General features: G+C 36.4%; 1 protein-coding gene, 2 long non-coding RNA genes and 1 pseudogene across 4 annotated transcripts; 1 reads left to right on the top strand and 3 right to left on the bottom strand.

The window, feature by feature from the left end:
• Window positions 1-2,335: 2,335 nt before the first annotated feature.
• On the bottom strand, window positions 2,336-3,529 carry LOC110150866 (dnaJ homolog subfamily A member 1-like; annotated as a pseudogene).
• Window positions 3,530-47,946: 44,417 nt separating this feature from the next.
• Window positions 47,947-50,742, bottom strand: LOC139039447 (uncharacterized). The gene is made up of 2 exons (XR_011492710.1): window positions 50,610-50,742; window positions 47,947-48,203 (listed from the first exon to the last, which is right to left on the bottom strand). It is a non-coding gene; the product is annotated as an uncharacterized lncRNA (long non-coding RNA).
• Window positions 50,743-227,926: 177,184 nt separating this feature from the next.
• IZUMO3 (IZUMO family member 3) lies at window positions 227,927-231,108 on the bottom strand. Its single transcript, XM_020901174.2, has 7 exons — window positions 230,636-231,108; window positions 230,425-230,499; window positions 230,187-230,276; window positions 229,953-229,970; window positions 229,441-229,521; window positions 228,943-229,033; window positions 227,927-228,630 (listed from the first exon to the last, which is right to left on the bottom strand). The coding sequence occupies exons 1-7, from the start codon at window positions 230,865-230,867 to the stop codon at window positions 228,495-228,497; spliced, it is 723 nt and encodes a 240-aa protein (XP_020756833.1). The 5' UTR covers window positions 230,868-231,108; the 3' UTR covers window positions 227,927-228,494.
• A 61,422-nt stretch (window positions 231,109-292,530) lies between these two features.
• LOC110142134 (uncharacterized) lies at window positions 292,531-533,050 on the top strand. Of its 2 annotated transcripts, XR_002315241.2 has the most exons (5): window positions 292,531-292,593; window positions 371,160-371,284; window positions 395,024-395,080; window positions 435,018-435,051; window positions 532,748-533,050. It is a non-coding gene; the product is annotated as an uncharacterized lncRNA (long non-coding RNA). The 2 variants fall into 2 exon arrangements; XR_011492709.1 differs by lacking the exon at window positions 435,018-435,051.
• The last annotated feature ends 43,666 nt before the right edge of the window (window positions 533,051-576,716 follow it).

The raw sequence follows: 576,716 nt of genomic DNA, 5'->3' as shown, positions 1-576,716 counted from the left end.
TGTCTGAGATGTGTATTTCACATCCACTTGGGGATATTGATGAGGTAGTTGGGTGTGCCAATCTTGAGTTGAGGGATAGGATTTAGGCTACAGGTAAACTTTCTTTTTATGTGGAGAAGGAAATGGCAACCTACTCCAGTATCCTTGCCTGGAGAATCCCGTGGACACAGGAGCCTGGTGGGTTACTGTTCATGGGGTCACAAAGAGTCGGACACAACTGAGTGACTAAGCACAAACTTTCTGTATTCAACACTGTATTATTCAACTCTGGGTAATTTTGTACCCTGGTAGTGCAGACTAAATCCTGCTCTGGTAGTATAAAGGTAAAATACCTTTAGCAATTTTACTTGCTTATCTGCTGCCTTCCACACCATACCACAGAGAACTGAGGGTTGCATGACACTGAACCATTGATGGGCTGATATATATATTTGCAATAGGAATCATGGAACATAATCACATGAATATATTCTAAATGAAATGTGCACAACAGTGGTAATAAAGCTTAGTGGACAGAGAGACCTTGATTGAAATCCCAGATCCTCACTAGTGTTATGAACCTCAATTTTCTCATCCAAAATCATAGGTCATATTACCTTCCATATAGATTTATTGTGAGTATTAAATTTTACATATGCTTCTAAGCATAACCATTCAGCACAAAATAGACACTCCATAAATATAAACAATTATACAACTTTTGACCTGTTTCAAAATAATAAAAATGTAGCAGTAGTAATGCTGTTCACATTACTAAATAGCATATGTTGGCAGTAGTAACAAATAATGGTGTAAAAATATATCCAGATGCTTCCCTTTTATGACTGGTTATGTATGAGAATGTGTTGAGAATAAAGGAGTACTGGTTAGTGGCAAACTTCTAAATAATTGTCAGTATAGTAATTTTTTTTTTTGCTTTTTTAAAATAGATGTACTTATTTATGTAAACTAATTTATTTTAAATAAGTAATGAACACACATGAAATAAATAAAAATATAGAAAGATGTAGGGAAAATTAATTCACAATCACCTAACTCTCCTCCTACCCAGTTATCTTTCCTCAAAGCAGCCATTATTGCCAGTACAATCTGTAATCATTTATCATTGCACATGGTTTTGAGTATATCCAATAGTTTCCTGGAAATGTAATTATATCTAAGAGTATATGTGCATTAAAATTGTTGATAAATATTGACAGGTTACTCTCTGTCAATGTTGCACCAATTCACAATTCCACTAACAACATCAGAAACTATCTCTTTCTTGATGACTTCATCAACAAGAATACAATTTTTAACCTGATCTTTCTATACTAATTGCCAGTAAAGCTAATATTTCACTTATTTTTATTACCAATTTTTTTTGCTTTGTAATCAGTATATTAAAGAGACATTCATACATATCAAGATTTGCTTAAATTCTGATACCCAGATTTAAGCTTGTGAACATATGACTTTAAACATACAATTAAAACTATTCACCATAATTTGCTATACTCCTGACATTAAATTACCAGTTACTCTGGAGTATAAGTTAAATGGTTCAAAGTAAGTCTATAACGTACCTACAAAAACACCTTCCTATCTCATGCATACAAATTACTTCTCCATGTAAAGTTCTCATCACTCTAACCTCCAAGTTTCCCTGCTCCAGTAGTCACTACTCTAAGGCTTACTGTGGTCCAAAAAGAAGGGGGAAAACAAAAGTAATCAGGACTAATAGCTATATATATTAATAAAAGATGGCACAGGAGAAGGGAATGCAATTCTATAAGTGCAAGCCCTCAAGAAGCAGCATGTTATGATAAACCCCTTCTTTAGAAAGGTATCATTTCTATCACTGATACCACAGGCTAAATTAAGTTATACAGCATGCCATCTTCAATAACAGTTGAGGCAACAGAATAAATGCAGAAGAATCACAATGAATCCCACTTAATACAACTATACAGGCCAACACTTCTCTACAAATTAAGTTCTTTGACTGCCAGAAATACAGTTTTAATTTCATAGCTTAACAATTAAGGGTCATACACTGAAGTCAATACATATATATGACATTTTGGTCTAAACTCTTCCATGTACATAGCTGGAATCAATTACAAAGTATGGCCTAAAAAATGCTAGGGGAAAATTTTTAAAGTAGATTTTACAAGTATTAAACTTGCACACTGAAATCACCATATATACAGAGCAAAATCAGAGCTTTTATATTTGAGTTTATTCTTCATTAAAGCAAAACAATAGCAAGTAGTGAGCATATTATGATTATAGTCCTTCACTCAATCACTACTGCAAATAAAACACCAGCAGTGAGTGTTATTCACGAGCCCTACTAAGAAGTCTGACACTGAACACCTCCCCAAGGATGAGGTTCACCATCCTCATAGGTGTCTCCATTGTAATGGCGCCATCTTTCCTGATCTGGATCAAAGTCCACTAATTCTTCTTGGTCCATTTCATCAGTCTCTTCTACTTCCTTCCTCTCAGGCAGAAGTTTTTCCAGCAAAGAGAATTTATCAGGAGAGAGAAAGCCATTCTCAGGAAAGTTTACCTTAAATTCAATGATTAGGTGACCCTTTTAATATAGTCTATGATAAATTGGCATGCCTTCATTTAGCAAACACTTGATATCTCCCTGCTGGACAATCTGACCTGGACGAGAAGTGATGACTATGGTTCAGTTGTCAAGAGTAAATATTGGCTTCTGGAAGCCACACAGTGCCTCAACCAGCTGTATGTCCATACACATGAAAAGGTCTTCTCCTCATGGAGTAAAAACAGCATGGTTCTTCTGATCTAAAGCAATGATAATATCTCCTGGCTCCAGTCCTGGTTCTTGGTCTCCTTCACCATGGAATGTTATCTTCTGGCCATCTTTCATGCGTTTGTCAATATGAATTTCTATAATTTTCTTTTCTCAAACTATATTCCTTCCATTGCAGCTTTTACATCTATCCTTAGGACTGATCTGCTCCCCATGGCCCTGGCAATCCATGCAGACAGATTGAATTTGCTAAACCATTCCAGGTCCTATTTGATGAATTTTTATTTGCATTCCAGTACCTTGATAATTGGGACAGCATTCTACTGTTCCTTTCTTACCACCTCAGCCTTCACATGTGTCACAAATCACATTCTTTGGCAGAGCTAGTTTTCTTGCTGCACCATTATATAAATCTTCTAAGATTACTGTAAGTTGATGTACAAGGTTTTTACCTCTCCTCTCTTTCTGCATCCTGCCTCCTCCTCCGAAAAACATATCAGAGATGTCCATGGGGGAGTCAAAACTCATGACTGGTCCACCTTCTTTAATTGCCTTTTCTCCTCTTTTGTCATATAATTCCCTTTTCTTTGCCTCAGAGAGCACTTCGTAAGCTTGAGAAATCTGTTTAAACTTCTTGCCTTCGTTTGGATTCTTATCAGGGTGGTACTTCAAGGCCAGGTTCCTGTGAGCCTTTTTCAATTCTTCTTGGGTGGCATTGGGTTTGACCCCCAAAACATCATAGTAAGTGGTTTCTTTCACCATTTTCTACAGCTGGTGAGCAGGCCAATGCCAGTGTGGGGGACCGGGAAGGAGCGTGCTGCTGTGTGCAGCTCGGGCAGCCGCCAATCCTCTGCCTCTCACTGAGCGTTCTGGAAAGTTTCACTTTATTATTGTTTTTACAGAAGAATAACTTTAAGGGCAATTTCAAATAAATGGCAACTTATCAGGGAAATCTGAAGTACCAAAGCTACTCTCTTGAAATGAAGGTTGATTATTTGCAGTTATAGAAAGGTCACTGCAACAGTTGCTGGTAATCAACAAAGAGATAAATTTATACAGTTGTTGCTTTCAGATATAAGTTTTTTCTCTTATTGTCTGCTGGGCATATTTGCAAATGCCAAATTGTGCTCAGTCTTTATCGTATCACTAAGAACATTTTAAGATGTCTTATTTCCCACCTATATGTATGGTGAGAGGAAAGGTACATTTCTGGATAAAATAATGATGAATGTAGGTTGATGATTCACATTGATTTAGATAAGCATTTAGTAGATTTAGATGTGACAAATGTGTTTCCTTCTAAATTGAGTATATGAAAACATTTTTAACTTAAAAACAAATTTAAGATCATATGAAAGGAGATAGGGGTCAGGATTTAAGAAATGACATGCAGCGTAAATGCTGCACAAAGGTAATTTTGTTGCTTTGTGGCCCTTGTGGCTTCTCAATGTCAGGTCAGAAGGATTTGTTTCTGTTAGGTCAAGGTTCCCACAGTTCCTCAAAATTTACTTCTTGATATAGTTAGCAGTTTGATTTGGGAGTGAAATTTCCGAGAAAATGACATTTCTTTGAAAATTTATAAATATCCCTATGCTTCAGTTGCTTATGGAAGTGGAGGCAGGTGGTCTGCCAAGGAACAGATTATCTAGTTTGGGCAGATACTTCCTTAAATGCTGTTAAAAATACCCATGGCAATGCAAGGCCTTATACTTACTAGGTGGTCAATAAATATTTGTCGAATAAATGAAATAATTATATAAAGCAAAAATGAAGACATATGGAATGCTTTGGGCAAGCTACTTAACTGCTCTGATCTTCAGTTTCATCATGTATAAGATGGAGACAGTATTACTTACCTTGTAACAATTGTGAGGATTACATTGTAAAATGCAGGCAAGGTATGCTATACCTTGCCAAGCACATAGTAAAAGTTCTGTAAATATTAACTCTTATGATGATGGTTTTCTTTATAATGAAGGAGAGAATTTCATAACTTTCATTAGTACTTTCATTCATAGCATAAAGGGGAAATAACATTTTATTGAATAAGTCAGGGATTTTTAACAAAGATTTTCTTCAAAGAGGACCAAATATTTTCATTTGCTCTGCCATGTGTTGTAGTTAATATTAGTTGCCAAAATGGCACCTGAATGTTAAGTCATTTAGTCATTGCTACCACTTTATCTGGGCTTCCCAGATGATGCTGTGGTAAAGAACCCACTTGTCAATGCAGCAGATGTAGGAGACACAGGTTCAATCCCTGGGTTGGGAAGAACCCCTGAAGAAGGGAATGGCTATCCATTCCAGTATTCTTGCCTGGAGAATCCCATGGACAGAGGAGTCTGGAGGGCTCTGGCCCATAGAGTAGCAAAGAGTCAGACATGACTGAAAGGACTTAACTCGCACTACTTTATCTATATCATTAGTGTTGAAAGAAACTGCACTGTTGAGTGGATCTCATTCAAAACTGACTTGAAGATTATAGGTATCTTACACATGTCAATGCCCTGTTAGATTTCCCCAGTACTTTTTCATGGACTTTGACCATTTTAACCTAGTTTACCCTTCTAGAAAACTGGGCATATATAAAATAAAATTTGAGCATACTAAGCTAGGTAACTATCTGATTAGAAACTTACTGATAATTAAAAATGGCATATGACAAATATAAAATAAATCTTTTCATAGGGAAGTCTAAATTCTCTATACCTCTAAGATTCTAATCTATTGATACATTTCAGCCCAGCCATGTATTTGAAAGAGAAGGACTATTTCACAGATCAGTTCTTGAATCTCAGCTGGCATAATTAGCTCTTTTCTTTAAAAAAATAATTTATTTATTTTTGGCAACAATAAGTCTTCATTGATACCTGAAAGCTTTCTTTAGTTGTGGCTGTGGGTGGATGGGGGCCTGCTTTGTCGTGGTGCTCAGGCTTCTCATCGTGGTGGCTTCTCTCTTTTCTTTTTCTTTTTTTTGAGATTTGACATTATTTATTGGAAGAAAAGGAAAGAAAAACAGCAGGAAATAAGAATCATCTTACATTTGATTTTTATACTTTCCAAGATAAATTTAAACAGAAATTTATTTAATGCATGAAATGTTTTAATTATTTGGTTATTTATGTATTTAATATTTTAATTGAAGTGTAATTGGCTTACAATAGTATATTAGTTTGAGGTTATGGCACAGTAATTTGATATTGTATCATTACAGAATGACCACTATGGTAACTTTGGTGACTCTCTGTCACCATACAAAGCTATTACAATGCATGGTGGCTTCTCTTGTTGTAGAGCATGGGCTCTAGAACGCAGGCTCAATAGTTGTGGCACATGGGCTTAGTTGCCCCGTGGCACGTGTGATCTTCCAGGACCATGGATTGAAATTGTGTCCGCTGCATTGGCAGGTGGATTCTTAACCACTGGATCACTAGGGAAGCCAATGATTAACTCTTATATTCAAGACCTTATATCTCATATAGTTAATGATGATTGTTTCCAAAATAAAATGATAACTCAAAGATGAGAGTCTGACAAACGTTTCTGGTCAGCCAAGATATTAGAAAAATAAAAGCAATGTGGTATGTTCTCCATAAATTTAAATTATAGTTTTTATAAAAATTTGAGATGTTCTATCTCATTTTTGATGTTAGATATCCACTATAAAAGGTAATGGTGATAATAGATAACAGCAATTATTATATATCAGCCAAAATATATTGATTATTCCATGTGTGGCCTGTAGCATTTTTTTTTTTCTTTCTTAGCTGGGTATAGAGTGAGTTCTAATCTCTCTTAGGGTTACACTTCCCATTCAGCTAATGACCATCCCTCCTCTATGGTATGATATTCTATTAGAACCATGCTGCATTTATATTTCTATATTATTATTTGAATTCCACTAAATCCACTATTCATTCCATGAATATTGAGTTCTCTCTTTATCCTTCTGTCTCTTTGTATATATGAGTATATATATATACTCACACACACACACATAAACACACAATGTGTATAGGTAGTGTATCACTAGTGTGATGTATAATCACTGGGTATTTGATAACTACTGCCTAGCGCTACACCTAATTTGACATTTTTCTTAATTTAAACTCTTTTGACTATCACCTTTTTACTTTTCTATTTCCTGCAACCTTGTTCAAATAAACAGAGAAATTGGTTTACAAATATAAAGTTGAAGGGAACTTAGAAAGCGAAGAACAAAAATGTCACCATCAGAATTTCAACAGTATGTTCTTTATTCACCTAGAAATAAAACAAAAGAATAAAAAGCACCTAAATTAAAAATATAACTTAACTGAACCCTGCAAAAGTACAATAGAGTCTAAATTATTTTTCTTAAGAAAAATGAGCCCTTCACATCATTGAGCTCCAGATTTAGGGAAAGGTTCTAGCCCACTACTTTTCGGCACTTGAATCCGCTTAAAGGGAATTGTCTGCTGTGCTTGATGGTTTGGCAGATTTCGGAAGCTGCTGGATGTTCTGGGCTCAATGGAGTAGAACACCAGAAGCTAAAACTGATTCATGATCCAGTTAGGGGAGAAGAAAAAAGTTTTTACCTGAGAGAGTTATCTTTTCAGGTAACATTTTGTCCTGGGTTGTGGTTTGGAATAATTTCACTACATTCTGAAGTAGAAATATTTTCCCCATGCTTTCAGTATAGTGGTTGATGCCTTTGGGTGAAAAGCTAGTGCTGTCCATAAACTTAATTTTTGACTTAGCTTCACAATTAATTTTGTTGTTATTGTTTAGTATTCTTATTTAAAATAGTTTGAAATAAGACTTACAAGTTTAGAAAAATCTGTTTTCTTTCCAAGTTATAAACTAAAAGTGAATTCAGGAAATCGACAAAAATGCCTTTGGCTTTTATAGACTAGAAGAGTTCAGAAAATGCTTTTATACAGATAATCTTATTTGATGGATGGTGGTTCCATAAAAGAGATGTAAGAGGTAACTTGTCTATACTGACTCAACTCTTTAAGTGTCCCAAGATGTACTCTCTGATTCCAAGTTTGGAATCTTTCTATGAGAACTGACTGCCTCTAATATTCTTTATTTTTTCTTTCATCTAAAATATTTTTCTATTTTATCTACTCATTCTAACTTGATGATCCAGTTGAAAAAATTATAAGGATGTGATATCTCCTTGATTATTTGCTGTATATGTTGAAGCTTTTTCATATATTCTTCATCTTAGATATTCTTTATCTTTCACCATTTTAATTCCTTTTCTGTGTTTGGAGAAAAATCATGGTTTATGAAAGTCACTGAGAGATAATTATCTGCCTATAATTGATGGTAACTGCTCAGAATTTTCCAGGGACTATGTGAATTATGGCTGGTCATCACATTAGAATCTGTCTCATGGGGTTCCATCGTACTATTTGAAAAACTGTGAGGAATAGTAGGAAATGACTAAGAATTTCAACCTAAAGTGACCTGAGAGGCTTACTCTGGATCCTGTGTGATATTTTTCACTTTTAATATGAAAACTGGGATTTGTGATTTAAATTTTATTTTGTGAAGAACTTTCAGCTGAAAACTTGAGCTTTATTTTGTCTAATTTTTATTTCTGTATTTTCTCCCATTTTATTATTAGATAATTAAAATAGTTAAGATGCAAAGAATCACTTCCCCCAGAAAACCTTTTTGATGAATTTCATTCATCTGTCCTTGTTCACCAGTTTGCATGATCATGAATTATCTTTTGTTTTCTAATTAACATTTACAGTTGGTGCATCTTCACTCTACATCCAGTTCTCCATCCTCCGAAACAGGATACAATCTCTACTTTGTTTCCCTGATACTTACTGTGACAACATTATGGAATTCTTGTCCTGGAAAGAATGGGGGTAGAAAAAATTTTAAATGTATCAGATGTACCACAGGACCATGCAATATAGGAGAACACTGTATCAGAGGTATATGAAATTCTCAGATATCCCCCAAATTTCCTTAGCTTAGAGATTCTATTTGTGCCCAATCAGAATTTATAAAAGTTTATTTTATTATGAATGTAATGGACATATGGAAGAATGCATAAAATAAATAATATGGGTGCAAAAATTATATCCATGTCACTACCACCTAGGTTAAGAAACAGAACATTGCCAGAATCCCAGAAAAATCTTTGTATTATCTATCCCAACTTTGCTGACATTTATGCTATCCACTTCCTAACTTTCCTTTAAATTTCATATCCATCATACAGTCTGTAATGGTTGCTGCTTATCCTCTACCCTACCTCTCACATCTCCTTTAGCAGATCCTGTGAGTTTTGCATGGCAAGAATTCACAGCTGCCCACTTATTTGGAGAACTGCCCTGGGCCAAATGGGAACTGCTACCTGGGAAACTGTTTCTTCTCTGTGCAGCCCCGGTACCGACTGACTGGCGGTATTGTCCCTAAGGGCAGTCCTGGAACTCAGGGTTCTAATTGTATGATGCTCTGGGATGTCACTTTGGGATCAACTGATGCTACTTTCTAGCTGAGACCTTGTTCTTGCAGGCTTCTTTCCCCTGCCTTATCCTGCTTCCTTTGTTCCCGTTCTCCTGACTGCACTTGTCCAATAAATGAATCCTTGAATAAGAATCTCCGTCTCAAGCTCTGAGGCTAGCTAACTGGAGTTAGGACACCTCCAGTATTAGTTTCCTGTTGCTGTATACTATATTACAACAGACTCTGTGTCTTAAAACAACATTCATATTTGATCTCATGGTTTCTGGAAGTCAAGAACTTCCAGGTGTGGCTTAACCAGGTCCTTTGCAAGGCTTCCGTCAAGATGCTGGCTGAAGTGGGGGTCTCATCTGAAAGTTTGACTCCACAAAGATCTACTTCCAAGCTCACTTGGGTTGTGACGAAATTCACGTCCTTCCAGTAGGATTGAGAGCTTCATCTTATTGCTGTCAGCTAGGAACACTTGCAAGAATTCAACTGTAAATCCTTGCTGCATGGGTCCCCCAGCATGGCAACCTGCTTCATCAAAACTTGAAAAGAGAGACTGTAGAAGGACAGACGTTAGTCTTATGTAACATAATCATATATACATAATTGAGTACATCTCATCGCTTTTGCTGTATCCTTTTGGTTAATAGAGAGTCACAAGTTCAGCCTAAATTCCAGAGGTGGGGAATCACACAAGAGTGGGAATCTCTGGAGCTGTGACTTACGGGGGCTACCTTAGGAGTCTGCCTGCCACACATCCCCCCTAGGCAATTTAGACTATTTTTGCCTGTTCTTAAATTTATGTATTCAGGGTTGCACATTGTATATTTGTTGTGTCTATTTTATTTTTTCCCTCTTTTCTGTTTATATGCATACCCACTTTTCTCAAATCACTAACTGTATTTTTAAGATTTATCTGTGTTTTGCATGTGGTTGTGGTTTACTCATTTTTATTTCTATGTAATATTATATTTAATGAAAACCAATAAATTATTTTTTCATTCTACTATTGTTAGACATGTTGTTGAATTGAATTGTTTCCATTTTGTTTTTTGCTATAGCAAATTATGCAATTATGAAAATAATAGTGCATGTTTCCTGATGCATATAATCTCACTTCTCTGTGAAACAGTGCTTCTCAAACTTTAGCACACTTCAGAACTATTCAGTGACCTTGTTAAAACCCAGATTCTGGGACCCAACCATAGAGTTTCTGTTTCAGAGGGTCTTGATGGAGATTTGAATCCTATAATTTCCCCCAGATGATGCTGACACTGCCAATCTGGGGTCCATACTTGAGGAAGTACAGCTGTAGAATACATTCTTAGGTGTAGAATTGCTAGGTCAAGAGTATTGGTGTTTGTTAATACATATTTTTGGTGAATTTAACATTTTTTATTGGTTCAGACCATTTCTCTAATCATTTTTCTTGCCTTAAGTTTTGTTTTCTTTCCTTCATATATTGAACTCGCACTGGTCATCTATTTTACATATGGTACTGTGTATGTCTCAATGCTATTCTCTCAAATCATCCCATCCTTACCTTCTCCCACTGAGTCCAAAAGTCTGTTCTTTACGTCTATGTCTCCTTTGCTTCCCGTCATATAGGACTGTCGGTACCATTTTTCTCTCTCTGATTTATTTCAATCTGTATAATAGGTTCCAGGTTCATCCTTTAATATTACTATAGTTGCATTTGAGCTTTGGAAGGAATTTGTTTGATTGATTGAGTTTTCAAAAATCATTTTACATTCAAGAATTTGTAAATGTCAACTTCAAACGTATATATTATAAATGGCTAGGATTAGTTATTATTTTTTAACAATTGGTATAACAGTCAGTGCTTTCAAACCTAAGTGTGCAGTTAGTTTACATTTAATGAAATTACCAAAATATTTGGTTTTAAATTGATTATATTCTTATGTGATTAGTAATTGTTTTGCCTGTTCTGTATTCTCCTTTTTTCTTTGTTGTTACACACACACACACACATATTTAAGAGCTTAGAAGTTATAAATTTTTTAACTGCCAAAGTTTGAAGTGCTTCCATTTATGCGCCAATAATTTATCAAGGATTAATAATTATCTTTACCTGAAGAAAAGATAATTATCTTTATCTTTCAGAAAATGAGGATTGTAGCACACTTTAATATTCAATTATTTCTTCCCAATTTATATGCTATTATTTTATATATTTTAATTATTTTTCTATATATTAAGTCCCACAAGACACTTTTACTTTCTATAATCAGTATTCATTTAAATTTACCACATATGTACCATTTTCCTTGCTCATCACACCTTCCTGCATTTCTGAGGTTACATCTCCATGAATGTAGTGAGAATGGTTATTTTATTGTTTGTACCTGCTGATGCCAGCATCTGGATTCCCAGTTGTCTCTTTTGGTTTTCTGTTCCTCCTGATCTGACTCATTTTGTCTTATGTGTCTCATCCTCTTTCTTTGCTGCTGCTGCTGCTAAGTCAATTCAGTCTTGTCCAACTCTGTGTGACCCCATAGACGGCAGCCCACCAGGCTCCCCTATCCCTTTGTTGGGCATTATATTCAAAAGTTACTTTTAGACATAATTTGAGGCCTAAAATAGCATTTGTTTTCCAGAGAGGATAGAATGGTCAGGGCCACGGCAAAAACAATGTTCCCTTGAAAGGACTGAGGGACTATTTACAAACTGTTGTGGCCTAGAAAACTAACAAAGGATGTTGAGTTGCCTAGTCTGAGTTTGTAGGGACACAGGCTGGTCCAGTGGAGGGAGGCCAACTGAGGGCCTTCACTTGTAGGTGGAGGCAGCCATTGCCAGAACTGCAGCCCCAAAGCAGGAATGGGGTTGAGGAAGGCAGTGTCCTGATGTCTCTGTCCTCTCACCCTCTGATCTTCTGCCCCTATTTCCCTTTGTCCAAAACCAACTAGAAGCCAGAGGACAAGGAAGTCTGGACAATGCAGTTTGTTATGGGTCAGTGATACTGCAAAGAGTAGGGAAGATAAAGGTAGAAAGTAGCTCTGGAGAGCAAATGTGGATAGCAATTAGAGTGGATGTATTTTCCTCTTCTCTTAGGCTCCTTGCTGGGGCCAAGGCTTGAGTTTTTTCTGGAACATGAGAAATATAGTCGTCACTTACTGTCAAGGTGGAGAACCTCCAGACCTCAACCCAGAGGAATGAGGACTCACCCAGATCTCCCGTCTTGGTGGGTACTATATGCTGCTCAGTGAGTCCACTCAAAGCCAAGTTCTGCCGTTCAGCTTCTGTCAGTCAATATGTAAAATCTCCGGCACAGAATCAAGGCTCAGCTCTAATGTTCTTTGACTTCCTGCTGACAATGACCCACTCCCTTTAGTGTTTTTTCCTAGAAATTTTGGAGGGAGATAGGGGCAACCTAACTATCTCATTTGTCTTCAGTAAGAGGGTTGGACAGGGTTTCACAAACTATGACCCATGGGACAAATCCTGCCCAATGCTTGTTTTTGTAAATGAAGTTTTATTGGGAAAAAAACCCTCAGCTATTATTAACATATTGCTGATGGCTGCTTTCACTGTGCAAGTCAGAGTTGAATAACTGTGATAGAGACAGTCCATGCCGTGAGGAGCTGTGTCCAACTCTGTGACCCCAGGCCAGGGTCCTCTGTCCATAGGATTTTCCTGGCAAGAATAATGCCAGGAAAATCCTATGGACAGAATACTGAAGTGGGTGCCATTTCCTCTTCCAGGGGATCTTCCCAACCCAAGGATCGAACCCAGGTCTGCTACATTGCTAGCAGATGCTTTACCACTGAGTCACTGGGGAAGCCCATTAGGGGCCTTCAGAACCTTAACACTTGCATTTAGCTTTTTACAGAAAACCTTGGTTGAATTCTGCTAGACACGCCCGCCATTTTCAGAAACCAACCATCCTTCCCACAAAAATATGTAAAATATATATAATTCACAGTGTGAAGCATCTTCATACATACCATCTAATTAAATTTTAGTGGCAAAATGGAGTTGAGAGCTTCTTTTCCTTATTATCACAGATCTATCTAATGATGGTGATATTAATGAGATGTTCAGTACTTGCAGTTAATTGGAAGGGAAATAAGTGGAAAGAAGTGGTCCAGATTATTGGAAAAAGCTAATCAAACTGCCACTGATAGAGATAAATAGAAAACTGTAACTTTAAAGTAATTAAAATCTGATTAAGAGATTTAATTAAATGTGCACATACATAAATATAGACTTATAATCATTTAAATCACACTTTGATAATTTCTAGCACCTACTGTGTGGCTGATAATGTGCTAGATTTTAAACGTGTACTATCCTGATTAAGTTCCAATCGCTAAATCTCTGTAGAGTTGATTATAATTCTTCTCATTTTACAGATGGGTAGACTGAGTTTCAGAAAGCTTAAGCTAAGTTGATTATGATTTCAAGCTTGCAGGTAACAGGGGATTTGGATCCACTTTAAGAGTAACCTGGAGAAGGAAATGGCAACCCACTCCAGTACTCTTGCCTGGAAAATTCCATGGATGGAGGAGCCTGGTAGGCTATAGTCCATGGGGTCGCAAAGAGACACGACTGAGCGACTTCACTTTCTTTGTTTCTTTCTAAGAGTAACTGCATCAGAAGAACCAGCCAGGGCCATTTCATGTACTTCCTTTAGACAACAATGTAGCCCCAATAGGTTTTGTTTATATTAATCCTAGTAACAATCACATCTCTGACTTTTTAAATATATCTCTTTCAGTTGTATACCAGAAAAAAAATCAAATGGCCCAAGCAGAAATGTTTCCTTCTAAGAAACAGTAGGACACATCTGATTGATTTGGGCTGAGAGGTACTGACAATTCAACAGTAGCCAGCTGAAATTGCCTTTCCAACTGAAGTGGTTAAGCCTGGCCTAGAGCACTGCAGTCAGCTTGCACCTGCTGCCCAAATCCTCCTAGTTCTTCAGAGACAATGTGGGTCTTTGAGGCATCTTATGGCCCTGTTATGTACTTATTAATATTACGTTCATGAATATCAAAGAAGTGGAGAGCAAATTTGGAAGCTTTAAATAAACTACAGATAGGCTCTGGAAACTTCTAATTGCATTTTTAAGTTGTACTTTATGGTACTCTTTAGAAAACATATTTTTTTCTGCCCGGAAATTCCCAAGAGACTATTCCTTACCCTGAATCGAACAACTGGAAAGTTTTTATCTCTTAAAATCCAATTGATTTTTAGGTTTTTTGTAACTTCATAATGTCCTCAGTTGCTTTCTAAGCAATATATTTGTACTTAAGAGGACTTTGTCTAGCTTTAATTTTGCCAAATATTTGCCCTGAGCCTGAGGCCAACATGGAGTTCATTGAGTCCCCAGAAGGACAATTTTATCTTGACAGATAAATAGTAGAAAATGGGGGTTTTATTGCAGAAGACTTAAAGGTTTCACTTTAGCAGTTGCAAATACTGCAATTGACTTAAACTGTTTATGTTTTTAAGATAATTAAGTAAAAAATGCATAATTCTAAACAATGTTATACCAGTAGGCATGTTTACAGATTATAATTAGTTTGAGGTGAAAAATGAGCTATGTAGGTGACTGAACCACTAGAATATTTCCAGTGTTAGAGTGTTTCATCATTTCCTTTTCTATTTTCTGTTTCACCTTCCCAGTTTTTAAATTTGCAATGGTAAAGAGAGGTAGAAAGGTTAGTACTTAAAATTTTTTTATGGAACTGAAGTTGATTTACAATATTGCATTTCCAGTGTACAGAAAATTTGTTCAGTTACAAGTATTTTGTACAAGATTTTTTTTAACCACTGTAAGTTATTACAAGATATTGAACATAGTTCCCTGTGTATGCATGTGTGCTCAGTCATGTCCAGTTCTTTGTGACCCCATGGACTGTAGCCCACCAAGCTCCTGGGATTCTCCAGGCAAGCATACTGGAGTGGATTGCCATTTCCTTCTCCGTAATCCCCTGTGCTATACAGTAAATCCTTGTAGATTTAGTAATGTGTATCTGTTAATCCCTAATCCTAATTTATCCCTCTCCCTACCACTTTCTGGTTTGGTAATCGTAAATTTCTTTTCTATGTCTGTGAGTCTGTTTCTATTTTGTAAGTTCACTTGTTTGTTATATTCCACACATAAGTGATATATAACATTTGTCATTGTCTGACTTACTTCACTTAGTGTGATAATCTCTAGGTCTACCCATGTTATTATAAATAGAAATAGTTAATTCTCTTTATGGCTGAGTAATATTCCATAGGGTCTATGTACAGCATCTTCTTTATCCATTCATCTGTTGATAGACACTTAGGTTGCTTACATGTCTTGGCTATTATAAAAAGTGCTGCTATGAACACTGGTGTGCATGCCTCATTTTTAATTAGAGTTTTTGTCTTTTCTGGATATATGCCTGGGAGTGGGATTGCTGGATCATAGGGTAGCTCTACTTTTAGTTTGTTAAGGAATTTCCATAGTGTTTTTCAAAATGATTGCACAAATCTGTATTCCCACTAACAGTCTAGGAGAGTTCCAAAAGGTTAGCACTTTCTCATAAAGGAGATTGTTAGATCACAGACCATCACTGGAGAATCAAGCCACTTGGAGATTCAAATATGTGATCTCAATGTAATGTAGCATGAGAGACTGCAGCAAGTTGATCTCTGTGTTTTTCATAATGTATCTTTCAACAAGCATACAGTAACTATACCATCTCTGGAAGAGCTGATCAGTGCATGAAGTATTCTCTCACACAACTTGAAATCACTGAAAAATATTTTTGTGAGTTACCTTTACATGTCTTCTGTAGGACACAAACAAAATAAGGAGATGGCTTAGAATATTTTTTATAAGACAGTGAAATGGCCTTTTAAGGATAGAGAAAAGAATATCAGTCCATTCAACCACCTTTGTTTGCTTGCAATAATTTTTTAAGTTTCAAACCCTCTTCTAGTTAATAACTACTCTGTTGCATGCACACACATGTGCACGTGCACGCACACACATCTATACCCAGGGGTATGGATTACTATTATCTTGATAGTTGCACCATCATAGGTTAGTTTTGGGAACTTATGCATGTGGAATCATACAGTATATATTCTTTTATGTCTTTCCTTTTTCATCCATGAGATTCACCCATGTCGTTACATTTAATTTTAGTATATTCATTCTCACTGATACTAGTCTTCGTAGTATTCATTGTGTGACTATACTAAATAATATTTATTAGTTTTACTTTTGAAGATATTTGGTTTGCTGGGCCACCCCTAAGGTATGAAGAATCCTGGAAAATGTTTGTTTTTTGCCTATATAAGTGATTCAATTAAAAACTAATTACAAATTTATGGGCCCATATGCATATGATGATTTACCAATAAATGTTTAAAATTATAAATAGAGAAGAGGTACCTACCTGTTTATTGTTCACACAGTAGATATAAAGATTCCTCATAATGTTCAGGCCTAGGAACTGTATCTTCATGTTCTTTATGATCAAATGTCCTATTCCTGGCTAGTATCGCTTTTCATGACATAAGGAAAAGATAACAGCACTGTTACTGTCCATAATGTCTTGGCTCTTCAGAACCTGTTGGTATTGAAGCAATATAGATCTTCTTGCTTTTGCATTACCCTAGTAGCTTTTATTAAATGCTGGTTACCTCATTACCCATGATTTGCATCATCCACTGTGCCACCTGTGAATACTGGATTCCAATGACTCTCTTAAAGAATGTAACTTCACTTCATTGATTATGATAACAAACATAAGTCTTATCCATAATACATAGGAAACATTTAACAATAATTTGTTTTCTAGTCATGTTAAATTTACCATTTATTGTTTTATAAGATAAACATAAAGCAACACATCTTATAACTGTGTCTTACCTTGAACTCTGACCATGATCACTAAAGTCTTAGAACGTGGTATCTTTCAATGCCTTCTGCATCCTCTCACCATTGGGAAAGACAGGCTAGGAATCTGTCAGCAGAGCCAACAGTGTGGTCTCACATACCTGAGGAATGTCTTTGCCTTGTTCAGTGCATTTTAAGACCAATCCAGGGAAGCATTATGTTGTCCCACCTGTTGAAGCAAGAAGAGATACAGATCGAGGGGACCAATGAGCTTTACATAGTATCAGCCTGGATAGCCTCTGGAGGACATATGCATGACTAGTCCTAGAGGACTGGCTGATCTGTCATTTACATTCTGTGGAGAGGTTCTACTGTGTGTCCAGGGTGGAATGTGTGCTGCAAAATCCATCACTGCAAAGTATAATGGCCTAGAGGTGTCACTGAGCTAAGAGCTGGTGTGTGAGCATACAAAGGTGACTCAAGTTCAAGTGTTGAGAGTAGTCTGTTGGTAGCCTGGAGCTGGTGTCTAGCATGTGTCACCCAAAATTAGTGTATTAGTACTATTCTGGTGATTCAGCCTCATTTGACACAAGAAAACAACAACAAATCAAGCATTTGCCATCCAAGAAGTTATTGATCTCCTTGGAGTGACCAGCCAACCTCATGAGTGGCATAGAGGGTTGGAAAGACCTAGAGGGAGAAAATAGGGACCAGCGCCCATGTGAGTCCTAGTCTGCGCTCAGACACACCACATGGGTGGCATTGTCAACTCCAGTTGATCCTACTCACTAGAAAGAGATGAAAGTTTTAAGGATGACACTCCAAAGCATGGGGCTTCTTGAGGCATTGCTAGATAGGGCACTACTTGTTTAGGGACAAAACTGGTCATTTCTAATTTCAGCCAGTACAGACGAAGCTTCTGTGAACATTCTTGGCGCACATATGAATTGCTTTCTGCTTGTCTTATACCTAGGGTGGGATTACTTGATTACAGTTAATTATAATTGAAATAATGTGCATGTTAACTTTAGCAGATCCTGACAGTTTTCTAGAGTGTTTAGACTAAGTCGTCACACTCCCGGTAGGATGATAGTACCAAAACTCCACATTCTTTTCACTATTTGCTGAGGAATTGTCATTACTTAAAAAAAAGAAATAGAGCTCTTCTAGTGGATTCAATGGTACTTCATAGTGATTTTCATTTACATTTTCCTGAATAATAATGATTTAAAGTACCTTTTCATGTGCTTATTGGTTATGTTGATATCCTTGTTGAATTACCTGTTCATCTTTTTTTCCTTATTGCTTTGTAGAAGTCTTTTCTTATTAATGTATAGTAGTTCTCAGTATGCATCTTTAATACTCACCTTTTATTTATATCTGAATAGCACATATCTTTATTCTATTAAGGCTTGCAGTTTCATTCTCTTAATGGTGTCTTTGAGTGGCAAAACATTTTAATTTTAATACAATTTAATTCATCAGCATTTTGTTTATTGTTAGAGTGCATTTTCCTCTTTGAGAAATCTGTGTTTAACTCAAGGGTATGGATATACTCTCTTTTGTTTTCTTCTACATGCTTAATTTTTTTCTCATTATTCCAGTTGTTCTAGCAACAGATTTAAAATGAACATTGTTTCACCCACAGCATGCTTGTGGAAAAGCAAGTGACTGTGTTAGCATGATTCTGGGCTCTCTTTCCTGTTAACCTGGTACCATTACTGCAATGTGTTAGTTTTACTATGGTTACAGAAGAAATCTTAATATCTGCGAGTGTGTTCCCTTTAAAATTATATTGTTAAAAAGATATTTCTTCAGTAATCTTGATCTTTCTGACATCATTCATACATATGTATATTATCAAAATTTATCTAGGATAATTTTTCTTATACCCGAAAATTTTCCTTTCCTTTTTAATTTCAGTGTATGCATCTTAAAAATATGCACCTCAGATTTATTTTAGGCATTTTATTGTCTAAAATATATTTATTTTGCCTTCATTTGTGAAGCACATATTTGCTGATGTAGTGAATTCTAGATTGGCAGGTTTCTTTTTTTTTTTTTTAAGTTTCAAATTGTTTTCAAGAAGTGGGTATTTTTGTTGTTGTTGTTTGTGCTCATTGTTTCTAATGAAAAGTTAGCAGTAGTTAGGCTCTTTGAAGAGAATTTTATTTTTTGTTTCATTTTTCCCCCCCTTCTGGCTGCCATTTTTTAAAAAATTCTTTTTAGAATGGCTTTAGATTAACAGAGGAATTAGGAAGACAATTCTGAGGATTTTCATATTCCCTGTACCCAGTTTCCAGTTAACGTTACATTAGTGTGGTACACTGGCTAAAATTCCTGAACCAATATTGATACATTATTAACAGAAATCCATACTTTATTTAGATTTTCTTATTAAACCCATCTATTAAATTTTTAATCTCAATTGCTTTTGTTGCTGTTTCAATTCTAGAACTAATGTAAGATGTGTCTCCTGTGTAAATCCACAGCATTAGCCTAAGAAGTAAAATGGAGGAGGATCCTAGGCTTAAATGGGCAATATTCATATTATAGTATCAATCCTTTATTTAGAAGTCAACCGTAACAGTTAAAAATACTTATTTCACATTTGTTTATTTTAAAATGTTTAAAAATACATATGTATATATGAACATTCTTGGAAAAACTCCAGAATTTCACATGAGACCCTGAAGTGCTATCCCATAGGTAAAAGATAAGACTTGCCCTCAGAACCGGTGAAACCAAGACTTCACTGTAGCAATGATTGGTCCTTCCTTTTTTGTCTGTGAGAAGAATACTGAATCCTTTCTGAAGAAAGATATCACCTAAATGCTTGTATACAATGTCCAGCACCCAGTCCAAAGGTATACCGAAATTAAAGAGCATGTAATCAAAAGCCAAATGAAAAACATAAAACAGAGCCTTTGGTAAGACACATACTAGACAGACTTTAAATAAATACAATTAAAATTTCAGGAAAATTAAAGTAAAAATGAAAAATTTCACCCATTTAAGCCTAAGATCCTCTTCCAGCTTATTTCTTAGGCTAATGCTGTAGATTTACCTAGATACTGCCATTTAAACAGATTCTTGGGCTTCCCTGATGGCTTAGCAGGTAAAGAATCTGAATGAAATGCAGGAGACCTGTGCTTGACCTCTGGATTGGGAAGATCCTCTGGAGGGGGAAATGGCAACCCACTTCAGTATTCTTGCCTGAATATTCCCATGGACAGAGAAGCCTGGTGGACTGCAGTCCAAAGAGTTGCAAAAAGACAGACAGGACTGAGTGACTAAACACAACAGATTCTCAATGTATATGAGCTGTTCATTCATTCAACAAGTATCTATTGAATGCTAACTCCATGCCAGATTCTATGCTATTCTAGGCATACTGTGGTGAGCAAAACGCATGTGGTCACTGTCTCCATGAAGCCTACAGTTCTAGGGTAGGAACAGATATTAATAAAATGGCATAAAAATAGAAACTACAAATTGTGAAAATTGTTGAAAAGTAAATGTGCACCTCTGTGAGAGCATAAAGGGATCACATATTGTCTGGAGTTGCCAAACAAAGCCTCATTATGTTGGGATTTTACCTAAAGTAACATGTAATTTCTGTCATTACCCTGAATAATCAGCAAGGTGAATGATTTTCAGTTACAACTGAAGTCTAGCTTTTTTTCTGAATGTAGCACAAAATTTCTAATAATCACAAGATCGTCACAATAATGAAATCCCAGTGTGTAGGAGGTATCCCAAAAGACTATATAGTATGTGGTAGGATGTCCTTTATTTCAAGAATTGTTCTATTTAATGGCATAGGTGGGTGGCATATGGATAGAGAAAAAAAGAGAGTTCTTTGTTACACGAAGTGAAGTTGCTCAGTCGTGTCCGACTCTCCGTGACCCCATGGACTGTAGCCTACCATGCCCCTCCGTACATGGGATTTTCCAGACAAGAGTACTGGAGTGGGTTGCCATTTCCTTCAATATTCAGTGTATTATTTTAAAATTTCATTTATGTTCCAGACTGGTGCTGATAGATGGAAAGAAGGATGTACTAATATTTTTTCAGGGAAAGTCACATTTACTCCTGGTCATTGGGCATAAATTTCCATGCATCTGCAAAAATGATGAAAGTGACTATTTCAGAAGAGAATTCCTGCAAACAGTATTGTCATTTGAAATGCTACTAATTTTGTTCTTGCAGCTTTGCCAAGGAAGTGCTATGAAAAAAAGGAATGGAGGCATAAATATGTGTAGTATACTCAGGGAATGGCAGGCATGACCAGGATGTGGAACAGAGGCAGAATGAAGTAGAATAAATAGATTGTACCAGATTATGGGTTGAGGGGTACCTTGCAAAAAATTGGTAGGTAGTGGGGGAGCCACTGAAATGGTTGTGTGTATGTGTCAGGGAAAATGTCTGTTATTTGGTAAAATTGCTCTGAGAAACCTCAGAAAGGAGATTGAAAAGAGGAAAGCTCTAGACTGTGAGACAGGTTGGAGCACATTCTCAGTCTGCTAAGAGGTGATGCTCAAGTGTTTCAGAAATATCACCTCTGATTAAAAGTCATCTCTTTGTTTTTGTTTGTTTGCCTTTGGAAAAAGTCCAACAAATCGGAATTTTAATGAATCTGAATGAATTGAGAAATAGTAATGGTTTGAAAACCCTCACTTTTAGGAGAATTGATCTGTTTGAATAATTTGAGTTCTTTAGGTGATTTTCACATTACTTAAAGCAATCTATGTTCTGACCTTTTGCTTTTTGACTCCCTCAAACCTTGCTGCCCCACAATTTAAGAATACATCAATATAAATATACCAGGAAATCCTCAACTTTATCATTTGCTACTGTGCCCTGGACAGTTCTGATGGAAATCATTTCAGAAGCCTCCCTAATTAAAATGGAAACCCATTGTGTCAGTTTGTGTGACAAAGCTGGAGCACATTTGAATGTTTGTTTGAATACAGCTTTTAGGCTATTGACAGAAATTTGAGACCAAGGCCAAGCTTAGTAGCATGGGCCCTGAGAAAGACCAAAGCCAGACATGAATGTTTACTGACAGGCGGTTAAGCAAAACAGCTACTCTGCTGTTTGTCTTTGTCCTGGATATTTGCTTCTTATTAATCTTTTAGGATGTATTCTTCCTTTGCCGAATCCATTATTAATCAGAGAACAGACATTGTGTTCCCATTGTTTGTTCTTGCTCAGGTTGATGGAGGAAAAAATGTGTTAGATATAGTTAGAAGAAGTTGTATTTTCTAATTACAATTAGAACAAATAGAACAAGATTTCTAATAAGATACTTTGTACTTTTGGTTGGTTTTAGGTAAGAAAATGTATATCTTAACACTAGATTGCAAAGAATGATCTCACAAATTCTCTAAAATCTTTCCCCTGTTCCCTGGGAATTTTAGTGACTTATAAAAGCAATTATGCTGATGAATTTTTGTGATATAAAGAATACACTGGATTTTGTGTCTCATAGGCCAACTAAGCATTGTTATTTGGGATGATGTTGCTATATTTATCTGCAGTTTAATTATTGCTTTATAATAATGTAGTAATATTATATATATTTTTTAATATTATGGATGTATGTATTTACAATTCTCTTTCCTTTAACAACCATATAGTTTAGAGATAAAGTGACTGAGGCCCAGAGAGTTTAAATAACTTGCCCACTATCAACCACCTATAAATAAAGACATTGATATTCAAATTTAAGTCTGTCTCCAAAGAGCCTATTTTTTCCTAACACACCCTGCTGCTTTTTTATAGAGATAAATGTCACACCAAATTATTTTCCTTTTTCTACTAAGGGTAGGAGGATGAGCAAGGAGGAGCAGTGCCTTGACAACATGAAGCAGTAAGACCTCATTGTAATAAAAAATGGCAGCCAATCTTCTGGTGGCCTGCTCATTAGCGTCTGAAAATAAAGAATTCTGTTCTGGTGGTGGCAAATTCTTGGCAAGAAAGAAGCAAAATATGTACACTTTGAAGTACGCTTCTACTGTTACTTCTATGTGAGGGAATTATACTTTCTGTCTTTTTATTTTCCCAAAGTGTTAATTTCAGGAAAATCAAATCTCCAGTTCAGTTTGACCTGAGTGGAATCTGTGAAGCCTTGTAACTTACTGCCTGATGGATGATGTCATGGTGAGTGGCATGTACAAGGATGGAGTCAGTGATCCCAAACTTTCCAAAGCTCGATTTGTATTTTAAGAATGTGTATGTCTAGCCAAAAGGAAAGATACATTCAGTGGTGAGGAAGCAGATTTTGGCATTTTAAAAGTCCATATTATTAAATTGTGCAATTGGAATTATATCAGGAGTTAACAAACCACAGCCCCTTGGACCAAATCTCCATCATCTGAGATCTGTTTTTGTATAGTCCATCCAAGTTAAGAATTATCTTTACATTTTAGAGGGTTGTAAACAAAACAAACAAAAATCTCCAAAAGCAAAGAATATGTGAGAGACCTTATGTGATACCCAAAGCCTCCAAATGTTTGCTATCTACCTATTTACATAAAAAGTTTGCCGATTTCTGAACTAAACAATGGAGATTAAGCTATCTGAACATATATCAATTCTATTCCATGTAGCTTGCCTTAGAGGAACAATAGATTTGGGCTTGAATCCCATTTACTGCTTGTGTGAACTTGGGCAGAATACACAGTGTTTTTGAGGCACCCTTACTCATTCTTGAAATAAATATAATATTACCTATATCATAATATAGTCAGGAGGATTCTATATGTAAAGAGAGTTTTAAGTGCCAAAAACAGATTGCAAAGTAGAATATTGGGTATAATCTTATCGTCATAAAAATGTTTGTTTTTATGATTATAATCACATGAAAAATGCCTGGGAACATAGCCTCTGAGTTGTTAACAGTGGCAGGCAAATCCTAGAGAGTGAGAATAAAATAAAGATGTTTACTCTTTATATAGTTCCGTATGAAAACTTTTATAAGGCACTACTTTGTTAATTGTCACCTAATGGTAATTTAAAAGTTTTTGGCATACAGCAGGGATAGGCCAAGTGTCAATCCTTTCTTGCTCCTTAAAGAAGGGAGAAAGATTCTCCGGATAGCTGATTCTAATTTGTGGATTGGAACAGCATTAAGCTTAGATTTTTTTAGGAGAATAAACATGCAGTGTTTTAAAATGTATTTTATAGTTTAACAGCTTTGACATCTTGACTTCTAAAAGGGAAACAAGATTCGCTAATTCATTTCTGGGTTTAGCCTCTAACTATCTGGCAAGATAGGGTGTCCTCACATTAGGATATCATTTTTTCATGTCTCGTGTGGGGAAGATTACACCACTTGCCTATCCTTCTAGAGTCTCTTCTGTCCCTGAATTCAAATTCATGGATAGCTGAGTCTAACCTCAGGAACCCAACACTTCTGTTATTGTATGCTGTTATTGAAATTCTGTCTGTAACTAATAAGAAATTAAAGGCATAGTCACCTTCTCTGGAGAAGGAAGTGGCAGTCCACTCCAGTATTCTTACCTGGAGAATCCTGTGGATGCAGGAGCCTGGTGGGCTGCTGTCCATAGGGTCACACAGTGTCAGACATGACTGAGGCGACTTAGCATGCATGCATGCATTGGAGACGGAAATGGCAACCTACTCCAGTATTCCTGCCTGGAGAATCCCAGGGACGGAGGAGCCTGGTGGGCTGCCGTCTATGGGGTCACACGGAGTCAGACATGACTGAAGCAACTTAGCAGCAGCAGCAGCAGCAGTCACCTTCTCCTTACATTCTAGATTAACTGGGGCTCCACAAGATCTGTAAAAATTTAGGATTCCCTTAGGCCAATAGGCAGCATTGTTTGTCATGGTTTGACTGTGTATAACTTCATTCAGATATATAACGAAACTTGAAAGAGCCCAGTTTCACTTGAAGTTGAGTAAATGTGTCCATTGGCATTATTCCTAAATTTCATGACTTCTTACTAATGCTGCTGTAACTGCTGGAGTTCCAAGACTTCCAAAATCCCCTCATTAAATATCTCAAAATAACCCAAACTTCCTGTAGGTCCCCGAAACCACAGGATCCTAGGTAAGGTCATTGAGGAGCTTCTCACCAAGACTGATTGCTGCTCTTGTCCTTTTCGTTGCGATGCTCTTTTGTTCTTTGCAGAGACCCTGGCTATCATGTCATATAATGCCCATTCTTCCAGGACCAGTTTTCCTGTCTCAGGTTCCTCTCCAACTAGGATTCTGACTCGCCCTCACCCTCTATCTTCCTGAGATGTGTCATCCATCTTCACCATCTCTTTTCACCTGGCACTCTCTCCCCGTCCCTAGAATTGCCATTATTCATCTATCCTTTGGACGTTTATGGAAAAGCCTTTCTCTTTCTGGACATATTTTTTTTTACAGGATATAATACAGATGATTTCATTTTATTATTCAACTCTTGAATAGAATTATCTTAATGGAGTGACTCTCTCCTGTCAAAGGTATGTAAGCAGTCTGGAGACAGGAAGGGGAGAGACTGGTTAAGTTCAAGTTCAATTTCGCTTTGCTTCCATCCAAAACCCTGGTAAGGCCAGGTGAATCTCCCTTCTCCCCTCTCAGTGATCATCCCTTAGAGTGCTGTCTGATCTCCCTGAATCTGACTGAGGAGCATTGTTGTCCTTTCTCAGCCAGGTCTCCATTTGGTCTGCAATTGTGAGCAGGGATTTGGTGAAAGTTGTAAAATATGTACAGAGTTCTCATTATACACCTCACCGAGTTTTCTCTATTGTTAACATTTTACATTACTATGGTACTGTTAGGTAGTTAGAATAGGAAAAAGGAGTCCAAAATGGTGGTGACTAAAAGACAAAGAAGGGAAAAGCCTGCGAAAATAGAACAAAGAAAGGTCCGAAGTACACACTCCCCCGCAGTACATTTGTCTTCTCTTTTGCAGACAGCTTATGACAATTAATTGCTTGGCTGACAATTAATTACATTATTTTCTAGGTGTGACCTGATCAAATGATTTGAAAGGGGTGTGATTAGGGACAAACATATTTTTTTTGCATTGTATCAGCTTTTTGCCTTTGGCATTTTGGGAACTCCATAGTAGGAGGACAAATCAGGGTAGCCTGAGTCTTCTTTTACTAAAGTCTTTGCTGAGAAGGAGTAGGCTAGGGTCGTTGCCCCTGTGGGGCTCTATGGGACAGAGGCTGAATTCAGGCAAAACTGAAAATCTGGGCAGTAGGCATTGAGGTGAGGCTTTCAAATAGGGAAAAAGTAAAAATCATTTTGGATAGAGCAGAATGAAATAAAGCGACTATCAACTTAAAAACATGTAAAACCATTAAAGTGTCCAAAGAAATTAGGGTTGATGATTATAAAGTCATATATATATACTGTACCTTCTTAAAATATAAAATTCATCTCTGTAAATGTTCTGAAGGGGTGTGTGTGTGTGTGTGTGTGTGAGTTATAGTGAGCAACTACCTATGGACCAGACACTGTGTTAATTACTAGAGATACTGATTAAGATGACCATGTTCTTATCCCCAAGAAGTTTATGGTCTGGGTGGCGATGATCTTATATATGTATAACCTAGCTAGTTTTCCTTAACTGTTTCTTTTCCTCCAATTTATACTATAGTTTATCTGGCAGGGGAGGAGATATCCAGCTATGGGTGATATGACCATCGTCATAAATGTCACTATCTGCTAACAAAGGGACACAAACACAAAGTATCACCTTCATTAACAAATATTCATTAAATTCTTGCTCTCTGTAGCACATTTTCCAGCCATTAATTCGGCAAATAAAGACAATATAAGACAACGTTACCCCCTTTCTTACCTTGCTACTCAGGGTATTTCCTAAAACTAAAAATAATGATACACAATAGTCTCATTTAGTTCTAAAGAATATTTCAGATCTAAATTCTTTAGGAGATTAGAAAATGAAGCAATCACCCCTACCTGGAACTGGCACATGAGGAGGCTTTGTGAAGGAAAGCTTCTGGTTATGTCCAGAAATAAAGCCCTATATGTGCAGAGGGTTTTCAAGGGTGGAATTAGACTAGCCAAGTTTAAATTGCCTTCCCTTCCTTTTCTGGCCTTTTTCTTTTACTTCTTGCCTTCTGTGTGCCAAGGTGACTGCATTTGGTGCAGTCATATGGTGACCCATTGTTCATTTCTTGTTAGCTGAATTAGGAAAAATGGTTGAGATGGATTAAGATGGGCAGCAGCAGCCTTCATGCCATCCCGAGAGTAATTAAATGTAACAGAGCAAGTATGGAAATAATCCTGTGTGCTTCACTTCTCTGAGTTCCAATTCAGGCCTTGAAATCCCCCTATGCCAATGATTAGCTAACTGGTTATCTAGATGTTGTGCCACAATGTAGACTTTTGGCTTAGAGTCCTAGTTCATGGTAGAGAAGAATATCTATTCTGTACTTTGCCTTGATGTCTTCAAATGTTGTTTCACCCATAGGATATAATTGGGGAATTTCTGTCGTAATTCTGTCATACTATTTCAAGTTCAGCTTTCAGTTTCCTAATAGTCTAAATGTCACATGCATTTTTATTTTAAAAATATAAATGGTACACAGTTTATTGTGCTACATTCATGTGTATTGTGAAATGTATGTGTGTGTGTGTGTTTATGTGTGTATGTGTATTTCCTCCCCCTAAAGCGGTGAATTCTTTAAAGGAAATGAAAATAAAATTTTCATAGGGTGTAGGGCAGAGCAAATGCTCATCACAGACTTATCTGACAAGTCTCTTTCAAGAACCTGTCCACAGACTGAAGATTCACTCTTTGCTCAATTTGCATCCTTGGCCCAATAAATGTTTTATGACCTCCCTCTATGAGCACTCACAGCCAGAAGGAGGTAATGCAAAATTGATCTGTATATTAAAACTGCTGAGCCAAGCGGGCTTGCTCCTGGAATTACACTGATTATGTGTATGTGTGATTCAACAGGCCCTATTGAAACTCCAGAGTATTTGAAAAGACACCCACCAGCTGCATTTTTTATACATATAGCTTCTTCCTTTCCTAACCCTGTGGACCAACTCCCCTTTGGGATCATGAATAGCAATAATGTTTGCAGAAAAGAAAATACTTCCCCATAAAGCTTCACAGTCTATTATTTCTAGAATACAAAGAAAGACATGGACCTTGGACTCAAACACGCAGGGGTTGGAATCCCACCTTCATCATTTATTTGCTGTGTGGATTTGGGCCAATTATTATATCTCTCTGGGCCTCATATTGCTATTTTAAAGTGGAGATAATAATATCCACATGCTCAAATTATTGCAAATACAACCAGTATAGTTAGGCTCTGGCTGTCTGTAATATAAAATGATGTCTATTTCCTTTACTATCCTTGTTACAGTGGTGTGAGTTAATAGTAGCATGATGGATCTCCTTAAATCATGCCCTAATTATTTCTGGAAATGACACCAGGTTCTCTCTTATATGGGCTGAGAAAAGGTTCTTCATTCTGGTTTTTTTTTTTTTTTTTTTTCACATGCTGCCAAGATATTCATTTATGTAACAGCTGTGTCTTATTGAGTACCTATTTTATACCATGAACTTCTCTCACCCTTGGGTTGTGTCATGAGTGGGACAGACAAAATCCCTGATTTTCTGAAACTTAGAGATGATTGCAAGTAGCAGGCGAGGAAATCACACAAGAAAGATAAATAGTTACAGATAAAGACAAATACTCCAAAGGAAATAAAGCAGTGACTCCATTGACTAGAAAGGTGGTATAAGGGAGCAACATTAGAGATGGTGGTCAGGAAAGTCTTCTCTGATGAGCTGACATTTGACCTAAAATCTACATGGTGAGATGGATCTTACATGTGAAGATCAGAGGTGAAGGAAGAACATTCCAGATTGAAGGAACAAAGGGAAAGAACCACCGACTTAGACTGATTGAGGAAAGGGGGCTAAGATTCTGGTCACCCATTCCAACATGTGTGTTTTCCCCCATGCCATGAAACAGTTCTCCAACACTAGCTGTGTGTCCCAGAATTTGACACTCTCTACCCAAAGAAAGCATCAGATTCCAGAGGTTAAAGACTTGGTCTAACAAGACTGTTCCCCACTTCAGATTGTTACCTGCACTTCTCGTTCACTGGCTATTAATCAGTGGTTCCTATTACCCCATCTGCATTTGATTAGTTTGCTAGAAGGTCTCACAGAACTCAGGAAACCAGTTTATTTACTAGACAGTAAATTACAAGCCAGTTTATTAGAAAGAATATGGGAGGATACATAGGGCAAGTTATGGAGAACAGATGCAGAGCTTCTGTATCTTCTCTAAGCAGGTCACTTCCCCAAATCTCCAAGTGTTCACCAATCCAGAAGCTCTCCAATCCTGTCCTTCTGGCTTTTTATGGAGACTTCACTGCATAAGAACAATTGATTAAATCATTGGCCACTGGCAATTAATTCAACCTCCAGCCCCTCTTCCCTCCCCAGAGGTCAGGGGAGTAGAACTGAAAGTTAAAACTCTCTTAATCCTCTGGTTTCTCTGGTAACCAGCCTGTGTCCTTAGGTGACCTAGGGTCTTTCCAAAAGTCACCTCATTAACATAAAGCAAGCTACTTTTATTGTTCTTATCACTTAGGAAATTCCAAAGGTTTAAGGAACTCTTGTGACAGAGAAAGAGAGGAACACCAAGTATATATGTATTTCATATTACAAATCACAATATCACAGGGAGAAAAAGAGAGAAAAAGATATAGTGGTATAAGATGACCCTGAGCGTTGTGCAGGGACCTGATCATGTATGACAGTAGGCAATTAGAATGATTGGAAGAGGGACTTCCCTGGTGGTCCAGTGGCTAAGACTGCACTCACAAAGCAGGGGGCCCTGGTTTGATCCTAGGTCATGGAGCTAGGAGGGTTTCCCTGGTGGCTCAGATGGTAAAGAATCTGCCTGCAGTGCAGGAAACCTGGGTTCAATCCCTGGTTTGGGAAGATCCCCTGGAGAAGAAAATGGCAACCCATTCCAGTATTCTTGCCTGGAGAATTCCATGGACAGTCTGGCAGGCTATAGTCCATAGTGTTAGAAAGATTCAGACAAGAATGAGTGACTGTCACATGGCATTAGAAAGTGTTAGTATCACTACAAACAAAGATAGTGGAGATGACAAAATTCCAGCTGAGCTATTTCAAATCCTAAAAGATGTTGCTGTTAAAGTGCTGCACTCAATTTATGTCAGCAAATTTGTAAAGCTCAGCAGTGGTCACAGGACTGGTAAAGGTCTGTTTTCTTTCTAACCCCAAAGAAGGGCAATGCTAAAGAATGTTCATACTACCATTCAGTTGCTCTCATTTCACATGCTAGCAAAGTAATGCTCAAAATCCTTCAAACTAGGATTCAGCAGTACATGAACTGAGAAATTCCAGATGAACAAGCTGGATTTAGAAAAGCCAGAGGAACCAGAGATCAAATTGCCAAACCTTCTGAATCATAGAAAAAGCAAAGGAATTCCAGAAAAACATCTGCTTCACTGACTATGCTAATACTTTCGATGGTGTGGATCACAACAAACTGGAAAATTCTTCAAGAGTTGGGAATACCAGACCAATTTACTGTCTCCTGAGAAACATGTATGCAGGACAAGAAGCAACAGTTAGAACCGGACATGGAACAGCGGACAGGTTCCACACTGGGAAAGGAATGTGTCAAGGCCATATATTGTCACCCTGCTTATTTAACATCTATTTAACATCATGCAGAGTACATGATGAAAAATGCCAGGCTGGATGAATTAAAAGTTGGAATCAAGATTGCCAGGAGAAATATCAACAACCTCAGATATGCCGATGATGCCACCTTTATGGCAGAAAGTGAAGAGGAACTAGAAAGCTTCTTGATGAGGGTGAAAAAGGAGAGTGAAAAAGTTGGCTTAAAACTCAACATTCAAAAAATTAAGATCATGGCATCCAGTCCAATCACTTCATGGCAAATAGATGGGGAAAAAATGGAAACAGTGACAGATTTTTTTTTTATAGACTTCAAAATCACTGTGGACAGTAACTGCAGCTTGAAATTAAAAGACACTTGCTCCTTGGAAGAAAAGCTGTGACAAACCTAGACAGTGTATTAAAATACAGAGGAATTGTTTTGCTGACAAAGATCCATGTAGTCAAAGCTATAGTTTTTCCAATAGTCATGTTTAGATATGAGAGTTAGACCATAAAGAAAGAGGAGGACTGAAGAATTGATGCTTTCAAATTGTGGTGGTGGAGAAGACTCTTGAGAGTCCCTTGAACAGCAGGGAGATCAGACCAGTCAATCTGAAAGGAAATCAATCCTGAATATTCATTGGAAGGGCTGATGCTGAAGCTGAAGCTCCAATACTTTGGCCACCTGATGGGAAGAACTGACTTATTGGAAGAGACCCTGATGCTGGGAAAGATTGAGGGCAGGAGAAGAAGGGGTGACAGAGGATGAGATGGTGGGACAGCATCACTGACTCAATGGATATATATTTAAAAATACATATTAAACTCAATTTCACTGGTTTCTTTTGTTTTCTTTTGATGTATCTACCAGAAATTTAAAATTACAAATGCGACTTAAGTTATATCTCTGTTGGACAGTACTGTTCGAGACTATTCAGCCCACAAATAAGGATGATTATTTGAAATAATATAGGAAATATTAATTTTAGTAATATAGAAAAAATACACACATAGATATTTAAGAGAAATTATATGATCTAAACTGCAATCCATACTTCTTAGATTAGATACATTTATAGATTTATTCTGTTTCTGACTTAGAATCTTATTTTTTACAATTTTTTTCAGCTTCTTTTTTTCTGGTAAACAACTGGATTTATAGAATTTTTCTTTGATTTTTAGGTACACCTCTCCTCCCTTTCATTTTATTATCTCTGACCAGTTTCAAGGCTTTGAAAATGACCCATCTATGACACTCCACAATAAGTTCTGAGGATCCACTGAGAAACTATCATTCTAAAGTTGGGTCTCTGTTTCTCACTACTCAGTTATTTATAGCTTTCCATTCATAGCCATCCCCTGAGCATTGCAATTATGTCTCTCTCACCACCCACATCTTCTCCCTCCCTCCCTTCACCCTCTTGTGTTGTATGTGCATAGGCACTTAGGATTTTGTAAATTTTCAGTTATGTATGCTGTTTAAGAATGTAAACTAATCTAATATAAAAGCTTTAATAAGGAACACATTATCAGACAAATACTACAGTAGAGGATTTTGTTGAATATCAGTCAGGAACCCTGTTATATTTGAAATTAAGTGGCATCTAGTACTATTGACATGAATGAAGTTGATACTTGGATATGCAGCAAAGTCACTGCATATAAATTTAAATATTAAAGAATAATGAGGTTATACATGTCTGAAAAATTGCTGTGGCCCATGCCCAGTAGAAATTTGCATAAGCTTGGAATTATGCAGTTATCTCTATATCTCTGAAATTTGCATAAGCTTGGAATTATGCAGTTAACTCTATATCTCTGAAATTTTCCATTAAAAAAGTTAAGTAAAAGTTATATAATTGAATGGACATTTTTTGATTTATATATTTGATTTATATATTTATATATTTGGTTTATATATTTGGTCTATATGGTTTATATATTTTTTCTATAGATTGAAGTCTTATTAGGGAATATTTTTATATACTTACACAAAAATACAAAATGATAGTAACCTAATAAATGTGATATGTAAGTTAGTCTATGAATGCAGAAGGGTCTGCTAAATATCTGGGAATGATAAGGTTCTTACTTTCTACTTATGTACTTTAGATGAAAATATAGTCACAATTTATAATCACTTATATTTAGCCTATGTGCTTCTATATGTGTATAACAGTCCATAGAATAAATAGCAATATATTATATATCATTAGTGTCAGACCTTTACTTCTACTTCTTTATATTATGAAAATGGGGCTTAATTTTGAGGTACAATGGATGAAATATTTACATGCATGTTTACTATGTAGGTTTCTTGAATGTCTACTCTGTGCAGGTGCGTCTGTACATTAGCCTAATGTAGCCACTGAGATTGATGGTCATCTTGTGTTTATGTATAAAATCATTCCTGTTTTAAAGTATTTGAGTGTGATGGGACATCAGGTCAACAACTCAAATTGTTCAGGAAGAAAACAGTTCTTCGTATTATATGTACATTTTCTCTGTAAATTTGATTTGTTTTAATAGAAGAAAAGACTTACTTTTCGCTGTTTGAACTTGGGAAAGTCACTTCAACAGTCAATCTGAGTTCTGTTACCCTTTGTGTAAAATGGAGATACTGATATCTTAAGAAGCTGCTTTAAAGATTAAAATTGCAAGTCACTGATAGACAAGGTGTTCTTCTTTATTCAGTGGTCTATAATTCATTTCTCTCTTTATTTACTTGGATGTTCAAATTGTCCTATATTTGCTAGTGGGAGAATGAAAGCCCCTTCTAGATGAGAGCCCATTTTCTTAACATCTTTGAAATGATACAGTACCATTTTATGATTTAAAAGAAAGCTTTATGTTGTATCAGTGTATCACCTCAAAAAACTATACATTAGGTAAGGGCATTTTCAGACACCTCAAAATAGAGATCCAGACTGTGGTTTGCAATAACACAAATCTATTATAAAATACCTGAAGAACCACCTCATTACGGAGGATGCAACACCTGTAGGAGGTGTCTGTGATAGCAAGCACTGGAGCAATAACCTAAAGTGTTGTTTGCTCTATTCATAGGTGGGAGGCTGGGGTAACCCTCTGATTTTTTTTAAATGAAGTTTATTACTTGCTTCAAAAAATACTAACCCCCCAAAAGAAGTAAGAGCATAGTTACCAAAATAGAATTCTAATATTTTAAAAAAATTGAACTATGGGCTTCCTTGGCGGCTCACAGGGCTAAAGCGTCTGCCTGCAATGCAGGAGACCCAGGTTCGATCCCTGGGTTGGGAAGATCCCCTGGAGAAGGAAATGGCAACCCACTCCAGTATTCTTGCGTGGAAAATACCATGGACGGAGAAGCCTGGCAGGCTACAGTCCACAGGGTCGCAAAGAGTCGGACACGACTGAGGGACTTCACTCACTTCACTTATAGTTTCACAATCTTGTGTTAGTTTCTCGTGTGCAGAAAAGTGATTCAGTTGTATGTAATTATCATTTATTACAGGATATGAATATATTTCCCTGTGCTATAGTAGGACCATGTTATTTGTCTGTTTATATAAGTTGTGTATCTGGTAATCCTAAACTAATTTATCCTTCCCCCCGCTTTCCCCTTTGGTAACTATAAGTTTGTTTTCTCTATCTGGGAGTCTGTTTCTGTTTCATAAATATGTTCATTTGTGTCATATTTTAGATTCTACAAATCAATGATACATGATATTTGACTTTCTTTTTCTGACTTACTGCACCTGGTATGAATATCTCTAGGTTCATCCATGTTGCTGCAAATGTCATTATTTTCTTTTTTATAGCTAAGTAGTATTCCATTGTATATTTTTATACCACATCCTCTTTATTACATTCCTCTGTTGGTGGACATTTAGATTGCGTCCATGTGTTGCTATAAACATTGGCGTGAGTGCATCTTTTTAAAATAAAGTTTTCTCCATATATATATGCCCAAGAGTAGGCATATGCTGGATCATATGACAACTTTAGTTTAAGTCTTTTGAGGTACCTCCATACTGTTTTCCATAGTGACTGTACCAATTTACATTTCCACTAACAGTGAAGGAGGGTTCCCTTTCCACCACACCATCTCTGGCATTTGGTAGACTTTATAAAGATGGCCATTCTGATTGGTGTGAGGTGGAACCTCACTGTAGTTTTGAATGGCATTTCTCTAATAATTACCAATGTTGAGCATCTTTTTATATGCTTATTGGTCATCTATATGTCTCTGTTAGAGAAATGTCTATTTAGGTACTCAGTCATTTTTTTTTTAATTGAGTTGTTTGATTATTTTGTTATTGAGCTGTATCAGCTATTTGTCTATTTTGGAAATTAAGGCCTTATAGTTCACATCATCTGCAAATAGTTTCTCGTAACCTATAGGTTGTTGTTTCATTTTGTTTATGGTTTCCTTTGCTGTGCAAAAGCTTATAGGCTTGATTCAGCCCAAACCAATTTTTGCTTTTATCTCTACTATCTTGGGACTTCCCTGGTGGCTCAGATGGTAAAGCATCTGCCTGCAATGCAGGAGACCTGGGTTTGATCCCTGGGTCAGGAAGATCCCCTGGAGAAGGAAATGGCAACCCACTCCAATACTCTTGCCTGGAAAATTCCATGGACGGAGGAGCCTGATGGGCTACAGTCCATGGGGTCGCAAAGAGTCGGACACGACTGAGCGACTTCACTTTCTCTTTCACTATTATCTTGGGGGACTGACCTAAGATAACATTGGCAAAACTTATGTCCGAGACTATTTTCTAGGAGTTTTGTGTGTCATATCTTACATTTAAATCTTTAAACCATTTTTAAAGTTTATTTTTGTGTGTGGTATGAAGGCATGTTCTAACTTCATTGATTCACATGTGGCTGTTGAGTTTTCCTGACAGCACTTCCTGAAGAGACTGTTTCTTCTCCATTATGCAGAATTCTAAAGTTTTGCTCAAATTTTCAGGAAGTTGATGAAATGGAATTACCAGAAGGAAATATGGGGTGAGTGGATTGTAATTTAGTTCTTCCTACCTTTAGGCAAAATTAGATTCAAGTTATTCTAGACACATGATATTATTTCTTAGTTTAAAGACCTCCTGAAATAGGAGATCCCATAGCCATCTATGGGATAGAATAGTTCATTTCAACATCTACTGACACTTACTGTCTGAAATTCTGTGTTTCTATGAGTACTGTGGCCTACTTGGAGATTAAACCCTCTCTTCTTGTTCTGTACTCAAAGAAAATTAAAATTCTGGTCATGTTCTCTCCAAAGTGTCTGTAAAAGAGTAGTTTTCAAATTTATGGTCACTTAATATATATAGTCTGTACTCCCAGAGGGAAGTGACCCACCATTTCCTAAATTTCTAGTCTCAGCCAGAGAGGAAATTTTACTAACATCTTTTTAGTATTTACTATATGGCAAGAACCGTGACACGTACTTAACATGTTTGAACTTATTGTTTCCAAAGCTACCCTCTGTTTCAATCTCATAATAAAAATCACAATGGCTGGTTTATTTCTTGAAGTTAGCACAATTAGCATAATAGTTAACTTTATTTGTTAACTTGACAAGCATGGGATGCCCAGATATTTGTTTAATATTATTTGTTTAAATATTATTTCTAGATGTATTTGTGAGGGTGGTGTTAGGTGAGGTTAACATACATTTGAATTAATACGCTGAGCACTATAGACAATATTTGTGACTCTGCCAAAATTTATATGTTAAATCCTAATGTCTAATGTGATGGTACTTGGAGATAGGATTTTTGGGAAGTGAGTCAAGAGTGTGGAGCCCTTATGAATGGAATTATTGCCCTTATAAAAGATACTCCATAGAGCACCCTTGCCCCCTCTACCATTTGTTAATAGACAGCCATCTATTAACTAGGAACTGGGGTTTCCCTAGACACCAGAAACTTCTCAAGCATGATCTTGGTCTCTCTAGCCTCCAGAAATAAATTTTTATGGTTAATAAACTACCCAGTCTGTAGTATTTTTGCTAAAGGAACATGAATGGGCTAATACACTGAGTAAAGCAGATTGTCCTCTCCATTGTGAGTGGGGCTCATCCAATCATTCGAAGGCTTGAATAGAATAAAGAGATGAATAACAAAGAATTCTTTCTCTGCCTGGCTGTCTTTCAGCTGGGACATCAGTCCTCTCCTGTTTTCAGACTTAAACTCAGACTGGAAGTAACACCATCTGCTCTCTTGGGTTTGGACTTGTCAAACTTCTATGTGAGCCAATTCTTTATAACAAATCTCTATCATCTCTCTGTCCCTCTGTCTATCTATCTACCTACCTACTTACCAACCTATCTATCTGTCTCCCTACCTATCATCCATCTTATCTATCTATCTGTCATCTATTTCCAGTTGGTTTTATTTCTCTGGAGAATCCTGACTAACACAAGAGGCAGAGCCTGGAGTCAGGGCATTTTTACTTTAGTATTCTTGCTCTTAACTAATACAATAAGCTGTCTCTGATTCAGTAAATACTGTATAACCTTCACAGTGCAGCAAAGTCAATGGGATTTTTTCTCTCCATTTTATAGACTTAGAGGAACCCCAAACTAGGAGAGGTTAAGCAACTTACTTGTGATCAAATAGCTAACCTAGTAAATGGTAGTGGTGGTTTAGTCGCTAAGTCATGTCTGACTCTTGCGACCCCATGGACTGTAGCCCACCAGGCTCCTCTGTCCATGGGGTTCTCCAGGCAAGAATACTGGAGTGGGTTGGCGTTTATTTCTCCAGGGGATCTTCCCGACCCAGGAATTGAACCTGGGTCTCCTGCATTGCAAGAAGATTCTTTACAGACTGAGCTACAAGGGAAACTAGTAAATGTCACCCACAAATTCAAAATTCAGGTAAACATGGCTCCAAAGTCAGTGGTATTTTATTTTCCAGATTTACTGCATTTCTTCCATGGAGTTTATTTTGGAGGGGAGAATGTTACCTACAGAAAGGGACCGCTAGGAAATAACCAGAACTATTACTTTTTCTGGAGAATAGCTGCATTTGTTAGGTATATACCATCGTAATAGCCCCCAGTTAGATCTATAAAAGGTTACAGAGGTGAGAAGACTTTCAGGTCCCTTCCTGAAATAACAAAGGTAGTTACCTTTAGGGAGGACTTGCATTCCTATTCCTTGCATACCTTGCATACCATTGCATTCCTATTCCTTGCATACCATTTAGGAAGGATATTGCATTCCTGGGTGCAATAATGTATCATTTAATCTTCAATGCAAACATTTGAGGCAGTTTATTTTCTTAGACTGGGCTTCTCAGAAGCAGAGATATAAGAATCTGTAATGTAAGAATTCAAATGCAAATGATTTTTTAAGGTAATACTCCCAGGAGAAACAATAAGCGTGTGAGAAAAGCAAGACTGGTCAGGGAAAGAAAGAAAGCAAGACTGCAGATTTGGGTAAGGGCTCACAGAAAGTGACTTCAGCTTGGTCCTACAGGGGATCTCTGGAGTATAGGGCATACCTCAGAGTTTATCCCAGTCTGAGGCATAGAAGCTACACTTTCCCTCACCATTCACTCTCCACCCTTGGAGAAGGGGGAATATAAACTTCCAGGCATTTTATGAAGCCTTGTGTTTGGGGACAAGAGCCTCAGGCAACTGAGGGCAGCCTGAGGAAGAAGAGTTGCATGTGTGGGCAGGATGGAGACAAAACCAACATCACAGCTGGAGAGGGGTTCAGAGGATGGTAAAAGAATCTAGGGGGATCTGGTGGAGCCATGATGTTATGAAGGGTAGAGTTTGGAGAGAGATTTCTCTGATGCCTGGGTGCTTTTCCTACTACCCCATTTTGCCTCTTTTTGTTTCCCTTACACTAGTCTGCCTCTGATGCCTCTTGACTCACTTAGCAGCCTCAGATCTCAGGGCTGAATTGCCCTGCAGCTTGGCAGCAAGTGAGGCATATAAGGCAGCAAGAGGACTGATAGACTCAGTTCCATTTCCTGGAAGGTTTAATAGCCTTCTAGAATTAGAATCTCAGAACCAGGAATTTAGGAAAGTGACCTCATATGTTATAATTGGTGAAACTTTTAAACATTTTTGTAACCTTATAAAAAAATTTAACAATGATAAAAATAAAACTGAGCCTCTTACATGCTGGCCAGATCTCTGTTTTTCAGAGCATTGATTCCTTTTGTGAGTACTTTGGGGGCCTTCCTTTTTCTGGATTTCACTACACTGAAGTTCCAGCTTGGATTACTTGTATTCCCTGGTGGGAGTGGGTTCTAGAAAAAGATAAGTCACCTATTACCATAGGGACCAGATACCATGAGGATTTCTGACATATGAATGCACAGAAAACAACAGATGGGATCTCTGAATTTTGGATTTTCTTTCTGAAAGTCTCCTTTCTTTTTCTCTGACAAATCAGATTTATGTTTCTGTAAGCTTGAATTATGTAAAGCTTTGTGGTCTTGTGTTGGCTGCACCTTGACAAACAGAGACAATAGCACTAAGTAAAGGTGTGAAGAACAATTTTACATTTTTATAGCATTTTTCACAACCATTGTATCCTGAGGCACTTCACAGGAAGTAGCAACATCAGCTTCTATAGATCCTATTGGGGTGTGAATTCTGAAACTCAGTTCTGACCTTCTATGGTTCATTTGATGGTGTGAGAGACTCTAAAAATGGCACTCTCTGGCTTTTTTCCCCTTTATTTTTTTTGTTACATTCCTTTGAATGTTTCTCTTTGTTATTTTTATACATCTCTCTTTTAAATAAATACTTATTAAATATCTTGCAATATACCAAACAGTGGGGATAAAATGACAAACGAGATAATTTTGAATTTCACTTTTGCCACTTATTAACTTTGTGTCTGAGCTTCCCAGGAGGCTCTGTGGTAAAGAATTGCCTGCCAGCAGGAGATGTGGGTTTGATCCCTGGGTTTGGTCCCTGGAGAATGAAATGGCCACCCATTCTGGTATTCTTGCCAAGGAAATCCCGTGGACAAAGGAGCCTGGCAGGCTACAGTCCATGGGGCTGCAAAGAGTCAGACATGACTTAGTGACTAAACAAACAAAAAACAACTTTGTGTCTGGGTTTCATTATCTGTAACATGGAAATTAAATATCTCCTGTGGGGAGTGAAATGAAGTGGTGCATATAAACGTCTTAGAACAATATCTGACAGTTAGTAAATAATGAGGCATTGAGAACTGATTGTGTGTGTCAGGCACTGCTCTAAGGAGTTTGAAAGTAATACAATGCTACTGTCCTCAAAGAGCTTACTTCTAGTAGTAGCAGATAGGTAATGCAGAAACATACAAAAATCCTTAATACTGATAAGTGCAATGAGGAAAATACAATAAATACAGCACAATAAAATGATAATCAATTAGAAGTGCCCTGTGCTTAGTTGCTAAGTCATGTCCAACTCATTGCGACCTCATGGACCGTAGCCCACCAGGCTTCTCTGGTGGCTCAGATGGGAAAGAATCTGCCTGCAATGCAAGAGGCCTGGGTTCAGTCCCTGCGCTGGGAAGAACCCCTGAAGAAGGGAATGGCTATCCACTCCAGTATTCTTGCCTGGAGAATCCCATGGACAGAGGAGGCTGCCAGGCTACAGTTCATAGGGTTGCAAAAAGCTAGACACGATTGAAGTGACTTAGTATGCACACATGTGTAACTCTAAGAAATCTTACTATATTAGTTTTACTGATGGGGAGCAGAGACACAGAGAAGTTAAATAACATACCTAGTCAATAAATTAGATTTTGAATCTAGGTTGTACAGCTGGTAAGATGTGGACCCAGGACCCAACCCCAGAAATCCAGCTCTTGAAACCATGAGCTTAACCAGCATCCATCCCTTCCTTAGTCTAAGCCATAACACAAATGTACATTTCACAAAGCAAAACACTAATTGACTTGAGTACACAGTTTAAATTTTTCATTAAGAATAATCATAGATAAAAGAAAAACACAAACCACAAACCAAGAGAGTGTGTGTGTGTGTGTGTGTGTGTGTGTGTGTGTCTGTGTGTGTGTATAACACATGAAACCAATAAAGTGATTAGTATACAGAATATGTGAAAGTGAAAGTCACTCATTCTTGTCTGACTCTTTTTGACCCCATGGACTATACAGTCCATAGACTTCTCCAGGCCAGAATACTGGAGTTAGGTAGCCTTTCCCTTCTCTAGGGGATCTTCCCGACCCAGGAATTGAATCAGTATCTCCTGCATTTCAGGCAGATTCTTTACCAACTGAGCTATCAGGGAAGCCCTGAATATATACAGAATATATTGACAGATCCTAAAAAGAAAGAAAATCACAAAGAATTTCTTAGGAAAAAAGGGCAAAAGACCTGAACAGCCATCTATCACAGAGAGGAAAATGTAAGTGATCTATAAGCTTACTAAAAGTTACTCAGTCTTCTTAATAATTATGGAAATACAAATTGTAATCATAACAAGTAGCCACTTGATACTCAGTAGATTGGCAAACATTAAAATGTCTGACAATAATAAGCTTTGGGGAGAATATGGAGCAATTTATTCTGTTCTTAGGATGCAAGCTAGTATAGTTACTTAGGAAAATATTTTGTTGTAACCTAGTAAAATTGAAGATGTGTACAGTCTAGACTTCAGTAATATCACTACTAAATATTTGATCTAGGAAAACTTTGATGCATGTTTACTAGAAGACATATCTGAAATGTTTATAGGTTAAACAATGAAAAAATAAAAACCAAAAAAAAAGAAAAAATAAATAAAATACAAAAACCCAAATCTGTAAATAGCCCAAATATTTGTTGATATGGGAAAGATGAAATGAATTGTAATGTATTTATGCAATGGAAAGCTTCTCATTGTACTGCTATTGTTGCTATTGTGTTGCGTTGTTAGTGTTTTGTTTTTCTTTCTCTTTTTTTATAAGATTAACGGTATAAGAAGATGCTAGCATGCTGGTGTAAATAGTTGAAAAGAAAGTGCTGAATTGATGATACAGCATAGAGAGAAAACAAGAGTAGAAATAAAGCTCCTGAGATGGCAAGAAGAAATGAGACCAAAAGCTCATGTGTGCAAGTAGGCTTTAGGAACAGACAGACGGGAAACCGTGGTTGTGTACTTCTGCAAGTTGCACATGAGGTGGTAGTAGGGTGCGGCAGCTCCTTGTTTGCCTTTACTTTTTTCTGTGATGTTTGAAGTTATTGGCTGGGTATACTATGGGGAGACAGATTGTTGGAAAACTGAGAAAGAAGGGGAAAGCATTAAAAAAAATTCCCAGAGTATGGGAAAATGAGTAAAACAGTTCTCAAGATAGTGACACTCTCATATAGAAAAGAAACACAATGCTCAAAAAAAATTAAATAAATTTGATACATTTCCATAGCTAGGCAGTGACAAAGGTAGGCTTCCCACACGAGACTTCCTTCTCAACTCTAGTAGTTTTCTCCTATGCCTCAGTTTCTGAGAGGCAAAAATTTGCTTTCTCTGTGAAACTTACTCATCTCTGGAAATTCTGGGTGAACTGGAATTGTTTCAAAGGCATGCTTGCTCCTAAGAGGCACTGTCAAGGTGGTCTGCTACATTTTGCAGCACTGTCTTGTTATTTGGCTTTATTTTAGGAGTGAAATACAGGTAATGAATGAGTGCTTATTACCAAGTCCAAGCTTGAACCAAACACCGCATGGCAGGCAGTGAGTTGAGAGACAAGGTTTTGGGACAAAGAAAAGTGACTTCTTACAGAAAGCCAGCAAAGTGAGAAGATGGCAGACTAGTGGCCTAAAGAACCATCTTAATTCAAGGGAGAATTCAAGCTTCTTTTATGCCAGGTAAGGGGTAAGCAGGAGGAGTTTAAGGTCAGGAAGTGACAGATGATCACAAACATCTGCGTGCCAGCAGGGACCCAAGGAGGTTTGTGAAAACACTTTGTTATTGGTAAGATGACTGTGATTGAGGTGAGTCTGATCACTATGGTCCTGCAGAACTCAATAAGACAAATGTTAATTTTTCTTGTTCATGTTTCCTTGTCATTGCAGGGGAGACAGTTTCTTTGGAAGGAGGCTACCGCCTACACCCCAAAGTGGGGCAAAATTTCTTTAGTGGCTAATGTATCTATGTGTAGGGCTAAGCTGAGTCTTATGACTCAGGTTAAAGCATCAGAAATAGATGAAATATGGGGGCAGAGATGCCAAGCTTCTTCTGCAAACAAGAGGCTGGTAGGGTACATAGTGGGAAAGGGGGGTTTCTTAGTTCCTAAAGAACGGCTTATCCATCAGATTGTTACATATATTCCTTGAGTAGGAACTAGAACTCTGCTTTATTGTGAAACTGTTGACATTATTCTTTTTCAGTTCATTTTAGTTCAGTTGCTCAGTCGTGTCCGACTTTTTGCAACCTCATGGACTGAAGCACGCCAGACTTCCCTGTCCATCACCAACTCCCGAAACTTGCTCAAACTCATGTCCATTGAGTTGGTGATGCCATCCAACCATTTCATCCTCTGTCGTCCCCTTCTCCTGCTGCCTTCAATCTTTCCCAGCATCAGGGTCTTTTCCAAGGAGTCAGTTCTTCACGTCAGGTGGCCAAAGTATTGGAGTTTCGGCTTCAGCATCAGTCCTTCCAAAATTCAGGACTGATTTCCTTTAGGATGGATTGGTTGGATCTCCTTGAAGTCCAAGGGACTCTCAAGAGTCTTCTCCAACACCACAGTTCAAAAGCATCAATTCTTTGGTACTCAACTTTCTTTATACTTATTTAACTGCCTTACTTTTTACTTATTTAGCTTTACTTTTCTTATTTAACTGCTTTTCCTATTTTTCTGCATTCCTTCACTTATTCTCCTCATTAGTAATTGCCTGTGCCTGCTCTTTGGAACTCAGGGAAGGCCTAGGAGACAAAAGCCTTTTGAACAAACAGGAAATGGGGACAGGGAGAGGCTTTTGTACCCTGAAGGGCCCTTCAGGGTCCTTTGCTTTTGTGCCTGTTCCGGGATTTTTATTTTTATTCACTCAACTGAAATTTAGAGCACCTACTCTGTGCTCTAAAATAACTATATGCCCTAATACATTCATGAGTACCTCCAAGTACTTTCTGTATTTATTCATTCATTCATGGAACATATTGAGCATCCACCACCTGTATTAAATTCTAGTATAAATATATACTAGTATAGGTGGCATTTAATAGGTGGCAATTAAATTCTAGTATAAATTCTAGTATAGGTGGCAAAAAACAGGTACATATGTCAGATGGTGATAATTTATGTGGAGATAAATTAAGTAGAGTAAGGACATTGAGGGAGAGTTTGGCATTTCATTGGCCTGCTGAGTGGACAGGCTTCAGAGGGGGGAAGCATGGTAGATAGGCAAAGGTCTTCTGAGAAATTTCACTGTGAAAGAGAGTGAAATGGAAGAGTAATTGAAGAGGATGTGGAGGTCAAGGGAGAGAGGTTTTGTTTTGTTTTGTTTTTTCAGGTGGGAGATTGTGGTGGTTAATATTATTGGTCAAATTGACTGTGCCACGGGGTCCAGATACTTGATTAAACATTATTCTGGGTGTGTCTGTGAAGGTGTTTCTGGATGAGATTAACTTTTGAATCTGTAGACTGAGTAAAGCAGACTGCACTCCAAATTTGAGTGAGGTTCATCCAGTCCATTGAAGGCCTGGATAGAACCTGAGTAAGGAAGAATTCATTATTTTTCTGCCTGTCTTTGAGCTGGGACATCAGTCTGCTTTTGTCCTCAGACTTGAACTTGGACTGGAACTTACACCACTGCCTCTCCTGAGTCTCAGGCCTTTTGAGTACAGTTCTTTTGGACTTCCCAGCCTCCATAGCCATGTGAGTCAGTTCTTTAAATATGTGTATATATAAACTAGAATGCTCTAGTAGGAAGGACAATTGGTGATTCTGTAAAGGTACCATATTCTTAACTAACAGATGCGTGTGTGTAAGCGTGCCAGGTTGCTTCAGTTGTGTCCGACTCTTTGCGACTCCATGGACTGTGACCCACCAGGCTCCTCTGTCCTTGGGGATTCTCCAGGCAAGAATACTGAAGTGGGTTGCCATGTGCTCTTCCAGGGGCCTTTTCCAACCCAGGGAATGAAAGCACATCTCTTTCACCGCCTGCACTGGCAGGCAGGGTCTTTACCACTAGCGCCACCTGGGAAGCCCAGGTAGGTAGAGGCAGTGGTTGCTATCCATAGACAGTTTACATAAAAGCAGGAAGTCAGGAAGAACAGGTGCAGGTACAGTATGTATGTGGTGGTGGGCAATTGTAGAAATTCTTTTCGGTTGCCTCCTTTCTCTAGTGAGAGAGAAGGGAAATTCCACAGGTTGAGTGAGAAGGGGATGCAGGTGTTAAAAGTTTGATAACAGGGTGCAGATATTTAGTTGAAAAGTAAGCAATTTTAAAGGAAAAAATATAATAGTAATAGTATCTCAGATGAAATGAATTTCTGTACAACTTTAAAGTGTATTTTGTGTTTCTTAGTGCCAACCTCCTCAAACAATGTAGCATTCTGTCAAAATCTTAATTGAGAAAATTGTACTTTACTCTGTGTAGAGTGGATGATAAGCAATAAATATGGACAAGGTTAATGGAGACAGTGGGGGGAAAAAAAAAATCTGGACCTTTAGTTATTCACAAAGAGATCACTCCTGAATCCTTTCCTTTCTGATAGAGGTTGAGTTTGTACTCTGAAACTGAACTATGCGACTTGATATATGTTTAGCTTCTTCTTCTTCTTTTTTTTTTTTTAAAGAAACTCAAGCATTTTGCCTTGTGCTTTCCATTTTTCTTTAAAGTGGAAGAATGGTTTCACATTTATCTACGTGCAAACATTACTCTTGTAATCCTAGAGCGTTGTGGAGACCTTGGCTGATCTATCTCATCACTTTCATTTGCCCGCGGCTGGCTTCATCTTGTGTATACTCAAAACTTCTAAGTAGCTCTGCTATTTCCAGATGGATAATAACCCATTTTTATTGATCTCCAATCTTGACCCATGTATCTTTTTCCTTGACAAAAAGCTGTGCCTGTGTACAATAAAGTATTCATGTTGAAGCACATAATTCTGAGTTTTGACATTTTAAAACACTAAAACTTTAACTTCTGTGGTGCTAAGGTATGGGGAGAGGAGGGTGCTGAGTCATAACTAGGTAGAAACAAGTAGGAGTGGATAAATCTAGGTGGAGAAATCAAGCCACCCACGGGAATTGCCAGAAATAGACCGAGCAGTTTTTTATTCCCCTTCCATTTCTGCCTTCCTTTCAGCTTTGTCTATAAGATTAAGACTTTAAATTTGAGCTTGAAGAGCTGTTACACTTTTATTGTGAGTTTTTCTCATTCAGGTGAATCTTCTAATCCAAAATAAACTTTCTGGCTTTTATTAATTTCTAGCAATATCATTCTGAAAGCCAAGCATGCTATCTTATTGTTGAAAAACATTAGCTTAATTTGAGAAGTACTTGGCATAAGTAGATTTTGTTCCAATGATGTATTGATTTTTTTAACTTTTTTTTTCAACTTACATGTGTGCATGTGATTAGTGATTATAATATTATTTCTGATTTAGTGGAGGCTTCTCTTTGGGTTATGAACTGCTTTCTTTTTTTGTATGTCATTGTGTACATTTTTGTGGTATAGTTATGTAATAAAAGAGATATAATTACCATCCAGGAAGTCAGTAGCAAGAGTACCTCAGAATTTGTTGTTGTTGACAGTGTTTAATTTTATTTTGCATATATATTATTTATGAAAACTTTATAAATCCCGCCAAAACACATTTCAGCAGAAATGGAAATGGTATCACAACAAAAACTGCCTGATGTGGATCAACAGGCTTTGAGGTCTGTTTTGTAAATGTGCCTTTTTGTTGTTTAATTTATAAATCATGTATGTAGAAAGAAGAAAAAGAATGATTTATTAAATGTTTATGAGAAACTCTAGTACGCCCTGTTTTTAAAGTGCAAGGAACAGACAATTAGCTCAGGGTTTTGTCACTGAGGTTATTGATCACAATGGGAGTCTAAGTGAAGGGAAAATGTGAATTTCTCAAGTCAGCAGTCAATATAGTCATGAAATAACCCTAATTTTGAATTCCCTTTCCTTCTCAAAAGTTTTTTATCACTCAACTTGCCGCACTGAAACCTTTTGCCTTTGACCAAAAGAGACAAGAATAACTGAAGAGAACTATGTTTATCCTCTGTTATCAGTTTCTATGAGGAAGGAAGACTTGTTTTTGTCCCTTTTCTTGCTTAACAAAAGGTGGGCATAGTGTTATAGATCTTGTTTGCTGTGAAAGAAGAATAACTGTATCAATTTGATTGAAGGTATCAGAAATGTTTTGGGAAATAGCAGAAACTCTGAGGCGGGAAAGGTTTGACATATAGCAGCGGCAGAGCCTGCTTTGTTTGTGTTTTGATTTAATGTACCTGCTGGGTTTTTAAGCATATTATGTCAAAAGAGCCAATTGCTATTTGCAAAGCTGGCTAGAGTGTGTTTTGTGGACATTTGTCCTTGTTTTATCTCTGTGTTTAAATAAATAAATTTAATTTTTAAATTTTTGGGAGGGGTCTGGTAGACTTTTCCCCTTTGATTGAAAGCCTTAGACATTTTATAGGCTTCTCAGTTGAATGGAAAAGAGGTGAAGGGTGTTCTAGGTAACAGATTGTTTTAATAAAAGGTGTCCCTGACCCACAGAGATGCTCTGTTGCACGGATGGCTGCTGTTGGAAGTATTTGCCTTTTAATGGAAATAAATAGTTAAAAATCTGGGCTGACACTAAAGAAAGTGAATCACACCCATAATTATCCTTATATTCTTAATTGTTTTCATTTGTTTACTTCTATGCATTTTGATGAGGCACTTCACTTCCCAGTGCCTTAGTTTTCATATTCACATAGTGGGGTCCATAATGTGCTTTTATAACCCTGCTGGGAGGATCAATGAGGTCCCTGTAGATGAAGGGGCTTACTAAACGGTGTGTGATTTGAGCTTTCTGGATGAAAGGTGCTACGTGAGTACAAAGTAGAGCAGCCTCCCACAGGTAATGCCTTTGCCTGGGTGACTCTGATTATAGGCTTGCTTTATCTCTTCAAAGCAGAGATTTTTCTCCTTGATTCCTTCCCGTATCTTCATTGCAGAAGCTAAAATACCTATTTACCCAGTGCCATTTTCTTGTGAGCGTGCATACACCGACCAAGGAAGACACTTGCAGAAAGACCTCTTTATTTAGTGCACACATTGTCAGTCACATAAATGCAAGTAGGAAAAAGGACCAGTGTGAAAGAAATGTTCACATCACATCAAACCCCCAGATGGCCCTCAGAACCTCTGCCATCTCAGGTGGAGCTGAATTTTGGAATATGTATTTTCAAGTGAGGAGATTGTGTTCCAGGAACATTGAATCAAGTGTTTGTTAGGGCTGTTTAAATTTTACTTCATTATGTTCCCATTTTTTGTGCAGTCCTAGAAAAAAAAGTAATAACAAGAAATAATTTTATGCAACACTTTTAAATGTTTGCAGAACGGTTTTACAAACATTATTTCATTTGTTTCTCTCCAACAACCTTGTGATGTAGGAAAGACCTGTGTGCTCCAAAAGGTTATGTAACTTGTCAAAACACCCCTCTGTTAAGCGATAATATGTAAATTAGAATAAACATCTTCAGTACTTTTCCACATGTCCAGGGATGGCAAGTGAGTTTTATTACACATCTCATAATCTGATTAACAAGTAGTGACTGTCTGTAGTGCTTTGCTTAGGAGTTTTAGGGTATATTCTGTACATGAGGGAAGGAGAGCAGTAATTGATTAGTGATGTCTGCTCTGTATGTGGACGTAGACCTGGGTCATGAGTAATGCATACCTGCCAACCCAGAAATGTACTATAATGTGGGTGTTATAGACTAAAATTTCCCCCAATCAAATTTCTTTGTTAAAATCCAGTCCTTAATATAATGGTATTTAGAGGTTGGGCATTTGGGAGGTAATTAGATCCTGAGGGGGCTAGCCCTCATAAACAAGATAATGCCTTAGAAGACAGGACCAGAAAACTAGCTGCTTTTTCCATTATACAAGGACAGGGCAAGAAGATGACCCTCTGTAGAAAAGAGGAGATCACTCATTAGAATGTGGTCATACTGGTACCTTGACCTTGGACTTCCAGTCTGTAGAACTGTGAGAAATAAATTTCTGTTGCTTGTAAACCATGAAGTCAGTGGTGCTTTGTTATAGCAGCCTGAATTGACTAAGATAGTGTATTTTTTAAAAAGTGTTTTTTGAATAATCAATTTGTCTCTATAGTACTCAAGTAAAACAGGTTCTCTCTGAACAATTGGAAGTCCAGGTAAGGAGTGAGCTTGATAGTTAGCCATGGAATGCAAACATAGCTTCTTGATCTAGAAGAATTTAATTGAACTACTGTTTGTCTAGATTTATGATTTTGAAATGTGGCAGGTAGCATAGGTATGTATTTCTTTGATCTTTGTCTTAGTCTTATTTGTTTTTGTTTGTTTGTTTACTTATCACAAAAGCTCCTCCTTATCCTTTAGAAACCCAGGCAGTACTTGGATTAGGTGAAATCCATTTAGAAAAGCTAACGCATGAGAACCTAAGGATGGTGAACAAACTTCTTTCTAAATACTCATTGGTAACATGAAGGAGAGTGTGGGGGAGATCTTTTGAAATAGAAATAATATAGTAGAGCATTCTAGTCTCCTAGTACTATATCAGGTATATGACAGTCTATTTTTGGTATTGGTAAGGAGAGCATTGATTGCTGGAGTAAGTTATTTTGGAATAGCATTAATATTATGGTAAATAATTTAGTCCTATCAACCCCAGGAAATATCCTATCTTTAAAAGGATATGTCAGAAGACATGTCTTTTGGCTTTTAAGGAAATTACAGAAGACTCATATGGTTAAAATTATGTTTGAAGCTGACTATCACTGGGTGCATAACTGTCCTGATATTTTCCATTCAGTTTGCAGACAATTGGCCCACTTTGGTGATGAGTCATCCACTTACACTTTCAGACTTGGCTTTGAAAAATACATAGATAACTCTAGTGTGAAAAAAGGTATTTCCATATTCTTGCCTTAAAATTAGATTTAGAACTATACTGTCTGTTATTTCATTTCTTCCACAGAAGGTTTTAGCAATGAAATTTTTATAAAATTAGCTGTAACACATTTTTATAGTTGAAAAGGGCCATTTGAAAGTATGAATTGAAATTCATCATTGTATGATCAGCTTCAAAATTTATGTCTTCTGCCAGACATATTCTTTGAATTCTAGAACATATGATACTAATATAAAAGGATATTTGAAGTGGAGTAAGCAATAAATGTAGAAATCATCTCTGATACTTGCTTATCCCTGGCCCCCCTATAAAAACTCATCACCATGTGACTTGATTTTACTTCCTAAATATCGCCAAAATCTGACCATATCACTCTGGCTTTACTAGTAGCAACTTTAGGCTTAAGCTTAGGCCAAGCTACCAATCTCTCCTTAGGCTTTTAATGGAGTCATAACTGATTTTCTTCTTTCACTTAATTTTTCCTCTTTCCTCTTCATTCCTCAAAATGAATCTTTTTAATGAAGCTGGTATAGATTCTTCTCCCCAACACTAGAGTGTTAAGAACTTTCTTTTCTATAAACAAATAGAATCTGCTTCAGGACCCATCTACCTTGGGCCTTGGGACATTCAACCTCAGACAGCGCAGTGGATTTAGATCAGGAAGGCCAGAGTCAGACTCTCTGAGCTCAAACACTGAATTTATAAGACATCTGCTGTTAAACAACAACTTATCTCTTAAAGTCTCATGCTCTTTCTTGGATACTTGGATAATAATAATCTTCAACTTACAGAGAGTCATAATGAGGTGATCCTAGTAGGGCTTTTAGTACAGTACTGGCCGTGAGACAGTGAAGATGGCCTGGCTGCCATGGCAGCCGTCACTGCCTTCCCCGACTGCCTTCCCCCAGCCTCTGAGCAGGCAGTGTTTGGCCACACCCACAGAAGCCTCTGTGGAGGAGGAGATGGCAACCCACTCCAGTATTCTTTTCTGGAAAATTCCATGGACAGAGAAGCCTAGTGGGCTACAGTCTATAGGGTGGCAAAGAGTCGGACACTGAGCCACTAATACTAACACACACACACACACACACACACACACACACACACACGCCTCTGGGCCTGCAGTGTTTGGACACACCCACAGGAGTTCTCACTGTGATTCTCTTGGCATGATTCATGTCGTCCACCTCCTATAGACATCCTACAGTGAAAAATCAAGACCTGGGACTCTGCTCTCATGCAAGGCTATCAACCTCCACCCGTAACGTCTTCCCTTCTCTACTCTGACCCCACATCATGGACCTGATGGTGGTGTGGAGGTGTAGAGAAAGGGCAAGGAGGTGGAGATAAAATGACTACTTAGTCCTTTGAATAAATAATTCTGGGCCCCTCTTGCCTTATGTCAGGATGGGAAAGGAGAAGCTTTGTTTTTTTTTCCTTAGTAACCTCTCTTGTTATCCCAAACTCAGTGCTTACCATGGCACTGACCTTGGAGTAATCCATTGAGGCTGAGTTCCATCCCAGCACAGAGCCTATGCTAATACTGTTCCCATGCTCTTCCTGTCTTTCTTTACCTGGTGAATTTCTACTGGTCCTTCATATCTCAGATAAAAGTTACTGCAGAATCTAAAAAGAAATGATACAAATGAACTTAATTGCAAAATAGAAACAGACTCACAGACTTGAAGAAGGAACTTATGGTTACTAGTGGGGAAGGATGTGGGGAAGGGATAGTTAGGGAGTTTGGGATGGATACATATACACTGCTATATTTAAAATGCATAACTAACAAGGACCCATTGTATATCACAGGGAATTCTGCTCTATGTTATATGACAGCCTGGAAGGGAGAGGAGTTTGGGGGAGAATGGACATATTCATACATATATACATATGTGTATGTATCAGTTCAGTTCAGTCTCTCAGTTGTGTCCGACTCTTTGAGACCCCATGGATTATAGCACACCAGGCTTCCCTATCCACCACCAACTCCCAGAGCTTACTCAAACTCATGTCCATTGAGTCAGTGATGCCATCCAACCATTTCATCCTCTGTTGTCCCCTTCTCCTCCCTCCTTCAATCTTTCCCAGCATCAGGGTCTTTTCAAATGAGTCAGTTTTCATCAGGTAGCCAAAGTATTGGAGTTTCAGCTTTAATATCAGTCCTTCCAATGAATATTCAGGACTGATTTCCTTTAGGATGGACTGGTTGGATCTCCTTGCTGTCCAAGGGACTCTCAAGAGTCTTCTCCAACACCACAGTTCATGTACCTGTATATGTATATGTATATGTATATGGCTGCATCACTCTTTTGTGCACTTAAAACTATCACAACATTGTTAATTGGCTATACTCCAATATAAAATAAAAAGTTAAAAAATACAAAATTATTCAGAGAAGCCTTTTCTTAGGTAGTAGGATGAGGACAAATCCATCTGTTATATATTTTATGCATCTGTGTGTTCCTCCACCCAGTACCCTTCATAGTTTATAATGATTTTTCTTTAAATGTTGATATGGTACCTCTCTCTCACCAGACTGAAAGCTCTAGGTGGGTAGGGACCATATCTTTACCATATCTGTAAAGACAGAAATTTGTGATATTAACAGGGTGCTTGGCATGTAGTAACAATAAATACTTGTTAGCTGATGGAATAGCTAATTTTTTGTGAGCACTGAGAATTCATATTGTCTGTAGTACCTTACTGCCTTATAATATTTGCTCTTAATTTTAAGGTTTTTAAATCTGCAAAGAACAGCAACTATGCAGTAATCTGTTCTTAATTATGTTATAGCTGAAGAACAGTTTTCATGTTTGGGTTTTCCTGTTGCCTTCATTGACCAAGCATAGGAATTGGTCATTACTGCTTTCTGTTGTCTACATTGTTTATTGCAAACTATTGGTATTTAGAAGTAATCTTTTGAGAAAACATAGTAAGCTTACATATTGATTTACAGCTGTGCATGTACACACACACAAACACACACACAAAGATGGATAATAAATTCCTTTATTGCTTTAGGATGATATTAAACATGGATGCTACAAATCTTCCGTCTCCTATTTCCTTCTTTCTCTGTCCTCCCTATTTTCCTCCTCTCCCCTCCATCTGTTTCGGTCTCTCTGTCTCTGTCCCTCTCTCTCTCACACACACACTTCCTGATGTGAACTTAAAATTGTCAGAAATCATGGAAGCACTGGTCCATGTAAGCTTCAAGATATATGCAATATTGGTACTTCCTGGTGGCTCAGCGGTAAAGAATCTGCCTGCAATGCAGGAAATGCAAGTTCTAGCCCTGGGTCGAGAAGATCCCCTGGAGAATGAAATGGCAATCCACTTCAGTATTCTTGCCTGGAGAATCCTATAGATGGAGGAGCCTGGTGGACTACAGTCCATGCAGTCGCAAAAGAGTCAGAGCTACTTAGCGACTGACTCAACAACAACATGCGATATTGAAACATTCTCTTAAAGCTCGCCATTGTGATTTAAAATTTTGCCTTATCACTTTAAAGGATTAATTTTATTTGGCTGTCCTTCCAGGATTCTGCTCTTAAAATCACTTTGGTAATTAACATATGCATTTGTTTTCCAAATCTGCTGAGCTCTGCATCTTCAGCTCCAAAGTGCTCTGAGCTTACACCCCTCACTGTCTTCTTGCCACCCCAGTTAACTCAGAGGATCACCTGAGTGATCACCTCAAAAGATGATAAAAAGGTTGTTCAGAGATCTCTCCTTTTCTCTTTTGCAGGGAGAATTTCATTTGACAAATTTGGCATGTGTGTCATCAGTCAATTAATAATTAACAAAATGTGGACCAGAATGAAATTAATCTTCAGGATATTGGCAAATCAGTTGCACTTCTGCTAATATGAATTCAGTGTGCATGAGAATCTTATTGGAGACTGAATATGTCTGTTCATTATGTAGATAACCTGATTGTTTCCAGCCTACTCTGCTCACTGGCATAGCTGTAATTTACAGAGCCAAGTCTGCGTAATATGTTGGTTTTACCTTCCATCGATGCTAAGAAGATCACAATAACTATAGATGAGGTGATGTTGGAAATAATTCCATCCTCCTCAGCCCTTCAAATACTCAGAAGATTCCTTAGCCCTCTTAAAGTTTGCCACATTTTAATGTTAGAACAATAATGTACAGGTGCTACTTTTAAAATATGAGTTTTATTGTATTAAGTGCAGAAATACCTGAGAGACATTATGGAATGGCAAAAAAAAAGAAGAAAAGTGAAATTACTGCTATACCACTGCAGTAACATATCTAATATCATTTTGATGTGAACTCTTCTAAATTATTTTTTGCATGTATTTTAAAATAGTTGCATTCATAATTTGACATACTTATTTTTCCTTGATACTATTTCAGAAATACTTCCACAATTTAGAGTTTTCAAGTATCAATATTATCTTGCTAATAGATACGGAATTATTTGCTAAACATTTCTTATTGTTGGACATTGACTGTTTGCAACTTCTCAATATTTTAAATAACATTGTAATGAATTGTTTTGTGCATAGATATTTTGATTTATTTTTCTTAAAAGAGCTTCACAAAGTGGTAGTATCACTGCTTGACTTTTGAAGGTTGAGATTAATAACATTGTTATTCTTTTTGAATTGCGGTAGACTCTCAATAGGAGAGAAATGTGTGTTTACATAATAATTCTACAAGAGCTTTATTCAGTTGGATAGTTTCAAATGCCCTTTCAATGGTCTTTCTTGTTTTTCCTTTCTTGGAATAACGTGAATCAACTTCATTTGTGGAGATATCAACAACAGCGGCAGCAACTACAAACTGAATGCTTATGCCAAGATTCCACACCATTGATTTACATTACGCTAACTAATAATCACAACAGTCCCATAGAGTAGATACCTACTTTTTAGATGAAGAAAGGAAGGTTCAAGATGGTTAGATAACTTACCCAAGGGCATACAAGGTAAATGGTAGAATTGGGTTTCAAGCCCTACTCTGGTGACATATTTCATGGCTTCATTATATGGATTCTCTAAAACTATGGACACAGTTTTTCAGAATGTCCCAAAGAAGAACCAAAACTTTATGCTGTGTACATTTTAATGCCACTCCCTGTGTTGATTCAAGTTAATAAATGCTGTTTTACCAGGTGAATAAGGACTCTGCAGGAACAATAGTCACTTAAGAAGAAACACTGGATATAATTAAGTGATGGGTCATGTATTTCTGGATATCTGAGGAGTGGATAGATTGAAAACTTCATAACCAGAAAACCATGTCTCATTGTTCACTACTACATTTCTTATCTTAAGCACAGTATTCAGGAAGAGTGCACACTCACTGTATTTTGAATGAATAAATACTGAACTGCAAATGCTAACCAGTTCTTTCAAAGCAATTACTACCCACAGCATCTGAGCTGTTTACTGAGTCTTGACCAAATGTACCTGTAAGTTGCTCAGGGTCCTTTTTTATACATTAAATCCTTTTGTTCATAGAAAACTAAAAGACATTTTTTGGGAAACTGTAAAAATTTGCCAGTTAGAAAAGCAAAACAAAGCAAAAAAAAAAAAAAAAAGGAACAAAACATGGTGTCAGCAGGCCTAGAGCATAGCATGATACTTGCAGGGAGGGGAGAAAACACAGCTGAAAATAATTGTAAACCTATAGAATAAAAATTAATGAATATTTAAATAGATATATACAATGTTACAGTGCTGTGTAGTCGAATGCAATTCCACTCATTTCTTAAACTGTTATAATCTATTTTTGGTTGTATATGGGTGTGTTTTATCATGTTTAAAATGATGTGGGGTGGCGCCTCCAATATTAAGAGTTCCCAGAGCTGCGAAAGCTGCAGCACACTGTACCACTGCTACTTGGTTTGGGTAAAAGACAGCTCATTAGCTCTATCCTTATTTGCTGATGGCCAGATTCCAGAAGAGCAGGTGTAAGTCTGTCTTGCTGCTAGTGGTTGGGGGTCAGGAGTTGATGAGCCTCATGAAATAACATGGGTTTCCCATCTTCAGTTAAATCCCAGTAGAGCCTAATACAGTCTTGCCCTTTTTTCTTTTGTCTGGTCAGATGTGTGCACGCGTTTATACTTCATGGGATTGTTTTCTGCTTAGGGGTTACCACGACGTATCAGACACCTCATGGACCTCACGGAGACCGTCCTACTGCATTTGGATCCTTACCCTTTCCTGCGGAAAAAATTTACCCTGCTGTGGAAACTATCAGACTTTCTCCATCCAGAAGCCTTAGGTTCTGCCTTGAGTCAGTTCTGATTTGGGGCTTGGTTCTGGATCTCTTAGCTGGGCTTTGCTACTCATCTTTGGCTGCTATGGTTGGGTTTTCACCGCGAGTGACTAGATCCCCAGATGCTGTCTATCTGATTGATTGACCCTCGGCTTAACACCAGCCATCAGAGTCTACTCATGATAAACTCTGTTCACCTGTGGTGTCGTTTACTTCTCGACCTCTTTAATGCTTAACAACTGTCTGCCTGAACTTTCTTTACTGTCCCAGCAGTCTTTAGTTTGCTTCTCGGCTTTTCCCCACGAAAGCCTATAAACTTTTCTTTTGCTTTGTCAGGCTTGGCCTCTGAGGGACAGCCTGACGTCTGTGTCCAGGTCTCCTCCAGGCTGGCCACTTGTGACACTGATGAAGTCCCGGATCCTGAAGCAAAAGAGAATGATATACAGTTGAACTACGTGAGCAGCAGAAACAGTGGGTAATAATATTAAGCAAATGCATTTGTAATTTTGTTATTTAAAACATGCTGAAACAGAATTTTTTTTTTTTCAAGACAGTCTTCACCTCAACTTTCTCATTTATTCTGTATAGAAATTTTTGGTTTCAGGCAAATGGAGTTAGAATGAAAATGATGCTTTTTCATTTTTTGGAGTGTGGGAGGAGGTGTGGTGCCTTAATTACTAAGGTAAATGACTTATTGGAGAAGAATCCTACAGATTTCAACATGGAAACTTTTATTTTCAAAAATATTTTCCATCTCAGGTTGAACTTCAAGAAAGTTCCTTCAGTGTCTTTTTCCCCTCTTACTGCTTCTTGACCATAATGCCTCAACCTGCCTTGCTTTCTCTCAGAGAAGTTGCTTCCTCCTTTGCTCACTACCTAGCTTCTTGTGGTTGTCATTCAGTCGCTAAGTTGTGTCCAACTCTTTTTAACCCATGGACTGTAGCCCACCAGGATCCCTTCTCCAAGGGATTTTCCAGGCAAGAATACTGGAGTGAGTTGCCATTTCCTTCTCCAGGGATCTTCCTGATGCAGGGATCAAATCCACATCTCCTGCATCGGCAGGTGGAAAACCACTAAGGAAGACCCAGTATCTGCTTAGCCAGTTACTAATGTTGGTTATGGCAGTTTGTTTGTTTTTTTTCCTGGAGTTGGAGACTTCGGGCTTGACCCTGGCCAGTAATCCTATCAATATGTGTGGTATATTTCAGTGGGAACAGGCTAGAGAATAGGATTGAATTTGAATGTAATGTGCACGTGAACAGTGCTTCTGATGGAAGGTCAGTAACATCACCTTGGTGTGAAGGAAAGCTTTATTAAGGAATGAAACCACTTTCTTGGCTTTTTTCCTCCTTTATTTTTTTTTTGTCATCCACTGATGGTAGATTTATCATTTGGTTGATAGGTTTATGGGAGTAGAATATTTTTACCCCTGATTCTTATTTGGTGCTTGGCTTCATCTGAAAAGAAATAATGATTTTCCTCTTAGATTCATTTGTATGTCTTATTTCCAGTGCTCTTATGAAGGAAAAAAGTACAGCCATGATGATATACAACATACAGTGTGCTGTTTAGCGACCCGTGGAACCTTTTCTGCCATCTAATGACCCTTAGTATACTATCAAAGGTAGAGCTGACACTGTGGCTCCAACTGGCTACCTTCTTTTTAAAAAATGAAAATGGAATGAGGCCAAGGAAGCTGAAACAGAAAAATTATGCCTTTTAATCATAATTGCCTAAAACTATGGTTGCCCTTACCTTCTGGTGTCCAAGTGGTTAGGTGGCTTTCTGTTATCCAAACATCAATTACTCAGCCTGAAGTGATTTAGATTTAAAGCAGAAGCCATACCCTTCTGTAATTATGGCTATTTGATAAATGTTCTTGACATTTTTGCGTTTTCAGTATTGTGAGGAAAAAAAATCCAGTTTTAAAATTTGCCCTTTAAGAAATTAGAAAATTAAAAATTAATCAGGTTGAATGTTGCATGTCTGCAAAAAAGAAAATTCCAGATGTCATTCCACCCATTAAAGGACAGGTGTTCTCTTTTTAAGATTTGATGTATGCAGTGAATATCAGCTTTACTATTTTAATAACACCTTGGATAGAATAGTTAAAATTTTTGTCAAATATTTCCATATAATCTTACATAGCTAATGGGGTTGAAAAATAAGGCAACCTCTGATGAATGGGTATTGCCAATTAAAAAGATTTCTCCAAAGTGCTCTATACTTCATGAAATTTTTATTGGCAAGTTACATATTAAGCAGTGAATCCTAATTTTATAATACTGTATTTGAATGATAATTTTTACAAATGGAATGGTATATAATTTATAGTCTATTTGATAAACGGCATTCATAGTCAGGTTGAGAACAAAACAATCTTTTAATTAAATACTGATTTGGGGCTCATTTGAGGACTTCAGTGATCTCATTTTCCTATGTATTATTTTGGTTCCCATCCCACACTCCAAAGACATAAGTCATTCCTCTACACTTACAGTTGAAACATAGAGTGTTAGGAAATGGATAGACTTTGGAATTATAAGGATATGAGATTGAATTTTATCTTTGACTCTTACTAGGGACATGATTTTTCTCACCAATATTACTATAATAGCAATACGTAATATTTTGCAATTAGCAATAGCTAGATAATATATGCTAATTCCTTTAAGGCAAGTTATAAACATTATCTAGTTTAATTTTTACAGTACCACCACAGGACAGCTATTATTGTTTACATATTACATATGAGAAAATAAAGTCTTGGGCTAAGTAATTCTTCCCATTTCATTCAGTAAGTGCCAAGAGTCAATATTCAAACTCAGACCTCTATTTCCCTTTGTGAAAAGTGGCATTATATTCTCGTGCAAGGTTGTTGTGAGAATTTAATGAGATAATGTAGTATATTTCCAGGCACTGTGTAAATGCTCTAAATTTAAAATCATATTTAGCCTTCTTTTTTTTCCCTCTACTTCTAGTCATTTTCTAATTCCTGCTTTTAGTATCACTTTTAGCCTTCTTTTCCTTCTTTTTCTCAGTATCATGATGCAGTTTTTTTCTTTGCATTGTTTTCCCTGACCCTGCTTCTTAGCATTTTATCTACTTTCCCTTAACAACATATCCTAAGAAATATTCTAAGATAGAATTTCAGTCATATGACAACCTTTATATTCTTCTCCTTGTAAGCCTTTTCAGAAACCTAGACCAACTCCTCATGACTTATAAAGCAGTTTTAATTCTTGGTGCAACTTTTAGGCCCTTTCCAAAGTGGACATGTACTACTTCTCCAAGCTTTGTTACACTTCATAGCTGCAAACTTAACTAATCTCACTTTCTTTGAGCAGAGTGTGTATCTGTCTAATTTTTTGTGTCTCTAGTATTGCACATATGATGATTTCCATCTGATAGGTCTTCCCTTCATTCCCCTCCCTGCTCCCACTGCAGCCTGCCATTTCCACCCACAAAGCCTTTTGAAACCCACCTCTTGCGTGATGCCTTTCCTACCTTTAACCAGAATCTTCCCTCTGTCTTTCATCCCTATTTGATATTCTGTTAAATTACTTATAAAGTTTTCCTTTTACTAAAATTAATTGTACCCACATCTTCCTCCAGTGTAAACTTGATTAAGTTAAAAAAATTTAATCCCTTTGAAAAGAGACACCATGCCTAGTTTGTCTTTCCATGTTCTAAGTAGCACCACATACAATACCTTATATCCAGTAGAACTAGGATCAACTGGATTAAACAGAAGTTCAAAAAGGAGACACCCTGGAGTCAGACAGAGAGCAGAAGCTTATGAAACAGGTAAACCAATTTAAATAATACATCTGCCAATTGAAAGCTTAATTAGGCCTCAGTTTTCATATCCATGAAGTGGGATAATAGTGTCTATCTCAGATAATTGTTGGAAAGATTGAAGTGGCATATGCCAACAGCTAACACTTCAGTATGTACTTGCTCTTAGTGCTTTACATATATTGATTCATTTAATCCTTGTAATCACCCTGTGAAGTGAGTGCTATAATCTTGTTTTTAGAATGAGCAGTCTGAGGAACAGAAGTATTAAGCATCTTGCCCACGGTTACCCAGTTAATAAGTGGAAGAGTTGGGATTTGAATGCAGGCGGTCAGGCTATAGAAAGCACATGTTGCATTCAGTTTATTTCTCCTCTCTGTGATTGGAAAGAGGGATTATTATATTCAGTGATCCCACAGGTGCTTGTGGATGTCAGCATTCCAGGCAGGATGTGGTCTCTGCCCCTCAGATGTCTCAGTGTCATGAGAGAGGTAGACAGTAGGAAAGCAGTTTGACAAGTCCTGTGGTAGCAGTATTCATAGCATTCTCTGAGAACAAAAATGTTTCCTCTTCGCTCAGGTTTTTCTTTTATGAGTGTCCTTTTCAAGGGAAATTTCTCTTTTCTGTTTTTGATGTCATAATATTTAAATGATTTAGAAAGATCTTAACATGAGATTTAGAATTCTAGGCCCTAAATAGTCTATGATTCTCAAGTCCTCATAAATATCCTTTTCTCTGTTGCTTAGTTCTTTGACTTTTGAAAATCAGATGGGCTGCTCCATGGACTTTGGTCTATAAATCAAATGAAACCTTAAGAAAGACAGTTTTTGTACACTCACATTAAGACCCTAGTGAAGAAGTTTATCTGTGCTTGAAACAAAATGTGGGTGAGCAAGTCTTACTCTTTTTTCTTATGTCCTAAGCGGAATATCCTTAAACAAGGTGAGGGAAATAGCCATATAGATATGAGACCCTGTGCCGCAGAATTGAATGTCTTAAATGGTTCATATTAAGGTTTTTCACCACTCTATTCCCAGTAATTATCCCCAAAGTAATAGGAAGTGAATACACATAAAAAGAAATATATTCCAGTAGCACTTATCCAGTCTAATTTAAAGTAAAATCTCACACACACACACACACACACACACACACAATTTCCTGGCAACTAGCCAGCTACCAAGTACTCGTTTGGCAGGATAGCTGATTTCCTTTCAGAATGTGATTTGTACAAAAATAAGCCTTGAAGGAGGAGGTGAGAGATGGGAAAAAGGCTGAAGAAAAAAAGATCTTATTTAGTATGGGTACATCCTTCAGTGCTTGTCATGTGTGCCTTTCCTTTTTATACTATTAGCTTGCATGTTTGTTATGGCTATAGGCATGTTGATTTGTAATTTTCACACTCAGTCCATAAATGTTCATACTCAGTCATGTTTCTGTCCATAAATGTTCTTTTCAGAGAGAGGGGAATTCTTTGTTTAATAGACTTCTGAGAAATGGTAACACACAAAGCACTTGCTGATATCCTAGGAGTAGAAGTGAGACTAGTTAGAATCTCTGAGAAGTCAGAATTGTTCCAAAAGCTACCCTAGCAGCGATAGAAATCCTTCCCAAGCAAGTAGGGCCTATGTATAAAACTGTAGTCATCATATCTAAGACATAAAATGAGTATCAAGGTAAAAAAAAAAAAAGAAAAGAAAAAATACACCTTTTCCCCCCTCTTGGTATGATGGCTTTTTACTCCCCTTTTCCCGAACTCCAGTTCAAGTGAGGTGTGATTGGATGAGGTGAGATGAAGGACAGCATCATATGTCTCAGTACAATAGAGGTATCTACACTAAGATGGATATTAGAACTATTTTAGGTGCTTCTGAAAAAAAAAAATTCCAGGGCCCCACCCCATATATACTGATTTTCTTGTTCTGCGGTGGAATACATAGTTTTAAAGAACTTACCTGGGGATTTTAATGATCAGCCATTCAATGTATGACAAAAACCACTGCAATGCTGTAAAGTAATTAGCCTCCAACTAATAAAAATAAATGGGGGAAAAAAAAAAAAAAAAAAACAATTCCAGTGACATTTTCCCTAGAAATAAAACAACCAATCCTAAAATTTTTTGGAACCACGGAAGACCCTGAGTAGTCAAATCACCCTTGAGGAAGAAGAACTGTACAGGAAGCATCATGACTCTGATTTCATCATATGCTACAAAGCGATACTAATCAAAATAGGCTCAGTATTGACATAAAAAGAGACACAAAGATCAATGGGAGAGGATAGAAAGCTCAGAAATAAGCCACACATACAAGGTAATTATTTTACATCAAAGGAGCCAATATTATAAAATGGGGAAAGGACATTTTCTACAATAAATAGTGTTGGAAAACTGGATATCCTCATTCAAGGAATGAATTTGGACTACCATCTGACACTGTACTCACATATTAACTCAAATTAGTTGAAGACTTGATGATAAGACCTGAAACTATAAAATAAAAGAAAACATAAGCAATAAACTCCTTATCATCTATCTTAATTATATTTTTGGATTTGATACCAAATGCAAAGGCAACCTAAGGAATAATAAACAATTTGGACTACATCAAACAAAAGCTTCTGCCCAGCAAAGTATCTTCAACAAAATAAGACAACCTACTAAATGGGAAAAAATATTTGCAAATCACAAATATGAAAAGGGTTGATATTGAAAATATATAAATAATACATTCAACTGAATAGTAAAATACAAGCAATTTAGGTAAAAAATGGGCAAAGGACCTGAACAGACATTTGTCCAAGGAAGATATAGAGATGCCAACAGACACAGGAAAAGATACTGAATATATCAAAATCACAGAGAGATACCGCCTCAAATCTATTAGAATGGCTATTGTCCAAGAGACAAGAAACACGAGTGTTGCTCAAGATGAGGAGAAAAGAAAACTTTCATGCACAGTTAGTTTGAATGAAAATTGTTATAGCAACTATAGAAAACAGTTTAGAGATTCCTCAAGAAATTAAAGATAGAGCCACCATATGATCCAGCAATCCCACTTCTGTGTATTTATCCAAAGAAAACAAAACATTAACTTGAAATGATGTCTGCACCCCCAGGTTCACTGTTGCATTATTTAAAACAATGTATGGAGTCAGCCTATGTGTCCATCAGTGGATGAACAGATAAAGAAAATGTTATATAAATATTTATAAATGTGTGTATATATATATATAAATATATATAGTTATTCACCAGTAACATCATCAATAAAAAAGAGGAAATCTTGCCATTTGCAGCAACATGAATGGGACTTGAAGTCATTATGCTAAGTGAAGTAAGTCAGACAGGGAAACACGGATGCCATATGATCTCACACGTGAATTTTTTTTTAATGGAGGTAATATAAAAAATAAGCTTATGCCTGGAGAGAACAGATTTGTGGTTGCTTAAATGACTGATGAAAGTCAAAAGGTACAAATTTCCTTCGACAAAATACATAAGCCTTGGGGATGCAGAGTACATCATGGTAACTATGGTTAATGATATGCTATCATTTATTTGAAGTTGCTAAAAGAGTAGATCTTAAAAGCTCACATCACAAGAAAAAATTTTGTAATTCTCTGCGGTGACAGATATTAACTAGATCTATTGTAGTGATCATTTTGCAATATATTCATATATGGGATCATTATGTTGTATTCATGTGACTAATATAACGTCATATGAAATAAAGAAGGAGAGAGCTACAGTTCTAAAAAACAAAAGCACCCCCCAATAGTCACAGTATTCTATGTTTTCCTTGATGAAATTTGGCTTTGGGAAAAGTACATAAAATAGAATTATAGTGAGAATATATGTAAGAGACAGGGCTCACAGGAGTGAAAAGTCTTCCTTTGTCTGAGATGAAATCATGTAATGGATAAAGTTGTTCAGAGGCATTTCACGTGTGTATCAAATGTTGGACTCAATTGAATGTCCAGCCATCTCCGAATGCATCTTTAATAAAATCTGCAATTCCTGGCTCACAAAAAAAAAAAAAAAAAAAAAAAATAATGATCAGCCATTTTTAGAAAACTAATATCAAGAATTTGGTACTTTTAAAGTTTCACATCATTCTACTGTGTGGCCAGGAAAGAGAACTACTGTACATCATTGGGGAGGTCAGATGTAGGGGTGAAGTACAGCTAGGTATAGAATATTGAAATCAACTAAATAGGGATACTTGAAGAAAATAGAAGATAACAGATTTGGAATCAGTGATGTCTGAAGCCCTTTCTGTCTTTAAAATTTTAAGGCTCAAAGCACTGAGCTTGATCACCCTACAGTATTTATCTATGCCTTGTCTCCGATCTGTGATGTCCATTTGCATTCTCGTAGGGCTTTGTTGGCGGCTCAGATGGTAAAGAATCTGCTTGTGATGCCGGTGGCCCAGGTTCAATCCCTGGGTTGGGAAGATCTCCTGGAGAGGGGAATGGCAATCCACTCCAGTATTCTTGCCTGGAGAATAGCATGGACAGAGGAGCCTTGAAGGCTGCAATCCATGTGGTTGCAAAGAGTTGGATGTGACTGAGTAACAGTATAAATGAAGGAAGGAAAACCCAAAACAACTAATACTAGTGTGGTTGTTAGAGATAAGGACTGTGCCAGTCACTGTGGAGATGGAAAAGAAGGCTAAGTAGTGACCATATCTGTCTAAAAACGAGGGAGAGTGGTACCTCCGACCCAAAGATGAGAAAGATAGAACTCTTATACTTAGTAACTACCATGTGACAAATGTTTTGCTGCCTTTATATGAGTAAAAGTCATAGTAGCAGCCAACACTTCTGTGGTCTTTTTATCTGCCGGGCATTGTTCTTAAGTAGTTTATATGTATTAACCCATTGAGTCCTTAAAAATAATCTTAAAATTTGAGACTGTTATGTTCCCCATCTACAGATGAAGCAGCTGAGGCCTGGATAGACTCTGCAACTTACTCCAGTGTCACAGAATGAGATAGTAGCCCCTGATAGCTCAGTTGGTAAAGAACTCCTACAATGCAGGAGACCCTGGTTCGATTCCTGACGGTTGGGAAGATCTGCTGGAGAAGGGATAGGCTACCCACTGCAGTATTCTTGGGCTTCCCTTGTGGCTCAGCTGGTAAAGAATCTGCCTGCAATGTGGGACACCCTGATTCGATTCCTGGGTCAGGAAGATCCCCTGGAGAAGGGAAAGGCTACCAACTCCAGCATTCTGGCCTGGAGAATTCCATGGACAGGACAGTCCATGGGGTCGCAAAGAATTGGACACAGACTGAGCAACTTTCACTTTCATGTTTAGATTCAACCTCAGTTCAGTTCAGTTGCTGAGGTGTGTCCAACTCTTTACAACCCCAGGGACTGCAGCACGCCAGGCTTCCCTGTCCATCACCAACTCCTGGAGCTTACTCAAACTCTTGTCCGTTGAGTTGGTGATGCTATCCAACCATCTCATCTTCTGTCATCCCCTTCTCCTCCTGCCTTCCATCTTTCCCAGCATCAGGGACTTTTCTAATGAGTCAGTTCTTCGCATCAGGTGGCCAAAGTATTGGAGTTTCAGCTTAAGCATCAGTCCTTCCAATGAATATTCAGGACTGATTTCCTTTAGGATGGACTGGTTGGATCTCCTTGTAGTTCAAGGGACTCTCAAGAGTCTTCCCAAATGCGACAGTTTGAAAGCATCAATTCTTCTGCACTCGGCTTTCAGCTTTCTTACAGTCTAACTCTCACCTCCATACATGACTACTGGAAAAACCATAGCTTTGACTAGACAGATGTTTGTTGGCAAAGTAATGTCTCTGCTTCTTAATATGCTGTCTAGGTTGGCCATGTTTCCTTCCAAGGAGAAAGAGTTTTTTAATTTCATGGCTGCAGTCACCATCTGCAGTGATTTTGGAGCCTGAAAAAAATAAAGTGAATCACTATTTCCCCACCTATTGCCATGAAGTGGTGGGACTGAATGCCATGATCTTTGTTTTCTGAATGTTGAGTTTTAAGCCAACTTTTTCACTTTCCTCTTTCACTTTCATCAAGAGGCTCTTTAGTTTTTCTTCACTTTCTACCCTAAGGGTGGTGTTATTTGCATATGTGAGCTGATTGATATTTCTCCCAGCAAACTTGATTCCAGCTTGTGCTTCATCCAGTCCAACATTTCACATGATGTACCTACATATAAGATAAATAAGCAGGGTGACTATACAGCCTTGACATACTCCTTTCTTGATTTGCAACCAGTCTGTTGTTCTATGTCCAGTTCTAACTGTTGCTTTTTGAGCTGCATGCAGATTTCTCAAGAGGCAAGTCAGGTGGTCTTGTATTCCCATCTCTTGAAGAATTTTCCACAGTTTGTTGTGATTCACAGTCAAATGCTTTGGCATAATCAATAAAGCAGTAGATATTTTTCTGGAACTCTCTTGCTTTTTTGATGATCCAACGGATGTTGGTAACTTGACCTCTGGTTCTTCTGCCTTTTTAAAATCCATCTTGTACATACAAAAGTTCATAGTTCATATACTGTTGAAGCCTGGCTTGGAGAATTTTGAGCATTACTTTACTAGCATGTGAGATGAATGCAATTGTGTTGTAGTTTGCACATTCTTTGACATTGCATTTCTTTGGGATTGGAATGAAAACTGACCTTTTCCAGTCCTGTGGCCACTGCTGAGTTTTCCAAATGAGCTGGCATATTGAGTGCAGCACTTTCACAACATCATCTTTTAGGATTTGAAATAGCTCAACTGGAATTCCATCACCTGCACTAGCTTTGTTTGTAGTGATGCTTCCTAAGGTCCACTTGACTTCACATTCCAGAATGTCTGGCTCTAGGTGAGTGATCCACACCATTGTGGTTATCTGGGTCATGAAGATCTTTCTTGTATAGTTCTTCTGTGTATTCTTGCCACCTCTTCTTCATATCTTCTGCTTCTGTTAGGTCCATACCATTTCTGTCCTTTATTGTGCCCATCTTTGCATGAAATGTTCCCTTGGTATCTCTAATTTTCTTGAAGATATATCTAGTCTTTCCCATTCTATTGTTTTCCTCTATTTCTTTGCATTGATCGCTGAGGAAGGCTTTTTTATCTCTCCTTGCTATTCATTGGAACTCTGCATTCAAATGGGTATGTCTTTCCTGTTCTCCTTTGCCTTTCATTTCTCTTCTTTTCTCAGCTATTTCTAAGACCTCCTCAGACTTCATTTTGCCTTTTTGCATTTCTTTTTTTGAGGGATAGTCTTGATCCCTGTCTCCTGTACAATGTCACAAGCCTCCATCCATAGTTCTTCAGGCACTGTGTCTATCAGATCTAATCCCTTGAATCTATTTCTCACTTCCACTGTATAATTGTAAAGGATTTAATTTAGATCATACCTGAATGGTCTAGTGGTTTTCCCTACTTTCTTCAATTTCAGTCTGAATTTGGCAATAAGGAGTTCATGATCTGAGCCACAGTCAGCTCCTGGTCTTGTTTTTGCTGACTGTATAGAGATTCTCTACCTCTTGTTGCAAAGAATATAATCAGTCTCATTTTGGTATTGACCATCTAGTGATGTCCATGTGTAGAGTCTTCTCTTGTGTTGTTCGAAGAGGGTGTTTGCTATGACTGTTGCCTTCTCTTGGCAAAATTCTGTTATCCTTTGCCCTGTTTCATTTTGTACTCAGCCTAGAACTGTACTTTTCCAGAGTCCCTGCTTTCAATAGCTTTCCCTCAAAAATGAACTGAAGGAAAGGCTCTATAATTTGTTTCTAGATGGATGAAAGAAAGATTGAATTGCTTTCTGAGGAAAATATGTAGATCAGGACATTGATGACCACATTACTCATTAGTGTGCCTCTCAACTAATATTTTTTTTCTTTTTCTTAAAGCAAGGGTATGGGCAAAATTGTGGGAAATACAATATTCATAGTGGATAGAATCACAGCAATCTTATTTAATTGTGATGTCAGTAGATTAAATTTATTAGTCGCCAAATTTATCTTCCTTCATTTTATTCTATATATGAATCTCCCTTTAGACATTTGGATTTCTTGTTGGATTTACCCTTTCCAAATGCTATTTTTCTACCTATCACCTCCAGGAAAAATACAAAAAGGTCAAACAAACAAAAAATAAGCACTCTTTGACATCGAGTGAGAACAATGTAGCAGAGGAGATCCATTTTTATTTATTCTTTTATGGCATATAATTTATTTCCTTTTACCATCTCTAATTTGCTCATCTGTCTTATGCCATTGTGAGCTTGCTGTGATCATCAGAGTAAGGGATAAATCTGTTTTATATACATTACCCAAATATCAGCTGGCTAGATAGCATATCTTTAATCATATCTTTAATATTATAAAAAAGCAATCAAAATGAACCAACCAAACAGACATCCTGCCACTGCAACCATGAACTGTCCAACCTACCAGCTTTGGCGGAAATCCCATTCTTCACCCACCCCTGAGAATTCATGGATAATTTAAGTTTTTGCCCTGGTTTCTTACTTTCCTCTGAATTGTAAAATCTCTTCTGTGTATCCTATTTCCTTCAATGTTTCTTTTTATGTTTATCAAGACTTACTTTGCACTTTTGCCAAGATAACGTTAGCAAAGGCATTCTGTACTTGAAGATTTTATTGAGAGTTTAGGGACATCAGCAATTTGTTATGTTGCCTCCCAGCACTGCCAACAAACTGCATTTGTATTTGAGATGCCCCTGCTTTTAAAATCCTTAGGCTTTACCCTCGCTGGTATTTCCTAGTGATTAACTCTATCACAGGGTCTTCAGCCTTTTTGCTCAAAGGACAGGTAGTGTCCAGTCTTCTTAGATTATGCCACAGCTACCCAAATTCTTAGTTTCTCCTCAAGTTTTTTCCATGTCCTTTGTGTGGATTCTTGGGAAAAAAACAAAACAAAACAAAACAGGCTGTGAGTTTATAATACGACAAGCCTTCTTCAATCTACAGACTTGATCTACTATCATTAATGCTCATAGAACTAGGATGGTTCCATTTTCAAAAGATAAGCTTACGTAAGTTCCAGTTGAGGAGAGTGAAAACACAAAGTGTCCTGGAAAGTGTTTACATCTTCCTCTAGGATATAAGAAGTTATGTAGGCTTGCTTTTTTGAATTATTTCTTTAGGAAATAGAAGTAGCAAGTCTCTCAGTGGCCCACATGAGAAATGAAAAGCTATAATTGAAAGATGCTCTGTACATTTATCTTGGTTATAAAGCAAAATATTGAATCACCTCACCATCGGGGAAAGTTATGTTCATGGACTTTGACCATGGGGTATCTCTCTTTGCCCATCTTAATTCAGAAGGCAGGGGTTGTCCCTATTTGGAATTTTGTAAACAAACGGAAGAAATCTTCCTAGCACATAACTGGGATAGCTTTATTGGTAGTATCTGATTATTCTTGAATAGTCCTTCAGTAAAAAATTAAAAAGACTTTAATGAAAAATGTTTTTGACCAGTTATCTGTGTCTTAAAATTCTAGATCTCTTATTTAGAGGAACCAACTAATTATAGAGGGCATTCACAAGGAGAAATCTGCTCTGGTATTTGGCTGAGAATCCCTGAAACTTCCCCCAAGCCTCAAACTCCCAAGTCTAGCTTATTTTTATCTGCAAAGTAATTCAGATCTCCCTCATTTCTTCATTACCTCCCAGTCCTTTCCCTGGGCTAATCTTTCCACATTAAAAACCACCCATCAAGATGTTTTTCGAAACTAAAATTCTCACCATTTGATTCATTAAGTGACTTTCTATAAATAACACTTTTTCCCCTCAGTGGTACAGGATCATGCTACACTGCAATGCATGTTTACCTTGGAAAGTGCAGTCACCCATGGCCCATTTGTTTTTACATTTGTTGTAAACCGCCTCTTCCTTCTTCTCATTCTCCTCTTGATTATTTACTTTTTAGCACTTTCCTATCCTATTTAAGTATTCTTATCTGTAAGATCTGAAGTCCTTATTAAGAAACAGTTGCTGAACCAAGCTTGATGCCACCCCCTCTGCCACAACCCCCCCCACCCCCGCCCTGTGAACACAGGAAATGTAGCTTCAACACTTGGACTTTCAGGATGGAGTTGAGAAAGATAGCAAGGCAGCCTGCTTAGTGTTTCTTGGCCAACATAGTTCATTTTGTGAAATGCACTAAGTGAATTGATCTCATACAGCATGAACAATGAGGAATTTTAAATAAATTCATATTATAAATTTTGTTGACGTGCATGGGGCTTATGGTTTTGAAAAACACTTTATTTTAATCATTGTAGATGAAAGGCAAACTATTGATATAGCCATTCCTGTGAACATTTCTCTTAGAATTTGGTAAATAGGAAGTATGCCTTCAAGTGAAAGGAGAAGTTTCATTATTTTTTTTCTTCATTTTACCATAAAAAAGACAAATAGAATTCTATGAAGCATCTGTTATCACCTTTTATCCTCCTGGATCTTTCATAGCCTAAAAAGTATTAAACTTATTTATATTTATCAGAATTATAACTGCAATACATTTTTCTCCACACTGCGCTGTTGATTGCACACAGTACATACCTGCACAAAACCCATAGTCAAAGTCAGTCAGCTTCTTGTTGAACTGCTGGCATTGGCCTGGTTAAAGTTTTCTTTCCATTTAGAGGTTAATATTATTTTTCCCCTACTCCTTTTTTTTTTTTAAACCAGCTGGCTTAAAGTGGGAAAAAAAAAATACAAACTACTGTGTAAGTAGAAAATAGTGGGGAAGATTCCATAAGGACAACACACCAGTCTTAACCTAAATCTGTCTTAAAAAAATAGTAAAGATTTTACTGAATATCCAAAATAAAAAGATAGTAGAGGACGAGGGAGGTTTAAAATAACACAAGGATTTATGAAACCCTTCCAAACCTTGCAGAAAGGAAAGAAAATTGTTGTCAGTCAGAAGAAATAATAACTCTCTGAAGTGGGGATAAATAACTTTAGCAAGAACTCATTACACATATAGGATAAACATATAGGATAAACATAAACAACATTGTTGTTGTTTTTCAGTTGCTCAGTCTTGTCCAACTGTGACATCATGCACTGCAGCACGCCAGGCTTCCCTGTCCTTCACTATCTCCCAGAGTTTACTCATACTCAAGTCCATTGAGTCATTGACGCCATCCAACTGATATATATATATTAAACATATATATATATATATATTTATATTTATATCAGAGCATTTCATTTGCCACTTCTGTAAAGTACTCTGGAAAACAGCTTTCTGAGGTATCACTCGATCAATTACAGCTTCCATCCTTTAAATATTCACTTAATGGTATAAACAAAGTAATGATCATAATGATGGTTTTAATGATGAGAATTAGGATTGGAACTCATTTAATAAGTTTTTTAATACAAACTGATGCTAGTTAAAGGTCCAGATTAAACAACAAAAAAATTTAGGGTTAACAAAAATCTCTTCAAAGGAATCTATTGTCTTGTTGCAAATAAAAGCAGGTTTAAGATTCTCTCTGTTCAAAAGTCAATTATTGCCAATTTCATGGGCTCCTCAAACATGAGATTTTCATTTAGCAGATCCAACTTCATTTTACCTGCCAAAAGCCCATAAAATGGCCCCTTTCCATCTGATAAATGTTCCACAATGAAATTAGAACTGCTGGAAAATAATGGAAATCTATGGACATATGTATACTGTGACTGAAATGTGAATTTTTCAGTAATATCTGGTGTAAATTACTTATTTAAGGATCAACGTTAAATCTTCTAGACCAGTAAAGCTTGATTTTCTATATTATAGCTGATATAATTCTACCTCCTGGTAGAGGTAACTCAAACCCTTCTACAGAAATAAGAGCCTCCACCCTGACAGTGATTCTTAAATGTCTTTGGTGTATGTCATGGCCCTCTGAAAGATCAAATGAAAACTACAGACACTCATCCCAGAAACACAAGGTACTATGCAAAAAATTAGAAGCAATTTGAACAGTTTAAAAAAAAAAAAGGACCTATTCCAAATAGTTTTTGAAAGAGGAATTCTTCACTCCGTTAATGCTTTTTCGCATTTCTCAAAAGGAAGCTCTTTCTTAAGTCCAGTGTATAAATTTAAGCAATTTCCCACAGGTTTATTTACCCAACTCTGTTTATATTACTGACTTATCCCCCTTTGAAGATTTAAGTGAATTTCTCATATAATTTTCTTTACTCTGTGAATGGCCACAAAGGAGTTAGCTCAGCTAGTAAAAAATGGTTTGCCTTGTTTAAGGTCCCAAGAAAAGAAAAAGCATAACTAAATGTTTGTGTGCACCGTGTGCACCCCTAGCTGTAATTCAGAGAAGGTGACCTGGCATACTCATGAGTATGTAGGTAAGACCCCAAAAAGACTATATGGATTGTTAATTTATAAGATGCAACATGTATGGATGTGCCAGCTCCCTGCTTTCTACCTCCATTTGAAAGCAATAGCAGCAACAACAAAGCTCTTAACCTCTGAATCATGACGGTTTTTATTATTTTCTCAGATGTTCTTAGTGGAAGTAAAAGGATCTCCAAGGGCAGAAAGAACTTTCTGAGGCTTTCAGAGGAGGAAAATATTATGACAGGGGAGAAGGGGGCAACGGGATGATCCTTAGGCAAAATCAGATTGTTCTGAAATGATTGGTAGCTCTTCCTAGAATAGGAAATAGGCTTGTTCAGAAGATGCTTCTGGAGACTTTAAGCTGGTTTACATTTACTTCCTCAATTCGTTCCTAAGGTCGGTGAATCATTTCTTAAATGATTCTGTAGTATGTTATTTTCTAACCATATGGAGGGCACCATCAACCAAATGGTTTCTTTTCCTCTTCGAGGCACTATTTTTATATGGTAATGGGAGAGAGAAGTCCTTTCAGATTCAGGGAAACCACGAGATTATCTGCATTGGCAGCTGCTCATGAGATCGTACTTAGCAGTAGACCAGCAACATCGTTTTCCTTGATTCACAGCATAAAGGGAATTCCAGCTCACTTTGAAGTCTTTCAAAATATCCTCATCCATCTATTTTACCCCCAAGCCAACTCAGTTTTTATACCTGCCCTTGGTTAGCTTTGACTGACAGAAAGGCTTGGGAAACCATTGAAATCTTATTTTAGAAGGGATTGAAATCTTACCTTTTTGAGTTCTTCAGTCTCTGTTTGGAGACCAAAGAATCTATGTCAAAAGACTTGTAGAAACCTGTTTTTGGAACTGGGGCTTCTGTGGCAGATTTAAAACCCTTGGGTTATTTGAGATTTCCAAGTTAAGACCTGATGGAGCGAGGGACATAGGGAGGCAGCTATAATATGGACAATGCACTTATAAATTTTTCCTGGAAATAAGAATAACCTCTTGATTTGTCTTACTTAATACAGAATGAGAGTAATACAAATGAAGACTTAAATTGATGAGGCACATGTGTAAATTGATAAAGGAAGTTTGGTGCATCATAACATTGAAATTTATCTAAATTCAATATTGTTAAACATTCTTAAAGATCAAATGAATTATACATGAAATATATAGATTATTTGTCCCTGGCAAACAATGGTGACATTTCTGTCTGTCACTTAGTATGACAAGGTTAGCATGTTTTATTCAAAACTTTTAAACAGTAAAATGATTTGTATGCATTACTCTTTCTTTGGACTGTCAGGGAAAGCAGAAAGCAACACAGTTATTCTATGACATTGAGTCAGCATGTGCATAAAAATGACAGAACAGGATTGCCTCTGACATCTATAAAGCTCATACTTTTGCTTTCTAATCATTTGGTAGAAAAACAATAAAACCATAAAGACAGAAGTATTTCCCTTTCACCCCCCCCAAAGGAACATTTCATTGTGTATTGAAATATAAACATGGTATTTGTGATATAATAAACATAGAATATTCATGAATGGGAATAGATTCCTGGAGATAGAATGATTTGGGTTTTAAGGAAATTTAGTGACAGAATATTTATTTTTTTCAATAAAGCAGAGTCAGGTTACATTGTTCCTTTCAATGTTAAAATGCTGTGCAGTGATGGGATGGGACAGTAATTTAAAAGATCTTTGGACTTCGTGCTCCCTGTTTATGTAGGATGAGCATATAGAAAGAAATGAATAGTAGAATAGAAAGATGCTGCCTGACACCTGAGTAGAGACAGGACTTGAGTGACTTGTCTGCAGTTGCTGTCACAGCAGTCTGACACTGGAGGGTGTCAAGGTTAAGTCCTGATAGAGTGAGGCACAGAAGAGAGGCACCTCCGGAGGCAGCTCTAACATCGCGCCATGCACCCTGGCCCCCAAACCAGCACACTAGAGGAACATGTACTTCACTGCTGCTGTAGTCTTCTTCCTCCTCCTCTCCTTGAGTTTCTAAGGCAGAAATGAATTTTGGGGGGATTATGCTAAGTTGGGGTTTCCCTGGTGGCTAGTTTGTAAAGAATCTGCCTGCAATGCAGGAGACTGCTTGAAGCACAGGAGACCTGGGTTTGATCCCTGGATCTGGAAGATTCCCTGGAGAAGGAAATGACAACCCATTCCAATATTCTTGCCTGGAGCATCCCATGGACAGAGGAACCTGGTGGGCTACAGTCCATGGGTTGCAAGAGTTGGATATAACTTAGCATGGTGGTTGTGGTTTAGTTGCTAGGTTGGAATAAGGTAGGACCTGGGGATCTGGTGCAGTATAAATACCCTGGGACAGAGAACGCTTGAGGCTTTTTATTCAGCCCTTTCCATTCACAGGTCACTTAGGGACCTCAAAGGTGCTGCAGCCATCCCACAAAGAACATTGCACTGACTCTTTCTGAGAAGAGACTATGAACCAGTGACTCTCTTGGGAATAAAATGATGCCTGAGATAAGCTCTTGTCTTTCAAGTGTTTCCATTAAAGGCAGAAAGACCCAGGAGCAAAGAAGCACAGTGGTGATATGGGTGCTGTTGTGGCTGATTGCACAGTGTGAGTGGAGAGGGAAGAAGACGGCTACTATCAGAGGAAGAGGCCGGCGTACCACACTGTCCTGCCCCTCCACTCCGACCCTGGGATGTTAACCACAGAGAAGGATATTTTCTTTCATTGCATTAGGCAATATGTTCACCACATCTTTGAAAACTAAATTCCATGCATCATGCTTCTTCCATATTTTTATGTTTCTTCCATACCTGCCCAGGGCCTGGAGAAAAGCTTGCACTTTCGAATATGTATTAAGCTTTTTTGATTATTATGATAGGTAATGGCTACAATTGATTAAAACCTATCTAAAGCAAAAGACTGAAGTATGTATTGGGGGAGATTATTTAAGAGAAATAATTTTCTTCCAAAATTTTTCTTTTGACCAACCTAGACAGCATATTAAAAAGCAGAGACATTACTTTCCCAACGAAAGTCCATCTAGTCAAAGCTATGGTCTTTTCAGTACTTATGTATGGATGTGAGAGTCGGACTATAAAGAAAGCTGAGTGCCAAAGAATTGATGCTTTTGAACTGTGATGTTGGAGAAGACTCTTGAGAGTCCCTTGGACTGCAAGGAGATCTAACCAGTCCATTCTAAAGGAAGTCAGTCCTGAACATTCATTGGAAGGACTGATGATGAAGCTGAAACTCCAATACTTTGGCCACCTGATGTGAAGAACTGACTCCTTGGAAAAGGCCCTGATGCTGGGAAAGACTGAAGACGGGAAGAGAAGGGGATGAAAGAGGAAGAGATGGTTGGATGGCATCACCGACTCGATGGACATGAGTTTGAGCAAGCTCCGGGAGTTGGTGATAGACAGGGAAGCCTGGCATGCTGCAGTCCATGGGGTTGTAGAGAGTTGGACACGACTGATCCACTGAACTCATCTGAATTGATTTTAGAGACTGTTTAATGAAAGGAAAAAGAGATTTTACTGTATACTCCATTTTTCTGGATATATACTTAACTCACATTGACCCTGAAACTCATCAATGTTAACACATCAGCTACAAGGTAGATACTAATTGCAGAAATGATTATCACTAATTCACTTTAGTTATACACAAAAATTATACCCAACCTATTTTAATCCTTTATCTCAATCTACCTGCCCCCTGCCAACTTCAGTACATTTCACATCAATCTAAATTGTTAGAAAGAATGAAAGAACTGTATTGTTTTCAGAAAGATTTTTCCTGACTTAGTAAGCAAATTTATAGAGATAGCTGAGAACAAAATTTTAATAACCTATTGCCAAAAAGAGACTTGCAGGTGCCACCAGACTTTCAGGATGCTATGCAGCCTTGCTGGGCTGTCATTTTAAGAAATGTTGTTTCCCTAGAGGAAAGTGTGTTTTCAGAAATACTCTGACCTTTATATATATATTTTTTTAGCATGGAAGTGAGGTCATCTAAGAAGAGCAATATTCCAAGTAAATGTGGTGAGCCTTTAGTTTGAAATATTCATTGTGTTTCTGTTGTGAATCCAAACCACTGCTAAAATTCAGTTTGCTGGTCTATTCAGCTTTTTCATTTCATGCAAATCCCAATGTGCATGAAATGAACAAAAGAGTTCCTCTCTGTTTGTATGTATTGTTAAGTTTTCTATTCCATTTTTATTCCCAAACTTGGTTTTCTCTCTTTCAGTATTAGTACTTTATTCATTCATTCTTTCAACAAATATTTGTAGCATCCCTAGGCCTGATTGAGGCACCAGAATGACTAGTCTTGTCCCAACATGGTAGTCAGCATGACCCACAGGTTTCATTTTTTATGCCTTTTTAGTTACACCATTAGAGGATGCTGAAGATTTCTTAAGGCCACCTCTGTGATGAAGGGAATGATTTGCTCAATTATGTGTGTCTGCTCTGAGCATGATTTGGGGTCTCATTGCCTTCCTGACTCAGGGAGTGGGAGGTGTACACTTGGAAGTCAGACTGATAGGAATTCCCTCAGTTGCTCTGCTCCTCACAAGCTCTGACCTGGGATGTTAGCTCTCATTCTGAGTGAGTTTCCTTATTTGTAAAAGGAGAATGCCTCCCTTATAATGTGGTTAAATGAGTTACCGGAGTGTCTACATCTAGTTGTTGTTTTAGTTGCTAAGTCATGTCTGACTCCTATTGAGACCCCATTTACTTACTACAGCCCACCAAACTCCTCTTTTCTATGGGATTCTCCAAAAATAGTGGAGTGGATTGCCATTTCATTCTCCAGGGGCTCTTCTTGACCCAGGGATCAAACCCATGGGTGGATCCTTTACCACTGAGCCACCTGGAGAGCCCATCTGTACCTACTTAGTCAAGTTCAGTCGCTCAGTCATGTCCAACTCTTTGCAACCCCATGGACTGCAGCGTGATCCAGTGGATGTTGGCAGTTTGATCTCTGGTTCCTAGCCTTTTCTAAATCCAGCTTGAACATCTGGAAGTTAACGATGTACTGTTGAAGCCTGGCTAGGAGAGTTTTGAGCATCACTTTGCCAGCGTGTGAGATGAGTGCAGTTGTGAGGTAGGTTGAACATTCTTTGGCATTGCCTTTCTTTGGGATTGGAATGAAAACTGACCTTTTCCAGTCCTGTGGCCACTGCTGAGTTTTCCAAATTTGCTGCATACTGTGTGCAGCACCTTCACAGCATCACCTTTCAGGATTTGAAATAGCTCAACTGGAATTCCATCACCTGCACTAGCTTTGTTTGTAGTGATGCTTCCTAAGGCCCACTTGACTTCACATTCCAGAATGTCTGGCTCTAGGTGAGTGATCACACCATCTTGGTTATCTGGGTCGTGAAGATCTTTTTGTGTAGTTCTTCTGTGTATTCTTGCCACCTCTTCTTCATATCTTCTGCTTTTGTTAGGTCCCTACCATTTCTGTCCTTTATTGAGCCCATCTTTGCATGCAATGTTCCCTTGGTATCTCTACTTTTTTTGAAGATCTCTCTAGTCTTTCCCATTCTATTGTTTTCCTCTATTTTTTTGCATTGACCAGTGAGGCAGGCTTTCTTATCTCTCCTTGCTATTCTTTGGAACTCTGCATTCAAATGGGTGTATCTTTGCTTTTCTCCTTTGCCTTTCACTTCTCTTCTTTTCTCAGCTATTTCTAAGGCCTTCTCAAACAACCATTTTGCCTTTTTGCGTTTCTTTTTCTTGGGGATGGTCTTGACCCCTGCCTCCTGTACAATGTCACAAACCTCCATCCATAGTTCTTCAGGTGCTCTTACTATCACATCTAATCCCTTGAATCTATTTGTCACTTCTACTGTATAATCGTAAGGGATTTGATTTAGGTCATACCTGAATGGTCTAGTGGTTTTCCTTACTTTCTCCAATTTAAGTCCGAATTTGGCAATAAGGAGTTCATGATCTGAGCCACAGTCAGCTCCTGGTCTTGTTTTTGCTGACTGTATAGAGCTTCTCTACCTCTTGCTGCAAAGAATATAATCAATCTCATTTTGGTATTGACCATCTAGTGATGTCCATGTGTAGAGTCTTTTCTTGTGTTGTTGGAAGAGGGTGTTTGTTATGACCAGTGCATTCTCTTGGCAAAATTCTGTTAGCCTTTGCCCTACTTCAATTTGTACTCCAAGGCCAAACTTGCCTGTTACTACAGGTTACTCTTGACTTCCTGCTTTTTCATTTCAGTCCCGTATAAGTGAAAAGGACATCTTTTTTGGGTTTTAGTTCTAGAAGGTCTTGTAGATCTTCATAGAGTCATTCAACTTCACCTGCGTCAGCATTACTGGTTGGGACATAGACTTGGATTACCATGATATTGAATGGTTTGCCTTGGAAATGAACAGAGATCCTTCTGTCATTTTTGAGATCGCACCCAAGAACTGCATTTCAGACTCTTTTGTTGACTATGAGGGCTACTCCATTTCTTCTCAGGGATTCTTGCCCACAGTAGTAGATATAACGGTCATCTGAGTTAAATCCACCCATTCCAGAACTGATTCCTAAAATGTCGATGTTCACTCTTGCCATCTCCTGTTTGACCAATTCCAATTTACTTTGAATCATGGACCTAACACTCCAGGTTCCTATGCAGTATTGTTCTTTACAGCATGGGACTTTACCTCCATCACCAGTCACATCCACAGCTGGGTGTTGTTTTTCCTTTGGCTCTGTCTCTTCATTCTTTCTGGAGTTATTTCTCTACTGATCTCCAGTAGCATACTGGGTACCTACCACCCTAGGGAGCTCATCTTTCAGTGTTATATCTTTTTGCCTTTTCACACTGTTTATGGGGTTCTCGAGGCAAGAATACTGAATTGGTTTGCCATTGCCTTTTCCAGTGGACCATGTTTTGTCAGAACTTTCCACCATGACCCATCCATCTTGGGTGGCCCTGCATGGCATGGTTCATAGTTTCACAGTCCTACACCTATTAGAACTCCCTTAATAAGTGACCATTGTCAGTGCCTTTCCTAGGATCTAAAATATAGTGTATAGGTAAATGAGTAAAAACTTTAATAACAATAGAAGAGAGGCTCACATATGTCATCTTAATGCAGACACAATAATGTGTTCTGGGATTTCTTAGAAGATTTGGTAAATTATAGACTGTCTGATTTCTCTTCTCTTTCCATTTTTCTCTTAGATGTAATGGGTTTCTATCATGGGGATTTTAACTTCAATAAATTCGACTATAAATACATAGTAGGGAGCAAGAGAGGAAGGGATTGAACCTTAATTTGATAAGTTTAAATTGCATAGCTGATTATACATGCGTTTCCACTCAAGGACTACTTCTATCTGACTCATCTTGGGAGCATCTCCCCACATTGAGTTCACTCTTATTGTTTTAAAGACATATATATTTTTTATATTATATGATCCCAAATTCAAGCTCAGTCAAATATACACTGATTAGTTCCAATGCTGGAGGAGAATGACTTTGTGAGACTTATTGAGAAATGGCTTGTTTCTCTCCTCTATGGCACCTTTCTAAGGCATTAGCTGGGGCATTTTCCATTATGTATGGTTATTAACTTATTGGCAGCATAACATTTAACTTCACTGTACTTCATGGCTTTAATGCTTTATAATTCCTTTCATCTTTTGCTTGAATATCTAGATTTTCTGTCTTTTTCCCCATGTAATCTCTGTCAGTAAACTGACCTGTTTCTTGCTTCATTTATTTAATGGCTGTTTTATTATTTAATTTTTCAAAAATATCATAGGACCATGTCTAGAACTCAAATCCCTGTGTGTAATGTCTTAAGTGGGTTGTGGTGCTTACGGCATTATTTCCTTAGGAACACCTGATAAAGTTTTTGTGTTCCTGGAGTGGTAGGTGACAGTTTTGAATGTTTGAGTGAGCTCAGCAGTGTTTTTATAACATTAAAATAATAATATTATAACGCACTCTTTGCGGTCTGATGCTTGTCTGTTTTTATTCTGCCAACACAAAGGATCTTTAGACTGTTAGTACAGGGATCCAAAGCTCTGATCCACAATAAAATGCAAAGACTGCAGAGCAGGAAGAACCTTTATCAGTCATTTACACGTCTGTGTGAATCCAGTGTGATAGGGATAGAAGGAAAGGCCTAAGGTCTCTCTCAGCAGGTCTCTAAAAAGGCCTGGGCTGGGGGGTAAGGCCAGCCTTCCTACCTCACTCCTTTGTCAAATGCTGCTGTTAACACTGTGGGACCTCTCACTCCACGTCTGCCCTTCTCCTTTCTCTTCTGTCATGCATAGTTTTAGTTTTTAGTTACCTTTCTTGCAGGGGCCTTGTTTTAGGATCTTTATGCCCATCACATTAATGCTGAATATTCTTCATTAAGAATAATAACACCAATGTTTAAGCACATAAGATTCTTTAAGTATGAGGAAAGACATCTTATAAATGCCTCTAATTTTCACAATAATTCTGTGAGGAAAGTACTTTCATGTTAAAATGGGAAAAAAATGGAAACAGAGACAAAGTAACTAACCATGTAATTAGCAGATGACAGAGGTGGATGATAATCCATGTGTCTTTCTTGCCTGGGCCACTATCCTATGCTGAGTAAGAGAGACAGAGGGAAGGTGCACTTATCAGTTTATCTATCTATACATACAGTTTTAAAAACCATGGCTCACTTCCAGAAAGTTTTGCAGTGCTCGAAAACCAGTGTTGACAGGACTTTGAATTCAAAGATTGCCTCCCACCACCACCAAAGTAAGTTGAAATTTTATTAGTTGCAATTCATGTAGCCAATGCCTTTTTTCCCACTGACACAGTTTCTCCAAATGAAACAGAACTTTATACAACTTTATTTTTCAAATAAAGCATTTCCAGGGCTGGCAATTGCTTCGATTCTCATTGGCTGGTCTTTGAAGGTGGTAACACTATGTTCTTTAACATTATTTGCTCCTTCCTATAAGGTGTGTCACCCCTTTCATACTGTGTCCATTGAAGCAGTTTCTCATTTCTGAAATTTTAATGCTTATAAGATGGGGAAAAAAAAGAGGGAAAGAAAGACCCCAGAGTGATTTAAGATGATGATTCTGGATTGAAGCATCTTGCTCCTTAGAGGAACACCATATTTCATAGTGTGTTTGCAGAAATGCTTCATGGCACAAACTCCTATTTCATGTCCTTGAAGGCCAATGGGGCAACAGAATTTCTGTTTCAGTGCCTACCTGATCAATAACCCTATGACTTTTCAAAGCTGCTATCTGTCTTGTGATACATTTTTACTGTGTTGATGTGCAGTGACTAATACCTATATGTATATATTTTTGACTCTTGCCAGCTCTAAATTAGTTTTTAAATATTTTTTACAAGTTCTTAAATGTATTTATATAAAACAGCTTTCCCTTGATTTCATTGGAGACAAATACATAAATCAGTTTCACCTGAAAATATACTTGGAATTTCGCATAACTTCCCTTGGGCTTGACCTTTCATTCAACATACAGCAATAGGGTGCTACCTATGTGGCCGACAGTATGCCAGGCCCTGGTTACACAGATGAGTGAAACATGGACCCTGACTATTCAGAGTTCACAAGCTTCAGGCTTGAAGTGGTAGTTAAGAGTGTGGATTTTGTCACCACTCTGCCTTACTTTGAATCTTTTCCTTACAACTCGTTAGATGTTAGACAAATTATTTCACTTTTTATGTATTAATGATCTCCTCTGTAAAATGGGAGTCGTGGTAAATGTCACCTCAAGACTTATGTGATTATTAAATGAGCTCATGCCTCTAAGGCAATAGAGGGGTGCTGGGCACATACATCTCAAGAAATTCTGGGTACTTTTGTCGATTGTTATTGATACTACTATTATTATTATGTGAGTTACAAACAGCTAAACATTGTTTGCCATTAAGTATAAATTAGAAATATGTCTAAGAGAAGGGACTACAGAACTCCACAATGAGCTGCCAAGGAAGTTTTCATAGGAAAAATGAGACTTACGTGTATATACTTTTTGTCTTTTGCAACTTGAGACTTGAAGAGGGACTCAAGGAAGATACAGTACTTCACTAGACATATAAAAAAAATCATTACATCTCAGGCAGCAAAAATCGAGTTTGAAAAGGTAGAAAGCCTTGAGATAGTTTGCCCAACTCAGCAAACTGTTGGTGGGGCCATGTATGTAATTAGGAGTAAGGTAGAGGGTAAGGTCGCAAAGAGCCCTGGGTGAGACACTTAAGTATTTACACTTTAATCACGTTGGCATTAGAAATGATTAAATAATTTTTTAAAAGAAAACTAATCTGGTTAGATTTACATTTTAGAAATACCCTACTCAATGTAGAGGATAGATTAGAAAGCTAGCTAGAGGAAGGTAAGACATGAGACTAGATTTTTGTAATTGGTAACTTGAGAGCTTGATTATATCCTTAAGACTGTCACTATGGAAATGGAAAAGGAGGGACACATTTGAGATACAGTTAAGAGAAAGAATTGATAGTGCTGGAAGATTATTTGTCTGGAAAGGAGGACTAGAGAGGTCCAGGATGCTGTTCAAGTTGAAGTTTGGGCCAGTGGGGTGGATGACAGAGGTATTGGTAGAGATAAGGAACAGATTTGATGGGCAGAACAGAGGCAGTCTGTTGGGTGGGGATAAAACTGGAAGCAATCATCGCCTTCTCATGGGCTGGTGGAGAAGAAAAAAATCAGAAAAGAAGACATAAGAAATATACCAGAAGTAGAGAAAGAATCAGATATTATAGAATCAAAGGAAGAAACAATTGTTAGGAAAGAGATTTGTTAACAAAATTAGGAATTTATTGCTGATCTTCATGAATATATTCCAATGATATAAAAGATGAAATAAAATGAAGAGAAGACAAGTAAAGACTATTGTCAAGTAGCTCAGCTGAGAAGGGACATAGAAATGAAGAGGATTTTTTTCCCCCTTAGGGAAATAAACTTTAGAATTTTTGTATATGATGGGGAAAAAGTCACCAGAAGAGAAGATGGAAATAGAGGAAATAAAGAATTCCTTTGAGATGAGAATGATTCATCTCATCAGAACATAAAAGGATTAGTTTTCAACAAGAGGAAGAAATTTGATTCATATGTATGGGAGGCAAGAAAGGAATGCATGAGGATAAGTTGGTTGTGCCTGCAACACGAATTATAGTGGCTTCATTTCTATTTGTAAAGTAGAAGGTGAGGTCATCTTCATGTTGTAGTCAAAGTTTTCTCTCTTCTTTCCCTCATTGTTATTTTCTTTTGTCTAAGTCCTTCCAGAAACCGAACAGTAAAATAAATAACATGTATTTTAAGGAATCTGCAGTTTCCTGTGGGTTTCTTGGTATTTCCTAGACTTAATGTGTGTGGTTTTTGTTTTTTTTTTTTTCTAATGAAGCTTTATCAGTTGAAATGTAGCAGTAAGATAGTTTCCACTATGTCTCTTTGAACTCTTTTTTAAATTGAGGGCCTGCACAGATCTCTGTAAGAACGAACCATCATGTCATTATTTTGGTCAGGGTCACTTGTGTGCTCTCTTGAGCATATTAGCAGGAAAAAATGGCCTCTGATGTTTGGGGTTAGCAGTATCTCCAATCTGGACTCTTTCATTTAGAGTCCTGGGAGGGCAAGTGTGGTGCCTGACATTAAGCATTCTTCATATCTACTAGATGTTTACTAAAGGACCCAGTGTGCTAGTGTAAAGAACCTGCCTGCCAATGCAAGAGACAGAAGAGATGCTGGTTCGATCCCTGGGTTGGGAAGATCCCCTGGAGGAGGACACAGCAACCCACTCCCGTATTTTTGCCTGGAGAATCCTCATGGACAGAGGAACCTGGCAGCTAGAATTCATGGGGTTACAAAGAGTCAGACACGACTGAAGCGACAGAGCACACACCCCAACCCCCAAGGAACATCTCTGTTTATTTTAGAATCATGTAGAATATTATATCAGATGAATCCACTGAGGATTAAAGATGTTAAGTATGATTCCCAGTGTTAGGTAGGCTGTTTTATATCAGAATTTTATTACTGTAAAGTTCATTTTAAACCCTATGGTATTCTAGTCCCAAGCTTTATGCTCTTTGAATCTAGTTTTGTCTTTTGCAGTAAAACAAAATGATTCTACCTTTTTATCCACAGAACATTATTACAATTCATTAAACATTACTGTAATTGTCTTTCTATCATCTTTAACCCCCTTACCTTTTCCTCTCAGATAATGTTTGTAAGCCCCTCCAATACCCAAGAAGCCTCTGTAATAAGCTTTAGTTTCCATTTTATGAGGCAAATGCTCATATAGTGGAAGTAGCATTAGACTTTAAGTAGCATTAGACTCGAACAAAGAGGTTGAGTTCTGTTTTAGCAAATTCTGGAATTTGAAACTTCAACAGACAATTATCTTCTGAGTCTCCATTTACAAAGAATGGCACCTTAGTCAAAGGTTTTTTTTTTTTTTTTTTTTCTTAAGCAGTTTTATTTGTGTGTCTTTTACATACATATACCAAAATTCACCCATATAAAATACACAATTGGATAGTTTGTAGTATACCTATAGTACTGTGCAAGGATGACCCTAATCTCATTTTAGGACATTATTACCTCCAAGAAACACCATAGCCATTAGCAGTCACTATTCACCACCCCTGTCTTTTCTCTCCTCACCCCCAACCCTAAAACCCTAACCTGCTATCTTTCAATATAGATTTGCTTATTATATACATTTCATATAAATGGAATCATACAATGGTATGGTCTTTTGTGACTGGTTTCTTTTACTTATTCTAATGTTTTCAAGGTTCTCCTATGCTATGACATCAATACTTCGTTCCTTTTTGTAGCCAAATAATATTCCATGGCATACATAAATTACATTTTGTTTATATATTCACCAGTTGATGAACATTTGGATCATTTCCACATTTTAACTACTATGAATAATTCTGCTATGAACATTTGTGTACAAGTTTTTATGTGGACATATGTTTTCATTTCTCTTGAGTAGAATCCTAGGAGTGAAATTGCTTCATATAGAAATTTTGCCTTCATATGGTAACTGTTTAACATTTTGTGAAACTGCCAAACTGTTCCAAAGTGGCTGTACTATTTTAAATTCCTACTTCATTTTGATGAAGACTAAAAGACTGAGTTAACAAAGGAAAAATTAAATACTAAAGTACTACCCATGGCTACTTTTATTATTATGTTTTGTCTAACTCATCACAAAAAACAAGCCTTAATACATATTTAGCATGTGCTTAAAAAATTCCCCAGTCATCTATGGGTTAGGTTATTTCCTACACTTAATGTTTATGACTTACAGGTTCACATTTTGCTGGTAAGGCCCACAACAGATGCAAATCTGGACTTTTCAAGTTAACTCTATAGTTAGCTATGTGTCTTTTTCTTTAACCACAATTATTACATTCTGTTTAAAGGTTTTAGAGGATTAGTGACAGAGCTCACAAGAGTTACCCGAATCATTAAAAAAAAAGCAAAGTGCAAGAATTTAAAAAAACAAAATTGCATCTACAAAGACACCTTATTAGTTTCTTAAATTGTTGAAGAGAGCAAAAGAATGCTTATGATCTTACAGACAAAAGTTATAAACGTGCTAAAGAATACATTAAAACAAACAAGACTGAGGAAAAATATATTGTGTTATAGGTTATATCCTGTTATAAATGAACATCATTTCTATGGAACTCTTTTTTTTTTAAACCTTGTAATATAGTGACTCTAAAATTTGAGGAGACATTTGAGTTTCCCTCTGAAGATATGAAAAAAAAAAATAGGGTTGAGTGTCACATGCCCACTTCCTCACTCCTCCCAGGCCAAATAGGTCCATGCTGCAAGTGCATTTCTCCTCTCCCTGTAATTTTGAAATTAATATAAGAAGAAATGACATCAGGTGTTCACTTTGAGTGATGGTACAGAGTGGGCCCGAGAAAGCTGTCAGGCGGAGCATCGTGGGGTCAATACGGCCTTGCGAGGTATCTTGACGGGTACATGGGGGCTCGGGGCAGTGATCAGTCAGTTGCACGTGGGTGCTGCACCCGGTCCCGCCTGCGGGGAAAGGCTGCAGGAGATCGCCTGCAATCTGTTCTGTAAGTTTCCCGGGGCTGGGATGCCATCAGGCCTTTGTGCTTGTGGGTCAACCCCATGACCTGGTCGGGGCTGCTACTGGGGTAGAGGGGATCTGTGGACTGGGTCCAAGAGGGGTCAGACCTGCTCCAAGGGAAGGCCTAGCCACCCGCATGGCGCTCCCTTGGTCGTGAAGCCAAAGACTCGTTGACGTGTTTTCACGACAATTATGAGGGTGCTGGCCACTTAAGAGTCCTCTGAGACTCGCCTCCTGTTCAGGAAATTAGAGATGCCGTCATCCTTTTGCCGCCTCTGAATCCGGAAGTCGGGCTCTGGGAGTTGACGCAGCGGGTCAGCGCCGAGCGTGGAGGCGGGGCCGGGCGTCCGGTGGCTCTGCCTGTTGTCCGCACGTGGCGTCACACCCGAATGTGGAGGCACACGCCACACGTGTTCTCCTTGCGCTCTGCCCTCGGGCCAGTGGCAGCCAGCCACCTCGCTGTCCTTGATCTCCTTAGGTGGTGCATACCCTTGGGGACTCTGTGAGGGTGGTGGGATCGCTGCCGGCCGGCCCAGAGCACCACAGTGCGGACTTCGGCCGTATCCCACTTGTACTTCTCAGCCGGGGAGCTGGCCCACTACTCCAGCTCCTGGCGGGCAGGCACCTCGCCCTTGTCAACGTCCTCTGCTTGCCGTCAGTGAAAGACTGCGTCCTCAGGCTCAGCCAATTGTACTTGTCAGGGGACTTGGACAAGTAGAGCATGCTTTACTCCCTGGTGGCCTCACAGTGCCAGAGGGCTGTTGGATTTCCTGATGGAATATGGACTTGGTCCCCTCTCCTCAAAGATTCAGGGAACTTGAGATAAGACTTGGCCAGTGCTCCAGCCCCTCCTCCATCCAGTTTGGTTTGGTGGGTAGGAGGGGTTGTTGGCCTCCACAATAATCCTGTCAACTGGACCCAGCTCCTTGGAGTTTCATCACCTGCCTGTGGTGGATATGCTCTGAGGTGGTGATGGCTCCTGCCTTTGTGAGTGGTGGATGCTCAGCAGGTTCACAGTGATGTTTCTCAAGGCACATTCTCCTTGGACTCCAGGTACAACCCATTAAAGGGGTAGTTTTCTGAATGGGCTTCAGGTACAGGTTCTCCTTCCTGGGCATGTGTTTGGGAATGTGTATTGTGGTGATCATTTTGCAATATGTACAAATATCAAATCATTATGTTGCACCCCCAAACTCCTAATCGTGGACAGCTGTTTCTCAGGGTCAGGCCAGTGATTTCATAGATGTGTGGATCAGACAGCAGATGTTGTCAGTCTCATCCCAATATAACTGGGAAAATAAGTTGTTATGGTTGTTCTAGTGATGGAGGGTGATTACTATGGTAGTACTAATTAAAATGCCTAAGTTTTAGACTTCTAAGGAGTTTGTGAGAATATGACTCAGAGAAGGGGACAGTCTTTCATTTTACATTAGACTGTACTCTTTGGGGACACGAATCACATCATAGCTAGTTTTGTTTCTGCAATGACTATTATTTAATATATGATCATAGTATTAAGTATTAGAAACAGGAAATTGTATATCTGCTACAAACTTGAACATTTCATCCATACTTCAGTACCTAAATTGTGAGAAGTGCTGCTGCTTTTTTTTTTCTTTTTACAGATTAATAAACTGAAACTCAAATCACTTGCATATACAGTATCTAGTACAGATAGGCCCTCATTAAGTTTTCAGTTGTTAAAACCAAAAAATCAAGAATACAGTCACTCTGGTAACAAAAGTAATTCCACTTTAATACTTTATCTAGTAGGAAATTCTCAGTAACAAGTTTTGTTAATTATCCAAGATGGAAGTGTTTATTTAGGATCATTTGACTGGATAGAATCTGAGTTTTTCTTAAGTTATTAAAAAGTTTGAGATTAAATATGGAAAAGTGGTTTTCTGTAAAGGGTGACTTGAGATGTTGCTCTGAATTAAGTTTGGGAAGACAGTAAGTATTTTGGATGACAGAGATGAAAACAAAGGGAAAAAAAAACTCAGTAAAATGATCAAGACAAAGCATAAAAGTTTTGTGGATAAACTGTAATCTAACATCTGAGTTTAGTCAACTATCTAAGCAAATTTTGGCTAGAACCTAGTACAGTAAGTTCATATGAAAAAATCAGCTCCTGTTGTTCACTGAACAGAAATTTACAGTGTATCTTGGTTGTCACCATGTCTGTGATAGGGATAGTGGCCTGAACAAATAAAGTAATAGCTCTGTGAGTTTTTATTTATTTGTTTTAGTTTTGTCGTTGCACTAATTTAGCAGTACTCAGATCACCTCGTTGTCAGAGGTTTGTGCCTTAGTCTCTTAAGTTTTCTCTTTCAAGTTCTTGGGGTATCAATACCAGCAAAGACCTTAGTGTTACCTTTTGCCTTTTCAGTTTTCTGATGCCTGGATAATGATTATTTTAATTGAATTCTATTAAAATAACTTGTGTGGTTTTTATCTTTTGCCTGAATCCTGATGATAACAACTGGAGTTGTTATGTAAATGATGGAGTATGATCGATTAATACAACTTTTGAAACATGAAAGACTTGCATGTGAAAAGAAAATACATTAGCTATGCTTCACATTACTGGTTTCCTTATATTTCCTTCTTGGAGATTGTCTGACCCTATACCACCATACATAGCCATGTTCTGAAGTATGTGACCTAATTCCATGGCCACAGCTGATTGGACCAGGGTGGCCACTTTACCTAGGGACAACAGATTCTAGGCTAGTCAATTGTCTCTGACAAGGTTTGGCCTAAAGTGTTCTGCCCAAAGGTAGATGAACTGAGCCAAATGGATTCTTTCTTTTATGACTTTTAATCAAAAGTCTCAGTTCAAGGCTGGATCAAAAGAAACATGTGATGCAGTTGAATCGATTAATAGAAGAGCCTAAGTGGCTCATGAATTCCTGCCATAGAGTTTTCTAGAGACATTTGACCTATGACTCATTCTCTTCTGCCCTCAGCAGAAGCATTTCCATAATTAACACTGGGTTTGCTTTTTGAGATAGCTGTATTCCTACCATTTGAATGTTCAGGCAGAGAATAGGTAACTATCACGTCTGTTTCAGAGGGACTTTCTTCAAGGGAGGTTTTTCATGTTAAAATATAAGATGTGCTTATACTTCTAGACTCTGTTCTAGATCCACTGGATAAGAATATCCAAATGGTGGCAAGTCATACATATTAAACATACAATAGCGATGGGAATAATTTCCTCTACCGTGTTATGTTGAAGCAGCTAGTTTGTAGATCAGTCAGACGTAGGAGGAAAAGGGCTGTCTGTTTGTTCTCGCTATCAATTGCTGAATGACAGACTATCCCAACACTTACTGGCTGATGACTTTTATTATATCTTACAACTTTCTGGATCAAAATATCAAGCAGTCTGCTGGGCATTCTTTTGTACCATTTAGGTTGATGAGGACTACCTAGTGATACTTAACTGGAGACTCAGTCTATCTGGAGTATGCAGGATGGCTTCATTGGTGTCTTGGTGGGGACAACTGAACCCCTTTCTCTTCATATGTTTTCAGGACTCATCCCTGTAGTCTTTCAAGCAAGTCAATTGAACATCTTGTATGGTGGCTCAGGGCTCTCATATGCAAGGCAGAAACTGGAGGTCCACTTTAAATGGTAGGCCTGGATCTGGCATCATTAAGTTCAGTCACTCAGTTGTGTCCGACTCTGCAACTGTATGGACTGCAGCATGCCAGGCCTCCCTGTCCATCACCAACTCCCAGAACTTACTCAAACTTATGTCCATTGAGTCAGTGATGCCATCCAACCATCTCCTCCCACCTTCAATCTTTGCCAGCATCAGGGCCTTTTCAAGTGAGTCAGTTCTTTGCATCAGGTGGCCAAAGTATTGAAGTTTCAGCATCAGCATCAGTCCTTCCAAAGAATATTCAGTCAGGACTGATTTCCTTTAGGGTGGACTGGTTGGGTCTCCTTGCAGTCCAAGTGACTCTCAAGAGTCTTCTCCAACACCACAGTTCAAAAGCATCAATTCTTTGGCTCTCAGCTTTGTTTATAGTCCAACTCTCACATCCATACATGACCTCTGGAAAAACCATAGCTTTCACTAGATGGACCTTTGTTGGCAAAGTAATGTCTGTACTTTTCAATATGCAGTCTAGGTTGGTCTTCACTTTTCTTCTAAGGAGCAAGCGTCTTTTAATTTCATGGCTGCAGTCACCATCTGCAGTAATTTTGGAGCCCAAAAAGATAAAGTCTGTCACTGTTTCAGCTGTTTCCCCATCTATTTGTCATGAAGTGATGGGACCAGATGCCATGATCTTAGTTTTCTGAATGTTGAGTTTTAAGTCAAGTTTTTCACTCTCCTCTTTCACTGTCATCAAGAGGCTCTTTAGTTCTTCACTTTCTGCCATTAGGGTGGTGTCATCTTCATATCTGAGGTTATTGATATTTCTCCTGGCAATCTTGATTCTAATTGTGCTTCATCCAGCCTGGCATTTCTCATGATGTACTCTGCATATAAGTTAAATAAGCAGGGTGACAATATACAGCCTTGACATACTCCTTTCCCAATTTGGAACCACTCTTTTGTTCAATGTCCAGTTCTAACTGTTGCTTCTTGACCTGAATACAGATCTCTCAGAAGACAGGAAAGGTGATCTGGTATTACCATCTCTTTAAGAATTTTCCAGTTTGTTGTGATACACACAAAGACTTTGGCATAGTCAATAAAGCAGAAGTAGATGTTTTTCTGGAACTCTCGCTTTTTTGATGCACCAGTGGATGTTGGCAATTTGATCTCTGGTTCCTGCCTTTTCTAAATCCAGCTTGAACATCTGGAAGTTCACTGTTCATGTACTGTTGAAGCTTGGCTTGGAGAATTTTGAGCATTACTTTGCTAGCATGTGAGATGGGTGCAATTGTGCAGTAGTTTGCACATTCTTTGGCATTGCCTTTCTTTGGGATTGGAATGAAAACAGACCTTTTCCAGTCCTGTGGCCACTGCTGAGTTTTCCAAATGAGCTGGCATATTGATTGCAGCACTTTTATAACATCATCTTTTAGGATTTGAAATAGCTCAACTGGAATTCCATCACCTCACTAGCTTTGTTTGTAGTGATGCCTCCTAAGGCCCACTTGACTTCACATTCCAGGATGTCTGGCTCTAGGTGAGTGATCACACCATAATGGTTATCTGAGTCATGAAGATCTTTTCTGTATAGTTCTTCTGTGTATTCTTGCCACCTCTTGTTAATATCTTCTGCTTCTGTTAGACTCATACCATTTCTGTCCTTTAAATGGTAGACCTGGATCTGGCATAAGCCACTTCTGTTCTTCATTGGTTAAAGTAGAAACAAGCTAGCACAAATTCCAGGGGAGGGAAAATAAACCTCTTATCTCCATTAAAGAAGAGTTAATAAAGGATTTGTAGACATATTTTTGGATTGGAAATAGGTAATATTTGCTGAATTCTCACCAAAAGTATGCCAGTCAATGTTATCAATCATCATTAATAGTGATAGTAAGTATTATTTTGCTAAATTCATTTTGCTTTTCAAGTTAATATGAATATATGCATTCTTTTTCCATTTAAACAATCTTTGTCTTTTTACTAAGATGGGGAGAGAGGAGAAATATTTAGAATTCCTTTAGATTTTTAAAAGGTATCATAAAGCCTAATAAATAGGATCACTATTATTTTTCTTAGAGAGCTGAACTGATTTCATTTCTCCCATTATAGACTTAAGTTTTTTGAATTGCCTTTCTTAAAGTTACAGCAACTTACTTGTTTTGAAATATGAAGCATGCTGTGATAAACTTGTTTTCCTCCTTTATTGTTGTGAAATTGCCTCACAAATTGCATTTGTGAGCTATTGAATGGTCTGTTGGTGTTATTTATACTTGAGAACACATTAACATGTTTTTGTTTATATTAATTGTGAAACAAGCATTTGGGATAACTGTTTGGTTTTGTTTGTCTTTCTTTTTATTTATGTAACTTTTCCTCTTGCTAGGGGTTGGTTACTACTTTGCTCCAAGCTGCTGGGTGACTCAGAAATGAAATTGATATAGACTATTCAATATCGAGTATGTTGATGTAAATTAACAGCGTGGAAGAGAGTTTCAATGAAAATACAAAGTCATTTAATAAATTAACATGTAGGACCAACTCAGACTGAAGATTGGTTTAATAAAGTTGCTTAAAGTTTTCTGTTGTTCAGTTAAAGACTAGAGAATGAAATCCATTTTATTGGTATTCTCCAAAAATGATACTATTAAAATTCCAAGTACTAAGAGTTATGTCTTAAAACATCCACCTCCCAGCTGCAAATAATCTCCTGAGTTACAGAACTCTCCAAGCATAACATTGTTCCTGACTTGACAGATTGGCAAAGTAATTTGCTTATGGGAATATCATGTATTTCCTCTGTGGAAGATGATTAATATGAATGCCTTTCATGCATCATTTTAAATCCTCTGACCGTACCTTCTATTCCAACCATGGCTGCACAAGTAGTTTGTAGGCTTCCAGTGTTTTTGTGCAGGTGAACCTAATAGCACCTTGCCAGGACATCTCAGAGTCTCTGACCTGAACTGAGTGTCTCTGCCTTCCTGGATCAGATCTTCTCTGATCCCACATCACAGGAGACTTATGGGAACTCCTTTGTACTCTTGCATGCACAAGCTAGAAGTATGTGGCAGTAGGAGCATATAAGTACCCCCCTACTTTTTTCCACAACTGAACAGGGAGTTCCTTGACATACTGCTTAAGCTTCTCAGATGATCACTGAGGGATTAAGCTGTTTTCCATAATAGTGAACAACTATATACTTGTGTTGGCTCTCTTTCTTTTCTTCCTTGTTTCATTCTCCTATTGCTCTCTTCTGTTACTGGTGATCATATTCCCAAATAAATTGCTCACACAGACACCTTTGTGTTAGATCTGTTGTTGGGGGAAACCAGAGCTGAGAGAGGCCCTGTCAAACTTGTTTATTTTACTTAAATTATCAGTAAGGTGTTGGGATTTAATTAGGGGATGTTTCCTCTAAATTGGAACCAAGAATATCCCAGTATACGAGACTTTGTGTTCAGCACACTGAAGTAACCATCTTTATCTTGTTTCACTCTTCTCTCTGCTATTACATCTATGACCTTTGTTCTCTTGGCACTCAGACAAGAACTTTTGGACAAGCTCTGTCTGCTTATGAAGTTAAATGTTAGAAAGAGATAGTCCAAATTTCAGATGTCTGGAAGTTTTCATGAAAATTTTAGTTAATTTTAATTTTCTCTCCCAAACAATAGAATGGCATCAAGTCTGGTAAAAATCATACCATGTTTTCTCCTCTGTGAATTCTAAATATTCTAAATAGTGTGTTAGTCGCTCAGTCATGTCCAACTCTTTGTGATCCCATGGTCTGTAGCCCACCAGGCTCCTCTGTCCAAGAAATTCTCCAGGCAAGAATAATGGAGTGGGTTGCCCTTTCCTTCTCCAGGGGATCTTCCTGACCCAGGGATTGAACCAAGGTCTCCAGCATTGCACACAGACTCTTTACTATCTGAGCCACCAGGCCTGCAAATGTTTTATAGTGGAGAAATAAACTGATCCACAGTTTAAGTTGAAGATTACCTAGTCCCCAACTTTATAAATCATCACACATTCTTTCTTAGACTCAGTCTTGGATTTGTTGAGATTAGATTTATGTCTTATAATTTAATTTTTTCTCAAGTATTATTCTAGTATTAAAGATAGATAGTTCTGGGTGTATAAGCTGGGAGACATATATGCATCTCACTGAAATAAAGCTTTATAGCATCCTAAACTATACTATTCAAAATTATATTGTTTTTGAAAATATATATTGGTCACCATACTGAAATCTGTGTAGAATAACATTTTATTTTGCTTATTCATTTTTGAAATATCATATTTATGTTGGTGGTTAAATTTTAGGAGGCTTCAAAAATAGTTTAAGGTCATTATACATTTTCTAATTTTATTAAAAGATATAAAGGATTTCAAAGTTTAGGGCTGAAAACCAACCATTTACCTTGAATATCTCAGTTTATTGGTTGGAAAGTTTTCTGGCTGTTTTAGAAACTTGAAGCATTATGGAATCCAGAAAAAAATCAGTCAGTTTAGCTGCTCAGTCGTGTCTGACTCTTTGTGACCCCATGGATTGCAGCACGCCAGGCTTCCCTGTCCATCACCAACTCCCAGAGCTTGCTCAGACTCATGTCCATCAAGTCGGTGATGCCATCCAACCATCTCATTCTCTGCCATCCCCTTCTCCTCTTGCATCAATCTTCTTCAGCATCAGGGTCTTTTCCAATAAGTCAGTTCTTTGCATCAGGTGGTCAAAGTATTGGAGTTTCAACTTCAACATCAGTCCTTCCAAAGAACACCCAGGACTGATCTCCTTTAGGATTTATTGGTTTGAGCTCCTTGCAGTCCAAGGGACTCTCAAGAATCTTCTCCAACACCACAGTTCAAAAGCATCAGTTCTTCAGTGCTCAGCCTTCTTTATGGTCTAATTCTCATACCATACATGGCTACTGGAAAAACCATAGCTTTTACTAGACGGACTTTTGTCAGCAAAGTAGTCTCTGCTTTTTAATGTGCTGACTAGGTTGGTCATAGCTTTTCTTCCAAGGAGCAAGTGTCTTTTAATTTCATGGCTGCAGTCACCATCTGTGGTGATTTTGGAGCCCAGGAAAATAAAGTCTTTCACTGTTTCCATTGTTTCCCCTTCTATTTACCAACTAGTGATGGGACCAGATGCCATGATCTTAGTTTTCTGAATTTTGAGTTTTAAGCCAACATTTTCACTCTCCTCTTTCACTTTTATCAAGAGGCTCTTTAGTTCTTCTTCGCTTTCTGCCATAAGGGTGGTGTCATCTGCATATCTGAGGTTATGGATATTTCTCCTGAAAGTCTTGATTCCAGCTTGTGCTTCACCAGCCCGGCATTTCTCATGATGCACTCTGCATATACGTTAACTAAGCACGGTGACAACATACAGCCTTGACATACTCCTTTCCCGATGTGGAACCAGTCTGTTGTTTTGATAGTTTATGTTTAAGTTAAATATTAAAATTATTGGGAGTATTAGATATTTGATAATCTAAGCACTGAGATAAGTGTTTTACATGCAGTTGACTCATGAGATTTGTTATTATTAATCCCTTTTAAATATGAAATAAAAATGAAACTTTAAAGCAGTTACTTTGATTAGTTTTATCCATCTATTAAGTTGTAGGACTGAAATGTCTATTTCTTTTCTAATTCTGATTCTGGTGCTCTGAATGGTTGTTTCCTTAGATAAGACCAAAACCTGATAGCTACTCGCAGAAAAGCCTGATTGGTTTCCTGACCAAATTGGCTGTTGCTGGCTGTGAAGGTAGACTCACCTGAAATAAAATCATGGGACTACAAGAGAAAATTTAGAGAATGAAAGGTGATACAGGATCTAGGATTCAAAAGGGGAAGAAATTTAAAAGAAAAGTAGAAAGAAAGTGGAAGAAAGAAGAATAGAAAGATAAATATCTGACCAATAATATAAATGGTGTCAGAGTGACCAAGGCGTTGATTGAAAAATGATGAGCACGTCTGGGGGACAAAGAGCTGCGGTGAGCTCGTTTAAGCTTCTTCTGTACCTTGTCAGGTTTGATTTGTTTTTTAAATTCAAACTGAGTAAGTTTGTTTAAGCTGTTTGCTCTAGTTTGTATTTTTCTATGACTTGTTTCTGTAATTTTTGACCACATTTATTTACCATGTTTCTGGTTTTAAAATTTTTCTGCCATTAGCTATAACAAATATTTATGCCAGCCAGAAAATTACCTGTTAGTTTTGAGACCCATAATTATATGTTTTTTTCTATCAATGTCTATTGTTTCACCCAAAGGAATTCTTTTGCCCGTGTTGTTATTGTAAGGAGTTTTAGGATTGTATTGTCATCCCTTTTTTAGTTACAATGCAGATTTTTTATTCTTATTTGCAATATAACAATTATTTTTCTATTCATTTTTCTTCTTGTAGTACTGTATCTTTTAAAAGTCTTTCAAAAAGAATACATGTATAGTAAACATTTTGGAGAATTTTTATGTTAAAATCTTATTTTACCAATAAATGTGTATATTAACTCAAATAAATATTAAAATAATGGTTCAATTTTATTTTCCTTCAATATTTTCATTTTATGGTGCTATTGAAGAAGTAGGTTGCTATGAATTTTTAAAAAATTCCTTTGTATGTGATCTGATTTTGGCATTTTCTTTGTAGGGATATGTCTTGGTGTGATTTTTATCTTTTGTTTATCTATCTCAGTACACTATTACTCTTAGTCAGACTATACTAACAACTATGAAAAACAACACTAAAATCTAGGTGTTTAAAAATCAGTAAAGATGTGGTTTTCACTCTCCTCACGGTCACAGCTAACTGTTTGGCAGGTAGTTGTCCCACATGGTCATTTATACTCTGGCTTCTTTGATCTAGAATTAGTCACTTAGCTCCACCTAAATACAAGGGGAAGGGAAGGAAAATATATTCTTCTGTGTGCCCAGGAGGTCAGTGAAACAATCTGATACAAAGATTTGTCTCTGCCATAAAATCACACTGAAGCTTAATGTAAAGACTTTTTCAGTTTTTGAAAGACTTTTCATTATAATTTTGTCACTATTTCATCCCCTGCCTGCAGTCTTTATTTCTCTTTTGGTTTTCCAACTCAATGGATTTTGACATCTCTATTTCTTTTCTCCAGCATTCTTGTTCTTTTCCCCTTATCTTCCCCCTCCTATTTCTGTCTTTTTCTCATGCCTTTTGGGAGAGTTCCCTGACCCAGTCTTCCAGTTAAGTAATGCAATTTTAAATGTATTCATTCCGCTACCTCACAGGATTATTTACTTCAAAAATATCTTTCATGTCCAATATTTCTATTTTAAAAATATCTGATTGTCCTGCCGCACATTGCAAATGTGTTCTTTTTTTTTTCTTTTCAGTATATTTTATTTTTAAAAACTTGTTTTCAGTCTCCGTACTGTCCTTCCCTTTAGTTCATTTTCCTCCATTAAGAACTTTCTCTTTGCTGTTTTCTAAAATAGTTCTCAAGTTCTTTAAATGTCTCTTAATTTTTCTCTGTATGGCAAACTTTATTTCCTGAAAAGAAAGGAAACAACAGATGACCTGGCCTGTCAACTCTTGGGTGGGTTAACTTGACAATACTAGCAAGTTTGGGGCTCACTGCTCCCTTATTCCGTCTATCACATAGTGCTTTCTGATCTCTGAACTCAGGCTTGGCTGCTGTCCTCAGGTAGCAACCTTCTTTTCTAGTTCACTAGTCCTAGGAAATGTGAAGAGGACTCTCAGGGGGCACTGACTCCCCAGTCCTTGTTGTGGCTCTCAATGGTGGCAGAGCATGGCTGAGGTCCTTGATGTTATCCTACAGTCTCCTGCTGGAGATCTAGCCTTCCTGTCCTATGTTATTACATGCTGGGCAGTGAGTGGGAAATAAGGATTTCAAGGTGATAGGTAGAAGTGTTTGCCATCTTTGTGTTTTTATTTTGACTGTTTTGGCCTTTTTAAAAAATTAATTTTTTTGGAGTATGGTTGATTTACAATGTGGCATAAGTTTCTGCTGCATAGCAAAGTGAATCAGTACATGTCAGTACATGTACATGTACTGACTCTATTTTAGATTCTTTTCCCATATAGGTCATTACTGCAGAGTTTTGAGTAGAGTTTCCTGTGCTATGCAGTAGATCTTCATTAGTTTTCTAACTTATTATATATAGCAGTGCCTTTGAATTTGTGAAGTAGTATGAAATAGTGAAAAATACAAAATTGAAGGAGAGAGGAACCCATGTCCATTTGCCCATTGTCTTTTTTTTTTCATTCATCAAATGTTCGTGCAACTCTTTTATTTAATGAAATTTATCAGGGACCTATGATGGGCCCAAAAATGTTCTAGTGAACTAGAAATTTAGTAGTAAACAAAATAGAAAAAATACTGCTCTTATAGTCGGGGAATGGAGGAGACAAACATATTTGATTTGTTAGGAGAGGATAAATGCTATAAGTGAAAACAACACTGTTCTGGGTTAGAAAATGTCAGAGGCTAGGAAGGCAAGATTTGAGGGGAGACCTGAATGGAGAATTCAAGTGTATTTACTTAGTCTCTACCACTTGTAAGCCATGTGATTGTGGGCAAGGTTTGTTGTAGAGGTTGACTGGGGAAGGGACCTATTACATGTAATTGAATAGGGCCTCAAAAATGGGAACTGCTATTACTAATAATGCACATTATTAATAAATCTGTTTGTAATTAAAATTCTGCTTAAACATGTCTAACTTTAGTGTTACTAAAGTTGCCTTTAATTTGCTGAAAATTTCTGGATGGGCAGCAAACTCATGTAACAAATCATAATCACTTTGTTTTTATATGTGAAGGTCATTAGTCATGCTCTTGATCACATACAACGAAGTTCAAAGATTCCATTGGCAGAAAGCAGTGTATTTTAAGGAACAATCGCAGTTCAGTATGAATTAGTGAAATCTATAATGAGGGGATAGCTAACAAACATTTGCTAAATTCTTTCTGGTTCTTTAGAAGGAAATATGAACATCCTTCCCTTTTCATCTCTCTTTCTCATACTCATGGGCACACACACACACACACACACACACATGTTGGGCCAGCAGAAGATTTAGAATAATTGGTGTGTTAACATTATAACTAAACTCTCCCATCCAGGATTTCCATCTGCATAAGTATATGAGCAATGCTGAATGACATCCTTTCCATCTTCCAGCACCTCTCTGGCCCTCATCCACGTGGGAATTGAACATCTCATTGCTTTACAGTCACATTTGATCAAACATGATATTAATTATCCAGCTTAAACTCTTATCTTGAACATCAGAACTGGTCTGAATAAATTGACTGCTTTGTAAGATGGTCAGCTTTTAAGAGTTGGATATTTTCTGTCAAAGAAGAAGCTAAAAGGTTTGGACTGTCTTGTCTAAAGGCACTTTCCAGAGAAGTTTCCAAAATGTTTTGAATGGCTGCAGCACTGCAATAAATGTATAATTTTTCAGTCTCACCACTTTAAAGGAAACAGAACTCATTTAGATAAGTGATCTCCAATTTTTAATATCACATTTTTTTTTATTCCAATGATCATTTTAGAGAAAAACACTAACTTTTTTTCTTGCTGAAATTTGGTGGAGGGAATGTTGAGAAGCCCAGATGCCATGAACCCTGGCAGCCCTCCAGGTGTCCATGGAACACTGTCTGGAAATTGCTGATTTAGAAGCTTAATTCTCCAACTTTTATTCACTGGTAAATAAGGAAAAGATGGATGTGGTCTTCACTGACTTGTTCTCCGTAACACAGATTTACCATGTCCAGATTAACTTGCTGTTTCCTATTATACATTTTGATTTGGGGAGAAAAAGATAATACTACTCAGCCATTATAATGAAGTATTCCATAACACATGCAGGTTCTTTAGCCATTCAATAATCTCTTAACGAGGAGTGGGTAGAAATTAAGATACAATCATCCCCTCTCTGCACTAGATGCTGACCTAAGCATAATAGTTTTACAATGTTTAAATATTTTAACTTTGCATAATCACTTATGTCCATCTATTGTTATTTATGCAAGAAATAGTTTTTGAAACCTACTTGCGCATAAGGCCTAGACTGAGGGCTTGAAGACAGAAAAAGAAAAAAAGACAAGGTCTAGTTTTTTGGCACTCGCAGAAACTATACAACTTATTTTACATGAAATAGTTACAATTAAAAAGGACAAATGCATTTTGGCAGTGAAAGTCAATTTTCACTTTTAAGTTTGCTAGAATTATTAAAAAAAAAAAAAGGCTGTTACAATATGACTGCTTTAGTAATTCTCACTGATTTAATGATGCACACTTTTAAATATGTTGGTAGTGCCTAATTCAAAATTTTCAGGGACTGATTTTTGGTGAGACAATAACCAATTATTTTCTGTACTTGTGTAATTTATATAGATTAAATGATATATTCTATTTTATTTACCAGTATCCTTCATCTGTGTCTTAATACTGACTAGTGGTCTTAAGTACAAAAAGAAAATTAGGTTGAATTAAGAGAATCCTATGTGAGAGATGTTTTACAGGTATTTCTCAAGAAACACAGTTTGGTTCAGTTGCTCAGTCATGTCCGACTCTTTGCGACCCCATGGACTACAGCACGCCAGGCCTCCCTGTCCATCACCAACTCCCAGAATTTACCCAAACTCATGTACATTGAGTCAGTGATGCCATCCAACCATCTCATCCTCTGTCATCCCCTTCTCCTCCTGCCCTCAATCTTTCGCAGCATCAGGGTCTTTTCCAATGAGTCAGCTCTTCGCAACAGGTAGCCAAAGTATTGGAGTTTGAGCTTCAACATCAGTCCTTCCAATGAACACCCAGGACTGATCTACTTTAGGATGGACTGGTTGGATCTCCTTGCAGTCCAAGGGACTCTCAAGAGTCTTCTCCAACACCACAGTTTGAAAGCAGCAATTCTTTGGCACTCAGCTTTCTTTGTGGTCCAACTCTCACATCCATACATGACTAGTGGAAAAACCATAGCCTTGACTAGATTGACCTTTGTTGGCAAAGTAATGTCTCTACTTTTAAATATGCTGTCTAGGTTGGTCATAACTTTCCTTCTAAGGAATGTGTCTTTTAATTTCATGCCTGCAATCACCATCTGCAGTGATATTGGAGCCCATTGTTTCCACTCTTTCCCCATCTATTTGCCATGAAGTGATGGGATCGGATGCCATGATCTTAGTTTTCTGAATGTTGAACTTTAAGCCAAATTTTTCACTCTCCTCTTTCACTTTCATCAAGAGGCTCTTTAGTTCTTCTTTACTTTCTGCCATAACGGTGGTGTCATGTGCATATCTGAGGTTATTGACATTTCTCCCGGCAATCTTGATTCCAGCTTGTGCTTCTTCCAGCCCGGATTTCTCATGATGTACTCTGCATAGAAGTTAAATAAGCAGGGTGACAGTACACAGCCTTGACGTACTCCTTTTCCTACTTGGAACCAGTCTGTTATTCCATGTCCAGTTCTAACTGTTGCTTCCTGACTTGCATACAGGTTTCTGCCGGAAATTTTATTCACTAGATATGCGAAGTGAAATTCAGCCTAGCCAGTTGTATACTGGAAAGCTTCTGATGGGTGGGATGAGCTATTTCTGGAAAGCAGTCATGTCCTTTGCTTTGCCAATGACACTAGTACCATGGTAAATAATTGATATTCAATACTTTATTCACTGGCTAATGGCTTGAAACCTGAAGCTGCTGGCCATGAACATCCTACTAAGAGAGCATTATTCTAAGAAGCATTACTTGAGGGTCATTAAGTTGTACAAGTTTCTTTCTTACTTCAAAAACCAGATGCTATGCAATGACATTCTGAATAATTTTATTTCCTGAACTTTTGGAAAAAAAAAAAAAAAACCTGTTTCAAAAATTTAAACACAATCAGCTCCAGTGAATGACAGTTCATAGCTGCTTTCTCAGCCCCCTTGGAACCAGCTTTTCAGGAGGGCATGCAATTACCCTTAGACTTGCTTCTAAATTTTGCTGAGGATGTTGTGATTTGTTGGCTGGGATGACTCAGATGAAACCCCCTTTTAAAAAGATGAGTCAGTGTTATTTAAAAGATTCTGTTATGTAAACTGGAAAAAAACTTTCTTGACAATTTTATATCCTTTCTTTGAACTGATTTATGATATCAGTTGACAGTATTGCTATCTATGACCCATTCTTCTGTCTCTTCTGGTGCTGTTGGTGCTTGAAGTGATGGTTGCAAATGCAATAATGTTTCATTAGCTCAGACCTGCTTATTCTTGATTTGGGATTGTTTTCAAAGGGATTTGGCTGAAATTTAGTTACTCTTGTCACTCCACAAAATATCTTACTGATAACAATAAAAGTCTTAACAAGATTTCTGTAGTGACTTTGATTGAGAAAGAAAATATGTTCTATAGGCTGTTTAAAGATTTGTTAGACTGAAAATCATTATTATTAGATCATACCTGTTTCTTACAAATTGCTGATTATGTGATCTTAATTTCCTTGTGTGTAAAACAGTGATGAGAATAGTATCTACTTTCATCTCCTTCATCCATGAAGTGGTGGTGTGGTTCTCATGGAGCCTACATCATGAAGCTGTGAATGGTCATGGGTTAGTAGACTTCCCTGGTGGCTCAGATGGGAAACAGTCTGCCTGCAATACTGGAGAATGGGGTCCAATCCCTGGTCAGGAAGATTCTTTAAGTGCTTAAGCAGTACCTGGCATATACACTTCTTCCAATGTTTTAGCTGCTTTTGAAAATTATTGTTATCAGTATACTCATTACTTTGTTAGTAATACTGCATAAAACATTATTTCTGGGCCTCATTTAACCATTGGATGAGAAGTTTAGTCTAAATCTCTATTAATTGTAATGATTTGGATCAAGTTTATACTTTCAACAGTAACATAAATATAAAGAGCCATTTCACTAAGATAGGCTTTCCTGGACTAATGAAGTTTCTCACTGTTCTAGTTTTTATGCTAAGAATCTGAATTGCTCTCACAACATATGCCAAGCATTATTATAATATATGGAAGCACCAATTGTTGCTTATAATCACATCAAAATGAAAATGTTATAATTTTGTTTTATTCCTGGTCATTTTTCCCTAACTCCTTTTCCCTCAGTGTCCTTACATTTAACTTTAGTAGTAATGAACTTGAATACTTAATGGAGGTAGTATAAGATGAATTGTTATGTTTGATTTAGACAAATAGCCTCTTAACTGAAGCAGCATACACTCCTCTGCCTTTGGGTGTTTGGGCCTAACCTGCCTGCTAATGCAGGGGACAGAAGAGATGTGGGTTTGGATCCTGGGGTCAGGAAGATCCCTTAGAGGAGGAAATGGCAACCACTCCAGTATTCTTGCCTAGAGAATCCCATGAACAGAGGAGTCTGGTGGGCTACAATCCATAGGGTCTCAAAGAATCGGACATGACTGAATAGATTCAGAACACAGCGTGCCGTCTTTATTGTGAGATACAGTTGTGATGCCAGTTGTCAAAAAAAAATGTATCCCACTATATTGTAGAACTTCCAAAGTGTCTTTATTTTGCATAACTAAAACTTTGTATCTTTGAAGTCTCACCTCTTCATTTTCTTTTCCCCCATCCCCTAGCAACTACCATTTTAATTTCTACTTCTGTGAGTTTGAATATTTAGATTCATGTAAGTGAAATTATGAAGTATTTGTCTTTCTATGTCTGGCTTATTTCAGTTAGTATAATGACCACCCATGAAGCCACAAGCAGCAGGAGTTTCTTCTTTTTAAAGGTTGACTAATATTCCACCAGAAGTATATACCACATTTTCTTTATGTATTCATCCCATGATGGACATTTAGGTTGTTGCCATATTTTGGCTCTGGGTAATGCTGAATAATGTGAATAATGCTTCAATAAACATGGGAATGCAGATATTTCTTTGAGGTACTGATTTCAATTCCTTTGGATAAGCATACAGAAGTGGGATTACTAGTTAATAATGTAGTATATTTTTAATATTTTGGGGAACCTCCATACAGTTTTCTGTAATGGCTGCTCCAAATTATATTCCTACCAACAGGTATTGGTGTGTCAGGTTCTTTTTTCTTCTCCTCTTTGGCAAGATTTGTTCTTTTTAGATGATAGACATCCTCATGTAAGTGAGAGAGGATGTTTCATTGTGGTTTTGACTTACATTTCTCTGATGATTAGTGGTGTTGAGTAGTTTTTCATGGCCCTTGTTTGAAAAATGTCTGAATCAGGTTATTTTTTATTTTTATCTTATTTTTACTGTTGAGTTGTATGACTTTTGTATATATTTTGGATCTTAACCCCTTATCAGCTATATGGTTTGCCATAGAACTATATAAATTTATAAAAATTCTTTCTACCATTGTGTAGATTGCCTTTCCATTTTGTTCATGGATTTCTTTGCTGTGCAGAAGATGCTTAGTTTGATGTAATCTCAAATATTTGTTTTTGCTCTTGTTGTCTAGGCTTTTGGTGCAATATCTAAAAAATTATTGCCCAGACCAGTGTCAAGGAGATTTTCCCCTGTCATTTAGGAACTTTATGGTTTCAGTCCCCAAATTTAAACCTTTGAGTTGATTTCATGTATGGTATAAGATAAGGATCCATTTTTATATTTTCACGTGTGGATATCCTGTTTTCCCAACACTGTTTATTTAAGAAGGCATGCTTATCTTAAGGAGGTTGCCACAATCAGTGTTTATACATGATGGCAAGGGCTGGAACCTCCTGTGCCAACATCTTGCTGATGTCACTCCTCAAGTTGTTGATAAGAGCCTATTTTCAGTCTTTGGCTTGATAGTTATTGCTATCTATTATGAGAAGAAATTGTTCCTTTAGGGATTCATTTGTTAAAGTTTTAAAATGAAACTCACTTATAAATTACTACTCTTTTCAGCCATTGTTGCAGAAATAAATTGTTCCAGGCATGGAGGTAGAGTGGGAAGGCATAAATATGTATCAAATGTTCTTTTCCTAAGATGCACTTAAAATGTATTTTAAAGGATATTAAAAAGAAAGTTTTAAAATAATATTAAGATTGGCAGTAGTATATAAATATACTGCTGTTTGTGAATATATATATATATATATATATATGTATGTATTTTAACCATGGCTCTTATTGATGTACACCTAAAAATCAACCATGTCTTTGGGAATGTGCAATAAATATGGGACAAATATATAAATATAGAGATGAAGATATAGCTATAAAGCTAGAAAATACACGTAATGCTCTAGTAATCACAGAGCAAACTACTGAGTTAACACATGCTTTTAGAAATGGAAAATTAGAACTTTTTATGAAGTAGAACAAAACTTCCAAAAATACTCAGAGCTAATGGATGTTCTGTATCGGTCAATCCTATTGAGTTCATTTCAGGCAGTATCTTAGAAATCATGGTTTATGGAACTCATGATATGTTGAATGATATTAAGAGCTCAGTGGGTTTTCAGTCATCAGTTGATGGTTATGATTCAGCCACACTGGTACTTAGTCACATTGCCTATAGTTTGGGAATGATGATACCATCATCTTTCATTTTAACTTTGCTGAGATATGCTAAATTGTTTCTAAAACAGTGTTCAACTTATGCTGTAATTAATCTGAAACAGATGCATCTTATACCTTATTTATGTTTTGTAACAAAATAAGAAGAGGATTTAATTTTAACTCTCTTTTCTATAGGTAAGTCTCATAGTGAAAGCATGGAAGGCAAAAATGTAACTAGGAATTGCTATTTTAAAATAAGTATATTTGTGATTATTTTAAATACTATTTATTGACTCAATTATACATTTTGAGGAGATATTTCTCCAAGTATTTGGAGAGCATAGTTTTGGAATACTTCCCAGTTTATCAAGTCTTATTATGTTGTGCTCTGCACTATTTCTTCTTGTTCCACCCTAACTCCAGGTATGAGTGGAGTTAGAGAAGAGAAGTTGTTTCTGAATCTGCAGCCCTTGAAGATGCCAGTTCAGGTATTTCCACAGTTGGTTCACTAAGAAGCACAGAAAATGATGGACCTGTGTACAAGAATAATTGTTCCACCTCTAGAAGAATGCTCAAAGTTTCACACAACTGCCTTAATTTTAAAGGAGGCAAAGCAGAAGGGCTTTATGCTTTTCTGTGCAAAAGAAGAGAAAAGCTCTTTTTCTTCCCTCAATAAACCTTTGGAGGCTTCCTGATGCCGTTTATTAATGCTGGTCTTGGATTATCAGGTCAGAGAATTAGAACAGTGACTAAATCTTTCATATCCTCAAATCATTCATCACTGATCTGCCACTTCCTCATTCTGGATGATATTAGAACTATGGAAAATAAAAATAAAAATACATAAAAATACAAGTCAGAATTATTTTCTGTGCTGGAAATCTAAATAAAAGAGCTTATATCTTTGTTTTAGAAGCAAAATAACTGCATGAACATAAAACTGATCAACTTAGCATTGTCCAGGAAATGATATAGGGCCAATTATTTAAAAAATCCAGCTTAATTTTATAAACATGAAATCTGGTCATAAAACAATAAAAATACGATATTTATTGTGAAGTTATCAGGATCTTCCAGATCAAAAACAATTCAGGACTCATTAAGTAGTACTCAATCTATTTAATAAGACAAGGAAGAAAATAAATGTATTTTAGGAAGTTTTGGTAATCAAAATTGAAACAAAAAGGATATTCTGATTAAGTTTCTGTTAACCAAATTGACTTAGTCTATGATCATTTAGTTTTTAGACTGACATTTGAGAATTTACTAAAATATTAGTGGAAAGGGCAATTTTAAAATAGGAAAGAAGTAGAAATTTCAGTTAGACAACTTGAAATCTCAGCTCTGTTTCCCAGTTATTGATGATCTTGGGCTTCATATCTCAGAGCTTCCATTTTCTTATCTGTGAAACAAGGAGTTTAGATTAGTCATCTCTTCTGAGTTTAAACTTATATGGTTTTACAGTACCTTGGACATCCTGTTTTTTGTGTTACAAGGGTTTTCTGTCTTATAGCCTGGATCATTTTTAAAAGTAGACGCGAGGGAGTCTTCAGTATTTAGTGTAGAGAGCAATGCTAATATACCAAGAAAGTGAAAGTGAAGTCTCTCAGTCGGGCCGACTCTTTGTGACCCCGTGGACAGTAGCCTGCACCAGGCTCCTCCGCCCATGGGGTTTTCTAGGCAAGAGGACTGGAGTGGATCGCCATTTGTAGAGTAGCTCTTTTTTGTCATTAAAGTATCAAGCCTACAGATAAGATTTCTCGTTTTCTCCAGTCAAGACGCATTAAGCTTTGCTGTTCTTTTATCCCGAATTTAGTGCTTTGTAGGTAATCTGTTATTAAAACCACTGAAAATATTTATGGTCCATTTAGCCAACAAGAGAAATCAGTTTTCTGTGTACAAGAATAACTTTTCTCTTGCTTGTCCAATTAAGTTTTCTGACTTTCATATGTTGTTTGTAAATGTAATCAATCACAATCTAAAAATCCAAAAGACAAAGTACTTTACACAGAGAAATTGCAATACTACTGATACATAAGCTCAACATGAGACAAAATACTACCTTCCGTCAGGCTTAGGTGAAAGGCAATGAAGTCAGCTTAGAAAAGTGGAGTGGGAGAAATGAGGTTGAGGAAAGAAAATGCCAAGTGTGAGGGATGCCAAGAGAAAAGAATGACACTGTTAGTTGCCATTTCTCATCTCCCTCTGTCCCTGTTGGCTGAGCCTGAGTTTAGAATGCACTTAGAATATCTTCCTGTGACCTACCCTTGAATAATGAACTTTGAAGGAAAGTATTTGGAAGACTTCTGGGAGATGTTTATCTCCCAAAAAAGGAGAAGGAGAAGAGAAAAATTTCCCTTAAGTTTTATTTTATCTACATGAGATCACTGAAATTGTGGCATTTGTCTTTCAACATTGTTGGTCCTTTAATGGACCAGAACCTGGTGGTCCGGAGTCGACGATAAGAAAGTAAGAGAGAGAAAGAGGCTGATAGCGCTTGTTGGTCCTTTAATGGACCGGAACCTGGTGGTCTGGAGAGTAAGAGAGAGAAAGAGGCTGATATCCCCTGGTTGACGCCCCGTTCTCAGGAGAGAGAGAGAGAGAGAGAGAGAGAGAGAGAGAGAGAGAGAGAGAGAGAGAGATGTGGGGCCCAAAGCTCTGATGGAGCAAAGGTGTTTTAATCAACATATTAATCAACATGGCGTGGGCATATATACTGTAGTTATTCTCAGCAAAGATGAGGATTAAAATTCCATACTTACAAAACATAAGACGATCCCCATCAAAGAGAGAGTTGCAAACAATCACCTTTTACCATATGGCTCATAAAAAGGAAGAAGGTACGTATCACCTAATGAGAAATGTCTGGATTCCTTAGCCCCGGGGAAAGGCGTGCCTCTCCTCTTAATTCCTGAATATTCAGGAATTAATAAGAGCCAGAGGGTTCCTGACAGATCCAAAACAGCACACAGGAAGCCTCTTGTTAAATGCTTCCTGACACAACATGAGTAGGGAAAGCAAAGGATGAAGACACTAATCCAGTGGGATGGAAGAGTAAGGAAATGAAAAACCTGAATCCCTAGGCACTGAACCAATTCCTGAAATACCTGTGTTTGGATCTGTGTGGAGGGAGATAATTTTACTTATTGTTTAAAGTATTCTGGTTGACTCCTTTTGTGCTAGTGGGAGAAAGGGTTGTACCTTGTCCATCCTTAGCTACCCACTGATCTTTGGCATTGTTTTATTTATTCCTAGAGACCCCTCCAACTTGCTTGCAGTTGCTTCTATAAGGTTGCTTTGGGTTAAGGGACCTGGCTGGTGGGCATGGGTGGTAACTTTTAGTTCCAAATTTCATTTCCTGTTAATGATCAGAGCAGTAGTTCTGTCTACTCAGAATATGCATTAACTCAAATTACTTAATTGAATATAACTATAAAAAGAAACAGGAAACTGAAGATGTACAATGGTTGCAATCATAGCATAGAGTTATTATCTCTAGTGTTTTGTAGTGGAAAAAATGAGAGGGAGTGGAATGATGCTCACAGTAGTGGTTAGTAACCAGTGCTTTAAAGAAAGTGACTAAAAATGATTTCCTGAGGACCTGGTATTAATTCATAACGTGTTATCATGAATGAGTCATTTATATTGCTGCTTTCACATGGCACTGTTTTGCCCTTGTCAGTGCTGATTTTGTTGTTGTCACATTAGTCACTTGTTCAGTTATTTTTGGCTCTCGTATTTTCTAATAACCCTTAACAGGGTTTAGTGAGCTAAATACTTTTGTTGGCTAATATATGCATGAATGCATCTAAGGGTTAGACAGAGGATTTTTATTTCTGCTAATTAGTGTGAAACTATACTTGAGTTTTTCCCAGAAGATCAGTTAATATTTATTTTGTGCATTTCAGTTGATTCCTGCCCCAGAATTCATCATCTTCATTTTGCAGACTATAAAATGTAAATATCAGATAATTCTGGCTTTCGACTCAGGTCCTCTGTTCATTAATCTATTCATTCACTCAGAAATGTATTTTGAGCATCTCATTTGTGCCAGTAATAATGGTGAGTACAACGATGGAGAAACTAAGTTCATTTCATGCCCTCATAGAGCTTATAGCTATAAAGTCATATCAGGATTTCAGCATAGCTTGGCATGTCTAATTGATGACAAATGCATATTTTTTCAGAGAAATAATTACGTGGTACCTAAGACCATGATCATTCCTTTTAAGTTGGTTATAGAATAGGCATTATTAAAAACTCAATTTTAGTTGGTAGGAAGTAACACCTTTACTGTGAAAGAGGAAACATGCAAATAACCCATGTGAAGTTTAAAAAAAGCATACTTTCTGACTAGAAGGCGCATAGATAAACATTTCAAGATATGACAAGAGAGAGTGTGTTGTGTAGGAGGTTAAGCAAACAAAGACCCCTCAATGTCTTTTAATTTGACATTCTATCAGTATACGGCAAAACTGAGTACTCTGTCCCTGATAAACTTTCCTTGGCTTCCTCTCAACCACATTCTTGAATTTTCTTCCCTCTCTGGCTACTCCGTAGTTGTTTTGAGGGTCCTCTTCCTTGGTTGGTTTTGTTTCTATTATAAATCATTTACAAACAAAACTGAAGAATACTGTTAACTTCCATGACTCCCATTACTATCTATAGGTTGAAAGTGAAGGTGTTAGTCACTCAGCTGTGTCCGACTCTTTTTGAACCCATGGGCTGCAGCCCGCCAGGCGCCTCTGTCCATGGGATTTTCCAGGCAAGAATACTGGAGTGGGCTGCCATGCCCTTCTCCAGGGGAGCTTCCCGACCCAGGGATCGAGCCTGTGCCTCCTGCGCTGCAGGCGGACGCTTTACTGCTGAGTCGCCGAGGAGGCTCATAGGCTAAACTTTCCCAAGCTTTCTCTGCAGCTTGTTCTCCCTCCTAAACTTAGACCCACGCTTCCAACTACTTATTTGATAGCTGATTTGGATATCTCCCTTGTCATGGAAAACTCAAAATATCCAAGTATTTTCTGTAAACTAAGATCATGGCATCTGGTCCCATCACTTCATGGCAAATAGATGGGGAAACAGTGGAAACAGTGTCAGACTTTATTTTTCTGGGCTCCAGAATCACTGCAGATGGTGATTGCTGTCATGAAATTAAAAGACACTTACTCCTTGGAAGGAAAGTTATGACCAACCTAGACAGTATATTAAAAAGCAGAGACATTGCTTTGCCAACAAAAGTCCGTCTAGTCAAGGCTATGGTTTTTCCAATGGTCATGTATGGATGTGAGAGTTGGACTATAAAGATTGCTGAGCACAGAAGAATTGATGCTTTTGAACTGTGGTGTTGGAGAAGACTCTCGAGAGTCCCTTGGACTGCAAGGAGATCCAATCAGTCCATCCTAAAGGAGAGCAGTCCTGGGTGTTCATTGGAAGGACTGATGTTGAAGCTGAAACTCCGATACTTTGGCCACCTCATGTGAAGAGCTGACTCATTTGAAAAGACCCTGATGCTGGGAAAGATTGAGGGCAGGAGTAGAGGGGGACGACAGAGGATGAGATGGCTGGATGGCATCACCAACTCAATGGACTTGAGTTTGGGTAAACTCTGGGAGTTGGTGATGGACAGGGAGGCCTGGCGTGTTGCAATTCATGGGGTTGCAGAGTTGAACACGACTGAGTGACTGAACTGAACTGAATTGACCTTCCTCCTTTTATGTGTTTGTCTAAAACTATCACCTTGCCCTGTTTTACACTCACATCCACAACATCACCAAGTCCCTCTGTGTTATCACTTTCATGTTGCTCAGTTCAGCCACTTCGTTACACTTTCCTATTCATTGTCCAGGCCATACCCTTCATGTCACCCAAAGTACTTGACTGGCTTCCTAACTGATCAAATTCTCTAGTGCTAGTCTTGATTCTGTCTAAATTTTGAGTCTTTTAAAACTGGAAGGCTGAGTGAATTTACTGAAAGACCAACCTGATTTAGAGTCCTCATGGTTAAAATATTTTCAGTGCTTCTTATTAAGATATAGTCCACCTTTTCAACATGACTTCATATTTAAAATCTGGCCCTTCTAGTCTGCACATCTCTCCATCTTCTACAATGTACTTTGCCATGAACTATTTGGCAGTTGCCTGAGCATATACCTTACCTTCAAAACTGTGCATGTACTTTTCTGAGAGAATTTGTTGTTTATTTTCCAACTGGAAAGCTCCTACATGTACTTCAAGCCTTTACTTTGAATGCTAAATTCCAGAAATTCTTTGCTGACTGCAAGCCTCATGAAGTTGGCTTTGTGTGTCCTCGTAATGATCCTATTCTCTATTTTTATCACATTAATATATAGTTTCCATGGTTGTCTTTATCTTGCTAGAAAGTGTTATCCAAGAGAGCAAGGACTCATCCTGCAATATTTTATCTCTAGTGCAATACCTGGCCCATGGTTAATGCTTACCCATTATTTATTTAATGAAGAAATGAAAGTGAAACCAAATATTAAATCAAATATAGAGTGATTAATCATGCTAACATTGAGATATCTCTTTTCCTATTTTTATAATCCTCAATAATATTAAGTATAGAGTGATGCTAAAAATTATTTGAATTATTGAATTTTTTAAAAATCTAGAACTCATGGATGATGTTGCTGACTTTTTCCACTTAATTAACCAGTCCTGTTCTCTCCCTCCATCTTATTTATGGTTAATAAGTCTATACTTTTCCAAGTGAATTTAATGGTAGTATAGAATAATCTTTACATCTGTTTTGTCCCAAAGAATTTCTATAGTCTATGTTTTCATGTGAGGGATATTTCTTAGTGTATAGAAATAATGTTAACCTGAACTGCCACTCTGTTCTTTTAATTGTAGATGAAGTATGGCTTTCAGATCTCCCACAGGGGAGGAGAAGACAAATAGAAGAAACACAGAATAGAGAGTTGAGTGAGAGAATTAAGATGATGATGTGCAAAGATATCCTTTCTTTCCCTGTGATTCCTGATCCTCTCTAACCCATAAGCTAGTTTATCTTTCAGTAGTCACTCTTGGCTCTTGCCAAAAGTTAGATGTTCCCCATGGTCAAGGCCAGTGGTTTGTAAAGTGGTTCACGGAGTGACTGTAGCTAGAGTTAGGTATCTGTAATTGATTAAAGTTGTCTAAACAGCTCTGATTTGCAGTCACATTTGGGAACCGTTGACTATACAATCTTCCCAGATTGTGTGCTACAGACTGAGGTCTTGGTCAATGACAACAGATATTCCTGAGAATTGCAATGTATTTGCATCACTTAGCCTACACCATTTATGAATTACTTTGCTTATGCTTCTATCAGTTTATAGCAGAGAGAATTATATCTTTATCAATCCATATAGAAAATTCAGCTAAATAAAATAAACATTATGTGAGAAGTCCTTTAGATTTGTAATCTTTCTATTTGTATAATGGTGTGTATATCTTCTACCTGTCTCCTTTTTCTGTTACACAGTAAGTGGATTGGTAATAGGGGTAATATCTCTCTGCTTTTTATCCCCATATCTAGCAGAATGTGTGGCGCGTAGTAGGTTCCCAACTAAAATTATTTTTAAATGAATGTATTGGTAATTTTTTTCCTTATGACCGTTTCCTGCTTTTATACAAGGACTTTAACATGTATTTTACTACTGGACCTTCAAACAATTATGGCAAAGTACATAGGAAGGGTTTTTCTGAATTAATTGCTCACTCTTCTGAACTTCCACAATGTTCCCTTAGCTGAAGTTATTTAAGAATATGGTCCTATTCTCCACTCTGTTTTAAAATTTCAAAGACAGAAATTTGTACTCATCAAACCACAGCACCTCCTTAAAAGGAAAGACTCTATTGAATTGATTCATAATTATTAAAAACTAAGGCAAAAGTGTTTTTGGTGTCAGTTCATACAATCTAATTGTAATTGTCTCCTGCAGATCTGCCTTTAGAATAGCTCTTTGTACCCATCATATGCCCTTCCCTCACATTCATGATTATACAGCATTAGTCCTTGGATGGATCACTGAATGCTATAATCATAAATTGGCAGTGCATTTTGCACTCAGTTCTTCATTATGCTTTGATACTGGAAAGAGAGCTTCTTTTAAGTCTGAATGAATTATAGCTGGTGGCTCTCTTTTTGCCAAGTCCCACCAACACTCAATTACCCAGGAACTGATTCTATAGTTTTCGGGTTATACAGGCCATTACCTCTTCCCTTCTTACTTCTTGATGTCTACCTTTGGACCATTTCACTGCTCATTAGAGTGTCTGGAGAAAAAAAAAAAAGTACTTTGAGGAGACAACAAAGGTGAAACTCAGGTTTGTCATTTTGTACTTGTTAGTAGTCCTGATAAAAAGTTTCATGGGAAATGTGATAAGTAAAAACTAGTGGGATGCAGTCAGGCCTATGCTGTCTATATGTGGGTTTTACTACTCATTGTTTCTTGTATCATTTATCTTGGAACATTTAGGGTTTTCTCACAGAGAAAGTTGGCTAAGGAAACAAAATCTATCTCTGATTTTTCTTTCATAAAAATAATTTAAAAACATGTAGATGTGCTTTTTAAAATATCAGGTACAGCTGAGTTCATGCTGTTTGATAAGTTACAAAATACTGTGATTGTGGTAGGACTACCAGGTTGGTGAGAAGGGTAGGGGCATGGTGAGCTAAACAGAGCTGCCCTTCTTGGAATTTTTACCCAAATATCTGTCCTTTACTTCAAGACATTTTTATTTCATCTTTGGCTGTCCCTATTATAACTCATTCTTTTTCTCCTGTTGTAATCAATGTAGATAAAATATGTTCTGAAATATGATTTGTATACACATAAACAGTATGCTTAAATAATATTTTTTAAAAACCCATGTACCTTTATTTCTGTATTTTGATTGGGGAGGACTTCCTGTAGATCTTTCTTATATTCTGATATAAATGATTGGTGGGTGGTGTATTTCTATATGCAGTGAAAATGGGATTTGAACATTGATGAAAGGTGTAATTTATGATTCATGGGATAATTTAAGAAGAGATAGTGTGGAAAGCAGTGCCTACATTTTTTCTGCATAAGACATGTGTGAAATAAGAACAAGGGGCAAACTTTTTTTGTTGTTGTTCTTAGATCCTGAATCAAAAATTGCTGTATTGTAAAGAAGATGTTTTTGAATTGTCTTTGTCCTATTTAAGTTCATTTTTTTTCACAATTATACATTACAGTATAAAATTCTCATCAAAAAGAAGTGATCAGAGAATTTCTAGAAGGCCATCCAACTCATTACTCTAAAAGGGCCACTGAAATTTAACAAGGCCCATACTTCTCATTAAAAGTCCATGTATATTTTTGTTGTCCCAGATATATGGAATTGAAAACACAAAGTTCTCAAATTATTTTTCAACAATATTTTGGTAATGTGTTGCTTAGGTGAAAAGTAGTTTTGCTCTTCTTATCTTTTCCTTTCAGATATATTCAAAACAATGTCCTAAAAAGACCAAGGTTTTTCTTTATTTTCCTGTTTTTAATTCAGTATTATAATTTTCTATTTTCAATGCTTGTCCTTTTTTAAAAAATGTGTACTGCATTGCTTTTCCTCTTTGAAAAATGTCTACTGGTGTTTCAGTTTGGATAATCTGGATTTGGTCAAACTAATAATAAGATAATGAATATGGTGGCTAGAAATTATACAGATGCATAAGTCATAAAACCAAGTGTCAAACTATTTATGCCAGGAAACACAGCTCTTGACTTTATTTTCATAAGTACCCAAATACTTCAGGGAATACTTGGAGGTCTTTTTTAACTTTCTTCCCCTTCCATAATTGGTTCAATGACTTTGCACATCTTCAGCTCCTCTGTCCAGTGTTTCACTCCTGTTTGCCTTACTTTATTTCTGTCCAACAAATTTTCCTTAACTATGTGAGATTCCCCTACTTAAAACCCGCAGGGCAATTCAAGCTCTGTATGATATATTCTCTCGACTTCTTCAACCCCAACTTCTTCAGACCTCCATTTTCTTCTTAAATGACTAAGGCAGCATTCCCAAAAGTGTTCTGCAGAGCAGTTGTTCTGTGGTGCACTCTGGTAACAAAAGGTTTCAAGGCTCAGTAAGTTTGTCAAGTGCCAAAGACTTTATAAGTTTGACATTTATAACTAATATATTATAAGATCTGAGACATTCTGCAATAAACCCATTAACTTTGCAAACCTTTGTTTTATGTTTTTTTAACCATTTTCTTTGGTTCTCAAGGCATCCGATGATGCCTTTTGTAGACTCTAGAATCTACTAGTTTTGACTGCTATGTAGAAATTTTGTCAGTCATTAAATTGACATGATCACAAACCAGAACCACTTTATGAAGTTGGTCATGCCCGCTTGCTAGTGGGTATGCACGTGAGTGTGAAAGCAAGTATGTACCCAGACAGGCTGTATATTTATGTCTGACTAGTGGGTTTCTGTGTGGCTATTGATGGCCCAGCAATTCAGAAACCTGAACTGGAATTGTGCCTAGGCACGTGGAAAAGGCCTGTGACTTCTAGTAAGAGCCAGGAGAAGAGGTGGTCCCCATGGGGACATTCATTAATGATGGATTCATTAATGAATGAATGAAGGCTTCACATATATGTTTTAAAAGATAATGTTTCCCCCTTCTATTAATATAAAAGTATATCGTTACTACATCAAAACATAGTACCTTCATTTTTCTCCCACTGTTCCTGTTTGAAGAGATAGAAGAGGTAGAGCACACATAAATTGGTAGTTCTTATTAAAAGAGTGTGGTAATTATTTTGAGAGGAATTAAAAAAGAAAGCATTGAAAAGTGATTCAGTCATTTAAACAAAATGTCAAACTAATTTATTAGATAGAGTGGGGGCTTCCCTGATGGCTCAATTGGTAAAGAACCCGTCTGCAGTGCAGAAGACACAGGAGGCAAAAGTTTAATCCTTAGGTCAGGAAGATTCCCTGCAGAAGGAAGTGGTAACCGACTCCTGTATTCTTGCCTGGAAAATTCCATGGACAAAGGAGCCTGGAGGCTCCTTTGATGGCACAGTCCACAGGATGGCAAAGAGTCAGACATGACTGAGCGAGTAAGCACTTGAATCCAGCCCTTGAGGAGCATGGACTAGGGTGAGAGTGAAGAAATATGATGGTGATTAACAAGGCTCTTGTAATTCTCCAGGAGAAAAGTTTAGGTTGCATGGACTAGATAATTTGTTGTAAACTGAGATAAGTGGCAGTTACTAGAAACAAAGGAACAGGGCAAGGCAGTTAAAGGGTGATTGAGCAAGATGAGAGAGAGAAAGGTAGGAGAGCGACTATATTTCCAGCTCGAAAAATTGGTTTTTATGATTAGAGAAGGACCAAAATTGTAGGAGGTATGGGATACAGAAAACCATGGATTAAGTTTTGGCCAGGTTGAATCAGAGTTGCCTTGAAGAATTTAGGGGTGGAGCTGTCAAATAGGCAATTGGGCAGACTGACCAAAAAAGTGATCTACGGTAGAGACAAAGGAAAAACAGATTGAATTCATGAGACTATATATGGCTAATGAAATCAAGGACAAGTGTGAGGTCATTTAATATTTAGAAGTAAATAAATCTGTTAATTTTTTCATTTTGTGTCTTCATTTTCATTTCATACAACATAAGGTTATTGAGCTACACTAACAAAGACATTTTTCACTATTAGTGACTTAATGTATGAAGATTTGTATTCAGCTAAGTAGTAATTATCTCCTAAAAGATACCAAAGTTTTTCTAACTTGATGATTTTAATGTTTTATTTTAATGTTTGTTATCAGTGCATTCAGAGATGATTGTCATTTCCTGGAAATATATTTTTGTTAACCCAAACACCTTTGCTCTGTTCTAAATGTAGTTCCTCTCCTTGTATACTAGCTATAATATATACCCTCTTGCTTACTCAAGGTTATAACTACAGATCTACTCCTCTCTGTTGCCTGCATCATCAGTTTTTTTTACCTCTCTCCTGGATCAGCATGTGTGTTGTTTTTGGTGTTATTGTTGTTGTTCAGTTGCCAAGTTGTGTCTGACTCTTTGCAACCCCATGAACTGCAGCACACCAGATTTCCCTGTCCTTCACTACCTGCTGGAGTTTGCTCAAATTCATATCCACTGAGTTGGTGATGTGATCTAACCATCTCATTCTCTGCTGCTCCCTTCTCCTCTTAGCTGTACTAAGTTTCCCAGAAACCTCTTCTTGTATAGCTCCAGGTTAGAGTTGGCCAGAAGAGAAATTTGCAGGAGATTTGGCAGGTTCAAGTGTAGCAGCAGACATTTTTCTCTGAAGGTCAGTGAGGAGAGATGACGTGTAAGACAAGTGCATAGGTACCCATAGGTTCTAGATTTTTTTTATTTCCCTAGTGATGTGGAGCAGAGCAGAGGTCCTGGCAGATCTCAGCTTTCTTCCCTCTTCTTGGCATGGCTTCCTGGGTGTCCTCCCTACTGACCGATGGTAACTTCAGGCCCAAGTTTAGATTCGTAAACTGCAAATGTCATTATCGTCTCCATTAGCTTTATAATGGTCCCATTCTGACACCTGGTCATGCTTGGTTTTCCAGATGTCCTCTCAAGCTTCAAATACCTAACTGCCTCAGTGTTTTAGGATATCTGGTTAGTAATTTAGTTTCTTTTTATCTGAGCTTCCTACTCTGCCTTTTGGCTTTTGTAGTTACTTCCTGAGCTCCTCCCACAAATGCATAAAGTTGTATCAGGTTTTTCCAGAGAAATAAAATATAATAGCATATATATTATATACACATTATATATTAAAATATTATCTATCCTATTATCTATCCATATGTAAATACATTTATATATAATATTTAATATGTACATGTGAGTATAGCTATACACAGATAAATATATGTATCTTATTTTGTTTGATACACATACACAGATACTATACACACACACACACACACACACACATTTAAATATATATTATAGGAATTGGCTCACATGATTATGGAAGCTGAGAAGTCCCATGACCTGCCATCTGCAAGTTGCAGAACAAGGAAAGTCTGTGAGTTTGAAGGCCTGACAGCCAGGAGGACTGATGACTGAGAACAGGAGAATATGGATGTCACAACTGAAGCAGAGAGATTTCTTTCATCCGTCTGCTTTCTATTATACTCGGGCCTTCAGCAGATTGGCAGAGGCCCATCTGCATTGGTGGGGGCAGTCTACTTAGTCTACCGATCCAAATGCTAGTCTCCTGTGGAAGTACTCTCAGAGAGTACTCTCTTCAGAAATGGCTTATCAGCTATCTAGGTAAAGTCAGGTTGGCACATAAATGGTCAGAGATCTTACCCTTAAAATCACTTATCTATAATACTCTTAATGGTTTTGCTTCCCTGTTTGAATCTTAACTGATGCAGTATATGATTGAAAGTGTGAAGTCACTCAGTCGTGTCTGACTCTTTGCAACCCCATGGACTGTAGCCTGCCAGGCTCCTCTGTCCATGGCATTCTCCAGGCCAGAACACTGGAGTGGGTAGCCGTTCCCTTCTCCAGGGCATCTTCCCAACCCAGGGATCAAACCCATGTCTCCCGCATTGCAGATGAATTCTTTACTGTCAGAGCCACCAGGATTTTACTCTTAATAAGAAGGTGGAAAAAAAATTCTATCAGCTAGCACCACATAGCATTGCTTTTCTTTGGAATCAAAATTCCTTGAAAGACTTGTCAATAATTGCTTTCTCCAGACCTTCTATTTTTTCTTAATCTCCTCCAATCATACTTTCATTTCTACTATGCCACAGAATAACTGAGTCAGAGTGTAAAACGGTATCCACATTTCTAAATCAAATAGTCAGCTTGCAGCCCCAGCATTACTGGAACTTTCAGAAGCATTTCCTAAAGTTGATCACTCCTCCTTGGCACCCTTTCTTCACTTATCAGCTAGGATATCACACTTTTTTTTGTTTTTTATTTTCTCTTGTTTCTTGCTACCCTCAGTCTCCTTTCCTGGGTTCTTCTCTTCTCTGTACCTTCTTAATATTTGGTATCTCAAGGCTTAGTCTTTGGTCATCTTCTATGTAGACAATCATTCCTTTAGTGATCTAATTTTGTCTCATTGCTATCTACTTATTGATATGCCTGAATTTGTTCATCCAACCAACTATATTTCATAATCCAGACTATTATACCAAACTATATATTTAACACATTCACTAGGATATCTAATAATCCTTTCAAAACCAACATATCCTAAACTCCTTTTTGTAATTTACTTGTAACCATCCCTGCAGTTCAGCTTAGCTGGAGCCTTCTCCATTTCATGTGATGGCAGCACCATCCTTCCTATTATTCTGTCCAAAAACTTGTCATCCTAATTAATCTCTTTCTCTTAGGCTCCAAATTACCAGCAAATCATGTTGACTAAACCGTCAAAATATGTGTGAAATCTGAACACAAACTCCGTAGCTACTCTCTCCCTGAACCATTTATCCATTCACAAAACATCACTTTTATTCCTTCACCTCCTTCAAATATTTACTCAGGTCCAATTTTCCTAACAAAACATACTCTGACTAACCTATCTAGTATTGTAACCTACCCCTGTCTCCACCCTGACATCTAAACCACTCCCCCAAACTACTTTTTATGTAGCATTTATCACTACTAATACAAAATATGATTTACCTAATTATTATATTTATTAACTTCCATTTGGGTAAACTTCATCTGTTTTGGTCATTGGCGTATGATGACAAGTGCCTCAGATGATGCCTGGCTTCTAGGCACTCAGCAAAAATGTGGCCTGAAATTTTGTAAAAGCCATTCTCAATTATAGCCGCCTATGGATACTAGCCCAAATATAATTTTCCAGGTATGTAAGAGATATAATACAGTCTTTTTTTCTAGGATCCTTTGTTTTATTAGTCATAAAGTTGTCTTCTACATAATTTAGGAAAGCTTGTTTGCTGCTATTATTTATCTTCACCTCAAAAGAAGATAGGAGAATTGAAAATCCCTTTTGAATATGAGACAGAGCAATTTAGTGTATGAAGTGTTGACTTACAGTTTTTCAGTGTCACTCACCTTTCATGCTAATGGTCTGTTGCAGGTAACCATCATAATTTTTTCTTAGTTTTTATTCCTTGCATTTTTAAGCTGAAGTACTTTATCATTTCACTCTTCATTGTCAAATTGTATCTCTCTGGCATTGTAAATACTTTTGATGTATGATACACTCTCTTGCCATTCTCTTGGTTGACATTCCAGTAATGGAATGAACCCTCTGGAACCAGTTATGCCCACTAGGTTATGACCTCTTCTCAGTGTAAGCATTTTTAATTTTCTTAAATGTATGCCATATGCCATACATTTGTGCTCTGCTGCTTCAGCCAGTGCATAACATTTGTCTCTCAATGTAGGGAAAATTGTGATCTGTGCTATGTAAGGTCTAGAAAATACATAGCTGTATATTTGTGACCTATTTTACATTAAAAAAATGAGCTGGTATGTTTTAGTATTTCTAGATTTTTGTATGGTTACAGAAGGGCAGTGTAAAAGAGGGAATTTTAGTCATTCAAACTGAAATAACAAACTGGGAACATTTAGAATGTTTCATAAATATGATTTACACAGTGAGTACCTCCTAAGTGATAATTATAAAAATGGAGGTAGAAACTATTACAACAGACCAATCTTGGAGGGGAAGTGTAAAAATAACCTGATAGTATTATACACAGATCATAATAATTATATATTGGACTTATGGATTCATAGTTTTAATGGACCACTTTTTTCCAGTCTTAATGGCAGCTAGGTTATTCTCCCATAGTATAATTCAGCCATGCCAAGTTACTCTTGGTTCATCGAGTATGCTAGGCAATATCATGCCAGACATTGTTCTTATTACCTGAAATACTGTCTCTGACTCTGACTACAGTTGTCCCCACTATGACATTTTTAAGCACTTGTTTCTCTTTGTAAACTTAGCTCAAGTATTGCCTCTCTTTTCTAAATTTTACCTGGAAGAAGTGACCACTTTTTCTTTTGAAAATCTAGCATGATGGATTGTACTGTAACAGCCATACAAGAGCATGCAGCTTGTTTATATATAGGTTCTTTCCTCCCACTAGACTGTCTTTTAAAGAAAATGATACTTAGTTATCCTGTCATGTCCAGAATATCACACACTAAGGATCTGTGTTGGTTATATAATTAATTTCTCAGGTGACTGTAAAAATGGCCAAAGGGGAAAACTGAAATGGTAAGAAATTGGTTGAACTATTCTGGGTTCCATAGGCCAGACTAGAGGTAATTGATATAATTATTTTTGACTTTCATTAAATTATGTAAATAACCAAAACATGGAAGCAACACTTAAATCTAAATCCAATGATTGCAGCATATTAAAAAGCAGAGTCATTACTTTGCCAACAAAGGTCCATCTAGTCAAGGCTAATGTTTTTCCAATAGTCATGTATGAATGTGAGAGTTGGACTATACAGGAAGCTGAGTGCCGAAGAATTGATGCTTTTGAGCTGTGGTGTTGGAAAAGACTCTTGAGAGTCCTTTGGACTGCAAGGAGATCCAACCAGTCCATCCTAAAGGAGATCAGTCCTGAGTGTTCATTGGAAGGACTGATGTTGAAGCTGAAACTCCAATGCTTTGGCCACGTGATGCAAAGAACTGACTCATTGGAAAAGACCCTGATGCTGGGAAAGATTGAAGGCAGGAGGAGAAGGGGATGACAGAGGATGAGATGGTTGGATGGCATCAGCGACTCAATGGACATGAGTTTGGGTAAACTCCGGTAGTTGGTGATGGACAAGGGAGGCCTGGTGTGCTGCAGTCCATGGGGTCACAAAGAGTCGGATATGACTGAGCAACTGAACTGAAAGATCTATTTAAAAAGAAGATAGAACTATTTTGTTTCATCACTATATTCTGATGTCTGGAAAAACCCAAGGTGCAGAGTAACTATACCCGGTAAACTAGTCTAACTTTTAATTCAATGAAAACTAACTTTGGTTAGAACCAAGATTTCTAGTATGTTATCATTATCATGGATGGTTCATGTCTTTCTGTACCCATTCAGAGACTAACTTTCCAGAATAAGAACTAAGAGAAGGGTATAGGTGAAAGCTTGCTGGGCACATGGGTGCTTAATAACATGTAGAAAAGCTTCAGGGGCAGATGGGACAGAAAAGGGCTGGCATTATGTGCCATGAAGTCTTTGTGCTTTCTGCTGCTGTAAAATGGAACAACTGCATCTTACTCTTTAACTTAGTCAGAAAAACTGCCATTTTGAGCAAGAGATGATCTAATTTTAGTCCTGTGGATCAGAGTTGATGAATGTTTGTTAGGTTTCACAAACTGCAATAGATGAGTGCAGAGCAACCTGATATTCAGATGAGAAATGAGATGGGGAAGCTTTTGGAAGATCTCTCACATGGAGAGTAAAGTGGACAAATAACACTTCATTCACACTGCTGCCATCAGACATTACTGATACAGATTTTGCCCATAAAAAAGTGTGGGATCAGAACCTAAGAAAGGAAAATAATATGGTAACAAAAGAGAAGAGAACATTTCCCTGAAGACACAGAGAAAAGAAAAAAAGAAAAATCTGAAAATGACTTTTTATAAGAAGCAGCTGGAAACTTTAGGAGACATCTGTGTGGTGACACCTAAAATATGGACTAGATAGGAATCATGGATGAGAAACGACTGGAGCTTCAGTACATAAATCTGACACTCTCTTTTCCAGATCACCATGAAATGAATAAAAAAAACTATAAAAACAGAAGGAAAATTTAGCATTTTTAGTGGAAAATATGGGAGGATGCTATCCATATGCCAGAAAAATCAAGCATTGGATATTAAATGAAAGCAGTGGCGAATTCCTTACAGATGTTTTCCAGAGAAAGTATTATGGGTTTATAAGAGCTAAGCAAAGGTGATCAAGAAAGAAACTAATACTTCCTTAGTCTGTTATATTAAGGCTATATTTGAAGATATATTGGAGGGAAATATGTTAGAAAGTATTTACTAAATATATCAGTTGAATTCCAAATTAGTTTGCTTAGGAAAATCAAGAGTAAGCATGCCTGTTTGAAACAGGATATGAGTTTTTTGAAACTCATTTGACACAGGAAATGAGTGCAGGATATTTTCGTATTTGGAAGGAGTAGGAGTGGCAGACGGAGGAGGAGGAGTCCCAGAAAGGACAGAACACCATGTGGAATAAGGAAAATAAACCACAGAAAGATAATTTTAAAAGTTAGCTTCTTGCACAGGAGATTCACTAGTAACAGTACAGCTATTCTGGCTATAAATTAGGCAGTCAATTAAATTATAAAAGGGATAATATAAACTTTAATGAACCAGTTTTTAGCCTGAGATCTATAAGAGTTTGAAATAGTTTACAGAAAAACTCAGATGATAAAAATAGAAGTAGTTTGTAACTATTGGTCTAGAATGTGCCACCTTTTCAATATGTGTAAACAAAGTAAAACCCTAAAAAGAATCTTCCATGTAAAAGAAGTTAAATGTAACACAAGATAGATGAAGACAGTGATTTTGAGAAAAGAAATACTGGAGCGAAATATTTTTTAAAACTTATGTAAACCTCTTAAAAAGTCAAAGGAATATGGACTCTGAAGAACTCATACCCAGTAGTTCATTCTGCTACTGTGGGAAAAAATATCGTGGCCGAATGAACTATGTAATAGAAACAAAATAACAGAAATTCTGATGAGTTATATGTGGGAAAAGCTTAAGAAGCTTTGATAGAATGCATATGGAAAAGAAGAAAGGGTGGAAATAGGAAAGACAGGGAAAGGGCAGTCAATGAAGACCCAAAAGGTGGATAATAATTTTGAAGAACAGGCCAAAATAAAATTAATAGAAATAATGTAAAAAGATATACTAAAAGAAAACTTTCTAGATATTCAAACAGAGCAAAATAATACCCTGGCTCTGAATTTGAAAGCAGTCATCATATGGCAAGCAATATTAATTTTTAAAAAGGTACTTATTAGACTGTCATCTGTTTTGTAGAGAAGGATAGATTTCTGGGTTTAAAAAATCTGATATTTAGTCAGGGAAGAAAATCAAAGAAGGAAAATCAGAATTGCATTTTTGGTCTAATAACTATTCTGAACTATGAGTGATAATAATATGTAAATAATTAAGGAATAGGATTATCTACAGCAACAAAAAATAAAGTGTTATTAATATGTTGAAATATAAGGACATTTATAAACCATATAAGCCACTTGTAGACCATGTAAGCAAGTCTCACCTTCTCACTTGTACTTCCTGTGATCACCTCCCAAATAAAGTTGGTTCAGAGATACTTAGGGGGAATCTAAACTAAAACAGGGAATAAAATATAGAAAGCAGTAGAAAAGGAAAATAAGATATGATAAAAGAAAAATACATGTACTTAATTTAAATGTTTATAGGTACATTGTTACCTACTGAAAAACTAAACAAGCATAAAGAATTAGGATGAATTGTTGCAATTATGGTTTATCTAACCTACTGCCCATATTTTAAGTAATTATAATGAAAGAGAAAGATAATATAAAAATAAAATGATATTAATAGTAACTGGGTTACATTAAAAATTTAGGTTATAGTCTCTGTTTCTTCCAAAAAAGGGCAGCAAAGCAGTAGAGAGCAGGGTGGGCAGTGTTAAAATATGTGCCCTTCATGTTGTGGTTACATTCTGGTAAATCTAAAGTGGGTGCTTTATTGTTAATGGTGTCAACTGGAAATATACAGAGTCAAGTATTTTAAAATGTTGGTAAATATTTTTAGAATTAAAGATAAGATGTGTACGTTTTATATTAGCAGAGTGAAATGTGGGGCACCCTCCATAATCCTGTGTACTGGATGCATTAATGCCCCATGTTCCCCAGGCCTACTGATGGGTTTCCCATATCTGCAGTGGGTAGTCCCCTCACCCACTGACAGCTTCCACCACAAACACCCGTATGTCTCGACTTCCTCCATCTTTGCCTGAATGTCTTCTCTGGAACTACAGGGGCCTCATCAGCCCACTCAGAAGACAGCTTAAGAGTGCCAGGAATTGAAAAACCTTGGGAGCAGATCTTTTCCAGTGAGGATAGGGAATCAGTTGATAAAATCTGCAGCTTCCCTGTCCTTCAGTGGAGCAATCCTGAGGTCCTCCCTTGCGTTCCTCAGGGGGTTTTCAGTGACATGGAGTCTCATTTACTCACACAGGTACTTCCTGAATTCATGTGACTCTTAACTGCCTTAAAAAACAAAAACGGTTCTAGTCTCACTTTCTCACTTGTGCTTCCTGTGATCACCTCCCAAATAAATTTGACTCAGAGCTACTTAAGGGGACTGTAAACTAAAACAGGAAATATAGAAAGCACTAAAAAAAGACAAATAAAATATGATGTAAGAAAAATACATGTACCTACCTTGCAAAGAATATGAATATGTTAAATTCTCCCAATTGAAAAAAAAGACTTTCAGATTGGATCGAATTGTGTACTGTCTGAGAGAGAGAGAACAAAAATCAATTGAGCATCAAGATACCTTGAAAATAAAAGAATGGGGAAATTACTGGTTAAATACAAGACAAAAATAGAAATATAATATCAATAAAGGCTGTTAAAGGTAAAATATAACATGGATCATCTTATATAAAGCTTATCTTTAAAATATAAAAGTTTTATATTAGACACTAATTTATCACTTTCATTAGCTTGCTACTATCTTGAGAAAAACAACTATTAATTAGTATAATCAATGCAATGAAGGAAGGGACAGTTATATAAGAGCAGGACAAAAAATTTATAAGGAAAACAATACAGATTTAAGGGTGTGTTCTTGGGGGAAAAAAAGAAACTCTTCCTAATCATTTTAAGAATATGAATAAAATACATACATATAATACTAGGGAAGAGGAAGAGAAAAGGAATTTTACTACAGATACAGGGTGTTTTAAAATATATATATATAAGCTATGTTGTTGCTGTATTGTTGTTTAGTCACTAAGCTGTGTTCAGTTCTTTGGGGTTCCATGGACTGTAGCCCACCAGGCTCCTCTGTCCATGGGATTTTCCAGGCAAGAATACTGGAGCAGGTTGTCATTTCCTTCTCCAAGGGAACTTCCTGACCTAGGAAGTTCTGCATCTCCTGCATTGTAGGCGGATTCTTCACCTCTGGGCTATCAAGGAAACTTCATAAACTAGGTAATTAGCACACAATTTGAAATCTTGTTGTGTAATAGGTTATAATTTCATAGGAGACACAAATACTCAAACTTCTCTCAAAAAGGATGTGTGAAACTTATCAGAATAATAAGGTAAATGAAAAATTAAGAAATTATCAGGGAAATACCACCAAACAAGTTCTGGATCAACATCTTTCTTTTGTTGATATTTTTATTTTCCTGCTTGGAGAGTATGATATTTTTTTAAACCTAGATATTTTAAAGGCATAAAGTTCTTTCAAATTTTAGAGTAATAAACAATGCCTTGCTTTATCTAAATTGTTTAATAGAAAAGTAAAAAGTAAAAAAAAAACCCAAAAAAGTAAAAGTGCATATAAAATGTAAAATTAAGAAACTAGCATAATAATCCCAAAACTTGGCAAGAAAAATTAAAGGTAAAAATTACTGTCTCATTTGACAGTAATTTTGAAACAGGTTGGTCAACAGCATATTGACCTCTGAATGTTTTAAGAATGTAGTGAGTCATATTAATCAATCTATTAAGTTTTAATAAACATTAAAATGTAAAAGGGATATTTATCACTTTTTGAAAGAGTCCAAAGGACAATTAGTAAAATTCAATATTCATCTCATTGAAAATAAAATCTCTTATGAAACTCAGAATGCAGGATATTTTCTCAATATCATCATCTCTTTGTCAAACCTTCAGCAAGAGCTGTTTAACAATGAAACACTAAGAAATCCCTATTAAATCAAGTTTATAACAACAATTCCCACTATTGCAATTAATATATAATATTGTTTTACTTAATAAAACAGGAAAAGCATAAGTAAATATTTGGAAAAGAAGATACAATGACCATTATTAGAAGATAATTTTATTATTACCTGGAAACTGAAAAAAAAATTGAAGAGTTAGTACAAAATATTTTAGAGTTGTCTGACAATACAATGAATATATAAAAACTTATAACTTTCCCATGTTGCATATTGGGATCTGACCAATAAGAATTTTACCTGTAGTTCTTAGATAATTTGAGATCTATAACTTTCATTTTTAAACTTATTTTTTCCTGCTAAAAATTATAGCAATGATACTTAGCAAAGATTGTGAGATAAATTGATATCTATTATGTTAGTAGCAAAAGGTAAATGCTTAATTAATAGTAGCTGTATTTTTAGATTGAGTAATACAATTTTAGATATATATTTGATAAATTTGAAGATACTTGAGAGTAGGAAAAAGCATGATTTATCTCACCTAAATCACTGTAGATCACTAAAACAAGTAAGTATAGAATTTAATCATAACAAAAAGCAGATAGAGTAAAAATCAACAACAAAAATATGACCAAGATATTGACAAATGTGTATAATTGTCACAAGATAAGTCTCTGTACTCATGGCACTTGCCTTATAATATCCTTTCAAAAGACAGTATTACCTGAATTGTGAAACATTATAGTATTTTACATTAACATCAGAAACCAGTTAAATATTCTTACCAATATACCCTTTGTACTCTGGAAGTTCTAGCAACCCATATGGAAATAAGACATAAAATTAGGATGGAACCACATGCTGCTTAATGTGTTATTATTAAATACAATAATAAATTTCTATTAATGATAACATAAAGACAGCTTTAAAAAGATTTGTCACTTATATGAGGAAAATTAAAAGCTGAACTAATGAGGGACTTCATCAAGACTTGAGTATGTTGAGAAAACATATTTTGAGTACACTGACTTTTGGACAATGTGAGTACCTCCTAAATTAGTTTAAGTTTTAACATATTCAAATAAAAGTGAATGTAGTTTATTTTGGAAGCTGAAAAAGGTTTCCTATTGTTTATCTGGGCAGACAGAAAGTTAAAAACAGCTAAGAAGTTTGGAGAAAAGTAGCATAATAAATTTTGCTAACGGTATCAATAACCTCAGATATGCAGATGACACCACCTTTATGGCAGAAAGCAAAGAACTAAAGAGCTTCTTGATGAATGTGATACAGGAGAGTGAAAAAGTTGGTTTAAAACTCAACATTCAGAAAACTAAGATCATGGCATCTGGTCCCATCATTTCATGGCAAATAGATGGGGAAACAATGGAAACACTGACAGACTTAATTTTTTAGGGCTGCAAAATCACTGCAGATGATGATTGCAGCCATGAAATTAAAAGATGCTTAACTCCTTGGAAGAAAAGTGATGACCAACCTAGACAGCATTTTAAAAAGCAGAGACATTACTTTGTCAATGTCCGTCTAGTCAAGGCTAGTAGTCATGTATGGATGTGAGAGTTGGACTATAAAGAAAACTGAGTACTGAAGAATTGATGCTTTTTGAACTGAGGTGTTGGAGAAGAATCTTGGGAGTCCCTTGGACTGCAGGGAGATCCAACCAATCCATCCTAAAGGAAATCAGTTCTGAATATTCATTGGAAGGACTGATGTTGAAGCTGAAACTCTAATACTTTGGCCACCTGGTGCAAAGAGCTGACTCATTGGAAAAGACCCTGATGGTGGGAAAGATTGAAGACTGGAGGAGAAGGGGATGACAGAGGACGAGATGGGTGGATGGCATCACTGACTTAATGGACATGAGTTTGAATAAGCTCTAGGAGTCAGTGATGGACAGGGAGGCCTGGCATGCTGCAGTCCATGGGGTTGCAAAGAATTGGACACAACTGAGCAACTGAACTGAACAATACTAAGTATAATAAAGACAGGGTAGTACAATTCTAAGAAACAGTATCTTGACAGGTGGATATAAATACCAGAGTAATGAAAATATCTAAAATTACATAGTGTTGTTGTTAAGTCACTCAATTTTGTCTGACTCTGTGACCCCATGGACTGCAGCATCCTGGGCTTCCCTGTCCTTCACTATCTCCTGGAGTTTGTTGAAACTCATGTCTATTAAGTCAGTGATGCTATCCAACCATCTCATCCTCTGTTGTCCACTTCTCCTCCTGCTCTCTTTCGCAGCATCAGAGTCTTTTCCAATGAATCAGCTCTTCTCCTCAGGTAGTCAAATATTTTAACTTCAGCTTCAGCATCAGTCCTTCCAATGAATATTCAGGACTGATTTCCTTTAGGATTGACTGGTTTGATCTCCTTGACTCAAGGGACTCTCAAGAGTCTTCTCCAACAACACGTCTCAAAAGCATCAATTCTTTGGTGCTCAGGCTTCTTTATGGTCCAACTCTCACATCCTTATGTGACTACTGAAAAAACCATAGCTTTGACCAGATGGACCCAGCAATCTTGCTTCCAGCTTTGCTTCATTCAGCCTGGCATTTCACATGATGCACTCTGCATATAAGTATTCAGCTCCTTTAATATAAACAGGTGTCTATTTAAGATAAAGAGAGAAAAGCATGAATAAATAGTAGAAGGACCCCAGATAGTGGTGCCCACTCATACCAGGAAGGATGGCACTGTGAACCAGTGGTGTGTGGTTGCCTTTAAACTTGTCTCCGCCTTCCCAGAGCTCTTGGCAGCCAGGGGACAAGGCCCAGGAGACCTTAAAGGGAGTCCATCAGAAAGGATTCACAGCCCTCGCTATCATGTGCATTTGCTGTCCATGAGCGCAAAGTCAGGCATGTTGTATTGATGGTACTAGGTGTAGACATCTCAATATTTTAGGAAGGGGTGAAATGTAGAGTTCTTGCATGATGGAGTTTTTTGTTTACTATCAACAGGGTGGGTTATGTACAGAGGAAATTAATTTTCTGGCATTGTGTATATAGGGATTTGGCTTAGAATATAATGGAATCAAACTAATGATAAAGATTGCATTAAATTCCAAATAAAAACATAAGTTAAAACAAAAATAGATAACATTTCCCAGAACTGAAGGGTATGTGTTTCTAGGACTTTAAGGGCCAGCCAAATGCCCTGCACTGTGGAGATTCAAACAAGTTTCATTTTTGAGAATTCTTAGAAAACTAGAGAGAAAGAAGTCCTAAAAGATTCTAGAGAGGTCTGTCTAGCAATCAGACAAACAAAATAGTTTCATGTAAAGAATTAAAGTCATGGTGACACTGGACTTCTCAGTGGCAATATTGGAAACTGGAACATGATGAATCAATGTCTTTAAAAATTGAGAATTTTATTGTAAATTCTTTGAAACTGGCCCAAGAAACTGGGGTCTAGCAAAGGAGAGAGGGAAGGGAATTTTAATTTCCCGAGGATGACTACCAGGATAACAGTTATATAGAATATCTGGAAAGAAAACAATCCTGACTGGATGTGGGAAGATTCCAGGGTGGGTGCTTCAAGATGCTAAACATATTCTCAAGGTATTTGACTAACTGTAAATGAGTCTCAGTGTTCTGTTTGAGAGTCTGGGGATAAATTAGAGACAAGTACATAGAAAACTAAGACAGAAAACAAGACGATTATTGTCTCCAAGAGAAACAGGAATTTTATAAGAAAATGGATATACCCCTAGTGTACCTTGTCAGTTCAGTCGCTCAGTCATGTCCAACTTTTTGTGACCCCATGGACTGTAGCAAGCTAGGCTTCCCTGTCTATCACCAACTCCCAGGGCTTACTCAAACTCATGTACATCGAGTTGGTGATGCCATCCAACCATTTCATCCTCTGTCGTCCCCTTCTCCTCCTCCTTCAATCTTTCCTATCATTGGGGTCTTTTCCAATGAGTTCTTTGCATCAGATGGCCAAAGTATTGGAGTTTCAGCATCAGTCCTTCCAATGAACGGTCAGGACTGATTTTCTTTAGAATTGGCTGGTTTGATCTCCTTGCAGTCCAAGGGACTCATAAGAGTCTTTTCTAACACCTTAGTTCAGAAGCATCAATTCTTCATTGCTCAGCTTTCTTTATAGTCCAAGTGTACCTTGTAGTTCACCAATAGATTTTATTCATGTAGTTATATTAGTGTGGATACCAAATCCTAATTTTTAAAATAAAACCATATAAAAAGCCATATAACTATACTGGGAAGGTGGAGGATAGAAAGTGTGTATGTCACAGGAGGTATAAGAGAGTTGGAACTTAATATCCTAACGTGTGAAGAAATACACCGTACTTAAAAAATATTCTCAAAGAGGGAATGGCTCCTTCTTTCTTCTCTTCTTCCCTCCTTTTATCTCTCTCCTCTCTACTTTGTTTTTCCTTCTCTCTCTTTCTCTCTGGGAAGCAACAGTGAAAGACCTCATCCCAGAGTTGAGTTATACACAGGTAGAGTATGAAAGGCAAAGCAAGCATGATGGACAAAGGATAATTTATGGAATGTGGTCTGTTGAAGAATAGCAGTGATAATTTTGTGTATTCAGGGAGAAGCAACAGCAACTGCATAAATGTCTGAAGGCAGAATGAGTTTTTCAAAACTTGAGGAATAGTAGGAAGGCTAGGAATGGGTGACAATCATGTTGCTGTTGGAGAATTAGGTGGTAGAGGTAGAGTCAGACTTCATCACATAGGGCTTTATCGAACATAGTCACGGCTTCTGCATGTGTGGAGGAAAGACCACTGGAGACAGAACAGATGCTGGGAAGCACACTGGCCCAAGAAGTCTTGGGCAGGCCTGGCAACTATGGAGGTGGTCAAAATGTAGCTCTTTTGGCATAACATTAATAATTTCTCAGCAAAAGCTAGGAGGAGTTCAGTGTTCTTAGCTCTTTCTGGGTATTCTAAGAATGGCTCTTTATCTGCAAATGCATCAGCTACCTGCCTGAAGCTTCTAGAAGACTGATCTTGGAGCTCTGAGCTTGGAGAGAGAATTAGAGAAGGACCCTGGGGAGTGCTGTGTCAGAGAATACAGTCTGATCATCCTCACACCCAGCCTCTTTCAAAGAAAAACATATTGAACTAAGGAACAGCATCATCAAAAACAAATTAGTTTATTAGAATTACCTGAAACAGCTTCTCAACATTTCAGTACATGGGTCAATACTGTGGATAATCACCAATTAGAAACATTGCTTCTAGAATGCCAATTCCTTCAAGGAATGTCTCTCATCTGTGCCATGAATTATGATGGGATATTTTGCAGAAGTACTATGTAAACAGCTTGTAGCACTGATGAACAGGGAACTTCTTAACAAACATGTACTGCTCTAAGTGCGTGCTAATTCCACTTTTTTTTTCATTTGTCAGTGCAATGCAGTATATTTAATGTACCTAGTATAGGCTGTGGAAACTGAAACAGTTATCATGTAGTTGTCCCAGGAGTCTAATTACAAGCCAGCTAATTCCCTTTATCTATGTTCTGATAGCTTCTCTATTAGAATAAAGAAACTGTGTAATAGAATGACTTTTGACTGTGTGCTTCAATGTTAATATGATGGGATTTAATTGTTTCCACAAACTTGTCTCCTTTCTAACACTCTAGTTGAAATGAGACAGGACAAATCAGTTTCGATAAATTTCATATAACATTTCAGTACTACCTACCACCCAAAGGTAGCAAGCATTTATTATCATTTTCCTTGTTTTTAATAACAAATATTTGATGAGCACTTACAGTGTTCTTAGTAGTGAACAAAGTAGAACAAATTCCTTTCTCCTGTGGTATTAAATGGATTATTAATTTATTATTATCTCTCTTATTCAAATGGAGAGATAGAGACTGCAAAAAGCATTAAATAAGACATATAGCACATCAGATGGTGATAAATATTATGGAGGAAAATAAAGCAGGAAGGATCATTAACTGGCTTGTAATTCAGTGGAATTCATGACAGGGAGGCAAAGTATGTTTTAAGACTTGTTGACTGCTTGATGATGTCCAAGGTGCCATCATTAATCATTTAATACTTACGTGTTCTTTATTTGAGTCTCAAAATAAGGTTCCCTTCTGAAGGTTTAGTAGAAAGCACACTGAGAAATCTAGATCCTAGCTTTACTTTTGTTGCTCTTGATTTTAACGCTTTTTCCTCTCTCTGAAACATGTACTTACAACTATGACTTTTAATAGTATTTGAGAGATGACGATTCCCAATATACTTCTCCAGACCTTATTTATATTCTAGGCTCCAAAGTATGTTGGATTTCCTCCCCTGAATATCCCACAGGAATCTCAAAAACCAGCATTTCCAAATATGAACTCACTACCATTTACTTCTCTTTACACATGATGTTTTTCCTAAAGTCTCAATCTTGTTTGAGGGCATCATAGTTAAACTTACTGATATAACGCCCAAGTGTCCAAAGTGTGGACATCCTGTTTGCACCTTTCCTTATCTTTCATATCCACATGTTGTTTACAAGACTAACTCTCAACTAATGGCTTCATTTTGTTTTCAGAGAAATTGTTTTAGATCAGCCCAATGAACCCATATATATCAGACATCATGTTAAGTTTTGGGAACATGGATGGAGTGGAAGTAATTCTTGCTGAGCCTAAAACACAACTGGACTTGTTTGGTTGAACCAGAAAGGGACTAACTGTGCTGATTGGTATGGTCTCTTCTGTTACAGGGGCCTCGGGAGAGAACCTAAAAGGAGTGAGGATCTAAGGTCAGTGGCAGAGACATAATGAAGGGTAGTCTCTGCACTCGTGAGCCTCTTTTATAGGTTTGGAGTCTTTCTGGAAAGAATGGTTAGACGTAAAACCTCTAGAGGGAAGGTTTTCATGGGGAGCTCTGTAAAATCCAGACTCTGGGATAAGAGTGGAATAACAGCATGGATTAAAGCCTCTGATAGTGAAGTGTGATACAGATGGAGCAAAGGGATTCCCTGCTTCATGGTTCTGTACAGTACTGCCCTGGCATCTCATGGTTGATAGCCTTCTTTACGGAATATAAGTAAGAAGAAGGAAAATTGTACTGCGGTGCTTTGGGCTCACGACAGTGAGAAATAGAAGAGATAGAACAGAGATTAATTTCTTGCTATATTGATCACAATTTGGAGTCCTGTATTCTAAAGCAAACAATATTATTGCCACTCACTCGAACTTTAGTTTTGAAGAACTTAGGTTTGTCAGTGAGCAAAAGCAAACATTTTCTTTGAAATCAAGCAGTGCTAGGTCCGTATCCCATATCTTCCAGTTTCTGCTCTGTAATCTGAGGAAGTCATACATCTTTTCTGAGTATTGGTTACTTGAAATGTTTAATGACAGTAAGTTATTAAGGTTACTGTGATGATACAATAGACAGGTATATAACGTAGACCTGCAACAGTTTCCAGATTATTGTATTTTCCCTACAGCTGATATTAATAATGACCACAAGGGCAGAAATCGTTAGGTGCTTTTTTGACTCCCAGCCCGGTAGGGGGAGTGAGGGATACCATTTTTGACATCATTCATGGAAACTATTTGAAGAAGGTATTTAAAAGAAAATATATTTATTTGCCTTGTTACCCTTTTCAGAGAAATTTAAGATAACAAGAAAGGAAAGGCAGAAAGAGGAAAGTGTTAACCATCCATAACATTGCCATTGCCCTTTAATAGCAGGTGCACATATATGAATTCCAGCCAGCTCTTGAGCCTGCAAGGTGAATTCTACATTTTGTCTACAGTACGCCAGAGTTACTAACAGACTTGTTTGTATTATCCATAAAATTGGCAGAGAATTTCCCCAGAGCACATTTACAGCTAGTAAAAGTGAATCCACAGTCTCTTTTATTCCCAAGAAAAAGTACTGTGTATTTGTGTTTATTTTTCACTGAAGTAAAAGTTAACATGAAGATGATTTGGAACATCATGTTTACACATAAACTTACATGTTGAATTATTTTTTTCTGCAGAAGGTGGAATTTAAATTGTGACAAAAAAATAGTCCTTTGGTTTTAATTTCTGCTGAAGTTGAAAAGTAATCAAAAGGGCAAAAGTAAAGTAAGAAAAGTGTGAATTCTGGAAAAAGTTTCCTGAGATTTTCCATTTCGTTAACACATAGTCACAAGATAGTATGGACTTTTCATGGTTGGAGGACGTGGATGTACAGAACCAAAGGCTCCATAATTCTCTTGGCTGATATTGATCTGGCAGTGGGTAAGCTTGAAAATGAGAAGCATAGCCATAGTGTTCCTGATGTTTAATGCCTGAGGAAATTTTACTGGGGCTCCACCCTCCAATTTCTTTGTAACTGCCTCATTTGTAAATAATGTAGAGGTTTTATTAATAGTTCCCAGGAACAGTAATACCATAAATAAGAATAATGGTATAATTTAGTTCATATTTATTAAGTTCTTTATTGTGCCAGGTCTTTACATGCATGTAATTTTTACGCTGATGCTGTTGTTTAGGTAGTTATTATGTGCACTATCTATAAGGAATCTGAGACTTACGTTGGTATAAGTAAGTTGACCAGGATGGAATACAGATTTTCAGCAATGAGAGTGGAGAATTCTCCGCATTTACAAATATTTAATCCTTGCCTCAAGAATGGTTTAGCATAATGGTTAAGAATATAGATGCTGGCATTTTCCATTTTGCTTAACACATAGTCACAGTGATGGTATGGAGTTCTCATGGTTGGAAGACTTGGGTACAAAAAACTAAAGGCTCCATAGTACAATGGCAAACAAGATTTTAAAAATCGCACCTTCCTTCTGTCACTTTTACTCATCATTAAGGCCCATGGATTCATGCTGGAACTTACCTACCTGGCACTAAATCTTGCACTTTCCATGTCACTTGGCCAAGCTTTTTATCTATCTGTGCTTCATTTTCTTTCTTTTAAACAAGGATGATTTTAATAGTTTCTATTGTATAAATTAGTTGTAGTGATTAGATAAATTAATTATATATAGAAGGTTTAAGACCTTGCTTGGCACACAGTAAATTCTTAAAGATGTTTGCTTTTATATCTAGGCATTTATCATGAAATTTTAAAATGTTATTTTATAAGAAAGAAATTTAAAGAGCTAATGACTGGGTAAATCAGATTAGACATTGAAAATGAAACCCTCTTCACAAATTAAGTCCATAGACAAAGTTTAGAATGAGCTTGGTCTTAAGGGAACTTGCTTCAACCATCTGGTTAAAACTCAGAGTCCATTGCTTCCAGAAAGATACACGCTGGCCCATCTGAATTGACATCTGTGTGCACACTGAAGTCCCGGAGGGTAATTAACAGAGAAAACTCCAGCAGCAATACTGACAGAAGCCTGGGGAACTAAGCCATAAAATTCTCTATATAAACAAGTGGCCTATATAACCACAGAACTATAAATTTTTGGTCTTGCCCCAGGGGCACCTGAAATAACCAGATGCTCAAATGAAAATAAACTTATTTCTGAAGTACATGGCAAATAGGATTTTAAAAATCACACATCTTTTCTATCACTTTTACCATTAGGCCTGTAAATGCATGCTACATTGTTTCATGACAGTTTTGAATGACATCTTATGACCAAAGTGTGAAATGTATTTCTCTGGTTTACCATAGATTTTTAAAAAATAAACTTTTAGAGTTGAAGTGTAGCATACATAAAAAGTTGAAAGCAGCAGTGTATAACTCAAAGAATTTTCACAAATAAATGTATCTATGTAATAAAAACCCAGATGAAGATATATAATAGCGTATTGCAAGCTTCAGGAGGCACCCTTCTGGCCTTCCTAGTCACTTGTCTCAAAAGATAACCACTTTTGATTCCTAATACTAGGCATTAATTTTGTCTGTTTTTGAAATGAAATCTTACCTCTAGTATCCTTTTTAGTCTTCTTTCACTCAACATTATGAGATCCATTCATAATCTATTCATAATACAGGCATACCTCATGTTATTGTGCTTTGCTTTATTGCATTTTGCTTATGACATAATTTTAATTTTTTTAATGAATTGAAAGTTTGTCACAAACTTGCATGGACCAAGTCTGTTGGTGCCATTTTTCCAACAGTATTTGCTCACTTTGTGTCTCTGTGACACATTTTGGTGATTCTCACTATATTTTAAACTTTTTCATAATTATGTTTATTATGGAGATCTATGATCAGTGATCTTGGATATTATTGCTATGAGTCATTGAAGGCTTACATGATGGTTAGCATGCTTATAAATAATTTTTAATTAGTGTATCTGCATTGATTTTAGGCATAATGATATTACACATTTAGTAGACTATAGTATAATGTCAACATCACTTATATGCACTGGGAAAAAATTTGTGTGACTCACTTTATTGCAATGTTTGCTTACTCTGGTGGTCTGGAATTAATCTGCAGTGTCTCTGAGTTTATTTATCCTCATTGATATTTTGAATACTTTTATGTAAATAAGCTACAGTTTATTTCCCTCTTCTATTGTTAATGGGCATATGGATTGTTTCTAGTTTATAATATTGCAGATAATGTTCTGGAAATTTTGTACATGTGAACATCTTGAATCCATTCTGTGGGCAGTATATTCTTCCCAGTCAATTCGGGGAGTGGAATTGTCAGATTTCTGTATATGAGAGGACTTCCTTGGTGGCTCAGTGGTAAAGAAGCTACCTGCCAATGAAGGAGATGCAGTTTTGATCCCTCGGTCAGGAAGATCCCCTGGAGAAGGAAATGGCAACCCACTCCAGTATCCTTGCCTGGAGAATTCCATGGTCAGAGGAGTCTGGTAGGCTACAGTCCATGAGGTTGCAGAGAGTCAGACATGACTTAGCAACTGAGCACACACGCATGCATGGGATCTTAAGAAATTCCTGCCTGTAACAAAGTTACAGTAATCATCCTCTATGTTTCCTTTTAGAACATTTATAAATGTATAGTTTTACCTTTTGTATTTAGATCCATCTTGAGTTAATATTTATATATGATCTGAGGTTGGAGTCAAGGTACAATTTTCCTCTATGTATTCATTACATTGTTCTAGTACCAGTAAAAAAGCAAAACTTTTTCTCATTTTGATAGCCTGAGATTATTAGCTGAAAATTAGTGCAATATTTTTGCAAGTTTTTTTTCCATGAACTCTGTTTCACTCTTCTATGTCCATTTTTATCAATAACACATTGTCTTCCTGAAGAAGGAAATGGCAATCACTCCAGTATTCTTGCTTGGAGAATCCCATGGACAGAATCCCATGGCTGCAGTCCTTGGGGTCACAGAGAATTGGACATGACTGAGCGACTAAAGAACAACAAAACAACACATTATCTTGATTAACTTTATTCTCTCTATATATATTCTGTATTCTAAATTTTTTAATCAGTGAATTTTCCAACTTCGTTTTTGAATAAGTTTATTTGGTCAATGTAGATTCTTGTTTCTTCATATACTATTTAGAATCAACTTGACCATTTGTCAAAATGGCTGCTGATTTGAATTGTGATTGTCATATAACTGTAGATAAATTGGGGAATATTTATTATATGGAGCTTTGTACTATAACCATGATCTCTTCATTTATTTAGATCTTTATTTGCTTTCAGTAATGTACACTTTTCAGTGTTGAAGTCTTTTCGTGTATTTTTAAGCTTTTACATGTTTTATGTTTCCAGCTACTTATTATTTAATTATTTAACACTTGTAAGTGAGGTATGTTAAAGAGTCAGTGTTTTCCAGTTTGCTACTGTCATATATTCAGAAATAGAGTTGTTTTTTTGTGTATTGACCTTGAATCCTGTGACCCTCATAAATGCATTTAATTCTAATAATTATTTTGTGTATATTTTTTTAGGGTTTTCTATGCAAACTCTTTTATATTCTATGTACACTAGTAGTTTTTTCTTCCTCTCCAAGCTTTTGCCTCTATTTTTCTGCTTAAGGCACTACATAGGCACTCCCAATATAATTGAATACAGGTAGTAGGAGAGTACATTTTTGTTTTATTCCCAGTCTTAGGTATTATCTAGTCTTTTACTATTTTTCATAGATAACCTTTTTCAGTTTGAAGAAATTTTCTTCTCTTTCTGGTATGCTGAGAGGTTTATTGTGAATAGGAGTTACATTTTGTCAAATGCTTTTTTACGAACTGACATAATCATAGTGAAGTGAAAGTGTTAGCCACTCAGTCGTGTATGACTCTTTGCAACCCCATGCACTGCAGCCCACCAGGCTTCTCTGTCCATGGAATTCTCCAGGCAAGAATACTGGAGTGGGTAGCTGTTCCCTTCCCCAGGGGAGCTTCCCAACCCAGGGACTGAACCCCATCTCCTGCATTGCAGGCAGATTATTTCTCATTTGAGCCACGAGGGAAGCCATCACGGACTCAGCGAGCATGAGTTGGAGCAAACTCTCCGGGACAGGGAAGCCTGGCGTGCTGCAGTTCATGGGGTTGCAGAGTCAGACACAACTTAGCGACTGAACAACAACGTAATCATAAGGCTTTGTACTTTATTTTGTTGCTATGGAGAATTATTCTGACTGAAACTTTGGATGATAAACCAGTCTTGTATTCTTGGGTATATTCCACTTGGTGAAATGGTGTTGTACTTTGCTTATTCAGTTTGCTGTTTACTAAGTATCATTGAGTCTAGGTGCATGCTGGGTATTGATTTTTAATTTTATTTTCCTGTAATATATTTGTCAGGTTTTTGTCAGGCTTTGTCTGGTTTTATAAAATTATTTTGGGAGTATTTTCTCCTCTTTAATTTCTGTATTGGTATAGAATTTGTATTATTTCTTTAAGTGTTTGGTTTCATTTGTGAAACGATGTGTGCCTGGTGTTCTTTTTTTTTTGTAAAAGATTTTCAATGATGGATCTAATTAATGATCTGTGTTTTTGAGTTATTGCATAAATTTATTGATAACATTCCCTTATTATCCTTTTAAATATCTGTAGGTTTTGTAACGTTATCTCCTCTAATATTTCTGATGTGGTCTTTGTATTTCTTTTCTTACCTTGTTTTGTGATTATCTTCTTTCCACATTGGATTAACTGTTTTATTTTTTGTGATTTCCATTTGCACATTGGATTTTCCCCAATGTAAAGAATGCAAGGAGGACATAGTAGAGAAAGAGAGATGCTTCTTTGCCTATCTTATGAGTCTAATGGGATTTTTTTTTTTTAAAGAGGCCATACTGGTGTATATGCAGACTTGGTCTTTCACTCTATACAATGTCTGATATAAATTCATTAATCATCAACACAGTAGTATCCCTACTTGTAGTATAGTGTAATGAAGTGTCCCAAGAGGACAATGTTATACTGCTTTTAAGAAAGGAAGGATTTTCCCAGTAGTGCTAAAGAAATAAATGAAAATAATAGCAATACCACTAAAATTACTACTCAAAAACCTTTTTTAGGTATTATGTCTGGCTTGTTTCTCTAAATATTTGTGAGATATAGTCACTTTCATTATTGGATTATATCTCATTTTATGAATATATCAGGATTTATTTATTTAACCACTAATAGCCACTTGGTTAGTTTAAAACTTAGGATATTGCAAATGCTACTGCAGTGAATATATTCTTATGTTTATTTTTGGTGCATATGTGAATATGTTTCTGTTGGGCATATACCTAGGAATAGAATTGCTACATCAGAAGATGTTCAGATTTAGTAAATACTGTATTCCAAAATTATTAATCAAGGAGAAATGCTTTTAAAAGGGAACAAATACTTTTATAAAAAATTAATACACTGACCATAATTAGAAAATTGATCATAAGATTAAAGCATAATTTAAATAAAAACTCTTACATTTTCGTGCCACTAGCTTAATTTTTATTATCACAGCATGTGTGGATATGACTCTTTGGGTAATGCAAGTCTATGCCACTTATTAATAATTAATTATATGCTATCTAATCTTCTTATGTTGCATTGGGAGCTGTTTCCATTTTTGAAATAAGATGAAATAGGATGAAAGTCTTATATACTTTCTTAAAAATGGCAAAAGTATTATTGTTTTGCAAAGCATTTGTGTCGTTAAAATGCTGTTTAGTAAAAAGCTTTAACTATCAGTATTATATTTAAGAAATACTCATTGTAAGCAAATTTTAAGCTGGCTGTTTGCCACAAACATTTTTTTAACTTTTAAGCCAGTGATGGTGTTATATAGTAAGCACATGCATGCTTGTGTATTTTTGTGTATTTGGTGCTTATTAATTATTAAGAATTTATATGTTGTAGTATACCTGAAACTTATATAATGTTGTATACAAATTTTATCTCAAAAAAAAAAAAATGTTGTTATGTAAGAGTGAAGAAAGCTTAAGCAATGGAGTTAACAGACTGGATCTGGATATCTTTGATTCCCCTCACTGTGTTAATTTTGGTCAAATCATTTAATCATTGTGAGTCTGTTTTCTTTTTTGTTAAACAAGGATTATAATGCATTGTAGCATAAAGTTACACAAGAATTAGATAAGATAGTGACTGTTATGATCCTGGAACATTGTAAGTCTTCAATAACTGATAATTTTCATCCGTAGACTTTTTCTCCTTGACCTTGATAGAAAACTAAGTGAATTAATGAATCTTTTTTCAAAAATTAAATTACTTCTGTAAATTATTTGCTTAATCATATATTATGATGTATTTCAATATGCATAAATCTATGTTTAAAAATATGTTTTAATTCTGCTGTCCCTAGGGTCAAAAAGAGTCAGACACAACTTAACACCTGAATAGGGACACCATACCACTTATAAGAGTGTCTTCTTACTCCTCCTTTGGAGCAATTTAAACAGAGACAGAATCTGATTTAATGAGCCATGCAGCAACTTGATAATGGTCAACCTTGTATAATGGTCAGTATAACATGGCCTTTGAAATCAAAGTATATGGAGTGAAATCTTGGCTCCATCACTTACTGCTATTATGACAGGCATGCAACATAGTTGAATTTCAATTTCTAAATCTACAAAATAGGGATTATAGTACCTAGCTCAATGTCTAAACACAGCACAGTCACCCATTAAATAATGAGTTTTTATTGAAACTCTCTACTTTCTTAGAAGATTGGGAGTTAAGTCTGTCCTTTATCTTCTGCTTTACTAGCAAATTCATGTCTATGTTTCATGTATTTATGTATAAATTAAGCAAACAGAAAAAAGACACTGTTCCTATACCTGATTATGTGGTCTTTGTATGCTGTCACACCTGGGATGTGATGAGTCTTCTGTTCAGTGAACTTGCCCTTGATCTGAGGATTTTGTTTCAGGAATAGATAGCACATTGATCTAATGTTTTTAATTGCTTGGAACAGCATAAGGTGACTATCTGATCTTTCTCTGATCTTTTGAAACATCAATTTGATCTTGCACTTTTAATAAATGCAAAAGATAAAAAGAAATGAAAGTAATCATTTTGAATGCAACCTAAGAAACTTGCTTTTATCATTTGTTTCAGAGATCTGTGATTCTGAGAAAGTTAGGAGCACTGGTTTTGTATTATTAGTAAGTTCAAGTTAATTAAGCATTCTAGATGCACAAATCTGGAATAAAATTTTAATCGCTGTTGTTGTTTAGTCACTAAGTTGTGTCCGACCCTTTTGCGACCCTTTGGACTGTAGCCTGCCAGGCTCCTCCATACATGGGATTTTCCAGGCAAGAATCCTGGAGTGGGTTGCCGTTTCCTTCTCCAGGGGTTTTTCCCAACCCAGGGATAGAACCTGCATCTCCCGCATTGGTAGGCGGATTCTTTACTACTGAGTCACCTGGGAAGTGAAGATTTTAATAGAGCTGATTACATAGCTTTGAGTATATGACCTCAGAAGCAGTGGGAAAGGGTGTATATATAAGGGAAGGAATCAAGATACACAGTGTAAATATATTTGGATCTGGGAATCATCTGGTTGCTGATGGATTCTTCCATGGCCCTTCTCTGGTGGTTTAGGGGACATTAGTTGCAGTAGTGTTTTAACTGAGGGACAGTCAAAATCCAGCTTTCCTCTTGAAAACTGTTATCTGATTTAATGGGAGTCACAAACACCCCAGATAACTTCTTCATGTGCAAAGGGCGACAACCTATCCTGTTACCTGTGAACTGTGGATAACACTCGGTGACTACCACTTGAATGTCTGCCAGCATGTAATGCTTCTTTCTGTGGAGGCCAACAGGGATTTCTGATTTTGGAAGCAATGAATAAAGCAGCAGTTGTGTCTGCTCCCAGCAGAGATAATCACTCTGGAAGGAAGTAGTCAGAAACAAGCCTTACTATTTTCTCTAATGCCTGTAAGTGATTATCATTTGATAAATTAATAATTCCAAATATAGATGTCTCTTAAGTGTCCAGTAAGACAAAGCATGTCAGTTGGATTGCAGTGTTTGGTAAAACCCTATTCTATGTGAGAACTTTCAATATTAAAAGAGGTAGTTTTGGTTTTTCTTGTTACTTTTATTCAGAGAGCATAGCTTTATCTGATGGGTGAAGGGAGAATCTAACAGCCATTGTTCGAGTTTTGCGTTTGAGAGTAAGGCACCTTCCTGGGTGAGTGTGGTGCTGACCAAATGTTATTGTAGGTTAGAGTCCAGGGGACTGGAGAAGGGGTAGGACGCCAACAGGTTTGGATTCCTAGCAATAAAACTGCTACTTTAATTGCTGTTATCCTTTTCCTGTGTCTTTTCCAAAACTGGGTCTGAACTTGGAGGGAGAGAATTGAGTGATTTATTGCTTCCCTTATCTCTCAGCCTGAACATCATAAAGATATTATAACAGTGGACATATTAAGAGATTATCAGAGAACTCTGCTGGCTGCAAAAGCTGAGCTGCTGCTAGGAATGGAATCGGTCATTCTCACACTGCAGGAATTGGGGTGCAGTGATCAACACTGCTGGCTCTACTTGATGCAGGATCAGTGGGGAGAGCTCAATAAATCTCTCTCTCTCTCACAGGAGAGTGGGAGCTATTGATCGCCAGTGGCTCCATTAGCTCTGTATGACTTCGCTGAAATTAAAATCTTTAGAGCTTGATCCTCCCCTCAGATAGCCCTGTGTACACAATGCCTGATCTAACCTTGTACAAAGTGGTGGGATTTCTTTTTTTTTTTAACTTCTTTCCTCTTACTTACCCACCACCTTGGTCTTTGTGATGGGCAGGCTCCATCCTTCAGAATTTTAATAGGCCTCTGTTCAGAGTAGTGTCTTTGACCTTTATGAAATTAAGGAGTAGGGAAAGCATTGTGAGTAAGATTTAACAGATCATTTCTGTCCTCTGAACAGTCTCCATTTGTGTATTTTGTGTATTTCACAAAACTTCTCCAAGGCTCCTCAAGATGCAGTGAAAATGTTGAAATCAGGTAAATCAGCTGTTATTAAGTATGATACGCTGAGGCAGAGAGATACTGGATTACTTTTATGTGAGAGGTTTGATCATCCTTGATGTACACACTGTGGGCTTGTTATACTAATTTTGCTCTTCTCTTGATTCTGGGATTCATCAATAGATACAAACTAAAATTGTTTCCTTGATATTATCAGAGGGATAGTATATTTTCCATTGCTATTGAAAATTCAGAAGCCTCTCACTTGGTTAAAAAAAAAAAGTAATGTCTATTTTTCTAATGTAGCATTATATTTCTGTTACCTGAAACTCATAGATAGGCAGATATTGAAACAGCCATTTCTCATGGGAAATAATACCCATCTAACGGCATCTCTTAAAAGCATGTGTATGGTGTCTCAGATTTGGAATAAGGCTTCCTTCCAAAAATACACCAACATGACTGGGGTTTTTGATGTAAAATCACAAAGTCATGTATTTGTGGAAACCATTTAGAAAGATAATGTCAAATATCACAACTGTTGGTTGAATTTTAAAAGTATAAACCACAAATGCATGTTGCAAAATATATAGCCCTATATGCTGTCTAGACTTATTAAAAGAACTATTTCCTTTCACTGAGATTATTAAGGGGATTGGAGGATAACTCTTGTGAGATTAAAATTTATACTAGCCCAGTGATAAGCTAAAGGTAATAAAATTCATCTGTATCCTGCCTTAATCAACTTAGATAGACTAGATGCCCTGTGAATTTCCTTTAACCTCATGATTCCAAAGAATCACATTTTCAAACAAAATAAACAGCTAGAAATTCGTGTTGGCCAAAATGTATCAGGTCAGGTAAAAACCACCAGGTATGGTGACCTTAGTTATGAGTTTGAACCTATCTATTAGGCATTATTTAAGGACTATTAAAAAGGAAGCATGAAACTAAGTCCTCAGAATAACTTGAATAGAAATTGGAAATTTTCATTTTTAATATTCATAATATGCCTTCTAGAAAAGGATTTAATGTGAATTAGAAGTATAATTCCAAAAAAAAAAAAGAAGTATAATTCTTGCCTTTCTAATTGTGTAATCTTATGGGAGAGTTAAATAAGAGACAAAGGACTTCTCTCCTTATCCTTTCCCTGCAAATAACAAATAACAGGTTCACACACATACGTGCAAGTATATTCTCAGACATAAGGGTGTTTGGGTTCTGAAGCAATTTGATATGAATGGTATTATTCAGTTGCAACTTAGGACTGAAAAGAGAATACTCTGCCTCGCAGAAAGGGCATGAGTGGTAGGTTTTGCAGGGACTGGAGAAAAACTTTGCTTTTAGAAACAGGTCTGATCTAAACCTGCAGATGATTCTGTGGCAGATTTGAAAAAATTACTGTTCTACTCAGCCTGAGATAAAATGAGATATCTTGAAAAAGTGGAAAGGATAAGCCAAGATTTAATGATTTAATTCTCCCTTTGAGACGGGGCATTAAAAACGTGAACTTAAGCTCTTCCTCATATGTTCAAGAAGTGAGTCTTCTGTTTACAATTTAATAGCTGGAGTGCCTGTTGTTTTATAGTCCAGTCCTTAGCTCTATTTCTTGTTCAGCGCTGAATGGTTGTTTCATGATGGGTAAGTCACTTAACCTTTGTATGTTGTATTCTTTTCATCTGCAAATAGAAATGATAATGCTCACTGGGGATGTGTTGCTAAGATTAGGCAATATATGATTGTGAAGAGCAATATATATGCTAAATAGCAATGATAATGCTGTCTATCAGAGCGAATATTTGGATAAGAGAGCCTAGGTAGTTTTGTGAATAGCATCTCCTACAGAGAGAGGCTTTAGCAAATGATTACCTGGTCTGCTGGATTCATGTTTTGTAATAGAGTAAGATTATCCCTCCCAACCCATCCCTTCACATGGCTCCTAAATTTTTGGAAATTAAATACCAAATCATATTATGCAAGAGGAGGAAATGAATGTCTTGTGAGGGTCCTTTCTGTAAGGCCCTCTAATTTTGTAAGTTAGAATTGTTTTTCAGGAATTTTACGTTTGGACATTGGGCCCATTGTAAATGTTTAGTGGGTAGGCCCAAACTTATATGCCAGGCCATATCTAAAGGTTATCAACTTATTGAACCTATAATCTCAAGATCTCTTTTCTGTTTCTAGAGAATGTACTTCCTTAGCAATTTTTTTTTTTCTGTCTCCTTTACTGTCATCCAAACCCACCTTACTTGCTCGGATCTTTAACAGGGTTAAAAATGGTACAGCCAGAAGGAAGGACCTCTAGTCACCAACTTCTGTGACACAGATATGGGAATTTTGTTAAGGACCAAAAGACTGCTACCACCTTTGACTTTCTTGAGATGTTCCTAATCGTGTGTGGCTGTGTTGTGAAGTCGCATAATGGCATAAGGTCACAGCAAGAAAAATGCACCTTAGCCCCAAAGCATAGATCTCACTTGAAAATAAGAAAAATGAAAGGTATTCAGTTGGATTTTTTAGAAAACCACACATTACAGAAAGATGATCATGGGAGCCAGGGGCATGACTGTTGAATTTCAAACTTGAATTTTCACTTCTTTTTAAAATGAGACACCATGGTAATTGCATTTCATTCATACTTAGTGTTTAATTAATTTCAGTATCCACTCCCATGAATTTTCTCTATTTGAGCAGTTCAGCACAAGCTTATGATAGAATTAGGATGGGTATTTTTCTTCCAGTTTTGTTAGATGAGTAAAGTGAGATCCCAGAAAGAGAAACTGCACATTTGAAGCCTTCCGGGTCTTTTGCAGCCACCCCCTTGCCACCAGTTTTCATCATATAACTATTTCAAGAAATTTGTGAATCTTATCCTAAAGAAAAATGGGGTGTCTGAGAGCCTTTATAACTTCAATCTTAAAAATAATAAATTGTAGAATAAAATTTAGAACTTACTCTGACCAGTGCAGATAGAATAATATTTTGAGAATATCAGAAAAATTCCTTCTGTTACTCATTAAATAATCCTACCGTGTGTTCATGGAGGAATTTTCCCTTCTTTCATTTCATATTAGGGAAAAGACTTAAAAACAATGACTTCTGATGGAGATGACACAATAGCTGAGATTTCTGCTAAGGCCTGATTTCAGATCTTTTTCTGTAAAAGCATGTTAATGGAGGAGGGAGACATGTGTTGGCAGAGGTTTTACCCTTGAAGGGAAGGCTAAGCGTGAAGAACAGTGACTCAGGTAGTATGGAAAATGTACTTCACTTAGATTGCAGTTAAGCTCAGGAGTATCCTATGGACACCTTGTCTGTGTTGATTGGAGCCCGTGCTGTGTCAATGGAATGCCCTTCCTTGGGTATATCAATCGTTGCATACGCTGGAACATTTGGCAACCCTTGGGGCCCCTACACTCTTACACAGTTGGTGACAGCACAAGCAGCACAGATGGGCAAAACTTGAAAGCAGGGAAGCAAGCAGTTCCCCCTTATCTGGAACCCTCATGCAAGATTTTCTGGTGACCACAGAAAATGACCGACCTGTTATTTCCTCAACCGGTCCTGGGTGTTCCTTTAAGGCAAACTTAGGTGGCATTGGCATTCAGGAACTGTTTATACTGTATCAGGCTGCTTCCGCTTGTACACTAATTCTTAATTGTGGTATGCAGTCTGCGACTGCCATCTGCTCAAGTAGCTACGTTTCTCTCTGTCTCAGACTTATGAAATTAAAATATCGATAAGAATAATTTCACAGGGTGAGGAAGTTAATAGAGGAATTGGAATTGGTGTGCTTTCTGAATTTAAGTTGACTTTTCAGTTTTGTCCACAAGTGGTTTTTGTATGGTATGTGCTATTGAGCATGGGTAATTTTTGCATAAATACTTCAGTCTGTCAGGAAGAAGAGCCTTTTGTCATCCTGAAAGAGACTGCAGGATGTGACTTTGCCGATTTAACAATGTTTTTATGGTTTTCTGTGTGTTTCCTAGGCTTTGGTGAGGGAGGACATATGTAACTTCAGAGAAGTTCCACTTGTGAGAAGGTTATTCATTTGCTCAACAAATATTTATTGAGGCCCTACCAAGATTTTCTACTAAGGAACTCTTCAGAAAATTTAATTATGAATATACATGTTGCAGTCACATCATTGCAGTCTTGCTGTGGGGATTAAGGCCTCTAGTGGGCCAGTTCAAAATTTCATTCTTAGTAGAAACTTTTGCTAAGAAAATACCGTGACTACCTAGTAATATTTAAGCTATGTGCAAAAATAAGATTATGTCCGGTCAAAGATAATTAGAGTTTGGGGGTGACTACTGATAATTCACTAGACAGGGGACATTGTTCATCTCCCAGAACAAGTCCTAATAAGGTGTGTTTAATGGAATTTATTGGGTTAAAGTTCATCATGAAATTGTTTCTCCCTTAAAAGAGGTTTAGGACAATTTTTCTTTTATATGTGACAAACACCATGTATGTACTAGGGATACAGAGGTGAGTGAATCAGAGTCTCATGCCCTTGAAGAACTTAGAGCATGGTCTGAATGAGTGGAAAAGCAGATACATGAGAGCAATAAAAAGTAACCCATAATGATTTCCAAAGTAGTTCTGTAGGAGAGAGTGGGAAACTGTGGAGAGGGGTCTGGGCAGTTGGCCAGCTATATGAAAACTCTTCTTGGAATCGAGTTTTGACAGAATTTTTAAAGTTTTTTTTAGGGGAATAGGATAAAAATTGGGGGAGTTGGAGGAAGTAGAGAGATGACCTTATCCTTTATTGTGGTTTTTGAGTCACTCAGTCATGTCTGATTCTCGCGACCCCATGGACTGTAGGTCACTAGGCTCCATTGGATTTTGCAAACAAAGATACTGGTGGGAGTGGCTATTTCCTTCTCTAGGGGATCTTCCTGACAAGGGTAGAACCCATGTCTCCAGCAATTGCAGTCAGATTCTTTACTGCTAAACCACCAAGGAAGCTGACCTTGTGGTAAAAGGGGGTAAAAATGCAAAAAAGTAAGTTTTTTGCATTGAACTTTGAGAACTCCAGATCCTATAAGCATTTGCACACTGAAGTAGAATGTGGTGTTAAGACTGGGAAATGAGACTCTATTATTGTGAGAGATGAGGCTAGACGACTGTCAGATTGGTCTTCTTTGCCACACGAAGGAATTTATACATTTTTTAAAAAATTTATACATTATTATATAAAGAATTCAAGGTAGGGGGAGATTGTAAGTGGAAAACTGATGATGTGTTTATAATTCTAGAACAAATCACTCTGAAAGGAGTTTGTTTTTCATTCCATAAATATTTATTTGTCTGTTTTCCTAAGCATTATCCTTAGGTACTTGACACACAGTGGTTAAGAAAATAAGTATGGCTCCTGCCCTCACAGAGCTTAAAAATCTAGTAAGGACATATCAGATAATAAGTAAGCGATGTATACACACACACAAACAGAATGAGTGCTGTGATGCCCTCTCTAACTAGGTAACATTAAAATCAAAACTTTAAAAATGAGTATTTGGAATTAATAGGTAAAAGGTTGGGGAAAGCTTTTCCATTAAAGGTAACTGTCAATGAGTGACAGCCAGGATCAGGAAAGAACTAGCTTTGTTTGGGAATAAGAGGCCAGCATCTTTGTAGTAGAGTGAATGAGGGACGGGTTCAACTACTTCAGAAAAGCTTAATTGAAATTATTTAGCAGCCAATGTACAATTCACATGTAACATTTTTATGTTTACAGCAACGTGATAAGTTTAGATAATTATCTAGATCAGGGTGGGCAAAATATGACCTGCAGGTCAAATCTGACCCATTGTTTGGTTTTGTAAATAATGTTTTATCAGAAGACAGCCATGTACATTCAATTACTCTTTTCTATGCTTGATTTGTGCTACAACAGCAGAGTTAAGTCATGAAAGAGACTCCATGGCTGTGAAGCCTGAAATATTTATTGTCTTTTTACAGAAAAAGTTGAGTACTGATCTAGATCCTTATAGTTTAATATAAAGTAAACACACACATAGACACACGTACACATGAATGTGCACACAAATGCAAAAGTCTTGCTTCAATAATAATTTCCATGAATATAGGCATGAATATCTAAATCCTGATTGGTATGAGTGCATCCTCCACTATCATTAAAATCCTGTTTGTTGAAATAGTTCTGTGGTTATGTGAGTACCTGGTAAAGGAAAGCTGTATTTCTTCAAGGATTATGATCAAGGAAAACAGAAAAGTATAGACCATATGGAAAAATTCAGGGTTGCTAGTTAAATGTGCCTTACGATATGTATGATTATAAAATGATATTTACAAAAAATCATCCTCATACTTAACTTCAAAAGCAAAATATATTCTGCTTTTTAAAATTAGAATAGTATATGGTGCATTACCATGGATAATGAACAGGATTTTAGAATTGGAAATTTAAGATTACTTGTATTAGGGCACACTTTGTCATTAATAATGCAGTATAGCTCAAGGTGCAGTAACATTTCAAGCAGTATGTATTTTAAATGCCTTATAAAATAGTGTCCCTTGCATATAAGTGGAAATGCATAATGCCAATATATTTGAGAAGTAATATAAAATGTACCTATTTTTATTTGTAGATGCCACATTATGATTTGCAGTCCCCAAGTAGGAAGGAATAGAAGAGACATGGGCAACTCAAAACAAATGGTACAGTCTTTAAATATTATTTTAGAATTATAAATGTATATATATATAAAAATTGTAAGTATATATCCAGTTTAATATTTAATAGTAAATATCTCTATACCTCCTACCCAACTTAAGATATAAAACAATATGAAAAAATCTGATATTCCTGTGAACTTCCTGATCAAATTTTCCCTCTTCCCTATTAGAAGCAATGATTACCCTAACTTTTCAATAATGATTTAGTTGTTTTTCTCTGTAAATTAACCATATATGCATATCTCCTTAAATAATATAGTATTTAACTTTTCTGTGTTAAAATTTGACATAAATAGTATCATAGTATTTGTACTTTCCTGCAATTTGCTTCTTTTATTCAACATAACATGTTTGAGATTTGTCCATATTGATTCCTTTATCTGTAGCAATTTATTTTCATTGCCTGTGTAGTATTCTATTGTGTGTGTGTGTGTGTGTGTGTGTGTGTGTGTGTTTGTATATATATAAAATATATTGGTCTGGCCAAAGAGTTCATTCAGATGGCAACCCACCAGACTCCTCTATCCATGGAATTCTCCAATCAAGAATACTGGAGTGGGTAGCCATTCCCTTCTTCAGGGGATCTGTTGGTCCTTTAATGGACCGGAACCTGGTGGTCCAGAGGGTAAGAGAGAGAAAGAGGCTGACATCCCCTGGTTGGCGCGGAAAGCCCATAGAGCCCTGCTCTCAGGGCGGCGCTGCTGCGCGGAGGCACCGGGCGCCTCTCGAGTGGGTGAAGGCACGGCGCGCCTTCTCCAGAGGGGCTTAGAAGCCCGGGCAAGAAAGTGAGCTCAGCGGGCCTCCGCGCTCCAAGGAGTTAGCCAGAAATAGAGAGAGAGAGAAAGAGAGAAGGAAAGATGTGGGGACCAAAGCTCTGATGGAGCAAAGGTGTTTTAATGAACATGGCGTGGCATATATACTGTAGTTATTCTCAGCAAAGATGAGGATTAAAATTCCAGACTTACAAAACATAAGACATCCCCATCAAAGAGAGAGTTGCAAACAATCACCTTTTACCGTATGGCTCATAAAAAGGAAGAGGGTACTTATCACCTAATGAGAAATGCCTGGATTCCTCAGCCCCGGGAAAGGCGTGCCTCTCCTCTTAATTCCTGAATATTCAGGAATTAATAAGGGCCAGAGGGTTCCTGACAGATCCAAAACAGCACACAGGAAGCCTCCTGTTAAATGCTTCCTGACAGGGATCTTCCTGACCCAGCGATTGAACCCGGGTCTCCTACATTGCAGGCAGATTCTTTACCGTCTGAGCTATCAGGGCAGCCCACACACCTATATGTTAATTTTTTGGCCTGGCCAAAAAGTTTGTTTGGATTTTTCTATAAGATGTTTTGTATACATACATGTATCATAGAATACTTAGGTTGTTTCTAGATTTTCTTGTTATGACCAGTGATGCTCTGAAGATTTTTATATATATTTCTGAATACACATGTATAGAAATTTCTCTAAGAGTATATCTAGGAGTAAAATTGCCAGGTCTGGCTTATTCCCAACATTACTAGATAATGCAAAACTATGATTGAACCAATTGGCACCATCATAAACCATGTTAAAGATTCCTTTTGCTCTACAATCTTGCCTCAAGAGTGTATAAACTTTTCTTTAAGACTTTCAAAGTAATATAGTGGTGAGTTACATTTTATTTCTTTCGGAATATCTTTCATTCCTAAATGGGTTGAATATTTCTCCATATGCTTATAGATCCTTTGTGTTTCCTCTTCTGTGAAATACTTTATCCCACTTTTCTATTGGATTGTCTGTGTCTTACTGAGTTGAAGTTCTTTATATAAAAAGGATAATAGATCTATATTCATTACATAAGTTGTGAGGTTTTTTTTTTTTCGCCTTTGTAGCTTGTCTCAAATTGAGTATTTTGGAGAATAGAAATTCTTAATTTAAATGTTTTTGAATATTTAAAATCCTAGGGGTTAGTGATTTTTATATTTTCTTTAAGGCATACATCTCTACTTTGATAAATGATAGGCTCTAACAATGTGTTTTAAATATTTAAAACTTTTACCTATTACATTTAAGTCTTGTATTCATGTGGAATTGATTTTGTATATAGCATAAGACAGGGATCAAATTCATCATATGAATTACAAGTAACTCCAGCATAGCTGTTTGAATCTTCATACTACCCATGGGTGGGCCTGTTTCTGAGGTGTCATTTCTGTCCCATTTGTCTAATTTTCTATTCCTGTGCTAGCACCACATTCTTAAATTATCTGATTTATCTGTAAGTTTTGATATCTGGTAGAGCAGATTGACTCACCCATTTCTTCTTTGGTAAACTCTTGAAATTGTTTAAAAATTGTTAATTAGACCTTAGTTTTGGAAAACAGTGTAACTGGATATAAAATTTTCTCATGTTTTGAAGATTCTGTTTCATTGTTATTCCATTTTTGAGAAGCCAGTGTCACTCAAATTGTCATTCTTTTGTAGTAGGCAGTCTTCTTTTTTTCTTTCCGCCACCTGGCTTCTGCTTTGTCTGTCTGTCTGTCCATCTATCTATAGTTTGACTGTGATATATAAAAGTTTTTTTTTAATTGTGTCCTGATTTATTTGTTGGCCTTCCAATCAAAGGATTGATATCTTTCAACAATTTTGGAAACTTCTCTTTCATATTACACATTTAAATATTCCTTTTATTTTCAAACTCCTGTTAGATGTTATTGGACCTCCTCACTCTGTCTTTTGTATGTTCTAACCTTTCAGATTTTCTGTCTTTTTGTCCGTATGCCTTATATCCTCCCTTCTGAGTAACTTCTTCAGATCTGATTTTCAGGTCACTATGTTTTCAGGTGTGTCTAATCTCCATTTTATCTCACAGATTAAAATTTTATTTTTAATTACTGCATTTTTCTCTGTTACTTTTTCCCAATCTGCCTGGTCAATTTTTATAGCCATCTATTCTTCCATATATTTTCAGTATTTATTTTCTTCATGAGTCTTTACTTTTGCAATTAGTTTCCACTAGCCCTTGCTTATAGAGGATTTGTTTAGTTATTTCAAAAGTAGAAAGTGCAATTACATTGTTTGGAAATATTTTTCTGGGAGCTTTTGAGGCCTGTATTTGAAACTGTTTTCCTGGTACAAGGAAATATGTTTACTTCTCATGGGCACCTGGGTGCATTATCAACGTAAGAATACTCTAAAGTAAAATTTCACCTTGGAAGTTTCTACTTACAATAAGAAGTATGAATCTGATTCAAATACCATCCTTAGTATGCTCCTATATTTAGAAATTCTCATAGAAGGCTACTTTAATTTTATGCCAAAGCTGTGAGAGTTTTCCTCTTTGTGTGTGTTCTAAGTCACTTCAGTTGTGTGTGCTCTTTATGACCCCTTGGACTGTAGCCCACCAGGCTCCTCTGTCCGTGGGATTTTCCAGGCAAGAATACTGGAGTGGGTTGCCATGCCCTCCTCCAGGGTATCTTCCCGACCTGGGAATCAAACCACGTCTCTTGCATCTCCTGCCTTAGCAGGCAGGTTCTTTACCACTAATGCCACCTGGGAGGCCCTAAAGACTTAAACTTTGTCTCTTAACTCTGTATGCCTGTGGCCAGTTGAAGTTAAGTTGTAGACCACAAGAAATTTCTACATGCCTTTAAGGCAACAACTATCTCCATTGATTACTTATTCATATAAATTCAAAGTTCTGCATAATTTAAGGACTTACAGTTTTCCTTTCTTCATTCCCAGTGTATCCATACTTAAAAAAAAAATGTTTTCCATGTTTAACCAGAATTATTTGCTGTGTGCTTGGAGAGATGGTTTCTTTGCAAAACTGGTCTATCATATTGGTAAAATCATTACTGGATATATTCTTCATCACACCCTGTAATTGAATTTATCTAAGGAAAATGGTTAGCTTTGACTGTAGTAATGGAAACATCTTTTGTGCACATATTTATGAAATTCCTTTTTCAATTAGAAAGTAAATAATTACTTGTTACCTGTCATAATAAAATGCTCTGAGGATTGACAGATTATCTTAATTTTTTTGATAAAGTAAACCAATAAAGAGGTTTGATTGTAAATTTGACTAAAAATAGAAATTTTTAAATCTTTTCAGATTAAATAAAATAGATATTACAAACTTCTATAGATATATAGTTTATGTTGGTAAGATGGATTAATATGCGTTAAAAGCAAGTTTAATATTTATAGGCTATTGTCCTTCATATTATAGATTATTTAATTAAAAATGCTAGTAGGCAGTTGAAGTTTTCCTATTATGTAGCAAAGACTGTTTTGCAGAAGTATGTTCATAAACAATTAGAAGTCTTTATCACATTTTTAGAGTGTTATAATTTAGATAATGGATTAAGATAGAATTTTTTATAATTTAGCATTGATTTAATTAATATCTTTCTTAAGTATAGCAGTAGTTTTCTTTGTTTTCAGCATGATAAAATTGTCTGCTTTTAGTATGAAAAAAGCAATTTCATTATATGTCTGTTCTTTGTATGGCTGATCATTTTATAGATAAAATGAAAGTTAGACTGCATGTAGACAATAGATTTAGTTTTACAGAGTTGTGAATATGCACATTAATTTTCTGAGCCTTGCCAAATGAATTCAGATATAATTTCAATTTGTAATTTTGAAATATGGTAGGATAAATAGTGAAATAAAATTGTTATTAACTAAAGGTTCATTTCTTTTTGTGTGTATTTTTTATCTTACAAGCTATATGAAAACTTTTAAAATTAGCTAAAACTCTTGTCTTGTGATGGTTACTTATTTGAACTATTTATTGGAGTTCTGTTTTGTTTGTGTATTATAAAGAAGAGTCTGAGCAATGAACCAGATGCTTTCTTTTTCATCTTTTCACACCCGCCTAGATGGCAAGTCTTCTGGGTGATGTTGACAGCTAGGATGTAAGCTTGAAGGGAATTCCTTGATAATACTTTCAGGACCAAGTGTTACTGAAAAGAAAATGATGTTTTAGAAAACAGATGTTCTATCTACATCAGGAAAGAAAAATAAGCAACATACTTTGAGCATGTCTGTGCCTGCGTTTGTAAGTAGAGGTAAATAAGCAGGTTTTCTTGAGAATTGGAAGTGAATCTTTCACTTTTCAGGGACCTGTGTTGCGTGTCACTAGGTACTCCCTAACAGAGAATGTAGCCAGAGAGCCTCAGTAGGCACGTTATGAAATTGAAGCACACTGATTGCTTATGAAAAATTTCCACACTAGTCAGATTGTTGGAGTTGCATGGAAACCTGCTGTTTGCCAACTATGGCTCCTATTACCAGTAGTGGAGGGAAATTGGTCCAAATGAACTGTGCCTTTGAGTGACCCTGCCAGGACCCACTTCTGTGACCGTTGGTAACGCTGTGGTGTGAGCAACCCTTTGTGCAGGGGACATATACACACACCTCTGAGTATCCTTGAGCATTTTCTTTTTTCTTCCTAACATCAAAAAGGTAAAAGAAAAGATTATAGAAGAAAAGGCAAGGAGTACCAACTAGCACCCACAATAAATATTTCCCATATTCTAAAACTAATTATTCTAAATTGAATAGAAACTAACTAAATGATTTTGCATTTTTGGCACAGTTATGGCATAGACTGGATGTGCCTTTTTGCTCAGCTTTCTCACAGTGAAAAGCTGGGATGAAAACCTTGTGGGGAAAATTGAAATGGACCATCAAATTCTGCAGCTGTTGGAGAATCAACATTTCTTGCCCAGTGCCTCTATTATATCATTTGTTTCTGGATCTAAAAATTCAAATCTATGATATTAAGTGGACAAGCAGGCATTAAGGTGTGATATCACTGCATTATCTGATAATTTCCCAGAAGCCGGTCATTCTTACAGAGCTTGAAGTTCACAGCACCAGCTATATGATCTGTACCAGACTTTAAGGCACAAAGAATAGTATGGGCAAAGTTGACATATACTCCTTGCTTTGGCTGCAAAGTGGTTGGGTTCAAGATACTGCAGATTGTTTTATATCTGAGTAAGATTTAAGGAACAGTGTTGTGAAAATGAGCCTAGTTTAGCCATACCGCTTAAAGGTTTTTGATAACCTAGTCAGCCAGGTTTAGGAACCAGAATCTTGACTACAAATACAATTTTCCATTTTATAAAACCTATAAGCCCTTTGTACAACTCTTGCCATTTTGACATTTTTGAACAGTGTGTGCTTTAAACATTTGTAAATATACAAATTTGTAAATGTCACTGTGGACTGTAACTCCTATAACATTACTAAAATATAGCTAAAATATAACTAAAGGCTCTTGCATAAATATAGCGGTATGTTAAATTTATAATTGTGTCTGGAAGAAATGACAAATCTCTAGGAATCTTGAACCTTCAATAACAGTATGTAACTTAGCTTCAAAATACAGGTTTAAATATTTCAGCTTCAAGCAAATGAAACTAAGAATTTGCAAAGATATTTGCCTATGTAAGAGGAAAACTCTTTTATCATCCTCGTAATTTTCCTGCCAATGAATCAGAGCCCTGTGAATCACAGTTCTCCCCAATAGACTTGCAGTGACTTAGTGTTTGAGAATCTTGACGGTGGAACTGAGATATTTCCTTTCTAAATTAGTCTCTTGGATGTATCTTTATACTTGCCTATGTACATCCCCAATGGATTAAAATTCATTGTAGATATGTTGTGTGATAGTTATTTTACCAGTATGTCCTAGAATTTGTAAAGTTCTTAATCTAGAATAATAGAAATGTGTCTGACTAAAGTTAGTTCAGTACTTTTATCTTAATTCTCTGCTTTTAGCAGTCTAGTTTTGGAATTTGATTGTTGATCCCCTTTTGTGTCAAACTTTTCCATGTTTTTTGGTAATCTGTGTTAAAACAGTTTCTTGAATCAGAGGCAGGAGAAGTTTCAAGTAATATCCTTGTAGTATTTGAAATTTAAGAGATTTTGTCTCCTCTGTTTTAAGAGCTTTAGTTATTTCTTTTTAGATTGCTTACAGCCTAGATTCAGGCAGTGCTAGAAGTTAAATAGATGATTCTACAGAGGTGAATACTTCTTTGACATTGTTCTGTAGAATTTTTGGCTAATATTTAGGAAAGGACTCTCTGCCTGTGCTGCTGGGATCAGTGAAGTTTTGTCAACACCTGGAGATTGGTGACGATATTTCAACCTCAACTTCTGACTTCACCTTTGAATGTCGAAAATTATTTTCCATTACCAAATATATCAAAACAAAAACATAAACATGGAAAGCCATGATTCCCTCCTAAGATACATTCAGCAACATCTATTCCTGGCTGCTGTGGCCTGGAATTGGATTGTGTAATTTAGTATCTCATAACCGCTTCTGGGAAGAATATTGTATACTTAAAAAGAAAAAATATATATTAGATTTTAGATTATATAATGGGAATGATTCTCTTAAAACCATTTTTATATCTGAAATGTATGTGAGTTATTAGGGAATTTACAAATCAGTGGCTTAGTTCCATTATCTTAATCTTTTTATTTTTAATCTATCCTGTTAATATCTGTGGATATTTCTAAAATATAATCAAGAATATTGTTGTTATTTATTCTTCTTCTTTATATTGTATACCATTCCACATTTTGATTTTTGTAGGAAAAAGCTCTCCCATTTCTTCCTAGTCCATTCTTCATTATATCATCACATGCAGGGCTGTTCTTTTTTTAGACACACCACATCACAGCTTCTGGGTTTGAAGTATTAGGTCAAATAGGTTTTGGGGGTTTTTTTTTGGGTAATAGTTCCTTCTAAGTATCTTTGATGATGTTTTCATTCTATAAATAGTCACCTCCACTATATTCTAAAGAATATTGAGAGAGTCTCATTATGAATGGTGGTAGATAACAAATACTATCCATGTGTACAATTTTGCATTTTCTAAATAAATTGCTTCAATTTATTTCCATCATTTTTCCAAGTGCCTCAGGCATCAGTGAAAATAGGCTCATTAATTGCTAAGTAAGTAATTTTTCCACAAGTATAGTCTTGTTCCAAATACTCGTTTGTGTATTTACTATGCGTGACCAGAGTCACCAAACACAAGCCTAGTTATTAAGTGAAATACACATTTCCTTGAATAGTGGGCATCAGGGTCAAATTAAAATCCCACACAGATCATTGCATCACTATTATCATTGCTGGAAAATGAAATGCCAACTTACTTGAATAGGAAAGCTTAGAGTCATCCACATATTTAGGGAAGGAGTGTAGTGTGGATGTAAAACCTTCCCTTTATTTCTTGACCCATGCTGAATGTTTTCTGCTCCAAACAATCTTTCTTCATCCCTTTGGTGAAATATGATCTCTTTGATTTGTCATAACATCTTAACTGTGGTTTTTCTGTATATGATATTCCTTGTCTTAGATTTAAACTCATGCCTTTTCTACCCACTAAAATGCAGGTTTTTTTTTTTTATTGCATGGAGTTCTTTGATCTATCCTTATGGTGCTTACTTGGCTTAGAATCTTGGACAGAGTAGATACTTCTTTGCTAAATGCTTGTTGAAAGCATGAATAATGTAATAATTATATAAAAGTATTTATTATAGAGAGATGGGTAGGAATAAAACTGAAGAAAAAGGAACTTTATGTTGCTTTATTTCTTCCTCATTTTGCTTTTATGCAAAGCACAAGTATCTCCATTAGTTATTTGGATCTTCACTTTTTTAATCTTCTTCATTCGTAGAACAGGAGTGATGCATCAGACACTGAAGGATGTGTTCTGCCGGTTTTGAGTTACTTGTAATTCATGTGTACAGAATTATGAAACAGACCCAAATATGTTGGCTTATCTTAGGCAAAACACAATTTCCAAGTTTTAGGAAAATAAAGAAATTTGGGAAACTATGAGAGATTTGTAAAAGACGCAGCAGTCTAGTGGTTCTTGAATGTTGTAACTTTGATTGCTATTGTTATCACCATACTTCTCATTGGCATTTTTAGAGAATTTTACATTCATCTTATGTATTAAAGTAATATGTGTGGTACCTGGGTGTATTTTGTGGCTTTGGGCTTTCTGATATGAACAAATGGGGGCAATTTGATTAACAATTGTTGATAATGTCTTATATGAAAGATTCTTTGAAGTCTCTATTTTGGGTAGGGAAGAGAAAAGAAAGAGTTAAAATCTAGCAGAGAAAGAGGGTATATTTATAGATAAAATGATGAGAGAAAGAAAAAATTGCTTTTCTTAAGTGATGTAAATATTTATCTACTCAAAGCTAAGGAAATGGGTCCAGGAACTTGAGGACTGTTTAGATTACATATAGATCTGATTTTATGAATCATGAGTAGAGGAAGACAAAAGGACTTTGAATTCCAATTTTTTGAAAAAATCAGCATAGGGTGGCAAAAGACAGCATTATGGTAGCTTGTTGGTCTCAGCCGGTGTCATAATGTTTTTAGGGAGCAATATCAGATACCTTTAGAATGGTTTCTGTGTTCCTGGTACTATACCAACTCAACTGTTTTAATTAATAATAACCCTTTTATGTTATATATTATTCAGATGAGAAAACTGTTTAGCACGGCAAAGAAATATGTTTACCATCACAAAGATAAGAAGCAGCAGGGATTGGTCAAACAGCATTAGACTGTCAAATATGTACCTCTAAGAATTAGGATTATTTCTTTATCATAGTGATTGCCAGTATAAACTAATACACTAAAATGCTAATCCTAAATTTACCTTTTTATTCATACTCATTAAAAATAGCATGCAATTTAAACTGTTTTAAAAAGACTAACAACCTGAAGTAAGAATATAAAACAACTGGAACTTTCATGAACTTTTGTGGGAGTGTAAATTGGTCTACAAGTTTTGGAAGACTGGCATTATCTTCCAAAATTGGTAAAATAATTATTCCGTTGCCTAACAGTTTTGCTTTCTTGTGTATCCATTTTAAGTGAGTGTTTTTGTATGCCAAGAACATGTACAATAACAGCTATATCAGCATTGCTCATGATATCCCCAAACTGGAAACCACTCAAATTTTCAATCAGCAGTAGAATGGGTAAGGAGATTTTGGTATAATCATGGAAGTAAAATGGCAATGAAAATATGTGAACAACATGCAGTACCATGTTGTTATCCTACCATATTAAACCAAAAGAGACAGACATAGCAAATAAATATATTATATGATTCTATTTATAGAAGAATTTTTAAATAAGCAAAATATTAATAATAAATGGTTTAGTAGCTTTGGATGTGGCTCTGGATCATTGGTGTACTATTTCTTGATTTACGTGGTAGTTAAATGAATATATTCCTTTTATGATTATTCATTCAACTGTGACCTATGAATTGTATACTTTCTAGGCATATTTTGACCTCACTAAAAAGTTAAACCTAATAGCCATCATTTGTGAGAAGGGAGATATTCTGGTTCACTAAATATTCTTTGTAAAGATTAAGTTAATAACAATAATGGCCACAAGAAAAAAATTCTGTATAGCTCTTGTAACTGGCTTGATAATCTTTTTCAAGACAAGTTATTTTACTTGCCTTTAAATACAAAATGCACAGATAATATAGCTTCCTTTGAATATTTGAATTTTTTGTTTGATAAAGATTACAAAAGTAGAAGATAGAGAAGGTATGGAGTGTTCAGCCAAACATGTATCTCTAATATTCATTGGATTCCTTACCACCATTTTCTTTTAGAGTAGGAAAGATTATCAAATCACTCTGGCAATTTGAGTTTGATTTTTTGGAGATTTTTCATGTCAAGTAAGTAAGTAGAATATTGTTGAAGTTCCAATTGTTTCATAATTTGTGCCAAGATCAGACATTTTGGGGACTGCTCACCAAGTCCCTGAATACAGTCTCTCATCTTTGACGCTTTAGTTGCTGGAGCAATAAGTATTCTAACTTTTTGGAAGCAGACAGCTGGTCGCTGGGAATGCCCTTGGTCTCCTTTGGCGCAGAGGGTGCCCTCGCTGGATTCCGGCTCTCTGATTGACACGAAGCTGGCTGTCGTCTTGCTGGTGCTTGGGCACCAACTCAAGGTTCAGTCTCTTCTCATGATAAGCATGAGTCTTTTTTCCTGATAAAAGCATAGATAATATTATATAATTTAAGAGCATAGGCTCTAGAATCAAACAAATCTAGGTTCAAATTCTATCTTTACCTCTGTTTATATGCTGACCTTGGAAAATTAAACTTTCTAAGTGGGGTAATAATATTTTATTGATATACAGATTTGTTGAGGCAATGCATATAAACTTCTAGCACAGTATCTGCCCCAAAATAAGCTTTCAATGAACGTTAGCTGTCGTGTGTTAATAGCTATTATTATTACTTGAATACATGATACTTTCACATGCAACAAAGTACCACATTAACTCAACTGACCCAGGCACAAATATTAAGGGAAATAAAGCAGACCCAACAAAGTACTCTAAGTAATATCATTAATTATTCATGTAAATAAATCCAATACACTTTTGTGTAATAGGAAACTTTATTCACTAGAAAATATAATTTTTGTAAAGGCTACATGCAAGGAATATTTGCCTCAGCATATACTTCTAGATTCTCAGATCTAATGCAAGTAAAACCAATTTGAAAATTGATGACTTCCAGTTAGTTCTTTATGCCATAAATGAGTGTTTAAAATACTTTTAGTTGGAAAAAAACAAGGTCACCTATGTACTTAAAAGATTGAAACCAAAGATTGAAGATGTTTTATCATTCTTCATTTTATGTTTAAGCTTTGCAGAGATCAATGAATTCTCAATCAGTACGCATCAGTTAGTAGGTGCAGAGAAAATGCTTTAATGTCTGGAAATTTCATGAACCTCATTCCCCTGACAAAAAAGGAATCACTTAGATGAGTGTTCTCAAGACCAACATGCTCTAATTACACATCAAACATCTAAATATACGTAAACACAAAAAGGTGTGCATTTTCAGCAACATAGTCTGGATTTCAGAGAATTAGTTTGAACTGTGGCTGCTGATTTCTCAAAATATATTTCACTATCATCAGCCATTGCATGACAGAGGAGGTGCTACAGTATAACAAGGTACTCTTGGTTATAAGACTGGTAAACGCAATACAGTAACAATACATACTTCCTGCTGCTTTACCGTATGTGCACTTTCTTTCCCAAATAGTTTAGCAAATATTTGCCTCCCACACACAAATGTAAGAATGCCAGCTCTCTTAGGAGACAACTGAAATCCACAGCTATACAATTTCCCTTTTTCTTAAGGGGAAAAGTTTAAAAATAACCAACTTTTCTCAACCATGTTAAGTGTATCTTTTCCCTGGGAATCACTTTGTTTTTATATTTTCTGCCTTTCTGTTAAAATTGAAAACATGAATGCTTCATTGCCTAAGAAACTGAGTAAACTTGCTTTCTGAAATGTACCTTTTAATGTCTTTTATAATTTGTTTTTCTTCCCTTATTTGCACTCTCAGCTGTGGATGAATTTCCATGCAATGCATCATTTCTTTAAGAGTTTACACACCAGAAGAAATAAAAATGGAAAATGGTATCTATTAAGAGAGAAGCTTTCTCAAGTCCCCAGCAGATGCTGTTGGTGAGCAGCCCTCTGCTTGCTCAGCACAGCCAAGCAGCTTAACCCTCGATAGGGCTGCCCCAAAGAAAGGAACATATTTCTGGTTGTTGAACAAATGAAGGCATTCTTAACTTGACTTTACCCCTCTTATTGTTTCAGAATACATTGTAGACCAGGGGGTTTCTAAAATTGGGTCACACATCACTTTACCTTGTAGAAAATGATTTCTATTATTATAACCCACTGACTTTCATATGGTTGGTTGTCTGTGATCAATTCTCTTTATGTGCTTCCTCCCTCACCATACCACACATCGTCTCACATAATATCTACACACACACATTCCTTTTGTTTTTATAAATTTATTCTAATTGACTAAAGCTGAGTTTTCCATTCCCACTTATCTTCACAGCTTAGGACAGCATCAGTGAATCTTTCTATGTTGGAGGCAGCCAGTTGGCGTGGGCATAAAGTCTTTGCCTTGTCTTCCTTTGGGGAGCAGCGTATCTGAGCATCTATTTGAGCAGACTTGTACCGTGAAGTATGAATAGCGCCAAGTCTTGGACTTGTACTGAACGGAGTATGACTCATATAAATAATGTCAGAAGGGATAGGGCCTGAGGAGAGAGAGTAGGGCAGAATGTCTGCTTTGCAATCCATGTTCTTTTCACATTGACAGGGGAGGTTGTGATATAGTGGATACGTTGAGTGGAAACATAACACTGTGTTTCTGACAACTTTCCTGCTGTTCATGGCTTGTCCCATTTCTGTCCGCTGTGTCTAACTTGAAGACTTGCATGCTTATGTGTGAGCTAAGTTCCCTCACTGAGTACCACTGAGCGCTGTAAACTCCTCAGTAAACCAAGAACAGGGGTCTCCCACTTCAAGTGGCTCAGGGTATGAAAGCTAAATCCTACACGAAACAAATAAGGGGCTTTCAAAATCATCTTTTTGTACCTTGAAACAGAAATGTTTGTTCACAATTAAGAAGCTGAAAGGAAGCAGCAGCAGAAGATATTTAAATCTTCATTTCCAGTCATTTGCTGTGAAATCTAACTGCATTCCTGGAGGAAAATTGATGGCATTTGAGGACTTTAGTGTTTTTTCAGGTATCAATAAATTTCTACCAGTGTCTCTCAGCTTCTCTAATAGCCAGGAGGATCAGTAATAAAACATAACAAAGGGTTTTAGTAGAAGAATCTGATATTTCCCTGTATTATTTAGACACTATTTAGGCGTTCTTTTGACATTCATTTGACTTGAATAACATATTTTTCTACAATTAATTTTTAGCCATTTTATTGTTAACAATAGCAAAATTAAATGTATAGCTTTTGTTTTTCACAGAGCTGTCTCCCTTTCCACAACACCATTAAGTAATAGAGCACTGCCAGGGTGGCCGAAGACCCCCTCACAGCTCTTTCCAGTCGTTAACTCATGTCTCCTCCTAATAGTCATCATTTCCTTAATTCTGTTTATGATTTTGTCATCTAGACATGCATTGCTAAACACTAGTTGTGCCAATTTTCTGAACTTAATTTGAATGAAATTATACAGTATACATTCATTTATGTCTGGGTTAATTTTCCTTATGTTACTTTTGTGAGATTGTCCAAGATGTCACATATGACTGTTTATTTTCATTGATGTATAATATTCCTTTATATGGTTATACACATTTTAAAAACCCATTTATACTGTTGATTAGCATCTGACGTGCTTCTGGGCTTGGACTCTTACAAACAGAGCAGCTCTGAATGTTCCCGTCAGTGTCCTGTGGTGCGCCACTGAGTAGATACCTGTTGGGCATGTAACCGGGAGTGTTATCACTAGATAACAAGAGTCTCCATATCTTAAACTTTGTTAGGTGAGACCAAAGCATTTTCCAAAGGGGTTAGACCAGTTTTCACTCTCATCAGCAATGGACAACAATATTTTCATGGGTTTGTTTCTGGGCTGTCTACTCTGTTTTTCTATAATTATATCTCTTCCTAAATACCATAACTTTTAAATCATGGTAGGTTTTTTTAAAATATATTTTTACTTTTATTTTCATTTATTTATTTATTTATTTAATTTATTTTACTTTACAACATTGTATTGGTTTTGCCATACATTGGCTTGAATCCACGAATTATGGTAGCTTTAAAATAAGTTGCAACATCTAGTACAATGAGCCCATCAAGTTTCTTAAAGATTATGTTGGTTATTCTGAACATTGTTATTTCCAAATAATTTTAGAATCTACATACCAATGTATAAATACACACAATCTATTGAGATTTTGACTGAGATAGAATCCATATATTAACACTAGAATTTATATATTTACAGTTTGAATTTTCTGTCAATAGACACAGTTCATCATTCTATTTATTTGGTCTTATTTCTCAATAGTGTTTCATAATTCTCTATATATTTGTATCATAAAGCTTTTGGTGGATTAATTCTAGTTATTTGAATTTTTATGATGTTATAAATGACATCTTTTTATGTCTTAATAGTTGATATATAAAAATATAATTAATTTTTGCATGTTGGTTGGCATTGTTATACAACTTTTGTAAGCTAATTTATGCTAATAATTTAGTTCTAAAATCTGCATGTTTTTCTTTAAACACAGTTAAGTCATATGAACAATGTTTTATTCTCCAATTTCAATTCAAACAATAGGTTCAATTTTTTGTGAACCTTTAACATTTCACTATTAAATAAAATGTTTTTGTAGGTGTTTTTATATATGTTTTATCAGTAAGGTGAGTTCTTTCCATTATCAGTTTGCTAAGCATTTTTTTCAACTATTAAATTTTTTTTTAAAAACTTGCAAAATGCAACATACAATTTACTATTTTAACTATGCTCATAAGTACATTCACATTATTGTATTAATAGAATCATCACCACTGTCGGTCTCCAGAACTCTTTTCATCCTTTAAAAGTAAAACTCTGTACCAATTAAACAGTGAATCCCCATACCCTCATTCTCCTGAATCTGTTGCAGCCATTTTTCTACTTTCTTTCTTAATTTGACTACTTTAGACTCTTCATAGAAGTAGAATGACAGAGAATTTGTCATTTTATGTCTGGTTCATCTCACTTAGTATATAATCCTCAAAATTCATCCATGTTGTAGCATGAGTCAGAATTTCCTTCCTTTTTAAGGTTGAATAATATTCCAGTATAGGTGTATACCACCTTTTGTTTATCCATTCATCAGTGGACACTTGAGTTGCTTCCACTTTTTGGCCTTTGGAATAATGCATCTGTGAACATGGATGTACAAATATATATGTTCCTGCTTTAAGTTATTGTGTGTATGTTTATACAAGTGGGACTGTTGGGAGGAACTTGTGTCTGCCCCATAGTGTAATTTGAGGACCCATAGCAGAGTGCTCCGACCAGCCAGGGACACTTAAAACTAGCAACAAAGTGGATTTAGGTACAAGTTTTTATTTCCAAAGTTGATCAAAGGGTACAAACTTTCAGCTATAAGATTAGTAAGTTCTAAGTATCTAATGAACAGCATGCTGACTATAGTTAATAATACTGTGTATAATATATTTGAAATTTACTAGTAGAGTAGATCTTAAGTGTTCTAACCATACGTGCAAAAAGGTAACCATGTGAGGGAATGGGTGCATTAATTAGCTTGATTTTGGTTATCATTTCACATATACTTATATTAAATCATCACATTGTATGCTGTAAATATATACAATTTTGTTTGTCAATTATATCTCAATAAATCTGAAAAAAAAAAAAACAAAGCCTAGAAGCTGTTTCGTTTTTCCACTTGACCTGGTAGGTCCAGTTGTCCTCTGGGTTCACTCCAGGTCCTTTGTCTTCATCTCATGTTCAAAAATCATATCAAATACCACTTAAAGTGTATCCATATTTGGAGGGTGGAGAAGGGTTCAGTGCTTCAGACAGATTGTGTGCTAGTGGTAGTGGAGAAAAGGAAGATTGGATCAGTTGGCATTGGATCTTATAAATTGGATCTTAGTTGGCATTAGAAAATGATAATTAGAGCTGCATATAGGCTATGGTTTTTCCAGTGGTCATGTATGGATGTGAGAACTGGACTGTGAAGAAAGCTGAGTGCCAAAAAATTGATGCTTTTGAACTGTGGTGTTGGAGAAGACTCTTAGAGTCCCTTGGACTGCAAGGAGATCCAACCAGTCCATCCTAAAGGAGATCAGTCCTGGGTGTTCATTGGAAGGACTGATGTTGAAGCTGAAACTCCAATACTTTGGCCACCTCATGCAAAGAGTTGACTCATTGGAAAAGACCCTGATGCTGGGAGGGATTGGGGGCAGGAGGAGAAGGGGCCGACAGAGGATGAGATGGCTGGATGGCATCACTGACTTGATGGGCATGAATTTGAGTAAACTCCGGGAGTTGGTGATGGACAGGGAGGCCTGGCGTGCTGCGATTCATGGGGTTGCAAAGAGTCGGACATGACTGAGTGACTGAACTGAACTGAACTGAACTGATAGCTCAGATCACCTCTGTTTTTGTTTTACTTAGTTGCCATGGTTGAATCTTATAAGGATATTCTCCTTCCCCATAAAAATTGTACTGGTTGGATGAAAGGGAGTAAGCAGTGCCTGGGCTAGGGAGATGAGTGGAATCCTTGGAGTGCAGAGTCCATAATAGCTATTGTCAAGGGACAATCAGACAACTTATCAACTACACTTAAAAAAATGAGTCGTACCTTTCATTCATCAAACAGAACCCTGTATAAATGTTATTCAGTGTTGATAACATTGAATTAACATTGTGGTTTTTCATCAGTTAGGTACACATAGTGTAAGGGCTCCTGAATCCTAATTGTAAATCCCTTTCTTGAGCCGTCTTTAGATGAGGATGCCTCACCTACTGTATGTCGAGTACCTTTCATGCAATCTTTATTTTAGACATTTGTTGCATAGTCTCTGAGTAACATGCTGGTAGGGTTTCCTGATGGCTCTGCTGGTCAAGAACCTGCCTACAATGTGGGAGACCTGGGTTCGATCCCTGGGTTGGGAAGATCCCCTGGAGGAGGGCATGGCAGCCCTCTCTAGTGTTCTTGCCTGGAGAATCCCACGGACAGAGCAGCCTGGCGGGCTACAGTCCATAGGGTTGCAAAGAGTCAGACACAACTGAGCGACTAAGCACAGGGTTTCACATTGTGTTATTCCGTATCACTATACCAGCAAAGAGTCAACCCCTGGGAACCTGGAACTGACCATGCATGCCCCCACCCCCTTCAAAAAGAAATGAGGATAAATATAGTTGTTCTGTGCTTCTTAATCTGTATAGTATATTGTTTACAAGTAAACATTTCTTAGAGGGGAAAAAGTAGTTATACTTTTTCTGATGTGTCTGCATTCAACCCTTCCTCGGGGTGTACTTTTAATTCTGCAGCCAGGGTATTAGCAATATTAAACTGAAAATGTCACAGAATGTCAAATCTGAAAATGTCACTGGGAAAGGGGTAAAAAAGATGGTGACCCTGTACCATCCACAGATGAAATAAATATGCCTCCCCGGTACTGTACGGTGTGTTGTTTTTTTTTTAGTGGGTGTAGCTTTATACATTTTGCATCCTATTAATTTTCATGGCATCAATGGAGAAATATTAGAACAGCGAGAGTGCTGAAGACAAATTAACTCATCAATTACATGTATGGGACAGTGGAGACTGAGTTTATTTCACCATTTCAAATTGCAATAAAACTGTAATTACTAACTCGTGGAATCTTCATGGAAATCTGCATTCATTACCACTTAATTTGAAGTCAGTGACTGCTGTATACTTAACTTTTCTCTAATATCTGCTACAAAGTAGAAATAGTAGAAAGCAGTTTAGAATTACAGCAGCTGTCTTACTCAGTCCCCACAGAAACATTTTTGTAATCATCCAAACTAAATTTTGCCCATGAAACCAGTGAGATTAGTTTGTATTTAAATAGTGCAGAAAATGGAAAATGAATGTATTGTTTGTTCAAGGACCCAGTTCCCAGTTTTATGTCTCTATCTTTTCTCCATTTCTAACTCTCTGTCACTCTTCCCTCTTCCATCTTTTCTTTACATACTCAAGTACAACTCAGAGAGAGTTATTTCTTTCAGGAAGAATGGCAAAGGGGAAAAATGAAGCCAGAAGATTTATGTTCAAATTCTGTCCATGCCATTTTCTGACTTTATGGTTTTGAGCAAGTTATTTTGCTTCTTTGAAACTCACTCTCTCCATTTGTAAATTGAAGATTATAATGTCAGTCTTCCAAGGTTTATGTGAGCATTAAGTGAACTAATATATGCAGATACCCCTAGTGTGGTACCCAGCATTTTAATGTTGGTTTCTCTTCTTTTAATCTTTAAAGAAAACCAGAAATTATAGGCATTACATACTGTGTCATGATTTATGGAGCAAATTGCATTTGCTTGACAGTTTTGTATCTGGAAGGATAAAAACTGCATTTATTATGCATAGATCATTTGTTTTTGTTTTTGTATCTTTAATATGGTTGAAAAGCGAAGTTCTATATAATTGAAACTTATCTTTTAACCATATATTTTTTATTCGCCACTATTAATTAATTAAGTCTGAAAGCCATCATTTAAATGTTATTTTTATTTCTTCAGTCACTAACTGACACCTGGGAAATGATAGATCACAGATGTAAGGGGTCATATAGGGGCAGAAATCACCTGCGTTTTATTTTGGGATCAGTGATTTTTTTCAAAAGTCTGATCCTGTCAACTACAGGTTTTGATGTATGTGCATAAAGAAGCAAAGGAAACACGTGTCAGTTGATGTAGGCACTGTCTGATTGAGGAACAGGGGCTATAAGCTTGCGCTCTGATCTTAACAAGGAAAAAAAAAAGAACACAAAGAGTTGGGGTAAGCACTAGTTACAAACACAGAATGCAAACAGAATAAATCTTTTAAACAATTTTAAAGTAGTGAGGGAGCTTAGTAATTCTAAAATTCCAGCCACAGCAGCGTTAGGCATGTTTGTTAATCTCTACCTGTCAGAATTATTTTACAGCTGTGCTGATGTCTGAAGCAGTCAGTACTCAGTGAAACAGTTAGGTTAAGCACAGGTAAGACTAAATTTTATGCAGTCCCGTGAACAGAGGAGCCTGGTGGGCTGCAGTCCATGAGGTTGCAAAGAGTTGAACATGCCTTAGTGACTAAACAAGAACAATAATGTATTTGCTACCATTCAATTGGTTGCTTCTGGGCATCTTTCCATACCCCTTAATGGTATAGCTGTTGCCACTGAGTCATGTCAGACTGGGAAAATGAACTGATCACTCCTTAAGCTCATCTGGCCAATTACATATGTGCTCCATGGGCTTGAGGTGATCAGCATCCATGCAGCACAACATTTGTGTTGCTGGCCAGAACCCATTGAGCAAAAGCCACGCCTCTGATGTCAAATTGCTTGGGCTGAATCTACTGACCAGTGGCAGTGTGTAAATACAGTATGGGAAAAAAAAATCAAAGCAGCTGGGGTCTTGATCTTTAAGACACTTTCCAGGTAATAATTGCTGTCTGCAAAACTGGTAAGGTCTAAGTGAGTTGATACATCTAGATCTTGTCTAAGAGCTCCTGCCACATAATAAGCTCTTAATTAATGTTAACTATTATTATTACTCTCTCTACAGTTTTTACAGTAAACCTAGGATCCAGTTGTCAACCAGAGAGTGAAATTATATCCGCATGCAGAAAGCAAAGGAAATGTGAATGCAGCTATTTATGATATCCATGTTATTCAGTTGAAAATCTCAAGCCAGAAAGCCCACACTTCCACCTTACTTAGTATTGACTAGTCACAGCTTACCCGTTGATATGTACAATCCATTATGATGCTGAGAAAAAGAACGTATTTAGTGGGAAAAAAAAAAAAGTATGTCATTTTCAATATAAACTCAAAATAGAAAATACAGCAAAGATCATCTTTATTCTAATTCTTTTTAATTCCCAGAACCTGTTACATATTGTAAACCTGTTGGTCTAGAGATTGGAATGAATTCATAGAAATTTATTCAGCAATGTTTGTAGCGTATACCTAAGTTGATCTAAGATGTTCTGTTCCTGCCATTATCTGTCATACAATTTCAAGTCCTTGCTCAACTTTCCTATTCTGAATATTCTGAATTGTATTAACAAGATTCAAGGAAAACAGTAGGATAGTTAATGGAAATCGTATGTTTAAAAAAAAAAGGCAGTGCTTTTTGAGCAAATAAAAGCAAATTTGATTTTTCCAGAAATGTAGAGCCATGCTGTCTGGCTCCTGCCTTGGTCAACCTTGGCACTATAGTGTTAGAATATTTACTCCTTTGGCAATATATAGGAAAACCTGTTGTATTGTATATAAGAACCTTAGGATCTCAAATTATCTGCTATGTTTTTTTTCTCCTTTGTTCTCAAATGTAGTTACTCTGTTGGTTTGTGCTTTCCTGAACTATTTCCACTTGCTTGCTTTCTGTCATCTCCTTCTAAATGAAGGCCTTGCTTAAGGGTCTCTCTTTAAGCTTCCTTTGCTTCCCCCTCCCAAATTCTTTTGTAGATCTGGCTCAGTAGGTATTTTCTTCCTTTTATTTTTCATGAATAATTTCCAGCTGTCTTTGACATATGTCCCTTGACCTAGCAACAGACTGCCTCCAAGGCATCTTTCTTTAGATCAAATATCAGCCAATTATACTCAACATATAAAACATCAGTTTTTTCATCCAATACAAGTATTTTCTTTGAGTAGTCCAGTTCTTCACAATGGTACTCCTGTTCTCCCAGGTGCTCAAAAAGAATGTTGACTCCTTATATCCAGTGATTTTGACTTAATTCTACATCTAATCAGATTCTTTGACCTATGGGATTTCTCCTTTTTTTCCACTCACCTTTATGTTTTCATTGCCATCAGTCTAATTCAGGCCATGATGCTTACAGCCCAAGTGGCTCTAAGGACCTTCAAGTGCACCCCATTTCTACTTCTATCTTAACTGCTGCAAAATTAGACTGAGACATTGGCCACACTCCTTTAAAAGCTGCTTTCTCTGGCTTTGTTAATGGATTATTTATATGTTTTTTGTTTTTTTTTTTCATTTTTGAACCCTTTCTTCATTTATACATACTGTATGCTCTAAACTAGGGTTTGGCAAATTACCTAGAATCAAATGTGTGTTGCCACCTGTTTCTGTTAAAAAAAGTTTTATTGGAACATAGCCAGTCCCAGTCTTTTACAGTTGTCTCTGGCTGCTTTCATGGTAAAATAGCAGAGCTGAATAGTTATGACAGAGAGTGTGTGTCCCATGAAGCTACAAATATTTACTTTCTGGCCCTCTGTAGTTAAAGCTTGCCGACTCTTTCTAGACCAGTGCTTTTGAAAGTTTAATAATTGAGTATGTCTCAGGTTAGCTCTGTGATTCTGAATTTCTGATAAGCTCCCATGATGCAAATGCTCTTGGACTACAGATCATAGTTTGAGAAGCAAAGCTCTAGAGAAAATTTACTTCATAAAATATTCACAGAGAGAAAGTATCTATGGTTTCATGATCAAATCAGACTGTAACCCCACGTGGGAGCTTCAAGGTATTTGTACGTATTATTATACTGAAAACTTTAAGAATCTCTGACATAAAAACAAACAGGAAAGCAAAGCAAATAAAATGAAACATAAAACATGAACAGTTGGTCATCTTATGAGTTCTGTCCATTTCAAAACAGCCAAAATCTGTCCTTCCTTTGTTTCATTTCTAATGTTCCCTCTTTAACAAGGGTAATAGCAGTTCAACCTGGCTCATATTTTAAGGTATCCCTTCTATTTCCCATCACAACTGGCCATATTAAATGGTCAATAAATTTATGAAATTGAACTAAATTGAGTCTGTAAAAATAGGCTCAAAACAGATATGATACTTAACAGTTGATAGTAAGGTATATGTACCTAAAAGCATTGTAAAGTAGTTTACTTGAGGGAACAATCTTAGACATGACTTGATAAATTTAACTTCTAAGTATTTTCTGTGCAGTTCTGATGTTTATCTGGTATCATACTCTACTTTTCATCATTGTATTCTGAATCTACGTGACAACTTCAAAATATTGTAAAGAGAGAGATATTTGGAAATAGGGGTGATTTATTTTTAGGGTATATATTTTATTTTATTGTTAATTAATTAAAACCAGTATTTCTCACTTGATTTCAGATGTTTCCCATGGCTTCTCACAGTCCTCACGTTACTCCAGCCGCTGTTGGCGGCGGTGCTCCAGCTCTCCTGAACTAACTCTGGGTCTCTTTAAATGCCTGGATCTTTCTTCCTCCCAGGTCTTTGCACGTGCTGCTCTCTTTGCCCGAAGTACTCTTCTCACTGCTTCGGTTGTCCTGTCTGCTTTCCTCTTCAATCTTTTGTTTCCAGTCTCAGTACTTTTACACAAGAAAAGCCTTTTCTTCAACTCTGGCTTTAGAAAACTTCCTCTGTGCATCTCAAACAGTTTATGATCACCTATGTCATGGGTCCTTTTACATTATATTGAGGATTCTTCATTGTGTCTCCATTTCCTTCACAAGACTAGACCTAAGCCATAGACAATGTTATCTTGTTCACCATTGTATTTTAAGCAAAACACATGTTCAGCAAGCATTTGTTAAATGGATTCTGATTGTTTGCATTTAGAGAGTTGGGCTGGGAGGCTTTTTTCTTGCCAAGGTTTTCTTCTCTGGAGTCAGGTATGTTGTGGAAACCTGAAGCCTGCTAATATTTTCCTCTGTCCTGTGCTAGAATCTAGCACAGTTCCTTAATTTAACTGGTAAAGTTCTGAGTTAGAACTCTGAGGTGTGTCTCTCAGGGCCTCTCACTAGAATCAAGAGATCCATAGACATTCTGACTATAGGAGAACATTGGAATTCACACTGTAGGCTAGTAATGGCCCTTGTGTTCTAGACTAGTATTCATCTGGGCATTAAAAAATTGCAAGTAGTGATTATGAACCCACCTCTGGATAAGCAATTGAGATCATAGAGAGTAGCTATAATTCGAAGAGAATAGTGGCAACCAAATGTCTGTAGTGGACTTCAGTATTATGATGTCTTTACAAATGGCATCCCATAATCATTTAAGAATGATGCAATGGAAAAAGATATGTATCTCTACCTATTGACACTGTACAGTAGAAGCCTATAACCATGCATCTGTATCTGTCACAGACATGCTCATATTTATATCCTGTCAGTTCCACCCATTTTTCATTGGATTACCAATCATATTGTAAATACTATTCTCATATATCTCCTACATTTAGATGGCTTCCCTTATATGTATATTATCACTTAATATATAGGCTGTTGTCTTTAGTAAAAAGCAATTACCTAATGTAGGATTACTTGGTAACTAAACCAGCTTACCCTTGCAATGTGTTCTGCTAACTCTATGGAAGAGACTAGGCACTCAGCCATTTTCCTTTTATTGCACAGATTTGGATCTCACATATCATTGTGGTGGATGTAACCATTTGTCTTTGCAGTAGAATCCCCACAAATACTTTATGGTCTCAATTCAACAGTGTTAACAGCTTTCAATTTCTGGAGTCCTGCCCTGCTCTTTCTTAAACACAATAATCAATAGACCTTTTGTCATTGAGTCAATCTTTTCTCTTCTCTTGTAGAACTATGTTGATGACTACTGCCAGAGTCTTCCTTTAAGACCTAAACTTTGTGATAAATCTGTTTGTGCCAATAATAGACACATTCCTTGAGTGCCATCTTTCTTGAGTCACTCTATACTTACATTGCCACTTATACCACAACCTTTCAAAATTTGTTTTATCTAAAGGTTACAAAGGTAGCCTTTTATGTATTCTTTAAATTTCTTACTTATCTTTGTTTTCTTTTTCATGGAACAAATAAAAGTTTTTATTTACAAATATTTTGAGATGCAGTTCCCTGAAAAATCAATATAATTTTTTTTCTTGTCTTCTTCCTCCTCCTTTTATGCTTCTTTATTTTGTTTTGGAAACATTTTAATAGGTTTACACGTGATCCATGAGTAAATGCCCCTTCATATTCTTATATGTAGGCTTCACGTATACTTCTCTCATTTGTATATCTCGGTCCTTTATTTCAATAAATTATTTTATTTTGTTGTCATATTAGTATTTTTCCCTGTGACAGTGATCAAGTTCAAACAGTTATGGTCAGTAGTGTGGGAGAGAGGTTTTGAGAAATAATACAAATTCAGGTAACATCATCTCTACTCAATGATAAATAGTGCTTTTCCTATTCCAAGCACTCTTTTAAGGGCTTGTCATATATTACCTGTTTTAATCCTCTCAATCATCTGCTTTTCCCCCTCTATCTTGTAGATGAAGAGTGTGACTTCAGAGAATTTAAGTAGACTGCCAAAATTCAGCTACAGTGATAAAGAGTACTTAAATGCCTATTTCTAATGTAGTCTAAACTAAAATTTGTGCTTTTCTATCAGTTCAGACTCTCTATTTGGGATTGTGAGGACAGGAACAGTGAAATGAAAGTCTAAGTCATAGAAAAGAGCCATTGAAAGTCTCAAGGAAGTTTCTTCGTCACAAACTAAATGTCACTCTCTTCTGTTTTTTTTCCCCTGAACTGACTACTCCTTCCCTGCTCTTCTGATGTTTGTTCCTCCTCTGCACATTCTGTAAAGATTGACTTGTCCTCGGCCTTAGTCATGGTTCTTCTTTCCTCTCTACTCTTGTTCACTAGGAGATTTCATCCATCCGCATGGTTTTAAATACTACTTATAAAATGATGACCCTCAATTGTATACCTTTGGCAAAGAACTTTCTCCTCAATTCAAACTGATATTAATATATCTAACTTCTAATTTGGTATCTCAATTAATAAGTACTTAAAATTTTATGGATTAAAAATAGAACATTTGATACTTTCCCCCCAAATTATTCCTTCCAGTCTTTTCCATGTCAGTAACTGTCACCACTATTTACTCAGTTAATCAAGCCAAAATTGTAACAAGTATCCTTGATTATTGTGTATACATGTTCAGTCACTGTCATGTTGGACTCTGTGAGCTCATGGACTGTAGCCCGCCAGGCGTCTTTTTTCTATGGAATTATCTAGGTATGAGTACTGGAGTGGGCTGCCATTTCCTCCTCCAGGGGATCTTCTTGACCCAGGGATTGAATCTGTGTCTCTTGCGTCTCCTGCATTGGTTGGCAGATTCTTCACCACCGTGCAATCTGGGAAACCCATGCTTGACTATTACATTTTCCTAAACCCCCTTAATAGAATTTAACAGAATTTATTGGCTCTATATCTGGTATGTAATGTGAATCTGTCTACTATATTGATATCTACTCTTCAACTTTGGTTTAAATAACTATCTCATATCTGAGCTAATTCAAGTGGCTTATAAAAGCCAGTTGTACTGCTTCTTCCAGTGTGCTGCTCCAGTTTGTTACCATATAGCAAATAGAGTAATTTTATTCCATAAGGTTAGTGAGATCATAACAACCACTACCACACAACACACATGCATGTCAACACTACCTATTGATGTTATTCAGTCACTCAGTCATGTCTGACTCTTTGCGACTACAGGGACTGCTGTACACCAGGCTTCCCTGTCCTTCACCATCTCCTGCAGCTTGCTCAAACTCATGTCTACTGAGTTAGTGATGCCATCCAACCATCTTATCCTCTTTCATCCCCTTCTCCTCCTGCCTTCAGTCTTTCCCAACATCAGGGTCTTTCCTAATTAGTCGGCTGTTCACATCAGGTGGCTAAAGTATTGAAGTTTCAGCTTCATCAGTCCTTTCAATGAATATTCAGGATTGATTTCCTTTAGGATGGACAGGTTTGATCTCTTTGCTGTCCAAGGGACACTCAAGAGGACTCTTGAGTCTTCTCCATCATCACAGCTCAAAAGCATCAATTCTTCAGCACTCAGCTTTCTTTACAGTTCAAGTCTTACATCCTTACCTGACTACTAGAAAAACCATAGCTTTGACCATATGGACCTTTGTTGGCAAAGTGATGTCTCTGATTTTTAATATGCTATCTAGGTTTGTCATAGCTTTTCTTCCAAGAATCCTTTTTTCCAAGGATCATGGCTGCAGTCACTATCTGAAGTGATTTTGGAGCCCAAGAAAATAAAACCTGTCACTGTTTCCATTGTTTCCCCATCCATTTGCCATTGAAGTTGCCATGCCATTGGGACCAGACACCATGATCTTTATGTTTTGAATGTTGAGTTTTAAGCCATCTTTTTCACTCTTCTTTCACCTTCAGCAAGCAGCTCTTTAGTTCTTCTTTGCTTTCTGTCATAGTGTCGTATTATTTGCATACCTGAGGTTTTTGATATTTCTCCTGGTAATCTTGATTCTGGCTTATTATTCACCCAGCCCAGCATTTTGCATGATGTATTCTGCATACAAGTTAAATTAACAGGGTTAAAATATACAGCCTTGACATAGTCTTTTCCCAATCTGGAACCAATCCATTGTTCAATGTTAAGTTCTAATTGTTGCTTCTTAACTTGCTTACAGGTTTCTCAGGAGGACAGGTAAGGTAGTCTGGTATTCCCATCTCTTTAAGAATTTTCCACAGTTTGTTGTGATCCACACAGTTAAAGGCTTTAGCATAGTCCATGAAGCAGAAGTAGATATTCTTCTGGAACTCTGTTTCTTTTTCTATGATCCAATGGATGTTTTCAATTTGATCTCCAGTTCTTCTGCCTTTTCTAAATCCAGCGTGAATATCTGGAAGTTCTAGGTTCATGTACTATTGAAGCCTACCTTGGAGAATTTTGAGCATTACTTTGGTAGCATGTGAAATGAGTGTAGTTGTGAGGTAGTTTGAACATTTTTTGGCATTGCCTTTCTTTGGAATTGGAATGAAAACTGACCTTTTCCAGTCTTGTGGCCACTGCTGAGTTTCCCAAATTTGCTGGCATTTTGTGAATGTAGCACTTTCACAGCATCATCTTTTAGGATTTGAAGTAGCTCAGCTGGAATTCCATCAGCTCCACTAGCTTTGTTCATAGTGATTCTTCCTAAGGCCCACTTGACTTTTCATTCCAGGATGTCTGGCTCTAGGTGAGTGATCACACCATCGTGATTGTCTGGGTCATGAAGATCTTTTTTGTGTGTTCTTCTGTGTATTCTTTCCACCTCTTCTTAATATCTTCTGCTTCTGTTATGTCCGTACCATTTCTGTCATTAATTGTGCCCATCTTTGCATGAAATGTTCCTTTAGTATCTCTAATTTTCTTGAAGAGATCTCTAATGTTTCCCATTCTATTGTTCTCCTCTATTTCTTTGCATTGATCACTTAGGAAATCTTTCTTATCTTTCCCTGCTATTTTGGAGCTGTGCCTTCAGTTTCAAAAGCATTTACTACCTATACTTTTAGAATAAAATCCATATTGTTTCATATAACCTGTATACCCCCATCTAGTCTGCTTACAGTTTACCACTACAACCGGTCATGACCACTTTAATTCTCCCTTATTGTGTGCCAATCTTTATGGCTTTCTTTTTGTCCTTTCTCTTTCTTGCCTGCAGGCCTGGGCCTGGAATGCTCTATTCTTCTTATTCTTGAGAATAAGATCTTGAGAATAAAGATCTAAAGTATCAGATTCTTTACCAGTTGAGCCACACAGGAAGCTCAATAACACTGGAGTGGTGGCCTATCCCTTCTCCAATGGATCTTACCAACCCAGGAATCGAATCGGAGTCTCACGCATTACAGGCGAATTCTTTACCAACTGAGCTATCAGGGAAGACATGTATCTGATAGGTTCTCCTTATTGAGTTCTCAGCTCAAAATTTTTTTCTTGGGGAGAATGTCTTTGATCATCCTGTATAGTCTTGTCTCTCTCCTCTCTCTTGCCATCTTAAGTATTTATGTTTCTACTTGTCATAATTTATGACATTTTGATCATTATTCATTTAATCACTTGCTAGAATTAGTCTCTCATGAAGGCAGAGATGTGTATCTTCATTGTATTCCCCAGATAACAGCAGGGGAATTATTCAGAAAAAAAAAATCATTGAATGAATGAAGCTTGATTTAATAGCTGCAGGTATAAAGTGAGTAGTGAGGTATCATGGGAATGTGGTTGTTCAGGTTATTTTAATAAACTGATATGTTAAAAAATATTGATCTACTCCCGGTGGGGTTTCAGAAATGATATTAATACTTCACTTATCCTTAACACTCATTTATTGCTTATTGAGACAATGCTAAATCTTCATCACCCAGTCCAATAATTTTTTTCTAACTTTAAAGATAATTTTTCTCTTTAAGAGTTCGATTTAAGGAAATCCCTTTTCCTTCACATTCTGTATCTGTTGCTTTCTTTTTTATAAAAGGGACTCGATAGGTTGGTTTCATTTTCTCCTTTTACCTGGTATTAGTACTCTGCTAAATATTTTGCACACATACTTATTTAATTCACCCTATGCTTAAAATTTATAGATAAGAAAAATGAGGTTAAAATGCTCAGAAGGGAAAAATTGGAACTCAAGTCCATAGATACAAAACAGTATCAAATGCTATGCTGAAATGGTTAGGAATGACATCATGATAACATATGAGAGAACTATGCTAAAATAAGTTCCTTTTGCATGGTTAAAACTGAATGCTACTTTGGTTCCACCACCAGAAATTTGGTCATTGTCTGTTATTTCTTTTATCTATCAATTGTATCTCCATGCTAATATAAACAAAATTTAATAAATTCATTAAAAAAACTGCTTTATTTGTATTTTAGCTGAGCCAGCATTTCTGTTTCATAATTTGGGGGGCAGTTTGTAACTTAAAAGATGTTTGTTCCTTGGAGGAAAAGTTATGACTAACCTAGACAGCATATCAAAAAGCAGAGATATAACTTTGCCAACAAAGGTACATCTAGTCAAAGCTATGGCTTTTCCAGTAGTCATGTATGGATGTGAGAGCTGGATTGTAAAGAAAGCTGAGTGCCGAAGAATTGATGCTTTTGAACTGTGGTGCTGGAGAAGACTCTTGAGAGTCCCTTGGACTTCAAGAAGATCCAACCAGTCCATCCTCAAGGAAATCAGTCCTGAATATTCATTGGAAGAACTGATGCTGAAGCTGAAACTCCAATACTTTGGCCACCTGATATGAAGAATTGACTCATTTAAAAAGACCCTGATGCTGGGAAAGATTGAAGGTGGGAGGAGAAGATGACGATGGAGGATGAGATGGTTGGATGGCATCACCGACTCAACGGAGACGAGTTTGAGTAAACTGTGGGAGTTGGTGATGGACAGGGAGGCCTGGAATGCTGCGGTCCATGGGGTTGCAAAGAGTCGGACACGACTGAGTGACTTCACTTTCACTTGTCACTTTCATGCATTGGAGAAGGAAATGGCAACCCACTCCAGTGTTCTTGCCTGGAGAATCCCAGGGACGGGAGAGCCTGGTACGCTGCCGTCTATGGGGTCACACAGGGTCGGACACGACTGAAACGACTTAGCAGCAGCAGCAGCAGCATTAACTGAAAGAATAGTTTTAACGTGAGCATTTATAAAGATAACAAGAAAATTTGTTTAAAAGAAGGGAACTCAGACTATGAAACAAATTATTTATTTAATTGGTTACACCTTAGTAGGTGTGCAGCAACTGTAAATAATGTAGGTTTAATGTTATGGTAACAATTTAGAGAAAAGTAGCTTTGGTAGTTCCTGTAATCTTTCATGTCTTTGGATTTGCATGATTCCTTGATGTGCTTTTTTATCCGACAGTGATCCACACAGATTCATTGGTATTTAATTTATCAGTTCACCCAACAAATTCCTGGATATTTGATATAGGAATTCATTGGGCTAGGTGATGGTCACTTTTTTGTGTCAGAGATAAAGTACTAATTTACAGTCATCCTGTTTGTTTGCAGTTGCCAAATATTCCATTTTTGAAGCTTTTGATCTGACATGCACAGTTTCATCTTTTGAATTTGTTTTTCTCTGGAGAAATTTCTGTTTCTCCATCAGTTTGCTATTGTATAAACTTGTGTCTGTGCATGGGCTGCGAAATTCATGGCTCTTTTCAAATGCTTAAGTGCCTAGTATATGCAATTTTAAATGATTTAAAAGGATTCCTGCAAAATACCTCCCTATAAAGTATCTATACAGTTGTGCTTTAGGGAGTTTTATAGCAATATCTGATTTTTAGGTACAAGAAACATTATATTTCAAGTTGTTTGTTTTCTTGAAAATAACTATTTTATAGAATAACTTAAAATTGTATTTTTTCCCCTACTATCAGAATTCTGGTGAGTTCTTTTGACACTTTTCTGTTACTGTTTTAATCTCTAGTTCCTTGCACATAAGTGGCAATCAGAAATAATAGTTGTGTGATAGAATGAATGAATTAATAAATAAAACAATCCCAAATCTGTGGCAGTAACTATCTTTTGTAATTCTGCCTTTCCAAAGCTTTGTTGATTGTTACATATGTTGGCAGAAAAATGGACTACATAGAAGATTTTATGCTTCCACCTAGGGTTCTCAAAATTGAGCATGTTTTGTAATGCAAAATAAGGGAAAATGCAATTAAAATAAGCAAGTGGAACTCTTCCAAATGCAGACCCTTGGAGTATTGTCAAATCTCCTTCTCATTAGCTCTTTAGATTCTAGAATAAAAAATTATTTCTTGACTTCCTCTTAAAAATTGAATGGCTACCTTTGGGTTTTAACATAGTTAGAATTGGTTGTTCCTGATCTTTATTGATGTCTCCTTTAGTTTTGTTTGTTTTTATTTTTTCTAGAGTCCCAGTGTCTTGCCACAACTATTTCTGTATATCATCTCTGCTCCTGACCTCTTCATTTCTGTTATTTTCTTTAGTCAGATCATGTGTTTCCTCTGCTCTTGAATCTGCCTTTGTCCTTGAACCTGGGATGGAGAGAACACTGTAAATGCTAATGCATTCAAAGTTGTCTTCTTGGCTTTCCTTGAATCTTTCCCCTTGCTTTCTGCCTGCTGGCATTGTCTCTGTGTGAATAGCTTGCATTCCTGGAGGTCAAACTTCTTTGACTTTAGCTGCTCCTTTCTCAGAGGTAGGAAAACAGTGATCATTTCTATAGATTTCTCCTTTCTGTCTGTCCCCATCTGAAATCACTACTCAAGCTTTCCCTGCATATAAGGTCCTCTTACCTTACATTTTGGCATCTGAAAGTCTGTAGATACCATTTTTCTTCGTCATTTCACACTTGAACAAAGAAGAGCTGGAGTCTGGTTAAATTTGGTGCATTGAAAGTGTTTACTACCTCCGAAAACCCAACTAAGATAACTGGAATAAGTAGGGAGGGGAAGGATGTGAAATCTACAGGAGCAAAGACAACAGTAGTTGATAGATGACATCAACATTCAAGTCAAAGCAGATGGATGAGAAAATGATTTGGCACAGCAGACATGGGACCCTAGGAACCTATAGAGAAGGAAACCAGAAAAGAGAAAGTTACTTTGTTCCTATTGGACTTTGGAAAGTCCCCTGTATTTTAAGGGATTAGGGGCACCAGATTCTCTGAAAGGCAAAATCTGGGGGAGACAAAATCAAGCACATTGTTTATTTTTGTAAAAGAAGTCTTTGGAAGTGTCAGATGCCCTCCCATCTCTAACAGCCAGCCAGTTTCTGCTTTCCCAATTGTGAAGGACTAATTAGAGAAATTGACTTAAAAGGAATTTTGAATCATGCAAAAGTAGAAATGGGATGAGCTTCTTTCCTGAAAACAGGGCCCTTAAGTAAATAATCTGCATATTTAATCATGAGAATGGCCATCTTTTTAGTTTGTCTAGCTCCTGTAGTGGAGGCATTGACATTGCTTGAATCAAACATTTGATAATTTGATGATGTTGTTCAGTTGCTAACTCGTCTGACTGTTTGCAACCCCATGGACTAGCATGCCAGGCTTCCCTATATTTCACTGTCTCCCAGAGTTTGCTCACGTTCATGTCCATTGAGTTGGCAATGCTATCTAATCATCTCATCCTCTACCAACCCCTTCTCCTTTGCCTTCAATCTATCCCAGCATTAGGATCTTTTCCAATGAGTCGACTCTTTGCATCCGATGGCCAAAGTATTGGAGCTTCAGCATTAGTCCCTCAAATGAATATTCAGGTTTGATTTCCTTCAGTATTGACTAGTTTGATTTCCTTGAAATGCAAGGGACTCTCAAGAGTCTTCTCCAGCACCACAATTCAAAATCATCAATTCTTTCATGCTCAGCCTTCCTTATGATCCAACTCTTGCATCCATACATGACTATTGGAAAAACCATAGCTTTGACTATATGGACCTTTGTCGACAAAGTGATATCTCTGCTTTTTAATAAGCTGCCTGTGTTTGTCATAGCTTTTCTTCCAAGGAGCAAGTGTCTTTTAATTTCATGGCTGCAGTCATGGTCCACAGTGATTTTGGAGCCCAAGAAAATAACAGCTACCACTGTTTCCACTTTTTCTCCTTCTATTTGCCATGAGGTGATGGGACCAGATGCCATGATCTTAGTTTTTTGGATATTGCATTTCAAACCAGCTTTTTCACTCTCCTCTTTCCCCTTCATCAAGAGGTTCTTGTAGTTTCTCTTCACTTTCTGCCATTAAAGTGGTATCATCTACATATCTGAGGTTGTTGATATTTCTCCAGGCACTCTTGATTCCAGCTTGTCATTTATCCAGCCCAGCATTTCACATGGTGTACTCTGTATAGAAGTTAAATAATCAGGGTGACAATATACAGCCTTGTTGTACTCCTTTCCCAATTTTTAACCAGTCCATTTTGTTCCATGTCTGGTCCTAACTGTTGCTTCTTGACCTGCCTGTCAGGAGGCAGGTAAGGTGGTCTGGTATTCCCATCTCTTTAACAAACATTTGAGAATAATATCCTTATAATAATATGGCTTGAAATTCTATTGACTTGTGGGGCAACCTATGAATTCATGAGCCCAGCCTGTATACCAAGTTTTTGTTTAGTTTTTTAATTCCCCACTATGTGTGAACAGTTGAGAGCCACTAGAAATTGGATGAAAACATCAAATGAGGGGAGATACAAACAAAAGTCAGTGAAAACAGAGTCCATGGAATGGAAGACGCAGCATAAAACTGTCATATTCTCAGTGAGATAAGAGAAAATGTTATACACATCAAACAGAAATAGTAATACATAAATCAAAGAAACAATCAGGGAATGAGGACAAGTTTTTTAAAATTAAACAGAGTAGTTAAAATTGAAGTATTAAAACAAAAAGTGAGGTAACTTTGATAGGAAAAAAGAGATAAATTTCGATATTCAGCTAATAGGTTCATCAAAAGACAAAGGAGCAAAGACTCAGTTGAGGATAAATGTCAAAGAAATGAGAGGACTTTTTTAGTAAGGTGAAGGATATGAGTTCCTAGAATGAAAGATCCTTGAAGCACTTAGCCAAGTGGCCAAGAAAACACTCACTCAAGGCAGTACCACATGTCCAGATGTCAGAAATAAAGAGATGGGTCTAGATTTCTTAGAAAAATGGCTTATACATGATGGCTCATAATAAGACTGTCAGAGGACTTCTCAATAGCAAAACTGGGAGCTGGAAGATGATTCTTTAAAAATTTGAAACAAAGCATTTTCCACATATAGTTCTATATGCAGCCAAGCTTTCAATCAGTCTGAGTATATAATAAAGGCATTTCTCAACAAACGTGACTGTCAAAATTTACTTTCCATGTACCTTTTATTAGAAAACTTCTGAAGTTAAACTCTCCCACCACTGGGGAACAAGCAATAACAACAGATCAGGTTGAGAAAACAGGAGTTTTGATACATGTAAGAAAGAGGAAGTCCCAGGAAGACAGGTGTGCATCTTAAAAGAGAGGAAATCAGTCCAGAATACCAGACAGAGTGTATTGGGAAGGACAACTCCTGAGAAGCAAAAGAGTTGACAGTTTATGTTGGTGGAGTATAGTATTGTGGAGAACTTTTACAGTTCTGTTAAAGGGATTGGGAGGGAGTGTTGATGCCTACCTAGAAAAATGAAAGACTTAAATAAACCAACAATCATTAACATCACCTGCTCTGAAAATTGGTATCATTCATTCCTACAGTGAAAACTGTTATCAGCCTGTGTGACTCAGTTCAATGTCCAGCAAAGGATCTCGATTCATGTATCTATCTGGTTATACTCCCTTTAATTAATTTTGTGTAAAGACTTCATCTCTATTTGACTTTTAGCCCAGATCTTTGCACCTACTAAATTGCTTCAGTGTTTTTATTGCATAAAGCATTCATTCATTTTGTTAAGTAGGTATATGTTTAGACTGTCACCAAGCAGTGGCACTATAACATCTCCTTACCCTACCTCAATATCCCTCATGTTTGAAGGATATATGCTTTCTGAAATCAGGGACTTGGTCTTTAGATATCTATTTTTTAAAAAATGCAGTATACCTCATGTTTAAAAAATATTAAATGTTTATAGTTCTTAGTTACTTGCCAGCTATGTTAGAGCAAATTAATTAGTCAGCAAGACCCTGAGAATTCACCCTCTTACCTTCTGGCAGGATTGTACTTAAACATTCTAGACAAATTAAAATCTGCTTTTTACAAGAAAATTTATTCTTTCCTACCTGACCCATCCTAACACTTAACAGTTCTTCACTACTAAGAATTTCTTCTTTTATGTTATGTCTCAGTTAAATCTCTTGAATTGCTATTTAATCTGTTTTTTGGGGGGTGCTTTGTTATACCAGCGGGACAACATGCTCTTGCTCTTTCTCTCACAGTCACTCTATGGTTTAGGTTGCTTCAAATTGAGGGTGAAAATAAACTTTCATCTTAACATAGCAGGGTATCTTGAGAACAAAATAAAGAACTACAGTTTGAAAGCTAACTTTAGACAACTTGCAGCTTTAGTCAGTTATTGTCTTTTAATGTGGAAATTCTGTAGCCTAACATCCCTATTGCTATGGCTATGGGACTGTATTATTACCATCCAAACTACAAGTTTAGTGCTACATGATTTTTTAAATGATGATGTTTACTGTTGATTCTTTCCTGTCTTATATAATGGTAAACAATAGCATATTTAGGGACACATAAGATCGTATTTACTGAAAACAAATGGTTAGATCTTAAACACAGGTTCTTGTAGAAAATATGATTGATATAAACATTAGATATATTGTAAAGTAGTTTTTATACAAATATTAAATACTGTAATATAAGAAATTCATTAAATATAGATAATATATATTTAGATTTTATATCAAATAAGAATACGCTTTTGTTAATGTGTTAGTATTCAACCTAAGTTCCCTGCTCCTAGGAGCCGATACTAGTAGGAAGCTGCTGAAGAGAAATCTTCCAAGAGAGATATACACTACAAATGACTCATAGTCAATCCAATGCATAAGATCTAAATATGCTATGTGTTGTACTGTTAAAGTTCTATGCTTTCCTGTAGACCATTTATGTGACTACCCTTAAAATCCTTCATAGTGTGTGGGTGGTCAAAGAATTTCGGAGCTAATCCCTATTGCTTTCAGATTATTGAGCCAATTTGGCTCTAGTTAATAACTCTATTAACTGGATAATGGTTACTGTCCTTTTATCAACTCAGTAACACTATGTCTGCCTTGTAAACAACTGGTCAGTGACATAAATCTCTTTTATATAGTAATACACAAAATACTTTGTCTCTTAAGGGCAGTCTCACAGAAAAAGTAACCAGTACTGCATTTTTCATTGGCAAAAGCTGCCTCAGGCCTCGTGGGGCTGCACCTAGGTAGCATCTTCTAAATCTCTTCTCTGCAGTTGAGCAGATGGCAGCTTTCAGACTGGAAACTTGATTCACTGCTGCATTTAGTGTGGTTAAAACAAATGATGAGCCTGGAGCAGGGTCTGTACAGCCCTATGGAACAGTTGGCAAATGGAAAATGAAGGTAACCAGTTTATTTGTCTACACAACACCAAAGAAATGGCTTGATGAATTTTCCCCTACTAGAATGACTGATTTTTTTTTTCCCCTCATCAAATGAATTGAATTGACCAACTGTATTGGCGTCCTGTAGACACAGCCTGAAAAGTCTCTTGCTCTAACAGGCTTCAAACTAGTGGGGGTCTGTAGTGACACAGCAGGTGTGGAGAGATCTAAGCCCTTAAATGCAATGTATACGCAGAGCTCTGCAGACAGCCCTGTGGAGCTACCACATAAGATGGTTTTTCATGTGTAAATGAGACGGTCTTTCATTTTTCAAGCTATTGCATTATATCCCCTTCTGTTGAAAGACAAACACAGGAAATCAGCCTGCACCGAGTTAATTACAGAAGGGTGGCCAGTACCATAGACAGGATTGCAGGCTTCAGTCATGAGGCTTCACTACATGGTAGATTTTGCACTTTGGTACCTAGAGTTCAAGTCACATTGGGAAATCATGGCTTTCATGAGAATTGCTCCCTGGGAAATGAGCTCTGGGAGAATATTGATTTTGAATGAAATGCTTACCATGATGGGGGTCAGGATGGGGAAATGTCTTAGAACAAAGAGTTATGAAGAGCAAAATAGCTGATTTACAAAGTGAGAAACTACTTGGCCAGGTAATTTAGTAGAGACTTCCCTGCCCCAAATTTGAAGTCTCCTAGGATTAATAGAAATAAATGTGGATAAAAAATATATTCAGTGACTCCCCGTAATTTTTCTTACTCATGGAACTAACAACTTTATTTCAAATTATTGTAAAAGGTGTTTAGTTTTTAAAAATTTTCAATATTTATGCTGTTTAGTTTTTGAAGGAGTCGTAGTTTGAGCTTGTTACATATTTATGATTTCTTCATATTTTATTTCACAATTTTGGTCCTGTAAACATGATGAGTCCTTAAAATATTTTAAAAACTAGTTTTTCATGCTCTATGGTTGTGTATATACTTCTACATTTGCACACACATACACACATCTTTGTGATTCACAGAGATACATATTTATGCACAAACACAGTTGTTTCTGTACTCTTCTCTCTAAAACACTTAAATTTTATTTATCATAACTTTAGTAAGTAATGAATGTTAAAATTTCTCATGGAGTATCCTCTCTGACAGACATTGAAACTTGAAGTTTGAATAATGCCATTATCTCCATTTTCTTAGTGATAAAGCTGATTCAGAGAGGTTAGGTGATTTTCCAAGGTTACAAAGCTCTTAAATGACAGAGCCAAGAATTTTAACCTAGGTCATAAGTCTCTGGATACTGCTATGTATCTTCTCTTGTTGAATATCTATTTCAAGGTAAATGCTTGAAGTATATTTCAGTATGTTCTACAAAATGACTATTATGTATACATATTCTCAAAATTTTCATGTTGAACATTTATTTAATGAATTAATATTGTAAGGCAGATTTCTAATGTAGGCCATGTTAAAATCTGGTTTTCTTGGCCAAAGAAGAGATCAGACATATTCTTGTTTTCTTTACTGCATTCATCTCTTGAAGTTTGTCATGTTTTATTTTAAGTTTAGCCTCAAAATTTTGATATTAGAAACATAGTTTTAAGATATATTTCAGTTTCTTTGCTATCGTTAGTGGAGAATAGGATTTGGGTCTCTTCCGTAAAGCATCTCCATATGATGTTGCTCTCCTGTGAGGCAGGTAGCGTTTTTCTTTGTTGGTAGAAAGGAACTGAGGTAAAATCTCCAGTACAAATATTTAATATTTATAAAAACAAAGGCTCCTCTGAAAAAGTCCATTGTTAAGGTCCTTGTAGCCTCACACTTACATGATTAATAGAGCTCTCCCAATCTAGAAGATGTGTCTTGGGAGAGTTCAGGTGGGCTCAGACCCCACTACGTCATGCTCGTTGCAGTGAAGCTCTGTTGTAGCCGTTGGCTCATTCTGAGCACAGAACGAAAGGCTACGGGCGTGCCGAAGGGGACAACTTTGACACGACCCTCCCAGCTGTCCAGCACGTGTCTTCTCTTGGGTCTGCTCTGTCATTGACGGCCTGGGGATTGATGTGTGCAGGACAACCTGTAATGCTAATGGAGCTGTGCGTGTTCAGTTCCCCTGCACTGACAAAGGATAGATTCAAGTGCTGAGTGTGACCCTTCAGTGAAAAGCAAGTTGGGATGGATTTTGCTAAAATTACAATCCAGGACCTTTCACAAGACAAATTGGCCTTTCCCTCCACCCCCATTGGTGTTTGCTGGAAAAGGAAAGATGTAGGGAAAAAAAAGTAGGTGTTGGTGGTGATTTATTACCATCATTAGAAAAAGGCATTTTTCAAAAATACACAAGTATTGTTAATTGTCGTTCTAGTCATTGTGCATGATCTCATTTACTCGGGTAAATGAGAAATTTAATAAACTCTCCAGATGTTTCTAAATATCTGGGTATTTCAGATCTTATAAGAAGTGAGCAAGATGATTAGTTTTTTTAAATATTTTAAATGTTTTTAATCATTAATTTCATTAATGATGATTTGAGTGATAATACTGATAGGGAGTTATGCACTGTAGTTTAGTGTCTTTCATTCTTTAAAAACGTTTCCTAAGTATTTTCATTACTTTTTTCTACCTTATACTAAAATAATTCTTTGGCAGAACTATCTTACATTGAAAAGTGTAAGAATTGTTTCTTTATGGAGGCAAAGATCAGAGTAATTTTCTCATGTTTCCTGAAATTTTTAATTGATGTTTATATACCTGTTGAATGCCTGCTCTGTACCAGGTATACTTCTAGTGGCTGAAAGTGGGAGAGTGAACAACATAGCAAGTCATGCTTTTATGAAGACTGTCTTTTAGTGTGAGAAGGTAGAAAATAAATGCAACCAAATTATTACATAATATGTCTGGTAGTAATAAGAGCCATGGAGGAATACGAAGCAGGGTGGTGGGAAAGGCGAGTGGTGGAGGATGGGCTGCTGTTTTACACGTGGTGATGAGCTCTCAGGCGGCGTTAGAGGTTAAGTGTTACATGCTAAATGCTCACCGTTCTTACGTGGATGATTAGACCTTGAGGAATATGGACATAAGTAGCCTCTATTACTTTTTAAAGACTAGAATGACATCTCACAAAGTGACAGGATGTGGCCTCTTTCTCTAACCTATCCAATATGGGATGACTTTGAGAGATGCAGCCTTGAACATGGAAACCTGTTACCAGGTTGTTATATTGGTTAGAGGAAATACTTGGGAAGACTGAGTTTCAGAATAATTCACATGATTGAAGAAAGGCAGGATGGATTTTGCTGTCACTCCTTTGAGCTCAGAAGCAATATTGCCTTTGGGATTCTTGAGAGATTTTGACTTCTCCTTTGCTGGTTCTCTATGCTTTCTCCTCCCCTCTCTCCCAGGTAGATGCAGCAGTCCTTCTTTATAGAATTCAGTACTGTGTGCCCTTCCTCAGAGAAATCTCCGCTAACCAATCCTATCATTCCCTGATCACTCTCTAGTTTTGCCCACCTACTTTCTTCACAGTTGGGAGTGGGAGGGAAAGAGAATGAAAATGAAATCCATGATATCCTTTAGATGCAGACATTTCAAGAAACACATTAAAAAATAAACTTCACACCACTGAGATGCCATTAACATGTGGTCAAAATTTATTCCATTTTTAAATTACAGGCTTGCTGATCAAGATTATCAGAAAACTGCCAGCAATCAGAGTTGGGCAGATAATGCACACATTTATCATTGCATTCCTCTTACTGTTTACCCAGCCTGCAGAAAAAATAAATTATTACCTTTCATACATTTAAAATTTGATGACATCAATACCTAATGTTCATTGAAAAGTGTAAGTGTTAGTCACTCAGTTGTGTCTGACTCTGCGACCCCATTGACTGTAGCCTGCCAGACTCCTCCATCCATGGGATTTTCCAGGCAAGAATACTGGAATGGGTTGCCAGATCCTTCTCCAGGGGGTCTTCCAGACCCAGGGATCAAACCCAGGTCTCCCACATTGCTTCCATGGCTCTGGTGAACATTTCTTCCTATAGCAAAGGGTTGAGAGCAAATCATCTCTCTACCTTGAAAGGTATTGATCTTCAACTGGACTTTATAAATATATCAACTTTACTTCCCTTGATATTCATTCCCTGCAATTGAAGGACCACATGGGGGAGGGATAAAGCCGAATCTGGCTAAGCAAAGTAAGAAAGTAGGAAGTGAAAATCCCTCATTCATGTCTGACTCTTTGCGACCCCATGGATTATACAGCCCCTGAGATTCTCCAGGCCAGAATACTGGAGTGGGTAGCCTTTCCCTTCTCCAGGGGATCTTCCCATCCCAGGGATCAAACCCTGGTCTCCCACATTGCAGGCGGATTCTTTACCAGCTGAGCCACCAGGGAAGCCAAGAAAGTAGGAGGCTGCTGTCAGAAAGTAGCCAAATTTATACTGAGTACAGTAGAGAGTGATGTGAACTGAAGTTTAGTCTTGCCCAGGGTACCAGAGCATGAGGAGGTTGCGGAGAACCAGGGTTGAGCCTGAAGGAGTGGCCAGAGAGGCAGACCAGAGGACACTGAAGGGCCCCAGGAGGAATATGCATGGCTCTGCCATCTTCCTCAGAGAGGCAATGGCACCCTACTCCAATACTCTTGCCTGGAAGATCCCATGGACGGAGAAGCCTGGTAGGCTGTGGTCCATGGGGTCGCGAAGAGTTGGACAGGACTGAGCGACTTAACTTTCACTTTTCACTTTCATGCAGTGGAGAAGGAAATGGCAACCCACTCCAGTGTTCTTGTCTGGAGAATCCCAGGGATGGGGGAGCCTAGTGGGCTGCCGTCTATGGGGTCACACAGAGTCGGACACGACTGAAGTGACTTAGAAGCAGCAGCCATCTTCCTGACCCAGAGAATAAGCGAGAATGCATTTTCCTGTCCTGACTTCTCTTGGCCGCCACTCTTTGACCTTAGGGAGCTTCAAAACACAGCAGTTGATTTGAGGAAGAGGTGGAAAAGCAAAGGAGAAAAAGAGGAGTCTGTCAACTATACCCTTGTCCTGAAGGCGAGCAGGCTAACTGCAGGTCTTAGCTCCAGAGAAAGAAAATATGTAAAAAAATCATTAAACTGTTGATAAATTGAATTGGACATATTTAATTACTGAAGTGAGACAGGCTTTGTAAGTTAAAGTTTTTATAGAATTCTCTATTATGAAAATTTATAGGGAGCTTCTTTCTCCACTGGATACATTTTATACAGACAGTGGGTGGCAAAAATAAACTTACAGTTAGACTAAATCCTATATGTCATTCCTTTTCAATGTTTTGGTTACATGTGAATCGTTGGCTTATTATAAAGCATGGCTTTTGAAATTTTTCTTGCTGAATATAAAAATCTTAAGCACAAATGTTCATGTGAGAAGCAAGAAATATAGATTAGGTGAGAAACTCAGAAGAAAATAATTCTTGCCCCCCAAATTGCCATGCAACTACTATCACACACAGCTTAGTGCTGACCTGCCTCGGGAGATGAAAAGCTAGTTCATATCTCAAAGAGCAAGATTTTAGAAAGGTCTTTGCAGATAAAATTTTAAGATATGAATCCTTTGAGAACTGTTCATTTCATTTCTGAAAATGCCAGTGTTCTAGTTTAGGTTCATATCAGTTAGCTGCATGTCTTTCTCTGGAGCTTGCTGTTTGTTTTTAAGCAGGAGACATGAAAAATGAGGGTTCTGTATTGAGATGTAACTTGGTCACAGCAGAATGATCTCCATCTAGTTATATCACAGGGCTAGCAGAGCTGTAAGAAACTAGAGACAGAGCTTTGAAATGACAATTGCAAGTATAATGAAACAGTCACTCTACCCAAAGCTTATGAGTAAAGAATTTTTCCCTGGCAGTTTTATCTTTATATTAACCACCAGCCAAACACACACTCTACACACACACACCCTATAAACACATACATACATATGCAAACACCTTTTCTCTGTCTCTCTCACAATTTTGAGGCGTATATATGGTATGTGTGTGTGGTAGATTTAGCAGCTGGGGAAGAATGTATCTTTAAATAGAACCTAATCTTGGCCAGGTTTACCCTAAACTTTGTAGTAGGATTTTGTATTGTCTATTCTGAAAATGAAAATGATGGAGTTATTCTAGCACATCTTTTATCTGAGTTGCAATCCAAATTAAGTTCAGTAGATTGACTTATTTACATTCAAAATGTGTTCAGTATTTTTTTATCCTGTATGTATTCTAAGAAAATTCCCAGCAAACATTTTCCATCCCAACTCCCAGTATCAGATGATCACAAAGTGAATTTTAAGAAATTTTTTGTATAAAGTAGTTATGATTATAACCGTTTAGGAAAAAATTGTGTGTGTGAGGATGCACCCACTTTTCCTAACACACTTGAATGGGAGAAACTTCAGCATACTTATCTTGAATATTTTTGTGGAAAAATCTTATATTGCCCTTGTTTCCAGTTTTAATTGACTTCCTTAAGTTTTTAATGAGTTGACATTAATTTTATAATAAAAGTAGCTATAAATGTCACAACCAGTCAACGTGTTTGACCATGATAACTGCAACATTTAACTAGCCAAGGGCTAACAAATTTATGTTTTTAATTGGAGGAATATTTGAAATTAGGGGAAAATAGTCATAAGACAAATTGGATACTCCAAACTCATCGTTTTGCAAATAGGTAAATTGAGATCCAGAGTAGTAGAATAGTAGAGTCTATAATTCTCTTATGTTGAGGTATTGTTCATTCTTCTAAACCAAGTTAATTATACTATTTATTGTTTTATTATTGCAGCATAGGTTTCAAATCAATATGAAGGAGTTAGATGATGAATTTTGATAAGCATCTGTTCATATGAATAATCCTTTGATATTAGTGATGTAGTGTAATGTGAGTGCCCAGTTCCAAAGTAGAGTCATTTATTTTTTAGCAGGAAATATTTTCTTAAATTTTCTCCACTCTTCAGCACTTAGGACTATCTTGTGTAAAATCGATTCTCAATTTATATTTATTGAGTCGAATTAATTTGGACCTAAGAAATGCTTCTTATGAATGGTATGGGATGGAAGTCAGGGTTATAAATGATATGGGTTGAAAATATGGAACAAGACTAAACCAAGTTTTTTATTTTTTATTTTTATTTTTTTAAGACTAAACCAAGTTTTTCAATGCATGTGGTACTTGATGCCGAAATAGCTGACTGATGCAGTAACTTTTTCAACTCACCAATATAACTTATTTTTAATGATTTAGGATTATATTAAGTCAATACATTTGAAGTTTGTGAACATAAAGTTATTGTGTAGTGTTTACAGATGATGTACCCAAGGGAAATAGAATGTCATATATAAACACATATGCACACATGATACTTTTATAATTAAGTAAGTATTATATAGTTATAATACTTATTGAATACTTTCTGAGCATTATCTCATTTGAACCAAAAACAATGCTCTGAGGTAGAGTATTATCAGCATGTTATCCTTAGAGAAACTGAAGCTCAGTGAGATTAAACAACCTGCATGATTTCACACCATTTGTAAGATTCAGGATTTTAGCTGATGTCTGCTTATTCCCAAAGTTCTGTGCTCCTTTTCATTGACTTTCTGTTTAATAAATCAAGCAACTCAGAAGGATTCTGGCACATTAATAAGCAACTGGCAAATATATATGAGCTTAATCTATTTGTTAGAAAATTATGATCAGTCTTAGTCCTTGATAGAATCTGAACTTTAATCATCAAGAACCAGCTTGTCTGTAGCTGGTTGATGGGAAAAAGGTACCATAAAAGGACAGTCTGCTTGAAGGAATTACCAGAGTAAGGTGGCAAATTTTGATAACGATCTTTAGCTTTACTAATTGTAATATTTAAATCAGTAACTTATGCCAAGTAGGAATGACACACACATAAATTACTGTACTCTGAGTAATACTGTGGTGAGCAAATAGCTAAGACACATTTCCTTGAGACAGAATTTTTTCCTGTATACAAATAATATCCTCCTTTATTTGAATGAGAACAGATGGATGAAGCCTCAATATAAATACTTATTGCCCATAGTAATGGATGATTTTATGAGACATTTAAATTGGGCTCAAACAAGTGTGTGAGTTAGTAGATGTGCTTAGCTTGGTATTTTTATTCTCACAATAAGAATTTCTATAAGAAAAGGTGAAGCTGAAAGGGCAACTGAGACTCCTTTGAGTGAATTAGTATTCCTATTGCATTACCCATGTGGGTAATATTCTTTACCTCTGATGTGACCCTTACAAATTTAATTAAGTATGATGGCTGGCCAGCATGTAGATTAATTCTTCTATGGAGAAATCTTGAATGTTTTCTGGCTATGAACAAAATATTTATGGAAGTTCCTGTTAATTTCTGTCACTCACCCAAATTTTCTAACTTTAGGTATGGAGTTGAGGAATAGATTATTTTTTTTCCTTGATGTTACGTGATGCGTGTCTATTAGTGGTTAATCAGAAAAGTGGAATAGTAAGGTATGGTTGGGGCTTCCCAGGTGGCTCAGTGGTAGAGAATCCGCCTGCCAATGCAGAAAACTCAGGAGATGAGGATTCAGTTGCAGGGTCAAGCAGATCCCCTGGAGTAGGAAATGGCAACCCACTCCGTATTTTTGCCGGGAAATCCCATGAACAGGAGCCTGATGGGCTGCAGTCTGTGGGGTTGCAAAAGAGTTGGACATGAATTGGACTGTTGTTCAGTTGGACTGAACAGCAACAAAGGTCTGGTCAAGTTACTGAAGATATTTCATAAAATGTATTTTTAAAGATGTTTGATTTCAAACAAACTTGCTATATAAAACTTAGATGGAAATTTTATTTATTTTTTAATTTAATGTGTTTCTCTGTGTGTGTGTATATAGGTATACAAAGTTAGGAATCATGTTCCCCAAAGTAAACTTAAGAACCACATTCAATCCATGCAGTAAACTACATTTTTACTAAGACATCATACTTGACTATTTTCTGTTGAAAACTTAGCTCTAGTAAATAGCTGATTTTCTCTTCTGAGCAAATCCTATTCTTTTTAGCATCTTGATACAAAATATTTCACACATGTTACATTAAAGTGCATTTTGTGATTTTGAGATATTATGTCTTTCTGAACCAAACCTTCCTACTGTCAGAGAAAACTCTAAATGGAGCTTTTATTCTAGGAGCATATTGAGAAATAGAATAGTGGGGTTAGAGGCATGGTGCAATGGGATTAGCATTTCAAAATTAAGCATATTGCTTTATGAAATTATGGCTCTATAGAAACAAGCCTGGGCTTTTGTATCTCCATTCCCTCATCTGTGAATTGTAATTGACAACACCTTCAGCGTGATGACTGACAAGCAGTGTATTTAGAGAGGCATGGTAAACTTCAATTTCTGCAACATTATTGTTGGAGTATTGACAAAGCCTACTAATTAATGACAGGAAGAAAGAGAAGAGAAATACTAGAAAAGAGTTCCTGTACCATAGTCGAAACAACAGTCATTCACTGAAAAGCGGGATGTGGTATGATTACAACAAAGGACTAAAGGGCACCAAAAGTATCTGCTTTGCTTAGACTATTTGATCTCACCTTTATACCTTACCTGCTCTAGATCCACTGACTGCCACGCTGCCTCTAAAACACAGCAATCATCCTTGGAATGACCTTCCAGATACCTACATGCCTCACTTCCTTACTTCCTTCAGATCTCTGCTCAAATAAGATTTCATCAAAGAGGTTTATTCCCAAGATCCCAACAAGAAATGACCCACCCTTGTCAACTCCATTAATTTTCATCCCTTTGGTCTGCTTTATTTGGCTTTACTATCTCATGACATGCTGATTGTTTATTTTCTTCTCCTTGAAACGTAAGATCTATGAGAGCTAGAATTTTGTCTGTTTTATTGCTACATCCCCATAATCTATAAAATATGATTATAAGTGAATGAATAAATTAGGCCAGGGCCAGAATGCCTGGATTCCAGTCCTTACTCACTGTATTAACATGGAGCATCTCTTGGTTATTTTTGTATTTCGTTTTTGTTGCTTGTAGGGTAGGGGCTGATGATCCTTTTTCTTTTCACTCAAGAGTGACATTTAGTGGAAGAAGCTCTTATTTATGAAACCTCCTACTGGGCATGCATTGCTACAGGTAATTTGCATAAATTGTCTAAACCCCAGGCCAACTTGATAGATATTATTATTTTACAATTAAGAAATCAAGGCTGAAAAAGTTTGTGACTCTTGTAAAAATTCAGTATAATGTTGTTTAGTTGCTAAGTCATGTCCAACTGTTTGTGAGCCCATATACTGCAGCTGTCTCCTGTAGTTTGCTTAAACTCATGTCCATCGAGTTGGTGATGTCATCCAACCAGCTCATCCTCTGTCACATCCTTCTCCCCGTGCCCTCAGTCTTTTCTACCATCAGGGTCTTTACCGATGAGTCGGCTTTTCACATCAGGTGGTCAAAATATTGGACCTTCAGCATCAGCCCTTCCAGTGAATATTCAGGGTTGATTTCCTTTAGGATGGACTGGTTTGATTTCCTTGCTGCCCAAGGGACTCTCAAGAGTCTTCTCCATCACCACAGTTCAAAAGCAACAATACAATGAAAGTGTGTGAAATGGACATTTAAGTATAAAAGTCTTTTTATTGCAATATATTGTATTTGTGCTCATCAAACTAACAAACTGATGAATAACTATTTTTATTTTGGTTGTGCCACACTACTTGTGGGATATTCCCTGTCCAGGGGTGGAATGTGGGCCATGGCAGTGAAAGCTTGGAATCCTAACCATTAGTCCACCAAGGAACACCTGGAATACCTATTTTTAATGAATCATCATTATGTGCTTTTCTAGATGGAAATAATTTATAGTTATGTTAGTTTATCCATTTTTATGATAACTTTAAGCATGGACAAAGAGTAAGTAAAACAAAGTAATTCATTTGGATATATTACCATTGACACTTTCTGCTAAAAGGTTTATGGTTTCTACTTTTTATACAGATATGTACCAACTCCAGAGCAGTTATTCCCTAAACATTCCAGACATTTTTTATAATAGATTTTTTTTCAGACCTACTTATCAGCAAGAAGTAAGTAGGAGCAGATACCGTTTTTAATTTGGTAGTGCTTTGAAATTAGTTTCTATCTTGTACATTACTGCATAACTAAAAAAATTAGAATGTATAGTGTAGGACATAAACTATATTCAAGGTACAGATAACCTTTGATAAACATATTGATGTGAAGGCCTCTTGTAGTAGCTTAAAAGCCTTCTAATATCTGTAGCACAAGATTTGGCAAATGTTCAAGAAACTAGATGGATAAAGCCTTTTTGGCCAACTCAGGTACATAAATAAGAGGTCTCAAAATTGTTTTAGCCAAAGAAGTCATAGAAAGCTCTCGTTGGAAGAGAATTTTAGAGTGTAAAGTGGAAGAAAAAACATGAAAAAAGATTTCTCCTTGGAAAGCCATTTGAATAACAAGCTATCTGAATTAGTCTCTCGCAAAGGATTATTGGATAGAAAAGGGAAAATAGGGAAAAGAAAAATGGAATTATTTCTCATCCTAAGTGCTTTATACTTCACATCTCCATGTTAATTGTTGGAGGAAATAATCTTAACTGGGCTTAAAGCCATTTAGAAAAACTGAATAATTAATTTCTGATGTTGTTTGCTTTTCTATACCAGGCCAAAATGTTTTACTGTATCCACCTACATGGCTTTGGGCCAAGTAAGCAATATGCTAAAAGAAAATTTTGTCATGTGGAAAAATCTTTAAAAATTAAGCAATTTTTCTCATCTTAGTAATTTTAACAGATCTACAGAAGATCTTGTTTTAGTAGATTGATAAAATTGAATTACTTTTTAGTTTTGATTCTCCACTGTTAAAATGTATGGAAAAGTTCAATAGAAATGCACATATGATTTGCATTGATTAAATTGAGGGCATTGAAATGCTTTTTAGTTCCTTTGTTACTGATCTTAGGTCTGTCACCTTGGACATGCTGTTTCAGATCCTCTGGGGGCACTTTAAATGAAATTGGCCAAGTGAAAATGACAAGAGGAAATGTTTTTTACTATCCTCTAGAGTTAAAAAAAAAAACAGTGATAGAGGCATGAGATGAATGAAGGAAATGAGTATCAAGCATCAGGCAGAGGATGGGTACAAAAACATTGTGTGGCTTTTCTGATGGAACAAATCAGTCATAAAAGGAAATTTTGACACCAGTTGACTATTTTACTTAATTATTCCCTTGACAAAGTCAATGTGAAATAATATTTAATAAAGTTGAAAAAATACTATATTTTGCTAAGTAAAAAAGGAAACTTGAAATTTGCCAAATTGTTTTCTATTTATTGAAATATGTGTTCTCATGTTTATTAGAAATGCTTAGCTACAGGTGTGTGTGTGTGTGTGAGTATGTGTGCTGTGCTGTCACTTCAGTTGTGTCTGACTCTTTGCAACTGTGGATACTTTGCAACCCTATGGATACTGAATATTAATTTAAGAGGAAGCATGAAGTGTAGAATGAGTGCAAGGTAGGAGATGAGTATGTCTGTGTGTGTCATATTTGTAGAAGCAAGTGATTTAAACTATAGTTGTAGAGGTTTAAAAGGGAAGTATATCCAGGTACATATGTCCCTGTTTACTATACAATGATAATGTAGTGAAAGCTTAAATAGATGAAACTTATGCTGGAGAGAGCATTTTAATGTAGACCTACGAACTTTACCTGATCTGTGGACTAATCAATATATTAACATTATGATTTGAAAGAAAAGTATGCTTGGTTTCCAAAGATGATTTAGAAAACAAACCTAAAGAAAAATTAATGGAAAGTTCAGATTTTTTCCTATCATGGATTGCTTTTTTCATGAGCAGCAGTATCCTAGCAGTTTTTACCTGAAACATTAGCCTGGCCCAGTAGGTGTCAGATTAGATATACATTACTCCATTATCTTGGTATACTACTTCGCATCAAAGGATCTATGGACTTGGAAACTGAAAGGGAAAGAGAATAAATAAAGGATATCTCTTTTCAGTTTTAGAGTGGAGCTTTTAACATTAAGAAAAATCAATAACTGGATTGACTGCATTCAGTAGGGAGCACTATTGTTTCCCATAATGTATCTAATGCATATCATTACCAGAGTAATCACATTATTATCTGCCTCTGCCTAGCTGCTTGCTTGGTTAGATATGAAGCCAGAGCTATTTGTAAAGTAAGGGTCTTTTTTTTTTTTTTTCCTCTTTTGCAAAATTGCTGCAAATTGTATTCTTCCCATTTTCTTTATTTGTTGTTTGAACTAGCCAGAACCTCTGAATTCAGATTAAGTGGGTTGGTTTGTTGTGGTGGTGGTGATTTTTTTCCCCTTCAGGATTATTTTTTGCTTGTTTCTGTAAAATTAATCTCACCTTTGGGAAATGGGACAAATCATGTGTGTGTCATTGTGTCCTCTGGCATGGAGGTTGGGTAGCATAAACTGCTTGGAAGTCGGTTTTATGTTTCTGAGATATTTGTTTAAAGTCATCAGTTGCAGAATGATGCTGAAATATATTTCAAACAGTATTACATCCCAACAATCCAGTGCAGGGGCTCAGTCTAAAACAAGGAAGTATATCTAAAATCTAGAGTAGTCAATTCCTTGTCTGTCTCTGATTATAAAAGGGTTAAAAGATGTGTCTGTTAATATTTAAAGGCACATTTACCTTAGATCTTTCACTCACGAACATCATGATTTTTAGCTAGTCAAATAGTATGAGCCTTTGTTCTCTCTTGTACAAGTAGAGTCACACTAAATTCTTGGCATAGATTTTTGGTGGAGATTCAAGACTGTGTATGTAAGATAGCTAGCCAAGAGCAGTGTAGAGTTGCTCTTCCAAGTGACAGTATAATAAAAGTGGTGGCTATTCCAAGTGGCAGTATAATAAAAGAGGGTCACTGGAGCAGAAAAACTGCCCAGAAGATGACTGAAATGAGTACATATGGAATCTGTTTCTCCCAAGAATTCTTTATATTTCAATGCTGAAGTTGCTGATGATGTTTAATTAAAGGGGTATACAGTGGGAAAGAAAAACAAGTAGACATTTTAAAAATACAAAACTATGAATGCACAGGAAACAATTAGAGCTTCTCAACTGCTGAGCAGTGCAGTCAGACTCAGATCATTTTACATTAGATAAGGAATGAGCTGCATGTGCAGCTAAACTAAGTCATGAGCCTGACTGAACGGCTGCAGAGGATGACAAGGTGGCATTTTTGGTAAAAATAATGGTTCTCAGGAAAGATTTGTGCTTTTTCCCTGGACCTTTAGGCCTCCATCTCATCTTACTTGCATACTGAAGACATCATTACTAAAAGGGAGATTTCAGAGTTTTCTAATCAGAAATGTTAATCACACATATTTTTCTTTTCTTTATTTTTTTCAGGCCTAGTCAATCAAGAGTGTGGGTAATAATTAATCTAAAAGCCCCATTTGAAAGAAATTTGAACTTTGGCAGACAATCTATTTTATGCTCGCTTGGAAATACTTCTTTGGTTAAAACCATTTGTCCCTTCAGTCTGTGGCAGCAGATTAAGTCACAAAGCTGCCAATATGTTTCCATACCCAGTTTTCTGTCTATATTATGGAAAGGAACTCAAAGTACTTGAAAACCTCTTTGATTCCAGAATTCAAGTGCACTATTCAGTTTGGAACTGCACTTAGTAATTCAAAATTTTTATAGATTATACTCCATTTAAGGTTATTATAAAATATTGGCAATATTCCTTATACTGCACAGTGTATCCTTGCAGCTTATTTACTTTATGCCTAGTTGTTGCCCAGTCACTAAGTATTGCCCTGCTCTATGCAGCCCATGGGTTGTAGCATGCCAGACTCCTCTGTCCTCTCCTATCACCTGGAGTTTGTTCCCATTCACGTCCATTGAGTCAGTGATGTCATCTAACCATCTCTTCCTCTGCCACCCCCTTATCTTTCTGCCTTCAGTCTTTCTCAGCATCAGGGTCTTTTACAGTGAGTTGGCTCTTCTCATCAGGTGGCCAGAGTATTGGAGCTTCAGCCTCAGTTGTTCCAAAGAATATTCAGGGTTGATTTCCTTTAGGATTGACTAGTTTGATCTCCTGGCTGTCCAAGGGACTTTCAAGAGTCTTCTCCAAAGCCACAGTTCAAAAGCATCAATTCTTCGATACTCAGTGTTCTTTATGGTCCTCTCACATCCACGAATGACTAGTGGAAAAACCGTAGCTTTGACTATACGGACCTTTGTCAGCAAAGTGACATGTCTGCTTTTTAATATTCTGTCTAGGTTTGTCATAGCTTCTCTTCCAAGGAGCAAGTGTCTTTTAATTTCATGACTGCAGTCACCATCTGCAGTAATTTTGCAGCCCAAGAAAATAAAGCAGCCACTGTTTCCACTTTTTCCCCTTCTATTTGCCATGAAGTTGCCATGATCTTAGGTTTTTGAATGTTTCATTTCAAGCCAGATTTTTCACTCTCCTCTTTTACTGTTCAGTTCCTGTTTGCTTTCTGTCATTAGAGTGATGTCATCTGCATATCTGAGGATGTTGAGATTTCTCCTGACAGTCTTGATTCTAGCTTGTGATTCATCCAGCCTGGCATTTCACATGATGTACTCTGCGTATAAGTTAAATAAACAGGGTAACAATATCCAACTTTTTTGTACTCCTCTCCCAGCTTTGAACCACTCCATTGTTCCATGTCTGGTCCTAACTGTGTTTCTTGATCTGTATTTAGGATTCTCAGGAGACAGGTAAGGTGGTCTGGTACTCTCATCTCTCTAAGAATTTTCCACAGTTTGATGTGACCCACACAGTCAAATTTTAGCATGGTCAATTAATTAGAAGTAGATGTTTTTCTGAAATTCCCTGCTTTCTCTATGATCCAATGGATGTTGGCAATTTGATCTCTGGTTCCTTTGCCCTGTCTTAAAACCAAACTTATACATCTGCAAGTTCCCAGTTCATATACTGCTGAAGCAGTAACCTCTCCCTTCTCCAGGGGATCTTCCCAAGCCAGGGATTGAACCCAGGTCTCCAGCATTGCAGGCGGATTCTTTAACAGCTGAGACACAAGGGAAGCCCATAGTATATAGCAGTTTTTACCTTTTAATCCCCTACCCTAATATTTCCTCTCTTACCCCTATCTTGCTTCTCCTCCCTTCCATTTTCCCACTGGAAACCGCTAATTTGTTTTCTGTATCTGTGACCTTTTTTTCAGTTTTGTTATATTCATTTTATATTTTAGATTCCATGTACAAGTGATAATATACCATATTTGACATTCTCTGATTTGTTTAACTCCTCTTAGTACCGTCCAGTTCCATCTATGTTGTTTCATATGGCCAAATTTCATTCTTTTTATGTCTCAGTTAGGTTGCTTTCATATTTTGGCATTTGTAAATCTTATTTTGCTGTAAATACTGGGGTGTATGTATCTTTTTGAGTGGTTTCATATTTTTCAGATATATAGCCAGAAACGGAATTACTGGATCATGTAGCTGTGGTAGTTCTATTTTTAGTTTTTGAGGAAACTCCATGCTGTTTTTCGTAGTGGCTTCACCACTTTACACCCCCACAGTATACATGGGTTTCTTTTTCTCCATATCATTGCAAGCATTTATTATTTGTGATCTTTTGATTATAGCCATTCTGACTGGTATGAGGTGAAATTTCATTGTGATTTTGATTTGCATTTCCCTTGTGGTTAGCAATGTTGAACATCTTTTTGTGTGCTTGTTGGCCATTTTCATTTCTCTATGGAAAATATTAATTCAGGTTCTGCCCATTTTTAATTGAACTGTTTGTTTTTGATGTTGACTTGTATGAGCTTTTTTACACATTTTAGATTATTGGTCATATCACTTGCCAGTATTTATATCATTTAGTAGACCATCTTTTCATTTTCATGATTTCCTTGGCTGTGCAAAAGCTTTTAAGTTTAGATGAATTCCATTTGTTTATTTTTGCTTTTATTTTCTTTGCTTTAGGAGACAGATCCAAAAATATGTTGCTATGATTTAGGTAAAGAATGTTCTGCCTCTAGGTGTTTTGTAGTATCCATTCTTACATTTAGGTCCTTAATCCATTCTGGTATTTTTTTTTTTTTAATTGTGTGGGAAAATGTTCTAATTTCATTTTTTTCCATGTAGCTGTTCAGTTTTCCCAGCACCACTTATTGAAGAGACTATCTTTTCTCAATTGTCTATTCTTTTTTTTTTTTTGTCAGAGGTTAACTTACCATAGTAACTCACACACTAGTAAAGTAATGCTCAAAATTCTCCAAGCCAGGTTTCAGCAATATGTGAACCATGAACTTCCAGATGTTCAAGCTGGTTTTAGAAAAGCAGAGGAAACAGAGATCAAATTGCCAACATCCACCAGATCATAGAAAAAGCAGGAGAATTCCAGAAAAACATCTACTTCTGCTTTATTGACTATGCCAAAGCCTTTGATAGTGTGGATCACAACAAACTATGGAAAATTCTGAAAGAGATGGGAATGCCAAACCACCTGACCTGCCTCCTGAGAAATCTAAATGCAGGTCAGGAAGTAACAGTTAGAACTGGACATGGAACAACAGACTGGTTCCAAATAGGAAAAGGAGTATGTCAAGGCTGTATATTGTCACCCTGTTTATTTAACTTATATGCAGAGTAAATCATGAGAAACACTGGGCTGGAGGAAGCACAAGCTGCAATCAAGATTGCTGGGAGAAATATCAATAACCTCAGATATGCAGATGACACCACCCATATGGCAGAGAGTGAAGAAGAACTAAAAAGCCTCTTGATGAAAGTAAAAGAGGAGAGTGAAAGTTGGCCTAAAGCTCAACATTCAGAAAACAAAGATTATGGCATCCAGTCCCATCACTTCATGGCAGGTAGATGGGCAAACAGTGGCTGACTTTATTTTTGGGGGCTCCAGAATCACTGCAGATGGTGACTGCAACTATGAAATTAAAAGGCGCTTACTCCTTGGAAGAAAAGTTATGACTAACCTAGACAGCCTGTTTAAAAGCAGAGACATTATTTTGTCAACAAAGGTCCATCTAGGCAAGGCTGTGGTTTTTCCAGTAGTCATGTATGGATGTGAGAGTTGGACTATAAAGACCCAGAGGGATCGGGTGGAGAGGGAGGTGGGAGGGGGGAACGGGATGGGGAATACATGTAAATCCATGGCTGATTCATGTCAGTGTATGGCAAAAACCACTACAATATTGTAAAGTAATTAGCCTCCAACTAATAAAAATAAATGGAAAAAAAATTCTGTGTATCTAGGAGGTTGTTTGTTCCCCAACCTTGGAAAAGTGTCCTGTTGTAGATGTCCTGAGTGTCCCAGCAGCGCACTCCCCTCTGGTTACTGAGCGGTCTGCTCGCAGGGTGCCTCCTCAGTGGGCTGTGCGGGTACTGCTCTTGTGACTGGTCGCCCACTGTGCACAGTCTCTGAGGTGTGGCTGACCCCTGGTCTGGTTGGTTGCCAGGCCCTGCCTTGGGTGGAGGTGCCTGCCACTGGTTGGTGGTTGGCACTGTGTCACAGTGTGGCTGGTTGTGGAATCCTGAGGGTAATCCCAAGGCTAGTGATCACCAACTGTGGGCAAAGCTGTATCCTGTTGCTGGGCAGTTATGTGGCTGAAGTTTTTGGATCTAGTGTTGGTCTCCTCATGGGTAAGGGTCAGTTTCTGACACAACTGGCTGTGGGTTCTGATGTGTGCCAAAGCTGATGTTGGCCCAGTGGTGAATGAGATTGGATCCCAGTGTAGCTGAAGGGTCCAAGGGGTCTTTGACCTGAATTTGGCCTCTGGTGGATGGGAATAGATCCTGAGGTTGCTGGCTTTGAGGCCCAAGTTGTTCCAGAGCTATGTCTGCCTGCTGGAGGACAGGATTGGGGCCCAGGGGATCCTAGGGCTGGGCCTACCCACTGGTGGACAGAGCCAGGTCCTGGGGTCTATGACTGCAGGGACCCTGGGTCTAAGAGCTGGTATTGGACTGTTCGTGGGTGGGGCTGGGTTCTGCTATGACAGGTTGTGGGGCTGCAGTGATCTTGGGACTAGTGTCCATCTGTGATCCATGGAGCCATGGCTTAAGGGTTCTTGGGGATGGTACCTGCCCACTCATGAGTGAGGTTATTCCCAGGGCTGGGTCTGGTCTGTGGAACTGGATCCCAAAGTTCATGTATCTGCATTCTGGTGGGCGGGACTGGAGTCCAGGGGTTTTGGGACTATTACCTGTCTCCAGTGGGCAGAATTGAATACCAGAGTCTCTGGTGGCAAGGTCGTGGGGCTTGGGGCTAGTGTGGTGCTGGTGTGGGGGGCCTGGACCTGGGCCCACTGGACTGGGATGTATCCTGAGATGGCTGTGGTCTCAGAGGGTCTTAAGGCAGCCTGCTTGCGGGTGGCTGGGGTTCTGTCCCCATCTGGCTAGTTGCTGGGTGGGTCCTGGTACTTGTGCTCACAGGAAGGTAGGTGTCCCGGAACTTCTGCCTACAGGCTGGTAGGTGGAGGTGAGTCCCAGTGGTGATGAGCTAGATGGAGTACTTCAGAGTGACTCTTGCCAGCACCAGTGTCCATGGTACAACACGCTCCCCCAGGTGGCTGTCACTAGTGTCTGTATCCCAGGGTGATCTCCTGTAGCCTCCTGCTTCTTCAGGAAGCATTCAAAGATCAGCAAGTGGATCTGACCCAGGGTCTTTCAAATTCCTGCTTCTGCCCTGGGTCCTGGAGCATGTGATATTTTGTGTATGCCCTGTAAAAGTGGAGTATCCATTTCCCACATTACTCTGGCTCTCTGGAATGTAAGCCCCACTGGCCTTCAAAGCCAAATGCTTGAGGGCTCTTCTTTCCAACATGAGATAGGTGGGCTGGGGAGCCCAAGATGGGGCTTAGACCCAGTGCTCCTTGGGGTAAACCTCCTTAGTTGTAATTACCTTCCTGTTTGTGGGTCACCCTGAACGTATGGGGTCTTGACTCTACCCCTCCTACCCATCTCATTACTGATTTTTCTTTATATATTTAGTTGTAGAGAATCTTTCTGCTCATCTTCCAGTCTATTTCATTAATAGTGTCTCTGTAGATAATTGTAATTTTGGTGTGCCCACGGAAGGAGGTGAGTGCGGGATCTTCATACTCTGCCATCTTTGCCTATTGTCTCTCCTTAACTTTTAACCTATGTTCTTAAGTAGCTTTGTAGTGTAGGTATATTTATTTGTTTATACTATGTTTACATAACAAATATATAAAAATATATTTAGCTTATATACACACACACACACACACATATATGAAACTAAAAATGCAGTTGTAGGAAAAGGACATTTTGCAGTTTATCAAGGAAACAAGTTTGAGATATATGATCAGATGAAAGCATCAGAGAATTACTTTCTGTGTGTTTGTGTACTCTTACCTTTTAAAAAAATATATTTCCCTAAGAAACGTATTTTAACAGATGTCATAGTAGGTTTGTAGTAAGTGATCTTTCAACCCAGAACAACAATGAAGCAGGTACCTCTAATCAAATAAACTCTTAATAGCTTCTGGTCAGTGAGAAAATTAAATTATCTAGTCAAGTTAAAAAATCTGTAGTGGTCACTCTAATTTGAGAATAGATATAAATCAACACACTTGAACATATTCTTAAGATCAGAAAGTCTTTCAGTTGAACATGAGTATATCAGAATCTAGGAGAAAAAAAATGAATCAGAACCTCAAAGAGAATTAAGATGTTACATGGTAGGTACATAAAGTTTACTCAGAAAAAATAATGAAAAAGTTAATAAGTGACAGAAAGGATTACAGCTATTCAGTAAGTTGGTCTCAATATTCTTATACTTATGAATGATACATTTGTTTTGTATTTGCCTCTTGTATCTAAATGTGTATCATTCAGTGGAATCATCCCTGGGAATAGGAACTCCATTGTTTAAAGGTGTTGTCATCTAAGATTCTCAGAACCAGAGGCCTCTAGAGGCCATGTCAGTGGTTAAAAACTCTAATTTTGCCATCAGGCAGTGTATATCCAAACCCTGACTCAGTCACTCTGCTCTAAAACAAGTGTCCTTTTCTTTTAGAACCTCAATTTTACTGGTTTGCAATGGGGCTAGTCATAGTATATACTTCATATTAGTATTTAATAATCCTTGTATGATAATTATCCTTATAGGATACTTAAAATGTCATAAGGACTGTGTGCTTGCTTGCTCATCACTTCAGTCATGTCCAACTCGGTGCAACCCTATGAACTGTAGCCTGCCAGGCTTCTCTGTCCATGGGATTCTCCAAGGCAAGAATATGGAGTGGGTTGCCATGCTCTCCTCCAGAACATCTTCCCCACCCAGCGATCAAACCCCATAGCATCTCCTGAGTTTTCTGCATCACAGGCAGATCCTTTACCTATAGGATAATTAAAACATCACAACTAATGTATATAGTGCCTAGAACAGAGCAACTGTTGAATATTCCTCTTAAAGTATAATATATAATGGTTAATAGAGGTGTTACGACTTCATGCTTTGGTTTGGACTGGTTAAATCATTTGTTAGACTAATACTGAGGTTGCAGCTTCATAATGATTCATAAAGTCCACATGTTTTATGAAGCATCTATTTCAGGTAAGGTACTATTTTTAAAAAACAGGAAAATTGATATGATATCACTTTTCTTAAGTAGCTTATAGTCAAGCAGAGTATACAAAAGGAGATACTGCTGACTTAGTGGGAGGTGATCAATAAACTATATAGTTATTGTATTTAAAATAACTAAATACAGAGCACTCTTGCAGAGTCAAACAAATAGGTTTTTAAAAATATTATGGTATCGGAAAGTGATTTATTAAATCTGTTAGAAGCATCCAGATGAAATTTTTTGTTAAATAGAAAGGAAAGTAGAAGAAAACCTATTGTAAAAAGTTAAGACTGAATGAATATATTGTGCTTAAGGCAAGTAGACCTCATTGAGAAGAAATCTATGGCTGATTAAAATGTGAGCTATCCCATTAATCACACAATACATTAGATAATAAATTTTGGTTGTTAACTTGATATGCACCATTGAACATGGAGAAAAATATCACGTAGGCAGACAAATGCACCAGTGTATGACAGTGTAATAGCTTGTGGATATTTCTTTTTGTAAATATGTCTGCAGTTTTTCTAGTGTCTTACTGAACTGTACTGCAATTCTTTAAGTCACAGAGATTAATGGTACAGATTTTTCAACACTGGAAAATAAATCATACATTTGAATGAAAGGGTGAGATAGAAATTAACTTTTTTGACTCAGTGAGTCATTCTAATATCTCATTCAGTTTTCTAAAGAAACTCTGAAGGTGTTAGATTAAAAAAATGTTTTGAAAAAGGAAAAACCGGTGACAGATTCCACTGACAGGTAATATGTGAACTAATTTTGAGACTAGTTTAAACCGTAATCAAGGGTTTTTAACCGTCTGTGCTGAACCTATCCTGAAAATTTGCCAATAGCACAAATAGGAAAAAAATAGAAATGCTGTATTCTGTAGGTGAAGTAATACGTTTTACAGTAGATTATGACAGATTTCTTTGAATTTTGTTTTAATAAATATGAAAGTTTAACATTTAACTGATTGTTAAACATAATTTTGACTAGGTCTTGGGTTTCCATCTTGCTGGACAAGGTAACATATATTCAGTAACTTATACCAAAGTTTCACTGTGAATATTATCTTTGCTTGTGCTGTTCAATAATGGCAGCCACTAGCCACATGTGGCTATTGAGTACTTGAAATTGTGGCTAATCTGAATCGATAGAGACTATAAGTACCAAAAACAGACTAGATTGCAATGCCTTAAATAAAAAATAAAAGATGGTACAATATCTCATTGGGATATTTAAGGTTTAATAAAAATATATGAATTATGCTTGTTTTTTACTTTTCTCATATGGAGATAGGAAAATTTTTAATAATATTTGTAATTTGCATTTATGGTTTGCATTGTTTATCTGTTGGACAGTGATGTTCTAGGGGACCCATGAAGTAAACCACTGATAAAGAAAATAAAATTCTAAACAAAGAATTTTGACCTCTTCAGAACTATATTAAATTGGCTCACACTGTGAGCATAAAAGTAGTTGTTTTAAGTCGTGTGTATATGGTTGTATATAAACCATGTAATTCAAAATACATTATGCATTAGAAAAAGGCACAAGAAAAGTAGACTACAATTATGTATGGGTGGAAGATAATACTGCACAAGATAAAATGCCAAAATACCCATTTTGTTGCCCATTTCTCATCTGTGGAGTAGATCCTGCCTGTAGTCTCTGCAACCACATTAACATAGATGTAATTGCAGAGGAAGCTCTTCCTCTTGGTAATCTGAAAGTTCCTGGAAAATTTATTTTCTTACTAAAGACTTTTAATTGACATCAATTACATTATAACTGAATCTTATGCAAAATTGTACAAGAATCTTTGCCCAAGCTCTTATATTCACCTTGCAATAAGACAAAACAGTACTCCTCCCACAAAAAGGCCATATAAACCACCTCCTCCTTTTCTTTTAAGGCATATATTTTTCAACAAATAGGATCCATGAGAGGGGAGAAAGCCCCAAATGCAGAAATGCCCCATAAGCAAGAGCAACAGAATAAGTGACTCTCAGGATTTATTGCTTCAGGGTACTACAACAGTCTACCTTTGAGTTAATATGTTAATAAATCAATCTTCTTTTTTTAGTAAATCAATCTTTATTGCCTGAAATAATTTATGTGTATTCTGAAGTAAGTCATTTATTCTTTCATTTGCATTTTCCAAGATTAGCCCTTCATTTGTATTTTTAAAATATTATGCCTTTTCTAAAAATTATCTCCAAATTCAGATTACAGTACATATCCCCTGAGTAGAGCTGTCACATACCAGTAGCCACCATCAGATGGGAATATATTCTGAAGTATTTCTCCTGTGTAGGTGTGTATATTGGGGGTGCTCTAAGGGCCACCATTGAGCTTTTGTGTGTGGGCCAGATCTGGGGTTTGATCCTCAAAGTTCTGGAAAAAAAGTTCAACTTTTGAAAGCCTTAAGCAGAAACAGTTAGTGGAAGCTAAACCTGTGCTCATCAATATGGTTGCCACATGCTGTGTGTGGACTGGTTAACACTTGGAATATAGCCAATGTGACTGAGAAAGAGAACTTTTAATTGTCTTCAAATTTATGATAAATTTAAAAGCTGACACTGGATTGTGTGATTGGAAAAGTTTTAAGCATGCTTGGAACAATTTGGGGTCTTCTTTTTCAACAGTACAGTTTATGATATATAAATGCAGATCAGGTATCTCCAATTAAAAAATTTCAAATTGACATGTGCTGAAGATATAAAATATTCAATATCAGACAAATTTTGAGTACTTAGTACTTAAAAGAATAATTAAAACAACTCAGTATTTAATTATATATATATATATATATATATATATATATAGTTTATACATTGGAATATTAGTTTGGATATTTGGGTTGGAATATATTAAATAATTTCATCTATTTTTAAACTTTTTCTTAATGTGGCTACTATAAAGTTTAAAATTATGTATTGTTGTTTAGTCACTAAATTGTGTCTGTCTTTGCAAATCCATGGACTGCAGTATGCCAGACTTCCCTGTCCATCACTATCTCCTGGAGTTTGCTTAAACTCGTTTCCATTGAATCAGTGATGCCGTCCAACCATCTTATCCTCTGTCGTCCCGTTCTCCTCCTGCCTTCAATCTTTCCCAGCATCAGGGTCTTTTCTAATGAGTCAGCTCTTTGCATCAGGTGGCCAAAGTATTGGAGCTTCAGTTTCAATATCAGTCCTTCCAATGAGTATTCAGGGTTGATTTCCTTTAGGATGGACTGGTTTGATCTCCTCCTTGAAGTCCAAGGGACTCTCAAGAGTCTTCTCCAGCACCACAGTTAGAAAGCATTAATTCTTTGGCACTCAGCCTTCTTTAGGGTACAGTTCTCACATTCATACATGACTACTGGATGAACCACAGCTTTGACTATACAAAGCTTTATTGGCAAAGTGAGGTCTCAGCTTTTTAATACGCTGTCTAGGTTTGTCATAACTTTTCTTCTAAGGAGCTAGCGCCTTTTAATTTCATGGCTTCAGTCACCATCCTCAGTGATTTTGGAGCCCAAGAAAATAAAGTCTGCCACTGTTTCCATTTTTTCCACATCTATTTGCCGTGAAATGATGGAACTAGATGCCATGATCTAAGTTTTTTGAATGTTGAGTTTTAATTCAGCTTTTTACCTCTCTTATTTTACCTTCATCAAGAAGCTCTTTAGTTTTTCACTTTCTGCCTCTAGGATGGTATCATCTGCATATCTGAGTTTGTTGATATTTCTCCTGTCAGTCTTGATTCCAGCTTGTGCTTCATCCAGCCTGGCATTTTGCATGTTGTATCCTCCATATAAATTAAATAAGCAGGGTGACGATATACAGCCTTGACATATTCCTTTCCCAATTTTGAACCAGTCCATTGTTCCATGCCTGGTTTTAGCTGTTGCTTTTTGACCTGCATACAGGTTTCTCCAGAGTCAGATAAGGTGATCTGATATTCCCATCTCTTTAAGACTTTTCCACAGTTTTTGTGGTCCACACAGTTAAAGGCTTTAGTGTAGTCAGTGAAGCAGAAGTAGATACTTTTTCTGGCATTCTCTTGTTTTTTCTATGATCCAACAAATGTTGGCAATTTGATCTCTGGTTCCTCTGCCTTTTCTAAATCCAGCTTGTATATCTGGAACTTCCAGTTCATGTCCTGTGCAATTGTATGGTAGTTTGAACATTCTTTGGTTTTACCCTTATTTGGGATTCGAGTGAAAACTGACCTTTTCCAGTTCTGTGGCCATTGCTGAGCTTTCCAAATTTGCTGGCATATTGAATGCAGCACTTTAACAGCATCATCTGTTAGGATTTGAAATAGCTCAGCTGGAATTCTATCAACTTCACAAGCGTTGTTTATAGTAATACTTCCTAAGGCCCACTTGACTTCATGCTCCAGAATGTCTGGTTCTTGGTGAGTGACCCACACCATTGTGGTTATCCGAGTCACTAAGCCCTTTTTTGTACAGTTCTTCTGTGTATTCTTGCTACCTCTTTTTAAGTTCTTCTGTTTCTGTTAGGTCCATACCATTTCTGTCCTTTATTGTACCCCTCTTTGCATGAAATGTTCCCTTGCTATCTCTGATTTTCTTGAAGAGAGTCTCTAATATTTCCCATTCTATCTTCTTCTATTTCTTTGCATTGTTCACTTAAGCAGGCTTTCTTATCTCTCCTTACTATTCTCTGGAACTCTGCATTCAAATGGGTATATCTTTCTTTTTCTCCTTTGCTTTTCACTTCTCTTCTCTTCTCAGCTATTTGTAAGGCCTCCTCAGACCACCATTTTGTCTTTTTGAATTTCTTCCTCTTGGGATGGTTTGGATCACTGCCTCCTGTACAATGTTATGAACCTCCGTCCACAGTTCTTCAGGCACTCTGTCCATCAGATCTAATCCCTTGAATCTGTTTGACACTCCTGCTGTATAATCATAAGGGATTTGGTGTAGGGCATGCCTGAATGGTCTACTGCTTTTCCCTACTTTCTTCAATTTGTCCGAATTTTGCAATAAGGAGTTCATGATCTGAGCCACAGTCAGCTCCCGGTCTTGTTTTTCCTGACTGTGTAGAGCTTCTCTATCTTTGGCTACAAAGAATATAATTGATCTGATTTCAGTATTGACCATCTGGTGATGTCCTTGTGTAGAGCTGTCTCTTGTGTTGTTGGAAGAGGGGTTTTTGCTATGATCAGTGCATTCTTTTAGCAAAACTGTTAGCCTTTGCCCTGCTTCATTTTGTACTCCAAGGCCAAACTTCCTTGTTACTCCAGGTGTCTCTTAACTTTCTATTTTTTTTTTTTTCAATTTTTCCAGTCCCCTGTGATGAAAAGGACATATTGTTCTGGTGTTAGTTCTAGAAGTTGTTGTAGGTCTTCATAGAATCAGTAAATTTCAGCTTCTTCCACATTAGTGGTTGGGGCATAGATGTGGATTATTGTGATGTTGAATGGTTTGTCTTGGAAATGAACTGAGATCATTATGTCATTTTTGAGACTGCATCCTGGTACTGCATTTCAGGCTCTTTTGTTGACTATGAGGGCTACTCCATTTCTTCTAAGGGATTCTTGTCCACAGTAGTAGATATATTGGTCATCTGAATTAAACTCACCCATTCCCATCCATTTTAGTTCACTGAGTCCTAAAATGCTGATATTCACTTATTTACATTCTATTTCTATTAGACAGTGCTGTCTAAAACAAAGAGGAAAACATGTGGGGATTACCTTGTGATATTGAGATCATAAATGGGATCAGGTTACAAAAATGAGAATCTAATGACCAGATCGTAAGAGTAGGTGGCAAATAAGAAAGAAGCAGGTCCTTACTGACCTTAGTGTTAGCAGATGAGTAGTGAGTAATGCCTGAGCTGGCTCATAGCTTAGAATTAAAAACATGACTTCAATTTTTTGTAGCCTTATTATCAATATAAGGGCTTCCCTTATGGCTCAGCAGGTAAAGCATCCCCCTGCAGTGCAGGAGATAAAGGTGATGTGGGTTCAATCCGTGGGTTGGAAAGATCCTCTGTAGGAGTAAATGGCAACCCAGTCTAGTATTCTCTCTTGAAAAAATAGAGGAACCTGGTGGGCTACATTCCACAGGGTTGCAAAGAGTCAGATGTGACTGAGTGACTAAGCACGCACATCAGTGATTGTTGTTGCTTTAATAATAATAATTATAAAAAACCTTTTTATTTTTTAAAATGTCACTGCATGCCATCTCCTTTTAAGCCTCCCACATTGTATTGAGTACATTACATACAGTCATTGGAAGGATTTTGCCCCAATAAGCTTTTGAGACAAAATATACTAGAATTATAGGATAAGAAAAAGAATGTTAAGCCAAATTTTATTTCCACGGGTAGAAATTTAATGAAGCAGTAACCCAGGCTACTTTGTTATGTAAATCTATTTCATAAAATAAGTACTGTATTAAATTATTTCATTGGACAGTTTGTATCAAATAGTATTAAACCATATTTGCTTTGTAAGTCCTATTGCCCTCAAGTTTTAAGTCAAATAGCCTTTCTCCCTATATAAGTAAGATGCAAGCTCACTGTAGAAAAATCAGAAACACCAACAAGCAAAAAACAAAAAGAGAGAGAGAAAATAATAATCACTGGTAACCTATACCACCCAGAGATAATGACTGTAAATTTCCCTTACATTTTCTTTCAAGGAAATGCAGTCAGTTTTTATACAGGGTTCAGTATGTCTTAAGAAGTGCTGCATCACAAACTCTGTGTTTAATGTTTTTTAACCTTTTATTTGAACTCTCTTTGGACTGTTTTCATAGCCCAGATCTGATAACTGAGGTTATCAGTTATAGAAACAACAACTTAATAAATGATGCCCTATTGGCCTGACAGTATTATTCATATAGATTCCCAAAGTGCCAAAGATAAAACCAGGAAGTATTTTATTCACTAGAAAAATCTTGTTGAACATTTTCTGATGCTATTAGTAAGATAAAGAGAGTGTGGATGAAAAAAGAAAATATGAATTCTGAGTCTGAAGAGCCTGTGATTATTAGTACTTTCAGCAGAAATCATGAAGGGCTGTCTCATCAGGCAGAATGATGAAGCCTTGTTAGGTAGGAATACCTCTGCCTCACAGAAAGCCCATAATGGTCCAGAGTGGATGCTGACAAACATGCCTACTTTCCAGTGCTGCCCTCTGATTGGAAGTCATTTGTATTTGTCTTCTCTGTAAGGGGAAGATGTGCAAGCAGATGTAATGTTACTTGGTGATTTTAGTAGTGCTGAATCTGGGAGTGCAAACCCAAGAACCTGAAGTTATGTAAGCTCCTTGAGATGAAGTGGAGGGCAAAGTGTCATTCTTCTGTTCCTCAGAAATTTACTTCCATTCTCTGGCTTTACTCTCGCTACTGTAGTTTTACTCAGTCTTTCTGCAACCTACTTTTAGGTGAGTTGAAAAACTAAAATATGCGTGTTGAAGATAGGAAAAGCAAATGCTCAGGGTAATGTTTCAGAACTTTCTGTGTTTCAGTTCAGTTCAGTTCAGTAGCCCAGTCATGTCCGACTCTTTGCGACCCCATGAACCACACTACACCAGGCCTCCCTGTCCATCACCAGCTCCCGGAGTCCACCAAAACCCATGTCCATTGAGTCAGTTATGCCATTCAACCATCTCATCCTCTGTAGTCCCCTTCTCCCCCTGCCCTCAGTCTTTCCCAGCATCAGGGTCCTTTCCAATGAGTTAGCTCTTCGCATCAGGTGGCCAAAGTATTGGAGTTTCAGGTTCAACATCAGTCCTTCCAATGAAAACCCAGGACTGATCTCCTTTAGGATGGACTGGTTGGATCCCTTGCAGTCCAAGGGACTCTCAAGAGTCTTCTCCAACACCACAGTTCAAAAGCATCAATTATTTGGTGCTCAGCTTTCTTTATAGTCCAACTCTCACATCCATACATGACCACTGGCAAAACCATAGCCTTGACTAGATGTACCTTTGTTGGCAAAGTAATGTCTCCACTATGCTGTCTATGTTGGTCATAACTTTCCTTCCAAGGAGTAAGCGTCTTTTAATTTCATGGCTGCAATCACCATCTGCAGTGATTTTGGAGCCCAGAAAAATAAAATCAGCCACTGTTTCCACTGTTTCCCCCATCTATTTGCCATGAAGTGTTGGGACTAGATGCCATAATCTCAGTTTTATGAATGTTGAGCTTTAAGCCAACTTTTTCACTCTCCTCTTTTACTTTCATCAAGAGGCTCTTTAGTTCTTCTTCAGTTCCTGCCATAAGGGTGGTGTCATCTGCATATCTGAGGTTACTGATATTTCTCCCAGCAATCTTGATTCCAGCTTGTGCTCCCTCCAGCCCCGCGTTTCTCATGATGTAATCTGCATATAAGTTACATACGCTGGGTGACAATACAGCCTTGATGTACTTCTTTCCCAATTTGGAACCAGTCTATTGATCCATGTCCAGTTCTAACTGTAGCTTCCTGACCTGCATACAGGTTTCTCAAGAGGCAGGTCAGGTGATCTGGTATTCCCATCTCTTTCAGAATTTTCCACAGTTTATTGTGATACACACAGTCAAAGGCTTTGGCATCGTCAATAAAGCAGAAGTAGATGTTTTTTGGAACTCTCTTGCTTTTTCGATGATCCAGCAGATGTTGGCAATTTGATCTCTGGTTCCTCTGTCTTTTCTAAAACCAGCTTGAATATCTGGAAGTTCATGGTTCACATATTGCTGAAGCCTGGCTTGGAGAATTTTAAACATTACTAGCATGTGAGATGAGTACAATTGTGCAGTAGTTTGAGCATTCTTTGGCATTGCCTTTCTTTGGGATTGGAATGAAAACTGACCTTTTCCAGTCCTGTGGCCACTGCTGAGTTTTCCAAATGAGCTGGCATATTGAGTGTAACACTTTCACAGCATCATCTTTCAGGATTTGAAATAGCTCAACTGGAATTCTATCACCTCCACTAGCTTTGTTTGTAGTGATGGTTCCTAAGGCCCAGTTGACTTCACATTCCAGGATGTCTGGCTCTAGGTGAGTGATCACAGCATCGTGATTATCTGGGTCATGAAGATCTTTTTTGTACAGTTCTTCTGTGTATTCTTGCCACCTTTTCTTAATATCTTCTGCTTCTGTTAGGTCTCTACCGTTTCTGTCCTTTATTGAGCCCATCTTTGCATGAAATGTTCCCTTGGTATCTCTAATTTTCTTGAAGAAATCTCTAGTCTTCTGTGTTTTTTAACACTAATATCATTAGGTAATTAAATATTAATATCTCTACTGCCCCTTACCCAGCTCCCACCTTATCCCTATAATCAGGATAACTTAGTGGAATATGCTGCAGTTTCCTGATCTCTGAGATAAGTTCCCAATATAGATCAATGCCAAAAGTCATGAAGATTATTAGGAAGTGTGAGAGATCTTCAGATTTCTGGTCTAGTTGGTGATAAGACAGGCTGCTGGGACAAAGCCCGTTGAGCTGCCCTTCGGTATAAATGGAACTGCTGTGAGCTTCCTGTAGGTGCCTTTGAGCTCAGTTTCATGCTAGGAACCTGTGCACTTCATTTGGGAACTTAGTGCTTACTTCAATTTGACCTAAGTTCCATGGAATGTATTAATTCCAAACAGTGTTCATGTAGCCAGTATTCCATGGCAGTGTTGGCCATCAAGCTGCAAGGGCTTTTAAAGATATGCACTGAGGCTTCCACAGACAATATAACAGACTAAGTATATATGATAGTATTAAGAATACCTAGTGTATTGTTGTCGTTTAGTTACCAAGTCATGTCTGACTCTTCATACCCCATGGACTGACCAGGCGACTGTCCTTCACCACCTCCCAGAGTATGTCCATTGAATTAGTGACACTGTCCAACTGTCTCATCCTCTGTCGCGCTCCTCCTTCCACCTTCAATCTTTCCCGGCATCAGGGTCTTCTCCAGTGAGTCAACTGTTCACATCAGGTGGCCAAAGTTTTGGATCTTCAGCTTCAGCATCAGTCCTTCCATTGAGTATTCAGAGTTGATTTCCTTTAGGATTGACTGGTGGTTTGAACTCCTTGCTGTCTAAGGGACTCTCAAGAGTCTTCTACAGGACCACAGTTCAAAAGCAATTTTTTGGTGTTCTGCCTTCTTTAGGGTCCATTTCTCACATCCATATATGACTACTGGAAAGACTATAGCCTTGACTGTACTGACCTTTGCCAGCAAAGTAATGTCTCTGCTTTTTAATACACTGTCTAGGTTTGTCATGGTTTTTCTGCCAAGAAGCAATTGTCTTCTAATTTCATGGCTGCACAGTGTGTTTGGAGCCCAAGAAGAGGAAATTTGTCAGAGCTTCCACCTTTCCCCCTTCTGTTTGTCATTAAGTGATGGGACCCAATGCCATGATCTTAGTTTTTTAAATGTTGAGTCTTAAGCCGGCTTTATGCAGTTTCAAATAACAGCATTCATCAGTTTGCGTATTTATAGTTTCATCTAGCTAATACTCAGTTTTTAGTACCACTTTTTAACAATGATCTCTGTGAACAAATATACATGATTTCTAATGACTTGGAATCAGACATTGATTCACACTTACATGAAATTCTTCAGTTAAGGGGCATTTAAGCTGATGAAATTTTGTGATACATTGCTACAAGTTGGGAATATAAGGATAGCGTGGGGAATATGGGGTAGCATGGGAATATGAAGATAGCATAGTCCATGTTCCTGGGGCTTTTATGTCTAGGAAAGAGACATGCAAACCTATAATAGCTGTCCTCTGTGACAAGTGCTTTATAGAAGTAAAAGAGTTCTAAAGGATCCTGAAGGTTGTGAGTGATTAATGCTGTCTGACCATCTCAGAAAGGCTGTATGACATGATTTTAGATGTTGGTTTTGAAGGCTGGGGAAGACTACCAGGCAATCAAGAAAACTAATGAACAAGTTATGGCTAGGAGTATGAAAAAGCCAAGTATGTTTGGCAAACCCTAGGTAGAGAGGAAGGCCTAGGAATGCATTTTGCCAAAGGTGAGATTATATAGAGTTGGATGGTAAAATTTTAGCCATGTAGAATGTTCTATGAAGAAGTTTACACTTTTAGGAGTGGAAGAGTCCTTGGAGTACTTTACTTAGGAGTTTGAAATAAATTTGTGTTTCAAGACTGTTTGTTCTGATTGCAAATGGAAGGATGGCTTTGACTTTTCAAGAGGCTGGACTCAGGAGGCTGATTAGAAAGCCATTGCCATAATCCCTTAGACAGGAGGGAAGGACTTCAACTGCAGCAGTAGCTAGGGTGATTTAAGAGATATTTAGGAGTAAAAATCAATGCTAATTGAAGAGACTGCCTGGAATAGATGAAAGAGAGAGGATTCCAGAATACATTGAGATTTCTACCTTTTGGGTAACATATGGTATCCATGGAGCCAGTGCTGGCTAGTGCAAAGGCTTCAGATTTGGGATTTTAATCCTCCTCCGCTTGGAAGAAATTAAACTTGCCGAGCCTCCTCTAAACAAAAAATGATCTAAAGTAATTTTGTGGGATCTGTGAGAAGGCAATTATAAAAATGCCCAGTAAACCAGTTTGTCTGTAATCTACATGCAACACATACTTTCTTCAGGAGGACTGAAGGACACTCTGGATAAGGATACATTGCATAGAATCAGAAATGGTTCAAGATAATTAGTTCAGCTTTAGCCATGCTGAGTTTAAAATTGATATTTTAGGTCTAGATAGATATATCCAGTATGTATTCAGAAATTGACTTGGAGGACTTGGGAAGGGCAAATAACTGTCTAAGAATTTGGAGATGCAGTTGCTAAATGATGGTTAAAATCACATGGGTGGATGAGATTCTACAGGTTTGGAGTAAGAAAAAGACTGAAGTCAGCTCTCTGGTGTTCAATTTCTAAATAAGTAGGCAGATGAGGAAGAGGAGCCCTTCCTCTCCCACCAAGGCAACTGTAGCATGGTTTGAAAAATAGGAACAAAACCTTTGATGTAACAAAACCTGCCAAGTGCAGAGGGGTAGTTTAAGAAGGAAATCAGAAGCACTCTGGTAGGGCTTAGAATTGACAAGAAACTCGAGGAATAAAGAGAACTCTTTTTTTGGTAGATTTTATTTTTATTTCTCTGGGGCTACAAAGATGAGTTCTCTTTTTCCTTTTGGTCTAAACCCAAACAAGTTGTACTTAATGACCTAACTCATGCATTTTGTTTTTCTGTTAAGATTTTCTTAATTCTATCTAAATAAATTATTCCATTGGCGACTGAAGAAAACTGACTATAACAAATGAGGGATCAGTGACAACAGTAGAGCAATTTCCATTTGGTCGTGAGGAGCAAAATGTAGATTGTGGTGAATTGAGGGGAAGACAAGAGTAAAGAAATAATGCTTTTTTAAGAAGTTTGGCATGGAGGTTAGAAGTGGACAAAGGATGAAGAAAAGAGGCTTTAATATACAGTAATAGACACTAAGAGTAAAGACCTAGTATTGAAGAAGAGAAGGGAGATAAATGATGGGAGATAAATAATAAAGGAATATTCCAGAAGAGGCTGCAGATCAGGAAATGTAAATCTGAAAGAAAGTATTTGCTTCAGGCAGAAGAAGGTATAACCTCCCTTCATTGGAGGGACTGATGTTGAAGCTGCAACTCCAATACTTTGGCCACCTGATGTGAAGAGCTGACTCATTTGAAAAGACCCTGATGCTGGAAAAGATTGAGGGCAGGAGAAGGGGACGACAGAGAATGAGATGATTGGATGGCATCATCGACTCGATGGACATGGGTTTGGGTGGACTCCGGGAGTTGGTGATAGACAGGGAGGCCTGGTGTGCTGTGGTTCATGGGGTCGCAAAGAGTTGGACACAACTGAGCGACTGAACTGAACTGAACTGAACAAGAATAGTGAAGCATCAGAAATTGTACTATCTGCATCAGATTGGCAGACTCAAAGAAATACGTTTCCCTAATGATTTGTATATCCTAGGGAAATGTTCAAAATAAACTTACGTAGGGTTGACATCAGGACATTGGATTATGTGTTAGTTCTTAAAGTATAATTGTTGCAGTAATAAAATGATTTGTATTGTTATAAATGAAGTTTGAGTTGAGAATTTGCCTGTTGAAAAGGTGATTTTACAGATCCTTTAAAAAATATTTTAATGGTTAGCTCAAACTTAAATTGACCTGTCACTGATTGAATGGACATGAACTTCGGCAAACTCCAGGAGATAGTAAGGGACAAGGAGGCCTGGTGTACTGCAGTCCATGAGGCCAAAAGAGTCAGACACACTTAGAGACTGACAACAACAAGCTTAAACTAGGATCATAAGCAATTAATTTTGTATTTTACACTTGAAATCAAGTACCACAGGACTTTTCCTAGTAGGTGAACATATAATTCAATTAGATAATCATCATTTCATCATATTATAAACACATAAAATCACAAACAACCAGCCTCGCCTTGTGTTCATGATTCTAGAAATGAAAACAATGAGATTGTGGATCTATATCATAAAGTAGTTTCAGTAAATCTTGCAGATGGAAGGGTCAGAAATTTGAAACACCGTCATAGCTGATGGGAATTCAGCCCAAAGTCAGCATCTCAAAAGTTTTCCAAGGAGTAAGACTATAGAAAACATGTTGGATTTTTAGGCATTTTAATATTGTATCTGAATATTATAGATGTCTTCATAACATAATAATTGCTGACTGCTTCTCTTAGTCCACTTAAAGCTGTATTTTAATTTTACTATCATGTAGGGGTCTTTGGTATTCTATCCTTGATTTTCATCACTTCTCTACCTTTTTATCTGGATGATCTTCTCTGTCATATTTTCAGGTTCATTACTTACTTTGTTCAAGTGCTTTAAAATGTGTTTCATTAGCTTTGATCTTATTGCTATGTTCATATGTATAAATCCAAACACTGAATAGATGTCTGTTTTTGACCCCAACAAAGTTGATACTTACTTTCCAAACTAAATTTCAGCCCTTTTCTTCAAAACTGTTTGTCCTTCTGTATTTTTTTTTAAATTTTCCTGGGGATTCAGCAGTAAAGAATCCACCTGCCAATGCAGGAGATAAAGATTAAATCCCTGGGTGGGGAAGATCCCATGGGGAAGAAAATGGCAACCCATTCCAGTATTCTTGCCTTGGAAATCCCATGGACAGAGGAGCTCAGTGGGCTACAGTCCATGGGGTCACAAAGAGCTGGACGTGACTTAGCGACTAAGCAGCAACAACCAGTTACTTACTTTAGTGAAGGAAACAACCGAGCACCATGCACTTAAGGTGGGAGGAAACCAGAGTTTCACCATTTGGATAAAAATCAAAGGCAGCATTTTATAGCTCATTTCAGGTTTTTCCTTAAGAATTTTTCAGTAGTGTTCATACTGTTTTTAAATTTGTTTAAAGAATTTTGGCAACCTGGTTATTTTTTTTCTTCCTTTGTCAATATTGTTAATTTGTGCTTTTATTAAAACATCTATTTCATCCAAGTTTTGTTATGTTATTGCCATTTAGTTGTTTTAAAGAGTCTCTTAAGATAAAAATAAATTCTGTCTATAGTTTTGATTCTCTTATTTCTAAATTTTTAATGTGTCTTCTAAAAATTTTTTTCTGTGTTTGGATGAAGACTTACTAGCATCTGGTATTCTCTCTTTAAATTCCGCCTTTTGTTTCATTCAGGTACAGTCTAACTTCCCCCTTTGTACATTTTTTGAGTTTACTTTGTTCTTTTCCTAGCTACTTAGAATGCCCTATTCAGTGTTTTTATATTCTTTATGATATATGAAAGAAAATTCATCTCAAATGCATATAATTAGCCACTCTTCACAAGATTTGATAAGTAATGTTTTGTGATTGTTATTGTTATGTGTTCAACCTTACTGGACTAAGGGAAACCCAAATAGCTGGCAAAACATTATTCCTGGGTTTGTCTGACAGGGTGTTTTTGGAAGAGATTAACATTTAAATCAGTAGACTAAGTTAAGAATATCTGTCCCTCACCAAAGTATGTGGCATCATTCAATCCACTGAGGGCCCCGGTGGAGAAAAGGCACATTTTCTCCCTTTCTCCCTCCCTCCCCCCTCTTTCCATCTCTCTCTCTCTCTGTCTCTCACACCACACACACACACACACATACACACACACACAAAATCAACAGACTGTGACATCTGTTATTTCCTGCCCTCAGCCAGGGGATCTCCTGGGTTCTTGGGCTTTCCAACTCTTGAACTCATACCAGATTCCTCCTGGTTCTCAGACATTCAACTCTAAGTGAATTATGACACTGGGTCTCCAACTTGTAGACTGTATATGATAACATTATTTCAGTATCTGTAATAGTGTGAGCCGATTCCTATAATAAATCTTCTTAAATTTTTTGTCTGTCTGTCTGTTTATTGATCTATCTTTCTGGTTCTGTTACTCTGAAGAACCCAGACTAATGCAGATTTTCTGTTAAGGGTAGTTCTAGAGGAATATAATTTTAAAGATGGGTTTTCAGGATTGGTTTTGAGTTTTTTGAATTGACTTTCTAGTCCTATTAGATTTAAAGATGTTGATAACTTACTGCCAGTAGTAAGGAGAGCCCTGAGAGTCCTTGGCATGAACTGTTTACAGTGTTATATAAAGTATTTCCATTGGATACTATTAATCAGTCATTTATAGGACATAAGTTGGGTGATTCTGTATATGATACTTTCGAACATTTTTTGAAAACTAAGGAATATGATGATGTTGATTGGTCGCTTCTGTTTTACTGGACACAGTGCTCAAGGGATGAACTCTGGGATTCTCTCAGCTCAGACCCCACATATAGGACCTGGAAGCTTCTTGTACTCTGAGGAAGAACGTTATATCCTATAGGTGCAGGGTTGAAATTGCTGAAAATAAAACACAGGACCTTATCCTTCTATTGGCTGAATTACAATGCAAGTTGAATACCAGCCTTATTAGGTGCCTATTGTTTAAGTGAGGGCATTAAATTAAGAAATAATTGGGTTCTGTAAGTTGGAATGGAGATATGTGGGCAGACTCTGATGAAGAACATATAACTTTCACTTTAGATATTACAGTTCTGTAACATCATCTCTTACAAATGGGAGAATCAGTAAGTAGATATTTATTGCATGGGTGTTTATTGTAGCATTATTTATAGTGACTAAAAAAAAGCTAATGAAGAGAATACCAAAAATAGAGGAATGTTAGAATAATTATGGCACCATCACACTATGGTATTGTGCACAACCACCAAAATGTGAGTAGACTTTGATATCAGTTAGCTTAATTGTCACAAAACATATAACTATGAAAATCAATATGCGTAAGTGTGCATAATTCTTAAAAGCAAGCAATTACATATGTAAATGTATTTATATGTATGTGTGTCTATCTGTTTGCTTATAACCAATTATGTTTTGATAAAATAATGAAAGATATATCCTTGTTAACCAAGGTTTTCTAAAAGAGAATAATGAGAATGAAGTAGAAGAGGGGTGGGAGGGAACAACAAGAAATTTAAAGGCTGCACTAAAGCAAACGAACATGAAAACAACACAAAATCTGGCAAATGTGTTGTCCTTTCAATATAATTTTCTACAATGAAAAGCCTTCCTCAGTGATCCATGCAAAGAAATAGAGGAAAACCGGAGAATGTGAAAGACTAGAGATCTCTTAAAGAAAGTTAGAGATACCAAGGGGACATTTCATGCAAAGATAAGCACAATAAAGGACAGGAATGGTAGGGACCTAACAAAAGCAGAAGATATTAAGAAGAGGTGGCAAGAATACACAGAAGAACTGTACAAAAAAGATCTTCATAACCTAGATAATCATGATGGTGTGATCACTCACCTAGAGCCAGACATCCCGGAATGTGAAGTCAAGTGGGCTTTAGGAAGCATCACTACAAACAAAGATAGTGGAGGTGATGGAATTCCAGTTGAGCTATTTCAAATGCTAAAAGATGATGCCGTGAAAGTGCTGCACTCAATGTGCCAGCTCATTTGGAAAACTCAGCAGTGGCCACAGGACTGGAAAAGGTCAGTTTTCATTCCAATTCCAAAGAAAAGCAAAGCCAAAGAATGCTCAAACTACTGCACAATTGCACTCATCTCACACACTAGTAAAGTAATGCTCAAAATTCTCCAAGCCAGGCTTCAATAGTCCATGAACTATGAACTTCAGATGTTCAAGCTGGATTTAGAAAAGGCAGAGGAACCAAATTGCCAACATCTGTTGGATTATTGAAAAGCAAGAGAATTCCAGAAAAACATCTACTTCTGCTTTACTGACTATGCCAAAGCCTTTGACTATGTGGATCAGAACAAACTGTGGAAAATTCTGAAAGAGATGGGAATACCAAATCACCTGACCTGCCTCTTGAGAAATCTGTATGCAGGTCAGGAAGCAACAGTTAGAACTGGACATGGATCAATAGATTGGTTCCAAATCAGGAAAGGAGTAAGTCAAGGCTGTATATTGTCACCATAAGTATTAAACTTATATGCTGAGTATATCACGTGAAATGCCTGGCTAGATGAAGCACAAGCTGGAATCAAGACTGCCAGGAGAAATATCAATAACCTTAGATATGCAGATGACACCACCTTTATGGAAGAAAGTGAAGAACTAAAGAGCCTCTTGATGAAAGTGAAAGAGGAGAGTGAAAAAATTCACAACATTCAGAAAACTGAGATCATGGTATATGGTCCCATCATTTCATGGCAAATAGATGGGGATGCAGTGGAAACAATCAAAGACTTTATTTTTTGGGGCTCCAAAATCACTGCAGATGGTGATTGCAGCCATGAAATTAAAAGACGTTTACTCCTTGGAAGGAAAGTTATGACCAACCGAGACAGCATTTTAAAAAGCAGAGACATTACTTTGCCAACAAAGATCCATCTAGTCAAAGCTATGGTTTTTCTAGTGGTCATGTATGGACGTGAGAGCTGGACTGTGAAGAAAGCCGAGTGCTGAAGAATTGATGCTTTTCAACTGTAGTGTTGGAGAAGACTCTTTAGAGTCCCTTGGACTGCATGGAGATCCAACCAGTCCATCCTAAAGGAGATCAGTCCTGGGTTTTCATTGGAAGGACTGATGTTGAACCTGAAACTCCAATACTTTGGCCACCTCATGTGAAGAGCTGACTCATTGGAAAAGACCCTGATGCTGGGAGGGATTGGGGGCAGGAGGAGAAGGGGACGACAGAGTATGAGATGGCTGGATGGCATCACCGACTCGATGGACATGAGTTAGAGTAAACTCCAGGAGTTAGTGATGGACAGGGAGGCCTAGCATGCTGCGATTCATGGGGTCACAAAGAGTCAGACACGACTGAGCGACTGAAGTGAACTCAACTGAGACATTTAAAAGTAATTTTGATTAAAGACATTAATGAGAGTTACCAACCATGCATTCTTTTTTAAAAATGTGATTACAAAGAACTTTATTTATAATAAGTTGAACATGGGTTGACATCATAGAAAAAAACAGGTTTAGAAAAATGACAGGTTCCATTCTGCAAGCATCAATTTTTCATCTATTTCATCATTATCCTTAATGGAGTCTACACTATCAGAAAATTGATTCCACTTCTTTTATTTTGCCCTTTTTTAAACAAAAGACCGAAAACCATACTTAAAATTTTGTTGGTAATAGTTACACACATTAAGTCCATTGTTTGGATGCTTAGACTGATAGAATGAGAAATAAAACTACGTCTTTATTATCTTCTGTCGAATCTTTGATTACCATTTATTCTTTGTTATTATGCAGTGTATCATCTTTCATGTGCATTGCAGCATACTAGCATTGCTTTCTGTCCAACTTCCAGTAAAATGTTTGCTTCTGTTGCCCTCAGGGTATCAGAAAGGATCTTTACCAGAGAAACTAAGTTCAGTTTTAGAATACTTTGACTTTATGACTGCAAAAGAGCTTAATTCCTGGTTTTCTACTTGGAGTCAACACATAAGAGAATCATGAAAGACCTCCTGCCTGTGTCTGTGTATTTATTTTCTGCCTCTGAAATCTGTCTCCTTCTCATCCATTATCCCCATTAATTCTTCAAGTTTCTTCTCCAAGTATTTCTTTAATGACCTTCGTATTGCCTTCATTTTCCTCCGGTGAGTGATGCAAAAATGGAATCTAGAGAGATAAGATAATCCCAATTTAAATATTAGTAGCCCAATTCTTTAAAAAATTGTAACTATTTTTTTCTTCCTTTTTTGAATTCCTCTACAAGCTTTTTTTCTCATACTTTATCACACTTCCTCCATTTCTATGTTCCAACTTTTATCTCATCAAACTTTTATCTGTTTCATTCCTATTAGTAGGATATCCCAAAGTTTGAGATGACTTCTTTCCCCTTATTTCCATTGGAAGAAGGGGAAAGATTGGGCAGTCTCTTTGCCAAATAAATGCTTGACCCAGTGTGTGTTTAAAAGCAGGAAAACTCACAGTAGCAAAACACCTCCCAATATTACAACTTCTGCTAATAATATCAGAAATAGTCCAATTTCTCGATTCTCAGCCTTCTTTGGATCATCCTCTGGAGGAAAAAAGGGGAAAAAAGTGAGCTGGAGGGGAAAGTTAGTAACTTGAGAGCTTTATCCGTAAGACTGTTTTTAACCTTAAAAATTGTTCTATTCACCATTTATATCCTGTTCCCTCGTTATTCTGCTCTTTCTTAAGACTCCTAGGCTCTGCAAAACATTTTTCTCTACTACCCCTAGCCTGACTTCTCCACCTTTAGTACACTTTTTCATTTCTAAGCTCTTCAGTGACCTAGTGCCCAATAATTCATTTCTGGCACAAATTTAGTCCAGCATCTTAGCTCTTACTTGTAGCATTAGCATGACCTACATAGAATGTGATCAACAAATATTTGTTGACCGAATCAATGAGAAACTCATTGATCCCTGGTCTTTCAAAGTGCCACACAACAATCTCTGTTACCTTCACAGTATTCTCCTTTGAAACATCGAGAGGTGATGCGAAGACACGTCCAACAATCCAGGATAGGACCTTCAGTCACGACTGATGGAGAGAAGAAGAAAGATAGTTGGAAGGGGCCGCAGCATGGAGTTGCCTTAACTTAGGCACCAGTATGAATTAGATCGCGGGCATTCCATTAGTTACACTGTTGTAACTTTCTTCTTCCCCTAGCTATCAAGTTTAGAGATGGATCAACACTTTAAGCCTAATCTCTGGGAAGAAGTGGGGAGATGATGCCTCAGCTTATTTTGGGGCTATGGATTCAAAACTCTGGTATAGAAGGACTCTGAGCACGTCCAATTATATGGAGTGATTGAGATTTCATAAGCTAGATTTTGTTGTCACAGATCGTTGACATTCCGCCTTGTAGCTGATGGCTTTAGGAATTATGTTCTCAGTGTGACAAGTAGAGGAGATAAAGGAGATGGGGAAATATGCACTGGAACCAAAGGCACTGCATATACTGTACTTACCACAGTCTTCAGAACAAGCTAAAAGAGAACCAGAAAGATCTAATGAGCTTAGACTTAACTTAAAGCTTGTCATATTTATACTCAAATAGTCTTTATTTGGTTACCCATTACCTTCCAGCCACCCCTCCACCCATTCTGGATTATTTTAATGTGAATCCCTATTCCTCCTCTCACCCCTCACTTCCTATTCCTTTCACATAATTTCAGTGGTGTTAGATATACATCTGATATTACCAACTTCAGAGAATGTCTTTAATAGTTTTTCCAGTTTGGAGTCCAGGTTTTTGCGGATATCGAGAAGCCTGCCTTGAAGGATAAAGACACCTGAAAAGGGGTAGAATGGACATCAGAAAAGAGGGGTGGCCTTTCCCTTCATAATTTAATCCTAATTGTTTTGCCTTGTTTCCCCCAGTGAATTGATCTCAAACTTGCTTGGGCAATACATTGTTTTAGCATTGAAACAGTACCTCACCTTTCCATGTTTCCTTGCTCAGTTTATCAAGTTCATTCTTCAGCCATGTTCTCAAATCGACAACCTTTTGAACAGCTAGAGAGGAGGGGTAAAGGAACATGTGGGGGTTAATTACATTTACAGAGGAAATTATGTGGCCCCAGGCATTCTCTTCCCTTCCTCCCTTCTCCCTTTAGCTCCCAAAATTCTTAGGGGCTTAGGCTTCCCTCACCCAACACCCGAAGCATCTTGTCCCTGTGGGAGACCTTGAAGCTTAAACGGATCATCTCTTTCATCTGCCGTTCAAGCAGATGAGTTCGGCCTGGGACTTCTGGGGGCACTAGCTTTCCAAGCAAGGATTTAACTTCCTCGATGAATTTGGGGTCACATTCCAAACAGCCTTTGACCCCATGGAAGGCTGCCAGGGATAGGGGCAGGAGAAGGAGCAGCCGAAGGTCTCCCATATCCTTGCCCCAACTGCCCTTGCCCCAACAGCAGGTTGTCCTGGCAACTGGTTCACCTAGTTCCCTTTCCTTCAAAACTCCAGCAATGAGAGCCTTGTCTTGGGTAGTCTGACTCCACTTTTCCCTCCGTTTCCATCCCACTTCTAGGCAATCTCATTTTTCTAAGGATCTTTGGTTGTTTTCTGACTTTTGTCCTTCATTCCAGAGAGAGGGAACTACCAGCTGGGGAGTAGTACCTGAGTTCTAAGTGTGGAACCCAGAATGAGAGAGAGAAGTCTTGAGCTCACACAAGCAGAGTTCTGTGCAGGGAGACAGCTCAGAAGACAGTTGTTAACCCTTTCTCTTACTTGTATTCTTAGCAAGTGCCCACACCCCTCCTGATCATTTAAGTAGTATCATAATATCAGTGGATGTTGAAAGAGATATCTTAGGACCTTAGTTTGTTTAACCCAAGTTCTGCTTTAATAGAAGAGGTAAGAAAACCCAGAATATTGATTTGCTTAGGGCCCCAATTCTTTAAGGTAGCAGTATTGTTGAAAAATATTGTTGAAAATTGAAATGGGAATCCACATATAATTATCATAGATAATAATGGTTTTGATACAATTGATAATTTCGCAGAAATTTAGACTACATTTGTCAGCAGGAATATTTCTCCAGTCATGCTATATAACCTTTTTAGATATTGTTCTTCTTTTAGAGAACCTGGAACCAGAAAACTCGAAACATCAGGTGAGGAATACATGGTGATAAGTGAGACTCCAGTAAAATTCATGGTTCTTTAACAGGCACCTTTTGAATATGCTCGTGATAACTGATAAGAATACAACTGCAATTACCGTGGGCTGTGTTCTCCAGCAATTTCCATGGAAAACGACCTAATAAACCTGTTTTTCCTTTGGTTTAAAGCTTTTTGAATAAGAATTTTCTTTCCTATATGAAAAAATTAATGTTGCTTTGCAGACTTTCCAGACTAGTTACCTCTTTTCTAATATATTGCATGTATGGCTGTGACTCCCTGGAAACTAGGAAACCCTAGGGTCCTCAAGGGTTGGTGGTAGACTTGAAACCTAAGGTATGGCAAAGTCCTGGAGTAGAAGATTGTGAAGGAAGTTAAAGAACTGCCACTAATAACGTGCCTTCCATGCGCCCAACTTTGTGCTGGAAACTCTTTAGATAGACTCTCCCAAGTCCTCATGGCACAGCAAGACTCTGAGAGGTTATTCCCATTTTATAGTTAAGAAACTGAGGATCGAAATAATTGAGTGATTTGGGATCTGGATTCAAACTCATATCTGCTTAACTTCAAACTCTATATATACATTAACTGTTGCCTCTCAAAATTTTCTGGAATAATACAGAAAGCAGACTCTTGGAATTTGATAAATTGGAAGATGGGGAGTGTTTAATTCAAATTCTTTCATGTTCAAAAACTGGCCCTTCTTTGATCTGGCTTTATGTTCCCTTGGCTCAATGATTTCATCTTTCGATGACCCACAAAGGATTTTCAAAGGCTGAGGTCTGAAGGTATGTGTGTTAATGGGATTAAAGTAACTTTGGAAACCAAAGTTGGAGAATAAAAGGTTAAGAAACTTGGCAGGCAGGTGGCCAAGAAAAAGCTATTATTCAAAAGAGAAAAATACATGTTATAGTTATCTTCCAGTTAACACTACATGCTTTTCATTTTGGATTGGATTCGTAAAGCTCTATCATACTACTGAATAGTTATTCATTCCATGGCATATTTCTTTGACTCTGACCTAGTAGCCCATCTACCATTTTATTTTTGCATTACCTTTCCAGCTAAATTTGCAATCTAAGACTGTTAGGATGAGAGAAAAAATTAATTTGGCTTTTGTGTAATCTTGGGAAGTCTGGAAATAGCAAGCCATTTCCTAAAAAAGTCAGGCAGAGATTGTAATTGAAGGGTGCATATGTAAGGGAAAATAGTGGAGGAAGTGCTACCCTTATGAAGTAAACAGTAGGCAGAGGACAGCAGTGTGTGCTGAAGGTGAAGATCACACACAAAGGTCTGGGGAAGACAGAACAACACTGAGTCTGGAGCAATTTTTTATAGAGAGACTGAGTTCAGATGCATAATAGCATATGCATTCATAATAATTTACCAAATATATATTTGCCTGTTGGTGGTTCTTACACAGATAAAGTATTCATGGTCAGTGTTGTGTATGTTTTGGTTTTGGTCACATAGCATTATCAGCTGGAACTGTGGTCCCAACCTGTTTGGCACCAGAGACCAGTTTCATAGACAGTTTTTCCACGGAACCTGGGAGAGGGAGATTTAGGTGGTAATGGGTGGGATGAGGAGCAGCAGATGAAGCTTCCCTCCGTAGCACGCTGTTCACCTCCTGCTGTGTGGCCTGGTTCCTAACAAGCCGCAGACCACTTCCTGCCTGACACTTGGGGCTAGGGGACCCCTGAATTAGAGGGTCCCTCTTTTAAGGGCTAGGATCACTGGTGGTGTAACATTTGGCCTTGGTATTGTAACATAATGCCCTGAGGTTTAAAATCCGAAGAACAGGTTGCATAAAGAAGAGCAAGAAGCTGTTACGGTAATTTGCCCACATTCTCTGGTAGATCCCAGATCCATACAAAAAATAAAAATAACAAATATCTGTGGCTCAAGCTTCCTGCAGAGTTTATCTGCCCAGCTGTGCCCTTCTGCCTTGCTTTTCTTAGCACTTCACAGGATTTTTTACAAGTTTGGCAAATGACCTGGGTATTTCTCACTGTCAGGCAATATTAACCTCTTTCCTGATTGAAAACTGAGATTTGGAAGCTATTAATTGCTATTTGGCTATGTTGTAAATTATCTTTCTAGGTAGTATAATAATCATAGGTTTAATTGTTTAAATAATTACTATGTGCCAGATATTTCACAGTAAAATAATTTCATTATTTTCTGTATTCCTGTTCATTTATATTCCATTGTTATTAAGCCAATGCCTCCATATTCCGCTTATCATTTAGGAAGAGTCATAAGGTTTGCGCCCAGAAGTCTTTGAAGAAATCTCTATTTGGTAGGAAATCAAACTAAAATGTAGTTGATCCGATTAATAGGGATTGTGGGAAGAATGAGGGCAGAGAAGTAAAGGAAGCAGAGATGTCTGTCACAGTGTCTTCTCTCTGGGCAGGTCCCAGAAGGGAAGCTATGTTTGGTTAAAGGAAATAATGAGAGGAGTTTTTGCCCTGCACCCTTTAGGGGCTGTGGAAGCTATACAATTGCCCACACGTGGATAGTAGTAGCTAAGGAAAAGCCTGTAGGACTGGGTAATAGAAGGTACTCCTGAGACAATGCCATTTCCCATATGGCATGCAAAAAGGAGTATGTTCCTACTAGCTACTAGGCAAGGGTATATAAGTGAACTCAGTATCTGGGGGAACCTGTCAGTGTGTATCATTAAAGCTCTAGATAAAGGGTCCCTCGTCTAAGATCTGGATAGCAAGCAACCAGGTCAGGAAAGCAAGAGGAATCTGCAGCAAACCCTCTGGCCTTGCTGGGACCAAATTGTTAGGAGAGGCCACTAGACCCCAAGGAAATAGAGGACAGATTCACAGTGTTCCACATGCAGTTTCTCAGCAAACACTACAAGCTGATCAGAAGTGGGGTGCTCCAAACCTTACCTTAAAGATACCAAAACATTGGCAGAGAATGGAGCAGATATCCTCAAAGTTCCAAAAAAAAAAATCATGCAAGGGAATACACATCGGAGAAGAAAGTTAGTGTCCGCTTAACTAAGAAGGAAAATGCAGGGGTTTTAAGTACTAGAAGTAGTTCATTTTAGTGTATTGGGTAAGATGGGTTGAGTCCATAGTTAAACTCATTGTTAAAACAGGCTGGATTTTCAATGATTAGGGAGATATTTTTCAGTTTAATTTATTTTTTTACTTGGCGGATAATCGCCTTACAGTGTTGTGTTAGTTTCTGCTGTACAACAGCATGAATCAACCATAAGGACACAGACTTCCCCTCCCTCTTGAACCTCCCTCAGCTCCTCATCCCACCCCTCTAGGTCATCATGAAGCATCGAGCCGAGCTTCCTACCCTATGCAGCAGCTTCCCACCAGCTGTCTGTTTTGCACATGATGGTGTGCACACGTCAATGATACTCTCTCAATTCGTCCCCCCACTCCTTATTCTGCTGTGTCCACAAGTCCATTCTCTATATCTGGATCTCCATTCCTGCCCTGCAAATAGGTTCATCAGTACCATTTTTTAAGATTCCATATATATTTGCTAACATACAATATTTATTTTTCTTTTTCTGATCTCTTCACTGTGTTTGACAGACTGTAGATTCATCCACATCACTATATTCTTCTTAATGGCTTAGTAATATTCCACTGTATATATGTACCACAACTTCTTTATCTATTCATCTGTTGATGGACATCTAAGTTACTTACATGTCCTGATTATTGTAAATAGTGCTGCTATGAACATTGGCATAGCTTCCTGGGTAGCTCAGCTGGTAAAGAATCTGCCTATAATGCAGGAGACCTTGGTTCGATTCCTGTTCCCCTGGAGAAGGGATAGGATACCCACTCCAGTATTCTTGGGTTTCCTTGGCGGCTCAGACAGTAAAGAATCCACCTACCAGGTGGGAGCCCTGGGTTTGATCCCTGGGTTGGGAAGATCCCCTGGAGGTTGGCACTGAAATCCACTCTAGTATTCTTGGCTGGAGAATCCACATGGACAGAGGAGCCTGGCAGGCTATGTTCCACAGGGTTGCAAAGAGTCAGACACGACTAAGCGACTAAGCACACACATGAACACTGGAGTGCATGTATCTTTTCAAATTAGTGCTTTTGGTGTTTTTGGATACGTACCCAGGAACAGAATTGCAGGGTCATATGGTAATTCTTCTTTTAGTTTTTTTTTGAGAAACCTCCATACTGTTTTTCACAGTGACTGTACCAGTTTGCATTCCTACCAACAGAAGAATCCTCCACATCCTCACCAATGTGTGGTATTTGTAGTCTTTTTGATGATAGCCATTCTGACAAGTGTGAGGTGACATCTTATTGTGGTTTCGAGCGTTAAGTATATTTTCATGTGGCCATCTGTTGGTCATCTGCATGACCTCTTTAGGAAAATGTTCTTTCAGATCTGTTTTTTAATCAGGTTTTTTTTTTTTCTTTGACGTCAAGTTGTATGAACTGTTTATATATATTAACCCCTTTAGGTCATATAATTTGCAAATGCTTTCTCCCATTCAGTAGGATTTTTAATTTTGTCAGTGGTTACCATTGTTAAGCAAAAGCTTTGATTAGGTCCTACTTATTTATTTTTGCTTTTATTTCCTTTGCTTTAGGAAACAGATTCAAAAACATATTTCTATGATTTACATCAAAAACTGTTCCGCTTATGTTTTCTTCTAGGAACTTTATGGTTTGTGGTTTTACATTTAGGCCTTTAATCCACTTGCAGTTTATTGTATATGGTGTGAGAAAATGTTCTAATTGTATTCTTTTACATGTAGCTGTCCTGTTTTCCTAGCACCTTATTGAAGAGACTATCTTTTCCCCATTGTACAGTCTTGCTTCCATTTTTGCAGATTAATTGAAGATAAGTAAGTGCATTGTCCCATGTACACTTGAAAAGAATGTGTCATCTGCTGCTTTCAGGTGGAATGCTCTCGTATATCAATTAAGCCCTCTGCTCTAATGTGTCATTTAAGGGCCGATGTTTTCATATTGATTTTCTATCTGGATGATCAGTTTATTGATATAAGTGAGGTGTTAAAGTCTATCACTATTATTATTTTACTGTTAATTTCTCATTTTTTTCTGTTAATATTTATATTATATATTTAGGTGCTCTTCTGTTGGGTGCATATATATTTACAATTGTTGTATCTTCTTGGATTGATCCCTTGATCATATTTACTGTCCTTTGTCTCTTTTAAGTCTTTGTTTTAATATCTATTTCCTTTGATGTAAGTATTGCTACTCAGGCTTTCTTTTGATTTCCATTTATACTGAATAACTTTTTTCATCCCCTCACTTTCAGCCTATGCATGTTTTTAGATCTGAAGTGAATCTCTTGTAGGCAGCCTGTATATGGGTCTTGTTTTGTATTCATCTAGCTACTCTTTTTTTCCCCCTCTTATTCTCTTCCCTTGTGATTTGATGACTATCTTTAATGTTATGTTCAGATTCCTTTTCCTTTTTAAGTGTGTGAGTGTGTGTGTATATATATATATATATATATGTATATATATATATGTATAAGTATATATATATATTATAGATTTTGTTTATGAGTACCATAAGGTTTTTATTTAGCATTCTCTCTGTAAATGTGATTGTTTTAAATTGCTTATCTCTTAATTTCAAAACCCTCAATTTACAGTATCCTCCCCTTGTGATTACTGTCTTTTTCTGTCATACATTACTCTACTTGTTTTATGTATCCCTTTATTGCTTGTTGTGGATATAGATGATTTTACTACTTTGTCTTTGTGCTTTCTGTTAGCTTTGTATGTGGATGATTTTCTACCTTTCGTATAGGTTCGCCTTTGTGTATATTGTTTCTGTTCAGTTGCTCAGTCGTGTCCGACTCTTTGCAACCCCATGGACTGCAGCACGCCAGGCTTCCCTGTCCTTCACCATCTCCCAGAGCTTGCTCAAACTCATGTCCATTGAATCAGTGCTGCCATCCAACCATCTCATCCTCTGTCATCCCTGTCTTCTCCTGCCTTCTGTGTTTCCTTAGGGTCTTTTTTCTAAGGAAAAGAATCAGGGTCTTTTCCAATGAGTCAGTTCTTCACATCAGGTAGCCAAAGTATTGGAGCTCTAGCTTCAGCATCAGTCCTTCCAATGAATATTCAGGGTTGATTTTTCTTTAGGATTGACTGGTTTGATCTCCTCACAGCCCATGGGACTCTCAAGAGTCTTCTCTTAACACACAGTTCAAAAGCATGAATTCTTCAGCGCTCAGCTTTCTTTATGGTCCAACTCTCACATCCATACATGACTACTGGAGAAACCATAGCTTTGACTATGTGGACTTTTGTTGGTAAAGTAATGTCTCTGCTTTTTAATATGCTGTCTAGGTTGGTCATAACTTTTCTTCCAAGAAGCAAGCGTCTTTTAATTTCATGGCTACAGTCACCATCTGCCCATTTTGGAGCCAATGGAAATAAAGTCTGTCACTGTTTCCACTGTTTCCCCATCTATATGCCATGAAGTGATGGGACTGGATGCTATGAACTTAGTTTTTTGAACATTGAGTTTTAAGCCAGCTTTTTCACGCTCCTTTTTCACCTTCATCAAGAGGCTCCTGGCAATCTTGATTCCAGCTTGTGCTTCATCCAGCCTGGCATTTGCATGATTAACTCTGCATATAAGTTAAATAAACTTGGTGAGAGTATACAGCCTTGATGGACTCCTTTTCCAATTTTGAACCAGTGTGTTGTTCCATGTTCAGTTCTAAATGTTGTTTCTGGACCTGCATACAGGTTTTTCAGGAGGCAGGTAACTTGATCTGGTATTCGATTCTCTTTAAGAGAAATTCTTAAGAATTCTTTAAGAATTTTCTACAGTTTGTTGTGATAGTCAAAGGCTTTAACATAGTCAATGAAGCAAATGTGTTTTTTTTTCCTTTTTTAATATGCTTGTTTTTTCTGTGATTGAATGGATGTTGGCAATTTGATCTCTGGTTCCTCTGCTTTTTCTAAATCCAGCTTCTACATCTGGAAGTTCTCAGTACATGTACTGTTGAAGCCTAGCTTGGAGGATTTTGAGCATGACCTTGCTAACATCTGAAAAGAAAGTGAAGTAAAGGTTTACCTTTACTGATGAGCATTTTTATTTCATAATTGTTTCTTGTTGTTGCCTTTTATTTTTCATGTTGAAGTTCCTTTAGCATTTGTTTTAAAGTTCATTTGGTAATGCTGAACTGTTTCAGCTTTTGCTTTTCTGTAAAACTTTCTATCTCTCCACCAAAATGAATGAGAACCTTGCTGTGTAGAGTATTCTAGGTTGTAGGTTTCCCCCTTCCATCAGTTTTAATACATTGTTCCAGTTGCTCTGGTCTGCAGAATTTCTGCTGAAAAGTCACCTGATAGCCTTATGGGAGTTTTCTTTTATGTTGATTTTTCACTGGTGCTTTTAATAGTCTCTCTTTATAGTTAATTTTTTTTCTCCTCTAATTACAGTGTGTTTTGGTGTGTTCCTCTTTGGGTTAATTCTAGATGGGGCTCTCTGTGCTTTCTGGACTTGACTGTTGCCTTTCCCAGGTTAGGGATATTTTCAGCTATTTTATTTTCAATATGTTCTCAGACCCTTATTCTCTTCTGGCTTCTGAGACCCCTATAATGTGAATATTAGTGTGTCTGATATTGTTGCAGAGGTCCCTTAAGTTGTCTTCATTTCTTTTCATTCTTTTTTTCTCCTTTCAGCTTCAGTGATTTACCACTACTCTATCATTTAGCTCATTGATCATTCCTGTTTATCATTTACTTTAGTCTTGAGTCCTCATTTCATTTATTGTATTCTTCATCTCTGTTTGGTGGTTCTTTATATTTTCTACCTCTGTGTTAGAAATGTTTAACTTCTCATGCATGTTTTGCACGTTTGCATATTTTCTTCTCTTGAGTTCTTTGGTTATCTTATCATTACCCTGAACTCTTTCTCAGGTAGATTGTCTATCTCCATTTCACTTAGTTTTATCTTGTTCCTTTGTCTGGAACATGTTTCTCTTCTGCCTCATTTTGACTAAGTTGGTTTTGTATTTTTCTGTCTTTGATATGTTAGTTACATTTCCTGAACTTGGAGAAATGGTTTTATCTAGGAGTCATCCTATGTGTTTCTGCAGGGGACTCCTCTCTTTGTTCACTAGAGCTATATTCTCTAGGTGTTCTACTATTAAGGGCTGCATTGGTCTATTTCTTGTAGCGAACTGGCTGTTTAGATCATCTGGTAGGCTTGTATGACTTCCGGTCTGACTGGTGGCCAGACTCTGCCTTGTGTGGACACTACTGGCCACTGTTTGTCAGGGTCTAGTCATGAGACAGACGGCTCACTGCAGAAGCCCGTGGAGCACTGGGGCTAGTGCTGGTTCACTGGGTGGAGTCAGGGTCCAGAAGACTCTAGAGTTGTTGCCTGCTTACTAGTGGGTGAAGCTAGGTATTGGAATTAGTGCTGAACTACTGACAGGCAGAGTCTACTGACAATATTACTAACATTTTGTGGGTGAGGCCTTGTGACCTAACATGACACCATGCTCAGTTCTAATTCTGACACTCATAGAAACAGATTTCTCTTAAAAGTATAAGGAAGGGGGCAGCTCTTAGTTGAATTTGCCTACATGATCACTACCCTTTAATCTTATTGTTGATAATTCCTTTTCATTAAACTCCCTCTAATTAATATCAAAATTACATTTGAACCTCTCTCAATTTGCACAGCTGGAAAAGGAAATGGCAACCCACTCTAGTGTTCTTGCCTAGAGAATCCCAGGGGTGGAGGAGCCTGATAGGCTGCCATCTACGGGGTCACACAGAGTTGGACACGACTAAAGTGACTTAGCAGTAGCAGCAGCAGCTGTTTGCACAGCATTATTTGTCATCTTGAAATGAGTGAGTTTCTCTTAATTTTTTAATAATATGCTGAGTAATTATTTTCTGCTTATATGCAGCCTCACTTCAGTACTTTAGTTCTATTGGGTTATTGATTCACTTACCAGAAATTTAATAAGTTCTGTTATATCTGGCAGGGTCTTCTGAAAAAGAGTCTTAAGAAAGCTTACTGTCCACTTATTTACTACCTGAAACTATGATCAGAGAAAACTTACCAATCTAATCACATGGACCACAGTTGTGTCTAACTCAATGAAACTATGAGCCATGCCATGTAGGGCCACCCAAGACAGATGGTCCATGGTGGAGAGTTCTGACAAAACATGGTCCACTGGAGAAGGGAATGGCAAACCACTTCATATTCTTGCCTTGAGAACCCCATGAACAATATGAAAAGGCAAAAATATAGGACACTGAAAGATGAACTCCCAGGTCAGTAGGTGCCCAATATGCTACTGGAGATCAGTGGAGAAATAACTCCAAGAAGACTGAAGAGATGAAGCCAAATTAAAAACAACACCCAGTTGTGGATGTGACTAGTGATGTAAGTAAGGTCTCATGCTGTAGAGAGCAAGATTGCATAGGGACCTACAATGTTAGGTCCATGAATCAAGGCAAATTGGAAGTGGTCAAAAGGAGATGGCAAGAGTGAACATCAATATTTTAGGGAATCAGTGAAATAAAATAGACTGGAATGGGTGAATTTAGATCAGATGACTGTTGTATCCACTAGTGTGGGCACGAATCCCATAGAAGAAATGGAGTAGCCATCATAGTCAACAAAAAAAATCCAAAATGCAGTACTTGGATGCAATCTCAAAAACAACAGAATGATCTCTGTTTGTTTCCAACGCAAACCTTTCAATATCACAGAAATCCAAGTCTATACCCCAACCAGGAATGCTGAAGAAGCTAAGTTGAATGGTTCTATGAAGACCTACAAGACTTTCTAGAACTAACACCCAAAAAATGTGTCCTTTTCATTTTAAGAGACTGGAATGCAAAAGTAGGAAGTCAAGAAATACCTGGAGTAACAGACAAATTTGGCCTTGGAGTACAGAATGAAGCAGGGCAAAGGCTAGTAGAGTTTTGCCAAAAGAAGGCACTGGTCATAGCAAACATCCTCTTCCACAAGAGAAGACTCTACAAATGGACATCACCAGATGGTCAATACCAAAATCAGATTGATTATATTCTTTGCAGTCAATGATGGAAAAGCGCTATACAGTCAGCAGAAACAACACCGGGAGCTGACTGTGGCTCACATTGTGAACTCCTTATTGCAAAATTCAGACTTAAACTGAAGAAAGTAGGGAAAACCACTAGACCATTCATATATGACCTTAATCAAATCCCTAATGATTATACAGTGGAAGTGAGAAATAGAGTCAAGGGATTAGATCTGATAGACAGAGTGCCTGAAGAATTATGGATGGAGGTTCATGACATTGTACACAAGGCAGGGATCAAGACCATCCCCAAGAAAAAGAAATGCAAAGGCAAAATGGCTTTTGAGGCAGCCTTACAAATAGCTGTGAAGAGAAGCAACAGGCAAAGGAGAAAAGGAGAGATATACCCATTTCAATGCAGAGTTCCAAGGAATAGCAAGGAGAGATAAGACAGCCTTCTTAAGTGAACAATGCAAAGAAACAGAGGAAAACAACAGAATGGGAAACAGTAGAGATCTCTTAAAGAAAAGTAAAGATACCAAGGGAACATTACACGCAAAGATGGGCACGATAAAGGACAGAAATGGTATGGACCCAACAGAAGCGGAAGATATTAAGATGAGGTGGCAAGAATACACAGAAGAATATACAAAAAAGATCTTCATGACCCAGATAATCACAATGGTATGATCACTTGCCTAGAGCCAGACATGCTGGAATGCGAACTCAAGTGGGCCTTAGGAAGCATCACTACAAAAAAAGCGAGTGGAGATGATGGGATTCCAGTTGAGCTATCTCAAATGCTAAAAGATGATGCTGTGAAAGTGCTACACTCAATATGCCAGCAAATTGGGAAAACTTAGCAGTGGCCACAGGACTGGAAAAGATCAGTTTTCATTCCAATTCTAAAGAAAGGCAATGCCAAAGAATGCTCAAGCTACTGCACAATTACATTCATCTCACACTCTAGCAAATTAATGCTCAAAATTCTCCAAGTCAGGCTTCAACAGTCCGTGAACTGTGAACTTTCAGATGTTCTAGCTAGATTTAGAAAACCAGAGGAACCAGACATCAAATTGCAAACATCCATTGGGTCATGGAAAAAGCAAGAGAGTTCCAGAAAACATCTACTTCTGCTTTATTGACTATGCCAAAGCCTTTGACTATGTGGATCACAACAAACTGTGGAAAATTCTTCAAGAGATGGGAATACCAGATCAACTGACCTGCCTCTTGAGAAATTTGTATGCAGGTCAAGGAAGAAACAGTTAGACCTGGACATGGAACAACAAAATGGTTCCAAATCAGGAAAGGAGTAAGTAAGTCTGTATATTGTCACCCTGCTTATTTAACTCATATGCAGAGTACATCATGAGAAATGCTGGCCTGGATGAAGCACAAGCTGGAATCAAGATTTCCAGGAGAAATATCAATAACCTCAGATATGCAGATGACACCACCCTGATGGCAGAAAGTAAAGAAGAACTAAAGAGCCTCTTGATGAAAGTGAAAGAGGAGAGTGAAAAAGTTGGCTTAAAACTCAACATTCAGAAAACTAAGATCATGGCATCTGGTCCCATCACTTCATGACAAAGAGATGGGGAAATAGTGGAAACAGAGACAGACTATTTTCTGGGCTCCAAAATCACTGCAGGTAGTGACTGCAGCCATGAAATTAAAAGACACTTACTCCTTGGAGGAAAAGTGATGACCAACCTAGACAGAATATTAAAAGGCAGAGACATTACTTTGCCAACAAAGGTCCATCTAGTGAAAGCTGTGGTGTTTCTAGTAGTCGTGTTTTTATGTGAGAGTTGGACTATAAAAAAAGATGAGTGCCAAAGAATTTATGCTTTTGCACTCTGATGTTGTAGAAGACTCTTGAGAGTCCCTTGGACAGCAAGGAAATCCAACCAGTCCATCCTAAAGAAGATCAGTCCTGAATATTCATTGGAAGGACTGATGTCGAAGTTGAAGCTCCAATACTTTGGCTACCTGATATGAGGAACTGACTCATTTGAAAAGACCCTGATGCTGGAAAAGATTGAAGGGGACAACAGAGATTGAGATGATTGGCTGACATCACCAACTCAATGGACATGAGTTTGAGTAAACTCTGGGAGTTGGCGATGGACAGGGAGGCCTGCCGTGCTGCAGTCCATGGGATCGCAAAGAGTCAGACACAACTGAGTGACTGAACTTAACTGACATAAAAGGAAACTGAGTATGTCTGACCTAAGGCAGGAAAGTTTTAATTCAGTGGAAGGAAGAAGAACTTTGTGAAAGAGTTGCTAACTTTAGCTATGGAAATGAGCTACCAAAGAAAGTTGGAATCTTCTTTCCTAGATATTAGTGGTCACCTTTGGTGTATTGGCAGTCTTGCCTAGGGTTTTGGGCTTAACTGAATGGGTTCTTCCAAGCTGACATAGCTGCCATCATAAACAGAGAATGTTAACTTGAATAATACATTTCATATTAATTTTTTCTTGAGTTTAGTGCAAGTTTAACAGCAGATATTTGTTCAGTTTCTTTTTCAAAGAAAAGGAATTACAGTGTTACCTGTAGTAAATGGGAAAAGAGTATCAGATTCTATATTCTATAAATTATTATCATTTTTTGGCATAAATATATTCACCAGGATGGATTCTAGGAACTACCCCAAATTGGTTTTTAGCTGGTAAAGGAAATAGTTTAGAGGGAAATATAAAATGTTTTTCAATTGCAGCTATTTGAGAATTTTACCATTTCATTTTCTTTCTGGAATAAGGAAAGACCTTGACAAAATGTGCATTGACCACTTTTCATTTATGCCAGGTTTAGCTCTATGTCTGAAGGGCAAACGCGATAAATTGGTCATACATTATCTCATTTATAGTCTGAGTTTTATGAGCTCCCGTAAAACAATTAGCATATATACATTTTACAATAAATGGGCAAGCAAAGTGGCTGCAAACAATATGGAAATGTCAATAATTAATTTTAGATTTCCAAATGTAGCCGAGACATTGGAGCTTTCTCTTCTTTTCAGAAGAAATGGTTTCTTTGTTAGGAATATGCAAGCATGTTAATTCATTACTCTGTGGTTTCTCTTTTTCCAAAGCTTGTCGAAGGCCTAATTTATGTGCAAGACTGAAAGCTGTTTAAACAGATAATATGCCTCCTTCATGAGAAATACCACCCCTTTATGCTCCATTAAATTCAGACGTTGACTCTATAAGCTATGTACCAATTATTTCTTTCCAGAAACAGCAGCATAGTTTTTTTCTTTTTTTCCCACAAAGGACAACAGATTATTGCAGGCTGCTATTAATCTCTGCATAGTCCACAAAATACACAGGACACTAGGGAGAAAACAATTGACTAGTTATTTTAATATTTGCAAAAGTACTGTATAGAGAGAAAATAAAAAGAAGATGCTTGTCTGTTTGCTGCTCATAAAATATTTCAGTTCTCCTCAAAAAGATAGAAAATGTCCTAAAATTAGTCAACAGTGACCTGCTGATGTTGTAGCGGTGCCTATGGATGAACACAGATGGGTCTTTTATCTGGCAGATCTTTATATTCTCCAATATCCTGTGTGGCTGACCACTCTACAACCCTTCTATATGCTCCATTAGTTGGATGGTACAGTAGTGAAATACCTATTAACATCCTAAAATGGGTTCCTTTATGATAACAGCATTGTTTGGTGCATGATAATGGGGCCAGTTTTCATAGTTAAAACGAGAAAAATACACTAGTACCTCAGCATAACCCTTCATGGGCTAGAATTTAATATGACTGTGAATCATTTTGGAGGATATGAATTACTCTAAGTTACAGGACTATTTACAAAACTAGTGACATTGATACAACAGCATGTATCAAAGTCCAAGAAATATTTTAATAGTGAAAAGCCAGTAGCCAAGTTATTTGTGTAAAGATTTTAACTTTTCTCCTTCATACAGTCAAAAATATTTGAGTTCCTCCAATTTAACTTTCATTCAACAAATGTTCATTGAACTTATCAGTAGTATCAACAAAAATGAAGTGAGGACAGAAATGCCTCTGTGTTCATAGAGCTTTCATTCAAGTTTAGTGCTGATGTCTTAGACTAAAGGGATTTTCTTTTATGTTCCCTGTTGGCATTATTTATTTATTTATTTTGGTTTCCTTCCTTCCATCCCCTTCCCATCTTTTTTTAAAACTAATGATTCCCTTGTTTCTGAATGAGGATTTAACTCTTCTGTGTCCAAATGGAGAAACATTTGGGCAGTATGGTTCACAGGGCAGTGAGCCCCAGACTAGCTTAAGCTAGTTAATGTATTTGATTCCCCCAGACATTTCATGGGTAAATAAACCGATCAGAGTTCATGAGATACTGGCAAACCAGTGTAAGGCTTCGGGGAGTAAACATTTCTTTCTCTTTTCTCAGGAACTACCGGAAGAAACTTTATACCCCAAGACTTAGTGATATAAAAATATGAATACTGAGCTACAGCTAACAGAGGGGAGATGGAACTGGCCCTTAGCTGCCACGTGAGAGCTGATTGTATAACCCAACCTGCATTCAGTGACATCACATTGATAGCTTGAAATGGCCATGGCCCTCTTGGGAGTGTTTATACCATAGAAATCACAAATACAGTTACAAATCAAGGTTTTTTGTGTTTTTTTTTTCTCTCTTTTCCTTTAATAGCTTTCTCTATTCCTTCCTCCTTTCTCTTTTTTCCCCTTCCTTGTTCACCTTTCTCTTCATTCCCTCCCTTCCTTCCTTTCTCTCTCTCTCTCTCTCTCTTTTTTTTTCTAGAGGTAGCTACAGAGGGTTGATAGTGTAGAGACAGGGAGACAGTTTGAGGCCAGTGGAGAGCTGAGAGAAAATGAGTGTTGGTGATATAATTTGAACTATTAGATCAAGCTTTACTTGAAACCTACCGTACTTTTGGAGTTTTGATATAAAAAGCCACTAGGGAGCTCATACCATGCCCACAAAATAGCAAAGAAAAAAGATTCATGGTCAGTGCATAGTATATCATTTTCTGAAAGTGGAGCATTCTAAATTAACATTTTTCAAAGTATGTTCTTAGATGCTAGTTGAGATTTCATAAAAATGGAATATGCATACTGGAACTCTTCAGAGAGGAGTTGAAAAATTTGAATATGTAACTCTACTTCTTAAGATACACCTAGTAAGCTCTGGAGGTTGATAATTTGGAAGAGAGTTTAATTGTTGAAGACATGTGTTGTCTGCAGAGGTAAAGGTCAAGTAATTAAACAGTATGTGTTAATGACCTAATTAGCACTGATTTCAATGAACAGATCTACTCCACTAAAATTTGTGAGTAGTATTTGCTAAGTATTACTCAAGTACAATTTCCAAATCCACATCTCTAACTATGGACTAGTTGCTATCTGTCTAGGCAGTGTGTTGAAGAGCTGAAACTAAAGGAACAGAAAAATCTAAATAGTAGGATGGTCAAATTAAGTTTTAATATGACCAGAAAGCAGTGGAATCACTTGATTCTACCCAGGCTAAAAGAAAATATTTAGTGAGTCTCAATAATGAGCAAATAACTTCTGTCGCATTTTTGCTAATTAATTAAAAGTCAGAAGTAAAGAAACTATACTTAAAGTATGATACAACAGACTGTAAATAGGAAAACACTCATATATTCCCTCAAGCTAATTTTTGTTCAATTTTTCTGTATATTTATTGGTAATATTAGCAATGGAGTTAGATCTTAAGTATTTAGTGAAGTCCTGATATGTGTCAAACATTTTCATTTTCATGACAATCTGATAGACAAAAGTCTGATGTTCTGCATTTATTAAGTAAAGGAAAATGACCTGTCAAAGCTTATGTGTCCTGTGAGGGCAAGAGGTGGGGTCTAATTCTGGTGTCCATGCTTAGCTGCATTAGATTATGTAAATAAATATCTTGATGCAGATTTAATCTTAATCCAATCAAAAGGATAAATGTATGCAGGAGGAATGAAAAGTGGAGGGAAAAGCACTTTTACTTTCACTTGGATGATGGAAAATATGAAACAAGAGGGCACACCACTGAGATGGTTGAACTAATCCTCACATGTATTTAAGTTGAGTTATAAAGCAACATTTTATAACAGTGCTGATAGGAATTTGGAAGTTTGTTCTTTGGTGTGAACTGGTACTTGGAAAATATGGGTAAGGTATATGAAAAGCTTGAACATGTGATACTTACCTGGTCTTTAATTTTGTGGAATAAAAAAAAAAATTTTTGTTAGGTTGAAATAAATAAGTATTTCCATCTCACAGCATTGAACAGAGATGCTGCAAAGATTAGATAAAATGATTTAATAAACTATCACAGAGACTGGCATATGATAGGTTAACCTGCATTCTCATTGATGTTGGTGTTTTTTATTATGTGGGCTTCCCTGGTGGCTCAGATGGTAAAGAATCTGCCTCCAATGAGGGAGACAGGGCTCAGTCTCTGGGTTGGGAAGATCCCCTGGAGAAGAGAATGGCTGCCCATTCCAGTATTCTTGCCTGGAGAATTCCATGGACAGAAGAACCTGGTGGGCTACAGTCCATGGAGTCACAGTCAGACATGACTAAGTGACTCACACTTTCACTTTTTCATTATATGATAAAGGTATCCACATGGTGATGCTGGACAAGAGAAAGGACATTGGATGTGAAATGTCACAGAAGACTTTGTAAATAGAAACATAGTCTATACATTGATGCTTGAAAGATGAATATGGATTAGAAAATGCAAGAAAAATTGGGAAATAAAAGCCAAGGGTTAGTGCAATGGCTGGAACTGCACAATGAACATTTGGTATGCTACAAGAAATTCCATGTATTTGGGGAAAAATATTGAAGTGTGGATGTGGGAAAGTCAAACTATGGAGCAACTTGTGTAGGACTCGGGTACTGGGAAACCACCTATTTCATCTTTTCTTGAGTTTTGGCTATGTGTTATGTGATACTGGAATGTCCTTCCAATGAACTGTGTGTGTGTGTGTGTGTGTGTGTGTGTGTGTGTGTGTGTTAGTTGCTGAGTCGTCTCCGAATCTTGCAGCCCCTTGGACTGCAGCCCGCCAGATTCTGTCCATGGAATTCTCTAGGCAAGAATACTGGAGTGGGTTGCCATTTCCTTCTCCAGGGGACCGTTCTGACCCAGGGATTGAACCCAGCTTCCTGCATTGCAGGCAGATTCTTGACCATCTGAGCCACTAGGGAAGCCCAAACAAATGTTCTTAATTTCAGCAATCCAGTGATTGTGCTGCTTGTAATAAAAATAAAAACAATCCTAACTATTTATACCTTTGTGCTAATGGAAAGAGTTAAAATTTAGCTTGTAAGCGAGTGCCACTTTTCCAAACCTTTTATTTTTAAGAAATTGAATATGAGAAATCTCTGTTTCTTAGAAATGGCACAGCCATTGCCCTCTCTGTTGCTGTTATGTTTCAGAGGTTCAAAAGGCGAGGCCGAGAAATACCCAGTTCTTCCTGGCCTGGGCATCTTTGACTTTCTTTGCATTTTTTTTTTCATGTTTTAATATATAGGTAAAGGTAGTCTGATATAACTCATAGGTCAAGGGGCATATTTGTGTGCTCAGGATTGTAAAGAAACTTTCCTTCTGGCTTGTTTTCTCTCTGTATTTAGTCTAGGCAAAAATGCCTGCCTACATGAAACTAGTTTAGATCAGCTAGGGTATATACCGGAGAAGGCAATGGCACCCCACTCCAGTACTCTTGCCTGGAAAATCCCATGGACAGAGGAGCCTGGTAGTCTGCAGTCCATGAGGCTGCTAAAATTTGGACATAACTGAGTGACTTCACGTTCACTTTTCACTTTCATGCCCTGGAGAAGGAAATGGCAACCCACTCCAGTGTTCTTGCCTGGAGAACCCCAGGGACGGGGGAGCCTGGTGGGCTGCTGTCTATGGGGCTGCACAAAGTCGGACACGACTAAAGTGACTTAGCAGCAGCAGGGTATATACTGGAGTAGGAATCCAAAGTCCAGCTATTAATAACATTCCTTTTGTTATTTACTTGATGGTATGACAGTATGTTTATGTTTCTCCAGTGGTAGCAGTAGGGGTAGCTGCTTGTGGACCAAGCTCTGTTCCAGGGCTTCTGGGTCTCTGCCATCTCCCTTTGTAAAACTATCTCAAAGGACACCACTATTCTGACATGATCTCTGATGAACTACCTCAGATGCTTACTGTGAGGATTGAGTTGAGCTATATCATCTGTGAAATTTCCTATGAAGTTGACTCAGAGATGGTTGGTAATGTCCATTCATTCTGACCTGTCTTACTGAGTGGGATAAAGGGAAAGGATATATAGGATCTGAATTGCCTTTCACTTATCACCATTGTAAATGTGGGGGCCTGTGGGGGAATAAAACCTTAGATGTACTTTTTCTCCCATCTCCATTGAGTTTTTATGAAAAGCACAAGCGTACCATTAAATAAAATCTGTACATTGCTCAGGAAAGTTATGGTGTTTTCAATATAAGATTATTTATTCATGATGAAAAGATCCCATTCTGGTTTGTTTTTTTTCTCCTGATTTTTTCTTGAGGCAGTTTTCCTTCAGGGAGAACTTGACATCTTTACTGAAAATGAACAAATTACACCAAGAACATAACTTGTGATCAATGAGATCTTTTGGGGGAGGGTAGATTTCTTTTTACTGAGGGATTTTCTGTGAAGGCGATCACATTGGATATGAGGAATAGGAAACACTGAACTTGTTCCACATTGTTTGGAAATTTGGAAACTTCACTTTTTCTTTGATTTTGTTTTTCTCTTTGTAAGGAAGTGAATTTATGCTTGAAGTGAACGTTAAGAGTCTCGTTTGAGACTAATGAAAATGCTAGGCTACTTTAAACAAGATCTTATGACTTTTAACATAAGCTCAAGTTTGCAGAATCAGTGATTCTGTTGTGGTCTGTGTTCACCAGAGTTCACAGAAGATGAGTAATTCTGTGAATGTGTGTGCTTGATCCTGTTCTTCGTTGTTAAAATTTTCCTTCTATGAACCACTTGATAGCTCTTTTCTCATATCAGTATATGCTCATAATCTTTTCTCTTTAATTGGATAAAATAATGAACTTAGGCTTAAGTGGCATAGGGATAAAAGGATAAGTAAAAATAAATTAAAATATTGGCCTAAAGCTACTTTTAGGCAATAGCTGTTACCTTTACTGAAGATTTATGTGTCTATATTCTGTTTCCCCTGAAAAGTCAAACCCAGAGTCAGCTGTATTCTGTACATTTGTGCCAGACTTATCCTGCCTACCTCTCAAAGTCAGCAGGAAAGAAAGTGAGTCCCTTATCAATGACCAGATTTCTTCTTTCTGTAGTTACTGACCTATTGGAGAGTAGAACATTAACCTCAGCTTCCATAGAAAGCTGTTTCTTTTTGTTTATTTATTTATTCCTGTAGTATTTATTGTATATCTACACTATGGTGGGCTTCCAGGTGGTGCTAGTGGTAAAAAACCCATCTGCCAATGCAGGAGATATGAGAGACATGAATTCAATCCCTGGGTCGGGAAGATTCCCTGGAGGAAGGCATGGCAACCCTCCAGTATTCTTGTCTGGAGAATCCCATGGACAGAGGAGGCTGGTGGCCCACAGTCCTTGGGATTGAAAAAGAGACAACTGAAGTGACAGCATGCACGCATACACCTACAGCATGTTAGGTATGGTCTAGGTGCTGGCGTTATTATAGTGAAAGGTCTGACAAAGGTTTGGCCTTCATTATAATGAGGTGACAGCTATAAAATGAGCAGATACGCGATATTATGTCAGGAAATGGTAGGTGCTGTGAAGGAAATGACCAAAATAAAATTGGCTCCTTTGCTATTTTGATAATGGCATTTGATAACTTTATACGGCCAGCATTTTTTGCTTCTTTTGAATTCACCTTTTACTAGCCTTCAGAGGTAGTTCAGTGAGTTTAGAAGTACAGCAGCTAGCCAAAGTCATTGAACTGGAATTCCCTGTCCATTCTCTTTCTATCAGTGGTGCTATCCTTCTTCTGATCTGTTGGATATTTGATTCAGCCTCTTTGGTTTTCTTTGAGTATCTCCTTTATTTCTCTCCTCTCACTTGCTGCAGGTAGGGTTTCTTTTGCTCAGTCCACAGAATACCTGGATACCAATAGTCTCAGACTTTTATTTGTTGTATCATGAATCACTTTGAAAGGAAGGGATCTTGGCAGTGGTTTGTTGAAAAATAAACCTTGATTTGTGGAATTTCCTGATTTCCAAGAATAAGTCCACCACATCCAATTTCAAACTACCAAAATGTTACCATGGAACACAGAGGTGGATAAAAATATCAGATCTTAAGTGTTTATTTCTTAAATATGCATGCCTACAGAAATGTAGCTATACCTCATTCAAGATTTAGAATATATTCATTTCTTTAGAAAGTGCCTTGTGTCCTTCCTAATTAGTACCTCACCCCCATGCTGAGACAACCACTGGTCTGATTTGCATCATCATAGGTTAGTTTTCCCTGTTACTGAACTTCATCTGAACACAGTCAGGGATTACAGGCTTTCTTTTTTTTTATTTTTTGGTATCTGGTTTCTTTTGCTGAGCATGATTTTGAAATTCATACTTATTGTTGCATATTTCAGTAGTTCATTTTTTTGGTCTGAGTAGTAGTCTGGTGGGCTATAGTCCATGGGGTCACAGAGAGTCAGACATGACTGAATGACTAAGCACAGCACAGTATTTGTGTGACTGTATTATTACATGCTGAGTCTCCATTCTATTGGTAGACTTTTGGATTATTTCTAGATTGTAGCAGTTACGTATTTTTGGATATGTGTTTTTGTGGACACATGTTTTTATTTCTCTTGGATAAGTATCAAGAGAGAAAATTTCTGGGTTGTGTGTTAGGTGCATGACAACACCTATAAACTGTTGTCAAAAGTTTTTGTATAATTTTATATCTCATCTTGGATATATGCTATTTCCTCCAGATCTTTAGCAACTCTAGCATTGGTGTTGACAATCTTTGGAATGTTAGCCTTGCTAGTGTGAAGGGGAATCTCACTCTGGTTTTATTTTGCATTTCCCCGGGATTAATATTGCCGAATGTCTTTTCTTATATTCATTGGCCTTTCCTATATTTTCTTTTGTGAAGATATATACGTCGTCTGTTTGCTTCTTCTGTTATTCATGTTAATCTGTTTTCTTACTGAGTTGTCTTTTCATTATTGAGTTGTAAGATTTATTTTTATATAATCCAAAAAAAACCCTTTGTCAGATATACACATCATAAGTATTTTCTCTGGGTCTGCACCCCTTCTCTATTTTCTAAATGCTTACATTTTGATAATACTTGATAATATTTTGATAATAAAATTGATGAAATACAATTAATCATTTTCAAATACTTTTTTTCACCCTTTTAAGAAATATTTGCCTACTTGATGGTCATGAAACTATTCTCCTAGTTTTCTTCTATAAACTAAAAATTTAGCTCTGTTTTTTTTCTGATCTCAAATTTTGGTGTTTGGTAGAGGTCAAAGTACATTTTTCTCAATATATTTATTTTGATGTTCCAGCATTATTTGTTTAAATGAATCCTTTTTCTCATGACTTATCTTGAGAATAAGGAATATTGTTTCACTACATGTATATGGGTACATCTCAGGAAAGTGAAATGAAGTCACTCAGTTGTGTCCGACTCTTTGCAACCCCATGGATTGTAGCCCACCAGGCTCCTCAGTCCATGAAATTTTCCAGGCAAGAGTACTGGAGTTGGTTGCCATTTCCTTCTCCAGGAGATCTTCCTGACCCAGGGAATGAACCTGGGTCTTCCATGTTGCAGGCAGATGCTTTACCATCTGACATCTCAGGATTTTCTGCTATATTCTATTGATCTATTTTTAAACCAGTACAACACTTTTTTTGGTAAATGTTTTTCACTGAGTTTTTAAGTATGATAATGTGAGTTCTCCAACTTTACATTTTAAAGTCTCTTGGCTAACTTAGTTTCTTTGCATTCGTGTATTAATTTATAGAACCTACTTGTCCATTTCTGTAAAACATCTCATGAGTTTAATTTGGAATGCATTGAATCTTTAGATGGATTTTGGAAGAATTGAAATTTTAATGTTTCTTCTAATCAACCAATGGGCCATGTCTCTCTATTTATTTAGTTTTGTAGTTTTTAAATGTCCTTTTAAGGTATCTCTAAATCATTTAAGTTTTTAAAATTAATATTGGAAATGACATTTAAATTTTTTTTGTCACTGATAATACATAATATTTTTTTAATGTTAACTTTAATTATTTAAATTATTATTTAAATGTCAACTTGGTAAATTATTTCTTTTGATATTTATTTTATAAACTCCTTAGGATGTTTTGTGTAGGTAATCATATTATATTGCTAATAGAGATTAGTTTAATTCTTTCAAATTTGCTTACCTTCTATTTTTTTTTTTAATTTTACTTTATTTACCTGGTTAGGACTTGTAATTAAGTTTTAATTTTAAGTGGGAAGAACAGAAAATATTTTTGTGTACCAACCTTAAGGGGAGGTGTTTAGATTCTCATCATTAAGTATAATGTTAGGTATAGACATGTTTTTCAATGATCATGTGTTTTTTTCCTCTTGTTTTCTATTAAAGTGGAGAAATAAATTGATTTTTGTCTGTTACTGCAAACTTACCTACCTGGGATAAATCTCATTTCATATGTTAATAGATCTCATTTATATGTTATTTTTTAGTCACTAAGTCACATCTGACTCTTTTGTAACCCCATGGCCTGTAACCTGTGAGGCTCCTCTGTCCATGGGATTTCCCAGGGAAGAATACTGGAGTGGGTTGCCATTTCCTTTTCCAAGGGATCTTCCGACCCAGGGATCAAACCCACTTCTCCTCCATTGCAGAAGGATTCTTTACTGCTGAGTCACCAGGGAAGCCATTTATATGGTACTGGATATGGTTTCTTGATAATTTTGTGATTTTTATATTTGTATTCAAGAATGAGGTTAATCTGTAATTCCTTTTTCTGATATTTTACTTTTTAATTTTTGATATTAAAATTATGATTAGTTTATAAAAGCAGTTGAAGAACATACTTTGGCCTCTAATTTTAAATTGCTGGGAAAAAAATTACTACTTTTAAATTTTTTAAATGTTGAGAAGAATTTACCTTCTTCTTTTGAAGGTGAAAATATTTGGGCCTAGTTTTTCCTTATAGGAAGAATTTCATTAGGAATTAAATTTAACATTAGATATAGGACATTAACATTTTTCATCTCTTCTGTGTCAGTTTTGATAAAACCTGTTATTCACAGAATTATTTCATCTAAACTTTCAGTTTATGGGTATAAAGTTGTTAATTATGTTGTCCTATACTTTTAATGTCTTTAGGCTCTATAGTAGAAATCTCTGTTTTATTTCTCAACTTGTAATATGTGTAATATGTATTTTCTTTTCTGTTTTATTCAATCACTGTTATGGTTTTTCTATTCAATCAATCTTTTTAAAGAAACTTAACTTCTTTGATTTATCACTATGCTTTTTGCATTTTATTGATCACTGATCTCTATTTTAGTACTTCTTACTGTTAGTTCAGGTTTGATTTACTCTCCTTTTTAAAGCAAATCAATATGGAAAATTGCATCATTTTAAGTCTGTTTTTGCTAACATAAAATTTTAAATTGGCATGCAATTTTCTCATCTCATTTTAACTGTCACAGTTTGAAATATTTAAAATTGTGTTTTCTCTTTACCCTATTGTATACTTAGAAATGTGTTGCTTGATTTCCAGCTATTTGAGAATTTTCTTTCTGTTTCTTTATTGGTTTATAATTACTTCCATGGGGTTAGAGGTTCAGAGAGTATGTAACTCTTAAGGACTCAGTTCTTTTAAATTTATTTGGATTTGTTTGTAGTTCAGGATATGATCTATCTTACTGAATGCTCACTGTGCACTTGAAGCTAACATGCTGTCTCTCAGTCACTCAGTCATGTTGGACTCTTGCAACCCCATGGACTGCCGCACTCCAGGCTTCCCTGTCCTTCACCATCTGCCAGAGCTTGCTCAAACTCACTTCCATTGAGTCAGTGATGCCGTCTAACCATCTCATCCTCTGTCATCCCCTTCTTCTCCTGCCAATCTTTCACAGCATCGGGGTCTTTTCTAATGAGTCAGCTCTTCACATCAGGTAGCCAAAGTATTGGAGCTTCAGCATCAGTCCTTCTAATGAATATTCAGGATAGATTTCCTTTAGGATTGACTGGTTTGATCTCCTTACAGTCCAGGAGGTTCTCCAGAGTCTTCTCTAACACTGCAATTTGATAGCACAAGTTCTTTGGCAGCTTTCTTTATGGAAAGAAAAGCTGGAAAAGCTATAGCCTTGAGTAGACGGACCTTTGTTGGCAAAGTAATGTCTCTGCTTTTTAATAGTCTGTCTGGGTTTGTGAACAGCTTTTCTTCCAAGGAGCAAGTTTCTTTTAATTTCGTGGCTGCAGTCACCATCTGCAGTGATTTTGTTGTCCAAGAAAATAAAGTCTGTCACTGTTTCCATTGTTTCCCCATCTATTTGTCATGAAGCAGTGGAACTGGATGCCATGATCTTCATTTTTTGAATGCTGAGTTTTAAGCCAGTTTTTTCACTCTCCTCTTTCACCTTTATCAACAGGCTCTTTAATTTCTCTTGGCTTATCACCCTTGCCATAATTGTGGTATCTTCTGCATATCTGATATTATTGATAATAACCTCATTTCTCCTGGCAAGTTTGATTCCAGCTTGTGCTTCATCCAGCCTGGCATTTCACATGATGTACTCTGCGTATAAGTTAAATAAGCAGGTGACAGTGTATAGTCTTGATGTACTCCTTTCCCAATTTGGAGCCAGTCTGTTGTTCCTTGTCCAGTTCTAACTGTTGCTTCTTGACCTGCATACAGGTTTCTCAGGAGGTAAGTAAGGTGGTCTGGTATTCCCATCTCTAAGAATTTCCACAGTTTGTTGAGATCCACACAGTCAAAGGCTTTTGAGTAGTCAGTGAAGCAGAAGTAGATGTTTTTCTGGAATTCTCTTGCTTTTTATATGATCCAGCAGATGTTGGCAATTTGGTCTCTGGTTCCTCTGCCTTTCCTAAATCCACCTTGAACATCTGGAAGTTCTGATTTCACATAATGTTGAAATTTGGCTTGGAGAACTTTGAACATTACTTTGCTAGCATGTGAAATGAGTACAATTGTGCAATAGTTTGAACATTGGTTGACATTGCCCTTCCTTGGGATTGGAATGAAAACTGACCTTTTTTAGTCTTGTGTATACTGCTGAATTTTCCATATTTCCTGGCTTATTTGCATGCAGCACTTTAACAGCATCATCTAATATGTATTTGGCAGTTATTGAGGATGTTGTCCTGTAAATGTCTGTTAGTTCAAATTAATTGACATTATTATTCAAATCTTACACATCCTTTCTGTACTTTTGTCTCATTTTCCTATCTATTACTTAGAGAGAATTGCTAAAAACTCTTATTGTGATTAAAGATTTGTCTATTTCTCCATTTAATTCTGTCAGGTTTTACTTTATTTATTTTGAAACCTTATTATGCTGCATGCACATTGGTTATTTTCATTTCTTCCTGAAAATTTACCCTTTCAGCATTATGAAATTTCCTTCTCTGTCTCTTGAAATGTCTACTTTGTCTACTATTATTATAGTCTCTCCAGATTTCTTATATTTCAGCAGGGCATAAGTTTTCCATCCCTTTAATTCAAGCTATGGTTGTCTTTATACTTATCTTGTAGTCAGCATAAAACTAGGCATCACTTTTAATCTTATAATTTAGCTTTCACTGAGAATTTGGGCAATATAAAATAGGCAATAATTATTGATATATTTGTGATTATATCAACCATCAGGCTATTACTTTCTGCATATTCTATGTCTCTCTGCCCTCTTTCAGATTAATGGAGTACTTTTATATTTTTAGTACTCAGTTTTAATTATTCTGCTTTTTAAAAAATCTACAACTCTATAGGTGAGTTTGTTTGTCTGTTGACTGAGCAGCATAATATGCAACTTAATTTATCACATTCTACTTAAAATTTGCATTGCAGTACTTGTAAAATTTAAGAATCATACAACAGTTTAATTTCATTAGCCACTTCTCCTTTTCTGTTATTGTTGTTTTGGTTGCTAAGTCGTGTCCGACTCCTTGAGACCCCATGGACTGTAGCCCACCAGGTCCCTCTGTACATTGAATTCCCCAGGCAAGAATACTGGGGTAGGTTGCCATTTCCTACTCCAGGGGATTTTCCTGACCCAGGGATCAAACCAGTGTCTCTTGCATTGTCAGGCTGATTCTTTACTGCTATGTTATTGTACGTGTTATAAATTTCAAAATATGTTGTTGATATTTTAGTTTTAATTAACTATGAGAATAAATGCCCCTTATTTATTGTTTACTTTTCTCAGTGGGTTTATATGTTTATCTGGGTTTTATTTTATTTTAGCCTGAAGAATTAACCACTATTTTTCTTACAATGCAAACCTGCTGGCATTGACTGTCCCAGACTGCACTTATTAATAAACATATAAGCATAAAATATATTAAAAGAACCAGTTGTGAATAATGATTTGAACAGATTTATATCAAGTGTTTCAGATTTCTTTTCTATGCTTTTTCTTTATTGATAGCTTTCATTTTTGACTTTGGGTTTCTTTTCTCTGCTGCTTCATGTATGAGTACTTATTATATAATGGTTGTTGCTAATGGTTTGATATAGTCGTCTGAATTATGCCACCTTCATTTAGAAACTTTTGAATTTGATTCTGAAAAGATACTAACATCTTGTGAGGTTACCCCCTCTCACCTTTTCTTTTTTTAAATTCTGGTAGGGTTTTACTCTATATGAGAATGAGTATATTTTGCTTTTGTTTTTAGTACTGGTGTGTCCCTTACTTTAGGATGTGGTCCTTACTTCCAGGTTCTGATGTCATTGAATTCACAAAGGTCTCATAGGGATCACTTTATTCTTGCAAAACTAAGATTTCAATATCTCCCAGCACTGTGAGACTTCAAGAATCTTTTTCTAGTTTCTATCACTGAAAGAATGTCCCTTTGCTAGTTTTCATAGTGTTTTCACTTACACATTTGCAACCCAAATATGGACAAATGACATGTCATTAACCCTAAAAGTTTTCCATGCTCCTTATTGCTGCCAACTTTCTCTTCTCTAACACTTCACTTACAAATTCCAGAGGATTCAATAACTTTCTCCTTAGCTTAACAAGGTGGAATTCTTCATGGGCTCCACCTCCCTTCTTTTGTAGAGAAGGTGCTTCCAGTTAGACAAATTGGATGAATGTTCACTTTTTCTTTTTTCTGTCTCCAAGACCATCATTCTGTTCGATGTTCAGTGCCTAAAAAAGTTGTGTCTGGTGTTGTATTCATTTTTACAGTCAGTAGAAGTCCATATCCAATATAAATTATTTCATAATAGCCAGAATTGGGCTCATTATCTTCTTATAGATTCATTTCTACTTACTTTTGGCTTCATACTTCTAATATGGACTTTTTAGCAAATAGACATATCTTCTTCCTCTTTAAAAAATATTTACCACATATATGGGGCCTAATAAATCTCTATTGGTTTTTTATTTAAAAAAAAAAAAAGGGCTCTCCATTGCTTAAAAGAATACCTTAGTTATCTGTGTCACTGAATAGAATCATACATTCTATTATGCTTATTGGGGTATGACCACAGGCCTATTGATAATTGTCTACTGTTAACTACCTAGACTTAAGGCACATGAATCACTGGTTAACTTTGATTGTATCTTTCTTTTTCCTTTGTTCAGACTAGTTCAGGGAATTTGGGGAGGTGGGTTTGTGCACCTACACTTAGGGTATATAAGGTTTTCACAGAAACTAGTCGGGGTCCTTGGCTAAGAGGAGACTCTGCCTTGGGCCCACTGGTGTAATGAACTGCACTCCACTATCTGCATTGTCCTCTGAGTGAGTTTGTTTCCCGGAACGCGTGGCTACACCATTAGTACTTCATCACTGTCTCTTGTCTTATAGTCTGTACACTTTTCAGAGCGCCATGATATTTTCCAAATGATTTGTAAGAATAGGCATAGGATGAATTTGTTGACTATAATTGCTGGGTCATTCAAAACATTCTCTGGTACTTATGCCTGTGAAGTTATAGGTTTTTAGGATCACTGACTGAAGTATCTACCACTTCCAAACATCATTATTAGTAGACACTTTACTAACCTTATCAACTTTCTTACTTATTGAGTCTAGTGCCATTATAGAAAGAGAATCAGCTTTAAGTTTAGAAGATTCTGAATCTGTGATTTTTTTCCATCTTGTATCCACACACCTAATAAGAGGCAATCAGATTAAATGGAGGGCTCATTACAGGGTCACCATCATCATATACATATCTCTTTGTGGAACAGATGACAACTGTCTTTTGTGTTCACTACTTCTGACTGCCTTAAGGAAAGCAGACAAGGGTGTATTTGATATTGTTTTAGAGCATGAAAAATATTTACACTTTGCATAATGTCTAACTTTGCAACTGATTATTTTCTAGAACTTTAGGCCCTTTTTATTGTCTGGTTATTAGAGCCCTATTTGTTGAATGAATAAATGAATACAGTTCTTATTCAAACATTGCAGAAGTATGATCCATTCTAGTTGTAGTGAGACCATTTGTTTTATCACCTTTGAATTCAAACAGATCTGAATCTTAAAACATGTCTTTGCCACTTTCAAAATGATATGAGTATAATTCCCAGAATTTATATGAAATATACACAGAAAAAATAGCAACCAAATCTTGTTAGTGTGAAATGATACTTAATAGTCTTGTGGTATCAAAATTCACATTTTTATCCCCTCAAAAATATTGAAAATGAAAGAATCATTTAACTATTGGATTTAAAACACAATGTTTAAGAAAGTGGACTCATGTATTTACAATGAAGATATTTTTGTGAAAAGTTAGACATTTCCACAGTTTTTTTTTCCCACAGTTTTTCAAAAGTATTATTTTAGGAAATCAACTGATATGAAAAAAATTTATAAAAGAGGGGGGATAAAATTAGAAATAAATAGAAAACTGTATTTGTGAATCTGAAAGCTTGTATTCTATACCTGACTGTGCCATTAAATAGTTGTGTTCTTTATGAAAATGACTTTACCTCTTGTAATCTCAACTACGTGTGCTATATAATATCCATATTCCTTTTAATTCTAAAAACTCCAGTACTTAACAGATTCTTTAAGTATTGTTAGCTACTTTAGGATTGCTCAACTAACCAGATGAAGTTCTAGATTATAACAAATTGTTTTCTCATTTTATGATATTCCTTCCAAATTAGCCCCATCACTGTTTTTATCCTGTAAACCTTTACTTGCACCCGTACATCATTTCTTGAATCTCTAGAAGAGGGAGGTCCATGTGAAAGTTCATCTTTTAGCCTACCAAATTGTTCCTTAAGTAACATTCTTAGTTCTTGAGTTAGTTTTCTTGGATATTCATGAAACAGAGCCTATAATTTAGTCCTTCATGATTTGTCATGAGACTAGGTCTTTCCACTGCTCACTTTTACCTCAGTACCATCAGTACCTTTTACTATTCACTTGTTGGGATTCATTTATCAAGAGCCTGAGATGTGAACATCTGCCCAGGTTCCAACTGAACAAATCATTCCAAATAACCTTTCTAACCCAAAGTTCAATGGATGAGGCAGACCATGATTTATATTTGAGGGATTTTGTTTTGTTTTTGCAACAAAAGCCATTCTCTTACTGTACTCACAACAACTGCCTGTATTGCATTAATCAGATGTTAATTAACAAGGAAGAAAGGTGATAATTTACATTTACTTCAGATTGACACATTGTGCTTTATTTAGCAAATGAGACCCGCCGGGCACTGCCAGTGACACTCAGATTGAAGACAGAGTGTCGAAAATACGTCTTCCACCTGCCTGTGCCTTTGTAGGAGGGAGCTTTCAGCGTGTTTACGCAGAGATCATTAGACATATCTCATGCTAAGCTTTCATGAATCTTGAATAAGAAATGCTCAAAGGTCATCAGGTATGAAATATTTTATAATGACACACTGCCATAAGGCATGAGAAACTGTGATTTATCCTCCAAAGTAAACCCAAAGAGGATAAAGGAAAGAGAAACACAGGCCTGCAAACCATTTTAGATCTGTGAGGATGGAGGCTGGAGAAGTTTTCTTGAACTGGTATACTTGTGCAATTCAGAGTCAGAGTTGGGGGTCTGAAGTAAACAGATGAGAAGTCTAACTGCTCACTACCTTTTGAACAAGAACAGTAAGTTGCTATCAAATGTCAGGAAGGAAAGAGAATTGAAGAATCATGAACACGAATCTGCTAATTTTAAGATGAAAATGAGATGAAATAAAAAAATTAGAGGAAGTGATTGATTTCTCCATTCTTACCTTTTATTGAGTATATGGATAAAGGTTCAGTTTGAAATTTATGTTTAAGAAGGTTGAAGTAAGTGAGATATATAGCTTAGCTAAAGTAGATCCATGTTTTCCTCCTGCTCTTTTAAGATTACTTCTATGGTTTTAAGTTACCATGTATGTTTCAACCTATCTTTTAAAGTAGGCAGAAAAAAATAATAAAAATAAATTTAAAAAAATAGAGTAGGCAGTAAGGTAAGTCCTGCAAGTGTCGCCTTTATGCATTTGGTGGGCCTGCACTTTGAGGACAGCCCCTTGCCCCAAGCATACTGTGCTCACGCAGGCACCCCAACCCTTGCTCATGTAGTTTTGCTCCTCCCAGTACTTCTGTGTTCCCAGAGCACTTTCAGTTCAGTTCAGTTCAGTGCAGTCGCTCAGTCGTGTCCGACTCTTTGCGACCCCATGAATCGCAGCGTGCCAGCCCTCCCTATCTAAGTCACACTTATCCCATTGCCTAAATGCCTCTTTCTCTGCCTACATGTAAATTGTTACTCATCTTTATTTCTCCATTGCTTAGTTGAGTGTCTGGAACAAAGAACATCTTTCAGTAGTTGCTAGTTAAAGTTGACCAAATTTTGAATGAACCTTCATGGTTTTCTAGTTAATAAATGGTACTTTTTATGGTGACATTTTTATATTTGCTCTTTGAACTGTACTACTCAACTGATCCAGTGATATGTGTGTTACTAGGGAGTGTACCATGTGCCACTGTATATAAAATTTGTGTGATATATACCTTTATGTGCATGAATCTAAAAATTTAGTACATATAAATAGCATATTCAGTTTTTAAAATTTTATCTCACAATTATAGTTTTGAAATTGTAGGCTCTTTAATTTTCTTTAAGTGTTTTTATCAGTTTGTGTTTTTTTATTTTATTTTTTTGTTGTCTAGTTTTCATTGAAAGATCAATTTTATTTTAATTTTTTGGCCATGCCCTATGGCATGTGGGATCTTAGTTTTCCAACCAGGGATTGAACTCATACCCCTGCACTGGGAAGCAAGGAGTCTTAAGCGCTGGACCACCATGGAAGTCCCTATCAGTTTGTTTTTGTGAACATAAATCATTAGAGGAGCTTGAGCTTTCTAATCATTTAAATCATGATTTGAATTCTAATTATTTACCCTATCATAATATATAAATTTAAGCATGTTACTTGATCCCTTTTGGTAAAGTTTCTAAAGTTTTTTTTTTTTTTTTCTAGATTTCAGTTCAGTCCAGTCGCTCAGTTGTGTCTGACTCTTTGCAACCCCATGAACCGCAGCATGCCAGGCCTCCCTGTCCATCACCAACTCCCGGAGTTTACCCAAACTCATGTCCACTGAGTCGATGATGCCATCCAACCATCTAATCCTCTGTTATCCCCTTCTCCTCCTGCCCTCAATCTTTCCCAGCATCAGGGTCTTTTCCAATGGGTCAGCTCTTCGCATCCGGTGTCCAAAGGATTGGAGTTTCAGCTTCAATATCAGTTCTTCTGATGAACTTTGTAGAGATAGAAAATGTTAATAATGGCTACTTCATTTTAGCATTTTTAAAAGATGAAATAAATAAGATGTACAGAGTCCCCAACAAATCTTAATTATTTGATTAATGTTTACTTCCTCACCCCCTGTTATACTGATATTGTAGAAAATACATAAATTTACAAAGCAAGAAGCTGAATTTTTCATCAACTAAGGACATTGACCAAGTCCCTGAACCATTGTGAAAGTCAGTCCCTCATTTAAAAATAGAACTTTGTTGAAATAGTAGCTGCCTTTCTGTGAAAAATAGACAGGAGCTCTTTGGAGGAGAGAGAAATCTGTTATTTGATATATGCTGTTGTTAAACTATAAAGCCAAATGTAGATGGAAAAGAGATTATAAGGCATGATAGGATCTATGATGCCAAATCTACATAGTCTCACAACACAACACTGAATTAATTACATGATTTGAAATAGAAATGTTTCCTATTGCTTATGATTTGTAAAATAGTAATATTGATTTTTATTGGCTCTGATATGCTAAGGAAAGTCTATTACTTGTGGATTAAAGTTGCATATTCTGCTTTATAGGTGAGTTAATAAGAATTAGAATAATAGAACCCACTTTTATCATGGATTTAATTATTGTGTTTAACTTGTTCTATGGTGGTTCAGAGGCATAACTGGAGCTAAAACTAGATTCTCATTTCTATGGTTTTAACTCTTGTGTCTAAAGTAATAATTTTTGGATCTGAGAATCTAGTTCTAAATTCTATTTTTCAATTGCTTGCTGACATAGCTACAGAGACATTTACAGTAGTATTAGAAACATAATATATTAAAATATTTTTAATAAACACTAAAATATCAGTGCCCCACACACTTATTAGTGATTCACCTTGATTTCTCTTTTGGTCACAAAAATTCGAAATTTGTTAAATTTCACTTCATCTATATCCACAGTCTATACGATCTCCTTCTGGAGTGTTGATTTTGATCTGTCCTTTACACTTACCACCTAAACCATTATTGTTGATAATGTTAAAATACAGTTGCTGTCCTAGTCCTTTTCTGAAATCATTTTGTATACATACTTTATCTAAAAAATTACAGGCTATGTTTTGGCTACTCAGTACCTAGAGTATTATCTTTAATTTCCTCAGCCTGGCATATAAGACCCTTCAAAAATGGTTACTTCCTGTTTCTGAAAATTCAGAGGATATCTCTTGCAGAGTGTAGCTGAAAAGTCAGGACAATATATGAAGTACATCTGATATCACAAATCTAACCATATATGAAGAATTTGAGAACTAAGATGTTAAGAAGACAGAAGTCTAGGGAAATGAGCATGGAATTTGTCCTAGTAACGTACTCCTATTTTGGCAAGAGGTCATGCTTTTTGAGAGTCTGAAAGCACTTCTTTTCTTGATAGACAGTAGTTAAATATAGTTAATAGCATTTAGAAAAAAATGAACTTATCAATGAAGAGACATAGATGATACAAGAATAAATGAATTATTCAAAATGAAGTCAAAACTTTAAAAAGATGAAAAATAAAAAAAATAGATATGACAAATAGAGAATATAGTATAAAATTCTCATATTTATCTATTTGGATGTGTCTATGTGTGTGTGTGTTTTATTGGAGTGTCAAAAGAAGAGGAGAAAAGGAAGGATGCCAAACTTATATTTGCAGAAAAAATGTTTGAAAGTTTTCAGATTCTCTTGAAACCATTATATTTTATAAACCCAAAGCTTTATGACCCACAGTTCAAATAATGAATCTCAATAGAAATTGGAAGATATTTTGTACTAAAGGATGATAAAAATACTAGAAATCAAAACTTGTATAATGACAGAAAAGTCATGCTTAGAGGGCCTTTTATAGACTTACATGTATCTATTAAGGGGAAAAAGGCTGAAAAATCTGTAACTAGGTATCTTAAGGCATCTAGAAAATGAGTAGTAAACTATAGTATATCTAAAAAAAGTCAAATGGAGGACATGACAAAGAAAAGGTAGAAATTAAAAGAATGATATAATAAACAGTGGAGAGGATTAGAAAATTAGAATATTTTAAAAAATACAGTAGAGTGGTAAACCCTTGACAAGATAAATTAAGAAAAAGGAGAGATAGTATACCCAGGAGTGGAATTGTTGGGACATATCATAGTTCTATTTTTAACTTTTTGAGGAACTGCCATACTGTGTTCAGTAGTCACTGCACCAACTTGCATTCTTACCAACTGTGTACAAAAGTTCCCTTTTCTCCATATGCTCACCAACATTTGTTATTTGAGATCATTTTGATGATAGCCATTCAGACAGGGGTGAGGTGATGTTTCATTGTGGTTTGATTTTCATTTCCCTGATGGTTAGTGATATTGAGAAGCTTCTTTCTATGCGCCTGCTGGACATCAGTATGTCCTTTTTGCAAAAATGTCTGTTCAGGTCTCCTGCCCATTTTAAATTAAGATTTGTTGTTGTTTTGGTGTTGAATTGTATGAGTTGTTCATATATTTTGGACACTAACCACTGCAGTCCATGGGGTTGCAAATGTTTGGATGTGACTGAGCGACTGAACAACAGAACCTCTTATCAATCTTATCATTTGCAAATATGTTCTCCCATTCAGTAGGTTCTGTTGATTACTTCTTTTGCTGTGCAAAAGCTTTTAAGTTTGATTAGATCCCAGTTTTACTTTTTTTTTTTCCTTTGCTTTAAGAGACAGATCCAAAAAAATTCTGTTATGATTTATGTTAAAGTATTCTATGTTATCCTCTAGAGTTTTATGGTTTCCTGCCTTACATTTAGGTCTTTAACCCATTTTGAGTTACCTTTTGTCTATGGTATTAGAGAATGTTCTAATTGCCTTCTTTTACATGTAGCGGTTCAGTGTTCCCAGAACTACCTAAACATGCACCCCCTATGACCCCAATGTCATAGTAGCATCATTTACAATTGCCAAGTTATGGAAGCAACCTAACTGTCTGTCAGCAGGTGAATGGCTAAAGGAGATGTGGTATATATATATATACTATGGTATAATGTGGTAAAGAATACTACTCAGACCAAAAAAAGAGAAAAGAAATTTTGCCATTTGCAAGAACTTGGATAGACTTAGAGGGTATTTTGCTAAGTGAAATAATTCAGAGAAAGGCAAATATTATATGACACTGGTATAAACAGTATATATAGGCAAATAAGAAACAGCCGCAAAGATACAGAGAACAAACTAGTAGTTACCAATAGCGGAGGGAAATAGAAAAGGCAGAATAGGAGGAGGAATTAAGAGGCACAAACTGCTACATATAAAATAGACCTGAAGTATATATTTTGTACAACAAAGGGGATATAGCCAGTTTTTACAATAATTATAAATGGAAGGGGCTTCCCTGGTGGCTCAGCTGGTAAAGAATCTGCCTGCAATGTGGGAGACCTGGGTTCAATCCCTTGGCTTGGAAGATCTCCTGGAAAAGGGAAGGGCTACCCACTCCAGTATTCTGGCCTGGAGAATTCCATGGACTGTATAGTTCATGGCAATTGCAAAAAGTCAGACACAACTGAGTGACTTCCACTTCACTCACTTCATAAATGGAGTATAGCCTTTAGAAATTATATACCTGTAGCTTAAATAATACTGTATATCAACTATACTTCAATTAAAAAAAAAACACATGGATGTGGTTAAATTTTTAAAAACAAAAAACACAAATAGCCAAAGTGTAAGAAGAAATCATTACTACACATCTGGAGACTCTGAAAAGGTAACAAGAGAATATTATTAATAACTTTATGATCATTATTGGAAAATGGTGAAATAAGAAAATTCTTAATAAATTAAAACTGCTAAAGCTAACAGGTAGAAAATCTGAATAATTACTAATGAAATAATTATCTTTCTTTATACACTTAAATACACAAACCTTTCAGTCTCAAATGAGTAAATTTTGCTAAAAACTGAAAGGACTTCCAACTTGTTTCATGAAACGAGCATAAGTTTGACAAATTTGATAACATTTTAAGTGCAGATCAATCACAAATTTTGAAAGAAAAATTCCAAATAAGATTGGAGTTCACCACATCAATAGAATAAATGAGAAAAATAACACGATCTACTCAGTAGACACGGGGAAAGAAAGCTTTGAATAGAATTTAAATTCATTAAAATGAAACTATTAGTTCACTAGGAATAAAAGGAAATGTTATTACTCTCATAAGCAGTATCTCCAAAGACCTTAAGCTGATAACAAGGTAAAGAGGAAGTTTAGAAACTATTCTTTTCTCTATTTCCCCTTCTAGTCAACATTATTTTGGAAGTCACTATAGAATATTAAGATGAAAAAAAGAAATAAAATATTGATATTGAGAAGGAAACTATGAAATTGTGCTTATTTGCATTTAATATAACTGTGTACATAGAAAACCCCAAAGAATCTAAATATAAACAATTAGAATTAACAAATGAGTTTAACAAGTGTATTTTCACATAGCAGCAATGAGAATCTGGAAAATGAAATGAAAGGATATATTTTAATAACAAAAGTAATGTGAAATGTATTGGAACATGTGTAAGACCTGTATATAGAAAACTGTAAAAACAGTGTCGAGAGAGTAAAAAAGGAGTCAACTAAAAAAATGGAGGAAAATCTAGTTCATGGGTTCGAGGATTCAGTATTGAAAAAATCTAAATTATCCCAGTCCAAATCCTAACTTCTTTTGTTGGACTATAGATTGGTTATAAAATTTATGTAGATATAAAAATTCCCAAAATAACAAATATATTTGAAGAATAGATAGGAAGGACTTGCTTTGTCAGGTATTAAGATACTGCTATTTCTACATTAAGACACTGATATTATGAGAATTGGAAGATAGATCAAAATAGATAAAAGTCCAGAAATAAGGCCAGGTTTTTTTCGGACATTTGGTTACAATGTTGGCATTGCAGAACCAACAGAAATGTTGGTTTCCCTGCAGAACACGGAAAAGCTGATCTTTTTTAATGAATTATGTTTAGGATAATGGTATTTCCATATGAAAACAGAGAAATCTAATACCAAGCATAAGAATCGAGGTAGTTTTTAGGTTTAAATCTTTTAGAAGGTAATATTTGATAACATGGGCTTCCCTCGTGGCTCAATTGGTAAAGAATCTGCTTGCACTCAGGAGTCTCAGGGTTTGATCCCTGAGTCAGGAAGACCTCCTGCATAAGGGAATGGCTACCCATTCCAGGATTCTTGCCTGGAGAATTCCATGGGCAGAGGGGCCTGGCAGGACGGTCCAGGGGGCACTAAGAGTTGGACATGACTGAGTGAATGATACAGGATAGAGATAAAATGGGGTATTCCTTGTGGTGGGGAAGCCAGCACTTTGCACATGCAAGTTATTTACCTGCTCTGCTGAATTGCTCTATGGATTAACCTGTTTTGTTATGTCTTGGCCATAGCTTGTTGATGGGGCAAACTTCTAGAAAGAACACCTACCAGGTAAGCCGTAGGCTGGCAGGGGGATTTTAGAGATTGTTGGTAAATAAAAGAGAATAGTTGACTATGTATTTTCCCTCTTTTCACTCAACAAGCACTTTGCTCCTAAATATACTCCATTGATTAACCCAGAAAGAACATTTAATTAGGTTCTTTTTAGAAGTTGTTTTCCTGTTCATATTCCATATGTAGTTATCTCAGAATTTCTATAGTGCAAATTGGCCTAATGTTTTAATTATTTTGGTAAGATTTATATCAACAATTTTCAGTCTTAATCTTAATTACATTTGAATACCAAAATCTATATATTTCCTCTAACTGTAGCAGAAAGGTAACCTAATTTACACATATAAATAATTACTAAAGAATATATGAAATACAGATGGAGAGTTTACATTTTAATTGCTTTTGTGTTTCTTTAAAATATAAACATTATGAATGGAAAATAATAACATGATCCAAATATTCAAAGAGTAAAATCGTTTAAAAAAAAAAGAAACCATTTGTCTCTCATAACTGACTCATCCCCATTTCTGCTTCCATATTGATATCTACAATAAATTCAAAATTAATTATAATGCTTCTTGTATTCAGTAATCACATTCAGGAAATTAAGAGTATGATCTTTGCAGTATGCTGCCTCTACCTCTCTTACCTCTATCACTTAGTTATAGTTGCAAAAATTAACTTACAAGTTATTCTCTCATACATGCACTCTTTATTATATAGTAAACAAACATTTAGTATTCCAAAATGTTAGCATTCAGTGAGATGTAAATATTTAATCTTAATTGACTCAAAAGTTTCCAGCCATTCCTTCACTTACTCCTATCCACATCTAATGTTTTTTTTATGCCAATTATAGGTAGATCTTATTGCACTTTAATTTCTGTTCTTAAAGTTCTAATTAGCAAAGTATTGCATAGTATTTGAATATCGCTTATTAACATCTAAGATAATGTTCTCCATAACATTCCCATTGTGTATTGAATCAATCCAATTTTTGATAGATTAGTTTTGTTTCTTATTTTACTGAAACCAGCCATTTTTCCATATTCATTTGGTCTCAAAACAAAATAATTGTCATTCATCTGCCTGTAGAAGCTACTAATATTGAAAGTGATTCAAATTTGCTGAGAAACAACTCACTACTAGGAATTAAAACTGAGAAACAGAAATATAATATTAAAACTGCTGGGGAATAGTTATATCATGAGCTATAAAATGAAATGTATATGTTTCCAAAATCAAAGCCTCTCTCCTCCAAAATACTGTCCTTTCAATCCTGTTGTGCAACAGTTACGGTGTAGAAAAGCAAGTTGATAGAATGTAGTTTATCTTGTACTTTTATATACAGAGAGCTTCGGTTTCCTTCTTTTCAAAAATCATCAGCTTGTGAACATTTTCATCATTCTCTGCCATAGGATTATAAAATCAGTAGAATTTTCAGGGGGTGATCGCCTTTGCCATCTCTCTGGAGACCTGTTTTCTACACAAAATAACTGAGGTACATTTAGGTATTGCTTTAAGGTCATCTGTCTAGTTACTTCAAAAGTAGGCACAGTGCAAAGGTTTGTTCTTCTAGTTTATTTGTGATATCTGTAATCAAATTTATGTTTCTCTTTATGTTTGCTTTTATTTGTTTGTTTTTCTCACATGTAGGTAGTGTGGTTTTTTTTTTTTTTTTTTGATGATATAGCAGACAGAAGATATCTGTATTATACATATCCTCTCTCCCACCACTTCTGCTGGGTGGGCAACCAAGAGTCAAATACCCTAGGCTCCAGCTTAATGGACTAGAGATGAGTAGCTGACTCATTGATTCAGTCATAATCTTTATCCTGTGAATTTGAATATGTGAGATGGAGTCTTCCAAAACACCAATTCACCAGGCCCTCCTCGAGATCAGTTAAACAGTATGAGACCCTTGCTGTTTAACTCCCGAATTGTTTCTAATGGTTAGAACTGAGAACCACTGATTCTGATCATAGATTTTTAATATTTTTCATAGACTAATTTCTGGGTGCATATATGTGAATTTGTATGTGCATGCATTCTAAGTCACTTCAGTTGTGTCCGACTCTTTGTGACCCTATGGATTGTAGCCTGCCAGACTCCTCTGTCCATGGGATTCTCCAGACAAAATACTGGAGTGAGTTGCTGTGCCCTCCTCCAGGGGATCTTCCTGACCCAGGGATCGAACCTGTATCTCTTATGTCCCCTCCATTGGCAGGTGGTTTCTTTACCACTAGCATCACTTGGGAATGTATATATGTATTTGTATTATGTACATGTTTGTGTATGGCTATATTCATGCACCTTATTCCAAAAATGTAACTTTGACCTTTATAAGTCTGTCATATTTTTCCACTAACCTGAGTGTACAATTTTGATTTAGTATTCATGTTCCTCCAGTCTTCACTAATCACCTTGCTCTTTTACTCCATGTAATATTTAGTTGTATGTCAACTAAACCATCAGTTTCTCCATTGTATTAAATGACTAAAACTTTATAAAATAGGGAATTAGCCCTTAAAATAATACATAAGTAATTTATCCTGTGCATCACTTTTCTGATAAAACTATATCTATATAAAATGATAAATTCTATTTTGATTAATAGGTTAAATTGACCTTTTCTTTTAATTCATTTTTTTCTTTATTACACTTTTAAAAATACTACAGAATTTAATTAATGTTTAACAAGGAAAATTGTGTTCAGTAATTGGCTTAATTTTTTAAATAATCAGTTACATATTAAATCCTCATTTTCATAGAACACTGCTCATTACCAAGAATAATAATTCTAGTCAAGAAAATATTCATCACTTTGTTGGAGGTTTTCTTCCTAATGTAATAAGAAAAAGTTAATTTTTATTGAATTACTTCCAGTGAGGGATATCAACTTTAAAAAGACAAGTTAAAAAAAAAAAAAAGACAAGGTTTTTTTTTTAAACTCTCCAGCTTACAATTTGTTTATTTATGGTTACTAGATATATGTGTGTGTGGGTGCGTGTGTATGTGTACATATATAGTTATTCAAGTGTTGTGCTTATTTAGACACAGATGGTTATTACCCTTATTACCCATGAATTCTTATTGGTTAATTGCTTGCTAACTGCATTTACTAGCTCAAAGTAAAGCATTGTTGTACATTGTGCTTTTTTTCAGGCTTTATTTTTTTTTAGACTGGGGGAAAATTGCTTTGCAGGGTTGTGTTGGTTTCTGCTATATAATGCAAACCAGTCATAATTATACATATATCACCTCCCTGTTGAGCCTCCCTCCCTTCCCCCTACCCCACCCCTCTAGGTCATTACAGAACACCAGGCTGGGCTCCCTGTGTTATATAGCAACTTCTCACCTGCTTTCTATTTTACACATGGTCATGTGTGTGTGTGTGTGTATCGATGCTACTTTCTCCATTCATCGACTCTCTTCTTCCTCCACTGTGTTCACAAGTCCATTCTCAATATCTGACTGTCTGTTCCTTCCCCGCAAATAGATTCATCAATACCATTTTTCTAGATTCCATATGTATGCATATATTAATATATGATATTTGTTTTGCTCTTTATGACTTACTTCACTATGTATAACAGGCTCTAGATTCATCCACCTCTCTAGTAGTGACTCAAGTTCATTCCATTTTATGACCGAGTAATAATCAATTGTAAATATGTAATGCATCTTCTTTATCCATTCATCTATAAATGGACATCTGAGTTGCTTCCATGTCCTAGCTATTGTAAAGAGTGCTGTTGTGAACATTTGGTTACATGTATCTTTTTCAATTAATTTTCTCAGAGTATAAGCCTAGCAGTGGGATTGTTGGGTCATACGGTAATTTTATTCCTAATTTGTTTTAAAGGACTCTCCATACTGCTCTCTGTAGAGTAACCAAATTCTATGGTGATGAGGAATACATTCCTTGATGAGTCAAAGTATTAATTTGGATGCCAATAATTCGTATTTCATATAGGCATTTGCCTACCCATAGCTTAGCTAAAAACCAATGTGAAATTTCATACTTTTAGAGGAATATTTATCCAAAGGGTACAGTTTTCTACATATATAATTTCTTACATATAAACAAAGTGATTCAATTTAGTCTGTTAAAAGTATTTCAGTCTCATATCAGTTGACTTAAATAAAGAACCTAAATTTTAAAAATATAATAAATTCTTGTTCTTCAATTACAAGCTATACTTTTCCCAAGTTTGCATTTATTTGTGAGGCTGCTTATATTTTGATTAAAAAAAATTTTTGTTGCAAACCTATTACATCTTTCAAAACATGTTTAAAATCTTTGAGAAGTCTAGAAATAACTAAAATAGCATATTCTATAAATAGTGACTATATTTGAAAATTTTGAAAATGTCTTCCTTTGGAATATAGAAATAACTGTTGAGATTTAAAATAACTATACAGAAGTAACCAAAGATGTATTCCATTGGCTTTTTTTTATTCAAATAGAGTTCTTCAGGCATTTACATTATGAATCATGAATAAATCTTATCTTTAGTCAACTCTTTTAAATCTTTCTATGAAAAAAAGGAAAAAGAGTAAATTGAACCATGTTTTAAAGTTTTTCTTCAGTTGTGAAATATAACACATTTATAGAAACGTGATGTCACATTTAATAAGTTGTCACTAAATGAACAACCAGATAAACTCTAAGTCAGGAAATAAAACATCTTCAGAGTCTGGAAGCCTCCATTGTGGCTCTTCCTATCTCTTTTGCTGGCTAGAAGGCACTCTCTATCTTCACTTTTGTGCCAGTAAGTTACTTGCTTTCCCTACAAGTTTTACCACCAAAGTTATATATCTACAAACTCTGTATTTATTATAGTTTTGTCTAGTTTGAAGAATCTATAAATAGAAACATATATTTTCTTGGTTTGGTTTCTTCTACACAACAATATTTTTGATATTAATACATGTTATTCTAATTCATTACAATTTATTCATTTTTATTATGATATTCCATTGTATGAGTGTGCTATATTATTTTAATATTGATGGACATTACATTGTTTGACTTTTGGAATTAACACAAATAATGCTGCTAAGAACATTTTTATTATGTTTCTCAATATACACATGTATATGTTTTTCTCAGGTACTATATTTGGGGGACTAGAATTGGTAGGTCAAAAAGTGTGGGTTTATCCAACTTAAGCAGTTGATGATAAACTGTCTTTTTAAACCAAGTTAAGAAACCTGATTTTCACAATGATTGTACTAATTCAAACATACCATGCTTCAGCTGAAATAAATTATGAACTCCTCAGTTCCGAAGTTGTCCTGCCTAACAAGACTAAAACACACACACATTCACTTCATTCACGAAAGGAGATATATGAGAGTAACTCCCAGAATTTATGTCTAAATTTGATATCATAGGATGACTTCTCAGTTCAGTTCAGTCACTCAGTCATGCCCAATGAGTTTGTGACACCAACTCCTGGAGCTTGCTCAAACTCATGTCCATTGAGTCGGTGATGCATCCACCCATCTTAATGTCTGTCGTCCCCATCTCCTCCTTCCTTCAATCTTTCCCAGCATAGGGCCCTTTCCAATGAATAAGCTCTTTTCCTCAAGTGGTCAGAGTATTGGAGCTTCAGCTTCAGCATCAGTCCTTCCAGTGAATATTCAGGACTGATTTCCTTTAGGATGGACTGGCTGGATCTCCTTGCAGTCCAAAAGACTCTCAAGAGTCTTCTCCACCACAGTTCAGAAGCATCAATTCTTTGGTGCTCAGCTTTCTTTATAGTCCAACTCTCACATCCATACATGACTACTGGAAAAACCATAGTTTTGACTAGATGGATTGTTGTTGTCTAAGTGATGTCTCTGCTTGTTTTGTTTTATTTTGTTTTTTTTATTGAAGGATAATTACTTTATAGAGTTTTACTGTTTTCAGTCAAACCTCAACATGAATCAGCCATAGGTATACATATATCCCCTCCCTTTTGAACCTTCCTACCATCTCCCTCCCCATCCCATCCGTCTAGGCTGATACAGAGCCCCTTTTTTAGTTTCCTGAGCCCTACAGCAAATTCCCATTGGCTATCTATTTTACATATGGTAATGTGAGTTTCCATGTTATGCTTTCCACCCTCTCCTCCCCTCTCCACACCTCCATATGTCTATTCTCTGTGTCTGTTTCTCATTGCTGCTGCTGCTAGGTCGCTTCAGTTGTGTCCGACTCTCTGCGACCCCATAGACGGCAGCCCACCAGGCTCCCCCGTCCCTGGGATTCTCGAACACTGAAGTGGGTTGCCATTTCCTTCTCCAATGCATGAAAGTGAAAAGAGAAAGTGAAGTTGCTCAGTCACGTCTGACTCTTAGCAACCCCATGGACTGTAGCCTACCAGGCTCCTCCATCCATGGGATTCTCCAGGCAAGAGTACTGGAATGGGGTGCCATTGCCTACTCTGCTGTTTCTCCATTGCTGCCCTGTAAATAAATTCTTCAGTACCATTTTTCTAGATTCCGTATATATGTTTTAGAATATGGTAATTATCTTTTTCTTTCTGACTCACTTCACTCTGTATAATAGGTTCTAGGTTCATCCACCTCATTAGAACCGACTCAAATGCATTCTTTTTATGGCTGAGTAATATCCCATTGTGTACATTGGGTATCACAACTTCTTTATCCATTCGCCTGTTGATGGACATCTAGGTTCCTTCCATGTTCTAGCTATTGTAAATAGTGCTGCAATGAACAATGGGATACATGTGTCTCTTTCAGTTTTGGTTTCTTCAGGGTATGTGCTTAGGAGTGGGATTGCTGGGTCATGTGGTGGTTTTACTCCTAGTTTTTTAAGGAATCTCCATACCATCCTCCAATAGTAGCTGTATCAATTTACATTCCCACCAACAGTGCAAGAGCTTTCCCTTTCCTCCAAACCGTCTCCAGCATTTATTGTTTGGAGACTTTTGATGATGGCTATTCTGACTGGTGTGAAGTGATATCTCATTATAGTTTTGATTTGCATTTCTCTAATAATGAGTGATGTTGAACATCTTTTCATGTGTTTGTTAGCCATCTCCATTCTTCTTTGGAGAAATGTCTGTTTAGGTCTTTTTCCCATTTTTTGATTGGTATTGGTATTGGTGTTCTGGTATTGAGTTGTACCAGCTGCTTGTATATTTTGGAGATTAATCCTTTGTCAGTTGTTTCATTTGCTATTATTTTCTCCCATTCTGAGGGTTGTCTTTTCACATTGCTTATAGTTTCCTTTGCTGTGCAAAATCTTTTAAGTTTAATCAGGTCCCACTTGTTTACTTTTGTTTTTATTTCCATTACTCTAGGAGGTGGGTCATAGAGGATCTTGCTTTGATTTATGTCATCGAGTGTTCTGCCTATCTTTTCCTCTAAAAGTTTTATAGTTTCTGGTCTTATATTTAGGTCTTTAATCCATTTTGGATTTTTCTTTGTGTATGGTGTTAGGAAGTGTTCTAACTTCATTCTTTTACATGTAGCTGTCCAGTTTCCCCAGCATCATTTATTGAAGACAGTGTCTTTGCCCCATTGTATATTCTTGCCTCCTTTGTCAAAAATAAGGTACCCATAGGTGCATGGGTTTGTTTCTGGGATTTCTATCTTGTTCCATTGGTCTGTATTTCTGTTTTTGTGCCAGTGCCATACTGTCTTGATGACTGTGGCTTTGTAGTATAACCTGAAGTCAGGCAGGTTGATTCCTCCAGCTCCATTCTTCTTTCTCAAGACTGCATTGGCTATTCTGGGTCTTTTGTGTTTCCATATGAATTGTAAAATTTTTTGTTCTAGTTCTGTGAAAATTGCCACTGGTAATTTGATAGAGATTGCATTGAATCTATAGATTGTGCTTGGTAGTATAGTCATTTTCACAATATTGATTCTTCCTACCTAAGAACTTGGAATATCTCTCCATCTGTTTATGTTGTCTTTGATTTCTTTCATTAGTGTCATAATTTCCTGTGTATAATTCTTTTGTCTCCTTAGGTAGGTTTATTCCCAGATATTTAATTCTTTTTGTTGCAATGGTGAATGGGATTGATTCCTTAATTTCTCTTTCTGATTTTTCATTGTTAGTGCAATGCAGCTATGAAATACATAGAAGTGCAAGTGATTTCTGTGTATTGATTTTGTATCCTGCACCTTTGCTAAATTCACTGATTAGCTCTAGTAATTTTCTGATTCTATCTTCAGGGTTTTCTATGTACAGTATCATGTCATCTGCAAATAGTGAGATCTTTACTTCTTCTTTTCTGATCTGGATTCCTTTTATTTCTTTTTCTTCTCTGATTGCTGTAGCTAGGACTTCCAGAACTATGTTGAATATTAATGACAAAAGTGGACACCCTTGTCTTGTTCCTGATCTTAGGGGGAATGCTTTCCATTTTTCACCATTGAGAATTATATTTGCTTTAGGCTTATTATATATGGCCTTCACTATGTTGAGGTTAAGTTCTTCTGTGCCCCTTTTTTGAAGAGTTTTAATCATAAATGGGTGCTGAATTTTGTCAAAGGCTTTTTCTGAATCTATTGAGATGATCATCTGGCTTTTATCTTTCAATTTATTAATATGGTGTATCACATTGATTGATTTGCATATATTGCAGAATCCTTGCATCCCTGGCATAAACCCACCTTGATCATGGTGTATGAGCTTTTTGATGTGTTGCTGAATTCTGTTAGCTAAAATTTTGTTGGGGAGTTTTGCATCTATGTTCATCAGTGATATTGGCCTGTAGTTTTCTTTTTTTGTGTGTTGTCTTTGTCTGGTTTTGGTATCAGGGAGATGGTAGCCTCATAGAATGAGTTTGGAAGTGTTCCTTCCTCTGCAATTTTTTGAAAGAGTTTTAGGATAGGCAATAGCTATTCTCTAAATGTTTGCTGGAATTCTCCTGTGAAGCCATCTGGTCCTCATTTTTTTTTTTTTTTTTTGGGCGAGTGGGGATTTTTGATCACAGCTTCAATTTCAGTGCTTGTAATTGGGTTGTTTGTAATTTCTATTTTTTTTTTTTCTTTTTTTTTGGTTCAGTCTTGGAAGATTGAACTTTTCTAAGAATCTGTCCATATCTTCCAGGTTATCCATTTTATTGCCATATAGTTGTTCATAATAGTCTCTTATAATCCTTTGTATTTTTGCATTGTCTGTTGTAACCTCTCCATTTTCATTTCTAATCTTGTTGATTTGATTCTTCTCTCTTTTTTTTTCTTGATGAATCTGGCTAAAGGTTTGTCAATTTTATCTTCTCAAACAGCCAGCTTTTAGTTTTATTAATCTTTACTATTGATTCTTTCATTTCTTTTTCATTTATTTCTGCTCAGATCTTTATGATTTCTTTCCTTCTACTAATTTTGGGGGTTTTTTTGTTCTTATTTTTCCAGTTGTTTTAGGTGTAAAGTTAGGTTGTCTATTTGATGTTTTTCTTGCTTCTTGAGGTAGGATTGTATTGCTATAAACTTCCCTCTTAGAACTGCTTTTGCTGCATCCCATAGGTTTTGAATTGTCATGTTTTCATTGTCATTTGTTTCTAGAAATTTTTTATTTCCCATTTGATTTCTTCAGTAGTAACCTCTTGGTTATTTAGAAACATGTTGTTTAATCTCCATGTGTTTGTGTTTCTTACAGTTTTTTCTTGTAATTGATATCTAGTCTCATAGCATTGTGGTCAGAGAGAACGCTTGATACGATTTCAATTTTCTTAAATTTACTGAGGTTTGATTTGTGACTCAAGATGTGGTCTATCCTGGAGAATGTTCCATGTGCACTTGAGAAGAAGTTTTATTCTTTTGCATTTGAATGGAATGTCCTGAAGATATCAATGAGATATATCTCATCTAATGTATTATTTAAGACTTGTGCTTCCTTACTAATTTTTTTGTTTTGAAGATCTGTCCATTGGTGTGAGTGTGGTGTTAAAAGTCTCATACTATTATTATTGTGCTACTGTCAATTTCTCCTTTTATGTCTGTTAGTGTTTGTCTTATGTATTGAGGTGCTCCTATGTTGGGTGCATAGATATTTATAATTGTTATGTCTTCCTCCTGAATTGATCCCTGGATCATTATGTAGTGTCCTTCCTTATTTCTTGTAATCTTCATTTAAAGTCTGTTTTGTCTGATATGAGGATTGGTACTCCAGATTTTGTTTGCTTCCCATTTGCACGGAATATGTTTTTCCATCCTCTCACTTTTAGTCTATATGTGTCTTGAGGTCTGAAGTGGGTTTCTTGTAGACAGCATATATATGGGTCTTATTTTTGGATCCATTCAGCCAGTCTGTGTCTTTTGGTTGGAGCTTTAATCCATTTACATTTAAAGTAATTATTGATATATATGTTCCTATTGCCATTTTCTTAATTTTGGGGGGTTGATTTTGTAGATCTTTTCTCTTCTCTTGTATTTCTCGACTATATAATTCCATTTAACATTTGTTGTAAAGCTGGTTTGGTGGCAGTGAATTCTCTTAACTTTTGCTCATTTGAAAGCTTTATTTTTCCATCAATTTTGATAGAGCTGCTTACTGGGTACAGTAATCTTGGTTGTAAATGTTTTCCTTCTCAGTACTTTAAATGTATCCTGCCATTCCCTTCTGGTCTGCAGAGTTTCTGCTGAACGATCAGCTGTTAAGTACATGGGCTTTCTTGTGTATGCTACTTGTTGCTTCTCCATTGCTGCTTTTAATATCGTTTCTTTGTGTTTGGTCTTTGCTAGTTTGATTAGTATGTGTCTTGGCATGTTTCCCCTTGAGTTTATCCTGTATGGGACTCTTCATGCCTTTTGGACTTGATTGACTATTTCCTTTTCCACATTGAGGACATTTTCAACTATAATCTCTTTAAAAATTTTCTCATACCCTTTCTTTTTCTCTTCTTCTGGGACCCCTATAATTTGAATGCTGGTATGTTTCATATGGTTCCAGAGGTCTCTGAGACTGTCCTCAGCTCTTTTCATTCTTTTTATTTTATTCTGCTCTTCAGAAGTTATTTCTACCATTTTATCTTCTAGCTTACTGATTCATTCTTCTGCTTCAGATATTCTGCTATTGATTTCTTCTAGAGTATTTTTAATTTCAGTAATTGTGTTGTTTATTTCTGTATGTTTTTTCTTTAATTCTTCTAGGTCTTTGTTAATTGATCCTTGCATTTTCTCCATTTTTTTTTCAAGGTTTTTGATCATCTTTGCTATCCTTATTCTGAATTATTTTTCAGTTTATTTGGACTTCTGTGTTTCTAGTTTTTTTCCTTCATTTGTGTAGTATTTCTCTGCCTCTTCATTATTTTTTTTTAAGCTATTGTGTTTGAGGTCTCTTTTCCCAGGCTTCAAGGAAAGTTGAATTCTTTCCTTGAAGAAGGTTGAATTCTTTCTTTCTTTTTGCTTCTGCCCTCCTAAGGTTGGTCCACTGGTTTTGTGAGCTTTGTATAGTATGGGATTTGTGTTGAGTTTTTGTTTGTTTGTTTGTTTTTCCCCTGTTGTACATGGCTGAGTGAGGTGATAATCCTGTCTACTGATGATTCAGTTTGTATGGTTGTTTTGTTTGTTGTTTAGATGAAGCATCCTGCACAGGGTGCTACTGGTGGTTGGGTGATGCAGGGACTTGTATTCAAGTGGTTTCCTTTCTGTGAGTTCTCACTATTTGATACTTGCTAGGGTTAGTTCTTTGGTAGTATAGGGTCTTAGAATCAGTGCTCCTACTCCAAAGGCTCAGGTCTTGACCTCTTCTTAGGATGCCCTCCAACACTGTGCTGATCTCTGGACCTGCTGTTGGGGTAGCTCAGATTATAAGATTGTCTTACTCCTGTGTGTTCTTGCCTCCAACATCCACAGCTATCAGAGCTAGTGCATTTTCTTTTGTGGGAGCTCTCAACAGCCTTTTATATATTCCACAGACACAGTCTTCTTAGTTGATTGTGTGGATTTAATCTGCAGCTTGTACAGCTGGTGGGAATGTTTAGGGTCTTCTTCCTTATACACCTTGCCCCTGTGTTTCAATTGTGGTTTTATTTCTACCTCTACATGTGGGTCTTCCACTGGGGTTTAGCTCCTGGGGCTGCCCTGAAGGCCTTGGGTTTGCCCCTGTGAGGGCCAGGTGTGGAGGTGGTGCAGCTGCTTGGGTTGCAGGGGTTCTGGCAGCACCAGGTTTTCAGGGGGGTTGGCAGCTAGGTAAGCAGGAAATACAGTGCTCTAGAAGGATATGGCAACCAGTATTGGCCAATATGCTCAAGTATTCTTGCCTGGAGAGCCCCATATCTGACAGAGAAGCCTGTAGACACAGGGTTGGAAAGAGTCGGACAGGACCAAAGCTGCTCTGCATGCAGAGACGCAAGACTTGTTTTGCCTGTGGCAGCTCTGCCCCAGTGAGAGTTGAGTGAGAAGGTGGTGCAGTTGCTTGGCTTGTGGGGACCCTGGTGGCGCCAAGTGTGCAGGGACACGGACTGCCCCCGCCACAGGAGTTACGGCCCCATCAGAGTCTGTTTTCGAGCATCTTGTAGCTGGCCATCAGAAGGCTCTTTGGCCAGTCTTTCTCCGTAGCTCCGCCCATTCAGGCACTTAGAGGGCTTCCTCGCCTGGGGACCTTCTCTGTTGTTCAGTGCGTCAGGCACATCGAGAGGCCCCCTTGGCTGGGGTCCTAATCTGTAGTCCAGTGCATCAGTCGCTCATCTTTGCTTTTTAATATGCTGCCTAGGACTGTGGAAGCTTTTCCAACAAGGAGCCAGTGTCTTTTAATTTCATGGCTGTAGGCATCATCTGCAGTGATTTTGGAGCCCAAGAAAGTTAAGTCTGTCACTGTTTCCATTGTTTCCCCATCTATTTGCCATGAAGTGATGGGACTGGATGCCACGATCTTTGCTTTTTGAATGTTGAGTTTTATGCCACCTTTTTCACTCTCCTCTTTCACTTTCATTAAGAGGCTCTTTAGTTCCCCTTTGCTTTTGGCCATAAGGGTTGCATTATCTGCATATGTGAGGTTATTGACATTTGTCTGATAGTCTTGATTCCAGCTTATGCTTCATCCAGCCTGGCATTTCACATATGTACTCTGCATATAAGTTAGATAAACAGGCTGACAATATACAGCCATGGTGTATTTTCCTCAGAGTCCATGATTTCCAAGTGATTAGATTATTCCAGAAAATCTGCTCCAGACAGAAATCCCATCATCTCAAATGTAACTTGTTGATTAGTCATAACTATAGTTATGCAATGTCCTTAAACAATAAGAGGGGGAAATGTTTATCTTGATTTGCTTAGCATGTCCTTTAAAATTCTATCTAAATCGTGTGAATTGGGCTTTTTGATTGTCACTTCATTGCCAGCCAATTGTGGCATAGATTTGAACTGTTTTCATTGTCAAAGAATGTGATGCCACAGGTGCTTATTTCAATAAGTATGTGGTCAAAGTAGAATAGGCAATTTGAAGTGTAGTAGGATAAGAATACCCATTCTTTTTGGCAGGTTGAGGATATTTTTGAACTTATGGAAAATTTTAAGAAAGCAGAAAATAGAAGCCAGATTGTAGCAGAGTAAGGAATAAAGGAGTATGGGAGCAGTAAGGAAATGGAGATAGGGTATCAATGTTTAGGGAGTTAACTTGGGTCTTTGTTGGTCCACTAACTGCTGAGGCTAGAAATGTCATTCAGAATATTACACCAAAGAAATAAATGGGCATGACAGCTCTGTCTTTTTAAGACTAAAGCCAAGGTGGGGTCTGGTCATAGGCAGTGTTGAAAAAGGGCAAGGTTGTTGAGGTGAGGGGGTTGGCATGGTCCTTAAATAGATACACAGGTTATTTTATTTTTTGCTTCTAAAATTCTTTGTATGTGTTTTATAATCTTGAATCTTTAATATTAAAAATAATTGGTTTGTCTAATTCTGTCTACTCAGAATTAAAGTCTTTATCAAAATCTTTTAAATGTATTATAATTTAAAGTATCATAGCCAGAATCTCTTGCCTCAGGAATGGACTTTTTAACTATGGCATAGTTACCTCATCGCCTTTAGGGATGATACAGACTAGAGCTGGTGTCCCCAGCCTCCAGGATCTAATATCTGATGATCTGAGGTGGAGCTGATGTAATAATGATAGTAATAAAGTACACAATAAATGTAATGTGCTTGAATAATCCAAAACTATCCCCCCACCCCCATCCATGGAATAATTGTCTTCTATGAAACAAGTCCCTGGTGGCAAAAAGGTTGGGGACTGCTGAAGCAGAGAACATAGTTGGATATCCAGTAGATAGTCTTACCTAAACTGAAGTTTCTTCGGGGTAAGAAAGCCAAGATGTCACCTGAAATCCTGAGTTTGATCTTCACAGCATAGTGAATATACTTCTTTGTAATGTTGTGAATTTCAAAGTCAGTGAATCTAACATATGCCCCAAATTATCTTCAGAAATTTGAATGACTTACCTTCAGAGTTTTTTAACACTTCATTTTCTTCTAACTCCTATTGTGGTTTGACACTGGAAGCCAAACAAAGTGTTAAATGTAGAATTGCTGGGATTCTCATGGACTTTTTCAACTCTGTCTTTAGAAGAATTTAGGTTGATTTTTAATAATTAACCTAATTTTTAATAATTGTTATCAGTTAGTTTGAAAGTTTTTCAACCAATTTAAAATAAATTAGTTCCCCAGGCTTTTATTTAATTAAGTTTTAAACCTAAAGAAAAGTTGAACTAATTTATCACTGCCTTTTTTCTTCTAATCCAGAGTCCAGTCAAGGTTTACAAATTGCTTCAGATTGTTATGTCTCTTTAGTGTCTTTTAATCAAGAAGGTTCTTCTTGCCTTTTTTATGTTTTTCATGATCTTTACTATTTTGAGGAGTTTAGGCTAATTGACTTGTGAAATATTCTGATTTTGTTTTTTCATCTGTTTTTGTTGTCTAGTCAGGCTTTTTTTTCTCTATAAGATCACTGCAGAACTATTGTATAGTTCTGGTTGCTTCTTAGCAGTAGATCATGTTAGACTCATCATGGGTATGTTGGTGTAAGTTAGGCCACTTGCTTGGGGATGGTAACTGCCAAATCTCTTAGTTCATATAATTTTGAAAAATATGAGTAGTTTTTCCAGCTCTTGCCTCCTCTAATAATGGTTCATGAGATGGTTTTATATCATTTGCCAATCATATTTTAAAGCAGTTATACTATGTTTGCAATGTGATGATTTAAAGATAGTTTCTTTTACATTATCTAGAAATCTCCTATGGGCTCTTCCTATTTTTCTCTCCTCTTTTTCCCCCCAAATTTTTTACACAGGACATAGCTAGGGACTGACTAGATAAAAAATGCCCTGAAGGCAAAAGATTTCTCTTGCAGTTGGTTTACTTTTCTGCATAATTTCTCTCCACATCTTCTCATTATATCTCTGTCATTTTTGATCCAATGCCTTCATCTCTTCTCTTATTCTTTCCTGAATATTGTAGTCTTGAAATTTACTATTAGCTGCTTTAGAATTTCAAACAAATATCAAACTTCAGAGTTGATATTTTTGGAGGTAGGTTTTTCATGAAATCACAGTAATTATACACTTGGTTGTGAGAATTTCACAAAATAACATAATTTCTGTCATTTAAAACAGTCTGGTATATTGTTGAATTTTAATAAATTGCCATTATTATCATCAGTAAATTGTAAACACTTCAGAGTCAGGCATCAGATTCCTTCTTGCTTTACATTTTCTACTATACTTGTGTTTTGGGAATTAAATGGTTATTTAGCTAGTGTTATTCATTAGTATTTATAAATAAATTATAATTAAATTTTACATCCATTCCTTAGCAAAGCATAAAGTGGATAAACTATATAATTTTTCAAAACTTATATTTATTGAACAGAAGAAAATTGCCATGTAAAATAACCTCTTAAATAAAAGTCATACCTTTATGAGGTCTTTTGGATATTGTTTTCAGTTGTTGCTCCTTTTGACTCTGCTTTATTTAAAATAGTGACAACATGGTAGTTTAACTGGTGAACATCACAATTAATATCTATTGAGGTTTAACAGTGATAATTAATCACACATGTTTGGAACAGAGATGGACAAAGGAATCAGAACAACGGAGACAAAAATATGGATACTATTTACGCTGTTAAATCAGCTTGCCCTGTGTTCAAATGAACTCCCTTTTGCACCCCCACTGAGTGTATACTTTGGGATAATCTAGCTAAGAAAGAATATAAGACTTCCAAACATTTACCCATTCAGGAAAAGCAGGATTTTGACTCATACTTTTGAGTTTTACGAACACTGACAGAAAAAATAAACCATAGAACTATTTCTGGAAAGCGGGTTCTAAGGGGAGAGTGGGATCAGGAAGAAAAGGGATAATGGCAAGGAGAACGGCCCAGAGAGTGATCCCCAAAGAGAATGAATAAAGCCACATCAGCCCTCTGCCTTTGTCTGTCCTCAGAGGGGCACAGGAGGGAGAGACAGTAGAAGAGGGAGGAGTGTGCCGGGGGAGGAGGGAACTTGCAGAAGAGAGTGAAGAGACTTCAGGTTATTAGTTCCAAGCGCATTGAAAAAAATCTGGGTGAGATCCGTGGGTGGATGGCCACAGTGAAGAAGCGGTTAACTTCCGGATGTACTTTGAACTTTAAGTCAGTAGAAATTGCTGATGGATTATGTACGGAATATGAGGGTGTTTGGGATCACTGTAAAGTTTTAAACCCAACCCTGATTGGAATTTTCTTCAATCTCATAGTATGCTGAACTTATTTTGTACATATAATTCACTGGTTATTGTTATTTTAAATTAATTTCTAATTTTGACAAAGCCATACAGGTACTTATTTTCTTTTAATTGAAATTATATTATATGGTTTTATGTCAAAAAAGGTCAGTCATCAGCATTTTATCTTTTTTATCTTCTAGAGTTACTCCCCAGAATATATCACTTTTCCATCTCTCTTTTTTTTGGGTAGAATTTACTTACATATTTCTAAATAATGGGATTATATTTCAATCACTCTATTTACTAATTTTAGTAACTATTGATTTCCTGTTACCATAGATGAAGATTTAGCTCTCAACCCACACTCACATCTCTACTTTATCATCTCTTGTCTTTTTTATCTCAATATCTCTAAATTTATTATTAGATAAACAGAATCTATTCTCATTGTTATAACTATAAATACAGTTCACTTCCAAATGATGTGGTATGCTTTGAGACCTTTTCTGTCCCATTACCTCCCTTCATCCCTTACACAATGTAGTTAGTAATTGCCTCTTTATATTAGTTTTCTATGTATAAATGAGTATTTTCCTCTAAGGGCTTCCCTTGGTGGCTTAGTGGTAAAGAACCCACCTGCAATGCAGGAGCCTGCAGTGGATGTGGGTTCGATCCCTGGGTTGGGAAGATCCCCTGGAGGAGGACATGGCAACCCACTCCAGTATTCTTGCCTGGAGAATCCCATGGACAGAGGAGCCTGGGGGGCTACAGTCCATGGGGTCGCAAAGAGTCGGACACGACTGAGCGACTAAGCACAGCATAGTGCGTGGAATGTTTTAGAAACTTCGCTTTAAACTCAAGTCCTTGAAATTTTGCAATGATGGACGTTTTTAGAAATCTTTTCTCGTGTTGAGTTCATGAGAGGGCCTTTTATTCTGGAGATTCAAATTCTTTATTTCCAGGAACTTTCTGCATTATTATTTTTTTGTCTTGTGTAATGACCTCATTCTACTTTTTGCTTTTTTTAGAACTCCTGTCATTTGAATGTTATACTTTTTCAGTTGGTTTATTTTTTTCTCATATATTTTATTTTTAATTCTGGAACATTTTCTTGACTATAATTATCTTCTAAACTTGCCACTACTTGTTTTAGTCAGTTTTGTCTTTCATTTTTCCAGTATTCCTTATTTGAATGTGTCTTATAAATCACCATGGCTTCATTTTCATTACTTCTTCTGAGAACAATGAGGATCTATCTATCTATGAACTTTTATTCTTCATGTTATGGATTTTTAAAATTCTGTTTGCTTTGTTTATTTGGAGGTCTTTTCTTTCAAGTTGGGCATTTTACTGATGGAAGTTTTGTTGAGATGAAATGGGTCTTTGTTACAGTGGAGCTTTTTGGTAGAATGACAAGCTGTTGTGTCATCCTTTTTATTGAGGAAACTCAGATTCTCTGTACGTCTGCTTTTGTTTTTTATTTCCCATGTGCCATTAATTTCTTGTCAAATAATCTGTCAGTCTTCCTCCTGGGTGTGTGTTGCTTTGGTGAACCTGATCAGGTATTAGGGAGGGGGAATTAACAACTGGCTGCCAGGATTCTGATAGGTTAGGGGAAAAGAAACAGGCATTCTGCAATTCAAAATGTAGCTCTACAGTTTATCTCTGTCTTCTGCCCTGCTCCTGAAATCTGCCTTTACTGGACCAGTGACCACGAATCTGGAGGCTCCGGCTCATTTCCTCTAAGAGAAGAGGTGGGCCCTTGGATTTCCTTGCTCCATAGGCACTGATATTATTTTTCCTTATGCTTTTAAAAAGCCAGTTATCACTTCTCTACTTGTTTCCTGCTGTCCAACAAGTGAACATAGACTGCTGCTTTCTATTCTCATTTTCTGTCTTTGGGTTTACAATCATTTACCATCACTTTGGTGAAACCTTGGACGAGTGATGAGATAAATTCAGGTAGACATTTAGCCATGTCTTACTAGAAGTATAATTTGTTGATTCTGTTAAGTAGAGTGTAATGTCAAAGATGGGAGGATGTGTGGCTGTCTTCATCATAGTTCCACACCTATGGTTTATCACAGTGCCAGGCACATAGTTAGCACTTACTAAATATGTTTTGACTAGATCTATCAAAGAATGAATCCTTTGAAATGAAATGCTCATGAAGTATTTAGATGTCTGTTTAACAGAGCTCTTATGTTTCTAATCTAAAAGATAGAAATCACAGAGGTACAGAGAGAAGCATGGCAGACTCTTCTGTTGATCTGGCAGGGTGCACAGACAGATGGACAGTTGTTACTTACCAACTTCAGTTCCATTAGCCTTACTCAAAATTGACTTACCAGATTTGACAGACTGTTTATATTAATACATAAGTCTTTCCAAAGAATACTTCTTTATCGACTTCTAGGGTATCTAGATCACATTTCTGTCCACTGGTAAGTATTTTGAGGTAATTATTTTTCTCTATCCTGAGGATTTGGAAAGTCAATTGTATTTTATTTCTGTGTCTCTTAAATATGTTGTGGTGAATTAAGAAGTCACATAAGTGTATGCACTGGTAGAAGATAGTTAGCTGTCTTTTATTTGAACAAATCTATTGTCTGGTAGATCTGTATACTTTCATTCTTGAAAAACGTAGACAGATGATTATGAAATACTTCATAAAGAATTCAGAAACAGGTCTGGATATTCTTTTTGTCTTTCTTGTAGGATTAGAATATCTCAGCATCCTTAGTTGGGCACTTTTATGAGAACATTGACATGATGAATGTGCACTTCTCAGAAAAGTTAAGTCAGATTACTTTAGTCTCTATTTTTGTAAGAAGAACTTCTGAATTCTGATTTGATTTAGGTCTTTTGACTAATGTCCATATAACCCAGCATGACTTAGAAAATCTGCCCTTATAGGTATGTGCTTATTAGTATATGCTCGATACATCAAAACAATTATACAAGACAAATATTCTAAGTATTTTCCTGCAGGAAAGGTTACCAGTTTGGGAGTAAAAGTAAATAAATATGTATAAATATTATACATGTTGCAAATGAAAATACCTCAGGAGTATAAAATATATTGGTATGTTTGTAATAAATTGGAACACTGTTGTATAAACCTATGTTTTCCTATTGCCTGGAATATCCCATAGTTCCTTTATTTTTTTTTTTTTTTACCATCTTTGTACTCCAGTTTGAAATCAAATTCCTTATAAAGGAAACAGAATAAAGCAGTACTGCAGTCACAGTAATGAAGTTTATCTATTTCATTTCTAAAAATTCAACTTAGGTACACAGATGTAGGTGACATACTCTAGAGATAGCCCATTAGATTTTGCTATATACCTGGGACCAAAATTAGTATTGCTACCATCCTGTGACTATGACCATTCTTAATGACTCTTGCAATGCTTATGGATAAAACCAATTCTCAATTATCACTCTGGTAATTGAGGCTGCATTTTTAGCATAAGTGAAAACCATAGGAGGCCCAAAGCTTCATTGTGGCAGAGAACCCCAAAGCCTCCTCACTCTGTCCTTTCTCTTCTAACTTGACCTTCACTTTATTCCAAAACTTTGCTTTAATTTGAGCAGATGACTCCATGCCTGGGATAGATTCATGAATGTACACTAATTTACCACTATCTTCTACCTTTTTTTTTTTAAAATTTTGAGATATTACCCCCTTTCTTCCTTTTTACTTCCCAGTATACAAACCTTCTTCGCATCCCTTCTACATCTGCTTTTTCTTGTATTATTCCTAATAGAGATCGATTTAGAATGGGAGATATCTGGGCTGTATTTATGTTTGATCTCTCCTCTGTATGCAGACTAAGTCTTGTAAAGGGAGCAGCTTTGTCCTAATAAACAGTGTATCTCCAGAGCCCAGCACTGTGTCTAGCACCCAGTAGGCATTTGGTACATATTTGCTGTTGAATGAGTGTAACTATTTGTGATTTCATTACATTTTGAACTTCCAGATAACAAAGGCTGTTTCTTGAGTCCAGTCCCTGAGGGGTGTGTCTGAGAATTACACCAGGCAGGATCTGATGCATGGTGCATCTTGAGAGGAAATAATTTGCTATGATTGTTGTTGCCCTTAAAGCAATAACCACAAAAATGCTTGGTAATGCTTAATTGTCCATGGAGATATATGTGGTGGTGTATGAAGAGATGAAAAAGCACAAAATTTAATGGGTTTGACAAATCCCTGAGTTGTAGACTCAAACATGCCAGACCAGAAAAAAAGCAGAATTTTGGCCATTTTTTTACATCATAATTAAGAAAAAAATTTCTATGTACCACAAAATTTCACTTTAGGAAATAATATTTTACCTTGAAGTTTAGAACAATTTTTATGTAGTTGTCAACTACTAAAAAAAGGTAGAAAAACCCAAGTTATGCATAAAAGATTTAGAAAATTTTATGCCAATGTATGTATACTTGCTATAATCTTATAAATCAATACATAAATAATAACCATTAGCAAATTAGTAATTTAAAACCTTGATTATGAAAGATGATTAATAACTTAAGAAGGTAGCCTTACTGATTGAGGGAAAGAAATGTTACATATGTCATTACCGTGTCTTTGGTAAATTCAAGCATTTAAACTCTAAGTGACAATAATGTCCTTAATAAAACAAGGAAAGACATCTGTGTTTTCTTTTTAAAGTTTATTGTAATTGACAATATGTGTGCTGACATCATCCTAATTATTTAAATTTGCTAATAATTTTCTTCCACATGATAGCAGCACAGGTTCAGCCTTAAGATGCATATGTTTTGCTAATGTTAAGATTAGCTGATTAATATTGATGGCAGCTAAGGCCAGTGGCTAATGTCTGACATCTGTTTGGGAAATCAGTGTTCCAATTCAGGAAGCTGGCATTTCTGTCGGGGTTAGAATGAGGGGTTATTGTGTAAGGAATTATGATTAGGGTTTTGTGTATGGTTAAGGTTAGGAGTAGGGACATGATCTGTTTTATTTCTGTTCATCTCAGTGTATTTCTGCTGTAAAGCTGCTTGCTCTATTTTGTGTTAACAGAGAGGTCTTCCCCTCTGTTCCCTTGTGGCACGTTCACTGTGGTACATTATTGCACTTGCTCCTTCTATGTTAATGGACTGATTGATCTCTTTTTCTTCTCCTCTCTTAGTCCTTACCTTGTCCTTAATTGATCTTTTCATTTGGGACAGAAGCATATCTTTCTTTTTTTTTTTTCAATTTTGGGAGAGAAAGGTTAAAATATACAGATTTGTTCCAAAACTGTCTAAAATTTTTATGAATTGAATCCTGAAAATTGAGAAAGTTTCATAAAGTTTTTGTTGCTATTCAGACATAGAGATTATTTTATTCCCCTTTTTCTAGTTGGCTTCAAGGTTTAACTTGTGTGGAAGAAGTAAAAAGTTAAGTTTGCATACAGTTTATACGAAGGGAGAAATGAAAGTTTTGTAACCTACTTACTATTAATATGACAAAAGAGGCCCAAAGATTCAGAAAGTGACTTAACTGGAAAAGCAAAGGATACTGAGACTTTTCAGCATTTCAAATAAAAGCTCAATCAAGATCCTCTATTTCCATTGTGTTTCAACTGTAAAACCAAGTAGAAAGTCACCAAAATCTTGAAAATTCAGGAAAAATTTTCAAAAGCCTTTGAAGGTCTTAACTATATTATGTACTTTATTTCCTTGGTGTTTGTAATGAAGTGTCTGAAGCCATTGTGACCACGGGATCATGACATTTCATGCAGGAAAGAAAATGGAACTTGAACACAGTCTTAGAAAACTGTTTTCAAAAAAGATTTTTTAACAGTGTGGTTTTGTGCGTTAAGATATTACTTAACACCAAAAGTATTTCTTTAGTGAACATCTATGGGGAAAAGTGAAACTAAATTAGAAGAAAATTGAAATTAACTATGAGAATTCCATATTAAGTGTAGGTTGAGGCTAGGAGAACTGGTATTTTCTGTTCAGATTTCTATCCATTAGCTTTGAGACAAGGGTCTTCTTCTTTTTTTTTTTCAATAAAATATCCCAGTCTGGGACCACCTAGCTTGGACAAGGTGCTACTTAACCTTTTTGTGCCTAAGAGTCTGCATCTTTAATATTATGTTCAGTGTTTTCATTGGAAGTGTCTTTGCCGTAGAAATCTTTGCCACAAACATTTTTACTACATAACTTATCAACCTTAGGGAAATTCTCCCATTAAAAAAAAAAAAAGAAAATTGGTGGGAAGTAGGTTCACAGGGAGGGGACATATGTATACCTATGGCTGATTCATGTTTCTGTAGAACAGAAGCCAACCCAACATTGTAAAGCAATTATCCTCCAATTAAAAGTAAATTTAAAAAAATAAAGTGAAAGAGACACATTAGAAAGGCATAATGAAACATGGAAACTGAATAACTAAAAACTATATTATGAAACACAAAATATTTGAATACTTTTAAAATGTTACAGACTCATGGCAGTACTGTGCAAATACCTGATTTTATTTCATGAATTGTACCTAAGTACTTGTCTTCCAAGTCTTTCATTCATAGCATCTTGTATCTTCATGTTTTTATTTTTGCTTGTTGATTCTTTTTCTCATTCAGCATTGCACTTTTTCTGTCTTGCTAAAATGACTTTCTTTATGAAGAGAGCTATCAGTTTCCCAGTACTGAGGTGCTTGTTGTCACTGAGCTTTGTATTCCATCATGGAAGCCTCTACATTGTTGCATACTGTAACATGTTCATTAACAGATATTCCAAAGTTCTATAGGAAATGTCACTTCTACTGTGTGCCTTCAAGACCATGGAGACCTCTTCCTCCTCCAGTGTGGTATGTTTCAGAATGAGGAACTAACTCTTGGGGCCAATCATCATTAGCTGTCAGATCAATAAAGCTGTCTATAATGTTGCTAACTGGAGAAAATGCTAACTCATTTCAACCAGTTGAAGTCAGACTGTCGATCAGTTATTTTATATTTCATAGCAAAATTGCCTTACAGTCAGTTAGTTATATGACAAAAATATTTGTGGCAAAAACCCTGTGACAAAGATGTCTACAGTAAAGATGCTTATGGCAAAAATACCTAGAACCCTTTATAATGAGTGTAGTAATAGGGTTATTGTGATAATTAGGGAAGTAATTCATGTAACACATTGATACATATCTGATAGTAAATGCACAATAAATATTATTTAATGTTAGTAGAATTATTAATATTTTCTAACATGACACATCTAGCATCAGGCCTTTTCTTAGTGTATGCTCAATGAATTAGCAAATGACTACACTATCCATAGCAATATATAAGGATAAGATTCAAGGAAATTATAGAAATTTAGAATTAGAAGTTAATTAGTATACTCTCACCTTATAAGGCAGTTCTTTAACTTGTACAGATGGATATATCTTGTCTTATTGCAATATATTTTCCTTACAATAAAAAATGTGACTAGGTTTAGCTTTTGATCTTTGGTATTAAGCTCTGATGCTTCACAGAATTGGTCTACAGTTTCTGTTGTACAGTAACACTAAACATTAGCTTTCAGGTATTTTAAGAGTATTAAATAGACTACTTTCTGGGTAAAACATTCATTTGTTCTCTATTGACTTGATTTTCTCAAGAACTCATTATTCAGCCATTTCAATTTAATGTACCGCTGTATGCATTATGGGCAGAACAAAATAGAGATTCCAGAAAGGTTTGAGTTGTGCCCAATAGGATTATTAATACTGCTCTTACATTATTATCTTACATTATTTGGGTAGAAAATGCAACCCACTCCAGCATTCTTCCCTGGAGAATTCCATGGACAGAGGAGCCAGGTGGACTCCAGTCCACGGGATCACAGAGAGCTGGACGTGACTGAGTGACTCACACACACAGACACACACACACATTATCACCTCAGCCAGCAAGGATTTATCACTTGTTATGTGCTGTAGTAAGGCTGTCAATGATTCTCTTTTTGTCGAGAACACTCAGAAGACAGACTTCATTACCATCATCTACTCAGAAACTGGGGCTCAGCCTAGTCCTATAACCAGTGCTGGGGTTTGAGCATAGTCACCTGGGGCTTCCCTGTGGCTCAGCTGGTAGAGAATCCGCCTGCAGCGCGGGAGACCTGGGTTTGATCCCTGGGCTGGGAAGATCCCCGGGAGAAGGGAAAGGCTACCCACTCCAGTATTCTGGCCTGGAGAATTCCATGGACTGTATAGTCCGTGGGATCACAAAGAGTCGGACACGACTGAGTGATTTTTACTTCTACACTACTATAGTCAGAGAGAGAGCTCTCAAACCTTGGTCTTCTCTGACAGGAAAAATTGACCTTTAGCCTCTCTACTTTGTTGCTCTATTTTCTGCCTTTTTTTTTTTTTGGTACACCATGCTAAAAATCTTTGTATTCCTGAAAGATATGGTTAAAACCTTAGAGATTTACTGACAGTTGAAAAGAAATCCCCTAAGTATTAGAATTTCAGTAGTTGATTAGACTCCTATATACTAAAGAGGATTTCAATCCAGAGTTGGGGTTTTAAATATACTATTTCATTTAAGCCTTAATTATGATGACAGTGTTGTTATGGCCATGTAAATTAATACATATCATGTACCTCTCTGGTCACACATGAATTGCTAGTGCAAGGATACTGAATTTGCATTCTGTCAGAGGTTTTTTCCACCTTTCTGAGTATGTCCCATTTAAGATTGCATTAGTATTTTTGACATGGCATGCTATTATCTCATGTTAAGCTGTGCTGACTAAAACACATCTTTTTCAGATGATCTATTCAGTGGACATTCTAAGATCTGATACCTTGGTGACTAAGAACCTAAAGGCTAGATTCTTAAGGGAAGAATTTATCAGATCATTGCTCTAATGTGAATCTTTCCCCTCGGAAAGAATAATGCTCAGTCTATACTAATTCACTTCTGGGACCCTAAAGTTACTTGCTTGGCTCTGTTGTCAATTAAAAGTAGCATGAAATTGCAATAGGATATAAGCTAGAAAGTGAAAAAAGGAAAGGATTTTCTGTGGTTTGATATTGTGATTGATAGCTGCAGGATTCTTGTCAATAAAAATCACTGTTTAGACAGCACTAATGTAGTTACTGACTCAAGCAATTTATTCATGCATGCAATATTTTATTTTGATATCTTTTAAAAGAATAATAGTAAGGAATGGATGTAGTCTTTTTTTTTTTTTTTTGAAAGAAAGACAACAACAATATAAAGAAGACTGGTCATATGCAGTTCAATAAATATATCTAGGATACATGTTAAGAGAATGGGAAGTTTATGTCTCTCATATTCATTGGAAGATGGTTATTCTAGATCTTTGAATTAATTTAGTAATATAGCCATAAAATTACATGCTTTAACTTTAAAAAATGAAATGCATGATGGGAATTACAGCAGCAAATGGATTTTTTTTTTTTAAGTGAGGACAAAGCAAAGCATATCTCAAAGGAACCAACAGATGAGAGAAGATAATCAATAGGCTCAAACAGAAAAGTATGCTTAGGACACAAAAGTGAGCAGTTTCTAAGGATGCTGGTGCAAGAGAATTACCTCTTTCAATAAAATGAATCAATTGTAACCACATTTCAAAATAATCTTATACTAGTTGATTTTTTTTGATACATGAAATTAATTCTTCTACAAGTTTTTAATATGACAGTATTAAAACAATAACAGTATGTTACAGGCATAGAACACTTTCCTAGTTTAGTATTTGAAACCCTGTGTGAAGAAAATGTTTTCCTTTTTTTACATATATGTATATATTCTTGAATTAACCATTACTTATGACTCTCTATTGAGGAAGGTTTTATTTTCCCTTGCCAAGTTATAGTAAATTGGATTTAGTTGAATTTGATACTGCTAGATGCATAAGATGAAGTAGGTAATTTAACTGTCAAGCAAACTGTAGGTAGTTAGGCTGCATAACATTTTTGTTCTTTAACCAGGAAGGTATCAGTCAAATAACATTAATTTCTTTCAAAGTACTTCCTTAGCTCAGCTCTTCAAAAGAATTTCAATGCTGTTGTTAAAAGTATTTAGAATTATTGGCCATAAAGGAGTTTTAAAACATTCCTGTGAAGTGCACTAGAGCTTCTCCCTGTAGCATCGGGAGCATCCATTCCTGTTGGAACTAGACTGGCTGTAGCAGTCGCCTGCTTCAGAGACTCAAGTCGAGTGGAAATCAGAGAAAAGAACAGGCAGCACAGATGGTTAAAAGTAAGTTAGTGTTTCTGAAATTAGTTTAAATTGTTTTAATAGATATTTGTGTTTTAACAGCATTCTTTAATTATTCACATTTTGAAATTATATCTATGAAAATAGATGCCAAATTGAGAAAGTATTTGTGTATTTATAAGAATATAATTTCTAGAACTGGATTCTTAAGACTGATATGAATCACCCCAAATATCAAAATCTAAAAGAAACCTTCCAGTCAATTTTCCTTACCTTTGTTTTCTGATTTTATATACCCAAAAAATCTCTTTGAACATCTGAATCTTCACTAAGCTGTACAGAGGATCGCTATATTTCTAGGAGAATGTTCTAATTATTCATTTTCATTTGTGTAGTGTATTATGTTGCCTGAAAAGCTATCAGTGTAGCAGAATACAATGACAAAGGAACAGTTCCAGTAACAGAATTCTGTTGCATCAGGATTCATTGTATATTTTTCTTTTTCAATTCAAGGTGGGCAGATTTAGGAGATCTGACCTATCCTTTTTTCTTTAACTGTTTTTAAAATCTAGTCGTTTGCAGAGAGAATTTGCAGGTGTTTCTCAGAGAACTTTTTCCCCTCTAGCTGGATGTAGAAAGGACAATGCAATTAATAACAGATGGCACGGGATGACCACGTCCTTGAGAGAACGCCTTATTGGCACCTCCTGCTAATTGTATCACATATAACACAACTAAAAGCATAATAAATCTGAACTGGGGGACGTTTTATGCAAGAGCTCTTCTCCTTTTCCAGACGGTAAATTGCTCAGCTCTTGAAATATCTATAACCTTGTGACACCCAACTTGCATTAGCTTAATTGCCTTTTTTCCCCCTCTCCCTCCCCCTTCAATCCTCCTTTCCTTTCTCTCTTCTCCTCTCACTCTCTCATACTCTCTCATTTTGTCTTTCCTCTTAGGTGTAAAGGAACAATTGTTTTTTTTAGACAATTGTTTTGTCTAAAATGGCTATATGTCCTGGCTTATTTGGAATTTGGTCAGAGTTTGATCTGCTGGCTGTGATGGGAAGTTATTCTTTTAGAGGGCTTTAAAACACTTTGGTTAACATTAATGTTGGTAAAGAAAATGTATGTCTAACTGCTGATGCAGAAGAGAGTTTTAATTAAATGGAAAAATATGTAAGCTTCAGATGGGACACACACACACACAGAGGCATGGAGCTTTCTTCTTTTTTGCACAATAGCAACAACTCAGAATAGCCTGTAGTAGTAAAAAGGATTGAGTTTTTACTCACTTTGTAACTTGGTTTGATGTTATTAACAATTTGTAAAGTAAAAGTTTTATGCTATGCGAGGATGTGAACTCCTAGCATTTTTTCTCTTTCTCTAAGAAAATGCTTTAGGAGTAGCTTGAATTTCATATTCATTTCCTACACATCAATTCCAGTTTTGGAGGTTTGCTTAGAACCAAACAGAAGAAACTAACCGATAAGCAAGTTAAATTATGTTTGGAAAAGGTTAAAACAAATATATCAAAATCATGGGATACGCGTTGGAGTTGTGTCTTAGCTGGCTAGCTTTGTGTATTGTGTGTGTCTTTTCCTTAGCTATATATAGGTGTCTATTTCTCTGGAGTGATTTATCCTCACTGGTGAGAGAGTAACTTTAATATTTGTGTCAGTTATATGATCCAATGCTAAAATAATAAGACAAATAGTAGTCCACACAAGAGATGATACAATGCAAGGAAAAGTGACCATGTTCTGAGACCTTTCTGATATCAATACCGTCTCTGGTTCCATTACTGAGTACTTACACTTTTAAGAAACAATTTTTAAAACAGTTTTAGACCCGGGAGACACTTGGAATTGGATATAAAGGAGAATAGAAGATTCTCATGATTTTGACCATTCTCATTTGGTCCCTGGTGAGATAGAAAACATTCTGGTGAGTGGTCTGGTAGGCACATAATCCCCAAGAGTAGGTTTGAAAGTGAAAGTCACTCAGTCGTGTCTGGACTCTTTGTGACCCCATGGACTATACAGCCCATAGAATTCCTCAGACCGGAATACTGGAATGGGTAGCCTTTTCCTTCTTCAGGAGATCTTCCCAACCCAGGGATCAAACCCAGGTCTCCCGCACTGCAGGCAGATTCTTTACCAGCTGAGCCACAGGTGAAGCCCACAGTTAGGTTTGCAACAGAGTAAATAATGTCCCCATTGTGCCGATGCTGCTCCTTCAATGACAGTGGTCAACACACCTTGATATGTGGTCTGCGTGTAGCTAATGAATGATCTTGGGTGAGTTCCACCACTTTTCTGAGCATCATTGTGTTTTCCCTTGTAAACTGAGAGATCAGAACTAGAATCATGATACTCAAATGGTGTTTCCTTGAAGATTAGGGGTTCTGCAGACCCCCTACTGTGGATAGGGTAAGGATAAAGGAAGGAGTATATAGAAGAGGGGGACACAATTTTGATATTGTTCTTGTATTTATATTTCATGTAGGATTTCCTTTGAGCAGTTCTTTTGAATACATGTCCACATGGATAAAATTATTCAGAACAATAAGACTAAATACTTGCTAAGGTTTCTTTCAGTGAGAAATCTATATGTGTGTGTGTATATATATTAGCATGCCTCTTATTTAACATGAGCTAGTTCTGATGTTCTGAATATATGAAACATGGCATTTAGAAACAATTACTCTGCTTTTTCTCCACTTGATGCCATTGATTTGAATAATAGATGGTATAGGAATGAGCATCAACAAATTCCTTTGCATTAAAGGTGTGTGTGTGTGTGTGTGTGTGTGTGTGTGTGTGTAGTGTAGTGTTTAAAGTGTATGCCACTTTATGCCTCTACATTTTGAAAAAGTAGAATCATTTGTATAGCAGGCAGAATCTCTAAAGCTCAGGTGAGTAATGGGTCTTAACATTTTTCTTTGATTTCATGTTTGCCATCTTCATCCCTGTATATTTATAGTTTGAAATCTTCAGGTCAATGCAGATGAATAGTTGCTCAGTAGAAATGTGAAGATAGTTTTATCACACTTAGAAAAAAAGAATAAACTCATAGTATTAATGATAGTGACATTTGGTCCATGTCTCAACTGTGTCTCTGTTTATATCAGGCATTCTCTAGAAGCAGATCTTTATTTCTGGTTCAGTAGTCAAATAAAAATGTTTCCTTTATACAGTGGAAATAGAAGCTAATGTGATAGGAAGGATGCTCATTACCATATATCTCTGAACAGTAACTCATCCCATTCCTTTCTCACTTTTGCTCTAAGGACTAGAGCAATTATACAATGAAAGCTTTTGAGAAATACAAAGTCTTGAATGAATACTGTAGTCTCCTGGTAAGTGATAAATTGTCTTAGTTTTCTTTGCAGTCTGATCACTTAATATGTTTCATAACTCATAGCTGATGCCGAGTAAATGTCTGAATACATAAGTTAATGAAAGAATAATAGATATAATTGTGTGTTTGGACTGACACATAAGGTGAATGGTACATAGAGCTGATATTCTAAATTTTGAGTTCTTTATAACAAACATAATAAAAAACAGTGAACAAAAGTGCATGTACTGCTTGTGCTGTGCTGTGCATAGTCGCCCAGTCATGTCTGACTCTGTGCGACCCCATGGATTGTAGCCCACCAGGCCTCTTTGTCCATGGGGATTCTCCAGGCAGGAATACAGGAGTGGATCTTCCCAACTGGAAGTTGGGAAGTGGATCCACTGGAGTTGGATCTTCCCAAGCCAAGGATCGAACCCAGGTCTCCCGTATTGCAGGCATATTCTTTACCATCTGAGCTACCAGGGAAGCCCAAGAATACTGGAGTGGGTAGCATATCCCTTCTCCAGGGGAACTTTTTGACCCAGGAATCAAATGAGGTCTCCTGAATTACAGGCAAATTCTTTACCAGCTGAGCTACCAGGTCAGCCCATATATTGCTTACCTATATATTATTCCAACAACTAAAAAAACCCAAAAAAGGCTGACTCTTAAAAAGCTTGCTTTTTTCTGTATATGAATATCAATCAAATACTTTCAGTTATTGGGAATAGTGAAGAGTCATAAGAAAGAGGAGTCAGAAATCGAATATGCTTTTCCTTAGTTATAATAACCTTTCTCCTCTGCAACTCATTATAGGTTTTGACACTCATTTTTGAACCTAAATTTATCTGTGGTCTACACACACCAGGTGATATCTCACTTATATTATTGTAAATTATTTACATCACAAATTCTGGGTCATGAAGCAGAGGTGATGGAATATTTTTACATAAAAATGCTGGGATCATGTTTTATTTTAAGCCTCTTACACTGATCATTTCATTTGCAGAGTAAGTATGTCCTACATTAGCTTCGAAGAGTTTGGCTATTAGTGCAGTAATAGGATCAGTTAAATAGACACCACTGTTATTGTTTAGTCACTGAGTCATGTCCAACCCTTGTGACCCTATGGACTGTAGCCTGCCAGACTCCTCTGTCCATGGGATTTCTCAAGCAAGAATACTGGAGTGGATTGCCATTTGCTTTTCCAGGGGATCTTCCAGACCCACTGTATCTCTCCAGATTAATGTTATACCTCATATTTTTGGGTAATTTGTGATATATTTGGATATAACCAGGATAAAGTGTTATGTATTATATATGACTTTGTATAAGTCATTTGGAATTGCTTATATACTTGTGTGCATTTTTCCCGAAAAATAACAGTGAGAGTACCAGATACATTAGAGTTGGAGATCATCATAATGTTTGGTACTAGGGGATTAAAAAGTAGCAGTGGAAAAATACTGGCTTTGCAATCTATCTGACCTGGATTCAAGTCTTGGCTTTTCCAATTGTCATATGATAGTGGAATGCTGTCTTATACACTTGATTGCTTATCTATAAAATGGCATAAAACTCCACATTAGATTGCATAAAGGATTAGTGATAATAAGAGCTATTATTATTCCCTGTTGTGTTTATTCAAGATGCTGCCTCCGTTATTACTGTTAGAATATTTCTTGTAATTAATATAAATGAAAATACTGGCTTAGATAGTGGTTCTTAACTGAGAGTGGGGTGAGGTTTGCTATGCCCACCACCCCTCAGAGATATTTGTCAATATCTAGAGACATTTGTGGTCGTCACAAGTTGGGTGATGGTGCTATTGAATTTACTATGTAGAGTCCAGCTGTTGTTCAGGTGCTCAGTCATGTCTGACCCTTTGTGACCTCATGGACTGCAACAGGCCAGGCTTCCTTGTCCTTCACTATCTCCTGGAGTTTGCTCAAACTCATGTCCATTGAGTTAGTGATGCCATTCAACCATCTCATCCTCTGTCACCCGCTTCTCAGAGATACTGCTGAACATCTTACAGTACAAAAAAATAATCTTCCATAACAAGGAAGTATTTGACCCAAATTTTCAATAATGCTTAGATTGAGAAACCTTGACTTAGATAATTTAAGTCAAACCACCCTAGGAAAATATGCAAGTTGTAATTTAAGTTAACTGCTTCAAATTCCAAGAATTTAAGCTATGATATAACTATACCAAATGGCTTCAGTTTCCTTTCCATTTTATTTACCTTGGCCTTATACTGAAAGAAATTACCTCTGCCCTTAATGTAACATAGGAGAAATATCTCAAGATTTCCAGGTTTTAAGACAGATAAGCGTCTGGATGATAATTGCCTCCTGATCAAATTGGCCGAGTAGTTAAGAACTGGAGCTCCCATTGACTTGAATTAGTTATTCTGTGGTCTTGTGTCACACCACCTTTTGACTTAGCTATTTTCAGGAAATGAGAGGGATTATGGAGAATCAATGCTGCAGCGGATGACTAAAAGCATAATTACTTTAGCTTAGCACAACTTTCTTTGCTAGCATTAGTTCTGAGTTTATATTATTCATTATATAATCTCATGTATTTTATTCATATCAGTTCAATTTGGGATGTAGTCAAGGGCATTATAAATGATTGATTAGGTTGGGACACAGATGAGACAAGGACCTAATGCCATCTAAATTGATGGTGGATTTTTTTTTTCCCTTCCTTTTAAGGAAGATAAAAAGTATCTTCATGTTGTCAGTGAATGTGCACATAGTTGAGCAATGCCCCAGAGATGACAGATTTTAAATATAAGAGGAAAGATATAATAGACATGAAAATCAAAGAAAAACAGATAATTTTGTGAAAATTGTGTATTTATTTACCTTTATTAAAATTCAACACTTTCCAAGATATTCATATTTTATAACAACATGGCTTTTTAAACTCACAAGAAAAAAAATAGCATTTGGCAGTTAAAATGTGTTGTGGGTGTGAGTAGGGTATGTGGAGGGTCCTGTTTCTCTGTGAGCATATGCTGTTTTATTCGCTTCATCCCTAAAGTGGACCCAGACAGACATCTCTTAATTTGTGTGCCTTTCTTATTTTCCCCTAGGCATCAGTATTCTTAGGAGCACAGGGTGGCACAGACTGTCTTTAACCAGCATTGTCTGCCGGCCTGAGCTCTCTGTGGCTTTACTCAGTGCAATCTCCCTTCCCTTCCAATCTCATCTCATTATCTTTTGGGCCCTTGGATGCTGTGGGCGGAATAGAAAAGCACCACCAAAAGACACAGTAGTTGCATCAAGTAGGTAAACTCTGAAGGAAGCATGAGGGATAAGCAATGTTATATTGACAAGCTGCACTAGAGGGCAAGAGAGAGAAGAATTCTAGCTTCAGCTATAGTTCTATAGCAAATACAGAAGGTAAGCTTGTATATACACCCTTGGGAGGTTTGTAAATGAAATTTATATAAAAGCATCTTTCCTGTATAAAGCACTTACTTGGGAATAAAAATGACTCTACAAAATTGGTTAAAAAAAATCTTCTAATTTCTATCCTAGAAGAAAAGTCATTGGTTTGTTTGAAGAAAACTTTAAACACAGAGAAACACAAAGATACACATTCAAACTGAAAAAACTTTTTAAATTCTCTTTTTTGAAACAAATGCACAAGGAAAATATTATAAAACTTTAATAAGGAAAGGAATCTTAAAAAAAATCTATGAGCTAGAAAATTCCTTGGCCTTTTCCTTTCTGCAATCAGTTAAGTCGATTGTGTGTCTCTTCCTTCTCCTGATGAGATTTTTTTTTTGAGTTGGGAAATCAATGTGGTGACTGTGCCTTTGAACAAAGTACTGTTTTGTGCTGGTAAACCGTATCTTTTACTATAGCAAATATGAATTCAAATGCATAGCAAGGAGATATCCCAGTGGAAGTTGCAACACTTGGTTATTTATCTGTTGTCAATCTACTGAACCAGCAAGGAGGAAGAGGTGAACTATCACCTGCTAGATCCTTAATTTCTACCCCACGTGGGCTAGAAATTGACAGAGAAGCCTCTCCCTTAAAATAGCAGGAGCCAAAAGCCAATCTCTCTTCTTCTCTGTGTTTCGTTTTAACAAAAGTTTTCTGTAAAATAATCTTGTTTTTGTGACTGGATTTGGGGACTGAGTTTTGAACAGTCTCTAATGGGTTACCTAAATTGGAATGCATTATAAATTCTAAAATCCAAACATATTGGAGATGCTGAATTGACCTGTAGATGTAAAACCTATTACAATTACAAGTGATTAATTTCAATATAAAATTGTATAAATAAAGAATATTGACATTTAGAAGATATCAAGAGCTTATCAGAGGGTTTTTAATCAAAGAATTGCTATTGCTAAGGATTATTCCTAAGATATTTCTAAGGAATTATTCTTTAGTAATATATATAATTATTATTCCTGAGGAATGCTCCGAAAAAATAAATGTTTTAGTAGCATGTAAAATCAAAAACTATTACAATAAAGTGGATTATTGAACATTTGGAAATTCTAGAATTTCTACTTCTACAGTTGGAAATTTAGAGGAGACACAGTTTTCTAAAATATATTCTCAATGTGTTATTACATTTTTTTGTGTGTGGAGGAGAACTGATTTAGACAATGCATTTAATTTTTTTTCTGAGCATTTTTTCTTCCACTTGATATATATGAGTAAATACTATCAGTCGTATGGCATAAAATAGGAAAAAATAGCAATAAAAAATTTGAGACTTCAAATTACAGTTTTCAAACCAGTTTGACATGAAGAGTAGAAGCATATTGAACACTCTTCTAAACATTGCTAATCTAGGCCCGATGATTCTATAAAACAAAACAGCAACTTCTTGAAAATTTGAATAAATAAAACTCATCAAAATAAGGGTGGAATCAAGATCCACAAGCTGGAATCAAGATTGCTGGGAGAAATATCAATAACCTCAGATATGCAGATGACACCACCCTTATGGCAGAAAGTGAAGAGGAACTAAAGAGCCTCTTGATGAAAGTGAAAGAGGAGAGAAAAAAAGTTGGCTTAAACCTCAACATTCAGAAAACTATCATGGCATCTGGTCTCATCCCTTCATGGCAAATAGATGGGGAAACAGTGGAAACAGTAACAAACTTTATTTTGGGGGGCTCCAAAATCACTGCAGATGGTGACTGCAGCCATGCAGTTAAAAGACACTTGCTCCTTGGAAGAAAAGTTAGACAACCTAGACAGCATATTAAAAAGCAGAGACATTACTTTGCCAACAAAGATCTGTCTAGTCAAAGCTATGGTTTTCCCAGTAGTCATGTATGGATGTGAAAGCTGGATTATAAAGAAAGCTGAGTGCCAAAGTATTGATACTTTTGAACTGTGGCATTGGAGAAGACTCTTGAGAGTCCCTTGGACAGCAAGGAGATCCAGCCAGTCCATCCTAAAGGAAATCAGTGCTGAATATTCATTGGAAGGACTGATGCTGAAGCTGAAACTCCGATACTTTGGCCACCTGGTGTGAAGAGCTAACTCATTTGAAAAGACCCTGATGCTGGGAAAGATTGAAGGCAGGAGGAGAAGGGGAAGACAGAGGATGAGATGGTTTTGATGGCATCACTAACTCAATGGACAGGAGCTTGAATAAACTCTGGGAGCTGACGATAGACAGGAGACCTAGTGTGCTGCAGTCCATGGGGTTGCAGTCGGAAACGACTGAGCAACCTGAACTGAACTGAACTGAAAATAAGGGAGGAGACAGCAGTTGCCCCAAAAGTGGAAAACCCAAGTTATTTCTACTTGAAATGAGGCCTTTTTTTCTTATGTATATATCATCCTGCAGTAATTAAGGAAGACTTGAGAAAAATCCTGAGGGGGAACCTGGTGCTTTTATTAATGATGCAAGCTCCGTTGACTTACACCTGTAATTAGTTTGTGGGTCTGTTTGCTGCTCCCTTTGGCGGCTGAATTCCCTCCATTCTTCAGAAGTAGCAAGAGAAAGGCTGAGAACACACAACTTCATATCAGGGTCTTGGGAGAGGGAATGCAAAGTTTTGAAATACCTAACAGGTTTGTGATTTCCTAAGAATGGGCTCAGCCAGTATGACAAATGGCTTTTGAAGCCTTTGAAGACTGGAAGGCAGATAATCAAATTCTGTAAACATCAAAAAAAGTTGTTTTGGGAAGTTGGTTAGAAATATTCAATAGACTAGTTATTTTGTATTAAATTGGACCACTTTTAGAACTTTAAATTATTGTCAGTGTTGTGTGCTTCCAAAAATCAAAGCTCACACACACATGCTTTTTTTTATGTAAAGTTTCCTTCGTGTTGTTTCAAAGCAGACTCTATTGAGTCAACTCATGATTACTTAACCTCTCTCAAATATTTTTCAGCTGGCATTTGACAAAGAAAGAGAAGCATAATCTTGAACACTTCTTAAAAATGTTGAGTATGAAGTTTTCAGCTTAAAAAAACACAGATGTTTGTCTTAAGTAATCTCTTCAGCTGATCAAGGCACTGACTTTTCCATAAAGAAATGTGAGTCATCTTCTTCACCCTATGGTGTGTGTGAAAGTCACTCAGTCATGTCAACTCTTTGGGACCCCATGGACTGTGGCCCACCAGGCTCCTCTGTCCATGAATTTTCCAGGCAAGAATACTGGAGTGGGTTGCCATTTCCTTCTCCAGGGCATCCTCCTGACCCAGGGATCAAACCCACGTCTCCTGCATTGCAGGCAGATTCTTTACCACCTGAGCCATCAGGGAAGCTCACCCCATGGTGGGATATTCAAATAACTTCACTAAAAACAGAAGACTTCTCACAAATTCAAGAACGTAGAGCAGGTATGCCCAGTTTACAGGAAGGAACAACTTCTGGTCTTTACAGTGCTTTAGATTTCTGAGGTAAAATGCCTATGTAAATCGGTTACCACCCATGAAATACAAATGCAACTTTCATATTAAAACAGAATTGTTAAATGTTAAAAAATAAAGGAATAAAGTAAAAAATAAATGTTTTTTATATAATGTAACCATATTGTTTACCATATTCCATAAACAAATATTAAAATATATTTAAGAGGTTGCTCCTTAACTATAAAAGAGGAATGCACAAGAAGGAAAAGGTGAAAGAAAAAAAATTCACAAATTATATATATTAGTATTTACAAGATTAAAAGACACTGAAAAGTGAAAGTGAAGTCACTCAGTCGTGTCCAACTCTTTGCGTCCCCATGGACTGAAGCCCACCAGGCTCCTCCGTCCATGGGATTTTCCAGGCAAGAGTACTGGAGTGGGTTGCCGTTTCCTTCTCCAAAACACTGTGTAACCCTGCTAATTAGTAGGGCCTGTGCCCGCTGTGCCTGCAGATAGCACTAGTAGGTAACTGGTCTGTTGCCAGGAGGCTCCTGGAGAGGACCAGCCACTCTTCTAGTCTTTTTCAACCTGTAAAGTGATTTAGCACACCTCCCTCAGGCCTGAAGACAGAGTTAGATGCCACATATGCAAGAAATACAGGAGTCAGTCATATTTCTGGCCAAAAAAAGTCAAATATGGAATTTAACTAATGGAGCAAAAGCAGACCTTTGTTAAATCTGTCCAAGGGGCAGAGGGTCAGATTCTTTTTTCTGTATCTTGATTGCAGCAGTGTCTTGGATGTGGGATGCTGAAATAACAGAATTGAAATGCTATAGTTCAAAACTAAGATTTTGAGTACTAAAATGGATTTGGGGAGTGCATGAGAAAATGAAGTACTAAGAGTATTATTTTCATGTTTTACTTGAAATATTGTACAGTTTATATATATTTATTTGTATAGTATCTGGGAGACTCTCATCTACCAAGCAATGTGATGGGAACTACATCACCTCATTTAATTCTCACATATACACAAAACATGAAGTAAATCGATCATCTACAATTTATAACTGAGAAAGCTGCAGCTGCAAAGGCTGATGAATTTCGTTCAGCTCTCATAACTAGTATGTAGTATAGGCAGAAATTACACCAGTTCTCTTTGGAGTTAAAATCTGTGTTCTTTCCACCAAACCAATATGAACTTCATTGTTTCATGTTTTTAAAGCCAACTGTTCTCTGTTGCTTTGTTCTTAATTATTTAATATGTTTGAATGTTTGGTTTTTCACTAATGTTAACTGGATAAGTATTAATTACCTGAAACTAGACTTTTACTTTGATCAGGAAAAAACCATGAGTCCAGTGGATGCTTTTTGACACTGATGGTTTTAAGAATGTCCTTTGTAAAAGTAGACAAATAAAATGATTCATTTGTAATAAATATTATGGCATAAATATAATACTTTCAAAGATAAGTTCTTTTTCTTCAAGTTTAGACTTGTAGAGTTAAAGTTATACTCACCACATGAATATGATCACTATCTTATAAAAAGCCTAATAATTTAAAAAGGTGTGTGTTGGTTATTACTTTTATGAAAAAATTGAGGATGACTTTACAAAATATCCAACACTAAGCAAGAGACTCACTTGATTTTGAATGGTGTGAACTGTAGAAAAGTTTACAGCTCTGAATTCATTGGAGAAAATGATGCTGAAGCTCAGTAACTTTGGTCACTTGATGCAAATTAGCCACCTCATTGGAAAAGCCCCTGATGCTGGGAAAGATTGAGGGCAGGATGAGAAGGGCATGACAGAGGATGAGATGGTTGGATGGCATCACTGACTCAGTGGACATGAATCTGAGCAAACTCAGGGAGATATTGACAGACGGGGAAGCTTGGCTTGCTGCAGTTCATGGGGTCGCAGAGTCGGACATGACTTAGTGACTAAACAACAATGAGATACATATTGTCAGAGTCTGTTACTCTGTGCCCTCTGCTCTTTAATTAAATGGTCAGGTAGAAATATCAGAAGATTCAGAGAAAGAACATTTTTTGAACATGTGTTATGTGCCAATGACTATGCTGGGGTGTTTCTTTTTCATTGGCATGTTAAGCTCAGGTAAAATTGGTAAGCTCAGATGGGAAATGGGAGTGAGTGAGTGAGTGAGTGAAGTGAGTCAAAGCCGTTCAATCATGTCTGACTCTTTGCAGCCCCACGGACTGTAGCCTTCCAGGTTCCCCGTCTCCATGAAATTCTTCAGGTCAGGATACTGAAGTGGGTTACCATTTCCTTCTCCAAGGGATCTTTCTAATACAGGGATTGAACCCAGGTCTCCCGCATTGCAGGCAGATTCTTTACCGTCTGAGCCCCCAGGGAATCCCCAAATTAGCCTTGCTTCTCCTTAGTACTGAGGACACTGAGCTTAGAGATCTGCTGTTTTGGAAAATGGCACAATGGGTTTTTAAACCTACATCTCTGTAGCCATAGGGGCTTGGCATTTTCCCACCACTGCGGAGTCTTTGTGGAGTTGCAGATGGATCACAGACTTCGCTGACTTTCCTTCTTTGTGTTCACAAATAGAGGTTTCAGTAACATGAGGGGGAAATGTAAGAAAAGCTGAGGAAATCAGCTGTTTACATTTTACACTGCCTCACTTAATACTTGAAATCAGTTGCTAACGTACTAAACATAGTTTGCATACATGTAAATTGAATTCAATTCTCTTTTTTATGTTGACTGCCACGTTAGTATCAGTAGGGTGACATCTTTTAATTTCTATGGGTCTTCAGTAGACAGTGGTTCTTAATCATTTAAACTTTACACTCCCCATTTAGTTTTCCAAGTGAGATCTGTAAAATATATATATATATATATATATTTTTTTTTTTTAACTTTTTTCCCTCATCTATTTCATTTATTTTCCACCCCTCCCCTCTGGCAACCACCTGTTTGTTCTCAGTGTTTATGATTATGTTTCTGTTTTATTTTTATGTGTTATGTTTATATTTTTAAGTAAGAAATTAAAGTGAAAGTGTTTGTTGTTCAGTTGTGTCCAGCTCTTTGCGACCACATGGACTGTAGCCAACCAGGCTCCTCTGTCCATGGAATTCTTCAGGAAAGAATACTGTAGTGGTAGCCATTCCCTTCTCCAGAGGATCTTCCTAACCCAGGGATTGAACCCACAACTCCTACATTGCAGGCAGATTCTTTACCCTCTGAGCCACCAGGGAAGCCCATTTTAAGTTACTTATATTTTAAGAGACTACGTCTGTAAATTCTTTTTGGATACCAGAATTCTTTCTTTAACCACCCCCTCATGATTTAGGTGAAATTAAATTATAATTATCTGCTTCTAATGAATGTAACTTCCTTCCAACTCTATAAAGAAAAACCCTGAGGAAGCCTTGTGAGGTTTACTCTCAGTGTAAGGATAGAGAAGTCAATTTAGGAATAGCATGTTTTGATGAGGAGATGAAAACAAAAAATAAAAACTCCATGTCAGAGCTATCATGATATATAATTGGTATGGTCTAAGGCTATGTTTTTTCAAAAATTTCAAAAAGTATGTTTTATTGAATATTAATCTGGTGAATCTGCCATCCCCTAGTTACACATACATGCATACATACAGACACAAAAACAGAAGCTTTTTGTTTAAAAATTACCTGAAATTCATGTTAACCTGTTAAATGCTGTGGTAAGCCTAATAGGAGAGAGCTCTTTTTTAAAATTAAAAGTATTTAAATTTAAAAGTATTTTATTGAAGTATAGTTAATTTACAATGTTGTATAAGTTTCACATATATAGCAAAGTGATTGTGTATGTGTGTGTATTAGAGTAGGAAATGGCAACCCACTCCAGTATTCTTGCCTGGAGAATCCCATGGACAGAGGAGTCTGGTGGGCTATGGTCTATGGGGTCTCAGAGAGTCAGACACGACTAAAACAACTTAGCACAGAACAGCACATATGTGTATATATATAGAATTCTATTATAAATTGTTACAAGATGCTGAGTATCATTCACTGTGCTGTACAGTTGGTCCTTTTTGTCTTTTTCATATACAGTAATGTATGTAGGTTAGTCTTAAAGTCTTACTTTATACCTCTTCCTTCCCATCCCTTTTGATAATCAGTTTTTTTCTGAGTCAGTTTCTGTTTTGTAAGTAAGTTCACTTATATCATATTTTTAGATTCCCTATGTAAGTGACATTATATTATGTTTGTCTTTGACTTCACTTAATATGATAATCAGTAACTTTACTCATGGTGTTTCAAACATCATTATTCCATTCTTTTTTATGGCTGAGTAATATTCTATTATCTAAATACACCATATATTCTTTATCTATTCATTTGTTGATGGACATTTAGGTTGCTTTCATGGCTTGCATATTGGGAACAGTGCCATTATGATAATTGGGGTGCATTATTTTCTTATATTAAAATTTTCTCTGGATATATGACCAAGAGTGAGATTGTAAGATCATATGGTAACTCTGTTTTTAGCTTTTTGAGGAACCTCCATACTGTTTTCTGTAGTGGCTATACTAATTTACCACCAATAGTTTAGGAGAGTTACTTTTGCTTCATACCCTCTCCATCACTTATCATTTGTAGACTTCTTAATGATGGCCATTCTGACTGGTGTGAGGTGGCACTTTATCATAGTTTTGAATTACATTTGTCTAATAATTAGCAAATCATTCCTTATTGCCAAATTCAGACTTAAATTGAAGAAAGTAGGGAAAACCACTAAACCATTCAGGTATGACCTAAATCAAATCCCTTGTGATTATACAGTAGAAGTGACAAATAAAATCAAGGGATTAGATCTGATAGAGTGCCTGAAGAACTATGGATGGAGGTTCATGAAGTGTATAGGAGGCAGTGATCATGACCATCCCCAAGAAAAAGAAATGCAAAAAGGCAAAATTGTTGTCTGAGGAAGCTTTACAAATAGCTGAGGAAAGAAGAGACATGAAAGGCAAAGGAGAAAGGGAAAGAAACACCCATCTGAATGCAGAGTTCCAAAGAATAGCAAGGAGAGAAGAAGAAAACCTTCCTCGGTGATCACTGCAAAGAAATTGAGGAAAAGAATAGAATGGAAAAGACTAGAGAGCTCTTCAAGAAAATTAGAGATACCAAAGGAACATTTCATGCAAAGATGGGCTCAATAAAGGACAGAAATGTTATCGACTTAAACAGAAGATATTAAGAAGAGGTGGCAAGAATACACAGAAAAACTGTACAAAAAAGATCTTCATGACCCGGATAATCACGATGGTGTGATCACTCACCTAGAACCAGACATTTTGGAGTCCAAAGTCAAGTGGGCCTTAGAAACATCAATACTAACAAAGCTAGTGGAATTCCAGTTGAGCTATTTTAAATCCTAAAAGAATATGCTGTAAAAGTGCTGCACTCAATATGCCAGCACATTTGGAAAACTCAGCAGTGGCCACAGGACTGAAAAGGTCTGTTTTCATTGCAATTCCAAAGAAAGGCAAAGCCAAAGAATGCTCAAACGACCGCACAATTGCACTCATCAATTACACATGCCCACAAAGTAATTCTCAAAATTCTCCAAGCCAGGCTTCAACAGGACATGAAGCGTGAACTTCCAGATGTTCAAGCTGGATTTAGAAAAGGCAGAAAAACCAGAGATCAAATTGCCAATATCCGCTGGATCATCGAAAAAACAAGAGAGTTCCAGAGAAACATCTACTTCTGCTTTATTGACTATGCCAAAGCCTCTGACTGTGTGGATCACAATAAACTGTGGAAAATTCTAAAAGAGATGGGAATACCAGACCATCTGACCTACCTTCTGAGAAATCTATATGCAGGTCAAGAAGCAACAGTTAGAACTGGACATGGAACAACAGACTGGTTTCAAATAGGAAAAGGAGTACGTCAAGGCTGTATCTTGTCACCCTGGTTATTTAACTTCTATGTAGAGTACATCATGAGAAATGCTGGGCTGGAGGAAGCACAAGCTAGAATCAAGACTGCCGGGAAAAATATCAATAATCTCAGATATGCAGATGACACCACCCTTATGGCAGAAAGTGAAGAAGAACTAAAGAGCTTTTTGATGAAAGTAAGAGAGTGAAAAAACTAGCTTAAAGCTCAACATTCAGAAAACTAAGATCATGGCACCTGGTCCCATCACTTCATGGCAAATAGATGGGGAAACAGTGGCTGATTTTATTTTTTAGGGCTCCAAAATCATGAAAGATGGTGACAGCAGCCATGAAATTAAAAGATGCTTGCTCCTTGGAAGAAAAGTTATGACCAACCTAGACAGCATATTTAAAAGCAGAGACATTACTTTGCCAACAAAGGGCCATCTAGTCAAAGCTATGGTTTTTCCAGTAGTCATGTATGGATGTGAGAGTTTGACTATAAAGAAAGCTGAATGCTGAAGAAGTGATGCTTTTGAACTGTGGTGTTGGAGAAGACTCTTGAGAGTCCCTTGGACTGCAAGGAGATCCAACCCATCCATCCTAAAGAAGATCAGTCCTGGATATTCATTGGAATGACTGATGCTGAAACTCCAGTACTTTGGCCACCTGATGCGGAGAACTGACTCAGTGAAGAAGGCCTGATGCCGGGAAAGATTGAAGGCAGGAGGAGAAAGGGACGACAGAGGATGAGATGGTTGGATAGCATCACTGACTCAATGGATATATGTGTTTGAATAAGCTCTGGGAGTTGGTGATGGACAGGGAAGCCTGGCATGTTGCTGTCCATGGGGTCACAAAGAGTTGGACATGACTGAGCTACTGAACTGATTAATTAGCAATATTGAACATCTTTTTCATGTTCTTGTTGACTATCTGTGTGTCTTCTTTGAAAGAAAATATGTATTTCAGTCTGCACATTTTTTTAAAAAATTTATTTATTTTGGCATTAAGCTGTATGAGTTGTTTGTATATTTTCGAAAGGGTCTCTCCAAATTTATTTGACTGCAAAGCTTTCCTTTCATACAATACCTATTAGTAACATCTAGAATTAGAATTCACACTGAAAAAGACTGTTCTAAATACATACCCGAAGCCACAAAAGAGAGGTATTTACCCAGTTTTAAAGGATTTTTAGAAGAAAAATAGATTAAGAGGAATTTGAAATCATTTAGGTAGTTAGGGCCTGCCCTAAGGCCAAAGAATGGGATAGACTCTGGGGATAATAGCTGATACCCATTATATGATGTAGAATGGATCTGATATAGTGACTAGTAGATAAAAAGGAACAGTCACACTACCAGGTCTGACTAGAGTGATTGGTTAAACAATGGTATCATTACTTGACAAAGAAACATCAGAAAGAGGAATTACTAAGGTAAATGCAAGAAGTTAACTTTTGGACAGTTGGCTGGAAATACTTGGGATTCATTCAGGTTGATTTTTTTCCTTTGGAAGCTGCAAATAGGTTTGGAACATTAAAAAAAAAAGTCTCAGGAAAGATAAAGTTGTTAAAGTCGTCAGGCTGTATGAAGCTTCTGGGAGATGGATGAGACTGTGAATGACTTCATCTTTAACTGGTAGGGATCCAATTACTTCATTAAATACATTATGTGAAGCAAGATGCTAAAAACGAAAGTACAGTTTGCAACCATAAATTCTCTTTTTTGAAAAATATAGAAGATAAATGAAAAAATACTTTACTGACATATTAAATATTTTAGCTATTACATGTGGCAAAGGATACACAATACTGAAACTGCAGTTTTTTTTCACAGTTCAGTTCAGTTCAGTCGCTCAGTGGTGTCCGACTCTTTGCGACCCCATGAATTGCAGCACTCCAGGCCTCCCTGTCCATCACCAACTCCCGGAGTTTACTCAAACCCATGCCCATCGAGTCGGTGATGCCACCCAGCCATCTCATCCTGTCGTTCCCTTCTTCTCCTGCCCCCAGTCCCTCTCAGCATCAGGGTCTTTTCCAATGAGTCAACTCTTTGCATGAGGTGGCCAAAGTACTGAGTTTCAGCTTCAGCATCAGTCCTTCCAATGAACACCCAGGACTGATCTCCTTCAGGATGGACTGGTTGGATCTCCTTGCAGTCCAAGGGACTCTCAAGGATCTTCTCCAACACCATAGTCCAAAAGCATCAATTTTTTGGTGCTCAGCTTTCTTCACAGTCCAACTCTCACATCCATACATGACCACTGGAAAAACCATAGCCTTGACCAGACAGACCTTTGTTGGCAAAGTAATGTCTCTGCTTTTTAATATGCTATCTAGGTTGGTCATAACTTTCCTTCCAAGGAGTAAGCGTCTTTTAATATCATGGCTGCAATCATCATCTGCAGTGATTTTGGAGCCCAGAGAAACAAAATCAGCCACTGTTTCCACTGTTTTCCCATCTATCTACCAGGCAGAATTTAAGAATATTAGTGTCTGGAGATGTTTAACCTTCTCCATGGGGTTATGCCAACAAATACTGCATTAAACTTATATAAATACATTAATCAAGAAAAGGGTATTGAATAATGATTCATCTAGTACTTTAATAATTCTGTGATGTATTTGAAGCAAACTGACAACATTATAGGAAATAGTAAATGTATTTCCTGTTAAGTGTTGGCTTGGTTCATTTACAGTCATTCCGTGTTCCTGCTCAACTGTTCACTTGTGTCTGAAACTTGTAAATTTATATTGAATTCAATTATCAGTGATGCCCACTGGTAAATGGCATGTTTAAGAAGAGTTTGTGTACTTTCAGGTTAAGTGAACCTTGAGCTGCTATCATTTCCCATTTCAAGAGAATAATAGTAAGAATACTGGCTATTGTATGCTAAGTGCCCACTTAGTGTTGTACTTTAGTAAGAGCTTTGTGCATATTCTATAAAGCAACTTTGTAAGGTGAGCTTGATTATTGTCCTTTAAAAACCCAGAAACTGAAGCTCCAAGAGTTATATTCAGTTACAAAATCTGTAAGCGATAGAGCTCAATTTTGTTTATTGGGTTGAATGATTCCACATTCTGCAGTCTTTCCATTGCCTGGCACTTCCTAAACATGGAAAACATGTTTTAAAAAAAAGCAAGGGGGAGAGTGGAATGATCCATCTCCATAGCAGTTAATACTCTCCCATAGAGTTACATTTATATGCAAAGGATCATAATTTTATAATAGCACTTAATGGAAACTAATACACATGAGCAAGATTTCCAGTTTTTGAGCTTTTCTTAATTCTCAGGAAACCAGTTAAGCAATGGTGAGCAATGATTTTAAATATTGCAGAAGATAAGGAATGAATTGATTAAAAAAATTATACATGTTTAAGGACTGCCAGATATTGTCTCAACTTTGAAAATGATTTGATCTACATAAAGAAACACTAGTTGGCACTGTCTTTTCCAGAAATGTACTATTAAAGCATTTTTTTTTTTTAAGGAAAGAAAGTAGAGAATACATTTAATATTTCACAAAAACTGCTCTGCTTTGCCTTTTAGAAGTAATTGGAGGAAGATAATCAGTCAGCAAACCATTTATTCAAAATCTATTAAACAAATTAACTCACCATTGATTAGTTTCTCATAGAGTGTGATGAGCTGGTGAACTAAACTGAGGATTCTGACATCAGAGAAATACGGAACTCTTCTTTACCCAAGAAAGTTCTTGATTCTAGTTCCATTTACTGTATTCAATGAAATTGATTGTGCCTTCCATATCAGTTATGTATAGAATTATACTTTTGGGGATTTGTGTTTGAAATTATTGACTATTGTCTTACAGCCATGTTATTAATAAAAATTAGGAGGGGGGCTTCCCTTGTAGCTCAGTTGGTAAAGAATCTGCCTAAAACGTAGGAGACCTGGGTTTGATTCCTCAGTGGGGAAGATACCCTGGAGAAGGAAATGGCAACCCACTCCAGTATTCTTGCCTGGAGAATCCATGGACAGAGGAGCCTGGTGGGTCTCAAGTGTCAGACATGACTTGGCGACTAAACCACCACAACCATTTCAAAAGGTGCCATTGTCAATATCTTACAGTCACTAACATCAAGTTTATTCTTCACTAACATCTCTTTTTCTCATTAAAATGAATTCTTACAGATAAGTAAGGTATGTAGATTTGAAAACCAATTTAGCCAAAGGAAGAAGATATCTGGAAATATTTATATAGATTCGCCTTAACTGGTAACAACATGCATTAAGAAATGTGTTACATAAAAGCAACTTTCCTTATCTCTAGTGAAATATCTATAGTCATGCTAAATGTTTTTTTGATAAGTTTTGACATTTTAAAATGAAAGCTATTTTAACAAAACCACATTCAAGAAAAGTGCTTAAACATTTTAAATGCTGCCTAATGTGGTGAATGTGTTTTTTGCTTGTTTGTTTTTCTTACAGATAGGGATTTTGTCAAGGGACTGTATATTACAAGAAAAATTTATACTGAGAATAATAATATGAATTAAATGCCTGCATATTGGAAGTGGAAAATGATGACACATATAGCATGCAAAAGTATCCTTTAGCAGTATAAATGAGTCATCTATAATATGTTATCATAGCAAATGTTTTTCCATTCACTGTATTTGATCAAACAAAAGAAATCACTATTTAAAATCTTCTTTACAAACAAATCTGAAATGCATATACCTATAGAGTGAATTATTTTCAGAAATGTTTTACTGACCATGATTGCCTTTTAACTCAAAACTCATCATAAAGGGAAGTGATAGCAAAGCTTAGTACTTCTACAATGCTTTTTTGCATTCAAATAGCTCACCTAGTTAATTCTAATTAACCTTTAAAACACCCTTTGAGGGGGCAAATTTGCTAGAACTGTTCCCCCATACTGATATAATTAATATGATTTAATTAATATTAATTATAATTAATATAATCAATATAATATGATATAATTAATATATTGATATAATTAATATGAAAACACAGTTGTATCTTATTTTTTAAGCCTGTAGCTTCAAATAATGCAAATTGCATAACTTTGGTGAAAAAATAATGTAAAATGAGAAAATATTTAAAATCATATCAGTTGATATTTTAGAAGGAAATCAGACTTGAACTTTGATTTTCCCCTTTGTTTATGGAAAATATGTGAAACAGTAGAGTGTTATGCTGGAGAACATCTTGGCCGAGACTGAGGGACCCTGAATTGTGGCCTTAGTTTTTTCATTAAATACATGTCTGACCTTGAAACTTACTTTTCTCAGTTATAAGGTAGCAATAATGTTGCATGCCTGGCCTTTATCACAGGGATGTTTGAGGGTTGTGACAAACACACAACATATGTGACAATATATGTGAAACTATTACTTTAGAGCATTTTTCAAGTATCAGTTATATAATTATGAAGCTAATGTATGAAAGCATATCCTTGTGATAGAAATAGTTTAGTGGACTTTCCCTTTAATCAATTTATTTAATATTAAATGTATTAAAATGTATTTATTGAGTGTCTTTTACTACAGAGAGCACACATGACTGACACATGAAGGACATGTATAGAGAAGGCTGCGTACATATGATGAATCTATATAAGAAGCAGATATTAATGATGAGTCCACTGATCCTGGTATATTCTGGCAATAAATTTCTTAGTTAGTACGTTAAAAGGAGGACGCCTGGGACTGGCAGTCCTTCTGAATGGATGATCTAATTTACAGCAGTGGAGATATATAAGTTTTGTCCTCTTCCTCATGTTTAATTATAGCATCTAAAAGATTGTCAGAACAAAGCACAGCGCTGACCACAGTCATGCAGTGACCGATGTGGTAATCACCTCCGGAACTCTGTCCACTGACCTGAGCCTCATACCTCTTCATCTGAAATGCACAGTCTGAGAAACGTTGCCTTATAGTCCAAAAAGCTTTTGTACTTTTCAGAGTGGAACAACTCTCAGTTTAGACATGGCCATCCTCATTTATCTTTCTAGATTTCTCCTCCTAACTTGTAGATTACTTCTTCTGAGGCTCATTTGCCTGGTTGCTCCATATCTGCCAGACCCCTAAAACTGGGCCTTTTCTCTTTTCTCTTTGGGTCAACTACCAGGTCATCTCATTCATTCCAATGGCTGTAATGCCATCAACTCTCAAATTAATTGTCAATTTCACATCTCTTGCCTACTCTTCTCCCTTGACCTCTAGAATTGTATCTTCAGTACCTACTCATCATCTCAGCTTGCCTATGTCAAGTATATCTCAAACTTAAGAAGTCCAAACCACACCCCTGACTCTATCCTATCTTGGATCCATTCCATCTTCAATCTGTTTAGTCAGTAAATAGCAGTTCCACTGTAGGTCACCCTATATTATTTTCAGTCTCATATACTCTACCTATCTTATCTGCTCTACTTTCAAATTACATCCACAACTCAACCCCTTCTCATTACATCAATGTTAATATATCATTCAGTTTTGGTTCTCAGACTTCACTATGAATCAAAATTACCTAAAAGTCTTCAAGTATAGATTTTAGGGCTCCTCTTCTGGAGCTTATGATTCAGTTAGTAGGGTCACAAAAATTGTTATTCCCATAAGTCCCCAGGTGGTATTGACTGCTGATTTTTGAGGACCATTCCTTGAGAGCCTGTGATATAGAACTTAAGGTATCATCCGCTGACCAACAATATCAATATGACTGGAGAGCCTGTCAGAAATGCAAAATTTCAGGCTCCACATAGACCCACAGAATCAGAATGCTCATATTAACGTGATACCAGGGTGATTCTTCTATATACGACAGTCATGAAAACACTGATGAAAAATATTCCTTTTACATTTCAAGTCACATATTATCCCTTTACTCAAAAATGGATTTCTATCTCAATAGACATACAACTGTAAATACTAACCAGGTTTAGAAAATTCTGCCTCATCTCACCTCCTGTGAAACCCTCTGACTTCCTCTCTTACCATGCATCGGTGTCACTGCCTTCCCGCTGCAGTGGTCTCCTTGCTCTTCCATGAACCTCAGCTATGGTCTGACTCAGCGCCTTGATACTTAACTTTCTCCCAGCCTGGAATGCTCTTTCCCCAGTAACCACATGGCTTATTTCCTCACTTCCTTTGGCGCTCTGCTCAAAAGCCTCATTATCAGCGAGGACCCTTTTACCGAATATCTGATGATGGTAGTTCTCCTCTCTAACTTAATGCTCCATTTATTTCTTAACCTGCCTTAGTTTTCTACATAGCTCTTATCATGATCAGATGTACTATATATTTATCTGTTTACTAGCTAAGCTTATTTCGGGAACATAAGTTCTTTTGCTATAGGTATTTTGACTCTTGATCATTTTTGTTTGTCCAGTGCCTATACCAGTGCTAGATACATTTGAAGTGGCATAAAATTTGCTGAATGGATAAACAAGATTTCAGAATCTTTTCCTAGGACTGAATTTTGATAGGGAAGATATGAGATCATGCTAGTATTGAAAAGGGAGAAGAAAGATAAATAATAAGGTTAGGTTTAGGATTTTTTAAACAAAGAGAGGGTGACTGGAAGAGATATTTTTCCCCATAATTTTTCTTGGGTTTTTATTGATAAGAATATTGGTTTGTAATTTTTGTATGGTTTTTAAATATAAGGCATATTTTCTCTAGTTTCATACATTAGTATAGGATGAAGAACATAATGATAGAAATTTACTAATACATTGATTGTGTGCTGAAGTAAATTCATATCAGTGGGCCCATTTGTGACTACTTTTGGCTAAACAATTTTAAGTTATTAGTGATAATATACAGTAGTGTGTACTGTTGGGAGGAGGCCACCAGTGAGAAGATGTGGAGATAGGTGTGATGTTTGTTTTTATTTAATGCCTTTGTTAATGATCTAGAAAGAAGAGTGAGACGCTCATTACTTAAATTCACTGGTTTACTAAATTGGGAGGTGCCAGTGACACCAGAGAAGGAAAAAAAAAAAAGGATTTAGAGGTGTCAGAATAGAGGGACTGTTAAGAGTTTCATCTGTAAGACAAATTCAGATTTAAATATGTGGGGCATATTTAAACAGTTCTCTGTGATGTTGATATATGTTTGATGTTAGCATTGATAATGTTTGGAGAATAATATCTTGTGGCTGAATTCTGACTCATCTGCATCACGAATGGCTCAACCACTGCCATTATGTACAATAACCCATCACAGAGATCCTATGTGTAGCAAAAGACAATTCTTATTTCTAAACTATAATTAGATTTGTATTTAAATATGTCAGGATGTTAAATGGAGGTGGCCCATATGAGGAAGCCAGTCAATCCTAAAGGAAATTAACCCTGAATATTCATTGGAAGGACTGATGCAGAAGCTGAAGCTCCAATACTTTGGCCACCTGATGCAAAGAGCTGACTCATTGGAAAATGCCCTTATGCTGGGAAAGATTGAGGGCACGAGAAGAAGGGGGTGACAGAGTATGAGGTGATTGGATGGCATCATTGATTCAATGGACATGAGTTTGAGCAAACTCTGGGAGACATTGAAGGACAGGGAAGCTAGGCATGCTGCAGTCCTTGTGGTTGCAAAGAGTAAGACATTACTGAGTGACTAAACAACAACAAAAATTATAAGGAAACAAGTAGTGTTCTGAAAAAGAATTCTTCCTAAGTGCAGGGACTGAGGGCACTTCAGACAATGGATCAGAACTGGAGGCAGAGGTGACTTCTGAGCTCAGAACTTCATTCAGATTGTATTTTGGCCTAATATCCATTAGGTTGAACCATACATAATTGGTCATAAATGATCAGGAATTTATAATTTCTTTTATTTCAACTAATGAGCTGTTTGGTATGAGAATCTTGAAGTCATTTAAGATACCAGCTAACCTGCTTCTTGGGGTGTGAGCACTTGTAGTCACAAGAGATCCTGCTAGTCAGTGCAGACTGGTGTTCCTGAATACTTGTTTAGGAACCAGTGGTGGCGTTGGATGCAACACTTACTTCTGCTGAGTGCTGGCCGTGGACATGGAGCTTCTAGTAAAAGTTAGCTGCTGGAGGAAGAGAGAAGCAAAACGAATCACTAAAAGTGCCCTGGAAGACTAACCCATTAATGAAATGTCAGGTTTCTCTGAAATATTCAATGGCTCCTGCAGAGCAGATACTTGAGGTCAGAAACATTACTTTATAAGTCTTATTTTCATGTTTAGATTTTGCCTTAGACTGTTGTGACACAGGAAATATGGTTATACTTGGTACAGCAGGGACATAAGCAGGATCTGAAGGAGTTCAGGAATTCTGTGTTTTGGTTCAAGACTGTAATTGCTCTTTTACTGGATCTGTGCCAACAGATTGTATTCTCAGATGTTGAGAACAGCTGGTTTGGAAAGTTCAGAAGGATGGTGGAACCATGGTGTCGTTGTTTACCACGTGTCAATGTGGCAGTATTTAGGAAAACACATTGTTGACACGTCCTCAAACTAGAAACTCAGAAAACCAAGAATTCTCAATTTGGAGGGCCTGTAAAGCTTTAAGACTCTCACATTCTGCAGCCTTAGGTAGAATAAAGCAAAAGAGAGATGCAGGCATACCTCACACCAGCCTTCCATGTAGACTGTCCCTATTGCAAACTATGTGTGAGTGAGATTAATCAACACACTAACTCCGATTCTTAGCTGCCTGAGGTATAAAATAACAGAATTGCACCAGATGCTCTTGAATGCTCTTTTCCTAATGTACATTTTATTATACTACTATATTGATACTTTTAGTGGAATATTAGATGGTGTTTACATATTTCACTTCAGCAGAGAGTGATTTTGTAACTGAAATAATAAAAGTATCAATGAATACAAATTAACAATAACAATTCCCTGGTGGCTCAGACAGTTAAGAGTCTGCCTGCAATCAGGAGACCTGGGTTCGATCCCTGGTTGGGAAGATTCCCTGGAGGAGGGCATGGCATCCTACTCCAGTATTCTTGCCTGGAGAAACCTTCTGGGCAGAGGAGCTTGGCAGGCTACAGTCTGTGAAGTTGCAAAGAGTCAGACACGACTCCATGACTAAGCCCAGCACCATTTAATGATAATGTATGGTCATTGTGGGTCAAACATTATGCTAAGGATTTTTCATGAATTATCTGATTTAAATATCAAAAAAAATTAAGGTTTATTTAGTGTCCACAATAGAGTTTAGAATGACAGAGCCAGGAGAGCTAAAATTGGACAATTTTTGAAGGTATCATTTCTATCACCACTGCCAGTTGCACACAGTGATTTTTCTGCTATAGAGGAAAGTTTTCCTACCTTTATTTTTCAATTAATAGAAGATGCAATGAATAAAATGGAAATAAAAAAGACATATAAGTACAATACATAAATATAGTCAGTGCAGTTGTTTTTAGCAGAAGCATAGTTTTGGAAATAATGCAGGAGGCTGTCTCATGTAACCAAGAAAGTACTATCAACATAATTCTCTTTTTCTGTAAAACTAAAAAGGAAAGAGAGCATAGGTGAATTTTGTCAAGATCCCCATTGCCATTCTATTTCAAAACATTTCTCGAAAGGCTGGTTCCCATGCCGTCTTCCTGGCTTCGCATCATGTTTAAATTTATGTTGAACACCTAAGAGAAGCATGCTGATTAAAGCAGTTTTTCCAGTCTTTATTAGAAAAAAAATAGCGTAGTGTAGAGACCATTGATTTTTATCCAATTGTTCTCTCTCTAGTATTTCAGAAACTTTATTCAAAGTAGTTGGTAGCTCTAGAGTCAGTGTCACAGCTGCCAAGTTTCTCTAACCTGGAGTAAGTAGTCAACCATCCTTAGTAAATGATTTATAGCAGGGCAAAAAGAGCTCTTAGACACCTGGAGAGGGGCATAAATGTGCTGTATTGAGCAGCTGAGGACGTTTCTTGACAGATTTTGTTTTAGGTAAAAATGTAAGACATTTTCTTCTACAAATTTCTTAAAACATATATTGTAAGGGAAAGAAAATCCATATGGTATTGATTTATTTAAATGTTTTAAAAATTAGATATTGGGAAAGCCTTTTATATTTGTATTATTCTTAGAGAACAATTTATTTCACCAAGAATCAAGAGAAGGAAAAAAAAAAACTTGAAAATTCATATTTAGTTCCAAATTTAAAGTCAGATTTGACATGGTTTTTAAAACATGACCAAACAAAAATCAGTCTGTGGTTTCAAAGAACAAAGTAAGCTTTAGGGGGAGGCAGGCAAGCTGTTTCTCTGGAAGAGTCCTTATTCCCTTAGTCAAAACAGAGCAGAAACAAATAAACAGAACCCTCAAGTAGCAGCACCAAATGGTAGCTTGGGATATAATTCTACAGAATTTATAGCTTTAGCAATACAGGACTAGGTACCAGTTCATGGTTTCTTTTTCCTTTTTGCTATGAAACCAAGGAACTCTGTTAAAAGAGTAATGAATTGTGTAGGCTGTAATTGCTATTTTGTCGGTAAATGTTACTGGCTTACAATGCTTCCGAGTGAGCTGGAAATAGGTTATACTGTGTAGTCTGCTAATCCATACTTATTAGTAAACAGATGAGAAAATGAGAAATCACTATCTTCCAGAGTTGTTTTGAAAGATCATCTTTACTCTGAATACACCAGCCAAATGTTTACCTCTTTTTATCCAGTTTGAAGTAATTTTCAAATGACAAAAAATATACTTACATCCCATAATGTGAGTTATAGGGTGATGTTATATGAGAAATAATGCAGAGGAACTTTTAATTGTTTCTTTCTTCCTCCATTTTCTCTGTATCTCTATGCACATCCACTTAGGTATGTTTTGTATGTTATATTCATTTCGAGATTTGTTTCATCCTAGTTAGATGTGGCCCTGAGACCATAGAAATGCTGATTTCTCTTCCTTGACTCTTTTCCACAAAACTTCTTTCTACTCAAAACCTGATTATTTTATTTCAAGCTGTTCTCTCTTGCTCTCTTGCACTCTCTCTCTCTCTATATATACACACAATTTAACAACAACATAGGCTATTTTATGTAGGCTGAGATGAATAGAATGACATCAACAAAAGTCTATAGTTAGACCAGCAATATATTTTTTCTATATTTATTTATTTAAATTTATTGTGATATGCTTTACTATGATGTTAGTTTCTGCCTTACAACGAAGTGAATCAGCCACATGTATGCAAATATCCCCTCTGTCTTGAGCCTCCCTCCCACCCGTTCTAGGTCCTCATGGAGCACCAAGCTGAGCTTCCTCTGCTATAGTTCCCAGCAGTTATCTATTTATATATCCGTTCCCATCTCCCAAACTCATCCCACCTCTCACTGCTGACCCCGCCTCGCTCTCGCCATCTCCACACATTTGTTCTCTACATCTGTGTCTCTATTCCTGTCCTGTGAGTAGGTTCATCTGTACTATTTTTCTAGATTCCATATATATGCATTAAAATACAATATTTGTTTTTCTCTTTCTGACTTACTTCACTCTTAATGACAGACTCTGGGTCCAACCACATTTCTACAAGTGACTCAATTTCTTTCCTTTTTTTGGCTGGGTAATATTTCCTTATATATATGTACCACAGTTTTTATCCATTCATCTGTTGATGGATATTTAGATTGCTTCATGTCCTGGATATTGTAAATGGTGCTACAATGAGCATTGGGGTGCATATATCTTTTTGAATTATGTTTACCTCAGGATATATGCCCAGTACTGGCGTTGCTGGGTCATATGGTAGTTCTGTTTTTAGTTTAGTCTTTTTTTTTTTTTTTAAAGAGTTTCCATGCTATTCTCTATAATAGCTGTATCAGTTTACATTCCCACCAACAGTACAAGAGGGTATCCTTTTCACCGCACCATCTCCATCATTTATTGTTTGTAGAATTTTTGATGATGGCCATTCTGACTGGTGTGAAATGAAACCTCATTGTAGTTTTGATCTGCATTTCTCTAGTAAATAATGATGTTGAGCATCTTTTTGTGTGTCTATTGGCTATCTGTATATCTCCTCTGGAAAAAAAAGTTTATTTAGGTCTTCTGCCCTCTTTTTATTGGGTTGTTTGCTTGTTTGTTTGTTTGTTTTTGATATTGAGCTGCATGAACTATTTGTATGTTTTGAAGATTAATCCCTATCAGTTGCTTCATTTGCAAATATTTTCTCCCATTCTGAGGGTTGTGTTTTCATTTCGTTTATGGTTTTCTTAGCTGTGTGAAACTTTTAAGCTTAATTATATCCCATTTGTTTGTTTTTATATTCATTACTCTAGGAGGTCAAAAAGGATCTTCCTGCAATTTATGTCACAGAGTGTTCTGCCTATGTTTCCTTCAAAGAGTTTTATTGTGTCCAGTCTTACATTTAGGTCTTCAATCTGTTTGAGTTTAATTTTATATATGCTGTTAGGAAAATTTCTAATTTCATTCTTTTACATGTAGCTGTTCCATTTCCCCAGCATCACTTATTGAAGAGACTGTCTTTTCTCCATTGTATATTCTTGCCTCCTCTGGTATAGATTAGGTGACCATAGGTGCATGAGTTTATCTCTGACCTTTCTACCCTTTTCCACTGATCTATATTTCTGTTTTTGTGCCAGTACCATACTGTCTTGATTACTGTAGCCTTGTAGTTTATTCTGATGTCAGGGAGCCTGATTCCTCCAGCTCCATTTTTCTTTTTCAAGATTGCTTTGGTTATTCGAGTCTTTGTGTTTCCACAAACTATAAAAATTTTTGTTTTAAATCTGTGAAGAATGCTATTGGTAGTTTGATAGGAACTGCACTGAATCTGTAGATTGCTTTGGGTTGTATAGTCATTTCCAGAATATTGATTCTTCCAATCCAAGAACGAGGTATATATCTCCATCTGTGTTTTTTTTGATTTCTTTTATCAGGTTCTTACAGTTCCCTGAGTACAGGTCTTTTTCTTCCTTAAGTAGGTTTATCCTAGATATCTTATACTTTTTATTGTCTTGGTGAATGGGATTTTTTCCTTGATTTCTCTTTCTGATCTTTCATTGTTGGTGTATTGGAATGCAGGAGATTTCTGTGCATTAAATTTTGCATCCTGCAACTTTATCAAATTCATTGATGAGCTCAAATAGTTTTCTGGTGACATCTTTAGGATTTTCTATGTATAGTATCATGTAATCTGCAATTTAAACTATGGTGTTGGAGAAGACTCTTGAGAGTTCCTTGGACTGCAAGGAGATCCAACCAGTCCATCCTAAAGGAGATCAGTCCTGGGTGTTCATTGGAAGGACTGATGCTGAAGCTGAATCTCCAATACTTTGGCCACCACATGCAAAGAGTTGACTCGTTGGAAAAGACCCTGATGCTGGGAGGGATTGGGGGCAGGAGGAGAAGGAGATGACAGAGGATGAGGTGGCTGGGTGGCATCACCGACTCAATGGGCATAAGTTTGAGTAAACTCCTAAGGAGTTGGTGATGGACAGGGAGGCCTGGTGTGCTGCGATTCATGGGGTCACAAAGAGTCGGACACAACTGAGAGACTGAACTGAACTGAATCTGCAAACAATGACAATTTTACTTCTTTTCCAATTTGTATATCTTTTATTTCTCCTCAGATTGCTGTTATTGGTACAATTATGTTAAAATTTTAAATTTTAAAATATTTAATTATGTTAAAATAATATAGATCTCTATTAATAACTTTGAATACTTTTCTATTTTTCCCAAATAATTGATTAAATACAAGTCACCCTCTTTTTTTCATTTCTAGCATAAAATCTTTGAGAATGGATCAGGTACATATTATTAAAATACATACTCATGGTGTCAGGTATTATGGAAAGAAATTAGGTATCCTTAGTGTCTCAACTAATAAATGCTAAGAAAGCATAAATGGAACAATTTTAGGAAGTATTTTTATAAATATTAATTTGCATTTCCTTTATATTTGTCTGAACATATGTAAGTAGGTGTAAACAATAGAGTTAAGAAAAGGGGTAAAAGTAGGAATATAATTAACGTTTATCAAGTCTCAGGTATGTGTTTGTGCTTTCCATACACTAATTTGATTTTCATGAAGATGTTAGGGATTAATATCCCTACTTTTGAAGAAGTTTTTTTATAAAGAAACTTACCCATTGTTTTATAAGGTCATTAAGTATTGAATATGATCCTAGATCTTCTTTGCTCTAAGTTCATTCCATTATTTTATTTGCTAAAAAAAAAGAAAAAAAAGGAAAAAACAAAGTCAGAAAGTGGCAGATTATGTACATATACACACACACATTTCTTTCAGTGAATTACCTGTACTCTTCGGAAGAAAGTATAATTGCCCATGTATGTCTGAGGGCATATCCAAGTATTGTAAAATCTAGAAAAAATATACATAACTTTATATGATGTAATCATCTTCTATCAGGAATCATATATTCTCAAACAAATCCAACTATCAATTTCCTACTGAAATGTACTTATCTCTTAAAAATTCCTTAGGAGTTATAAACTTTTTATTTTCATATTCTAAATAAAAAGCATGTAAATTCTGTCTTTTCATCTGGTAAACCCCAATGTAATATATTACAAAGAGGAAATATACATATTCATGTATGTACACAGATATAATAAAGTAAATTAATATGTCATAACTTTTTATTATTTGGCTTTAACTTTTGTCTCTCCTGGAACAGGTTTTAGAAGGGAGTAGGTATGGGCAAACAAACAAACAAACAAACAACACAAATTTGATAGCAAGTTGTAAACAAGTACAAAAACGTTGTTTTAACTCTCACATAAGTTTCAAATCCAAGTTTAGCTCCAAAATTAGTCTGTGATTTCTAGGCTAAAATATCAGTTTGTGACTAACTTTTAAGTTTAGGTTGTTTGTTTTCTTATTGAGTTTTGAAACGTGTTTAGATACCCTGGATATAAACCTTTTATCCATTTCATCAGATATAGGATCTATAAGTATTTTCACTGTGTTTCTTATTCTTTTAGTAATACCTTTGAAAGAGCAGAAATTACTAAATTTTCTGAGATCTAGTGTATATTTTTGAAGGGAGCATGGTTTAGGAGTCATATTTAAGAAATCTTTACCTAACTCGAGGTGACAAAGACTTCCTCCTATATTCTAGATATTTTTTCAGGAATTTAGGATTTGTACTTTGGACTGTGATCCACTTTGAGGTGTGTATATATATATATATTTTGTTTGTTTTGTTTTGTGAGTTATCTATCAAAGAAATTATTTTGTAAGATAAGTATCCAGTTGTTCCTGTGGTGTCTGTTGAAGAGATAAACATTTCAACACTCTGCACTTTACACATTGGAAAAAAAGATCAATTGACCATTTGGATTTATTTCTAGACTCTGTTATGTATTTCACTGGTCTATTTGCCTGTGTAATGCCAACTGCATTATTTGACCATTGTAGCTTCAAAGTAAGTATTGAAATTGGTCAGTTTATGTCTTCTGCCTTAGTTCTGTTTTCAAAGTTGTTTTTGCTGTTCTAGATCCTTTGCATTTGCATATAAATTTTATACAGTAAGCTTGCCAGTTTCTATAAAAAAAAATCACTGGTGCTTTGATTGTGATTTTGATTTTTTTTTTTTTTTGTCATCAGTGGATGTTGGATAATGTCACATTTTTTTTTAATTTATTGACAAAATTTTTCTGTTTTACTTTTTTTTTCATTTTTTTTATTAGTTGGAGGCTAATTACTTTACAATATTGTAGTGGTTTTTGTCATACATTGACATAAATCAGCCATGGATTTACATGTATTCCCCATCCTGTTTTACTTTAACAGAATAACTACAAGTTATATACTGCTGGTTTCTGCTTGCTAAATTTTATTCAGAATATTTACATCTTTGTTCATAGATATTGATCAGTAATTTTCCTGTAATATCTTTGCTTGCTTTTGGTATCAGGATGCTTTACCTCATAGAATGAGATGGAAAGTACTTCATTCTCTTAATTTTTCAGAAAGAATTTTTATGGAATTGATGTTATTATTTTTTATGTAATATTTGCTAATATTCATTGATAAAGTCACATAGGCCTCAGATATTCTTTGTGAAGATTTTTAAGTACAAAATCAAAATTTTAAAGTAGACATGGACTGCTCAGTTAATATAGTTCTTCTTGAGTGAGCTTTGGTAATTTTAGTATTTAAATGCATTTGTTCATTTCACCCTTGATGTCAACAATATTGGCATGAAGTTTTTCATAATATTCTCTTATTATCCCTTTAAGAGCTATAGAATATCCAATGGTATCACCTCTTTCATTACTGGTATTGATAAACTCTGGGAGTTGGTGATGGACAGGGAGGCCTGGCATGCTGTGGTTCATGGGGTCACAAAGAGTTGGACACGACTGAGTGACTGAACTGAACTGAACTGTAAACACTCATTGCTATTAAATGTTGCCATTTGTTATTATCTTCTTGACTATAGCAACCCTAGTGGTGTAAAGTGGTTGGTATCTTATGTGGTTTCATTTTGCATTTCAGTAATGGCAAAAGATATACTTTTATAGGGGTCTAATTCCTTCTCAGAATATCTGTAATCTGTATCTGTAAACATTCAAACCCTTCAAATGGCAGTAAGTACATTATTCTTTCCTAACTAACTCAGTACTTCTAGGCATCCTAATAAGAATATTACCATCAATAATAGCCAGCAATTTGTAAGCACTTACCGGGGCCAGGGCTTTTTATATATCTTATTCAATTCTCTTACTTGTCTCATAGATGAAGTAAATTGTTGTTGTGAGCTTCATTCAATGCCATTTTTTTTTTCTAAGTAACATTTGGCAATTGAAACACATATCCACTCCTGCTTAGAGACCATATCCATCCCAGTCCCTACTTTGATGACTGTGCTAAGAATTTTTGTTACACTTTTAAAGTATTGTTAAAGAAAACAAAGGAGAATATGAGAAAGAAGCCTGTGTGGCTGGAAAGCTTGAAATATTTAATATATGACCATTTATGAAAAAAGTTTACTGACCTCTAACTCATAATGACCTGAATTCAAAACCATCTTCACCTATTCTAGAATGTGGGTTTAAAAACTGAATATAAGTTTGTACACATATAAGGCTTCTGTTTTATCTGACCTAGTAAAAGGGGGCAGGAGAAAACAAAGCAAATGCACAAGCCAGTGTTTTTTAAAAAAACTAAATTGCGTTGGTTATTTTGTGCTTACTATAAAACCTCTGTCTTGATGTGGGAGATAGAAGGAAGTTAGAATATGATTCCTTGAACATATACGAGGAAAGAGAAAACTAACTATAGTTGAAAAATCCTAAGTAGAATGTGTGGGCTTCCCAGGTGGCTCAGTGGTAAAGAATCTGCCTGCAATGCAGGAAATGCAGGAGATGAGAGTTTGATCCCTGGGTTGGGAAGATTCCCTGGAGGAGGACATGGCAACCCACCCCAGCATTCTTGCCTGGAGAATCCCATGAAGAGAGTACATAGGATTGCAAAGAGTTAGACACAATTGAAGCCAGTGAGCACACGTGCATGTGCACATCAGTAGACTGTGTACCATAGGAAATATTTGGGGGGATGTGCATTCCTTTACTCCTTGGTGATGCCTGAGGAGGCTTCATTACTGTATATTGGATGGTACTCACCAAGAATGATAAAAGAAAGTCACTGGATTGTATTAGATACAGGAAGACAGACTGGCCTAGGGTAAGAATTTATATTAGAAAACAAATCACCATCTGGGGCAATGGATTATTTGAATAGAAAAGAGTGGAGTTGGATGAACTGTACAAGGGTGGCACCCATTCTGATGTTGTAGTCCAAGTGTGAACCCTCAGTATTGACATAGTGCCTTTACATATCAAGCTACATAATTGGCTTTTGTTTGACTCATTTTATATGTTATCCATGTCCTCCAAAGAGCTGGAATCATTCTGGTCTTGATGTAACAGTAAACTTTTTCCTGACTCATTTTATATGTTATCTATGTCCTCCAAAAAGCTAGAATCATTCTGGTCTTGATGTAACAGTAAACTTTTTCCTTTGGTGATCAGCATTGAATGATTCTTTGTATTCCCCACCTTACCTACCCTTCCTGTCTTATCTTCCTACCCTTATTAGAGAATCAATTAACAGTTCTACTATCAAGTCCTAAATGATAAGTAAAAATGCAGGCTTATACACATGGTATCTCTTAATTTCTCTCTCCTGTTATTCAGTGCCATTTTTTTCTAATTAATGTTTTCTAATTGGAACTCACATTAAAAAAATACAAGTTTTGAATTCTCAGCATAAAACTACATTTTTTTTGGTAAAACAATTATTTTAAAATACTTCCACATGAAACTGAAATCACTACTCATCTTTAAACAAGGCTTTGGTTGATTCTAAATTTGTCTTGAGGCTTGAAATTTTATCATTAGTAACTAGAATTTTTTTTAAATGTTAAAAGAAATTAAATATATTTTTTTCCGATCAGAATGAAACACCCTCAAATATAAACAATTAAAAAATCCAGACTGTCATTGATCAGGTTGAAATATGAGTGCTTACTTGAGAAACACAATCTTCTATATTATCTGTCATTGATGACTATAACACAATTACAATATTTTATATTTCACAGTGGCAGTGTATCAGGTCCCAAAGGACACATGAAACCTTTTATTTACATCCTTTTGTGCACTGGTAGGTCATATGGACTCCTTTCTAAAATATCCTCTAATTTAATTTTCCTTTGAATAATTGTTTACTAGATCAAATCTTTTCTTCCCCCTAGAAATTCGTTGACCTTTACTGAGGACTGCAATTTTAACTGAACATTATGCCAATAAAAATGATAAGATTTGTTCTAAGACTTTAGAAATTTGCTTGAAAATAGTAGTGTATTAGTAAATATTCAAAAGTTCTCTTCTTACACAGAATTACTTTTAGCTAAATGAATAATGTAATGTTTTATAAGCGTTATTTGTACTATTTTAAGAGTAAATTATTTTGCTAACCCTCAATACAATTTATTTACTTTAATTTTTTACCCTGACTAGCAAATATATAATAACTTGTTTAACTGTTTCATTGCTTTAGGCATTCGCTGTAAATCCTGGATTGAGAGTAACAAAGTAGTATATAGTGAATAGTCAAACTTCTGTTTGTTTTTTTTGTTTGTTTTTTTTTAAAGGGAGGGCAAAATTGTATCCGGTATGTTGAATAATTGAATCAGGAATGTGGTCATAATCATGTTTTAAACCAGCCTTTTCATTTATATTAAAATTATAAACACCCTTTGGTCATGTTGAATATATATTAATACTAAAAAGAAAATCTCTTTGGCTATCCTGTTCTTTCTTCATTCTTTTAATAAAGACCTTTTATAATTTGCTACTTCTTTACTTCTCTAAATTACCATTTTTTCCTTAAAAATTTTTTTATTCTTTTATAAATGGTCTACATATATATTTGGAAAATGACAGCCATAATATACCACTTCCTAACTGATATTTATGTATTTATTTTTTATTAAAATGACTTTCCAACTTTTCATCCATGAAAGTCTCATGTTTTGTCTAAAGCCCATATTTGTATGCCTTATGAAATCAACACTAATCTGATTTATTTTTTTCTTAAACTAGCATGACACACATATTCTTAAAAATCGTTTGTGTACTTGTACTATTAATATTATATGCACTTTCATTGTGTTTGTCTTGAGATTCCAAATAGATTAAAGACTTCAAGGGCAAGAAAAAGGATTTGTATCTGTTTAAATCTCTATTCTCTATCACAAAGATGTGAATATATGTTACTGTATTTTTAAATGAATCATTTACTTTTAGTTGTAATTAATATTTGTGTAAGGATTAAACTGTAGGCAGTTGAACATAGGAAAAAACTGAGAAGATAGCATCCCAAAAGAGAATAGAAGGTAAACTGGTGGAAACAGTGTGGGCACTAAAGCGAGATAGCTGCCTCACTTCACCTCTGTTTTGATTAAAGAGATGTCTGTGCTACCCTATCTCCTCCAAACATGAATGTTTTTATCTAGAGCTTCTGCATACATATTAAATCACTTCAGTCATGTCCAACTCTGTATACAACCCCATGAACTGCAGCCTTCCAGGCTCCCGTGTTCATGAGATTCTCCAGGTAAGAATACTGGAGTGGGTTGCCATGCCCTCCTCCAGGGAATCTTCCCAACCCAAGGAATGAGCCCATGTCTCTTGTGTCTCCTGAACTGGCAGGTAGTTTTCTGCCACTAGCACCACCTGGGAAGCCCAGTTAGAGCTTCTACCCTTGCCCAAGTCTTGCAGCCTCTTCCAGAGTAGATGGGAGTGATCTTGTCTAAAATAAGTCAAACAATTTCACACCTGTCTTAAAAATTACCACATTTCCCATTTTACTCAGAATGAAAGCAAAAATCCTTACTATGAGTTATGTATGAGTCAGGATACTTTATATGCTGTGACAAACAACTCAGGATCCTAATGATTTAAACAACCACAGTTCATTTCTGCCTTCTGTTCATTGTGGAGGCTGTGAGTTCTACCCTTAATGGGTATCTGAGGACAAACACCAGTGGAACAGACCTCAAATATGCTTATTACCATGCTGAGGCAACTGTATGCTCTTGTCTACAAGACCTGCATCTCACATTTTCATCACAACTCTTTGTTGGTTACACTGAAATGTTGTTGTTTAGCTGGCAAGTCATGTCTGATTCTTTTGCAACTCCATAGGCTGAAGCCCACCAGGCTCCTCTGTCCATGGGATTTCATGGGGAGCAAGAAATGGAAATCTACCTAAAACACTGTTGGAAGGGAGGTAGAATCACAATCCATAAGGCCTTATCCAGTCAAGTCACCTCCCATAGCCACATTACCTCTCTGACCTCATCACCTATTACTTTCCCTGTGCTTGATTTTAATTCTGCCACAATAGCTACTTGCTGCTACATGAACACCCCAAATATGTTCTTACCTCATCCTAAAGTGCCTTTCCCCTAGCTATCTCCATGGTTAGCTTCCTTACCACTTTCCTCCAGTCTGCTCAAATGTAACTATCTCAATGAGAACTACCCCTGTTATCCTATGTAACACAAATGTTTCTCCAACACACTACATGCTTTTTTTCTTCTTCTTGGTCCTTATTATTATATTACATAATATATTGTTGATATCTTCTTTAAAAGTAAATTTAATGAAAACTAGGGATTTTGAGTTTGTTTTCCTGTATATATGCTTGCAGTGTCTAGCCGTGATAAGTGTTTAATAAATATTTGTTGCATAAATTTTAAAATTTATAAAAAGTTAAGCTGATAATCACAATTATGATTAAAATAACATATTCAGACTTGCAATTTATAGTTATTTGTTGATAGCTACTATATAATGAATATCTATTTTGTGCAAAGATTTTATTAGTTTTTTTCTGATGTAGTAACCCATTTTGTTTCATGATAGGTTTCTACTTTCATAAACCTAGAAAGTAGATGCAGTCATCCTCATTTTACAAGCGTGTTAACAAGCACTAAGAATTAGTGTGTTTATGGTCACATAGGAATAGAAATTTGCTTTAAAATACCAAAATGGTAAAAATTTTTATTTGTTCATTTTCACTAAAGAATTCTCAGCAAGTTCCTATGATATAATTATAAGAAAGGTGTGATTTATACTAGTGATCAAACAAAGTAAGGAAACTCAGTAACACTGATGATGTTCAAGTCGTAAAAGTACTGCAAAGAAATTCACATTCTCCTAGGATAACAGTTAACTGTTGCAGGAACCTTTAAAAAATGCTGATAGCCCATTCCTATCCCCAGAAATTCTGATTCAGACTGCTTCAGGTAACTCTAATATGCAGCCAGTGTTGAGAATCACAGTTAGAGGGTTAACTTAATCACTTTCTGGCAGTGGTGATGGGAAGATTTGTAGAGAGTATAATATTTGTCAGAAATAAGGGTTGTTTACTGCCACGTTGAGATTAGGTTAGATACAATCGCCCATTTGCTTCATTGACCAAGGAAAACAATGATGCAGACAATAGTTATGAAAATATTATACACACTTTCCATATACATTTTTCTCATCAGTCTTCTGTGAATGTTTATTTTCCTTTATGTTTTCTGATTTTGGTAAAAATAAACTGACAAAGTTCTTGGAGAACAGAGAAAAATTATATCAACTACTCTCCAATTTCCTCTTTATGCTGTCAGATCATTTTGGTTGGCAGAAGCCCAAAAGTTTTGAAAAGTCATTGTTTTTTCTGGGATTTTTCACTTGTTTCTTCACATATCCAGTTCTGGTCCTGTATACCAAAGAAGTCTAATTCTCGTCTGGGGAATTGTTCTAAGCATATTTTTTGTTGTTGAATTGGTGGAGTTCTGAGCGTAGAGGTACGGGCGTTTCTCTCCTGGTGGCATCTCCACAAAGTTGAGTTGCTTTAACTTTATTCAGACATTAAAATATTCATGATCCTGGTGGTGAAGAATGGCCCGTTTTTTCAGTCTAGCTCATGAATTAATTCAATAGCTAGGCTTAGTAACCTGGAAGGTGTTGGCTTCTATTTCAGATAAATTATTGTGAGGAAAGAATACAAAAGATTTATTACAAATCATATGAATGATGCAGCACCTTCATGGCATGCAGCTTGTACAGTTAAAAAACAGCAGTTCCCTACCTCTGTTAATGCAATGTGTATGCTGTTCAGTGTTTCTAAGGTTGCAAAATGCTTGCAGAACTGTCTCGGAAGAGATTTACTCTTAGGATTCAGTTTCAGAATATATCGGGGGAGGGTAATTTTCATTTCCTATTATTTATGAAGTAGCCTTGTCTTATCATTCAAACTCTCTGTGTCTGCCTCAAACTCCTCACACTTTGTGTCTCAAATGCACACCTCAAAGCTTTATACATCGCACACACCATGCTTTCTTAAATCAGAACTCTTTTGGAAGGACTTGGTTTGTTTGAACTCTGTTATCTTTCTGGTATTACCATTTCTTTCTCTTAATGCTGTTTTAAAAACATACAGCACAGCCTAATTTAGAAGTACTGGCTATTTTGATTCCCATTGATCAGTTAATTTTGCTTTCTTTCTTTAGGCAGTGTAATTCTTTGGAATCAAAGAGCTCTCTAAACCTTATAAGGGCACAGTTTGTACAGGAAGCTCGAATTCCCACTGTGTGTAAACAGAGGGCTTCCTTTCTGGTCCTGTAAACTTCCTCAATTACTTCTCCTTAACCTAGCAAAATGTGGGTTTTGACATTCCATTGCAGCTTCTGCTGTTTCTTTGTGAAAGGGTTTCATTAGATCTTATGCTGTATTCTTTACCATATGTATGAACTTCAGTAATGGGTCTCTTTAAAGATTAACACAGAACTCCCTGTGCATCTGTATGATTCTTCTAGGCCATTAAAAAAATGTGCATAGCCGTGAAGATTTATTGGAACTCCATATCTCTATTCCATACTCCAGCTATACATTAACGTTTTCAAGACCCAGCATGGAAGAAAAGAGAGTTAAAAGTATCTCTCTAAGCCCTTTAGATTCTTTTACATCCAGATTTATCCAAGTACCCTGAGAAATACTGGGTATGGAATTGGAAGACAGTTTAATTACTTACTCTGTTACCCATATAAATGGACAGTGTTGAGAAACTCTAAAAATCTTCAATTTAAAAAACAAAACAAAACACTCTACTTATCTTTGAAAATGGTTTGAGTTAAATGGTCTTCTGGAAATGGCTGTTGAAAATCTGAAATTGGTATGTAAATTTGTGCTGGATGTCCTGCTTTTGCCCCTCTAGATGCATAATCTGCCTTTCTCCACCCTGCTTTGTGCCAGGGGAGCTGAGTCACGGGCACTGCTTCAACAAGGCGCTTTTGCCCTGTGATGCCCAGCCAGCTGGTGGTAAGAGAGAGGGAGGGTGGAAATGTCAAGGGGTCTTTCTCCCAAGCTTCCTCCTTGCGTGTCTGCAGTTTACCACCAACTGTATTTTCCACTCTTTTTCTCTGCAAATATCTACAACCCCTTTGAATGTTCCTTTGTCTATAGCTGTTGGTCCTAATGGGTATATCCCCTCCCTGGCCCCTTTACGCCCAAGAGAGTTGGTTTCTTCCTGCTGATCATGGCCCAAGGGTACTTCATGGTACTCTACTTTGATCCCCTCCGACCACCTCTTCTAAATAGTCCCTTCAGCACATTATCTATTTTGAATGTGTCATGTTTCTTGCTGGGACTTTAATTTAGTTAAATAATTGCATTTATTGTGGCTTTAACTTAGACAAATAATTATTTATTATGGCTGATTTATTAAGAGATACTCCATACCAAAAATATAAATCCACATCTGGAAATTTATATTTTCCTAAATTTGCTAAATACATATGCATGCACACATACACTTTTCTAAATGTATGGTTTTTCCCCTTTTCCAGATGGAATTCAGAGCTAGCTTAAATTTCAAGGCTGTTTTGTGAATTTATACAAAGTTTTAGTTAAAATTGTCATCTCATTTCTATTAGTTTTGATTTTTAAATTTTAGCTACTATTAGCTTTACTTCAGTATTATCAAACTTCTATGTATTTAATCAAGGGTATTTTTGATCTACAGTTTTAATAATTAGTGTATATACATATGTATAATTTAAAATGTAAATTACTTAACCTAAAACAATAAAATAACTCATGATTTTATCAGTAAAACAGGTTTATCTGGGAGCAGCAAAGAATTGCAACTCAATTCTTTGTGTGATTGTGGTGGAGGACATGCAAGTGTGGGTAAAACAAAGGACAGAAAACTCTTGAGAGGAGAAAGGGAAGTTGGGAGAGACTGTTATAAACAAAAGTCCCATTGGAAGAAACTAGGAGTTCAAAGTACAGTGGCTTTTCATTGGCTAACTTATGATAGTCTTTTGTTGGCTGAACTGTTACAGAGCAAGGAGAAAATCTTTCTCCTAATGGTATTAGTAAAGTAGTGTCACTTCCTGCTGAAATAGAAAGGTACACCTCTTCCTCTTCCTCTTTGGATCTGTATTGACCTCAAGTGTCATATGCTTGAGAGGTCCCCCTCTGGCCTCCTGACTATTTTAGTGAAATTTTTTTCTTTATTAACTTTCACAAACTCAGTTCAGTCACTCAATCATGTCTGACTCTGTGACCCCATGGACTTCAGCATGCTAGGCTTCCCTGTCCATCACCAACTCCCAGAGTTTACTCCAACTCATGTCCATTGAGTAGGTGATGCCATCCAACCATCTCATCCTCTGTCATCCCCTTCTCCTCCTGCCCTCAATCTTTCCCAGCATCAGGGTCTTTTCAAATGAGTCGGTTCTTCGCATCAGGAGGCCAAAGTATTGGAGTTTCAAGTTCAGCATCTATTCAGGACTGATTTCCTTTAGTATTGATAGATTGGATCTCCTTGCAGTCCAAGGGACTCTCAAGAGTCTTCTCCAACACCACAGTTCAAAAGCGTCCATTCTTCGGCACTCAGCTTTCCTTATAGTCCAACTTTCACATCCATACATGACTACTTGGAAAACCATAGCTTTGACTAGATGGATCTTTGTTGGTAAAATAATGTCTCTGCTTTTTAATATGCTGTCAAGTTTGGTCATAACTTTTCTTCCAAGAAGCAAGCGTCTTTTAATTTCATGGCTGCAGTCACTGTCTGCAGTGATTCTGGAGCCCTCCAAAAAGTATCTCACCATTTTCATTGTTTCCCCATCTATTTGCCATGAAGTGATGGGACCAGATGCCATGATCTTAGTTTTATGAATGTTGAGCTTTAAGCCAACTTTTTCACTTTCCTCTTTCACTTTCATCAAGAGGCTCTTTAGTTCTTCTTCACTTTTTGCCATAAGGGTGGTGCCGTTGGCATATCTGAGGTTATTGATATTTCTCCCAGCAATCTTGATTCCAGCTTGTGTTTCATCTATCCCAGCGTTTCACATGATGCCCTCTGCATATAAATTAAATAAGCTGGGTGACAGTTACAGCTTTGATGTACTTCTTTCCCAATTTGGAACCAGTCTGTGTTTCACAAGCTAGATCTGATATATTCATAATCCAAAAGGTGCCTTGCAAGAGAAACTTCATTGTTAATCAAGAATTTTTTTTTCCAACTGCAATGTGAGAAACTGTGGGATATTTTAGCTTCTAGAGCTATCTTGAGTTCCATGATTAATTCTTCACTCCATCAGTCACATGTCTATCTCCTTAGCTCCATTCTGGGGCTGGATAAAGAGTGACTTCTCCCTTGCTGTTTTACTCAGTGAAAAGTTCCCTGTAGTTCATTGTTCTCCCCTTGGCAAACATTAGAAAACAGCAGTCAACTCAATCATTCTTCTTTCTGGCCAGTCTTTGACCCAACTACTAAGGGAACACAGTAATAAGACATATGTGTATATATATCCCTCTTTGATTTTTTTTCTCCCCATTTTATTTCATTGAAGGTGTTATCACAGTTTTCTATGTCATTCTTATCATGTTATATGTATTGTGTTGGCAAAAAGGTTCATTCATGTTTTCCTGTAAAATGTTATGGCATAGCCCAAATGAATCTTTTGGCTAACCCAATATATAAGACAAAGCCAGTCTTCTCTGAGAAGACTATCTTTATTTTAAACCTATCATCTCTGAAGTGAAGGTTTTAATTTGTCATGATTTGTTTCCTATTCTTGGTGTGGGATATATTTTTATTAGTATGAATTGAATTAAATTGTTAACCTGGAAAATAAAGGAAGGCTGTATACATATATCTATATACACATATATATCTATATATATAGATATGTATAAGCTATAAAATGGACTGGAATGGGTAAATTTAGCTCAGATGAATATATCTACTACTGTGGGCAGGAATCCGTTAGAAGAGATGGAGTAGCCATCATGGTCAACAAAAGAGTCCAAAATGCAGTACTTGGATGCAATCTCAAAAATGACAGGATGATCTCTATTCATTTCCAAGGCAAACCATTCAATATCACAGTAATCCAAGCCTATGATCCAACCAGTAACGCTAAAGAAGCTAAAGTTGAACAGTTCTATGAAGACCTACAAGACCTTTTAGAACTAACACCCAAAAAGATGTCCTTTTCATTATAGGGGACTGGAATGCAAAAGCAGGAAGTCAGGAAACACCTGGAGTAGCAGGCAAATTTGGCCTTGGAGTACAGAATGATGCAGGGCAAAGGCTAATAGAGTTTTGCCAAGAGAATGCACTGGTCATAGCAAACACCCTCTTTCAACAACACAAGAGAAGACTCTACACATGGACATCACCAGATGGCTGACACCGAAATCAGATTGATTATATTCTTTGCAAGCAAAGATGGAAAAGCTCTGTACAGTCAGCAAAAACAAGACTGGGAGCTGACTGTGGCTCGTCATGAACTCATTATTGCCAAATTTAGACTTAAACTGAAGAAAGTAAGGAAAACCACTAGACCATTCAGGTATGACCTAAATCAAATCCCTTATGACTATATAGTGGAAATGAGAAATAGATTTAAGGGAATAGATCTGATAGAGTGCCTGATGAACTATGGACAGAGGTTTGTGACATTGTACAGGAGACAGGGATCAAGACCACCCCCATGGAAAGAAATGCAAAAAGGAAAAATGTTTGTCTGAGGAGGCCTTACAAATAGCTGTGAAAAGAAGAGAAGCGAAAAGCAAAGGAGAAAAGGAAAGATATTCCCATTTGAATGCAGAGTTCCAAAGAATAGCAAGGAGAGATAAGAAAGCCTTCCTCTGTGATCAATGGAAAGAAATAGAGGAAAACAACAGAATGGGTAAGACTAGAGATCTCTTCAAGAAAATTAGAGATACCAAGGGAACATTTCATTTAAAGATGGGTTCGAAAAAGGACAGAAATTGTATGGACCTAACAGAAGCAGAAGATATTAAGAAGAAGTGGCAGGAATACACAGAAGAACTGTACAGAAAAGTTCATCATGACCCAGATAACCATGATGGAGTGATCACTCACCTAGAGCCAGACATCCTGGAGTGTGAAGTCAAGTGGGAATTAGAAATCATCACTACAAACAAAGCTAGTGGAGGTGATGGAATTCCAGTTGAGCTATTTCAAATTCTGAAAGATGATGCTGTGAAAGTGCTGCATTCAATATGCCAGCAAATTTGGAAATCTCAGCAGTGACCACAGGACTGGAAAAGTCAGTTTTCATTCCAATCCCAAAGAAAGGCAATGCCAAAGGATGCTCAAACTACCACACAATTGCACTCATCTCACATGCTAGTAAAGTAATGCTCAAAATTCTCCAAGCCAGGCTTCAGCAATAGGTGAACCGTGAACTTCCAGATGTTCAAGCTGGCTTTAGAAAAGGCAGGGGAACCAGAGATCAAACTGCCAACATTTGCTGGATCATCGAAAAAGCAAGAGAGTTCCAGAAAAGCATCTATTTCTGGTTTATTGACTATACCAAAGCCTTTGACTGTGTGGATCACAATAAACTGTGGAAAATTCTTAAAGAGATGGGCATACCAGACCACCTGACCTGCCTCTTGAGAAACCTATATGCAGGTCTGAAAGCAAAAATTAGAACTGGACGTGGACCAACAGACTGGTTCCAAATAGGAAAAGGAGTATGTCAAGGCTGTATATTGTCACCCTGCTTATTTAAATTATATGCAGAGTACAAAATGAGAAATGCTGGGCTGGAGGAAGCACAAGCTGGAATCAGGATTGCCAGGAGAAATATCGATAACCTCAGATATGCAGATGACACCACCCTTATGGCAGAGAGTAAGAGGAACTAAAAAGCCTCTTGATGAAAGTGAAAGAGGAGAGTGAAAAAGTTGGCTTAAAGCTCAACATTCAGAAAACTAAGATCATGGCATCTGGTCCCATTACTTCATGGCAGATAGATGGGGAAACAGTGGAAACAGGGTCAGACCTTATTTTGGGGGGCTCCAAAATCACTGCAGATGGTGATGGCAGCCATGAAATTAAAAGACGCTTACTCCTTGGAAGGAAATTTATGACCAACATAGATAGCATATTAAAAAGCAGAGATATTACTTTGCCAACAAAGGTCCATCTAGTCAAGGCTATGGTTTTTCCAGTGGTCATGTATGGATGTGAGTTGGACTGTGAAGAAAGCTGAGTGCAGAAAAACTGATGCTTTTGAACTGTGGTGTTGGAGAAGACTCTTGAGAGTCCTTTGGACTGCAAGGAGATCCATCCAGTCCATCCTGAAGGAGATCAGTCATGGGTGTTCATTGGAAGGACTGATGCTGAACCTGAAACTCAAATACCTGGCCACCTGATGCAAAGAGTTGACTCATTGGAAAAGACCCTGATGCTGGGAGGGATTGGGGTTAGGAGGAGAAGGGGACGACAGAGGATGAGATGGCAGGATGGCATCATTGACTCAATGAACATGAGTTTGAGTAAACCCCGGGTGTTGGTGATGGACAGGGAGGCCTGGCGTGCTGCGATTCATGGGGTTGCAGAGTCGGACACGACTGAGCGACTGAATTGAACTGAACTGATAAGCTCTTTATAGACTTTAAATTTATGGTGTTTATAATTACTGCCAGTAAGATCAATGTTATCTGAAGTTCATTGAATTTCCAGCTAGGTATTATGCATTAGTTTCTTTTTGAGCACTTACTCAATAAAAGCCTTTGTTGGCCTGATAGAATTGCATTTGGTGTGATATTCTGAAGAATATTCTAGCATAAAAAAGAACTTGATCTTCCCAGAATTGTGTTTATGTATTAGTTTTAGCACTTGTTACGTTAGATTGGACAAATGTTATTGACTGTAAATTTATATCTAAAAATGAGAGGCTAATAGTGCTTGCCATTGCAAGCTCTGATTAAGTCAGTCAACAAATGTTCATTTAATTTTCCAGTTTCTGTTCTTCTGTCTTACTTTGCTTATTTTTTGTTCTTGAAAGTTGGGAGAAAGTAACTCTACTAGCAGTAGAGGTTTAAAAGGCAACTTTTTTCTTTAATTTTTTTTTCACTTAAAAAAAGTTGTAAAATGCACATATAAAATTTACCATCTTAATCAGTCTTAAGTGTACACTTTAGTAGTGTTAGATAATTTACACTGCTGCACAGCCAGTATACAGAGCTCTTTTTATCTTGCAAAACTGAAAATCTGTACATATTAAACCATACCCAATTCACCCTTTCCCGCCAGATAGCCTTTTATAGTGTTTCTTTTAATGATCCCAGCAAATTAGTAAAGACTGAAGATTTATTCCAAATTATTGTTTCATTGATATGATTTATAATCACATTGACTATACAGTCTCCATTTTTATGAACATTTTTATCTTAAGAAATTTTATTCTTCTTTTAAAGTTGATTGCTTAAGTGAATACTTTGATGATATTTGCTTTTATTGATTAAATATAGAGAAGCTAACAAATCAGATGAGGAATTATTAGTCATACCAGTTTCCTCAACCTTTGATTTTAGAAATGTGAACTTAGAGTTGAGTGTGTCTCTAAGTTGTAGACACCAAGTAGGATCAATGGGTTAGGGTCTTTGCATCCCGGTGAGGTCATCATTGATAACTGGTGACTAGGGGAGTGCTGAATCTTTCACTTTTTTTAATCAGCTGTCTCTGTTCTAACTTTATTCTTGGATAAAATCATTTTTACTTACATTTTAAGCTATGGTAAAGGTAGTTTAATACTAATTTCTAAAGTTTTAAATATGTTTGTTGTTATTAGCCACTAAGTCGTGTCTGAATTGTTCTAATTTGAATGCTTTATTACTTCCTATTTTTCAATATAAACATGGTCTTTGGGCTGAAAAAATAAGTAAATAACTTAGGAGTTTGGAAGCAATTCTTAAATATTATTTATGTGTATTTTAAAACTCAGAAATATTTAGATTATTTTGATAAGAAAGCATGCACTTTGCTATCTAATAGTCTGCAATATAGTTTTAAGTATTAAACATGCTGATAAACATAAAACATTTAAAACAGTGCTTGACACATAGAAAGTGGTTAAATTTTAGCCATTATTATCATTATTGATGTTGTTATTGTTATTATTTGGGGAATTAAGCCAAATGGACAGCAAGTATATTAACCAAATTTATTGCACTGAACAAGCGAATCTCAGAGGTACCCTTCACCCATGGTACCTGCTCTATAAAATATTTGCCTCAAACCTGTCTTACAGAGAGTAATGCTAGGGCCATCTAGGTTATTTAATTCTACACATGCAAAGTACTTTGACATCTAAGACATTTTCTGTACATAGTCCTGGATTTCTGGGACTTCTTTCAAAAAGCAACAATGAATCTGTAGGTTTTTCAGATTTGAAGTATCTTTTTTTTTACTTTGTTATACCTCCTAAAATGAATTATTATTATATATTAATATGTGCAGCTGAAAGAGTAAACATACAGTTTGCTTTCAGGAGCCTTAGTACTCAACTTAGAAGTACTAGCTAATTTTTGTTTAAGTAAATAAAGGAGGAAATATTGTATTCCTTACTAGCCTAAAAGTGCATTTGCGTATAAGAGGAAAGTGCAGAGTTTATTTAAAAATTTCTCTACTCAATTTGATTTGCTAAAACAGAATATCACAGACTGAGTAGCTTAAACAGTACACGTATGTTTGTCAAAGTTCTCTTGACTGAGAAGTTCAAGAGCAAGTCTTTGGCAGATCCAGTCTGCTGGGGCACTCTTCCTGGTTTGTACCTGGCTTAAAAAATTTAATGTAAAATAAAGAATCTAAAATTTTAAAAGTTAATAGTGGAGATTTATTCTTTTTATCTTATGTTAGAAGTGTTTTTAAAAAAATGTCGTTTAAAATAAAACAAGACCACCAAATACAAACCCATATGGGAAACAGTTGGTAAATTTGATGACCTTAAAATTAAAGATGTCTCTGCATACAGGAAAACCAGAAAAAAGAATTAAAAATAAGTTAGAATCTAAAAAAAAAAAAGTTATAGCAACTTATAGTTTTAATATCCAGAATATGTGAAGGATTTGTTCAAAAATGTAAGCAAAAGCTAACCTTCATATCAAAATTGTGGCAAAGTCATGAGAGGGAAGTTCACAAAAGAGATCTTATGAGGAAGTGTCCAACCTTATTAATCTTCAGGAAAATATAAATAAAAACCATATTGGAGAATACTTAATTGGCAAAAGTTAAAAGATAGAATGACACTAGTTTTGCCAAGGATGAAAAACAGAGAACTCTCATGTGATGCAGTGTAATAGGGTTTAAATTTTGATAAAAAAAAAAAACTCCATAAAAAACTTTTATTATGTAATACATTTGAACATGTACATACTCTGGATCCCTGTGTTCAAAGGCATCCTCTTTTGTAATAACACTGAAACAATGCAACAAGCTTTCAAAAATCAATTAAATAGATAAACTATGGTATATCATACAATAAGACTATATTTGTTGTTTAGTTGCTAAGTCATGTCTTACTCTTTTGTGACCCCACGGCTGTAGCCCACTTGGCTCCTCTGTCCATGGGCTTTTCCAGGCAAGAATACTGAAGTGGGTTGCCATTTCTTTCTCCAGGGTCTTCCTCACCCAGGGATTGAACCTGAGTCTCCTGCATTGGCAGGCAGATTCTTTACAACTGAGCCACCAGGGAAGCCCCAGTAATCCTATATACAATAAACATAATTAGATCCCAAACTATAAAGTTGAATGAAAATAGCAAAGTAAGTGTATATGTATATAATTTGATTTCATTGGCTGATATGTTGGTTATGTGTGTATTTACAGTTGATAGAGAATCAAACACATGATTAAATCAGAACTCAGGACAGTGGTTATTTTCTCTTGGTGGCATAAAGAAGAAACATTGCCAGGAAGGGAAATCCTGGCATCTTCTAAAATATAGATATAAGTTCTCTTAAGTTGTTTGGTAGGTTCTTGGGTGCTTTGTTTTATTATTATTTCTTAAACTTTTCATGACCATTACTGTATCTTTAATACTTTTGCAACATTTTATTTAAAAAGTATAAAAGAAAAGTATAGAAAAGAATTCAAAAATATATATGTACCAATATGAGCTTCATTGAGCTAAAGAAATTAATTTTAAATTGCTTCCAACATGTAACTCATTCTCTTTTCAGCGAGATGAGAAATAGAAATAGTTAGATTTCTCCCTCACCTTCCAAAATCCTGCTCATCCTGATGGATTACCTGCAGCACCTTCCTTCTTGTGGAAACTGGAATAATCAGTTTATTTCCTTTGAATAGCAGTTCATCATTTTCACTGGTTTTCTTTCTGAGACTGAAATATTCTTTATTTTCTTATGTCACTACTCTTTTCTCTTCAAGCTATCCATTTCTTCTCAGGTCTTATAACCTCTGGGGGCTCACATTCTCCCTCTACCTGTCTGACTAAGGGTGAATTTCCTTCTAAAACTGCTGAGGCATTTTTTTCATCACCCTTACTATAGGTGTGTATTCTATACTGTCAATATCTGCCATAATTTGATGTAGTTGAAACTCCCTTTTTTTTCTTGTTCCCATCTGTCATGGCAAGCAACATACATAAAGGATATATGCAATAAGCAATTTTCTTGCTGGACTGCTGTGGGCAGTGCCTGGGACTTTTATAGTATGCACTTATGTTGTTAGTGCCAGGAAGATTTAGGAGAGTATTATTCTGAGAACACCAAGCCCTATATTGCACTTCTATATCTGAAGAAATAATTGGACAGTGACATGGAAATGTTACTGGAAAAAAGACTACCCTGTTTCCCACCAACCAGGTTAAACAATGCTAATGATACCTGTAATCCACATAATTAGTATATATTACAACTTTCCTATGTGCCACTTTTGTGCTATGCTAATTGTCTCAATTTATCAGTGTGGAAGCTTTGATCTGATAATGATAGGCAAAAGTCCAAATTCAAGTTGAAGGGAAAAAAAGATTAAAGGGCCTTTCCGTTAATGAGAACAAGAGAAAGATTATGAAAAGAGAGAAATGTGCCCATTTTGGTATTTATTGTTACCTGTAACTTATACAACTCAATTGGGAAAAAAATTATGGATGAAGACAGAGTAAACAACATCTTAATTTATTGTTTTCTCTAGGGATAATGCATTTATACTTGCTTTGATTATTTTCTTCTACTCCATCAAGGCTAGGAAGTTATCTCACATAAAAAAATAAGGATAAACATAATTTGTCACTTAGATCAGTTCACTTAGAACCACATTCTGACCCAAAGTTTGTTATTATTTTAAATAAGATAAATTTATTATTAATTTTTATTTTAAAAGTTGGGAAATGCATAAAATGTAGACTAGAACACATAAGCATGGTCAGACTATAAATGATATTATAATATGTATTTATTTTCTGTGTTATAGATATGTTTGGGTTCATAGTATATCCAAATATGTATAGCCAGTTACTTAGTATATTTATACTATTTAAATTAATATTTAAATATATATACATGTACACCATGTGACAGTGTAATTCTTACTATCCAATATAAGAATATTGATATAACAAAACTTTAAATTTTTATATAGAAATATAATCTATTGTTATGAACAGTACTGACATGAAAAATTATATGCATAATATCTGTACTCTTACTCATAATTTTCTGAACATATTCCTAAAAGAAGAATTCCTAGAATTAATGTGTGTACACTTGGAATAGATAGATGTATTTTTCTAACTGGGCCTTTAGAAATTTAGTAACAATTTAAGCTCACCTTAACTTGATGGCTGTTTTCATATCCTTTACAATACCAGTTCACATTAACCCTTTACCTTGACACTCTGTTAGAAACAAACAGTAGTGCTTTTTGTATTTTCATGAAGTCATTGTAATAATACCCAAGTTTAGCATCTTCTTAAGTTGGGAAATAGACTATGAGATGACTCGCATGCAGAAAGTTTATTGGGGAGTACCTATAGAAGCAACTGTAAGGGAGTGGGTAGAGCTGGATAGATGGGATGGAACTTCAAAGCTGTTGAAGGTGAGGGCATGAGATGACTGGACATGAGTCTGAGCAAGCTCCGGGAAATGGCGAGGACAGGGAAGGCTATGGTGCTGCAGTCCATGGTGTCGCAAAGAGTCAGACACAATAAGTAACAACTGAACTATGAGATGACTCCCCAAGTTTAGGTACTAGGATGGCCTCTCTGAGTTTTCTTGAATTAAAATATGCAGTCACACACTCAAAACATCTATGTATTCCCCTTTAGCCATAAAATATAACTTGTATATTTAGTCAAGGAAATGGCCATGGGTCCTTTTGGGAAAGGAATAGGGGAGTCCCTATCATGTACACCTTCTGAGGTTTTGCAGGGCTGTTCCTTCCTTGGACTGTCTTCTCAGTCAATAGTTTCTAGCTAGGAGCTGGAAAATAGTCAAGGATTATGTTTATATTGAGACTGCTGCCTTACTTTCTTGACTGTCTGTCCTTGGTTTCTTTTGATTGTATAGAATGAACAGTACCCTGTTGGCTGTCCATCTCTCTTATCCCTAAGGATGTTGATTTCTTATATTTATCCCCATAGATAGGTCAGATTCCTATGGATATTATTCAAAACTTGTGGCTCCTTTGTAATATTTGAGTCTACCTTGCTTCTAAGAGCTTAGCAACACTGCCTGACCTATATTTTCTGGATTCTACCGTCCCCCTCTTAAGTGAGCCAAAATCTTCACATTCAAGTTTATTTTATTCTTTTGTGAATTTTGTTCAGCCAAATCCTTTAACCTCTCTTAAGTGACACATTTCTTTCTGTAAAATATGAATAAATATATTGCTTTTTTCTAATCTCATACTCTTGTTTCCAGGGTAAAATGAAAAAAACTAAAATAAGTGACTACATTTTATAAAACTATAGTTCTAAACAAATGTAACATAGTCATTTTGTTTTCTCATTACAAAAGCATGCAATCTTTATGTTATAATAGTAGCATCTTAAAATATCCTATCTTAAAGTGTTGGAAAACCTTTATATCATCTACCGTAACTAGATTTTTGCAAGAGTTAATAGTTATAAACTTGGATCCATTAAGAAAAAAATAAAGATTTTTCCTTTTAGTCACAGGTAAAGAGTATAATCCTATTAACACTGTGGGTCCGGATACCTAAGCTATGAGAAGGAGTCAAGGAACCAGATAGGACCCGAAGTTGTGGATGGAAAAGACAGTTTGAAAGAGCATTTCTGGGACTTGAGCAGTGGCTACTTTGCTTAAGGTGCCATGTTAAGAGAGGCGCATGCTCCATGTCTAGGTCTAGAATAGAGTGTTCTTTTGTATTTTTTGAATCAGGTCTAAATGAAAAGCACTTCTCTCTTCCTTTGCCTTAACTATTGCAGATATTCTCCTGTAGGGTAAGACCTAATTTGGCAATTAAATTGCTGCCCTTCAACTTTTGATTATTTTTAATTGGTGTTTTAATTATCATAGGAACCAATGGTTAATATCCCATATACCATAAGAGTTTCACTGAAGCAAAGTTACATTTTCCAAAGCAAAATCTTCAATCTCATCATGATAAATCTTCAAAAAGACAGAGAGTTTAATAATGAGAACACTTTTTTGGGATTCCTATTAGTATTATTCTTTCCATAAAGCAAGATATTTTTGTTTTTGCATTTTAAATTATTAAATATTTCAATCTTTAAGAAAAATTTCAAAGAATTATATAATGGATAATTAAATATACCAACATACATAAGCACATCACTGAGATTTTAATGATTTTAAATTTTTACCCCATTTCCTACTGTAGTATTTCATTTTTTGGTCTTGTTATATCTTTTTTTTAGTTAATGTTATATTAATTAATTGATAATATACAATTTATATAGTTCAAAATTTTAATATTTTCTTATATAGGCTTGACTTCTAACTATAAGGAATATTTTGACCATCTCAATTTATTGACACTTATGAATAAATCTTTATAGTGTCTATGTCTAGGAGTGTCGCCTTATGAAATGTGAACCTCTTTTATCTCCTCAAAGCTATAATTATAGCTTGAGTTGGTACTTCACCTTTACAGAGTTAAAAATTGCATTATATTGCAGCCTTTTAAAACATGAAATGTGTATCTGGAAAGCTGACAGCAAATCTTTATCACAGTTTTTTAAAAATAAGTGGTTTATCTCATATTATGTTCTTGATCCTGATGTGTTAATGATTTATTTGAGAGTTATTGAGACTCTGGCAGGAAACAGCAAAATAAATGAATGGAAAAGCTGTATTAACCAACCCATTAAGACAATTAAAATAAGAGCATATGGATGATATTTTTCTTTTTTCAGTTTGCATACTTACCAACATTAGAAGAGCTATTGGATAAAACTGAATACTAAATCTGGAGGTGTGAACCATCTGACAACTTGAAAATTAAAGCGTGAAATTTGGGATCAAGCTATTGAAAATTGGAAACAAACAGAAATATGAATTTTTATTAAAATAATAATATGCAGGAAATTATGATTTCAGGAAGCAAAGAACTAATGACATACTTTAATAATGAGAAGTTATCTGCGTTTCTTTAATATGCTTACTGCATAATCAGTCAAACATGCCATTTCTATAGGTAGCTAGGTTTATTTTTCCCACTGTTGTTTTATATTGAAAATCTACAGTAAAGCCAACTTTTTCCTATTTCAATCTCTTAAAAATAACTATTTAAATATAAAATAGTGGCAGCATATTATGTACTTATGTATACATGTAATATAATGAATGACAATTAGAGTATAACAGTTCGTGGGGGAATGGAAATATATTATTGTAAGTTCTTCATACTATATGTGAAGTGGTATAATATTGCTTAAAGATAATGATAAGTAAAATGTACCCCAACAATAAAAAACAGAACAGATAGAGGGAATTTCCTAGAGGTCTAGTGATTAGGATTCGGTCTTTCACTGCTGTGACTGGCTTCAGTTCCTGTTCAAGGAATATTCTGGTGGTAAGGCCAAAATTAAAAAAAAAAAAAAATAGAGCAAAAGCAGTAAAAAGGAAAGAGTTATATCTAATTAGCTAACAAAGAAGATATGATGGAATCATAAAAATAATCAGAGGGAACAAAGAAATAAATGTGACAAATATACAGCAATAAGGTAATAGACATAAACCAAAGCATATCAATCATACAAAATGTAAAACTAAGTTAAAGTGAAAGCCAGATTTTGTGAGTAGATAAAAAGTGGGACAACTAGATAGTGTCTATAAGAAATACTCTTTAAATTAAATGAAGACTCAAATGCATTAAAATGTAAAGTGATGGAAAAGGATATGCAATACTGATAGTCATTAAAGAAACTGGAACACCATACAAGGTACATTGAAAATTTTTATTACAGATCTTTCCTGTATAATATTGTGCTGGTTTCTGCCATGTATCAGCATGAATCAGCCACTGGTATACATATGTCCGCTGCTGGAACCTCCCTCCCACCCCCGTCCCCATGCCACAGCTCCAGGTTGTCACAGAGCGCTGAGTTGAGTTCCCTGTGTTACACGGCAAATTCCCACTATCTATCTTACATATGGTTATGTACATTTCCATGCTGTTCTTTCACTTTGTCCCACCCTTTTCCTCCCAAACTGTGTCCACAAATCTGTTCTCTCTATCTGCATCTCCACTGCTGCCCTGCAAATAGGTTCATCAGTACCATCTTTCTAGATTCCATACACATGCGTTAATATATAATATTTGTCTTTCCCTTTCTGACTTACTTCCCTCTGTACAATAGCCTCTGGGTTCATCCACCTCATTAGGACTGTCTCAAATGCATTCATTTTTAAAAGCTGAGTAACATTGCATTGTATATATGTACCACAATTTCTGTGTCCATTCATCTGTCAGTGGACATTTAGGCTGCTTCCATGTCCTAGTGATTGTAAAACAGGGCTGCAACAAACACTGGAACACTGGGGGTACATGTGTCTCTTTCAGTTATGGTTTTATCAAGGTGTATGCCCAGTAGTGGAATGCTGGGTCTTATGGTAATTCTATTCCTAGTTTTTTAAAGAACTGTCATACTGTTCTCCATAGTGGTTGTATCAATTTACATTCCCACTTTAATAGTGCAAGAGGATTCCCTTTTCTCCTCATCCTCTCCAGCATTGATTGTTGGTAGATTTTTTTTAATGATGGCCAGTCTGACCAGTGTGAGGTGATATCACATTGTAGTTTTGATTTGCATTTCTGTAATAATGTGTGATATTGATCATATTTTCATGTATTTGTTGGGCATCTGTGTGCGTTCTTTAGAGAAATGTCTGTTTAGGTCTTTTGTTAATGCATATGTAGCTCCAGAACCATGAATAAATAGAAATCCAGAAAGAAGCAAGTAAATGGATACAGAACAATACCAGAAAATAATATATCATAATGTAGTCTTAAGGAAGGTGCACTATGCAGTATTCTCCAATTTAAACTATAGCAAACTACAAACCTAACATGATATTTTAGTCCAGTTATCTTTTGCTTTGAGGCCATGGAACAAATGAGGTGGAGCAGAATTCTATAGATGCCTGAGTATTGCTTTCTGCAGTAGTAGAAATTTTAGGATATGGGTGGAGTTTTGTGGAGTTAGGCGCAGGATCCACAGTGATGCCGGTGCCCAGGTGTGCTTAAAGAAATTTGTTTTATATTTCTAGTATCTAGGGTATACTAGTGGTTCCTTCATTGACTCATTTATTTTTAGAACCCTGTTTCAAACCATTTGGAAGATTTTCCTGTGACCTTTCTCTAACTGACTTTGTTAATTCCACTGTGGCCAAAGAACATACTTGATGTGACTTGAATCCTTTTGAAGTTAATGGTTCTTGTTTTATAGTCCATAGTGTGTTTTGCCTTGGTAGATATTTCATGTACTCTTGAAAGAATGTGTATTCTGTTACATTTGACTAAAGTTTTATATAAATGTTGAATTAGGTCAAGTTACTTTCTAGTGTTCTTCATTCTTACTGATGTGCCCTAGATTCTTACTGATTTTGTATGTTTTCTCTATTACTAAGAGCAATTTTCAACTAAAACTGTGAATTTGTCTACTTTCCCTCAAAATTTTTAATGTTTTTGACTCTTTGTACTTGAAGTTCTGCTATTTGGTTCAAAATGTTTATAATTATGTCCGGTTGATGAAATAACTTTATTGTCACTATTTAATAGCCTTATTTGTTCTCAGTATATTCTTTGTTTCAAGCATTTTTCACCAAATGTGCTTTCATACTCATGGTATTAACACAGTGTTTCAAATTTATAGATAAAGTAGATATCATTGAGTAACTTGACTTGGAAAATAAAATAGAAATGATAAAATAATTGCTATAAAAGGTATAAGCTCAAAATATACATTAATTTGTAGGTAGTAATTTGTGAAAGAAATTATACATAAAATAAGGGGTAATTTCTCTTCAACTGAAGTAGACCAAACAGTTAAAAAATTGATTTACTGTTCTACTTTTTGAAGTATTAAATGATTGCATGCATATACATTTTAGAGATTTGTTAAATCTAAACCTAATTGTATATGAATATAAAATATGACATTAAATTCATACAAGAAAATCATAACAAGGAAGCGTAAGTATAACTGAGAAGAACATTTAATTAAGCATATTAAAATACTTCTATAATATTAATATAATCTCATTTATTTTCATTATAGATTGCAGATATAGTTTAAATTGAGTGGACCTTTTAAACAAACTGAGCAATATTGTGCTATTTTTCAGTTTTCTTTATATAATCTTTCAGCATTGAAAAATGGAAAACTAAAATTAAGAAATACTGTTTGCATATGGCAAAACTTTATTCAAGGGTGAGTAAGCCATAATATAATTGATAGTGATTTTATGCTGATAACATTAACATGTTTTATGGAAATAATTTATCATATAATTTGTATATAATGCTTGAGCATTATATGTAAAATTCTTGATTTTAATCTTAAGTTGTTTTAAATTCTTAATGTTTTGAGTTGCTACTGACTCTGCTGGGTGAATTTTCTTTAAATTGAAATTAAGAGATAAATTAATATTGATAATTGCTCACTTTATCTAATTAGGTAAAGAATTTGTCAAACTATATGAAAATGGTGATTATAATAGTAGTCGCTTTGCTAAAATGCAAACATTTTTGTATAGTACACATATGACTTATATAAGTACAAATAATTCATTTTTTGATATTCTTAGGCAATTGATTTATGTCATCAATTTTTATCTTTGAAATTATTTCCTGAGTTAAAATTTCAGAAAAAAATGCACTTGAATATCAGACATGATATGCTTTAAGCTGCTTAATGGAACTTAGCACTAAAGTTCTTAGATCAAAGTAGGTCTTAAATGATGGTAGGTTTTGGAGTATATAGAAATCAGAAATTATCTACTCTTCCATTTAAAATATAAATTTAAGTGAAAGGAGTCAGTTTCCTGTATAACGAAAGACCTCAGCATTTTCCAGATAAATCCAGTACTCAAAGAATGTTGTCCTTTTCTGTTTTGTTAGTTATCTCTCCTCCATTATCTTTCTACCACCTTGCACTCATCTCACTTTGTTTTTCCATATCCAGCTAATTACTTAGCTTCATAATTCTGCTAACTTGCATTAAGAGTTCCTTTAAAATTGTACATTTGCTTGAATATACATTTACTCTTGTATTTAAGATTTCAAAGTAATAACTTTTAGGGAAACCCAACTGGGATATCCAGCCCACTTTGTGTAATGTTTGCATTTTATTTTAGGGATATGCATAATACTCCCTTCAGAAGGTGGAATCTATACTCCCACATGAGCAGAGAGTACTCAATTTTTAATAACTTCCTTAGAATTTTGCTTTTTACTGCAATGCTTTCAAAGATTACAGTAGACTTTAGGAATGAGAAAATATTAGTGTTTTTACCAATAAGTGTTAAACTATCATTACATTCCCTTGTCAGTCTTCCATACTTTAATTTCTATATGTATTTAAGCATAGGTAAGCTTCTGAAGCCCCACTCCAGTACTCTTGCCTGGAAAATCCCATGGACAGAGGAGCCTGGAAGGCTGCAGTCCATGGGGTCACTAGGAGTCAGACATGACTGAGCGACTTCACTTTCACTTTTCGCTTTCATGCACTGGAGAAGGAAATGGCAGCCCACTCCAGTGTTCTTGCCTGGAGAATCCCAGGGACGGGGGAGCCTGGTGGGCTGCCGTCTATGGGGTCGCACAGGGTTAGACACAGCTGAAGCGACTTAGCAGCAGCAAGCTCCTGAAGGGCTCAGTTGAAAAGAATCCTCCTGACAATGTAGGAGATGCAAGCGATGCCCATTTGATTCCTGGGTTGGGAAGATCCCCTGAAGGAGGAAATGGCAACCCAATCCAGTATTCTTGCCTGGAGAATCCTGTGGACAGAGGAGCTTAATGGGCTACAATTTCTAGGATCACAAAGAGTCAGACATGACTGAAGCAATTTAGCACACACTCACACAAATTTCTAAAACTACCTGGAAGGCAAAATATTTAAACCTGGGTTTTCCCATTTATGCTATAAATGAGAATAATAGCACCTACATTGCTGTTTCTGTGGTGAGCATTAAATGAAATTCCAGCTCCTGTCATGTATTAGAGTTCCTGACTTAGAACAAGTATTCAATACATTTTAGTTGTTATTATTAGAGAGTGACTCTAAACACAGACAGTGATCTATATTGTCTGTTGATTGGTTATTTGGAGATTGATCACCAATTTATATGTCAAATCCCCTTGTAAATAAATAGGTCATTACAGTGAATTGTGCCAAAAAAGCAGTTGGTTGAGTGTGAAACTTAAGAAATAATACCATCGATAAGTTGTTTGGCTCTTTTTATGATTTAAAAGCAGACTCTAGCCATTTTAGTTACTTAAGTCTCTACAACCCGCATGCGATTGCTTCCCTGGTGACTCAGATGGTAGAAATCTGCCTGCAGTGCGAGAGTCCAGGGTTCGATCCCTGAGTCAGGAAGATCCCCTGGAGAAGGGAATGGCTACCTACTCTAGTATTCTTGCCTGGAGAATTCCATGAACAGAGAAGCCTGGTGGCCTATAGTCCATGGGGTCAGAGAGATTCGGACATGATTGAGTGACTAACACTTTCACGTTTGTTCATCCACATGCATTTGTAAAGTGAATAACATAGAAAACAAACATCTGACTTTAAAATACTACAACTCAAATATTGCTCTTTGTTTACAAATTTTTAATTTATCACTTTCATGCTTTTTAAAAATTTTATGTCAATCTCATTTTTACTTATTTTTCTGGTGGATGATTTTTCATTTGTCCCATTTTTGAGCCAAATCTTTCAAGGCTGTATCATATGAAATTCTTAATTTCAGTCTTGATTTCTATGAGACCTTAATTTTTTCTTGGGTAACATTTTATTATTCCACCTACACAAGCATATTAGAATTTCATAAAAGTCTACACATATGGTGTTTATGGAAAAATTTTATTGGGATCTTGGGATTTCATGAAAATTGTTTTTTAATTTATTTTGAAAATTAGCAAATATACACAAAGTAAAGGGAATAAAATAATAAACTTTTGTATTCAATGTACAGCTATGACAGCCAATTGTCATTTTGTTGTTTTTTTTCAAGGAATACATTTTAAAAATTGTACATCACATAAATATAAATTTATATTTATAGTATAGTATCAGGTACGATACTAAGAAAATTCTCATTAGCATGTCATTCTCATTTCTATTAAGAGTTCTATAAAAATTAATTGTGTAGTGTTGTGATGAGCTGACCCTTGAAGCAAAATAACACAAAGTAATGTTTATCCTATGGCCTTGTCTAACTGTGAATTGTATAGTGATACTCATACAAAATAACATAGTTCTCATTCTCTTTAAATTTCATATCTGATCAGATATCAATAGTATCTCTCAGATGTGGTTTCTCATATCCATTTGGGTGTAGTCTTATAATAAATAGGTATGGATTAAGGTATGGGTTAAATTTGGCATAGTTCTTCCTGGTGGCTTTCCAGTGGCTGTTTTGATTTGATTGCTGCAAACAAATAGTTAATGTTCATGTATGTTAATCAACTTAGGTGACTGGCACTGACCCTTGCTAATATTGGACTTCCTAGGTGGCACTAGTGGTAAAGAACATGCCTGCCAGTGCAGGAGACATAAGGTATGAGGGTTCGATCCCTGAGTCAGGAATATAACCTGGAGGAGGGCATGGCAACCCACTCCAGTATTCTTGCTTGAAGAATCCCATGGACAGTGGAGCCTTGCGGGTTATAATCCATAAGGTTGCAAAGAGTTGGATATGACCGAAGTGACTTAGCATACACACACTTGCTAATTTTGGTCCATCATAACAGTAAATAGCAGTACAGTTTCCACAGGAAACCATGCCTTTCCCTTCTAGCTTATGTCTGGAACTAAAAGTTTTTAAACTTAGGTCCATATAATCTCTGGTAGTAATCTGGATGTCTAATGATAATAACACATAAATTCATTTGATTTTCTAAGAAAGGAATCCATATGAAAAGTCAGAGCAATTATCACTTCATAAACAGCTTCAAAGTAAATGAAACTATAGGAAACTAGGGGAAGTGAAACTATTTAAAACCATATATACATGAAGTTTCCCCCCCAAATTGGAAATAAGGCAATAGTATTCTCACTACTCCTTTACTAGAAGTTTTAGCCAGTGCAATGAGGTAAGGAAAAAGCAATTTAAAAGGAATACATATTGTTTGTTCTCAGACACAAAGTATCTGTAGAAAATCCCAAGGAAGCTAAAGCCAAATATGTACTTTACAAGAGTACAAAAGGATGGCATATTCACAAAAGAAAAAGTATACTGTCATGAGCTATCAGAAAATGGAAATTAAAACCACAGTAAGATATTACTGCATACCTTCTAAAAGGGATAAAATAAAAAATATTGAGCATACTAAGGACTGATTAGAATATGGAGTATATGCAACTCTTTTGTTTATGAGAAAGCCGTATGCTTCAGTGACATAATGAAAGTGTAAGTCTCTCAGTCGTGTCTGACTCTTTGCGACCCCATGGAGTATTCAGTCCAGGAATTCTCCAGGCCAGAATATTGGAGGGGTAGTTTTTCCCTTCTCCAGGGAATCTTCCCAACCCAGGGATCAAACCCAGGTCTCCCACATTGCAGGCAGATTTTTTACCAGCTGAGCCACAATGGAAGCCCCAGAATACTGGAGTGGGTAGCCTATCCCTTCTCTAGCAGATCTTCCCAACACAGGAATCAAACCAGAGTCTCCTGCATTGCAGGCGGACTCTTTCCCAGCTGAGCTATGACACAGTAGTTTCTCACAACTACTCAATGATCCAATAATCTTAATCCTGTGTGTTTATCCAAAAAACATGAAAACTGATTACACTAAAACTTATACAAAGTTTTAGTGGCAAATGGTGGTGGCAAATCTATACAAAATTGCCCAGGAGGAACTTAATTCGCCTTCAGATCACTGTTAATAGATGAATGGATAAACTGTGGTATACCCGTATGGTAAAAGGAACAAACTGTTGATAAACACATTACCATTTAGATGGATCTCAAGGTCTTTCTTTAGAATGATAACCACCAGTCTCAAAAGTTTATATACTTCATGCTTCCATTCTCAACTTAGTTCAGTTAGTCAGTCGTGTTTGATTCTTTGCAACCCAATGAACTGCAGCATGCCAGGCCTTCCTGTCCATCACCAACTCCCGGAGTTTACTCAAACTCATGTCCTTTGAGTTGGTGATACCATCCAACCATCTCATCCTCTGTTGTCCCCTTCTCCCACCTTCAATCTTTCCCAGCATCAGGGTCTTTTCCGATGAGTCAGTTCTTCACATCAGGTGGCCAAAGTATTGGGAGTTTCAGCTTCAGCCTCAGTCCTTCCAATGAATATTCAGGACTGATCTCCTTTAGGATGGGCTGGTTGGATCTTCTTGCAGTCCAAGGGACTCTCAAGAGTCTTCTCCAACACCACAGTTCAAAGGCATGGATTCTTTGGCACTCTGCTTTCTTTATGGTCCAACCCTCACATCCAGGATTACCAGGATGCTGAAATCAAGATGAGGGACTTGCAAGTCTAGAACTGTGAATTTCCTTGAAATCAAGATTAAACTACATGATCTGATTATCTTAACATATCAAGATTGATTTTGTGTATAAGAACTTCTAGTAGCTAAGTTTTAAGAAGCCATCTGGGTCTGTTATTCAGTGTCATAGAATACATATTTACTTCATCACTATCATCACTGTCTTTACTCAATAGACATGATCACTCGAAAGTCAAATATTATGCCGTGAAAAAGTACTATGGTTCATAAAAATCTTGATTTCTTACAGACAAATGATAAAAATCATATTTTATAAAGTTAGAGAAAATTTTGAGTGTATATTTGTTTTAATACAGATCTCTCCTTTAGGTTAAATGTTTTGTCTCTCATCTGTAAAAATAAGTTGTAAAATGAAATTTTAAGGGTATAAAATTTCAAGTTAAAAAAGTGATTGGAGATGACTTAGATTATGTAGATTAATTTTCATATCTGAATCTCATTATTTATTGTTGATGAAAATTAATATTTGAAATAAGTGAGAAGACACTGTAATTATTATGAAAATTTAACTTGGAACTAATTTTAATGCATTATTTTTATAAATGTTCAGAACCTTAAATAAAAATGCATGTTGTATTCCTGGATTTTTCAAAAATAAATTCTTAGTGAAAATTTTATATAGATAGGTATAAAAAAAGGATCTTATTTGTGAGTAGGTGTAGGGTGTCTTTATTGCCAGTATTCCTACTAATTTAATTTATATTTTAGAAAGTAAAATTACTTTGTTTTCTTTTTTTAAAGAGTAACATTTATATTTTTCTTTTGCAAAATAACACACAGTATTCTAGGCAGTTTGTGAAACAAAAAATAAACATCATAAAGTAAAGCAGTTAAAATTGCTTATTCAGTTACCTACAGAAGATATCAGTTCAAATTTAGGTGATAGTCTTAGAGTTTTTTAGAAGCAAAATAATTTCTTCATTGATAATATGCCTGCATGCTTAGAAATAGCCATTAGCCAAAGATTGATTTCATCGGTTATTTAGAAGCTCAATTCAAAGCTATTTGATTTAGTTTAGTGAGAATGGTTGAAATTATATTAGTGAAAACTTAGAGAAAGCAGGGGCCTTGTCTTTTTAAAACTTGTTTGTTAGGATTGATTACTCCTTTTAAGAGGACATATTTTTGGTGTCATGTATATTCATATATGTGTACATAATTTACTTAGATGATATAATTTTCTGTTGGATGAGATGGTTTTGTTGTTTAGTAATTAAGTTGTGCCTGACTCTTTTCGATCCCATATACTATAGCCCACCAGGCTCTTCTGTCCATGGGGTATCCTAAGCAAGAATATTGGAGTGGGTTGCTATTTCCTTCTCCAGGGAATCTTCTCTACTCAGGGGTCAAACACATGTCTCCTGCATATCCTGCATTTCAGGTGGATTATTTACTGCTGAGCCACCTGGGAAGCCCATTAGGTGAGATGTGTTTCTATTAGTTAATTGTTCAATGCTAGTAATGACTAGATTCTATGAAAATTCACATAGTTGGACTGTTTCCTTTGTGATAGAACCTAAATGCTTTGTATCTTAGCTAGTCAGCTTTTGTGATTTGCCAATAATCTTGGAAGTTAAAAAGATGGATCCAGAACAAATCATTTGGTTGACTAGTTGTATTAATGAAAGAGTGATAGTTCATTCAATGTAATTATGTATATTTGTGAATGTAGAACTATTAACCTCAATGGGAGTTCAACTTGCTGGAAGGAAAACTTTTTGAATAATACAATTTGTTGTTGACCTTTTTGCATAACTGGATATTCTTATTACAGTAGATATTTTTAATATTGGCTTTATAAATCTAGTCTCTTAGGAATTTCATTTGACTATTTGGAGTGAGAATTGAGGAATGTAACTTCTGAAGAGAAAGTGTATTTTGGAAAGTTATTTTTATTTTATTTTCTTATAAATAATCTAAAGTTTTTAGTTTACCACTTCTACCACAATAGGTTGTAAGAACTATAAGAAACAGGAAGATTTGGAGAATGGAGGAAGTTCAATGGAGTCTTGGGGTTAAACTTAATGAATATTAATGTAAAATAATGCATCTGGGATAGTGAAGAAAGCATTGGATGCAGCACAAGTCTATAGAAAATGAATAGAAGAGAGAAAATAGATAGTAAATTGCAACATAAGAGACATATAGGAAAGAAAGAAAATCAAATAAGACTATTAAAAGCTGATTTCCTTGGCAAGTTTCTTATTTAAAGGGTGAAAATGAGTTATGTTTTCTATAGTCCATATCATACTAAAACCTAGAGGACTGTTAAATTCTAGGTTCTATATACTATTAAGTATTATTCAAAATCTGCTATGTTAAGTTTTGAAAACAATTATTAGGCTCTAAAAATTAGTGGGTCTCAGTATTGGCTTCCCATTAATCACATGGGGAGATTTTGGAATTCCAATGCCCAAGCCACACCCCAGTCTTTTAAGAACCCTTCTGTATAGAGTCAGTCTTTGGTATTTTTTAAAGTTCTCCACATGAATCCGGTATATGATCACATTTGCAATAAAGTCACTAAAGCAGTAATTCTCAAAGTGTGGTACTCAGAGTTCCTACATTAGAATCACCTCAGATGTTAATAAATAAATTTCTGGACTGAGTCTCAAATCTTAAATGTTTTGAATCAGAATATTTGGTGGTGATGAGCTGGAATCAGCATTTTTAGCAAGCAGATATTTCTAGTTATAAAATACATATATACATATATATGTATACACACACACACATATATGTAGACAAATAAAATGATGATAAAATGAATTGAGTAAATTCAATAAGTTGAATCTTCTTCTTAAAGAAATTGATCTTTTATCCTTGAGGAAAATATACAATTATCTTAGTAAGTAAGAAATATTTAATTAAAACACCCTTTCACAAATGTAACTAATATATATTTATTTTCATATATTTTATTTTCAAAAACTTCTATAAGGTGGAGTTATAGAACTTTGTGAAAATAACTTCCCAGGTGGTGCTAGTGATAAAGAACCATCTATACAGATGTAGAGAACAGACATTTGGACTCTGTGGGAAAAGGCGAGAGGGGGATGATCTGAAAGAATAGCATTGAAACGTATATTATCAATTGTGGAACAGATCACCAGTCCAGGTTTGACGCAAGAGACAAGTGCTCAGGGCTGGTGCACTGGGAAGACCCAGAGGGATGGGATGGGGAGGGAGGTGGGAGGGGGGATCAGGATGGGGAACACATGTAAATCCATGGCTGATTCATGTCAATATATGGCAAAAACCACTACAATATTGTAAAGTAATTAGCCTCCAACTAATATAAGTAAATGAAAAAAAAAATAAATGTGATTTAGTTCACTTAAAAAAAAAAAAAAAAAAACCCACCTGCCAATGCAGGAAATGTAAGAGACTCAGGTTTGATCTCTGGGTTGGGAAAGATCCCCTGGAGAAGGAAAGGGCAACCCACTCCAGTATTCTGGCCTGGAGAATCCCATGAATAGAGGAGTCTGGCCAGCTATGGTCCATGGGGTCACAAAGAGTCAGACACAACTGAAGCAACTTAGCACACAGCACACTGTAAAGTAGATCTAAGCACCAATTAAGTTCAGCGAAATAACTATCATGTACAATACTGCAGACCTAGATTGTAGTAATGGGATCGAGATCTGAATTTCTGTCCTTAAATCTGAATCCTGTGATTTATTCCATCAGGTGATTCTCCTAAGCTTCCCTCTCTCTGGTCACCATGTCTAAGCATCTTCTTTATTTCTTCCCTATAATCTACTTTTACTAGTCTTAGTCCAAATCATTTGCCCCGTCAGTACCCCAGTGTCTTCTTTTCAGTCTTCCAACTTGCTATCTGTAATCAGTGTCATTGTCCATTTTATTGTTTCTGGTAACCACCTGAGTTCAGAGTAGATGTTAAAGAGAAACAGAGCTATGAAAGATCTCAAATATCCTGTTTTACCAGCCATTTATTTCCCAGCTGCTGAATTTACAGAAATTTGATTTCTGTGACTTTAATCATCATTTAAGTTACAATCATGGTTAAAACTTAGGCTTTATCTTTATTGAAAATTCAGTGACCATTGTTTTCTTTTCCCCACAATACATGATAAAATCTTTGAATGAAAAACTATAATCAGTATTTTATATCATTTTTTATAATAGCTAGAATAATGCCTGTTTTATAAGACATGAAAATAATTATTGGGAGATGCCTAGGTTTTTAAAAAATGTCCATCCCTAAAAGATTTATTATTCCTTTCCTTCTGATCGTAAGTAATATTTCTGTTGTGGTTACTTGTCACTCTGCAGTCATGCCCCATTCTCTTTAATTCTTGATTCTGGTTCTGGCCTCAGTTAATTTCCTAACCTGCCTAGACTTCCTGGTTTACCTATTCAATATTTTTAATCAGGACTGCCTTGTTTATGCCTTGACTTGCCATCATTCTTTCAACAACCATAACCTTAAGAATTACAAGGAAAGTACCATAATTAGAACTGAATTGAAACAATTCAATTAGAACAAATTGGAATGATTTTAAAAGACCATTTGAAGAGATTTTTGAACATCTGATGTTAAAATATAAGGTCTGATTTGATAGGTTTTGTATATGTATGTTTTGGAAATTGGTATATATTAGTAAAAGATATTGTGATTTTCAGTTTATTGGGAATTTGTGAAAATCCTATAATGTTAAGTCTTTGTATTTAGCAGCAATTTTACTCTATGGAGAAACAGCCTATATATGCTAGAGGAAGCATAAAGTTGGTCATATTGACAAGTGTTTTAGCCAATATTAGTCTGCCTCAATATCTGGAGGATAATAAAGATAATTTTGGTTTACAGTTCCTTCCTAGAGTATGGTTTTCAAATTTAAGATGAGAGATTAACGCAGGGAGAGTGTGTAACCCATATTTGCTGGAATTGTTTCCATGAAAATAAAAGGATACAGAGAACATGATTTATCATTTAAAGCACTCGACAATCAACACATGCAGTTTTTCCATGCATTATCAAAATGATTAGACTTTGAACAGCAATTCTTCAGGTTTCCAGTCTCTAATTTCCTTCCTTCACTGCTCAGGAGGCTTAGTGATGCTGAGATATTAGCTAGTTTTAGATTTGGAAATAGAAATAAAGACAAGCACTTAAGGCCCTCGGGCTGCTGCCTATGCAGCATTTAAGCCTGTGTGCATAGGTTCACTGGCTTGCTCTGCATTTTTGCTCTGTTCACTATACATCCTCAGGCCCGGTCACTTAAAGTAAATAGGCCACAGCATCTAAGAAAATGCTTATAGCTCTTATATCCCTCAACACTGCTCAACACTGGGAAAATAAAAATTTGGCCATAATAATAGAGACTACGATCCCTACAATTAAAATGAAATTGTATTAGCCACTTCTCTATGGGCCAGCATCTTCCATGTGTCCAGTTTTGTATTCATATTTCTATCTAGAGTGTTTGGAGGGAGAAACATGCCACTTTTCCATGGCTTCTGGGCAGCAGTACTGCTGGTTTTGCTGTTTCTCTCTCTCCTAGTACACTGATGTTACTCATATCACTACTAATGTTATGCCCACGCTCCTGTCTGATGTTACAGTAATGAGTTTGCTACTCAGTGGCCATGAGATCGCTGACTGTGTACCACCTCCTTCACTGGGGGCCACGGTTCTTTTTGCTCCCAAAGAAAAGGAGACTGTTTCCGCTAGCGCTTTCTGCCATTCTACATAGTCTTACTACCGATGACATACTTTCAAACCACTTTCTCATAACCTTCCTAAATTATTTTCTTTTTAACGGTTCCTTTTTTGAGAAAATTGCTCCTGATTTTTCACAGCTTAGGATGTAGGGGAAGTTAGTGGAAACTTGTCTCATAAGCAGAATCCTTTCTGATAGCCATCCCGACTTCGATATAGGATTACCCTGCTTTGGCGCCTCTTTATCTTTGGGGCGGGTTTCTGTTTTCTTGGCGGCACCTTTCCCTACAATTGACTAATCTTTTTGGAATAGTATTTTACTCGCCAGTTTAGATTAAGAGCATTGTCCTCAGTTTCTAGGAAGTGTAGTACCTCTCCACTTTATTTCCTAAGGGATCAAGGTGTCCAGATACAAAGAGGATTTCTTAGACGTCCCTTTTTCATTCCCCAAATGTTCATTTGGCTCGTCGTGTACTCCAGCCACTATAGCAGTTACATGGCATCGAAAAACAAAGCAGATACACTCAAAACCACCGTCTGTGCTTTTATTCTAGATGCTTATGGAAGATCTTTCCATATATCTCAGGCAATTATTTAAATCATGCCCCATTAATCTTAAATACAGGGAAAAAGGAAACGAATTTGGCGACAGTCATCTAGAGGCATATGCTGGTAGCACATAGGTATATGATCTATGGAAGGTAACTCTAATGCTTTTGTGTGAGAGATAAATTTTGGTTCTGATATAAAGTACATTTTTTTAACTGAAAATTTTTAATGTTTCCCCAGAACTCATGAGAAATAATACTGAGGCTGTCAGGATAAATTGTAGAGGGCTTAGAAATGGACAAAGGAGACTATAGGATATTCTGATTCTTTGAATGACTTTCTGTTGTCCACTTCATTTTAAACTATTTAAGAGTAGAGGGTAAATTGTGGAAAACTGAGGGCAATGCAAATGATTCTTGACCATAGCAAGGAAAATGAATTTTGTCCAGTATAGAATATTAATCTCTGTAAGTCAAATACTCATTTGAACTAGTTTCAACAGCCTGTTAGTTTTCTTATTAGTTCACTGAAGAAAATCTTTGACTAGTTTCTTTTTATATTTGTACAAGAGTCATGATGTTACTTTTTCATAGTTTGCTAGACTTATGAATGAAGTTTGATTCCTATATGTATAGGCCCTTTAGACTGCTTTGAAACTACTGTACTTCATAAAAAAAAGATGATGACTACTTGCACAGTGATGAACAACTGTATGAAAACTAAAGAAAAAACATATCATTGAAAAAATTGAGTGTAGATAGTTTATTCTTAAGGCATTGAGTGTTAACTCTTTATAAAACTTCTTATAAACACCGCAAGTAAATTGTATGCATTTTTCAAACCATTTTTTTCAGTTATGGCTCTCACAGTCTGCATAATTAACCACTTTTCAAAAAGGTATTTGGGAGATTTAATAGATACTTTGATTTAATGAAATGTGACCAGCAAAAAAGTGTTTTATAGTTTAATCAACTTATGTGATGGTTATTTTTATTGTCGTTTTTTAATTACTAAGAAGCATGTTTTCATTGTAGCATAGGAAATACTGAAATAATTGAAGAAGAGAATAAGTTTCTCAACCAGATATAAACAAAGTAATGATTTTAAATATTTTGGTTTCTGTACTGCTCTCATAAAATACATATGTATGTATCTGACATTTTTATTTAGAAATTTACTGTATATATTTCTCTATACACAGTTAAAACTTTGAAAATATAATTTTTAATGATAACATGATACTCTAAATTATGACCATGTTAAAATTTAATCATTCCTCTTTTGCGAAATATTTTGAGTATTTCTTTAAGTATTGTTATGATAAAAGTCTGTGATGAATATCTTACTCTAAGATCACTGATGATTTTTCAGGATATTTCTTGGACATTGTAGAATTGCCATCTCAAAGAATTTTTGCATCTTTTAGGCTCTTCATGTGTACTTTCAAATTATTTTGAGAAGGAGTACAACAGTTTACAGTCCTAGCAGAGACTGCCTGTCTTATAAACATAAGCTGGATTTTTAAAGATAATTAGTGTTTTCTATATATACAGAAACCCACATGCATGCATACACATTAGCAGTTATCTTGGTGATCAACAGGTTACTATTTCAAATAAAATTCTAAGTAATGTTCTTATAGTGCATTGATTTGTATTTCCTGACATTGTGCTGTTTTTAAAAAACATTTAGGCATGAAAGAAATTGGCAAAGCTAAGCTAGTATAAAGCAAAATTTGCAAAATGCACATAGCTGAGCCTAACTTTAATTCTTAGTTATTATCTTCTTAACTCATCTTAGGTAAACATTTCTAAGTTCTGGGTAAGCCTTGTCTTTCCTGTAAATGTCACTTAATACATAAAATATTTTTAGTCTTGGCCAGATATAAGATGAAATATGCTACATATAATTCTTAAAGTGCTGGCTGTTTCATATCTACATGCCTAAATCATTTTATTATCTGCTTAATAGCAGAACAAATTAGTCATCCTCTCTGATTCTGGTGCACATTATGCTGAGACATGCCCACCCTAATATGCTTTCTGATAAAGTAAATGCTCACCCTGTCAGAGCACAAATCTTATTTGGGCTCCAGAGAAGTCAAGGGAGAGAGAGCTGAGTCTGCAGTAGGATTGCTTACTCGAGGAGAACTGAGATTTATTAACCAACTTCATTAAATATATGGAAGACCCCAGCTCTCAAGGTTAGCAAATTAGAATTCAAACATGAAACCTTTGTATGAAGTGAAACAGGTGGGAAAAACAAGAAAGAAAGATCTTTGCATTTTACAAAGCAGGGGAGGTAAGCTTATATTAAAGTAACCGTCTGGCTAGCTAAATGGAAAGGTGTGCTCTTCAGTTACTTGCTTGGTTCAGGCATCTGTGACTATAAGCTAAATAACAACACTAATTAAACATCAGAGAGATAGATGGTTGTCAATAAATATGAAATGAAGTCTCAGCCCAAGTTGCATATTGGTTTATTTACAAATAAATATAATTATTTATAATTTGTATTTTAAAGTAAAATTTAACATACCTGATTTTTGTATGTGAAGCATGTATCTACACAATGCTAAATAAGTTTCAATTTGGAATAAAATTTTGCATGCTACATTTCAATGTAATAGAAATGAACTGACATTTACAGAAATTGTTTTTGATATTATGGAAAGAGTTTCAGTCAAGATGTTAATAGTAATGATGTAGGTAGCTGCAATGATCTGTTTTATGTTTTGTTTTATTTATTGATTTATTTTTGCTGTTTTCCAAGTCTCCTGTCTTATATTGTTTATACCCATGAGTCAAGTTTTTCATAGTTTTGGAGAATACAGATTCTATTCTGTCATCTAAAAACACTGTTATTTTCTGCCCTCTCTTCTGTCATTTAATACTATAATTTGGGTATATAAGAATAATTATGTTAGCAGCTTATAGTATTCATTTACTTTTGACCAGAAGAAAATGAGTGAAATGGAGATAAAGAACAAGACATCAGGAATCAGTAGAGAGAATATCAGCATTGTAGGTTTTCATATTGATAGATGGAGTTTATGAAGCTAAAGGAAAAGGCAATACTTTTCAATGAACTAGGATATCAGAAAATCCTTGAATTCTGAATCTGTTTTCATTCATTATTGTTTTTTTTTTTTAAATCAAGAAAGCAGGTGAGGAAACAGTTCAGTCGCTCAGTTGTGTCTGACTCTGAAACCCCATGGACTGCAGCATGCCAGACCTCCCTGTCCATCACCAACTCCCGAAGAATTTACTCAAACTCATGTCCTTTGAGTCGGTAATGCCATCCAACCATCTCATCCTCTGTCATCCCCTTCTCCTCCCGCCTTCAATCTTTCCCAGCATCACGGTCTTTTCCAGTGAGTCAGCTCTTCGCATCAGGTGGCCAAAGTATTGGAGTTTCAGCTTCAACATCAGTCCTTCCAATAAATATTCAGCACTGATTTACTTTAGGATGGACTGGTTGGATCTCCTTGCAGTCCAGGGGACTCTAAACAGTCTTCTCAAACACTGCAGTTCAAAAGCATCAATTCATCGATGCTTAGCTTTCTTTATAGTCCAACTCTCACATCCATACATGACTACTGGAGAAACCACCGCTTTGACGAGACGGACCTTTGTTGGAAAAGTAATGTCTCTGCTTTTTAATATTCTCTCTAGGTTGGTCATAACTTTTCTTCCAAGGAGCAAGCGTCTTTTAATTTCATGGCTGCAGTCACCATCTGCAGTGATTTTGGAGCCCAAAAAATAGTCTGTCACTGCTTCCACTGTTTCCCCATCTATTTGCCATGAAGATGGGACCAGATGCTATGATATTAGTGTTCTAAATATTGAGTTTTAAGCTAACATTTTCTCTGTCCTCTTTCACTTTCATCAAGATACTCTTTAGTTCTTCCTCGCTTTCTGCCATAACTGTGATATCATCTGCATATCTGAGGTTATTGATATTTCTCTCAGCAATCTTGATTCTAGCTTGTGCTTCATCTAGTCCAGCGTTTCTCATGATGTACTCTGCATAGAAGTTAAATAAGCAGGGTGACAATATGCAGCCTTGACGTACTCCTTTTCCTATTTGGAACCAGTCTGTTGTTCCATGTCCAATTCTAACTGTTGCTTCCTGACCTGCATACAGATTTCTCAAGAGGCAGGTCAGGTGGTCTGGTATTCCCATCTCTTTCAGAATTTTTCACAGTTTATTGTGATCCACATAGTCAATAGGGAAAAATAGATGTTTTTCTGGAACTCTCTTGCTTTTTCGATGATCCAGCAGATGTTAGCAATTTGATCACTTTGTGGATTGAACCACCAAAATTTTCCATATTAAGAGCCAATTGTTCTTACTTCTGACTTCTGTTGTGGAATTGGGTTAAATTGAATGGAGTTCACACAGAATAATCAGTGTTCATTAGCCCTAAATTCTACGCTTTCCTTAGAAATGGTGTTGCAGAGATGTTAAAAGTCTTCAAATAGTTTCTAATACTGACCCTGTTACTTAGCAGTATTTGTTAATATGTCTGAGACTTAGATTGTTCATCACTAAAAATGGAGATAATAGTTCATATTTCTTAGGGTTGTTCCATTACTAATGTCTGATACATAATCATTTGTTTCATAAATGCTTGCAGCTGTTGTTTCATTATTCTTGTTACCAACATGATAGCTAAGATATGTGTCCTTGAGTGACTACATTCTTGCTTACCAGTCATACCTATAAGAAAATGATACAGGCTGAAATAAAAATTGGGAAATAAATGAGCTATAAATGGGCTTTGTGCTCAAATAATCCATACCCTCTTTATCATAAACTTAATCAAATTTAAGAAACTCCTGAAAATAAGAGGCAAAGTCTAGATGTACTGAAACAGGTTATATTGTATTACAGAGGCCTCTCCCTTCACCTGTAGGAGAATCAAAATCTGTGGCACAAGCCATAGCTCCTTAACTTAGTTAGGAATGTCACAATATCTTTTTTAGGTAGGGTTTGAAATTATAATGTCATTGAATACTAGAGCTGAAAAGGGCTTTGGTGATCACCTCACTGATGTCTTAATTTTATAGATGAAAGAACTGAGACCAGGATCATAGTATGATTTGTTCAGAGTCAATCAAATGGTCAGTGGCAGAGATAAAAAAGAATGCTGGTAGTCTCATAGCCAGTGTAGATATGAAAGTTTTATATCAGCAGACCTTAAAAACAGTTTCAGTAAGAAGCAGCTGGAGACACAAATGCACTTTATTATATTCTGCAAGAAAAATGAATCTGAAAATAGTTTTATTCCAAGAGAACAATATTCCACCGAAATTAGGTTTAAAAACTGTCAACAATAAAATAATTCTATCAGCTATTTAAAGTACAATTATTGCTGTGAAGTACTTGGTAGTCTAAGGATGTTTTTATATCACACCAAAACATCTGGACACTTCAATCAACCAGACATATTTACATTTTATAGACAGAACCCAAGAGATAGAGCAAATTTAGAATTTTTGGTTTTTTTTTTAGCCACAGGATTAAGTGTGGCATAAATGTGTGAAACAAGCCTACTTCTAACAGAGAATACTCAGTTAAAAATGAATTTGCTTATCACTACTCTGATCTATTATTTATCTAGTATTTGTTTTACATTTTAATTCCTAGAAGGCAAACTTATTTCTGTCTTCTGAAAGTCCTGTACTGGGAGGGATAAGAGGGGGATGAGATACAGAAATGTAATCTTTATATTTTATCAGTGAAGATATATTACTTAAATTTGCCAGGAAAGCATAACTTGTTATTTTTCTACTAATATTGTGCTAGGTTTTAGGATGCAGTCCTAGAAAAGTAGCCTGCTTCTAAAGAAACAGTCATCTTTCAAGAAATGAAACCAGGAATACTTTACTTTTTGTCTTCCAGTACAGTTCTTCTCATACATTCTTCAAAAGGTAAAGGTTACCTCCTCCAATAGTTAACTTTATTAATTTTACCATTCAGTAGCTATTTAATTTATTCAATTAATATTTATTATGTTTGAACTATTTACCAGATGGTGTATTAATTGTTGGACATATAACAGTGAACAAGTTAGAAGGCTCTTAGCTTCAGAGGTTCTGGCGATTGATGTGAGATACAGGGAGGTAATGACACTCTGTGTGATAAGGACCCTGGCAGAAGAGCATATGGGATGCTGGGGAGCAAGAGAGGTGGCATCCCACAGAGCTTTGGTGTCTTGGTTAAAGTCAAGTCAAGAGAGATGGAGGGGAAAGAGAAGAGAAAAAAGAAAGAGAGAGGAGGGTGGGAGGAAAGATGAAAGCTGAAAAAACACTTTGAACGGCCAAAGGCAATGTTGAGGTGCCAGATGGAGTTGAACATTAGGATTAAAATACTGATAGCTTATGGTGAACTATGTCAGATTCTTGATCTCCAAAGATTTAGCTTTAGGACCAGGGACCAGGCTCAATCACTCAAGAGCTTTTATGTTGCAGAGTTTTAATAAAGTATAAAAAGGGACAGAGAAAGCTTCTGCACAGACATCAGAAGGGGGATGGAGAGTGCCCGCTTTGCTACTCTAAGCAAGAGAGTTATATACTTTTTAATTGGTTATTACAATAGATCAAAAGAATGTCAGTTCAGTTCAGTATCTCAGTCATGTCCAACTCTTTGTGAGCCCACAGACTGCAGCATGCCAGGCTTCCCTGGCCATCATCAACACCCAGAACCTACTCAAATTCATGTCCATCAAGTTGGTGAAGTCATGCGACAATCTCATCCTCTATCATCTCCTTCTCCTCCTGCCTTCAAACCAACATTAGGGTCTTTTTCAATGAGTCAGTTCTTTGCATCAGGTGGCCAAAGTATTGGAGTTTCAGCTTCTGCATCAATCCTTCCAATGAATATTCAGCACTGATTTCCTTTAGGATGGACTGGTTGAATCTCCTTGCAGTCCAAGGAACTCTCAGCAGTCTTCTCAATCACTGCAGTTCAAAAGCTTCAATTCTTCCGTTCTCAGCTTTCTTTATAGTCCAACTCTCACATCCATACATGACCACTGGAAAAACCGTAGCCTTGACTAGACAGACCTTTGTTGGCAAAGTAATGTCTCTGCTTTTTAATATGCTGACTAGGTTGGTCATAAGTTTCCTTCCAAGGACCAAGCATCTTTTAATCTCATGGCTGCACTCACAACCTGCAGTGATATTAAAACCCAGAAAAATAAAGTCTATCACTGTTTCCCTGGTTTCCCCATCTATTAGCCGTTAAATGATGGGACAAGATGCCATGATCTTAGTTTTCTGAATGTTAAGCTTTAAACCAACTTTTTCACTCTCCTCTTTCACTGTCATCATGATGCTCTTTAGTTCTTCTTTGCTTTTTGCCATAAGGGTTGGGTCATCTGCATATCTAAGATTATTGTTGTTTCTCCTGGCAATCTTGATTCATGCTTGTGCTTCATCCAGCCCAGCATTTCTCATGTAAGTTAAATAAGCAGGGTGACAATATACAGTCTTCACTGTAAGCCAGAGAGTTATGGTGTTTTTAATTGGTTACTACAATAAAATCAAAAGAATGTCTCAAGGTTGTAAAGATCTTACTAGACCTACTCCCACAGTTTACATTTTAAGATGAGAGGATTAGAGCTAACAATAGAAAGATCTTACAGGACCCACTCCCATAATACAAAATTTAAGATAACAGGATTAGTGAAAAGGTTCTCAAAAAGGAGAAACATGTTCTTAGGCAGAATACATTGTTGTTATATAATCCTTACTAAGACAAAGGATTCTTCTCTGTTCTTCCCTGGGGGCTCAGAGGGTACGAGTCTGCCTGTAATGCTGGAGACCCAGGTTTGATCCCTGGATGGGGAAGATCCCCTGGACATGGCAACCCACTCAAGTGTTCTTCCCTGGAAAACCCCATGGATGGAGGAACCTGGCAGGCTATGGTTGATGCGGTTGCAAAGAGTCTGACATGACTGAGCGACTTCACTCACTCATTCAATACTAAGAAACGTAGAAAAGAAAATGTCCTTTCCTCCTCCTTGAGAATTCCACACCCTTACCTCCTCTTCCATAAAGAGATCTCTTCAAGAAAATTAAAGATACCAAGGGAACATTTCATGCAAAGATGGGTTTAATAAAGGACAGAAATGATATGTACCTAACAGAAGCAGAATATATTAAGAAGAAGTGGCAAGAATACACAGAAGAACTATACAAAAAAAATCTTCACGACCCAGATAATCACAATGGTGTGATCACTCACTTAGAGCCAGACATCCTGGAATGTGAAGTCAATTTGGCCTTAGGAAGTATCACTACGACCAAAGCTAGTGGAGGTGATGGAATTCCAGTTGAGCTATTTCATGTCCTGAAAGATGATGCTGTGAAGGTGCTACAATCAATATGCCAGCAAATTTGGAAAACTCAGCACAGGACTGGAAAAGGTCGGTTTTCATTCCAATCCCAAAGAAAGGCAATGCCAAAGAATGTTCAAACTACTGCACAATTGTACTCATCTCACACGCTAGTAAAGTAATGTTCAAAATTCTCCAAGCCAGGCTGCAACAGTCCATGAACCATGAACTTCCAAATGTTCAAACTGAATTTAGAAAAAGCAGAGGAACCAGATCAAATGGCCAATATCCACTGGGTCATCAAAAAGCAAGAGAGTTCCAGCAAAACATCTATTTCTGCTTTATTGACTGCCAAAGCCTTTGATTGTGTGGATCACAACAAACTGTGGAAAATTCTGAAAGAGATGGGATTATCAGACCACCTGACGTGCCTCTTGAGAAACCTGTTTGCAGGTCAGGAAGCAATAGTTAGGACTGAACATGGAACAATAGATTGGTTTCAAATCGGGAAAGGAATATGTCAAGGCTGCATATTTTAACCCTGCTTATTTAACTTATATGCATAGTACACCAGGAGAAACACTGGACTGGATAAAGCACAAGTTGGAATCAAGATTGCCGGGAGAAATATCAATAACCTCAGATATGCAGATGACACCACCCTTATGGCAGAAAGTGAAGGAGAACTAAATAGCCTCTTGATGAAAGTGAAAGAAGAGAGTGAAAACATTGGCTTAAAGCTCAACATTCAGAAAACTAAGATCATGGCATCTCGTCCCATCTTCATGGCAAATAGATGGGGAAATAATGGAAACAGTGAGAGACTTTATTTTTTGGGCTCTAAAATCACTGCAGATGGTGACTGCAATCATAAAATTAAAAGACGCTTGCTTCTTTAAAGGAAAGTTATGACCAATCTAGACAATGTATTAAAAAGCAGAGACATTACTTTGCCAACAAGGTCCATCTCGTCAAACCATCTCTGTGGTTTTTCCAGTGGTCATGTATGGATGTGAGAGTTGGACTATAAAGAAAGGTGAGCATGGAAGAACTGTTGCTTTTGAAATGTGGTTTTTGTGAAGACAGTTGAGAGTCCCTTGAACTGCAAGGAGATCCAAGCAGTCCATCCTAAAGGAAATCAGTGCTGGATATTTATTGGAAGGACTGATGCAGAAGCTGAAACTCCAATACTTCGGCCACCTGATGTGAAGAACTGACTCATTGTAAAAGACCCTGATCCTGGAAAAGATTGAAGGCGGGAGGAGAAGGGGATGACAGAGGATGAGATGGTTGGAGGCATCACTGATTCAATGGACATGAGTTTGTGTTAACTGTGGGATTTGGTGATGGACAGGGAGGCCTGGCTTTCTGCAGTCCATGGTGTCCAAAGAGTCGGACACAACTGAGCTACTGAACACAACTAAACTGATCCCTTCTAAACCCCAGACTTCTTATCTATCTGCCTACGATAGATAGATAGGATTGAGAGAGTACTCAATAGTAAGGAAATATACAGCAGAAATAAAAGCTGAAAAGTGAGTATAGTATGTGTGGCCTGAAAGTTACATCTTTTTCCAAGGACACTGGAAAGGAACTGAAAGGTTTTAGGTAGTGGAATGGCCATCTCATTTCACAATAGACTGGATATTCACACTAACTCATTTCCCTAGTGTCATATTCTTCCTTTCATTATTGTTTTTTTCAAATATATGTCTCAATTATCTAAGAATAATTTGCAATACCATAGGCTAAGAACTATGCCTTATATTAGTATTTCTTATATTTAGATGCTATGTAGTACTTTTAATATGATGGAATGTATTTTTATAATATTCAATATTTAAAGTTCGCCACACATTATATTCTTTACATGCTTTTAAATAAATTATAAAATTATAAAAATTATCTTTAAAATGTGTGAGGGGCCCATGAAAATTATTTTAGCATTACTCAAGCAAAATATTCAAAGACCACTGTTTTTCAATTGAAATTCTGAAATAGGTAGAAAAAAAAGCAACAGAAATTCAGATAGAACCTGAAACTCAAGGAGGGATAAACAATGGGCAAAATGAGGAGCTAAGTAAAAATTATTTTCAGAGAAGTAGGCATCATTAGAGAGGCAAGATATGAATGGCTAGTGAGCTGCCACGCTCTCATATGCAAATAATTCTAGATTGCATCATCTCATAATATAGAAATACCGCTTTACTACTTAGAGTGTGCACTGTGGTATAGCGTCCAGGTATCTCTGAGGATGGGGCATTCATTCCTTTACAGGCTACTCTAGGAAATTGGCTTTGTTTGAAAGTAGTTGTCCTCTGTGAGGTCATACCTTCTCTCTTCCCTGGGTTGGCTTGCATCTGAGGAGTCATTTAAAGCAATGATACAGATTCATGGACTCCCCTTTTCTTAACTTACCCATGTCCAGAGGGTCTTTCCAGTTGCCGAACTCTCTCTAGGATTAATTGACCTAATTGACCTGGAATTAGGAATTAGCATTGACCTGGAAAATTCTCTTTGCCTGATTCTGCCTATTTAACTCTTTTGAAGATATTAACGGCCCTCCCTGATAAAATTTGTGCAAGTGTATCTGAGTCTGTTTCCTTGAAAGATGTGTATGTGTGTGCTGTCTCTCAGTCGTGTCCAACTCTGAAATCCATGGACTGTAGCCCACCAGGTTCCTCTATCCATGGAATTTTCCAGGGAAGAATACTGGAGTGGGTTGTCATTTCCCATTCCAGGGGATCTTCCCGACCCAGGTATTGAATCTGAGTCTCTTGCTTTTCCTACGTTGGCAGACAGATTCTTTACCACTGAGTCACCTAGCAAGCCCTGTTTTCTGGGACCCCAGCCTAAGACATTTTGTTGGAAACTTACTAGCATTATCAAAATTTGGTCATAGAGGCAGCTACATCTAATTTTCAATGATCCTAAATTAATATTAAATACTAATTGATAAATAAGCATTTAAAATATAGAAAATCCTGCATTTAAACATGATAATTGCCTGTGATTTCATGTTTGAAAGAAAGCATTACAGTCTTCATGGCAACCATTTGGTGACTCAGTGGCAAAGAATATGCCTATCAATGCAGGAAGCACAAGTCCCATTCAACTTGGGCTACAGTCCACCAGGTTACAAAAGAGTTAGACATGACCTAGCGAGTAAAAAGCAACAACAACCACAACAAAGTGTTACACTATGGAAAAAAAATGATAAAAATAGAATTACTGCTAGCCTTAAAATGCTGGAACAGTTTCAAATGTTTATTGGTAGTGTGACTTTGAAGACATTTTTGAATCTTAAAAAGAGATACTTGTTGGAGTGGGAAATTCAAAGCAAAAGTTTTCTCAAGAATTTCTTCTTCTTTGATATTCCTTAGAAAATTCCAGTCTACATGAATTTGCTTAGTATTTTACTAGAGACTAGAGACTTAAAAACTGACACCAAGTACTTTAAAAATGCAATAGAAAAAGTAGAATAAAATCAATAATAGTGTGAGGAATGACTTGAACAGCTTGTATTTTCACAGTGGTCATCAAAAAGTAATTTTATATCCAATAATTTGTATCGATTGTTTGTGAAACTGTAATGCATTATGCCATAAGCCTGGTTGTGCAGTTATAAATATATGTATCATTTTGTTGGTCTTGATTTTCTTTTCTTTTTTTTTTTCTTATTGTTTCGTTTTCTCTAAAATGAATTCTATTTCTTAGTATATATGTGGAGGCAAGATTCAGAACCATGACTATTAATTCAAAATAGCTTCAGCCACACAATGGACACTGTCCTCTTTGGGTAATGTAAAACAAAAAACAGGACAAAATAAGTTAAACTGTGTATTATTCAAGAGAAAGTACTTTTGGAATTATCTACAGTATGATCATTAGTTAAGGTGACTTCCAGGGGCCCATTGGAAAGATTTCATTAAAAGCCTGATTTTGCCACCTACGCCAAAAAGATGCATGTGCTAGGGCATATTCAGCATAAAACCTCTCAATATATCTAGAATTTTATCCTGGATACTGAAAATATTACCTCACCAAACTTGTATTGCCCTTGGCTTCTATTTTATGAACCTATCTGAGGGAGGACTCCTTTTCTTTTATTCTTTTAGTCAGAACACTTTGGAAACAAAAAGCCGCAGTGAAAAGAGTTAGTTAATATACTAATTAAGGTGCCCAAGCAAGACATATGTGATATGATTGAAAGCACTTTTTTTTTTTCCTTTCTAATTCTCACATGGACTTGAATTGGGATAAGTGCTGATTCCTAGGGCTGTTTCTTGACTGCCTCAGTGGATATTTATGTTAATTTGGAAGAGATGTTGAAAAGGCCTGGATTCTCTGAAGAAGGAAAGAAGAAGGAGCATGAGAGGGAGGGGATGGCTAAGAGAAGCAGCGGAGGAGGAGGAGGGAGAGGAAATTAGAGAGGGAAGGAGAGAAGAAGGGGCAGGGGAGGAAGAAGGAGAAATTGCATCCGGTGAAGATGGGAGACTATGAGTTATTATGATGTTCGATTAATTTACTACAGGGTAAGTGAGAAAAAGTTCTTCCTCTAGCCTTCTGTTGAGTCCATTTCTCAATACTGAAAAGAGAGGAAAGCAGATTCTATCTGGAGAACAAGAAAAGAAACTGAGCTCTGATTTACAGAAGGAGGGATAATTTTGAAGTAATAGAAGTTAACTCTACAATCTCTCAAGTTTAATCGGATGTGGCTCTTAATCATAGCTCTAGTCTTTTCTGTTTATGAGAACTTGAGCAACTTACTTAATGTCTTTGAACATAATTTCCCTCGTCTAAAAATAAAGTTAGTACCTTTTTTAAGTATTGAAAGTTGAAGGTTGCTGTTAAGTTTTAATTAATACATTTATTCATTTAGTCATCAAATATGTGTCAGGAATGGTCCTATGTCCCAGTTACATAGAAATGCACAATATGGAAGTTCTCTGACCTTAAAAAAGGAAGTTAATAGCTAACAAGTACACAAATAAGACAGCTTACAGAATGAAATAATGAAGATATGATGAGTGGTAGATCAAAGATGACATGGTAATTTTTCATTGCTTTAGAGAAGTATGTTTAGATTGATTCATCGTCAAATGAACCTTTCCCACAACATTTCAGTTGGAAAGTGACTAGTGGAAGTCAGCCACTGAAGCCTGTAGAAAAGCATCTGAGGCAGAATGAACAGCAAGTGCAGAGGCCCTAGAATGCAAAGCTGCATATAGAGAAAAAATGGCCAGATGTAGTCTGGGTTGAAGCTTTTAGTCATCACATGGTAACTATTGAAATGTCATGTTACTCACTGAAGTTCTAACTGTTTCTATTGTAACTGTACTGGATAATTGAATTAATGTGAGCAGGATATTACTGTATTTAGTAGTGAGTGGTTTAATGAATAAATTGCTAAACTAGCAGTCTATACATCCAGTTTTAATTAACAGACTTATTACTATCTTTGGGAACACAATGTGTTTTGTGAATAAACATTACTGATAAATTTAACTTCAATTTCTTGGTCAGATGAATACTTTGTGAGAGGATGGTAATTAAATGAGTCTTCTGACTCACAGAAGTTTATAACTTTGAAGATGGAGCCCTCTTAGTAAATAGCCCTAATAGAACCTATTACTTCTATTAGATGAAGTTATTACCAATCCGTTTTAAGGATTTCAAGGAGTCAGTTAAAATTCATGACTTCCTTCTTCCTCCCACCCTTCTAAGCATAGTATTCCCAGAACTGGATTAAATATATTGATTCATTCCTTCTCCTAGGTATGTGCCATACTTGTTTTATACTCAAGTTCTCATTTAAAGCAGTAATGCACCTTTTATTATATATAATTTTGAGATGCTTCTGATTGAAAGTCAAATCTATTATATAAAATGATTTTAAAAATCCTAAATAAATGGTAAATGGCTTTAACCTCACACTTCCTGAAGTTCTAAGATGCTGCACCCTTAAGTGCATCATTCCTGTAAGTCTCCCAGTGAGCTTTATCATTGTGGGAATTCTGAGATCCTGCTTTCAGGAAAGGTCCAGGACCCAGTTTTAACTTTGGAAATACCATTTATTTCCTTCAGAAATCTGAAGCAGATTTGTGATGTCTCTGTGAAGAAGCACAGTAGCCTCAGGTCCATTCATGTCATCATTAAATAGGAGAGAGAGCAGGGCTGTATCATTCAATACCTTCATACCACTATTATGTTTATTTAAGCAACAAATCTATTAGTGATCAAACTTCATGTTTAAGTGTAAAGCCCAAAGCCCAGCAAGAGCAGAGGAGAACAGCCACTTCTTAAATACACGTTGGCACCTTGCTTCTGAGTTAACTTTTGTTTCTACTTAAATTTGTACTCTTTTTTTTTTTTTCCCTCCCTTGCTTCCACTTAGATTTAGCCATAAATAATTTTGGGGTCTTACAAAATTCATTATTAAGGCTAAGATAAAAATTAATCTATGTTTTATTGTCCACTAATTCTTTGAATGATCTTAGTCTATCAGTGTAAAACATTTCCAAGTATCATAAGGCCTCAAACTTCTCTGGAATTTTATTATCTTCTCTGAGAGAGATCGTAAGCATGATGTATTAAGCCTTTAAAAAAAAAATGCTTTTTGTGCCTGTTTCAATCAGTTGACTAATAGTAATCAAATATTATTTTAACACAGCGAGTATCATCTGAACAGGTTAAATATCAAACAGATAAAGGCCAATTTTAACCAAAGAGAAGAATTTCCTTTAGAGTCACTGATACTCCATCACTTTATTTTTTTTTCCATTTATTTTTATTAGTTGGAGGCTAATTACTTTACAATATTGTATTGGTTTTTGCCACACATTGACATTAATCAGCCATGGATTTACATGTATTCCCCATCCCGATCCCCCCTCCCACCCCTTCTCCACCCAGTTCCTCTGGGTCTTCCCAGTGTACCAGGCCCGAGCACTTGTCTCATGCATCCAACCTGGGCTGGTGATCTGTTTCACCCTTGATAATATACATGTTTCGATGCTGTTCTCTCGAAACATCCCACCCTCGCCTTCTCCCACAGAGTCCAAAAGTCTGTTCTGTACATCTGTGTTTCTTTTTCTGTTTTGCATATAGGGTTATCATTACCATCTTTCTAAATTCTATATATATGCGTTAGTATACTGTATTGATCTTTATCTTTCTGGCTTATTGCACTATGTATAATGGGCTCCAGTTTCATCCATCTCATTAGAACTGATTCAAATGAATTCTTTTTAATGGCTGAGTAATATTCCATGGTGTATATGTACCACAGCTTCCTTATCCATTCGTCTGCTGATGGGCATCTAGGTTGCTTCCATGTCCTGGCTATTATAAACAGTGCTGTGATGAACACTGGGGTGCATGTGTCTCTTTCAGAAACACTGGTTTCCTCAGTGTTATGCCCAGAAGTGGTACTGGCACAAAGACAGAAATATAGATCAATGGAACAGAATAGAAAGCCCAGAGATAAATCCATGTACCTATGGACACCTTATCTTCGACAAAGGAGGCAAGACTACACAATGGAAAAAAGACAACCTCTTTAACAAGTGGTGCTGGGAAAACTGGTCAACCACTTGTAAAAGAATGAAACTAGAACACTAACACCATACACAAAAATAAACTCAAAATGGATTAAAGATCTACATGTAAGACCAGAAACTATAAAACTCCTAGAGGACTACATAGGCAAAACACTCTCAGACATAAATCACAGCAGGATCCTCTATGACCCACATCCCAGAATATTGGAAATAAAAGCAAAACTAAACAAATGGGACCTAATGAAACTTAAAAGCTTTTGCACAACAAAGGAAACTATAAGCAAGGTGAAAAGACAGCCCTCAGATTGGGAGAAAATAATAGCAAATGAAGCAACAGATAAAGGATTAATCTCAAAAATATACAAGCAGCTCCTGCAGCTCAGTTCCAGAAAAATAAATGACCCAATCAAAAAATGGGCCAAAGAACTAAACAGACATTTCTCCAAAGAAGACATACAGATGGCTAACAAACACATGAAAAGATGCTCAACATCACTCATTATCAGAGAAATGCAAATCAAAACCACAATGAGGTACCATTACATGCCAGTCAGGATGGCTGCTGTTCAAAAGTCTACAAGCAATAAATGCTGGAGAGGGTGTGGAGAAAGGGGAACCCTCTTACACTGTTGGTGGGAATGCAAACTAGTACAGCCGCTATGGAGAACAGTGCGGAGATTTCTTGAAAAACTGGAAATACTCCATCACTTTAAAAAGAACAGATATTAAGAGTATCATCCTTAATAATCAATAGAAGATGGAAGTTATATTATTTGGAACCACCTGCATAGGTATGCAACTTATCACACAGTATGCAAGTCACACAGTGTCCTGCACTGAGAGGGGTTCCATGCTTGGTTTAATATTTGGCTATTTGAAATTTGTAATTTTTGAATACAAGGCTTCATGTTTTCATTTTACACTGGACCTTGCAAATTATGTGGCCAACCTGGTTATATTTTATGATGTATTTATAATTTTGTTTTAATTTGTTTTCCAAGAATCCAGTATGTCCAAGCATGCATAGCTACTGGTGAGTGAGGTGAAGTTTTTTTGGTTTTGTTTCTTTTTTTTTTTTTCAGTATAGTTGATAAGGTATTCTTTCATATTTCCCATGTTTGTATTCAAATATCTAGATTAGGAACTGAATTGATATTTGGATTGAAAGTCAGTCACAAAATAAAATTTAATTGGTCAGTGCTTCCCTGGTAGTTCAGCTGGTAAAGAATTCACCTGCAATGCAGGAAACCCCGGTTCGATTCCTGGGTTGGGAAGATCCACTGGTGAAAATGATAGGCTACCCACTCCAGTATTCTTGGGCTTCCCTGGTGGCTTAGCTGGTAAAGAATCCACCTGTAATGTAGGATACCTGGGTTCAATCCCTGGATTGGAAAGATCCCCTGGAGAAGGGAACGGCTACCCACTCCAGTATTCTAGCCTGGAGAATTCCATGGACTGTATAGTACATGGGGTCACACAGAGTTGGACATGACTGAGCAACTTTCACTTTCACTTCATGGAAAAGAATGATAAAAATATTCAGGAAATGCAGATAAAGACTAGACAAGAAAATGACCTTAAAATGCAATATAAGATTTTGACTGAACATTTGGCTGATGTCTATACACTGATAATATTTGAAAGAGAATATATTATTTATTTCTCTTGCTCTCTTTTTTAAAATTTGTGCACTTAGACAATGGCTTCCCTAATAGGCTTGCAGCATCCTGCTCTTATCAGGATAAAGGGAGGTTGCTGGACCTTCAAACTCCCGTTACAACTTTTCATGTTTCTTTATACTGTTCTCTGTATCTCTAAATCAGTTCAACCTGTACTTTGGCATTCTGCCTCACTCAGCATCCAATGAAAAATCAAAATGAAAGGAATTAAAGCATTAGATGTGATTAAAATTTAACATCTACTGCTTAACTCTCATTAGTCCTGTCCTGAATTCATTAAGGCATCAGCACATGGGCCAGTATGTGTTTATGTGATGGTTAAGATATTCTCTTGTTTGAAGATTCAAGAATAGATCAAGAAAAGCCCCCAAGGCCCCTTCTAGGCCTACTGTAATATTTGATATTGAATTCATGAAACAGTCCCCTTCAGGGTAAAAATCACCTCCTAGTAAAGAAAGAAGATGAAACATTTTTTTAAAGATGTATAATATGCCACAACATCAGCTGACAGCACACATTAAAATATATGGAATTTTTAGATCTTTCAGCAGGGTACTCTGCTTAAGAGTCTTAGTAGCATCCAGGAAAGAAGACCGCAAAGATAACACAACTTTTAGATATTAGGACCTTAATGAATAAGAATCTTCATTTGCATTGGATAAAAATAGACAGTGTTAAAAGTATCTTTACCATTAGCTTGTATGCACATTTCAAGGCAGAAGGTTGTTTACGTCTCATTTTATTATTAGCAATATAAGCATTTGGGAGATATGTTTCTTGGAACACTCCTTAAAAATGAAATCCTTTTGAGTAATTGAGGACATTATGCTCATAGTGTTTATGACAAGAATTAATAGTAAAATCTTAAATAATAAGCTGATATCAATGCATTGGACAGTGTACAAAGAATCTTTGCCATTGGTCATCTGAAAAACTTTCATGTAAAATTATGGGTTGGCCAAGAGAGATCACTTTCATATGAGCTGTTAGGTTTTTCTATGGTCATAAGATCTGTAGAAAGACTTAATTGTTCATGATCCATCTTCAGGGTTCACAGTTTCATTGCTTTACTTATTCATTCATTTGTTCATTTATCCAACAAATTTTACTTGACCGCTGTTAAGCACCATCTTTAGTTCTAGACTCTCAGTGACAAGGAAGAGTGAGGCAGGGGGAGGTGGCGGAGACATTGTCTAACTCTCCTTCCACTCAATATCTAGTGAGCTAAGCAGACAATTTAAAAGAATGACAGAAGTAAGCTTCGCTTTGAAACTGTGGTGAATATCATCACAAAGAATTACATGGAGCTAGGAGTTACATGCTAGTTAGTTAAGAAGAATGAGGAAGGCTTCCCTGGAGCTTCTCAAGATTAGACTTGAGATCTGAGATGAGAGGCAGAGTTAATGATATGAGCAAGTTTGAGTCAGGACCAGAATAGGAAAGAGCATAATCTTGATAGATAATAATGGTTTAATAAAAGACAAAATTAGCAAAGTATTCTTTGAACTACGGGATCCTGTTCTTCTTGACTCCAAAGATAATTATCGAACTATTTCAGTGTTCCTGTAAGTTAAAAAGCAATTCTTCTCACATTTATTTCCTTTTATCTAAATATTTTTTTTTTTTTTTTTTAGCATTTTAAAGGGTTGGTACTCACTGAAACACCACTTATTTTAACACTGGACAGGGATGAACTAATGCTGGCTATTTTGAATTGATGATCATATCATAAATCAGATGACATGTTGCATGATGCTTATGTTTCATGCAAAGGAAAAAAGAAATAGAAGTTGATTCCCAGACCTTTCTGTTTGTAGAAATACTGACAGAGCTGACTCATACCTGCCATGGTAGACAATGCTTTGAATACATAATTAGAGATACATTAACTGAACTCTTCTTAAAAAAGGAAATTTCTAAGTGATTGAAGGCATTTGTGTATGTAGTATTTATCATATGAATCAATAAATGCTTTCATAGTAAATCCCCACTCTCTCATAGCATCACACAGAAAGAGAGAGCTTCTTGCTCATGCCATTTCGTTTGGAGGCTGACCTAATGAGCTAGTCACAGCTCTGTCCTCATAAAAGTTAACAGATTTTGCATTGCATTTTAAAAGAAGTTTTAGCAACAGCATATTTCCAGTTTCAGTATTTAAATTCAGAATTGAATGGTTATCATAGTATTTAAGTAACTCTAGCAGCTGGAGAAGGCAATGGCACCCCACTCCAGTACTCTTGCCTGGAAAATCCCATGGACGAAGGAGCCTGGTAGGCTGCAGTCCATGGGGTCGCCAAGAGTTGGACACGACTGAGCGACTTCACTTTCTCTTGTCACTTTCATGCGTTGGAGAAGGAAATGGCAACCCACTGCAGTGTTCTTGCCTGGAGAATCCCAGGGACGGGGGAGCCTGGTGGCCTGCTGTCTATGGGGTCACACAGAGTCGGACGCGACTGAAGTGACTTAGCAGCAGCAGCAGCAGCAGCGAAAAATAAATACACAGGAAACTTTTCTTTATGAAACTTAAGACCACACATCAAGTTTTATGTATTTAAAAAAAAAAACACTTATAAAACAAACTCGGAGAGATTCTGATTATGTGGGGAGATAATGATGGTGCAATAATGCATTTCCCAGAATGAGAGCGAGTGATATCTGTAAATGGCCTTCGGTAGAAGAAAGAAAACATACTGCTCCAATCAATACACAGATAGTCCGTAATGTAAAGATTAGGATCAGAATATTTAAAAATTTAATACTTTGCCACTCTGTATAGCACTTTGGAAGTCAATATCTTTGGAAATCTGGTCCATTTCCCTTCTTTGAAAGCATTATATATTTAAGGTTTTAAATTATTTATCTAGCCCATGTGATTAAAAATGAAAAAAGTTAGTCCATCCATTATCTTCTGCAGCTGCTGTCTGGATATTATTTCCCTCTCCCCACCCTCCTTAAATCCTTGTTTTTTTTTTCCTATCCTGTTAAGAAACTTAATAGATACATTAAGAGAGCAAAAGAAAACCACAATCACTCACTAACATCAGAGAATGTTGCCACTTAAACAGTGTCCAAAGGTGGCTGTGTAGGAACAATATACTCAAATATTTTTACTCAGGTATATTATTTTCAGATCTCATAATAAGAAATATGATGTAGTTAAATTGCAAGAAAGCCTATTGTGTCTGTTTTCTTTCCTGGCCAATTGTAGTTGGGGGCTTTATTTATTTATAATTTATTTAAAAAGCATTATTCTAAAAGTCACTTCAAAGTTTACATTTGAGAATGAGACCGTTTTAAATTCTTTCTGTCATTCCTCTTCAAAATTTTTTGTCAAGAAAAGGAGAAATAGATATAAGGGACTAGATCTGATAGACAGAGTGCCTGAAGAACTACAGATGGAGATTTGTGACATTGTACAGGAGACAGGGATCAAGACCATCCCCAAGAAAAAGAAATGCAGAAAAGCAAAATGGCTGCCTGAGGAGGCCTTACAAATAGCTGTGAAAAGGGAAGTGAAAAGCAAAGGAGAAAAGGAAAGATATAACCATTTGAATATAATACAGTTCCAAAGAATAGCAAGGAGAGATAAGAAGGCCTTCCTCAGAGATCAGTGCAAAGAAATAGAGGAAAACAATAGAATGGGAAGGACTAGAGATTTCTTCAAGAAAATTAGAGATACCAAGGGAACATTTCATGCAAAGATGGGCTCAATAAAGGACAGAAATGGTATAAACCTAAAAGAAGCAGAAGATATTAAGAAGAGTTGGCAAGAATACACAGAAGAACTGTAAAAAAAGATCTTCATGACCCAGATAATCATGATGGTATGCTCACTCACACTCACCTAGGCCCAGACATCCTGGGCCTTAGGAAGCATCACTACGAACAAAGCTAGTGGAGGTGATGGAATTCCAGTTGAGCTATTTCACGTCTTGAAAGATGATGCTGTGAAAGTGCTGCACTCAAATTTGGAAAACTCAGTAGTGGCCACAGGACTGGAAAAGGTCAGTTTTCCTTCCAATCCCAAAGAAAGGCAATGCCAAAGAATGCTCAAATTACCACACAATTGCACTCATCTCACATACTAGTAAAGTAATGCTCAAAATTCTCCAAGCCAGGCTTCAGCAATGCATGATCCGTGAACTTCCAGATGTTCAAGCTGATTTTAGAAAAGGCAGAAAACCAGAGATGAAATTGCCAACATCTGCTGGATCATCAAGAAAGCAAGAGAGTTTCAGAAAACATCTGTTTCTGCTTTATTGATTATGCCAAAGCCTTTGACTATGTGGATCATAAGAAACTGTGGAAAATTCTGAAAGAGATGGAAATACCAGACCACCTGACCTGCTTCTTGAGAAACCTGTATGCAGGTCAGGAAGCAACAGTTAGAACTGGACATGGAACAACAGACTGGTTCCAAATAGGAAAAGGAGTATGTCCAGGCTGTATATTGTCTCCCTGCATATTTAACTTATATGCAGAGTACATAATAAAAAATGCTGGACTGGAAGAAGTACAAGCTGAAATCAAGATTGCTGGGAGAAATATCAATAACCTCAGATATTCAGATGACACCACCCTTATGGCAGAAAGTAAAGAAGACCTAAAGAGCCTCTTGATGAAAGTGAAAGAGGAGAGTGAAAAAGTTGGCTTAAAACTCAGCATTCAGAAAACCAAGATCATGGCATCCGGTCCCATAACTTCATGGTAAATAGATGGGAAAACAGTGGAAACATTGACTGACTTTATTTTGGGGGGCTCCAAAAATCACTGCGGATGGTGATTGCAGCCATAAAATTAAAAGACGCTTACTCCTTGGAAGGAAAGTTATGACCAACCTAGACAGCATATTAAAAAGCAAGCAGGGACATTACTTTGTCAATAAAGGTCCATCTAGGCAAGGCTATGGTTTTTCCACTAGTCATTTATGGATGTGAGAGTTGGACTATAAAGAAAGCTGAGGGCAGAATTAATACTTTTGAACTGTGGTGTTGGAGAAGACTCTTGAGAGTCCCTTGGACTGCAAGGAGATCCAACCAGTCCATCCTTAAGGAGATCAGTCCTGGGTGTTGATTGGAACGACTGATGTTGAAGCTGAAACTCCCAATATTTTGGCCACCTGATGCGAAGAGCTGACTCATTTGAAAAGACCCTGGGATGCTGGGAAAGGTTGAGGGCAGGAGGAGAATGGGATGACAGAGAATGAGATGGTTGGATGGCATCACTGACTCAGTGGACATGAGTCTGGGTAAACTCCAGGAGTTGGTGATGGACAGGTAGGCCTGGCGTGCTGTGGTTCATGGGGTCGCAAAGAGTCAGACACCACTGAGCGACTTAACAGCTGAACTCCAAAATGTGTTGTCAAGAAAGGGAAGGTTCATATTTAAATGAAGTGAGAAATTGTTTTAAAATATCATCAAATTGACTGTCATTTCCTACCCATTTTATTTTATGGTTGTCAATTTTCTTTTTTTAAAGGTTTTTATTTTCTTATGTATTTTCTTTATATTTTTCTGATACCAGAATTGTTTTTCAAATGTGCTATTTATTTTTGATTACAAAGTATTTAACTTTTATTATTTCTTTTGATGGTTTCTATTATTAGGAGTGAAATAAATGTCACACTATTTTAACATCTATTTTTCCCACCTTACCTCAATAACAATTTTATCCCCATTTTCACATAGAAGTATTTAAAATATCCTATGAGTGAACTATAAAATATGATGTGTTAAAATATGAAAACTAGCAATATTCAAAGATGATAAAGGGGAAGCATTTTATATTCCTCTATTTGATACTAAAAGACCTCAGATAGAAATGCCTTAGATCATTCAAAGAAATTCTCCTTTCTTTCATTCTATAGAGATCCCATTATGCCACTTGGCTCTCAGGAACATTGACTTTTAGTGATTCAGTGCATTGATGACAATGCGTATCAATACTTTTTCCTTTAAGGCCCAAATGATGTCAAGATTAACATGTTTTTATCTTAAATTAAATAAGCAAGAGATTGGACAGAAGATTCAACTAAGATTCTTGGTGTTTTCATTGGTTATGAACAGATATTGAAAAATGACAGTGAATTATGTTTTTTGCTTCTTTGGAGCATTGTGCTCAAAAATGTATATTTTGTGGCCTGACATCAACAGGAAGAAACTTCAGAAAATTTTACTCTTTCTTTTATCCTAGATTTCATTCAGTTAGAAATGAACAATTGATCTCCTTCTGTTGTTGTTGAGATCAGATTTTGGCTGAGATTAGAAGGATAAATGCGATGCTTCCAACATTGCTATTTTATGATTGATAAAAGGGTGGAATATGTGGTGAGAAGAGAAATTTATATTCTGCAGTATTTGGGACTTCTCACACCTTTCTGTAATGGATTCTTTTCACTAGTCTGTCTACTATGATAGCCAATTATGTTCAGAGAGGTATTTCTGAATATCAAGAATTAGAAATAAATCACTGACGGTAAAGAATCCACCTACCAATGCAGGGTACGAAGTAGACATAGGTTTGATACCTGGGTTGAGAAGATCCCCTGAAGGAGGAAGTGGCAACCCATTCCAATATTCTTGCCTGGAAAATTCCATGGACAGAGGAGCCTGGCGGGCTACAGTACATAGTGTTGCAAAGAGTTGGACACGACTGAGCAACTGAGTATGCACGCATTCACGCAGCTGAACTGATGGTGGCATGATAGGATGCCATATATTCTCTCTATATGGTGAATGAAAGCACAATTGTAGGCTAAATTTTTAAAATAATAATTAGAAGGATTTAGATACAGGCTTCTAATTTATTAGGAATAGAAATATTTAGTCAACCTGAATACTTCACATCTGGTTTTGTTCAATTTTTGCTTGGTTATATTTTTCTCCATCTGTTCTGTATGTGTGACCCTAATCTTGTATAATCTGAATTGTGTTGTAGTTTGCAGTCTCCTTTGTGGAATATAATTACTCTTTGTCAAATACCATCACTCAGGGCAGACTTAGCGCCCAGCGTTTGTATCTATCTTAGCTTCAGCAAACCCAGTTATTCCCTTGGATCCACCAGCCTCAGCAGACAATAAGATCACAGCATTAATGTTCGAAGTTTGATGGCTTCTTTTCTTCAAGGCACTTCAAATTATCTACACCTTTCAAAATCTTCCTAAATCATTAGAAGTAATAAGTCATTTATCAAATTACTTTAGTATGTGTGTGACACTGTGCTAAGTGCTTTATGTACATTTTCAAATTTAATATTAATCTCAGATAGATATCATTATTCTCTCTTTGGAATAATTATTTCCCTAAGAAAGCACAAGCACAGAGAATTTAAGTAACTAGCTTAAATTTTACAAAATATCTGGTAAATGAGATGATAGAATTTCAACCCAATTCTCTATAATCCAGGAACCTGTGCTTTTAATTTCTCAATATGCTATTTTTGGAACTTCTCTGGGGGTCCAGTGGTTAAGACTCTGTGCTTCCAGGAAACACAGGTTAGATTTCTGGCTGGGGAACTAAGGTCCCATATGCGATGTGATGCAGCTTAAAAAAAAAAAAAAATCACTATTTTCTGGAACTGTTTCACATTTTCTTAAAAACAGTCCTCTCATGTTCCTCTTCCATGTTCTTTTTTATGTCTTTTTTTGAAGCAACACTTGAAGGTACACAGTAAGCCACCTTGCTGCTCTTTATCAGTTTCGTCCATGAGAAGCTTAGCTTGCTCATCACACTGGTGCCGTGGAGCTCTAAGATTTTTGTATTGCCCTAAGAACCTAGATTTCCTTATTTCCTCTTTGTTTAATTCTGTAGATTTTTAACTTGCTGTCAAATTTGAGTATTATCTACTTGCCTGCCAGTTTATTCTGTGTTTCTGTGATCAGCCTTTTGTTCCTTTAGTCATCACTGGAGGGCTATTTTATTAGTCAAAGACTTTTGTTAGAGTGCTAAAGTATAATTTTCAAAAGTTAAAAACATGACCCTCATAACAATATAAGATGAATATGTCAAAGTTTTTATTAATGTTAATGAAAGAACAAGTTTGATATTAAATATGGTTTGAAGAGGAATATGAAGAATTGGGGTTTTTCTAGTTTGTCAGTTAAAAAATGCAGAAATAAATTTGCTAGTGAATATATGACTGGTTAATGGTTAATGTGTGCTAAATAAGAGATAGTAATGTGTGCTAAATAAGAGATAGTAATCTTTGCTTTACTATCCTGTATGACCAGAAATCATTTAAATTGCTGTTGTTGAAGAATCACTTGCAACAAATATTCTTAGATAAGGACTATTTGCAATGCTTTTAGACATGAATTGTATGCATGGCTATCAGTTTTCTAAAAATTAATCTCTAATGTTATAGAATTATAAAAACAGTAGTGAATGATACATTTGCTGTCAAAACTATATACACACTCACTAGAAAACCAGATAATCTTCAAAACTATATACACACTCATTAGAAAACCAGATAATCTTCAAGAAATATAGTGCGGTTACTTCCCACACTATATTAAAAATATCACCAGTGATGTCTTTGTCTGTTTTGGATAAAACTTTTGGATCAATTTTCATGGCAAGTTTGATTGACAGAGTGAAATGTGGCTGAAAACAGATCCTGTTTTGTGTAGAAACATGGATGTCATATCAAATTCTTTGTAAATTTAAACCAAGTAAGTACTCTCCTACTAATGTAGGTCAGGCTTTTTTTTGTTTTGTTTTTCCATTTCTGGTTCGCTGGCCTATAGTCTACAATGGTGCTCTTGTATAATATGTAAACTAAGCATTAACTAATTTAAGAACATTTTTCCACCACTCATAGTGGGGAAAAGAGCAAGGGCCTTCCTCTGACCAAACTTCATAAGCAAATGACAAAGGTTGAGAAAACCTAGGTTGAATTCTGAGTTTTTTATTTTAGAATTCTTTTGTTTGTTTTTTTAAGCTTTCCAGAAAGTATTGACTGATAATTTTCAAACTTTTATATGTGATATTAGTGTAAGTTTCAAATAATTTTATAAAATAACCTTGATTTAAAAACTGAGGATTGGATGGAACTAAAAGTAAGTTCTTAACATAAAATTTCTATGATTTGCATAATGTGAAGAAAGTTACCATACAACTACATATACTTTAGTGATATTCCCTGTAGCTGAAACAGGAAAGAATCTGCCTGCAATGCAGGAAACCCGGGTTTGATACCTAAGTCAGGAAGATCCTCTGGAGAAGAGAATGGCAATCCACTCCAGTATTCTTGCCCAGGGAAATCCCATGGAAAGAGGAGCTGGTGGGCTACAGTCCGTGGATTCACAGAGCCAGACACAACTGAGTGACTTACACTGCATATACTATACACACACATGCACATGCAAACACACACACCTATATATGCATATAATATAAAACAATTACCTCAGATATGCAGATGATACCACCCTTATAGCAGAAAGCGAAGAAAAATGAAAGACCCCCTTGATGAAAGTGAAAGAGGAGAGTGAAAATGTTGGCTTAAAACTTAACATTCAGAAAAATAAGATCATGGCATCCAGTACCATTCAGTTCAGTTCAGTTCAGTCGCTCAGTCGTGTCCGACTCTTTGCAACCCCATGAATCACAGCAGGCCAGGTCTCCCTGTCCATCACCAACTCCCGGAGTCTACCCAAACCCATGTCCATCGAGTTGGTGATGCCATCCAGCCATCTCATCTGTGTTGTCCTCTTCTCTTCCTGCCCCCAATCCTTCTCAGCATCAGGGTCTTTTCCAATGAGTCAGCTCTTTGCATCAGGTGGCCAAAGTATTGGAGTTTCAGCTTCAGCATCAGTCCTTCTAATGAACACCCAGGACTGATCTCCTTTAGGATGGACTGGTTGGATCTCCTTGCAGTCCAAAGGACTCTCAAGAGTCTTCTCCAACACCATAGTTCAAAAACATCAATTTTTCAGCACTCAGCTTTCTTCACAGTCCAACTCTCACATCCATACATGACCACTGGAAAAACCATAGCCTTGACCAGACGGACCTTTGTTGGCAAAGTAATCTCTGGTTTTTAATATGCTATCTAGGTTGGTCACAACTTTCCTTCCAGGGAGTAAGTGTCTTTTAATTTCATGGCTGCAGTCACCATCTGCAGTGATTTTGAAGCCCCCCAAAATAAAGTCTGACACTGTTCCCACTGTTTCCCCATCTATTTCCCATGTCCCATTAGTTCATGGCAAATAGATGGGGAAACAATGGAAATAGTGAGAGACTTTATTTTTGGGGGGCTCCAAAGTTACTGCAGACGGTGACTGCAACCATGAAATTAAAAGACATTTGCTCGTTGGAAGAAAAGCTATGACCAACCTAGTCAACATATTAAAAAGCAGAGACATTACTTTGCCAACAAAGGTCTGTCTAGTCAAAGCTGTGGTTTGTCCAGTGGTCATGTATGGATGTGAGAGTTGGACTATAAAGAAAGCTGAGCACTGAAGAATTGATGCTTTTGAACTGTGGTGTTTGAGAAGACTCTTAAGAGTCCCTTGGACTGCAAGGAGATCCAACCAGTCCATCCTAAAGGAATTCATTGGAAGGATTGATGCTGAACCTGAAACTCCAATACTTTGGCCACCTGATGTGAAGAACCGACTCATTGAAAAAGACCCTGATGTTGGGAAAGACTGAAGGCAGGAGGAAAGGGGGATGACAGAGGATGAGATGGTTGGATGGCAACACAGATGCTATGGACATGAGTTTGAGTAAGCTCCAGGAGTTGGTAATGGACAAGGAAGCCTGACGTGCTACAGTCTCTGAGGTCACAAAGAGTCGGACACAACTGAGCAATTGAACTGAAATGAACTAATTACAAAAATGTTTTTTAACTAGCTTCACCACGCTTCCCTGGTTGGTCAGATGGTAAAGCATCTTCCTGCAATTCAGGAGACTCGGGTTCAATCACTGGGTCGGGAAGGTCCCCTGGAGAAGGAAATGGCAACCCACTCCAGGATTCTTGCCTGGAAAAATCTCATGGACAGAGGAGCCTGGCAGGCTACAGTCCATGGGGTTGCAAAGAGTCGGACGTGACTAAGCTGCTTCACTTTCTTTTCTTTTCTTTCCAGAACGAAAAAGGGTCAACTTTGGGGGAAAATGAAGTTCAAATGATCTTCAATATCAAACCAATTGAAAAAACTGTAGTCAGAATAAAAGATAACAAGCAGAGATTCTGGTACTAAATGAACAAATCTTTTGATTAAAATGCATGCTGAACCAAAGAAAAGGTCCTGTTTTATTTAATTCAAACTGTGTAGCCAAGACTTAACTTGCATATTTTCATAAGTAGAAATATTTGATGACTTTTAATGCTAGTAAGTGCCAACAATTATTAGGAGATGCCATACTTTATTTTTAATGAAACCACCTCACCTATATTGTTTTTTTAAAGAAGTTATGTTTAAATGTTCTGTCAAATGATTGTCTAGCATTGTATTTGCTTTTACTCTCACCCACCATCCTGCCCTTCCATTGACAGCTACCATATATGAATATAATACCCTTAAGATTCTATTGAATTTCACTAAAAGTTCTGAGCTACAAGAAAGCAAATTTAACACTGAGAAAAGCAAAAAACAGTTAAACATTATGAACTTGATTAATAGATGTTTATATAACCAAAATACTTATCACATGTAGGTTTAAAGATTGTTTTCCAACTTCTTTATTGATGTGTGCTATTTAATTTACCATGGGCTTCCCTGTTTGGCTCAGTGATAAAGAATCCACCTGCCAATGTAGGAAATACTGATTCTGTCCCTGGTTTGGGAATACCCCCTGGAGAAGGGAATGGTAACCCACTCCAGTACTGTTGCCTGGAAAATCCCATGGACAGAGGATTCTGGTGGGCTAAGTCCATGGGGTCTCAAAGTGTTGGACACAGCTTAGTGACTAAAACAACAAACCCAGTATCAATGTTAGAAATAATAATCAAGATTTCTGCCTTCGTTGCTATTAACAAATTTCTTCCTGGTACCTCCTGGGAAAACTTACATACACTGTTCTCTTGTATGTATATAAAGTATCATGGATTTTATTGGAGATGCTTATTTAGATGTTTTTCCTTCAGATCACCTTCTGGGACATGGAAGAAGGAACCAGAAAACTTGGGCAGTGTCAACTTTAAGTGAGTCACACAATTTATTTTCTGTTAGTGGCCTGCATATTATGGGGTCATTATATTTGACACATAACATTTTTTTTTTTCTCTCAAACGTCTGTCTCAAGGGACCCTATCATCCTAATAGGTTCTGATGAACACTTTTATCAATAAAGAAAATGTGTGTATGACAGGATTTTAGTATTTCCAGGTAGCTGAGAAAAATGAGTAAGATAGGAACAGCTTTTCCTTTCCAGTCAGTGGTTGAGAAGATAATAGAAAGTGGCGTGTCTGTTATATCAAAATATAACCTAGCTCTGGACTAGACCTTGGCGGTGGCGGGGGGGTGGGGGGGGAGAACGCTCGGAAAGAGGACAGTACAGGGAGGTGAGTTTTGCTATCAAACATTCTAACGTAATAAGTCCTACATTTCTGTAAAACCATTGTCTTAGATTCATAAGGAGGAATGGTCCCTGTGATGAAAAATGATATATTTGAGAGATATTCTGTTTTTAATCAATTTATCATATTTCCTCATTTTTTGCATGTGGAACATTGATTTTTATTTCCGTGGCTTGCATTCTAGAGTTCGTCAAACAGATGGAACAGTGAAGAATTCTAAACAAGTGATTTAAATATTTTGATGACTTTAACATAGTTGTGATAGAAGTTTCTGGACAGAAAACAAAAAGGATATGATTTTCTCACAAATACACCCATCAGGTGTCCCCTACCCCCTGTTCCCTCTGCACATCTGGCATCTTCCTGATGACTTCAAGATATAGAAGCATTTTATGAAATATTTGAGATGAAACATTTATGGTAAACTTTGGCAAATGACTATGAGCAGACACATGTATTAGTAGTAAAAGCTAATAAAACAATATTCAGCTGGAGGTTTGACACATGCCCAGTAGTTTCTTCACCTGCAGTTTGAGTATGAAGAGTGTAGCGCACTGGAGGCAATTCCATTTTCAGAATGGAAGACATTATAGTTCCTGATCCTTTGGCTCATTCACTTTAAGTCTTGCTCAATTGCAAAATGTAACCTGAGATTTAATAACTAGTGTTACCCTGAGAGGATGCTTAGGGACAAGTTTAGATTAAAAAATATATATTCACATCCTCTGCATAACTGGCAGATTTTTCTTTTTTACTCGGGAGAGGACTGACAGCTAACTCACCTTTTTGTATTCCATGGGCATTTGAGGCATAGATCTTTCAGTCATGATCTAAAATAGCTCTTCTCCAGACTAACGATTTTTTTTTTTTACAAGCATTTACTGAGTTATCTGGGTGTCAGGGATTTGATAAATGCATGTGTAGGAAACCCAAAAATGGGTGTATAAGACCTCTTTAAAATGATCACATCTTCCTCAAAATCTTTTGGATCTTCAGCAATGTGTATTGTTTCTGGCCCATCTTGATTGGCGGTTCCTTTTTAATCTCACTCATGAAGTCTTCTGGCTCTGCTTCTGCTTTACTCATTTAAAAAATAGATTATTTATTCTGTGAATAGATAATATTTCCATATACTATAAAAAATAAGGATCAAAAGATTAAATGGGGGAAATAAATAATTGGGTGAGATAAGTCTCCATTCTTTGTCTACTAGTAATCTAATTTCTTGGCAATTCATTGCAGAGAAGCTCTTTACATTTGAAAGAATCTGTGTATCAGTTTTTCTACTAAAGGCATAGTCTACATATTATTTGGTTTGATTTTTTCCACATAAAATATATATCCTAGATACCACTCCTATACAACTGTGTCATCCTTTGTGGTGACCTCATAGCATCATTTAATATATGTTCTATAGATTCATATGATTATAAATTATGATTATGAATCCTTATGATTATACAGTGGAAGTGAGAAATAGATTTAAGGGACTAGATCTGATAGAGTATCTGATGAACTATGGACGGAGGTTCGTGACATTGTACAGCAGACAGAGATCAAGACCATCCCCAAGAAAAAGAAATGCAAAAAAGCAAAATGGCTGTCTGAGGAGGGCTTACAAATAGCTGTGAAAAGAAGGGAAGCAAAAAGCAAAAGAGGAAAGGAAAGATAAACCCATTCGAATGCAGAGTTCCAAAGAGTAGCAAGGAGAGATAAGAAAGCCTTACTCAGAGATCAATGCAAAGAAATAGAGGAAAACAATAGATTGGGAAAGACTAGAGATCTCTTCAAGAAAATCAGATATACCAAGGGAATATTTCATGTAAGGATGGGCTCAATAAAGCAGAGAAATTGTATGGACTTAACAGAAGCAGAAGATATTAAGAAGAGTTGGCGAGAATACACAGAAGAACTGTACAAAAAAAGATATTCACTACCCAGATAATCACGATGGTGTGATCACTCACACTCACCTAGAGCCAGACATCCTGGAATGTGAAGTCAAGTGGGCCTTAAGGAAGCATCACTATGAACAAAGCTAGTAGACGTGACGGAATTCCAGTTGAGCTATTTCAAATCCTGAAAGATGATGCTATGAAAGTGCTGCACTCAATATGCCAGCAACTTTGGAAAACTCAGCTGTGGCCACAGGACTGGAAAAGGTCAGTTTTCCTTCCAATCCCAAAGAAAGGCAATGCCAAAGAATGCTCAAACTACCACACAGTTGCACTCATCTCACATGCTAGTAAGTAATGCTCAAAATTCTCCAAGCCAGGCTTCAGCAATCCGTGAACCATGAACTTCCATATGTTCAAGCTGGTTTTAGAAAAGGCAGAGGAACCAGAGATCAAATAGCCAACAATCGCTGGATCACCAAAAAAGCAAGAGAGTTCCAGAAAAACATCTATTTCTGCTTTATTGACTATGCCAAAGCCTTTGACTGTGTGGATCACAACAAACTGTGCAGAATTCTGAAAGAGATGGAAATACCATACCACCTGACCTGACTCTTGAGAAACCTGTATACAGGTCAGGAAACAATAGTTAGAACTGGACATGGAACAAAGACTGGTTCCAAATAGGAAAAGGAGTACATCAAGGCTGTATATTGTCTCCCTGCTTATTTAACTTATATGCAGAGTGCATAATGAGAAACGCTAGGCTGGATGAAGCCCAAGCTGTAATCAAGACTGCCGGGATAAATATCAATAACCTCAGATATGCAGATGACACCACCCTTATGGCAGAAGTGAAGAAGAACTGAAGAGCCTCTTGATGAAAGTGAAAGAGGAGAGTGAAAAGTTGGCTTAAAGCTCAACATTCAGAAAACCAAGATCATGGCATCTGGTCCCATCACTTCATGGCAAATAGATGGGGAAACAGTGTCAGACTTTACTTTTTTGGACTCCAAAATCTCTGCCGATTGTAATTGCAGCCATGAAATTAAAAGACTCTTTCTCCTTGGAAGGAAAGTTATGACCAACCTAGACAGCATATTAAAAAGCAGAGACGTTACTTTGCCAACAAAGGTCCATCTAGTCAAGGCTATGGTTTTTCCAGTAGTCATGTATGGATGTGAGAGTTGGACTATAAAGAAAGCTGAGCATCGAAGGATTGATGCTTTTGAACTGTGGTGTTGGACAAGTCTCTTGAGAGTCCCTTGGACTGCAAGGAGATCCAACTAGTCCATCCTAAAGAAGATCAGTCCTGAGTGTTCATTGGAAGGACTGATGTTGAAGCTGAAACTCCAATATTTTGGCTACCTGATGTGAAGAGCTGACTCATTTGAAAAGACTCTGTTATTGGGAAATATTGAAGGCAGGAGGAGAAGGGGATGACAGAGGATGAGATGGTTAGATGGTATCACTGGCTCAATGGATATGAATTTGGGTAGGCTCCGGGTGTTGCTGATGGACAGGGAGACCTGGTGTGCTGCGGTTCATGGGTCGCAAAGAGTCAGACAGGACTGAGAAACTGAACTGATAGATTCATATTTAGCCTGTTTCTTTTTTTTTTTAGCAGAATTGCTGCATTAAATATCTTTCTGTAGACTTCATTATGTCCTTGAATAGTTAAGATCACAGAATAAATTCTTAGGAGTAGAATTTGAACCAATTCTACTGAACCAAAGAATGTGTACATTTTTAATTTAAATAGATAAATTTCCAAATTGCCCCCATAGAAACTAGAGTAACAGCAACTCCCACAAACAATAAATGAGAATTTTCTGGTATTAATCTATAATTTTTTATAATATTGGTTAGTTTTTTCTATAGCTATAGCATTCTCCTTCCCTTCACTTACTTCTACCACCATACTATATTTTGGTGGTAAAATTTCCCCTCACTTGCATACTACCACCACAATATATTTATTGGCTCTTGAGTCACATCTGTATCTTCCAGTATACTTATGTTGTATTACTTGATTAACTTTAAATTTTAAGTCTATCACTGGTACTGAAAATACAAATAAATTAGCACAAATAAAGTATCCCTTCTCTTCGACTTCTGACTTTATTCTATTAATCCAACATTGTCAGGATTCAAAATATTTCTGTTCGGTAACCTAAAGCTTTAGCCAATTTTTTGCGTAAGTCACTTTCTATTAAATAACAACAACAAAAGAATTTATTGGTTTTTGGCTTCAAATCTAGGTGCTTCTAGATCCAAACATTACTATCAGTCATCAACTTTCCCCTTCTCTGGGGTTAATGTTCCTTGGTGGTAACTTCATTTTCTGATTCCTTGTCTGCTTATTGTGGCAGAATTTTCAGACTGATAGTATAGGAGTTTAGCAGTTGTATGGATTCACATTTCAATCTTGTTGGGTCCGTTGAATTAGGCTCCTACCCCTGAACCAGTTATTGTATTAAGTGCCTTCATTTGCTGCATCTGGGTCATATGTATTACCTTATGCAAGGGGATAGCATTAGCCACACAGAATCCACATGGACTAAGAGTAGGGGAGGAATGGTATTTTTAATGCAAAGTTATAATTGCTGTTGTTGTTCAGTTGCCCAGTCATGTCCAACTCTTTGTGACCCCATGCACATTGCATGCATGTTGGCAATTAGATCTCTGGTTCCTCTGCCTTTTCTAAACCCAGGTTGGACGTCTGGTAATTCTTGGTTTGCATAATGCTGAATACTAGCATGCAAGATTTTAAGCGTGACTTTACTAGTGTGTGAGATGAGTGCAATTTTCTGATGGTCAGTACATTATTTAGTACTACTCTTCTTCGTAATTGGGATGAGGATTGACCTTTTCCAGTCCTGTGGCCACAGCTGGGTCTTCCAAATTTGCTGACATATTGAATGCAACACTTTGATAGCATCAATTTAAGGTTTTGGATAGCTCTGCTGGAATTCCATCACATCCACTAGCTTTTTTGTCAGCAGTGCTTCCTAAGGACCACTAGACTTCACACTCCAGAGTGTCTGGCTCTGGGTGACTGACCACACCATCATAGTTATCCAGCTCATTAATATCTTTTTGTACAGTTCTTCCGTGTATTCTTTCCATCCACTGGAGGAGGGAATGGCAAACCACCCCAGTATACTTGCCATAAGAACCTCATGAGCTATATAAAATGCAAAATTGTAATTATTCCCTGATAAAGGATAGGATGGTTGGTAGACAACCGCAAATGACTAGACCACTGTTTTTCTCAGATTTCAAATTTTTCTTTAGCTCCCTGTTGTCTGCTCATTTTGCTTCAAATCTATATCCTGATACAAAAGTTCTGTTACTTGCTGATCATAATCAAGTCTAATCATGCATCCTTTCCTGATCTCCTCTCCTTTTACACATAAAACTTGTGTTCCAGGTATATTAACTGCATAGTGTTCCCCAACAGATTGTTTCTCACATTCCCTCATGTCTTATTTTTATCTTTTATTTAATTTTTTTCTTTTTTTAACGGTGGGGCGGCAGGGGTGTGGTGTGCACGGCCGCCGTCGGGGTGGTGGACAGGGAGGCGGGGGAGGCGCCCCCCCCCCCCGCCACCGTATTCCCATTCTGCGATGTGCACCTAACTCATAAACATAGTTGAAAACAGGTATATGTATGCACACTTGCATTCACAGGGTCAGTGAGGTTTTAGCTTATTCATTCTACTAAATTTATTGCCACCAATCTACCTAGTTTCTCTCTATGAAAATTTTATTTCATTTTCCTTTCAATCATCTATGCAATGTTTTATTCAACAAACATTTACTGATCATCCACTATGAACTAAGATTTGAGCTTAGTGCTAAGGATACATAAGCAAAGACAAAAGCAATCTGTCTTCCCTATGGAGTTCATAATCTAAATGGGTAGACAGATGGTTATTGAATAAATGTAAAATCACAATGGCTGATGTGTTTTACAAGTTCTGGATGTAAAGATCAATTGTGTTATGAGACTGTGTAACATGAAATCTGACTTACGAAATCAGGGAAACAGTGAATGCATTTTCATTTGAAAGAAAAATAAGAATTAAGAATATATTGCAACAGGAGAAATCACATGCCAAAGTCCTTTAGCATTTATCTGCTGATTGCAACTCCAGGGAGGTGGGAAGAAAAGAGGAGATGAGAAGTGAGAAGGAGAGATAAGGTTGAAAATGGGACACCTACCATACTATCAGAAAAGATGAAGCATTTATGTGATGACTGGTGTTGAAGACAGTGATGTTGAAGGTATCCAGACCATCGTTATAGCCTTCAGTGTGGAAGGGTTTCACAGGAAAGATCATTGTGGCTTACAAGTGTCCATTTTGGTTCTATACGTCCTTAAACCACATCTGGAATTCTTGCTAATTTTGAATATGGACACTTTTTTTGTAGAGTCAGCTGAATATGTTCTATTCTAAATGTTTTAGAGTCGTTTAAAATTTATATATAAGTTGTTTTGCATAATATAAGTCTTGGGACTTAAAGAAATCCTTGCCATCTTTGAATAACTGAAAGATTATGGGTAGACTAGTCTGTTGGCTCCAGGACTCAGATGCAGAGTTACTGAGTAGAAGCTTCGTGGAATACTGTTGTTGTTGTTAAAGTTTAGTCAGTAAGTCCTGTTCGACTCTTTTGTGACCCCACGGACTGTAACCCACCAGGCTCCTCTGTCCATGGGATTTTCCAGGCAAGAATACTGGAGTGGGTTGCCATTTCCTTCTCATGGAGTATAGTTTAGTCCTAATAGAAAAACAAAATAGAAAAGACAAATAAGAGCAAAAAACAAACAAAAACATTTTGCCATTGACTTAAAATGGAATTGATTGATTCAGAATGAATTTTCCATCAGTGAAGGGACAACTATGGTAAACAGGCATTTCCTGTGATATCTTGTTTGCGTTTTTGCATGTGGTCATGAAGAGGGAAATGTTAATACAACAGATAATAGTTGAATCAGATAACCTTGGAGGATACCTGCTTTTTGGATTCCATAAATCTAACTTCTGTTGCTACCCTCGTTCAGTTCTTGGCCACTTAAACATCACCACTTTTTTTTTATGCAGGAAGCCTAGGCAGTTCTTTAGCCTGAGGCTTAAGATCTGAATGAGCTAGATGTTGCTCTTTTACTTTTTTCAAAATGGAAAATATGTGTTTGGTTTGTAAATGCACTCAGAGTCACAGCAATGGGCACTGAAATTATTATTTTTAAATGAAATAAAAATAGAGCTGACAGCTAAAGAACTTTCACAGCATTTATTATTATGTGTTATTATTAGCAGCAGCATGTGGTGACATTTTAGGCTCTAAATTCACAGAAATACTTCCTGGATCATGGATATTCCAGATGCTAAGGGGAAGGAAACAGAAATGCTGATGTCTGCCTTCACATGAGAGAATTTAAAAACAAAATAAGAAGGCTGATAATTTTGTACTAGATAGTAGACACTGATTTATCTCTCTCCCTAGGCATTGAAGGGTTAATGCTGGGACTCTCCTACAAATGTAAATATCTGCCACCAACAACAAAATATTCTGAGGAATATATTTGACTCTTTAAACTGTATGAAATCTGTCATATTATTAGTGACTTAACAGTAGACTATATCATGTTTCATGGATTTAGTCAGCATGAGCCCTCTAAAACACAGCTGAACAGAGTGAAAATCTAACGTGATGTGGCCTCATTTCCAACCAGAAAAGGCTTCTGTATGCATATAAGCTTTCAGACTTTGCTGAAGAGGTTTCTTGCTTTAAGTACTAAGTTTCTTATAGCAGAAATTGGATGTTGACATCCTGTATGTGGAATTAAGACAGCAGAGTGCATTCCTGAGAAGTGTGGCTTTGGAGCTGGTGAGCTGCGTCCATGGCTCTGTCCTCCCTAGATGTGTACTCCTGGGAGGCTGATTCATCTCTTCAAACTTGTCTTTCCTCATCTGTAATATGTGATAATAGTGCTCCCTACCTCTTGGGAGGTGTTTAATTTTATTTTATAAGGTCAAATCAAGTCTTTTGGTCTATGTCTGGCAATGTCACACAATTGGCCAGTCATGAAACCAAAACTCGTACCATACCAGGCCCCAAGTCGCAGGGAACAGTGCATAGTCTGAGTCTGATTGTGTACCTCCTGGATTTGAACTCTGGCTTCACCAGTAACTTATTTTGCTACTAAGGCATGTTTGTATTCTTAGTATAGAAGCTGACTTAGAGTCTTCAGCGTGTTATTTATTTTCATTTTACAAATGTTAACCTAGCAGTGCTATTCAGGATGGATTATGAAACCCTTTAAAGAAGTTGAATAAAAGGACATTAGTTATATCAGATGGGAATTTATTTGGCTCTTACAGAAATTCTCCCAAAGAGTGACTAGAACAGTTAGGATGTTTACTTGTTGTCACAAAATGAAGATTTGCATATAGGGGTCAAGGGGTCATGCAGTAGCTCCATGATGTAATCAGGGACTTGAGATCTGTCACGTCTGTTTGACCATCCTTAGCCTGTGGTTGTGCCCCTCTGCGGTGACAGGTTTTTAATCCACCTTCCTGTTCAGATGCCAGGCAGGAGGTGGAAGGGCAAAGAAAGAAAGGCACATGCTGTTTCTGACACCTATGTAAATCCTGAAAAGCAACTTATTTTTACCTCTCATTGGTCAAAACCCTTTAGATTATCCTCTATCAGGAGACTGGGAAACAGAGTTTTAGTGAATACAGTGTTACCACTATTAAATGAAATTTTTTGTTGTTAATATGGATAATATAGAAGAGGCAAATGGACATTAGGACGATGTCATCTCAGACAAAGTATAGAAAAATGGATTTGATGCTAAACTGCCTATGCACACACTCATTGTAAGGTTTAATTCTTAAGATCCTTTAGTAGCCATAAATAGTCCTATTTGCAGATGTTAGTAAAGGTTAGTATGTCCCAATGCTGGGAGTAGATACAGTCTGTATTTGTCCAGTTCCGAGTTCTATAAAGGGCCTCCCAGATGGCGCTAGTGTTAAAGAACCTGCCTACTGATACAGGAGACATAAGAGATACGAATTCACTCCTTGGGTTGAGAAGATCCCCTGGAGGAGGGTGTGGAAACCCACTCCAGTGTTCTTGCCTGGAGAATCCCATGGACAGAGGATCCCATAGGATCACAAAGAGTCGTATACAACTGAAGCGCCATAGTACACACACACAAGTTCTTTGCACCCTCTGATCTTTGCACTGTACCACCACAGTGTTTCCATTGGGATGCTGTCTCTGATCTGCTAGCAGATCACTGGATTCCTGGCTTTCCTCCTCATCATTTATATCTTCTCAGAAATGGCAGGTATATGGTTAACTGTGCTTCTGCTGCTGAACTGAAATATAAGTATGTGTACATCGTAAAAGGTGATTGTATCGTGGGGCAGGGTTATCCTTTGAACAGCACAATTAACTCAGATGTAGGAAAGCTAGGGTCTTATGCTTGTTCCATCTCTGCTGACAATGGTAGTTAACTTTTCAGGTCCTGAACTATTCTCATTTGTGAAATGGAAAAGGTGATTTGACCCTCATATCTGACCCTGTTCTTGTAAAGATAAAATTAGACAATAGATGTGAAAGTACTTTTTGGAAGTTTAAGTGCTTGCTATACAAATACAGGGAATTATTATTATTGATCTAGCTGCCCAAAGTGGCAGTCTACTTGATCCTCTATCAGAGGCTTAATTGAACAGTTTCAGTGCAACCATCTAAGCTGACAGCATTTGAAGACTGATTCTCCTCTCTGACAAAGCCCAAGATCTAGACAAAAGTATTCTCTTCTCTCTGGTACTTGCCTGTGAGGGTGTTTTCAGCACCTCCTAGAAAATAAATGTAAACCTCAGTCTTAAAAGTAAAATGAGATATCAACTCCTCACAGACCCATTGAAGATTATTTGTGTGAAGAGTGTCTGAGATGCAATTTTCTCTTTATATTTCTTCTAAATAAAATAAAATCTGATTTAATTTACTGTGGCAACAAGAATTTATTTCTTAAATGGTTACTATATCACAGACATTGTACTTGTGCCTGGGGACACAGCAGGAAACAAGAAAAATATGGTTCCTACCTTCATGGATTTCCTAATCTATCATTGAAGAATAATATTAGACAGTTAATTAAACATTTCATGTTTCATTAGGCACCTCAGTCTGTCACAAATCAGTACAAAATGATGTAAGGAGGTATAAAAAAGCACAATGAAAACTTTCTTTGTGAATTGAATGCTTACACACACCCACACACATGCCTTTTCACACTCATGAGAAATGTGCCCTAAGAATTCTTAATTTTATAAATCTATAAAGTCAATTTTAAAATGTGATTTAAAAAAAAAATAAAAATAAAATGTGATTTTTACCCCAAATTCAGAAAAGTATGCATAAAAAATTCAACTGACCAATTCAGAACCTTAATGATTTTAGAAAAACAGTACTGAAAAAATTAATAAAACTGTAATGATAAAATCTTTGTTATGTTGCATCATTATATTTTTATTAACATTAATAAAAACTTTGGAATACCTGAAGATAGAAAGGAATTACATGGATATGATGCATGCCTAAGTATGTAGGTGTGTATTGTGCTGGTAATAAATAGACAAAAGGAATGTAAAGTTAGGTCATCACAGAAAAGCAGGGACCTTTGACCTTCCTCTTGAGGTCATCGTCTTTTAAGTTGAACACTTGCTTTGGCTAGTTACACTATACTTGTACAAAATATTTCAGATCTGAAGGCAAAGCTTCTGAATCAGTGTCATCAAATGAAGGTGCCTCTTTTATTTGACAAAAAATATCATTAACAATTCTTAAATTAATTTTTTATCCAGTTAATATTAGTTTGTTATTGTTGTTCAGTCGCTCAGTCGTATCCAATTGTTTGTGACCACATGGAGCAGTACATCAGGTTTCCCTGTCCTTCACCATCTCCCAGAGTTTGCTCAAACTCATGTCCATCGAGTTGGTGATGCCATCCAACCATCTCATCCTCTGTCGTCCCCCTCTCCTCCTGCCTTCTATCTTTCCCAGCATCAGGGTCTTTTCCATGAGTCAGTTCTTTGCAACAGTTGGTCAAAGTATTGGAGCTTCAGCTTCAGCATCAGTAATTCCAAAGAATACTCAGGATTGATTTCTTTAGGATTGACTGATTTGATCTGCTTGCAGTCTTGAGAGTCTTCTCCAACACCACATTTCAAAGGCATCAATTCTTTGTCACTCAGCCTTCTCACATCATACTTGTCAACCTGAAACCATAGCTTTGACTATGTAGACCTTTGTTGGCAAAGTAATTCTCTGCTTTTTAATATGCTGTCTTGGTTGGTCATAACTTTCCTTCCAAGGAGTAAGTGTCTTTTAATTTCATGGCTGCAGTCACCATCTGCAGTGATTCTGGAGCCCAGAAAAGTAAAGTCAGCCACTGTTTCCCCATCTATTTGTCATGAAGTGATGGGACTGGAGGCCATGATCTTAGTTTTCTGAATGTTGAACTTTAAGCCAACTTTTCACTCTCCTCTTTCACTTTGATCAAGGGGCTTTTTAGTTCTTCTTCACTTTCTGGCATAAAGGTGGTGTCATCTGCATATCTGAGGTTATTGATATTTATCCCGGCAGTCTTGATTACAGCTTGTGCTTCCTTCAGCCAGCGTTTCTCATGATGTACTCTGCATAGAAGTTAAATAAGCAGGGTGAGAATATACAGCCTTGACATACTCCTTTTCCTATTTGGAACCAGTCTGTTGTTCCATGTCCAGTTCTAACTGTTGCTTCCTGACCTGCATACAGGTTTCTCAAGAGTCAGGTCAGGTGGTATGGTATTCCCCTCTCTTTCAGAATTTTGCACAGTTTATTGTGATCCATACGGTCAAAGGCTTTGGCATAGTCAATAAAGCAGAAATAGATTTTTTCTGGAGCTCTCTTGCTTTTTCAATGATCCAGTGAATGTTGGCAATTTGATCTCTGGTTCCTCTGCCTTTTCTAAAACCAGCTGGAACATCTGGAAGTTCATGGTTCACGTATAACTGAAGTCTGGCTTGGAGAATTTTAGCACTACTTTACTAGCATGTGAGATGAGTGCAACTCTGTGGTAGTTGGGCATTCTTTGGCATTGCCTTTCTTTGGGATTGGAAGGAAAACTGACTTTTTCCAGTCCGGTGGCTACGGCTGAGTTTTCCAAATTTGCTGCCATATTGAGTGCAGCACTTTCACAGCATCATCTTTCAGGATTTGAAGTAGCTCAACTGGAATTCCATCACCTCCACTAGCTTTGTTTATAGTGATGCTTTCTAAGGCCCACTTGACTTCACATTCCAGGATGTCTGGCTTTAGGTGAGTTCGAGTGATCACACCATTGTGATTATCTGGGTTGTGATGATCTTTTTTGTACAGTTCTTCTGTGTATTCTTGCCACCTCTTCTTAATATCTTCTGCTTCTCTTAGGTCCATATCATTTCTGTCCTTTATTGAGCCCATCTTCTGCATGAAATGTTCCCTTGGTATCTCTAATTTTCTTGAAGAGATCTCTAGTCTTTCCCATTCTATTGTTTTCCTCTATTTCTTTGCATTGATTGCTGAGGAAGGCTTTCTTATCTCTCCTTTATGTTCTTTGGAACTGTGCATTCAATTGGGTATATCTTTCCTTTTCTCCTTTGCTTTTTGTTTCTCTTCTTTTCACAGCTATTTGTAAGGCCTCCTCAGACAGCCATGCTGCTTTTTTTGCATTTCTTTTTCTTGGGGATGGTGTTAATCCCTGTCTCCTGTACAGTGTCACAAATCTCCATCCGTAGTTCATCAGGCACTCTATCAGATCTAGTCCCTTAAATGTATTTCTCACTTCCACTGTATAGTCATAAGGGATTTGATTTAGGTCATACCTGAATGGTCTAGTGGTTTTCCCCACTTTCTTCAATTTAAGTCTGAATTTGGCAATAATGAGTTCATGATCTGAGCCACAGTCCGTTCCCAGTCTTGTTTTTGCTGACTGTATAGAGCTTTTCCATCTTTGGCTGCAAAGAATATAATCAATTTTATTTCAGTGTTGACCATCTGGTCATGTCCATGTGTAAAGTCTTCTCTTGTGTTGTTGGAATAGGGTGTTTGCTATGATCAGTGCATTCTATTGGCAGAACTCTATTAGCCTTTGCCTTTCTTCATTCTGTACTCCAAAGCCAAATATGCCTGTTACTCCAGGTATTTCTTGACTTCCTACTTTTGCATTCCCATCTTCTATAATGAAAAGGACATCTTTTTGGGGTGTTAGTTCTTGAAGGTCTTTTAGGTCTTCATTTTAGAACCATTCAGCTTCAGCTTCTTCAGCGTTACTGTCAGGGCATATACTTGGATTACTGTGATATTGAATGGTTTGCCTTGTAAACAAACAGAGATAATTCTGTTATTTTTGAGATTGCATCCAAGTACTGCATTTTGGACTCTTTTGTTGACTATGATGGCTACTCCATTTCTTCTAAGGGATTCCTGCCCACAATAGTAGATATAATGGTCATCTGAGTTAAAGTGACCCATTCCAGTCTGTCTTAGTTCACTGATTCCTAGAATGTCAGTGTTCATCCTTGCCATCTCCTGTTTGAGCACTTCCAATTTTCCTTTTTTAATGGATCTAACATTCCAGGTTCCTATGCAATATTTCTCTTTACATAATCGCACCTTGCTTCTATCACCAGTCCCATCCACAACTGTGTGTTGATTTTACTTTGACTCTATCCCTTCACTTTTTGGAGTTATTTCTTCATTGATCTCCAGTAGCATATTGGGCACCTACTGATCCGGGGAGTTCATCTTTCAGTGTCCTATCTTTTTGCCTTTTCATACTGTTCATGGGGTTCTCAAGGCAAGCATACTGAAGTGGTTTGCCATTCCCTTCTCCAGTGGACTACATTCTGTCAGACCTCTTCACCATGACCCATCCATCTTGGGTGGCCCCATATGGCATGGCTTAGTTTCATTGAGTTAGACAGGGCTGTGGGCCATGTGATCAGATTGGCTAGTTGTCTGTGATTTAGTTTTAGTCTGTTTGCCCTCTGATGCCCTCTCTCAGCACCTACCGTCTTACTTGGCTTTCTCTTACCTTGGACGTGGGGTTGCTCCTCTCGGCTGCCCCCCCAACCTTAGACAATGGGTAGCTCCTGCGCTATTGCAGCTGCCACTCCTGGGTGGTCGCAGCCGCTCTAAATCCATCTTGAACATCCTCCTCTTCTAATCCTCTGCTTCTAAATCCATCTTGAACATCTGGAAGTTCTTGGTTCAGGTACTGTTGAAGCCTAGCTTGGAGAATTTTGATCATGACCTGGGTAACATGTGAAATGAGTACAAATTTGCGGTAGTTTGAACAATTTTTGGCATTGACCTTCTTTGGTATTGGAATAAAAAATGACCTTCTCCAGTCTTGTGACCACTGCTCAGTTTAATAGCTATATATGTTGTGTCTTCTAAATGTTAATCCATATATGTATTATGCACCTCTCTTAGCACAGGTCTAATGGTATAATTTTACCTATTATTCTACCTTGATATTTTAAAATATAGACGTTTTATTTCAAGAGATCAACTGTAGTATATTATATATGAAACCATGGGTATAATTATACAGAAAAGACCTTAAAATGATTCCCAGCCTACCCTTAGATATCCTGAGTGTGGCCTCCGTCAACTGACCCCATCCATGCCAAGAGTGGGGGTTTCTGACTTAAGTTTGAGAACTAGTTCTACAAATGGCATTGAGGCCTTCATGTTGACTCCTGATATTGGTCATGTTTATACAATAATGTGATGAAAACTCTTACATGATTTGTGTATGTGATGTTCTAGGTGAAGACTTTATTGCAGGAAATAAATTTTTGATTGCTTATCAAGATGAACGTCTCATGAAATGGCATGAGAAACGGTTCTTAAAATTATATTTCATAGACCAAATCTGGCTTGTTGCCTATTTGTGTAAATAAAGTTTTATGGGAACACAGTCATGTTCATTTGGTTATGGCTGCTTTCCTCCTGTGATGGCAGTTTTAATTGTTGTAACAAAGACTATCTGTCCCACAAAGTTGAAAATATTTACAACAGATCCCTTTACAGAGAGAAGTTTATTTACTCCTGATGTAAGATATGTACTATCTCTTATTTTTCTGGGCCCAGAAAAATAAATGAATTACATTGTTGACTTTGATCTGTAATAGATACAGCTTGGGACCTTGGAGTTGTACAGTCCCATGTTTGGATTCAGGCCCTCCTGTTTACAATTTGTAGGATATTTATTCTATTTTTTACTATTTGAAAGCTTTTATTTCCTCCCATATTAAGTGAGCTCATAATACCTATCTCACAAGGATGTGGTGAGGACTATATAAAAACATGTTCAAGCACAGTGCTTAGCATATGCAAGAACATAATTTTTACAATATTTTGCAGTGTAAAGAAAATTAATACCATCAGTGTATTAAGAACTTGAGAATGAAAATAGAGCTTAAAATTAAGGTCAGAATTAGGTGAGTGTTTAGGTGGGTCACCAAAACTTCGGATGGCTGGAGAGAATACAGAACTGCTGGACCATCGACATTATCATCTAGTCTCAGCATCTCTGAAAGTGGTTCACTTTCCTTCAGATTGGAACTGGAGAAATTTTATAGTTCATAATTTCTTGATAAAATATAGGAATATATTTTCTTCTCCTAAAAAGACTGAATGGTAAATAGTGTCTGGCGTAGTGGGGATATGAGGAGTCTTCCCTCTCTTCTTAGGGTACATAATCAACCTGATTATGTTTATTCTGTTAACAACAAGTGTAGAAACATTCAAAACTGGCTTAGCTGTCATCTCAGTATTTATTTAAAAAACATGGATATAAGAGCAGTAAAGTTCTGTTTGCCTCTGATACATAGATACTCCTTCCATCAACTGTTGCCTTTATATGCCCATATTCCTTGGTGGATTTGGTCATTTTTATATATAACAATTCCTGTTTTTCTCATATAAAAGAAGACTTAAGGTTTCTCTGAAATCTTCCTTCATTTAAGTAATCTGGGAGAGATTTCTTGACAGTGCATCAAATCTTCTAGAATAAGCAATAATGGTATCAATTCATTCTTTCTTTGCTGTTTATAGTATATGAAGTATTTAAAGGTTATTTATACAGTCCTACTGTCTGACTGTAATGCCATAAGAAGTATTTTGATGATGATAAATTCCATGACTTGCTCTTTAGACATCACCGTCAATAGCATAACTGTCCTTATGAATCATGTCAAAGTTTTGTTGACTGATCCTGTAACAGGGGAACATTTGTTTCACAATAATATTGCTGAAATATATTAGCAATAATCTGTTATCACAAGGTAAATGCATTAATTTGTATCACATCTGATAAATGTGTATGAAAGGAGATTAAGATGAATATGGATGCTAGCATTAACATTTAGTGATTTTTTTTTGTTTGTTTACAAGACATTTTGTGTCTATTTTCACCATCTCTTAATTTTCTGGACTCAAGGACACCTAGATCATTCCCATAAGTTCATCATGATCATGAGTAGCAGATGCTTAGTGCTAATAAACAGGATCACTGTTGCTTTGCCATTTATTACTGGGAGTATGATGACTATGTAGGGCCATTTGCACTGAACTTTGAATCTGCTTGGTCCATACATGATGTAAAGAAGCGTCTGCTTCCCTTAGTCACCCAAAGAAATTCCAAAAATGAAAGCTGAAAATGTCCAAAAGTTGTTGGATTTTATTTTTCTAAAATTCACTAGTGCTCCACATCAAGGAGATTTAAGAGCAATTGCTTGTGAAGGAAATGATAGATGAAAACTGAAAACAATGACAAAACATCACTTATGTAAAGAAAATAACTTGTTTTTCCTCTTCCTAAGAGAGGCAAAAAAGTTATTGTACCAGGTTTCTGAGTAGATATTTAACGGCTTCTTAAGGAAAATTTCTGCAACCTTGACATTATAGGCCATAATGTCTTTTAATTATGGTGATTGAAACAAATAGTACCCCAGACTATTTTCTTCACATACAAATTTTTAAACCTTTTCATTAAAAAAAACCCAACTCTCTTATTTTGCCCCTGTCCTCACCTCTCCTTCTCCTCCTTTTTCCAGAACAACTAGATTTCTTTATATGCCATATGAAGACACCTATTTGAAAGGGTTAGAGCAGTGATTTTTAGAAACTTAGTATGTGTATGTGTGTGTGTATACTGAAAAGACTATCACAAGAGGAATTAAACTTGGACAATATAGCCTTTAATGAATAGAACTGAGTTTAAACTATTGAGGGATAAGTTTTGACTTCGTATATGATCGATATTTCTATGTCAGAAATATCTAATATTGGAATGGATTGTCTTAGTGAAGTATTGAACTTTCAGTGATTAAGGATATTAAAGCATAAACGCATAACCACTTAAAAGACATTTTTTGAGACTTAAGAATAGATCTGAGTATCTTTTGAGATACCTTTCAGCTTTGATTTTTATATCTACAATGTATATTCACAATGCACATGCACTTATACAGAGGTGTACTTGTGTGGTAGGTAGGACTACGGATATTCATGATTACCCAATTTTGTGGAATGTTCTAATGTTGGGCTTTTAGTGATTACCTTGTTAGAACCAAATGATGGGGCTTACTTTGCAGTAGTCTCTAATGAAAAAATAATCATTATTCTTAACTGTCTTGGAAAGAAGTTAATTTCAGGCAGGAAGAAACAGGGAGAAATGACTACAGGAACTAATATCTCCATCCATCTAAACAAGAAGGAGCATTGAGCCTAGAATCTGAAACATGAATAAGCTTTGATTGGTTCTGGGTTTAGGGTTGAACTGCCTCTGGAAGATTTATACAGAAATATGGTCTGCTATAAATAAATATAAAATGAATATTTATCTGAAGATAGATGGGTCAAAAAAATCTTCCCAGAGAAATAATATCTAAACTGTCATTTAAATGTTTTAAAGCTGGTGTGTGTAAAGGGAATTCTAGGAAGAAGGATAATCATGTATAAAATGGAGACTAAGATATAGTTTTTCTTTTTCTTTTTTTTATTCCAATGGAGGGATGAGATAAGACTGGAAAGAAACACTGGCGTCAGGTAATAAGTGGTTAGAATAGGTAAGTTGTGTTAAAAAATTTGGAGTTTATCCAAGAGAAATGGGAATCCTTTTTAGGATTTTAAGCAGGGGGAGTGAAATAACCAGATAGACATTTAAAAAAATTCCTGCAGGCTGTGTTTTAGAAAATGGGTTAGAACAGGGCCAAACTTGTAGTAGGCCACTTGGAAGGCTGTCTCAGTAATCTGTACTGTCAGTGTAAGACCTCTGTCACCAGTTCTCCAATCATTCATTTCCAGTTCCTGAGCATCCAGCCTAACCTTAGCCACCAGCCATAAATCACTGTATTATCTGTGTCTTTTGCTGTCTTTCTTTTCAGGTAAAAATGAACACCTGTGTGGCTGCTGAAAGTCCTGTCCTTTGGGAGCATTCCTTTCTCTGCTGTCCTCCTGGGTTTCCCAAAGACTGAGGATGTTGTGTTGTAGTTGTGCAGAGTTCCAGCATATCATACAATATCACCTATAAACTTGAGTCCCAAATGTTTCTTCTTTAAGTCAACTGGCCATAAAGAACTCCCCGTGAGGCCATAGTGGGAGGCTGCGGGAGAAGAAGCAGTAAGTATAGGTCAGCGCTATGAGTCTGATTCATTGGTTCATGTGATTTACTTGTGTCTTCAGGACCAGCTTGAGCCTGATTTCTTACATACCCTTCCCACTTGATGTTGGAGTGATCCTTTCCCCATCTAAATTCATATCTTAGGGTGGAGAGGGTTATTCAGAAGGCACTCTTTCAACATCTACCCATAACTTATGCTAAACCCGCATCAACATTTTTAGGTATTTGTTGCAGCTCCATCTCCACTTCTTGGTTTCATTTGTTGGCTTGGTGAGCTCAGAATGCTGTATTGATATACCATATACTGGGTGGCTTAAACAACAGACCTTTATTTCTAACAGTTTGGGAGACTAATTAGTCCAGTATCAAGGTGCCAGCAGGTTTGGTTACTGGTAAGAGCCATTCTCCTGGCTGGAAGATGGCCACCTTTTCCCTGTGTCCCCATACAATAGAGAGAGGAAGCTTTGGTGTTGCTTCCTCTTCACTTAAGTACATTAATCCCGTCTTGCAGGCTCTTCCCTCGGGACCTCACCTAAACCTGATTGCCTCCTGAAGGACCTACCCTCTTAACACTATCAGACTGGGGGCTAGGGCTGCAGCATATGAGCTTGAGGGGGCCGCAGACATCAAATTCACAATCACATGTTACTGTTAAGGAGTCTGGATATTATCTAAAGGAAATGTGGGCCAAGTTTACTATTTTATCAGGCCGGTGAAATAATCATGTATTTTCAAAAGCTCACACAGGCTGTGTTTTATACAAAGGATTAAAATGGGCCGAAACTGAGGACAGAAAGACCTCTTACTGGTTAAGATAATAATTTACCTAAGAAATGCAGTTTATGTAGACTAGGACAGTGGCCATAAAGAAAAAAAAAATTGTATCAGCTTTAGAGATGTCAAGGAGGTCAGTGCAGCAGGTCTTTGTTATAGTTCAAGGTTTGAGAAATTGAGAGCTATTAATATATTTTATTGAAAGTTGGGTCACATTGTTGGGAACTAAATTGTTACCCCTGAAGGGAAATCTATAAGTTGTTTTAGATTCACATTATGGTTGAAGTCCTTTCAAGGTATCTGTGTGGAAATGCCAGGTATATTGTTGCATATTTAAGAGAATCTAGAAAGTAATTAATCACTCAGGTTTCATAATGGCCATACTTGAAACACATAAATAAGCAATAGGGTTTTAAAATTTATTGTATAGTCATTTGTTTATTAAAGACAAATTACATTAAAATAACATACCGGAAGAGACTATTTAATATTTGCTAGCCGCAGTTTTCCTTCATTTTTCATCATTTTAACAGTGAGGGAAAAACTGAAGCTAATAGATACAATATAGCATATCAACATCTAACAGAATTTAGTAGAGACAGAACTTAAACTCACTTCTTCATGTTGATCTGACAAAGTCCTAGCAGAAATACGTTGTTGTTTTAGGACCTCAGGCTCATCATATATCAAAGGAAGGAAACCTCTCTCTTCTAATTCAAGAGTCTATAAACTGATGGTTAGATAATCCTTGTTCTTGTGCAGCCTAAACTTCATCATACCAGGACAGCAATGTTTATAGGTCATTTAGTTTCAACTGTAGGCCCGGCCTACAGGACACATTTGAAATTAGTTTTGTTTTACTTATGAAGGTTTGAAGGGGAAAGATGACCAGTGTCTCAGTATAACATCAGACTATTTGAGGAAACCACTGTACAATTAGAGTAAAATCCCTTCATTTAACTCTCTATAGTTGACAAAGAATGTTTTACACTTAAAATGAAAGTCTAAACTTTTTAAAAGGGATTTTCCTTGAAATGATGAACACTTATGTACACATTATATTTAGAAGCACAAATGACAAGCACTTATTAAGCAACAATATCTGGTACTCTAATGATTGTCTCCTCCCTTAGGAAATCTAGTCTTACATTATGAGAGGAAATAAATTGACCTGAAAATGAAGACTCTAAAAACAAAATAATCACCAACATGTATATTTTGGTCTTTGGTGTCTACTTTCATTCCCATAGGACCCTGTAGCAGTATCTGATATTCCTAAAATTTAATACTTTTATGCTTGATTTAGGATGAATCTGCTATTATGACCTTGTTTTGAATGGCTTGGTGATTTTGACTGGCCTGTCCTTTGGCTCAGTAGTCAATGGGGTAGAATGTATATTTAAGTCTATTAAACGAAGTCACAAACCATCACTTGGAACAGCTTAATGTTTGCACTAATGAGTTTATCTGCCCTGTCAAACCAGTGGAAGTAATTTTATAAAATATTTCTCTTTTGGAGATAGGACCTTAAAAAATTGACTGCCTCTTTGTTGAAGATATTTCCCCACTGGTCTAATAGAGTCAGTGTTAAACATAATGCTGGAAAGGAATCTTAATTTACCCCTCTCTTTTGAAAAAATACACGGATTGTTTCACATGTTTATTATTTCCATGTGACCTCAACTGGAAAATTTCAGTTGAATTTATAGTAGTAGTAGATAATAAGATATCAGTGGATAGGTGTTCTAGACTGTTTGTGGTAGATGGGCATGTGGGCAATGGGCCTGTGGTAGATGGTAGATGTGGAGGTGGGCAAAAGGACCAATTGACCCAAGGTAATTCTCTTGAGAGGCCTAGAACATTACGGAAAATGTCCTAGAGATTTGATGATTTTTTTAAACAAAAACTTGACTGCATCAGGTGGCATGGAGGATCTTAGTTCTCTGACCACAGATTGAACCCATCCCCTCTGTAGTGGAAGTGTGGAGTCTTAACCACTGGAGTGCCAGGGAATTCTCTGAGAGTTGCTGATTTCCAGTAGTAGGTAGGAATGGAATGAAAGGAACAAAATATTTTGCTACTCTTACCATGATTTTAATATTAGCTCCACAGAGGTGAGGTTACCTAATGCACAAGTTTCATAAACTGCCAATTCAGTCTTTACATTTGATTCAAAGACTAAAATAGTACTTTATTCTTAGGTATAAATAAATATACAAAGTAATAGTAAACATTAAATATATTCTACAGGAAAAAGACAACATTTTAAATTGCTGATCTAGTTCTAGCTCTGGGAATATATATCACTGAAGTAAAACTTAAAATATGAGAGAATAGCTAAAAGAATGAGATGAACTCCATTTGGAATGAAATAAAAAACATTTAATTGAATGTCTCTTTTGAAAACATCCACAGTGGAATAAGCTGAAATAAAGCCAGAAATACCAGGAGAACAATAAGAGAATGCAAAACAACTAAACAGAGATTTGGCAGGATAGAAAATGAAGAAGTCATAACTACACACAGTGGACTTCATCATTCACTGGCTTTCAGATTGCTTTTGACACTCCTGTAGAATAGCAAATATAAAGCCAGGCAGATGGGGCACTTTCAGTGTATACTGATAGAAAAATCCTATAATGGAAAATTCTTTCAGATGGCTGAAAGAAAATGGTACAATAATTTGATCAACTGAAGAAGCAGTACAGAAATATTTAGCAATAGATATTGTAACAGGAAAGACTCCTAAACAAACACATGCCCATTGCTTTCACTGGTCCAGTATATTCTGGATTAAGTTGGAAGAGTTTACTAGTGACCCTCATACTTTCTGAAAGTGCATGTGCTATTGTGAGGGTAATAAAATATTATCTCAGAATCAATAAATACCACTTTCTAATAAAAATATAATATGATAATCACTAAGATATAATTAAAAAGGCCAAGTCTCAATATCATAACTCTAATTTTGAATGACAGCTTTGGGAAAAATTCAGATTTCTGCCCAAACTGTCTTACCAAATATTTGTTGAACAAAAATATCCCGTGTGAAAACTAAAATTTACCTTACAGTATTTTATGTTTCATCTCACATGAAGGATAAAGTAATTGGCTGGCTTTATAGTAGAAAACTTATAGGAAAATTATTTCTCTGATCTATTTCTCTATTTATTGAAGTGGCATCCATGTCCTGTACTTGCTCGATTAGTTCTGACACTTTCATTCAGAAGTAAAATACTTTATGCTATTAAAATATTTACAACTATTCCTTTGGTCTGAGGTCACCAAAAGGATCCATGCTCATTGTTTTGACTAGATTTATGTGTAATTTTATACTGAAGAACTATCATAAGATTACCATAAAATTAATCACGGTTTCAAGAATATTTAAGATTACTGAGCAAAATAAAAGAATTGTGAGTCCAATTATTAGTCCATTGTCAGACCTGAATGGAGGTTAAGAAGACTAGATACTCAGCTTGAGTTGGGAAGAGGGAAATCTCATGTTGACACTTGTAGATCAACAATAAGTTTGATCAGAAAAAAAGATACTATGTCAAATTAACTGTTTGTAAATTAGTCATTTATTAATGTTAATGGATAATTTCTGTGGAGGCTTAGTAATTTTTTTCTTCTGCTGCTCAGCGAATACATGATTGAACCTCTTAATATTTATTTTAACTACTTAAATATGGTACTGTTAAAGTTTGGAAGAGTGTTTAAGGTTGAATATATATAATGATGGCCCCTTGGATACATTCCCTAAAATGATTTGGAAGAAATCTTGGTATTGTTCATCTGGATTAATGAGATTGACTTAATTTGAAGGTTATGACTTCTTGTGTTAGCACATTCTAAGTTTTGAATTTTACTCATGACTTTATTCCATGCCCAATAGAAACATCATAAGATGGCGTGTAATGTGAAGAGGCAATTAGATTCCAATTTCTCACTTGTAGCTCTTTTGATCTCTTTTATGAGTTTGATATCAACTTTAGTATATCTTGTTGGCTTCCCATTTCCTTTTTCTTCAAGTAATTCTACTTTCCCTTTTCTCCATACTCTATATTCCAGTTCATCTCCAGCTTATTGATATACTCTTAGGTTTGCTCAACTCTGTAACAATGAGCTATTAATTCAAATTTCTTATTTCACACTTAGATTGTCTCATGAATTAAATTGAAGGAGGGCAGGTATTTCTGGAAATAAGTATTACCACCCTGGCACCTTAGGAAGTCAAATGTTGATAAATTTCTACAATTCTTTAGAGAGAATTTCACTCTTGTGTCAGAAATGAATTTTCTATACAATCAATTGAATATATAATGGAGAAGAACCTGGTTAGGGGTCAGAAAATGGTGGAAATGGAGAAGCAAAAGATGACAGTGAATAGGGTGACTTGGTAGATCATGGGGAAGTTACAAATTAAAAGAGAGATTTTGTGGGCGGGAAGTTAAATTTGTACATACAGTTATCAAAACACTTTTGATTGAGTGAGTACTAATTAGAGCTAGTTGACATCTCTTAAGTAATGTAACCACACCAAAAAAGCAGTCTTGATAGCAAAGAGTTTCTAATAAAGGACCTCCAGTATCTTTTACTTGTAGGTAAAAGTTAATTATAAAACTGTTTGAAAGAAAAGTAATTCACATTTCTTTTTGGGGGAGACTGTGACCATTATTACCACAGTCTTATCAAAATTTTGTTTTTTACAATGAATTTTCACCATGAACTTTTAAGACAGAGAATTAAGATAAATGATCTTCATAAGAGTTCATTTAGCTCTCTCTATTGTGGATCTAACATAAATGCTTTTAAATAACTCTCTGCTTGAGTGTATGTGTGTGTATTTGTGTGTGTGTATGTGTGTCTGTGTGTACAGCAAAAATATTATGGACTCTTAGGAGAGTTATTACCTGAAAACTGTATTTGGGAGTCTCTATGAATTTATTTTAAAATATTCAGCTGTTCCATGGTCTAGCATTCTTCAATAAATAAGCATGGAGGAAAAAAAATCTCTTCAAATAGCACCTCTCATAAAGGCTATGAAATATTTGATATGCCACCTGTTTGAATTTCCATGCTGTGTTCAGAGTCTATTCAATATTCTGTGGTGCTTTTTCTGCTAATCACTTATTATTGTGCAAGGTGAGCACAGTTAACCTCTTTAAAGAACTCTGATCCAATATTGAATCACTTTCATAAAGATTCTTGGAGCACAGGATCAGTTTGGCTCAATATCACAAAACCCTGGCACAATTATTGTCAAAATAGTCACTATTTTTAATCAGATAAATTGATTAAGACCCAGTTAGGTATGCAAAAAGGAAGTTAGGATATGGGAAATCCCTTGTAGATGAATTAGATTTTGCCTGAAGGGGAGCTTAGGGCTCAGTTTCTTGGTGAAAAGACGGGAACTGGAAAGGGCTTTGGGTAGCCCCAAAGTTTGCAAACAGTTTAAGAGTGGGCTCAAGCATAAAGGGACAAAGTAAAAATCCAGTATCCAGTTACCAGAAATGAAGTGAAAAGGTAGCGCCTTAGTCACAGCGTCACAGAAGAAAATGTTCTGCCTTCAGATCTGAAGCCCCTGTTTCCTGCGGGAGTCTCAGAAAATGATGTAGATTCCAAATCTCATATGCGCTGAATTGGAGGTTCTTGAATTTCTCCTGACTGACAGCAAATGGGTTCCATGTTGTGGAATACTTAGTCTAAAAGTCAAACTCTGGGATTCTAACTCAAGGAAAGGAAGGATTGGGGGACAAAGTTCCTGGCATATTTTGAGAATTCTGAGTAATAGCTGACCTACTAGACAAGATTTAAATTTGAATTTATTTAATTTTTGGCTGTTCTTGGTCTTCATTACGGCATGGACCTTTTCCTAGTTGTGGTGAGTAGGGGCTGCTGTCCAGTTGCTGTGTGTGGGCTTCTCATTATGCTGGCTTCTCTTGTCGCCGAGCACAAGCTCTAGGGTGTGTGGGCTTCAGTAGTTGAGGCACATGGGCTTAGTAGTTGCCGCTCGTGGGCTCTAGAATGCAGGCTCAATAGCTGTGGTGCATGGGCTTAGTTGCTCCTCAATGCGGAATCTTCCCAGGTCAGGGGTGGAACCCATGACTCCTGCATTGGCACCTGGATTCTTTACCACTGGGCCACCAGGGAAGCCCTGGACAAGATTTCTTAACTTTTAAAGTGAAAGTTGTGTAATTCATTTCCGTGCTGTTTTGATGCCTAATAAATTCTACTACTGTATGCCAAACCTGAATAATTAATGACAGAAAATACTTATCTTAGACTTTCCATTTCCTAATAGTTTTCTGTATAATTATCCTGTTTTTAAAAGACTAGGTTAGATTTTTTAATATGAACCACATTTAAAAAGATAAAGCAGGGATGAAAATAGACAGGTACACTAGAATTATTAGACAGCATTTTAAAAGTCAGGCTTTTTCATATATAGTTTTCAATACTGATAAAAAAAAAAACCCTAGTTAAACCAATGTATGAATTGACTATTGATATTTCTTGAGGGACCAGAAATATTGGAAATATTCTATTGGAATTTACTGCAAATTATTTCTATTGGAAATAATTTTCAATGCTTCCTGGCTGTTCAATTTGAAGGAAAAATACATGAAGTATAATAAATTTATTTCAAATTTAGTCAGATTGTTTCAACATCAACTCCTTAAATTTATAAATTCACTTCTATACTGAAATGTTTTACTACAATTACATCCTGCTGGTGTATTTCGTAGGTCATTATTTAACATTATAGAATACTTCTATAGATTCTTCTTTAACAAATACTTCTAGATGTCCTCTTTAACAAAACCATGAAAAAACATCCATGAATTAGTCACCTGTAGTCTCATAGCAAGTGGCTTATATAAAGACATCCTGCTTTGACATACAACCTCATCTCGGTATAGTGGATATAACTATGTTTAGTACAGGGAAACAGGACAGACTGAGACCAACTCTAATTGAGAATAGGAAACATGATACACATTTTTGTCTTTTAAAAATAGTATCTAGTTTTAATTATGTCTGGCTTCCCTGGTGGCTCAGATGGCAAAGAATCTGCTTGTGATGTGGGATACCCAGATTCAGTCCCTGAATGGAGAAGATCCCTTGGAAAATGAAATGGCTACCCACTCCAATATTCTTGCTTGGGAAATCCCATGGACAGAGGAGCCTGCTGTCTATAGTCCATGGGGTTGCAAAGAGAGTAGGCAGCATGATACACATTTCTGTCTTTTTAAAAATAGTGTCTAGTTTTTCTTATATGTTATTGCAACTGCCTCCTGTAATGGAGCTGTGGGTAGCCAATATGGTATATAATATTGATACATTTACAGTTCAGAGCAGAGGTTGGTATACAAATAAACATATGTGGGTTACCAGAATTTCAACAACATTTGAAGACCTTGGGTTGGATGCACTCTGCTGTGGAGTTAATGTAATATATTTTAGAAGATACCGGAAGACTAAACGCTAACACTTTCAATTAGTTCAGATTTCAGGAGAGTGGAGAATAATGACCAGAAGAACCTAAGAAAGGGGAGCCAGGGAGGTAAGATGAGAACCAGGTGAACAAAATTGTCCCAAAATCAAGAAAAGGAAAAGTTTAATAAGTGTCACCAAAGCTCAAATAAATAAGAATTTACATTCTAAAGAACAATTTTGATTGGAGCAGTTATAAATCCTGATTGCATTGGATTCAAGAGAGGAGACATGGAGTGCAGGCAACTATATTGAAGGGTTTAGCTGTTAAGAAGAGAGGGATGTGAGATAGACTTGGGTCAAGGGAAAGCTATGTTTCTTAGATAAGGATTGCTTGCAGTATGTATGCCATTCAAAGCCTTTTAACATGAGTTATATATTAACTGAGTTAGGACTAAGAAAGGTGTTCAGCCAGGAGTATGATGTGTGTCCTTTTCTCTGAAGTAAAAAAGATGACAATTAAACCTCTCTAGGAAAGGAACACACTGTATAGGCTAGTAATTATTAATGTTTTCAATAGAGTTTTTATTTTTGCAACAAAAGTAAGGATCTTGGAGTTCAGTTCAGTTCAGTCACTCAGTCGTGTCCAACTGTTTGTGACCCCATGAATTGCAGCATGCCAGGTCTCCCTGTCCATCACCAACTCCCGGAGTTTACTCAAACTCATGTCCATTGAGTCGGTAATGCCATCCAGCCATCTCATCCTTTGTCGCCCCCTTCTCCTCCTGCCCCCAATCCCTCCCAGCATCAGGGTCTTTTCCAATGAGTCAACTCTTCACATGAGTTGGCCAAAGTATTGGAGTTTCAGCTTCAGCATCAGCCCTTCCAATGAACACCCAGGATTGACCTCCTTCAGGATGGACTGGTTGGATCTCCTTGCAGTCCAAGGGACTCTCAAGAGTCTTCTCCAACACCACAGTTCAAAAGCATCAATTTTTCAGCACTCAGCTTTCTTCACAGTCCAACTCTCACATCCATACATGACCACTGGAAATACCACAGCCTTGATTAGACGGACCTTTGTTGGCAAAGTAATGTCTCTGCTTTTTAATATGCTGTCCATGTTGGTCATAACTTTCCTCCCAAGGAGTAAACATCTTTTAATTTCATGGCTGCAGTCACCATCTGCAGTGATATTGGAGCCCCCCAAAATAAAATCTGACACTGTTTCCACTGTCTCTCCATCTATTTCCCATGAAGTGATGGGACCAGATGCTATGATCTTAGTTTTCTGAATGTTGAGCTTTAAACCAACTTTTTCACTCTCCTCTTTCACTTTCATCAAGAGGCTTTTTAACATGTAAATCCATGGCTAATTCATTTCAATGTATGACAAAAACTACTGTAATGATGTAAAGTAATTAACCTCCAACTAATAAAAATAAATGGAAAAAAAAAAAGAGGCTTTTTAGTTTCTCTTCACTTTCTGCCATAAGGGTGGTGTCATCTGCATATCTGAGGTTATTGATATTTCTCCCAGCAGTCTTGATTCCAGCTTATGCTTCTTCCAGCCAAATATTTCTCATGATGTACTCCTCATATAAGTTAAGTAAGTAGGGTGACAATATACAGCCTTGACGTACTCCTTTTCCTATTTGGAACCAGTCTGTTGTTCCATGTCCAGTTCTAACTCTTGCTTCCTAACCTGCATACAGGTTTCTCAGGTGGCAGGTCAGGTGGTCTGGCATTCCCATTTCTTTCAGAATTTTCCACAGTTTATTGTGATCCGCAGAGTCAAAGGCTTTGGCATAGTCAATACAGCAGAAATAGATGTTTTTCTGGAACTCCCTTGCTTTTTCGATGATCCAACAGATGTTGGCAATTTGATCTCTGGTTCTTCTTCCTTTTCTAAAACCAGCTTGAACATCTGGAAGTTCATGGTTCATGGATTGCTGAAGCCTGGCTTGGAGAATTTTGAGCATTACTTTTTACTAGCATGTGAGATGAGTGCAATTGTGCAGTAGTTTGAGCATTCTTTGGCAGTGCCTTTCTTTGGGATTGGAAGGAAAACTGACCTTTTCCAGTCCTGTGGCCACTGCTGAGTTTTCCAAATTTGCTGGCATATTGAGTGCAGCACTTTCATAGCATCATCTTTCAGGATTTGAAATAGCTCAACTGGAATTCCATCACCTCCACTAGCTTTGTTCATAGTGATGCTTTCTAATTCCCACTTGACTTCACACTCCAGGATGTCTGGCTCTAGGTGAGTGATCACACCATTGTGATTATCTGGGTCATGAAGATCTTTTTGTACAGTTCTTCTGTGTATTCTTGGAGTTAGAAGACCCAAATTCAAATCTATACATTCAAGGTTTAAATTTTTGAATTATTTCTATAGAGTGCTGGTTACAAATATAGACATGGAGTCACCTTCAACCTGTGAGGTGATGGTAATTGGTGGATTTTTCCCCTTCATTGTTTGATGTCTATTCTTAATGAAATAACATCTTAAAAATTCTAAGATTTAAAAGAGTTGATTGAAAAAGTTCTAAATGTGTGACAAGTACTCAGCAGATGTTAATTACCATGGTGCTGAGAACCACTTACCACGTTCAACTAAACATATGAACTCTAGGCTAGCCAAGATAGTTTTGGAAGCTGCTTACTGATACAGAGCCCAGGCTAAGGATATTCAAGAAATTCAGTGTAACAGAGAAATAATCTTAGAGATCATTTTATGAGTATCTTAGTATTCAATGTATGCAAGAAAGAATAATCCTCCTGAAGACATTATTCCTCCTGTAGACATTATATTCTGGGCTTCCCAGGTGGTTCAGTGGGTAAAGAATCTGCATGCAACCCTTGGGAAGATCCCCTGGAGAAGGGCATGGCGACTCATTCTAGTATTCGTGCCTGGAGAATTCTGTGGACAGAGGAGTTTAGTGGGAATTGCAAAGAGTCAGACATGACTGAAGTGACTGAGCACAGAGACATTATATTCTAAAGAAGTAGTGATTATTAGTCTGTTTTTTTGCCACCCAGCATGGACACTTCCTTCTTATGTTCCAAGGATTTGTTTGCAGTCTGACTCTAGGTAAGAGGTGATTCTGCCTCTACCCATGAAAATTGCCAAAGAACATACATTTGTTCTGTCAAGACTCATAGAAGTTAGAGGCAAATCAAAGAAAAATTGCATCAGGAAAGTTCAACAGACTAGGAAGATTTTATTCAATACTATAGAAATAGAGGAAAGAGATTAAACTCAAGACTCCTGAAATGAAAGATGGGATAAGCTAGTGGAAACTTACTAGAGAATTTTACAGGGGAGTGGGTCAATTAACAAATATGATTAGATAATTTGTGTTTGCTAATTGGCACTTATCTCATCAAAATTAGGCTTCTACCTTTCTATAAAGACTGGAAGATGGGGGTGCTATCTTCTTTGATAATTGTATTTCAAAGAGATGGCTCTCAAGTCCTTGATAAAGACATTTCTGAGTTCTAAAGTTGGCAAGAGGCTGAGAGAAGATTTACATCTCAAAGAGGCAGAGAAAGAATTTACAATTGCAATTTTCTAAAGTAAATTCTTTAAGAAAAGGGATGTCAGGGCCTTCCAGTCAGGAAGAAACCTGTCTAAAATTTAGTCAAACTGAAGGAAATTTTAAGGCTATATTTCTTGGTCTGAAGAAGGCAGGTAATAAAGGGCTTGGTCAATTGGCTACTACTCTTGGGACCTTTAGAATTTACCCTGGTCTTAGTATCTGGAGTCTAGTGTCCACTGGGATGGGTGGAGGTACTGTTGTAGTTGATATTCCAGGAGACTTAAACAATGCTGTCTGATGGTGGCAGCACCCATAACATCTTTTCCATAACTAAACTCTCTCCATGAGTATATTTATGGCTTCTTTTATGAGCCTGATTTGCCATATTCTTGATTTAATGAACACTCCAATAGCTTGAATAAAATGGTCTTTCTGCTCAGTTAACCAGAATTTATTTTTTCTTTTGTTTGCAATGAAGCATATTTACTGATCGCTCTTTAATGCTTTTTTGGATACATTTTGCACATTTTTCACTGGATGTTATTTCTTTTATGCCTCTAGGAAGAATTTTATTTACTCCTCTTTGGCATTCCACTGTCACTATCATCACTATGAATTCATTCTTATATTGCCTGGAAAAGTAACAACAGTTCCATATACCATAGCTTTCCCTCAAAAGAGTATTGTATGCCAAAACAGAAGAAAACTAATTAAAGCTCTCATTGTGACTAAAACAACCGGGAACATCACATTCAGCATAACTGAGGATGTAGGGTATCTGCCAAAACTGTGAATTCAACTTTTTTTTGATTCATGTATAGATATAAAAATGTGAAGAATATAAAAGTAATTGTTCAGTACATCATCCTCTTATATTTATGTAATTGTTCATTATGCATTATTACACTATTCTCCAATATTCTATTTTTCCTCTTTCCTTCCTCCCCCTGTCTTTCCTTTGAAATAAATATGTCTTCAACATCATTCATATTACCAGTATAGTGTGAGATACTATGAGGAATGTTTGGAATGTAGAAAATTACTTGCTACCTGGACTATGGTAAGCAGTTTTTTGTGGTACTTAACAGCAGTGAAAACTTACAGGAATGAAGGGAAACTACTCCATGGTATAAAATAAGGAATGTCCTTGGAACTTCCCTGACAGTCCAGAGGTTAGAAGAACATCATGCTTCTACTGCAAGGGATCAGGGTTCAATTCCTGGTCAGGGACCTAAGATTCCACATGCCACATGGCACAGCCACACACACACACACACAAAAGGATGTCCTGAGTACAAAGACATCTGTGCTTTGGGGTCAGTTTTATAGACTGTATTTCTGTTAGCATATTTATACTTGTCATCTTTCTTAACATCATTTAGAAGGTATCATTTCCCCTGCTTTAACCAGGCACTACCTTCCCTCAGAGACTGTTTGCATACATTATATATGCATCAAGGTCAGAGGGCAAAAAGAATGAATTGACTTGATTTCAGTTATTTCTCTGCTTCTTCTTATTTGAGAAGTTCTTTAAAGTTTTCCTTATTTTCCCATCTCTGCTGATTTTGGTTATCTTAAATCCAGCTTTAACTCTAAAATGATAAAGAAATGTGAGTCTCTTATTTCAAATGTTATATTTGATGAGTATTACTAGGTAGCCAAATAAATTAATAAAACTTTACTGAGATTATGCTATATGAAATTTGAAAATGGTTTCTCAAATCCAATAAAATACAAAGGTAATTATAACTTTTCTTGCAAGGAAATGGCAACTCACTCTAGTATTCTTGCCTGGAGAATCCCATGGACAGAGGAGCCTGACAGGCTACAGTTCACAGGGTCACAAAGAGTTGGACATGACTGAGCGACTTCACTTTCTTGCCTTGAAAAAACCTTGGCTAAAATAAGAGGCTGATGAGAAAACTACTGATCATTAATTATAGCAATGAGGAGAGGTTTCAGGAAATAATAACTGAGGGATGACTAACTAAGGTTGTGCAGATTTCATTTCTAGTTGACCCATATTGAGTTTCTCGTTTTGTCTCTGTCAAAAAATATTGACTTCATTAACTTCTCTTGTCCATTTCGACATTGGGATTCTGGATCTCCAGAGTTACTGAGGAAACATATGGGTAGAGAATGAAATATGTATTAAATTCAACGGGGAAGCAGAAAGTTACGCAGAGAAGACAAGAGCATTTGAAGCAGGGATAAAAGCTTGAAGACAGGAAGGCACTCGATGGATTCTAGTAACTACAAGAAACCGGTGTGTGTATTGAAGGGCGGGTTACCCAGGGCGGGTGTGGCAGAGGAGAGATTAAAGGTAGAGATGCAGCCTTTGTAAAAAAAAAAAAAAGAAAGAAAGAAATATGTATTAAATTCAGAAAACATAGCTTTTGTTTTCTGTTGTAAAATATATGTTTGTGTGTTTTCTAAGGAATTTGTTACTTAGGATAGCAACTATTTTGGTGCCAGAAGACTTGCCTATGTTTCTTGGACTTTGTGTCTGTGAAATGTGTAACATATTTTTATGAATCCTAGTGACCACTGAATAGTTAGAAAGAGGAAGGAGGAAGCCATGAAAGGACTTAATAACCATCAGATAGAGAATCCAACTTTCAGTGTTGAACCTGCAATAGCACATGTAGTGGCAATGACTCAACCTATACCCACTCTTAAGGGGATTCAAACCCAAGGTAGGCTCTTGACTAGTCTAACAAAGGCAAAATTTCCCCAATAATTAAAAAGGTGCTTTTGTTCAGGCTATTAAAATAGAATTGTGTTCATTCATGAGGAGCATGTCAAAGAGAGAAAATAGGTTTTAAAAAGGCAGATAAACAAGTGATTAGTTCTGAAGCATGCAAAAAGAAGGGCTGGGTGGCTTATTTTGGGATATATATATGAGGGCACAGTGGTCCATGATATTATAGAGTTAGGTATTTCTTGAATCTGGGCTTCCCTGACTCAGTGGTAAAGAACCTGCCTGCCAATGCTAAAGGTATGGGTTTGATTGCTGAATTGAGAAGATTCCCTGGAGAAGGAAATGGCAACCCAAACCAATATTCCTGCCTGGAAATTCCACAGACACAGGAGTCTGGTTGGGCCTATGGGGTCACAGAGTCGGACATGACTTAACAACTAAACAATAATAATATTTCTTGGAACACAAAAATGTATGTGGAGATAAGGGTAGATTTCTTAACACACTTTGCAACTTTCTGGGAACTCAGGGCTTAGATAAAGTTCAGCATTGTCAGTTGGTTTCATGTTACACCAGAAAAGAAGGGATTCAGACTTAGAGATGGGACTATTTGGTTTTTAATTTCTCATTTTGATAAGGTTTTTATTAGCTCTGTTCTTTTCCTGTATCTCAAGAGGGATCGCTACCCCAAAACTGAGTTCACCTCTTGGTGGACATCAAGCCAAAAGACTTAAAGATGATGCTGTTAAAGTGCTGAAATCAATATGCCAGAAAATTTGGAAAACTTAGAAGTGGCTACAGGACTGGAAAAGGTCAGTTTTAATTCAAATCCCAAAGAAGGACAATGCAAAAAAATGTTCAAACTACTCACAATGCACTCATTTCACATGTGAGCAAAATAATGCTCAAATTCTCCAAGCTTGGCTTCAACAGTACATGAACCAAGAACTTCTGGATGTTCAAGCTGGATTTAGAAAAGGCACAGGAACCAGAGATCAAATTGCCAACATCTGCTGGATCATCAAAAAAGCAACAGAGTTCCAGAAAAACATCTACTTCTGCTTTATTGACTATGCCTTTGACTGTGTGGACCACAAAAAATTGAGGAAAATTCTAAAAATCGGAATACCAGACCACCTCACCTGCCTCCTAAGAAACCTGTATGCAGGTCTAGAAGCAGCAGTTAGAACCACACATGGAACAACGGACTGGTTCTAAATTGGGAAAGGAGTACGTCAAGGCTGTATATTGTCACCCTGCTTATTTAACTTCTATGCAGAGTACATCATGCGAAATGCCAGGCTGGATGAAGCACAAACTGGAATCAAGATTGCTGAGAGAAATATCAGTAAATTCAGATATGCAGATGACAGATGCAGATATGCAGATGACACCACCCTAATGGCAGAAAGTGAAGAGGAACTAAAGAGCCTCTTGATGAAGATGAAAGAGGAGAGTGAAAAAACTGGCTTAAAACTCAACATTCAAAAAACTAAGATCATGGCATCCGGCCCCAACATTTCATGGTAAATAGATGGGGAAACAGTGGAAACAGTGACAGACTTTACTTTCTTGGGCTGCAAAATCATTTCAGATGGTGACTGCAGCCATGAAATTAAAAAACACTTGTTCCTTGGAAGAAAAGCTATGACCAATCTAGACAGCCTATTAAAAAGCAAAAACATTACTTTGGTGACAAAAGTCTGTATAGTCAAAGCTATGGTTTTTCCAATAATAATGTATGGATGTAAGAGTTGGACTATAAAGAAAGCTGATCACCAGAGAAGTGATGCTTTTGAACTGTGGTGTTGGAGAAGACTCTTGAGAGTCCCTTGGACTGGAAGATCAAACTAGTCAATCCTATAGGAGATCAGTCCTGAATATTCATTGGAAGGACTGATGCTGAAACTGAAACTCCAATACTTTGGCCACCTGATGCAAGGAACTGACTCACTGGAAAAGATCCTGATGCTGGGAAGAATGAAGGCAGGAGAAGGGGATGACAGTGGATGAGATGGTTGGATGGTGTCACTGACTCAACCGACATGAGTTTGAGCAAGCTCTGGGAGTTGCTGATAGACATGGAAGCCTGGTGTGCTGCAGTCCATGGGATTGCAAATAATTAGGCATGACTGTGTGACTGAACTGAACTGAGGCAATTTGGAGTTAACTTCATCAACTTTTTTCCATGTGGCCTGAGATCTACATAGTTGTGAACAGCAGATAACTTCTTTTACCTGGTGGGGTTTTCAGTATCTGCCAAACACCTCAAAGATATTGTTATGCATATCTCTTGAGGGGTCATCAGGACCCTGAAGGCAGGCTGCACTGTTGTTTCTTGACTGTTTTCCCTTGTCTCCACATCTCCTTCGTTCCCTAATTAGCAACTGCTTTATCCTGCCCTTTGGAACAGGGAACACCCTTGAGGCTGAATGAAGCCTGTTTCCTACACTGAAGATTCAGGGACAGAGAAAGGCTTTTGTGGGTTGGAGGCCCACAGGTTCCTGCTCAGTTTCAAAGGGAGAAGGTGGGAAAAAGTGCCAGCTTCTTGAGTGGAAGAGGCAAGTTGCTTTTGTTAAAAAAAAAAAAAAAAATGGGTTTGTCTCGTGATCAGTGATAATTTCCAGAAATTGTTTAACTCATTTGATCATCTGCAGTAGCCCCATGGTGGCTATCAGGAATAGGAAATTCTTCCGTGAGGGGAGAGTGTGTTGCTTGTGAATTTAAGGTTCTTGCTTCATTGTGAAAGAATTCAGAGACAAAGCGATAGGTAAGAAGTGGATTTATTTAGAGAGGAACCCAGTCCATAGAGTGTGAGCCATCTCTGAAGGTGAGAGCACTTCAAAATATAGTGTGGTTAGTTTTTATGGGCTAGGAAATTTCATAGGCTAATGAATGGAAGGATTATTCCAGTTATTTTGGAAAAAGGGATGGGGATTTCCAGAAATTGGGCCACCCTGCCCACCTTTTTGGCCTTTTATGTTTACCCTCAGAACTGTTGTGGTGCTGGCGGCTATATCATTTACCATGCTACTGCATTGCAATGAGTGTATAATGAGGCTCCGGGTCTACTGGAGTCAACTCTTCCTCCATCTTGGACCCAGTAGGCCCTGAGCCTCTTTATACCCTCTTTATACCTCTATATACTCTTTATATAAAGAGTATAAAGTATACTCTTTATACTACATTGTAATACAGTAGCATGGTAAATGACATAGCTGCCAGCACCAAACAAGTCTTTGTCATGTCCTGTGGCATTCTTTTAAAGATTATGCCCTGTCCCCTTCCCTCCTGTTTCAAAAGGAGTGCATGAGAACTTTCTGCAAGAAAGCACTGGAAGAGATAAGGTTAAAATTTATAGTTGAGCTTTTTATCTTGTGCCGACTAAGTATACTTGCTTGTGTAACAGAGATAAAAGTTTATTTTTTTTTTTTCCTGGGAGGCTGGTTTTTATTCTTGGGACCCAGGCCCATAGGGCCTTTGTTCTTTCGCTTCCAAAGCCTGTTTTGTCCAAAACTAGTCCCTGGTCCTTTTCCTAAATAGCTGTACTCTTGTCTTCCCTGTCTCAGTTATGCTCTAGTTAACCAAAGGTTTGAATAGTAAGCTCAAAGTCTATATTAAAGAACAAAATATGAAATAATCATCTTTTGATGAAAGAGGACTATCTGAGGAAATATCCTCTCTTTTTTCCCCTTATCTTTGGAGAAGTTAATATTAGGTTGATGCAATTGAAGTTTTTGCATTGTTGAAATTTATTGTTTAATATTGAAATACTTATCAATAAATATGGTTATATTAGACATCATTTTAATGTGCATTTCTCACTCTATGTTTTTGCTAATGACTATTACTTGCTGTTTATTTTATATTTGCTTTAGACTATGGAAATGATATTAGACAAAAAGCAAATTTGAGTGATTTTCTTATTCGAGTCAAAATGCGTCATAAAGCAGGGAAGACAACTCAAAAAATCAATAGCACATTTGCCCTAGGAACTGCTAACAAACATACCGTGCAGTGGAAGTTCAAGAAGTTTTGCAAAGGAGATGAGAACCTTGAAGATGAGCTCAGTGGCTGGCCTTTGGAAGTTGGCAGTGACAATCTGAGAGCCATAATTGAAGCTGATCCTCGTACAACCACAGGAGAAGTTGCTGAAGAACTCAGCATTGACCATTCTGTGGTTGTTTGGCATTTGAAGTAAACTGGAAAGATGAAAAAGCTCAATAGATGGGCGCCTGATGAACTGACTGCAAATCAAAAAATCATCGTTTTGAAGTGTTGTCTTCTCTTATTCTACACACCAACAACGAACCATTTTTCAATTGGATTGTGGTGTGTGACAAAAAATGGATTGTAATTCTCAAAAAAAGAAACACAAATGACAAGTATGTAAAATACTCATTAGAAGTGGCAAAAAAAAAAAAAAAGGATTGTATACAGCAACTAGTGACAACTAACTCAGTGGTTGAATCAAGAAGAAGCTCCAAAACACTTCCCAAAGCCAGACTTGCACCAAATAGGGTCATTGGCACTGTTTGGTAGCCTGCTGCCAATCTGATCCAGTATGGCTCTCTGAGTCCTGGGGAAACCATTGCATCTGAGAAGTATGCCCAGGTAATCGGTGAGAGACACCGAAAACTACAATGCCTGCAACCAGCATTGGTCAGCAGAAAGGGCCCAGTTCTTCTCCAGGACAATGCCCAACTGCATGTTACACAACCGATGATTCTAAAGTTGAATAAATTGGAATACAAAATTTTGCCTCATCCACCATATTCACCTGACCTCTTGCCAACCAACTATCACTTCTTCAAGCATCTCAACAACTTTTTGTAGGGAAAATGCTTCCACAACCAGCATGAGACAGAAAATGCTTTCAAGAGTTCATTGAATCTCAAAACACGGATTTTTATACTACACGAATAAAACTTATTTCTCATTGGCAAAGATATGTTGATTGAAATGATTCCTATTTTGATTAATAAAGACGTGTTTGTGCCTAGTTACAATGATTTAAAATTCACAGTCCGAAACTGCAATTATGTTTGTGCCAACCTAATAATCTAACCAGCTAAATTTCAAAACACTGATTGGTATAATTCATTTGTAAATAGAATCAATTTTCATTGAAAGCCTGAATGTGGATGTGCCTTATCTTGCCTTCTTCTACTCAAGTAAACAGACCCAAAATCTACTTTTTAGGCCAGTCCAGGCCACCTTTTTCCTAGAGTCTATTTTTTTCTTTTGCTCTTCCTTCCAAGCAACTTTCTGGGCTGTGGAAGGTGCTAAAAGTAAGATTTGGACAGAGAAGGGAACATGGGTAGGTGTGTTTATGGGAGTGACAAAATGAGGAGGCTTTTTATATTTGTCTGAGACTGCAGGCTTCATTCATGCTTCTTTGACTTTACCTGGTGTTTTTATATCCTAGCCATAAATATGAGTGTGTGTGTGTGTGTGTGTGTGTGTGTGTGTGTGTGTGTATCACAAACTGGTAGCTTAAAAGAATAGAAATTTGTTTTCTTAGTTCTGGAGTCTACAAGTCCAAAATCATGATATAGGCGGGCTTATACTCCCTATAAGGCACTAAGCAAGAATCCTACCTTGCCTCTTTCTAACATCCTAACATCAGGTAACTGTTCAGAATCCTCGGTATTCCTTGACTGTAGCTTCTTTACCCCAATCTTTGCCTCCCTTGTTTTATGGCTTTCTTTACTGCATGTCTTCAGGTGTACATCTTTTTACAAAGCCACTATCCACTGGATTTAGGGTCCATACTAATCCAGTGTGACCTCGCCTCAGCTAATTACACCTGAAAAGAAACCTATTCCCTAATAAGATCATATTCTGAGGTTCTAGGTAGCTGTGGATTTGGGGGAACTTTGCTCAATACTGTGTATTGGCTAATAACTAATTGTTGCTTTTTTCTCCACTTCTTTCTGTGCATATATCTTGTTCAAGAACCTCATTATTAAGGAAAAGTTTCAGATATATGGCTTTTATGGCATTTATGGCTCACTTCAGTATTAGGCTTCCTATGATCTGGTGGCTAAAAGCTTTCAAGCAGAGAGTTCTAGGCATTCACAGTGAGTGCTTTGTTAGATAGAAATGAATTCAGAAGAAATGTAGTTAGGTCACTGATAATGACTGCTATAGGACTCTCCTTTTAAATTTTATTTTTCTGAATGACATTATGCTAAATTTTAAAAAGTAGATGTGTTCTTCCTATTTAGTTTGGAAAAAATATTATTTATATGCATAATATATATGTTTATAAACTGAGTAGTCAGTAGACTATACAAGGTAATTAATGCCTCCAAGAAGAACTAAAGATAAACCATTACAAAGTTGGTGTTGTGATTTTTGGTAGGGTTACCACTTCCCCTATTATTAAATGATATTTAATGTAACAATTTTTTAAAGACATGATACCTCATATAATATTGTTTTTCACTTAATAAATAATGTATATCTTACAGCTGGAAGCAGCATACCTCAGAGCTGTGCAATGCTGTGAGTACTTTATGAAAATTTTAATTTAATCAAAGTATATGTATAATTACATCTGCCTTATTTTTTTCATGCTTTAACTCTGTCAGCCATTTTATATAGCAGAAAATTTTAGTGTTTTGATTATGCATTTATCTATGCTTGAAGCAAATCCAAAACAATCATCAGAATAGAATCCTGTTTCCTCCAGGCACAACTCGGAGAGAGGTGGAATGGCATTATAATTGGTTAAAATTCCTCATCAGACTCTTCTGCTTTCAAAAAAAGATAACAATTTTACCTACAGTACATTTGCTTATTAGCGTGTATGGCCTTTTTTCCCCACTGGGATTAAAACGCAGAAATATAGTCATAATTCAGAAATAGCAATCTTGAATGCTTTGCTACTCAATATTTATTGAAAACTTTGTTGAGATAGTATCATTCAAGGAAGTTAATGCTTAAAGGGGATGGAGTCTATCCCTCTTCTTCCTGATATTCAAAGCTAATTCTCTGTATTAATTCAGATCAGTAAAGAACTGGATTCTTAGACTACCTTGTACTTCTCTGACATACCTCTTCAAACTATTATCTTTACCTTGATTTCCCTTTATATACTTTTAGGAACAGGATGATGTTTTAAAATAAGGCATGTATTCTTATATGTATAACTGAGAAAATGAGCATCATGTGGTTAACAAAAAATAAATAAGCAAAATTAATAACAAAAAAGATGACCTGTTACTCGGAAGTAGTTGTCCAGGTGTGCAGCAAAATTTGATAACAAATCTATTCTTCCTGTATGTTGGTTTCTCTCTTTTCTGAAAATTTTGTCTTGGGTATCTGCATTGATTTAGATATCCTAATACATGCGCTGATGTGTTAGTTTCCTAGGCCTGCCTTAACAAATTAACACAAGTTTGGTGGTTTAAAACAAGACAGATTTATTGCCTCCCCTTTCAGGAGGTCAGAGGTTTGAAATTAAGGTATTGATAGTGTTGACTCCTTCTGGAGACTCTGAGAGAGAAGCTCTTCCAAGCCTTTCTTCTAGCCTCTGATGACTCTGGGAATCCTTGACATTGTGTGGCTTATAAATGCATCACTCCAGTTGCTTCCTCTATCTTCGCATGATTTTCCCTCTGTGTATTCATGTCTGTGGTTTGAAATCTCCCTTCACTTTCTCCTATAAGCAAAACAGTCATTTGATTTAGAGCTCACTCTAAATCCAGCATGATCTTGTCTCAAGAACTTTAACTTACATCTGCAAAGACTCATTCCAAATAAGGTCACATTTGGAGATTCCAGATGATCATGTATTTTGGGAGATGCTGTTCAATTCTCTGTATTAGAGTTTTTAACATCTGAGGAAACTGGTTGAAAATCTAAATATTGATACATCTATTCTGTAATAACATGCAGATATGTTGAGAATGTTAAATTAAATATTTTAGAATCTGAAAATTCAGAGACTTATTCAGTTGTTGTTGTTCAGTTGTTCATTGATCAGCACACTAGGCTTCCAAGTCCTTCACCAACTCCTGGAGCTTGCTCAAACACATGTCATTTAGTCAGTGATGCCATCCAAACATCTCGTCCTCTGTCGTCCCCTTCTCTTCCTACCTTCACTCTTCTCCAGCATCAGGATCTTTTCTAATGAGTCAGCTCTTCACATCAGGTGGCCAAAGTAGTGGAGCTTCAACTCCAGCATCAATCCTTCTAATGAATATTTAGGATTTATTTCCTTTAGGATTGTATTGATTTCCTTTAGGATTGACTGGTTGGATCTCCTTGCAGTCCAAGGAACTCTCAAGAGGCTTCTCCAACACCACAGTTAAAAGCATCAATTCTTTGGCCTTCAGCCTTCTTTATGGTCCAACTCTCACATCCATACATGACTATTGTAAAAACCATAGCTTTGACTATATAGACCTTTGTCACCAAAGTAATGTCTCTACATTTTAATATGCTATCTAGGTTTTTCACAGTTTTTCTCCTAAGGAGCACGTGTCTTTTAATTTCATGGCTGCAGTCCCCATCTACAGTGATTTTGGAGCCCAAGAAAATAAAGTCTGTCACTGTTTCCATTGTTTCCCCATCTGTTTACCATGAAGTGATGGGACCAGATGCCATGATACTAAATTTTTGAATGTTGAGTTTTAAGCCGGCTTTTTCAACTCCTCTTTCACCTTCATCAAGAGTCTCTTTAATTTCTTTTTGCTTTCCACCATAAGTGTGGTGTCATCTGCATATCTGAGGTTATTAATATTTCTCCCGGTTCATTCAATAGATGTTGAATATGAGGCAAAGACAAGTAACATTACTGAATGTTTGAGTTCTGCTTTGTTTTTAGCCACTTTTAAAGACAAATGCTCATCTGTAATTCTTGATGAGGCATATTCTTGATATTTGATATTACATGACTCGACTCTTGACTCTCCTATCTACTTTATAAACTAGGTAAGGATCATAAATAGTCAGAGAAACTATGCTTATGAGATTTTTTCCTTTCATAATTTGAATTGGGAATCATGGGCAGTCACATAGTTAAGCAGTGGGTGTTGAAGCTAAAAGAACACATTGAGAAATGGGATAATGGGGTAAACTAAAGGTCTTAGCTCATTATGAAGTCTAGACATAATGAGGAAGCGGTAACTAAAATAAGTAGATCATATAAAGAGTACTTACAGAGAGTGAAGAATCTAGTTGATAGTCGGTTTAAAAAAAAAAAGACAAAAAACTTGTTCACAACTCAGAGAATTTACTCTTGCTGTTCTGTCTTTTAATGTTGTCTTTCAAATATTATCCTCATTTATCATTACACTACCTCATGTTTCTGCTCAAATGTCACATTTTTACATAACTTGTTTCTGATCACCCTGTGTTGAATAAGCACCCACTCTTATCACCAGTGCCACAAATACACAGCACTCTATCCTCCTTTCTCAGATTGCTTTTTCTTTATGGTACTTATCAAAATACACCCACATATGATACTTATTGTATCTCTTCCCACTGTAATACAAGGCATTCAAAGGAAAAGACTTTGTTTAGTTGACTACCACAAACTCAACTGCCTAGAAGAATGCCTGGCATGGAGTAAATAGGTGCTTAATAAATGTGAAAGGATTTTAAAAAAAAACATGAATTAAATAGAACCTGAGAGATCCATGAGTTATGTTGATAGACATAAAAATTCAGAGAACTCTGGTGGGTCTCTGGATCCAGTCTTAATGTCCTTGAGGTGGTTTTGTACCATAGACCCTTTTAGAATTCTGTAGGACATCTGATACTATTTTTGATAATTACCATGCTACTTGATGAAGAGTTAACAGGGTCTTATTGTTTGTTTGTTTTTTTGCCAAAGCAGTGTGAATTAGATACAATACAGCTTAAATTTGCATAAGGGAAATATATTTAGAAATGAGCTGCAAATATAGATGTAGAACACATTTCATAGCCAAATAAAATGTATTGGTAAGATTATCCATTGGCTTTGGGGTTATCTGTCTTTATTCTGATATTTTTAAGTAGATATTCAAAAGTTGCTAACATTGGTAGTAAATAAGGAGTGTATGTCTTTGCAATAACATTTGTAATTCTCCAACTCAGCACCAAGTTAAGTATATTTTTCTTTTTGAATTGTCAGCGGAACAAGAATATACCCAATATAGGACTGATATGTGTGATTTTGATGAAAATGTGAGTTTATATTGCTATTTTCAAAATAGGATTATTATAAAAGGAGTTTTGTTATGAATGCATTTTTAGTTTTTCAAAGGATATTGTTAAAGCAAGTTCTTTTTATCTTCTGAAAACCCTGTAATTCATTTTATACCTTTGTGAATTAAAGTATACCTTCCCTAAAAATGCATTGTATTGGATAGATTTCCCTCTGAGAAGTCTGTAGTCTGTGAAAGCCAGATATGAATAGAATTTTATGCCATAAACGGTATTACACAATTCATTTCTGCCTCCACTGCAGGTTCTTATTCAAATTAGATAGTCTTCCATTTTTTACCCTGAGATGTCAACTGTATTCACATGCATTAAACAATCATCAAGAAGGTATCTATAAACATTACATGCCCACTTGCAAAATGTGTTTTACTTTCAATTTGTAGATGAGGATATATGCTTTATATAAGGAGAAATATCTTTTTCAAAGATTTTGGTTAAAAATCATGATATCTTAAAATGACTAATTGTCTTTAGGTCATTCAAAGTGATATCTGTATGAGAGGGTCAGAAACAGTAGCTGCTTTCTCTCAGTCTCCATTTCTTATAAACTCTATTTATATTTAATTAAGTTCTAAGGTAACGAATATAAACCAAGGTAACTTGAGAAAGGATGCTTTATTATAATATAGAGATGACTTAATATGTCTTTGCATTTTCTTATTAATTTTTTTAGAAAAATTTCCTTCTCTCATCTGGGGATAGTATACAGAAAGACTACTGAAACATTATGAAGTCAGTATCAATCTTTCAACTGCTAGTTATTTGCTAATAGGTATTTATACAATTATTAGTTATAGTAAAACTTTTCAAATTCATAGCAAATAATAATCACTGGCAATAAGATATCACTTAAATAAGACACCTGCCTTATTGATAAACTCAAGTTATGAAAATATCACCTACTTTGGATCCTTTCTTCATAAAATGTAACATTAACTAACATCTAACATTTCATATTTTAAAAATTAAGCATAAGACTTTTTGCTGTGAAGAAATAATAACTGACTATATTAACTAAGAACTTATTTAAAACAAATGATTTTATTTGAAAATAAAACAAGGGTCATAATTGCTATTTAATAACTGTTTCTCAGCTGTAGATTTAAGTTAAAGTATGGTTTATCCTCAGGGACAAAAGCATTAGTTAAGTCTTAGCTTTTAAATGTCGAGGGGGCGTTGGGGGGCTGGGGATTACAAATAGAGAAAGTAACTGTCACCAGTCTTAAGTTGTCTGTAATGGGAAGTCTTCTTTTTAATTTTATTTTTTTAATTAATTAACTTTAATTGGAGGATAATTATTTTACAATTTGTGATGGCTTTTTCCATACATCAACATGAACTTCACATTGCTGGCTTTGATTTTAATGGTTTGGTCTACTCAAAAATATATTTCAGATAAAATGAGATTAGTGAGACTACCCATCCATAATATCCATAGTTTACTTCACAGAGGAAAGGTGCTTTCTGTGACATATTTACATTTTTGTAGTTCAGCAAATTCTTATTTTATTGAAATCTCTCTTATTATAGAACATTTAATTTTAATAAGCTTTATCTTTTAAAAAAATAGGCTGATTATAATATGGAACTCTATGACTTTTTAAAAACTCAAGTTGAATATTTTTAAAAGAGAAATTATGTGATAAAAATTAGCATTTTACTTTCCATGATTTTCATATTAGATGATCTAATACTATTTGGACCCTATTTTTCCCACTTCTCTTTGCTATCACTATTAATACATTTCTGCCCACGTGATCTTTCAATTTTTTTTTCCTATAATGCATTGTCTAGGGGAGTATAATAAGTCTAGGGGTTCTTATGAAAAAAATATTGCATGATCCAGTGCAAAAAGCAGACAGGAAATCATAAAATCCTGAGTTTACATTCAGTTCACCATTTACATTCCTGGGCAAGAGTATTTCATCTTGTTGGATCCACTTTCTTGTCTTTCAGTTCAGTTCACTTCAGTTCAGTTCAGTCACTCAGTCATGTCTGACACTTTGTCAGACATGGACTGCAGCACGCCAGGCTCCCTGTCTATCACCAACTCCCGGCGATTGCTCAAACTCATGTCCATCAGGTCAGTGATGCCATCCAACCACCTCATCCTCTGTCATCCCCTTCTCCTCCCCCCTCAATCTTTTCCAGTATCAGGGTCTTTTCAAATGAGTCAGTTAGTCACATCAGGTGGCCAAAGTATTGGCGTTTCAGTTTCAGCATCAGTCCTTCCAATGAATATCAGAACCAATTTCCTTTAGGATGGGCTGGTTGGATCTCCTTGCAGTCCCAGGGACTCTTAAGAGTCTTTTCCTACACCACAGTTCAAAAGCATCAATTCTTCAGTGCTTAGCTTTCTTTACAGTCCAACTCTCACACCTGTACGTGACTACTGGAAAAACCATAGCTTTGACTAGATGGAACTTTGCTGGCAAAGTAATGTCTCTGCTTTGTAATATTCTGTCTAGGTTGGTCATAACTTTCCTTCCAAGGAGTAAGCGTCTTTTAATTTCATAGCTGCAGTCACTATCTGCAGTGATTTTGGTGCCCCCCAAAATAAAGTCTGTCACTGTTTCTTATCTTTAAAATAGAAATAATAAAATTTTAAAATAGAAATTAAATAATATCTTTAAAATAGAAATAATAATAATAATTCATCTTTTGCTGAGCATTAGCTAAGACAATGTAAGCAAAGGACCAGATATACTACCTTGTCCAGCCCAATTATTCTGTAAAGTTTCATGTATTGGTCAGCATTCGCCAGAGAAACAGCACAAATAGGAGATAGATAAATATAGTTAGAGCTCCAATTATATATTCTTTATTTATTACAAGAATTGGTTCACACTACTGTAGAATCTATAAAGTCCTGTGATTTATCATCTGTGAGCTGGAAAACCAGAAGCCAGTAGTATGATTCCGTCCTAAAGGATGGGAATGAGGGAAGCTGATTGTGTCTCAGTTCTAGCCCAAAGACCCAAAAATCAGGGCCAGAGAGGATAATGGTGTAGATTCAATTCCAAGAGCCAAGACTGATTTATAAAGGCAGAAGATGGAAGTCCCAGGTCAAGAAAAGATTGAATTCTCCCTTCTTCTACCTTTTTATTTTATCCAGGCTCTTAAGAGACTGGATGAAGACCCCTTTCTTTGGTGTGGGAGATCTATTTTATCCAGTCTACAGTTCAGATGCTTCCAGAAACAGCCTCACAGATGCTCAGAAGTAATTTTTTTTCACTATCTGGGTATTCTTGAGCCTAGACAAGTTAACTGACCCATAAAACTAACCATATTAACCATCCCATTTGGTTCATTTCTTCTCCCACATTTGCCTGTCTCATAGGCACAGAGGTTTGCCTGTGTGGTTTTTCTTTTTTTGTGTGTGGGAGTGGGGATTGTTTTATGTTCTTTGTAGCTTGTAATATCCTTAGATTATTTCCCAAAGATGTGTTTACTCAGGATCAAATATGTTTGAAACTGTTCATCAATATTTCAAGGACAGATGAAAATCTTAGTTGGACATAAAGAAGAGTGACTGAAGAAAAGTTAGTGAGCAGGAAGAAAAGGATTCTATGTAGACCAGGTGCTGTAAACTAAAAATAAAACTAGGCTGGGCTCTGTTAGCTGAGGTGACAACCATCAAACTTGAAAAGCAGTCTGCAATTTAAGAGAGAGCAAAGCCAGAATCCAATATGAGGTTTTAGGATATAGTTTACAGAAGGAATCAAGCGAAGAATTTAGGAGTTAGATCTTTAAATGAATCCAGGAGAGAGATTAGTAGCAAGGTGACAGAAAATGATGGAAATGGGTACAGTCTGATGCCAGTTTGATATCAAGCCTCATTGCCTTCAAGACTCCTTTTAAAAGACACAGTGAATGTTCTTTCTTTTATTATCAGCTCATCTACCCTCACAAGAAGTCTTTCAAAGGGAAAGTGATTGAAAGGGCTCTGTCCATTTTAGAAGTCCTCATAGTTTTTAAGCCTTGGACAAGAACAAGATAACCCAGCATTTTTACTATCTGCCTTGGGCACTGCTTAATTCAGTCTGTGGTAGACCCATCAGTGTCTTAAAATTAGGTTCACCCCTGATTTTGTTTCCTGTAATTAAAAGGGAATTGCAGAGGGGTCCGTGATACCTTTGCCTAGACTGAAGCATAGGCAAGTTTTCTGATATTTTATATTTTTGCATACATGTTAGTTTGTGCTTTAACCAACAACATAGTGGTGAAAGTAAAGTGGAGTTCTATATTTATATCATCTATAACATAAGAAAAGATTTTTAGCTTGGCATTTATAATATGGAATAATATTATATATTGAAGAAGAATATAAAATGTAATTTCCAACTTTTATTTGGTTAAAGCTTTGATTCACATTTAAAATGCAGGCAAGATCGTTAGAACTGCATGTTATAGCCATATTTAGTAAGAAACAGTAATAAAAATATAGCTTATAATTTTGATCACAGTTAGTTATTAATTTGTTAATCTGAGCCTTTTATTAACTATTGATAACATGTGAGAGGCCTTCCATTCTAACAGGATGATGGGTATATGTTTTATATTCTATGAATGATTTATTATATCTGAAACTATATTATCTGTAAATGACTTACTGTGAGTCTCAATATTGCCATAGAAGGCAATACACATGCTTTCCTGATTTACATTCCTGCTGGAATGTAACTTTGTTATTCTTTCTATTAAGATATGGGATATTTTTTTTCCCATCTCTTGAATATCAGCTTGGGTCTGTTATTTGTTTTAGCCTAGATCAACTATCCTGAAAACTTCTATAAATGCAAGAGATGCCTTCTTGGACAATTTGATACCATCAAAATTTGCCCAAATCAGAAAAGCTGGCTAGGCCACCTGAAGAATTATTAGAAATTATAAATGCTTGCTGTTTAATGTTTTAAGATGACGTTTTATGTAGAAAAAACTTACTGATACAAAGAATAGTATACATCTCCTGAAGGTATGAGTTAATACTTCAAGAATATTAATTACTTTAATTCCAAATGCCTTATACTAAAAAGAGAATTGAAAGAAACATTTGAGAGTAGTAAGATGAAGCAATGTTTCCTATCACCATACTAAATGATGCTTGTTGAGTAGAAAATTTAGAGTCTCTGTGTTATGGGAGTTTATAAGACAATCTTTAGGGAAATTATAAAATGCCTATCAGACCAACAAAGAAAGAAAAATATCAAGAGGACTCTTGAAATGGTTTGTAGGATAAATGTTTGTTCTCTGTCTTCCTGACGAATAGAAAGACTTTTCCTATATTACATGTGCAAACTGATCCTTCTATAGAAGAGAAAGGGAATGAACTCATGAGATGAATATTTTTGTTCTTGTTCAGTTTCAAAGTTGACAAATATTGATTAAAGAGGTAAATTTTGGGTAAATTTTGGAGGAACTAGTCAAAATGAATAACAGGGGCTTTTTGAGAAGACAGGGTAGTATTATTAAAAGAATAAATAAATAAATCAATGAAAGAGAATAGAGAGTCCAGAAGTAGGTCCATATAAACATAGTAAACTGATCTTTGACAATGGAACAAGGACAGTTTAATGCAGCAAAGATTATCTTTTCAACGGACAATTCTAGAAAACCTGAACAGCCACATGCAAACAAAACAAGGCAAGAATAACAACAACAACAACAAAAATCTGCACAGAGACATAGACTTTAACACCTCTTGCTAAAATGAATTCAAAATGAATCAAGACCTAATATAAAACAAAAATATAGATCTCCAAGAAGATAAAAAAGAGAAAATCTAGATGACCTTGGGTATGGTGATGACTTTTTAAGTATAATGCCAAAGACACAATCCGTGGAAGAAATAATTGATAAACTAGATATCATTAAAATTATAAACATTCGTTCTGTTAAAAAATGTTTCAAGAGACGGAGAAGATACCACAGACTGTGTGAAAATCTTCCCAAAAGACATATCTGATAAAGGACTATCATCTACAATTATTAATATAGAAAAGCAAACATAAAAACTTGTAAAATTTAGCAATGAGAAAATGAACACCCTGGTTAAAAAATGAGCTCAAGACCTCAAAAAATGCCTCACCAAAGAAAGTAACCCATTTGTAAGGCAGTTATGAAGACACTGATGCAGAGAACAGACTTGTGGACACAATGGAAGAAGAAGGAGAGGGTGAGACAAATGGAGGAAGTAGCAAGGAAACATATACATTATCATATGTAAAATAGACAGCCATTGGAAATTTGCTGTATCTCTCAGGGAGCTCAATCCAGTGCTCTGTGATAACCCAGAGAGGTGAGATGAGGTCAGAAGTTGGGAAGGGAGGTTCAAGAGAGAGGGGACACATGTATATACCTATGGCTGATTCATGTTGATGTATGGCAGAAACCGACACAGTATTAAAGCAATTATCCTTTGATTAAAAGTAAATAATTTTTTTCTTTTTTAAAAATAAATAATTTTTTTAAAAAAGAAAAAAGAATGTACAGATGGCATATTAGCATATGAAAGGTATGTCACATTTCATCAAAGACTTGCAAATTAAAGCAATGGCATATCACTACACATGTATTGAAATGGCTAAAATCCAGAATACTGATAATCCCAAATGCTGGTGAAGATGTGGAGCAACAGAAACTCATTCATTGTTGGTAGGAATACAAAGCATGCATAGCCACTTTGGAAGACATTTCAGCAGTTTCTTGCAAAACTAAACATATTCTTACCATATGCTCGGACAGTCTTGTACCTTGGCATTTATTTAAAGAAGTTGAAAATGTATGTCTACACACACACACAGAACACTACAGGTAGATGTTTATAGCAGCTTTACTCGTATTTGCCAAAACTTGGAAGAAACCACAATATCCTTCAGTAGGTAATGTATAAATAACCTGTAGTATATCCAGGCAGTAGGGTACTCTTCGCTACTAAAAAGAAAGTGTTAATGTTGATTTTGATAATTACATAAAAGAAGACAGCAAAACCATGATGGTTCCCCCTTAATATCAGGAATAACTAGGTTGTCTGTTCCTACTCCTTCAACATTGCACAGGGGGTTCTGGTATGGACAATGGGCAGCAAAATGAAATAAAAGACATTCTAATTTGATGATAAGAAATAAAACTATATCTATTTGCAGATGACATGGTATTTTGAAAATCCTAAGTTATGTGTAAATAATTATTAAAACTAATGAGTGAGCAAAGCAGATATAAGAACATTATCAAATTTCAATTGTATTTCTCTACGCTAGCAATGAATAATTACAAAAGTGAAATTAGAAAAACAATTTCATTTACCATTACACCAAAAGTATTTAAAGAATAAGAATAGGGAATAAATTTAACAGAAGTGAAAGACCTGTACGCTGAAAACTAAAAACATTATTGAAAGAAATGAGGGAAGTAATATATAAATGGAATGGCATTGCATATTTATAGATCCAAAGAATACTTGTACTTTTGAATACTAAATTTATTGTCAAGGGAGCAATACTCCCCAAATTTATTTCTACCCAATACCTATCAAATTATTGCTTGACTTTTGGGAGACTATAGACATGCTTTCCCTAAAATTTATATAGAAATGCAGTGGAACTACAGTAACCAAAAGATCTTGGGAAAAAAAAAAAAAGAAGAACAAATCTGAAATTTGAAGGACCTGCATTTCCCAATTTCAAGACTTAATGTAAAAGGGCAGTAATCAAAAGCATTCAGTACCCGCAAAGGGGTAAACATATAGATAGAGATCAACAGAACAGAATAGAGTCCGGAAATAAACCCTTACATTTATGGTTAAATGGTATTTGGCAAGATTATCTAGATATTCTCTTTCTTGCTTGCATTATTGCTAATGAATATAAGGTTTCTTTTTGGAGTAATAAAAGTATTCTAAACTTAGTGAGAATGATTGCCCAACTATGAATGTACTGAAAACCACTGCATTGTACACTTTAAAAGGTGAGTGCTAAGGTATGTGAATTATATCTCAGTAGAACTGTTATAAAATATATAATGGAATAAAAATATACTATGATAAAAAGAAAATCTAATATAAAAAAACAAAAGAGAAGGCAAACACATTATAAAAGGAAGATGATAAAAGGAGAATAATTAAAATAACAACTCACTAGTTGTGCCAAGCCTCACATTATACCTGTGTAGCAAGAATCATATTGTCAGAAAATAAACTTAAGAGCAATTCAGAATGCAGTAACATGTATAAATATAAAATGTGTACATCTATATTTATAGGCACAAAATATACAAATAGGTCAGTGTTTAGGAAGCTTAAGAAATTAGAATTCTTTTATTTACAACAATTAAATGAGAGATTCCAACTTAGACTGAATAAAATTTTTACTGGAGAATATTTTGAATTTGGGGAGTAGCAATATTTGAAGAGTTTGTGGCTGATAATATATCATAATAAAAAATGCATTCACATTCACACTGAAGAAGCAAAATGAATCATGTATTAGATTGATAGCGAAAAAATATACATCTAAACACAAGTAATGCAACTGAACAGAGAAAGTCTAGGGAAAATTAAAAAAAAAAAACAAACAGAAGGAAATGAGTCATGACTCACAAAGGTAAATGGCTTTTCAGTGGCAATCATGGAGGTTTGAAGAATTCAGAGTAATATCTGCAACATGATGATGTAACATAATTATCAACATATATATCTGTATTCAATAAAATTACCTTTCACAGACCCACATTTAAAGAAAGAGGAAAACCTAGAGGAAAACATAGCAAATGGTAGACACATGGGTAATCCAAAAATATTTAGATTATATTAAGTAATGTAACAAAGACTAATTTGAGGAGTATAGCAATAGACTGGAACAAAAATGTGTGTTGACACACATTATATTTTAGATGAAGATGTCTTTGAATTCAAATTCTAATGATCCTACATAATAAGCATGGGAAAAGAGAGTAGCATAGTGGAAAGGAAAAAAGGAGATTTGGTGTCAGAAACATACACATTAATACCCCTGATCTGTCACAAATTAATTTACCTTATCTCTCTTTTATTGCCTTCTGTAGATTTAAAAACTGGTAGGGAGTCAATAAATTTTAGTAAATAAGGACCTCAATTTACTTAACTTTTGCATTTCAATAACATTCAATCTGTTAAGGATGGAAAACAATCAAAAGAAAGAAACAGCAACACCAACAAAGAAACATAGCTATGAACATGCTTACCAGGGTTCCTGAAGCTAAGCTAGTTTCCAGGCGAATTCCCCTGAGTTCTATTGTTTAGACAATAAACTGGAAAATCCAAACTGTGGTCAAGAAAGTTATAACTGGAATGGCAGGACTAAGTTTCAAGGCTTTGGCAAGAGAGAAGAAAAGCATCAGTAATGAAATAAAATACTTGGAGGGTTGGAGCTCCTCAGCAGAAAGACCATAACATGGATAGGAACTAAAAATCCAACAGAGTATGTTGCTGCTGCTGCTAAGTCAGTTCAGTCGTATCTAACCCTGTGCGACCCCATAGACGGCAGCCCACCAGGCTCCCCCATCCCTGGGATTCTCCAGGCAAGAAGACTGGAGTGGGTTGCCGTTTCCTTCTCCAGTGTGTGAAAGTGAAGTCGCTAAGTCATGTCCGACTCTTAGCGACCCCATGGACTACAGCGTACCAGGCTCCTTCAGCCATGGGATTCTCCAGGCAAGAGTACCAGGGTTCTTCTCCTGCAGAATATGTTGGGATCCTGTTTTAGGTAGTACTGGCTGTCTATTGCAGGGGCTAAGCACAGAGTTTGAGGAGCACATAGACTGTCAGATCTCAGTACCTCTTAAGTGTCAAGATTTGCCTCGTCATCTACCTCCAATCATCCTTTACAAGTCAACTTAATTATTGCTCAAACATAAGCAAATTCATTTCCTATCCTTCCTGCATTAACCACTAGAATTTCTCACCCTGACCCAAACAAGATTTCTAGTCCTCACTTTTTCTCAAGTCTAGAAGTGAGTAAGAGAGTCTTTTAACGTGATTTCATTTCCTTTTGTTGAAAGATTTTCATCTGTTGAGATTCTGCTGGTCTAAGTTATACTCAGCTCCTACCCAGAACTTCTTGACTTTTTGGAACTTATCTGCTCTTTTGTTTCAAAATGCTGATCCTCAGAATGCAGAGTCTCTATCTAGCCACTTTGTAATTGTGGGGACTCTATCTCTAAGCGGACATTGTATTTCTTCAGGAACCTTTCCTGAAATTCCTGCTAAATTTCTGGGTGCTTGCTTCTTCAGTCTAGGGAGGGAAGTTTAAGGAATGAAGAGAGTTGAATAGGAATGAATGAGTGGTGTCAGCACAAACTAGCTGCATGGAATGGCACACAAGTAGCAGAGGAAATTTCTTTTATTGGCACAGATATTATATCTCTCAATTAAAGAGCAGACAGGATATAAAGGTTCTTTAAATCTGATAGCTAGTCTGCTAATACTTCATTAAGAGTGGGCTATTAAACATACTTTCCTTGCAAGTTCCATTAATTTTTCGAGAGGTTAGTTTTTCAAGAGTCCGGTTAGGAAAAATAATGAACAGTTATAAGAAAAATTTCTCAAATGGTATTTAGGAATATTATTGGAAGTTAGAACCCATTGTGAGGTTAAGAGAGAACTTCAAAGAGGAGGTGACAGCCAGGATGAAAAAGCATGCTGAGAACTGACTGCAATTGTCCAGGATAAGAAAGGTAATAGGAAAATCAGGCAAGTTTGTAAGAAAACACATAAGAAAAAATATATATATACATAAACAGACATGATAAATGATATTGCATTGAAAGTAGTTTAAAAGGCAGGTAAGTAGAGTAAGAGATTTGATTAAAAATATAAACCGCAGTGAAATAAACAGAAAAGATGATGAAAAATTTAAACATTGTTTTCTTAGGGTATTTTTTTTCCTTTCTTTTTTTGGCCAAGTTGCTTGAACTGCTGACTTTAAAATTAGGGATCTGACCAATTGTTTTATTAAATTGGCAGAAGTGGTTGTTTGGGATCTGTATTAGCACAATCCAAATCTTTTGGATAGTTAAGATTCTTCTGCAGTTGAATTTGGGCTAACTGAAACCAAATACTGACAGGAAATTCATTAATCCTGATCCTGTTTATAGATCTGTTGTGAGGAATGATCATTTATTATCTTGAGACCCTGTGACTTCTTGAAAACTATTATTTAAAATATGCACAGAGAGTGCCCATTGGCAAGAACTGTTAATCTTTTCAGTTCACACTTAAAGCACTTGAAAAACCTAAGCACATTATCTCTCATTGAGAGGAAGTAATGAGAAGTTGGTTTAAACCAAGGAAACCTCTGTATAAATTAACAGATGTTTGGCAAGAGTGAATGCTGACATTCTAGGAGTCAGTGAACTAAAATGGACTGGAATCGGTGAATTTAACTCAAATGACCATTATATCTACTACTGTGGACAGGAATCCCTTAGAAGAAATGGAGTAGCCATCATACTCAACAGAAGAGTCTGAAATGCAGTACTTGGATGCAATCTCAAAAATGATAGGATGATCTCTGTTCATTTCCAAGGCAAACCATTCAATATCACGGTAATCCAAGCCTATGCCCCAACTAGTAACGCTGAAGAAGCTGAGGTTGAATGGTTTTATGAAGACCTACAAGACCTTTTAGAACTAACACCCAAAAAAGATGTCCTTTTCATTATAGGGGACTGGAATGCAAAAGTAGAAACTCAAGAAACACCTGGAGTAACAGGCAAATTTGGCCTTGGAGTACAGAATGAAGCAGGGCAAAGGCTAATAGAGTTTTGCCAAGAGAACACACTGGTCATGGCAAACACCCTCTTCCAACAACACAAGAGAAAACTCTACACATGGACCACCAGATGGTCAACACCGAAATCAGACTGATTATATTCTTTGCAGCCAAAGATGGAGAAGCTGTATACAGTCAGCAAAAACAAGACCAGGAACTGACTGTGGCTCAGATCATGAACTCCTTATTGCCAAATTCAGACTTAAACTGAAGGAAGTAGGAAAACCACTAGACTATTCAGGTATGACCTAAATAAAATCCCTTATGACTATCCATTGGAAGTGAGAAATAGATTTAAGGGACTAGATCTGATAGACAGAGAACCTGATGAACTATGGATGGAGGTTTGTGACATTGTATAGGAGACAGGGATCAAGAACATCCCCATGGGAAAGAAATGCAAAAAGGCAAAATGGCCATCTGAGGAGGCCTTACAAATAGCTGTGAAAAGAAGAGAAGTGAAAAGCAAAGGAGAAAAGGAAAGATATTCCATTTGAATGCAGAGTTCCAAAGAATAGCCAGGAGAGATAAGAAAGCCTTCCTCAGTAATCAATGCAAAGAAATAGAGGAAAACAACAAAATGGGAAAGACTAGAGATCTCTTCAAGAAAATTAGAGATATCAAGGGAATATCTCAGGCAAAGATGGGTTTGATAAAGGACAGAAATGGTATGTACCTAACAGAAGCAGAAGATATTAAGAAGAGGTGGCAAGAATACACAGAAGAACTGTATAAAAAAGATCTTCAGAGGCAGATAATCACAATGGTGTGATCACTCACCTAGAGCCAGATATTCTGGAATGTGAAGTCAAGTGGGCCTTAGAAAGTATCACTCTGGACAAAGCTAATGGATGAGATGCAACCAGTCCATCCTAAAGGAGATCAGTCCTGGGTGTTCATTGGAAGGACTGATGCTGAAGCTGAAACTCCAATACTTTGGCCACCTCATGCAAAAAGTTGACTCATTGGAAAAGACCCTGATGCTGGGAGGGATTGGGGGCAGGAGGAGAAGGGGACGGCAGAGGATGAGATGGCTGGATGGTATCACTGACTCAATGGGCATGAGTTTGAGTAAACTCCGGGAGTTGGTGATGGACAGGGAGACCTGGCGTGCTGCGATTCATGGGGTCGCAAAGAGTCGGACACAACTGAGCAACTGAACTGAACTGAACTGTCTTAGTTGAAAATAGAAGTGTCAACATAACCTTAATTAATGAGTTTACAGTACCTGTTCCCAGACTCAGAGAATATGCGAGGTTTTCCTGGGTCTAGTGGAATAAATGGAGGCTTTACATATTAGACTGAGAATGTAGTCTTAGCTTGAACCTTCTCTACATCTCATTTTCTTCTCACCTTCAGTTTGGATGAAGATGTTTGTCACCATCTTGAGTGATTATCAGGTTAATCAAAAGTGAGAAACATACTCCCATATAAAGTGCAGTCGATTAGTATGCAATATCTAGTAGTGCTCAATGAAAATATGTCTTTATGCTCTTTCACGGAAAGTAAATCTGAAATATTGAACTTATTCTCTGCAATCTATATTTTCAATCAAGCGATTATTCTACCTACATGTTAAATCGGTTTTCCAACATCTTCCAGTGTGTTAAGTCCATTTTCTTTAATTAAGGGTCATGTGTGTGAGTATGTGTTTAGTGCTTGGGCATACATGCATGCTTGGATTTGTAAAAAGAATGAAAGATGTGTTACTTATTGACTTAATAGGTAAACCTCATCTGTGTTGATTTTTGAGGTGTTTCTGTCCCGTCTAACTACTGCCAGAAAGAAGGATTTTTAAATCTGTTCTCAAATTAAAATTATTCATGTGGGGTACACATTTCACAGCTTTTAAGTAAATTATCTCTAATAAACCCATCCAATGAGATCCTCATTTAGTTACCTTGGCATAGATTTTGTAACTAGTTTGTTTTTGTAACCATTCTAGGAGCTCCACTGATGCTTTACTGAGACTTTTCTGTAGATCAGGTGGACTTCTATTATCACCTACATTAAAAAAAAAAAAAAAGCAGGCTAAAAGTACTGTGGCCATACAATATGGATCAAAACTTTGAGGCCTTTATTATTCTATTATTATTATTTAGAAAAGGAAGATAGTGTTATTTTTTAGAAAAGGCAGATTTAGTAAAAGCAGAGGAACCAGAGATCAAATTGCCAACATCTGTTGGATCATCGAAAAAGCAAGAGTTCCAGAAAAACATATACTTCTGCTTTATTGACTGTGCCAAAGTCTTTGACTGTGTGGATCACAACAAACTTAAAATTCTTAAAGAAATGGGAATACCAGATCACCTGACCTGCCTCCTAAGAAATCTGTGTGCAGGTCAAGAAGCAACAGTTAGCACCAGACATGGAACAGCAGAGTATCAGGAAAGGAGCACATAAAGCTTTATATTGTCACCTGTTTATTTAACTTATATGCAGAACACATCATGCAAAATGCTGGGCTGAATGAAGTACAAGCTAGAATCAGGTTTGCTGAGAGAAATATCAGTGACATCAGATATGCAGATGATACCATCCTTATGCCAGAATGTGAAGAAGAATTAAAGAATCTCTTGATTAAAGTGATGGAGGAGAGTGAAAAAGTTGGCTTAAAACTCAACATTCAGATAAGTAAGATCATAGCTTCCAGTCCCATCACTTCATGGCAAATAGATGGGGAAACAATGGAAATAGTGACAGACTTTATTTTTGGGGGGCTCCAAAATCACTGCCGATGGTGACCGCAGCTATGAAATTAAAAGACACTTGCTCCTTAGAAGAAAAGCTATGACCAACCTAGACAGCATGCTAAAAAGCAAAGACATTACTTTGCCCACAAAGATCCATCTAGTCAAAGCTATGGTTTTTCTGGTAGTCATGTACAGATGTGAGAGTTGGACTATAAAGACAGCCGAGCACCACAGAATTAATGCTTTTGAACTGTGGTGTTGGAGAAGACTTTTGAGAGTTGGAGATCCAACCAGTCCATCTTAAAGGAAATCAGTCCTGAATCTTCATTGGAAGGACTGATGCTGAAACTGAAACTCCAATGCTTTGGCCACCTGATGCAAAGAACTGACTCATTGGGAAAAAATCCTGATGCTGGGAAAGATTGAAAGCAGGAAGAGAAGGGGACAACAGAGGATGAGATGGTTGGATGGCATCATTGACACGATAGAGTTTGAGTAAGCTCTGAGAGTTGGTGATGGACAGAAAAGCCTTGCGTGCTATAGCCCATGGGGTCACAGAGTCGGACATGACTGAACGGCTGAACTGAAACTGATTATCCCCAAATTTATGAAGAAAATGTCAGATTTTATGGATACTTTCTCCTCTCACATGACTTTGTTTCTCCTTAAATATTATAGGAAGATTTTAGTTGTTCCCTAGTGGTATTACAGGTCTTCCTTTTTTGGGAAATAGAATTTCATAGCTGTTCTCAGCATCTTCTAGACCTTGCAGACATTAATTATGAGGTATGGTCATCATTATCATTTTCTATTCAGGATAGGATTGATTTTGTCTTTTCCCTTGAAGTTAGATACAGTCATTTACTTACTTTGGTCAGAGAAATGTGTGACATGCATTCTGTCAGGACAGAGGCATTTAAAAGCCAGTATATAAATTGCCATCCCCGTCTTTGTGTCATGGTAATCATCCACATTATAGAGTATATACACCAAGCATGCCTGATGTGTAATGTGTGTTAGATGAATCATTATTGTTCTAAGCCATCAAGTGATGGAGACTATTTGTTACTACATTGTTACCTGGCCTATCCTGTCTAAAATGAGAATGATTGGCTGAAGGTTATGCAGCTGTCAATTTCATGGTTGACATGAGTTAATTAAAGTAGTTAATTAAAGTAAATTTAAAAACTCTGCACAGATACCACATTCTTCTGTACCAGGAAAGTGTTGCTTCTACTGAAATGTGTTCTGGTATGGTGCATTTAATCTAAACTAGGTACATTTATACCTTTATAAACAAAAGACTGTGAACCTTATCATGGCAACTATACATTCTAGTAGTAAACAGGTGCTTCCCCAACATACCCATTTTCCAAACTGAGTTAAAATTTGTTTTATAATATTCCTAGTTGGAATAAAAATCTAGTGAATGATGATTTTTTTGTTTTACTTTCTTTTTAAAATATCTAATACCCAGCAGGTTGCCTGGCACAGAATAATTCATAAATATTCAATTAATTCAAGTGTGTCCTAGTCACTGTAGTTATTGTTCATTGCTTGACAATGCCCTGTGATAACCCTAGGGGGAACTTTGCTCTACTAAACATCGTGTTTTACATATTATTAATTCTTCTAAATATCTGGTGTACTTTTTGACATGTTTTTGAATTATATGATTTTTTTCTTACTGGCTAAGAAATTCAGTCTATTTTGAGGTCCTCTTCTAACAACTGATGTATATATATCATGTGATTTAATAGATAAGATTTAAATTTTTTATGGTGAACATTTTCTTTTTGCCTAATGTTTATTACCTATTTTAGTTGTGTTTTATTTGTTTTTTGTATTATTTTTATAGACTTTAAATATATACCACATATATATCTACCTTTGTATACACAAAACTGTATTTTTTTATATCTATTTTTTATTGTTTGTAAATTCTTTATAATTATTGCTTATATCACTGTATTTTAAAGCTTTATTCAAACATTTTAAAGCATACAAAAACCTGCATAGTTCAGTTGTAAAAGTGTTAGGGTTGTTAGACCATGTCATCTGGCTATAAGGCTTTAAGTAGCAAGGGCAATTTAGTTTCAGTGAAATTGCTCACTGCTTCAAGGCACCTAATTAGAAATTAAAATACCTAGTTTTTTTTCTTTAATTTCTCTCAAACTCCATTTTAACATATTTTAATCTGAACTATATTTTTCTGTTAAATATGATTACTGAGCAATGACAGAACTCATGGTCATTCATTGCTCATTCATTACCAGTTTTCATTTATAGTTGAAATGAACATTTTCCCCAATTATATTTTTTAATCATTCCCAATCATCCTTTCTCTTTTATATAAGAGATATTAAGTCTTGAGAAAATTTCTGCAGAGTAATAAAACCTGTTAGATTAGATTAATATACATGGACTGTTCAACTGTTATTAATTTAGACAGACTTTCATTTTTCCTTTTTGATTACACAGGACATTGATTTACGGTACATGAAATAACCAAATTGCACTTTTGAAATTTAAAATTCTGGAGTTTTTCTTACATTATTGGTCTTGAACTTAACTTTTTTTGTCCTTTAAATTATCAAATATATGTTCTTTTTTAATTGAAAGGTGTATATTGTATAGTGTAGCAAGTACATTAGCTAAATGTTTACCTGAGATTACTGGATCATTTTTATGTGTTACTCTGCTATTGAGTCATGACAGGACACAGCATATCATAAATATTTTTATACTTTATTAGCTTTGTTGTAGTATGCTTATAGTGCCTATAATACTACTTTCTTAATTAGTTTTATTGTTTGTACTGTGGTTAGTCACTCAGTTGTGTCCGACTCTTTGCAGTCACACGGACTGTAGCCCGCCAGACTCCTCTGTCTGTGGGGATTCTTCAGGCAAGAGTACTCGAGTGGGTTGCCGTGCCCTCTTCTAGGGAATCTTCCCAAACCAGGGACTGAACCCAGATCTCCTGCATTGCAGGTGGATTCTTTACTGTCTGAGCCACCAGGGGACCCCAGGTTTATTATTTTTACCTCTTTAATTTGAGTGAGAAAAAGTTTTTGTTCCAAGGCTAAAAAGAAGAGATGTTGTTAAGGCCACTGTGCCATCTCACTCTGATAGATGCCAAGAATATTAATATATATAGTTGCTTATGTATCTTTAGGAACCTAAACTCAGAGCTGGTCATCAGTGTCCATCTATGAGTGACCCTAAGCCCCATAGTGAATATGAAAGGAAGGATTTTGGCAAATCTACTGTATACCTAAATGTAGTACTTCTAGGAAGTGTATATGCTTGTACTTTATATTGCCCTGGTGGAGTGTAAACCCTAAGGTTAGTCGAGAGATGGTTGGGGAGAACCCACTCAGTAAAAGTGTTTGAATGGAGAGAACACATGGGTTAATGGCAGGACAACACCAGGTAGACTGATATTTGCCTTTGCTCCCAAGTAGAAGACACCAACCTAAAGTCTGCATAGAGAAATCTTCTGGGCTTCCTCAATCAGAACATTTATTTTTCCTTCCTCGGAGAATCTGACAATCAATCAAAGAGAGATATCAGTCTTTCCCAAAATGATGGGGACTGATAGTCCATCAGAGGCCACATACACTGGCTGCTATTGTCTCCTGTCCCTTCCCTGGAGGGCGCATGGCAACCCACTCCACTGTTCTTGCCTGGAGAATTCCATCAACAGAGAAGCCTGGCGGGCTACAGTCCATGGGACTGCCAAGAGTCGGACACTGCTGAGCGACTATCACTTCACTTAACTTCATAGCCCTGTCAGGTTAATGCCCAAATTCCTTAATTGGCATATGTAAAGAGCTTGGCGGTGGCAGCCCCAAATTTGTCAACCAGTGCTTACAGAGTGCCTTTGTGGAGCTATTGTGTAATCACTGGGAGAAGCATAAGGACCTGTTGAGGTATATAGACTCTAATTTCCTGAAATGTGCATGTCCGTGGATTGGGACAGAGAGAGAAGGTATTCAGCCATAATTGCATAATTAAATAAATATAATTGTGAGAAGTGCTACAAAGGAAAAATACAGGATGCTATAACAACTAACAAATGAGGAATGGAGGGCAGCAGAGAAATTCTTGAGTCAGAATGTAAAGCACAGATAAGATGAAGAGAAAGGTCCTAAGTCAGAAAAGAAAAAAAATTAAAAAAGCCTGGCAAGTTTGAAGAACTGTGGTGTAACTCTTGTGGGCAAATTTCCATTGAAAGAGAAGAGAGTGCAAAGCCTAAGACGTTACCTTTGACTTAGGCAGATCCCAGATCCTACAAGACGTTAGAAGCCATGTTATAGATGTTGATTTTGTCTTAATGCTAATGAAACCTAACATCTGTAGAGATCTTAGGTCCCACTCAACATGAATGGCAGGTAAGGCATAAAGGAATACTGGTCTTACCTTTCAGTCCTTGCTGTGGAGATTATAAGTATTCTGAGAGTTCTTTTTGCATGGCTATTTGAGTCAAAATGATTATTTGAGTAAAAATCATCCAAGGTCAAACTCAAAAGTACAAACAAGTCTCTTTAAGAGAGTCTGTAATTCACCATCATATTTGACCCTTATCAGCATAAACATTAGTTTGAGTTCAGTGTATACAAATCCAATTTTGGATCAATGTTCAAACTGGGTAAAAGTGCTTTCAAATTATCATCATCATGCAGTGTCCTGGGTTGCAAGTTTCTATGTTTCTTTGTAGCGTCAATAAAGCAGTCTAGCTTGTAAAACTTCCTCTGACTTTTCAGTGGGTCTTGCTATTGCTCTAATGTGGAAGGGCATAATGGTCACAAATATAAAAAGCTCTTTTACATTAAATTACACAGAATAAATTTCTCTGCTCAGAAGATGATAGCAACTGATTTCTTCAATTTAGTCGCAGAAGATTCTAACATTAAATCTGAAGCTACCGCAGAGTGATCTAACTTTGAAGATTACAGGGATGATAATGGGGCTTCTAGTGAACTAAATTAATGTTTATGGCTTTTTCTTTCCTGCTTTCATTGTTAGTGCTGCTACTCCTGCTGATGCTTGGTTCTGGTATATGTGGTTTTCTCAGTACTGTTGGCATTTGAGATTGGCTTTAAGAACAGAAATAGAATAATGTACTTGCAAATGAATAAAATTCCACAAAATCTTATAATTTGATAGGACTGACAGTGATGTAAAGTTGACTACTTAACTTGTATATTTGTACTTTTCCCACCTAAGTTTAGTTTTGCTACCATACATAAACTTCATCTTATAATTTCCTTGCGTTTGATAATACTAATCAAAAGTACTGAGAACCTCTTTAAGAAGACTCTTTATTGCCTTAATTAGTGCACACATTTTATATAATGTTGATTTTATTATTATTACTTTTTTCTGTCTATTTTAATATTATATTTTTAATGTTCTGTTCCTTTTTCTTTAGAAGCAAATTCATTATGATTTCTGTAAAATTGAAATGTATACCAGATTATCTTACCTATCATATTTTATAGGCTATTTTAAAAGATACATTCTGAATTACTGTCCTTGTCAAAATTTAAATCCTCAGCAAGAAACATTTTTAATGGTTTTATAATTTTCCACCAAATGGATATCACTTACCTTGTTTAAATTGTTACCTAATGGAGATTGAGTCTGGTTTTACCCTTGTTAACAATTTCACCAAATATCCTCTTGTAGAGCAATAAGAAGTGTTAGAGTGAATGGTCCCAGAATATCAAGTTGCCTTGCAATAGAGTGAACAGGAGAGAGGGTGCCTCTTCCTCAATAGGAATGTCTGAATGAACTCAGTTTCCTATAGGACCAAATTGTGCCTTCTTCTTAGAAGCTTGAATCTGATTTTAATAAAGATCTGCAATGCTAACTTTAAGAATTCAAGAAAATTCTCTTTATACCTAGAGTTGACAAGTAGGTTACCTGATGCCTAAGTCCTTCCTATTCATCCCTACTAAAGTATGTTTCTAAGTTTACACTAGGAATTGATGAAGTGTCAGGGGGCTGTGTTCTTCCTTGGGGACACTGTCCCACTGGTCCCCACAAGTGTCTTCCTGGGATGATGCTAATACAATGAACCATGGCTCTTCTATTGCCTGGCTTTCAGAATCTCCTAAGAAAGCCTATCCTTAACCTTTACTGTGTGGCTTTATGGTAATTGCCTTCATTCACCTCGCTGCAGTCCTAGGACATGCATTTTTGCAGGCATATCTGATTGCTTCTCTAAAAAGAAAATAAATAAAATATTCACTGCCGTTTAGAATCCTTTAAATGCCAGGAAATTTGCTAAGCTTTCATGAGTTTTATTTTATTATTTAATTCGATGAAGGTTCAGTAACCTCATTTTACAAATGAGAGTCTAGACTGAAAACTTAAAGACCTAAATGTTTTTCCTAGTCATATAAGTAATTAAGATAGAGCTGATATCTGGGTCCAGCTCTGAAAAGGATAAAAGCAAACTTCTTTCTTTTCTGAAACTGGGGAAAGTGGTTGATAAAGACGACGTTGAAGGGGTAGGAGACACTGTGCTAGGGCTAAGTAATGCATATGGAAGGATGGGAAGCTTGGCACAAACATTAGAACTTTAAGATTTTGTTCTTGAAAAGTCCATGTCAGGTCGATTTCACGTCCATTTTGGACTAGATAGCTGATAGCTGAGGAGAGGAGGTGAGGCTTATGTTCATCCCACAGGAGGTGAAGTTTTTAACTAGCGCATTGTTTGAGTTGTTTGGAAGCATGTTTTACTTTCAGAATGAAGTCTTAAAGTGATAAGTATAACTGTTCCCACTTGGTGAATTGAAAGACTTGGCTAAGGTATTGATATATGAGAGTTACAAACATAAATATAAGATTAGGTGGTTACCATGCAATTTAAAATAGGAGGCATATAGGCATGTTGGTGCAAAAATAATGACCTGGAATTGGCAATAATGAAACAAGTGAATATTCACATGACATCTAGGTCCTGAGATAAAAGGAGGATGCATGCATGCTATGCTAACTCGCTTCACTCATGTCCAACTCCTTGCAACCCTATGGACCATAGCCCATCTGGCTTGCTGTTCATGGGATTCTCCAGGCAAGAATACTGGAGTGGTTTGCTATTTCCTTTTCCAGGAGATCTTCCTGACCCAGGGATTCAACCTGCATCTCCTATGTCTCCTGAATTGCAGATGGATTCTTTACCATGGAGCCACCAGGGTGGCAGAATTTAAAGACTGCTTCCAATATAGAAACTGAAGCAAAGTCAGGACTCAGTCACACCAAGAGCTAAGAAAAACTTCCTGTGAAAAGATGGAGGGTGGATCAGTTCTTAACTGCAGGATGGAAGGAGCCAATATTCTAGTTAGAAGTAGAAAGACTTAGAGGGAAGAAAAGCGAAGTCCAGGGAGGTTATTGAGTGGACAGAAAATACGTTGATGCTAAATCTAAAGAGCACAATTATGAATGAAATTCATAGGTTCTGTAGAACCTATGAGAGTCTCTATAGCTGAGAGTCCCTGTCTAAGTTTCTAATGTGTTCTCAAAACAGATTTCTAAAGTCACTATCAAACTCAATTCTGCAGTAAATCACATTAAAAAGCATCAAGGAAAATTTTTTGATCCTGAATCCAAATATAATCTCCTTGGCTCTGATACCTCAAAAAATAGCAGAGATTATAATCAACCATATCATTGTTAACCAAAATGGATTAATCTGTAGTTTTCATTCATGATTCTGTTACTGAGAGAATTTTCATGCTATGTTACCTATACTTAAATTCTGTACTTTTCATAATTAGAATAGTATTTTTTTTCTATTCAGCTAGTTCCCAAGAAGTCACAGTATGAATTGTGTATATTGAGCTGTATATTGAGGACACTAATTGTTCTTGCTTTTGATTTGATAGAGAAGTTGTGTAGCTAGGCAACAGAAACTTTGTGGAATGATGATGTTGGAGGACCATATGTATCTTACTTGCATCGGTTTACTGCAGTCCATGATAGCATTCTTCATTGAGGTTCATTTTAACCAAAAGGGGGTAACCTAGAGTAACATTCTATAAAACACACAAATAAAAAGCAATATTGTTTTTAAAAAAAGCCAGTTCAAAAGGTAGCAGTGATTGTGCCCAGACTGTTAACAGACTAATACAAAGAGTGATGACCTTGTGGAGTTTGCTGGTGATGAGGTCATAAAATGTGACAAAAAGAGATTGCAATTTTTATTGTTCCATTGATTTCACCTTTTCCCTTTTCGATATGAAGTTGGATAAAAGAGTTTATTTTGTTACTCACTGAGTCTAGGGAGTGTGCAGAGTGAATGATGTTGTCTTCTATTAGGTGCTAACTATGTTTAAAAGTGGTCAAACAAGTTTATGTCAGGTGAGAACTAAGCTGGGCCTTGCATCTTGCAATAAATCCAGTGTATGTGATGAAAATTATAATAGTCAATAAGATTAGAGGGTATATAAAATCAAGAGCAGATGGGCTTTCAGAAACCAAAGGTCCTGATTTCAGGAAATTATCTTGACTATACAAAGAGAGAAGAAAGCAAATACAGAACATTATTACTGTCATAGAAGTGATTTTTTTTGCTATTTTTTTCTTTTGCATATTTCCATTTTGTAACATCTTCTCAGGTTTTCTGATCTTAATCTGTGCTCAGTTTGTGACAAAGAATTCGTATAATAAATACTACAATAAAAAGCTATCTAAGATCATTTCGAACTTAACTTTTTATTTGTACAAACTTTCTGCCAAATGACAATATCTTATATAATCTAGTATGAAATTTGAGCTTCAAGAGACAAACATTTTGGAGAGTCCAAATTTTCACATATTTTGCATGATTTGTTAACTATAGTTCACTTGCAGTCAGTCAGTAAGACAGATTTGAGGAAAATTGTAGAAATTGAGTTAAAATACAATGGCTATGTAGAGTACATTATATATTCTCCTGGGGTAGAATTACTGAGGAAATATTACAACTGTTTAATCTTCAGTTCAGTCACTCAGTCGTGTCCAACTCTTTGTGACCCCATAAACCACAGCACGCCAGGCCTCCCTGTCCATCACCAACTTCCGAAGTTTGTCCAAACTCATGTCCATTGAGTCTGTGATGCCATCCAACAATCTCATCCTCTGTCGTCCCCTTCTTCTCCTCCCTCAATCTTTCCCAGTATCAAGGTCTTTTCAAATGAGTCAGCTCTTCGCATCAGGTAGCCAAAGTATTGGAGTTTCAGCTTCAACATCAGTCCTGCAATGAACACCCAGGACTGATCTCCTCTAGGTTGGACTAGTTGGATCTTCTTGCAGTCCAAGGGAATCTCAAGAGTCTTCTCCAACACCACAGTTCAAAAGCATCATTTTTTTGGCACTCAGCCTTCTTTATAGTCCAACTCACACATCATACATGACTACTAAAAAAATTATAGCCTTGACTAGATGGACCTTTGTTAACAAAGTAGTATCTCTGCTTTTTAATATGCTGTCTAGGTTGGTCATAAATTTCCTTCCAAGGAGTAAGCATCTTTTAATTTCATAGCTGCAGTCACCATCTACAGTTATTTTGAAGCCCCCCCAAATAAAGTCAGCCACTGTTTCCACTGTTTCCCCATCTATTTGCCATGAAGTGATGGGACCAGATGCCATGATCTTAGTTTTCTGAATGTTGAGCTTTAAGCCAACTTTTTCACTTTCATCAAGAGGCTCTTTAGTTCTTCTTCATTTTCTGCCATAAGGGTGGTGTCATCTGCATATCTGAGGTTACTGATATTTCTCCCAGCAATCTTGATTTCAGCTTGTGCTTCCTCCAGCCCAGCATTTCTCATGATGTACTCTGCATATAAGTTAAATAAGCAGGGTGACAATATACAGCCTTGACATATTCCTTCCCCGATTTGGAACCAGTCTATTGTTCCATGTCCAGTTCTAACTGTTGCTTCCTGACCTGCATACAGGTTGCTTCCTGACCTGCATACAGGTTTCTCAAGAGGCAGGTCAGGTGGCCTGATAGTCTCATCTCTTTCAGAATTTTCCATAGTTTATTGTGATCCACACAGTCGAAGGCTTTGGCATAGTCAATAAAGCAGATATAGATGTTTTTCTGGAACTGTCTTGCTTTTTCAATGATCCAGTGAATGTTGGCAATTTGATGTCTGGTTCCTCTGCCTTTTCTAAAACCAGCTTGAACATCTGGAAGTTCATGGTTCACATATTGCTGAAGCCTGGCTTGGAGAATTTTGAGCATTACTTTACTAGCTTGTGAGATGAATTCAATTGTGTGGTAGTTTGAGCATTCTTTGGCATTGTCTTTCTTAGGGATTGAAAGGAAAACTGACCTTTTCCAGTCTCGTGGCCACTACTGAGTTTTCCAAATTTGCTGACATACTGAGTGCAGCACTTTCACAGCATCATCTTTCAGGATTTGAAATAGCTCAACTGGAATTCCATCACCTCCACTAGCTTTGTTCGTAGTGATGCTTCCTAAGGCCCACTTCACTGCACATTCTGGGATTTCTGGCTCGAGGTGAGTTATCACACCATCGTGATTATCTGGGTCGTGATGATCTTTTCTGTACAGTTCTTCTGTGTATTCTTGCCACTTCTTCTTAATATCTTCTGCTTCTGTTAAGTCCATACCATTTCTGTCCTTTATTGAGCCCATCTTTGCATGAGATGTTCCCTTGGTATCTAATTTTCTTGAAGAGATCTCTAGTCTTTCCCATTCTATTGTTCTCCTCTATTTCTTTGCATTGATCAGTGAAGAAGCCTTTCTTATCATTCCTTGCTATTCTTTGCAATTCTGCATTCAAATAGGTATATCTTTCCTTTTCTCCTTTGCTTTTTGCTTCTCTTCTTTTCACAGCTATTTGTAAGGCCTCCTCCTACAGCTATTTTGCTTTTTTTCATTTCTTTTCCATGGGGATTGTCTTAATCCCTGTCCCTGTACAATGTCATGAACCTCCATCCATAGTTCATCAGGCACTCTGTCTATCAGGTTTAGTTCCTTAAGTCTATTTCTCACTTCCACTGTATAGTCATAAGGGATTTGATTTAGGTCATACCTGAATGGTCTAGTGGTTTTCCCCACTTTCTTCAATTTAAGTCTGAATTTGGCAATAAGGAGTTCATGATCTGAGCCACAGTCAGCTCCCGGTCTTGTTTTTGCTGACTGTATAGAGCTTCCCCATCTTTGGCTGCAAAGAATATAATCAGTCTGATTTCGTTGTTGACCATCTGGTGATGTCCATGTGTAGAGTCTTCTCTTGTGTTGTTGGAAGAGGGTGTTTGCTATGACCAGTGCGTTCTCTTGGCAAAACTCTATTAGCTTTTGCCCTGCTTCATTCCATACTCCAAGGCCAAATTTGCCTGTTACTCCAGGTGTTTCTTGAGTTTCTACTTTTGCATTCCAGTCCCCTATAATGAAAAGGACATCTTTTTTGGGTGTTAGTTCTAAAAGGTCTTGTAGATCTTCATAGAACCATTCAAATTCAGTTTCTTCAGTGTCACTGGGTGGGGCATAGACTTTGATTACCATGATATTGAATGGCTTGCCTTGGAACCAAACAGAGATCATTCTGTCGTTTTTGAACCTGCATCCAAGTACTAAACTTTGGACTCTTTTGTTAAGTATGATGGCTACTCCACTTCTTCTAAGGGATTCCTGCCCACAGTAGTAGATATAATGGTCATCTGATTTAAATTCACCCATTCCAGTCCATTTTAATTCGCTGATTCCTAGAATGTTGACGTTCACTCTTGCCATCTCCTGTTTGAACACTGCCAATTTGCCTTGATTCATGGACCTAACATTCCAGGTTCCTATGCAATATTGCTCTTTACAGCATCGGACCTTGCTTCTGTCACCAGTCACATCCACAACTGGGTGATGTTTTTGCTTTGGCTCCATCCCTTCATTCTTTCTTACGTTATTTTCTCCACTGCTCTGCAGTAGCATATTGGGCACCTACCGACCTGGGGAGTTCATCTTTCTGTGTCCTATCTTTTTTCCTTTTCATAGTGTTCATGGAGAAGGAAATGACCACCCACTCCAGTACTCTTGCCTGGAAAATTCCATGGAAGGGGGAGCCTGGTAGGCTATAGTCCATGGGGTTGCAAAGAGTTGGACAAGACTGAGCGACTTCACTTTCTTTCTTTCCATAGTTCCTTTTGGAGAAGGAAATGCCAACCCACTCCAGGGTTGTTGGCCTGGAGAATCCCATGGACGGTGGGGCCTGGTGGGGCTGCGGGCTATGGGGTTGCAAAGAGTCAGACATGACTAAGCAACTAACACACACATACACACACACACTCTGTTCATGGGCTTCTCAAGGCAAGAATATTAAAGTGGTTTACCATTCTCTTTATTCTTGTGGTTTAATCTTGGACAAGCTATTTACTTTTTCTGACTGTTTACGCACATGTAAAATGAAAGGAATAGACTGGCTTTTGAGATCAAACATACTTTTTCTACATGTAATTCACCGATGAGATCAATTCTTTCTTCAAAAATGTCAAAACCAATCTAAATAGACAAAGTTACATCAACTACAAAGGAAAATATGATCTATCAGCCTTATATTTCAGATTCTGACCATTAAAAAGAGGTAAATGGCAGACCCAGTAAAGATTGAGGACAGTACTTCAAAAGCAAATAGACATAGAGAATATATGTATTTATTATTAGCCACATTATGTGGAGAAAAGAAATGAGGCTCTTTGAGTTTAAGTAACATATTCAAGGTCACAAGAGTATTAAGACAGAATCAAATTCTTGTACCTGATATAAAAAGTAAATCCTTTCCCCATTATTCCTGTGATCTATCCTTTCCCAACAATTTAGATGGAAAATTGTTAAATGACAAGGGTAATGGGTTTTGTTATTAGAAGCATCACAGTAAATTGATTTACCTTCTGAATGCATTATCTAGACTTGGCTATATTATATTAATATTAATATTCACATGAAAATTTTTCCTTAAAACCTAAAACTTTGGAATTTAAAATATTCCTTGAAGAAGTGACCTCAGAGGACATCTAATCCAGACTGTTCAGTTTTTAAGTTTACAAAATAAGCTTTAACTGAGCTGAAGCAATATATTTAAGGCTAATTAAAATTATACTGTAAAGCAACCTGTAACCCATAATTCTAACTTTAAGCCAAAAGCCTTTAACTTGTAAGGCTTAGACATAGGTGGAAAATGCTTTAAACTTTTATTATAGAAAATTTTAACAACATTCTTACCAATTCTTGTGGCCATATGCATTAAAATTTGATCTCTTTGTCCTTTGATCGGTTATCCTAAAAACAGTATGGAATATGATCTTATCAAGTGTGAGTGTGTGGGTGTTAGTTGCTCAGTCGTGTCTGACTCTTTGGGACCCCATGGATTGTAGCTCACCAAGCTCCTCTGTCCATGAAATTCTCCTGGCAAGAGTACTGGAGTGGGTTGCCATTTCCTTCTCCAGGGGATCTTCCCAACCGAGGGATCAAAGCCAGGCCTCCTGCACTGCAGGCAGATTTTTAACTATCTGAGCTACCAGGGAATCAAATGTGAGATGACCACCTAAAAGAAATAGTAAATACAATAACACAGACTTGTAATGCAAGGTGAATACTTCATTACTTGGAAACAAAATTTTAAAGTCATAAAAATTTGAGTTTTGAAATCCCTGTAATTTGGCCACAAACTCCCTTTCCTTGCATAGTATATTACCTCTTCCTCTCTGTGTCCTCTCTTGCAGCTAAATTCAGACATCTTCCCCTGCTATGTTCATGCCTCATGTTTCACCATCTAGGATCACTAGTTATTCCATTTCATTGGAATGCCCTTTCTGTTACCCTTTCTTTAAGCCTCATCTCTCCTTCAAATATCTTTTCTTGAATATGTTCAACCTCCTCTGTGAAGTTTTACTGATCTTTCCTTCTATTTGTGATTTTTATATCCTCTGAACCCTTAGGCAGTCTTCACTGTTTATACAGTTCTTTTGATTTTTATCAACCAGTGCCCATGGTATTTGTTCCTGAGCTCAATTGTTAGCAGTCACCCAATATTTCAGGTACTTCCTCATCTAGATTTGATTGTGCTGAAATCCCAATAGTTCTGACTTCCTTTATGGTCAGGTCAGTTAATTTTCTTGAGATAAAATTTCTTCCTAGATAGAAAGAAAATAAATAAGACAATAAATAAATTTAACTTGATATAAAAGTGACATGACTGTAACAACAAGTCACAAAGCTAGCATTTGAATTAAGTTTTTCCTTCTGTCTAATCCTGTGTTTTTTCACATATACTTCATTGGAAATCCATACCACACTACTACATGATTTTATGCTATTGATTACCAATTCTAATTCTGTGGCACCTTGATTGCTACTAGCTCGTGGCATATAATTCTTAGATATTTTTAAAAAACCCAGACCTTTTTCTTTTAAGTTTCAAGATAAAGACTATCAACTATAGAAAAGCAGACACTTTTGTGAAATTGAACCAACAATGGTAGTTACAAATGCTCAAAAATATGGGAAGATACAAAATAATCTACCTTCTAATATTATGTAAATGGAAAATGAGGTCCTTTGGCTCACATAATAGAGTTAGTGGCAGTTATTCCAGGAAACCACCCATTTGCTCATTGGTTGATCATTTATTACCATTGTGATTAGTGGTGTCTGTAGTAGAATCAGTGATATCAATAAGATGCAGAAGGTATTATAGCTTGCTGGTGTATTGGATTCTTCATTGTAAATTTTTTTTCCATATTTCATATTGTTTCATTACAATCCCCCTAGTAGAGAATAGTCTTTTAATACTTCTGAACCATGCTTACATTGCAGGTGACCCACAGAGACTCTAACACCTAATATATATTGCATGTATCTTTATTGGTTTTGGGCTTCTCTTGTGGCTCAGCTGGTAAAGAATCTTCCTGCAGTGTGGGAGACCTAGGTTTGATCCCTGGGTTGGGAAGCTCCCCTGGAGAAGGGAAAGACTACCCATTCCAATATTGTGGCCTAGAGAATTCCATGGACAGGATAGTCCATGGGGTTGCAAAGAGTTGGACACAACCGAGTGACTTTTGCTTGTTGCTTTCATAATAAATGAGTAAATTGATAATTTGATTATTGAAAACCTTTATTTTGAAAGAAAAATTAATCTACAAACAAAATCAAAATAAGATAAATGATGCCAGGCTGAAGAGCGTCTCTCATTAGGGTAACATAATTTACCTACACTCATTGTCAAACTGAATACCAATAAAGATCCCAGGAACAAATCACTACTGAGTAATTTTGCCAAAATGGAAGTTATATCATGTCACTCCTGTGTAACCCCTCCAATGGTTTCTGTGTTCTCGCAGAGGATGAAAGCATTTTCCTTTTAGAGTGGCTCACACAGCACCATCTTACAGGACACTTGTCCTTCCTTTCCTGTGGTCAGTGTCGGTCACATGCCTCCGTTCAGTTTCCTCCTGATACCAGGCACCTGTCAGACTTAGAGACTTTTCATTTACCTCAGCCTAGTATGTTTTTTCTCCAGATGACTGCAGGAAAAGGTTTTTTTACCTTCCTTAGTTTCATGTCAGTGAGACCTTCTCTAACTACTTACATAAATTGCAACTGCCCTGCCCTATAATCCACCCCACCCCCACCTCCACACACAGAATTGCTCGGTATCTTCCCTTTTAGTCTAATTGGTTTTCAGAATGCTTACTACAAAACACTTACTAGCACTCAGTAGCCTTTAACGTACCATACTGTTTCTTTATTGCCTCTTGTTGTTCAGTCAGTCAGTCATGTTTGACTCTGCAACCCCATAGACTGCAGCTTGCCAGGCTTCCCTATCCTTCCCCATCTCCCAAACCTTGCTCATACTCATATCCATTCAGTCAGTGATGCCATCCATCCATCTCGTCCTCTGTCATTCACTTTTCTCTCCAACTTCAATCTTTCCCAGCATCAGGGCCTTTTCCAATGAGTCTGCTCTTCCTCTCACGTGGCCAAATTATTGGAGCTTCAGATTCAGCATCAGTCCTTCCAATGAATATTCAGGACTGATTTCCTTTAGGATAGACTGGTTTGATTTCCTTGCAGTCCAAGAGACTCTCAAGTCTTTTCCAACACCACAGTTCAAAAGCATCAATTCTTCGGCTCTCAGTTTTCTTTATAGTCCAACTTTTACATCCATACATGACTGCTGGAAAAACCATAGCTTTGACTAGATGGACCTTTGTCACCAAAGTAATATCTCTGCTTTTAAATACACTGTCTAGGTTTGTCGTAGCTTTCTTCCAAGGAGCAACAATCTTTTAATTTCATGGCTGCAGTCAGCATCTGCAGTGATTTTGGTGTCCAAAAAAGTAAGTCTGTCACTCTTTCCATTGTTTCCCATCTGTTTGCCATGAAGTGATGAGACCAGTTGCCGTGATCTTAGTTTTTTGAATGTTGAATCTTAAGTCTCAACTTCTTCACTCCCTTCTTTCACCTTCATCAAGAGGCTCTTTAGTTCCTCTTTGCTTTCTGCCATAAGGGTGGTGTCATCTGCATATCTGAGGTTATTGCTATTTCTCCTGGCAATCTTGATTCCAGCAGTGCTTCATCCAGCCTGGCATTTCACATGATATACTCTGCATAGAAGTTCAGTAAGCAGAGTGACAATATACAGCCTTGACATACCCCTTTCCTGATTTGGAATCAGTCTGTTTTCCCATGCCTGGTTCTAATTGTTTCTTCTTGACCTGCATACAGGTTTTTCAGGAAGCAGGTAAGGTGGTCTGGTATTCTTGTCTCATTAAGAATTTTCCACAGTTTGTTGTGATCTACCCAGTCAAAGGCTTTGGCATAGTCAATAAAGCAAAGGTAGATGTTTTTCTGGAGCTCTCTTGCTTTTTTGATGATCCAACAGATGTTGGCAATTTGATCTCTGGTTCCTCTGCCTTTTCTAAATCCAGCTTGAACAGCTGGAAGTTCTCAGTTCATGTAGAACCAAAGTTCTGTGTTGAAGCCTAGCTTGGAGAATTTTGTGCATTACATTGCTAGCATGTGAAATGAGTGCTATTGTGCAGTAGTTTGAACATTCTTTGGTGTTGCCTCTCTTTGGGATTGGAATGAAAACTGACCTTTTCCGATGCTGTGGCCACTGCTAAATTTTCCAAATTTGCTGGCATATTGATTGCGACACTTTAACAGCATCATCTTTTAGGATTTGAAATAGCTCAGCTGGCATTCCATTACCTCCTTGTTCATAGTGATGCTTTCTAACGTCCATTTGACTTTGGACTTCAGAATGTCTGGCTCCAGGTGAGTGATCACATCATCGTGCTTATCTGTATCATGAATATCTTTTTTTGCATAGTTCTTCTGTGTATTCTTGACATCTCTTTTTAATATCTTCTGCTTCTGTTAGGTCCATATCATTTTTGTCCTTTATTGTCTGCATCTTTTCATGAAATATTCCCTTTGTGTCTCTAATGTTCTTGAAGAGATCTTTAGTCCTTCCCATTCTATTATTTGTCTCTATTTCTTTGCACTGATCACTTATAGGAAGGATTTCTTACCTCTCCCTGCTATTCTTTGGAACTCTCCGTTCAGATGGGTATATCTTTCCATTTCCTATTTCCTCTACCAAAATATATGTTTTAAGATGATGAGGAAGTTTTTTTGTTTAATTGGTATATCCTCTGGCCTCGAGTTGTGTCTGACACATAGCACACAATACATGCTGTTAAATAAATGGATAACATGATCAGTATTAAGACTCAATGAATAAAATATCAATTCCTTAGAGCTTGAGACTTCCTGTGGGCAGTCTACTGTCTTAGTTTATAGGACTGTCTTATATTTGCTGCTCTGTTTCAGTAATGTATGAAGAAAGATGGAGTTTGTCAGCTTGTAGCCAGGAAAATAAAGAACTCTTGCCAATTTCCAAATATCCCATCTGATAGTTGGTCATGACTTTGTCCTTCCCACACGTTACCATAACTGTGCATGCTGCATCTTGATCTCTGAATGGTAGGTTGTAAGCAGAAACTGTGCTTACTAAAACAAAATAAAATGCTCCCAGGGTAAAGTCAACATGAGTTGAATGTCACACCATAAATATTTTGTAATACATTGATCATATAAATAGTATTTCTTGAAAATGGCCATGAAATTTTTGGATTTTTATGTTGAGAGACTCTCTTCAAAGAATAGATTGTATGCTTATTTCTATTTTGGATAAAGACTGAATGAAAACTCTCAGGTGTGAATTAACACTGGATGGTTTCATAGAAATGAATGTTCATAAAATTTTTTGTTTGACCTATGTGAAATTGAAAGTACACAATAAGTGACATGGTATGCTTGAAATAGAGTCAAGAAGAAAAGGGTCCATTTCATGCATTCCATGTTACCTCTTGTGAGATATACAGTTAACTTTTATTTTTTTATTTTTTTTAAAGTTAACTTTTAAAGCGAGCTAATCCTTAGACAATAATCCATGTTTAAATGTTTAAAAATACATAGCAACTAATCTTTCTGCAAAATTATTATATGTATACATATACACAAAAAATACATATATATATAACATATAATCAGTGTGTATTCACACACATGCAAGCATATAATTTATACACATACACACATATTTACCTTTCTATAAAATATAGACAAAATATTTCTTTTTTCAAGTTAGACAACCATTAAGAAAAGTCCATTTCCCAGGGAACTATAGCATATCCAGTTTTTAGTATATTGTGCTTGTCATTCCTGCTAATTTTCCTGATGTAATTGCTTACTGTTATTTAGTGATGAATAGGCAGGGAGTCAGCTTAGAACGTAACATTACATATGAGTCAATATTTAATGATATAGAGAGTGCTAGTCTGGTATGCAATCTAAAACAAAGTGAAAAAGACAGGGGAGAAAAAAATCAGAGACAATTTGTTCAAAATCCTGATAGGTGATTTCTCTGTTATTTCCACAATTAAATAATGCAAAATGATGAGAAATATTTTCACCTATTTATCTTGCAATTTTACATTTCATTTATACAAATATTACAAAGGGAATTACCAGCCTGTATATTCCTAGTGGCTAGAATTCTAAGTTCTAATTTCTAGTTTTAATTTGTTGGATAGTAAATATTAGGTGAATTAATATTGAATTATTAAAGAGAAATCATTGAATTAATAAGGGAACTAGTAATAAATAATAATATTTTGGAGAATTCCTGGTAAAGATGGTAGAAAACTAGGACTTAATGACAGAAAGAAAGTTAAGGAGATATTTCACCAGGTTCAGTCAAAAGTTCTTTGACTAAAAGTCGAATTATTTGTTTTAAACTCTATTTAACAAATATCTCTATTTAAAGATAGTCCTAAAGATATTTTGTTTTAGACTTGGAAGTTTTATATTGATTTTCTTTTAAAAGGAAGTTAAAATATAAATACAAGCATAGGCGTTATTAGAGTGCCAATATATTTAATATTTAGAGTTAAAAATAACTGCCAAGATAAATCACTGGACATTTGTATCACCTAAAATTGTTACCTGGATCCAATGAACTATAATATTTTTTTCAAAAGTAAAACTTGTGTTTTTGAAGTTCATCTTTGAAAATTGTTAAATGAAAAAAAAAAGTGTTACATGTAGTCTAAATCTTAAGAGTGTCTCAGTAAATATTTTTATATAAAATTCACATTTGTTGTTGTTCAGTTGCTCAGTTGTGTGGCACTGTTTGCGACCCCATGGACTGCAGCAAGCCAGACTTCCCTGTCCTTCACTGTCTCCTGGAGTTTGCTCATATTCATGTCCATTGAGTAAGTGATGCCATCCAACCATATCGTCCTCTGTCGTCCCTTTCTCCTCCTGCTTTCAATCTTTCCCACCATCAGGGTCTTTTCCAGTGAGTTGGCTCTTCGCATCAGGTGGCCAAAGTATATTTTTCATTAGTATTAGTATTTCCTGTCTTTATACTTAGGATTAACCAAGTGGTATCTTTAGGTATAAAAGGTACAGCAAAAGAAGGGTAACCAACCACTTACACACCACAAACTGTGCTCCGAAGTTTCCAGGGTTCTAAAACCCCGAGGAAACCTTGAGTTTATTCTCCTTTAAAATTAAAGGCAAATTTTGCTAGTAAATTCTGTACTTTTTTCATCGTAAGCTGGCAGCAAGGGGAATTTTCTCATTAGATTTTGTAGTGTTGGGAGGAGGGCTAGTGTGTTTTTGTAGTACATGTCGTTAGAACTTTGCTGACTTTATGATTTCGACAATTTGCCAGACTGTTTCAGGGTGGCGTTGCTACTACAGCGGCAGTATTGCTTCCTTCTTGCATGCATGATTGCAAGGAAGGGGAAATTTTTGTCTAGCTCCTGATTAGAATTAGGGCTCTAATGTTGGTAGTAACTTTGGAGACCGTCTTATGTATCAAGATTTACTCCTTTTTATACAGTGAGAAAATCAAAATCCAAGACTTTGAGGTGATGGCAAGTGTTCGACAATAGAGTGCAACTTAGAATCTGAGTAATTTGACTCCTGCTCATTTCTGTTTCTATGTCAGTTACTCTGCCACTAGAATGTGATCTATGGAATGTCTAGGAGAATAGGGAATTATTAGCTTCCATATTCTTTGATCCAAGATTGTTTGTAAAAAGGCAGTTTTCTTTGTTTTGCTGGCATGCAGTGGTCAGAGAGATTTACCTGAAAGATATTTTCCCTTCATTGTTAGCAAATAAAATTTGCATTTTTATTATACCTAGTTTGTGATCTTATTATTAGCCTGCATACATTGCTTAGATAATGAGTACTAAAAATATGATAAATACAAGATTTGTTCTCAGTGTTACTATTAATATAAGGAAACAGTAATGTAGATAACATAAGGATAATAATCATAAATACATAGTACATCTTAAAGTTTTGTTTGCTCAAAAATCTGTCTTCTCAATTATATATTACTTAGAGAAACAGTGGCATTGATGTTTTTTAAAAATTTTTGGTCTGCATATAAACTGATGAATAGAAAATATCCCAGAAGGGTATTCTCAGCTACTGAGAAGTTTTTCTGCAATTCAGTCTATGATACCACAGTCTACTGAGTGTATAGGCCACCCGGAGATAATGTAGAGCTTATTGCTTATTAAAGTATATTACCATTTACTTTGACCCTTGACAAACTCTATTCTTCAAGGTTTTTCCTCTACCCTTCTTTCCCCTCTTGACAGGTAATGATTTCGAAAGATCTATTAGATATTATATGCATAATGAAAGTGCAAAGCTTGCTGTCAGGTACAATAGACTGCAGTTTTTTTTTGAGACCTCAAAGTTATACTATGTCATGGGTACCTGGAAGGTCAGCAAAGACGGTGCCTGCTTCCTATCTCATTTCTTTGGTAGATATTAACAAGGTTACTTGGTTAATGCATAATCATTCGCTTTTCTTTACCCCTTCTCTATCTCAAAGGTCATTTTATTCTTCCCCAAGCAGAAGGTCAATGATGTTCTCTATTCTAATAGTTCTTGTCCTATACATTATTATGCACTTTGTAGGTTTGCAATAGTATGGAATAATAAAACTTGGTTCATTTATTTTCTTCATATAGACATTATTGTGTTAAAATCTAAAAGATAACACATTTGAAACATCAGCCATAATTCTATCAATTTTTATTTATATATATTCTCTTTCACATGCATACTTTTTAACATAGTCACAATCACAATGTAGATACCATGTTATATATTTCTTTTCACTCTTAAAATTTTGCTCTTAACTATTATAAATAGTGGTCTTAATTATTCTTTTAATGACTATAGAAATGTTACCATTTTGACACACCAGGCATTTCTTTAAGTGTCCTAAAAGTTGGACCTTTTTTTGAGCATTACCAATAATGGTGCAACAAATGTTTTCATGCATACTAGTTTGAAATTCTATTGAATTATTTCCTTAGGGTACAATCCTAAAATTGGAGTGGTTTAGAACATGAATGTATTATTAGAAGACATTTGTCATAAATTCTTATCATAATTTCCAAAAGGTATGCATAAAATTCAATGCCATCAGCTCTAAGTAAAGAAGTCAGTTTCATTGTAACTATGTCCATTCACTATGATCATTTGTATTCTCCCTATTTTATTGGCATAAGTTATTCCTGGTGGCTCAGATAATAAAGAACCTGCCTGCAATGAGGAGACCCAGATTCACTCCCTAGGTTGAGCAAATCCCCTGGAGAAGGGTATGGCAACCCACTCCAGTATTCTTGCCTGGAGAATTCTGTAGACAGAGGAGCCTGGCAAGCTACAGTCCATAGAGTCACAAAGAGTCAGACACGACTAAGTGACTAATGCAAACATATTCTAGTGATTTTATTTATTTTTATAAAAATTCCTTATAACTTTTCATGTACTTACATTAGACCCCTAATTTTCTCCTGATAAATGTTTTGAACTGTTACATGTGAGTGATTCATAATAATCAATTTTTATTTTGAAAAGAACACTGTTAAGTTTATATGTTTACATTTCTCAGTATTGTTTTCATGATCTCTTCTGTGATTTCAAAGCTGCAAAGTTTGTTTTTCCTCCACATGGCTAACAAATAATCCTTATATTTTAAGACTGTTTTTAAGTTGATCTGACAAGTGTTTGATTGTAAGTGGAGGTCATCATGGTGCATTATTTTTTGGCATATAATCCACCTTGTCCATTTCAGTTTTCCTAAGATCATTTTACACTATTTAAGTAATGGTTTTGAAGCTGTAGTTTTAGAATTCTCATTGTATCTTAATGAAAATATCTCCCATCCAAACTTCTAATCTTGTTGTTTAGTTTTGACTGACATAATTTGAATGCTACCAAAAAAGTAGTATTTTCTTTATGATTAAATTACTTCATCAATAAAAGGTTTGAGAGGACCATTCATGCTATTGCATGTAGCTGTAATTCACGAAGTTAAACTTAATTATGTCCTTATTTATCTTTTTTACTACTGATGAACATTAAAGTTGCTATTATGAATAAAACAAACAAAATATTCTTAGACATGTCATTTGCTGCATGAATTTCTGTTGCATAAATAGGAATAGAATTGCTAGGTCAGAACATCAGCATTTGATTCCACTTAATAATAGCAAAGAATTTTACAAAATTATTTAACCAATGTATACTCTGGCAGCAGTGTTTGTGAAATTCAGTTGCTCCACAGCCTTTAAATCACATGACATTTTAAGTCATTTTAATTTTAACCATATCAGGTGGAAATTCACATGTACTGATTTCTGGAATTTGGTTCCTGTTTCAAAGTTTATTAGGCATTTGGATTTTTTTTTTTTTTTTTTTTTACTGTATTGTACCTTTCTTCTATTCAATTTTCAGGGTTTTTTTATTATCAATTTGTGGATTCTTTCATGTTATTCTGAATATGAGCAGTTTCTGTGTTACATGTATGGCAAATATCTTATCCCACTGGATGCCTTGCCTTTTCAGTGTCATAGTTGTTACTTTGATAAATTTATCATTCTTTCTCTTGTGGTCAGTGTTCTGTATCTAATTTAAGAAATTTTTTCCTTACCGAAAGCCTCAAAACTAGTCTTTGTATGGCCTTCTAAAATCTTTGTTGAAGTAGTCTTCATAGTTAAATCTAGAGTTAACAAGGTATTGATGGATATGTGAAATATGAAGCTGAGGATTGATGTTTTTTTCTCTGTGTGTATACTCAGTCATGTTTGACTCTTTGAGACCCAGGGACTGTGGCCCACTAGGCTCCTCTGACCATGGGATTTCCCAGTCAAGAATATTGGAGTGGGTTGCCATGAACACCCACCCTTTATTATTATTAAAACTTTAAAATCTATGTTTATTTATCATTAACTGTCCTTTACCATTTATAATAAAGCAAGTCTCCATATTTAAATGACTCAATTTTTGGTCCTTTGGTCTTGTAGTTCAATTTTGGGTCAGTAGTACATGATATTAGTTATTGTACTTGGGCAAACTGGGAGATAGTGAAGGATAGGGAACCCTGGCATGTTTCAGTCCGCCAGGGGTCACAAAGAGTTGGACATGGCTTGGTGACTGAACAACAGCTTTATATTGAGTTTGCTGTTCTATGGAACAAACTTCCTACTTTGTTACTAGTGAGTCTTACCTATTTTTGGCTGGTTGTACTGCCATATCAATTTTAGAAGTATTTTATTTCTTCACTCCTATCCCATAAAAAGCAAAACAAAATACTTTGTCATGTAAAAGTTTTATTGTGATTGAATTGATATTATATCACAGTTTTGGAAAATTTAAGTATTTACAACATAGAACCTTTTAATTAGATGTCATTTGAAAATTTAATTTCCTTATTGTTCTTGATATTTAGAAATAAAATTGATTTTTATATGGTATCCAGTAACTTTACTCAAATTTCTTTTGGATTCTAAATTTATCAACCATTTGTTGTCAATTATGTGATCTAAACATAATGAGAATTTCTCTTTGATTTTCACTCATACATCTTATTTCTTTATCTTGCTTTATTTTGTCATCTATAGTGATATTGTCAGGCATCTTTATCTAGTAACCAATATCAGAAGGAAAACATTTAATATTTCATCATTAACTGTAGTTAAGATGGGTTTTCTTTCTCTATTCTGCAACAAGTAGGGTTTCTGGGATGTTGATATGATTTATACCACTGAAGCTGAAATTTTCTTTGTGAAAGTGTTTTTATTATAAATTTAAATTGTTTAATAAAGATAAACTATTTTGAGTTTCACTTTTTTGCACGTCAGTTTTGGTATGCTTTCATCAGAATTTGTATATTTTATTTACACTTTCAATTTTTAATAGTGTAAAGTCATTTATGATGTAGTGTGATCTGTTTATATTGACAAAATTATACATTTGTATCTCTCTTCTCTCTTGCCTTTCCCTTTTTTTGTTTCTCTGTCTCTTATTTTTCAAGGTCAATCTTGACAAATTTATCAATTTTATCTTTTTTAAAAAACTTTTATTTTGTTGAGCCCTTTAATATTTATTTTATAATAATTTATTAAATTATAATTTATTTCTTATACCTCATTTGGGTTAAGTTTGCTGTGTTTCTTGTTTCATGGGATGATTTCTAGATAACTTTTCAACATGTTCAGTTCTTCAGTTATATGTTATGAATTGAAGGGTATTAATCTCACTGAACACATGGCTTAAGCTACATTCTACATACTTTATAACATATTTTATTATGTTCAATTCAAATATTTTCTCATTTCCTTAGTGATTTCTACCTTGATCTATGAGATATTTAGATGCTTATTGCTTACTTTCCAAAAGTTCATGATTTCTACTTGCTATCTTTTAGTGTTCATCTTAACTGTACTTTTCTCAGAAAACATGTTTAAGCTTTTGAATTTTTGGAGACTTTTTTTTAAGCCCACATAAGCTGAAAGTGAGTAAATGTTCCATCTGCATTTAAAAATAATGTGTATGCTAATTTTGTTTAGTGCATTAATTCACATATTTTAATTAGTTCATTTCTATTAATCTGATTGCTTAAATAGTTTTTGTCCTTGGTTTTTTTTCAGTCTCTTTGTTGTGTTATTCAGCTGAGCAATTTTGCTTTCAGAAAACTTTATGATTTATCTTTTTTAAAAAAAAATTTAGTTAGTTCTTCAGTTTTCATCTATGTTGCTGAGTATATACATGTTTAAAATTTGATGTCTTCCTAATATCCATCCTGATGATGGACTTCGTGCTACTGAAAAACAGCTCTTTACCTCTTGTAAAACTTTTTGCTGTAGTTCATATTTGTTTGATAATAATTGTGTTAGAAAATCTAAGTCTTTCCTTCTGTGTGTCTCCTTTACTCTCATCCTGTTGCCACACTCACATTACTCCTGACACCAGATATGTAGGGATTTCCCCCTCCCCAAGCAGCTGTGTGACACCAGCTGAGTGTCCTGCTATTTAACTCAATTCTGACACTATCTGGGGGTAGCCTCAGGTGCCCCGGGGGATAGCTCAGTCACACCTTGAAGCTGAAGTGGGCTAAGTCCCACTTCAGATGCCTTTCACAAGTCCAAGTGCTCACCTGTGCTTCTGACTGATTGGCTGTAATTCTGAAGTTCCCATTACCCCCTTCTTGGTTTCAATTAATTTGAGAGAGCAGCTCACAGAACTCAGGAAAAAAGTTTACATACTTTTCTATTATTTATTATTAATTATAGTGTTTATTGTTTGGAACATCCAGATGAAAGAGCTATGTTTGGAAAAAACTATGTGGGAAGGGGGCCCCAAAATTCCATGCCCTCTCCAGGTGCACCCCTGTCCTAGCACAATTCCAGAAGCTTCATCTGGTAGGTGTAATGGATCATTAACTGCACTTGGAGCCTTTCTCTCCTGGAGAAGGGCATGGCGACCCACTCCAGTATTCTCGCCTGGAGAATTCCATGGACAGTGTAGCCTGGCAGACTACAGTCCATAGGGTCACACACAGTGTAACACAACTGAAGCGACTCAGCGTGAACCTCTTTTAAGAGATGTGGAGCAGGCTGCAGACTCTAATTGTGGTTGGTCTTTCAGATGCATAGCCTCTTCCAGGAGCCCAACCAGAGTTGCCTCATTAACAAAGGATCCTCCTGTTACCCAGGAAGATACAAGTAGTTCAGTGGTCCTGTGTGAGGGACCAGAGTCAAGGAGCAAACACAAGAGAAAAAGATGCTGCTAATGCTCTTATATTTAGGAAATTACATGGATTTCAGAAACTCTGCCAGGAACCAGGGACAGATATCAATTTATTTTGTTTTATTGTCTCACAATAATACAGCCATTTAAGCCTTGTTTTAGTTAGAACATCCATGAAAAGTGTTTATCTGTTGTTCTCCTTTTAAATGTTCTGTATGCCTGTGTTTCATTAGTCTTTGCAAGCATAGTTGGGTTTTATCCAGTCTTAAAATTATTATCTTTTAGTTGGAATACTTATTCTAAATAATATCATTTAATATAATTACTGACATGTTTAATTCTACCATGATATTGCTTACTTTCTAATTGTTCCTTCTATATCGTCTTTTCTCTTTCTTACCTTTTCTTTTTTTCCACTTTACTCATTTATTAGCTTGGGCATTGTAGGCTTTTTTACTCTTCCTTTCAGTTATCCTGGAAACTAATACTTACAAACCTGACTTCTCAAAACTCTGTTTATCTTTTTCCTGACAATGCAATGGTCATAGAACACTTTTGCACTCTTTTGCATCTTTTTATATATGTGCTATTGTTGAAAATTATTTCAAATCTATGAGTATTTTAAACCTACAGGAAACATTGTTAATTTTTTACAATCCATACTTATTTAGATTTAGCCACATGTTAAACAATTCTATTGCTCTCTTTCTTTCCTCAATTTCTCTGACTTTGTTTCTGGGATCCTTTCTCTTCTTGCCTGATCAACAGTCCTATACTGTCTCTTTTAGCGAGTCTGTTTGAAGCAAAAATCTCAATTTTTTTCTTGTTTGTTTTTTTCCCCTAGGTTAATAAATTTCCTTCTAACAACAAGTGTTTCCAAGATCACCTATTAATTTGAATATTACTCTAGGCTTTTTTCTAGATGATTTGAAAATTTGTTCTTCACTTTTCTATTCTATAAGTGTTGTTGTAGTGATCTTTGTGGTCAATAATTTCAAGATGCTCGCAGTCATTATCTCCTCCAAACTGCTTCTTCCTTATTATCTTACTTGTTTCTTTCTGAGAAGAGAGTGGGGCTGTATATTATATATGTGTGTACACACACACACACACACACTCTTTGGTTGGCTATCTGTTTTTTAGATTCTTTCCCCATATAGGTCAGTACAGACTATTGATAGAGTTCCCTCTGCTATGCAGCAGGTTTTTATTATTTATTTTATATACAATATTGTCAATCACAGTCTTCTAATTTATCTGTACCCCCACCTTTACCCCTAATAACCATAAGTTTCTTTTCTATATCTGTGACTCTATTTCTGTTTTTATAAATAGGTTCATTTGTACCATTTTTTTCTTTTTAGATTCTGCATATAAGTGATATATGATTTTTGTCTTTCTCTGACTTACTTCACTCAGTATGTCAATCTCTAGGTCCATCCATGTCACTGCAAATGATATATTTCACTTTTTATGGATGAGTAATATACTCCATTGTATATGTGTATCATGTTTGCTTTATCTATTCCTCTGTCAGTGAACATTTAGATTGTTTCCATGCTCTGGATATTGTAAATAGTGCTGCAATGAACATTGGGGTACATGTATCTTCTTGAATTACGATTTTCTCTGGATATATGCCCGGGAGTGGGATTCCTGGATCAAATGGTAGCTCCAGTTGGGTCTGTTTCTGTCTACTTTTGTTACTAGTTGTTATTTCTGTGGTCTCATTTATTCATGTGCTTGACAGTTTTGGGATTAAGGGACAGATCTTATTTATGGAAAAAAAAAATCTGTGAACTAAGATAATAACATATTTCTTTAGAGAGAACTTTTTTGGTAGGATGCTACAGGCATTAGTTATATAAATCCCTGAATCCAATTTTAAGGATTAAGATTCAAAACTGGAGTTTTGTTCCTATAAGGTCTACTTATAATTTATCATTTTCAAACCAAAATGTGCCTCACCAATATTGGGCTCTCAATAATGCTACCCAGCTTCTCATTTTTCTTTTTTGGAATAGTCTTTGAAAGAAAATGGCCCTAAAAGTTTTGCTTCTCACACTAATTTCCTTTTACTCTGGACTCTTGACTTCATAATTGTTGAATATAGTATTAAATCTGCAAAGTTGTAACACAGAAAATAAAATGTTTAATGCCTTTTTTATTTTGTTTTGACTTTCTTAGTTGACCTTTGTTTGAAGTTGATTCAAATTACATAGCCTACCATTATTAGTAGTGAAAGTCTCCAGTTTTGTTTTGTTTTGTTTTTAATATTTTGATTTACCTTTATTTTTTAGAAAATACACTTTACTTTTTAGATCAATTTTAGTTTCACAGCAACATTGAGCAGAAAATATAGAGATTTCCCATATATCACCTGCCCCCACATATGCATAGCCTCTCTTACTATCAAAGTTCTACGCTAGAATCAATGAACCTACATTGATGTATCATAATTACCCTAAGTCCCTAGTTTACATTAGGGTTTACTCTTGGTGTTGTACATTCTATGGGTTTTTGACAAATGGATAATGACATATATTCACCATTATAGTGTCATACAAGATTATTTTACTGCCCTAAAAATCCTGTTTACTCCACATATTCATCTTCCCTCCCCTCAACCATGGTGCCCACTAATCTGTTTACTGTCTCCATAGTTTTGCCTTTTCCAGAATGTCATATAGTTATAATCATACAGTGCATAACCTTTTCAGACTGGTTTCTTTCATTTTGTAATATGCACTTACATATCCTTCATTCATTTTTATTATTTTGATACCTTTTTTTCTTTAGTACTGAAAAATATTCTACTTTATGGATGTGACAGTTTATCTATCCACCTACTTACTGAAAGGTGTCTTTGTTTCTTCCAAATTTTAGCTATTATGAATAAAGCTGCTATAAGTACTCTTTCTGCAGGTTTTTATATGGGTACAAGATTTTTAAACTCATTTGGGTAAATAGCAGGGAGTATGATTGCTGGATTGTATAGTCAGAGTATATTTCACTTTTTAAGAAACTGCCAGACCAACTTCCAAAATGGCTGTACTCTTTTGCGTCTCCACCAGTGATGGATGAGAGTTTCTGTTGCTCGGCCTCCTCACCAGCATTTGGTATTGTTAGATTTCCAGCTTTTGGTCATTCTAATAGATGTATAGTTGTACTTCATTGTTTTAATTTGGAACTCCCTAAAGACAAGTAATTTTGAAGCCATTTTTCGTATGCTAGTTTTTCCACCTGATTTTTTGTGTATGTGAGTCATCTCTTCAGATATTTTGCCCATTTTAAAATCAGATTGTTTTCTTGTTGAATTTTAGGAATTCTTTTGTATTTTAGACAATGAATATGCATTTTGCAAATATTTTCTCTCGGTCTATGACTTATCTTCACATTCCCTTGACATTGCCTTTCACAGTTTTTAATTTTAATGAAGTCCAGCTTACTAATTACTTCTTTCATAGACTGTACCTTTAGATTGTATCTTAAAAAGTAATTTCTGTATTCAAAGTCATCTAGATTTACTCCTGTGTTATTTTTTTAGGAATTTTAGAGTTTTGTGTTTTACACTGAGACCTTTGATAATTCATTCTGAGTTAATTTTTATAAAAGGTGTAAGTTCTGTGCCTAGATTCTTATGGGGGTTTTTCAGGACAGGAGGTGGTGTGGAGCATATGGATGTCTAGAAGTTCCAGTTTTGTTTGTTGAAAAGACTCTCTGCTCTAAAATGTTGTCTTTATTCCTTTGTCAAAGATTAGTTGTCATTAGAGTATATATATGCATCTGTTTCTAGGCTTTCTATTCTTTTCCATCCTTCTGTTTAGTCTTTCAAAATTGCCACACTGTTTTGATGACTGTAGTTTTATAGTGAGTCTTGAAATCGGGTAGCATTTGTCTTTCAGTTTTGTTCTTCTACTTCAGTAGTGTGTTCTCTCAGTTTTTAAAACATATGTAATAAAAATCTTTATAAGAAGAGCTCAAACTCATTTTCCAGGGATTATTATATGGGCTTTATCTTATTTAAATGTTATAAAATTTTTATGAGGAAGATTAAAACCTCCCAAATAAAGACTATGGAATTTGTACTCATGATTCCTAGGGGTAAAGAAAGTTTATAGTAAGCAAGAGAGCTTAGAGTTTTAAATTTTAAATCTGATTCCAGATGCTATACTTTAAGGTTTTTCTTCTTTTCCTTTCCCCTCACCCCCTTTCTCCCTCTACACTTTATTCTTTCCTCTCTCCTTTTATTCCTTATTTCCTCATTCAGGATTCCCTGGTAGCTCAGCAGCAAAGAATCTGCCTGCAATGCAGCAGACATGGGTTTGCTGTGTGGGTCAGGAAGATCCCGTCGAGGAGGAAATGGGAACCCACTCCAGTATTCTCGCCTGGGAAATGCCATGGACACAGAGAAGCTTGGTGGGCTACAGCCCACTGAGTCACAGAGAGTCAGATGTGACTCAGTGCAGGCCAGAGATGATTATAGGCACTAGAGGGAAGCTGTGAGAAAAAATGAACAAATCTAATTCAGCCTTTTTATAGCTTATGGTCAACTGTGGGGAAGTGGTTGGAAGGTTGGGAGAAAACAAGTAATAAAGAGAATAAATCAGAAAACAATATATTAGATTGTAATAATTCCTCTGGAGAAAAATTAAGCAAGTAAAGAGGATAATAAATACAGGAATGTCATTGCAGTTTTAAATAAGGTCATGAGAGTATGCTTCTGCTAAGAAGGTACCAGTTGAGCAGAGACTTAAGGAAGGGAAGAGCTGAAATGGCATAGTCTCATATGACTGAGGGGAAAAGTTTCTAGGCAGAGCAACCATCTACAAAAATGTCCTAAGATAGTAGCATCCTTGGATTTTTTGAGAAAAGGGAAGAAGACAACAAAATAAGTGGAGAAAAGTATGGTAGGAATGAAATCAGAGAAATAATTAGATGCTAGACTTTGTATATTTTTTAGGCCCAGATCTTCAAAATGGTTCTTAATGGATGAGTTTCCTCTACTAGTTGTTCAAGCTTCTTAAGAGATTCAGTCTCAATTTAAGCAATATTTCATAGAGTTTTTGCTTATGATTTCATGGATTGTTTAAAAAGCACATACTACTTTACTTAATATAGCTTTGAAAAATCTTCTCATTCTGCTAGACTCTGACTATACTGTAGTTTCTACTTATGCAGTTTAACTATGAACATATTAACAAATTAATATGGATTTGTCAGTTTATTGAATTATTGAAATGGAAATTTTGACCAATCTTTAATATTGAAATTTAAGTCTAAAACTTCCATTTCCAATAGAGCTGAATCTATAGAAGGAACCCTTTTATGTTTACCTGTATAAAACATTAAGTTTAGAAACCAGACTAGACATGAAAATTGTCAAGGAGTGATATGTGTATATATTAATATGTCTCTAAGCATATACCTGCTCATCGAGTATCTCTATTATCAGAGGTGAGCAAAAATCTATGAAGGAAAAATTTAACTTCTAATGAGAATGTGGAAAATTATAAAAGATACCACTGTTGCTTGAACAAAACCTTTTGAATGACTGTGGGGATTATAGTTGTTATTATTGTCCTCTGAAAATGTTTTGGTTTTAACCCATTTAAGAACTGATGATAAAAAAACAAAAAAACATGATGAACTAAGTTCCAGAAAGTAATAAGCCCTTAATTGGCGCATAGAAAGCTTTGACTACTTCTCACACCATAGATACTAAGAAGAGGAGAGATATACCATAGCTTGCGGTAGTGAGAATCTAGTTGACCCTTTATGAAACAGTCTGAAGAGCCCAGTCACACACAACACAGGTCTTCATCCACCTGTTTAATCTTTCCCATGAGTTGTCACTTAGTATAATGCAGTATTGTGCTCAAGTCTGGGAGGGGAAAGAGAAATTTGAGTGATATTTCTGCTGAGCACATAGGCCCTTCTACAAGAAAAGCAAGGCAGGGGCCTCAAATATGAGACAGGCCAGGAGAGATTTAAGAAGTCCTCTGTGACATTCCAGGCCTTTGCAGACAGTAAGACAACTATTTCCTAAAGGTTCAGAAAGCTGGGGCAAGCCTGGAGGGCAAAGTGAACTCCTCAAGTTCCTCCCTAAAAGCTAATAGCTAGGCATTACAGCAATCTGAAATGCTGGAGAATTGACTATAAAACAAAACTGATGTCAGTTTTATTATTTTCTATTGGTTAAAACAAATCACAGAGTCAGGACCCAATTAAATGGTCAGGGAAGGGAACTCCTCCTCTTGCGAGTTGCTGCAAAATGACATTGCAGTGTCATGTGGGAGTGATTTGTTGGCAGGAAGACCAGAATATTTTGATAACCCAGAAAAAGAAAAAGAGTTCTGAACTAAGGAAGTGACACTGTTTAGTGAAAAAGAGGACAGGCATCAGATGGGAGAAAGATTTTGAAAATTTAACCAACAGGATTTTGTGACCAATTATTAAAGTTGTGGGAAACATATGAAAACATAAGTTTATCAACTTGTATTAGTAGAGCTAGACTTTTGAATTCTATATTTCATTTGGCATAACTTTTTGATTGTGTTGATATAATCTCCATAATTACCTCATTTGAAGACTTCATGAGGCTTTATATACTTCATTTGGACATTGTCACTCTTCCTTTATCATTGAACATGTATCAGTGTTCAGGTATCTATGTTCATTTATCAATGAACATGTTCATTATAATGAACATGATAAGCATGTTCATTTATTGATGAACAGGTATCAAATGCCATTACTCTTTATATGTGTAATACCTGTGGAACACATGTATGTGCGATGTGTTTTCTACTTAATTGCTCCCATATTGATTCCTTTTAAAACTTTCTAATGTCATACTGTACATGGCTGCTACTAATGAATTATATTTAGAAATATATTCTCTGGTTAAGCACCAATAGATATTCAGTAGGAAGAATTTACTATCCTGGTAGTTGGGGTTATATTTCAGCACTACAAAACTTTATGAAGTTTTCTCAGAACCCAATGCTGTTAAAAAACAACCAAAAAGTTGGCTTCTACCCTCAAAAGCTAGATGTTCTGTGTTACAGTGCAATCTGTGGTGTCATGTCTTTATTTTGATATTACATATATCAAAAAATTAAAATATTTTCTGTAAGGTTTCACTACTGTAGGTATTGGTTACACTTGAAGCAATCATTTTCTCTATCCATATATGGAAATATTATAGATGATAGACATATTGACATTTTTAGCATTTTGTTTCTTATATCTATGCTAGAATTTCTATATATTTGCATGAAATGTGAATCAATTAAAATTTTGATCTTATGTAAAAAAGTCAACAGGTAACATAGGAAATCCAGAATCTTACTTTAGTGATGATACAACAGTAAAGCAAATTACATTTTATAACACAAAGTAATATCAGTGCTAGCATTGACCAAAGTGAGTAAGAGAACTGCCACCAGAATGTCTCTCAGAAATCATTACATTATATATGAAATTCTTTGTCATCAATAGATGAATAGTGTAAGCTTGTTCTGAAGCAAAATCTTGAGTTTCTTCTTCTCTTAACAGGCAACCTTAGGAAATATCTTAGGAAATATTGAATCTTGAAAATATTCAATACTGAATATTGAATCTTAAAATGAGCATGTAATTTCTCACTGTTTTGAATTGAGACTGTCATTTTAATGTGACTCTGACATTTTAATAGTGTTATTCATTTCTATTGCTCCTTTAAAAAGAGTATTTATCTAAAATTATTTCATGTCAATGAATAAAATATTTTAAAAATAATTTAGCTCACACATTTAAATGGGGGATTAACATCACTATGAACTGAATGTTTATGTCCCCCTGCAATTCATATGTTGAAGCCCTCATCTCTGGGGTGATGGTATTTGGAGGTTGGGCCTGGGAAGTAATTAAGTCAAGAGAGTGGAACCCTCATGAATGGGATTAGTGCACTTAGACAAGACTCAAGAGAGATTTTCTCTCTCTGCCATGTGGGGGTAAAGTAAGAACTTGACTCTGTGAAATCAGGAAAAAGCTCCTCACCACCGAATATGTTGGCATAAAACATTAGTATAAATACCTTGATCTTGTACTTCCTAACCTCCCCAAATTTGAGAAATGAATGATTGTTGTTTAAGCCACCCAGTCTATGGTATTTTGTTATAGCAGCTAACTAAGGCAGACATGTAATTAAATCTGTATCTTAAAGAATTCCCTCATTTCTTTTCTTATTGTTGCCCCCTTTGATAGAGGACTCATTAATTTTATGTCACTTGGAATAAATAGGCGATTAGAAAGGGCTGGTAGCAAGTAGAAATGTTTTTTTCTATTTTGTTTTCATTTTTCAAAATTCCAACATGCTTGGGCTGAGATCGATGAGAACTGCCCACTGTTAAGGTCAGTGTGGCCTAATTAGTTTTGCTACATTGCTACTGTAATTTTGCTTGACATGACATTGAGGGGAGGCTTAGAAAGTAATCAGCATCTAACAGCCATGATGAGGATTAGTTACACCTAGTGACAGAGTAATTAGCCACTGTATGTACCACTTAATATGAAGGGGAAGACAAACTGTGATGCCCTTTCCCTTGTAAAAATATCAATGATTGTCCCCTCCTTACTTCAAAAACTTTCGATTCATGAAAACTTCTCAGTAAAAAAAATCTACATGTTATATAGATTATAAACATCCTGGACTGATTGCAAGTTTAAGAGATGACAAGATTTAGTAATTTATCAAATTCTCTGGTACTAAACTTTTTTCAGATTCTATGCCACAGAAATCCATCTTATTTTAGAGATTTGGTAAAAGTTACTTGTGAAATGAAGTGAACTTTAATATCCCTTTAGTGACCATATTTCCTTTCAAGAGTTTATTTAGAGATGTATTCTGGGGCATTGAATTTTCTTTGAATGTATGTTGGAAAGACTTTAGTCAGATCTTTTTCTCAAAGCTGAAGTGAAGACAAACTACTCTAGTTCCTTGGGGATCTGTTTTTTTCTTGAATACATAAGAGATAATTTACCTAGATTCCAAGATTTGTTCTTACTTTTTCACGAACTCCTTGATTGATGTATTCACCTCATTAGGTTGGTCTGTTGAAGTATATGATTCATATTAATTTCTTGAGTGTTTATTTATTCTTGAAGATAAAACAAGATTTAATCAAATTCTGAAATGTTTTATTTTTTTCTCAAAAACTTCTATTTTGAATTGTTTCTTAGCTGAGTGATTCTTTTTGTTGAAGTTTAAATGATTTCTCCTGATTCACTGCTCAGACTTGATAGTCTTTTTACTGTTCTTTGCAGTGATCCTTTGTACACTTGACAACACAATTGTTTCTGGCCATTTTTTTTCTCTCCATAGAAATAACAAAAAATTTCCAGTCATTGGTTTTCCTCAAGGAATCCATGTCCTCATTTGTGCAAAGTTTGGTCATGGAACTATAAAGTTGAAATTTTCCCTTTGAATATGTCAAATACCCACAGACTTATACTGATGGGAAATAAAATAATAATTATTAAATAAGTTAATTTATGTTTTGATACTCTTTAGAAATACTTGTATCCTCTGTGTTGTGAGACTATAGAGATTGTCAAACCCTAAAATTAGTAATTGTGATTAACTACTGGCCAAATGTCTATTTCCTTTCTAAAATACTGTAGAATTCTGCCTTTTCAATCTCTAATATCACTTAGAAAAAATTTTAGCATCATTTTTCAAGAAATGATCTACACAAATGTGTATAATTACTTTATCTTCCCTTAGGCTGTTTCTCCTATTAGGGAGGAAACCCTTTTCTCACAGCAGAGAGTATACAAATTACCTGGTTTGGTTTGTTTGTTTGAAAGGAAAATAATATTTATTGTGATACAATTTATAGTATAAAATACAACAGGTATACACACTTTTAATCACACCATGAGTTTCCCTCAATCTTTTTTGTTGAATTCTCCCAGTCCTGACCAGATCCTTGGCAGACACAGATCCTCTTCCTGTCACTTTCGATTAGTATTGCCTGTTCTTAAATTTTGTATGAAGAAATACATTACACATATACTCTTTTGTGTCTGGCCTATTTCCCTAAACATAATCATTCTGAGATTCATCAACATTGTTATGTGATTCTGTATTTTATTCCTTTATATTCCTGCATTATATTCCATGGTGTCTGGATATACCACAGTTTATTTTCACTCTCTAAGGAGACTAGGATTGTTTCCAGTTTGAGTCTATTTAAATAGAGCTGTTATGAACATTTAACTGTAAGTCTTTTTCTGAACTCTTATCTTTAGTTCTCTTGTGCAAATACCTAGGAGTGAAATTAATTAGCCTTAGATAAGGAAATGTGAACTTTATAATAATCTGTCAACGTGTTTTCCAAAGTTGTTATACCTATTTTGTATTTTCATCATTGGTATATGAGAAGTCGAGCTGTTCTTTATCAGTACTTGTTTCTGAGATTATAAGTTTAGTCATTCTAATGGATATGTAATAGTATGTCATTTTGTTTTTAATTTGCATTTCCATGGTAATTAGTGATGATAGGTACTTTTTAAGTATTTCTTAGCCTTTTGTATATCTGCTTTTAAAAAGTTTTCAAATTATTTGCTTATTTTTAAATTATCTTTGAATTGCAGCATTTGCTTTATATGTTCTATATATTTTATATATGTAATATGTATAACACATATATAATTTTTAAAGTTTCTTCAGAGAATCTCTTAAAAATAGAAAGTTTTAATTTTGATGAAGTCTAATTTGTAATTTTTTCCTTCATGAATTTTTAAAATGTTACCTAGGGAATCTTGGCCACTGAAAGACCATAGATATTTTCTTCTGTCTATGATCTATTTTGAGTAATTTTTTTTCATGAGGGAAAATAATAAGTTTTCAAATGCACATCCAGGTGTTCTAGCCCCATTTCTCCGTTGAAGTGCTCTATGACCTTGTTAAAATTAATTTTCCATGTATGTGTGAATTTATTTCTGAACTCTCTTTTCTTTTCCTTGATCTGCATGTCTATCCTTAGTCCAAGTCACATTTTCTCCATTGATTCTATGGTAAATCTGAAATCAAGTAGTTAGGGTCCTTTAATTTTGTTTTATTTTTTTCCCCTAGAATTACTTTGGCTATTTCAAATCCCTGGCAATTTCATATTCATTTTAGCTTCAGCTTGTCAAATTCATCAAATGATTTTACAGATTTGATTAGAATTATCCTAATCCTATAGAAAATTTTGAGAGAAAATAACATCTTAACAGTAATGAGTCTTCTAATTCAAATATATGGTACATCTCTCCATTTATTTAAATTATCCTTCTTTTCTCTTGGAGCTATTTTTATAGTTATCAATATATGATCTAGGCAGACTGCCTACAAGTTATAAAGTTTCAAAGTGAGTATGAGAACATCAGTCTAGATGAGGGTATTCAAACACTGTGTGAGACATAAAACACTATGGAAGGCAAATCTGTATGCTGATGTGTGTGAAATATGGACTATGGTCATATAGAAAGATGTTTTATCAGAATTAGTTATGTAAGGATTATGTTTTATCGAGCATATCTACCATGGGTGATAGGTTTTTGACTGAAATTGCTAACTAAGTATAACCTGGCCTAATTCTATCGACAGTAATAAGCGAAAGTGGTATAACTCAGACAGCAATGATTACACCAAAAAGGTAAGCTCAACTTGACTGTCACCACACAGTTCAAAGAACTATGTAAAGTTTACCATGCAAGTAAAACTCACAAAAAATTCTATGGTTAAATATACTGTGCAACTGATGTGTGTCTTTTCCCCAAGAAGTTGGGAAATCCTTACCCAGCTGAGATTAAAGAAAATGTGCTGTACTTAGGCTCCTCTGAACCTTTTCATTCCTTATCATCACTGCTATTGAAAATTAAGTTCATTTACAACAGAGATTCTGTCTCCTTTGCTCACAACCAAATTGCCAACCCCTCACAGGATGCTTTATCCAGTATCTAGAGCATTTTGAGTACTTAACAGACACTTGTTAAATCATTACATATGTTTTCCTTGGTCTCTGTCATTTGGAAATTTACTCTAATATCCTTTCACTAAAATCTGTTTTCTTCTTTTGTACATTTATTTGTATATGAAATAAAGATGTATTGAGCATTCATATATATCAGGATCTATATTAGGTTCCAAGAAAATGAAAGACAAAACCAAATAGAACAGATGTTGTCCTAACTGAAGAAACTCTTCATTCTCTAATTGATCAACAAAAACTCCTTAACTGGGCTTCCCAGGTGGTGCAAGTGGTAAAGAACCTGCCTGCCAGTGCAGGAGACATAAGAGATCAGGTTTCCATCCTTGGGTCAGGAAGATCCCCTGGAGGAGAACATGGCAACCCACTCCAGTATTCTTGCCTGGAGAATCCCATGACCAGAGGAGACTGGCAGGCTACAGTCCATAGGATTGCAGAATTGGAGACAATTGAAGTGACTTAGCATGCATGCAACTCCTTAACTAGAGTCCTCATCTGCCTTCCTTTATCTATAGTTAACTGCTACAGCAGTAGATCCAGAAACAGTTCCTTATCTCCAAGGCTTTGGTTATATCAGTTTCTTCCATGTCTGTTACCAAACTTCCATTACTTTGTCTAATAATTCCTACTTTTGGTACATTTCAAATTTGACTCTCTCTCAAGCACATTTCTCAGATCCTGGACCAAGATTCTCTGTGTTACAATAATTCCTATTATCTGATTTCTTCCCTTTGAGTGATTAGCATTTTGACTCTGATTTTGATTGTAAAATCTTGGAGTACATGACCGTATCTCATCAGTCTATATTATGTAACATGGTAGAGCTCTCTATCGCACTGGAAATTGGGATATCTTTCCATTCACTGCACAGCATTCATTCCCTATTTACCTTAGAATGATTTTTTTTGTTTGGTACTTCATTAGATTTCCCCAAAGAAACAGAACCAATGAAACATCTGCACATTTAATTATCTATGCATCTATGTATCTGTCTATTGAGCAATTATTTGTTTCAGTTGTTATGTCATGTCTGACTCTTTCTGCAGCCTACCAGGCTCCTCTGTCCATGGGAATCTCCAGGCAAGAATACTGGAGTGAGTTGCCTATTCCTTCTAGAGAGATTTGTTTTAAGGAATTGGCTCACAGAGTTTTGGGGACTGGTGAGTCCAAAATCTATACAGCAAACTAGTGGGCTAGAAATTCAGGGAAGAGTTAATATTACAGACTTAAATCTAAGATCTGTAGGCTGGAAACTGTGGCAGAGTTTTAATGTTGCTAGTTTGAGGCATAATTAATACTTTGAGAAATTTTTGGCCTTGCTTTTAGGGCTTTCAACTGTTTGTGTAAGGCCTATCCACATTATGAAGGGACATCTACTTTATTCAAAGTTTACTGATTTAAATGTGAGTCACATCTGAAAGTAGTTTCATAGCAACATCTAGCCTGATGCTTGACCAAACAATTGGGTACCACAGGCTATTAAAGTTGACTCATATAATGACATCACAACTGCCTTATGCTATGTTTTCCTGCTCTTCCAGTATGTGATTTTCACTGATTCATACATTAAGTGTTAGTCACTCAGTCATGTCTGACTCTTTGTAACCCCATAGACCATATAGCCCGCCGGGCTCCTCTGTCCATAGAATTCTCCAGGTAAGAATACTGGAGTGGGTTGCTGGGCTCTTTTAAATAACCCTAGAAACAGATGAGACAAAAATTTTCAAATTGTGTGCAACAGAGAAAGACCTCATCCCTATGCAGAAGTCTCAACTCTTAAAACTACTTTCTATACCTTTCTTTCAAGCATTACTCCTGGTGGAGCTACATGTTTAAAAGTCATTCTGTTTACACGTGTACCTAAAACACATGTCAATAATATGTTTATTAAATTGTGAGCTATCCCTTGTGGACCCAATCAGATATCTGTTCTATAACTAAACATCCAAACTGGAGGAACACAAGCTTCCTATGCTCAATTATTTTTCAGTGAATAGAAACATGGGCACTAAATGATGGAATCACATAACAATGTAAAAATATAGGAATTGAAAGCTGTTAACAATAATAGCACAATAAGATGTCAGTTTTTAATAGTGTGTCCTTTGTGCCAGCATGTGTAAAACATCCTTAATGTTTTAGAAATATTGACTCATGAATTCTCACAAATATCTCACAAAAAATATGTTACCATCCCTAAACAAGTGAATACATTAAAGATTAAAAAGTTTAAGCTATTTTTAAGGCCACATACTGAACACTTTGAAGCTATAGTATCAGTAAGCTATTGCCATATCGATGCTGCACTTATAGTGGATTAACTCAAGGGCTGACACCAATTATTTCTTCTCCATGGTACCTCTGTGTGGTTTGACTGGTTGGATCTGCTTCAGGCTCTGGCTCCTCCCTGCAGGTAGGGCTTAGGTCTATTCCCTGTGTGGGGCCCAGTCTGAGTGGGCAGTGGCAACTCTCCTCATGGAAATGCAAACATTGTCAAGCTCAAAGTCAAAAGCATATCTTTCTCTTTTCACCCTAACTTGTGTGGAAGTCGAAGGTTGTCCCAGTTATCATTACTGTGTTACCAACCAACCAAAACTTACTGGTGTAAGACAAACATTTTACTATGTTTATGGATTTTGTGGTTTCCAAATTTGAACAGGGCACAGTGGGTGTCTCTGCTCTAGGTTGTCTAGGGTTTTAACGGGGAATGCTTGAAGACGGAGGGTGACTTCACTAATGGCTGAAGGCTGACACACGATGGTTCCTTCAGTCACAGGTACAGTGCCTGGACTGAGATGACCACAGTTCTGGGCTTAGCTCGAGCACAGCTTGGAGCACTTCCATCCCCACTCTCCATGCCTCCTGTGCTTCCTCCAGCTCCTTACTGTGCTGTGAGAGGTAGTGTCCCAGGAGGCATGTGGAGAATGAATGTTCCCAGAAAAGGAGGCAGAAAATGCATGACTTCTGTGGGTCACAGTCCGTTATTGGTTGCAATCATAATTCCTTTCAGAGGAGTGTCACAGAATTTGAAGATATGTTTTAAAACTGCCTTGAAATTGAGTTACTATACCCCTGAGATATGAAAGAGAAGTGGAGGAGAGGCTTGAGTTGCAAAGAGAACCCAAGGAAGAGAGGGTAAAAATAAGAGGAAAAGAGGAGGGAGTTTCTTGCATAGTTGATTGTTTCTGGCAAATGAGCCTCCATCTAAAGTGCTGACTGCGTCAACACCAGTCAGTTTGGGGTTTTACCTCTGCACTCAGGTGACTATTAAGCCTGCGTTCACTGCTTTCTGCCTGTTTCCACTCCTACCCCCTCAAACCCTTCAGAGGTGAGTCTGCAATGGCCTGCTTTCTGTTGGCATTCACAGTGTTTATGATCATCTCTGACTTCATCTCTTCCTTGTGATTACGGCCAGCTTCCCGGGAGTGTGGCAGTCATACGAGGCCCTGTGCTGAGAAGGGCCCCTCATTTGGTTTAATTTTCTGCTCTCCTCATCTGGATATTCTTAATTTTGTTTTGAACTTAAGTATTGTAAGTGAAGTCTGGTATATTTTGGTTAGTTAGTATTTTGGTTTGAATGTGTTAGTCACTCAGTCATGTCTGACTCTTTGCGACCCCATGGACCATAGACCACCAGGCTCCTCTGTTCATGGGATTCTCCAGGCAAGGATACTGGAGTGGGTAGCCATTCCTTTCTCCAGGGAATCTTCTCAACCCAGGGATCAAACCTGAGTCTCCTGAATTGCAGGCAGATTCTTTACCACCTGAGACACCAGGGAACCCTGAAGTCTGGTGGAACAGTGAGCAGGTACATGAAGAGAGTTGATAGCCAGACGGCAAGTAGGCCACTCTTCTGGCCCAGTAGCAGCTAGGCACAGAGGGTGGTGCAAACAGCAGTTGTTCTGAAAGGGACATTTTTGCCTCAGAGAAATCTGTGGGTCCTGAGGCCCTCAGAGGACGGCTCGGTGGAACCTGGCCCTGATTGGAGGTGATGATGCCAACAGAAGCAGCAGGAGTGACCATGGGAAAAGGAAAATGATCCATTTGGGGGCAGCAGCAGGCCCCGCGGTGGGAGGCCTATTTGCCAATCTGTCTTGGAGCCTCGACCTGTAACGCCTGCGTGATTACGAATTCTCTAGCTAGCATGTTGGAATAGGAATTACTAGCTCTCAGGAAATAAACTTTCAGTGAATATTACAAAATGCATGTATATCCATGGACATTAAAATAAAGCATATCAAAAAGATTTTAGAATTTATCAAAAATTTTAAATCTCTGGTTTTGACCAATGATATGACATTGGAAAGCAAATATCCACAAGCTTAGAAATAGACATTAAATTTAAAGATCATCACATTCAGGGGAAAAGAACTTTCAGAAAACTTCAAACAACCAATTATTAACAAGGGGCAACTTTAAATTTAAATTTTCTTTATAAATCAAAGTGCAGTGATAAAAATCCATTAACAGATGTGTTAATTATACACATTTTAAGTTTATTGAATGATCTCAAGTTACTGAAAATGTCAGATGAAACATTACAATGCCAGTGAATAATTTTACATTTGAAAATAAATTTATAAATACCCACACACGTGTGCACACACACACACACACACACACACACAACAGGTCTGCAAATACACTTGGTAAACCATGAAAGTGCAGAAAGGGATGAGGAATTTTAAAGTTAAAGTATGCTTCCATTGACTGCTTCTATGACCTAGGAAATATATCATAGGCTTTATACATTCAATTCCCTTATTCACCACTATAATCTATAATGTATATTGTATGACTTTCATGTTATAAATGATAAAACTAAGACTCACAAAGGCAATTTTCTTAAGGCTACTCAACTAATAAGTATTATGCTTTCATAAACTTTTATGAAAACATTGTGGCCCATAGTAATCTATATCCAAACTTCTTTGAAAAATCTTATATGTGAATTTCAATTGATCTTATTATACTATTTGGTACTATTTTTAGTTCTCTATAGTAAAAAAAATTAAATGATATTGCACTTAAGATGTGGCTTACTATGTTGGAAGGAATTTTCTCCTTTCCTAAGCAAAAATCAGAGCTGAATGATATGACAAGATAAAAAAGATAGAAGCTTGAATTAGAGATCCATTAAATAATTAAAATTTGGAAAATGTTTAATTTCTAAAATAGTGTAAAGTTTTTTAACTAGTATATAAGTGATTCCATTAACAAGAATTTTCCAATAGCAGATAATTTACTATGTTGAAATCCTGATTTAGATATTATTTTGGAAAACTAATTTGATTCTGGGACCCTTAAATTATAGAGGTGTGTCATGATGGTTTATATAAAACTGCATTACATATCTTATCAGTGAAACCATCTTGACTTTATACTCCTTTCAGAGTCCCTCTTTATTAACAATCTGCCCTACCACACGTATAACATTCATTATATGAGACCTGCCTCTTGAGAAATCTGTATGCAGGTCAGGAAACAACAGTTAGAACTGGACATGGAACAACAGACTGGTTCCAAATAGGAAAAGGAGCACATCAAGGTTGTATATTGTCACCCTGCTTATTTAACTTCTATGCAGAGTACATCATGAGAAACGCTGGGCTGGATGAACAAGCTGGAATCAAGATTACCGGGAGAAATATCAATAACCTCAGATATGCAGATGACACCACCCTTATGGCAGAAAGTGAAGAAGACCTAAAGAGCCTCTTGATGAAAGTGAAAGAGGAGAGTGAAAAAGTTGGCTTAAAGCTCAGCATTCAGAAAACTAAGATCATGGTGTCTGGTCCCATCACTTTGTGACAAATAGATGGGGAAACAGTGGCTGACTTTATTTTTTGGGGGGCTCCAAAACCATTGCAGATGGTGACTGCAGCCATGAAATTAAAAGATGGCATACAAAAAAAAATAAATAAAAGATGCTTACTCCTTGGAAGGGAAGTTATGACCGACCTAGACAGCATATTAAAAAACAGAGACATTACTTTGCCAACAAAGGTCCATCTAGTCAAGGCTATTGTTTTTCCAGTAGTCATGTATGGATGTGAGAGTTGGACTGTAAAGAAAGCTGAACGCCAAAGAACTGATGTTTTTGAACTGTGGTGTTGGAGAAGACTCTTGAGAGTCCCTTGGACTGCAAGGAGATCCAACCAGTCCATCCTAAAGGACATCAGTCTTGGGTATTCACTGGAAGGACTGATGTTGAAGCTGAAACTCCAATACTTTGGCCACCTGATGTGAAGAGCCGACTCATTAGAACAGGCCCTGATGCTGGGAAAGATTGAGGGCAGGAGAAGGGGATGACAGAGGATAAGATGGTTGGATGGCATCACCAAATCAATGGACATGAGTTTGGGTAAACTCTGCAAGTTGGTGATGGATAGGGATGCCCGGCGTGCTGCAGTCCATGGGGTTGCAAAGAGTTGGACATGACTGAGCGACTTAACTGAACTGAACTGATATGAGAGCTTTAATATACTTTCCAGATCTTGATCTTGAAGAGCAGCAGATCATTCAAAAGGAAAAAAAAAAATTCCAAGGTATTACTTGACTTTTTATCCATCCAGAATCTTGTGTCCATGGGATTCTCTAAGGATAAATATATATTCATAAATGGAAGCTGGACTGGATCTGACCATAGGAGAACCAACAGCACTTTTGATTCTCTTGCCTTTCACATGTTTTGCTGCCTCAGTCCTCCTGTGATATCTGAGGGACAGAATAGCATCAGTGTCTTCTTTCCTCTCTCTTCAGAACCTGGTGTGAAAAGGAATGGATTCTGAATGAAGGGGATGTTCACTCAAGTAATGTATATGTTTTTTCATCCTTTTTAAAGGTAGCAGTTGACAAGTTCAAAAATTATTGTTTTTGAATGACAAATAGAAGAATAACTTTCATTGAGCATTCACTAGTATCGTAAGTCCCTAGGGTAGATCTATTTTACCCCCATTTATACTTGATCTGAAAATTTAGTTAATGTTTCAAGCAGGTAGCAAAGAAAGGATTATTTTCCAGGCAGTCTGTCTCCTGGACCCATGTTCTCAACCATTATGCTCTGTCACTATGATGCATATATCACTGGGTGGTATGGGAGCCTATAGGAGGAAGTCCTAAGCTAGCAAGATGGAGCCTGGAGGAAGTTTTAAATGCAGAAGATGAAGTGCTTAGATTTATTGAGGGTGCAGGATGCTACAGTGGTAAATTTAACGTCTCTGGAAACAGGCTACCTATCTTCTATCTTGGCTTCATCATTTGCTGATGATGGCACCATGGACACATTTCTGCTCCTCAGTGCCTTGATTCTCATTTTCCCCATCTGTAGAACAGATATAAAGGTCCTTGTCTCACATTATTTCCATGAGAACTAAATGAGAAAGTTAATGTAAAATGTTTGCCATTAGGTTGGTGCAAACATAATTGCAGTTTTAGACCATGAATTTTAAATCATTATAACCAGGCTCAAACACATATTTATTAATCAAAATAGGAACCATCGCAATCAACACATTTTTCCCATGAGAAGTAAGTTTGTTTATTGCTGTAGCATGCAAATCCATGCTTTGGGATTCAAAGAGTTCTTGGAAAGTGTTTTCTGCCTCCTGCTGGTTGTGGAAGCATCTCCCCCACAAAAAGCTGTCAAGATGCTTGAAGAAGTGGTGGGCAGTTGGCAAGAGGTCAGGTGAATATGGTGAATGAGGCAGAACTTTGTTACCAAATTTGTTCAACTTTTGGAGTGTTGGTTATACGACGTGTAGTTGGGCGTTGTTGTGGATAACAGTTGAGCCCTTTCTGTTGACTAATGCCTGCTACAGGCTTTGGCGTTTTTAGCGCATCTCATTGGTTGATTTGCTGAGCGTACTTCTCAGATGTAGTGGTTTCACGGAGATTCAGAAAGCTGTAGTGGATCAGACCAGCAGCAGACTACCAAACAATGATCAGGACCTTTTTTTGGCGCTAGTCTGGCTCTGAGAAGTGCTTCGGAGCTTCTTCTCAGTCTCACAACTGATCTGGTCGTCGGTGGTTGTCATATAAAATTTTCATTGCATTTCAATCCAATCAAGAAATGGTTCATTGCTGCATAGAATAAGAGAAGATGACACTTCAAAATGAGGATTTTTTGATTAGCGGTTAGCTCCTGAGGCACCCGCTTATCGAGTTTTTTCACCTTTCCAATTTGATGCAAATGTCCAGCGACTGTAGAATGGCCAGTGTGGAGCTGTTCAGCAACTTCTTGGGTAGTTATAAGAGGATCGGCTTTGACCATAGCTCTCAGCTGGTTGTTATCAACTTCCAGTGGCTGGCAACTACGCTCCTCATCTTCAAGGCTCTTGTCGCCTTTGCAAACCTTCTTGAACCACCACAGCACTGTATGTTTGTAGCAGTTCCTGGGCCAAAGGCATTGTTTATACTGTGTTTTCTCCACTGCTTCACAACACATTTTGAATTTGAATAAGAAAATCACTTGAATTTGCTTTTTGTCTAACACATCATTTCCCTAGTCTAAAATAAATATAAAATACACAGCAAGTAATGTCATTAGCAAAAAACATAAAGTAAGAACTATGCATTAAAATGATATCTAATATAACCTCATTTATTCAAGAATGCATTCCAATATCAAGTGGCAAGTTTCAACAATGCAAAACCACAGTTACTTTTGCACCAACCTAATACATAGTTCAGTGCTCAAGAAATGTTAGCAAAATTATTGGAGGTTAATCATAAGTTGGCTACTTGAACAGAAGAAAAGGAGGGATATGGTGGGGCAACTGTTACAGGCAGGACTGATGTGCTCTTTCTCTTCATCTGTCCTTTAATATTGTATGTTTGTCTATAAACAGGAGAAAATCAATTAGGCTTAATTTAAAGACCAAATAGTTGAAATTTGTCTAAGGTGAAAGAGAAATGAATTTGTTTATTTGTTGGAAAAGAGAAAGTAGAGCTGAAGATACTAAATATGATGGCTGCCCTCTGACGGTTCATGCAGTGCTGTTTCCAACTATGGGGAGAAAATAATGTGATCTTTATAAAGGAATACAATTTTTCCTTTATAAATTGACTAAGATATACAGTCAAAGTGAAGACTGCCATTGGAGACATCAGCAATTACATAGATTTGTGGAAAAATGATACTTTGATGATTTGTGAAGAAAGACCACAAGTTTTGGAATCAGGTCACATAGCATTTTAATGTCATTCCTTATCAACTGTATGACATTGAATAAGTTACTTGTCTTTTCTGGATTTTACTTTGTTTTATTAACTATTATGTGAAATAGACTCACAACAGTAATGTAAAACATATATTTACATTTTGAAAAGAAAATGAAGCACTGGCTTGCATTCATTAACCTTTTAGAAAAATCTATACATATGTCCCTCCCTCCACTTTGCAGCTCCCTCCCTCCAACCTCCCCCCACCTAGAAGTAATGTTATATTTTTGTGTTAATTCCCCTGGATTTTTATTTATGGTTCTAGCCTATATATATGATTCCTTAAATGCATTGTATTTTGCTTCGCTTCAATGAAAATTATGCTGTCTTCTTATTCTTAATATGTTCTTAGGATTACTCTGGTTGAGTATACATCTTCAGTTCATTTATTGTCTGCGTTGTATGGGCTCAATGGAATAAATATGCAATCATTTTTTTATTATTGTACATTCTACTGTCAATGGGCAATTTCACCCATCATACCTTATGTGTGCCTCTTAGGAAAAAAAGCTGCTTTGCATATTCCTGCCTTAGCATGTAGATGTGTACATAGGAGTAGATTTGCTAGATGACATGATGTGTGCATCTATAACTTCATTAATTAATCAGTACCTGACTCTTTCCATCATAGATGTACCAATTTCTACTTCTACTAGCAATGGGATTTCCCTTTTCTTTTATTTGACTTTTTATTACCAGTCATTATGTTTTTATCTGTTTGATAGGTTTGAAGTTTTAGCACATTGTGGTTTGGATTTACATTTTCTTAATTAGAGTGGTTGGCTGTCTTGTCATATGCATACTGGCCATATGAGTCTTGCCTTTGTGAAAATTCTGTTCAAGACTCCTAGCAATTGTTATTTTAATTGGTTCTGGGTACTAAATCTTAAATTTATGTGTTGCACATATCTTAGCTTAGTATGTAGCATATTTCACTCATTTACAGTATCTATTGAGGAACAGAAATTCTTATTTTTAATAGGTTCAAATTTGTCAGTGTTTTTGTATAGTTAGTATTTTGTGGGTCTTTTAAATAAGACCCACAAATTTTTCCTATTCCAAAGTAAGAAACATATTTTCCTGTATTGTTTTCTAAACATTTTTTGTTGTTTTTCCTTTATTATTTTCTCAATCTACATGAACTGATTTCTGTGTATGGTGTGAGGTCCAGGGTATGTGGCAACAATGAAAATGTGTAGCTGAAATCTCCTGAGCTGGGGAGTGTAATTAAGGGAGGACACACAGAATCTATAGCATATGTACTGAGAAGACACTTCCTAATGAATTCGCTTGTCAGGGATACTAGGACATGCCCAATCCTGTGAGATAATGAACACCTTTTATTTGTGACTTTGGTGAAGGGCACCTTATTGACTTGGTCAAATGTCCAAAAAATTAAACTTCAGGCTGGGATTCTTACTACCAGCTCTACCTCTTTGCTCTGTCTTCCAGGAGTCAGACCTTCATCACAGCCTGGTATCTCTCTTCTTTGCCCTTTTCATTCTTAACAATTCTCTTAATTAATCTCTTACATGGAAAATCTCTATGTTTGCTTCTTAGATAATCTATTTTTATTTTGTTGTAATTTTTCATATATGTAACTATCTGTCTCTATATTTGAACTTGTTTTCTTATCTGCAAATGGGATTAACATCTATTCAAATGATGGCTCTGAGGGTCAAAGAGCAAAAACATTTGCCTCATTGCTTCAAAATGTTCACCATTGCTAATTCATTTCCATTCCTCATGATGTCTCTTTCAGAATGTGGATGCATTGTAATTTGATTACAAGTAACAAACATATTTTCCTGTATTATTTCTAAACACTTTTTTTGTTGGTTTTCCTTTATGTCTGCTCTTGGGTGAGCAATACCATGGAGTATTTCTGTGATTTGTATAATCCCCTTAACAATCCTGAGCGTTTTCTTCACCACTTAACACAGCTAAGAGAAGATCATCTGCTTTGTTGTTCAGTCTCAAAGTCATGTCTGGCTCTTTACAGCCCCATGGACTGCCCAACACCAGGCTTCCCTGTTCTTCACTATCTCCTGGAGTTTGCTTGAATTCACGTCCATTGAGTCAGTGATGCTATCTAACCATCTTGCTGCCCCTTCTCCTTTTGCCTTCAGTCTTTCCCAGCATCAGGGTCTTTTCCAATGAATCTGCTCTCTGCATCAGTTGGCAAAAGTATTGCTTTACCTAGTTGATTATTTTAGGTGATCAATTACTGTACTAGACATTTTTTGGTAATTTGTAACTAAATTGGTTAATGCACATAAAGATATTTTTAAGACTGAAGAATTATACAAAAGTAAGGGTCAATCAGGCGTTAGTAATTTGAAACTAATATTACAAGTTGACACTTTATACAGTGTCATCATGTATTTGTTTATATCTTTTGCACCTATTTTATGGCTCTATAATGGTGGGTTTAAGTAAATTGTATGCAAGTGAATTTTTCTCAATGATAGGTGAAGCTTAGCTAGGTAGATACATAAATAGCAATATTATATAATACATATTTCTTAACTCCATAACTGAAGCTTTATTTGGCTATAAGCCTATGATATATTTCTATACATTTATAAATTATATGATCATCAGAAGCAAAGCTCAGATGTGCAGAATATAGTTTTATTTTTCCTGATTTCTGTTCTGATAGTCTGTTTGTTTAGAAACACCAAAATAGCTGATAGCTGCAAACTTTGAAAAATGACATCAAGTACTCAAACTGAATATAACTGCAGTCCCAATATGTAGGTCTTGCTTAGAGTAGAAATAAGGAGTATGGAGGAGGACTTGTTTTCCAACAATTACAGATATTGCCTCAACCTTCAGAGATATGTTTCAAACTTATTTATGATTTAATTTTAACTTCTCTATTACATTTAATGTTATCATGTTTATCTTTGATATTTATATGTATCTCAATATCTTTCTTTATTGAATTCCATTTCTACAAATATTGCTTCTTAAAAAGTTCTTCATGTGAATACAGAGGCAAAGATTTTCAATATCTGGTTACTGTGTTCAGTGAACCAATTGCCTATCTCAAGAAATATTTGACACAAGATTCTAGTGTTGCCAAATAATATTGTGCTGAGTTGCTCAGTCATGTTCAACCCTTTGTGACCCCAAGGACTATAGCCCACCAGGTTACTCTGTCCATGGGATTTTTCAGGCAAGAATACTACCGGGTTGCCGTTTCCACTTCAAGGGGATCTTGCTGACCCAGGGATCAAACCCACATCTCCTACATTTCCTGCATTGGCAGGCGCACTCTTTACCAGTCAGATCAGATAACGCAGTGAGCTCCAAAATAACTAGTTCAGTAGAATTCTACCAATGTGTGATTGCATGTGCATGTATATTACTGATTCTAAGAAAACTGCAGATTTGATTTTTATAGGCCTAATGAATGGTGACCAAATTGACCATTCAATAATATATTATTAGAACCAATTATTACCATGGTGACAGTATTTCTAAGTTGTAAATCTTACCTCCTCTTCAATAAAATGGATTTTTAATACAATATAAGTTGTGGGATGAAGATTTTGAAAAAAAAATATAAATATTTTGGTTTACTGTCTGATACTTTATTTTTGTAGTGTGATATTTGCCTCTGAGAAGAAAATTTATAAATAAGATGAAGAAATCATAAAACATTTATAATTTCAAAATATTTACAAAGCATTATGATTGCCTGGTAAGACTGAAGACTCTGGGCAATATTCTCAGAGTGTATACCCCAGAAGCATAGATATGTCATTAGATATATTCCAAAAAGTATTGCCAGGTGCTCCTCAAAGAAAGGGTTCTGTAGCTAAATAAGTTAGGCATGTGTTTGCTTTAGTAGTTTTGTTTTGTTTTTAATTACACAGCTTTTCAAAACTCTGTGGTAATGCACATTGTGAATCTTCAATAGGAAGTTCAAGTTCACAGTTGATTTCTATACTTTTTCTATAATTTCTATACTCTGGAACTTTAGATTCCATCTGAGATTTTTATGGTAAATGCATTGTCAAATATGGACTTCCCAGTTGGTGCAGTGGTAACAGAATCCACCTGCCAATGCAGGAGACACAAGAGATGCAGGTTCGATCCCTGAGTCAAGAAGATCCCCTGGAGTAGGCAATGGCAACCTGCTCAAGTATTCTTGCCTGGAAAATCCTATGGAAAAAGGAGCCTGGTGGGCTCTTGTCCATGGGGTCTGAAAGAATCAGACATGACTGAATGACTAAAAGTACACACCCACATTGCCAAATATTAGGCATTTAATGCAATTTGAATTTGGAGGGGGGAAAGGTAACACTTGGCAAGAAGCAAATACCTGCCTAACTCTGATTATATTTACTATATTTTTCCTTTATTACAATTTTGAAAGTTTCCTTTATATATTTGAGTGTGTGCTATTGAGTGCAGGAAAGTTTAACTATATAAAAGTTTCTGAAAAAAATTGAACATTTCATCATGTTATATAGACTCTCTTTAGTAATGCTTTCGCTTTTAAGATAATTTTCTCTTATATTAATAAAAGTACATGTCTGCTACTGCTTTGTATTTGCTTGGTACATTTTCTTCACCTTTTCATAGGGACTCTGCTGATTTCCAGGGTTATGTCTCTATGCAACTCTCTTCTCTAGTATTCTGTCCTTAGAATACTTATCTTCCTCTATCCCTCTGAACTCGAAGTGACTTTTAAACTTGGGGAGTGAGCCAAGTTCCTCCTGACTTTCTTCTTTGTGCATTAGGGCTTGGAGACTCTTTCAAGGCAGTAGACTCTGGTAATTGTAGGACTCACCTTACTTATTTCCCTTCTCTTAAGAATTAGTGTCCATTATTGTTGCTGCCCCATGCCTGACTGTTGTTTCATGCATGTTTTATGTTTTTTTGTTGATTCAGATGAGAGGATAAATCTCGTCTCTGTTATTCCATTTTTGACAGAAGCCAAGTCCTTAGGCTTCTAATTTTCATTTTTATTGTTTTCATAATTAGAAATATTTGGTTCATTTTCGAATTTTCCTAGTAATGTATCTTATTCTTTGGTTTGATGTCCCTTTTTATTTTTCAATATATTAAATACATTGTTTTTAAATATACTTAAAATATTAAATATGTTAAATATTTTATTTAAATATTTATTCAATTAAACAATTATTTAATTAAAATAATTATTAATTAATAATTAAATGCACTGATATTTTAATATTTAATTAGACACATAAAATAGTAAATGCGCAATTTTGAGCATATTACATATATTCAGGCTATAAATATTCTCTTTTTATTTTCTGGGTGCCTGCTTATTATATGTTTTGTCTTTGTGTTTTGACACTTTTACTGAAAATCACATTTTTTTGAACTTAAACTATAAATTTGGGTATTTTATATTTGGGAAGAGGCTCACTTTCTCCAGGAAGAATTTTGTAGTAGGCTTTGAATGAATTTTTTTTTTAACCAACATTATATTCATGACCACTATAATGCCCTTGGCCTAAGTTCATATGCAGCTATAGGTTTCCAGCAACTAGATGCTTCACCCACGAAAGTGACTAGGTTCCTCCTGTTCTCTGGCTGTAGTCTTTCTCCAGCACCACAGGAGTTGGCTAGGCCTCAGGCCAGCAAAACCCAGTAATGTGAGAGGGTTACTATCCCAGAAAAATCTCCAGTGGATGACCCCACATACTGAGAAATATTTCAAAGGCTTTTTTAGGTAACTAGTGTAATAGAACCTTGTTTTTTTAAGAATTCTTTATTAATGGCAAATTCATTGGCCTTCTCTCTGCTTTGCTTTGCTCATATTATCACCTGCCCCTCCTGAAATCATCTCCAAATTAAACTGCCTACATCTGACCTTTAAAAATTGTTTTCATTTTTGCACAAAATGATACATTAGTCAGCATTCTCCAGAAAAATAGACCAATAAAATGTATGTATGTGGAGAGAGAAAACAAGAAGAGAGACCCTATGTAGGATGCATATCTACACCTATATATCTCTCAATCTACCTATCTATATATAAAGATTTATTATGAGGATGGGCCCATGTAATTATTGGGTGTAAGAAATCCAATGATCTGTCTGTCTGTGGCTGGAGACCAAGGAGAACCAGTGGTATAGTTCTAGTCTGAGTCTGAAATACTGAGAGCCAGAACTGGCGGTGTAAGTTCTAGTCCAGGTCCCCTAGGCCTGGGAACCAAGAGATCTGATGAAGTAATTTCCAGTCCAAGTGAAAAAGACCAATGTCCTTACTTGAAAACAGAGAGGACAAAAGTTCCTTTACCCCACCCTTTGTTCTATTCAAGTTTCCAACAGATTGGATGAGACCTGTCCTCACGGGACAGACTAGTCGACTGATTCACATATGAATCTCCTTCAGAAAACACCCTCACACTGCACCTAGAATAATGTTTAACCAAAATTTGGGCACCCTATACTCCAGTCAAATTAATGCATAAAATTAACAGAGATAAGAATTAACAGAGATAAACTATATGGGTTTTCCCATTTATGATGGTGGAAAGAGACTTACTGCACCTTTACAATAACAGATCAACTGTAGATACCCTTTATTTAATAGAAGTCCCTCCTATTAAACAGCTCAACTTGAATGTACCTGAGTCTTATTATTTATCTCCCCAGTTCTATAAGGAACTAAAAAGTGAAGTTCTAAGAAGTATTTATGAGGTTTAGCTATGATCTCAAGGGTTAAGTTTAGGGCACAGCTTTCTTTCTGGATTCCCTTCTTGGCTAGTTTTGTTTGTTTTTGAATAATCTTTTGTTCTTGACAACTTAGAAATTCATAAAAGAATATACATATGTGTGTGTTTGCAATGTGTGTATGTGTGTGTGTGTGTAGTAGGGTCAGTAATGTATCTAGCATGGCATACTGATGGACATGGCAAATCACAGCTTTTTCATAATAAATGAAATGATGTTCTTCTTCCTTACAATTATTTTTGTATTCACTAACTTCAACTTTTATTCAAATTCACCTAAAAATATACTCTCTTAAATTTTTAAACATTAAATTGTAGACAACAGCCAACACTCTCTAGAATTGAAACTAATGTTTTCTCAAGGATTTACATATATATGATCTTTACTGTAGATATCCAGTAGAGATTGTATTAGCCCTTGGTTCCTTTGTTGTATTATCATGCAGAAAAGTTCCATTAGAAATTTATTGGGATAGAGAGTTGAAATTCACCATGTAACAATTTTTAGAAAACTAGAAATGTGCAAAATTGGACAGTTTTCATGATATTTAAATATATGTTAATGTGCAGTTTATTTGGACTTCATTCATTTTGCTGAACATGTTTTATCCCTTAGTATTCATTTTATGAAATGTAAAATGCATGCAAATGTATGCCTCATCAAAATGCTGGTCAGATTTTTGCTTTTGATTTTGTCTCTTGCTTTAGATGCCAATTTTCCCTAATGTGTATAGGATATTAGTAGTGTGGCTTATGATTGTTTGAAAATTCATAATAAATTATCCTAGCCTCAAAGTGAAAAATCCACCTTGCTCAATAATAAAATAGTGAGTTGTTTTATATCCTTAAGTGGCATCATGGGGTTTCATTAATTTATTTATTTATTCAGAAAATATATACTGTACACCTACTATTTCAAGTCAAAAAGGGTATAATAGTGACACGTTAAAGAGAGATAGTGTCTACTTTCAGGGAGTTTACAGGTCAATAAATGAGACTTTAACTCAATAGATAGAATTAACAGTAAGCAATTACATGTTTTGGTAAGTTCAGTAAAGAAAAATAAAAGTAATCCCAAGAAACTATATAAGAAATACCTGGCCTGGATGCAGGGTCAGGGTGTTCTCTCACTTTTTTTTCCTTTTACTTATTTTTAACTTTTTAAAATTTTTCATTTAAAAAAAAAAACTTTTTTTTTTAATATTGGCAAATAGTTGTGTTAATTTTAGGTGTACAACAAAGTGAGTCAGTTATACATATGTGTGCTAAGTCACCTGTCTGACTCTTTGCAATCCCATGCACTCTAAACCCACCAGGTTCCTCTGTGTCTATGGGATTATCCAGGCAAGAAAATTGAAGTGGTTGCCATTTCCTTCTCCAGGGAATATTCCTGACCTAGGGATTGAATCCGTATCTATTATGTCTCCTGCATTGGCAGGCAGGTTCTTTACCACTGAGCTAATGGGGAAGCTCTCTCTCTATATGTTTATATATATATATATATATATATATACATATATATGTATATAGGTATATACATATATACATACACATCTATTCTTTTAAAATTTCTTTTCCCAATTAGACTGTTACAGAATACTGAGCAGAGTTACCTCTGCAATGCAGTAGGCCTTTGTGTTCTGTCTTACAGTGATGCTAAGACATGAAGGACAAGATGTATCAGTTAAAATTCAGGATAAGAGTGGTCCTATAAAAGGGACAAATAGGAGATGAAGAAGAGCTTTGCTGACAAGACAGTGAGGTGGTATTCAGGAGAGTGACCTAGAGTGAAACTCATGTATCCAAAGTAAAGTGGAAAGCAAGCTATTTTAGGGCTTTGAACTAGGAAATTGCATGACAGAATTTTTGCTCCTAAAATTTACTTTAATTGTTTTGTGGAGAATGGATTTAAGGAGACAATGGTGGAAAATAGGCACTAATTAGAAATGTAAAGAAGGCAGACCCAATAGGCTAATGGACTGAATGCCTAACCTTTACCATGCCACAGTGTCATTTTAATCCACTGTTTATACACTCATAAATTTTAGTTATATTCCTAATATCTGTGATGGTCTCCAAACTATAAAAATATATAAAAAATATCATTTACATATAAACCACTTTGTGAAGAAGCCCCAGCAAGACGGTAGGTGCTGGAGCAGCAGCTGCATGGTGCTGGAGTGGCTGTGAGGAGAAACCCCGCATCCAAGGGCAGAGAAACCCCAGCAAGATGGCAGGAGGGGCATAATCGTGCTTAGAATCAAACCTCATGCCCACCAGAGATGCTCGAAGGGCTCAAACAAACCTTGTGTGCACCAGGACCCAAAGGTGCATGGAGACAGAGATGGAACTGTGTTTGAGTGTCTCCTGGGGCGGAATGGGTCAGCAGTGGACTGCCGCAGGGCCAGGGCCTCTGGGTTCGGCAGACCTGTGTATGGCATAAGCGCTCTTGGAGGAGGCCTCCATTACCCCACCATAGAGCCGCCAGAACTTACACAGGACTGGGGAAACAGACTCTTGGATAGCACAAACAGAACCTTGTGTGAACCAGGACCCAGGAGAAAGGAGCAGTGACCCCACAAGAGAATGACCCAGACTTGCCCATGAGTGTCCAGGAGTCTCTGGTGGAGGCATCAGTTGGCAGTGGTCTGCTGCAGGGTTTGGGGCACTGAGTATAGCAGTGCCTGCATGGGACCTTTTGGAGGAAGTCACCATTATCTTCATTACTTCCACCATGGTTTGGCCTCAGGTAAAATGGCAATCCACTCCAGTACTCTTGCCTGGAAAATTCCATGGACTGAGGAGTCTGGTAGGCTACAGTCCATGCGGTCGCAAACAGTTGGACACAACTGAGCAACTTCACTTCACTTCACTTCTTCAAATAACAGGGAGGGAACACAGTCCTACCCCTCAACAGAAAATTGGATTAAAGATTTAGTGAACATGGTCCCACCCATCAGAACAAGACCCAGTTTCCCTCTCAGTCAGTCTCTCCTATCAGGAACTTTCAATAACCCTCTTATCCTTCTCCATTAGAGGACAGACAGACTGAAAATAACAATCACAGAACACTAACCAATCTGTTCACATAGACCACAGCCTTGTGTAAATCAATGAATCTGTGAGCCATACCATGTAGGGCCACCCACGATGGATGGGTCATGGTGGAGAGTTCTGACAAAACATGGTCCACTGGAGAAGGGAATGGCAAACCACTTCAGTGTTCTTGCCTTGAGAACCCCATGAACAGTATGGAAAGGCAAAAAGATAGGACACTGAAAGATGAACTCCCCAGGTTTGTAGGTGCCCAATATGCTAATGGAGATCAGTGGAGAAATAACTCCAGAAAGAATGAAGAGACAGAGTCAAAGTAATAGCAACACCCAGTTGTGGATGTGACTGGTGATGGAAGTAAAGTTCAATGCTATAAAGAGCAATATTGCATAGGAATCTGGAATGTTAGGTCCATGAATCAAGGCAAATTAGAAGTGGTCAAATGGGAAATGTCAAGAGTAAATATCAACATTTTAGGAATCAGCGAAATAAAATGGACTAGAATGGGTGAATTTAACTCAGATAACCATTATAACTACTACTGTGGGCAAGAATCCCTTAGAAGAAAAGGAGTAGCCATTATGGTCAACAAGAGAGTCCAAAATGCAGTACTTGGATGCAATCTCAAAAATGACAGAATGATCTCTGTTTGTTTCCAAGACAAACCATTTAGTATCACAGTAATCCAAGTCTATGCCCCGACCAGGAATGCTGAAGAAGCTGAAGTTGAATGGTTCTATGAAGACATAAAAGACCTTCTAGAACTAACACCCCCAAAAGATATATTTTTCATTATAGGGGACAAGAATGCAAAATGAGGAAGTCAAGAAATACCTGGTGTAAGAAGCAAATTGGGCCTTGGAGTACAGAATGAAGCAGGGCAAAGACTAATAGAGTTTTGCCAAGAGAACACACTGGTTGTAGCAAACACCCTCTTCCAACAACACTGAGAAGACTCTACACATGGACATCACCAGATGGTCAGTACCAAATCAGATTGATTATATTCTTTATATTCAATGATGAAGAAGGTCTATACAGTCAACAAAAACAAGACTGGGAGCTGACTGTGGCTCAGATCATGAACTCTTTATTGCCAAATTCATACTGAAATTGAAGAAAGTAGGGAAAACCAATAGGCCATTTAGATATGACCTAAATCAAATCCCTTATGATTATACAGTGGAAGTGACAAATAAATTCAAGGGATTAGATCTGATAGAGTGCCTGAAAACCATGGATGGAAGTTTGTGACGTTGTATAGGAGGCAGGCATCAAGACTATCCCCAAGGAAAAAAAATGCAAAAAGGCAAAATTGTCTGAGGAGGCCTTACAAATAGCTGTGGAAAGAAGAGAAATGAAAGGCAAAGGAGAAAAGGAAAGATAAACCCATTTCAATGCTGAATTTGAAAGTATAGCAACGAGAGATAAGAAAGCCTTCCTCAGAGATCAATGCAAAGAAATAGAGGAAAATAGTAAAATGGGAAAGACTAGAGATCTCTTCAAGAAAATGAGAAACACCAAGGGAACATTTCATGCAAAGATGGGCACAATAAAGAACAGAAATTGTGTGGACCTAACAGAAGCAGAAGATATTATGAAGAGGTGGCAAGAATACACAGAAGAACTGTACAAAAAAGGTCTTCACGACCCAGATAATCATGATGCTGTGATCACTCACCTAGAGCCAGACATCCTGGAATGTGAAGTCAAGTGGGCCTTAGGAAGCATCACTATGAGCAAAGCTAGTGGAGGTGATAGAATTCCAGTTGAGCTATGTCAAATCCTAAAAGATGATGCTGTGAAAGTGCTGCACTCAATATGCCAGCAAAAATGGAAAACTCAGCAGTGGCCACAGGACTGGAAAAGATCAGTTTTCATTCCAATCCCAAAGAAAGGCAATGCCAAAGTCTGCTCAAACTACTACACAATTGCATTCATCTCAAACACTAGCAAACTAGTGCTTAAAATTCTCCAAGCCAGGCTTCAATAGTACTTGAACTGTGAGCTTCCAGATGTTTGAGCTGGATTTAGAAAAGGCAGAGGAGTCAGAGATCAAATTGCCAACATCCATTTGATCATCAAAAAAACAAGAGAGTTCCAGAAAAACATCTACTTCTGCTTTATTGACTATGCCAAAGCCATTGACTGTGTGAACCACAACAAACTCTGGAAAATTCTTGAAGAGATGGGAATAACAGACCACCTCCTGCCTCCTGAGAAATCTGTATGCAGGTCAGGAAGCCATAGTTAGAACTGGACATAGAAAACAGACTGGTTCCAAATCAGGAAAGGAGTATATCATGGCTATATATTGTCACCCTGCTTATTTAACTTATATGCAGAATACATCATGTGAAATGCTGGGCTGGATGAAGCAAAAGCTGGAATCAAGATTGCCAGGAGAAATACCAGTAACCTCTGTAGATGACACCACCCTTATGTCAGAAAATGAAGAGGAACTGAAGAGCCTCTTGATGAAAGTGAAAGATGAGAGTGAAAACATTGACTTAAAACTCAACACTCAAAAAACTAAGATCATGGCATCTGGTCCCATCTCTTCATGTCACATAGATGGGAAGCAGTGGAAACAGTGACAGATTTATTTATCTAGGCTCCAAAATCACTGCAGATGGTGACTGCAGCCATTAACTTAAAAGACGCTTGCTCCTTGGAAGAAAAGCTATGACCAACCTAGAAAGCATATTAAAAAGCAGAGACATTTCTTTGCCAGAAAGGTTCATCTAGTCAAGGCTATGGTTTTTCTAGTAATCATGTAAGGATGTGAGAGTTGGAATGTAAAGAAAGGTGAGCACCAAAGAATTGATGCTTTTGAACTTTGGTGTAGGAGAAGACTCTTGAAAATTCCTTGGACTGCAAGGAGATCCAACCAGTCAATCCTAAAGGAAATCAGTCCTGAATATTCATTGGAAGGACTGATGCTGAAGTTGAAACTACAGTACTTTGGCCACCTGATGTGAAGACCTGACTCATTGGAAAAGATCCTGATGCTGGGAAAGTTGAAGGCGGGAGGAGAAGGTAACAATAGAGGACAATATGGTTGGATGGCATCACCAACTCAATGGACGTGAGTTTGAGTAAGCTCTGGGAGTTGTTGATGGACCGGGAGGCCTGTCATTCTTCAGTTCATGGTGTCGCAGAGTTGGACACAACTGAGGAACTGAACTGAACTGAAGAAGATTAAGTTGATGGAAAATAGAAAGGTTGTCCTTTGGAATACCATCGTGTGGAGATTGAGAAAATGATCTAGGAAGCTGGGGTTAATGGAGATTCAGAACCTGGGGTTTGAAGAGAAATCAATTGAAAAAGAAGTTTAGGAACCATTGTAAAGACCGATTGATTTATTTTCCAACCCCTCTTTCTTTTTATAAGTATGTATATATGTAAAAATAATGGAGATATCTCATTTCCCTTCATTTTTGTCAACTCAATAAAATATTCATATATTTTGTTGCTCTGCTTTTTTTTCCTGCCTGACCAAGTTACTGGTACAAAAAGAGGGGGGGAACCCTTCATTCTGTTAACACACTATTTAAAATACTACCACTTCAGATAATCTAAGGTGGTATGAACACATGCTTTTGGGTAATATGAAAATGGGGAATCTGTACATATTAAAGCCTTCATTTTTGCAATTGTAAGCTTCTACCCCTTCCCAATAATCTTTTTTTTTCAGTTTTTTTTTTTCCATTTATTTTTATTAGTTGGAGGCTAATTACTTTACAACATTGCAGTGGTTTTTGTCATACATTGAAATGAATTAGCCATGGATTTACGTGTATTCCCCATCCCAGTCTTTTTTTATTTGACTTAGTTTAATCAACTGACTTTTATACTTAGCAAATCTCATTACTATTTTAAATATCTGCTTCTTCAATGTATTCAATAATTTTTTGCCTTGAAAACTGTGCAGAACTAATCATACTCTTACCATGTAGTCTAACAATTGCACTCCTTGGTATTTCAACTTCTTTGGGAGTCTGTACAAAAACCTGCACAAAGATATTTATAGTAACTTTATTTATAATTGCCAAAACTTGGAAGCAACCAAGATGTCCTTCAGTAGGTGAATAGATAAATAAACTCTAGTGCATCCAGGTAATGGAATATTATTCAGTGCGGGAAATAAATAAGCTATCAAGCCAAAGAAATATATGGAAGAAACTTAAATGCACGTTAGCAAGTGAAAGAAGCTAATGTGAAAAGGCTACATGCTTCATGATTTTAACTGTGCCATTCTGGAAAAGGCAAAACTGCGGAGACAGTAAAAAGATTAATTGATGACAGGGGTCAGGTGGGGCAAAGATGAAGAGGTGAAGCACAGAGGAATTTTAAGAGTGAAAATACTCTATAGGATACCATAATGGTGAGCACATGCCACTATACATTTATCCACACCCACAGAATGTACACTGAGAAGGAATTGGCAGCCCACTGCAATATTCTTGCCTGGAGAATCCCATGGACAGATTAACGTGGGGTACAGTCCATGGGGTCACACAGGTTGACACAACCCAAGAGACTTAGCACAGCACAGTGCATAGAATGCACATTACCAAGGGTGAACCATTATGTAAACTAGAACTTGGGTGATTGTGGTGTGTCTTTCTATGTTCATCAGTTGTAACACATACACCACTCTGGCGGGGATGTTGATAAAATGCATGCTGTGCTGGTGTGGAGAAATATCTGTCCCATTTCCTCAATTTTGCTGTGAGTCTTAAGCTGCTCTAGAAAAATGAAGTCTTAATTTTAAAAATGCGTGGACTGATGAATCTTGCTCTGGAAAAATTCTTGATTCTAAGAAGAAATTAAGATAATTTTAATTCTTCTGATTATTGATATATTGTTATGATTTCTGATATAGAATTAGCTTTTAAAATTCTTATATAAAATATTACTTTCTGATTGAAAACTCAAGGACTTTCATAGACAGCTCTCTTGTTAAGGATGCAGAGCTTTGGATCACATTTTGGCCTTTTATTTTTAAATATTTATTCATCAATTCAATAGATATTTTTTATCCCAGTGGGTGAAGGCCGGGATGAAGCACAAGCTGGAATCAAGATTGCTGGGAGAAATATCAAAAGCCTCAGATATGCAGATGATACCACCCTTATGGCAAAAAGCAAAGAACTGAAGATCCTCTTGATGAAAGTGAAAGAGAAGAGTGAAATAGCTGGCTTAAAACTCAGCATTCAAAAAACTAAGATCATGGCATCCAATCCCATAACTTCATGGCAAATAGATGGGGAAACAATGGAAACAGTGACAGACTTTGTTTTCTTGGGCTCCAAAATCACTGCAGATGGTGGTGACTGCAGCCCTGAAATTAAAAGATTCTTGCTCCTTGGAAGAAAAGCTATGACCAACCTAGACAGCATATTAAAAAGCAGAGACATTACTTTGCTACCAAAGGTCCATCCTGTCAAAGCTATGGTTTTTCCAGTAATCATGTATGGATGTGAGAGTGGGACAATAAAGAAAGCTGAGCACTGAAGAATTGATGCTTTCGAACTGTGGTGTTGGAGAAGACTCTTGAGAGTCCCTTGGACTGCAAGGAGATCCAACCAGTCAATCCTAAAAGAAATCAGTCCTGAATATTCATTGGAAAGACTGATACTGAAGCTGAAACTCCAATCCTTTGGCAACCTGATGTGAAGAAGTGACTCATTGGAAAAACCCTGATGCTGAGAAAGATTGAAAGTGGTAGGAGAAGGGGATGACAAAGAAGTAGATGATTGGATGGCATCACTGACTCGAAGGACATGAGTTTGAATATTAAGCTCTTAGAGTTGCTGATGGACAGGGAAGCCTGGCATGCTGCAGTCCATGGGGTCGCCAAGAGTTGGACACAACTGAGCAACTGAACTGAACTGATGGACCTACTTTGTATCAGAGATGGTCCAAGATTCTAGATATATACATCAGTGAACAAGCAGATAAAACCCCTTAACCTCATAGGGAGATATGATAAAAGTGATTTGGTTTGTTTCTTTCTTTTTAAAATTAATTTGAGATCCCTATAAATGTGTCACCACATTATTTTGTAAACTGAGATACTTCAGATAGTTGAAGGGAATATCATTAAGAAGTATTCTGAGACCATAGCCTGGCATGCAGCATTCTATGGAGTCAGAAAGAGTCAGGGATGAATGGTAATCCTATTATAAGAATATTGGTTCATTATATTGGAAGAGTGTCCAAAGATTTTGAACCAGTTACAAAAATATACACACTGGAAAAAATAAATCATCTGAGGACTCCTATAGCTTTCTGAGAAACTTGAAGCATGTACCATTTATATTTGATTTCTAATGCTAGGAAACATTTTTTATAGGGGATGCTTCAATTCAAACAACTACTAAAACGTGGCTTAGGCATGGCTTGGGGCTATAATGCAATATACTCCCCTGAGGTTCTTGTTCAGAAATGGGAGACTATTGTTCAGAATTACTGTGCTGCTTAATATCCTCAAACAGCTTTCACTTTTTCTCCCTGAAAAATGTTAGGGATTTTCTGAAAATTGGTTTTTATGATCAAAGGCTATCTACCCTCAAAAGTATCTTCAATAAATTATCAAAGATCTTCCCTGCAGTTTCTTTAGGATATATTGGGTTTTTCCTACCACATTTACTTTAGTTGAGTTTTGTGTTTCTAAGAGAGCAAGTAAGAGACAGAGAAAATGTGTAAGTTATTTGGGTTTCTTCCAATACATGATTGCATTTTATTTAGGCAGACAAGGCATGTAACAACTTGGAATGTGTTTTGTTTTTTTTTGTTTTGTGTTTGGTGGGTGGCAAGGAGATGGGGTTGTATGCTTGATTGGAAAGGAAAATTCATCTTATTTTAATTGAAATACCTAATTAAATTTCTGTGGAATCATAATTTACATTGCTTGTGTTTCTTATTGCCATATTTTAGCCCTTGTATTCCTATTTGCAATCTGATAATTTATTAGTGGAAATTGATCTGGAAGAGAGAACAGGGCAAAATTTTGCACCCATTTGATTCACTAGTTAAATTTTTAATTTAGTGCTGATGTTCAGATGCTACCAGTGAGTTATCTCCCTGACACCATCAAGGAGTGCCATTTGAGTGATACACTTTATTAGTCTAGTTTACTATTTTCTACTAGTTCAGATTTTCTTCTTTCTCACTGATTTATTTAAAGTCATAGGATCATAATTAATAGAAGCAGCAAATTGAGCCTTCAGCAAATTAATTATAATTATGCATGCCATGCATTTGAATAATATCTGGATGATATATTTATAATGGCGGAAGCTATTATGTGGATTAAAATGATAAAGGAAGTTTTAGCAGGGAATTGGGAAGGATATATAACTTAAAGATGCTCACAAGCTGTCCTTTAGTCTAATTTGGCTCCCAGCTGTGATTCAAGTTTTGATATGAAGCTATTTATTTTGAGTTCAATTGTCATAAACACCGAGTTACAGATGTTATGTGGTGCCAATGTATAATATTTAATCAGTGAACTGTTCCAAAATATAATATTGTGCTTTTTTAATTATTTACTCTACCAAAATTTGCTATTAAACTAGATGAAAATCCTTTTTGTATGACACTGTAATAAAGTGAGCAGACATTTTATTTTTTACATTAAATTTTAATGATGATATAGTAATTTAAGTGTATGGGAGAGTATTCTTAGGATTTCTTGGTAGCAATCTTTAATCTATGATTGAGTTAATCAGTTAATCCACTTTTATGACAAATTTTACATAATGTTATTGTAAGAAAATAATTCTAGAGAGTGGATTGTCCTTTGTCCTTCTCAGCTATCTGGTAGTTATATTTTTGTACAGACAGTCATGGTCATCTATATTCAGTGCCCTAAATAACCTTCTTAAATCCTCTCCACATTGGGTTCTGAAACTAGCCATATCTCCAATGGAATCATTAAATTCCACCTTGATCAGGGCATTCCTACCTCAGACGATAGGGGAAAGTACTAGAGAAGTAAGCTATAACAGAGTCCAGTGATGAGAACTGAGATCTACTTGGGAAAGACTTTAAAATGCATGGTAAATTTAAAGAGTTCAGAGTCATAGAGGTTAAAGAGATAGTAACCAAGAGCTCAAAGGGAATCAATGCTATCAAGTAATTTTAGTAAGAAATGATGATATATATTGTGTGTATGTGTGTTTGTGAGTGTTGGGGATTGGGTGCTGAGTGAGTATAGGGAATTAATTCCTTATTCATCACTTACAAATTGTTTGATCATAAATGTTTCTCAACCTGGCTTCACATTAGAATCATTTGGAGAACTTTTAAAAAATACTAATGCAGCAGTCCAATGCAAGATAAAATTTATCATGGTCTTTCAGCATGATCACAGGTACGAATAATTTTTTAAAAGCAGGCATTTTAATTTTGAGGTCAAAAATAAAGAAATCATGCTTTATAATGGTGATATGAAAGTAGGTTTAGAGTGAGAATCTTGCCTCCTTAATGTTTTGCTTATAAATTATGTTGACATGAACCAAAGGAAGTGCAGAGTTGATGGCAGTGTTTAGATGAATAATGCATAAAGGAAACTACGTGCTGCTCTTATAAATAAATATTTCTAGAAACAGTTATTTTTCACCTGGTGCCTCACATATTTTTCCTCTCTACTTGGTAGACGGCTTGGTACGTTTTACAGGTTATAGAATGAAATGAGTTGTTTGGATGAGTGCAAAGGCAAGTGTGTTTATGTTTTCAGGTACAGTCAACTAATTTTGAAAGAACTGTGGCAGTCTCAAACCAAAATGATTCTGTACAGGTGTGGGTATGTACTGAGTGGTTTTGCTCATATGATCTCCATCATGGTCCTGTCTTTGAACTAATTTGTATCTTCATGTTTATATTTATTGGTAAATGTGCTTTAGAGTAACAGGCATACATTTTGTAACATATATGGATTGTTGTTGTTCAGTCACTAAGTCCTGTCTGACTCTTTTTGACCCCAGGAAATGCATCATGCCAGGCTTCCCTGTCCTTCACTGTCTCCCAGAGTTTGCTCAAACCATCTTATATTCTGCTGCCCTCTTATCCTCTTGCCCCCAATCTCTCCCAGTATCAGGGTCTTTTCCAGTGAGTCAACTCTTCATATCAGGTGGCCAAAGTATTGGAGCTTCAGTTTCAGCATCAGTCCTTCTAATGAATATTCAGGATTGATTTCCTTCAGGATTGACTGATCTCTTGACAGTCCAAGGGACTCAAGAGTCCTCTCTCACCAAAACTTGAAATCATCTATTCTTTGTCACTCAGCTTTCTTTATGGCCCATGTCTCACATCTGTACATAACTACTGGAAAAACCACAGATTTAACTATACAGACATTTATCAGCAAAGTGATGTCTCTGCTTTTTAATATGCTGTCTAGATGTCTCCTAGCTTTCCTTCCAAAGGGCAAGTATCTTTTAATTTTGTGGCTGTAGTCACCATCTGTTGTGATTTTGGAGCCCAAGAAAATAAAATCTGTTACTATTTTCACTTTTCCCCTTTCCATTTGCCATGAAGTGATGGGACTGAATGCTATGATCTTAGTTCTTTGAATGTTGAGTTTTAAACCAGCCTTTTCACTTTCCTCTCCCCCTCGTCAAGAGGTTCTTTAATTACTCTTTACTTTCACCATTAGAGTGATATCATCTGCTTATCTGAGGTTATTGATATTTCTCCTGGAAGTCTTGATTCCAGCCTGCACTTCATTTCACATGGAATGCCAGGCTAGAAGTTAAATAAGCAAGGTGAAAAAATACAGCTTTGATATACTCCTTTCTTGGGAATTTTGAACCAGTCTGTTGTTCCTTGATGAGTTAAGGCTACAAAAACTCAGTGCTGTACACATTTAAGTGACTCTTGGTAAATAGCCTACTATTTATACCCCTCTGGTTTTTTATAATCTGTATACTAAGGGTCATGAGCTTTACTGAAGATATTAGGGTAATCAAGTACTATATGTAACCCATTTAATATAGTGCTACATTACCTCACAAAGCAGGAGATTAAAAAATGTGAGTGTTCTCAGTTCTCTCCTCTACTCTTTCCATTTTCCAGAAAGTTTTCAGGCATTTTATGATGAAAATATTCCTACAGTAATATGAACAAATAGAAATTACTGGGTTGATCTAACAGTTCATTTGAGTTTTTCTTTAACATCTTACGGAAATAAACAAACAAACTTTTTGGCCAACCCAACAAACTGTTTGAGACAAGTACATTACCTATAAGAATTTATTTAGTTATATTAGCTAGTACTGGGTACAACTTTGAGCTTCCTGGCATCCAGGACAAAAATAGAAAACAAATTTTGATTTTATTAAAAGTATGAGGAGGTAAATCAGTCCTACAGAAACTGTTTTTTTCCCCTGATATTATGTTCAAAAAATATAACACTCAAGGTCTTTCTTACCGAGAACATTGAATAATGTAAATGAATAATGCCATCAAAAATGATTTTATGGTTGATGCAGTAGCCATCTGCATATGGCCGTTCCTTGCATCAACCCTCAATAAAACCCAAGGGCATGACTTTAAAGGGTAGCAGCTTGATCATTATTACATTTTTATGGATGAGTCAAACATCCTTCTCCATTGTTATACAAGAGAAAAGTCAAATGAGAGATCATCTGGCTTAAGGTTATAATTCAAAATATTCCTCAATTACAGAATTCATCCCATACTTATAATTTTTATGGAACTCTTCTGTATATAAATTTGTACACTTTTATCTCTCATGTATTTCAGTAAATTAAAATGGAGTACTCTGTTATACATCTGTGCTCCATGGTCCATGGTATTATAACAGAAACAATGATAACCTTGGTTTACAGAGAAACTCAGTTATACATTATACTAAATTACAGGTGTGTTAAAATTGTATTTAAGAAAAAAAAAAAAACACCTGAAGAACAGCAAGCTAAACAAAGTCCAATTCAGTGTTTATTTTGACTGTCAAATTGTATGAAATGTGTCTATAAATGTGTAGACCTTCAGAAAATTTAAGTAATTAATAGGTAGTTGTCACTGGGAGAAGGCAGTGAGTTAAGATATATTTCCCTTTACTTGCTTTTTAAAAGATTTTTATTTTTGTAGGTTTATAAAGTATTTTTGTGTTTGTGCTATGTTCAGTTGTGCCTGAGTCTTTGTGACCCCATGGACTGTAGCCCACCAGGCCCCTCTGTCCATGGAATTTCCCAGGCAAGAATAATGGAGTGGGTTGCCATTTCCTTCTCCAAAGAATCTTCCTGACCCAGGGATTGAACTTGAATCTCCCATGTATCCTATTTTGCAGGCAGATACTTTATTTTTTACTGAATGCAATTTTCAGTTGCAAATTTATGGTATTTACAAATATGACACCATAAACTTTAATAAGGGCATTTTAGATCTGTGCTCATCCATATGGAATATCAAATATTAGAACACTTGTTACTATAATATTCAGATTAGCATCAGGAGTGTGTAAAACATTTAGATTATTCTGAATTATCAAGACAATAATTCAGATGTTCCATGACTTTAATTCATAGTAAAACTGAAAGGAAGATAAATCACTAAAATAATGAACAAATTATTAATTTCTCAAGTTATTAAATCTGTAGAATAATTTAGATAAGGCCTTCATTTGATGGACTGGTACCACATGGACATGTTTCTAAAATGTTGCTTTTAGACCTGAAGATTTGACATTTTTTTTAAAATTTCTGTATAGGTGAATTACAATATTAATTTCAGATGTACAGCATGGTGATTTAGTATTTTAGCAGTTTATACTTCATTAAAGTTTAGCACAAAATAATGACTGTTATTCCTTGTGCTATACAACATATCCTTGATTTTCTTATATTTTATACATAGTAGTTTATACTTCTCAGTCCCGTAATATGTTACTTCACCCTTCTTTCTCTCCATTGGTATTCTAAATTTTATTTCCTTTGGGTCTGTTTCTCTTTTACTGCCTATGTTTGCATTATTTTGTAGATCTCACATATAAGTGATATCATACGTTGTTTGTCTTTCTCTGGCTTATTTCACTAAGCATAATACTCTCTAGGTCTATCTACTTTGCTGCAAATGACAGAATTTCACTTTTTATCCTGAGTACTGTTGTACATATATACCACATACATACATACCACTTCTATATCTGTTCATATGTTGATGGAAATGGGTTGCCTCCATATCTTGGCTGATGAAAACAATACTGTTTTGAACATGGGGACCATGTATCATTTTGAATTAGTGCTTTTGTTTTTCCAAATACATGCACAGGAATGGAATTGCTGGTTAATAGCAGTTCTATATTTATTAATGGTTTTTTGAGGAACCTATGTGACTGTTTTCCATAGTGGCTGCACCAACTTCCATTCCCACCAACAGTATAAAGAGGTTCCATTTCTTCACATCAGGATCAGCATTTGTTATTGGTAGACTTTTATTTCTATTTATTGAAGTATTATTGATTTACAGTATTGTGTTAATTTCAGGTATATAGCATAGTGATTCATTTATATATATAATATGTGTATGTGTGTTTGTATCCTTTTTCAGATTCTTTTCCCTCATTGTTGCTGTTGTTCAGTCACTAAATTGTGTCTGACTCTTTTTGACCCCATGGACTGCAGCACACCAGGCTTCGCTGTCCTTCACTGTCTCCCAGAACTTGCTCAAATTCATGTCCATTGAGTCAGTTATACTATCTAACTATTTTATCCTCTGCCACTCTCTTCTCCTTTTGCCTTCAGTCTTTCCCAGAATCAGGGTCTTTTTCAGTGAATCATCTCTTTGAATCAGGTGGCCAAAATCTTAGAGCTTTGCATCAGTCCTCCCAGTGAATATTCAGGATTGATTTTCTTTATAATTGGCTGGTTTGATCTCCTTGCAGTCCAGGGAACTCTCAAGAGTCTTCTCTAGCACCACATTTTGAAAGCATCAATTCTTTGGCTACTACTGAAACAATGTATTCTGACTATTCAGAAAAAAATTAATAAAAATGAACATAAAATATCAACTGCTAATGATCACGGTTATCTGATCTCTATCTAAGAAATCATGTTTAGTATTCAAATATGTCTCGAGTTTCAAATGTGAAGATGATATTGTAGGCAGCCGTTTGTCTACTTTTTGAAGTCTTCATTCCTATGATTGTTTAATCACAGTGTCAGGATATTTTATTAGGTATTAAAATTTCAAATGGTAGAGCGGTACAATTTTAGGATGCCCTTGAACTGTTAGAATCCTTAGCTGCTTCAGTGGGCTGTTGGTTGTGCCAGCACCGATAGAGTTCTTGCTGCCTGTGCAGGGGCCCATGTCGTCATTCGTGCAAAGCCTTGGGTGCAAGTCAGCTGTTCCCCTCAGCCTCCCCTGCCCTCGTCCTGCTGCAAAATTGCTCTGTATGGCTTGCAGGACTGGCTTGCTCTAAGTGTGTGCCGAGGGGTAAGTCGTGGTGGAGTGGCCGCCATCAGAAACCTGGGCTCCTTCCGAGGTACTGCTTCGTAAGTGTCACCAGTGGCCACCACCGCTGCACCCAGGCCCGGCCCCAGGACCCGTCACCTCTGCTTCCCGTTGGTTGAGTCTTTTCACTAGTCTTAGCGGCCCGAGATCCAGTGCTGCTCTGTGAGTTGGGATAAGTGGAATTGGAGTGTTTGCTGGCCTCAGGGTAGGGCACAGGGCAAAGTGATCACAGAAACCAGGTAGTCACTAATGCAGATCTCGCTCCATCCTGCCTTGCCATTAAACCTACACAAGCAAGCACTCCCTCCCCGGGAGTAGAGTCCAGGCTTCCCACAGCGACTCTGTTAGTCCCAGAGATCTTCCAGCCAGGGGGGCTTGTGTTTCCCATGGAGGACCCCAGGACTGGGACATCCAGTCCGTGGCTTGAACTGCTCACTCCTTTGGGCGTGTGTTCTCCCATGTAATCTAGGAATATGGATTCTAAGAGTGAAAACATACTTTAGAATTTTTAAGTCCTTTAGAAAGAGGAAGACAAAAAAAAATGAAGTCATTTATTTGTCAAATCTAAAATATGACACAAATGAATTTATCTATGAAACAGAAAATGACACACAGATACAGACTGTGGTTGCTGTGGGTAAGAGGGTGAGGGAGTGATATATGGAGAATTTGGGACTAGCCGATGCAAACTATTGTATATAGAATGGACCAGCAACAAGATCCTACTTATAGCACAGGGAAGTATATTCAATATCCTGTAATAAGCCATAATGTAAAGAATACAAAAAAGAATATACATATATACATATTTATGTGTGACAAAATCAGTTTGCTATAAAGCAAAGTTTAACACAGCATTGTGAATCAACTATACTTCAAAAAAATAAAATTTAGAAGAAACTCAAAAATTGTTCTAGTCCTGTTATTTGCAATTTCAAAACTGAACAAAATATCCTGACAATGTGACTGAACAGTGTATGCATGAATACTTCAAACAGTAGGGAAACTTCTACCTGTAGTTTATCATCTTCACACCTGAAAGTCTAGCCATATTTGAATTTTATCTAAACATGCTTTTTTATTTTGAAACTGAAATGAAGACTGATCATTAGTAGTTAATATTCTGTTTGCTTTTATTAATTTCTTCTAAATATCCAAGAAAAATATGCACATTTTAGAAAAGCACACTTATAATCCTATCTTCTTTTTTTTTCCCATTTATTTTTATTAGTTGGAGGCTAATTACTTTACAATATTGCAGTGGTTTTTGTCATACATTGAAATGAATTAGCCATGGATTTACATGTATTCCCCATCCCGGTCCCCCCTCCCACCTCCCTCTCCACCCTAATCCTATCTTCTGAAGAAAGTCATTGCTAATATTTTTGGCATGTTTCATTCCATTATTATTTCTGTTCACTTCTTATTGTTTATATATGTATAATCAGAATCGTTGCTTTTTAGTTAACATGAATTGTATTCAAGATTTGTTTCTGTAAACAAATAATGTGATCTTAATGGCTACATAATTTTTCATTGTTTGAATTTTTTTATTGCTGTACAGTGAATTGTTTATTTTTGTTATCATAAATTCACTAGGAATATATTATGTGTACATAAGTATTTATCTATCATACAAGTTTATAATTTTAAAATAGACTTTGAGCTTACTAATTAGCAGATCAAGGCTCTGAATATTTTTCAGGCTCTTGATTTATATTTACAAATTGCTTTCCACAAAGGTTGTAGCAACTTGTTACCACATTATCAGTGTGTGTGAGTGAATGTGCCACTGCCATCTAGCCTACCTTTAACTTTGCCAAAAAATAATAATTGCTTAATGAAGAAATTTTAATTCCAAATCATATTTTTTCTTAGGAATTAACTTACATCTCATTTTTTCATAAAATTAGAAAAATAATTCAGTGGCATAGGTAGTTACATCCACTGCACTAATTTTAACAAATAAAGAACTAGAAATACAAAGGAGTTAAGCAATTTACTATGTCATAAAGCTGTCAAGGGACAAACCTAGGATTAAAATTTAGAACTGTTTATTCCTAGGCCATTGCAACTAAAGAAAAAAATGTCCTGAATTTCAACTCTATTTATGAACCAGTACTTGTAATCTAGCACAATGAATAAATTTTATTTGCACTGGATATAGTAAAAAGGTTTGGATGGGCTAGCGTTATTAAAACAAAAACATAGAGAAGGGTATATAAAAATTGCTCTATTGAAAATCTGTGTATTACTTAAGTATTAAGAGATCATTTAAATATGCATACAATATTGGAATAATAGCAATAATTGGGAGGAAGTGAATATTTTGTATATATGGGGGAAAACCAATAGCAGTTGCCTAAAGAATCTATAGCCTCAAGGTAAGCAGTCTATTTTTTGGTAAGACAATTTGCAAAATATAAATATGTTATTATAGAAGTATATAATTATACTTCAGATGACTATATTGAAACTCAGAGAGATAGATGGCTACATAGCACAGTATCTTTTCAGTCAGTGAGATATTAAAAAGTGGAGTCAATCTTTTACCTCATTGGAAAATTAGTCCCATTTTTTTTCTATTTTAGGAAATACTTTCTACTCTTCTTGGCTTCAGTGACTTAGCATACTGGGTTGCTATTAGCTGACTCAGGATATCTTTTTACCTAAAAGTTTCCAAATTTGAGACATCCTATCCATTTAGATATCTTAAAGTATCAGGTTGAACTTTTATTTTATAATTTATTCATCACAAATGTATTGAGCACCTACTCTTTGTTTGACTCTCCAGTGTTTTTTAAGAAAATGACAAATGAAGTTCAGAAAACAGCTCCGACTTAAATAACTGATCAGCATATCAGAGTAGATCAGAGCATTCTTTGGAAATAGGACTTGGAGGCTTTGTGCCCAGCTTTGTGTAAAAATATTTAGGTGAGTCTAGATTAGATATTGTACCTCTCTGAGTCTTTATAGTTGTAATATAGATCTTTACAGTATTCTATGAAAGATGTGTGTGTGCGTGTATATGTTAGTCGCTCAGTCATGTCCAACTCTTTGTGACCCAGTGTCTGTATCCCACCAGGCTCCTCTGTCCATGGAATTCTTCAGGCAAGAATACTGGAGTGGGTTTCCATTCCCTTATCCATCTATATATGATAATTTTGATAATTTTTATTATATATGGTATCTAATTGCATTATTATATAATTAAATATTTTATATAGCACTTATATTTATATAAGATATATACATAAATACCTATATGTTTATCTCTATTAATATACTCTTTATGTTAAATGTCTATATATGTATTTATGTATATGTGCATTTATTACATTCTAAATGTTATATTTCACATCTATAGCAGTTGTATATATACATTATGTATGATTTATACATATAGTAGCTATAGCTGTATGTTCTACATAAAATTGCTATATATGGAATGGCTAATATAGTAGTATAATAAATACTAGATACTCTATTAAGTCCTCCTTCTATGGAAAAGATAGTAGGAATTTTAGGACTAGTGTTAAGGAGAAGAGAGGGCATGTATTTCAGTATTGGGCTGTGTCAGGTTGATTATTAATACATTGCATTATTAACACATTCAACAAACATATGTTGGTCACACATCATGCACAGAGACTGGATATGTAAGTTTCTGTTCCTCGGTTTAGGAAATCTATCATCCACTGGGAGTGACAGATACTACAATATGTAACACTGATGTTTCACTCTAATAACATTAAAATATAACTAATTCCTCTGACATAGACATCCAGGTGAACTTGAAGTGGTGAATATGAGTTTAGAGCTTGGGTGGAAGTAGGCTAAATTATGAAGATTTAAACTTTATTAACATATCAGAGATATGATGCTGACATAGTTGATATATAAGTGTGGTAAAAATGGTCAGGGAATTGAAAAGAATAACTATCATAGAGGAGCTGAGGGAAAACATTTAAAGAAGTGCAAAGCAAACATGATTCACCAGAAAACGGCAGAATAAGCATTCTGAAAAGAACAGAAAAGGATAAAGTAGATAAGAAAAATGTGGATTCACTTGACTGTAGGACGAAGATGGTTTCACTGGTGACCCAAGTATTCAGTGCAACTGATGGGTGAAGAGGATCTGAAAATTCACACTGAATTTGACCAAAAGCTAGTCATAGTTGAAGTTAGAAAACATAGCTTAATTTCAAGTGATTTGAAATGCGGCTCTACAATTTACAGGTTATGTAACCTTGAACAAGATAATTGGAACCATAGTTTTTGCCATCCTCCCTCATCTATTATAAGTGTAAGTGTGTGAGGTGTATGGGGAGGGTGGGGGGAGAGAGGTGACTGGTGCTCAGCTAAGTTTTAATGCATCTACCCTATTACATGTAGGCACTAAATTTGTTTTTTTTTGAATTCTGAAAGTTTCAGATCTGAAATTTTCTAGACTCATGCTAGGAGTATCCTCCTTACGGATCTGTGGAGTTTGCATTCCTAGTTAGCAGTGAACGGTGGGAACCCCCTTGGGATTCCTGTTGCTTCTCTGTTGTCCTTCCACATTGGAATTGTTGTTTTAGGCTTCTGTCATCCAGCGTTCTGCCTTTGATCTCATGTGCTTCATTTGGCTTCTCTAAGCTGACATGCAAGAAGTATATAATTTTTGGGATTCATCTGGCATGTGGAAATTGAAGCAGGGATATTCCAAGGGCTATCATTGGTGTTATTGTGGAAAACTCCGTTCTCTGCAGGGGGAAAAAAAATAGTCCTCTGAATGAATGCTGAGAACTTGGTAGTGTAAAATTATTTGATATTTCAAAGGCCAAAATTAGGCTTAAGTATGACTTTTCCTGTCTCTCTTGGTACAGTTCTTGCCTTTGTCATTGGTTTCATATTGCAGTGAAGAAGATAATAGGAGAGATGTGTGTTAAAATGTAAAGAGAACTGAGAAATACTCAAACAATTAAAAAAAAGGATTTTGATGATAAATAAGTCCTGTTTATAGTGTATATTCCATTGCACTAAGTAAGAGATACTGACATATGGTTCATATTATAGTTCAGGCTAACCAGTATGAAAAATGCCAATAAAATTCCCCAGCATTCTGAGTGAAACTGGTCCTTATTGTCACTGGTATCCCATGGGTCATGGTTGTTTACAGACTGTATCTTAGCATTATAATAAAGACGACCCCTCCCCTCCATCACCCATGTGTATGATGAGCAGAGTGACAAAAGTGAACAAATAAAGGAGAACGGAGCTTCTTTTGTGAAGATAAGAATTTAAACATAACTAATGTGATATGCCCCGTGTCTCTCAAACTCTAACGTCAAAACTTTTGTCGATCTCCCCAACCCCTTGATTTCCTTGGGAAGGAAACAGGATCACTATATTTCAACTCTCCATTTCATTTTTCTTCTGTAATAGAGATACATCCTGAGTGATTTACTAGGTGCTTTTTCTCCTCTTTTTTCCTGGACTGTCTGACAGGTGAAGGAGAGAGTCTGTCAAGGCGTAACATTCGAAAGGTCAGATTGAGACAGAGCAGAATTCATTCTTCTGACAAAGATATAACAAGACAAAATGGATTTTTAGTTGTCCCTAGCAGATATCTCTATAATGCAACATATTAGACATGTATAAAAGAGGTGTGGAAAAAGAAATCAGAGATATGGGTAGGAAACTTATAGCATAAGAATTATCACCCAGTTATGAAATTTAGGAAGAGATGAACATGAAGCATATCTTTAAGGAAAATTATTATTATTTGCAATGCATTTTGTCTATGTTGACATAAAATACATGATTAGGGAAAAGGAAATATAATTTAAAGTATATGGATTGAAAAAAATAAAAAACTAGGCAAAAGGAAAGTGAGGATAAGAGTGGTTATGTGGGACCAATATATAGATTGCAGACTTTAGAATTTGAGCTTGGTCCAAATACCACTCCAAGTATTCTTCAGGTCATTGCAAAGATGGGCACATGGTCACTTATAAAATTCAAAAAATCCGTAACATAAAATTAAGCTATTCAAAAGAATCATAGCCATTTCTAATACTGGTATAAAATTTTCCTTCAAAGTTGAGTCTACAGTGAAGGGACATAGGTAATGTTACGAGCATCTTCCTTGGTCTGCAGATACAGTAGAGCAATACATTTTGTTAGAATATTCCATTAAACATCTCACATATCCAAATATATGATGCCATCTGACAGGTGCAGCCTTGGTTTTGGATTTGAAGAGAAAAAGTTTCAGGTGTTTGTCTTGGAAAGGGTACTTTGATCTTTTTGAGTCTTTGCTTCTCATCTATTAAAATAAGAGAAAAGATAATTATATCTCCTGGTACATAGGTCATCTCAGCTTATTCCAGTCCTATAGAATGTGCTGAGTAAAATTCAGTTTCTTTTCCCCTTTCATGAAGTTCTCTATAAAATTCTACTACACTATAGCATTGCAATCGCATGCTTCTATATTGTCAAAAATGATTTTTTATAACATATTTGTCTCAACAGAGTTACAATATTATTTGCATATATGAACTGCATTTTGAAGTGAATACCACCTCCTTCTGCATTTCCAACACTTAATCATGCTCAACTCTAGGACGGAGGCACCTTCTAAGGCCTTCTTACTTTTGTTCCATGGAAAGAGCTTGGCAACCATGGAAACAGTCCTGACTGCTCATTTTGTACATTTCTTCCCCAGTGTGTTAATCAGAAACAGCTACTTACTAGATAGCGTCAGATACCCCATGTATACTCATTTTAAAAAGAAAACTACTCTAGCTTCTTTGTACTACCTTCACAATGATATTAAAGACAGAAAGGTAATAAAGCATGGTATATTTTACACTTTCAACCTTTCTCAGAGAAAAGGTACTGAAATTCAGGGAGACTGTTCAGAAATTCTAGCTGAAGTGGTGGGTGTTTTGTTTATTTCATCCAGAAGTGCTATTTGCTGTGATTTCACATCCTGGGATCCAGTATTACTTTTCATTCCCTGGTAGGTGAATAAGGCAGTGGACTGTGTATAATAATACAGAAAGAGAATTTATTAGTATTGAGCAGAATGTAGGTATTACTGAATAGTTTTATCAGTTGAATATGGTTCATAGTAGGAAATAGGAATCAAATATAGGGAAAAATATGAACAAAAGAAAAAAAAACCTCTTGAAAGTAAGTGAAGCCAAATAGTGAACAATAGATTGTCCCCCTTTGATGTAGCCATATCCTATGTTTTGTGATAATAAGTTTTTTGTTTTATCAATATGTGCATTTAAATGAAGTATAGTTGATTTTTAAATGAAAAAATATACATATTTTTAAACAAATGATGAGTTTTGCCTGAGGTTGAACTTTATGTGAATGGAATTATACTGGTGTGTTGTTTTTGTGTCCATTTCTTTTGCTTAATTTTATGCTTTGGAAATTCGTTTATTTTTTTTTTAGTAGTAGTTTGTTCCCCTTCATTATTGTTAAGCAGTCATTATGTGACTATATTACAATTGATTTATTTATTTTAGTGATAACTATTTGCGTGATTTCCAGGCTAGGGCTATTGTGAATAATACTGCTCTGAGCACTTTTGCACATGTGCAGGAATCATTCATTTCTTTAGGATACTCAATGAGGAGTTGAATTGCTAGGATATAACATATGTGAATCCTCAAGTTAACTACTTAATGTCAGATTATTTTCCAAAGTGATTTTCTGATTTGTACTCACAACAGCAATGTGCTGTTATTGCTTTATATTACTTTATATACTTGCTTTATATACTCACTGATAATATTATGAGAAAATTAACATTATTTGGGGGAAGTGGGGTCCACATGAGTGTTCAGCTGGAATCTCCAAGGAGTGGGCCATATACATACAATACTTTAAAACTCTTTTGAGATCTATTAATCACATCTATTCAGATAAAATCTAAAATCATAATTTGTAGCCTAAAATTGTAACACCTGCTTCCATCTGTCAATGGAAAAAAAAATCTGTATATTTTAAAACTATATTTGTTTAGTATTTCTGAAGTATATCAGAAAGTATTTAACATATACATTTAAAGAAAATGAAAATCCCATTTTTTTCTAGAGGAGGGAAGTGTATGGACCCTTTGCAGAATATTTATCCATTAAATATTTTACAATCAAATTGTTGAACGTGAAACTTGCAATTCAATTTGTAATAAAAACTGAGGAGAAAATCAGGGTTATTTCCACTTTATTTTATAAAGCAATAAATATAGTAACAATGAATAACAGAAATGTGTGAAATTTAAAATCCACAAATTGTATTTTTTTACTGACCATATTTTCTGTCTTGGCCTCAGGAACAGGGCAGATATAATGAGGAAGAAAATTCGCTAATGTGTTTTGCTGAATCCATGCCTGGACGCTTGCGCTCCCAGACACCAACCCCACATTGATTAGCTAAACTTTGCCGGTAGCAGAGCATGGCTGACTGCTGCTGTTCTGCCTTTCTTCACAGCATCTGCTGGCAGACTGCACAACAAGTCTGATTATTTTCCTTTTGTTATTTTGTTTTCTGTGAGGTCAGCAAAATCATCCTGTTGTCACAGTCTCTATTGGAACTCCAGGATACAAAATAGTGAAATAAACTTCTTTGAACAAGAGGGCTGTGCTGTTTGGGGTACCATTAATTTTTTCATTGGCTTGTTGATTTACTGTATTCTAAGGGAAAGTACTGTATAGGCAACTACAATTTGAAAGCAAGCCTTTTATCCATTGGGGAGACGAGAGTACACTTATACACCTTCACATAGCACTTCCTGGGCTCAGAAAATTCAGGGGAAAACTTACAGATTCATATTTTGCTGTCTTTAGCACCTAGAGTTCCCAATGAAGAAACAAGTGGGTGGCCAGAATTGTTGGTGTGCTGAATAGGACTGCAAAATTTTATTTTTTTGATCAGACACACAGCCTTTCACTTGGGGCTTCCTGAAATAGAATAAGACTCTCTGATCCCCTGCATTTGTGAGTGCCTTCCCTTCCCTTCAGACTTTAGCCCAGTCTAAGATCCATAAAGATCAATAAAATCCAACCAACTCATTGGAAAAGTCCCTGATGCTGGGAAAGATCAAGGGCAGAAGGAGAAGAGGGCATCAGAGGATGAGATGGCTGGATGGCATCACTGATGCAATGGACATGAACTTGGGCAAACTTTGGGAGATGGTGAGGGACAGAGAGGCCTGGTGTGCTTCAGTCCAGGGGGTTGTAAAGAGTCTTTATAACAAGTATTTCTTTTTTCCTAAAGTATAGAAGCAGGTTGACTTTTGAAACCAGGATCTTTTAAAATCACTTTCAACAACTTTGTATTGAATAAGATGAGGAACATGCAAGGATAGTCATTCACATCAGTTTAAATATTAAATATATATTAACTTTAAAAATTAGTTATCTTTATATAATGAGGTTAGTTTTGTCTCTTTTACTTCTTACAACTTCCACTCCCAACAAGCAGCTCAGAGACCAATGAATGATGATTTTCTACAAACCATGTTCAGTTAAATATAGAAAATGAATAAGCAGAGAATATTTAGCCTGGAAAGCATCTACTTTCATACCAATATTCACTCAACATTTCAAAATCTGTATTTTTAGAGCCTACTACTATATTATAGAGTAAATGTCTAGGCTTGCCCTTAAGATGAGGTGTAGGATCAAACGTTAGGATTTATAAAGAGAAATATTGTGACTCAATGTAAAAAAGAAATATTTAATGTCAGAAATAGAACCATATGTAAAGATCTCCCCATTTTCTAAAACTAGTATGAAAACTAACTATCAACACTTTAGCTCAGTTCAGTCATTCAGTCGTGTCCGACTCTTTGCAAGACCATGCACTGCAGCACGCCAGGCCTCCCTGTCCATCACCCGCTCCCAGAGCTTACTCAGACTCATGTCCATTGAGTTGGTGATGTCATCCATCTCGTCTGCTGTCGCCCCCTTCTCCTCCTGCCTTTACTCTTTCTCAGTATCAGGATCTTTTCCAGTGAGTCAATTCTTAGTATCAGGTGGCCAAAGTATTGGAGCTTCAGCATCAGTCATTCCAATGAACATCCAGGACTGATCTCCTTCAGGATGGACTGGTTGGATCTCCTTGCAGTCCAAGGGACTCTCAAGAGTCTTCTCCAACACCACAGTTCAAATCCTCAGTTCTCTGGTGCTCAGCTTTCTTTATAGTCCAACTCTCACATCCATACGTGACTACTGGAAAAACCATAGCTTTGACTAGACAGACTTTTGTTGGCAAAGTAATATCTCTGTTTTTTAATACACTGTGTAGGTTGATCATCTTTTCTTCCAAGGAGCACACACCTTTTAATTTCATGGCTGCAGTCAGCATTTGCAATGATTTTGAGGCCCAAGGGTGATGTCATCTACATATCTGAGGTAATTGATATTTCTTCCAGCCATCTTGATTCTGTCCTCTCTTCAGAGAAACTCTCTATTTCAAAAGACGATTCTCTTCTCACTTATCTTTCCCTTTTTTGGTATTATATCATTTACTAGGTTTGTATTATATGTATTTTTTAGCTTGTTTGTTTAAAGTACATCAGACTTCACAAGGATAAGAGTTCTGTGTTCTTTTCACCTATATTCCCAGTGACCTTCACATTTAATAAATATTTGCCAGATAAATAGCACTACAAGATCATGACTGTTAACAGAAGCTGAAGAGACAAAGGGAAGATAGTGTCTGTATTGGTGTTTCTAGAAGTTTCTCCCAGAAGAGGTGATATATATGCTGAATTTTACATGATAATAATAAATAGGAATTGCCCAAGTGAAAGTGGCTGAGCAAGAATAATTTACTAGGTTTCTTCCTGATATTAGGGATTACAGAAGGTCCATGAGACCTGATGAAGGAGAAGTTAATGAGAAGAAGGAGGGTATAAAAAATGACCTAGAAGTCTTACCATCAGAATTTATCCAACTGCTGATCCTTTGGAAAGCAGTCTTGGAGATGCAGGGTGTGAATTTGACAGAGTTAGTTGTTTCTGTTTGCGCAGACTGCCGAGTGCCAGGTGAAAGGTACTGCATGAAAGTGGAATACACAGGCTGAGGCCAGAGCTTGATTCTGCTATCTTACTGCCAGAGACATTGATTTTACTCTCTCTGAATAAAAAGTTACCCTTTGCTTGGAGCAAAGTGCTTAATACATAGTTATTTCTATTGTGTGTGTGCTAAGTCGATTTAGTCATGTCCAACTGTCGGGACTCTATGGACTGTAGCCCTCCAGGCTCCTCTGTTCATGGGATTCTTCAGGAAGAATACTGGAATGGGTTGCCATTTCCTCCTCCAGGAGATCTTCCAACCCAGGAATGGAACTGAACCTGCGTCTCCTTTGGCTCCTGCAATGCAGGCAAATTCTTCACCCTTGAGCCATGGGGGAAGCCCAGTAATTTCTATTAGCCTTCTATTACTCATTTTTAGTTACCCCTCTACAAAAACAGCATAGATAAACTTCTTTAAGAAAATATACTCATTCTTTTTAAAAAAAAAATCTTGTAAGAAATGAAACATGCAAAAAATGAATTTGCCATATCCAACTACAACATGCTAGAGAAAGCAACTGAGTGGAACCTGGATAAAAGAAAGTGAAGATAAGTCAGCGTGCATGCATGCATGTGTTCTCAGTCTCTTCAATCCTTTCTGAATCTTTGCAACTCTATGAACTGTAGCCCACCAGGCTCCTCCGTCCATGGGATTCTCCAGGCAAGAATACTGCACAGTATTCTGTTACTTATTTTGCTTTCCATAAATCATTATATTGAAGACGGCAAAAAGGAATCTTTTTTTTTAAAGCCTTGGTTCTCCTTTTTATCCTCCTCTTCTCTAGAATGTCTAGAATTGAACTTCAAATTTGCATTACAAAATCTGTAATTGGAAGTCTAAGTTGTAAATATAAGATGCTTTCCATTTTAATTTTCATGAAAATAAAGAATCAATCTGTGGAAATAAAGTCTATGGAGTTTTCTGAAAATGTATACATGATAATTTAGGCTTATAAAACTTTTGTACTTAGTTTGTAAGATACACAAAAAGGAAAATCAAACATTTTAAACAGATTTTTAAAAGAAGTTGTAGGCACAGTCCCTATTGATTCATGGACTGTTCTGAGAGGAACATGAAACATTGTGAAACCCCATTACTTTAGTTGACAGAAGACCTTGGGGCTCAGTAAGGTGAAGTAAGTTTGAGTGGATGGGGTTGAAGTGAGGGATTTGGGGCAAAACTCAGGGTTCTAGTACATGTTGACCTCATAGGCTATATCCACTAGTATAATCTGGAGAAAGTGCCAGTGCAAATTGCTTTGCTAAGTGATTCTTAAGGGTCTAGACTTTTTATCCAATGATCTTCTCTATGTCATTCAAAATTTTTTTATTGAATTATAATTGCTTTACAATATGTTAGTTTCCACTGTACAGCAAAGTGAATCAGCTCTATGTATACATACATCCCCTCTTTTTTGGATTTCCTTCCTGTTTAAGTCACCACAGGGCATTGTGTAGAGTTCTCTGTGCTACTCAGTAAGTTCTCATTAGTTATATATTTTATACAAAGTATCACTAGTGTATCTATGTCAGTCCCAGTCTCCCAACTTATCTCATCTCTGCCTTTCCCCCTTGGTGTCCATATATTTGTTCTCTATGTTTGTGTCCTTATCTCTGCTTTGTAAATAAATCATCTATATAAGTTTTTTTTCAGATTCCACACAGTATGTGTTATTATACGATATTTGTTTTTCTCTTTCTGACTTCACTCTATATGCCAGTCTCTAGGTCCATCCACATCTCTACAAATTACCCAATTTCATTCATTTTTGCATAAAATAGTAAGATTAACTATTTCTTATAGGGCTATTTTGAGAATTAAATGATGTAATGTAGATAAGGTCTTCCCTTGTAGCTCAGTCGGTAAAGAATCTGCCTGCAGTGCAGGAGACCAGGGTTTGATCCCTGGGTTGGGAAGATCCCCTGGAGAAGGAAATGGCAGCCCATTCCGGCATCCTTGGCTGGAAAATCTCATGGACAGTGGAGCGTGGTGGGCTGCAGTCCATGGGGTCGCAAAGAGTCAGGCACGACTGAGCAACTAACACTTACTTACTTACACTTACTTAATGGAGATAAAGTCTTCATCCTACAGCATGGCAAGATGGTAAGAGATCAGGATGGCATGTGTTATTTAAAAAAGTGATACAATTTTCTGTGTTGACCTTCAACATCACTACATGTATCAAATAACTTAAATGGTGTTTTATAGTTAACAAAGCTACTATATGTATATATTATATATACTCATGCTTCCTAGTTCAAAAGAATATTCAAGTAAACTACCAGAAAATTAATTAATCCCTGACCAAGGGAGGGAATTACAGAACAAGAATGTGAATACCTTGGAGGTTTTGATCAAGTTTCTCAGTGATTGGGAAGAATATGGAATAGATGATTAGATAAGCAAAATAGTAAGGCTCAGGAGATTTTTCTAATTCTCTTATAATTTCAGAATAAATGACCGAATGGCTTTGTTGAGGATTTTTAAGAACACCCAACACGTTGATGTTCGAGTAGAATTTCAGAAGCATTTTCCTCTTTACTATTCACAATAAATTGCTGTAATGATTTTATTCATTTTTGTTTATTGTCTGCTCTCCTCCAGAGACTTAAAAAAAATCCTCGGAGTAAACATAATCCTCTAAATCACTATGCAGAGTATGTAAAGTTGCAATTATTCCATTAAAATTCTAATTAAATTAAGAAGAAAATCAACAAGAAACTTAAACATTCTGTGACTACTGATGGGAAAAGTGACTGTAGTTATTAAGCTCTTAATGCTATGTGGGAGAAGGGAGGGAGGAGATGATGTGAAGCAGACAAAAAAAAAAAAAGACTAGAATCAAAAAAGTATGTCATAAAGAACAAAACAAAACAACTAAATTTCCTTTGCCTAGCAGTCATGCTTTGCATTTAGATTATGTTTGCAACATTTTCAAAGCATTTTTTTCATTTGTCATTTCATTTAATCTGTACTGCTGTGGACCTCTGGCTTCAGCGTCATCATATTTTGTAGCTAAAGGAGTTTAAGAATCAAGTATAAAGTTGTTTAGGGCATTGTTGGAAAAATCAGAATGATGACTCAGGTATCTGAACTCTTTACTGTTTCTTTTTCTTTTAAATCTGCACTATATAATCATTCCATGGCATAAATTCAGAGTATAGTTGAGTCTAGAAATACTAGGCTTCTCATCTAAGTCCAGAGTTATATTGAATATTTGTTGTTATTAAGAAAAGAAGAGAGAGAAGGAGAGCGATTTCTCTAGAAAAAGGAAAAGTTAGAAAGTCTCCCCTTCTAGACTTTTGTGGTTCTAGGGAGCATGGTTAGGAGAATAAAGGATGCCTTGTGAGAGAAGAGCCATCTTTTCTTTCAGTTAGACATGATTCATATTCTGGACTCAAGGTTTGGATAGTGACTTTCAGCTGCTCCTCAACTCTTGGCTGACTTTTGGTGCATTGCACAGACATATTTAATGGGTTCGTTCTTTCTACTTTATAGTTACTGTCCTTTAGACCCCTTCTACCACCACCTCCACCTTTTAAAAACATCACATCAGACTTCAGGGAAAAGAACACAAGCAAATAAAAAAACTCCAAGGTTGGCACAAGAATGAGGTGATCACAAAAAGCCAGTGTTCTCTAACTTCCTTGAAACTAAAGCATTTCAGTAAATAAGATTTGAAAAGTGAAAGTAAAGCCGATCAGTTGTGTCTGACACTTTGTGACTGCTCTGTCCATGGGATTTTCCAGGCAAGAATACTGGAGTGGATTGTCATTTCCTGCTCCAGGGGATGTTCCAGACCAAGGGATCGAGCTCTAGTCTCCCACATTGCATGCAGATTCTTTACTATCTGAGCCAGCAGGAAATCAAAAATTTTTTTGATTAGAAGTGAAAGCCTCTCAGTCGTGTCTGACTCTCTGTGACCCCATGTACTGACAGTCCATGGAATTCTCCAGGCCAGAATACTGGAGTGGGTAGCCTTGCCCTTCTCCAACGGACCTTCCCAACCCAGGGATCGAACCCAGGTCTCCCGCACTGCGGGCGGCTTCTTTACCAGCTGAACCACACGAGAGGCCCAAATGAGATTTAGAGCTCCATAATCTTAGATGGGGATCGCGGTTTTTGTTATCTTTGGTAAATAAGGCCCACTAGTAGAATATAGTTTGCTTCTGGCTCTTTTTCAAGGGTTAGACTTTCAGTCCATATATCAGCAAAGATATGTCAGGAAATAGTGAACAAAGGAAAGCCTTGTTCATTTACTAAGTTGTGTCTGACTCTCTGCGACCCCATGCACTGCAGCACTGGCTTCCCTGCCCTTCTCTATCTCCCAGAGTTTATTCAAATTCATGTTCATTGAGTCGCTGATGCTGTCCAATCATCTCATCCTCTGTCCCCCCTGTCTCCCCCTGCCTTCAGTCTTTCCCACCATCAAGGTATTTTCCAGTGAGTCTGCACTTCACATCAGGTGGCCAAATTAAGGAAAGCCTGATCATTCTTAAATATTTCACCAGAGTTTCCCAGGGTGTCACATTAAAGTCACGTTTTAAGAAAATGAAGATGCCTTCTCTGGGAAGCAGATGATGCTCATGACTTTCTGCTCATGAATAGTGATTCAGAAAATGCAACTTTTGTGGTTTAAAGATTAGATGTAACTTGAAGATTTCACTTGAAGTGAAGATTTCGTTCAAATCTATTTTGCTTTGCTTGATGTCCTTCTTAAAGCCTAGTTTCATGACTCAAATACAAACAGAAACACATTATAAAATTAATTACATTAATTTTGAATCACAATTACTAATTGACCCAAACCTGGTTGGTTGAGACCTAATAGCCATGGATATTCTGACATATAGAGTAAAAGAAAGAAATTGTACTGGGTACTTGTTACAAATGTGAAGGAAAACTTTATTCAAGACTATTGCCATAGAGAAAAAAAGGTTGCGCTCAACTCCATGAAACAAAAGGCTGGAGATATTTGAAGCTTTGGATGAGCTAGTGGAAAAGTACTAGAGGGTGTTAGGGAGTAAATTGGTCATTGTGATTAGGCTCTCGGGGTTTGCTAATTGAAGTATATCAAATTAGGCCCCTGCTCTCACTCAGAGACTGGGGGATAGAGGCACTTTCTTCTTGATTACATTTCAAAGGATCTTCTGGCTCCCAGGTTCTTGACAAAGACATCCCTGGACTGTAGAAGATTTACATCTCAAAGGGGCAGACAAAGAAATTACAGTGGCACATTTTTCTAAACTAACTGTTTTAAGGAAAAGGTCAATGAAAGAAACTCAGTAAGAAACTTATCCAAAATTCTACCAAATTGAGGAGAACATGGAGGTTGACCTCTGGAGTTGGTTAAAATTTGAACCTTTTGATCTTCTTACACTTAGTGCTAGAAAATAAATAAATGAAACTCTTGTAAGCAGTGTTATCTTAAAGATACTGGTGGGCACCCAGACTATTAAAAAATTAGAGGAGAGGATCAGCAAACTGTGGCCATGGGACAAACGGCCCAGTACTTTTCTTCCTTCCCTTCTTCCTCACTTCCTTCCTTCTTTCCTCCCTCCCTCTTTTCCTCCCTTCCCTTCTCTTTTCATTCCTATTCTTTTCCTTTCTTCCCTACACTCCAGTACTTTAGTCTGTTCTGGTTTAGTTGCTGTCACGTCCAACTCTTTGTGACTCCATGGACTGCAGCACCCCAAGCTGTATCTTCAAAGAAAATAACTCTTCTTTTAACAGAGTCAGAACACTGCTCTACCCAATAAATTTAGTATCAACTTAGTAGTCTTATATCTTATACAATCCAGATATAACAGTCCACAAATTATCTAGTATTTTTTAAAATTATTCATGAAGATATCAATCAAGGATTATACATTTTTTTTCACTTATCATGTCTCTTTCAGGTAAGTTTAGTTCAGTCAGTCAGTTGTATCCAACTCATTGCGACCCCATGAACTGCAGCACGCCAGGCCTCCCTGTCCATCACCAGCTCCTGGAGTCTGCCCAAACCCATATCCATTGAGTTGGTGATACCATCCAACCATCTCATCTTCTGTCGTCCCCTTTTCCTCCCGCCTTCAATCTTCCCCAGCATCGGGGTCTTTTCAAATGAGTCAACTCTTTGCATCAGGTGGCCAAAGTATTGGAGTTTCAGCTTCAACATCAATCCTTCCAATGAACACTCAGGATGATCTCCTTTAGGATGGACTGGTTGGATTTCCTTGCAGTCCAAGGGACTCTCAAGGGTCTTCTCCAACACCACAGTTTAAAAGCATCAATTCTCCAGCACTCAGCTTTTTTTATAGTCCAACTCTCACACCCATACATGACTACTGGAAAAACCATATCCTTGACTAGACGGATCTGTGTTGACAAAATAATGTCTCTGCTTTTCAATATGCTGTCTAGGTTGATCATAGCTTTTCTTCCAAGGAGCAAGCGTCTTTTAATTTCATGGCTGCAGTCACCATCTACAGTGATTTTGGAGCCTGGATGGCATGATCTTAGTTTTCTGAATTATGAGGTTTAAGCCAACTTTTTCATGCTCCTCTTTCACTTTCATCAAAAGGTTCTTTAGTTCTTCTTCACTCTCTGATGTAAAGGTGGTGTCATCTGCATATCTAAGGTTATGGCTATTTCTCCCGGTAATCTTGATCCCAGCTTGTGCTTCCTCCAGCCCAGCGTTTCTCGTGATGTACTCTGCATAGAAGTTAAATAAGCAGGGTGACAATATACAGACAGCCTCGATGTACTCCTTTTCCTATTTGGAACCAGTCTGTTGTTCCATGTCCAGTTCTAACTGTTGCTTCCTGACCTGCATACAGATTTCTCAAGAGGCAGGTCAGGTGATCTGGCATTCCCATCTCTTTCAGAATTTTCCACAGTTTATTGTGATCCACACAGTCGAAGGCTTTGGCATAGTAAATAAAGCAGAAGTTGATGTTTTTCTGGAACTCTCTTGCTTTTTCTATGGTCCAGCAGATGTTAGCGTTTTCCTCTGCCTTTTCTAAAACCAGCTTGAACATCTGGAATGTCATGGTTCACATATTGCTGAAGCCTGGCTTGGAGAATTTTGAGCATTACATTACTAGTGTGTGAGATGAGTGCAATTGTGCAGTAGTTTGAGCATTCTTTGGCATTGCCTTTCTTTGGGATTGGAATGAAAACTGACCTTTTCCAGTCCAGTGGCCACTGCTGAGTTTTCCAAATTTGCTGGCATATTGAGTGCAGCACTTCCACAGCATCATCCTTTAGGATTTGTAATAGCTCAACTGGAATTTCATCACCTCCACTAGCTTTGTTTGTAGTGACACTTCCTAAGGCCCACTTGACTTCACATTCCATGTGAAGCTCTAGGTGATGTCTGACTCTAGGTGAGTGATCACACCATCGTTATTATCTGAGTTGTGAAGATCTTTTTTGTACAGTTCTTCTGTGTATTCTTGCCACCTCTTCGTAATATCAGGTTCATACCTAATGTTAGGTTCAACCTAACGTAATGTTAGGTTCATACCATTTCTGTCCTTTATTGAACCCATCTTGCATGAAATGTTCCCTTGGTATCTCTAATTTTCTTGAAGAGATCTCTAGTCCTTCCCATTCTATTGTTTTCCTCTATTTCTTTGCACTGATCTCTGAGGAAGGCTTTCTTATCTCTCCTTGCTGTTCTTTGGAACTCTGTGTTCAAGTGGATATATCTTTCCTTTTCTCTTTTGCTTTTCACTTCTCTTCTTTTCACAGCTATTTGTAAGGCCTCCTCAGACAGCCAGTTTGCTTTTTTGCATTTGTTTTTCTTGGGGATGTTCTTGAGCCCTGTCTCCTGTACAATGTCATGAAACTCTGTCCATAGTTCATCAGGTACTCTGTCTATCAGATCTAGTCCCTTAAATCTACTTCTCCACTGTATAACCATAAGGGATTTGATTTAGGTCATACCTGAATGATCTAGTGGTTTTCCCTACTTTCTTCAATTTAAGTCTGAGTTTGGCAATAAGGAGTTTCTTTTAATTTAGACCATTCTTTGTGCCCAATGCATCTTTCTTTCAAGAGTCTAGGTCAATAATTGTGTAGAATATTTTGCAACCAGAATTTCTCTTATTGTTTCCTCTTTAATACATCAGGTAAAACTTATCATCATTTTTTTAATAAATAAAGATTTATTAGGCACAACTATATTCATTAATTTATATGCTGTCTATTGCTGTTTCCATGCTATAATACAGGACTGAATGGTTTTAACAGAGACTGTGTAGTTACAGAACCTAAAATACTAATTATCACTTTTGAGATAAATTTGTTGGCCTCTGATTTAGGATTTTATCTGTGAAAGGTCAGAGCTTAAATTTCTGAGTTATCCATATTTAGCTGTGTGGCCTTGGGAATGACACTTAGCCCCTCTGAGCTTCCCTTCAGTTTCACCTTTCTTGCCTCATAGGGTTTTTATGAAAATTCCATGTAAATTTGCTTTGTTGTTGTCATTTAGTCACTCAGTTGTGTCAAACTCTTTTGTGACCTGTGGACTGTAGCCCACCAGGCTCCTCTGTCCATGAGACTTTCCAGACAAGAATACTGGAGTAGGTTGCCATTTGCTTCTCCAGGGAATCTTCCTGACCCAGGTATTGAACTAGCACCTGCTAATTTTAAGTGTCTAGTTTAATTTATTAGCAAGGTTTAATACCTTGTAGAGAGATGAAATTTCCAAGGAAGAAATGTGTTTTACTAAAAATAAATTTGTACAAGGGATAAGATGGTGCTCAAAAATGCCCATACCCTGTCAGTGGGGGAGTTTTATGGGATATTTAAGAGTTTATCCCTACATGTGTGTATGGTGTATGTGCCAGTATTTTTGTTGCAAGCATTTCCCTTGTTAAGAGAAGAGTTTTTACATTTCCTTCCTAAGAGATATGACTCTCAAAGGGATAAGATCTCTCTTTAGTATTACACTGTGAATCTAGTTTTAAATCACCACTCCTCAGGGTGGTCCAGTCTTCAAGCTGTAAACCAATATGAGTATATGGAAAAATGAAATAAAACCGAGTTATTGATTATGTTATTCAGCCAATAAATTAACGAAGATTGGGAAATCTCTATTTCAAGTTTTCTTGTTATCTGTGATGATAAAAACTTCTCCTTATTGCTTATGTTAGTAATTTATATTACTTCTAGATTTAGTCTCTAGAACAAGGAAATAAATATTGCACCTTTTCTATTTCAAAGCATATTAAAGAACACCAAAACACTCAACCTATCTCAAATGATCACTGCATTCACTCTTGTATCATTAATTTTCCAGATGGAAGATAATAATCTTCTTACATATTTTTTCTTAACATTTTCCTCAGATTCCGTTATAGTTTTTCTATAATCTAACTGCATTTTCTTAACTTTTTTTCCTATTTAACTGGCAATTTCACATTTACATACAAAATATATAAGGTCCTCAAATCCTGTGTATACTTCAGTAAAATTTAACACAGCAAGCACACATATTTAAGCTCCTAGATCAAAATGTGGAAGTTACTAGCATTCCCTTAACCTGTCAATCACGACTTCAAGCTTACACTCCAGAAATTAGTATTCTGACATCTGTTATCATGATTAGTTCTTCCTCTTCTTGACTTGATACATATGGAATTAAATAAGTACTTACTCTTTTGTGTCTCGCTTTTGTGAAGCATTCATGTTATTGAATTCATCAGTAATACCATATCATTTTGATTTATGGTATTTGATTACGTGGGCATACCACCAATTTGTTTATCTATTCTAATGTTTTTAGGCATCTGAGTTATTTTCAGTTGAAGGCATTTGAGGATAATGTTGCCAAGTTTAGTTGCTCAGTCATGTCCGATTCTTTGCAAGCCCATGGACTGACTGCCGCATGCCAGGCTTCCCTGTCTCAACCTGAAGCTTGCTCAAACTCATGTCCGTTGAGTTGGTGATGCCAAATCCAACAATATTGTCCTCTGTTGTCATCATCTCCTCCTGCCTTCGATCTTTCCCAGCATCAGGGTCTTAAGTGAGTCAGTTCTTCGCATCAGGTGGCCAAAGGATTGGAGTTTCAGCTTCAGCATCAGTCCTTCCAATGAATATTCAGGACTGATTTCCTTTAGGATTGACTGGTTGGATCTCCGTGCAGTCCAAGGGACTCTCAAGAGTCTTCTCCAACACCACAGTTCAAAAGCATAATTCTTAAGCACTCAGCTTTCTTTATAGTCCAACTCGCACATCCATACATGACTACTGGAAAAACCATAGCCTTGACTAGACAGACCTTTGATGGCAAAGTAATGTCTCTGCTTTTTAATATGCTGTCTAGGTTTGCCACAGTTTTTCTTATAAGGAGCAAGCTTCTTTTAATTTCATGGCTGCCGTCACCATCTGGGATAGTTGGATTGCGTCACCGACTCAATGGACATGAGCTTGAGTAAGCTTCGGGAGTTGGTGATGGACAGGGAAGCCTGGCATGCTGCAGTCCATGGGGTTGCAAAGAGTCGAACATGACTGAGCAACTAATTGAACTGAGTCACCATCTGCAGTGATTTTGGAGCCCCAGAAAATAAAGTCACTGTCACTGTTTCCATTGTTTCCCCTTCTAAATGCCGTGAAGTGATGGGACCAGATGCCATGATCTTCGTTTTTGAACATTGAGTTTTAAGCCAACTTTTTTGCTCTCCTTTTCACTTTCATCAAGAGGTACTCATAATTGTATTTTGAGGGTATTTGTATATATTTCTATTAGCAACTACTTATGAGCAGAATTGCCAGATTGTAGGACTTTCCAGGTGGAAAAACTGAAGCAGTGAAGAAACTGGCTGCCAATACAAGAGAGGTAAGAGATGCAGGTCCAATCCCTGGGTCAGGAAGATCCCCTGGAGAAAGTCATGGCAACCCACTTTAGTATTCATGCCTGGAAAATCTCATGGACAGAGGAGCCTGGCAGGCTATGGTCCATAGGGTCACAAAGAGTCGGACACGACTGAAGCAACTTAACACACACACACACACAGTGTGCTATTATTTTCAACTTTAGTAAACATTGTGAGTTTTCCAAAATAGCTGTACCAATTTATACTCTCATCAGAAGCATCTGGAAAAAAAGAAGTAAATAAAAGTAGTACATGAGAATTCTAGTTACTCCACATTTTAGTTGCTATTGGCAGTCTTTTAATTTTTATTCTGGTTGTTATGTAATAGTATCTTTTGTAGTTTTAATACATTTACCTAATAACTAAACATATTAAGTGCCTTTGCACAAGCTTATTGGAGATCAGCGCACCTTCTCTGGGAAATATTTAAAGCTTTTGCCCATTTTTTAAAAGTTAGGTTTTTATCTTTTATTACTGATTTATGTGGGCTTCCCTGGTGGCTCAGATGGTAAAGAGTCTGGCTGTGGTGTGGGAGACCAGGGTGTGATCCCTGGGTCAGGAAGATCCCCTAAAGAAGGAAATGGAAACCCACTCCAGTATTCTTGCCTGGAAAGTCCCATGGGTGGAGGAGCCTGGCAGGCTACAGTCCACGGGGTCACAAAGAGTCAGACACGACTAAGCAACTTCATTTTTACTTTATTAGATTTTTAGGAACCCTTTGCGTATATTGGTAATGGTCTTTATTTTTTATATGCAATTCCAAAATCTTAACTATGTCTTATCTTTTTACTCTTTTGTATTGATTTTGTTTATGAACAGAATTTTTTTTTTATGAACTCCAAATGATTAATTATTCCCTTTGTGGATGGATGATTATGTGTCTTACTGAAAAATCTTTGGCTACCACATATCAGGAAGACATCCTGCTATTTTATTTTCTGGAAACCCTTAACATTTTACCTTTAACATTGAGACCTTTGGTCTACTAGAATTCATTTTTACTTACAGCATTATGTATGGGTTGCCATTCACTTTTTATATGCAGACTATACCAGATAGTAAACTTTATAGCTTTTGCTTTTATTTTACACATTGATATTCTCAGCAAGCATGTAGTTTTCTGTTGTGGTATTGATCCTGTTCAATTAAGTAATTATGTTTCTATGATGTGATGACTCTATCTCTATGATCATGTATAGTTGATATATACTTTTCTTGGTCATGCCTTGAATACTCCAGAAAAGTTTAAAAATACTTTAGATATGTTCCTATCTAAATTCTTCTTTCAAAACTCTTTCTGACCTATCAACCCATTTTTCTCTTTGTTTTACAAAGGTCTGTACTTTAGAAAAGAGATTTTCATAGTATAGATAATATAGATTTTGAGAATAATTATCTTTTCAGGGCTTTCTATTAAGGAACAGAAATGACCACATCCAAAACCTCCTTCTCAGCTGCTGATAAGATTATTATACTGATTAACACTTTTCCAAGTTGGATTGGAGGTGAAAGTAATTCCATTTGGCAAGGCCTCATCCCATTTGCTGACATCTTCATTAACCTCACTGATAAAGAAACCACTTCACAATACAAATTTCTCAAGGCTGGAGATTGTATCTTCACAGAGAGTCACCTAACAATACTAATTTAAAGTATGAAACATGCAGGTTCAATTGCTTCAATAATTTCATTGTGCCCTCTCCTTTTATTTTTCCTATGTAAAAGGTTGACAAAAAGAAACCAATTATTTCACATTAACCAGTAGAGTTCATACTCAAAAGGACATTTTACATATATTCAGAAAAGAGAGTGCAAAAGTAAAGCTCAAAGTGAATGAAAGTATCATCATGCATGCTTAGTTGCTCAGTCGTGTTTGACTCTTTGCAACCCCATGGACTGTAGCACAAAAGACTCCTCTATCTATGGAGTTCTTCAGACAAGAACACTGAAGTGGTAGCCATTCCCTTCTCCAGGGGATCTTCCCAACCCAGAGATCAAACCTGGTCTCCTGCGTTGCAGGCAGATTCTTTACCGTCTGAGCCACTAGAGAAGGGAGAAGCAAATGGATGAAAATCTGTGAAAAGAAAGTAATATAGTTCTGTTTGAGTTTTATTAAACACACACAAAAAAAGCCTAGAGTTGAAAAAATGCATATTAGCCATTCACCCTTTCCTTTGCACACTAAGTTTTTTGTTAAACTTTTAAAATGTGAATTTTTTAATTCCATAATCAGTTAAATATCTTCAGTTAACTTTGGCTTATATGACCTACGTGACATTTTCTCAGTTTTACAGTAGTTTTTCCAGTGTATGCTGTCCGTTCTTCAAAAGCAGCTTTTAATAGGACTTCTAGGAATCTTCAGTCCTAGCCAGGCATGTGCAGGTAATGTTCAGTTGCCCAGTCGTGGCCGACTCTTTGCGCCCCGATGGACTGCAGCATGCCAGGACTCTGTCCCTCGCCATCTCCCTAAGTTTGCACACGTTCAGCTCCACTGCACTGGTGGTGCATCCATCCTCTGGCACCCTCTTCTGCTCTCAATCTTTCCCAGCATCAGGGACTTTTCAAATGAGTCAGCTCTTTGCATCAGAAATCCCAAAATACTGGAGTTTCAGCTTCAGCATCAGTCCTTCCAATGAATATTCAGGGTTGATTTCCCTTAAGATTGACTGGTTTAGTCTCCGTGCTGTCCAAGGGACCCTTAGGAGTCTTCTTCAGCACCACAGTTCAAAGGCATCGATTCTTCGACGCTCTGCCTTCTTTATGGTCCAGCTCTCACACCCATGTGTGACCTCTGGAAAAACCATAGGTTTGACTATATGAACCTTTGTAAGCAGAGTAATGTCTCTGCTTTTAAGCACACTGTCTAGGTTTGTCATAACTTTCCTGCGAAGAAGCAAACGTCTTCTGATTTCATGGCAAGTAATGTAGATGACCTTAAATCATAGATAAACATAAGATTGAGTAAAATATTTGTGAAGCAAGGATCTTTCAGTATATATAACTTTTCTTTTTAACACTGTGTTTAACATAATTTTAAATAATTAGCTGTGTTTTAACAACTGACTGCAAGGTTACTTAAAATTTAGCCATCAGTTCTGAAGGAAAAGTGTGATTCAGATCTACCATAATACTGGTTTACAGCTTTGGTCAAAAGAGGCATCAGCAATAATTTTTCTGTAGTAGCTTAACAGCTTCTTTTAAATATAATGTTGAAGAAACGCATGTTCTTTGTCATCTAGGTTTTTAGCTGCCTATCAGTCCTGAAATAAAAGGGCTTGACTTTTGTCTCATGGTAGGACATTTTTATCCTGTATTCTAGGGGGATTATAGTCCTAAATCCTCAAAGTGTGAATCATTTGGAAACTCAGAGATTTCCATATGTCTCAAGACACTTCCCTAATAGAACTGTCCCTGGGAGGTTCAGCCTTAAGGGCCCTGACTATATGACCTTGATAGAATTTAGGATGTTGGGCAGAAAAGAATTAGAAAATGTGGCTGCAAATGAGTTCATGCTTTATTGCAATATGAAAGGAGAAAGAAAGAATGCGTCTGTAGTGTCAGGTTTTCTGTCTTAGAATAGTTGGTTCACTAGCACTCGTTTGTATTGATATCAGTTAATTTGTATACTGTGACACCTCAGGAAACATGATCATGCTTTTGTTTGAACAAAGCATGCAGAGTGCTCTGGCTGAAACAGTGTGGTTTAAATCAGAGGTTTCTAAGCATTAGCATGCATCTGAATCACCAGGAGGGCTTGGTAAAACATGGATTTCTGGACCCAGCTCCTAGATTTTTCTGATTTGGTGGGTGACCTGTGGAACCTAAGAATTTACCTTTCTAATAAGTTCCCTAGTGATGTTGTTGCAGATCCTGAGGACCAAACTTTGAAAATCATTAGTTTCCATATTTTCAGTTTCATTCTGTTACCACGAAGGGTCAATCCTGTGTTGCATAGAGAAGTTAATATGCATTTATTGTGTGGCTTCAGGTATTAACTGCAATTACCTTGTCTTCTAGTGTCTGCCTTCAGTTATACATAATGGAGATCCTAACTGGCTAATCTTAAATATGACAGTTCCTTTTTCTATCTGCCTCTCTTTAAAAAATAGAGACAAATATTTACTATTTGAGTGCTTATACTGCTTTCTCCCTTCTCTTTAATTCTCCTTTCTTCCTTCTTTCCTTCCCATTTTCTTCCTACCTTCTTTATTCTTATTTCCCTTGCCTTTTACTGTTTTCCCTTCCCCTTTCTTTCTTTCAGTCTCTCCATTTCGTCCTGCTTTCACCCCTTATCCAAGCCCCTTATTTCTTCTCCACAATTATTTTTATAAATGACAGTGCCTTCTCCCACTCCAGTAGCTATCAAGATATGTTCTGTACTTACCACAATTGGTGTCTACACTGAAGAACTATTTGGTATAGTATCCTGTAAATCCTTTTATTTTTTTTTTAAATACAGAGATACAGCTCTTCATAAGCAAAATAATGAATGTCTCCTTAGTAAAGCATCTGGTAAAGTAAAAGTCTAATCCTTAGTAAAGTATCTAGTTTTATAAAAGTCTAAGGAGTGGTGAGGGTAGGGAAGCAGGTCATTTTCAAGTTATTTTAAAATCCTTCAGATATTGTTCATTTTAGGGTTTTTTTGTAACTTTTAAAAAATGTTTTATTTTTATTTTTAAATTTTAATTTAAAATTTGTTTTATATTTAAGATATTTTAGTACTACCCATCTAAAAACATGATCTGCATATTATACATAATATCAATATATGTATGTCCACACACATACATAATGATACACTATCGGCAAGTAGTATGTATGATTGCATGCTACCACTCTGTCGTGTCTGACTTTGCAATCCTATGGACTGTAGCCCTCCAGTCCACTCTGTCCATGCGATTTCCCAGGCAAGAATACTGGAGCAGGTTGCCATTTCCTCCTTCGGGGGATCTTCCCGACCAGAGATCAAAAGCATGTAGTACAGATAAGTACTATATACTTGATAATCTCTGAGCATAATATTATCTGAGAAGCAAGGTCTAAATGTTATTAGAAGTGCCATGAAAAAAAAGAGAAGAAAAATGGAAACTAGACATTTGAAAAAGTTTTTTTTTTTTTTTGAATCAAGTTAGGGATCACAAGGAAGAAAAAAGTTAACTGTCTTTTTTCATTGAATTGGTCAGATCTTGAGATTTGGATCCATGAGGCCCTGGGGGGAAATCATGTAGGAAATCAACATAGAGCATTTTGCTGTTGTTTCCCAGAGGTGCAGAAAAATAGAAACGAATCTACTCATTTTATATCCCGGGTTTTAGTAGTTGATGTAAGCTTCACATAAGGAATTGGCCCTGGGGAAGGACTGAGCTGCTAAATCCAGCGAAGATACATCCATCTTGGGCAGCGGGGTGATAGAGGTCAGCCCATATATTTGGGGCCTGGGGAGTTGAATACTAAAGAAAAAACGTGGATGTTAAATCTTTATTCGCTGGTTCCTAAAGGGATTCATATCAACTTCCCTGGTGGCTCAGATGGCCAGGAATCTGTCTGCAAAATGGGAGACCTAGGTTCAATCTCCTGGGAAAGTCCTCAGGAGAAGGGAATGGCTGCCCGCTCCAGCATGTTTGCCTTCAGAATTCCACGGACAGAGGAGCCTGGCAAATTACGGTCCATGGTGTCACAGAGTCAGACATGACTGAGCGACTAACACTTTCACCTTCACTTTCAAAGGGATTCACATATTTGGTCTACTCAAGTAGTTTCTGAATTGTGAGATGCACAGTACTTTCTGTGTGTTAAAAATATGTATATTTCAATAATTTTCTATTTTATCTATCTCTGTGAGTGCTGGGAATTATAAATCCTGAAATATGCAGTATTACCAATTACATGCAAAAATTGCTATGACAAAAGATGGAGAGAGATTGAGATATATACTTGCCTGGGCTTAGAAAATGATGTCAAAAATGTCTTATGCAACCACTAGATATCATTATTTTGAAAATATATTTTAACACATGCATTTTGCTAGATTGTTATAGTACATCGCTGTAACATTCTTGTAAACTAGTTCCTTAGCTATTTATTGGGCTTCCCTGATAATTCAGTTGGTGAAGAATCTACCTGCAATGCAGGAGACCCTGGTTTGATTCCTGGGTCAGGAATATCTGCTGGAGAAGGGATAGGCTACCCACTCCAGTATTCTTGGGCTTCTCTTGTGGCTCAGCTGGTAAAGAATCTGCCTACAGTGGGGAGACCTGGGTTCAATCCCTGGGTTGGGAAGATCCCCTGGAGAAGGGAAAGGCTACCCACTCCAGTATCCTGACCTGGCGAATTCCATGGACTGTATAATCCATGGGGTTGCAAAGAGTCAGACACGGCTTAGCAGTGTTCACTTTCACTTTAGCTATTAACTAGAAAAGTCACTGGTTTAATGTCCCTGTGGGCCTCACTCCTGAGCATTGATACAATATAACGTAGATGGTATCCTATTTCTACTCATGGCTGGAGCTCTATGTTAGTTTCCTAGGATTGCTGTAATAGAGTACCATAAGCTGGATAATTTACAATATAAGATTTTTTGTCTACAGTTATGGAAGATAGAAATTCAAAATCAAGATGTTGGCAAGGTGGGTTCCTTTTGGAGGTTCTGATGGAGAATCTATTCCACAGATTTCTCTCCTTTTTGGTGACTTCCAGCAGTCTTGGGCATTCTTGACTTGTAGGTATATTACTCCAATCTCTCTCTCCATTTTCGTATGGATCTCTGCTCTGTGTGACTTCATGTTTTTACAACCTTCTTATATGGATAGCAGTTATTGGATTGAATCCAGGAGGACCTAATCTTAACTAATTTCATCTGGACACATCTTAAGTCCAAATAAGGTCACGTTCTGAAATTCTAAGTAAACATGAATTTTGGGGGCATAGGTGATGGAGAATGGTTGACACAATAGACCATCTTAACAAAATACTGTTAATGATGAAGAAAGAAAAAATACATGTTATAGGTATCAAATATTTAAGAGTATACAAGTATGTTAAAACTTTCTCTGACACTGAATTTATTGCAATCAATATTTATAAATGTCTGGGCATTGTAAAGACTACTAAATTGAACTCTGCTACTATCCTGGAAGCCAGAACTTACACATTCATCACTGCTCAGCCGCATATATGCCTAGTTAATACTTTAATCATTAGTCTTTCTTTAATGACAGAAGATTTCTTAATTAATCTGTAGTAGCTTTTACATTGCTACTTCATTTGACCTTCCTAATGATATGGAACAGGCATCTGAATAATACCAAGTTTCTCACAAAATGTACCTTTGATGTCTTGCATTCTGTAGGATTGTGTACTTCCTACTGAATTCTATAAATATATGATATTTTGAAATTACCATATAAGCATAATAATACTCTCAAATTTACATGGTTATTTAAAAATTTCCTAGAAATTTTATGTAAAATTGAGGTAGTACCCAGCCATGATGCTGAATATATCTTGAAAATTATTTCCAAGATGTAGCCTAGATATCCATCGATAGTTGAATGGATAAATGGATAAAGAAGGATACTACATACATACAAAGAAATAAAATTGAGTCAGTTGAAGTGATGTTGATGAACCTAGAGCCTGTCATACAGAGGGAAGTAAGTTATAAAGAGAAAAATATTGTGTATTAATGCAAATAAGTGAAATATAGAAAAATGGTACAGATGAACCTATTTACAGGGCAGTAATAGAGGCACAAACATAGAGAAAAGACTTGTGGTTGCAGGAGGGAAAGGAGGGGGGAGAATGATTGAGACAGTGGCATTGACATATGTACCCCACCATGTATAACGTAGATAGCTAGTGGAAAGCTGCTATATAGCACAGGGAACTTGGCTTGGTGCTCTTTGATCGCCTAGTGGGGTGCAATGGGAGGGTGGGAGGGAGGTTCAAGAGAGAGGGGATATACATATATATATATATGGCTGATTCATGATGTATGTACAACATTGTAAAGCAATTATATTCCAATAAAATTGTTGATAATTGTTCCCAAGGATACAAAGATAAAAATTAAAGATATCTAAATGAGTTTAGAATTTATGTTGTTAATAATTTAAAGGTAAAATTTCACAATTATATTGTTGCAAAGTCTTTAAGACTTGCCTCTCTGGGTATGGCTCCAGAACATATAGGGGAAGCCTCTTGGTGTGAGTTTTAGTCTTCCTTATTATTATAATATAAATTCCAAGATAATGTCTGAGGTACTAATGATTTGGCAATCCTGATGGAGAAAAATAATACTTGATAAAATAACAAGTTTTAGAAATTATTTTAAACCATGGTATTTCTACAAAGGTCAGTAGCAAGCTCCTTAGGACCTAAGTGATTGTACATCTCTGTGTGTGTGTGTGTGTGTGTGTGTGTTTAGCTTTGGTGGTGGAGGGGTAGGGAGTTACTTTTTATCTGGTGTGTGTCTACTCAGTGTGACAGTAGGATGTTAAGAAAGGGAAACATGTATTTTCATCATAAAGCAGTTTTAATTTAATTATTATGGGAACTATACCTTATAATACCTGTATAATACCTGTAATAAAAGTAAAGGCTAAAATTTAGGTTAAATATGTATCTGTCTTGTAATAAAATAAAGACTTAAGATGTTTTTTCCATAGGTAGAAATTGATTTGCCATCTACAACTGATATGTTTTAGATGGCAGTTCTACTTGGAAAATATCAGTTCAGCTACAGAAACTTCCATTCATAGAATTAAAAAAAAAACAACTTTCATTGGCCTCCACAAATAAATATGCTATTGTCACTTTAATTTGAAGATTATAACCCAATAGGACTCCTCAATTTTAAGTACATATAGAATTCCTTTTCCTATTATCTTTACTGTTCATCCTGCTACTTTAGGTTTAAAGTTTGTGTAACCATATATTAGAGGTAAAATGATAGTCTCTTAGAACTCGCGTCCAGTCTCCTTAATTTGCTGATTGAGAAATGTAAGCTGATAGTCATTTTACTTGTACCAAGTCATAAATAATCAGTACCTCAGCCAAAATTAGAATCTAGGTTTTCTGATTGCTAGTCCGGGAGACTTTCCATTGACGCAAACTACCGTACCAAAAGGCTGCTGTTGACTTATTACCTGTCTTCTTCCTGTTGGCCTTCATTGCTACTTCCTTGCTAAAATATTCTTCAAGCTCTTATGACTCAGTTTTCCTGTATGTGCAGATACCTGTTGACTGTTCACATCCATTGAGAGTTTCTATTAAAATAGACATTGTGAGGCAAAACATTGTATGAAACGTGACTGAAGAGAGCATCATTACTTCTTACTGAGGAATAATTTGTAATAATTGATAGATAGGTTTTTGGAGAACATGTTCATCAAGTTTTTAGTAGGTGATAATAATGTCTTTCTTTGCTCTTGCTGATAACTTTTGTGTAAAATTGAAAAAAATTACATATGTCCTATTTTTTAATCTTTCTATTATAAAAACTGAAATTTGCATATCACATTACCACCTTGAGTATACATAAGCAAATAATATACATATATAATGATCTAGCCTAACCCCTTTTCTTCCTTTTTCTGGTTCTTCATTGACTTTTAACTATTTATATCACCTGTGTTAGCATATTTATTTTACTTATTTGGCATGATCTATTTATTAATTGTTTAAAGTTATATGAATATATAACTTTATAAATAAAACATTAAGCTTATCAGTTCTTTTATTAGCAGGCTTTTTCATCATTAGTTAATAAATAATTTTCTTTAAAATGCTAAAATTATTATTTTTATTTTTTAAAATATGGCATTTTTACAGATTTCTAGAGAAGATTGTGACATGAGCATATTTTTGGTTGGTTTTTCTAAACTAGTTGAAATGATTAAGGTGAAGTAAACAAGAGGGCAAGGCTACATCAGCATTGAGAGCTAGTGAAGGATGTTAAATACATGTCAAAAACTCTAAGGAAGCAATAGGTACTCAAGAGAAACAGAAAATCTTGACTTTTAGAGGTACTCTAAATGAGAGGGTTAAGGGTTGAATCAGAAAGAAGTTCTAAGAAAGCAGAGAATACACCTTTTAATGGATCCTGTTCAATGGAATTGGATAGTAGAGTTACTGCAGGGGCCTATATTTTCCTTGAGTGATGATTGTATAGTTGAGTTTTTTTATTTGAATTTTACTTAATGTTTTCTACATGTTTCAACTGTAAGCATATAGTATTTTATAATTAGGAAATTTTATACCAGTTATATAAAACAATGATGATGACCATTCCTTGGTTTTATGAGTTTAAATTCTATGAGATGCATTAAGTTGAAATTTACTCTGAAGAAAAATGATACAGATTACCAGATGTTTTTTCATATTTACTCGGTCAAGAGTTAAAACAATAGAATTGTTTTCTTGTCTAGCTCCTCTCCTATTGATGTTGATCTCAGATCTAGCAGATGTAAAAAAAAGTGTATAAATTACATCTTCATGAATCTGGTACATTAGGCAAGAGTATCAGTCAACACTGTCAACTTATTGAAATTTTTGAGGAACATTGTAACACTTTGATGATAAAGAAAGCCCATAGAGACATAAATGTGAAATGACTAAATTTATGATTGATCCTATAAATTCCAAATCTGAGGGCCTTAGGCTTAAACTTAAAATTCTCTCTATAGGGGTAAAATTTCCACTCTTTTATGGGAAACATAATAAGATTGTTTCACACTTTATTACACCCATACACAGGGTCTCCCCATGTTAAAATAATACAGCCTAGACTATAGTATAAATTATTGTCAGCAATACTGAGGTGTGGCTGAAAAACATAACTGGATTCTCAGGGGATTAAAACAAAGTAGAGTGATAGTATACATTTTCACATGAGATCTGAAAAGGTGAAGTGCATAATATGAAAAGTATAAGGATGAGAGAAATTTTTTAGAGAAAAATGTCTCTGAAATAAAAGATCAATATTCCCACAAGATTTTAGCATAAAAAAAAATTCCCATCAAAATAGGAAATGTGAATCTCTATGGAAAAAGAAAACAATCTCTTTATCTCCACTTTCAATTACTTTTGGTCACACCTTATTTCAAACAAATTAATACACAATAAGATAAATGTTCCTCAGTCCCCAACAGTTATTATAAAGTACAATCTACAGATTCAAGATTAAAATTGGCTCAGTTTAGGACACAGTTGAGTTTTTAGAGAGAGTAAGTCTAAAAACCCAGTTTGTGATTCATTCTCTACTGCTCACTAGATATTTAGTTCTGTATAACTAAAATTGAGATAATTTATGTGAAAGGACTTTGAAAAACTCAGAGTGCAGTATGAATGGTTGTTATAATATTGTTATATGATAATACAAACAGACACATTTTAACAAGTTTGTCATAATAAGAAATGTGAAGAATAGTAAGCCTTTTGAAAGACAGTTAAGTTGATAGAATATACTGGACAATATGTATGTTTGTGTATATTTGCATAATAGTTTTTAATATGCAGAAACTTAATTTTGGATTAATCTGTATGCTTGAAAACACTGATGCTGTTAACCTAGACTCTTAAATTCTTATCAAATCCTAAATTATGAGAGATAAGTCTAGTGTGCAAATTGGTGAAGAAATGTTTAATAATGTTTACAATAATTATTATAAGAAAAAACCATCAGTTTTCTTTGTAAAATGCTATTCTGCAGGAATCACTTATAGCCAGTTATTCACCAGGCATTGTAGTTTAGAAAGAAGAAAGTCAGCAGGAAATTGATAGAATTATTTGACTGTTTTAACAATAACCAAATAATGCATTCTAGTACCAAGTCCTCTTTTGAAATAAGTTGTGCTATTTTGTCCACAGACACATCATAAAGGTGCTATATTTCATACTTTCTTAAGGTATATAAGGCTTGATCATCATTTCTTGTCACTTATAAAATCATAAACCTGAACCCAGAGGTTTAAGGACCTTGCTGAAGGTTTCTCAACTAATCAGTCCTAAGTCAAGACTCCTAATTCTCAGGCTGGTGCAGTTTCCATTGCACTATGGAGCGTGTTGTGAATGGAGCAATAGCTGACTGGGCTGGAATTGCAGAGTTGGGACAACTTGGTGATTCTTTTTGATGTTGGCAGCAGTGCCCTAGGAATAGGAAAGGGAGCTGTTATAATCATGCTGTGCACTCATCGCATCCTAAAAAGCTAACTAACTCTTCTGAATGCCTTGGTGTCCAGAATTCATATCGGAGGCCCCATGGAGGAGTTTGTGTTGCTCCAAGGTATATAAGGGTGCAGGAAGAAAATGTTTGAACTTCTATTAACTAAAAGTATGAAAGCTAGACATTACTAATAAGTAATATACAAACAGGCATCATCCAATTAAAGTGAGTAAATATGTATTCAGGGTTCATGCTCAATATTATTTTACTTTTAGAAGTACACAATCAAAAACATGTGAAGATCGTTTAAATTGCTAAAATCAATGAATACATTATTTACATTAATGCAATTGGGAGACCCAGAGTAAATTTTTAGAATGCTTTTTTAGTCGTGTTATCAAATTATGATGTGAATCATATACTTAAATACCCATTAATTAATTCAAGTTCATTACTTTAAATGTTTGTTGATTGATTATTATGTGCTAAACACTGTGGTGAATGCTCGGAATACAACAGTGAAGGAGCATAATTCCTACCTCAATGGATCTTTTATCTAGTTATGAAAAGTTGGAGGTTCAGGAACTAGAGAGGATATCAGAGATTATAGAAGCAATCAATCCCCTATTTTGTAGCTAGAATCAGACTTAGAGAGGTTAGAGGTCTTATATGTGTTTAGTTTAAGGGATTTTGGTTTGTAGAATTCTGATAAATGTCCATCTTCTTCCTCCTGTTACTCCTTTCCTCAACCATCAAGTGCATGGTGGGCATTTTCTACCCCAGTTTCACCCAGCTGAATTCTTAGAGCTTTCGCTGATACTGACCACCATAGACCTACTTTCTAACAACATTGTTCCACTCACTTCCCTGTGATTACACTCTAGTTCTCAAACCTCGCTGTTGGGAAGAAAGTATCTAATAAAAATGATCTACATTTAAAATATTTATGGCAATCTACTTAAAATAAACTAAATTATAACTCAACATAGTTCACATTTATTAAGCACTTAGTAAGTTTGAAACTGTTCTGTCAAAGGGGAATGATTCCTGAAGTCCCTACACAGTGCTTAGTGCAAAACTGTTCAGTCTTGGTGGTCAATAAATGTTGATTAAATGGATTAATAACCTTCCCATGAGCATCCAGATCTTGTGAAAAGTAATCTACTAGAGTGGAAATATAATGACACTTGGATTCAGAGATTGATTTTAATCTTATTTTTCTCCTTATTTTCTAGTGGCCTTGCTTAGTTATTTAATTTATGTAAGCCACAGTCTCTGTTTAAAGTTAGACAGTATCTCACTTTGTGTTACAAGTAAAGTTAGTATTGCAACCAATGTAGGTAAAGTGCCTTGGATATTGCATATAGTAGGCAGTCATTAATTTAAAAAATAGTTAAAATAGGAATAAATCTCCCCCCCCCCGCAGAAATAAACATTTATTTATTTATTTTTTTTCATTTATTTATATTAGTTGGAGGCTAATTACAATATTGTAGTGGTTTTTGCCATACATTGATATGAATCAGCCATGGATTTACATTCATTAAAAAGAATTCATTTGAATCAGTTCTAATGAGGTGAATGAAACTGGAGCCCAATATACAGAGTAAAGTAAGCCAGAAAGGAATAAATCTTTTAAAAGAATTATACTCAGTGTGAAACTTGTGAGAAATATCGACTAAGCTAAGTTTTTCTCAATATGGGGAAGAAGAACATTGGTGTGTGGACTATTAACTGTGGACGGAATATGGACAGAGGTGAAACCTATGAGAATCTTGAAGTGTGAAACTTTTTAAAAATAAAACTCACTTTATGTGGTTTTGGCTTCCTAAGACAGAAGAAATAAGGATAAATTCAACACAATCTTCTTCAAGATGATAAACAAGAGGAAGGGTATTTTATTTAGATTGATGCCAGGGCTCCCCACGAGTTAACTCCATAGTCTTTGTCACGAGAATATTCACTGGTCATGAATACGTACACAGACATAATGGGTGAGATGGCAGGTTAAAAAGTTATCAATAATACCTTAATTTTCCTAGAAAAATATTATGTTAATATTTATGAAACTTTAATCTCCAAAGCTGTATACTTCTCCAGTAAAAATCAAGTTCTTGGAAAGATATCGATGCAGCTCATAGACTTAAAGAATAATTTGAAAGCCCAACCTGTAGAAGCCCAGGAACCAGGGAGTCTTTGGAGGTCCAAGTAGCAGCAACTGAAAGCTGACCTCTTTGAGGTGTCATCCTCAGATCGATCATTTGGAGAAATGATTGGTCAGGGCACCTTGACTAACAGTCCTGCCAAGTTTACATGAGGTGTGGAATGAGCAGTTACTCAAAGCAAATTTGAGAGTTCTCAAATACGTTTAGAAGTATGTTTAAAAAAATTCTATGAACCAACTTAGTGTTATAAATATGTTTGCTCGGGACTTCTCTGGTGGTTCAGTGGCTAAGTCTCTGCGCTCCCAATGCAGGGGGCCCAGGTTCACTCCCTGGTCAGGGAACTAGATCCCACATACTGCAACTAAGACCCAGCACAGCCAAATAAAAATAATTAAAAAAAATATGTTTGCTTTAAACTTTTAAATATATGACTTTAATAGTCATACAGCTAATATGTAGCTATGGTATAAAATGATTTGGTGTTAGTTGGGGTATTCTAAAAAGCAGATACTTAGATGGGATGAGACGTGAAAAAGATTACTGAGGCAAAACAGATACGAAGGACAAAGGAGAAGACAGCAATAGAAAGAGGGAGCGCCTTCAGGACAATCAGGTAGGAAGATTTTGATTTTAGAGTGATTCTGAGGAAAAAAGAAGAAACTTAGCCAGGCTGTGAAGAACTTCTCTAACCAAAATTGATTCAGTTCAGTTCAGTTCAGTTGCTCAGTCATGTCCGACTCCCTGCGACCCCATGAATCTCAGCACGCCAGGCTTCCCTGTCCATCACCAACTCCTGGAGTTCACCCAGACCCATGTCCATCGAGTCAGTGACACCATCCAACCATCTCATCCTCTGTCGTCCCCTTCTCCGCCTGCCCCCAATCTTTCCCAGCATCAGGGTCTTTTCAAATAAGTCAGCTTTTCGCATGAGGTGGCCAAACTATTGGAGTTTCAGCTTTATCATCAGTCCTCCCAATGGACACCCAGGTCTGATCTCCTTTATAATGGACTGGTTGGCTCTCCTTGCAGGCCAAGGGACTCTCAAGAGTCTTCTCCAACACCACAGTTCAAAGCATCAATTCTTCGGTGCTCAGTTTTCCTCACAGCCCAACTTTCCTCACGACCACTGGAAAAACCATAGCCTTACTAGACGGACCTTTGTTGACAAAGCAATGTCTCTGCTTTTTAATATGCTGTTCAGGTTGGTCATAACTTGCCTTCGAAGGAAACATTGTTTAAGAAGTGCTAAATAATTACCTGTTAGAGGAGGTGGTCCTAGAGCCACTGTGGTTGCTCAGTCCTTGGCTCTGAGTGATCTGAGGAAGGCATGACCTGTGTGTGAATGAATCTACTTGTCTATCCAGAAGGCAGCATCTGAGGTGACCATTTGACTGCTTCTGTACCAGCAGGTCTGAGCAGCACATTTCCATGGTTGCTACAATTATACAGGGAAAAACAAATTCTTTTCCTATAATTCCCCAGTTTCCTAGTCACTCAGTTTTCTTCCATGCCATCTGTTTTCCCCAAATAAATGGTGCCTCACTATATACGGTATTTTTGTTCTTTAATCTGTCTTGAAGATCTTTCCATATCATTTCATTAGAGATGCTTTGTTCTTTTTACTTGCTAATAATTCCATTGGGTGAGAAGTGTAAATGCACCGTTTCTCCTTTGATAACTTTTTAGGTTATTTTTTATTTATTTTAATTTTTAAGTAATTTATTAATTAGAGGCTAATTACTTTGCAATATTGTGGTGGTTATGTTATTGTTTTAAAATATCTGGCTGTTTGACCAATGCCAAATAAATTTGATTCTATTCTCTTTTATATACGTTTGTGGATAAATCCTAGGAATAGGATTACACAGTCACAGGTAATTTCTTTTAAAATTAGTCACTTTATTTATTGATAATTTTAAGTCCCCATATAGTTGTAAGAAATAATACAGAGATTTACCCAGTTTCCAACAGTAATGACTTGTAAGCCTGTAGTACTTACAATATAGCAATTGGGATATTTAAGTTATAAAATCAGCTATTAAATATCTTAAAGATTTTCTCCAGTGGTACTCATTTGTGTGTCTGTGTATTTGTATATATAGGGGTATATGTTTCTGTGTGGTGTATTTAGTTTTATGCAGTTTTGTTATTAGTATAGGTTTATGTATACACTAGGTCTTTATAGGCAAGATACTATAAATAGTTCCTTGACCATAGGAAACTGTTGTGTTGCCCTTTTCTAGGCACACTCACTTCTCTTTCATTATCCTACCCTAACACATGGCAATTATTAATCTGATCTCTGTTTCTAAAATTTTGTCATTTCCAGTATGTTCAGTCTTGGGACTGACTATTTTCATCAGAAAATTTCTCTTGAAATTTATCATAGGTCATGGAGTATATCAGCGGCTGATTTTTTATTTATTATTGCTGAAGAGTATCACTTAATATAGATGTGCCAGCTTGTTTAACTGTTCAACCACTGAGAGATATTTGGGTTGTTTATTGCATTTGACTATTATAATAAAGCCTCTATGAACTTTCATGTTTACGATTTTGTGAAAAGTCTGTCCTCTAATGGATTGTTTTATATCCTTGTCAAAAATTAGTTGAGGATATTTGTTTAGGTCTTCCTCTGGGTTCTCTATCTGTCTCATTTATCTAAGTATTTATCCTACTGCCAAGTCAGATTTTCTTGATTACTATAGATATATAATAAGCCTTAGTACTGGTTCATAAGTCATTCTTAAGATTATATAGTACATTGATGACTGTACAATTCATTTGTTTCAACTTTCTTTTTAGAACCTAGGGTCTTCTAAAAAAAATTAAGCCTTACTTTTCAATGTAGGTAAATTGGCACCAATATCTGGTATCTTTTAATTCATGTTGATTTCTAGTTATAATATGACTTGGTCAAAAAAAAGTTGAAGGAATGAAAAGTGAAGCAAGTTAGAAATAGGGAAAAAGAAGGGAAAGAAAATAAACTTTTTTTTTCAAATACAATTTTACCCTACCGCCTTAGTGCTGATGCACAAAGAACTCACAACTATTCTATTTTAGTGACGATTGCTATGCCTTTTTGGGAAAAGCCTGGGAATAATTAATTAGAATTTAATGGGTGGGGGGCATGCTATTCTTTTACCTAGAACTAAAATTTATTTTCAGAGTTCCTTTTCAGATCAAAGTTTGCTATAATAGAAGTTTCACTAGGATTTAAATTAGGTCCTGTACTCAGTTGAACTTTGCAAGGAAGCTAATCAATGATAGTGGGATATCTATGGACTATTTATGGTTATATTTGTGATTTTTTTTCCTGAATAACTGCTTGGAAAATGAGTTTTATTTTTATAATTTCTTGTATTTTTAATTTTAAAGCATATTTTGTTTATGAGACCAGGACTATAAAAATAAAACCATTTGATTACTCTGTAGTGTTTATGATGTACTATATAGCTCAATAAATTCAACAAATGCAAAGTTGATGAGAAAGAGAGAAGAATGTGTTTTTGTTTATTTAATTTGAAAGGTATAGATGTAGCCATAAAATTTCATCTTAACTTCAGAAAAAATACATTAAATCATTCCATTTGTTTACTTGGTGGGGTTAAGGGAAAGAGAGGCAGTGAGCAATTAGCAAATCTCATTTACAAAATTAGAAAACATTGAGTAAAGGTTTCATTTTCCTATTAGACATTAGAACAAATGTTATTTCAAGGATCATCCTTACATAAATCCTATGATGTTATAAATTTCTTTCATGGATAAACTTTTATCCATTTTAATTAATTAGCTAATTGTCCTCTTGGAGGCTTAACAATATGAAGTTAACATTTAAAAAGTAACTGAATCACATGAAGCAAAAGAGATAAGTAAATATACAACTGTTAATATGAGGCAAATTGTTAGTGAATATAGTGTGAAGAATTTTGAAAATGTTATTGTAATGAATTGAAAAATGACAAATTATAATTTCACTTAGCATTCTGCATTCACAGATGTGGAGAGTTGACAGCACTAGCCATTTCACATGAGGAACTTGAGTATCCATGTATTTGGGCATCTGTAGAAATTGGGTATGGTGGGCTTTGATATCCTGGAACCAGTCTCCCATGGATACCAAGGGATGACTGTACATTCCAAAGAATTTCTGAATTGACTGAAACGTTTTTAAATAACTCAATAGCTATTTTTGCTCTCAGAGGTAATCTTAGGTACTGCAAAGCATTAAGGATGAAGGAGTTGCTGTTTTACTAAATCATAGAACATCTCTGGTACAGTATAGACTAGAGAAACTGAAAACTTTTGTAGATGAATTCTGAACAACTATATCAGACATTGGGCTTCCCTGGAGGCTCAGATGGTAAAGAGTCCACCTGAAATGTGGGATCCTGGGTTCGATCCCAGGGTTGGGAAGATCCTCTCGAGAAGGTAACAGCTACCCACTCCAATATCATGGCCTGGAAAATTCTATGGACAGAGGAGCCTGTAGGCTATAATCCATGGGGCAGCAAAGAGTCGGATGTGACTGAGTGACTTTCACTCACTCACACCAGACGTGGGCTCCCTGCCCAGAGAAATAAGACAAAAGGACAATGAAGAAATAGATATTGGGAGGAAGAGTTTAAAAGATGGTAGAGGTATATTTTCTAGATTTATCATTTGTTAGTTATGGAAAAAGTCTTCAGGACTATATTGTCTCCTAATTCTTACTGTATTTTCATATTTGTTTTCTTCTCTGCTAAATTGTTCATTTGTTAAAGGCAGTAACTTATCTGTCTACTCTGGAATAGGTTTTAGTGTGCTGAAAGTAGTTACTAAATTTTTCTTCTGGGATATAAGTTATTCTAGATTTATATAAAGGGCACATTGTAAAGTAATTAGCCTACAATTAAAATACATTAATTAATTTTAAAAAGGCATATCTTCAAATATACAAAATTAAACCATGATTAAGAGAGAAAATTTCCAATTTCCAGCTTAACAGAATTATGTAATGTGTCAGTGCATTGAAACTTTGCATGACGTTGTGATGGAGGTAAGCTTTCTGGGTTTGAAATATAGTTGGTTTTGAATCCCAACTATATTCCTTAAAAAAAAAACTTTTTTGTATCTGTTTTCTCATGTACATCCTGCTGATGAAAACTATAAGATGATGAGTTAAGCACACTGTCAAATTTTATGCAGCGGGAACCTGCTTATGTTGAGGTGTTTCGTCACAGTCTAAATTGGTGACCACCATATTTTGGGATATTTCATGAATTGTACATAATTAATGGGCTTCCCTGCTGGCTCAGACAGTAAAGAATCCACCTACAATGTGGGAGACTTGGGTTCAATCCCTGGGTTGGGAAGATCCCCTGGAGGAGGGCATGGCAACCCACTCTAGCATTCTTGCCTAGAGAATCCCCATGGACCAAGGAGCCTGGCAGACTACAGTCCATGGGGTCGCTGATTCAAACTGTAAGATAATGAGTTAAGCACACTGTCAAATTTTACACAGTGGGCACCTGCTTATGTTGAGTTGTTCTGTCACAGTCTAAATTGGTGACCACCATGTTTTGGGATATTTCATGAATTGTATGTAATTAATAAGTTAACTACTATGTACTACTTATATAGTATTCTCACACCAAAATTCTACAATCAGAGTATTTTCATGAGCTAAGAATTAAAATTAAGTTGTAGATGTATTCATTACTTGTTGGCTTATATTTCAAAAATTAATACATCTCAATGACCACATGTTATTATACATTGCCAACCATCAAAATTCCCAAATACTATCCAGTAGTGTTGCTAGCCATAGCCTTGATACCAAAGACTAGTGTTTGTTAATAGAAGAATTTTAGGAACATTTGAGTTTGTGTTATTTAAATAATTCTTAACCTAGAGCTGGTCAAATGCTTATATTCTGCTCAGGCAACAAAATTTCATGCAAAAGAAATCAGTAGAGCTTTATGCAATTAGAAGTTTTATTGACATCAGTTGCATGAATGAGACTTCAGTAGGATCCTTTGTTCTTATCAGTAGAATTCTTTGTTCTTTTTCCCTTTGTTCATTCATAAGGTGAGACAGGATATATTGTGCTATGTTATCAAAGCTTGTCCTCATAAAATGTATATACAGCTTGATGAGTCAACTGATGTTGATGATCTGTTAAGTTACTAATATGTGTGAAGTAAGTAAAGAAGAAAATGATCACAGAGCAGTTATTGTGCTTTGAAAAAAATGTGATTAATATAAAAGGAATCACTGTGTTCAATCATATCACAGACTTCTTTAGGAAGCCTAGCTCACCAGGGCTCCTTTTTTTTGCCTACAAAAAAGCAATTGGAATTTTTTTCTATGTCGGTGGGAGGAAAGAATCTTGATTATACAATACATGGTGTACCTTCATGCACTTGCTGCTTAGACTTGGCATGAATTTAAAGTACAGATTTTTCTCGGATGTTATGAACACTAAATAACGTCATAGGTATACTCTGAATTTTTGCCTTCTGGGAGGTTTTATTGGAAAAGTAGATACTAAGCAAATTATCCTTTGACAAATAAATGCAAGGTGACTCTCCTGGGGTGACATAGTTACTATGATTTTTTCAAAAGGGGTAAAAGTTATATTTTAGCTTATAACATAGCAAAAGGAAAACTGAACTTTCTTCCAGAAAACGTAACTTTTTAATTAGCGAGGTCAATAAATATTATGTGAATAATTGGGAAGAAAATATTAGAATACAAAGATAAATTATATGTTGTATTTTAAAAGAACTATATCTTTTGACAAAACATTCTAAAAATATATAATTTAAATTTTTATTTTGTGAAGGAGCATTTGTTTTAGAAAATAAAGGACAGATGCAGTAATTGGTGTGATAGTATTGGATCCATTTCATTTGAATTTTGTCAGTGATGATGATTTGATACACTAGTCTGCCCCTGAACCTGAATAATGTAAGTTAGTGAAACTTGAGTATTTGGTTTGTTCAGTTAGCTCCATTTTTATAAGCAGCAAAGTGACTACATAGGAAACTGGAATATTCTATTTTAGAGTGTAGATGTGTAAATTACTATTCCTAAAGGTATCTCAGAATATAGCATGCTCCTCTCAACTATCCAGAATGTCAATAAGTTCAGTATTTTCTGTCTCTTAAGATGTCAATCCTAATTTTTCCTCACATTCAAAGGCCAAGTTCTGTTTGCTGCTGAAACTCAAACTGTTCAGAGAGGTTTTCAGTTCACTCAATCTCTTGCCATTTTTGCTACCACTTTCATCTCACTCTTAAAGAAATTAACAGCACTGTTAATTTTGCCCCAGGGGTAATGCTGAGTTGTGACAATCTTTATGTAAGCTCAAACACAGATAAGTCTCCTTGAGAGACAGACAGCACTGTCTGAACTGAAAGTTCCCAGTACTCATCATGCTGCCAGAGGATCACGTCCCGGCATTGGTGGTAGGGCTGAGCTGCTTGTTTTTATCCTGTCCATTTTGGGGACTGAAAATTCTATTTCAGGCTACCCTGAACCCTTCAGGCCCTGGGAAGGAACTCCTGTCCCAAACCCACTTGGTTCTTTTGTCAGCTGCCTTACATTGCCAAATTGTCCGGAACTCCTTATGGAGCAGCACGTTAGATTCAGCCATGTGAATACAAGGAGAGGACATGTATCTTGGTAGGATGTGGCTGAGCACAATTCAGAGTCTGCAGTTTTGCAGACATGAAAAGATCTTTCACCACTGGACTTGATGCAGGATCAACTAATGATCGTTTCACTTCTTACCTCCATGGTTATTTTTCATGTTTCACTTTTACTTATCTTTGTGTTGGGATTACCTGCTTGCAATCTGAGGGATGTTAATAATTTAGACTCTTTGGGATGATAGATTCGGTTCCTGTCTCTTCCTTCTCAAAAGACCTCTGGGTTTCTTAGTCAAACCAGTTCCCTCTTTTTCAGGAAAACTTAAGAAATGCCAATCAGTAGTTTTCTCAAAAGAAAAACAAAAAGAGAATTCTGTCTTATTGGACAAAATACTATTTGTATTGGACATGGGAGAATCACCACTATTATACATCAATACAAAAACTAGCAACTGTCTAAAAAGGAGTGATCAAGTATATATGGCGTTTCCCAAAGTAATTCCTCATTTATTGAATAGTATTGAATAATGTAATACTAAGAAAACTACTGAACCATTTAGCTGTAAAAATGTTTAAGGCACACAGCTTTTATGTATTTTTAAATTATTACCTCAAAACTGAAATATATTCTATTTTTTTATTATTTTGTATTTATAATTTTTAAAATTGAAAACAGTGTCAACGAACTTTAAAAGAAGGAATGAAGAGATATTTTGAAGCAAATTGCAGGAAAGTTTAAGACTCACTGGTCTGGTACGGATTAGGCCATTTGGGCTACATTTATTAAATGAATTGAGGACTTCCCTGGTGGCTCAGATGGTAAAGCGTCTGCCTACAATGCAGGAGACCTGAGTTCAATCCCTGGGTTGGGAAGATCCCCTGGAGAAGACAATGGCAACCCACTCCAGTACTCTTGCCTGGAAAATCCCATGGACGGAGGAGCCTGGTAGGCTACAGTCCATGGGATCCCAGAGAATTGGGCACGACTGAGCGCCTTCACTTTTCCTATTAAATGAATTAGAAAATTAGTATGAATTTATTCAATGAACGAATGCACAAATAAACATAATTTAGAGGTAAAAAACTTTATAAACATTATTTGAAAAGATTTTCCATTTATGCATTTCATGGGAGGAGAACATCATACACATATTTTTTAAATGCTAAAAGCGATTCAAACAATGTTTTTAGAAACACCATCAAGACTGACAAAAGTTGTGACAACTAAGCGATTTGCAAGATTTAAGATATATATTTTCACACAAAGGAGACCAACATGACCTACAATCCTTATTAGGACTTAGAATATAAGCATCACTGTCCTTAAGCTCATGCTGCTTCTGACCAGGCAGTAGTGGTTCTCACTCATGCAAGCTCTTTTAAGACCCTCTCTGCCGTTCCATTTGAGATTTTTTTCTGTAAAGCAGAAGTGCCTTTGCTGCTGCTGCTGCTGCGAAGTCACTTCAGTCGTGTCCGACTCTGTGTGACCCCATAGATTGCAGCCCACCAGGCTTCCCCGTCCCTGGGATTCTCCAGGCAAGAACACTGGAGTGGGTTGCCACTTCCTTCTCCAGTGCATGAAAGTGAAAAGTGATAATGAAGTCGCTCAGTTGTGTCTGACTCTTAGCAACACCATGAACTGCAGCCCACCAGGCTTCTCCGTCCGTGGGATTGTCCAGGCAAGAGTACTGCAGTGGGTTGCCATTGCCTTCACCATGCCGCAGTAATCAATAAAAATGATGTTCTTTGTGTCAAGGAGAAATGGTTCGTATACATAATATAGAGTGCCCTGACTTAGGTATGAAAAATTCCTCTGGGAGAGAATAAAGATCTGCAGAGAGAGATCAACAAATAAAATAGGGACTGAAGGATTAGATGGTATTTAGAATCTTCAAATTCTGCCTCACATTTATTCTGCTTACCTTTACTTCAACTCAGAGTCAATAATACGACAGTACACCCAAGAATCATAGCCTAAGAAGTGTTGCCTAAAATAGTTCAGAACAAAACTAATTCATGTTGTAATACTTGAAGATATCTGCCTCTAGACATGGTATTTACATACAAGCAAAAATCATTTTAAAATCTAATTAACTATACCAGAATTCCAGACCTGTCCTTTTCACTTGTGTTAATTATACATGAAGTTTCAAGTGATATCTCAGATTATATAACAACCTCAATCTGTGAATCAAGATGAAACACAGTATTTAGAAAACATCCTTTTATACAAACTGAAATATCCACTGGTTGTCTTTCATTTTAGCAGTTGGCTTAGCATTTTGTTTATCCTTTAATCAAAGTGTTAAATTAGCTTAGTTCTCTGTGTCTAGTAACTTCATTAAAAACATGATTATTTGCCACAGAAGAAAGAAAATATTTTCTTTTCATATACAATTCAGATGCCTTACAAATTTAAAAGAAAAAAAAATGTATCCCTGTCATTGTATTGTGAGCTTAAAATAGGCATATAGTTTCAGTTTGGTAAACTCTGATTGACTTATCTTTTATTATACATGGTCTTTCTCTTACCTTGTTTGATAGCATTCTTACGAATTATAGCACTCCTTTGTACTAAGGCATTGTTTCCAGCAGGCCCCTGTTAAAATGCAAATATGCCATCTGGCAAGCCTTTACCTCATTAGCTCACACCATCTCAGCAGCACATATTATGTATCATATTAGATATGGAAGAGACCCTGAGCTGATGAACTCTAAGAGAAGACGGATGGAAAAATCCCAAGAAGGGGGTGCTTTGGAATATGGGCTAGCGGCAGTAGAGTTGAAAGAGAAGAGTAAGATGCAGAGTAGGGGGAATGGAAAACAGTTTTTCCAAGTTTAGCATTTCATCCAGATCCTGACTGTGATGGATTCAAAGAGACACAGAAAGCTGGTGCTGGAAGAGAAATTCACAAGCGTGTAGTCATACACTTTTACTTTACACATGAGTAATAGGAGGTTGCAAAGAGCTAAGTGACCGCTTTAAGTGCCCGCAACTGGATTCTCATCATTAGCTCTTAAAGCCCAGAGGGCCTGCACTTACCTAATACCTTAACATTTCATAGTGTGTAAAGGTGCACAATTATTCACATCCAATTTTATGTGCATACTTGGTAGCTTTTACTGTCTTCAAGTGCATTGAAATCCCCTAAATATTTCTGTTGTGTTCTCTCACAGCAGTTGATAGAATGAGGGTGATGCATTCTCTAGTCATTGCTGACCAAAGTCAATCTCCCAGCAGAAGTAGAGTTTGGTTAAAAATTCAGAGAAATTAAACTCCAGGGCAGCCCTGTCTAGGAGACTGTGTGCTAAAATATTTAACAGAATTTCTCCTGGGTTCATAATCCTCTACCCAAGTCCTGACATACATGGAGAAAAGTCTTATGTCCTGTGCTAAAACCCACATAACAACCCCTACCTTCCTTGTCCAATTTCTGACTACCACACGTGTGACTGCATTGTCAAGTTGGGGATTTGAGGTGAGTGTCTGCTTCCAAAGGTTACTTTCCAGAGTATGAATAGGAGAGGCTCTATTTCTATAGATACATAGCAAATATGAGCAGAAACAGTTTATTTGTAACTGAAGAAATGGTTGTGTTTTGGGGTTTTGAAACAGCAATGGGTGAGATTTCTCAGGAAGTAGCCAGTAAACCTCTGAGATGTTGACATCTTTTATTAAAAAAATTATAATAAGCTGGGTTTCCCTCAGAAGCCCTAATTTCAAATATTCTATGTCATTGCCCATACTCATTTTAAACATAACCACATTTTTTTTTTTTTTGATTAAGAAACTAATGTACTCAACTTGTGAAAGATATGGAAACTAAGAGAAATAGTTGGGCTAAAACATCCTCTTCCATTAAATTCCCTTATCTATAAATAAACTCTATAAATCTCATATTATGTTCCTGTTCAGGAATGTTAGTTGTGAATTCAGCAGTTTCACCATCATCTTCTGAAGTCTCCTCAGAGAAGATGAGAACTACATGTCCTCAAATTCCTTCTCTGTGAATACAGGTTAGAGTTTCCTAAGTGAGAGGCAGGAGATTTGAATAGAAGAAAATGAAGGGCTATTATTAATATTATTTGGGAGAAATGGAAGTGAGAGTAAGGAACACACAAAAGATGGAAAGTGGCTTTCTTAATGAAGAACTGCCCACCTGCCTGCTTGTCGGCCGAGACAGCTATTGAGAGAGATTATGGAGAATTGCAGCAGCTCCTTTTGGAGAAATAAAACCCTTCATACCCTGGAACACACATTAAAATGTCTGCCGTTTCCTTAACTGAAGCCTGACCATGTATTTTCCTTTTATTTTTAAAGTGCGTGTGCGTGTGTGTGTGTACACACATATATGTATACACACACACATATATATTGTCTCATTTTGTATCTTAATATTATATTAAATGAACTCTATCATTAAATAGCTTATTGTTTATATAATACTTTAAATCATTTTGGCATCTTTAATCTATCTCCAATATGTGGCACTTTAAGATTATTCCATTTCAACAATGTCATGAATGGGAAATTCACAAAAGCAAGGAAAATTTTAGTTTATATAGCTGATTATTTCCCTAATAGATAGCCAGAAATAACTTTTCTGGGGCAAAGAATAGAATTGATCACTAAGGCATTTGATACATATTGTTTTTTGTTCAGAAAAATTGTACAGATTGAATTCTCATTAGCAATTTTTGACTGCTTTCATTATTTTATTGCATCATTAATATTAAATAATATACTCATTCTTGTCAGACCATGTATTTTGTTATGTATTTTAGAAAACTAGCCAACTACCACTTGTGATCTGTTCAAAGTAGATGCACAATAATTGTCTGTTGACAAAATGATGATAGGAAACATGGTAGAATTTTTGAAGAAGTAAGAGTGGATTTTAAAACTGATATAACACTTCATTTGCACCCAAGAGTTCCAAAAGGCAACCAAAATATCTTGCTCAGATGGAGCTCTGAAAAGTCCCATGAAGTATTTTTGTTCGTTAGCAGACTGCTGAATGATTCTACTTATCAAGGCGATTGGCAAGAGTTTCAAGAAGAGCAGCCCATTCTTTGGGACTTTAAAAGGAGAATACAGAATGGAGCATAGATCCAACTGGTGGCCAGTGAGGCATAAATGGCATGCGGTCTTCATGTCCCCCTGACAAGTGAAAGTTGATCAGTCATGTCAGACTCTTTGCAACCCCATGGACTATACAGTCCATGGAATTCTTCAGGCCAGAATACTGGAGTGGGTAGCCTTTCCCTTCTCCAGGGGATCTTCCCAACCCAGGGATCGAAAACAGGTCTCCCACATTGCAGGGGGATTCTTTACCAGCTGAGGCACAAGAGAAGCCCAAGAATGCTGAAGTAGGTAGCCTATCTCTTCTCTAGGGGATCTTCCCGACCCAGGATTCGAACTGGGATCTCCTAAACCTGGTGTGAGTAACACCTATAGGTTTTAAGTAAAATTGTTTTTTAATTCTTTGAGCCATAGTCTGGCACTCTAAAGAAGAAAGACATCATGATTATTCCTGATGGAATGATTGCTCTGGTCCATTGTCTGAGAGTATAGAAAAGATCAATGTCCTGAAAACATTCAACTATCGCTACGGTGATTCAAAAAGTTTAAATTAGAAATGGAAAGCAGCTGTACATGAAGAAGGAAAAAGAAGAAGACCCTTAAAAGTGTCTTAAGAACAGGATCACTAATATGCCAGAATTTTTCTAAGAAAAATAAATAACATACAGAAAAAACATCAGCTGGAAAATTTGGTTGACATTTAGTAACTGGGAATACACTCTTTGAAGTTTGAGCAAATTGAATCACAAATAATGGCATGGTAAACAGCTAGAACCTGTAAATTTCTGGGCTGTAAAATTCCTGTCACTTATTTTAAATATTTTTACATAGAAACGTATGATATCACTTAGGTATTGCAGACCAAAATAGCATATGTAAAAATGATAAAATAATGGAGTACATTGTAATTTAATGTATACCAAGTATAGTTATAATCTGGTAACTTCCAAAGACCTGCTTCTCTTTGATCTCATACATTTTATTCTATATTGAAACTCTGAATTTTGCATAGCCAAATTCCTGGTCTAAGTGCTAACATTTTTTTGTACCCAGAAAAATCTATAAATTGTACCTCATAGCCTCTTTCATAGAATGTATCCTGTGACATAGAATTGAAACAAAGACAATGTCTTTCTCTTTTTGGAAACAGTATTTTTGTCAAAGTTCTCTTAATCTTCTTGCTTTCTATTCATGCACAGAAAAGTCAGATAGTTAAGGATTAATCAGCATTACTTGATTTTCAGACAACTTTCTAAATAAATCTTGATGTTTACCTTAGTGAAATAGTACTTAGAACTTCCTTGTGATTTAATTATATCTCATTTAGAATAATTCATTTCAAAACAAACGAAAGTGTATACAACAGTGCCATCATCCAGAAAAAGCTACATAATTTGCAGGACCTGGTGCAAAATTAAAATGTGGAACCCTTTGCTAAATAATTATTAAGACAACAGATAGCAATAGCAGCACGCCGTTATGACAATATGGGTTCTTCCAAGTGCAGAGTCCTGGGGAACATACACTTTGCACACTATTAAAATGGAAAATAAAGTTAAAAGCCTTTAAATATAAAAGTGACTATAGACGCATTTCAGGTGAAACTCAAGCCAAAATTGGATTACCTGTTGCATTCAGGTAAATGATCTGTGTTCAGTAGAAAAGAAGCTGGATGTCTCAGTGTGTCCTACAGATTTGCCTTTACATATTGTTGGACACTGTAGAGTGAGACTTCTCAACCATGGCACTTGGACTATATAATACCGGAGTGGGTTACCATGCCCTCTTCCAGGGGATCTTCCCAACCCAGGGACCAAATCCAAATCTCTTATGTCTCCTGCTTTGGCAATCAGGTTCTTTACCACTAGTGCCACCTCACCTGCCCCCAAACCAAAGTTGTGACAGAGATGTCTGTGAATTGAAGTTGCTCAGTCGTGTCTGACTCTTGGTGACCCCATGGACTGTAGCCCACCAGGCTCCTCTGTCCAAGGAATTTTTCAGGCAAGGGGACTGGAGTTGGTTGCCATTTCCTTCTCCAGGGGATCTTCCTAACCCAGGGATTGAACCTGGGTTTCCCAAATTGCAGGCAGATGCTTTACCATCTGAGTCAGTCTGTAGACATTACCAAATATTCCCTGGGTTAAAAAATATAATCATTGAATTACTGTTTTAGAGGCTACCTCATCATGGACTTTACTGTTGACAAAGACCCTTGCCTTAAACAAACTTTAGTGGAGCTCCCTTGAGTCCTCTTTTAGACTAGACCTCACTGGGAGCTCTGTTGTTGGCCCCTTTAGTTCAGTTTTAGCAACTAGTAGATCAGTATAGGGAAAATCCCCCACCCTTCATATCTTAGAAAATCCTCATCCCCCATTCTTGGTATCTGATTACCCTCTGTATCTGTTTAAATTTCTTATCCCACACCCTTAGTATCTTATCACCTTGGCCTGGCTTAACCAAAAGTCCTCTCAAGTTGGCTAATCCAGAATCTTCCTCACTCTTAATATTTCCTCTTAGTAATTTCCATCCATTGACCTTTGCCCTGCTGCTTGGCTCTAAATCTCCAGCAGTCTGTATTGTTTTCAGAGTTAAGTTCTCCCCTCTATTAAAAAACTTCATCCCAGTAGCCCCCTGAATAAAGTCTGCCTTCTAGTCCTTTAATAAGACATGAATATTGTTTTCTTTAACACTGTTCAAGAGAACCTCTGGAAGTGTTTGTTAAAAATTCAGTTTCTCCAGAATTTCAATTTCAGAGATTCTGATAGTGTAGATCTTGAGTGGGACTCAACATATATGCATTTTAGAAAGACCCCGGGTAACTCTGATATAGGTCATCTAACTTTATACTTAGAAAAATATTGATGTAAGGATGAATCAACGCAAATAGAGCTCTACCATTTGATGAGCAGAGCTTAATGATGACTGGATGCTATTGTCATATTTACTTAGGACAACACACACGCATATGGCCTCCAGATTAATGTTCAAGTCTCCAATTCAATTTGCTTTTGTAGACACAGACACAATCTGCTTTGCAATTAGGTAAGCACCCATCTGGCAGAGAGAAAATTTGGAGGCTGTAAAATAAAACAGGTAAAGATTTTTCTTTGTCAGCAAGGCTGCCTGAAATAATGATCAGCTAATGAAAGTACCGTAGGACTGAGCATTTGTGATTCTTTCAGGGTGAATTGGAATGGATGGCCCCTTGAAACAATATCTGATGTCAGATTATTAATGGTACCCTCCTTTCTTTCTGACTAAGCTTAATTAGTTAAATATTTTTTGAGCATAAACAAGGTCAGATATCTGA

The sequence above is a fragment of the Odocoileus virginianus genome, chromosome 18 (genome assembly GCF_023699985.2).
Source record: "Odocoileus virginianus isolate 20LAN1187 ecotype Illinois chromosome 18, Ovbor_1.2, whole genome shotgun sequence".
Taxonomy (NCBI): Eukaryota; Metazoa; Chordata; class Mammalia; order Artiodactyla; family Cervidae; genus Odocoileus; species Odocoileus virginianus.
This window is presented reverse-complemented; position numbering and strand designations above follow the sequence as displayed.

Excerpts from the sequence above, each read along its gene's own strand:
- IZUMO3 (XM_020901174.2), bottom strand. The coding sequence starts at position 230,867 with ATGGGAGACCTTCGGCTGCTCCTTCTCCTGCCCCTATCCCTGGCAGCC. Across the intron at positions 230,500-230,635 it reads CAAGATGCTTCGGGTGTTGG|CTGTTCAAAAGGTTGTCGAT; the intron begins GTGAGGGAAGCC and ends CCTCCTCTCTAG. Across the intron at positions 230,277-230,424 it reads GAGCAAGGAAACATGGAAAG|GTGTCTTTATCCTTCAAGGC; the intron begins GTGAGGTACTGT and ends ACCCCTTTTCAG.